At 39.9% G+C, this 570,200-nt stretch overlaps 8 protein-coding genes and 1 pseudogene across 23 annotated transcripts; 4 read left to right on the top strand and 5 right to left on the bottom strand.

Moving 5' to 3' along the window:
• Positions 1-91,619: 91,619 nt before the first annotated feature.
• Positions 91,620-115,675, top strand: LDLR (low density lipoprotein receptor). Its single transcript, XM_026716807.2, has 18 exons — positions 91,620-91,854; positions 96,382-96,504; positions 98,960-99,082; positions 99,604-99,981; positions 100,442-100,564; positions 101,048-101,170; positions 103,903-104,022; positions 104,581-104,706; positions 104,853-105,024; positions 105,992-106,219; positions 106,724-106,842; positions 107,578-107,717; positions 108,884-109,025; positions 109,195-109,347; positions 109,463-109,660; positions 110,067-110,144; positions 110,593-110,750; positions 112,243-115,675. The coding sequence occupies exons 1-18, from the start codon at positions 91,668-91,670 to the stop codon at positions 112,276-112,278; spliced, it is 2,727 nt and encodes a 908-aa protein (XP_026572592.1). The 5' UTR covers positions 91,620-91,667; the 3' UTR covers positions 112,279-115,675.
• Positions 101,975-103,255, bottom strand: LOC148127179 (uncharacterized; annotated as a pseudogene).
• A 5,362-nt stretch (positions 115,676-121,037) lies between the features above and the next one.
• Positions 121,038-228,843, bottom strand: KANK2 (KN motif and ankyrin repeat domains 2). Of its 3 annotated transcripts, none has more exons than XM_026716806.2 (13): positions 228,728-228,843; positions 185,874-185,985; positions 145,048-145,159; positions 141,389-142,903; positions 136,522-136,629; positions 136,337-136,439; positions 135,633-135,869; positions 134,459-134,546; positions 133,692-133,911; positions 127,732-127,874; positions 127,230-127,430; positions 126,132-126,230; positions 121,038-124,760 (listed from the first exon to the last, which is right to left on the bottom strand). In XM_026716806.2, the coding sequence occupies exons 3-13, from the start codon at positions 145,082-145,084 to the stop codon at positions 124,701-124,703; spliced, it is 2,811 nt and encodes a 936-aa protein (XP_026572591.1). In that variant the 5' UTR covers positions 145,085-145,159; positions 185,874-185,985; positions 228,728-228,843; the 3' UTR covers positions 121,038-124,700. The 3 variants fall into 3 exon arrangements, with proteins under 3 accessions (XP_026572591.1, XP_087782123.1, XP_087782124.1); XM_087925997.1 differs by having other exon boundaries at positions 228,502-228,804; XM_087925998.1 differs by lacking the exon at positions 136,522-136,629.
• Positions 228,844-248,371: 19,528 nt separating this feature from the next.
• On the bottom strand, positions 248,372-435,731 carry DOCK6 (dedicator of cytokinesis 6). Of its 11 annotated transcripts, none has more exons than XM_087925984.1 (50): positions 435,577-435,731; positions 421,358-421,448; positions 407,717-407,892; positions 404,836-404,904; positions 403,618-403,747; positions 401,388-401,600; positions 398,112-398,197; positions 396,844-396,910; positions 395,428-395,577; positions 392,944-393,024; positions 392,266-392,422; positions 390,410-390,534; positions 388,239-388,332; positions 386,253-386,415; positions 375,444-375,561; positions 374,130-374,200; positions 373,796-373,934; positions 372,892-372,993; positions 372,537-372,623; positions 369,599-369,830; positions 362,201-362,350; positions 360,666-360,841; positions 357,206-357,310; positions 351,078-351,167; positions 343,129-343,224; positions 342,424-342,564; positions 334,345-334,458; positions 328,027-328,197; positions 325,791-325,930; positions 319,285-319,454; positions 313,067-313,218; positions 312,087-312,269; positions 310,584-310,710; positions 310,055-310,142; positions 308,881-308,977; positions 304,781-304,909; positions 303,585-303,737; positions 302,743-302,901; positions 298,750-298,850; positions 297,061-297,253; positions 296,009-296,152; positions 294,859-294,990; positions 292,525-292,539; positions 275,340-275,465; positions 268,850-268,939; positions 267,825-268,061; positions 267,173-267,316; positions 259,625-259,731; positions 249,870-250,037; positions 248,372-249,249 (listed from the first exon to the last, which is right to left on the bottom strand). In XM_087925984.1, the coding sequence occupies exons 1-50, from the start codon at positions 435,618-435,620 to the stop codon at positions 249,207-249,209; spliced, it is 6,336 nt and encodes a 2,111-aa protein (XP_087782110.1). In that variant the 5' UTR covers positions 435,621-435,731; the 3' UTR covers positions 248,372-249,206. The 11 variants fall into 11 exon arrangements, with proteins under 11 accessions (XP_087782110.1, XP_087782111.1, XP_087782113.1 ...); XM_087925985.1 differs by having other exon boundaries at positions 310,055-310,139; XM_087925987.1 differs by lacking the exon at positions 292,525-292,539.
• Positions 435,732-448,753: 13,022 nt separating this feature from the next.
• On the top strand, positions 448,754-465,581 carry TSPAN16 (tetraspanin 16). The gene is made up of 8 exons (XM_087925999.1): positions 448,754-448,839; positions 453,402-453,468; positions 456,592-456,798; positions 458,004-458,078; positions 458,732-458,839; positions 460,844-460,978; positions 463,488-463,571; positions 464,724-465,581. Exons 2-8 carry the CDS (start codon positions 453,409-453,411, stop codon positions 464,778-464,780), a joined length of 726 nt encoding a protein of 241 aa, XP_087782125.1. The 5' UTR covers positions 448,754-448,839; positions 453,402-453,408; the 3' UTR covers positions 464,781-465,581.
• Positions 465,582-468,807: 3,226 nt separating this feature from the next.
• On the bottom strand, positions 468,808-504,594 carry RAB3D (RAB3D, member RAS oncogene family). Of its 2 annotated transcripts, none has more exons than XM_026716814.2 (5): positions 503,856-504,594; positions 488,677-488,904; positions 471,625-471,743; positions 469,694-469,818; positions 468,808-469,537 (listed from the first exon to the last, which is right to left on the bottom strand). In XM_026716814.2, the coding sequence occupies exons 2-5, from the start codon at positions 488,902-488,904 to the stop codon at positions 469,347-469,349; spliced, it is 663 nt and encodes a 220-aa protein (XP_026572599.1). In that variant the 5' UTR covers positions 503,856-504,594; the 3' UTR covers positions 468,808-469,346. The 2 variants fall into 2 exon arrangements, with proteins under 2 accessions (XP_026572599.1, XP_087782126.1); XM_087926000.1 differs by lacking the exon at positions 503,856-504,594 and adding an exon at positions 491,239-491,442.
• A 6,696-nt stretch (positions 504,595-511,290) lies between these two features.
• On the bottom strand, positions 511,291-519,960 carry TMEM205 (transmembrane protein 205). Of its 2 annotated transcripts, none has more exons than XM_026716816.2 (4): positions 519,564-519,960; positions 516,005-516,106; positions 515,555-515,718; positions 511,291-512,134 (listed from the first exon to the last, which is right to left on the bottom strand). In XM_026716816.2, the coding sequence occupies exons 2-4, from the start codon at positions 516,102-516,104 to the stop codon at positions 511,832-511,834; spliced, it is 567 nt and encodes a 188-aa protein (XP_026572601.1). In that variant the 5' UTR covers positions 516,105-516,106; positions 519,564-519,960; the 3' UTR covers positions 511,291-511,831. The 2 variants fall into 2 exon arrangements, with proteins under 2 accessions (XP_026572601.1, XP_087782109.1); XM_087925983.1 differs by having other exon boundaries at positions 516,918-519,591.
• Positions 519,695-543,328, top strand: CCDC159 (coiled-coil domain containing 159). The gene is made up of 12 exons (XM_087925982.1): positions 519,695-519,799; positions 527,871-527,963; positions 529,079-529,106; positions 529,893-529,969; positions 530,061-530,142; positions 530,643-530,814; positions 531,108-531,175; positions 532,400-532,476; positions 535,014-535,102; positions 535,648-535,727; positions 536,978-537,138; positions 542,345-543,328. The coding sequence occupies exons 1-11, from the start codon at positions 519,773-519,775 to the stop codon at positions 537,127-537,129; spliced, it is 945 nt and encodes a 314-aa protein (XP_087782108.1). The 5' UTR covers positions 519,695-519,772; the 3' UTR covers positions 537,130-537,138; positions 542,345-543,328.
• Positions 543,329-544,495: 1,167 nt separating this feature from the next.
• Positions 544,496-569,967, top strand: PLPPR2 (phospholipid phosphatase related 2). Of its 2 annotated transcripts, none has more exons than XM_026716811.2 (9): positions 544,496-544,579; positions 548,647-548,733; positions 549,972-550,160; positions 552,054-552,174; positions 552,261-552,517; positions 561,440-561,616; positions 562,774-562,911; positions 565,038-565,162; positions 568,078-569,967. In XM_026716811.2, exons 2-9 carry the CDS (start codon positions 548,668-548,670, stop codon positions 568,181-568,183), a joined length of 1,179 nt encoding a protein of 392 aa, XP_026572596.1. In that variant the 5' UTR covers positions 544,496-544,579; positions 548,647-548,667; the 3' UTR covers positions 568,184-569,967. The 2 variants fall into 2 exon arrangements, with proteins under 2 accessions (XP_026572596.1, XP_087782107.1); XM_087925981.1 differs by lacking the exon at positions 544,496-544,579 and adding an exon at positions 547,959-548,020.
• Positions 569,968-570,200: the final 233 nt, after the last annotated feature.

Here is a 570,200-nt window from a genome sequence, read left to right as displayed (position 1 = left end):
CATTGTCATTTTGTAATTTTGAGACCACAATTTTTGCCATTTCTCTAAATCAATCCCATATCCAGAATTTTCCCCCCAAGCAATCATCATTTCTTTAAGTTGCTCTTCTTCTAGCTTAACCTCTAATAAATATCCATATAGTTTTTTAATCACCTTTTCATCAGTACCTGTCAAAATTTTATCTAAGTCAGTCAATTTATCATAAAAGCCTTATGTTTTAAGATCTTTGTCATATCTAGAATGTATTTGCACATATGAAAACCAATTCATCCTTATACCTTGTTCTTCTAGTTCTTGCATAGATTTAAGTTCACCCTTTCTATTCAATATTTCACCATATCTAACTGTTTGTTCCTTTTTATATATTATTGGATATGAAAATGTTTCAATAGTTGATAACCAGACTGGAATTTTAAAATAATGTTGCCTTTTAATCTTCTCCCAGTTTAATAACAAATCCTCTCATATATAATGTCTTCTGAAATACCCCTGTGTTTTAGTTCCTTTGTACCATAGAAGGCATGTCATACCAAAAACAAATCATGTCTTCTAATGTCAAAAATCTAGTATTTCTTAGCGTTATCCATTCCTTAACCCACATCAAGTTTGTCACCTGATAGTATAACTCCCAATTAGGCAGGCCAAATCCTCCTCTTGTTCTAGCATTTTACAACAGTTTTAATTTTATTCTCGCTTACTTTCCCTGCCAAATATACTTCAACACTATTTTATTTAAATCTTCAAATTAATCTTTCCCTAACCTAATTGGAATTATCTGGAACAAGTATAAAATACTAGGTAATATATTCATCTTAATTGTTGATATTCTCCCTATTAGTGATAGTTGTAAATTTTCCCATTTTGCCAGATCTGTCACAATCTGTTGTTTGAGTTTATCATAATTATTCTCTTTAAGTGTACTGCATCTTGCTGTCAAACGTATCCCCAAATACTTAACCTTATTTCTCCCCTTGATCTTCAAAACTTCCACCAATTCTTCCTTTTGTCTTGCAAACATATTATTTGTCAAAATCTTCATTTTATCTTTATTCATTTTCAAACTTGCTACTTTTTCATATTCCTCTATCTTTTCTATCAATTTAAGTGCTGTTTCTAATGGGTCCTCCATCTGCAAATGCTTGTATTATTTATATTCTTCCTTTTTAATTTTCATTCCTTTTATATCTTTTCCTTCTCTAATATTTCTATTTAACACTTCTAATGTTAACACAAACAACAGAGGTGACAGTGGGCAACCTTGTCTTGTCCCTTTCCTTATATCAATAGAATATGTCAGTTCCCCCTCTATCATTACCTTTCCTGTTTGTTTATAATATATAGTTTCTATGGCTTGAGTGAATTTCTTACCAAAGCCCATCTCTTCCAGCTGTAATAACATAAATTGCCAGTTCATGTTGTCAAAGGCTTTCTGTGCAACTAAAAATATCAAAGCCATTTGTTTTTCAGGATGTGCCTCGTAGTATTCCAAAGTGTCCAGAATGTTATCTTTATCTTTATCTTCATGTTATCTTTAATTTGTCTCTTTGGCAGAAACCCATTTTGATCCGGATGAATAAAGTTATTTAAATATCTTTTAAGTCTTTCTGCCAATATTGAAGTGAAGATTTTATAGTTTGAATTTAGCAGGGAAATAGGTCTATAGTACTTAATTTGTTGTGGGTCGGTGTCCTCCTTTGGCACAAGTGTGATATATGCTTCTGATCATGATTTGGGTATCCTCCTCTTTAGCATAATTTCATTCATAACTTCTAACAATGGAAGATTCAACGATTCCTGTAATGTCTTATAAAATTCCGCTGGCAGTCCATCCGGATTTGGTGCCTTTCCATTATTTTGTTTTTAAGTGCTTCACTCCATCATTGTTATATTCCCTTCTAGCATCATTTCAGTATCTTTAGATATCTGGGGTAGATTCGCTTTCTGCAGGTATTGTTTAACTCTTTCCTCCTCTATGTTCCCTTGCTCATACAGTTTTCCACAGTAGTCTTGTATAATTTTTTTCTTCTCTCTATTTCCATAGCAAATTTGCCCTTGATCGTCTATTAGTTGCATTATTTTTCTTGATTCTCTTTTTTCAATTTGTATGCTAACCTGGTTTATTTGCATCTTCTAGGTAGTTCTGTTTAGCACCTCTAATTCTTTGTGCTAGTTCCTCCTTTTCCATTAGCTCCATTTTATGTTTAATTATGTCCATTTTTATTTTAATTGTGTCCTTTTTTTGTGGAAGTTTCTGTAACTCTTTTTCAAGTCTCTTGTAATCATCCTCTAATGTTTTAAAACATTGTCTTTTCTTAGTATTTCTTTTCCTTGTATAGTCTATTATCAAGCCTGTGGTGTAAGCCTTCATTGTGTCCCAAAGGTTCTACATTGATGTGTCCTCTTTTCTGTTTTCTTCAAAGAAAAAATCCAATTCTTTCTCCATTTTTTGTGTGAAGGCCTTTTCTTTTAATATAGCATTGTTTAAAGTCCATCTAGATCTTCTCCTTTGTCCTTTCCAGAGGTGGTATTCAGCAGGTTCTGACCAGTTCTGGAGAACCGGTAGCGGAAATTTTGAGTAGTTCAGAAAACTGGCAAATACCCCCTCTGACTGGAGATTTTATAGTATCCTTCCCCTGCTATGTCTACTGAGCCATGCCCACAGAAAAAAATGTAGTAAAAAAAAATGAATCCCACCACTGGTCCTTTCCATTTAATTGTCATTGGATTGTGGTCTGCCCAAGTACTTGTTTCTATATCAATTTCCTGTATATTAAAAATCAATTCCATTGACATCCATATCACATCTATTCTAGACCATGATGAGTGTCTATTTGAGTAAAAAGTATATTATCTATTTTTAGTGTTTCTTTCTCTCCATGTATCTTTTAAATTTATTTCATCTGTCATTTTAAAAAAGGGGTTTGGAAGAGTCTTTCTACTTTGCTTTATTGTTTTCTGTGTTTTCTAGTCCATTTTCTCATCTACTATTCCATTAAAATCTCCCATCATGCAAATATTAACATAGTTCAATTCAATTATTTTCATGTGTAATTTTCTATATAATTCTTCTTGGTTATCATTTGGAGCATAAATTGCTATTAAGAGTATTTTCATATTATTGTCCATTATTTCCACCATCAAGATTCTTCCATCATCATCTGCATAAATTTGTTCTGCTGGAATTGTGTCTCTAATATATAAAACCATTCCTCTTTTCTTATATCGTGTCAACACAGTAAATATTTTCCCTAATTTTGGCTGTATCAATATTTGTTCATGTTGCTTTTTAATATGTACTTCTTGTAGGCAGATTATATCAAATTTTAGTTTCTCTAATTTATGAAATGTTTTCCTTCTTTTAAAAGCTAAATTAAGTCCATTTATATTAATTGTAATCATTTTTTTTCTCTTCCATATTTATATTTTATAAGAAGGGTTTACTGCTCTGGTAGATCTCGGTTCTCATTCTCTAGATTCCACACTGCCGCCTACTGCACCTTCTTCTTTTTCAGTTGCTGCTAGACATTCCTCTTGGAATTCAATTAATGACTCTTCTTTTCTTGTTTCCTCCTCCTTTCCTCTAAAATATTCTAAATAAAATAGTTCTGCTTTCTCAGTTGAATCTATTCTGTGTCTTTGTTCTTGCCATGTAAACTTGAGACCTTCTGGTATCAGCTATCTGTAGTTAACACCTTTCTTATGTAATATTTTAGTCAGAAACTGATATTCTCTTCTCATCTTTCTCACTCTTCTCGGTACTTGTTTCAGAACCACAATTTCCTTGTCTTTGTATTTCGGTGTTTTCTCTCTTGCAATCTGTAGTATTTGCGTTTTGATTGCTTTCTTAGTAAATCTTATATGGACTTCTCTTGGTAATTTATTTCTCATTGCATATCTTGTAAAAACTCAAAACTCCTTATCTATTCCATCCATCATCTTCTCTTTGGTTATCTCCAATGCTTCTGCCAGATTTTCTATCATTATTTCTGCCAAATTTTCTCCCTTTTCTTCTTCTATGTTTTGAAATCTAAGATAAAATTCTGATCTGTCAATCTCCCATCCCAATGTTCCACTCTTGTCTCTTTCAACCACACTCAGTCTGCTATCAATATTTCCAATTTTCTTATCTCTTTGTTCATCTTTTTCTTCAATTTTTTGGAATCTATCTTCATATTGTATCATCATTTGGTGTATGTTCACCACCTTCTCATCTGTTTTTTCTGTTTTCTGTTCAATATTCTCTATTCTTGATTGTATTTTTTTGAATTCCTTGCCAAATCATCTGCAATGTCACCTCCTTGTCTTTCCCTCGTTCCTTTTCCTGCTGCAACATCATCTGTATTGATCGTTGTCCTCCAGATGGTGAAGAAGAGGAAGTTGGTATTGAAGAGCCAGTAGCCATTACCTTTCTACTCATTTCCAAACAATTGCTGATCTGTGCAATAGTTGAAGGATCTCAAACAATACAACATCTTCAGGTTCTTTTATATCTTAATCCACTTATATGGAGGGCAAATATAATCCCAAATAACAATGAAGAAATCTTCAGGCTCTTGTATATCTTAATCCAATTAGTTCCAGTTGTTTAAAAAAGAAAATTTTTTTACAGGTCAGTCACAATAAAAAGTAAAAATAAATGTCTTCAGGTTCTTCTATGCCTTAATCCAATTAAGTGTAGTGGGATAAACCAAATATTACAATTAACAATCTCCAGCAGAAAAAAAGAGAGAAAAATATATGTCTGTCTATGTGTAAAAATAATATTTCCAAAGAAAAGGAAAAAAATGCACCTTCTTTAAAAAAAGGGGGGGGGGACACAGGCTTCTCCTCCAAAAGGCCACAATCCAGCAAAAAATAATTAAGTGAGGGGGAAAGTAGGGAGGTAATACTAAAAAGCAAAAAAGACAAGCTTTCTGTCAAAGAGAAAACACCCCCACTATATAATATCCAAAACTCTTTTGATGAATTCCAAACAAAATTTACAGTTCTCTTTCCAAGGTCACTGCAATCTTCTTTCTTTCAACTCCAAGCTTTCTTTCAACTCCAGATTCCAGCCACTGATAGTATCCCAGAGGAGCACATGTATAAACAATCTTCCATGCTCATCCCACTATCTTATCAATAAACAGGCTCAGAGTCCTTGAAATGTAATACCAGCTCTTACTTTTTTCAAAGTTATAAAACATTCAAACAAGAAAAAGAAAACAATGTTTCCAAGCCTCTGTGTGGCAGTGTTACTTATTATCCTCTACTTTCACTTCCCTCATATTCAAAACAAAAGCAAGAGAGAAAAAAGAAATTAAGAAGTACAAGTAAAACTGTATGATAAGGCATTGAAAAAAGAAAAAAGTCTTACATACAAGAAAAAAATTATTAAGTAATTATATAAAGAAAGAAAAAAAAAAACCCAGTCCAGTTTAAAATTAAAAGGTGTTTGTAAAAAAAATCCAGCAATAAAAAGGATTTAAAAAACCCACTAAGTTTGACTCAGGTTTAATCTTGCTGCTTAACTTCTTCTGTTTTAACTTTTCTTTTAGTCTTTTAGGGTGTTCTCTCAAGTAATAATGATTAAAAATTATCTCACCAAACCGACACACTCTCCAGCTTTCTTCCGTTCTGGAGCTGTCCCAGCTTCAGCAGCTTCAATGGCCGCCTCTCTGCCATTGGAAAAAAGGACTTCTCCTGGATCTACCACGGACTTTGTGATGTCCCTGGGATCAACAGAACATGCCCTTCTCTGTCACTGTCTCTATGGGACGGTTTAAGTCCAAAAGGACTGTCCAGCAGCAAAGATATCGACGGTGAACTTGGAGCTTCAAGATTGCACATCGTACCACCATGATGCCAAATATGCCCTTCTTCAGGATTTAGATTGTTATTGAATCATAATCATTTTGTTACATTTTATTTTATTTATATATTAGTGTTATCCCACCTTTATTATTTTTAGAAATAATTCAAGGAAGTAAACATACCTAATACACCTTTTTCCTCCTATTTTCCCCACAACAACTACTGTGTGAGGTGAAGGAGTTGGGCTGGGAAGGTGTCTAGCTGAAAGGTACCCAGCTAGTTCTTCATGGCTAAAGTGCTACTAGAACTCACACTTTCCTAGTTTCTAGACTGGTGCCTTAAACACTAGACCCAACTGGCTCTCAGCTGAGTCTTCGATCTGCTGTGCTGAGCTGCAGTTGGAACAAAAATTATAAATGGTATCACAAAGTATTCAAAATCGCACAATATTCCCTGTTAGAACAGTATTGTTCATCCACGTGGGGAGAGAAGAGCACATGATACATTAGAGTTTCATCTTCAAGGCACTGCTTATCCAACCCCCTAGCCCTCTTGCCTTTCATTAAATGCTGGGACTGCTCTTTTTTATGTCATTGCATTTTTTAAAATATGTTCAGATTAAAAAGTTTCAATTTTAAAAATGTTAAAAAGTGTTTAAAATAAGGAAAGAAAGGGTGGAAATAAAAAGCAGCTTATTATTATTAGCATATGGTGTTTTTATAGTAATTAGGAGACCACAATGCAATTACAGAGTAGCAGTTTGGCTTGCCAAGATACCAGTCCTATTGTAGGATATGCTTGTGTGCTTCCCAAGGTAGGCCATAGGATGGCAAACTGGCTTTGCAACAGGAAAAAGATAGCAGTAGCATCCAAGGACCTCTCCCTTCCTGAAACTACCTCACCAACAGACACCACAACCAGGAAGATACAGAGCTATCAAGAATCTGACTGCTTGCACCGAGCACCAACTCATCTCCCCACCAAAGTGGTACCTATTTATCTACTTGCATAGAATATGCTTTCGAACTGAGGTGGACAGAAGCTGAGGCAAGTGACAGGAGCTCACCCTGCCACACAATATTAGAACTTGAACTTGAATCAGAGACCATCTTCAGTGTCATTAAGCCGCCTGACCACCTCTCAAAGTAACTTAAAAAGTCCCGCCCCTTCTACCTTCAATCAAGATGAGGAAAGTTTTATCTACATTCGATATTTAAAAAAAAATTAATTAATAGACTCCCAAGAAATTGGCATTTGGCATTTGGATGGCATTTGGAAACTAAGTCCCTGGGCAGGAAAAGAAGGAGAGGAACCTGCTCCTCTGAGTCACGGAACTGAGCAAACAATTAACAACTGGTTCTAGTGAACCAGTGAGAACCGGCTGAATACAACCACTGTATATAACTGGTTCTGTAGGAGAGGGGCTCCTTCAGAGAATTCATCTCAATCCCTTCTTGTTGCCCTTTGCAAGAGGTGAGGATTCTTAATAAATGCTTTCTGCAAGCAATTGTTAAAGAGTCATTGTTAGCAAAGAAGCCAGTTAATTCCAGGACAGTATCAATTTTAGTTCTGGGTAGAATTGTACTCTCCTGAAAGTGCAGGGTCATCATCTGGAGATGTACCTCAGGCTATCTGTGGCTGGAAGAATAGACATAGGCTGTGGCCAGGAGAAGTGTACTATGGTTGGTCCACTTCATAATTACTTTTTAATTATCACATTCTAGATTAATAACAATAGTCTCCTAACTATTACATAAGACATATGCATATATATATTTTAAATAAGATTCCGTATGGTATTTTTTCCATTAATTGTATTCTAAGTCATTGTTTCAGAAGTATTAGTCTATTCAATTATAGAAAGTGATATCAATCTTTCTACTACAATCCTTATAATTCATTTTAATTTTATTCTTCTTTACACTTATCATTCTTACCATAAATTCCCATTTCCACAATTATTCCAGTTAGAGCTATATGTGATTTAGCCATAATTGTTAAAAAAGAAACCAAACAAAAAAAATCAATTCCAGTCTTTTCAATTTTAAAGTCTACATTCTTGAATACCATAATATATTACCTTGCAGAATCCCCTTTTCTATTCCTCTATCCATTTCTATTCATATCTATCCATTATCTCTAGGTCCCCTAACTGTATAGTTTCTTTTCATTTTTGGTTACTTTCTACTTCCCCTCCCTTTCTGGTCCTTTCTCTTAATCCTCCTTTTTTCCTTTATTATTTCCCTCTATTTCTTATTCCAGTTTTTATCCCCCTCCCTCTTTTGAAGTTTTTTTCTGTAACTCCCCTTTTTGCTGTTTCCTTTTTCTTTGTTTACTTTTCCAAGTAAATTCCCTTTTTAATTATCCCATCAAACCTCCAAGTTTTAATTTTAAGTCTTTTTTTCTCTTGTTTTAATGTTCGTTGTTCCATTTGATCTTTAATGCTGGTTACTTCTTTGTTGGGCTCTTCCCCTTCTGGTTCTCTTTGTTCTTTAATCAACACCACCATTTCTAATTTTTGTGGAATTATCACATTTCCATTTTTTTCATGTATCATTTCCTTTATGCTTCTTAATTCCAACTTTATTTCCCTACAAAGTTCTGCCATTTTTGTGCACTTCTTTAATTTTTATTTTTCCCTTAAAAAAAAAAAGTTGAGTCCAATCCAGTTGCCCAGTAATTTATGTCAACCAGCATCTTTAACATTTATTTCCAACAGTCAATGTCCATAAGTCTTTCTAAGTTCGTTCTATTAGTTCCTTTTTCAATTTTTTCCAAAGTCACCAAGTAATCCCAGGGTAATTTCTTTCACACTTCTTTTTTTTTGTCTTTATAATATTCTGTCTTTTCACTTTTCAGGGTTTCTGTATTATTGTAATAGAGTTCCTCTTATTTTGTATCAAGTTCCAGTTTTAAAAGGACCAAAAACTTTTTAAAGAGACACTGATACTTTTCCTTTACCATTAGGTGGCACTCTCTGTTATGTCCAAATTCCACCCTTTCTTTTCACTTTCTTTTTCCCTTTTTTAGGCTTTTAAATTTCAATAATTCAATGAATCCAATTATCAATTATTTTTTCTTTTTAACATGTTCAATTTCAGCATTTAATTATGCCTGTTTAGTGTCAGTTTAATTTCCAAGTCTTTTATAGTAAATATTTTCTTCTAACTTCCTCTTTCAATTAACTCTTTTCAAAGTTCAAAGCCACATTCCTTTGTTGCCAATTTCCTTTTCTCTCTCTGGTCACCACTTTTTAAACCTTTCCTAAAAATCTTTTTATTTCTTAACTCCAGGGTACCTTATTTTCCATACGTTGCACCTGGTTTACACTTCGCTCACAGCTTCTCCACTCCAGCCCAGTCTTATTTTCCCAGACTGCCTTCTGTCTTCTTGGTGGCCATTTTCGACCACTGCTGCCACTCGTCTTCAGAGGGGTTTTTTCCCTGTCAGGGAAAAAGATTTCCAAGGTGCCTTCCAACTGTTATTCCATATTCTGTATGTGTAGACTTCAACTTCCAGAATTCCCCAGCCAGCTACGGAACCAATGCTGCCTGCAGAAATCTGGGAGATTAAGTCTATACATTTTAAAATTACCAAGATTGAGACACACTGACTTGAAGTTACTGGAGAATAAGAGGGTCAGAAAGACGAGACTCACAGAGATAAAGCACAGAACACAGAAAAAGTAGAGTTAGGGCTACCTCTTGGTAAAAGACTTGCATATACTAAAAGTGAACCCTCAGTTTCTAGTATACTATATAGTTTAAGGATCCTTCATAGATAAAACCTGAGACAGGAGCTGTCAACCCTGAAGATGACATATGTGTACGTCATATGTTTTCCTAGCTTCTTTAGATTTTCTGCAAAGAATTTAACTAGTGATGGGATTCTATCAGTTTGGACTGGTTCTATAGAACCGGTTGTTATGATTGTGTGCAGTTCGGAGTACTGGCAAATCATGCCCCTGGCTGGCCCTGCCCTCTCTGCCTGCCCCTCCCCTCCCCACCCAGTCAGTCCTTATCATGCATACACATCACGCACATGCCCGATATCGTGCACATGCCGGACATCGCTGACTGCATTCTCCCCCTCCCAGTCACTACTTAAGGTATTTCTTTTTTTTCCTCCTGACGATTAGCTGTTCAGATGATCAGCTGTGCTGGGATCCCCCTCACTGTCTTACTGCTTTGCCCAGGAGGCTTCCCTGAGACCCAGGAGGCAAAGGGGGGCTTGCAGGGGGAAACCTTCTGGGAGCAAAAATGCCCCCCCAGGAGGCTTCCCTGAGGCCCAGGAGGCAAAAAATGGGGGAGGGTGCTGCAAAAAAGCAATGTCCACCCAGTTACATGGCCATGCCCACCTAGCCACGTCTACCTAGCCACACCCACAGAACCAGTTGTTAAAATTTTTGAATCCCACCCCTGAATTTAACGCTATTTCACGTTTGCCACTTTCTACCTGTTGAAAGTGGGGTTATAGAGATAAAGCGGGAATGTTATGTCTAGGTGGCATTCTTTCCTGTGAGAACTGAGAAGATACCTGCAGCTGGAGGAAGGTGGAGTTTGGAGTCACCAGACTGATGGACTGAGAATTGATTGGAGATTGTGACTCTGGGGGAAATTTCAAACTTTTACTTTTTACTGGAATCAAACCAGAGTCAGAATTACACCAAGTCCTTGCCAATTTGATATATTCCTAATAAACAAACTTTAAACAAAAATGGATGCCTTGGATTTTATTTCAGGGGACATGTTACTTGGAAGCTTGACAGGAACACCAGCTCAGGCTGTATCATCCATCTGTCTAAGAAGAAGAGTCTTTTCAGCTGCTTTGAGCTGGAAATTTCCATGCATTCTCTGCGTTCTTCCACCTCCTCTTCCCAACAGATAGTTGGGAACTGGAGTGAAAGGAGGAATCTCAGAGTGGTCCAGTTCAGTGCTCACCAACTGATGGGCCGGGGATCACTGGTAGTCCACGAAAAATTTTAGGTGGTCCGCAGAGAAATATCCCTCCCAAAGCACTCCCCCCAAAGCAATTAATCCAGGCTGCATGGGAACACAAGGCTGTGCTGCCCACATGGCCCACCCACCTGTGGGCCCCCACTTTTTGGCCGAGCGCAAACCTTATCTTGAGTAGAGCCACGCGAGCTGGAACTGGAAAGTAAGACCAATGGCGGGGAAGGGAAATCCTCTCTGGGGTGGCTTGCTGACGTTGGTGGGAAAGTTATTCCAGAGCTGCAGTAGTCACAGGACTGGCCCTTTGGTCATCCTGGAGGAGCTCCTCCAGTCCATGGCAAGCCGGTGCACCTGGGTGGAGGAGCAGCTGCTCCAGGATGACCAAAGGGGCCAGCCTTGTGACTACTGCAGCTCTGGAATATGGGACCGACTTTCTCATCAACATCAGCAAGCCACTGCCAGTCAAAATTCATATTAGTCATCCACAGGATTTAAAATTATGAGTTTGGTGGTCCCTGAGGTCCAAAAGGTTGGCAATTCCTGATCTAGTTGAGGCTATCATTGGCAATTACCCACCTGTGGGAGGGTCCTTTGTCAATCTTCTAGCTGTCCATGGAGGGAAGAGCTGGGTTCCACCATGAATTTCAGTAGAGATCTCTCGACTGCTGCTTGTACCAATGAATTACACATTTTTATGCATTAAAGGGAGTAAGAAAGAAAATCCATAAGAATTTGTAAATAAGGCAAAAATAAAACTGGATTTAGTACTTTGAAAAATCTGGGGAAAGCCAAAATGATAAATTTGCTCAGATTTCAAGGTCTACAATTCTATCTCTAATTCAGTCACATACTGAGTTGGTTTTAACTGAGTGAAGTTAATTCACCTAAATCCAGCTTTTCATCTTTCAAGAGAGGCCCAATAGCCAGGCCTTGAACATGCAAAATTTACATGTTGCCACTGACTGTAACATATGGACAACATACAGTAACAATAACATTTCATCAGAACTTGGATGTTCTGCATCAAGGGTATCAAACTCACATCGTCATGGCATCATCACGTGATGTATCAGGACTTTTTCCCCTTCACTAAACCAGGCATGGGTATGGCATCCAGCCCACGGGTCAGGAATTGGACAGCCCTGTTCTGCATTGTAGTTGTTGAGATGGTTTTCCTAGCTCTTTCCACCCATACTTTATTCTGTCATTGGCTGTTGACTAAGAGGAAAAGAACAAGTGTTATAAGACACTATCCAAAGTTTCCAAATCTGGTTTGGGGCTGAGTGATGGTAGTTCTAGAGCAGTTCATGTCCTCTTGTAAAGATCACATTTGATCAAAGTTCCTCTCAAGTTTCTCACATGCATGGCTGCTGTGGCTTGCTGGCACTGCTATTCACAAGTTCCTTGGCAGCATGTCTGCAGTGACAACAGTACCCTTTTTAACACAATAAATAACAAAATAGGAGCATTCATATTACACTAGGAAAACTTATCCTCGCTTTCAGAGTATTTCAGTGGATATTATATATACAGATGTATCATTCATAAGATTTACTTACAAACAAGTTACTTTCCAAGAGGCTGTCCATAAGTCCATTTTATTCATAAATCCAACCATGTAAAAAAAAAAGCACAATAATGTAAAACAAATGCACAAAAACAAGCCTACATGATGGTGTAGGCTTATCCTGCAGAGTAGAAAATGGCTTATGTTCAGCTTCCCAATGTGCAACAATGGAGCTCAATTATATGTATCTGCATGCTGTAAACTAACCCTTTCTTGCTTTCTCTTGACTTCTGGGACCTTATAAGTTGGAACTGCAGGACAGGTTTGTTTGTATCAGTGAAAGTTCATAAATACAGGACTGGTATACTAAAACATTGTATATTACAGTAATAGATTTTTTAATATTATAGTACAAGAAAAGGCTGAGGGACAAAAATATTACAAGATGGTATTGTAGCAATTGATTGATGCACACTGGAAAATGAATAGTTGTCTGCGACAACAGGCCAGTCCCAAACCCCTATTATTTATTTCCCAGCCAGGGAGGGGCTGGCTAATGACTATGACTTCTTTTTCCTGAGAGCCGGCTTGTTGCCTTCCATTGCTCTCCTCTCCTCTCTATGCATATGCGCATCTGGGATGGACCCCATCTGTTCCTCCCTGTCACTCAGCTCAGGCCCCAAGGACAGCTGCCTCTCCACCTGGGGGAGGACAAAAGGCCCCAGCTCTGCACCTGCCTCTGATTCTGCTTCATCATCAGGGTCTTCCAAAGACTCTGAAGCTGGTCCAGAGTCCCCCTCCCCCTCCTCCTCCTCTGACTTTGCTGCTAGCTCTGCTGGCAGCCGATGGGCTACAACAAGTGTTTTCCCCTTGTCATCTTCTTAGAGCTAAGAGTGACTGGCCCAAAATTATCTAACTAGCTTTGTGCCTAATGTGGGACTGGAATTCAGGGTCTTCTGGTTTCTAGTCTGGTGCCTTAATTATTACACAAGTCCAGTTCTCTCCCTATGCAAGGAGTGGCAATAAATATAGTGCAATGGTTCTGAGATCACATCTGCCAATTCCTTCAGAATTCTTGGATGTTATCCTGGTGATTTGAATTCATCTAGAATGGACAGGTATTATCTTACCATTTTCTTGCCTATTCTAATTAGTTTTCATAATCTGTCTTTTATGATTATGGTTTTGGTAGATTGGGCTATATTTTCTTTTTCCATGAAGACAATGCAAAGAATGAATTAAGCAGTTCTGACTTCTCTCTACTACTTGCTACTTTCTTATCATTTTCTCCTGTAAGTGGACTGATTGTTTTCTTAACTTTTTATATGGTGAAAGAATCTTTATTATTATTGACATTTAGTTTTGCTTCATTTTGAGCCTTAGTTCTCCTGTCTTCATCTTTGCAGGTTTCAGCTATATGTTGGTATTCTACCTTGGTTATGTGTTCCTCTTTCCATTTTCTGTACTTGTCTTTTTTGTCTTTCAGTTTATCAAAGAGTTCTTTATGCAACCATGCTGGTTTCTTTTGGGATTTCCTGTTTTTCTTTTTCAGTGGTATTGTTCTGGACTGGGCTTTTATAACCATATATTTCAGAATTTCCAAAGCTTCTTGAGTTGTTTTGTCCTTTCATATTTTCATCAAAGACTCTTTCCCAAGTTTTCTCTGAGTTTGTTAAAATCAGCTCTTTTAAATTCTAAGACCTTTGTACAATTACGTTCTATTGCTTGTGTTTGCATTATTGAATTTCAATATGACATGGTCATTCTCACTAAAACTTCCTGTAATTTCAACTCTCTATCACTTCTTCTCTGTTAATAAGAATTAAGTCCAGTATAGCTGTCCTTCTAGTTCCCTCCTCCACCTTTTGGATGACAAAATTTAGCTGGATTGGTCAGGAGCCTGTTTGATCACTCACTTGATGCAGAATAAGTCTTCAAGTTGATGTCAGGATAATTAAAGTCCCCCATTACTGTTGCAGTGTGTTTCCCACATGGATTTGTTAATTGGTTAGAAAAAGTTTGTCTATTTTTTTCTGCTTGGTTGGTTGGTCTATAGCAGGGGTTTGCAACTTAAACACTCAGAGAGCCATTTGGACCATTTCTCACAGGAAAAAAAAACCACTGGGAGCCACAAAACCTGGATGGGCAAGGCCAACTTGATGTCACTCATTCCCACCCAGTCACATGACCCCCTAGCCACGCCTACCCAGCCACAAAACCCTTCTCTCTCTCTCCCCCTCTCCCCATCTTTATATCTTGATCTCTCCCCCCTTCTCTAAGTGTCTCTTTCCCCTCCCCCTCTCTATCTCCTACTACCCTTTCTCTCCCACTTCTCTCTGGATCTCTCTCCCCCTCTCCTCTCTCCCACACCTCTGTATATCTTTGGGTGTCCCTCTCTGTATTTCCTTCTCTCCCCTTCTCCCTATCTTCCTCTCTCCCCCTTCTCTGTATCACTCTCCCCATCTCTCTGTATCTCTCTCCCCATCTCCTCTCTCCCCCTCTCTATCTCTGTACCTCTGTGTCCCTCTCTCCCTATCTCTCCCCTTCTCCTCTCTCTCCCCTCTCTTTGTATCTCTCTCTCTCCTTCTGTATCTCTCTCCCTGTATCTCTCTCCCCCCTCTCTGTATATCTTTGGGTGTCCCTCTCTCCCCCTCTGATCTCTCTCCCCCCTATCTTCCCCTCTCTCCCATTCTCTCTCTGTATCTCTCTCCCCCTCTTTCCTCTTTCTCCTCCTCTCTGTATCTCTCTCTGTGCATCTCTCTCCACCTCTCTCCCTATCTTCTCCTCTCTCCCACTCTTTCTTTGTATATCTCTCCCTGGGTGGCCTACATGAAGAGCTCCCAAAAATGGCCTTCGCAGCCTGTGGGGTACCACTACATGACTCCCCTAGAGTACACAACCCCATTGAGTGGCCAGCTCATATTGCTGGGTGTGGAAGGGAAGGAACTCTGTGCTGACTGGACACTTTAGCCACCCCCTCCACACCCAGTTGAGCACTTGGGCAATGACATGGTCCTTGATGGAGTGTGAAGTGATCTCAGACACCGCAATTGGACCGGATGGCAGTCTTCAATTAATAAAACAGATAACGCAGGAGCCAATCCTCCACAACAGTCAGGAGCGGGCATTGGCTGAGTGCATCAGCATGGCAAAGTGTCTTACCCAGGCAGTAGTTGTATGCAGCTAAGAACATAGTCCAGCACTGCATGCGAGGGGACAAAACTGATTGTCAAACATCCAGAAAGTATCCATGATATCAATCACTCTGAGACGTTATCTCTCCAATTGATTTATTAGGAACAGATCTGGCATGTTCAAAAGCACTTTCCCAAGTGAAAGCTTTTTCACACGTTACACAGAATCCACCTTCTCTCCTCCCACTTCTACACTTCATAAATCACGAGAACCAATTAACTGCAACTGAAAATTCTTAAAACAACACAGAGAATAACCTTGAACTTTTCAACTCCTCTAACTTCCTAAAAAAAATATGTGGCAGCTGAATTTTAAAGCTGACAGGTGTCCCCCCTTAAAAACTCCTCCTTCTAAAAGAAAATAAAAAAACACACCTATAGGGGTTAATATATTGTCCTTAACCCGCCCTCCCCCCTGAGGACCCTTTGGTTTGTGGGGAAAATCCTCATGGAATTGGTTAATCAGTTGACCAGCATGAACATCCCAACTCTTTACCCAACTAGCATCTGAGAGAGGGTATCCTTTCCATAAGACCAAATATTGCAATCGGCCACGGTGTAATCTAGAATTGAGAATTTTTTGAATCTCATAATGTGTTTCCCCATGTACCATCAATGGTTTAGGGGGAGCGAGTGGTAGTGGTCTTATCATCGATGTAGTAGCTGGTTTTAGTAAACTACAATGGAACACTGGATGAATTTTCTCCAATAGTCAAGGAAGACATAATTGGACAGTGACCAGATTATCTTTGAAATTGGGAACAGACCCAAGAATTTTGGACCCAGCTTTTTACTGGGCAGTTTCAACCTAAGATACTTGGTCGACAAATATATTTTGGCCCCTACTTTAAAAGGCGGTTGAAGGGATCTATGTTTATCCACCTCTGGGCATTGGGACAAAATCTATTCCAGTGTTGATTTGGAATGGGGTCAATCCCGTGCTGCTATGTACTGCATTATTGTAAGCAACCTCTGCAAAAGGTTGCAGCCCAATTTTCTTGTTAATAATTTATATAGCATCGAATGTATTGTTCAGTCATGGTGTTAGCCCTCTCCGCTGCTCCATTACAAGCGGGATGGAAAGCTGAGGATAACCCTTGAGAGGAGCCAATGGATTTCAGAAATTTCCTCCAAAATTTTGCGGTAAATTGTACCCCTCTGTCTGATATTACTCTGCGAGGTACACCATGAAGTCTATAGATATGTTTCTTTTTTTAAAAAAGTTTTTTATTTTAACAACAAACAAAACCACATAAAACATACAAGATAAAACATAAAAACATCATCCTCCTTCATAAATTTACAAACAGTGTATCGGTTGGTTTACCACTTTTTTTTTGTGCATCCATTTCCTAAACGCCAATATAGTTATATTACATAATAACTCATATTATCAATCAACAATTGTATAACCTAGTATCATTACTAAGAAATCATTTAACTATAATTTTATTAATTCATACTTTAACGAGATAAATATAATTTACTTAATTTATTTTGCAACAAATCATAAGATCATACCAAATCTATCTTAATAAGGTTTTATAAAAATAATATCAAAGAAAATTATATCCTAAGTCTAAATATTCTATTATTGTGTTTTATTATCTAACCATTGATAAAAAAGATCCCAAACTTCATAAAATTGTTTATCTTCTTGTTTTCTAATTTCAAATGTCAATTTACTCATTTCTGCACAATCCAATATTTTCTTGATAATTTCTTCCTCTGATGGAATTTTCTCACTCTTCCAGTTTTTAGCAAATACAATCCTAGCCGCTGTTAGTACATTTACAATCAAATACTTCAAATTTTTATTATATGTATCAGGTAAGATTCCCAATAAAAAAATCTCTGGTTTCAAGTCTATATGTTTCTTTATCATTTTTTCCAACCATATGCAAATTTTAGTCCAATATTTTCTAGCATCCTCACAAGTCCACCACATATGGTAATATGAGCCAGGTATCTGATGACATTTCCAGCACTTTTCAGATTTGTTCTTGAACATTCTTGCTATTCTTGTCAGGGGAAAATGCCACCTGTAAAACATCTTATACAAGTTTTCTTTATATGCTGTTGACATTGTCATTTTATAATTTTGAGACCACAATTTTTCCCATTTCTCCAAATCAATCCCATATCCAAAATTCTTCCCCCAAACAATCATCGTTTCTTTAACTTGTTCCTCCTCTAATATAATTTCCAACAAATAACTATATAATTTTTTAATCACTTTTTCATCAGTACCTGTCAAAATCCTATCTAAATCAGTCAATTTATCATAGAATCCCTCCATTTTAGAATCTGTAAGATACCTTGAATGTATTTGTGCACATGAGAACCAATTCATCCTTATGCCGTGTTCTTCTAGTTTTTGCATTGTTTTAAGTTCACTCTTTTCATCCAATATTTCCCCATATCTAATTGTTTGTTCCTTCTTATATATTATAGGATAAGAAAAAGCTTCGATAGTTGATAACCAGACTGGGATTTTCAAATAACATTTTCTTTTATTTTTCTCCCAATTCAACCATAAAGACTCCCGTATGTAATGCCTTCTAAAGTAGCCCTGCGATTTAGTTCCCTTATACCACAGAAAAGCATGCCATCTCAGGAATAAATCATGTCCTTCTAATGTCAACAATCTAGTCTTTCTTAATGTTATCCATTCTTTAACCCACATTAAATTTGCAGCTTGGTAGTACAACTCCCAGTTAGGAAGGCCAAATCCTCCTCTAATTCTAGCATCTTGTAGAAGTTTTAATTTTATTCTCGCTTTCTTACCTTGCCATATAAACTTCAACACAATTTTATTTAATTCTTCAAAGTAATCTTTACCAAGCCTAATTGGTATTGTTTGAAACAAATATAAAATTCTGGGTAAAATATTCATCTTGATTGTTGAAATTCTACCTATCAATGACAATTGTAAGTTTTCCCATTTCTCAGATCAGATGCTATCTGTTGTTTAAGTTTAATATAGTTATTCTCTTTCAGTGTGGTACATCTTGACGTCAAATGTATCCCCAAATATTTAACCTTATTCGTAACTTGAATTTTCAATAAGTCTGCCAATTCATCTCTTTGTTTTAATAACATATTCTTTGTCAAAATCTTTGTTTTATCTTTATTTATTTTCAAACCCGCCATCTCACCATACATCTCTATCTTTTCCAATAGTTTTAAAGCTGTTTCTAGAGGATCTTCCAGAATAAAGACCAAATCATCCGCAAAGGCTTGCAATTTAAATTCCTCCTTCTTAACTTTCATTCCTTTTATATTTGGATCCTCTCTAATATTTCTATTCAGCACTTCCAAAGTCAATACAAATAGCAAAGGTGATAATGGGCATCCTTGTCTTGTGCCTTTTCTTATATTAATAGAGTCTGTGTCAATGTGTGCTCCTTTCAAAATCCAAGAAAGAAATACCCAGACTCCATGGTTCAGAGCAAAGTTATTCTTTTACTGGAAGATGAAAAGGAAGCTACAAATGGAATTCCGAAACTGAGAATTTGGCGCGCAGATCACACATACAAAGAAATGGAATTGTTCCCACCCCCCGAAGTCCAGAAGTCTCTTCCAATTAAAAGTTCTGAATATGATCATGTGGGCATCTTCAGGTGGTGATGAGGCCTCTGTCCGTTGACCTTGACATATTTTGATAAGACTTCGCAGCTGCGCAAAAAAGGATAGAGGCTAGCAAGGAAATGGAAAGTTGGAAAGAAGAAATCATATACCCCTCCTTCTTCTGCCCACAGTAAAGGAATGCAAAACACCTCCAGCTCTCTTCCCCCACAATTACCCCTCCCCCGTTGCTAATGACAGCCGAAAGAAGTAAGCCTAGCAGTAGAGAAACTAAGGGAGAAATAAAGGAGATAGATAGCAGTTGGGGTACCCGAAGAGATCTTGAGGCTGACATTCGGACCCCCCCCTAGAAAAAGGACATTAGTCCCTGTAAGAGAGAATAAAAAGATCCGTTAAGCATTGCATACATTCTTATGGTTTATCAGGATACTTAGTATAAAATTTCTTTAGCAGGTCAGGAGCCCTAACGTCTTTTTCGTTCACCCACTCAGCATGAGAGGGGGGAAAATGTTTCCAGGCTACAAGATATTGTAGACGACCCCTCCATTTCCGAGAGTCTAAAATCTCTTTAATCTCGAAATGTTGTTCACCCTCAATCAACAATGGGACGGGGGGATCAGTCTGGGTTGGTCTCAATGTACAGGTATGTTCGGGTTTTAGCAGGCTAACATGGAAAACAGGATGAATGCGGCGAAGAGTTTTTGGTAGAGTCAATTGAACCATCACAGGATTCACAATTCGCTCAATAGGGAAAGGCCCCACGTACTTAGGACCTAACTTTTTTGATTTCTGAGTGGTTTGCAGATATTTGGTTGAGAGGAATACTTTGTCGCCTACTTGATACGACTTTTGTGGGGCTCTCTTCTTGTCCGCAAACTTCTTATGGGATTGGTGCGCCTCATCCAGAGCTTTACGAGCGACTGGCCAATTGAGTTGAAGTTGAGATATCCAGTCATCCAATGATTGGATATTGGGTTTCTCGCGAGGGAGTTCCGGTATGGGTACAAAATCTTGTCCTGTGGCCACTTTGAAAGGGGTAAAACCAGTACTGCTGTGAACAGAGTTGTTATATGCCACCTCTGCAAAAGGTAGTAGATTCACCCAGTTGTCTTGCTGATAATTTATGTAGCACCTGAGATATTGCTCTAACACCCCGTTAGTCCTCTCACAGGCCCCATTAGTTTGGGGGTGGTGGGCGGAGCTTAAACCTTGGTTGGAGCTTATTAACTTCAAAAACTCCCTCCAGAAGTTCGAAGTAAATTGAACCCCTCGATCTGATATTACACGTTCAGGAACACCATGCAGTCTGTAGACATGTATAATGAATAGTTTGGCTAACGACTTCGCCGAGGGAATCTTGGAGCAAGGTATGAAATGTGCTTGTTTGGAAAACAAGTCGGTCACCACCCAGATGACCGTGTGTCCAGCACTCTCAGGCAAATCTACTATAAAGTCCATAGAGATTTCCTTCCAAGGGGCAGTTGGTCTGGCCACATTCTGCAACAGACCTGGCGGCTTACCAGGAGGTCTCTTAGCTGAGGCGCAAACTGGGCAGCTTGCTACATAAGTTTCAATGTCTTTTTTCAAGGAGGGCCACCAGAACTGCCGTTTCACCAGGTGTAAAGTCTTCACGAAGCCAAAGTGACCCGCTGCCTTGGAATCATGAGTCTGTTGTAATACTTGGCTCCTCAATGTTTTTGGTACATACAGCTTCGTTCCCATCCAGGCTAACCCATCTCTAATGGTGCAGTTATTCGCATTTGCCTGGAACCACTCATCTGTTTTCAGAGCTTCCTTAAATTGTTCGATCAAATCATTGGACAGATCTGCCTCTTGTTTCTTCTTCTGCGCTCTGGTGACCACTGGTGCCGCCAGTTGTGTAGTGGGCACAATCGGACTTATTACTTTTTTTCGAACACTGTTGTATTGTGGCATCCTAGATAAAGCATCCGCCATAAAATTCTTTCCTCCTGGGATGTATTTCAGAAAGAAATTGAATCGTTTGAAGTACTGGACCCACCTAACTTGCTTAGGAGATAATTTCCGAGGCATTTTTAAGGCCTCCAGATTTTTATGATCAGTCCAAACCTCAAATGGGTACCTCGCGCCTTCCAGAAAATGCCTCCAGGTCATTAGAGCCCAACAGACTGCAAAAGCTTCTTTCTCCCAGACAGCCCATCTACGTTCAGTGTCAGTCAATTTACGGGAGGTGTAGGCACACGGTTGTAGTGTCCCCTTCTCGTTTGACTGAAGTAAGACCGCTCCTACCGCCACATCACTCGCATCAGCTTGGATCACGAAGGGGACATCCATGTCTGGATGCTTTAGCACTGGTTCTGCAGCAAATAGTCTTTTTAGCTTCTCAAAAGCAGCTTGGCACTCCATAGACCAATTCAACGGCTGACTGGGCTTTGGCTTCGCTTCTCCCTTTGTTTTTAGGAGGTTGGTGATAGGCATGGCTATTTTAGCAAAGCATGGGATGAATTGCCGGTAAAAATTGGCAAATCCAAGGAAACTTTGAAGTTGTTTTCGGGTTCTCGGTGGGGCCCACTCTAATACGGCTCGTACCTTCTCCGGGTCCATCTCGAGACCCTCGGGTGAGATACGATATCCCAGGTAGTCAATCTTTTCTTGATGGAACTCACATTTGGACAATTTGGCGTACAATTTGGCAGCGCGCAGTTTGTGCAGCACGGACCGTACCAGTTTCACATGTTGGTCTCTGGTCTCCGAGTAGATAAGGATATCGTCCAGGTAGACCAAAACCCCCTTGTATAAATGTTTGTGAAGCACCTGGTTGATCAATTGCATGAAAACAGCTGGTGCCCCCTGTAGGCCAAACAGGAGAACATTGAACTGGAAGCAACCCATCGGGCAGTTGAATGCCGTTTTCCACTCATCTCCCTCTTTAATTCGGATTCGGTAATAAGCCTCCCTCAAGTCCAGTATCGTGAAGATCTTCCCCTTGGCCAGGTGAGCTAACATGTCCTTCATTAGAGGAAGGGGGTACACATTCTCCATGGACACCGCGTTCAAATTTCGATAGTCCACCACCAAGCGCTTGGAGCCATCTTTCTTCTCGCGGAACATCACAGGGGCCGCCACTCGAGGTCTGGCAGGTTGGATGAACCCTCGTTTCAAGTTCTTGTCGATAAACGATCTCAATTCCTCTAACTCCCTTGGGCTCATCGAATACATCTTTGGTTTCGGTAGCGTCACCCCCGGTAGAAATTCAATGCTGCAATCGGTTGACCGATGGGGAGGGAGCTCATCGGAGGCCTCTTCGCTAAAAACCTCTCTTAGGTCCCAGTACTCTTTCGGGATTTTCTCCTCCCCTTCTATGCGCTCGGCCCCTGTGGAAGCTGTCTCAGCAGGGGTTTGGGGCTCCCGATGGGGATTCTCCCCCGGTTCCAGGGGGGGTTGCTCCTCCCTTCCCGGAGGTTGGTCAGTACGAATCCGTATCCACCCCTCTCTCCAGTTCACTTGGGGATTCCATTTCCGAAGCCAGGGCAATCCCAAGATTAGGGACTGTTCTATCCCGGGAGCCACAATAAAACACAGGGTCTCGCTGTGGGTACCCATGGTCATCTCCAAGGGCTCCGTTATGAACCGTGCGGGGCAACCCCCCGCCTCAGACCCATCCAATTGGCAAAAAGATATGGGCGTTTTCAAATTTCTTAGTCCAATGCCCATGCCTTTAACTACTCTCATGCTAATTAGGCACCTCGTGCACCCCGAGTCCAATAAGGCCAGCATCTCCCCCTCTGTACCCGAGGTGGGCACCCTTAGCTTAATTGGGATGGTAAGGGGGCCCCGGTTAGGACTTACCGGGATGTCGTCTTCCGAGTCGGTTTCACTCTCGTCGGGAGGAGTCGGAGGTCCCAGCTCTTTTCCGCTGGGGAGCGACTTCTACAACCTCCCTATCTTTAGCCCGGTTTCGCGAGGCCTGGTTGGGGAGGATTCGGGCCTCTTTCCAGGGCCCCGTCCCTTCTTTGGATCTGGTTTGACTCGACAATCCGCAATTCGTGGCCTTCCTTCCCACAATGAAAACAGGCAGTGGATTTGGCCCTTGTCATCACCCCTCCCCTTCGGGGTTTAGGGATCTCTCGGAGCCGGGGAGGGAGCAGGTTGCTCCATGCAGGGCCTCCTCGGTGTCTGCTTCGGGCTAGATCTATTTCTACTTCTTCCGCTAGCAGGTACCACAACTGCAAGTCATGCGGATCCCTTCTGGAGATGCACATGTAGTATACCTCTTCATTTAGGCCATCTTTGTAGGCTTCTATTAGAGCCTCCTGGGACCAGCCTCGGATGCGATACGCCAGCTGTCTGAACTCTTGGGTGTAGTCAGCAACTGATCTTCCCCCTTGAGTTATGGTTTTCATTCTGATCCTGGCCCTTCTCTCCACCAGAGGGTCTTCAAACCTCCTCCTCAAGGCAGTCATGAAAACATCAAGGCTTCGCAGTTGGGGGAGTTATCATTATACAAAGTCACCACCCAGTCAGCTGCCATCCTCCAGGGTCCTGGTAACACATCTTACTTTGGCTGCTTCAGAGGTGAACTCCCTTTCATATTCTGCCATATAGCTTCCAACCTGCACCAGGAAAAACCCCAAGTCCTTGGGATTTCCTCCAAACTTCACATCTAAGGAGGGCAGGTGGCGTCTTCTAGGCATTACCCCGCTGCTGGGGCTCCCAGACGGGGCTGGTGGTTGCGTTGGCGTGGGCTGGGCCAGGGGGTGGTGGCAGCCCGACTTCCCAGGCTGAACTCGCTCTCTCTTCCCCTCATATGTTGGAGCCCTGCCGGGTTTCTCGGAAGCATCCTTAAAGCTTTTCCCAGCTTGATCCAGCCTGCATTCCATCTCCTCCCCTCTTGCCACAGCCGTTCCTCGCACCTCTTCGACTTACAGTGATTCCAGGAGGGGGTCTTCCGGATCTCTCCATCCAACTCCTAATGACCATCTGGGCATCTCAGCTGGAGTTTCTTCCAGAGTAAGGTCAGCTAACAAGTCGGTGGCTGGCATCTCTGGTAACAGCATTGGCTGCCCCCCCACAGCTCCCTGCTCATCCTCATCGCCGGCTGGAGATGACATGATGTGAAACCCCCTCGGAAGAAAAACTGGTGTTTTCTCCGGGTGGGCTGATGGGAGTTTCGGAATAATGTCAATGTGTGCTCCTTTCAAAATCCAAGAAAGAAATACCCAGACTCCATGGTTCAGAGCAAAGTTATTCTTTTACTGGAAGATGAAAAGGAAGCTACAAATGGAATTCCGAAACTGAGAATTTGGCGCGCAGATCACACATACAAAGAAATGGAATTGTTCCCACCCCCCGAAGTCCAGAAGTCTCTTCCAATTAAAAGTTCTGAATATGATCATGTGGGCATCTTCAGGTGGTGATGAGGCCTCTGTCCGTTGACCTTGACATATTTTGATAAGACTTCGCAGCTGCGCAAAAAAGGATAGAGGCTAGCAAGGAAATGGAAAGTTGGAAAGAAGAAATCATATACCCCTCCTTCTTCTGCCCACAGTAAAGGAATGCAAAACACCTCCAGCTCTCTTCCCCCCACAATTACCCCTCCCCCGTTGCTAATGACAGCCGAAAGAAGTAAGCCTAGCAGTAGAGAAACTAAGGGAGAAATAAAGGAGATAGATAGCAGTTGGGGTACCCGAAGAGATCTTGAGGCTGACAGTCTGTAAATTCTCCCTCTATCATTACTTTTGCCGTTTGGTTATCGTATATGGCTTCTATTGCTCGAATAAATTTTCTAGCAAAGCCCATCTGTTCCAATAACAAAAACATGAATCTCCAGTTCACATTATCAAATGCCTTTTGGGCATCTAGAAATATCAAAGCTATTTGTTTTTCAGGATGCGCCTCATAATATTCCAAAGTGTCCAGAATTACCCTCATATTATCTTTAATTTGTCTCTTTGGCAGGAATCCATTCTGATCAGGATGAATACAGTTATTTAAGTATCTTTTAAGCCTGTCTGCCAAAATTGAAGCAAAAATTTTATAGTCTGCATTCAGTAAAGAAATAGGTCTATAGTTCTTAATTTGTAATGGACCGGCCCCTTCTTTTGGAATAAGTGTAATATAAGCTTCTGACCATGTTTTAGGTATTTTCTTATTTAACATAACTTCATTCATGACTTCTAACAGTGGAGTGCTCACCGATTCTTGTAGTGTTTTATAAAATTCTGCCAGGAGCCCATCTGGACCTGGTGCTTTTCCATTATTCTGCCTATTGAATGCTTCAGTTAGTTCCATCATTGTTATAGTGCTTTCTAACATTTTTTCAGCCTCTTCAGATATCTTAGGTAGGTTAGCATTTTGTAAATAAAGTTTAATTTTTTCCTCATCAAAATCCTCCTGTTTATATAATTGTCCATAAAAGTATTGAATAATTACCTTTTTCTCCTTATTACCATAACACATTTGACCTTGATCATCTATTAGCTGTAATATTTTCCTAGATTCTTTCTCCTTTCTCAATTTGTATGCTAGCCATCTACCTGGCTTATTTGCATCTTCAAAATAGTTCTGTTTAACACTTCTGATTTTTTGTGCCAGTTCTTCTTTCTCTACCTGACCCATCTTATGTTTAATTATATCTATTTTGAGTTTAATATCTTTTTTCTGTGGCATATTCTGCAATTCTTTTTCCAGTTTTTTGTAATCATCTTCTAAAGCTTTGATAGTTTGCCTCTTCCTAATATTCTTTTTCTTTGTATAGTCCATTATTAATCCTCTCGCGTATGCCTTCATTGTATCCCAAACATTCTGCATTGACGTGTCTTCTTTTTTTATTTTCACTGAAAAAGAAAGCCAATTCTTTGCCCATCCATTGTGTGAAATCTTTTTCCTTTAAAATAGTATTATTTAATGTCCATCTAGATCTTCTTTTTTGTCCTTTCCATTTAATTGTCATTGGATTATGGTCTGCCCATATACTTGTTTCAATATTTATTTCTTGAATATTAGATATTAATTCTGATGAAGTCCAAATCATATCTATTCTGGACCATGATAAATGTCTATTTGAATAAAAAGTATATTGTTGAGTTTTACCATTTCTTTCTCTCCATATATCTTTTAAATTTAATTCATCTATCATTTTGAAAAAGGTTTTAGGGAGAGTCTTTCTGTTTTGTCTTGATGCTGTCGCTGTATAGTCCAATTTATTATCTACAATTCCATTGAAATCTCCCATCATAACTATATTGATATAGTCCAGTCCAATTGTTTTCATATGTAACTTTTTATAAAATTCTTCTTGCTTATCATTCAGAGCATAAATTGCAACCAAGAGTGTTTTTGTATTGTTATCCACTATTTCAACCATTAATACTCTTCCATCTTCATCAGTATAAATCAGTTTTGCTGCAATGGTTTCTTTAATGTACAAGACCACTCCTCTTTTCTTACAGTTAGTCAAGGAAGTAACAATTTTCCCGTTTTGGTTGTACCAATAATCGTTGATGTTGTTTTTTAATATGTACTTCTTGTAAACAAATTATATCAAATTTTAACTTCTCTAATTTATGGAAAGTTTTTCTTCTTTTGGTAGCTGAGTTCAATCCATTTATATTCATGGAAATCAATTTTTTTTCCTCCATGATTATATTTTGTATTTAGGTCTGACAGCTCTTGTGGATCTTACTTCACATTGTTTTTTGGTCTCCATTTGTCCACCTGCCGCATCTTCTTCTTTTCTCATTCCCATTTGGTCCTCTTGGGGTTCAGTCAAGATGATCTCTTTTTCTGTCTCTATTTCTCTTCTTCCAAAAAATTCATTGTAGAATGTTTCTGCTTTCTCAATTGAGTCGATTCTGTGTCTCTGTTCTTGCCATGTGAACATTAATCCTTCTGGGATCAACCATCTATAATTCACCTCCTTTTCCAATAACATTTTGGTCAAGAATCGATATTCTCTTCTCATCTCTCTCACTCTTCTGGGCACTTGTTTTAAAACCACAATCTCTTTGTCTTTATATTTCAACGCCTTATCTCTTGCCACTTGTAGTATTTGTGTTTTAATAGTCTTTTTAGTAAATCTGACATGGACCTCTCTTGGTAGCTTATTCCTCATCGCATATCTTGTGAAGACACGGTATATCTCATCTACTCCATCCATCATCTTTTCCTCTGTTATCCCCAAAGCTCCAGCCAAGATTTCTATCATCACAGCCGCCAAATCTTGTCCTTTTTCTTCCTCTATATTTTGAAATCTGAGATAGAATTCTGACCTATCCATCTCCCACTTCAACATCCCACTTTTGTCTTGTTCAACCATTGTTAATTTGCTAACAATATTTCCAATTGTCTCATCTCTTTGTCTGTCTTTCTCTTCAATTTTTTGGAGTATCTCCTCATGTTTCGCCATCATTTGTTGAAAATTTTCAATTTTTTCATCAGTCTTCGCAATTCTTTGTTCAATACTCTCTGTTCTTTGTTCAATACTCGTTTTAAGTTCTTGTATTCCTTGTATAATCGTCGCTAGGTCCATTTGTGCTTTGTCTTGCTTCGTCATTATTGATAGTCGTCCTCCAGTTGATGGAGAAGCAAGAGCAGAAGTTGAACTGCCAGAAGGTAAAGTTTTCTTACTCATTTGAATAACTCAGGATCTTTAAGCTCCTTTAATCCAATTAATAAGATTGCCAATTATAATCCAATTGGGAAGAAGAAAAACATTAAAAAAGCCAATAAAAAATAAAGAGTCCAGAGTTAAAAAGAGAAGGAGAAAAAGAAGATTAAAAAGAAAAAGGAGGAAATTCTTCAGGTTCTTCTAAACCTTAATCCTATTGTGGGATAGTCAATTATAATTCAAAAATAAAAATTAAGAATAATAAAAAAAGAAAAAGAGAGTAAAACCCAATAATATTAAAAAGTAATAATAGAAAAAAGAAGAAGAAAAAAAAGAGTTCTTCAGGTTCTTCACACCTTAATCCAATTAGGAGGTCTCAAAAAATAAAAAATAACCATAAAAGTAAATCAAAAATGAAAATAGAAAAGGCAAAAATCCCAATAAGAAAAAAGAAAAGTATTCTGAGGCTTTCCCTTTAAGAGGAAAAATAAAAATAAAGTCAAAAAAAATAGATATACAAATATTACAAGATACTGTGGGATTGAGGAGGAGGGATGGAACAGCTAAAAGAAGGTAAAAAAAGAAAGCACACTGCATCTTATTTAGTTATCCAAGGCTCCACAAATTCCAAAGCCCAGCTTCAAGTACTCAATTAGTAATAGAAGTTCCAAAGAACACCTGTTAAAACATTCTCCAGTGTTCTTCCCTCTATCTTATCAAGTTCCAGTGTCCTTGAGAAAGGATTTTTTCACAGTCCTCTCAACTTCCAATAAAGTATTTTCAAGCCTCTAGTTGGCAGTGTTACAAAGTTTCTTTAATCCACTCCCCCTTCTTTCCCAGAAAAAGCCTAATAAAAAAAGGAAATATACATGTATATATATATATATATTTAAGGAAAAAAAAATTACTAAAGGGAGCCTCTGTTCTAAAAAAAAACTATTAACAGTCAAAAGGGAGAGAAAAAGAAAAAAATTAGATAAATATAAGAGAAAAAACCAGTCTAGATACAGTTACTAGATTGCAATAGAAGTTCAGTGAAAACAAAAGTAAAAGTAAAAAGCCAAGCCTCAGTTTGACATTTCTCTTTAAAAGATCACCGCTAAGTCAATTTTATCAGTTTTTGTCAAAAGTCTTACAGGATTCTTCTCATTTTAGAGTGTCCTTAAGTCCCGAATAAAAAAAAAAGAAAATTCTCACCAGCCGATACACTTTCTCTTTCTGTCTCTTCCTTCCGGAGCTGTCACAGCTTCAGCAGCTTAATGGCTGCCTCTCCGCCGATGGTAAAAGGGCTTCTTCTGGATCAACCAGGGACTTTGCGATATCCCTGGGATCAGCAGAACGCACCCCTTACTATCACTGTCTCTATGGGACGGTTTAGGTCCATTAGGACCGACCAGGGGCGAAGATGTCAGCTGCTATCTCGGAGCCCCGAGATTGTAGCTGTATTGCAGCGACGTGGCTCCGCCTTCTCCTATAGCTATGTTTCATGAACAGCTTTGCAAGTTTTTTAGCAGATGGAAGCCCTTTGCAGGCTATAAAATGGGCCTGTTTAGAGAATGTCAATTATAGTCCAAATGACCGTATTCCCTTCACTCTTAGGTAATTCAACAATAAAGTTGTGATTTCTTTGTGATTTCTTCCCAAGGTTGGATTGGTTCAGCAACTTGTTGCAGGAGGCCAGGGGGCTTTCTAGTTCTGTGTTTCATCGTGGCACAAATTCAACAACTTTTTACATAGTCCTCGACATCAGGTTTCATTTTTGGCCACCAGAACTGTATTCTTAGTAAATGTAGGGTTATTAGGAATCCGAAGTGGCCTCCCAGCCATGAGTTGTGGCTACGCTTTAGTACTAGTAGTCTTAGAGTTGTGGGTACATAAAGCTTAGTCCCTTTTCCAAGCTAGCCCATCATTCATTGTCAACTCAGTTTGATGATCCAGGAACCAAGGATCGATCAATAGGGTCATTTTCAATTCCGCAGTCAGCTTATCTTCCAGGCGTTTTGGTTCTAGTGGTTACTTGGCCGGCCAATTGAGCATCTGAAATTAAGGCTTGTACTATTTCCTCTCGGTGGGTGTCAAACTGAGGTTTTCTGGATAGAGCATCCGCCAGTACATTTTTCCCTCCAGGGATATATTTAATGTTGACATTGAATCACTTGAAATATGTTTGGGCAATAAAAGGCTGGGTTGTGTCTGGGTACTTTAGGATGGGCTCTGTTGCAAAGAGGCGTTTTAATGTCTTGAAAGCTTTCTGACAGTCCATAGTCCAAGCCAGGGGTTGACTCGGCTTTGGTTTGGTGGGTGACGGGTCCATTTTTAATAGCTCTGTCAATGGGAGGGCAACTTCAGCAAAGGACAGAATGAATTGTCTATAGAAGTTGGCAAACCCCAAGAAACTTTGAAGTTGTTTTCAGGTTCTGGGGGGTTGCCAGTCCAGTCCAATCCAAGGTTGGATATCCAGTAGCCTAAGTAGTCTAGCAACACTTTGTGGAATTAGCATTTTGAGAGTTTCACATATAATTTAGCAGCTAGAAGTTTTTCTAGAACCTGTCAGACCAATTGAACATGTTCTTCCATGGTTTCACTGAAGATAAGGATATAATCCAGATACATGAGGACCCCCCAGTAAAGGTGCAAGTGTAGCACCTCATTGATGAGCTGCATAAACACTGCAGGAACCCCCTGAAGTCCGAAAGGCATGACTTTGAATTGGAAGCTACCCAGAGGGCAGTTAAAAGCAGTTTTCCACTCACCTCCCTCTTTGATGTGGACCCGGTAGTAAGCTTCCCTGAGATCTAGCTTGGTGAATAATTTGCCCTTTGACAGGTGGTTCAATAAGTCCTTCATAAGAGGGAGAGGATACATGTTTTTGAGACATACTGCGTTCACGCCTCTAAAGTCAACACATAATATCAATCCGCCATCTTTCTCCTTGAACAACATGGTAGCAGCTAATCTTGATTTGGCAGGCTCAATAAAACCTTGCTCCAAATTGCTGTTGATGTATTTCCTTAATTCAGCCATTTCAGCAGGCATCATGGAATACATCTTTGGTTTTGGTAATTTCGCCCTGGGCTCTAATTCTATGGTGAAATCAGTGGCTCGATGGGGAGGTAAAACATTACACTCTTCTTCACTGAATACTTTAGCCAAATCTTTGTATTGGTCAGGTACCTGGTGGTTATCTGGGAGAAGGTGGGATGCCATGGATGCTGGCTCAGGCTCTGGGTTCGAGCTGACTGGTGGCTTTGTAGTGGGTGGAAGAGGGGGCAATGGGCCCGGTCCAATAAGGATTTTTCTGAATCCATCCTCCCATTTGATCGTCGGGGCCATTTGTCTAACCAAGCAAGTCCCAGTATTATTGATTCTGGCATCTTGGGGGCCACTATGAAGCGTATGAATTTGCGATGGGACCCTAATTCCATCTTGATTAATTCTGTCAATTGAGTGGCTGGGCCCCCCATTAAGGTTCCATCCACTTGCTCAAATCTGATTGGGTGTTTTAGCGGGTTAGTCTTTATGCCCAATTTTTCAACGATGGGGAGTCCGATAAGACATCTGAAACACCCAGTATCAATGACAGCTTCTAGCTCCCCAGCCTCCCCAGTGTTTGGCACCACTAACTTGACCTTGACTGTAAAAGGTATGATGGGATCACTCATCATTGGGTCATCTTCGCAGGTCGGGTTTTTGGGGACATGGTGCCAGTCTGGTGGTCCGTTGCTCCCATCTGTGCAGAGGGGGCTTTCCCAACTGTGTTTGGTGAACCCGTCCCTGCTCGGAGGTCTTCTTTGATTCTTCCGACCTCTAACAGCTATACTAGACTTCAACTGTGGTGCTTGTGGTACAGGAGCAAGGACTAGACAGTCTGCTGCCTTATGACCGGCTTGACCACATCGGTAACATTTCATCACCCCGATGGGTCGGGTACGAGCAGGTTCGGCTGGTCTGGTCGGTGGTCTCCTCGCCACAATTCTCTTAGTCGGGGCTGCCAGAAGGGGTTTCCTGTGTGGGTTGATGCTGCGATCTAAGCTGAGGGAGGCGGTATACCACAACTGTAAGGTCTCTGGGATTCCCCTAATTTCACAGGCCTTCTTTACTTCTGGATCAATGGCTTTTTTAAAAAGAGTGTAAAGTCATTCTTTCAGGCCAACCCATGAGATGGCTTGTGACCCTTCTAAAGTCCCAAATGAATTCTGACAATGGTCATTTGCCTTGCCTCATTTCCATTAACTTCTCTTCATTCTCTGCTACCCTGTCTAGATTTTCAAATCTGATTCTTAATAAATGAATAATCCATTTACATCATATAATTTGGGGGCTTGTTCGTTGTGTAGCTGGGCCACCCAGTCTGAAGCATCCCCTTCATTCATCCCATTAGTTATGGCCATAATCAAATCACGCTCTGTGGCATATTGATCTCTACATTGTTCTATATGGGATCGGATTTGAGTGAGGAAGTAATTGAAATGTTTGTGGAGGCCATCGAATACGGCCTCAAAGGGTATTTGGTCTGGCCTAGGTCATGGTTGCAGAGGTGGCACCTGCAGGTGCAGGTTGTACTGGATTGGAAGGAACAGGCCGGGTGGCATACAGAGGCTGGGCCCCTGAACCCTGGCTAGGTGGTGCTTCTCTGGAATAGGGGTCCCTGTGGCCTCACCTCCGGTTGGGGCTGCAATTGTGGTTGCCAAGAGGAAGATGGGTGTGGCCTGGTTCCCTGGTTGGGTGGAGGGGGTGTGGCTGCTGTCTGGGCAACCCCTCCTTCAGACCAGCGCTGTGTTAGTGCTGGCTGCCCTTGGCATTGAATCCACCCCTGGCCTAGATAATATCCGCACCCTGGAGGGATACTCTCTGCAGGGGGAAAAATTCCTTCTGGAAAATGAGGGGACTGCCTCTGAGGCTGCAACATACATCTGTTAGTTGATGCTTCTTTCTCGCTTCCTCCAACTGGCATCTGTTGATGTAAATCTGCCCTTGATGGACTTCCAGGAATAATCTGGGGGCTGTCTTCTTGAGAGAATTCCAACCCCAACTGTCTCTTTTCCCTCTAATCTGACAGAATAGCCATATGTGTGGGTCTAGAGAAAGATTTCTCTTCAGACAACTGGGTTACCTCTGGGTTACAACAACAACTTGAGTTGAAACGCTTCGGTATAGCTCCCAAATCTCTTCTTCCTACTGCCATCCTGAAAGCATCCATCATCTCCTCCAAACAAGGGCTGGTAGTTTCAATTCATGCTCTGGAGGGAGGGCCTCCACACGCTCCCCCCTGCACACCTCCAACTTCGGCTGATTGCAGTTCTTTGTCCATTTCTGGAGAAAGAACTTCGGGGCATCAGCCAAGCCCATTCAAAAAAAAAAAAGTTAGACTTGGGAAATAAATGTCAAGCATCCAGAAAGTATCCATGATATCAATCACTCCGAGATGTTATCTCTCCAATGGATTTATTAGGAACAGATCTGGCATGTTCCAAAGCAATTTCCCAAGTGAAAGCTTTTTTGTGCATTACACAGAATCCACCTTTTCTCCTCCCTTCTCTCTTCCCACTTCTACACTTCATAAATCATGAGAATCAATTAACTGCAACTGAAAATTCTTAATACAACACACAGAATAACCTTGAACTTTTCAACTCCTCTAACTTCCTAAAATATATATATGTGGCAGCTGAATTTCAAAGCTGACACTGATGGCATTTGGTGGTACTTGTGAGCAGGCTCAGTATTGGCTTTTGATTGGTCACAAGGCTGAATGGTTTGCCATAGAGGTATTCGTGGAAGCATTTGACTCCTGCAACTGCAACTGCAGCCAAAGCTTGCTTGTCCAGCTGGCTGTAGCGCCATTAAGCCAATGACAAGAAAGCGATTGGGGCCTCTCTTCCATCTGGGAATCAGTGGCTTAAAATGGCACCAACACTAAATGGAGAGGCATTGCAGGGAAGATTCTCTTTGTATTGCACCAGGATACTGTTTGAACATAGTAGCTTCTTGATAGCAGAGAAGGCAGCAGTTCTTTTTGGCCCCAGGACCAAGACATCTTCTTGTCAAGCAAGCAATGGAGAGGCTCAGCTATGGACACTTTGTGTGGCAAGAAGATGCTATAGAAATGTATGAGTCCCCAAAACGCCTGGAGTTCGGTCTTGGTCTTGCATGTGGGAGCTTCCTGGATGGCTTGGACCTTTGCCTGTGTAGGGTGTAACCCAGAAGTATCTATAAGATAGCCAAGGAACTCTACCTATGGAATAGCGATCTTGCACTTTTCTTTTTTAACTTTGAGGCCAATTTCCTGGAAACTGGTATCACTCGCAGATGGTTGAGGAGTTCGCCATTGTTGGCTGCTGACACTAAGGCATTGTCGAAATAGGGGACAACACCTGGGATGCCTTGCGAGAGATATTCCATCAGGCCCTGGAAAAGTCCCGGTGCCATGCTCACCCCAAATTGCAGCAAGTGACATCTAAAAGCTCCTCGATGTGTTACAATCATCTGAGCCTCAGCTGTGGCATCATCAAGTAGTAGCTATTGGTAGGCTTAGGTCCAGTTTAACGAAGACCTTACCCTCACCCAGAGAGTGCAGCAGATGTTGGACCACTGGCACTGGGTATGCCTTTTGCTGTAGTGCTTTATTTAATGTACATTTATAGTCTGCACAGATGCAGACAGAACCATCCAGCTTCACAGGGGTCACAGTTGCAGTCTCCCATTTTGCGTGGTTGACAGGTTCCAGGATTCCTTGGCTAATGAGCTTGTCGAGTTGCCCATTAACCTTTGAGCACAAGGTGAACAGTACTTTTTGTGGCTTCATTTGGATCGGAGTGACCTAGGGGTCAAGACTGAATGAAATGGGTGTGCCTGTATACCTGCCCAGGTTTCCATCAAAGACATCTGCAAAAACAGAGATTAAGGCCTTGATATCAGAGTCACTGATGGAGTTGATGCCAGTGATTTCTAGACCCAGGGAGGAGAACCAGTTTGGTCCTAGGAGACTTGGTAGGGAGCTGTCCACTATGAGTAGTCACAGTGGGCCTGAGAACTCCCTGAAAGATACTCTAAAGGTGCCAGTTCTAACAACAGGAATGATGTTCCCCTGGTAGTCTTGGAAATGAATATGGTGGAAGTCCAACTGTCTTTTTGAGATTTTTGACACCAATCTCTTTTGGTGTAGTCAGGGGTGGGGTTCTACCGGTTCTGACCAGTTCTATGGAGCCCCTTGTTAACTTTCTAAGGAGTTCGGAGAACCAGTCGTTAGAAGAAATCTCCTTTTTCCCCCCCACCCTTATTACATTCTTGGCAGTATGCCTAGACTTACTGTCCCTGAAGGAGGTATTTTTTTCTTGATACTTTTTTAAAGGGGAAGGGTTGTTTAAGATTTTTACATTGCTGTTGGGAGGAAATACTCCCCCTGGAAATACTTCTTCTTGGCTAGCTAGAAAGATTGACATTCAAACATAAGTTTACATACCTTTTCTGAGTTTTGATCTAAAACTTGGTGCTTGGTGACATTTAATCCTGTGTTTATTGATGGGATAATTTTCAGAAGGAAAAAGATTAATCTCTGTTCCTGAAAATAAACTGGTTTGAGAAATCTGGCTAGTTCCTATGTCTATTTGTTCTGGTAATTGGTTTAATAAGCAGCAGCTACTGTTGTGATTTAATTATTTGTATTGTGTTTGAATTTTTTTCCTGCCTCATGGTTTCTTTTTCTATCTGGGGAGGGCATCTTACTTCACTACTTTAGTGGTATCTGGCACAGTCCTTTTGGGATGTACTTTCAAGAGGCAGGATGCAAGCTTGGCACTGATTTTTTTTACTGCCTTTCTGGGGGGCATGTGACCTTTCCTTAAATCTGGATGGTTTCCTTAGGATATCTTGTGAGGTGAATGAGACCAGCCGGATTGCTTTTCCTGGGTGTGCTCTTTCTGAAGAGCTTAAATGACCTGTCTGCTAAAAGGTTTCACTTTATGAGCAAGAGCTGCTGCTGATAGTTATCATTGCATTTTATCTATTTTAATCCCTCAAGGTGCTCTGGCACCCTGCCTGATTTGTAACTCCGGCTTTGCAGTTATTTTTAATCTAATGATTGGTATTTAGGGCAGCTTTTTGCCAGCAAAGAAGCTTTTTGTATTTTTGTACAGGTAATCCTTGATTTACAACAGTTCATTTAGTGACCATTCAAAGTTACAAAGGCACTGAAAAAAGTGACATGACCATTTTTCACACTTATAACCGTTGCAGCATCTCCACTATCGTGAGAAGCCGGATGAGGAGAAGCACCCCTTGATGTGAGTGACGTTGAATTGGCCATGTCCACCCAGTCACATGACCACCAAGATACACCCATCAACTAAGTCATGCCCACAGAACCGGTTGTTAAAAAATTTGAATCTCATCCTTAAGTGTACTCCAAGAGATGATGGTCATTGAAGAACCCATGTCCACTTCCATGCAGCAAAGGAACCCCTCAATCAGGATGGTGACACTGATCTTCTTGCAAGAGGAGTGGCTGGCTTGACTGATGACTGCTCCTGCCTTGCAGGTGTCACTGGAGACGGTGAAGCAGTCCTTTCCATGACTCTGTTGTCTTTTCTGTATTCTTTGGAGGCAACTTTCTGGGCTCACAGTGATAGCTGTCAGTTGGTTTGTGTGAACCCTGGCCAAATGTCCTTTCTTTTCACATCTTTGACAAATGGTGTTCTTGAACTTATACGCCATTCATGGGTGATTGTCGTCACAACCAACACATGTTAGTTGCCTCATTTCTATGGCCACATTCCTCCCCTTGGAGGATTTGAGGCAATAGATGTCATCGTCCTCACCTGCTGATTCATAGTGGTTAGCATCTTCATTGTGCACAGTGACTGGTTTCCATGATGCTGGTAGGCTGTTTGATTTTTGAATCTCGGCCATTGACTGGTTGGACATCTCAGCTATTTGTGCCTCATTGAGCGCTATCTGCAGAATAAGGTCTGTTTTTGCAAGGAGGCGCCACTGTAGCTTGACATCCCTCACACCACAGACCACTCTGTCCAAGAGAGTGTCATCTAAGTCCCTGAACTCACAATACAGGGCTGCCTTTTGAAAGGTGGCAATGTATTTGTTGATGGTTTCACCTTCTGCAGCACATCCCACGGCGCAGACTGAAGGCCAGTGGAGTGAGGAGAACCTTGGCTGTCTCAAAGATCTCTGGGCCACAGAAGTTTAGGAAAAGTACCCTTTCCCTGTTGTCAGTGATCTCAGCAAAGTCATTGGCTTCGAGGAAGCAGTCGAAGCAAACAAGGTAGGAGTCCCATGTCTCAGAGGCTGGGTTGCATGGAGCAAAAGGCTGCAGTGCAGCCATTTTCAAAGAGATTGGTGTGAGCCCCCAGGCAATCTGGATTGAGGCATGTATGGTCAATGAAGTGGCAGCAACTGTGGATCAGCTCCAGTGATTCAGCTCTGAGTGGGCCAGATCGCAGTGATCAGCTGTTTGCAGCCTCAGTTTCTATTCGATTCCACCTTTGTTGCCAATGTTAAGTTCTGGATGAAGAAGGGAGGTGAGGCCATAGTGATTTCTAACAGATTTCTGAAACTGTATTCCTGCTTTGGATTCAGGTTTCTCTTACCTGACCATTGTCTTGGTTGCTTCTTTTTTCCTGTTCCTCAGGCTATTTTATAGCCTTTTTAAGACTGATAAAATCAATTATATATGCAAGAAAGTAAGTCAAGCCACAGGTTTGTGTGGGTAACATATACTAATCAAAGGGTAGCAGCCTATGTTGCTCCTTGCTCTTAAAAACTTGTACTCATATCGGCAGAGTAAGGAGGGGGGTTAAAACTTAAAAGATATTCTAAATTTCAGTGCATCTAGGAAGTTGATAATTTCTTGGACAGAATAGCTGAAAGTAGTGAAGAAGCCACCAGAGAATGGGGGGAGGGGGGGGGAATCCTTTGGCAGAGAACACATGGAAGAATGTAAACAATAAACTATGAGGATCTGGAGGCACTCAGGGCCAATAGATCTCAACAATCGGGATCATGTCAGCAAGGAACAGAGTGCTTGGCAAATGCTCTCTGGATTCTTTAGAAGGTTGTTAAAAAGAACAAAATAGGGAGAGGCTGGTGCAAAAATCCAGCACTGAATGTTCAAGCCAAGGTTTGGGCCAACAGAATTCAGCATAAGGAGAGAAGCAGTAGGCCATGGTGAGGACTCCAAATTTTGTAGAAACATTACAACCAGCAGGTGAGGCCACTCAAAACCTTAGATATATATATCCATACTAATGGGAAACAAATAGAGAGAAGTAAGGAGCCTAATTCAAGACGACCAGTACAATATTGATAGGCATCACTGAAATTTGGTGGGACTATTGGATGTAACACTGGAAGGCAATAACTTATTCAAATGGAACAGACCCAACTGAAAGTGGGGGTGGCATTGTTGCACTGCAAAAGGTATGTGCACATAATGCTTTAGTAAAAAGAAAAGGAAAGAGAAGCAAACGTGACACCTCTGTCACTACTGGAGGATATGGATGAGGCCTTTCTGCATCAGATGAACAGACTGTCATGAAGACATGCAATAATGATGTTTCCATTATCATGATGTCTGCTCTGAAGTTAATTCTGCTGCAGTGGTTAAGTTGCGAGATGAAATTCATGAATTCTAGTCCTCTCTTAGGCGTGAAGTCTGGCTAAGTGATTTTGGGTCTCTCCCTCTCTCTCTTCCCCTCTCCCTCTCCCCTTCCCTCTCTCCCTCTCCCCCCACAACCCAACATAAATGTTTGTTGTGGGGAAAATAGGAGGCAGGAACGTTTTGTTCATCGCCATGAATTGTACAAAATAAGGGCAAAATATAAATATAATAATGAATGAAGCAGACAATATATCGCATTATATTATTACAATCTTAGATTTAAGATATTGACTGGAAAGGTATCACCTAGAACAGTGATGGTGAACCTTTTCAGTACCGAGTGACCAAACTGGAACGCGTACACAAACGCTGGTCTTTGGGTTTCCGGCACTCCAGCATGCGCGAAGACTAGCTGGCCAGCATACATGCACGTGCCAGAAACTGGAACAGCAGCTGGCAATGCCATACCTGCCACAGGGAGGGTTCTGCGTGCCACCTCTGGCACACGTGCCACAAGTTCAACAACTTGATGGGAGAAGGGGAGGAGTTGGTGCCGTGACGATACGCCTTGCAATCGAGCTCCTCGATTGCAGCCGATATCTTCGTTTCCGGCCGGTCCAAACGGACCTAAGTTGTCCCGTAGGGATGGCTATTGTGAAGAGCGTATCCTGTGGACTCCGGGGACATCGCAAAATCCCTGGATGACCTGGGAGAAGCTCTTTTTGCTGGCAGCGGAGAGGCAGCCCCCATGCTGCTGAAGTCGGGGCAGCTCCAGAAAGAACGGGTCTGAAAGAGAGTCTGTCGGTTGGGTGAGAAACCTTTTTTTATCTAATTTTTTGAGTTTTGAAAGTTCACTCTGACTACTAGAAGAAACCTGTGTGATTTTTTGACAAAACTGACTAAGCGGCGTTTTTTCCAAGGGAGACGTCAAAGCGAGGCTTTATTTGCTTTTTTTTTTCTTTGCTACCGGACTTCATTGTTACTTACTGGATAACTGGACTGTTTCTTTTTATATTTATATATTTTATTCTCCCTTTGGATTTTTCATATTCTAATATTTTTTAAGGTTAGAGGCTCCCTTTGGTTACTTTTTCTTTTTTTTCTTCTTTTTGCCTTTTATATATGTTTATATATTTCCTGCGGTTTTTTTTTTTTTATTTATGCTGTCCTGAGAGGAGGGGGAAAGTGAGAACTAAGAAACTTTGTAACACTGCCAACTAGAGGCTTGGAAATATTTTACTTGAACTGGAGAGAGATGTGAAAGACTCCTTCTCAAGGACATTTCCTGATAAGATAGAGGAAAGAGCCCTGTAGAATATTATTACAGGTGCCTTTCTGGATTCTTGTTTATAATTAAATATCTATGGTTTAGCTTTGAAGCTTGTGGGAAAGAGAAGGGAGTCATAATTAGAGCCTTGGATAACTAAGCAGAGGGCAGTGTATTGTTTCCTACTTTCTTTTTCTACTTTCTTTTTTTAGTTCCGCCACCCCCTCCACCAGCATTACTCGATATTTTTATTTTAGTAAGATTTCTATTCTTAACCCTTATTTATTTGCAAGGGGAAGCCTTTGAATTTTTCATTTTTATTTTATTTTGATTTTTTTTTTCCTTTCCATTGGGACTTTTGCTTTTCTTTTTAATGTATATCAGTGGACTATCTTTTTTCTTTTCTCAATTGAGATCTTTTTGGTTGGATTAAGGTGTGGAATTTGAAGAAACTTATTCCTTTTGTTCTTTTTTCTTTTTTCTTTTTTTTCTTTTTGGCCTTAGTCTTGTTTATTATTATTATTACTGGGTTTTTATTTTTATTTTTATTTTTTCTTGTGGATTACTTTTTAATTGGATTAAGGTCAGGAAGAACTTGAAGAATTTTTTTATTTCATCTTTTTTTCTTTCTCTTTTTTCTTCTTTTTCCCTTATTATTGGGTTTTTTATTATTGGCTTTTTTCATTTTGGATTATAATTGGCTACTCTTTTTTTTTTAATTGGATTAAAATTTGAAAGAACTTGAAGAGCTGGAATCATCTAAAATGAGTAAGAAACTTATACCTTCGGGTGCCTCTGTGTCTACCTCTGCCTCCCCACCATCTGGACAGCGTTCAATCCAGGCAATGTTAAAGCAAGATAAAGAAAAAGAACAAGAAAGAGTAACCTTACAGATGATTATGCAAGGAATTCAAGATCTTAAGATAAAAACAGATACCATTGAACAAAGAACAGGGAGGATGGAGGAAAAAGTGGAAAATATTCAACAGATGATGGCAAAGTATGAGGAGAGACTTCAAAAAGTCGAAGAAGGGGGTAAACGAAGAGAGGAGAAGATTGGAAATATTGATAATAGACTAACAGTGATTGAACAAGAAAAAAGTGGGATGTTGAAGTGGGAGATGGATAGGTCAGAATTTTACCTTAGATTTCAAAATATAGAAGAAGAAAAAGGACAAGATTTGGCTGCGATAATGATAGGAATTTTGGCGGATGCCTTGGAAATAACAGAAGAGAAGATGATGGATGGAGTAGATGAGATATATCGAGTCTTTACAAGATATGCGATGAGAAATAATCTGCCCAGAGAAGTCCATATTAGATTTACCAAAAAATCCATGAAGACACAAATTTTACAAGTGGCAAGAGAGAAGACATTGAAATATAAAGGTAAAGAAATTTTGGTCTTAAAACAAATATCTAGAAGAGTGAGAGAGATGAGAAGAGAATATCGATTCTTGACCAAAATGTTATTGAAAAAGGAGGTGACTTACAGATGGCTGATCCCAGAAGGACTGATGTTCACGTGGCAGGAACAGAGACATAGAATTGATTCAATTGAGAAAGCAGAACTGTTCTACGCAGAATTTTTTGGAGGGAGAGAAGGAGAGGCAGAAAAGGAGGTTTTATTAATTGAACCTCAAGAGGAACAAATGGAGATTGGAAAAGAAGAAGGTGCAGTAGGGGGACAGGTGGATATTAAAGATCAGCGTGAATCAAGACCCACGAGAGTGGTTAAATCTAAATATAAAATATAACCATGGAAGAGAAAAACTGATTACAATGAATATAAATGGACTGAATTCAGCTGCTAAGAGAAGGAAGATTTTTCATAAATTAGGAAATTAAAGTTTGATATAATTTGTTTACAAGAAGTACACATTAAAAAGCAACATGAACAATTGTTAGTACAACCAAAATTAGGAAATTGTTTACCTCTTTGACTCAATGTAAGAAAAGAGGGGTGGTTTTATATATCAAAGAGGCTATTCCAGCAAAACTGATTTATGCAGATGAAGATGGGAGAATATTAATGGTGGAAATAATGGACAACAATAGAAAGATACTTTTGACTGCAATTTATGCCCGAATGATAAACAGGAAGAATTTTATAAAAATTACATACCAAGATGGCTGGACTGGACTATGTTAATATAATTATGATGGGAGACTTCAATGGAATCGTGGACAATAAACTTGATTATATTGCAACAACAGCAAAGTATAATAGAAAAACTCTTCCTAAATCTTTTTTAAAATGATAGATGAATTAACCCTAAAAGACTTATGGAGAGAAAGAAATGTTAAACTTAAGCAATATACTTTCTATTCAAATAGACATTTATCATGGTCCAGACTTGATATGATTTGGATCTCAACAGACTTAATATCTAGCGTTCAAGAAGTAAATATTGAAACAAGTACTTGGGCTGATCATAACCCATTGACAATTAAATGGAAGGGACAAAAAAAAAGATCGAGATGGACGTTAAATAATACTATTTTAAAGGAGAAAGAATTCACACAATGGATGGAGAAAGAACTGGCCTTTTTCTTTAAAGAAAATAGAAAAGAAGACACTTCAATACAGAATGTTTGGGATACAATGAAGGCATATGCCAGAGGCTTGATAATAGACTATACAAGAAAAAGAATATTAGGAAAAGGCAAGCTTTCAAAGCCTTGGAGGATGAATATAAAAGACTCGAAAAAGAACTGCAGAAAATGCCACAGAAAAAAAGACGTTAAACTGAAACTGGATATAACTAAACATAAAATGGACTTAACAGAGAAAGAAGAACTGGCACAGAAAATTAGGAATGCTAAACAGAATTATTTTGAAGATGCAAATAAGCCAGGTAGATGGCTAGCATATAAGTTGAGAAAGGAGAAAGAGTCGAGGAAAATATTGCAGTTAATAGATGACCAAGGTCAAACTTGTCATGGCAGCAAAGAGAAAAAAGAAATTATTCATGATTTTTACAAACATTTATATAAGAAAGAAGACATTGATGAGGAGAAAGTTAAACAGTACCTGCAGAATGCAAATTTACCTAAGATACCTAAAGAGATTGAAGAAATGCTAGAAAGTAATATAACAATGATGGAGTTAAGCCAAGCACTTAAGAAACAAAATAACGGAAAATCACCAGGTCCAGACGGGCTTCCTGTAGAATTTTATAAAACCTTTCAAGAATCACTGTGTATTCCATTGTTAGAAGTTATGAATGAAGTTATGTTAAAAAAGATGATACCTAAAACATGGTCAGAGGCCTATATTACACTTATTCCAAAAGAGGAGGCGGATCTACTTCAAATTAAGAATTACAGACCGATTTCTTTATTAAATGCAGATTATAAAATCTTTGCTTCAATACTAGCAGAAAGACTTAAAAAATATTTGAATAATTTTATTCATCCAGACCAAAATGGGTTTTTGCCAAAGCGACAAATTAGAGACAACATGAGAGTAATTCTGGATACTTTGGAATATTATGAGGCGCATCCTGAAAAGCAAATGGCTTTGATATTTTTAGACGCCCAAAAGGCATTCGACAACGTGCATTGGAGATTTATGTTACTTTTAATGGAACAGATGGGCTTTGCTAGAAGATTTATCCAGGCAATAGAAGCAATTTACAATGAACAAACAGCTAAGGTAATGATGGAGGGAGAATTTACAGATCCTATTAATATAAGAAAAGGCACAAGACAAGGTTGTCCTCTTTCTCCCTTGCTATTTGTATTGACTTTGGAAGTGTTGAACAGAAATATCAGAGAAGATAAAACTATAAAAGGAATGAAAATTAAAAAGGAAGAATTTAAACTACAAGCTTTTGCAGATGACCTAGTCTTTATCTTGGAAGATCCTATAGAAACAGCCTTGAAGCTGTTGGAAAAGATAGAGGCATATGGGGAGGTGGCCGGTCTGAAAATAAATAAAGATAAAACAAAGATCTTGTCAAAGAATATGTTGCTAAGACAAAGAGAAGAATTGGCAGATCTGTTGAAAATCCAAGTTACAAACAAGGTTAAGTATTTGGGGATATATTTGACGCCAAGATGTAGTACATTAAAAGAGAACAATTATATTAAACTTAAACAACAGATAGCCCAAGACCTGAAGAAATGGGAAAACCTACAATTGTCATTAATAGGGAGGATTTCAACAATTAAGATGAATATTCTACCCAGAATTTTATTTTTGTTTCAAACAATACCAATTAGGCTTGGAAAAGACTATTTTGAGGACTTAAATAAAATTGTTTTGAAGTATATATGGCAAGGCAAGAAAGCAAGGATAAAGCTAAAGCTTTTACAGGATGCCAGAACTAGAGGAGGGTTTGGCCTGCCTAATTGGGAGTTGTACTATCAAGCTGCAAATTTGATGTGGGTTAAAGAATGGATAACATTAAGGAAGACTAGATTGTTGACATTAGAAGGTCATGATTTGTTGTTGGGTTGGCATGCTTTTTTATGGTATAAGGGAACCAAAACACAGGGTTATTTTAGAAGACATTATATACGGGAGTCTTTGTGGTTAAACTGGGAGAAGACAAAAAAACAATGTTATTTGAAAATTCCAGTTTGGTTATCGACGATAGAAGCGTTTTCTTACCCTATAATTTATAAAAAGGAACAAACAGTTAGCTATGGGGAATTACTAGATGAAAAGGGTGAACTTAAATCGGTACAAAAATTAGAGGAACAAGGTATACAGATGAATTGGTTTTCATATTTGCAAATACACTCAAGGTATGATGAGGATTCCAAAACAGAGGGATTTTATGATAAACAGACTGATTTAGATAAGATTTTGATGGGTACTGATGAAAAGGTGATTAAAAAATTATATGGTTACTTATTGGAAATTAAGCTAGAGGAAGAACAAGTTAAAGAAACTATGATTGCCTGGGGGGAGGAATTTTGGATATGGGATTGACTTAGAGAAATGGCAGAAATTATGGTTGCAAAACTATAAAATGACAATGTCTACAGCCTATAAAGAAAACTTGTATAAGATGTTTTACAGGTGGCATTTTCCCCCGACAGGGATAGCAAGAATGTTCAAGAACAAATCGGAAAAATGTTGGAAATGTCATCAGAAACCTGGTTCATACTACCATATGTGGTGGACTTGTGAGGATGCTAGAAAATATTGGACTAAAATCTGCATGTGGTTGGAAAAATGACAAAGAAGCATATAGACTTGAAACCGGAGCTTTTCTTATTGGGAATCTTACCAGATGTTTATAGTAAAGAGTTGAAATATTTGATTGTAAATGTATTAACTGCGGCTAGGATTGTATTTGCAAAAAATTGGAAAAATGAGAAAATTCCATTGCAGGAAGAAGTTATAAAGAAAATATTGGAATGTGCTGAGATGAGTAGATTGACTTTTGAAATTAGAGAGCAAGAAGATAAACAATTTTATATAATTTGGGATCTTTTCTATCAATGGCTGAATGATGAAATACAAAAATAGAATATTTAGAATGTTAGACAATAAGGAATAATATTGATTTCACTTTCTCTTTTTTCTTTTTCAGTATTTGATATTATATTTATATAATGGTTTTTTTTCTTTTTTTTCTTTTATTTAGGATAGAACTGGTACGACTATATGATTTGTTATAGAATAAATTAATTAAAATATAGTTATCTCATAAGGCATGATTGAATAAAAGTATAGTCAAATTTCTTTTTCTTTAATAATGATATGATGATATATAAGTTTGCATTGACAATAAGAGTTATTATATAAGGTAACTGCAATTGTGACTACGAAGTGAATGCACAAAACTGATGAACCAACCGACTCACTGTTTGTATATAAGTACGGGAGAGCTGATGCTTTTATGTTTTGTCTGTTTGTTTGTGTGTTAAAAACAATAAAAAAATTTATATAAAAAAAAACAACTTGACAAAGAAACTAAGGGAGGAGGGATGGGCATGATTGGAACATGTGGGGAGCTGGGAGCTCCTCACACATTTTGTTTGCAGCCTGAGAATATCTTGCAACTTTAAAAGTTCTTTTCACAAAATAAAAAGTTTGGATTTGTGGACAGTGGACAATAGACGGCCCAGGGAAGGAAAAGAGGGTTTTACTATGCTCTGTTTTGTGCCAAAATCTTAGAAATGAATTTGTTTCTTCTGTGCCTGTATGGATCTGTCAGTAAAATTATACTCTTGGTAAAAAAAAAATGTTCCAGGAGTTTCTTTTGTTTTACATGCCAACAGGACCGTTGACAGTAGGACCAAAATCTATAAATTAAAACAACAAGGAAGCAGATCCAGGTTAGATATCAGGATAAACCACGGGGTGTACAAGCTATTAGCCAATGGCACAAGCGCCTTTAAAATCCTTTTATATGTTAAAAAATCAAATTTTATTTTAGAAAAACACAAAATATCATTAAAATACCAAAATGCACTAGAATTACAAAATTGGGAATTTTATTTTGTTTAACGGTTGTTAAACTTTATGAAAAAGATAGAAACCAGAAAAGGAGGAGAAAAAAATTAGAATCTATCTTTGTATTAAACTACAATAAACTTACTATATATTAAACTTAGCCAATGCTTTAACAGTAAATACTGTATAATATTGTAGTATAATCAGACAAGATAGCATCCTCATCCTCATCCTCATCACCACATCCTAAAAGCATACTCCACAATTTTTGGTCCACAGCTACACTCTTTTGTAGCATCCTTCCATTTAAGGTTGATGTTTTTCAGATCTTTCTGAAATGTTTGGTGCCAGATTTTCTTTGGCCTTCCTCTTTTTCTCCAACTATCTGGTGGTATCCAACTGATTGCAGTTTTTGTTAGGTGTTGCTCATTCATGTAGATCAGGGCTGTCAAACTCACAGCCTGTGGGCTGGGTGCATTACGCGTTGGCCATGCTCTCACTGGTTTAGCAAATGGGAAAATCCCAATACGTCACATGATGCTGCCATGATGTCATGGACTTGACACCTCTGATCTAGATGAAGGAATAGAAGGAGAATTCATCAAGTTTACACATGACACTAAGCTGGCAGAAATAGCCAATATGGGCTCAGAGATAGCCAATACAATGATAGGCTCAAAATCCATAAGGACCTCAACAAACTTGAACACTGGCCCTATCTAACAAAATGAAATTCAATGTAGAGAAAAGTAAGGTTTTGCACTTAGTCAAGAAAAACCAACTGTATAGGTACAGACTAGGTCAAATTGGCTCAATGTCAGTAACTGTGAAAGGAATCTTGGAGTCCAGGTGGACAACCACTTAAATATGAGCCAACAGTATGCGGCAGCAGCCAAGAAAGCCAATCCAATCCTAGGCTGCATTAATAGGATAGAATCAAGATTACATGTACCACTTTTTATAAAGGCTTAGTATAGCCACTGTCAGATCTGACCCACTTAGATGCTTAAGAAAGAAAGACCCTCAACTCCATTTGGTTGAAGAGATACGTTCTTTTACTAAAGATTAGTGGTTGCAGCAAAAGCTTGGGAAATAAATGTCAAGCATCCAGAAAGTATTCATGATATCAATCACTCCGAGATGTTATCTCTCCAAAGGATTTATTAGGAACAGATCTGGCATGTTCCAAAGCAATTTCTCAAGTGAAACCTTTTTTGTGCGTTACACAGAATCCACCTTCTCTCCTCCCACTTCTACACTTCATAAATCATGAGAATCAATTAACTGCAACTGAAAATTCTTAATACGACACACAGAATAACCTTGAACTTTTCAACTCCTCTAACTTCCTAAAATATATATATGTGGCAGCTGAATTTCAAAGCTGACATTGATGGCATTTGGTGGTACTTGTGAGCAGGCTCAGTATTGGCTTTTGATTGGTCACAAGGCTGAATGGTTTGCCATAGAGGTATTCGTGGAAGCATTTGACTCCTGCAACTGCAGCCAAAGCTTGCTTGTCCAGCTGGCTGTAGCATCATTAAGCCAATGACAAGAAAGCGATTGGGGCCTCTCTTCCATCTGGGAATCAGTGGCTTAAAATGGCGCCAACACTAAATGGAGAGGCATTGCAGGGAAGATTCTCTTTGTATTGCACCAGGATACTGTTTGAACATAGTAGCTTCTTGACAGCAGAGAAGGCAGCAGTTCTTTTTGGCCCCAGGACCAAGACATCTTCTTGTCAAGCAAGCAATGGAGAGGCTCAGCTATGGACACTTTGTGTGGCAAGAAGATGCTATAGAAATATATGAGCCCCCAAAACGCCTGGAGTTCGGTCTTGGTCTTGCATGTGGGAGCTTCCTGGATGGCTTGGACCTTTGCCTGTGTAGGGTGTAACCCAGAAGTATCTATAAGATAGCCAAGGAACTCTACCTGTGGAATAGCGATCTTGCACTTTTCTTTTTTAACTTTGAGGATGAAGAAGGGAGGTGAGGCCATAGTGATTTCTAACAGCTCATTCAATACTGCCTGTGAAGCAACTGAACTCCCTGGCTGACACAGCTCCTTTTATAGGAAACTGATCAGCCAAACAACCAATTAGGAGAGAGTATTTTCCAGCTCCAAAAGAAGACCAGAATGAGAACTTCAACTGACAACTATACACTATATACAATTCATAACATCCACCATATAGGTTGATGAAGGAGGGGTGCAGAGTAAATTGGAAAGCAGTTTTCTTGATGTACTGGAAAGCAACTTTCTGGTTCATCCATACTTCTCTTGGATACAGTTTAAGCATTATTCCAGGAAACCACAAACTTGGGTTCAGAAATTACTTGTTATCTAGGTAGAGCAGTACTGCACTATCCATTGTATCTTGGGCAACTTTAAAGATAGCTAAAACCACTGGCCCAGGCATCTGTATATATTTGCTAAACTCCACCCCAAGCCACTTTCATGATTGATTGCTTGATCGCCGATAGTTTTTCCCACCGGTGGTTGACAAATAGCTGAGTCATCTGCCCTTAAATAGCCTTAAGTAATTCTTCATTGAAGTTGAAAGGACAAACATCACTTGCAACCACATAAATAAAGCAGATTGAAATTCAGATTTTGGACAGCGTAATAAACTGGTTTACTCTCAGCTGACACAAATCCTGGAGGCACACACATGGCCCACATTTATACTAACATTCCCACCCAGATAAGATCATGGCAGAGATAGCCTTGGCATGTGCATATCTCATCCCTGTTCTCTACCTCTACCAGTGGGAATAGCTGCAGCAACATTACATTGATAGTATTCTTTACACCAAGTTTAAGACAAGTGAAAACTAGAAAAAAACAGATTAAAGTAAAACCACAATATTGTACAATATTCATAGACTATTGCAAAAATAAGGGAAAGGTTTCCCATGTCCAGTCATATCTAATTCTAGGGTGCAGTGCCCATTTCTGTTTCTTGACCAAGGGACATTTCTGTGGTCATGTGGTCAGCATGATCATATGCCAAAGTGCATGGGACCTTCCCACCAGGGTGGTACCTATTTTTCTATTCACATTTGCATGCTTTTGAACTGTTGGGTGGGCAGGAACTGGGGCAAGAATTGGAGCTCACCCTATCGTGTGGCACTCAGGTCTCGGAACCTGGCTTTGTGCTTTTCAACTGACAAGCTCAGTGTCTTTGACCGCTGAGCCACTGAAGGACAGATTGGGTTGTGTCCATTTTAACATAGCCTTGGCTGAATATTTGTAGCTGAAGGTCATTTAGAGCATAAGAGAACTCAGCATGATATTAGTCAAGGCCAAAAAAAAAGCAGGGTGATTTTGCAGGCTTGCAAAGAAAACAGGGCTGGCTTTTTGCTGTGAATTGAAAAAGGAAGCAATCTCTTTTTTCTTTTTTTAGAAAAAACTTTATTAATTTTACCTTTAAAAACAACAACACAACTACAAATTATGTACAACGAAAAGACAAACAGGCCTTAGCACAGGCCAAGAGGGAAAGAGAGGAAGGCTTGAGAGAGGAAAGAGGGAAAAGTAAGGAAAGGGGAGGGTAAAGGAGGGAAAACAATTAAAATAAAACCATATTTTTGTGACTGTCTGTAAGATCCTTTCTTCTTCAAAAATATCGTCGGCGGTGCTTTTCTTGATCTCTACTTCGGAAGCCCTCAGCCTTAATTTTCCTAAAGGTGATCTATCTTTGGTTTAGCCAATTATACCAAGGATTCCAGTTGTTATAATAGGTTGAGGATTCTTTATTTTGTAATGCTTGGGTTAGTTTGTCCATTTCGGCGCATTGTAAAAATTTCTGAATAACCATATGTTCTTACTCATGTTACTATGATCCTTCCGGTAATCAGCAATAGAGTTAAAATCGCCAATCAGACAAATATTGCCTTTTTCGAAATCTATTATTTTTTGGTGGAGATGTTTGAAAAATTTACCTTGATCATCATTTGGGGCATAGCTTACTACCAGTAAAAATGTAATGCCATTAATCGAGATTTGTACCACCAGAGTTCTTCCTTCAGGGTCCGCCCAGATTAACTCCGCTTTTAAGTCATCTCTCACATATATTGCAATACCTTTCTTTTTGTGTTTATCTGCTGGTGCTGTGAATAATTTTCCCAGTTTCGGACAATCTAGGAATTTCTCCTCACTTTTCCTAATGTGCGTTTCTTGTATGCAAATTATATCAACGTTTTGTTTTATTAGTTTGGTTAGAATACTTTTCCTTTTAGCTCTTGAATTTAGGCCATTTATATTGATGGAAAGAATTTTCCTTCCTTCCTCCATTTACTTAAGTCTGCCTGCTTTTTGTCTCGTAACTATACAGCTCTCTTCTTGTGGTTGATATGGGGTTGTTTCTTCTCTTTCTTGTTGTAAGTTGTCTTTCCCTTGAGTTTGGACGGATCTTTCTTCTTTGTTCCTATGGCGGTTACGATCTTCCTGCATGTTCCTTTGGGTTTCCTCCCTAGTGTGTTGATCCTCCATGGTTGTTAGCTGTTCTAGGAAGTCTTGTGCAGGTTCTATTGAATCTATTTTAATTTTTCTTCCCTTCCACGATATTAGCATCCCTTCTGGGATTAGCCATTTGAATGAGATTTCTTTTTTATTTAAGTAATTGGCTAAAAATGTATATTCTTGCCTTATAGCCCTCACTTTTCTTGGAATCTGCTTAAGAACTATGATCTCTTTGCCCTTATATAATATTCTCTCATCTCTGGCCATTCTAAGTATTAGGTCTCTCACGCATCTTCTTGAAAAGCGGATATGGATCTCCCTTGGGCAATTGTGATGCCTTGCGTAACTGGTGTTCACCCTATAGACTTCATCGAATTCTTTAAGTAAGTCATCTTTCTCTTTTTCAACTAGTTCAGCCAACAAACCTGCCATTAATTGCTCTAGTTCTTCGTTTTTGGATTCCTCCACGTTTTGGAGCCTTAGGTATGCAGCTGCTCTGTCCATCTCAAGTTGGACCAAGGAATCTTCCATTTCTCTATTAACATTTTAAAAGTCTTCCTCAGTCCTTTCTAGGTTCCTCTCTGCTTGTTCTGTCCTCCTCTCTATTTCTTTTATTTTTATTTCAGTTCTTTCCATGACCAATTGCATTGTCCCCACCTTATCTTCAACTTTCTGTATATCTGCTCTCATCTCCTCTTTTAATTTACCCATTTCCTCCTCCAGTTCGCTAATATCGGCTCTGGTCTCATTGTGGTTCCTAATCATAATATCCTGCATTCTAGACATTGATTCTTGCAGGGATAATAGTGTCACTTGTAGATTGGCATTAGTGATGGTCGGTTGTTTTTCTCCTGTCAAGGTCTCTTCTATAGTTTTCTGCGGTGTTGGGGAGGCAGTTGCCAAAGTTGTCGTCAAGGTCTGGGTGTTCTTCCTTCCCGTTTTCAGGGCCGTGGTTGTTGTGGAAGTCATCTCTGATAAAATTTGTTTTTGCAATTGGACAATGTTAAGAATATTATCCCAAATCACCATTCGATGTAATAGCCCTTTAAGTGTGATTACAAGTCTATTTACTAAGCTTACACACCAAGTTATTTTAGATCTCTTTCTTCGGCCCAATTTGTCGTTTAGGCAATTTAAATTCCAATTCAATAAGGTGTTATCAGATACTATACAATATAATGTTATCAAATATTATGTATTATATATTATTCTCTATACTAAGTTCATATACCAGAGTTAATTATATTTTACCCCTAATAAATCATTACTATATCAAATCAAACTTGTTTAAAGCTAACAAACAACTCTAGAATTTCTCACTCTATATATACCTTTATCCTATAATGTATTTTTAATACATAATATTTAATAAATAATATTTAAGGTTCCAATTAATCTGAGACAACCCTATTTAACAGACCTTGAAATTTTTGTATATTCAAGAGACTCTAATCAGTAAACCCTAATAACTATAATAAGCAGTTTGCCTTTACACCTATATTTATAATTATTATAGAGAGAAAGGAAAGACCAAGAGAGAAAGGGAGAGAGAGAAAGAGTGCGGGAGGAAAAGGGTCTTTTCGATTTCGGGGAATCACTAGACACGTATCTGTGGGATTAGTTCGATAGAAAAACAAGTCTGAGTTGGGGCTGGCATTTTAGTCTTATAGTCTTTCTTCCTGGGCTCACCAAAGGAACAGGGGGAGGAAGTGCTGACTAATTGCTGTCAGCGCTCAGCGATCAGTCTTTACCAGGTTTCCGTCTGTCTCTTCCTTCTTCTTCCCTCTTCTTCTTCCCTTCTGCCAGCAATTGTCAGTCCACAGTCACTTTGGGTGTCTGCCTCAAATCGATCACTTTAGAAATCAGTTTTGTAGGCAATGTTGCTAAAAGGAAGAGGACCTTGCATATAAAAGTCAGTGTGTCACAATCTCGCTCTCTACAGCTCGCTCTGCCCTCCTTCGCAGCTATAGTCCTCTCCTAGTCTTCTAGTCTTCTCAGGCGCTGGTCCCAGATGGCAATCCACTCCCGAGCTTCTTAAATTTCCCACCGCCTTCTTCTCTCCTTGACAATCTTCTTCCAAATGCTCCAATCCACACTTTCACTTTAAGTGTCGAGCCATTCTATCCGTGTTTATCCCCCTTTCACTTTTCAAACCGCTTTTCTAGCTGCTTGTCTCCAGCCTCCCACCACTGTTACCCACAATAAAACAGGGAGAGTCAGACCGATCTCTCTCACAGCTTTTGTAGTCCTTCTGCCCTTTTCTGCTCGGATCCTTCAGGCTGTCACTTTTTGCTTCGTCAGTTCAGTGACGGACCGGACTTTGGAGCCGCCATTAGCTGGCAGCTGGCTCAATCGCGCTGGTCTCAGAGGCTCTTCCTTCGTTGCTGGGGAGTTGCCTTCCCCCAAACAGCAACCCGGGGGTCCTCTATTCTGACACGAAGCTCTACGGGTTTCGTGTATCCACTGGGGATCCCTCCAAACACGAGAAGAGGTGTTCGAAAGCCACAGCTGGGCTTCTCCACCTCTGGACGTCCCTGTCCTGCCACCGGAAGTCGCAATCCCTTTTTTCAACATTGTAACCTCTGTGAATTGAAAAAAGGCTGAAGATTTTTGTGGTATTTTAAATACTGACAGATACCTGGTGCCAGGATCTGGGGGACTGCTTTCTTCTATGAACTTTTAAATGAAACTGAAACAAAGCAAAGAAAAAGAAAAATGAAGACCAGGGTACCATTGCCTTTACTTGTAGTTCTATATACTTGTAACAATAATGTTACAGAATAGGGAGAGCCTGAAAACAGAATGGAGTTTTTTTATTGCTAGGGATCTATGCAGCTATTCTATCTACTTCGCCATGGATGAATGCAACAAAGCAATTGAATTCTTAAATATTGCAAGCTAATAGTACACCAGATAAAATCTCTCTCCGTTTAATTCATAGGACCCCAAAATGTGGGTTAAAGAACAGGCAGTCCTTACCTTATGATTGCAATTGACACTGCAATTTCAGTTGTAAGTCTGGATGGTCATAAAGCAGCTCTATCATTGATCATTCAGAAATGACAAGATAATTCAAGAAAGTCTACCAACCTATTATCATAGGTGAGTTCACATATGTTCACTATTTAAACTGGAATGTAAATATCTAAAAACATTATACAGATTTACAGATATAGATCAATAAGTCAGCCCTTTGAGGAAACCAAAATAATGAATGTGAATATTATTGTTATTGAAAGGTTACAGTAACAGAATCTCTAAGTCTGAATGCACCTCTCCACTCCCTGCTTTTATATTCAATAGAACTAGTGGTGGGGAATCTGGGATGCTTTCTGAAACTGTATTCCTGCTTTGGAATCAGATTTCTCTTACCTGACCATTGTCTTGGTTGCTTCTTTTTTCCTGTTCCTCAGGCTATTTTATAGCCTTTTTAAGACTGATAAAATCAATTATATATGCAAGAAAGTAAGTCAAGTCACAGGTTTGTGTGGGTAACATATACTAATCAAAGGGTAGCAGCCTATGTTGCTCCTTGCTCTTAAAAACTTGTACTCATATCGGCAGAGTAAGGAGGGGGGTTAAAACTTAAAAGATATTCTAAATTTCAGTGCATCTAGGAAGTTGATAATTTCTTGGACAGAATAGCTGAAAGTAGTGAAGAAGCCACCAGAGAATGGGGGGAGGGGGGGGAATCCTTTGGCAGAGAACACATGGAAGAATGTAAACAATAAACTATGAGGATCTGGAGGCACTCAGGGCCAATAGATCTCAACAATCGGGATCATGTCAGCAAGGAACAGAGTGCTTGGCAAATGCTCTCTGGATTCTTTAGAAGGTTGTTAAAAAGAACAAAATAGGGAGAGGCTGGTGCAAAAATCCAGCACTGAATGTTCAAGCCAAGGTTTGGGCCAACAGAATTCAGCATAAGGAGAGAAGCAGTAGGCCATGGTGAGGACTCCAAATTTTGTAGAAACTTTACAACCAGCAGGTGAGGCCACTCAAAACCTTAGATATATATATCCATACTAATGGGAAACAAATAGAGAGAAGTAAGGAGCCTAATTCAAGACGACCAGTACAATATTGATAGGCATCACTGAAATTTGGTGGGACTATTGGATGTAACACTGGAAGGCAATAACTTATTCAAATGGAACAGACCCAACTGAAAGGGGGGGGGTGGCATTGTTGCACTGCAAAAGGTATGTGCACATAATGCTTTAGTAAAAAGAAAAGGAAAGAGAAGCAAACGTGACACCTCTGTCACTACTGGAGGATATGGATGAGGCCTTTCTGCATCAGATGAACAGACTGTCATGAAGACATGCAATAATGATGTTTCCATTATCATGATGTCTGCTCTGAAGCTAATTCTGCTGCAGTGGTTAAGTTGCGAGATGAAATTCATGAATTCTAGTCCTCTCTTAGGCGTGAAGTCTGGCTAAGTGATTTTGGGTCTCTCCCTCTCTCTCTTCCCCTCTCCCTCTCCCCTTCCCTCTCTCCCTCTCCCCCCACAACCCAACATAAATGTTTGTTGTGGGGAAAATAGGAGGCAGGAACGTTTTGTTCATCGCCATGAATTGTACAAAATAAGGGCAAAATATAAATATAATAATGAATGAAGCAGACAATATACCGCATTATATTATTACAATCTTAGATTTAAGATATTGACTGGAAAGGTATCACCTAGAACAGTGATGGTGAACCTTTTCAGTACCGAGTGACCAAACTGGAACGCGTACACAAACGCTGGTCTTTGGGTTTCCGGCACTCCAGCATGCGCAAAGACTAGCTGGCCAGCATACATGCATGTGCCAGAAACTGGAACAGCAGCTGGCAATGCCACACCTGCCACAGGGAGGGTTCTGCGTGCCACCTCTGGCACACGTGCCACAGGTTCAACAACTTGACAAAGAAACTAAGGGAGGAGGGATGGGCATGATTGGAACATGTGGGGAGCTGGGAGCTCCTCACACATTTTGTTTGCAGCCTGAGAATATCTTGCAACTTTAAAAGTTCTTTTCACAAAATAAAAAGTTTGGATTTGTGGACAGTGGACAATAGACGGCCCAGGGAAGGAAAAGAGGGTTTTACTATGCTCTGTTTTGTGCCAAAATCTTAGAAATGAATTTGTTTCTTCTGTGCCTGTATGGATCTGTCAGTAAAATTATACTCTTGGTAAAAAAAAAAATGTTCCAGGAGTTTCTTTTGTTTTACATGCCAACAGGACCGTTGACAGTAGGACCAAAATCTATAAATTAAAACAACAAGGAAGCAGATCCAGGTTAGATATCAGGATAAACCACGGGGTGTACAAGCTATTAGCCAATGGCACAAGCGCCTTTAAAATCCTTTTATATGTTAAAAAATCAAATTTTATTTTAGAAAAATACAAAATATCATTAAAATACCAAAATGCACTAGAATTACAAAATTGGGAATTTTATTTTGTTTAACGGTTGTTAAACTTTATGAAAAAGATAGAAACCAGAAAAGGAGGAGAAAAAAATTAAAATCTATCTTTGTATTAAACTACAATAAACTTACTATATATTAAACTTAGCCAATGCTTTAACAGTAAATACTGTATAATATTGTAGTATAATCAGACAAGATAGCATCCTCATCCTCATCACCACATCCTAAAAGCATACTCCACAATTTTTGGTCCACAGCTACACTCTTTTGTAGCATCCTTCCATTTAAGGTTGATGTTTTTCAGATCTTTCTGAAATGTTTGGTGCCAGATTTTCTTTGGCCTTCCTCTTTTTCTCCAACTATCTGGTGGTATCCAACTGATTGCAGTTTTTGTTAGGTGTTGCTCATTCATGTAGATCAGGGCTGTCAAACTCACAGCCTGTGGGCTGGATGCATTACGCGTTGGCCATGCTCTCACTGGTTTAGCAAATGGGAAAAATCCCAATACGTCACATGATGCTGCCATGATGTCATGGACTTGACACCTCTGATCTAGATGAAGGAATAGAAGGAGAATTCATCAAGTTTACACATGACACTAAGCTGGCAGAAATAGCCAATATGGGCTCAGAGATAGCCAATACAATGATAGGCTCAAAATCCATAAGGACCTCAACAAACTTGAACACTGGCCCTATCTAACAAAATGAAATTCAATGTAGAGAAAAGTAAGGTTTTGCACTTAGTCAAGAAAAACCAACTGTATAGGTACAGACTAGGTCAAATTGGCTCAATGTCAGTAACTGTGAAAGGAATCTTGGAGTCCAGGTGGACAACCACTTAAATATGAGCCAACAGTATGCGGCAGCAGCCAAGAAAGCCAATCCAATCCTAGGCTGCATTAATAGGATAGAATCAAGATTACATGTACCACTTTATAAAGGCTTAGTATAGCCACTGTCAGATCTGACCCACTTAGATGCTTAAGAAAGAAAGACCCTCAACTCCATTTGGTTGAAGAGATACGTTCTTTTACTAAAGATTAGTGGTTGCAGCAAAAGCTTGGGAAATAAATGTCAAGCATCCAGAAAGTATTCATGATATCAATCACTCCGAGATGTTATCTCTCCAAAGGATTTATTAGGAACAGATCTGGCATGTTCCAAAGCAATTTCTCAAGTGAAACCTTTTTTGTGCGTTACACAGAATCCACCTTCTCTCCTCCCACTTCTACACTTCATAAATCATGAGAATCAATTAACTGCAACTGAAAATTCTTAATACGACACACAGAATAACCTTGAACTTTTCAACTCCTCTAACTTCCTAAAATATATATATGTGGCAGCTGAATTTCAAAGCTGACACTGATGGCATTTGGTGGTACTTGTGAGCAGGCTCAGTATTGGCTTTTGATTGGTCACAAGGCTGAATGGTTTGCCATAGAGGTATTCGTGGAAGCATTTGACTCCTGCAACTGCAACTGCAGCCAAAGCTTGCTTGTCCAGCTGGCTGTAGCATCATTAAGCCAATGACAAGAAAGCGATTGGGGCCTCTCTTCCATCTGGGAATCAGTGGCTTAAAATGGCGCCAACACTAAATGGAGAGGCATTGCAGGGAAGATTCTCTTTGTATTGCACCAGGATACTGTTTGAACATAGTAGCTTCTTGACAGCAGAGAAGGCAGCAGTTCTTTTTGGCCCCAGGACCAAGACATCTTCTTGTCAAGCAAGCAATGGAGAGGCTCAGCTATGGACACTTTGTGTGGCAAGAAGATGCTATAGAAATATATGAGTCCCCAAAACGCCTGGAGTTCGGTCTTGGTCTTGCATGTGGGAGCTTCCTGGATGGCTTGGACCTTTGCCTGTGTAGGGTATAACCCAGAAGTATCTATAAGATAGCCAAGGAACTCTACCTGTGGAATAGCGATCTTGCACTTTTCTTTTTTAACTTTGAGGATGAAGAAGGGAGGTGAGACCATAGTGATTTCTAACAGCTCATTCAATACTGCCTGTGAAGCAACTGAACTCCCTGGCTGACACAGCTCCTTTTATAGGAAACTGATCAGCCAAACAACCAATTAGGAGAGAGTATTTTCCAGCTCCAAAAGAAGACCAGAATGAGAACTTCAACTGACAACTATACACTATATACAATTCATAACATCCACCATATAGGTTGATGAAGGAGGGGTGCAGAGTAAATTGGAAAGCAGTTTTCTTGATGTACTGGAAAGCAACTTTCTGGTTCATCCATACTTCTCTTGGATACAGTTTAAGCATTATTCCAGGAAACCACAAACTTGGGTTCAGAAATTACTTGTTATCTAGGTAGAGCAGTACTGCACTATCCATTGTATCTTGGGCAACTTTAAAGATAGCTAAAACCACTGGCCCAGGCATCTGTATATATTTGCTAAACTCCACCCCAAGCCACTTTCATGATTGATTGCTTGATCGCCGATAGTTTTTCCCACCGGTGGTTGACAAATAGCTGAGTCATCTGCCCTTAAATAGCCTTAAGTAATTCTTCATTGAAGTTGAAAGGACAAACATCACTTGCAACCACATAAATAAAGCAGATTGAAATTCAGATTTTGGACAGCGTAATAAACTGGTTTACTCTCAGCTGACACAAATCCTGGAGGCACACACATGGCCCACATTTATACTAACATTCCCACCCAGATAAGATCATGGCAGAGATAGCCTTGGCATGTGCATATCTCATCCCTGTTCTCTACCTCTACCAGTGGGAATAGCTGCAGCAACATTACATTGATAGTATTCTTTACACCAAGTTTAAGACAAGTGAAAACTAGAAAAAAAAACAGATTAAAGTAAAACCACAATATTGTACAATATTCATAGACTATTGCAAAAATAAGGGAAAGGTTTCCCATGTCCAGTCATATCTAATTCTAGGGTGCAGTGCCCATTTCTGTTTCTTGACCAAGGGACATTTCTGTGGTCATGTGGTCAGCATGATCATATGCCAAAGTGCATGGGACCTTCCCACCAGGGTGGTACCTATTTTTCTATTCACATTTGCATGCTTTTGAACTGTTGGGTGGGCAGGAACTGGGGCAAGAATTGGAGCTCACCCTATCGTGTGGCACTCAGGTCTCGGAACCTGGCTTTGTGCTTTTCAACTGACAAGCTCAGTGTCTTTGACCGCTGAGCCACTGAAGGACAGATTGGGTTGTGTCCATTTTAACATAGCCTTGGCTGAATATTTGTAGCTGAAGGTCATTTAGAGCATAAGAGAACTCAGCATGATATTAGTCAAGGCCAAAAAAAAGCAGGGTGATTTTGCAGGCCTGCAAAGAAAACAGGGCTGGCTTTTTGCTGTGAATTGAAAAAGGAAGCAATCTCTTTTTTCTTTTTTTAGAAAAAACTTTATTAATTTTACCTTTAAAAACAACAACACAACTACAAATTATGTACAACGAAAAGACAAACAGGCCTTAGCACAGGCCAAGAGGGAAAGAGAGGAAGGCTTGAGAGAGGAACGAGGGAAAAGTAAGGAAAGGGGAGGGTAAAGGAGGGAAAACAATTAAAATAAAACCATATTTTTGTGACTGTCTGTAAGATCCTTTCTTCTTCAAAAATATCGTCGGCGGTGCTTTTCTTGATCTCTACTTCGGAAGCCCTCAGCCTTAATTTTCCTAAAGGTGATCTATCTTTGGTTTAGCCAATTATACCAAGGATTCCAGTTGTTATAATAGGTTGAGGATTCTTTATTTTGTAATGCTTGGGTTAGTTTGTCCATTTCGGCGCATTGTAAAAATTTCTGAATAACCATATGTTCTTACTCATGTTACTATGATCCTTCCGGTAATCAGCAATAGAGTTAAAATCGCCAATCAGACAAATATTGCCTTTTTCGAAATCTATTATTTTTTGGTGGAGATGTTTGAAAAATTTACCTTGATCATCATTTGGGGCATAGCTTACTACCAGTAAAAATGTAATGCCATTAATCGAGATTTGTACCACCAGAGTTCTTCCTTCAGGGTCCGCCCAGATTAACTCCGCTTTTAAGTCATCTCTCACATATATTGCAATACCTTTCTTTTTGTGTTTATCTGCTGGTGCTGTGAATAATTTTCCCAGTTTCGGACAATCTAGGAATTTCTCCTCACTTTTCCTAATGTGCGTTTCTTGTATGCAAATTATATCAACATTTTGTTTTATTAGTTTGGTTAGAATCCTTTTCCTTTTAGCTCTTGAATTTAGGCCGTTTATATTGATGGAAAGAATTTTCCTTCCTTCCTCCATTTACTTAAGTCTGCCTGCTTTTTGTCTCGTAACTATACAGCTCTCTTCTTGTGGTTGATATGGGGTTGTTTCTTCTCTTTCTTGTTGTAAGTTGTCTTTCCCTTGAGTTTGGACGGATCTTTCTTCTTTGTTCCTATGGCGGTTACGATCTTCCTGCATGTTCCTTTGGGTTTCCTCCCTAGTGTGTTGATCCTCCGTGGTTGTTAGCTGTTCTAGGAAGTCTTGTGCAGGTTCTATTGAATCTATTTTAATTTTTCTTCCCTTCCACGATATTAGCATCCCTTCTGGGATTAGCCATTTGAATGAGATTTCTTTTTTATTTAAGTAATTGGCTAAAAATGTATATTCTTGCCTTATAGCCCTCACTTTTCTTGGAATCTGCTTAAGAACTATGATCTCTTTGCCCTTATATAATATTCTCTCATCTCTGGCCATTCTAAGTATTAGGTCTCTCACGCATCTTCTTGAAAAGCAGATATGGATCTCCCTTGGGCAATTGTGATGCCTTGCGTAACTGGTGTTCACCCTATAGACTTCATCGAATTCTTTAAGTAAGTCATCTTTCTCTTTTCAACTAGTTCAGCCAACAAACCTGCCATTAATTGCTCTAGTTCTTCGTTTTTGGATTCCTCCACGCTTTGGAGCCTTAGGTATGCAGCTGCTCTGTCCATCTCAAGTTGGACCAAGGAATCTTCCATTTCTCTATTAACATTTTAAAAGTCTTCCTCAGTCCTTTCTAGGTTCCTCTCTGCTTGTTCTGTCCTCCTCTCTATTTCTTTTATTTTTATTTCAGTTCTTTCCATGACCAATTGCATTGTCCCCACCTTATCTTCAACTTTCTGTATATCTGCTCTCATCTCCTCTTTTAATTTACCCATTTCCTCCTTCAGTTTGCTAATATCGGCTCTGGTCTCATTGTGGTTCCTAATCATAATATCCTGCATTCTAGACATTGATTCTTGCAGGGATAATAGTGTCACTTGTAGATTGGCATTAGTGATGGTCGGTTGTTTTTCTCCTGTCAAGGTCTCTTCTATAGTTTTCTGCGGTGTTGGGGAGGCAGTTGCCAAAGTTGTCGTCAAGGTCTGGGTGTTCTTTCTTCCCGTTTTCAGGGCCGTGGTTGTTGTGGAAGTCATCTCTGATAAAATTTGTTTTTGCAATTGGACAATGTTAAGAATATTATCCCAAATCACCATTCGATGTAATAGCCCTTTAAGTGTGATTACAAGTCTATTTACTAAGCTTACACACCAAGTTATTTTAGATCTCTTTCTTCGGCCCAATTTGTCGTTTAGGCAATTTAAATTCCAATTCAATAAGGTGTTATCAGATACTATACAATATAATGTTATCAAATATTATGTATTATATATTATTCTCTATACTAAGTTCATATACCAGAGTTAATTATATTTTACCCCTAATAAATCATTACTATATCAAATCAAACTTGTTTAAAGCTAACAAACAACTCTAGAATTTCTCACTCTATATATACCTTTATCCTATAATGTATTTTTAATACATAATATTTAATAAATAATATTTAAGGTTCCAATTAATCTGAGACAACCCTATTTAACAGACCTTGAAATTTTTGTATATTCAAGAGACTCTAATCAGTAAACCCTAATAACTATAATAAGCAGTTTGCCTTTACACCTATATTTATAATTATTATAGAGAGAAAGGAAAGACCAAGAGAGAAAGGGAGAGAGAGAAAGAGTGCGGGAGGAAAAGGGTCTTTTCGATTTCGGGGAATCACTAGACACGTATCTGTGGGATTAGTTCGATAGAAAAACAAGTCTGAGTTGGGGCTGGCATTTTAGTCTTATAGTCTTTCTTCCTGGGCTCACCAAAGGAACAGGGGGAGGAAGTGCTGACTAATTGCTGTCAGCGCTCAACGATCAGTCTTTACCAGGTTTCCGTCTGTCTCTTCCTTCTTCTTCCCTTTTCTTCTTCCCTTCTGCCAGCAATTGTCAGTCCACAGTCACTTTGGGTGTCTGCCTCAAATCGATCACTTTAGAAATCAGTTTTGTAGGCAATGTTGCTAAAAGGAAGAGGACCTTGCATATAAAAGTCAGTGTGTCACAATCTCGCTCTCTACAGCTCGCTCTGCCCTCCTTCGCAGCTATAGTCCTCTCCTAGTCTTCTAGTCTTCTCAGGCGCTGGTCTCAGATGGCAATCCACTCCCGAGCTTCTTAAATTTCCCACCGCCTTCTTCTCTCCTTGACAATCTTCTTCCAAACGCTCCAATCCACACTTTCACTTTAAGTGTCGAGCCATTCTATCCGTGTTTATCCCCCTTTCACTTTTCAAACCGCTTTTCTAGCTGCTTGTCTCCAGCCTCCCACCACTGTTACCCACAATAAAACAGGGAGAGTCAGACCGATCTCTCTCACAGCTTTTGTAGTCCTTCTGCCCTTTTCTGCTCGGATCTTTCAGGCTGTCACTTTTTGCTTCGTCAGTTCAGTGATGGACCGGACTTTGGAGCCGCCATTAGCTGGCGGCTGGCTCAATCACGCTGGTCTCTATCTTTGTATTAAACTACAATAAACTTACTATATATTAAACTTAGCCAATGCTTTAACAGTAAATACTGTATAATATTGTAGTATAATCAGACAAGATAGCATCCTCATCCTCATCCTCATCACCACATCCTAAAAGCATACTCCACAATTTTTGGTCCACAGCTACACTCTTTTGTAGCATCCTTCCATTTAAGGTTGATGTTTTTCAGATCTTTCTGAAATGTTTGGTGCCAGATTTTCTTTGGCCTTCCTCTTTTTCTCCAACTATCTGGTGGTATCCAACTGATTGCAGTTTTTGTTAGGTGTTGCTCATTCATGTAGATCAGGGCTGTCAAACTCACAGCCTGTGGGCTGGATGCATTACGCGTTGGCCATGCTCTCACTGGTTTAGCAAATGGGAAAAATCCCAATACGTCACATGATGCTGCCATGATGTCATGGATTTGACACCTCTGATCTAGATGAAGGAATAGAAGGAGAATTCATCAAGTTTACACATGACACTAAGCTGGCAGAAATAGCCAATATGGGCTCAGAGATAGCCAATACAATGATAGGCTCAAAATCCATAAGGACCTCAACAAACTTGAACACTGGCCCTATCTAACAAAATGAAATTCAGTGTAGAGAAAAGTAAGGTTTTGCACTTAGTCAAGAAAAACCAACTGTATAGGTACAGACTAGGTCAAATTGGCTCAATGTCAGTAACTGTGAAAGGAATCTTGGAGTCCAGGTGGACAACCACTTAAATATGAGCCAACAGTATGCGGCAGCAGCCAAGAAAGCCAATCCAATCCTAGGCTGCATTAATAGGATAGAATCAAGATTACATGTACCACTTTATAAAGGCTTAGTATAGCCACTGTCAGATCTGACCCACTTAGATGCTTAAGAAAGAAAGACCTTCAACTCTATTTGGTTGAAGAGATACGTTCTTTTACTAAAGATTAGTGGTTGCAGCAAAAGCAAGGCTAGATCTGAGTATTCCTGTGCAAAAAGATTACCATTTCCCCCTTTCTCTTGGCCTTCCTCTCTTGACCAGTTCAACACTGTTCAGTAGGGCCCCAGTTTGACATTTTGGGAACTGCTTTGAGGTTTGGTGCTTCTTGAAGCAGTTTCACATTTCGTTCCCAAGCCAGGTGTCCTTGGCAGCTGAATTATTCAGGTTTGACACGTCTGGTTGCTGTCAGCCTGGTTCCCCCTTTCATCCTCTTCTTGTTTCCAGCTCAAGCTTCCCCCAGGTTCCTTCTTTCCTCCTTTTTGGTTTATGGCAAGATGCCAATGCAGAGAAGTGAAGTGAAGCAGCTGAAGATGGCAGACCTGACAGCCATGCTTGGAATACTGCATCCAGTTTTGGTCACCACATTATAAAAAAGATATTGAAACTTTGGAAAGAGTGCAGAGAAGAACAACAAAGATGTTTAGGGGACTGGAAGCTAAAACATATGAAGAACAGATGGGTATGTTTAGTCTAGTGAAAAGGAAGACTAGAATAGATATGATAGCACTGTTCCAATATTTGAGGGGCTGTCAGAAAGGGGGCGGGCAAACTATTTTCCAAAACATCAGAAGGCAGATCAAGAATCACTGGATGGAAACAAATCAAGGAGTTAAGCAACCTAGAACTAAGGAGAAATTTCCTAATGGTGAGAAAACCAAGCAGAGGAACAGCTTGCCTTTAGAAGTTGTGGGTGCCCCATCACTGGAGGCTTTCAAGAAGAGACTGGACAGCTATTTGTCTAAAATGGTATAGTCTCTCCTGCCCAAGCAGGGGATTGGACTACAGGTAGTCCTCAACTTACAACAGTGTCAGATCCGTGTATCTTCAATGGAAGAAGAAAAAAGGGGGGGGGACTGATAAAGAAATCCTTCTTGATGTAACCTGAATATATTTAATCTCATATGGAATTTGTATAACCTACACATGATACAATGGAGGGATGAAACCCAGATGGCTGGAACCTATCATCTCTGGGAGAGACAACCAGGGGATGAAGAGACCATAAACATTCCACAGTGAGATGTGTCCTGGGAAACTCTGAAAAAGATCATTCTAAAAAGGGGGTGGGGGAATTAGGTATGCCCTGGGAAACTCTGAAAAAGATCATTCTAAAAAGCGGGTGGGGGGAATTAACATGTTGGCTCTTTGTTTTACTAAATACTCATCAAGATAAGGGGAGGGATTTTGGGAGGGTGGAGCTGGCTTCGTGACGATAAGGCATGCGATCTTGGAGGTCTGAGATCACTGCTGATATCTTTGCTCCTGGATGATCCTATCGGATCTAAACCATCCTGAAGAGATGGTGAAAGTGAAGAGCACATCCTGTTGATCCCAGGGACACCGCAAAGAATCCCTGGTAGATCCAGGAGAAACTCTTCTTGCCAGCGGCAAAGAGGCAGCCATTAAAGCTGCTGAAGTTGGGACAGCTCCGAAATGGAAGAGAACAGAAAGCGAGAGTGTCCCGGTTTGGTGAGAACTTTTTCTTTTTCTAAGATCTGAAAGGACACCCTAGGGAAAAGAAAGAATCTGTAAAAGTTTTGACAGAAGTGATTAAGCAGTGATTTTAAACAGGAATGTCAAAGTAATGTTTTTTTTTCTCATTGCTGGATTTTTCTATACATGATCTTATATTTTGAAACTGGACTGGTTTTTTTTTTTCATCTTTTTTTTTCTCCTTTTTGATTTTGTAACTATTTTAGGCTAGAGACTTCCATTTAGTTATTTCTTTTTTTAAAATATCTTTTTCTTTCTTTTTATTAATTCTTATTGCATTTTGCTTGGAAAAGGAGGGGGAAAGTGAAAGCAAAGAAACTTTGTAACACTGCCAACTAGAGGCTTGGAAATATTCTATTTCTCTTGTGACCAGACAAAGCTGAGAAAGAAAGAACTGAGACTTTTTTTCAAGGACATTGCTATTTGATAAGATAGAGGGAAGAGCATGGGAGAGTATTATTGCAGGTGCTCTTCTGGGTTTCTATCAACAGCTGGAGTCTGGTGTTGAAGCTTATAGGAAAAGAAAAGGTGATAAGTCTTTGGAGAAGAGAGTTATAACAAGAGCCTTGGATAATTAAACAAAGTGCAGTGTGTTTTCTTGATTTTTTCTAAGTTGTGCTACCCTTCCTCAATAGTTTACTTTTTGAAATAGCTATTTGGACTTTTAGTTCTTTGGAACTTGTCTTTGCTTTTTTTTTCTTTATGCTTGTCGTTGGAAGTTATTTTTTTACGTTTGTTTTTTATTTTAAAAGAAAAGTTTTAGTATTAATGATTCCCTTCCTTTTTTTTTTAAGGGAGTAGCCTTTTTTTTTCTTTTTCTCTTTTTGATATTCTGGTATTTTTGTTTTTCCATCTACCTCCAACACTGGTTTTTTCTTTCTTTTTATCCTCCTGGCCTTTTTTTTCTTTTTCTCTTATGCAGTCTTTTATATTTGAGACCTCTTAATTGGATTAAGGTGTTGAAGAACCTGAGGAATTTTTCCTTTCTTTTTTTTTAGCTTTTTATTCTTCACTTTTCCATCTTTTTTAGGATTTTACAACTTTTTCTCCTTTGTGTATGTTTATGGTTTTTTCCTTCATTTTTGAATTTTCATTGTTATCTAATTAATCGATTGGATTAAGGTATACAAGAACCTGAAGAAATTCTTTTTCCTTTTTTTTAATTATTATTATTTGGCTTCTTTTTTCCTACTATTTTTATTTGGAATCACAATTGGTTACTTTACAATCGGATTAAGGTCTAGAAGAACCTGAAGATTTTGAATTGTTTGAAATGAGTAGGAAATTAATAGCTACCGGCTCTTCAACTTCTACTTCCTCCTCTCCACCATCTGGAGGACAACGTTTAATACAGACAATGTTAAGGCAAGAGAAAGAACAAAAACAAGAAAATGAAAAAGTGACCCTGCAGATGATTATGCAAGGAATTCAACGCATTCAAACAAGATCAGAGAATATTGAAAAGAGAATAGAGAACACTGAACAAAGAACAGAGAACATTGAACAAAGAACAGGGAAAACCGATGAAAAAATCGAGAACATCCAACAAATGATGATGAAGTACGATGAGAGACTACTAAAAATTGAAGAAGAAGATAAACAAAGAGATAAGAAGATTGGAGACATTGATAGCAGATTAACTGTGGTTGAACAAGATAAAAGTGGTATACTGAGATGGGAGGTGGACAGATCAGAATTTTATCTCAGATTCCAAAACATAGAGGAAGAAAAAGGACAAAATCTAGCTGAGATAATGATAGAAATATTGGCTGAAGCTTTGGAAATAACGGAAGAGAAGATGATGGATGGAATAGATGAGGTTTATCGAGTCTTCACAAGATACGCAATGAGAAACAGCCTACTAAGAGAAGTTCACATCAGATTTACAAAGAAAGCCATTAAAACGCAAATATTGCAAGTGGCAAGAGAGAAAACATTGAAATATAAAGATAAGGAGATTGTGGTTTTGAAACAAGTACCCAGAAGAGTGAGAAAGATGAGAAGAGAATACCGATTCTTGACCAAATTAAAAGAGGTGAATTATAGATGGCTGATTCCAGAAGGTTTAATGTTCACATGGCAAGAACAGAGATACAGAATTGATTCAATTGAGAAAGATGAATCATTTTATACAGAATTTTTCAGAGGGGAAGAGGAAGAGGCAGAAAAAGAAATTTCACTAACTGAATTCCAAGAGGACTGCCAAATGACAACTGAAAAAGAGGAAGGTGCAGTAGGTGGAAAGGAGGAAGCCAAAGGTCAATGTGAACCAAGATCCACGAGAGCTGCCAATCCTAATTATAAAATATAATCATGGAAGAGAAAAAATTGATTACAATTAATATAAATGGACTTAATTCAGCTGTTAAAAGAAGGAAAACTTTCCATAAATTAGAAAAATTAAAATTTGATATAACCTGCCTACAAGAAGTACATATTAAAAAGCAATATGAACAATTGTTGATACAGCCAAAACTAGGGAAAATATTTACCTCCTTGACACAATGCAAGAAAAGAGGAGTGGTTTTATATATTAAAGAGACGATTCCAGTGAAATTGATTTATATTGATGACAATGGAAGAATACTAAAGGTGGAAATAATGGATAATAATACAAAAACACTCCTGATTGCAATCTATGCCCTGAATTTTATAAAAAATTACATATCAAAATAATTGAACTGGACTATGCTAATATAGTTATGATGGGAAACTTTAATGGAATTGTAGACAACAAACTGGACTATACAACACAGAAAACAATAAAGCAAGAAACAGAAAGACTCTCCCTAAATCTTTTTTTAATATGGTAGATGAAATAAACTTAAAAGATACATGGAGAGAAAGAAATGCTAAAATCAAACAATACACTTTCTACTCAAATAGACACTTATCATGGTCCAGAATAGATATGATATGGATGTCAGCAGAATTGTTAACTAATATCCAAGAAATAAATATTGAAACAAGTACTTGGGCAGATCACAATCCAATGACAATTAAATGGAAAGGACAAAGAAGAAGATCTAGATGGACGCTAAATAATACTATTTTAAAGGAAAAAGACTTCACACAGTGGATGGAAAAAGAACTAGCTTTTTTCTTTAGAGAAAACAAAAAAGAAGATACATCAATCCAGAATGTATGGGATACAATGAAGGCATATGCCAGAGGCTTGATAATAGATTATACAAGGAAAAGAAATACCATGAAAAGATTAGTCTCTAAGGCATTAGAGGATGAGTATAAAGGACTTGAAAAAGAGCTACAGAAGATGCCACAGAAAAAGGTCATTAAGTTAAAAAAAGATATAATTAAACATAAAATGGATCTAATAGAAAAAGAAGAATTAGCACAGAAAATTAGAGGTGCTAAACAGAATTACTTTGAAGATGCAAATAAACCAGGTAGATGGTTAGCATATAAATTGAGAAAGGAGAAAGAGTCAAGGAAAATATTGCAATTAATAAATGATCAAGGCCAAGTTTGCTATAGTAGTAATGAGAAGAAGGAAATCATTCGAGACTATTATGGGAAACTATACACACAAGAGAATATTGATGAGGAAAGAGTCAAACAGTACCTACAGAATGCTAAGTTACCCCAGATACCTAAAGTGATTGAAACAATGTTAGAAAGCAATATAACGATGATGGAGTTAACTGAAGCACTCAAGAAGCAAAATAATGGAAAGGCATCAGGCCCAGATGGACTTCCGGCAGAATTTTACAAAACATTACAAGAATCATTGAATCTTCCATTGCTAGAAGTTATGAATGAAGTTATGTTAAAGAAGATGATACCTAAATCATGGTCAGAAGCTTATATTACACTTGTTCCAAAAGAGGAGGCCGGTCCATTACAAGTCAAGAACTATAGACCTATTTCCCTACTAAACGCAGATTATAAAATTTTTGCTTCAATATTGGCAGAAAGACTTAAAAAAATACTTAAATAATTTTATTCATCCTGATCAAAATGGATTTCTGCCAAAGAGACAAATTAAAGACAATATGAGAGTAATCTTGGACACTTTGAAATATTACGAGGCACATCCTGAAAAACAAATGGCTTTGATATTTCTAGATGCACAGAAGGCATTTGATAATGTGAATTGGCGATTCATGTTGTTACTGCTAGAACAGATGGGCTTTGCTAGAAAATTTATTCAAGCAATAGAAGCTATATATCATAAGCAAACGGCAAAGGTAATGATAGAGGGAGAACTGACAGACTCTATTGATATAAGAAAAGGAACAAGACAAGGATGCCCACTGTCACCTCTGTTGTTTGTGTTAACTTTGGAAGTGCTAAACAGAAATATTAGAGATGAAAAGAATATAAAAGGGATGAAAATTAAAAAGGAAGAATTTAAGTTGTAAGCATTTGCAGATGATCTGGTTTTTATTCTAGAAGACCCACTAGAAACAGCATCAAAATTGATAGAAAAGATAGAGACATATGGAAAGGTGGCTGGTTTGAAAATAAATAAAGATAAGACAAAGATCTTGACAAAGAATATGCTATCAAGACAAAAGGAAGAACTGGCAGACTTATTGAAAATTCAGGTTACGAATAAGATCAAGTACTTGGGGATATACTTGACAGCAAGATGCAGTACACTAAAAGAAAATAATTATATCAAACTTAAGCAGCAGATAGCGCTAGATTTGGCGAAATGGGAAAATTTACAACTGACATTAATAGGGAGGATATCAACAATCAAGAAGAATATATTACCCAGGGGTACTTTAGAAGACATTATATATGGGAGTCTCTGTGGTTAAACTGGGAGAAGATTAAAAGACAATGTTATTTGAAAATTCCAGTCTGGCTATCGACTATTGAAGCATTTTCTTATCCTATAATATACAAAAAGGAACAAACAGTTAGATATGGTGAAATATTGAATGAAAAGGGTGAACTTAAATCTATACAAAAACTAGAGGAACAAGGTATAAAGATGAATTGGTATTCATATGCGCAAATACATTCAAGGTATGATAAAGATTTTAAAACAGAAGGTTTCTATGATAAACTGACTGATTTAGATAAGATTTTGACAGGTACAGAAAAGGTGATTTAAAAATTGTATGGATATTTATTAAAAATTAAACTAGAAGAAGAACAAGTTAAAGAAACTATGATTGCTTGGGGGAAGAATTTTGGATATGGGATTGATCTAGAGAAATGGCAAAAATTGTGGTCTCAAAATTACAAAATGACAATGTCAACAGCATATAAAGAAAATTTGTATAAGATGTTTTACAGGTGGCATTTTCCCCCGACAAGAATAGCAAGAATGTTCAAGAATAAATCCGAAAAATGTTGGAAATGTCATCAGACACCTGGCTCATATTACCATATGTGTGGATGCTAAAAAATACTGGACTAAAATCCACATGTGGTTGGAAAAAATGACAAAAAAGCATATAGACTTGAAACCAGAGATACTTTTATTGGGAATTTTACCTGAAATATATAGCAAAGACTTGAAATACCTGATTGTAAAAATATATTTATGCTAGAATAAGAGGAAGAGGACTGTAGCAGCTAGGATTGTATTTGCTAAAAACTGGAAAAATGAGAAAATACCATCACAGGAGGAAATTATTAAGAAAATATTGGAATGTGCTGAAATGAGCAGATTGACATTTGAAATTAGAGAACAGGATGATAAACAACTTTATAAAGTTTGGGATCTATTCTATCAATGGTTAGATAATAAAGTATAGTAACGAAATATGTAGACTTTTAGAAAATACTAAATATTTAAAGATGTATTCTTTTCTTATTATATCTACAAAATGTTTTTAGGATAGATTTGGGATGATAATATGAATTGTCACAAAACAAATTAAGTAAAATATGATTATTTTCCAAAGCATGAATGAATAAAAGTATAGTCAAATGATTGATTAATAATGATGCCAATGTATTTAATATGGGATTGAAAATATGAGATCATATACAATGTAATTGTAATTGAAGACTACAAAATGGAAGCACAAAACAATTTGTAAACCAACCGGCACACTGTATGTACATATATGGAAGATGGCCTGTTGTTTTTATATTTTGTTTGTTTATGTTTGTTTTAAAAGCCAATAAAAATAAAAAAAAGAAATTAAAAAAAAGATAAGGGGGGTGATTTTAAACTCACTTATCTATCTCTGCATGCCTGAGAGACCTTAGACTCTGCTTTAAATCCCTACATGAATTGTCTCATCTCAATAAAGGATTCTTTTTGATACGTTTGGTTTTCAGAAGTTCATTCTTGTTAATTGAATGGGAAAAGTTCTGTAGCCTGACAGTTTGTTTAGTGATTGTTCGAAGTTACAACAGCACTGAAGAAAGTGACTTATGACCATTTTTCACACTTATGACCATTATAGTATTCTCATTCATTTGGATGCAACTGTTTCATATTTATGACAGTTCTAGTTTCCCAGGATAATATGATTCCCTTTTGCAACTTTCCAACAAGCAAAATCAATGGGGAAGCCAGATTCACTTTACACAACCTTGTTACTAACTTAACTGCAGTGGTTAACAAATGTGGCAAGAAAAGTTGTATAATGAGGCAAAATTCTCTTAATAAACTTCTCACTTGGCAACATAATTTTTGGGCTCAATCGTGGTCATAAATTGAGGATTATTTGTAGATGATCTCAAAGATCCCTTCTAACTCTGTTATTCTATGTTCTATGTTCTAGTGCACAATGTTTTTGAATAATGTTTGAGAACTGCCTTACTACTAAATCCTGGAACGATCCCTGTTGTAGTAACATGCAATTGTGTGTTATTAAATTGGTTCAGCCACAACAGGACAATGATATTGTCCTAACAGATAGGAAGCAGCAGGTGAAGCTAGGCAGAATCACATCCGATACCTGTACAATCAGCACAGGAGTGTGCTTTCTCCACTTCTCTTCTTCCTATATACCAATGACTGCATCTCAAACAATCCATCTGTTAAAATACTGAAGTTTGCTGATGACGCAACAGTGATTGGTCTCATTCGAGACAACGACGAATTCGCATACAGACAGAAGGTTATACAACTTGCCTCGTGATGTAACCAGAACAATTTGAAACTGAACGCACTCAAAACTGTAGAAATGGTGGTAGACTTTAGAAGAAACCCTCCCATACTACCACCACCTCTTACAATACTAGACAACACAGTATCAACAATAGAGACCTTCAAATGTCTAGGTTCTACTATATCGCATGACCTAAAATGGACACCTAACATCAAAAACGTCATCAAAAAAGCACAACAAAGAATGTTGTTTCTGTGCCAACTCAGAAAGCTCAAACTGCCCAGGGAACTGCTGATACAGTTCTACAGAGGAATGATTGAGTCTATCATCTGCACCTCTATAACTGTCTGGTTTGGTTCTGCAACCCAACAGGACAGACACAGACTTCAGAGGATAATTAGGACTGCAGAAAAAACAATTGCTACCCACCTGCCTTCAATTGAGGACCCGTATACTGCACGAGTCAAAAAGAGGGCTGAAACAGTTTATGTCCAGGATGTGAGGGGTCTATAAATATTTTATTTATAGACCCCTCACATCCTGGACATAAACTGTTTCAACTGCTTCCTCAAAATGATGCTATCGAGCACTGCACACCAGAACAACTAGATACAAGAACGTTTTTTTCCTGAAAGCCATCACTCTGCTAAACAAATAATTCCCTCAACACTGTTCAACTGTTACAAAGTCTGCACTACTATTACTGTTAATCTCATCACTCCGTATCACCCATCCCCTCCCACTTGTGACTGTATGACTGTAATTTTGTCACTTGTATCCTTATGATTTACATTGACTGTTTCCTAGTATGATTTGATTGCTGATTGTACCCTATGACTATCATTAAGTGTTGTACGTTATGATTCTTGATTCTTAAGGAATGTATCTTTTCTTTTATGTATACTTGAGACAAATTCCTTGTGTGTCCAATCACATTTGGCCAATAAAGTATTCTATTCTATTCTATTCTATTCTATTCTATTCTATTCTATTCTATTCTATTCTATTCTATTCTATTCTATTCTGTTATGTTTCAGCTGATTGTTCCATGATACTACAACCACAGAGAAAATTGGATAGAACCAGAATAACAGAAAAAAAGCAGGAGTTAATCTGTAGCTGAAGTTTTCTCTTATCCCAGACAGTCTCAAGCTTTTACTGTGTCTCACTGCCATAAATCAATAAAAATGAATTCCTCTTGCAAAATGAAAGTTGAAATGCTGTCATGAAAATCAACAAAAGCCAATGTTGACTTTCCTCCTAACGCCTAACTCTCCTAACTTTTGCAGAGCCCCAGTTGAGGTCAGGATTTCAATTGAGCAATCATAGCCATTTTGGAAACACTTATTTTATCCTCTTACCTGAAGATCTTCCAAAAGATCTAATGGAAGTGTTTCTGAAGGATAATGCTTCATGGTGGCTAGGATATTAGTACAACTCAAAGACATTCAACCAGTAATGAAGAACAATACTTGCTGTGTTTAGAACATGAGCCCAAAGTAGTCACATTAGAAACCTATAAGACTGGAGGTGCTGTTGTTATTTCACTCTATTTGAATTGCACAATATGGTTTGAACAATCCTTGCTTTATTCTTGCAATCCAACATGTAAGGCTCACAGTCTCTGTTGAGCTATATGTATTGAAAAGGAGAAGCCAGCGTTTCCCTAATAGAAAATAAATCAGTATAGAGGCACAAATAAATTAACATAGTTTTAAAAACAAGCTGATGTGGTGTTATCTGGTAGTTCTAGAACAGATTTTAGTGTTATCTGATAGTTTTAGAATGTGCTACTGATAAGCACACGTGCTAGTGTATTTTTGATGATAACAATCACTCAACAGAAAGGAAAATGTTATTTTTCAGGGTAGGTATTGTTTCACCTTTTAACCCATGTTGAATAAGAGCACTAGAGTTCCTCCTCTCTCCTGTACCTTGCAACTATGGAGAGCAATGAGGGAAAGATTTAACAAATTTTCACTGTGGCTGAGGAAGGTATTCCCTCATAAACATAATAAGCTATAGTTTCATTTGCCAAGAAAGTCAGGGAAGTTCATCCAGTTCTACAAGGAAGGACAAGGGGAGAAGATGTTTAAAGACACATAGGAACTATATAGATCCTTGGCTCTTTCCCATGAAACAGCAACAAAGAAGTGGAGAGTGAGTTGAACTCGGAACTTCCTCATATGTGTTCTTTAATTTTTGCAGGATGCATGGCTGTATAAATCAGAAATTTTGTTCTCCCCTTCAGTTATTCACAAAAAGATGGCATGTGATGGATTACCTAACAAATCCCAGTAGAAACAAAGATTATTTGCACTTTTTCATATAAGAATTGGAGGGCAATTTACAACATGTGAAGCTAATACCAAACAAATAACTTATGACTTATCATGACATTTGAGTTTAATTCCCTTGTGGGAGAAAAATGAGAATAGTGGATACTCAGATCTACTTTTGTTGGGAATTGAGAAGACTAAAATTGATTCATCATATTTCATCTGCTTTGCCGCTTTTTCTTTCTGCTAGATGTCCCATTGTGTGTACTTACTTTAGCTAAATAATCAATCTCATAATTGCGCAGCACAGCTGATGGTCACCCAGCTGATAGTCAGAAATACTGGTTTGGCTGAACCAGTAGATTTTTTTACTACTGGTTCTGCCAAACTGGGCTGAACCAGTAGAATGCCATTGATTTATACCTTCTCTTGGGCTTTGAACTTGAGTTTCCTGTTCCTGCACAAGAACATGTATTCTATTGGCTGTTGTAGGGGTCATAGCTGGCTCTGTAGGCTGTCTGAGCTCCCAGGTTTGGTTAAAGTTTGGCTGATGCAATGAAGAGGCTTGTTGGGTTTTGACTCTGAATAGAGCTACCTATCTCTTTATCTTTTAAGTGCTGACATCTCCTGTCTGCTGTTAAAGAAGGTGGGGCCTGCTTTCCAAGAGCATATTTCTCTATTTCTCATCCAGGGAAATATAATATTCTGGCTTTTAAAAATTTCTCAAAACATTTCATTCATCTAGGAAAGGGGTAGGTGCTAACTTTCTACAGTGACAAGCCCAGGGATGGGCTGCTGCAGGTTTGCACGAACCTGCAAATCCGACCCCTGGTTAGCCCCACCCACCCCACCCCACTCCTTCCCCTCCAGGAGTCCCTACACAGCCTGTTTTGGATGACAGGTAAGTACAGGGCCTGCACGAAAGCTCAGGAAGGGTAAAAAATGGGCCTCCCAGAGGCTCCAGAAGGCCGAATGGACCCGTTTCTGGTCTCTGGAGTGCCTCCAGAGCCAGGGGAAGGCCATTTTCATCTTTCTGGAGGCTTGAGAAAAGCCTACGGGCCTCCTGGAATTCCAGAAGGCGAGAAACAGGCCCATTTCCAGCCTCCGGAAGGCCTCCAGAGCCTAGAGAGGTCGTTTTCGCTCTCCTGGAGGCTTGAGGAAAACCTCCAGAGCTTCTGTTTAATTAATGACCTTCTTTTTGTTTGTTTTACTATTTTATAATAAGCCATGCTATCGCAAGCTCCACATTTTAAAAAATAAGAATAAGAGGAAGCATGGGTCAAGAAAGAGCAAATTATGTGTAATTAAAATATGTGCATTTTGGGTCAGATCTTGCTTTTCTTTTGCTGCTATCATTTCAAGCTCAGTAAAAGTACCTCTTCATTGGAATTGGGTTTTTTTTTTTCCTGGGTTTTGAACAGAGGTAGGCCTGACAATATGCCTTGACTGAATTATTTTCAGACTTTTTACATTGGACTCTTGTTAGTGGAACTGTATTTCTACATCACTCACAACACACTTTCCTTGACTGCCTTGGGCCCAGCTGACGCATTAAACAGAGCAAACTATTCAAGGACCAAGGGTAGGTAAACTTGCTCACCAAGGCTCTATGTGATGCTGAGATCAGTCAGAAACCTTGGTTAGCCTTCATATCCTGTTTTGCTTTGCGAAAGTCAACCTTGTGATAGAAGGACGTAAGCAAAGGCAATAATTTTCTCTTGCTTTTGGCTTATCTTGTGGTAAAATTGCTGCTACAATTTTCAGGGTTTTTCCTAAAGGGAAAAAACAGAAAATTCCATTTATTTTAGTAATACTGAATATAGAGGCATTGTTGCTGATTCTAAGATTCACCTATAGGTCACCTGCGCACATGTAATCACTATGCTATGAACTTTTGGTTCATATAAAATGCTCATATGGAGAGATATGTTGATAAGGATCTGTGGTTAACCTACTCTTGCACAGGCACATTTGTTCATTTTGGTAAGCTACAATATGCTTTGCTGTGTTTAGAGCAGGCCTGTCAAACTGGCAGCCTGTGGGACAGATGGGGAATTAACATACTGGCTTTTGTTTCTCTAAATACACATCGAGATAAGGGGAGGGGTTCTAAACTCCCTTATGTATCCCTGTATGCCTGAGGGACCTCAGACACTGCTTTGAACTCCTACATGAATTGTCTCATTTCAATATAGGATTCCTTTTGATACGTTTGGTTCTCAGAAGTTCATTCTTGCTAATTAAATGGGAAAAAGTTCTGTAGCCCTGACATAAAGCAGCATCAGCAATAGAGGTCAGCCCAGAGAGGAAATTAAAAAAAAACCCTTCACTCTACCGAGGGGACCCTACAAGAAAGGAAAATGTCTGAGTACAGCAAGGACCAAGGGGAAGCTGAATACTGGGGAGAAACATCGACAGTTACCCAGACAGATACTGACTCGGTGCACCCCATCGAAGATAGCGAAGCTGTCTACGAAACCTCCACAAAGCCCCGGTGGTCTATAGGTGTAGGAAAAACAGACAGCTGGGATGGAAGAACCAGAGGAGTAACCCTCACCTGGGGCAATCGTAAACCCGGGTGGAAATTGGAGCTAGAGGCCCTATCGAATCAGGAAGAATGGGACGAGGAGCCACCGGCCAATGACTGAATGAGAAGGTAAATAAATCGCCTTGTGAGGGAAGTCCTGAGGAACCTTGACGTGAGGGTTGCACCAGGATGACAATGCAGGAGAGCGTGGGAACCAGAAAATGAGAGAACCTGAGCCGCCACCCCAGATCCAGCAGAGATTGAGCGGGCAGAGGGACAAGCCAAAGAACCAGCAGCCATACCAGGTACCTGACCTCTAAACGCCCCAGATCAGGGGATTAACCCTGGCCAACCCAGAAACATACAACTGCAGAGGAAGATCCCGCCCTTGGGGGTAAAATTCAATGGAGACCCCCCAGAAACTGGGATTTTTCTTGGCGCAAATTCTCACCTACTTGCAAGAATATGGGCGGGATTTCCCAAACCAGTGATCCCAAGTACGAGTCATCACCCTGGCCCTTGAAGGGGCAGCAGCCAGATGGATGGCGACGCTCCACAACATCATCTCCCCAGAATTAAGAAACCTTGATCGCTTCATGACGGCCTTACGCCACTGCTTCGAGGACCCCCTCATTGATAGAAAAGCTCGCAACCACATTAGAGTCGTAAAACAAGGCCGTCGCCCCATAGCAGAATACACCAAGGAATTTCGTGACCTGGCCGGCCGGGTAGACTGGCCAGAGGATATCCTAGTCTGTTGGTTCAAAGATGGACTAAATGATGACCTATATGCTGCCTGCCTGGTCCGTGGGACCCCAAACCTCTTGCACGAATGGTACATGATGGCAGAGGAGGCGGAGATGGACATGACTCGAAACCAGTACCACACCAGCAAGTCTTGGAAAAGATCCCCACTCCAGGGGAAACGGGAAGTCTTCAAACCCCAATCTACCATGACTCCAAGAACGTCTGGTTGCTTTAAGTGTGGAAAGGAGGGACACCACACAGCAGAATGCCATTCGAAGACCCCTTCCAGAAAGCTAGACCACCCATCGGGGGGAAACCTGGAACATCCAGCCCTTGAGGAAAGGAAACTGGCCTGAGAGGCCAAGTAGATGTGGGATTCCGTTCGCCCCCCCAACCCTGAGGAAGATTCCCAAACGCTCTGAGGGGACCTGAGCCAGCCCGAAAGTGATCCGGAAGATGACCCACTGGTAAGCAATCCAATTGAACCAATCACCCTACCCCTCATACTGTTTATCCCCGGCTGAGGGAAGGGGGAGGAAGTTGCAGCGTTGCTGGATTTGGGATGCACCCAATGCCTAATAAACCCCTCCCTTGTAGATAAATTGGGAATCCAACTGAAAGAAATGGAAAATCCCATCGCTTCCTGCCAATTAGATGGAACTATAGTGGAGGGGGGAGAGCCAGCCAGGTTTACCACAGAACCATTGAAAATAAGACTAGGGAACCATAGGGAGATGCTCACATTCATTGTAGTCCCAGGAATTGAAGAGCCGCTAGTCCTAGGTCTCACATGGCTGCAGAAATGGAATCCAAAAATAAATTGGAGGAAAGGAGCTGTACAATTCCAGAGAGACGCAATATTTGCAAAAAGCTCAGAGGAAAGGATAAAGAAAGGGACAGAGAACAGAGAATCAGCCATGACCGGACAGTCGGCTGAACCCATTAACATCCCCAATGAGTACCAGGATCTGGCCCAAGCATTTAGTGAGGAAGCTTGTGATGAACTCCCACCCCATCGAGCCACAGACTGTGCTTTTGAAATCCTACCAGGGGCTAAACTCCCCAACCACAAATGTACTGCATGTCTCCCAGAGAACTGAAAGAGAGCATTTATCGATAAAAACTTAAAAAGGGGCTTCATCGAACCCGCCCGACCAAAAATAGCTGCCCCAGTGTTATTCTGTGAAAAGAAAGATGGCTCTGTACGCTTGTGTGTTAATTACAAAAAATTAAATACAATTTGCATAGAGAATATGTATCTACTCCCCCTCATGAAGGACATGTTAGCCCACCTCTCGAAAGAATTTTTTTTTCAAAGTTAGACCTATGAGAGGCATATTACCACATCAGAATAAAGGAAGGGGATGAGTGGAAGACAGTTTTTAACACACCATTGGGATGCTACCAATTTAAAGTGCTCCCCTTTGGATTTCAAGGAGCGCCTGCCGTGTTTATGCAATTGATCAGTGAAACCCTTCATGATTTTTTATATAAAGGGGTTCTAGTGTATCTTGAGGATATTTTAATCTACATGGAAATGATGGAAGAACACATCAAGCTACTCCATACAGTCCTCACAAAACTCTTAGATGCTAAACTATATGCAAAACTCTCTAAATGCGAATTCCACCAAGAAAAAATTGACTTTTGGGGTATAGAATATCCCACGAGGGAATAGAGATGGATCCACTGAAAGTAAAAACTAGACTGGACTGGGACCCACCGCACACCCTCAAACAACTGCAAAGCTTCCTGAGGTTTGTGAACTTTTATCGCCAAATCATTCCAGCTTTTGCAAACATCGCCCTCCCTATCACGAACTTGCTAAAAACGAAGCGGGGAGGGGAGAAACCCAAACCAAGGCAACTCCTTATCTGGACAATGGAATGCCAAGCAGCATTCGAGAAGCTCAAACATCTATTCTCAGCAGAACCAGTCCTTAAGCACCCAGATCCCGAACAACCTTTTGTCATCCAAGCAGATGCCAGTGATGTTGCAGTTGGAGCAATCCTCCTCCAAAAGAATGGAAGTGGACAATTACAACCACGCGCTTATACATCCAAGAAACTGACAGAAACCGAGAAAAGATGGGCCATATGGGAGAAAGAGGCATATGCTGTGTGGTGGGCAATGCTCACATGGAGACATTTTCTGGAAGGAAACCAAATCCCCTTTGAAGGGGATTGACTAATCACAAAAAACTGGAAGCCCTGAAAAATCCATGGAAACTCTCAGAAAAACAAGCAAGGTGGGCTCAATACTTTAAATGTTTTAATTTCACTCTCAGATATTTTCCTGGGAGAAACAACTTCTTAGCAGATGCACTGTCCAGAAAACCCCAATACAACACCAAAAAGATTGAGGTTATAAAACCAATGATCCAACTGACCCAACTAGCAGCCGAAGTAATCACCCGGGCACAAGAGAAAAAAAAATCATCCATGACTGAAGACACAACGACATCAATATTTAAGGAGGCACTACTTAAGGACGACTGGCTCCAGGCTAACAAAAACACTTGTTTACTCAAAGATGGACTGGCTTGGGTAGAAAACAAACTTTATGTCCCTGCAAGCCAGAGAATGGACTTCATGAAACGCTGCCACGACTCCAAAATAGTGGGACGCTTTGGGTTTGTAAAAACCTTGCACCTCATCAAAAGAGAATTTTGGTGGCCGTCCCTCAAAAAGGACATTGAAAACTATGTTGTGAGCTGCCCCACCTGTGCTGCTGCAAAGAGAAGACAAGGAAAATATCCTGGACTTTTACAAACAGTAGCAGACCTTTCTGCTCCCTGGAAAGAGATCTCTATGGACTTTATAGTGGAGCTTCCTGAAAGTGCTGGAAATACTGTCATTGGGGTTGTAACTGATCTTTTTTCCAAATAGATTCATTTTATTCCATGCCAAAAGATCCCAACTGCCAAGGCATTAGCAAAGATGTTCCTAATACACATTTATCACCTTCATGGAACTCCCCAGCGGATTATCTCAGATAGGGGTGTTCAGTTCACAGCCAAATTTTGGCGGTCATTTTTAAATCTATTAGGCTCCACCCAGGGGTTGTCGTCAGGAAATCACCCCCAGACTGACAGATCAACAGAGAGAGTGAACAGCATATTAGAACAATATTTAAGATGTTTTATTAACTACCAACAGGACAATTGGACTGACCTTCTTCCTTTTGCAGAGGTAGCATACAATAACTCAGTCCATAGTAGCACGGGGTTCACCCCATTCCAGGTAGCCACGGGCCAAGAATTCAACCCCATGCCGGAACTACCCACCAAAGAACCTGAAATCCTCTCCCTTAAGGATGGATAATTTACAAGCCATGTGGCCAGTGCTAAGATTATCTTTACAGGAAGCTAGAACAGTTTACAAAACTCAAGCAGACAAAAAACATTGCGAACCTAAACCTTTCAAGATTGGGGACCGTGTATATTTGTCCACAAAATTCTTAAAATCATTACAACCCTATAAGAAATTAGCACCAAAATTCATTGGCCCAGTTCATTCTTGCTAATTGAATGGGAAAACGTTCTGTGCCCTGACAGTTCCATTATCAACCTGCTCTAATAATTAAGCAGGTTCTTCTAGCACTTGTTTGTTTGGATATTCGCTTTATTGGTTGTGTGAATCCAACCATTGTGGTTCTTCAACTGTGATTTTTAGTTCAGTGTTTTGCAACAGGTATTTCTTCCTACCCAAGAGGAAGAGGAAGTTCTGTTAGTTTTGATGCCTGGAAACCCCAGATAAGCTTTCAGCTACATTTCTAGGAGAAGAAGTATTAGCAATATCTTGAAGTTCCCATCAATGCTCTGGAAGGAAATGTTTGGCAAGTTCTTTGTTTTGTTGCAGTTTCCCCTTTTAGGATCAAGGCCCTTTTTATATACCATCTTGCTACCTGGGAATGCTTTATGTGACACCAGAGAAAGAAAGCTGGCTTGTGTCCTGTCTTTGCAGACCTTATTTATTTAATTAAGACTTTATTTGTTTAATTCAATTTTGATGTGCCCAACTCTAACTGAGCTTATAAACTGTTATTGAACAATAACTTTTAATGTGACTGAAGGAGAAGAGTATTAAATATGTGGTCAAAGTCATATTGTCTGCTGCAGTTTCAGGTTAATATGTCTTATATTTTCATTTTTCCTGGAAGAGTTCTTGGGCCTCTTAGAAAACCCTCAGAATTCTTCATTGGTATCCAAGGAGAAAGTATTCCGAGGGACAATACTGTTGTGCTGTAAAGTGGAAAAAGGAATGCTAAAACAGTCTTTACTGGTACTAGATAGACATCTCTAATACAAAGCACTGAGAATAAATATTACTTATTGTAAAATTTCACCAGAAATTTGTGGCTTTAAAATTGTATTTCATTTTTTGGTCATAATGTATTAAGCAACACATTAATCATTTATGAGAAGTAAATATGTATGGTGGGTCTACTCTGGAGGAAACAAATGACTGTGACATTTATTGTTGCATTACTTTTTCATCAAACAAGGACCTAATGCAGAAAGGGGAAGTCTCTTGAATCAAGTATTTGAATGTTGGTCCAATCATAACACAATTATCTTCAAAAATATAACAGTGTCTCTTTCTCAAGTAATTTAAAAATAGTGTCAGAGCAGGGTGACAGCAGACTTGTACCTTAATATTTTGTAAATATTGTCAGAATATTCATTAACTGGCAGAGACATGGTAACAAGGTCAGCCAATGAATAGGCATGGCAACTGGGTCAGCCAATGAGGACTGTTTTGGAAACAGAAACTTAAGGAAGGAGTGTGAGCATGGCTTAACTCTGTGCTCAGCTCTAAAATAAAACTAGTTGGGACTTGTCTGTCTGCTGAACTGAAACTAAGAACTTACTTACAATCTCTCCTCTCTACCACATTGGAAGAATCACTGTTGGTATTGTACATTTACTTCATGTGTTATTATGTATATAAACAAGTTAATTAATCCTATTAAATCTGTTATCTGTGTGTGCTTTCTGGATTTGATTTTCTGCAACAAACTCTGACAGGTTATGGGCCCAGAGCACACAGAAAGACTGAATTGTAATTAGCTGAAGGACTGCCTGCATTTAAAAGGAAAAACAAGGCAGAGAAAGACTTGCAGGATGGCTGCTGTTGAAATTAAGGAGAGTTCTCTGCCTTGTTTGGGACAGAAGAATTATATTGTTTGGGCTGCAAAGATGGAATGTTTCCTGAAGCTTTGGGATATTGTTGTTAATCCACCCCAGGCACCGTTAGCAACTGCAGATCAGAGGCAGCATGATAAAGCAACGGCATCTTGAGCTTAGAAGATGAACAGTTTAGCAATGTAGCTGATTTAAAGACTGCAAATGAAGTCTGGCTAAAGTTAAGAAGTGTGCATGTGAGTGTGTCAGCATGCAATTGTACATTTATCAAGAAAATTATCCAGAGCCAATTTGCAACCAGGAGAATCTGTGGAGTAGCATTTTGTACAAATGCAAATGTTGTTTGTGGAGTTAGAACAGTGTGGAATGAAGTTTCCTGAATCTCAAAAAGTGCTGTTGGTGTTAAACAGTCTGGATGAAATGTGGGACATAGTTTCTGCAGTATTTGAGTGCGAACCAGAGCAGGAGTTGTGTGGAGGCCTTAAAGGCTTGTTTGATTGCTGAGGAGAACAAGCACCATTTTAGAAGAAGCCACAAGGAGAAATTCCTGAGGAGGAGGCCCAAAGAAGCAGAAAGAGAAGAGCAATGGAAAGTTCTAGAGACTGGCTGCATGCAGAGAGCAAAGCAATGGGCAAGAAGTCTGCAAAGAGAAAAGCAGCAGAAGAGATCAGATTACAACCCAGCAAAGAATTTCTAAACAGAAAGAACAGCAACAATGGAGGTGCTTCATTTGTGGTGAAAAGACACCTTTAAAGAAGGACTGTTTGCAAAGGAAAAACTATTTGCAAGGAAGAAATTATTTGCAAGACAAATAATTTGCATGGAAAAAAATTAGTTGATGCTGTGGCAAAAGTCAGCTATTGCAATAACAGAGACAAATGGTTGATAGACAATGGGGCAAGTCAAACAATTCTTAACAATTCTAAATTGTTTTACAGAATGGATCCAGCTGCTGGAGATGCAGTAGCCTTGGCAAATGACCAGAAGGCAAAAGTCATTAGAAGATGCAGTGTACACATTCCATATCTGGAAATGAAGTTTAATGACATATTATGTGTGCCTGAAATGAAGCATAATTTGCTGAGTCTCTCTAGTTTAGACAAACAAGGATTTGAGACCACATTTGTAAATGGGAAGTGTCTCATAAAGAGAAATGTGTATGTGCATAGGACATAAAAGAGGATAATCTTTATGTGTTACAAGGACAAAAGGTTCAATGTACACAAACATTTGGAAATGTGGCACAGCACAATTCATGTGTTCATCTCTTGCACAGAAAGTTTGGCCATGCCAGCTTCAGAGTTTTGCAAAAGATGCAACAGTTTGCAGAAGGGTTACATTTAAAGGGGTGTAAGGCATATTTGGATTGTGCAGTATGCAAATCACCAAATCCAAGGCATTCCCGATAAGCAAAAGTAGCACAAGGCAAACAACAAGAGCTCTACATCTGGTACATGCAGATTTGGTTGGGCAAGCCAGTTTGGGAGGAGCAAAATATGTGCTGGTCATTGTAGATGACTACAGCAGGTTTGGGTTCTGCTATTTACAATGTAAAATATAGGTGCTACAGAATTGTAAACAATGGGTAAGCTTTGTAGAAAGAAAGTATAAATAACAGGTATACGGAGAGGTTCAGAATTATTGTCAGCAAATTTTCAACAGTGGTTGGGACAGTTAGGAATAAAACACAGATGCACAAATCTGTACATAGCAGCTGAGAATGGTGTTGCTGAGAGGCAGAATGGAGTTTTACAAACCATGAAGGACTCACTGCTGGAGGACTCTGATTTGAGCAGGTCATATTGGGGTAAAATCATGTTGACTGCTAATTATTTAATTAATAGGCTGTGGAGTTCATCAATTAATTAATTTCTCCATATACAGTGCTATATGGGAGAAAACTATCTCTGGCATATTTAAGGATTTTTGGAAGCAATGTGTGGGTGCATATCCCAAAAGCAATTAGAAGAAAGTCCCAACCAAAGGCTCAGGTTTATGGGCTACGAGTCAGGCTCAAAGAGGTATTGTTTTTGCGATGGGAGCAAAAGAATAGTGATTTCAAAGTCTGCAAGCATTGCAGAGCAAAATTGGAACAGATATGATGCAAATTTATGGAATGATTCACTTAGTGATGGTGATCCACTTAGAGATGGTGATCCACTTAGTGACATTAACTCACAGTAATGGTAATTCACTTAGTGATGGTGTCAGCGTTCAGGGAGGAGAAGCTGAAAAAGATATGACATAAGAGAGGGTCGAAGCACAGGAGCAGTCAATGCCATGCAGGTCAGAACGATGGAACAAAGGGATTCCACCTGACATATATTTTGCTAGTTAAAGTTAAAGTGTGTAATGAATGGAATGAGCCAAGAAACTATAAGGAAGTATTGGCATTAAATAAATTTGAACAAATAAAGTGGAGAGAAGCCATGGAAAAGGAAATGAAATCCATGGGAGAACGTAATGTGTTCACATCTATGACTTTGCCACAGAGTAGCAAAGCTGTAGGATGTAAGTGGGTATACAAAAAGAAAGTACTACCCAATAATGAGATACAATATAAAGCAAGGTTAGTGGCACAAGTTTTTCACAGATGAAAAATATGCACTAAGATAAGGTGTTCGTACCTACAGTAAAGAGTGAAAGCATCAGGCTGGCACTAGCATTGGCAGCGGCACATGGCCATAAAATTTGCATTTTGACATAACTACTGCATTCCTCAATGCAGAATTAGGGGAAGAAATTTACATGGTTCAAGCACCAGGGTATGAAAGTAAAAAGCCTAACACAATGTGTAAATTGAACAGGGCTGTTTATGGGCTGAAGCAATCAGAGAGGAATTGGAATATATGTTTAGGTACTGCATTGAAAGGTCTTGGGTTCAAGAGTTGCAAGGCTGATGGTTGCATATACCCTGGAAAGTTACAAGGTGGAGATTGTCAACTATTAGCATTTGAGGATGATCTTTGTTTCATTACAAAGGATGTATCACAGGTAAATGAATTTGCTAATAAGTTGGAGAAGGAATTTGAATTAAAGAATTTGGGAGAAATAAAAAATTATCTCGGTGTAGAGACACAAAAAACTGAAAAAGGTGGTTATGTTCTCAGTCAAAAAAGAAAAAAAATGTTGTTGGAGAGATATAACATGAAATATTGTAATACTGCTCCAACACCTATGAGTACAGATTTTTATAACAGTTTGGGTGAGGACGAAAGTGAAGCCTGTGATCAAGAGATACATCAGTCAGCAATAGGGAGCCTATTATATCTGTCACAGTAGTCCAGACCATACATAGCTTGTGCAGTAAGCATTTTGAGTCACTTTACTGCTGTATCAACGGAATTGCATTGGGTGGGTGTAAAAAGGATTTTCAGGTATTTGAAGGGAACTGGGAATTTGAGTCTTCAAATTCAGGTCTCTGAAGAACTAAAATTGAAATGCTATGTTGATAGTGATTATGCAAATGATGTAAAAACCAATAAGTTCAATTCTGGGATTGTGGTATTGTTTGGAAGGGCTTTAATTGGTTGGAAGTCCAGGAAACTCTGTTCAGAAATAACTTGGTATGTACAGCTGTTAACAGGATTTAAATGTGAAGGTAAATGAAGCTGTAACAATGTATGAAGGTAATTCTGCCTGCATTAAAATGGCAACAGGTGACAGAGTAAAAAAATAGAAGCATGTGGACATTAAATATTGAAATGTAAGAGAAGCCATCAAATGTAAATTGATTAGCTTGCTTCACTGTGCATCAGAAATAAATCTGGCTGACATAATGACCAAGCCATTGGGTCAGGGGTGGGATGCAAATATTTTTTACTAACGGTTCTGTAGGCACAGTTAGGTGGGAGTGGCATGGCTAGGTGGGCATGGCTAGGAGGGTATGGCTAGGTAGGCATGGTCATGTGACTGGGTGGGCATGGCTTTTTTGCAGCACACACCCCCTGCACTTTTTTTTTTTTTGCCTCCTGGGTGTCAGGGAAGCCTCCTGGGAGGCCATTTTTGCTCCCAGGAGTCAAAAAATGGAGCATGGGGGGGACACAACACTCCCTCGTGCACCCCATTTTGCCTCCTGGGCTTCAAGGAAGCTTCCTGTGCGAAGCAGTAAGACAATGAGGGGGATCCCAGCACAGCTGATCATTGGAACAGCTGATCGTTGGGAGGAGAAAAAAACTATTTTGGTCGAACCAGTAGCTGTTTTTTACTATTGGTTCGCCTGAACCAGGCTGAACCAGTAGAATACCTCCACTGCATTGGGTGAGTGCACCATGGGAAGAATATTGTTAATTGGATTTATGTCTCTTCCAGTCATGAAAGGAGAAGTGACAGAATATTCATGAACTGGAAGAGACATGGTAACAAGGCATGGCAACTGGGTCTGCCAATGAGGATTGTTTTGGAAACAGAAACTTAAGGAAGGAGTCTGGGCTTAGCTCTGTGTTCAGCTCTAAAATGAAACTAGTCTGGACTTGTCTGTCTTTTGAACTGAAACTAAGGACTTACTTACAATCTTTACCACGTTGGAAGAATCTGCTGTTGGTATTATAAATTTACTTCATGTGTTATCATGCATATAAACAAGTTAATGAAACCTACTGAATCAGTTATCTGTGTGTGCTTTCTGGATTTGATTTTCTGCAACAAACTCTGATAAATATGACATTGACTTTTAAGAGCAGTCCCATTTTTCTTTTCTCTATTTTTCATGTTTATTTTGCTGCCAAATCTTACACTAAGCAAGAGTTTTCCATATTCTGGCCTATCAGCAGCCATGGTATTCTAAGAGCATGTTGTAAGCACTTTCACAAAGTGATTGTCACAAAACACCCATAGACTAGAAGAAGCAGAGCTCATTGCAGGCATCCACAGCTTTATAAAATTAAACAGTCCTGGGAGCTTAGTGAGTGCCAAGCATCCCCACATGTCAGATTGAGATTTTTGCCATAGGATTCCAAACAGTACACACTGTTGCTACCGATGTTACATTTCTGTGAAATGAAAAAAGGTGTTTCAGACATTACATATTGCCAGGATTGCCATCTTGAACTTTAAGCTTTGCTTTGCTAGATGCCAGCCTGCCATAGACTGTGTGGGGAAGGAGCTGCTGTGAAGAAGGAAACATGTTTTCCTGAGACATCAGCACATCATCCCAAAGCCAGAGGGGAATGCAACTGCTCACCATCAAGCTACCAATGCAGGGAATGTTACCAATACAATTCCTTTAAATGTGATTGGAGAAGAGAGAGATAATAGGGGGAAGAATGGGAAAGGGAAAGTTAACTGGGGAACCTTCATGAGCCACCCTTTAGTTCTGGCTTTGATTTACCACAATTCATTTGTCTTCTAATAAAACTATTCCTTTTGCAACAAATAGAGTGAAGAATCATTTCTACTTAGGAGTCCAAGCTAAGGGAGGTCTGACACATATTTTGATATGTGGAAGATAGCAACATGGCTCCAGTTAGGACTTGTTTGGAGTTTGTCTGAGTTTGTAATACAATTTGCTGTAAATTCCCTCTAGAATTCTGTTTTAGTTGTTCATAATGTGACCCCAATGAAGTATTTACTTAGATGTTAATGTACATGTCAATCATATTTTAATTACTGTATAACACTGACAACAAATCATAAATGAAGTCACCATGTCTTCATTTATTATCCATTCTGGCACTAAGACAAAGTAAATATTTGGTATTGCAAATTGAGTTGCCACTCCTCTTTGAACAGACTGACACTCCCTCATATCAATACATCATGCTTAACTTTGATTATTACACTCAGTTGGTTGGTAAGATATCATGATGGATGAAGAAATGGAACTTGTCCTTCAAGCATCTTATCCTCTCAGCAGGAGTAGAGAAGAGGCTGAGTCTGTCTCCAGATGTCAATTGGGAAGAAGGAAGGGGAGGTTTGATAGGGTGGTGTTGGTATTGGAGAAAGGTTCTGGGCAGTGGTGGGATTCAATTTTTTTTTATTACCAGTTCTGTGGGCTTGGTGGGTGTGGCAGGGGAAGGATATTCTAAAATCTCCAGTCAGAGGTGGCATTTACTGGTTCTCTGAACTACTCAAAACTTCTGCTACCGGTTCTGCAGAACTGGTCAGAACCTGCTGAATACCACCTCTGGTTCTGGATCCTCATCCAGTGATACCTTCCAGCAGACTGGGTATCTGATTCATATATAATCCTTTCAGCTAAAGAATAATGTTGCCAACAGAAAACAACTTCAGGAGGTAAAGATATTTCACAGAGTAAAGACCTGGTTTAATTTGAAAACATGCTTGTTTATCTTATTTAGTACAGAGTAATACAAATCTGAATGGGCCTCTAAATTGAACACTATATGCTATTTTATTTTTGTTTATGAATGTTGTGCTGAATATTCATGCCTGAGCCTCTAGATCAGGGGTGTCAAACTCAAGGCCGTGGGCCAGATCCAGCCCATGAGGTGCTTAGATCTGGCCCATGGGGCTGGCCTCGAAATAGCAAAGGACCAGCCCATGGTGCCTCTGCTAGCTAAAATGGGGAGGGGGAGTTCTGCGCCCCTCCCATACCACATTTTGGCTGGCAGGATGCTGCAGGTGTCCGTCCTGTCTCCCCCCCTCAAGCTGGTCCATGGAAGACAACTACAATGCTGATCCAGCCCTCCAAGAAATCCAGTTTGACATCCCTGCTCTAGATCAAGGTTTCTCAGCCTTGGCAACTTTGAGATGTATGGATTTCAATTCCCAGAATTCCCTAGAAGCCTTAAAGTTGCTAAGATTGAGAAACATTACTCTTGATATTCTATTTTACACTACTAAAACAAACAGAACAGTTCCAAACTTGGAAAAAATATTAAATGGTAATAATTCTGGAAAGATATCTATATTGCACCTTTTGATCAGGAACTCAAGGTGGCATAGATAGCACTTGCTCCTCCCATTTTTTGAAGCTTTCAAGGTTCTTGTTGAATAACATATGATGCAATCTAATGCTAATATAACGAAGTAATGTTAAGATACACTGTTTTGCAATTATCAGATGATAAATGAACACCTGAAATTTCTTTTTGGTTTGTTGAAAGGTGTCAAAATGCCTTTCTTTCGAGGATTTGATTTTCCCACTGGGAGAGCTCCGGCGCAAGGATATGGACAACTGCTTGAAAGCTGGATCTTTTTATTTTTCAGGAAGGCGGAGAACAGCGAGAAGTCTGCGTTCCTGGGCTAGCTAGCTTCTTATGGTAAGTCCCTGGTTTTTTATACCCTTTTCTCCCTTTGTAAGTTGATTTTGTGTGAGTGTTTGTATTTGTGCCTAATGTTTCAAATCCTGTTTGAGTTTGTCTTTATTTCCGCCGGAGGGCAAACTCCGCGGGGTGGCCAGATTGTATTATTGGTTTTCTGTAATCTCTTTTAGCTTTAAGATAGTTTTTCATATTTGTTCTGTGGCAATCTCCTGTCTGTCCCTTTTGTAAATTATATTTTGTGTCTTTTGTCTGTTTGTTTTGATTATTTGGTATGTCCTGTGTTTGTAAGGGTTTTCTAAATTATCTTTTGTTTCCTTTTCCTATTTGTCTAGTTTTCTTAATTACTTAGGCTTTTGTCTATAGGGATTCTTTAATACTTTTTATTTGATTCCTTTTCCTATGTAAGTTTGTTTTCTGGCTGACCTGATGTTCCCCTTGGGCTTTTTCTGTTTTTTTTGTGACACTACTGCCTTCATGAAATTCCCTTTTCACAGGTTATTCCTTTATTCTTTTACCACTTTCTTTATGAAAATGAATATAGATAGGTGGTCAGATCTTATGACAGCTAATGTATTTCTGGGCCCAAGATAAACCTTGATTTTGGCTTATAAAACTCAAAAAGGGATTAATGTTATATGTAGAATTGACTTTATTTCCTCTACATCCAGAGAATTCTATACTGCAAACCTGACTTGTGAAGGTGATCCTTGGTAATCTCTCCCAAAGCCCCTGAACTTTCCTTATCTGGTCTGTAATGGAATTCTGATTTCATTGGCACACCTATTTGTGTAGACTCTAATTAGCTGCATGTAACTCTTATTAAAAAAACACAATTAAGTTTTTAATATTACACTCTGCTTGGGCTGACATTTTGAAATCAAAATCTGACAGTACCCAGCTGTGTATAAATATAGTATAATTAATAGTTTTTTCAAAAGAGGGACAGGAAAATGATCATTCTAACTGTGCTGTACAGGTGGCATGGGTACTATTCTGGGTAAAATGGAGTGAAATAGTAATTAGATTTCAGTCAAGCCATTTTAACTGAAAAAAAAAAAGTCCAGGTAGCGGCAAGGGTCTGCAGTGAGCAAGCCTGCAAAATTGATCTCAAGGGGCTGTCTGGCGCAAGCAGCTCAGCATTGGACTAAGGGCCACACCCGCCGGCCTTGTTTGGTGGTAAAGCAGGCAGGCTCGGGGCGCGCGATTAGGCTGTGCATGGCTTTAAGGACAGGGCGCAGAAGCAAGTCCTTTTTGCAGGAAGAGACGACCATAACTTTTTCACGAAAAGTGGAAACAACCGTCTGGAATGCTGTTTGCTGTTTTGTTTCACTTTTTAAGTCAACGGACTTACTCCTACATGCGCACACCCTTCCACAAATTTCAGACTTTTGTGATGTCAAGCCAACAGCATCCTCAACCCCGGCCCGGGCGGGGTTAAACGCGAAAACGTCACATCGTGCGTTTGGAACGCCGCCTCCTCGCAATAATATGGGGAGGTTTGAAAATCACCCCACTGGAAGCCCCGCCTCCCGCTTGTCTTGAGGAGGAGCGCGAAGAAATCGGGCAAATGAACCGCGTGTGCTCGTGAATGGTGAGTGCCTGGCACCTGCCCGGATTCTGCGTTTTGTGTACTAGTCCTTTGGGCCACCCAGGCGCAGCCGAAATCAGAGCAGAGAAAGGAGGGCACCAGGAGCGAACCATGAGCCCAGGTGGATTGGAAACTTCATTGTTTGCCTTAATGCTGTTGGGTATCCTCAGCCGAGTCTCCACAAATGGTAAGAGAGAGCGGGCAAGGAGTTGAAATTTAACTGGCTTTTCAAATGTCGAGGGGAGAAGCAAGGAGCAAGACAAGAGGAGCCAGCGGACGTTTCGTTTAGAAGCTAAGAAGTCAAAGTGTGAGGAGTAAAGGAGAATTGGGGGCGGGGGGTGCTCGGAAAATCCAAATCCTTCAACCTCTATCCCCCCTCCCCCATTACAACCTGGTACCCGAGTCTCGGGCCGAAGGGACTTAATGAAAGTCCGTTGGGAAAGCTTTCAAAATTTCCCCCCTTTCCCCTCTCCGCGTGTCTTGGGTTAGCTTTAGAACTCGCGTCGCTACAACTCCCTTCATTAATAATTTAGTTCGAATTCGTCCCTAGGCACCAGGTATAAAATGAAGTCACTGGATTCCCAAGTTGGAGGGTACTCCGCGGTTTTTCTTTTTTCAATGCACCGCATAGAAAATGGCCATAAACGTCTCGCCCTTTGGATTTTGGCTTCTTTTTGGGTCCACCCCATTCCCAACTAGCTGCCGCTTTGAAATCTCATTCAAGGTGGCAGTGCTAGTTACTCCGCCCTTCAATTTGAACGGGAGAGATGAGCTCACGCACCAGGCCCTCCCACTACGAGTCTTTCGTGACATTAATTAAGTGGCAGCCCTGCTGGTCCCAGACGCTTCGGAGCATCGCAGTTCACGGGAGAGTCAGCGGGGCGCTTCCCGATCGTAATTAGGAGGCGGTTTGCTTCCCTTTGCTCTTCAATTAAATGATAAGTCTACTCTTGAGTAATTTTAAAGGATCAGGTGAAGATCCAAGGTGGATTGTTTAACTTTTCCTTAAAAAGGTAAATAGTGATAGGGCTCAACAACAAGCACATGTTTGTTACAATACAAATCCTCTTAAGAATCATTGGCGCTTTGAGCCTACAAGTCTGGGAGGATTTTCAGAATCTGGCTGAGATTTAGGTATTTGGGTGGAGCTCTAAGTTGAGGTGTGGCGGACCGGACTTCTTTCTCAGGAGATGACTGAAAACGGGAACGTAGGTAGGGCAGACCTGGGAGTAAGCATGCGCTGCTAAGTGGAGATCCTTTTCAAAAGAACTGGTGGCAGGACAGGCGTGTCAGTTTCCTTCCCTGAATTGCAAAAACCTGGCAGACCCGGTAGGGGAGAATAAAGGTATTCTTTCTGGCGTTTGACTTCCTTAGAAGGTACCTTTGGTATATATTTATGTCCGAAATACAACTTTTGGAACTGCAGGTCATTAATGTTTAAAGATGAAAATCAGTGCATATTTACTAAATATTGCTGCTTTGAAAGTGCAGCTATTTGTGGGAGTGTAAGGGAAGAGTCCTATAAAGATGAACATACTTATTAGGAACACTCCAGGTTGGCGGGAAATAAGAATGGCTCCATGGTCCGTAACTTCCCTTTGGAGGCAATCATTGACTTCATCTCACTCTGAGATGCCATTTTCATTTCCTATTGGCTTGTGAAGAACATCTCATAGCTCTTTTCAGGCAGTCAGGCTAAAGAAGGAAGACTCCCTAGCTGAGCTTCTTTGGTGTTAGGCATCCATTTTTCACCGGTTTCTGTCATCCCATTGCAAATGCCTGGTTAGCTTCCTCTTTTCAAGACTCCTTCCCTGCATTGGTGCAGTTTAGACTTCTCTACATAAAAACAGGGTATCTGCTAGGTATGACAAAACATTTTGATGGGGAAGATTTGAAAATAAGGAATAGGATCTTTTCCCCAAATTTCTCCTTATTTAAAGTTGCCCCCAATTTTTATCACAAATCTTTCCAAAGTGCATTAATAAATTGACAAGCAAAGATTTCACTTTGTTTCTGTGCTTATTTGCAAATGGGCACACTCTCCAAGTTTGCTATATTTAAAGATAAAAAAGAACTACTGTACTTTCTGCCACATGCCTGTTAATAATTGAAGGAAATCTGTTCTTGCCTAATAGATCTGTTTTTGGATAGCAAAGTTCCAAAGGACAATTTCCCCCCACTTTGAATGTATCTGATATATTTCAATTAAAATATTTGATGCAAAAAATATCTGACATGAACTTCAGTCATGTTTACAAAAGGAGACTCTTGGTCATTATGGGAATACTTGGTTGTGGTTTGATGATACTTTTCTCAAAATTACTGAAAACTTAACATGATCCTATAGATCAGGGCTGTCAAACTCACGTCATCACATGACATAATGACTTTTCCCCCTTCACTAAATCGGCATGGGTGTGGCCAAGTGCATGGAGCATCCAGCCCACAGGCCTCAAGTTTGACAGCCCTGCTATAGATGATATTATTTTACCACAACAAACTAACATGAATCTTGCTTTGGCAAGCTGTAATATCAGGAAACTGTTGGCAAAATTTGGTATTCAATAATAGCCTTTATGTGTTGGGGTTGCAAGCTCCAGAATTCCCAGCCTATGTGGAAGCATTAGATTAGAGCAGGGATATCAAACTGGCAGCCCAAGAGCTGGATGTGTCGCGTGGAGGCCACGCCCAGCCCGGCTCCGCAAAGGTGACATCCACAAATGTCATGATACATCACATGACACGATCAAGTTTTACACCTGTGGGTTAGAGAAAGGTGTCCTAGAGTAAAATTAGAACTCGATTGAAGCAGTGTAATTTTGGTAGAAGAGTTTGGCAGGAAGGTCTAGAAAAGGATCATATTTTTCAATCCCCAAAGAATATTTCTGCCTTATGAATAAGCACAATTCTAGTCAAGAGAGGAAAGGAGAGAATAACCATGTGTAAAGAATGACAAGTATGGTGGTCTATCTGATCTGCCCAGAATATACGAAGGGAATGCAAAGTGTGTGCAGGCGATATTCTTCCTTCTGACAAAAGTCTTCCATAAGAGTGTAACTCCTGATTTGTGCACACTGCAATGCCAGGAGGATAGATGCGTGATGCTGCCCCAATTACAAAATCCTCTGGCCTTGTTGGTGGAGCTGCTTTACAATTCCACCACATGCTAGGCTGGGTAAGATGCATTGCTGCTAAACTTGTTAGCCTCCCAAACATACTGAATTGAAGGCAAGTGCTCCCCAGTAAGCTGCAGTTGAATGTGATGTCTGTGATTTGTTGATCTGTTGACATCTCTGAAGCCAGAATAGGTAGTTGAAATTCGCCAACTCCAGTGTGCGCTTCACTACAGAACTGAATTAATCTGAACTCCTATTGGATTAATCATTTTAGTCTGGCCAGGAAAACAGGACTTGGGTGTGTGTCTTACAGTAGAAATAGGTTCCTGGTTAGTGCCATCCTTTGGTAATGAGCAACTGCAAACTCATCATTCCAGAATGCCCTTTATAAAATAAATACAGATAAGAGGCCAGAGTATTTTGTGAGGCTATGGGTTGAATTTGGGAGATAATGGTTTATGGAAGCCGTAAATTGATACTGGATAATGCAGGCCAGGGTCATTTACAATAGCTCCGGAGAGTTGTTTACTATAGGCCAGACTATAAAATCTAATCTAATTTTTAAAAAAAGTTCATGTAGCTATGTAAGTATCCAATTTTGAAGGATAAAATGTTTTTGAATCTGCAACTTTTCCCAGCCTTAATACATGATTGCTGGAGTTTTGTTAAGCCCTAATAATTGCTTGGAAAGCTCTGTTGGGAGAAGAGCTTACAATACCTCCAGTTCTCTATTCTACTGTTTCGTATTGAAGGTTTCTGAGAAGGTGGTGTCTTATTTGAATTTAGCACATTCAAAGGGTCAGCCCTGGCATTGAAGAAGACTTTGGAGCTTCTAATCCTGCTGAAGATACTGCTAGCCAAACTTGGTCATTAGAAACTGGCATACTTCTCAGCAACTAAGAAAGTAACTCTCCAGTTTTCAGACTTCAAAACTCTATAAAATACAGTTGGGATGGAACTGCTGGGTAGCATAGCTGCCAGAGAAAGGAGGGTGTAGCTTCATTGAAATGAAAGCTGCTCTCAATGCTTCATGGCTTCATGTAAAAGCCCAAATGGCAGCCTCATCACAAGCTGCAGCTTTAAACTGGGTCATTGGCCCACATCAGCAATCCTTGTGGGTACCTATTGCCCAGAGTTTCAGATGTAGCTTTTCCTGGCCAACCTAGACATTCAGAAGATTCAATTTCCATATGTAAAGAGTGCACTGTATCAGTGAGTGCAGTTCTTCCTCCAGTTGTATCAGATAGATCTCCCCACTATTATTGTCTCAACTCAACTTGCTCTCTATCAGTTTGCTTGTGGGTACAATCAGAAATATCTAATTCTAGATAAATCTGGTAAGATCTTCAGTCTCTTGTCTGCAGGTCTCTTACCTTCATGGAGTTGGGAACAGATGCATGTGCACTTAGGATTACTTTTAAAAGTTGTGGTGTGCATAGTTATACATAAAATAGAACTTGGATTCATAGCCTGTGGTGAAGGTACTGATAAATATGAGTAAGTTTGTTTAATTTACAGTTAAGAAATTCTCCATATGCAGGTGAGGACTGAAGTCAGAATGTGATGGTTTCTCTTTCTTTTTAATGAAACTTTTGCAGAGTGGAGTAGGTGTGGAAGAAACGAATTTCAATGCAGAAATGGATATTGCATCCCTTACAAATGGATCTGCGATGGCAACCCTGAATGCCAGGATGGTTCTGATGAATCCCTTGATGCCTGCAGTAAGTTGCTAATGCTAATTTTGAGCAAATTTTCCTTTTCCAATCTCCGCAAAAGGCACATATGAAGGGACAGTCTTCAAGTGCCTGTGCCTACAAAAATATGCTCTGGATCTCTTATTATCTTTTGTAGAGGCCTTTGCTAACTGAGCTGTTCAAAATAAACCACAGCTTGCTATGATTCCTCAGTAGAGTAAACCAGACATGTCAAACACAAGGCCTGCGGACCAGATCTGGCCTGCAGTGTTGTTAGATGTAGCCTGCAGGGCTGCTTCGGAAATAGTAAAGGACAAGCCGCCTCTCTGCTCAAGCCGTGGTATTCTGTGGGGCACAGCCGTCCTTGTCCACGGATATCTGGTGCCATCCCACATTCCTGCCCTGCGCTGTTTTGATTCCTGGCCCCCCCCGGCAGGGCATTGGTACTTGTGCGTGGCTGGGGAGGGTGCCTGGGAGGTTAAATAGTGCTGGGGCACGGTGGTGGGGAGACAGCCAAACTACACAAACTGCAACAGGGATGGGGATGAAAATGGGAGTCCATCACTGGCAATGGGAAGGCAGCAGTGAGCGAGGACTACCCATTTTGACCCCTTCCCACTGCCATTGCCTCTGCGGATGGCCTTTGGCCTAAAACCAAATGGGCAGTTCAGCTGCCCACCCACTGTGCCCCAGCACCATTCAACCTCTCCTCCCTTTCGTCCCACAAGCCAGATCCTGTCTGCTGCCCAGCTTGGGGTGGGGGGACTTTTGTCTTTACATCCGGGGGATGGCAAGGCTTTGGCACTTGTCTTGGTCTTGTATTCCTCCGCTGAAGACCTCTGGATCCTCCCTCCCAGCCTTGCCTGGCCCTGCACAGGCGTGAGTGATATTGAGCCAGCCACGTCAAGCTGGCCGTGCCCACCCAACCACACCTACCTGGCCACACCCACCTGACCCTTTGAGAGCAACCATAATGTAATGCTGATGTGGCCCTCAGTGAAATTGAGTTTGAAACCCCTGTACTAAGCTGTAAACTAGTGAGTTGATCAAAGTGAATTCACACAACATGTTAAATCAAAAATAGGTAAGTTACATATTGGCTTACTGTAATGTGTGTATTCAGCAGGTATTTTACCAATTATGATCTGCCCTCCTCCTAATGTCCAAATATCTATGGACCATAAAATGCATTCTTCCCAAAGAAGAAGATGCTTGTTTCAAGGAGGAATAGAAGGTTATTGCCAGGAGAAGTGGAACAATTAAAAGCAAAAGATGAGGTTTACCCCTGTTAGCTTCATTGTGTCTCATGACGTGGGACTTCACTCCTTCAAAAAGACTTCGGAGAGGAGGGAATGGTTTTTTTACGTATGCTAAGGACAGACTTGAAATAGCTTTGTCATTTTTTAAAATTCTGTGAATGCTAGCAAATCATGATGACATGGCAAAATTTGTTTTACATAAATGATTGCAATGTTTAAAACTATTAGCCTTCCTTCCACATTGCTCTTTAAAGTATTTGAAATGAAGCCATCTTGAAACTTGTAGCTGATCTTGAATGTAGGCAGCATATTAGACTAAATTTCCCTGCATCATTAATCCTGACCTTTGTAGTGAAACATGAAGTTCCAAGTCCTTTATTGTATTCATAATTTGATTAAAATATCTAGGTACATCAAAAAGGTATTCATTGTACAGATTTCAGATTTTATTGACATTCCCCAAGCCTGCAGCCAAGAGTTTTCATCTACAGCTTGTTATCCAGCTGATTGGATAGATGACGTTTAAGATTCAGAGGTAGAGAACCAAGGTGATTAAGTCTTAATAGAGAATATCTTTGAGCAAAGCATAATAGAGTGGGATGGTGACATCTTCTCCCAAATGCAAGAGTGCCCTTCTCAGAAGGTAGGATGGAAGGACCTGGAACCTTGTAATATGCTTTAAATTTCTTGAAGGGAAAAACTGGAGGGAGGCATGGTGGCAATGGTATTGAAAGGAAGATTATTGCCTCTAAGGATCAGCCATACTGTTTCATGTCAGGAGAGCTGAGTTTCTATGCCTATCCATTAGATAGACCAGACCAGGAAATCAACAATCTTGTAAATGATTCTGCAGTACCTCCACCTTCTCATAGTTCAGTGAATTGGGCAAGTGTTGAGCCACTTCCAAATGTTACCTTGTTTTGTGACTAAAAAATGCTGCCGCCTCTTTTGCCTAGGTAACAGTTCCTGCATTTCTGCAGAATGACATCAAGGTCCTCTTCCTTACTCACTTTACTTCCTATATAGTGCTGTACTTGCTAACTGAGAGCATTGCTCATCTGACTGATTTCCATATTTTTTCTCATGCCGGAACTTGTGCTATCTCCCCCAGGCTCTTTGGCCAGTGAACAACAACCCTAAGACTAAGGGATCTCTTTGCTAATTAGTACCATAAGACTATGGGATACAGTGTAATACAATCAGGGTTGTATGTATCTTTTCAGAATCTGTGACTTGCAGTTCAACCCAGTTCAGCTGTGGCGGTCGCATCAATCGTTGTATTGATATGTCCTGGCGGTGTGACTTGGAAGTGGATTGTGACAATGGCTCAGATGAAGACAACTGCCGTAAGTCAGGGCTGCATGACTTAGTGATGGAGGGATTGTGTCATAATGGCATCATAAAAGCAAATGGTGCCACGCTACTGTCACATTTAATGAAGGATGCTATGTTAATTATAGTAAAAGCAACAGGAATAGAGATTTGGAATTCTATTACTTTTAAAGATAAGAAAGAATGTGTCCTATTGGGTCTTGTAGACTTTGATTTTCAAATTCCATCAATCTTGCATTTTAGAGCATAGAAGCTAAAAGGTTACTTATTGCCATTTGCCATTTTTATTAGTGGAGACTTCAAGGTTTTTGCAATCATCTTCTGCAGTCTATCTTGGACAGGTAAAAGAAAAACAGGAAGACAGTTTTGAATCCGTGAAAAATGGTGTACACTTCAAGAAAAAGGCCTCAGTTGTTTAGCATAAAACATATATGGATGGTGTCCTGTTAAAGAGAAATTAATAACCCATTTGTAATGTTTGCATCCCATTGTAGATGTAGATTGTGACTGATAATCTTGTCTTCTGCCTTTTTAGCTCCTAAACGTTGTACAGATAATCAATTCCAATGCCAAAATGGGAATTGTATTGCTTTTGCTTTTCTCTGTGATGAAGATGATGACTGTGGTGATAGCAGTGATGAATTAGATTGTCGTGCCCCAACTTGCAATCCTGAAATGTTTCATTGCAATAGCTCAGAGTGCATTCCCAAGCTCTGGGCCTGCGACAATGAAGCAGACTGTAAAGATGGATCTGATGAATCACCCGAGTTCTGTGGGATCCAGCAGAGAACCAACAAAACCAATCCATGCTCTCCATTGGAGTTCCATTGTGGGAGTGGCGAGTGCATCCACCAGCGCTGGCAGTGTGATGGAAGCTTTGACTGTAAGGACAAATCAGATGAGGAAAACTGTGGTAAGCATAAACTGAGCACTTCTCTGGACTCTCTGCAAAAGCTAGGGGAGGTTACAGTACACGATCCTTCACAGAAAGAGAAGTTTGGCTTGAAACTTTTGTGGCTAAAGAAGAGGGTAAAAAGGTCTATTATTTTAAGTTGCATGTTTTAAAGGGAGCTGGAACAAACTGCCTTGAGAGGCTTCAACAATACTTCAGAAGAAAGAAATAGGAATTAGAAGTTATTTTTAAATTTTAAAAAATTGCCAGATACCCTGAGTAGAACAGATGCTGCATGTATTCTCAAATCCAGACCCAAGTGACCCAGTTCTGGTAGTTGGAGATGCAAATTTACACTCTGAGTAGCTTGGTTCCATGAAGTAAAATGAACTGTACTAATGTACTGTATGTCATGAAGAGCTAAATACTGGGTTGGCATAATGGTGTTTCTGTCTCTAAAGATCTTCTTGCTTTTGCCCAGTTAAAGCAACCTGCCGTCCTGATGAATTTCAGTGCAATGATGGGATGTGCATCCATGGGAGTTTGCAGTGCAACAAAGAACCTGACTGCAGAGACCTGAGTGATGAGGTCAGCTGTGTCAATGGTGAGCCCTGCCGATAGCTTTATGTAGGAGTCTGGAGAGCCAGGGATGGGGATGGGAAAGACAATTGTTCAGGGTGGAAGAGCCCATGCCATGTTCAGAGAAAGCTCCTCTGCAGGTCATTCAGAAAAGCAGGCAAACAAGAGAAGAGATGGTTGTGTGGGGTTATATTGGGATGGGCAGTGAGGAGAAGACTGATAACTGGTTTATTCATTCTTAAATGTTTGCCTGGATTAGCTTGTTATTTGACGAAAATGAAACTGAGTTTAATGCTTTACATTGCCTTGAGATGTCTTGTGGATGAAGTATAATTTAGGGTTTTTTTAAAAAAAAGACAAAGAATAGTGTTTATTAAAATGTTAAATGCCTCTGCGCTGTTTTGTTTTTGCTCTTCTGCTTATCTTCACTTTCTGAACTGCTTTCCTAGAAAAGCCCAAATGGAAGCTGCAAAGTGAGATTAAACAATACTTTTTACTTTTGCAACAGTGACAACTTGCAAGGGATCAAATGTATTTAAGTGCAGTTCTGGAGAATGTATCACCATGGACAAGGTCTGCAATGGATTGAAAGACTGCAGGGACTGGTCAGACGAACCTCTTAAAGAGTGCCGTAAGTATTTAATATTCCCTGAATATGCTGTGGTTGCGGCTGCTAAACTGACCTTGACTGAATTCTCCCTCTATTACATTAAGCAAAGTCAGAGCTGGTACTTGGATAGCAAATCCCCAGAAATACTAGTTCTGTAAATTAGACCGGGAAGTCGAAAAAGCATCCAGGAAGAAGGCATTGTCAAACCAGTATTTTCCTATTGTTGCAAATAAATAATCCCTACATGGGTATTGTGGAGCAGGACCAGAAGGGACCATCCTTTTGTTTTAGTTTGCTAAACCTGCCTTGTTCTGCTTCAGATTAGAATTCCAGGTTCCTGAACCAGAATTAACCTTGGCGACTCAACGCGGTTTACACAATGTAAAATCATGTCTAAAATAAAAATAAAAACAATAAGAACTAACAAAAAGAATCAAATAAATTAGTAAAGTACAGTAGAACAAAATTTGGGGGGCAACCACGCCAGCATCTAACTGGGAACAAAGTCAAGTGATTTTGTCTTCCAGAAAATCTGCAAATTCCTCAGCGCGCCCCTTCAGGTAGACCTCAGTCTCCTCCTTCCCTAAGAGGAGATGGCTCACCTTAAAGAGGGTCGCTGGGCGATTATCTGCAGATGCAATTAGTGTGGAGAAGTATTTACACTTCGCCTCACAAATTGCCACAAGGTAGGCCTTAGTAGCAGCTCTTACCTGTGTTCGATCGAGTTCATCTCTTGTCTTCCACTAGCGGCGCTCTAAATGTCTCCTCATGTGTTTCATCTCTCTCAGTTCCTATGTATACCAGAGCCTCAGTCACCTTCCTATTCTAAACAGTGACTAAGAGCTCGGCTGGACTGCATAATAGATCTGCAGTTATAATCCCCAGCTCATTCTAGAACCTATCTGGGTCCATTAGTCGATGGGGATGGACCAATCTAATAGGTCCTGCCTCCCTGCGGCGGGATGCAGCTTTTGAGAAACTCATTGCCACCAGACTGTGATCTGACCATGACAAGGGAACCAAGGAGAGGTCTACCAGTTCCAGGTCACATAGACACTGCTCTGACTAGAACACCAAATTGGAAGTGTGACCACTATTACTAGTCGGGCTCTGGATAATCTTGGACAGGCCATGGAAGTCATGGTTTCTATAAAATCTTGGGCTACCTCCAACCCTGACCCCAGAGAAGGCAGGTTGAAATCCCCCAGAACTATAAGCCTGGGGAATTCCACTGCCAGTCCTGTGGTGAGGTTCAGGAGCCCAGGTAGGGAAGCTGCCACACAGCAGGGAGGCTGATATAGCAGCAGCAATCCCACCCTTGAGCCCAATCTAAGAAAAAGGGTCTCACAGCCGGGGACTTGTTGAACAGTGCCTCTGGAGGCTACTAGAGATTCTCTGATGACAACAGCCACACCTCCTCCCCGGCCCTGAGGTCTGGACTGGTGCCATGCTCGATAACCCACTGAGCACTTTTCTGCAAGAGGAACACCTCCCTCTGGGCTCAGCCAAGTTTCAGTTAAACAAGCCAGATTAGCCTTCTCTTCGAGCATCAAATCGGCAATAAGGCTAGCCTTATTGCAAGCTGATCTCACATTTAAAAGCAGCAGTCTAAGACCAGGGCCACCACTACAGATCAGGAAAATGAGGTGAGTGCAAAGGGGCAGAACATGAGATTGGTATTAAACAACAAGGTCATGTTCCCCATGTCTGCCCTCTCCCTTGTCTTCCATATCTCCTGTTACTCGACACCACTGATATAGGACGCCCTCCTCTGCCTTCCCTGAGAATCATTCCATCCCCCATCCCCAACATTCTGCTTTAAAAAGGGAAAAAAGAAAAAAATACTTCCACTGACAGATTGTTGGGGGCAAGGTGAGCTTTACAGGCACATAGTATTTGCTCTCAGCGCCCTCAAACTCACATCACCCCTTTTTGCTGCAGAGGGGTCACATACAGCTCCTCTTATCTCGTAATATAATCAGAATACATCCACTTGATGCATAAACAGCACCCTGCCCAGTTGCTCTCACCCACCAAGCAGGAAGCCAATCCCCTCACGCCACGCCCCAGCTCTCACCTGGGGGAAAGGGACCAACATAGTCTCATTCAACTTTTCCCCCAAGCAACCCTCCCAGGCCCAATCACAAAACACCCCCAAGAATGCAGAAGTAAAACTGTAAATGGTAGCTAGAAAAAACTAGCCAGAAAGGCTTGCCATGCTGCATTGGAAATTTAGCAGTTTTCTAGTCCTACAATGTCTCATGAAGTTAACAGTTCCAAGCTCCCACTTGTCAGTTAACCTCAGGAAATCCCAACGGCAGCCTGCCACTCTCCACAGTGTTATTAACCATGAGTAGGCCCAGCTGTCAACAAAGGCCAGAGAAGCTTGTCTCTTCTGTCAGCTCTGCCTCCATCAGATGACCCACACCATCAATTCAGATCTGCAGCTGCTGACTCTTGGGTTCTCTGTTGCCCATTTAGCTTTCTTTTCATTTCTCCCCTATTTTTTCATTTTATTACTTTATATTATTGTATTAGTTTTGTTTTCTTTTAAAACATTGCCAGTAAAATTATATTAATTAAAAAGAATTTTAAAATTTCAAATTGCTTAGGAAATCTCTTTGTAAATGTATCCAGAGGTAAATCATTTTGCAAAATAATAAAGGTTTGCAGATATTTGAAAAGATTAAAAGAACTTCAAGATTGTTTCTCTGAGATCAGCTCTATAATATATTCTTCTGCTGTCTTTCCAGGAACTAATGAATGTTTGGCTAACAAGGGAGGTTGTTCCCATATATGCAATGACCTCAAAATTGGATATGAATGTTTATGCCCTGAAGGCTTCCAGCTGATTGATCAAAGAAAATGTGAAGGTAAGAACATCTTGACATTTAATTTTCTATAAGAAGCTTTTGATTTAATGCTAGTTTTCCCAACTTTTTATCCTCTGGATGTGTTGTTAATGTAATCCTCGTCTCCAGTAAGCATTGATAACAATGAGGATAAACAGAGATTTATATTTAACTTATTTAGAGATGAAAATTCATATCTGATGAAGAGTCTATGGAGATTCTCAGTTATCCAGGTCCAAAGGTGCTTTTTCAAGAGGCAACTGAACTTTCTTGTTTATCTTTAAAGACCTTTCAGTTCTCATCCAAGAAGCTTCTTCAGCTCTGACTGGATGGTGGGGAGTTGAAGGATTTATATTTCTTTATATATGTATATATTTTCTGCAAGGAATAGAAATCCTTCCGTTCCCCAGAACTGAAGAAATAAACCTGGATAGGAATCCTGGGCCTTCCTCTTTTTCTGGATACCATGAGGAACACCCTTGCTATCACCAAGCACATAAAGTCTTTTTCAACAAAAAAATTGACCAGAGAAATGAGCTATTCTTTTGAATGCTTAGCAACATCATCTTGACTTTGTAGATATTGATGAGTGTCTCAACCCTGATGCCTGTAGTCAAGTCTGTGTGAACCTGAAAGGAAGCTATAAATGTGAATGTAAAGAAGGATATCAGATTGATCCATCTACTAAGGCTTGCAAAGCAATTGGTAAGTCTAGGATTCTGTCTGTGTAAAGTACTGGTGAAAGCTTTTGGGATTTTTTTGACTGTTTTGTGTGTTTTGTATGTACTGTATATGTAAGGGGGGGGGATTAATGGCCCTGGAGTCCTAGTGTCTCTGTTCTTCCTTTACAGGCACCATTGCTTACCTCTTTTTTACCAATCGCCATGAGGTCAGGAAAATGACATTAGACCGTAGTGAGTACACAAATCTGATCCCTCATCTTAAAGAAGCAGTGGCCTTAGATATGGAAATCAGCAACAATAAAATCTACTGGTCTGACAACTTTCACAAGAAAATATTCAGGTGAGTTAGCTAAAGCATGTGTGCTGCTTTTGTGATTGTTGAGTGAACCAATATAGCAAAGAAGCAGAATTGTCCTGGGAAAAGGAAATAATTCACCAGCATCCAAAAAGGTTCTGTAAACAGATTTGTGAGTTGATGTCTTGGAAAATTAACACTTCCCTGGGTGCAGTGAAGGCAGGTTGAGATCTCCCAATAGTTTAGGGAACTCTACTGTCACCTCAATAATTAGGATGAATGAATCTCTCCCTTCTAATGCTGCTGCAGAGCAGGAAGAAACAATACACCTCCAGCAAGCCCTATTGCGTCTTCAGACTCAGTTGCACAAATAAGGTTTTCCATCTGTTGTCTGCTGAGTCGTGCCTCTTGATGCCAGCAAAGTTTTGTGGATGACAATAGCTCCTCCTCGGGACTATAGATGGTGCCAAAGCCAACCATCTAGTGGCAAATCCCAAACATCCCAGATGACTTGGCAAATTTTTAGAGTTCCTCAGCCACCTCAGTAATCCCATTTCCATCCATCCTATTCTTGCTAGAGACAGAAGAGACACAAGCAATGCCCAACCCTGGTTCTCACCCAAGGTGCAGCCTTTCAGGCCCTTAACCAAACTTTGAAAGGCCTTGATATTCTTACATGAACAAGGGAGACAATGATGATAGGATCCATTGTTATTGTCCCAAATCACATTCTCACAGATCCAGTCTGTGTTAAAAAGTACATGCAGCAAGAGTTAACTTGCCCTAAAATACCTTCCCCTTAACTTTGATGTCACAGAGAAGAATCCATATTCTAAAGCTGAGTAAAACTTTCTCTACTGGTTAGCAAGGTTCATTAATTAGTTGTTTCTGAATTATTGGTGGGAAGTATATAAAAAATAGATGCAATTTGCCCACTAATCCTGCACCCACCAAATGCTGCCATTGTGCAGCTTTTGTTTCAATGAGGCTTCTCTGTTTGTCTTCCATACAGTACCCCAATTGATAAGGCTGGTGACCATTCCCACCATACCACTGTGATTAGCAGTGGCATCATGGTTCCAGATGGCCTCGCTGTTGACTGGGTGCATCACAATATTTACTGGACTGACTCTGGCCTAGGCACCATCTCTGTGGCCAACAGTGAAGGGTTGAAGAGGAAGACTCTGATCAAGGAGATTGGTGCCAAACCACGTGCCATTGTGGTGGATCCAGTCCATGGGTATGAGTCTTCTTGGAATAGTTATTGTTGGAAAAATGAGAGTGACCAAGTCCTTCTCTGTGGGAACATACTGTAGAAATGGCTTCAGAATGATTAAGGAGAAGGCCCTGGGGCTTAATAGAAAAAAGGACATACTTGCATGAAGAAGATCCTTGACTAAGCCCCTGGCATCTTCACTAGATTCTGGGAAAAGTCCTACTTAAACCTGGGCAACCAAGGTAGACCAGCAGTTTCTATAAAGACTGTTTGTTACATCTTAGATCTGAAATTTTAGGACAGCACAAGCTGGCTATTATTTCTTCTTGTGATGAAATATCACAAGTGTCAGAATTGCGGGAGCAGGAAAGGCTATTGGGAGAAACAGACTTGGTAGACTAAGGAAATATGGTATTGAGATACAGATTCAGGATGGTGATGAGTTTTGCAACTGTGGATGAATTGATTTAAATGGACTTCTAGCTTTAATTGTCCTTTTCCCACTCCCTTTCTCCTCTTCCTTGGTAGGTTCATGTACTGGACTGACTGGGGAATGTCTGCTAAAATTGCCAAAAGTGGTCTGAATGGAGTGGACAGCTTCCCCTTGGTGAAAGAAGGCATTCAGTGGCCTAATGGAATAACATTAGGTATGTCCTGCATAGCTGAGAACAATACCACTTCAGAAGACAATATGGTTCTGTTCATTTATATCTAAAGAGATAGACTTTTCTTTCTGAGTTTTATGTTGCTTGGCTACTGCCCTTCCCTTCCCTAGCAATCATTTGCCTCATTAGAGAAGCATAATACAGTTTTGTAAACTCTTCCCCCATTACTAATGTTGGACAGTCTTGGGTTGGAGGCAAGCAAGGCAGCTCAGGACATGGCTGGATAGTGAATCCTAACCCAGAGAATCTGCTTTTTCTAATGGATTCATACTTGTTGTCCAGTATTTGCCTGAAGAACAAATATGACATGGTGCCCCTTTTCTATTTTAGAACATAAATCCAGTAATCCTTGAGTTTAGATTTAAAGGAATCCAAACCATATGAAGGGAGTCAAGTTTTTCTTCGTGAATTTGCTTTGAGGGCAGATTTCTCAGTAGTAGTATGAAAATGAAAATAGGAGTTGTTTGGGTCAAAGTGTTTCTGATATCAAAAGCAGTTTAGGAGACCTTAAGGGAGACAAAGGTCAGAAACTGACCTTTAAATAAATGAGCAATTCAGCAGTCTGACTTGGAAATGTTGGTTCCCCCCAAATTGCCTCATGTGACTCATTTTCTACCCTAGACTGCTATGGCTTGATGGAGGGGTGTTTTCTTTGTGTTGGAACAAAATGTGTAGAATGTTGCTGCATATCATTTTAACATCTTTCTTCTGTATTAGATCTGATTACCCATCGCCTTTATTGGGTAGACTCCAAATATCACTCGGTCTCCAGTATTGATGTGAATGGGGGAAACAGAAGGACTGTCCTTGTGGATGAAGAGATGTTGGCTCACCCTTTTGGCATTGCAGTCTTTGAGGTATTGTAGGTCGCTAACATAGTTCTGAATTTTTGACAATACAGGTAGTCCTCGAGTTATGACCACAATTGAGCCCAAAATTTACGTTGCTAAGTGAAACATTTGTTAAGTGAGTTTTACAACTTTTCTTGTCATAATTGTTAAGTGCATCACTGCAGCTAGTAACATGGTTGTTAAGTGAATCTGGCTTCACCATTGACTTTGCTTATCAGAAGTTCACAAAAGTTGATCACATGAACCTGGGACACTTCAACCATCATAAATATGAACCAGTTGCCAAGCATCTGAAATGTGATGTGATCATGGGGTTGCTGCAACTATTGTAAGTAAGAAAAATGGTCTTACGTCACTTTTTTCAGTGCTGTTGTAACTTTGAACAGTCACTAAATGAACTGTTGTAAGTCGAGGACTACCTGTATCAAATAGCGATGCTTGGTTGCTTGAATAAGATACTTGCCCTTAGATGGAATTGAGTTGTAACATCTTTTTCCTGGTTTATAATCAAAGAACCATCATCCCCACCATCAGATCAGTAGAGATGAGGGGACAGAAATAATAATTGTAAACCCCAGACCAATTTAAATACACGTAACCCATCCTGTTGCAATAATATTTAAAAAGTTGCTAGCATTTCTAAAAGCCAATAAATAGATTATAAGATTATAAAGAACAAATAGAAGAATTGGCAGTGGAAATTCTAATTTTATGCATCTGGGATGCACTTGAGGAAGGCTGTCAAATTGTCAAAAGCATGGATTCTTTGATAAAAATCTAGACCAGGTTTACCTCTCCAGATATTAATTAATTGTAACTCCCATCAGCATGAAGAGTAGAGAGGGATGTTTGACAATTCATCAGCATCTTTATGACCACAGAACTCCTATTCTTGTGTATACTTTTGATATAAACAAAATAAACATGATTAAAACCGACTTTCTGTTGCATTTAAAGTTTGTTTTAAAACCTAAAGCAATTTATTTACATGTTAGAAGGAGCCAATTTATCAGCAAATTTTAGACCTTTTAATCCCCCCCTACTCCTCCTTAACTGAATGAATTCCGCTTTTGTCTTGGGAACCTGTAGTGGCTGGATAACTTTGGAAGAGTGGAATACAATTACAGGTAGTGGTCCACAAAATTCATTGTCCAAATTAACCCCTTATCCAGGATAAAGTGTTCTGGACAGATGTCTTAAATGAAGCCATCTATAGTGCCAACCGCCGAACTGGCTCCAGTATTGTGAAAGTGGCAGACAATCTCTTTTCACCGGAGGATTTGGCACTGTTTCATTCTGTGCAGCAACCAAAAGGTAAGATGTCTCTTCTTTTTTCGTAGTTTAAGTTTAAGGGCTGACCTTGGTTAGTTATTTGGGTCACTACCTAAAACCTGATAACTTTGTTTTTTATAAATATCACAATTTAACTTGTCCATAGCTTGTGAAATCTTATCTGAAAGAAAAGGGCTTGTCTCTTTTTCAGGTACAAATTGGTGTGAGAAGAATGGCATCCCCAATGGAGGCTGTCAGTACCTTTGCCTTCCCGGTCCCCAAATCACTCTCCTCTCCGCCAAGTACACCTGTGTCTGCCCTGATGGCATGCACCTGGACACCGACATGAGAAACTGCACCCAAGGTACAGAGGCGGAGGGGACAAAGCCAGGGTCCTTTTATGGAGCATGGAGGAAATTGCAAAAGTATAATGCTGCCTTGTATGGCAATATTGAATAGCAGTTTCTTCTACCATTCAGATCCTGTTATACCTGATACCCCAACTGTGGCTGCTGCAACAGTGCACTCTCCTAAGATTTCACCTACAGCATGGCTACTATCTACAAGTAGGACTCCAACTCAGAAAACTGATCATCTGCCTGCAGATATGCTGAATAATGTTGCTACCAGCATCCCAGAACATAGCACTCATGAGATGGTCACTCTGTCCCAGCAAGGTGAGAGGCTTCTCTTTCATCCAGGGATCCTGGATATAATCCCTTTACCTTTAAGTGCAAAACCAGTTATCATCACTTACTACCATTTGCCTGACAATTGACTGGCAGCCATTGAAAAGATACAAGAAATCTATCCCGAAAATAAAACATTGGTTCCATCTTGCTAAAAATATTTTCCATGCATTAGTTAAGATTTTGTAGTCTTGGAATAAGATCTCTGTAGTGAAAGTGTAGTGTTAGAAGTTACCTACCCCGAGTGGAGAAAGCTTGGCATGAATCTGTTCTGCAACTGAAGGAGGTTTCAAAATGGAGGACAGGTGATCGTCCCCTTCCTTTTCCATAGAAATGTAGTACATACTATGTTGGAGGAGTTAACTTTAGCCTCCTGTGTTTCTTCCTTCCGTAGTTCGAAATGGCATTGCTGCAGAAACAGATGGGACAGAACGGAGGGGTCCATCAGCACTGGCTATTGTTCTTCCTCTGGGTAAGTTTCCCATTTCAGAAGAAGTCCCCGCTTGTGGGCAGGAGGAGAGAAAGATGTTCTAACTTACAGTGGTTAATATCTTTAATTAATGGCCATTACAAAGAATAAGCATTTTGCTCAGAAGACATATTAATGAAATTACTAATTATGATTTGACCTGCAGTTTTTACATGTATAACTAGTATGTTCCTTGTTCTAAGCCAGGGGTATCAAACTCTATTTGAGGGCTACATCAGGATTATGTTTGACCTTGGGGGGCCAGGGATGGGCATGACCAGCTCAATGTCATTCATCAAGACTCTGTTTTTGACTGTGACAGCCTTCTGCAGCCCTCTGCCAGCGAAAACAGATCCGCCCCCCCAGGCCTTGAGTTTGATACCCAGTTCTAAGCTATTGTGATGGATTTGCTTAAAATGATGTGTCTTCTTGGGGGTGGGTTTCATTTCAGCACTCATTAGTTTAGTCTCTTTTGGGATTTTCCTCATTTGGAAGAATTGGCGTCTCAAGAACATCAACAGTATCAATTTTGATAACCCTGTTTATCAGAAGACAACTGAGGATGAAATTCATATCTGTCAGAGCCAGGAAGGATATACATACCCATCGGTAAGACAACATTCAAGATAAAAGCTTCCACAGGGCAGTTGGTGGGGCAACATTGAGCTATATTTCCAAATTACTGCCAAGATACATGGCTTCCTTCACTTGCTTTGCAAGTAGTCCTTGATGTATAATGGCAATTGGGGGCAGAATTGTTTCTGCTATGCAATGCAGTTGTAAAGTGCAACCATTTTGCGTAGTGTTTGCAATCTAAGATGTCCCAGTTGCCATCATTAAGTGAATGCCCTGGTCATTAGATAAGGCAGCCCTCTACAGATGGCAGCAGCTTGCAATCTTCCCTGCCTTTTTCCCCACTGACTTTCTGGGAAACACCAACATGGAAGATTGAGGTGCTTGGCAACTGGTCACAAGTTGTAAAGTATCTAATTGCAATCACAGGAGCGCTGCAGTAGCCTAATTTGGGGGACTGAATGTAAGCCCCTTTGTTCAGTACTTTGAACACTTGCAGAATGAATGGTTGTAAGTCAAACTGTTGCTAACCCAGCTTGATTTAGTCTTGTGGGCACAGAAAATGCCTTCAATAATGTTTTGCTTAAACTGGAGAGTAGAAACTGAGATACTTAAACTTCCAGTTTATGCAAGTTTCTTAACAAAAAGTTCATATTAGTTGAACTAGAATTTAGATGTTTCACATCCATGGCATGTACAGAATATAAATGGAATATGTAGTCGTTCTTAATCTGAATTCTGTTAAACAAGTACCAATTTTCAATCAAATAGATACCTTTATTTTTTTTTAGAGTTGCACAAGTCAGCCCTTTGATACTAAAAAAAAGATCATTTAAAAAGTATTTTAAGTTCAGCCTAAAATTTTGCAGTGTCAAACTGTTACTTTAATTCAAAAATTCTGAGCTTACCAATTGTCTTTTATAGCACACCCTCCACTGCCAATAACCCATTCATTTCTCTTTTTAGAAATATGGGAGTAAAGCAAACAGTTTTGGTTCCATTCTTACTGAACCACCCTTACTGAAGGCAGATGAAATTTATTCAAAGGAATTGTTGGTTTGCTCCAAATGATGAATTAACTACATTACTGTAATTCATTTACCAGTACATTAAAATTTTGGTTTGCTAAAAAAGTAACTTCATGACGGTTCCAGCCCTTGGAAGCTGGCATTCAGTTCCCTAACTTGGTTTCATACCTTTCCTATAGTCCAGTACTCTATAAAATAGAAAATGCTTTCTTTCCAAAGTGCTTAACATCTCTTTTGAACTGTATTTATGTCCTATATTTATGATTGTCCTATATTTATGAATCTATAGCTTTCCAAAGTTGAAGCAGTTCTTAAGATCTCCTGAAAGCTGAGTAATGTGGGTGAAGTTGCAGAACTTAGTTTGTCCTCTACCATTAAAGGTGGGAGAGAAAATGCCATATAAAACTTAGTTGGCAAAAATTTGACATCAAGATTTTCTGAACCCATTTCACTTAACGCACCTCAATGGTTGTTTTCTTCATTCCACATCTTTCTTTTAGAGACAAATGGTCAGTCTAGAAGATGATGCAGCATGAAATTGCCTCTACACCTCAAGTGCCTCTCTCAGGAGTTTGCTGCTTATTTTCTGGGAAGAAGAACACAAATTGTCTGGCTTCAGTTCTCTCCCAGGCATCCAATACTACTCCCTGAGTGACTTGATGGATTGTTCCCACGCTCCTTTATTTTTTTAAGAAGGGCGGGGCATTTGTCAGCTTCCAGTTTATCAGGACATTGAGCAATTTATGGCATTGTTGGGTTTTTATTGTGCCCAATGCTAACAGGACACTGGTATCTCTGGTATGCCCTAGGTCTCCTTAATCTGACATGGTAAGACTATTCCTAAGTGTGGAAAACAGGGATTCAACAGAGAGTTCTTCTCTGGATGCAAGTTTGGGTGTGGTGAGGTCTCCCTGTGGAGAGATCTTTATGCCCCAATTTTTTTACACATGAAGTGAGCTTGGAAAGGTTGAGAATCTAAATCTAATTTGAGACAAGAAGCCAAAGTCACCTAATCCACAAGCTTCTAGATGCCACCTTTCTTCCCAAACTAGACCAGAGAAGTTTTAAAAATGGATCGCATCATCCATGTGTCAACAAAAAACATTGACTTTCCTCCAAAGGAAAAAGTTCAAGGTATTGGATCTGTTGTGAATCTCCCTGTTGGTTCAGGGTTGCCTGTTTTCTTCCAGCTTTCCCTGTCCAACCTACCATGCACTTTTATTTGTTGGTTTATTTTGTGATCTAAATAGCCTGTAATCTTGTATAACAATATTTGCACTTGATTGTTTTCCTTGCCTCTCTGGTCACCTGTGTCCAGAAAGTAAGAGGGTGGAAAAAACTAAACCAATGACACAAACGGGCTGACTGTGAGAATGGGGTTGTTGCTTTTGCTTGGTGCTGGGCCTCTTGTGCCTTTAGTGCAGATAAACAAAAAAGGGCAATAGACTGCTGGCCAAAAAACAGGAATTGGAAGCCATTTTTTTCATAATCCGTCTAAAGTCACTTCTGTACTGTTGCCTTAATGCTGCACCTCTCTTTTCTTCAGTGTTACCTTTTTATACTTGTATCCCTTCCCTTTCTAAAGGAAATGTTTTTATACTGGAAGGGAGATGCACAATGGATTATTCCTTTTCCACTAAGTTGTAGCCCAGAATCAATTTCATGTAGAGTAGAAAGAACCTATCCTAGATGTGTCACTTTCTATAGTGGAAGGCAGTGTCTGTCACACATTCTGAAGTGGGTTAAAACTAAGCGTATTTGCTGTTTGGCAACTGAATTTTCTGAAATGGTAAACAATATATTGACCACTTGCTAGTTTTAAAATACTGGTATTGATACTTACAGAGAAGTAGAATTAGGATATAAATATAAAAGAACTGCTTATTAATATAACCTTTCTCAATCCATCTCAGAAATAGAAATTGTGCGTCCTGTCTCCCTTCAATAATCTAACAATCATTGACTAGAATAATGAGGGTTTTTTGTTCTTGGCCTGACACTTCTAATTCCCTTCCCTTTGAGAGGAAAAGCACTAAATGCAAGGAGTGAGCCCCTCAGACCTTTTGTCCTAAAGCTGTGAATGATCCCAACCTCTTTTGCATAGTATAGAGTATGTAAATAATGTATGTGGTCTATGTTGGTATAGATTTCCTTTGCACAAAAGTTGCCTTGTCTATTTGTATATATGTTCATAAAAACATGACGTATTTATTTATATGTTTATATTCTTGAAGCTATTAATTGGCCTTTATTTCTGTCCCACCTCACATTGCCATATCATTTTCATTCTTTTCCCTTCCACAAAAACTGCTTCTCGTGTATCTACGTTTATGTGTATGATGTAAATGTTGTGCTCCTATTTAAAGTAAGCCTGACAAGGTGAACACAGTACAGTATACAACATACACATTTGTGGAAGTGTACTTTTCAAAGAGAACACAAGATATATTGCTACTTTACATGGTTTGGACCTCCTCCCTGAGACTGTTGGTTTGAGTCACAGAGTATTTTTGCTCTCCTACTGGTGCTCTGAATACCTCGTAGCGAGAAACTGATACCAAATGAATAGTTAATTCTGTCTTCTGCAAGATTTATGATTCTAGTAAACTTAGAAGAAGTATATCTCCCTTAGATTTAACTGACTGACAGCATTTTCATAACTATGGCACTGCATGTTTTTGTCATTGTCCTCTGTTGCCCAGGTCACTCTGGGTTAGCAGAATTGACTACAGCTGGAGGCAGTTGGGAATCCATTGGTTTTGGTTCTGGCGCCTTTTGCTGTTGCACTGTGAATTTGTAAACTTTTAATTGTGCATCACTATTAGAATTGCATGTGAATGATCGTGAGGGTCAACCAAAATTTCTAACGATCAATAATAAGGTTCTGTTTCTACATCTTCCAAAAAAAGGGTAGAAAATATAATGTAATAATTTAGGGGCCTTAAATAAACTTTGAATGTTTTTAGGGTATTAAACATCATCATAGATGCTTTTTCTGAAATCGATCAGCTTGATAAATTGTTTTAAAGTAAAAGAAATCACAAGGTTGATGGAAGAGGTGCCTCCTGTGAGAAACTCTTCTCTTGGAGTGCTAAAGCAGCAGCTTTAATATTTTAACCTCTGTCAAAGTAATTGGTCATTAAAACGACAATCCTTGTGAAAAGTCTCACCAATTGGAGGCTGAAGCGTCAAAACAGTCTAGGCACAATCTAGGTCTAGGGTTTTCTTTATTTTGTTGTGTTCTAAAATTTGCAAATTTTTACTCAAGCATCAGTGATGTGCTACTGTGGACAAAAGTGTAGATTTGGAGAGTATTAGGCTATTTTTTCCCTACAGCTGTCTAGAACTCTGTTCTAATACTTCTCATGCATCTGTATGATTAGCCCGAGCTGAAGAATAGAACCTTAGGGTGAAACTGTGTTTTCATTTTATGAAACTAGAATCTTTTCAGCCTATAACTCATGAGCCACACACTTAACAAACTTGTTCTGGTCCCTGGAAATCAGTTAGGTTTCAGGGTGTTTGTTAAATCTCAGTGAGTTTTTCGAGTTGAAACTTTTTTTCAAAAGCAGAAAAATTTGTGGAGATAATTAGGAATGGGTGGTATGCTGAAGAGAATTGCTAGCCTTTGCTTTGTTCACTTGCCTCTGGTGTGGTGGAATGTTGAAGAATGACTTGGAATACAGTGGATGGCAGGGTTCTCCCTTCATGCTTGCATACGTTGATGCCTTCCTGATTGAGGCAAAGGAAATGCTGGTTAATTTATTTTAATTGGATAAACTGGTTTTATATGTAAACATCTGACAAGTAAATTGTACCTTTACAGATTCATTGAGCTTTATTTTTTTAAATATTAAACATGCCTCTCTTGAAATTTATGGGGTACTTTCCCACATATTGAATGAATTTAATAAATATTTAAATATGTTGAAAGGGTTTCATGCTTCTTTTTGAATTTCAGTATAAGTGTTGACTTGGGGGAGGAGTCCTCTTGGTCACTTTGTCTCAATACGTTTAAAGTTGATGCTTTTGGATTTGTGCAAATACATAACATACTGTTTTTGTGAAACTGAATTCAAGAAGATTTTTGTTTCCGAGTCCCAAGGCTCCAACAATTGTTTAGATAGAATGATTGCATTGACATTCTGGATGGTCTCCAAGAATCCAAAATCTTCCAATATGAAGAAAAATCCAAAGCTTTGTACTTTCCCAAAGAATGAAAGGCAAGTGTCAAGCTTAGAACTATAAATGAACAGTGGTAGACAAGACATAATTTAAGAATGAATGTCTTGTTTTGGTGGTGTTTCTATTCCCCAAGAGCCAGCTTGGTGTAGTGATTAAGGTGTTGGCCTAGAAGCCAGGAGACTGAATCCTGCCTTAGGTTTAAAAAACTGGCTGGATAACTGGGCCACTCACTTCCTCTTAACCCAACAGAGTTCACCTCACTGGAGGGGAGTTGGGGGGGAAATAGAGGAGGAAGAAGTATTAATATATTTGCTGCCTTGAGTTGTATATAAAAATGATAGCATTAAAAAAACCCATGAAGAACCCATTAAGTAGTATCAGCCAGCAATGAACACAACATCGCACTTCTGATTTACTCCAGGCAAAGGCCTGCCTGTCACATGTCATACTTGTTTCATCAGAATGTATGAGCTAAAAACCAAACAAACCAGAAACTCTTGCCTATTTCAGGGGTTGTTATGACCCAGGTAGTCAAGACAAGGCAGGCCTCTAGAGCAGGGGTGTCAAACATCGTCATGGCAGCATCACGTGACGTATTGGGACTTTTTCCCTCTTCGCTAAACCAGACATGGTTGTGGCCCATGTGTGACTCATCCAGTCCATGAGCTGGGAGTTTGACAGCCCTACTTTGGAGAGTCCTTTATTGCTCTCAAATGTTCCAACAAACGGCCTTCCAATGACAGGTAAGGCTCCATTCCATGCTACCTTGAAGACCGCTATCCTCAGCGCACCCCCAAACAACAACCCCTATATTACAAAGAAAGTCCACAGCGTAGGAATGTACTCGCAGGGCAAGGTCCAGAATTCCAAGTCCAGTCCACCCCACTAAGCAAGTCCATGAGGTAGAAGTTCAGGGACAAGACAAACAGCAGTCCTTGAGGCAAAGACAAGGTACGAAGAAAAAGGCAGTTCTAAAGGCAAAGCAAAGGGCAAACAGCAGTCCATAACATAAGGGCAAAGTCCAAGGCAGAAGGCAGTCCTCATGGCTAGATAAAGCAAAAGGTGAAAAACCATCTTTCAAGGAAAAGCAAATGGCATGAGTCAAAACCGGGGAAGTGTAAGCCAAAACAAAGTAAATCCTCCCAGCCTCTCCTTAAGTCACTACTCCAGGTGTTCTGGGAGTGGTGGGGCGACCTCCCAAGTAGCCTTGCAGCCCTTCTCTGAGCTTGCCTATGCTCAGCTCTCCATGCCCTTGAATCAAGTGGGAGAAGTAGCTGTTTTTAATCAAGAGAGGATCTGCTGCCTATCAGCATCACTGTCTATCAGCAGCCGATCCTCCCCTCCCATCAACCTTATTGGAGCCCATAAATCTAACAAGGCAGAAAAACAAGGATCAACTCTTTCCATCCCAGAGGTATCTAAAAATGTGAGTAATGAGTACATGACCCCAGAACCCTTTTCACCTCCAAGGACTATAATAATGCTGGACACCTCCATAACACTGGTCCTCCACTTCTCCAAAAACTGTCCAAATCATCCCCTGGAATAGGGAGATATTTTCCTGGAGAAAATATCAACTATATCATGAAGTAACAACTATATCATGAAGCCTTTCTAGAAAGCTTGCCTGCAGTTCATCCATCCTAAAAGTTGCTAAGGAATACTGCCCTAAGCAAGTGGACATTCTGCCACTTCTGCATATATTTTACCAAATTTTTGAAAATATTCATGGTTTCTTTGGTACACGTGGAAGAGTGCTTTCTTACCTAAGAAACTGCATGGCTACTGCTGTGCACTGTCTCCAAAGTTTTTAACATTGATGCAGGGCCAGCTATCCAGGGAAAGGAGATGTTAACAAGCCCCTCCCTGGCTGGGATATAAGGACGGGTGTAGGAGGTGTGGTGGTCAGAGACAACAGTTCATGCTTCAGAAGAGTTCCCTCTGGTGGATTCCTTGCCAGGATTTCCTTGCCACTATCCAGGTTGGTCAGGACTCTTCCTGTTGAGATTGAAGTGCTAATTGAGGCTCCCTGGAGGGGAACTCAAGACTGCTACAATGTGTGACCTTGAGCTTTGTCAGTGAATGCCCTTATTCCTGCCTTTCTAAATAAAAAAGCAGTTTCTCCTTGTGAGGCTGAGTGGGGTTCATGAAGCTGGGTCAGAACAATACACACACAAAATCACAGTCCAGTTTGAATACATAGCAGGGAAAAGTTTCTTGAGAGTTAACAAAGTTGATACTATATAGTATAAAGCTATTACAAAATCTAGTTGTTCTGCTTCTGATAGCACAAAGCCTCCGCTCAGAAGGTAAAAAGGTCATGGAGAGGATGAGGAGCATCCCAGACAATACTGCCGACCCTGCTCAAGCAGTGTTTATATGCTACGTCCTGGATAGAAGGAAGAGCACTACCAAAGCAGCCAGACTGCTTTGACCTGGCTTAGAGAGCATGTCCAATGGCCACTCTCCTTGGTAGGATAATGTTGCAGGCAGTCGTGTTCACAGTCCTACCCTCATTGCCCTTGCTTCAACGATGCTGAATTTCCCTGGCATAAACATTACTCTCGCTTGCCTAGGAGGGGCAACAAACTGATAGTTTTAAATAATTTTTGTGCTTTTTAAGGAAGAAATGAAATACTTTCTTATTTAATAATAGCTGGCAGTAGAAATGAGTGATGGTGAGAATACTGCCAGGGCCAGAGTGGTGAGGAAGGATGAAGTATCCTCTTTGGCTTTTTGTTTTGTTGGAAGAAATGTCAATCCAGGTTCAGTTCCAAGTGGGAAGAAAGACACTGGAAACATGGAGACTGCATGGAAAGATGGTTTAATGGTGGACAGGACCACACTGAGTTCCTGGGCAAAAAGAGCACATGGGTGAAAAAGATTTATACTCTCTGTTGGACTTTGAACTTGCTTCCTGTTCCTGTGGCAAGAAATTTATCCTGACTGTTTGTCAGGCTCCCATGGGGCCATGGAGGGGTAATTTTGTAGGTTGTCTTGACTCCCAAGCTTGGTTGAATCTTGCTGGGTGATGTAATGAAGGGGCTTTGGGCAATTTCTATTATGGCTTAATGGCTTGGATCTATGTGAGAGTTAATCCCATCCCCCTAGAGCTAAACATCTTTTGTCTTGTAGATAAAGTGGCTGTCTTTCTGGGGCTATTAACAAAAATGGGGGCTGCTTTCCAAGAGCATGTTTCTCCTTTTGTCATCCAGGGAGGTATAATATTCTGCCTTTTTAATATTTCCTAGAATATTTCATTTTTCTAGAAGAGTGGGTGCTAATTTTCTAGTTTTTAACATTAGTTTTTAACATTCCCTTTCTTGGACACAACAAAGACAACACTAGGGCTCAATCAGGAATTGTAAGTTAAGATGCCACTGATGCCAAAGAAAATCTCAGCAGGGGTGGGATTCTACCGGTTCAGACCGGTTCTATAGAACCAGCTGTTACGAGTTTATGCAGTTCAAAGAACCGGTACATCAAGCCATTGGCTGGCCCCACCCCTTCCTGCCTGCCCACTCACCCTGACCAGTCATTCCTCATCTCACCCACCATTGCTAACCTGTCTTTTCCCACCACTGCTGCCTGCCTTCCACCGCAGAGCTGATCTCCCTGGGTGAAGTGAGCTTACAAGCAAGCCCCGGTTGAGTTGATTCCCGGGCCCAGCCTAGGCCACTGCGCTGTCTCCCCGCCCCCCCTCCCTGGGCTTACCTGGCTTGCTTCACCGTGACCTAGCTAGCTAGCTGCCCCCCCCCACCGCATGGCCGTGTCTGGGCTGGCTGGGGAGGAGGGAACGGTCTCCTTCTCCCCCTGATGCTGCTGTGGCTGGATCTGGCCAAGAAAACTCCCCACTGCCGGGAAGTTCTGGGATGCTCAGCAAGACCTTCCCAACAGCCCCTCTTCTTGCTGATGAAAACAACTAGAGCATGCCGCTGCCACCACCCGTCCCCCAGGTATGGAGAGCCCCAGATCAGGACTCAGCACACAGGGCATTGCTGGAGCTGAGGGGGCTGGCCTTCCCCTCTGCCACCAGCTGCGGGAGGAGGAAGGTTGGGCAAGGTAAAGCCGAACCGCTGCCCAGGCAAGAGCTGCCAGTGGGGATGGGCGAGACTGCAGGGCGAATCTGGCTGGAAGTTGTTTGTAAATCTTCCCCAGAGGGAGGGGAGTAAGCTCCACAGCTGTCCAGGATGATTTTATAAGAAGAGAAGATCCAGGTACATTTTTATTAGTCAGCCTTTCCTAATAAGACTGATTTTTTTGCTTATATCACTTTTGGTCTCGATGAGCTACTCATTTGCCTTTGCTGCTATGCAGTTAATCATGCTCTGCTTAAATAGTTTGTTAAGTCCCCTTCTTTTCTGAGAGCAAGATGATTATGTTTATGAATTGCTAATATCACCCTCCTGAGTAATTCCCTTTGGAGCACTTTCAATTTTGACAATTTAGGAAAGAGGTATTGTCTTTTTGGTTTACCTGAATTAAATGCAGGTGTAGGCATCAGGGGATTTGAAAAGAGCAGTAAAAGAGAAGCACATTCTGGACTGGCTGGGAGGGGAGGGGTGAGGCGAAGCCAGGCGAGGCGCCCCTCCATGTGAGTGACACTGAGTTGGCCATGACCACCAAGCCATGCCCACCATCACATGACCAAGCCACATCCACAAATTAGGCCACCCCCCATATAACCGGTTGTTAAGAAATTTGAATCCCACCCCTGCTTCTCAGGGAAAATCAGAAGGACCTCCCTTTTTCTGTCATTTCCTGACATCCTTTGACTGGGAGTGGGCATGCTTTATAAAAATGTGCAGGTGAATAATTAAAATAATAGCAAATTTGGCCAAAAAATAAAAAAATAAAGGATTATTACTGGCCAATTTACATTTTGCCCAATATTAAAATAAAATACTTTTGGATGTCCTGTAGTAATACTGTGGGCTCAGTACCACTAAGATATTCAGAGTGTAGTATCAAACCTCACCCCAAAATAAGACTAATCCCAGCCACCACCAGAACTAGCTTCAAATAACTTTTCAATACAGAAGGAGAAAAGCCCTTTACTATTTCATCACAATAGAATCATTTGCAAACCAAATAAAATATGACTCCAAGATACTTTTATTAAATTATTTTTTATTAGGCATACATGTCATGATTCATCAAGCCAAGCCTGTGTACATAATCCCTCTCAGCATTAAAAGAAGACAAGCTTTCCCTGTATATTTGAGAGGCAAGAATCCATACATGCCCACAGCCCAATTTAAGGTGCAGAAAGTTTTCTTGGGACTAGATTCATCTCTACTCCACTATATCTCTTCCAAAGAAGTCAGCAGAAAGAGGGGAGGGGAATAGAAGGGAGGGCAACCTATGAGCTCTCTGTAATGATCCATCCTGTAGAAAGGAATTAGAGGAATTGCAGTTTGGGCATTCGCTGCAGGTAGACCCTCCTCCCCATAAGGTGGATTGTGCCCTTTGGAAGAATTACTTCTCTGCTCCATATATAAACATTTGGTAGAAATCTGAATTTAGATCATTTTATTTCTGATGTAAAGAAAGAAAATATATGACAATGTTTCTACGGGGTTTTTTTTCCACATAGCTTTAATCGAGAAGCAAAGGAAGTTCTCTATTCTATTTTTATTATGATGTATATAAATGGCATCAAGTTCATTTAAATGTATAGAAAATATATAGAAAATATAAAAGATTATATGTATATAAAGCAATATCTCAAATACAATATTTAAATTCACTCCTAAACATGTGCATTTCTGAAGTTTCTGAAACCGTCCTTATTGCTTTAAAAATACTGCTTCAAAGCAGCAGCACATAATGAGTGTTAAGAAGAAATCTTTGTACCATTTATGTATTCAGAGTCACAGATAAACCAGCCAACTTCTAACCTCAACTTGTTTCTAATAACTTTTACACAAAGGAGGATACAAATTGTGCAAAGTGTCATCCACAGTTCTTCTGCCAGTCTTTCCTACACTTTGGACATAGCCTTTTTTTTTTGTTTAAAAAACACCTCATGTAATTTGCATTTGAATAATTTACAGATAATCCTTTTCTTGGTGTATATTACTATATATTGATATAAAAATGAGATGTGCCCTTTATTACTTCAAATGATTAGCAATTACAAAAACCTTTATCGTTCATCTTGTTTATTACACTTCTTGCTAGGAGAGTAAAGTTTGGCATCTGACACACAAAGAATTACGTGAAGAGGACTTTTCAGCTTACAAAACAAATGGAATATAAATTTTCATCCACTAATCAGCTTGATTCTTTCAACAAGAGGATGGATTTGCCTAACTTCTAATATTGATTTCAATATTTAGGCAAATAATATCAATTACATATTGTTCGTGCATCAAAACTGTGCAGTTTCGGTAAATCTGACTGAACAGAGCAAGGATAGTCTTTATTTTAGGCTAAGAGTCCAATTTACTGGGAGAAAATTTCTTGTGCAAACTTTGTTCAAATAAATAAGAGCTGTGTAAGCATCCTTGTTACTTGTTACACTTACTTGTCCCAGCTTCTGCCAACCTAGCAGATTAACAGAGTTGGAAGAGAACTTTATTTAGTCCAATCCCCCATCCAAGAAGGAGACCCTACACCATTTCTGACAAATGGCAGTCCAAATCTCTTCTTGAAAGTCTCAAGTGATGAAGCTCCCACAACTTCCAAAGGCTAGCTGTACCATTGGTTGATTGTTCTCACTGTCAGAAAATTTCTCCTTATTTCCAAGTTAAATCTCTCCTTGTTCAAAAGCATGTAAAAATACAAGTAGAAAAACAGGGATCACTAGCTTGGGAGTGGGTGTGTATTTGTTATGTATAGCATATATTTGTTCCATGATTCTTTTACGACTTGCATTTTATGAGTAGTGATATATTTATCATACAAATATATTGACAAATGTAAAATTCAGTGTCAAATACTTATCTTAGATCTATTTAAGCACTGCTTATTTTGTGATTTTGCACTGTAATAAAAAATAATTTCTGCTTCACACAAGGTTAGGGATTTCAAAAATTAATTCAGGTAAATTAAATACAGAATTTCAATAACTTTAAAACAGAAAATGAAAGGAGTATCTATTCTCTATGGAGCTGATTTAGAGAGACACTCCTTCATTGGCCTCTTTAAACTATTTTCCCCTTTTTGCAATGGAACAGGAATATATCACAGAATAACAGAGTTGGAAGGGACTTTGAGGCCTTCTAGTCCAACCCTTGCTTGAACAGAAGACCCTGCCTGTACCATTTCAGACAAATGTCTGTCTAGTCTCTTTTTGAAAGCCTCTAGTGATGGAGTACCCACAACTTTTGAAGGCAAGCCATTCCATTGATCGATCACTCTCACTATTCGAAAATTTCTCCTTAGTTCTAGGATACTTCTCTCCTTCGTTAGTTCCCATCCATTGCTTCTTGTCTTGCCTTTGACTCCCTCGTCTGCATGGGAGCCCCTCAAATATTGGAACATTGCTATCGTGTCTCCCCTAATCCTTCTTTTTTCTAAGACTAGACATACCCAATTCCTGCAACTGGTCTTCATATGTTTTTGCCTCTACTCCATAATATCCTTGTTGCTCTTCTCTGCACTTCTTCCATAGTCTCTTATTTATATTGTGGTGATCAGAATTGGATGCAGTACTCCAAGTATGGTCTTATTAAGACTGTAAAGTGGTACTAGAACTTCATGAGATCTTTATTCTATCCCTCTATTAATGCAGCCTAGGATTGCATTGACTGTTTTGGCCGCTGCTGCACACTTCAGATTCCTAGATGAAGAGAAGCAAAGGAAGTTCATACAGAGACATAGATCTGAAGTCTGCTGGGTCCCACTACAACAACGGAATGGAAACAAACTAATCAAGTTCTTGGCAACTTTTTATTGGTGCCTCAATTTGGATCTATTTCCTACTCAGCTTTGGTTAATCTCGGTTGCTGTAATGCTGATTTTTCCCTTTTGGAGCACCAATGCTTTCTGATGGACATGATGATTTCCCCCCCTGAATCAAAGAACACCTCTCACTATTTACCTGCCATCACATTGTGCTCAGAAACTAAATTTCACAGGTCTTTCAAGGCTTTGCAGTTCCCCTCATAGCAAACTGTCATTTTGGTGGGGAAATCACCTGAGGAATGCACAGAAGAAGTAAAAACATGAAGATGTGGGCGCTGATTAAATAGTTTTTGCATCTTCTTATTGATAATTAGAAGGAAGTATGGAGAAGTTTGAATTTAGCAGTGAGGCCAATGCCTGTGGACCTCAGGCAAACTATTTTTGAATGTTTGGGGAGGGGAACTGCAATTGTTCCTTTTGGCCTCCTTTTATGCCCTGCAATGTCTCTTGCTTCTTGAATAATTGAGATAAAAAAGATAAGACACATTAGTTTTGATGAAGCAGAAAAGCCATAGCAACATCCAGAGACCTTAAACTTCCAATCTTCCCTTTGGCTCACTATTTGACATAACTGCATCTCATCAAGCATAGCTGAATACATGGCCACAGTGTCGAAATGACGCTCACAAAGTCCGTTATCCTGGAAGGTCCACTTCTCTTCCCTCTGAGCAGAGTAGATGGTGAGATTTCAGCTGATGAAGGCAGTGAGAGAAGCTAAGGACAGGAAGCATTTCTAGGGTATACTATTGTATACATTGGCAATGTTTATGGTTTTGTAGATATATATTTCCTTCATCGAGACTGCCAAATTTTCAAGCAGAAGTAAGAAAACTTTGGGATAACAATATCATCTTACTTTGGGTTACAGAGTATCACTGAATATTGTATCAGCATTTTCAGGCTTCAACTGCTCCAAGGTATTCTGAAAAAAAGTACTTCATTATTGCTTCTTAATGAAAGACCCCCAGTTTTCCAGCCTCATTTTAGCATATTATTTTTAATCAACCTTTCCCTTATCTGACAACAGCTACACAAACCCAACAATCCATGTTAATACATATGTACAGATCTCCTGCTCACTTACCACTCCATGTTGAGCCTAGCTGCCATTTGGGGTGGATTATAATTATACTCAAACTGAAGATTGGAATATGGGAAAACAGAGTGATAAACAACTTGCCCTGAGGGTATATGGCAAAATGGATTAAATAAGATCTTAGAATTCTCTTGATCAGTTGCAGGTGCCCAACCTCCCATGTCACTTCACTAAAAATTGTTGGTAATTGTCAGGTAACCAGATTCTCCCCTGATTTTCACCAAAACAGGATATGCTAAACTCTCCAAAATGGAAAAAAAAATCTGATCCATCTTCTTAGTGATGTCATAGCATCACAGCTATGATTCTTACAGTTCTCAAACATCAACAAACTTATTTTTTTAAAAAACTGAATCCACAGAAAACTTATCTGTCCTCTGTTATTATCACCAAATGCATGTCAGCCTCCCCCAGGGACTCTGAATCATGTTGTTCCTGTTCTGCCTTGGTTGTGTTTATATTGCAAACATTAATATTTCATTAATACCACATTAGAGCCACCTAAAAAAAAAAATTCTTCCTTTCAATCATGTCCCATTCTGTGTGGACGTGTCCCTGCAAATTACTTGGCAAGAGTTTTCAGAAGTGATTTGCCATTGCCTCCTTCCAAGGGCTGAGAGAAAGTGATTGGTCCAAGGTCACCCAGCAGACTTTGTGATCAAGATTCATGGTCTTCCAGTTTCTAGCTTGATGCGTTAAGACTACACCAAATTACAATCAGATTACTAGAATAATTTCTTAGTCGTTTATTCTGCCTGAAACCTGTTTTTCTCTAGAACTATATGACTGTTATCTTTGGGGTTAAAAAGGCTGTAGACCAAATGAAAGATGACATCACCAACTATGGTTATAATTGTCAGGAAAAATAGTTCTATGAGCAAAGCTTAAGGAAACTCATTACCTCAGAGAAAAATTCACTCTTTCTAGCACTATCACATAGAAGAGGGCAAAAACTTTTCTTTCCTTGGCTGAGAAAGCATGTTCTAATGGGCTTCAATTATAAGATACAAATTTTCGTTGAAAACTAGGAAGAAGAGAAGAACCCATTCCCTCCAACCTTTGACAGAGATTCTTAAAGAAAAACTGGATAGCCATCTAGTGGGAATGCTCTTCCTTGAAGTTTCCTGGATTTTAAGAGAAAATAGCTTACAAGTAATTTTATGACAAATGCTTTTACAATTATAGGAAGCAACTCACCAGTGATATAGCTTTGGCAAAGTTCAAGCGAGCATACAGCATGATAGCAATGTCATTCTGACCTGCTTCTAGTGCAATGGAGAGAGCTGTGCTGCCATCCTACAGAAGAAGGTAAGAAGATACACATATGGCTGCAGTGATGGTGGGGCTTATGGGGGGGTGTCACTGTTTTTGTAAGGAGGAATTGTCATCATTTTGGTTGCCCTCCCACTTCCTGGAATTCCAGGAAATGCTATCTGGGACTGAGTCATACAGTTCTTTGAACATTAATACAGGGTAGTAGTTCAGGTATGGTATTAGACTTGCATCAGAGAGACGAGGTTCTTTACCATAGTTGGTTGACTCCAAGCCAATCATTTCCACTCACTCACTCTACTTTACAAGATTATGATTATGGAAGTAAAATTAGGAAATACCCCTTATGTATGCCATCTTGAGTGCCCTGACAAAATAGTATTAATGCAATAAATAAAACAAATTACTATTCTCCAACAGTGCTTACTGGAACATTGATTGATTGATCAATTAATCAATCGACTGATTGATCAATTGATTTGATTTATTGATGCCCATCTTATTCTTAATGTTCACCCCAAAGCCAAGAGAATCATCCCCTCCACCACCTATATGTAATAGCAAACAACTGTCTGATTTATTTTTCTTGGAAAGAGAATGTTTGGCAATGTGCACAATTCTCATTTTCCAATCACACACTTAGATAATAGTAAAATTATGGTAAATTATGGTAGAAGGCTCACCCAAACATAGGACCAAGGAGGTTGGTGTGTGTGTGGGATGTTAGGGTAGTATTACTTGAATTTAATAATCAAATGTGGAAGAATTTGATGATTTTATTCCCAATATGCCCTGCTTCCTTCTCTCTTTCTTTCCTAAGATTGAGCTGCAGTTATTCAATTATGAGAAAAAATTACTACGTGTTTCAAATAGTCCAGTACTAAACCTTGGCACTGAGTAAGACTTCTAATTTGCCTTGGCAACTGAATGAAATCTATTGTGCAGAGTTTTTCCTATGGGCTCTGAGATGGATGACAACCCAACAAACTCAGCAGCAGCAGCATAAGTCTAAGCAGGACTTACATTGTCTGTCTGGGCAACATCACACTCAGGGGTAGCCAATAGCAGGCGGACAATCTCAGCATGGCCATGTTCACAGGCACACATCAGTGCAGTAGAGCCATCATCATCTTGCAAGTTGACATCTGCGGCACTTGCTAACAAGGCACGTACCATCTCAAGACGCCCATGACTGACAGCTAACATCAATGCAGTCTGCCCAGCCTGTAGGAGTTGGGAGAAAAACCAAAAGAGTTAAGGGGCTGCCAAATGCAGGGTAGGGAAAAGCCTGTTGCAATGCCTAGCTCTTAAAAACCATGTGTATTAAGAACAATCTAAAATATTGAAGATGCACAAATTCTATTCAGATTTTGTATATCTATTGAAGCCAGTTAACAGCATTTTAAAAGATTTTGAAAAATTTCCATGTACTCATGTGAGAGTATGATTACTACTTTCTGGTTGTCACTATCATCCTCATTATTATCCTTCCAATTTTGCAAGAATCTATTGGTAAAGTTAGTACCTGGTTGGCTTTGGCATTCACATTGCCCTTTTTCAGCAGCTGCTTAATAGTCTCCATGTCACTCTCTGTCTGAGAGGCAGCCAGTGCTGTGAGCATGATGGCTGTATAGCCAGCTTTGTTCTGTTGGTCCACATGACACAAACCTACAATAACAAGACTGTATTAGAAAACTTCATCCTTCTGGAAATAAATATTTGAATATTGTGGGTTCCACAATTTCAAATGAGCTCTGGGAAGCAGTGGTAAAATTTGTTTATAATGTCTCTAAGAAAAGAGATATCATAAATGGAAGTTACTGGAGAGAGTCCACTATTATCTATCTTTCTTTGGTCAAAAATCTATGAAACCTCTATTTTAAACCCCAACATGGTAAACATCTTTTAAGGAAGATCCAATATGATAGTACATTTCACATATATACCAAATAGTTGGTAACATCAGAGAAATATGCAAAGTGTATGGAAAGGTGTTGGGTTATGTCAGGAGGCACTATGCAGGGAATAGTACCCTCCTGACACAACCATACATCTTTCCTCTGGGTTTCCCAAATAGTTGGCCTTATGACCATCTCCTATATATCAATCAATCAGAATAGAGCTGGAAGGATCTTGGAGGTCTTCTAGTTCAGCCCCCTGCTCAAGCAGGAGACCCTATACAATTTCAGACAGGTGGCTGTCCAGCCTCCTCTTAAAAACCTCCAGTGATGAAGCACCTATTTGTACTGTTTTTGGAAAAATCCTCACCCCTTGCATTAGACCTAACCATTTCCTGCCAAAGTTCCAGCCCTCCAGGTTCTCCCTAATAGACTGCTGTGCTGCTGTGACCAGAGCATTGATCTGTGAATTGGGACATTCAGCTTTAAACATTTGCATTGAGTGGTCTTGATGAGTCTCTTTCCCTTCAGCCTCTTTTACTTTATAGGGTGATTGTCAGTGCAAAGTTCAAATCTAAATTCCATGGAGGACTTCCGGTTTGAGCTTCTTCAGCGACAGACCGAAACCTCATCTCTGCGAGGCTTCGATCCGTGCTCACCGCTGGAGCGCCCCGAGCCGGCTGGTTTTGGGGCTAAGCCACTCCGTAGAGGTGGTGAAGAAGGGGGAAACTGCCCGCAGGGTTGAGGAGAGCCGCATCTCTCCTCCCCAGCTGGCCATTACTCCCTTTCTCGAAGGCGGTTGTAGCTGTGGTCAGAAATGGCCCCCAGAAAGAAGAACTCGACCGGAAAAGAATGTGCAGAAGGAAGATAAGAAGAGAAAGTTTTGGTTGACCGGGTCAAACAGCAAAAACAACAAATAAGGTACCCTGGAATTGAAACTATTAAAAAAAAAACAATAACATTGTTCCCTAAGAAGATTTTTAAGCTGCGAAGGAGAGAGAAAAAGGAAAAGATTTGGTTTTATTTCTCCTTTTCCTATACTGACAGCTAAGAGACTTAAGCAAGAAATTGGAAAAAAATCCACTTTGATATTAATAGGCATTTAATGCTGAAAATAAAAAGTCAAAGGGATAATAAAGATTTCTGGATAATCAAAAGCTTTTGAAAACTGGAAAGGAGAGAAAAAGAATAAAAGGGCAGGATATGGAAGGGACGAGACTGCCTGGAATTAAAAAGAATTTACAGCAAAATCTTAACAAGACTTCCAAAAGGATACATTTTAACTGAAATATCGCAACAAAAACCCCAGGAAGAGAAAGTCGAAAAAGAAATAAGAAGAAATAACTTGGGACTGTTTGGATTACTTGATGATTTCTGCATTTTTGATTATTGTATTTGAATGACTAAAATCAATCGGGTGGTTGTTTAAAACTGTTTAAAATGGCTCCACTTTTAGAAGAACTGAAAATGAAACTTAAAAAGTACAAAGAAGATGCACAAGAAGCAAGAGGTTCTTTTGGCTTCGTATTTCAGTTTTTAGAAATGGAGATTTGGAAATGAGAAACAACAAGAAATGCCTGCAGAACAAGAAGATTGCGACAAAGAAGAAGCCATCTTTAATGAACAAGTAATCTTAGGTGGGGGGAAAAAAGGAAAGTGGGGAAAGAGAATGGAAAGTTTAAGATTGGGAAAAACAACTCCCCCCCCGTCCCCCCAAATAGAGTGAAAAATAAGTACAAAATCAGAAAGCAACAGAAGAGGGAAATGCAGAAGAGAGAATTAGAAGTAGGGAGACAAAGGGGTAAAAAGGGGAGGGAGAAGATGAGAAGGAAGAAAGAAAGGAAAAGAAGATATAAAGGACAGAAACAAAATATAGAGAAACAGGGCCTATTTAGAGATAATGGGCGAAAATTTAATGGAAAGGGGGATTCTGCAAAGGTACATAAGATAGTGTTGTTATATTAGAAACAGAAATAATTTTAGAAAATATGAAACAATGTATGATTAAAATGTTTGATAAAATAGCTATTGTAATTCAGTGGAATGCTTGTTAATAAATAAATGTAACAAAATGAATATTTAATAATTTACAAAACATATGTGAAGAGAAATAAGGGAAAATTAATTATGGAGATTATATGTGTCTTTAAGGAAGTATGATATTTAATTGAAGTGTTAAAGATGTTAAGATTTTAATGATAGAACTGAATTGGAATGGAATGAGGGTTTATAATCTTTTTTTTTTTAAGAATATAGTGCGTATTATAAGAATGTACCAAACAGAATTTGATTGGAAGTTATGTATTATGTATTATATTGAAGGTCATAACCTTAAGGTATATATTGAAGTTTAAATAAGAGTTGAATGGATGTAATTAAAATATATAAAGGTGTCATACTCCAATTAGTAACTACAGAACATTTGTTTAATGAGAAAAGATAATATGAAATTGAAACAGAACAGACAAAAGTATAAATACAATGATTTGAATTGAGATGATATAATCAAAATAAAATTGAGAAAATTAAAAGAGGGGAAAAACTATATAGAAAATGTAGAATAATATAAGATATGGAATAGAACACAAAAAGGAGCATGAAATTGAATTTTGTGTCTGTATAAAGAAGTTCAACCCGGGACCATGCTATTTTCAAAAAAGACGTTTTACTTGTATTTTGTATGTGTGAAAACCCAAATAAAATTTTATTGAAAAAGAAAAATCTAAATTCCATGGAGGATGGAAGTATGTTGAATGTAAATAAATCCAAGCAGAATTAATGCGAAACCAGTACATGCCACAGGGTGCCTACAGAAGGTTCCTTGGTTCATAACAGGTTTTCTGCATCATTTAATTTTTAAAAGAAGATTCTCCTAGTTTAAAACAGGAACAGAAAAGCAAATACATGGTAAGGCAAAATGCCAACCAATTGCTTCATATTTATTTCATAAATATCTAAGACTGCTCTATAGCCTTTTCAGAAAACAAAAGTTAGAGAGGCTGAAATGCAGGGATTGGTTGGAAATCTGCCAAATCTATCCTGGTTGGGGATGGGGGTCAAAGTTAAATTAGGAGAGGGAAGAAGGCGGAGCCTCCTCGCTGACGGACCATAGATCACGACTCTCTGCGGCTATGGTCTGTGCTCTTTTGTTGGAGAGCCCCAATCATTATGATTAGGGGCTGAAGCTGCCTTGGAGGGGCGGTGGAGTAAGGGGAAGCCATAAGCCAGGTTGAGGGGAGCCACATCTCCCCTCCTGGGCTTGGTCTTTTTCCCCCCGAAGACGACTGCAGCGGTGGTTTAAAATGGCCACCCCGAAGAGGAGGACTCAGCTGGACTACGATTTGTGCAGGAGGGAAGAAAGAGGTGGATAACATCTGAACCAGGACAACTGGGTGACACAACTAAACAAAAGTACCCCGGGATTAAGGTAACATGGAATTTTTAAGAAAAGAAAAGTGAGCGGCAAAATTACAAAGGGACAGGAAAAAAAATAAGAAAATATTTTTGACAGCTAAGCGGGGCTTCGAACTGGGAAAGGAAGAAGCTGGAACTAAAGATTTAACTAAATTGGACTCAAATATTTTGGGGATATAAACAGACATAAAATAAAGCTGGACTTAAGATTGTCAAAAAATAATAATAATAAAGTTTACAAATTGGAGACTGGACTGTGCTGGAATACTGAGGCTCGAAAAACCCTAAATAAAGAAATAGGGGAAAAAGGTGAAGACTTTGTATAATGGAGAGTGCCACCTTTTGACAAAAACTTGAGCTCAAACAAAACGGAAAGCATCCTGTTTCTGAATGAACTTGTGTGGATATAACATTAAAGTAATATTGAAACAAAGTAAGAATTTTAGAAAGTGAAAGCAGAACCAGAATAAAGGAAAAAGCAAGGAAAGACTGACTGTGGGATTGATTGATGTTTTTGGTATAAACCCTGGGCTGGAATAACTGAGAACTTTAGAAAATTGAAAGAAGAAAGAAGGAAAGTAAAAGTGGGTTTTTTGTGTGGACTTTAACAATCATAAAATATAAGAGTGTATAATGATGACATTTCTTCGGGAATTAAAAATGGAACTTAAAAATATGACAGAATTACTACAGGAAAGAGGCAAATCACTTTGCTCTGTGTTAGAAAAAATGGAAATGGCGACTGAAGAACAAGAAGAAAGAGCTTCAGAGGAGGAGGAGTCGATTCAAGGAGAAGACATTTTAAATAGACAATTAACACAAAGAACACTACAAAGAAGTGGGGAAAGAAGGAAGGTTAAAAAGTTGAGATTTAAGAAGGCAATCAAAAGGGGGAATACCTGTGAAGTCAGGAAGGGCAGAAAGACCCAGCAGAAAAGGGGAAAGGAAGATATTAAGAAAGAGAGGGATATAAACTGGAATGAGAAGAGGGGGAGGAGAAGCAGTAAGAAACAGGTGCATGAAATAAAGAAATACGGAAATAGTAAAATGTTGAAAATAAATTGTTTTTTCAGAGATAATGGTTGATGAATTAAAAAGGGGATTCTGCAGGGTGACAAGGGGTAATAAGAATATTTCTGCAATTAAAAATATTTAGAAAATAGGATAATATAGATACTGATAACTCTTATTAAAAATCAAGGGGGGGAAATATGCTGCGGAATCCAAATGAAAAGATGTAATGATGATTATTGTAACTTCTTAAAAATAATGGTTTATTGGGAATCAAGATGAGGGAATAAAGGTATATTTTAATTATTGAGGTGTCACATTCAAAGCAGTAAAAGGGGGGAAACCTATACGTTTTTTTTTTTAGTGTTAAAATTTGTATTAATCTAGAATTTATAAAAAGAATGTGTAATGGAAAGGGAATATGACAGACTAAAGAACCAACTAAATTAATAAGTTAACATAGACTATTAAAAGCAAGGAGAGATATTGGTAACTTTATTATTATTACTAATTATTATTATTATTATTAGGCAAACACATATTGTTTATCTTTATTTTTAAAATAAATATTAAAGGATTATATTTGAAATAATTGAAATGAAACAAAAAGATGTTTCGATTGAGATTAATGAAAGAGGCTAGAATTAATGTGTTTGTTTCTCTCCTTACTGAAAATTTGGAATGGAAAAGGTAATAATAGAATTAAGTATGCATATATGAATGTATAAATGCTGTCATATTTGTATGTAAAGGTGATGACCCAGAAATATGCTGTCCACTAAAAAGAGATTTTTGTTTTTAAAAACTGAATAAAATTTGTTTAAAAAAAAAAGTTAAATTAGGAGAGGAGAAACCTTCCTGGGGGGTTAAAAACAGCATCAGGCAGCAATCTCTGCAAATTATGTCAATGTGGCAATTCTGTCAAATAATCTATAGGAATTATTTTTTAAGTTGGCAAATCATTTTGTTCATGACAGCAACCCAACACATTCTCAGAATTCAAACTGTCCTCACCAGCCTAAAGTGGATCCTGGCTCCCCTGGCTTGAAAGTCATCCTAGGCTCTAGAGCCCCAAGTGCCCTGGGAAATTGACTGCTATTGCTGTTCATTTAGATGGGCTATTCTGACAAAGGCTCCCTCCCTTTCTTCTGTCCCCACCTACCAGTTTCAATTAGTTTTGCAACAAGGGGGAAGTTGGAATGCGAGACTGAATAATGCAGGGCCGTGTTGCCATTGGCATCCGCCATATTGATGATGAATTCTAGCAACTGCGGGGAAACAGCCCGGAAATCTGTCAAGTGCAGCGAGATCAAATCTGGATCGGCTTCTTTGTGGCAGGAAAGCTTGAGCCAATAGTGGAGCATTGAGGTATAGGCTAATTTCTGCCAGGGTACATATAAGAAAAAGAAATAACAGGAGAGGTAGGTAAGAAATTGTTAGGGCCCATTTTTGCATGCTGTCTTCATGGCTGAATGTTCTGTGCTTTTTCAGTATTTCCATTGCTTATTATATTCTGGCAAATGGGCAGGGTATCAGAGACATTATTTTAAATACCCACCCCAACTTTAGAAATAAATATATATCCAGATAAGCTAACACTTATAATTAAGGAAAATGAAGAAACTGAATATTTTTTGACTTGGGACTTATTTTGTCAATGGTTAGCTGACAAAAAAAGGAGTTAGAAACAGGGAAATATATGAAAGGATTAATGATTTACAGAAGATATGTTAACTTGGTTAAAAAATAGTATGATTATTATGATTATTAACATTAGTATAATTGACATTAATGCAATGAATGTTATTATAAATACTGTGATTATTATTTCCTAAAATGATTTGTACCCAGACAACTGAAATTGGAATTTTTGTATGTTATAAAATAAAATAAAAACTTATTACAAAAATAAAAGAAATAAATGTATACCGTCTCTTCATCCATTTGTGGATTCGAACTCTCTAAGTATTTCTGAAGAACTGCACAAGCTGAAAGCAACTCCTTGCTGAGACCCAACCTGGTAATTGAAAAAAAGTGAAAAAAGAGGGACATTTTAGCCCCTGTCTGTTTTTATATATATTACTAATGCTAGTATTTAGTATTATGTGCGGAAAACTGGGTTTTTGTTCTCTCCTCACTTTTCCTTTTTCATGGCTATAAGGAAGAGTTAAGCAGGATTCATTTTCAGTTCTCATAATTTTGTGTTGTTTTTTAACTTTGAACAAGATCCTGTATTTTGAAAAAATATATACTTATTTTAGAGAGCCAGTTTGGAGTAGTACTGTATTAAGGTTCCAGAATAGAAACCAGGAGACTGATTTCTAATCCTGTCTTTGGCATGAAGCTACCTTGGGCCAGTCACTCTCTCAGCTCTAGAAAAGGGGGAATGGCAAACCACCTCTGAAAAACCTTGCCAAGAAAACTGCAGGGATTGACTGATCTGAAAATCAGATACAATTGAAGAAGAAAAATGTTTATTTTAAAACCAGTCAGCATTCTAATTCAGTTTGTGGTCAGCTTGTTTATTAATTCATTGGAAGTGTGCTTATAAATCAAGTGGAAGGGGGAGGAAAAAGAGGGAATATATCAACTAAGTTTTTGATCAAGATTACATAGAGCAATAATCCTAAATTGTGGTTTAGCATTAAATTAGGAAGTTTCTCTGAGAGGGAAAATTAATACAGAGCATTTACAGTGAATTGTTCTGTTTTGTGCTAATTCAGGGTTATAATTCAATGACAGTTGTGCAACAACTGTTACAGCCCTTACAATACAACATATAGAGAGTTATTTTACTCAAGAAGAAAAGAACTCTGAAACTGTTTCCAGGACAGCATTGGGTAAAACAGGGGTGGGTAAAACATTTTGTGATGCTCACATATCCTATTATCAAATAACAATAGTGCAATTTCAGCGGGGTTTTGTGGGGTTGGGAAGTTTGGGGTCAGAAGAATAGCCTGTTAATCTGAATGTATGATGATAGATGCAGGTCAACTTTAAATTGCTTTTAAAGAGTTGAGGGGTGGAATTAATGGCTATGTAAAGCATACAGTGCATAGTGCAGACTCTCAAGAGCTCTGAAGATGTCCAAACTAGTGATTACCCAGTTTTGTCTGCTGGTTCCTTGCTGGGACCTTCTGCTGTGGTCATTTTCCCCACCTCAACAGGTACTCCAGGATGTAATATATCTGTGGTTATTCCAGAAAGCTTTGGAGCTTCAGCTACAATTCCTTGCCCAGCAGGAAGGCCCTCACTTGCCTCATGGTATTCACTCTCAGTACTTTCATTGTCTGAGATGTTCTCAGCTGTGCTGGAGTCCTCAGAAGAGGTAGACTCATACCTGGAACAACACAGCCAAAAAAAGTCTGAGAAAGTTCTCCAGATTCTCTTCAGAACAGAAAGACACTATTGCAAACCCTGGCTGTGTGCTACCACTGCATTTCAAGAATGAAGAACTTCAGAGATGCCAGGTGACTTGGGATCTTGCAGGTCACAATGGGACAATGGAAACCTGTCTTGGTACAAATGGCAACTTACAATAAAAGCAGCAAGGATAAGTAGAGCTCTCACCCAATGATAGATTATGATAGGACTTCTAAGCAAACTCTGATAAAATTGTTCAGTTGTTGTGTTTCTTTGAGGTGAAGATGGCATATTGCTTCTTTGAACTCCAAATTAAAGATTACAGAAGGAAACAAGTCCTGTATGCCTTGTTTCCTCAATTAAGGAATTGAGGAATGAACTGGGGAATTGAGGAATGAAGTGGGAGCTTCCCATTTTCTTTATAATTCTGAAACTGAGATTTACCCTCCATTGACACCCACAAACTGGAGGCTCTTCTTGCTAGTCACTATTTCTGTAGGTTCTTCCTTCTTCTTCATAATTGACCGGATCCCTGCAGTAGATGAAGCTATGGAGAAAAAAATGAAGGTAGTAATATCAACTTGTCAGAGGATTCCATGGCACCTTTCACCACCACCACCCCTTCTTACCTTGATCCTCCTTCTGAACATCCAGTTTAGGTTCTTGAGAGAGGCAAGGAACCACTTGGAGGGAGTCAAGAAGGGAATCTTCAGTTTTCTCTAGTGATTCTTTGGGCTCTGAAACAGGAGAGTGGCAACAGATTGCTGCCCCTTGGATGTCTTTTTGATTATGTAGTATCAATATTGCTGTTTTGTGGTTTCACATTAAGGAATGCAATATTGCTCCATGTATGTAATACATGGCTTGATTACAACCTGGCCAAGTGCCATATAATAATTTAACATTCCAAGCCTGGAAAACAGGGAACAATATATACAGGTAGTTCTCAATGTACAACCATCACTGAGCCCAACATTTCTGTTACTAAGCAAGACAGTTGTTAAATGAGTTTTACCCCACTTTAACAACCTTTATTGCCACAGTTGTTAAGTGAATCTGGCTTCCCCATTGACGTTGCTTGTCAGCAGGTCGCAAAAGGTGATTACACAGCCTGGGACACTGCAACTGTCATAAATACATGCTAGTTGGCAAGAGTCTGAAGTTTGATTATGTGACCATGTGAATACTGCAATGGATGTAAGTGTGAAAAATGGTGATAAGTCATTTTTTCAGTGCTGTTGTAACTTCAAATGGTTACTAAACAAATGGTTATAAATTGAGAACTACCTTTATGGAACTTTTTTTATACACAAGGAATATTCCCTCCTTGTATTAAGCTATGATGTTTTTTTACCAACATTCATAAATTCACAACATCATAATAATTTGTAAAAAATGTAGAGATGTATTGATATTGAAAGAAATAGCATAAGACAAAGAATTATGTGTTCTGCAAATGAATAGTAAAGTTATATGGAAAAAAGAATAAAAGAAACTTGTAGTCAAGTATCTTTCAGGCTATGCCCAATATATGGGCTTATCTTGGCTCCTCTGTGAAGATTGGTTCTTCATCTAGTTTCCAGAAGAGCACCCTTGTGATTAAATTGGAGATTATGCCTCTAGTTTAACAGATGCTCACCCACTATTAGAGTAGCTAATATAATTTTCCTATTTTGGGGATGGTAGCACATTTGGAGTTCTGTAAATAATAACTTCTGCATTTTTACCGATGGCTGCTGAGAAGCTTGCACATTCACATTATGGGGTCAGCAGAATCAAGCTGCTTAACATCCCACCCACATCCCCTCTGCCATGAGATACTCCCTGTTATTGTCTTTTTTTCAATACATTTCCAAACTGAAGTTGACTGCAGCCACAAAAAAGATTATAAAGCCCACTAGAGGCCAAAAAATGAAAATCAATCCAGGCGATTGGAGTTTTGCTTAAAGATAGGGCAGTTCTGCTTCCTTTAAAAAAATAATTTGGTAATATAAACAGTCATTTCAACTGTATCATGGGGGATATAAAGAAAATATTCATGGACACATGCAATCAAGCATTATGTTGGAGCCTGGATGCAATGCTACTTAAATATATAGAGATTGTTTTATTTACTGTATTTTACTTACTCGTTCAGTCAAATTCTTGGCCAGCTTCCTCTCTTAAAAACCATTTTCTAAATGCATAGGTTTGCTGCATAATTTATTATATGAAAGTTATCCCTTAAATTTAATCAAACTTCTATTATGAATATAAGCTGTTAGTTTTGCCATTGCTACGTAATCTCCAAGTTTAAGTTTCCAAATTGATATAGTCAATAACAGATCTGTTTTCCAATAGTCTGCTAGGTTTATCCTCCCCATTATAAACATGTATCTTCATAAACTATAACATTTTTGTTAAAATTTCTTGGAATTACATCTAGTAAAAGCAAAATGTGGTTTCAATTTTAAAAAATCTAAAATTTCTTTCCAGTATTTTTTTTAACTTTGTACAAGTCCATCACATATGATAAAATGTTCCTTCTGTATCATTACATTTCTAGTATTTTTTACTATATTATGGGTTTATCTTGGCAAATACCAGTTTTCTCTTAAGTTGTAACTTGGGATGAATTCTATAGATTTGCATTTAGTCATACCAGGCATTGGCTGTTTTAAAAGAAGCAATGGTTCTAGCTGGAATGATACAGAGAAACTAAACTAACAGTTAAGTATAATAACAGTTTGTCTCTTTGTGACATTAGGGACAGAGAGTTGAAAGATATTAGGAGAATAGATAAATAAACAATTAAACATGTCACTCAGCAGGTGACAACACGTAGACAATTTTAGCTGATTTTGAAAAAAGGCACCTCAAAAGATCACTAGGAAATCCCATAGCTGAATGCAAGATTGGGAAATTGAAAGCAACATCCTTAAAGACGACAATGGTAAATCACTTCTGTATTGTTTTCAAGCAACTAGATATATTTGTCCAAACAGCCACCAGAAATCAAACTTGACTTGAGGGAGTCTTTAGTTTTAATTAGACATCTCAGGAAAATAATATGTTCACCAGTGTTTGCTGGTTTAATCAAGGCTATCATCTCCTTGCCTTTGTCTACAATTTCCATTCAGCAACCACCGGAAGAAACTTACGTCAAGTCATGAGTTATTTTAAGGAATTGTTTTCTTTTAGTCCTGCTACCCCACAACAAAGCAGGGATTACAGGAGTGGGATGAACATTTTTTCTATCATCCTGCAGACCACCCCTTGCAATAGACCCCAAGCAATGCAGTTATTCCACAAGCAACACTCACTGCTCTGAAAACAAAAGTCCCTTTCTGCAATCAACTGTACAACTGCAGCAGGAAGATGATCAGACAAATAAGATCTTAGGGAAACCCTAAAGACACATTGATCCACAGAGGCTCAGTTGGCTTTCATGTTGCAACTTTGCAACAGCTGGAAAAGCTCCCAATGTTTATCCAGGTCCTGATGCCAAGAATGTAGGCTGCTCATCCCAAGGGAGTTCTACCTCATGTTGGAGATTCTGCTGTGATTTCCACATGCAGAGTTAAGAATACACCAAGTACCAGCAGAGAGCTAAGAAAAGAATTGTGAGGCAGAGTTGTATCCTCCAGAGATTTGTAGCTTAGTCTAATTCTGAGCCTAAGGAAGCATTTCTGGCCCACCTCATAGGTCTATTGGACAAAGGTAACTTTAGCTTATCTTCATCATAACTTCAGCTTCCAATAATCTTTTTGCTCAAGAATATTTGACCTCCCCACTGGAAATTCCACAGACTATTTTAAAACTGCCTTTTTGTTTTGCTCCTACTATAAATTGTGGCCAAAAAGCCAATTCCTTCTATGAATGCTTCTTTTAAGATTAAAGTTGTGTGAGAAAACAGTTGAATTTTGCAATAAATTTGCAGGCCCGGCTTTAACATTTTTCTCCTGACTTTGACAAAGGGATTCTGCCAGAATTTTTTATCTCTCTAAAGACTATGGAAATCAGTCTTTTGTCCTGACTATTTTTAATAGGTCCAGATATAAACTGATATAGTGCTGTGTGTCATTTTAAACATTATGTGCATGAACTGAACTTTTTATAAGGTAATATTCCAGTTAAAGGAAAATACATAAGCAAAATATCAACCCTGGCCCCAGAAACGAGACAGGCTACCACTTTCCTAGTCTTTCAGAAGAGTTTGAAGACCTGACTCTGCTGACTTGCTTGCGCCTGACTTGGAGTGGAGTAGCAACCTTAGGGTTGGCAAACTGTCTTGAAGGGCCCCCCACTTTTAACTTTAATTTATTCCTGTTTTGCCTGTCTGTTATTGATCTATGATATTTACATGGTTTTTATGTTTTTAATTGTACATTGTCCAGAGTCGCTCTGTGAATGGATAACCAGTCTCTAAATTTGATAAATAAAAGAATAAAATAAAACATTGTAATGCAACCTTGCTTAAGAAAGAGAAAGATGCATTACGTCATGGCAAAATCTTGTTTCTAGTTGCAGCTTATGGCTGGGACATGGGCTGTTGGCAAATGAAACAAGGACATGGCTATGTATATTTAAACACTGGCTAAAGATTAATTTTTAACTACAAGGTTTGATTTCTCTTATTTTATTGAGTCTATCTGTTCAATATACTGTATCTACCAAATTGAAGGTAAAATTCATAAATAGGGCTTTACACAGATGTACCATTCACACTGGGACACTAACAGGCCACAGCAATTCTTAGGCAAAGAATCCTTGACATGGAATTGCAAAGTGAATACAGTAGAAAAACAGCTGGAAGAAAATGGGGCCACATCTGTAGCAAAGTTTACATTGAATTTTTAATGTCAAATTAACTTGGCTGTTAACTTTGGCTGTTGAGGTAGTCCTCCAGTTACAACCACAATTGAGCCAAAAATTTATGTTGCTAAGTGAAACATTTATTCAGTGAATTTTGCCCCATTTACAACTTTTCTTGCCACAGCTGTTAAGTGAATCATTGCATTTGTTAAATTAATGAAATGGTTGTTAAGTGAATCTGGCTTCCCCATTGACTTTGCTTGTCAGAAGTTCTCAAAATCTAATCTTATGACCCCAGGACACTGCAACCATCATAAATATGAACTAGTTGCCAAGCATCTGAATTTTGATCACGTGACTGTGGGAATGCTGCAATGGTCCTAAGTGTGAAAAATGGTCATAAGTCACTTTTTCAATGCCATTGTAATTTCAAACTGACACTAAATGAACTGTTGTAAGTTGAGGACTACCTGTACCCATAGTAATAGAATTATATCATTTTTATTTTATTTTATTGTTTGGTTATTCTTCTTTACTCTTCTTTACTTTTTCACTTCTCTGTCTTATTGTCTTTCTATGTACAGCATAACTGCAACTGGTATTAAAGTAACCAAAGAAACTGAACTGAGTAATCTTGTCTGGATAAATGGGTTCTGCTCCCCTAAACTAAATCAAGGCTAGATTACTTCCTTTGTTCCTTACCTCTTTCTTTCTTTCCATCCCCATCCTCTTCTGTGTTGACAATGCTGATCTTTTTCACAGAGTGAAAGGTGGTGGCTGTGTTTGCTGCTCCAGCATGAATTGGGAAAGTGGTTTCCATCACCTCACTGCTGTGGTATGTGGCACAAAGTGGCACCTGAACTTTCTCAGAGACTGAATCTTTGCCTGCTGAAAGCCTGAGGCTGGCACAGGGCTCCTTGCTCTCCAGGACCTGTGCCCTCTGAGGACCGGTAGCTATGCTGGCTGCAATCTCTGGCTCCCTTTCCACTTGGACAACTTTGACTGTATCAACCCGAATGGAGGCATCCCATTGCTGAGCATCTTTTCCTCTTGCTTCCCATTCTGTTAGGCCCTCATCTCTTGTCGAAGTTTCTTTGTCTTTCTTCTCCCTGCCCTGATGCTCCAGTTTCTGATGGGCAGCTTGGAGATCTTGAAGTGCTCTCTTCAGTTGTGTTTCTAACATAGCAATTTTGGTGGATAGGGTCTGAATAGCTTGACATTGTTGTTCCACTTCTGGGGAAGGTAACCCCAACTCCTCCTCCTTGACTGCTACCCCTATGTCACATCTTGCCATGTCCACGTTCACTTCTCCATCTTCAACTGTCCTTCCCACACCCACTGACCTCACTTCCTTCTTATCCAATCTACCCTTCATGTCAGGTCTGGTACTGCTATCCTCTGTATTTCCACCTGCCCCTTCTTCAGGGATGTCTATGTAGAGCTCCCCTCGTGATTTTCCCTTGCCAAATCCTCCTGGGTGCCCCAAAAATTTCTGGCTTTTAAGCTGAACACTTAGCTGCCTTTTTTCTTCCTGTAACACTGAGATCTTCACCTGAAGGACTGGGATCATCTTGACCTGTTCTTCCAATTGGCGCAACTTCTTCAAAGCCACAGCCATCTGCTCACGAACATACTGAAGATGTCCTGGAGTTGGTGAGACTGGAGTGGACAACCCAGAACCAATTGGTGTGAATTGTCCAGAAGCACCTTGCTGTGAGCCATTGTAAGAAGTTTGATGGGAAATACTCTGGCTTCCAACCAAAGAATTTGTTGACCCAGATACACTGCTATGGAGACTTCCTAGTCTACTTGCTGTGGGGGTTTCTAGGTCTGCCTGGTCTTCTAACTTCTTTCTAGCATCCAGCAAAGTTTTCTCCACACGGGCATTGAAACTGCTGTGAATTGCATTAGTGTATTGTGGGTAGAAGCTACGGCCACAATAAGAATAGGAGGAATGGCGACTGTCCATACTGGCATTGGAACAGAGGGACTCTGTTGATGTCCACCAGGAACCAGTGTAGCCATAGCCCCGGGGCAATGAGCTGTAGCGTGGTCGACGATGAACTGGAATTCGCTTAATAGTGTGGCCTTTCTCAATGTCATCCACATATTTGAGAAAGTCCAGATCAAGACGGTAGCCATAAGGAGTCTCCACTGAGTAAGTTACGTCTTGCTCCTTCCCATGGAAGATTGTAGTAGAGGCTGTATTGACCTTTCCTACAAAACACAAAAGAGAAAGTTCAGCTTAGAACACTTTTCTGTCAGGGTTGAGGATGTGCATGAAAGGACTGACCACAGAAAGTCTGGGATCATCATGACCTAGTTGAATAATGAGTGTTTGCGTATCATGGCATGTATTGGCTGATCTCAACATAGATAGCCATGGTAAATTGTCTCTTACTTCCATTCTATGAGAAAGAAAAATTATCTTAGAATCAATTGTATTTTTTAAATCTGCCAATTGCATCAAAACAGCTCTCCTCAAGCAAGGTGGGGACTAGTTTAAATCAAATAACAGAATAACAGAGTTGTAAGGGACTTTGTAGGTATCTAGTCCAACCTCCCACCCAAGCAGGAGACCATAACCATTTCTGACAGATGGTTGTCCAGTCTCTTCTTGAAAGCTTTAAGTGATGAAGCTCCTACAACTTCTAAATGAAATAGAGTACTTGTAACTAGTAAATAGGAATTCTACATTTTCCCCAATTTTGCATTATTTGGATCTCACTGCCAAACCAATAAGCCTCATTGATTGATAGATTGACTGGCTGATTGCAAAACTACATCTTAAAAAAGTTTAATCTGAATCTTTATTCTGTAGCCTGATATCAAGTGTCACAGCATCTCATCCAACCTCAGTACTGACATCACATAAGACAATATAGCTTGCATGTATAACAATTCTTAGTTCACAGGCAACTCTATACCATTCTTTGTGGACCACAGATCTTTCGGCAGCCCTGAAAACTTTCTTCCATAGTCCCAATGATTAGCCCTGAGGGCAGTGATGGGGTGGGGTGGGGTGGGGTGGGGAGATTGTTCTGTTCATTGTTGTTTGTTCCAAAAGGTATTCAAATACTATATGCTAATTTTTTTAAGTGTTCTTCATGCGCACATAAAGTGTTTCAGAGGAATACAAAAAGTGTTCCAGAGTCAGTATATTTCTAAAATGCTGGATCGAAACAGGGAATGGATATTATTAGCTTGCTCTTGTTGTAAACTGACCTTAGATACACTTCTTAAGTTGTTGTATTTGGGCATTTAGCTGGTTACAGAAGTGTAGATAGGATTTGGTTTGTTCTAATAAGAAAATTTTATTTTTTTAACTGAGACTTTCTCCCAATACTTTTTCTCTAATCCATAGATGAAACAGATAGCAGTAGCAATAGCATTTAATTTTATGTACAGCCCCATAGCGCTCTACAGCATTTCTTGGGTGGTTTGCAATGCAGAAGTATTATTTGCATATTGCCCCCAACAATCTGAGTCCTCATTTTACTGATTTTGGAAGGATGGAAGGCTGAATCAACAATGAGCCTCAGTAGGATCGAACTCCAGGCTGCAGGCTGAGTTAGCCTGCAATACTGCACTTTAACCACTCTGCCACAAAATCTATGTAGCATTTAGGGAATCATAGAATGGGGTTTTAATTGTCTATGAAATCTTATTTTAGTGGTCTAGCCAGAATTATTTCCACTTGTGACCCTCTCCTATTTTCGCTTTTCATCAGAAAGCACTTTGATTCCTAACTTATATTCTGAGACTACTAAATATACAGGTAGTTCTCATTTAACAATTTAGCAACTGTTCAGTTAGGATGATGTTGAAAAGTAACTCTGTGAGTAACTCTTGCATTTTCGGGTCTGTAAGGCAAAGGAAAACTGAAATAAGATCATAAGCAGAGTAAAAGTTTCACTTAATTGAGTTAGCAGCCCCAATTGTGGTTGCTACAATTATAGCCATCAAGTTGAAATATATTTGCATACACAAGAAAAAGAACTGTATCCCACTGAATCCTTCCCATCAGTGGTGAGATTCGAAAAATTTTACTACTAGTTCTATGGATGTGGCTTGGTGGGCATGGCAGGGGAGGGATACTGTAAAATCTCCAGTCAGAGGTGGTATTTTCTGGTTCTCCGAACTACTCAAAATTTCCGCTACCAGTTCTCCAGAACTGTTTAGAATCTGCTGAATACCACCTCTGCTTCCGAGGCTATGAAATAAAAGAACTTTCAGTTCGAGAATACTTCTGAGATTGAATGTGGCAATGTGATCTAAGATTACTATCTGCATTGGCACAAGAATGCCCAGTGCCATCTGTTGATGCTCCCTGTTCAAAAGTAGTCTTCATACAGACCTACCTGGGAAAGCAGTCCCCATATGCAGAACCTGGGCCATTCCTTCCACTTGATCAATACGCACGTTCAAAACAGCCCAGAAGCCTTCTCACAGCTCATAGGAAACCCACTTTGCCTGAAAACAGAAATAAATGCCATCTTAATCCACATATTCCTAAAACAATCAGCCTACACTAAGGGACTCTGTTTCTGTTTGATGCTTCAAATGTTTGTGAGAATGACTGATAGGAATTTGACAGTACTTTCTGAAAGCAGGACACTGCCCTCTGGGATAATTACTTCCAATAACACTTTTGAGTGAGTAATCACCACCAATCTTGTGTTAGGTAGATGTCACATTGAGCTTCAAAGTGGCATAACAGTTCCTGATTAGAGTGTTTACAATTCCCAACAGGGTTATTGCCACTATAATTATCTTCAAGTTACAGAGAACAAAAGTAGAAATAAATGTATGTTTTAAAAACTATGCAGTAAAAATGTGCAAAACTGAATGTAGTTCAAAAGATTAATAGCTTACCCATAAAAATGCATCCTATCTAAAACTGTTTGTAAGATGCTTGCTTGCTAATAAGAAGAAATATTAAAACACAACTTTCACATCATTCCACCCTTCATCTTCAATAATATTCCCTTTGTTATTTAAAGGACTATTTCTCCTCTTACTTATATGATGGAAATTGTTTTAAATGTTTAAAGTATAGATCACCACCATTGGGGCCTAACTGGCTTAAAGGGCAATGCAGAAAGTTTTAATAAACTTGTACTTTTCAGGATCTGTAATTTGCATGTCTCTCTCTATATTATTTCCCTTTTTGCCATTCAGAGTCTTGCTTGTATATCTGAAAGCTAAAAAGAGTCTCTTTCCTTCTTAATACTGTAATCTTGTTTATCTCTCAAGGGAAGGGAAATGATTCTGCTAGTCACATGCCTTGCCAATATCCAACCAGGAGGTGGCACTATATAATGTATTTGATTCCCCCCCCCCCCACAGACCTTTTTTTCTTATTTGCCAGAAAACGGGGTATAGAAGCCTCTCACAGACACACCTACACATTCAGGTTAGGGGGAGGACAGCGAGTAAGGTGTTTCCTAGACGATAATTAATGACAGCAATAATTCACAGGCTGCACACACCAAGACCAGGAATAGAGTTAAGCTATAGGTTTGAGGGTTTCTTGAAGAGACAAGTTGAAACCACCAACTTTTCATCCTAAGGTTCAGTTCTGCATCTACTACAGTATAGTTACAAAATAAAAATTCTAAATACAAAATTAAACAATTGGGAATTGTTTGGAATACAGCAAATGTATGCTATAACATATTATAAGCCTCACTGACTTTTTGAAAAATTATTCACCTGAGTCCACATAAGTTAAAAAATGCAAGTCTAAATCTTGGTCATATTGACATGGTTGTGATTTTACTTATAATTAACACTTCCCAAATTAGATCATAAAGCTTTATTGATTAGTCTCTAGGCCATATCAAAATACAAAGTTCAAACACGTATTACCAATAAAGTCCAAAAGAAACAATTTAAAATACGAATAGGGTAAAATATGCTGATCTCAGTCAGACCATTTTAGTCATAAACTCTGCTGTATTAAATGTTGTTTTCAAATTCTGGCCACATATGAGGTATGTTGTTTTAATAGCGGCCTCCCACTGGGCCATACGTTTAATGTATAGATCAAGGCAGTGGTGGGATTCAAAATTTTTTACTACCGGTTCTGTGGGCTTGGCTAGGTGGGCATGGCCATGTGATTGGGTGGGCATGACTTTTTTTGCAGCACCCCCCCCCACCTCCCCTCACCCCCACCCCATTTGGGGGGCCTTCCTGGCCTCAGAGGAGCCTCTGGGGGTGGCATTTTTGTTCCCAGAAGGCTCCCCTGGGGCTCAGGAAGAAAAAAACAGAGCATAGGAGGGGCACACAGGACCCCTCCACGCTCCGTTTTGGGGCCTTCCTGGCCTCAGAGGTGCCTCTGGGTGGGGCGTTTTTGCTCCAGAAGGCTCCCCTGGGGCCCAGGAAGGCAAAAAATGGAGGGGGGCGGTGTCCCCTCCCTCCATTTTTTACCTTCCTGGGCCTCAGGGAAGCCTCCAAGGTGAAGCAATAAGAATCGAGGGGAATCCTGGCACAGCTGTTGGTAGGAACAGCTGATTGTCGGAAGGTTAAAAAAAAAAAGAAATACCTTGTCTTATCTTTATTTATTTTCAAACCAGCCACCTTTCCATATGTCTCTATCTTTTCTATGAATTTTGATGCTGTTTCTAGAGGGTCTTCTAAGATGAAAACCAGATCATCCGCAAATGCTTGCAGCTTAAATTCTTCCTTTTTGATTTTCATTCCTTTTATATTTTTTTCATCTCTAATATTTCTGTTTAGCACTTCCAAAGTTAACACAAACAACAAAGGTGATAGTGAGCACCTTTGTCTTGTTCCTTTTCTTATATTGATAGAGTCTGTCAGCTCTCCCTCTATCATTACCTTTGCCGTTTGCTTATGATATATAGCTTCTATTGTTTGAATAAATTTTCTAGCAAAACCCATCTGTTCCAACAGTAATAACATGAATCGCCAATTCACATTATCAAAATGCCTTCTGTGCATTGAGAAATATCAGAGCCATTTGTTTTTCAGGATGTGCCTCGTAGTATTCCAAGGTGTCCAAGATTACTCCCATATTGTCTTTAATTTGTCTCTTTGGCAGAAATCCATTTTGATCAGGATTAATAAAATTATTTAAATATTTTTAAGTCTTTCTGCCAATATTGAAGCTTTTATAATCTGCATTTAGTAGAGAAATGGGTCTATAGTTCTTAATTTGTAATGGATCGGCCTCCTCTTTTGGAATAAGTGTAATATAGGCTTCTGACCATGATTTAGGTATCCTCTTCTTTAACATAACTTCATTCATAACTTCTAGCAATGGAAGATTCAACGATTCTTGTAATGTTTTTTTAAATTCTGCCGGAAGTCCATCTGGGCCTGATGCCTTTCCATTATTTTACTTCTTGAGTGCTTCAGTTAACTCCATCATCATTATATTGCTCTTTAACGTTGTTTCAGTCTCTTTAGGTATCTGAGGTAAATTAGCATTCTGTAAGTACTGTTTAATTCTTTCCTCATCAATATTCTCTTGCATATATAATTTCCCATAGAAGTCTCGAATGATTTCCTTCTTCTCTTTACTACCATAGCAAACTTGGCCTTGGTCATCTATTAATTGCAATATTTTCCTTGATTTTTTCTCCTTTCTCAATTTGTATGCTAACCATCTACCTAGTTTATTTGTGTCTTCAAAATAGTTCTATTTAGCACCTCTAATTTTCTATGCTAATTCTTCTTTTTCTATTTGACCCATTTAAGTTTAATTATATCCATTTTTAGCTTGATGTCCTTTTTCTGTGGCATATTCTGTAGCCCTTTTTCAAATCTTTTATACTCATCCTCTAAGGCCTTAGAGGCTAATCTTTTCATATTATTTCTTTTCCTTGTATAGCGTATTATCAAGCCTCTAACATATGCCTTCATTGTATCCCATACATTCTGAATTGATGTATCTTCTTTTTTGTTTTCTCTAAAGAAAAAAGCCAATTCTTTCTCCATCCACTGTGTGAAGTCTTTTTCCTTTAAAATAGTATTATTTAACGTCCATCTAGATCTTTTTTGTCCTTTCCATTTAATTGTCATTGGATTGTGATCTGCCCAAGTACTTGTTTCAATATTTATTTCTTGAATATGAGTTATTAATTCTGTTGACATCCATATCATATCTATTCTGGACCATGATAAGTGTCTATTTGAATAGAAGGTGTATTGTTTAGTTTTAGCATTTCTTTCTCTCCATGTATCTTTTAAGTTTATTTCATCTACCATTTTAAAAAAAGATTTAGGGAGAGTCTTTCTATTTTGCTTTATTGTTTTCTGTGCTGTATAGTCCAATTTATTGTCTACAATTCCATTAAAATCTCCCATCATAATTATATTAGCATAGTCCAGTTCAATTATTTTCATATGTAATTTTTTGTAGAATTCTTCTTGTTTGTCATTCGGAGCACAGATTGCAATCAGGAGTGTTTTCGTATTATAGTCCATTATTTCCACCATTAATATTCTTCTGTCGTCATCAGTATAAATCAATTTTGCTGGGGTGGTCTCTTTAATATATAAAACCACTCCTCTTTTTTTTACATTGTGTAAAGGAAGTAAATATTTTCCCTAATTTTGGCTGTATCAACAATTGTTCATATTGTTTTTTAATATGTACTTCTTGTAGACAAATTATATCAAATTTTAATTTCTCTAATTTATGAAAGGTTTTCCTTCTTTGAGTTAAGTCCATTTATATTAATGGTAATCAATTTTTTCTCTTCCATGGTTATATTTTGTAGTTAAGTTTAGCAGCTCTCATAGATCTTAGTTCATGTTGTTCTTTGGCTTCCACCTTTCCACCTACTGCACCTTCTTCTTTTTCAGTCGCCATTTGGCAGTCCTCTTGGAATTCAATTAATGAGATCTCTTTTTCTGCCTCTTCCTCTTTCCTTCCAAATAATTCTGTACAAAATAATTCCGCTTTCTCAATTGAGTCAATTCTATGTCTCTGTTCTTGCCATGTGGACATTAAACCTTCTGGAATCAGCCATCTATAATTCACCTCTTTTTTAAGTAGCACTTTAGTCAGGAATTGGTATTCTCTTCTCATCTCTCTCACTCTTCTGGGTATTTGTTTCAAGACCACAATCTCCTTGTCTTTATATTTCAAATGTTTTCTCTTTTGCCACTTGCAATATTTGCATTTTAATGGCTTTCTTTGTAAATCTAATGTGAACTTCTCTTGGTAAGCTATTTCTCATCGCATATCTTGTGAAAACTCGATAAACCTCATCTATTCCATCCATCATCTTCTCTTGAGTTATTTCCAAAGCTTCAGCCAGTATTCCTATCATTATCTCAGCTAAGTTTTGTCCTTTTTCTTCCTCTACATTTTGGAATCTAAGATAGAATTCTGATCTCCCATCTCAACATACCACTTTTATCTTGTTCAACCACCGTTAATTTATTATCAATATCTCCAATCCTCTTGTCTCTTTGTTTATCTTCTTCTTCAATTTTTTGGAATCTCTCATCATAGTTCAACATCATTTGTTGGAGGTTCTCCACTTTTTCATTGGTTTTCCCTGTTCTTTTTTCAATGTTCTCTGTTCTTTGTTCAATGTTCTCTGTTCTTTGTTCAATGTTCTCTATTCTCTTTCCAATATTTTCTGATCTTGCTTGAATATTTTGAATTTCTTGCATAATCATCTGCAGAGTCACTTTTTCTTGTTCTTTTTCTTGCTTTAACATTGTCTGTATTGAACGTTGTCCTCCAGATGGTGGAGAGGAAGAAGTAGAAGTTAAAGAACCAGGACCTGTAAATTTCCTACTCATTTTAAGCAATTCAAAATCTTTGGGTTCTTCTAAACGTTAATCCAATTGTAAAGTAACCAATTATAGTTCAAAATAAAAATAGTAGAAAAAAGAAGCCCAATAATAATGATAAAAAACAAGAAAAAAAGGGAGGACAAAATTTCTTCAGGTTCTTGTATACCTTAATCCAATCAGTAGTTAGATGAAGAAAAAGGCTTGAAAAAAAAAGAAAAAAAAAGGAAAAGGAAAAATTCTACAGGTTCTTCAACACCTTAATCCAATTGAAAAGTCTCAAATAGAAAAGAGTGCATAAGAATAAACCAGAAAAGTAGATGAAAAAACAAAAATACCAGGAAAGGAAAAGAAAAGGCTATTCCCTTAAAAAAACATTAATACTAAAGCTTTCCCTTTAAAATAAAAAGCAAACGCAGAGGTTGGACTTCCAAAGAAAAAAAGAAAAATAAAGACAAGCTCCAACAAAGCCAAAAACCCAAATAGTTATTACAAGAAAAAAAAAGATAAAATGAAATACAATAAAGCTGGTGAGGAGGGATAGCACAATTTAGAAAAAGTAAAAAGAGCACACTGCACTTTGTTTAATTATCCAAGGCTCTTATTATAGCTCTCTTCTCCAAAATCTTATCACCTTTTTTTCCCCTAGGTTTCAACACCAGACTCCAGCTGTTGATAGAAACCCAGAAGAGCACCTGCAATAATACTCTCCCATGCTCTTCCCTCTATCTTATCAACTAGCAATGTCCTTGAAAAAGAGTCTCAGTTCTTTCTTTCTCAGCTTTGTCTGGTCACAGGGAAATAGAATATTTTCAAGCCTCTAGTTGGCAGTGTTACAAAGTTTCTTTGCTCTCACTTTCCCCCTCCTTTTCCAAGCAAGATATAATAAGAATTAATAAAAAAAGAAAAAGATATTTTAAAAAAAGAAATAACTAAAAGGGAGCCTCTAGTCTAAAATATTACAAAATCAAAAAGGAGAAAAAAAATAGATGTAAAAGAAAAAATCAGTCCAGTTTCAAAATATAAGATCGTGTATAGAAAATCCAGCAATGAGAGAAAAAAACATTACTTTGACATTCCTGTTTAAAATTGCCGCTTAATCACTTCTGTCAAAACTTTTACAGATTCTTTCTTTTCCTTAGGGTGTCCTTTCAGATCTTAGAATAAAGAAAAAGTTCTCACCAAACCGGCACATTCTCTCTTTCTGTTCTCTTCCGTTTCGGAGCTGTCCCAACTTCAGCAGCTTTAATGGCTGTCTCTTTGCCGCTGGCAAGAAGAGCTTCTCCTGGGAGAAGTGATATAGACTTTGCGGTATCCCTGGGATCGACAGGATGCGCTCTTCACTTTCACCGTCTCTTTGGGACGGTTTAGATCTGATAGGACCGTCCAGGAGCAAAGATATCGGCAGCGATCTCAGACCTCCAAGATTGCATGCCTTATCATTGCGATGCCAGCTCCGCCCTCTCCCTGTGTTAGTTATTTTTCAGAGGTTGAAGGATTCCCTGGGGGTTCTCTTGTAGCAACATGGCTCCTAGAGCCATATCACTAGTGTCCACTTGAATCGTAAAGGGAGCATCTGGGTTTGGGTATCTTAGCACAGGTTCCACTACAAACAGCCATTTAAGTTTCTTGAATACTACCTGGCATTCCATGGTCCACTTTAAGGGTTGGCTAGGTTTGGGTTTTCCTTCCCCTTTCATCTTTAGTAGCTTCATAATCGGTAGGGCGATTTGCACAAAAGGGAATGAATTGCCGGTAAAAGTTTACAAGACAAAGATCTTGACAAAGAATATGCTATTAAGACAAAAGGAAGAACTGGCAGACCTATTGAAAATTCAGGTCACGAATAAGATCAAGTACTTGGGGATATATTTGACAGCAAGATGTAGTACATTAAAAGAGAATAATTATATCAAACTTAAACAGCAGATAGCGCTAGATCTGGCAAAATGGGAAAATTTACAACTGTCGCTAATAGGGAGAATTTCAACAATCAAGATGAATATATTACCCAGAATTTTATATTTGTTTCAAACAATTCCAATTAGGCTTGGAAAAGATTACTTTGAAGATTTAAATAAAATTGTGTTGAAATATATATGGCAAGGTAAGAAAGCGAGAATAAAGTTAAAACTTTTGCAAGATGCTAGAATTAGAGGAGGATTTGGTTTGCCTAATTGGGAATTGTACTATCAAGCTACAAATCTGATGTGGGTTAAGGAATGGATAACACTAAGAAATACTAGATTGTTGACATTAGAAGGACATGATTTGTTGTTGGGGTGGCATGCTTTTTTTATGGTATAAAGGAACTAAAACACAGGGGTATTTTAGAAGACATTATATACGGGAATCTCTGTGGTTAAACTGGGAGAAGATTAAAAGACAATGTTATTTGAAAATTCCAGTCTGGTTATTGACTATTGAAGCATTTTCTTATCCTATAATATACAAAAAGGAACAAACAGTTAGATATGGTGAAATATTGAATGAAAAGGGTGAACTCAAATCTATACAAAAACTAGAGGAACAAGGTATAAAGATGAATTGGTTTTTATGGCGCAAATACATTCAAAGTATGATAAAGATTCTAAAATGGAAGGTTTCTATGATAAATTGATTTAGATAAGATTTTGACAGGTACTGATGAAAAGGTGATTAAAAAACTGTATGGATATTTATTAGAAATTAAATTAGAAGAACAAGTTAAAGAAACTATGATTGATTGGGAGAAGAATTTTGGATATGGGATCGATTTAGAGAAATGGCAAAAATTGTGGTCTCAAAATTATAAAATGACAATGTCTACAGCTTATAAAGAAAACTTGTATAAGATGTTTTACAGGTGGCATTTTCCCTCAACAAGGATAGCAAGAATGTTTAAGAATAAATCCGAAAAATGTTGGAAATGTCATCAGACACCTGGCTAATATTACCATATGTGGTGGACTTGTGCGGATGCTAAAAAATACTGGACTAAAATCCACATGTGGTTGGAAAAAATGACAAAAAAATATATAGACTTGAAACCAGAGATATTTTTATTGGGAATTTTACCTGAAATATATAGTAAGACTTGAAATACCTGATTGTAGATGTATTAATAGCGGCTAGGATTGTATTTGCTAAAAACTGGAAAAATGAGAAAATACTATCACAGGAGGAAATCATTAATAAAATATTGGAATGTGCTGAAATGAGTAGATTGACATTTGAAATTAGAAAACAAGAGGATAAACAATTTTATAAAATTTGGGATCTTTCCTATCAATGGTTAGACAATAAAATACAGTAATGAAATATGTAGACTTTTAGAAAATAATAAATATATAAAGATGTACTTCTTTCTTATTATATCTACAAAATGATTTTAGGATAGATTTGGGATGACAATATGAACTGTTGTAAAATAAACTAAGTAAATTATGTTTATCTTGTAAAACATGAATGAATAAAAGTATAGTCAAATGATTGATTAATAATGATACTAAGGTATTTAATTTTTGATTGAAAATATGAGATTATATGCAATGTAATTGTAATTGAAGATGACAAAATGGAAGCACAAAACAATTTGTAAACCAACTGGCACACTGTATGTACACATATGGAAGATAGCTTGATGTTTTAATGTTTTGTTTGTTTATGTTTGTTTTTAAAAACCAATAAAAATTAAAAAAAAGAAATTCCTTAAAGAATGACTGGGCGGGCGAGCATCGGGTGGGTAGAGTGAGTGAACATTGGGCATTGGGTGGGCAGGGCAAGAGAGTGAGTGGCGACTGGATGACCGGGTTGGGGGGCGTGGCCAGGCAGAAGTTACTACCAGTTCGGCAACCCATGCCCACACCCAAAATACATCTCAGGTGTTGAGACTGTTTGTTCTAAAACTGTAATAGAGTGTAAACCCCCTCATCTCCATATAGAAGCATGGGGATTACTTTAGCTTTATATACTTTGATTAGTCATACTACAGAGCCTGGGTAAATGTGATTCTTTAATTTAATAGATCCAAACAAGCTTTTGCTCTAAGTGTACTCCGTTGGTGATGACAAACCCAAGATCCAGTCTTTGGAAAAGTTATGCCTAAATAAACAAAAGTGCTAACCTGTTCAATTGGTTCCCCATCTAGTTGCTATCTATGTGTCTGGTTATGTTTACCAAATACCATAATTTTTATTTGGATTTGCTAATAATTAGAGAGTTATCCTGGCAGTAGTAACTAAATCTCCTTAGTAGCCTACACAATCCTACTTGTGAGTACAATAATAAGATCACATCATCAGCATAGAGCAAGGTGCTACAATTTCTATTTAGGATCATTGGCATGTGAATCATAGGATCCTTCATTAAACCTGGCAATCATTAATATATAAATTAAATTGTAATATATAAGTTAAATAGTAATGGGGCTAAGACACACCCTTGCTTTATCTCTTTGTTGTATGAATCCTGTTAGTCAGAGTTCCATTAACCCCATACTGCACTTTCAAACAAGTATTTATATATAGGGCTTTAATCAGGATTAGTAGTCTATGTTCTATTTTAAGAACTGTCAGTTTACTCTCTGCTTACCATATCAAATACAGCTGTGAGATCTATAAAGGCTGAATATAGGGGCCTCCTCTTGGCAATTAGGTAGTTCAGGATAACGCAATTGTCAATGGTAGATCAACTTTGTCTAAAGCCTGCTTGTTCTTCTACGAGAATATGATTTTCTATATTTTTTCTACAATATTTATCAGACTAGTGTGTCTATAATTACTAGGATCCTTTTTATTCCATTTTTTGTATATGGGGGACCAAAATTAGGTCAATATGCAAGGCCTTTTTATACTTTCTCAAATACACTATCTGTATCTTGGCTGTCTTTGACAATACAATCTCTTGTAATTGCTGAAACAAGATAAGGGTCTAGATCAGGGGGGTGAAACTCGTGTTGTCACAGCATCAGCACGTGACATATTGCAACTTCCCCCCTTCGCTAAACCAGCTGTGGGCATGGCCAGTGCATGACGCATCTGCCCGTGGGCTGCAAGTTTGACAGTCCTGGTCTAGGTAATGAAAGAGTAGTTAAAAGTAGATAATTATGCATTCCTTTAGACTAGAGTATGGTCTTCATATTGTTTAACAACTATTTAAACCAAATGCATAGAACACTTTTCTCGGTAAAATTAAATGTTTATTATGTTTTTAATTTACCAAATACAGTGGGTAATTGGGTGGATTATTCAGTCAATAAAAGAATAATCTTTTATGGGATTGGGTGTGGGTTTATTATGCAGTAGACTTTTTAAAGTGTTGTAAACTGTCCAGAGCCACCTCAATGTGGTTTTGATAACTATCTAAATTTTATAAACAAATAAATTTACTTAACTAGGATTCCTATCAGGACCTAGAATGGTTTTTAAAAAATGTTTCTTCTACACAGTGGAAGCGGATAGAATTGATGATCAGGAGGGCTACATATTCAGCCCCAACAACTCAACCAATTTACCTAAATTTGATCATATAGCATATTTGCTACTATTAGCACATTAGGGAGAAATAGCAGCTGGGGGCAACATTGGGGAATTGACATCCAAGAATTGATTAGGAGTTTCCACAGAAGGAAACTCCCTAGACATGTAACATGTCTCTTTTCACCCCAAATCATATATCAAAATGGCTCAGGCAAGTTTTTAGGGAAGCCAGAGTTTGGACTGGGGAGAAACATTCTCCATCACATCCAGATGCAACAAGCTTGGTTTGGAGAGGCAGAAGCTGAGAGAACACACTTCTCTCTTCTCCAGGAGAGCCAAATAGCTCAGTCAAGAAGAACAGGACAGCTGTTGCTACTCTTTCACTCTTCCCACCCCTCCCTAAGGCTCAACCTGAGCCTGTTGACTCCAGCTGCCTGTCAGGCTAGCCCACAGCTTCAGCCCTTGTCACAATGGATTACCTTTAAAATGCCACATTTAGAGCCTGCTTAACAATCTAGAGACCATGATAGAAACAGATGCTGAATCCTGCTGAGCAGATGTTGAGAATGGAGACTATCTGGGTTTCCATCTATCAGAGAGCCTGAATGCTGGACAAGAACAGCAGAGGAACTGAATGGGACTTTGTTTTCCATGGAGCAGCATCTCTCAAATTTATGGGGAAATTGTGGCAAAACCATAAACATTCCTGTCTCCTTATCCATTTTCTCATTGAGGGTTTCACATTCTTTGGCTGCAAAGTAGAGTCACGAGGAAAATCAGAAGGGAAGAACATTTCCTCCTTGCTCGTTGACTCTCCCCCCTCAACCCACTTCAAATTCCCCAGTGCTGGGTCAGCAGATACTCTGGATTTTCTCTGTCCAAAGCCTCAATCCTCTAGACAAGGCTGCTGCCTCAGTCTGCTCCCAATACCACACTCCCTCAACAACTGCAGTCAAGGCCTGGCAGCAGCAGGCTTGCAAAAGCCCTTTCAAGAAGAATGCCTGGGCCAGAGTAGAGGAGTGGTGCAAAATAAATACAAGGAATGTGAAGCATAGTGACACCCTCTGCAAGGAACTGGCCAGGGATGAATTTGCTGGCCTTGGGTCTGCCTTGCAATTCATACACACACGGCTCCAGAAAAGCTAATTGAACCAGGAGGATGCTGGAGAGACAAAATGCCCTCTGTATATATTCAAGAACCCTTCTTCATAATTTTGCTTTTTTTAAAGAGTGGTTCTAGGCACAAGGGACAAGTTCTTAGGTTAAAGCCTGGAGAGGAATTTCTTGGTGAGAGGAGTTTGCTTTTGGAGGACTCCGGCTGGGAAAAGCTGAGTTAGACAAGTCACCACTACAGATGACCCGAAATGGCCTTTCCAGAGGATGTGATAAATGAGGATGGGTCTGTCAGCAGCAGCTGGTCTTCACTTCTCTGAAGTAGTTTCTTCATTTTCCCCCATGTGGGCTTCCCCCTTGCAATCTTCCATGTGAAAGAACACAGGTGTGAAAGAACATAAAGTAGACCTATGGTCTACATGAAGTTAAGCTCATATGCAGTAAGTTTCTGTAAAGCAAGCAGTGTTTTAACTTCCTGAAGATTTTTCCTTCACCTGCACATATAGGTAGACAAGATTGCTAACTCTAGAGAACTTCCTTTTCACCCTTGTTTTAAAATGTTCAGGGTCAAAAAAAAAAGTTATATGGAAGGTCCTGCTGTAGAGTTCCAAATATCAGTTGCTGTTGCCTTCCTGCCCTGAGTTGGATCTCTTTAGGGTGTCTGTGGAAAACAGGATGCTGCAACCAGCAGCATTCAGATGGATTTTTCCTGTTGTTGTTGTTTTTTGTGCACAGGTGGTACCAGCATTTATACCAAAGCAAATTATAGTACTTTAGGTTTTTTTTTTCATGTATAAGCCATAAAGATAAAGGTTCCCCTCACACATATATGCTAGTTCTTCCCAACTCTAAGGGGTGGTGCTCATCTCCGTTTCAAAACCGAAGAGCCAGCGCTGCTCGAAGACGTATCCTTGGTCATGTGGCCGGCATGACTAAATGCCAAAGGTGCACGGAACGCTGTTACCTTCCCATGAAAGGTGGTCCCTATTTTTCTACTTGCATTTTTTACATGCTTTCGAACTGCTAGGTTGGCAGAAGCTGGGACAAGTAACAGGAGCTCACCCTGTTACGTGGCGCTAGGGATTTGAACCGCTGAACTGCGGATCTTTCGATCGACAAGTTCAGCGTCTTAGCCACTGAGCCACTATGTCCCTTTTGTATAAGCCACTGGTACCACCAATTAATGCTTGGGGCAGTTAGATATCAATACAAAAATCCTTTCAATGTTACTCAATAGAATAGAATCTGATTTTCTATCTGGAAGAGAAAGGAGGAGAAGGTTGCTTTGAAGGAAAATATGCTGGGGTAGAAGAAAATAAAAGTTTATTTCAAATGCCAGTGAAAGACTTCGGGGTGGGTGGTGGGTGGGAGGAATGGTGTTGCTCCATGAAAGCAGATTAATGCTTGCTAGTGACTAAGATATTCAGGATTGGATTGAGACAAGCGTCCCTGTCAATGGGGAAAACCACCTTGGAAATGAACAATCTTTCTGCAATTCTAGAAGTATTGCATCTGAGCCAGAAATAAATCAGCAGAGTGGCTAAGAGCAGAATGGGAGATCCACCCCACAGGTGCAGAACTATTTTTGAAATGGCAAAAAAATTGTGTGGACCTAACCTTAATTAAGCTCTACTTATGGAAGAAAGACAGATATATAGTTGTTTACAAACCAAAATCTTCATTTCCTTCTTTAACCTCATTTCCATAGCTGGTGGTTGGCATGGGTTTTAAAATCCAACAAGTCAAGTAATCATTAAATTGTAGTCATTTTTACAATTCAGAAAATCATGTTAAAGACATAACTTGGGATTCAACCTGACAGTTCAAATGTAATGGTGATAGAACTCTGGACTTAGCAAAAGCCAGTATTAGCAAACACGCCAATGATTATTTTCAGCCATGTTGCCATGGTCACTGGCTAACAGGTACAGAAACTTGCATGCATCATAACTCTTGATAGCAATGTGCACTTTTTAAGGTGCTTGAGCCCACATGCTCTAACATGAACTTTGCTGTTGCTACAAAGCTGAAAAGAGGCATATCATGAAAAAGAAAATAATTCTCAATGGGCTCTCTGTTTCGATTCAACAGCTTTTCTTTGCAAGAAACATCTGGTTCACTTCATTAGCACTGCAATGAAAACAGCTGCCACTAAGTTCACTACTGACACCAGAAAGAAGCCAGATCCCAGAGTCAATTATCCTGGGAATTGAAGGAAAGAACACTGCTATGCTGGGGCTACAATCTAAGGATCTGGTTGGAATGACTTTGCTGGGACAAGCAAGATCATTTTTTTAAAAGAAACTATGATCCTTTTAATTTGCCCTTCTGGGGTTGGCAGAAATATTCTCAGGCTCTTCAGAATGAGGTTAGCTTTAATGAAAAAATGATTTGTGAAGCTGCCAGCTTCATACAATAATTGTTTGCAAGCAAGGAGATGGCCCAGCTCAGGAAAGGACTAAACTGATATGAGACATTTTCTGAAAACTTTCTGCCTCACCTTCCATCTTTGAGAAGATACTCTTTTGTCAAATTATGTGTATACAAAGAGGAGCATTTTTAAAGCCTTATTCTAAGTAATGGATAATTGGAAAAGAAAACTACAATGTCATGCTGCACTTCTCAAGACAAGGTAAAGATCCAGGAATGCTGGATTTACTATTGTCTTGATCCTGACACATCCATTGCCTTTCCAGATATTACCTTTTCTACCCGATCAGATTCTGAGGGGGTTCCCAGACTAAGATAAAGTCCCAGTTTTAGCTTGATGTGGGCCCTTTGGTCCACCAAGGAGTGTGTCACACATCATTGTGTCCCCATTCTTTCTGTGGATATGGTTCTTCTATTCCTTGGAAACTGACAAACTGTGACAAAACAAGACCCAAGCATCCTAGCATTTTACACTCATCCCCTTTTCTAGCAAGAGGGACTTCAATTATTTTATTATTTATTGGTTGATTGATTTGATTTGTCAATCGCTTACAAGGTAATAGATATAAGTATAAACATGAGTAAGAATACAGGAAATAGATATGAATAAATAGGGGACAATAGGACAGGGACGGGAGGCACAATTGTGCACTTATAAATGCCCCTTATTGACCTCTTAGGAATGGGGTGAGGTCAATAGATAGTTTGAGGTTAAAGGAGTGGGGGTTAGAGGATGTAACAACAGAGTCAGGTAGTGCATTCCAGGCATTGACCACTCTGTTGCTGAAGTCGTACTTTCTGCAATCAAGTTTGGAGTGGTTTACATTGAGTTTGTATCTGTTTTGTGCTCTTGTATTGTTGCGACTGAAGCTGTAGTAATTGTTGACTGGTAAGGACATTGTAGCAGATAATTTTGTGTACTATGTTTAAGTCCAACCGTAGGCAGCATAGTTCAAGGTTGTCCAAGCCCAAAATTTCAAGCCTGGTGATATAGGGTATTCTGTTGTATTATTGGGGAACTATCACCATAATTTAAACAACATAAAATGGGTCATAAATAAACCTCAATCCACAAAGGAGCGGACTGCCCAGAGCAGCGACTAAGAGCATTGCGATCGACCAGCACAGCTGAAAGCAGTGCAACAGACCAGCTGCAGCTGAGAGCAGTGCAGCGGACCAGCTAAGCGGAGCATAGCATCCAAATCAGCATATTGTACCTGAAAACCCGAGAGTTGCCAGGCAACCAAAAGGCAAGAAAAAAGATAAGTACAAAACACTTGTGGACAGAAAGGAAAGATCCCTTTCAAGGCAGGAAGTAGAGCGTTAAGAGCAAAGCATCACCTAGAAAACAGGATGAGATTTCTAACAAAAGAAGTGCCAAGAACTTTTAGTCTAAAATTTTTAAAGTCTAAAATTTTTAAAAACTGATTTTTTTAAAAAACATTTCTAATTTTTCATTTTTTTTCAGTTTTTTTATTCTTTTTTTCAAATTTTAATCTTTTTTCAACTCTTAAATGCCAGTATAATTTTTAATTTTAAATTCTTTTTTAAGTTTTTAATTTTTTTCAGTTAAATTGAAAAAAGTTTACATTGTATTCAGAAAGTATTCAGGTCCCCTTCATCTTTGTCAATTTTGTTCTACTGCAACCTGATTCTATAGTTGTTGAAATTCAGTTTTTCTCATTAATCAGTACCCCATAACAACAAAGTAAAAACAGAATTTTAGAAATGTCTGTAAATTTATTAAACAGAAAAAAACTGAAATATCACATTGGCATAACTATTCAGACCCTTCATTCAGTACTTGTTGAAGCAATTACAGTGTCGAGTCTTTTTAGGTATGACGCGACAAGCTTTGCACACCTGGATTGAAGGATTTTCTACCATTCTTCTTTGCAAATCCTCACAAGCTCAGTCAGATTGGATGGCGACCATCGGCGGACAGCCATTTTCAGGTCGCTCCGGAGATGTTCAATAGAGCTCAAGACAGGGCTTTTGCTGGGACATTCACAGAGTTGTCCTTAAGCCATTCCTTTGTTGTTGTGGCTGTGTTGTGTGTTGTGGCTTAGAATTATTGTCATGTTGGAAAGTGAACCTTCGGCCCAGTCTGAGGTCTTGAGTGCTGTGGAACAGGTTTTCATTAAGGATATCCCTGTACTTTACTCCCATTCAGCGGATTTCCCTCAACCCTCACCAATCTTCCTGCTGCTGAAAAACAGCCACACAGCATGCTGCTGCCGCCTCCATGCTTCAGAGTAACAAAATTGACATAAGTGAAGGGGTCTGAATACTTTCTGAATGCACTGTATCTTAATTCTTTAGAAAAATTTAAATTCTTAATGATCTAAGATGAAAAATAATAAAACATGAAAAAAAAAAGTCAGGCCCTTCAAAACGGAATATAGTGATGACTTTTTCAAGACAGAGAACAAAAGTCCAAGAACTCTTGTAAACTATCATAAACTGATGTTTCACAACAGGGAAAATATTTGATTTTTAGAAATTTTAATTTTTTATCGAACAAAGCCATGGAAATAAAGACTGATACTATCATGACTTGCAAAATGTGTCATAAATTTCAGCTTATGCTCACAGAAGACCCAAAGTATGTATCAAATGTAAACTACAGGAATTACTAGAAGAAAAAGTAAAGGGTCTAGAGGCAACTCTAGCCACTCTGAAACTCAATGAACAAAGCAAGGAATCCAAAGCTGAACATGAAGACTATACCAAAATGAACAATGAATCTGAAAACAATAACAAGAGATTACAAACAGCTAGCAAAGAAAATTAAAGAATTAGGAACATAAGTGGTGTTTTCATCTATACTTCCAACAAAAGGCCAACATCCAATGAGGGAGCAAAGGATTTTAGAAATGAACCACTGGTTTAAAAATTGGTGTTGTCAAGAGAACTTCAGTTTCCTAGACAATAGTCTGCATCAGCCATGGCGGCACAGTGGTTAGAATCCAATATTGCAGGCTACTTCTCCTGACTGGCTGCTGCCAACAGTTCAGCAGTTTGATTCTCTCAGGCTCAAGGTTGACTCATCCTTCCATCCTTCGAGGTTGGTAAAATGAGGAACCAGATTGTTGGGGGCAATATGCTGACTCTGTAAACTGCTTAGACAGGGCTGTAAAGCACTATGAAGTGGTATATAAGTAAGTGTTATTGCTATTACCTACATGAAGGGCAAGGGATGGAGTTCACAAGAACTCGAAAGGATATATTTGGAAAATGACTGGCTCATCTTATCAAAAAGGCTTTAAACTAAAATTGAAGGGGCAGAGGAGCAATCTTTAAGACCTTTAAATTCCAAGCAAAAAAATAACTAGATAAGCAATTATATAAAGAAGTAGCGAGTAAAGAGAAAGAAGAGGAGGAAAAAAGGAAAAACACTGATGGAAAGGATGGAAAACCCAGATACAAAGTAGGAGATATAAGAAATATACTTAAGGACTCAAATGCTTATACAAGAATGCTCGAAGTTTAGGGAACAAACAGGGTTAACTTGATGTACTAATGCATGAAGGTAAATATGATATAGTTGCTGTTGTTGAAACACAGTGGGATGAAACTCATTAGTGGAATGTACTAATGGAAGCTTACAAATTATTCAAAAGAAACAGGAGGATTATATATAAAAGATCACTATATACCTACATTAATGCACAAAACCAAGGATATCTATATGGGTCACTATAAGAAGGAAAAAAGAATGGCATTGCTATAGACCAGTGATGGATAACCTTTTTGGTACCGTGTGCCAAAACGGAGCGTGGGTGGGAGCACGCACGTTCCTATGTGCTGGAAACCGAAAAAATACATGATCTTCCGGTTTCCAGTGTGCCTGGTCTTCTGGTTTCTGGTGCGCATGCACAGGCCAGCTGGCCGGTGTGCATGCACTAGATCCACTTGGCATTTTGGGGATCCTTGTGCCTCCCTGCCCGCCCCCCCCATCCCTGTTGGTATGGCAGGACATCCCTACCGACAACCCGGTTCCACAGCCCTGGACAGGGAAAGAAAGTTGGGTGGGGAATGCCACCTCCCTCCACTGGAAAGCTGGAGCCCCTTCCTGGCCTTGAAGGGAAGGGGTGTCAGTGTTCATAGGGTTTGGGTAGTGGAGCCAGAAGGTGGGAGAACTTTGCCCCAACTCTGCCCAGGATGAAGTGCCCCTCTCCAGCCTGCCACTGAGAACAAGCCAGCAGAAACACACACCCCCCACTTCTGCCAAGGGAGCATGACTGCTTCCCAGCCAGCGCACCTCTTCTCCTGGCATTCCTACAGTGAGCATTTGCTGGCTGAGTGGTCAACTGCTCCATGCCGGCGAGCCATGCAGACAGCTCCTCCTCCAGCATCCCACTTGGAAGAGGCAGTGCAAAAGCCAGAAGAGGGGCAGAGCTGTGGGCCAGGATGGTCAGGCCAGGATTTCCCTTTCTCTCTGCCTGAATGGGGTTGTTGCGCGGCTCCAGCCCATGGCACATCCATGCTCCAGAGCACCTGGCCATTTTGGGTGCCCCAGAAGAGCCAGCTGCCCCTTCACAGCCCCCCTTCCCATCTGCCTCGTCCCCTCCCCTCCCCTCAGTGGCCCCCCCCCGCAGCCTCTGGAGATGTGCCCCAATGGGAAGGAAGCGGTGTCGACTTGGCTGCCAACTGGGAGGAAGCTCCTCAGCACTTGGCCTGGTTTTCCTAGAGGGGCTCTGGAGAAGCCTGGCAGGGCAAAGCAGAGGGCGGGAGCTCCGAGGAGATGAAGACACCGTCAAGGGAAAGGACATCATCAAGTCCATACAAAGGAAGTGTCAAGGGAGCAAAAGAGAAAAGAGGGAGGGGAGAGGATCTTGGTCTCCCACCCTCACTTAAGCAGCTTCCAAGGCTGCCCTGCCTTTCCCACAGGGGGCACCCTCCCCATCAGCTGAAACATTTACCTCCCAGCTCCCTCCACTGACCCCCAAATGATTCCACAGTCCCGGAGACCCTCCTGGCCCCCCATCCTTTGGACTCAGCTGAGCCCTTTGTGGAGGCAGCCGGGCAGAGATGGAGGGCCAGAAGGAGCCTGGGGACCAACCATTGCGCCCTTCCAAGAGCTCCGTCCTCCCTGGATCCTCTTCCTTCCTCCCATCCAGCCTCTCTGAGAAGCTCTCCTGCTGGATCCCTTTTCTCTCCAATGGGGGCAGGGACTCTGTTGGATCCTGCTGGGGCTTCTGGGCAGCACCTGGGTCTTTTGGGAGGGTGGTTGAGGGAGCCTGGCTCAGCTATGGAAGGAGCGTGTAAGGGAGCATCACAAATGTGCTCCAGATTGTTTGTGGCAGTGAATCTAGGAGGAAAACTCTGATGAAGGGAGAGATGGGAGGGTGGGGGGAGGGTAAGGGAGGGTCCACAGATGCCCCGAAGCAAAGGCCACTGTTGAAGAAGGCAGAATTCTGATGGGTTTGAGTGCTGAATATTTGAGTATGTCAGGCTGATTCAGTTATTTGTAGCTACAAAACAATCCAAAGAGAAGGAGTGGGGGGCTTTTTCCCTCCCCATTCAAGGCAGGGGACCCAGATGGAATGCAAATTCCTCCTTCCTTGGGATCACCTGGATTTTGTCCCCAGACAGGAAATCACCCAGAAGCAACGCCTTCTCTTTATTTATTGCGGAGACTGATGTGGACACCCACCTCATGCACAACAGCCGCTGCTGCTGCCAGGGGTGAGAGGGCAGCAGAGGCATGGATGAGCAGGCCAGAGCTTCCCTTCCACCACCCTCAAACATGTTTTTTGCACGGCCCAATCCTCCAGCCCGCAGCACTGACATGCATCTGTGCTCTGGAGTGCCTGGCCTGCTCGGGTGCACAGGGCAGCATTTGCTGGTTGGGTGGACGGCTGCCTCATGCCTGAGCTGGCAGCGCTCTGGAACCCGGAAGAGCAAGGGGAGCAAGCTGCCAGCCAGGATGGCTGGGGCCGTTCAAGAAGGGAGGGAAGCCCCAGCTCTCCTGTCCTCACTCCCGCTGCACCCTCGCCTCCGGTGATAGTGACTGTTGCGGTACCGCTTCCAGGTGGGATGCTGGAGGAGTTTCTGGTGGGGAGGCAAACTACCCAAATGGAGACACCACTGAGGGACTGATCACTGGCGTGCTGAGCCGGGTGGGAGGAACCCTGGGGACAGAAGTGATTGTGCCTCCTTGGCAAAAGTGGTGGGAAGGAGGGCCAACTCTTCTGGGGAGCCCAAGCCGGCCAGGTGCTCCATAACACAAATGCATGTCAGTGCCACAGGCTGGAGGTTTGGGGCCATGGAAGAATCATGCTCGGGGGGGAGGAAGGGAAGCCATGGCCTGCCCGTCCATGCCTCTGCTGCCCCCTCGCCCCTGGCAACAACAGTGGCTGTTGGGCTGCTGCTTTCAGGAGGAATGCTAGAGGAGGAGCTTCTAGCAGGGTGGCAAGCTGCCTGAATGAAGATGCCGCTGAAGGCCTGATCGCCAGTGTGCTAAGTTGGATGGGAGAAATGCCAGGGACAGAAACAGTTGTGCCTCCTTGGCAAAAGTGGTGGGAAGGGAGACTGTGTGGGGCCGGGTGGCTCTTCTGGGGCACCCAAGCTGGCCAGGTGCTCCAGAACATAGATGTGCCATGGTCTGGAGCCACACAACAACCCCACTCAGGCAGAGAGGGAGAGAAGCCCCAGCTCGCGCATCCTGCTCCTCAGCGGGTCTTTTGGCATGTGCGCCCAATACTCTTCCCTTTGCTGGTCTTTGCACCTGCATGCGCACCAGAAACCAGACCAATTGGCCAATGCACATGCACACATTGGAAACAAGATCATCGTTCTGGAGCGTGCATGTGCACCAGGTGGCTGCTCTTCTGGTTTTTGGTGCACATGCGCATGTGAAGTCCAGCTCGCTGGTGCACTGGAACGTGGAAGAGCAACAGGTGAGGCTCTGCATGCATGGAGAAATGGCTCTGTGTGCCACTTCCGGCACACATGCCATAGGTTCACCATCATGGCTATAGACATATACTACAGGCCAACTAACCAAGCAGAAGAAGTAGATGCTAATCAATTAACAAATATATGTAGGAAACATACCACCATAGTAATGGGAGACTTTAACTATCCTGATATCAACCGTGAGACAAACTCTCCAGCAAGTGGGAAATCAAATAGATTCCTAACCAACTTAACTGACAATTTTGTCACCTAAAGGATAGAGAAGGGAACTAAAGGAAAAGCTATACTGAACCTAATTCTTACTAATAGAGAAGAATTGATACAGAGAGTTGAAGTTTTGGAACCTTGGGTAAGAGTGATCACATCATATTAGAATTCAATATAATGCAAATACAAGCAGTATTATATAACCCAACCAGAGTCTTAAACTTTAAAAGAGTTGATTTTAACAAACTCAGAGAGAGCCTTAAAAATTCCATGAATTAAAATCCTAAAGGAGAAACCAATTCAAGAAGTGTGGGAAACTCTGAAAATATGATCATAAAAGCCCAGTCCATCACAATATCACTGAAAAGATAAACAAGAAATTCAAGAAGAAACCAGCATGGTTGCACAAATATCTCTCTGATAAACTGAAAGAGAAAAGGGATAAGTACAAAAAGTGGAAACTAAGACTGATTATCAGCAGATAGCCAGAATCTGCAAAGATGAAGTCAGGAAAGCAAAGGCTCAGAATGAACAAAGACTTGCAACAAAAGTCAAAGATAATAAAAAAAATTATTTCAATATATAAACAACAAGAAAAAAGTCAGTCCACTAAACAGAGAAAATAGCAAGGAAGTGATGATAGGCAGTAGAGAGAAAGCAAAGGTGCCTAACTCATTCTTTGCATTGTTCTTCATGGAAAAAGAAACTATAGCCCAACTTACCAAAAACATAACTGTAAAAGAAAGACTAGAAGTAAAAATTAAAATAAGCAAGAAAATAGTAAGAAACACCTATCTGATCTTAATGAATATAAACCATCAGGACCTAATGGATTACATCCAGTGTTCTGAAGGAGTTGGCAGATGTTATCTCAGAACCATTGTACCATATCTTTTTTAAAAAATCCCAGAGTTCCCGGGAACTACTAGAAGATTAGAAAAGAGCTGTTGTGGTCCCAACTGCAAAACGGGGTGGGTGGGGGTGGGTGGGAAACAGACCCAAGAAGCTACACCACCAATCAGCCTAACATCAATACTTTGGACAATAATAGAAAATAATAATTAAAAAACAGATCTGTGAACATCTATAAACAAATAAAGTTATAACTAGAAGCCGGCATGGGGTTTGTTAAAAACAGATTCTGTCATGCCAATCTTATTTAATTCTTTGACAAAATGACTAAATTAGAAGATCAGTGAAATACTGTGGATTTAGTATACTTAGTATAGAGCAAGGAATTTGACAAAGTAGACCACAACCTACTTCATGTTAAACTAAAAAAAATGAGGGCTAAACAGCATCACCACTATATGGATTTGTAACTGGCTGACAAACTGTACTTAATGAGCAGTCCTTAATGGTGCTACATCTACATGGAGGGAAGTAAGTAGTGAAGTACCACAAGGTTCCATCTTAGCTGCAATATCTTCATAAATGACTTAGATGAGGAAATAGAAGGGGAAGTCATCACATTTGCAGAGGGGCACTAAGCTGGCAGGAACAGCCAACACCCAGAAGACAAGATCTTGACAGAGTTGAACAATGGACCCTATCGACAACATGAAATTTAATATGAAAAAAAGCATGTTTTTACACCTAGGCAGCAAAATCACGTGAAGTATTAGTATCGCTTTATAAATTAACAGTAAGACAACATCTGGAATAATGCATCCAGTTTTGGTCAGCACATTACAAAAAGTATCTTGAGACTTTGGAAAAAGTGCAAAGAGCAACTAAGATGGTTAAGGAGACATGAAAAACAGTTGTGGGAATAGGGTAAGGTCAGTCTTGAGAAAAGAAGGACTAGGGGTAGCAGTACTCCATTATTTGAGGGGCTGCCACAATGAAGAGGAAGAGGTAAGTCAACCTATTTTCCAAACCACTAGAAGGTAAGACAAACAACGGATGGAAACTAATCAAGGAGAGAAACAACCTGGAATTAATGAGAAACTGCCAAACAGCAAGGACAATTACCCAGTGGAACAGCCAGGGGTGGGATTCTACCAGTTCGCACCTATTCACTAGAACCAGTTGTTAACATTCTAAGCAGTTCAGAGAACTGGTTGTTAGAAGAAATTACTGGCCTAATCCTGTAAGGAAGGCAGGAAGGAAACATTCTGGTGTTGCTTACAGAAACTGCCTCTCCGTTAACCCTTATTAACGTTCTTGGCAGGACTAGACTTCCTGTCTCTGGAACATCTCTGGAGTTTTTTTCCCCACCTTTGCTGGTACTTTGCTTGTGTGGAGTGACCATTCAAAGTTACAATGGCACTGAAAAAAGTGACTTATGACCATTTTTCACACTTACGACTGTTGCAGCATCCCCACAGTCATGAGAGGCCAGGCAAGGAAATGCATGCCTCGATGTGAGTGATATTGAGTTGGCCACGCCCATCCAATAACATGACTATCAAGCCATGTCCAGCCAGTCACATGATCACCAAGCCATGCCCACCACCTAAGCCACGCCCACAGAACCGGTTGTTAAAAAATTTGAATTCCACCCCTGGGAACAGCTTGCCTTCAGAAGTTGTTAAGTGCTTCCGTGGTGGGATTCAAATAATTCAACAACCGGTTCTCTGCCCTAATGACCAGCTGGGTGGGCGTGGCTGGGTGGGCATGGCCATGGGGGAGGGGGGTGTTACAGCACTCAGCCTCCTGCAGCACTCTGCCAGCCAAAATGGGGCACGGGGGTTAATTACAAAATGTGGGCTTTGCTTTGTGACATCCAGATCCAGCGAGCTGTGTGGATCACACTTTTGTGTGATTATGAAGAAATATTCTCAAACTCAGATGTACATTAAATGTAGACTGACTTTTAACTACACAACTTTCCAGTAAACAGCAAATTTTGAAGTTCCTGATTCATTTTAAGATGAGTAACCACAGTTTGCATGTTGGAAGTTCCTAAAGGAATACTGGGAAACTCTGTATTTTAAAGAACATTTGAGGGAGGGGTGAAGAATAGCCCTTCTCTGCCTGAGGCTGTAGAGACCTGGCACCAATCAAAATACTGTTTGTGAAGCAACTGATCAACACTGACAGGTTAAGCCACTGGTATATGAAAATAACTCCACTCCCTCCTAGTACTGATGATATTACCTAGTTTGGTAATGAAACATCTGCAAGAAAATCACCAAACTCAGAGAACATCAAGGACCCCACAGTTCAAATCTGAGCTACAAATATTCTTTTCTATTGATAAACACTTTTTGGTTAGAGGGACTCAGAGCCTGTCTTATGTGAGATGGCTCCCAGTAGATTTCATTCGAAATTTTGGTATGATTTCTGTAAATAAGGAATGTAGAATTATAATGGCTGAGTATTTGATCCTTCATACATCAAAAAAATACAAAGCCTAGGGATAAACAAATAAAAAACAGATTCAAAAAAAGAAAAAGTTCAGGAAAGAAAAAGAGTGAAACTGTAAGAATGAGGAAAAGAAGGAAAACTGAAAAAGAATGATGTCCAACTTTCTTTGGTACAGATGTAAGTAAAAAATATACCAAACTCTTACTATAAGATTAACATTTGTCTACATTACTTCCATAATCCCATCTCTAGTCATCAAAGCCCAGATCAACTTTTTATTTCAGTTTCTCACAAAAACTCCAGTAATGGTTCATATTTTTTTAATCACTATTTGTTAAGGAAACCACAACTGATTTATTTAATTGCACCAAACTCTAAATAAAACAGGAATAGAAAATCCTAAACTCTAGTGTAGACCAGTGGTGAGATTCAACTTTTTTTTAATCACCGGTTCTGTGGGCATAGCTTGATGGGTGCGACTTGCACAGGCACCAAACACACACTTCGCACTTGCACAGAGAGTTTGATACTGACCTTCTCCTGCAATCCTGCACTCTCACTGTGTGTTCAACAGCTGATGCTAGGCAATCTGTTGTGCCGCGCAAAGCAGCTGAGCATAAAAACCAGAAAATGTTAGTATAGAGCCGGGGTGGGTGGATGGGCCCAACAGCTGATTGTTGGAGTAAATCGGTTTGCTCACAGATGTTCCTCGGAGCTACAGTTCAGCTGAACTGGGCTGAACCAGTATAATACCACCCCATGCTTCTCAACTTTGGATACTTTAAGGTGCATGGACTTCAATTCCCAGAATTCCCAAGGCAGCATGAAATTTGCTCATCTTAAACTTGCCAAGACTGTTTCTTACTTATAGTATAAGCAATTATAATGCAAAATCCTCACTTCCACCCCATTCCAGAGCAACCACCATTCCCTCACTAACATGCTTTCCAGCTCCGTTCTCCTGTGGTGCAGGGCAACAAAAGAAGACCATGTGACTACCAGTTTAAAAAAGGTTCAATCAGATCTTCCAACCACTGATGGGATTCAAATAATTTAACAACCGGTTCTCTGCCCTAATGAGTTCTTCCAACAACCCGTTTGCCAAACTGCTCAGAATGTTAACAACCAGTTCTCCCAAAGTAGTGTGAACTGGCTGAATCTCACCACTGCTTCCAACTAAGTAAGGCATGATATGCAAAACATTGGCTCAAGAAAGAACAGAGGCATGTTTTCAAATGGGCTAGACTGAAATCAAGTACATCCCTCCCCTTCCCCCTGGATAATAGCATTAACAACAGCACTTAGACTATGCTTCACAGTACTTTATAACCCTTGCTAAGTGGTTTACAGTGTCAGCCTATTTCCCCCAACAATTTGGGTCCTCATTTTATGACCTCCGGAGGGTGGAAGGCTGAGTCAACCTTAAGCCATTGAGAATTGAACTGCTGAATTGCTAGCAGCCGGCAGTCAGCAGAAGTAGTCTACAGTACTGCATTCTAACCACTGCACCACTATGACTCTTATACTGCTTAATCTCATAAAGTGTTTGGTTTAGAATTCTTTACAATTCTGCAGTAGACAGGGCCATTTACGGACTGTGTACTACTGCCTGCATGCTCTTCAAGCTTGCAAAGGCTTCAGGGGCATAGTTCTTCAATGAAGCTATAATTTTTACTGTCATCCTGAAAGGTATTCTAGATTGCTTGGGCAGCCTGGCCATGACATTGTTGTTAATTAGTGCAGAATAAACTGCTGGTCAGGACAACAGGCATTGGAAGAAGATAGGAAAGAAAGGGTGAGAATGAGCAGAACCACATTAAAGACATTAAAAGACATATTAAAGACACACATTAAAGTGCAAAGTTTTTTAGGCAAGAGAAAACAAATGAACAGGGATAGAATTGATGGTACCTAGCTCAACAGCAATAACTGCAAGAGGAATTTAGGAGTCCCAGTAGACAAACACTTTAATATCAGCCAGCAGTGTGCTGCAGCTACTCAAAAATCCAATGCTATCCTAAGCTGCATTAATAGAAGGAGAGAATCAAGATCACATGAAGTGTTAGTACTGCTTTATAATGTCTTGGTAAGGCCACACTTGGAATATTGCATCCAGTTTTGGTCGCCACAATATAAAAATATGCTGAGAGTCTAGAAAGAGTGCAGAGAAGAGCAACTAAGATGAGGCAGAGGCTAAAGCAGATGAGGAACAGGATTGCAGGAATTGGATATGTTTAGTCTAGTAAAAATAAGGACTGGGGGTGACATGATAGCAGAGTTTCAATATTTGAGGAGCTGCCACAAGGAAAAGGAGGTTAACTTATTTTCCAAAGCACCAGAAGATAGGACAAAAAGTAATGGATCTAATAGAGGAGAGAAGCAACCTAGAACTAAGGAGAACTTTCCTGACAGAACAATCAATCAACAGCTTGCCTTCAGAAATTGTGGCTGCTCCATCACTGGAGGTTTTTAAGAACAGACTGGACAGCCATTTATCTGAAATGATATAGGGCAGTGGTGGGATTCAACTAATTTAACAACTGGTTGATCAGGGTCAGGTTGGTGGTTGTGGGAGGCGTGTCCCATCACTGTCGTACGGGATGAGCTTCCCGCAACAGCCAACCTGACCCTGGGCAAACTGGTTGTTAAATTACACCCCCCCATCAAAGTGGATTCTGGGTGCTGTGCTGTGCTGCAATGGAGAAACAGACACCAGAGTGGCCAATATAAGGGAAGGAGGAAGAGCAGGGAGAAGAAAGAGGGAAAGTGACTTCCTCCTTCCCTCATGCCGGCAGCTCCATTGTCTGTTTCTCCATTGCAGTGCAGTGCAGTACCCAGGATCTACTTTGGTAAGGGTGGGGGGGAGTTAACAACTGCTTCATTTGAACCTGTGTGAACCAGCTGAATTCCAACACTCATGTAGGGTCTCCTACTTGTGCAGGGATCGGATTACAAGACCTCCAAGATCCCTTCTGACCCTATTATTCTGCTAAAGACAATGGAAAGAGAGAAACAAGGGAACATTAGAGATGACATGAGGATTTTAGAGGATTTAATAGACTGAATCAAATATAATTCATGTATCTGCTTATGTAAGATATAAAACTAATACATTCTTGGAGAGATATGACTAACATTAATAACAACAATAATACATTGGTTTTCAATGAAATCTTCAGAATGGACTAAAAATAATGTAGTTGGAAAAAAAACTAGTAGTAGTTATCAGAGTATAAATTAGTAAATAGATAAGTTCACAGAAACAGAATGTACAGTCAAATATTGCCAACCCCACACCTACCAGGGGAAATAAAAACATTTTGCCTAGCTCCAAAAGATTTTGAGGATTTGCTCCTGGTGAGGACATTTCAAAAGAGAGGTGGCACAATTAAAAAGCTTTTCAAGTAATGACTTATTTAATCCAATTTAATTTCTCTAAACATGACAACAAAGATGAAAGCAGGCTTAGTATGGAAAACACAATCCATAAGGCAGCAAAATTCAGCCATTCAGGTTGTAAAATAAGAATCAGTGCTATCGATTGGACTTGGAAATGGGTAGAAAATCAGGAAAGCATTTCTGAATCTTGACTAATCCCAAAGCTGTATTGTGGACTAAGTTTGGTTTCTTAGCATCTTCAAAGATAATTACATGTGCACTCTAAAGTTACCCAAAATTGCATGTGCTCTACAGTTACACATTTACAAGAATAACAGCCATAGACTAATGACATAGTAAATTCAAGAGCTGCTGACAAAGGACAAGAGGAAATTGAACATTTTAGCTCAGGGTAGGTGCTCTATGTGCAAACAGCAGGATGAGAGAATTCTTCAAGAGACAGAACACAGTGCTGGCCTTTTCCCCCTATATGGAAGTAATTTTCTCCAAAAATAAACAGTTTTGTAGGCTGTTACATGAGAACTTCCTCTTACCCACAGAGAGATCTTCACAATGATGAGGGAAGAGTAGAAACTAAAACACCAAACTAATGGGATAGCAAGAATCAAGAATTTTGGCAGCCAGGATTTTCCTGAAGCAGGAAGTGGTGAGGAGAACAAAGGGTTTGCAGTTGGAATATAACTGAGGCAGCAACAACCAATTTAGGAAAGTGGAAACTAATGTCCTTTCCACAGGTCAGTAGGATAGAGAACATGATGGCAAATTGCAGGCTTATTGGATCCTTGCAACGATTGAGGATATATAGTAGGTCAATCAGAACCTTCAGGAATCACTTTGCTGTCCAAGGTGAAAATATGCTCTGTCCTTGTAAGTCAAATTACCAGATACCCAAAAGAAGCTACATTACTTTGGCTTCTGAAAATCTGAGGGGGTTCTTTGAGAGCTTGAACCTACTATTCTTTCATGACCTCACAAATCAATTGTTTAAGTCTTTGCCTCAGGATATCCAACATCTATCACTTTTTTTCAGAATATTCCATTCCACTTGGCCCATCCTGAGGTCAAAGTGCTGAGGAAGGTTCTTCCTGATAAGTTTTCAGAAGGAGCTACAGTAAGTTTAATGTGATTTTAGAACTTATTCATACACATAGTTGTTTTTTAAAATGTTATTTTGTACTTTGTGTGCTGCCCAGGTAGGGGCAGCATGTACAGTAATTGGAAAACAAATACATTCACTTTCTCCCTCTCCCATTTCCAAGAGTCTGGGACATTCTCTACTCAGTAAGCAAACTCTGAAGGTCTTCGCATTACCTGTTTTTTAAATCTCTCCCCATAATGCCTGATGTTATACTTCTGCAAACCTGCTTCCTATCCAGATGATTGCACATGGTTGCACATGGGTCATCTGTGCTTTAATCAAGTTGACTATCACTTTGGCAACATGTAAGCTCAATGTTCATATACCCCTTGTGTCTTTTTGCCCTGGAATTAACTCTAGGGGAGAGGAGGGATTTTTGAATCAGTAAGGAAAACAAATGGGAATTTGTTTATTCCAATAATTTAATTCTAACAAGATTTGGTGTCCAAGGAAGAATGGCTAGGTTAGGCACTGCAAGGAAGTTCACAGGTAATAAGTATCTGTGCTTGTAGGATACACATAATGCATATATGACTTCCTCAGCATGATCGTATAATTGCTGCCCAAAGAATGATATTCTTGAGCAATAGTTCTAAAGGAGAATCCAAACTAGATAAGAAGAAACATCAGTTCAAATAGCTTCATGGGATAAATATAAAGAAATAAAGCAGTAAGTGTCCTCATACACCTTCAAATGAAAACTGATTTTTACCACTCTATTATCCACCTTAATGTCTCCAGAATACAGGTAGTCCTTGTTTAGCAACCACAGTTGGGACCAGCAATTTAGTCAATAGGCAAAGCAGTTGTCAAGTAAAATGTGACAGTGCTCATGATTTTATTTCAGCTTTCCTTTGTTTTACAAACCTGCAAAGATCATAATTGCAAGACTTGGTTGCAAAGTTACTTTTTGTCACCATTGTAACTGCAAATGGTCACTAAATAATGAGGCAGTCACTAAACAAGGACTACCTGTATTGAATCATGAAACTGTTTCTCCCATTCTACCTCTCAGAAACTCACAGGATGTTAACAGGATCATCTCCATATTCAATCCCATTCAAAAAGCATCTTCCGGGGAGAGGGGAGGAGCTGGCGCCGTGACGATACGGCTTGCAATCGAGCTCTACGACTGCAGCCGATATCTTCGCTCCTGGCCGGTCCAAACGGACCTAAACCATTCCGTAGGGACAGCTATCATGAAGGGTATACCCTGTGGATCCCAGGGACACCGCAAAGTCCCTGGAGGACCCAGGTGAAGTCCCTTTTGCTGGCAGCGGAGAGGCAGCCCCCAAGCTGCTGAAGTCGGGGCAGCTCCGGAAAGGAAGAGGCTGAAAGAGAAAATGTGTCGGCTGGGTGAGAAACTTTTTTTTTTCAATTTTCTGAGGCTTGAAAGGACACTTTGATTGCTATAGAAGAAATCTGTGTGATTTTTGACAAAAACTGATCAAGCGGCGTTTTTTTAAGGGAGACGTCAAAGCGAGGCTTTATTTTTATTTTTTTTCCTATCAGACTTCATTGTTACTTACTAGATAACCAGACTGTTCTTTTATATATATATATATTTTCTATTCTCCCTTTGGATTTTTTAATTTTTTTTTTCCTTAGGCTAGAGGCTCCCTTTGGTTATTTCTTTCTTTGTATATATATATGTATATACTTTTTGTGTTTTTACTTCAATTATGCTGTTCTGAGAGGAGGAGAAAAAGTGAGAACTAAGAAACTTTGTAACACTGCCAACTAGAGGCTTGAAAATATTCTACTTGAAGTGGAGAGAGATGTGAAAGACTCCTTCTCAAGAACATTTCTTGATAAGATAGAGGGAAGAGCGCAGTAGAATATTATTACAGGTGCTCTTCTGGATTTCTATCAACAATTAAATATCTATGGCTTGGCTTTGAAGCTTGTGGGAAAGGGAAGAGAGTCATAACAAGAGCCTTGGACAACTAAACAAAGTGCAGTGTGTTGTTTTTCTTTTCTCTTTCTAATCTTTTTTTAGTTTCGCTACCCCCCACCCCCCATCAGCATTATTGTAAATTTTTATTCTAGTAAGGTCTCTATTTTTACTTTTTATTTTCAAGGGGAAGCCTTAGAATTTTTCATTTTTATTTTATTTTGATTTTTTTCCTTTCTTCATTGGGATTTTTCCTTTTTCTATTTATGCTTTTGGGTTATTTTGGTCTTCTTTTTTCTTTTTTGTTTCCAATTGAGATTTTTTGGCTGGATTAAGGTGTGAAGAATCTGAAGAAATCTTTTTTTTCTTTTTTGCTTTGGCCTTGTTTATTGGGTCTTCTTTTTTTTATTATTTTTATTTTTTATTGTGGACTATTTTATAATTGGACTAGGGTCAGGAAGAACCTGAAGAATTTTTTCTCTTTTCTTTTTTCTTTTCTCTCCTATATTATTGGGCTTTTTACTATTGGACTTTCCCATTCTGGATTATAATTGGCTACTTTCCTAATTGGATTAAAATTTGAAAGAACTTGAAGATTTTGAACCATTTAAAATGAGTAGGAAACTTATACCTCCGGGTGCCTCTGTGTCTACTTCCGCCTCCCCACCATGTGGAGGACAACGTTCAATTCAGGCAATGTTAAAGCAAGATAAAGAACAAGAAAAAGTAACCTTACAGATGATTATGCAAGGAATCCAAGACCTTAAGATAAAAACAGACACCATTGAACAAAGAACAGGGAGGACTGAGGAAAAAGTGGAAAATATTCAACAGATGATGGTGAAGTATGATGAGAGACTCCAAAAAGTTGAAGAAGAGGGTAAATGAAGAGAGAAGAAGATTGGAAATATTGATAGCAGACTAACAGTGGTTGAACAAGAAAAAAGTGGGATGCTGAAGTGGGAGATGGAGAGGTCAGAATTTTATCTTAGATTTCAAAATATAGAGAAAGAAAAAGGGCAAAATTTGGCTGCGATAATGATAGAAATCTTGGCAGACGCTTTGGAAATGACAGAGGAAAAGATGATGGATGGAGTAGATGAGATATACTGAGTTTTTACAAGATATGCGATGAGAAATAATTTACCCAGAGAAGTCCATATTAGATTTACTAAAAAATCCATCAAGACACAAATTTTACAAGCGGCAAGACGTTGAAATACAAAGGCAAAGAAATCTTGGTCTTAAAACAAATACCCAGAAGAGTGAGAGAGATGAGAAGAGAATATTGATTTCTGACCAAAATGCTATTGAAAAAGGAGGTGAATTACAGATGGCTAATTCCAGAAGGATTGATGTTTACATGGCAAGAACAGAGACACAGAATTGATTCAATTGAGAAAGCAGAACTTTTTTACGCAGAATTTTTTGGAAAGAGAGAAGAAGAGGCAGAAAAAGAGATTTCATTAATTGAATTCCAAGAGGAACAAATGGAGATTGAAAAAGAAGAAGGCGCAGTAGGTGGACAGGTGGATATTAAAGATCAACGTGAACCAAGATCTACGAGAGCGGTCAAACCTAAATATAAAATATAACCATGGAAGAGAAAAAACTGATCACAATGAATATAAATGGACTGAATTCAGCTGCTAAAAGAAGGAAGATCTTTCATAAATTAGGGAAATTAAAATTTGACATAATTTGTTTACAAGAAGTACACATTAAAAAGCAACATGAACAATTGTTAGCACAACCAAAATTAGGGAAATTATTTACTTCTTTGACTCAATGTAAGAAAAGAGGAGTGGTTTTATATATTAAAGAGGCCACCCCAGCAAAATTTATCTACGCCGATGAAGATGGGAGTTTATTAATGGTGGAAATAATGGATAATAATATAAAGATACTTTTGACTGCAATTTACGCTCCGAATGATAAATAAGAAGAATTTTATAAAAAATTACATATGAAAATGACTGGACTGGACTATGCTAATATAATTATGATGGGAGATTTTAATGGAATTGTGGACAACAAACTGGACTATATAGCAACAACAGCAAAGCACAATAGAAAGATTCTTCCTAAATCCTTTCTTAAAATGACAGATGAACTAATTTTAAAAGATTTATGGAGAGAAAGAAATGCTAAAATTAAACAATATACTTTCTATTCAAATAGACATTTATCATGGTCCAGATTAGATATGATTTGGATTTCAACAGAATTAATATCTAGCGTCCAAGAAATAAACATTGAAACAAGTACTTGGGCAGACCATAATCCATTGACAATTAAATGGAAGGGACAAAAAAAAAAGATTGAGATGGACGTTAAATAATACTATTTTAAAGGAGAAGGATTTTATACAATGGATGGAGAAAGAACTGGCCTTTTTCTTTAAAGAAAATAGAAAAGAAGATACTTCAATACAGAATGTTTGGGATACAATGAAGGCATATGCTAGAGGCTTGATAATAGACTACAGAAGAAAAAAGAACATTAGGAAAAGGCAAGCTACTAAAGCCTTGGAGGATGAGTATAAAAGACTTGAAAAAGAATTACAGAAAATGCCACAGAAAAAAGATATCAAACTGAAACTGGACATAACTAAACATAAAATGGACTTAATAGAGAAAGAAGAACTGGCACAGAAAATCAGGAATGCTAAACAGAATTATTCTGAAGATGCAAATAAGCCAGGTAGATGGCTAGCATATAAGCTGAGAAAGGAGAAAGAGTCGAGGAAAATATCGCAGCTAATAGATGAGCAAGGTCAAGTTTGTTATGGCAACAAAGAGAAAAAAGAAATTATTTGAGATTTCTATGGACAACTATACAAGAAAGAGAATATTGATGAGGAGAAAGTTAAACAGTACTTGCAGAATGCAAATTTACCTAAGATATCCAAAGAGACTGAAGAAATGTTAGAAAGTAATATAACAATGATGGAATTAAGTCAAGCACTTAAGAAACAAAATAATGGGAAAGCACCAGGTCCAGATGGGTTCCCTGCAGAATTCTATAAAATATTACAAGAATCACTGAGCATTCCACTGTTAGAAGTTATGAATGAAGCTATGTCAAAGAAGATGATACCTAAAACATGGTCAGAGGCCTATATTACACTTATTCCAAAAGAGGAGGCTGATCCACTGCAAATCAAAAATTATAGACCGATTTCTCTATTAAATGCAGACTATAAAATCTTTGCTTCGATATTAGCAGAAAGGCTTAAAAACTATTTGAATAATTTTATCCATCCAGACCAAAATGGATTTTTGCCAAAGAGGCAAATTAGAGACAATGTGAGAGTAATTCTGGACACTTTGGAATATTATGAGGCGCATCCTGAAAAGCAAATGGCTCTGATATTCTTAGACGCCCAAAAGGCATTTGATAATGTGAATTGGAGATTTCTGTTACTCTTATTGGAACAGATGGGTTTTGCTAGAAGATTTATTCAAGCAATAGAAGCAATTTACCATGAACAAACAGCAAAGGTAATGATGGAGGGAGAATTTACAGACTCTATTAACATAAGAAAAGGCACAAGACCGGGATGTCCCCTTTCTCCTTTGCTATTTGTATTGACTCTGGAAGTGTTGAATAGAAACATTAGAGAAGATAAAACTATAAAAGGAATGAAAATTAAAAAGGAAGAATTTAAATTACAAGGCTTCGCGGATGACTTAGTCTTTATTTTGGAAGACCCTGTAGAAACGGCTTCGAAGCTATTGGAAAAGATAGAGACATATGGTGAAGTGGCCGGTTTGAAAATAAATAAAGATAAAACAAAGATTTTGTCAAAGAATATGCTACTAAGACAAAGAGAAGAATTGGCAGATTTGTTGAAAATTCAAGTTACGAATAAGGTTAAGTATTTGGGGATATATCTGACATCAAGATGTAGTACATTAAAAGAGAATAATTATACTAAACTTAAACAACAGATAGCCTTAGATTTGAAGAAATGGGAAAATCTACAACTGTCATTAATAGGGAGGATTTCAACAATCAAGATGAATATTTTACCCAGAATCTTATTTTTGTTTCAAACAGTACCAATTAGGCTCGGGAAAGACTATTTTGAGGATTTAAATAAAATTGTGTTGAAGTATATATGGCAAGGCAAGAAAGCGAGGATAAAGCTAAAACTTTTGCAAGATGCTAGAATTAGAGGAGGTTTTGGCCTGCCTAATTGGGAGTTGTACTACCAAGCTGCAAACTTGATGTGGGTTAAGGAATGGATAACATTAAGGAAGACTAGATTGTTGACATTAGGTCATGATCTGTTGTTGTGTTGGCATGCTTTTTTATGGTATAAGGGAACTAAGACACAGGGCTATTTTCGAAGACATTATATACGGGAGTCTTTGTGGTTAAATTGGGAGAAGATAAAAAAACAATCTTAGTTGAAAATTCTGGTTTGGTTATCAACGATAGAAGCATTTTCTTATCCTATAATTTATAAGAAGGAACAAACAGTTAGATATGGGGAATTATTAGATGAAAAGGGTGAACTTAAATTGATACAAAATCTAGAGGAACAAGGTATAAAGATGAATTGGTTTTCATATGTGCAAATACACTCAAGGTATGATGAGGATTCCAAAACAGAGGGATTTTATGATAAACAGACTGATTTAGATAAGATCTTGATGGGTACTGATGAAAAGGTGATTAAAAAATTATATGCTTATTTATTGGAAATTAAGCTAGAGGAAGAGCAAGTTAAAGAAACTATGATTGCTTGGGGGAGGAATTTTGGATATGGGATTGATCTAGAGAAATGGCAGAAATTATGGTCGCAAAATTATAAAATGACAATGTCTACAGCTTATAAAGAAAACTTGTATAAGATGTTTTACAGGTGGCATTTTCCCTCAACAAGGATAGCAAGAATGTTTAAGAATAAATCTGAAAAATGTTGGAAATGTCATCAGATACCTGGCTCATATTACCATATGTGATGGACTTGTGAGGATGCTAGAAAATACTGGACTAAAATCCGCATGTGGTTGGAAAAAATGACAAAGAAACACATAGATTTGAAACCAGAGCTTTTTTTATTGGGAATCCTACCAGATGTATACAGTAAAGATTTGAAATATCTGATTGTAAATGTATTAACTGCGGCTAGAATTGTATTTGTTAAAAATTGGAAAAATGAGAAAATTCCATTGCAGGAAGAAATTATTAAGAAAATATTGGAATGTGCTGAGATGAGTAGATTGACATTTGAAATTAGAGAGCAAGAAGATAAACAATTTTATAAAATTTGGGACCTTTTCTATCAATGGTTAGATGATGAAATACGACAATAGAATACCTAGAATTTTAGATAATAAGGAATATCCTTGTTTTTTCTTTTTCTTTTGCTATTACTATATTTATAAAGTGTTTTTTTTTAGGATAGAATTGGCATGATTATATGATTTGTTATAGAATAAATTACTTAAATTATAGTTATCTCATAAAGTATGAATGAATAAAAGTATAGTCAAACGATTTTTTTAACAATGATATGAGGATATATAAGTGAGGATTGATAATAAGAGTTATTATGTAACATAACCGTAATTGAGACTACGAAATGGATGCACAAAACTGATGAACCAACCGACACACTGTTTGTATATAAGTATGGAAGAGAGCTGATGCTTTTATGTTTTGTTTGTTTTTGTCTGTTTGTTAAAAAAACCAATAAAACTGTTTTCAAAAAAAGAAAAGCATCTTCCCACTGGCTTGCAGGAAATTATCTTTCCCAGCTTTCCTTACAGTTAGCCCTTGTTCTGTCTGCAATTTCATCTAGTCCCTTTTAGATTGGATTCTTGGATAATCATGGCCATGAATTCTTGATTTTGAAGCCATTAATTCCCCAGTGCTTCTCTCTTCCTGTTCTGAGGCTGTTTTCAAATGTTTGTTTCTGCTTTCATTTGTCTGATTAGAGAGCAATGAATATTAATTCATTCTCAGTAAATGATTATTGAGAAGCTATGACACAGTTGCCTGATACTCCAACCAGAGCATGATATAATTCTGCATTCCCTCAGAAACTGCCCTTGGAAGAAGTCAGTCTTTGCCTTAAAGCCCCCCTTTTATCAATTTAAAGAGACCATGTTCTGAACTTCAGATGTTGAATCACACTGTGTTCCAGCTCCATCACTGAATGGCCAAATCTTGTGTTGTGCAACAGTCCTAAACCTGTCACAATGAAATGAGATTTAATAAGCCAGGTCGTATTCCCTGAGCTAGCCATCTCTGAATAACTCTCTTAGAGTATTACTATAACATTACAGCTCCTTCATGGATCCTGCCTTGCCATGGCGAAGGGTCTTGTGTAGCGCAATGAAGCTATGAGCTATGCCATGCAGGGCCACCCAACATGTCATAGCAGAGAGCTCTGACAAAATTTGATCCACTGGAGAAAGAAATGGCAACCTACTCCAGTATCTTAGCCATGAAAACCCCATGGACAGTACCAAAAGGCAAAAAGATATGACACTGGAAGATGAGCTCCTCAGGATGGAAGATGTCCAATATGCTACTGGGGAAGAGCAGAGGGCTAGTACTAGTAGTGTCAGAAAGAATGAAGCGACCAGGTCAAAGCCAAAAGGATGCTCAGCTGTGGATGTATCTGGTGGTGAAAGGAAAGTCCAATGCTGTAAAGAACTATACTCCATAGGAACCTGGAATGTAAGATCCATGAATCAAGGGAAGTTGGATGTGGTCAAACAAGAGATGACAAGAGTGAACATTGACATCTTAGGAATCAGCAAACTAAAATGGTTAGGAATGGGTGAGTTTAATTCAGATGACCATCAGGTATACTACTACGGGCAAGAATCCCTCTGAAGGAGTAGCCTTCATAGTCAATAAAAGAGTAGGAAAAGCAGTACTGGGATAAAATTCCGAAAATGACAGAAGATCTCAGTTCAAATCCAAGGCAAACCATTCAACACCACAATAGTCCAAGTCTATGCCCCAACCACTGGTGCTGAAGATGAAGAAGTTGACCAGTTCTATGAAGCCCTACAATATCTTCTACCAAAAATGATGTCTTTATCATCATGGGGGATTGGAATGCTAAAGTAGGAAGCCAAAAGATAACTGGAATAACAGGCAAATTTGACCTTGGAGTACAAAATGAAACAGGGCACAGGCTGATAGAATTTTTTCAAGAGAATATGATGGTCATAGCAAACACTCTTTTCCAACAACCCAAGAGGTGGCTCTACACATGGACATCACCAGATGGTCAACACAGAAATCAGATTGACTATGTGCTCTTCAGCCAAAGATGGAGAAAGTCAGTACAGTCAATAAAAACAAGACCAGGAGCTGACTGGGGCTCAGATCATGAGCTTCTCATTGCAAAATTTAGGCTTAAATTGAAGAAAGTAGAGAAAAGCACTAGGCCACTCAGGTACGAATTAATCATATTCCTGATGAATATACAGATCTGATAGAGTGCCTGAAGAACTATGGATGGAGGTTCGCAACATTGCATAAGAGGTAGCAACTAAAACCATCCCAAAGAAAAAGAAATGCAAGAAAGCAAAATGGCTGTCTGAGGAAGCTTTACATATAGCTGAGGAAAGAAGGAAAGCGAAAGGCAAGGGAAAAAAGAGAAAGATACACCCAACTGAATGCAGAATTCCAGAGAATAACTAGAAAAGATAAGAATGCCTTCTTAAATGAACAGTGCAAAGAAATAGAAGAAAATAATAGGGAGGACCAGAGATCTCTTCAAGAAAATTGGAGATATGAAGTGAAGGTTTCATGCAAAGATGGGTATGATAAAGGACCAAATGGCAGGGACCTAACAGGCAGAAGAGATTAAGAAGTGGTGGCAAAATTACATAGAAGAACGAGCTTAATGTCCCTGATAATCATGATGGGGTGGGTCATTGACCCTGAGCCAGACATCCTAGAATGTGAAGTGAAATGGGCTTTAGGAAAACTGAGCAACAACAAAGCTAGTGGAGGTGACAGTATTCCAGCTGAGCTATTCAAAATCTTAAAAGACAATGCAGTAAAAGTGCTACACTCAATATGCCAGCAAATTTGGAAACTCAACAGTGGCCACAGGAGTAGAAAAGGTCAGTTTACATTCCAATTCCAAAGAAGGGCAATGACAAAGAATATACCATACCGCACCATTGCACTCATTTCACATGCTAGCAAAGTTATGCTCAAGATCCTACAAGCTAGGCTCCAGCAGTATGTGGACTGAGAACTTACAGAAGTACAGGTAGGATTTTGAAGAGGCAGAGGAACTAGAGATCAAATTGCCAACATACAGTAGATCACAGAGAAAGCTGGAATTCCAGAAAAACATCTACTTCTTGACTATACTAAAGCCTTTGATTGTGTGGATCACAACAAATTGTGGCAAGTTCTTAAAGAGATGGGAGTATCAGAGCATCTTATTTGTCTCTTGAGAAACCTATATGATGGTCAAGAAGCAATAGTGAGAACTGGACATGGAACCACTGATTGGTTTAAAATTGGGAAAGGAGTCTGGCAAGACTGTATACTGTTGCCCTGTCTTTTTAACTTGTATGCAGGGCACATCATGAGAAAGGTAGGGGTAGATGAATCAAAAGTTGGAATAAGATTGTCGGGAGAAATATCAACAACCTCAGATATGCAGATGATACTACTCTAATGGCAGAAAGTGAAGAGGAGCTCTTGATGCAGGTGAAGAAGAAGAGTGCAAAGGTTGGGGACTGCAGCCAAGAAATTAAAAGATGCTTGCTCCTGGGGAGGAAAGCTATATCAAATCTAGACAGCATACTAAAAAGCAAAGACATCACCCTGCCAACAAAAGTGTGTATGGTTTTCCCAGTTGCAAGGTATGGCTGTGAAAGTTGGACCATAAGGAAGTCTGAGCGTCAAAGAATTGAGGCCTTTGAACTATGGTGCTGGAGAAGACTCCTGGGAGTCCCTTGGACTGCAAGGTGATCAAACTGGTCAGTCCTAAAGGAGATCAACCCTGACTGCTCTTGAGAAGGCCAGATCCTGAAGATGAAACTCAAATACTTTGGCCATCTAATGAGAAGGAAGGACTCACTGGAGAAGAGCCTAATGCTGGGAACGATTAAGGGCAAAAGAAGAAGGGGACGGCAGAGAATGAGATGGCTGGATGGAGTCACTGAAACAGTCGGTGTGAGCTTAAATGGACTCTGGAGGATGGTAGAGGAGAGGAAGGCCTGGAGGAAAGTTGTCCATAGGGTCACAATGGGTTGGACATACCTTCACAACAAACAACAACAAATAACATGGCAGAGAAGGAAATTGTTACCCATCATTTTGTGATCCCTGAAGCAGAAGTATGATTGCTCTCCAACATAAGAATAAGAACTGGGTTTTTAAAAGCACAGCTCCAATTGGCAGCTGGCAATATTTTGCAGGTTTCTTCAAATTCAGGCCTGGGCATGTATTCTATTATACTAATAAAAAAGAAACAATCTTTGAAGACCCCAAAATCAACCCTAATAATTGCCTGAGCAAGAAGGTTTTTCTCACCTGGATCAGACCTACATGCCTATCACTGTTGCCTGGAGAGAGAAGGCTGAATTCACATGCTGGTTTGTCTTTTGTTTTTTCTTCTTTTCTATCCAACAGTCCAACTATGACCCTGCAAAACAAAATTTAAGAGGGCAATGTGATATTCCATTTTCCCACCAAATTTCCATTTTATTGTGCAAAAGGAGATATATACACACATATATACACACACACACATACAGGAATACATGAATTTACCTTAGAATATTCAGATTCAAATCACTAGCAAGCTGTTAGTCATTCAACAAATGCTGCCATGTACAAAATAGTGGGCAGAACAAGAAAATTCCATTCTGAATCACCCCAATTTATTTTATTTATTTATTTATTTATTTGATTTGTCAATCGCTTACAAAATAATAGGTATAAGTATAAACATGAGTAATAATACAGAAAATAGATACAATTAAATGGGACAATAGGACAGGGACGGGAGGCATGATGGTGCACTTATGCACGCCCCTTACAGACCTCTTAGGAATGGGGTGAGGTCAATAGTGGATAGTTTGAGGTTAAAGGAGTGGGGGTTAGAGGATGTAACAACAGAGTCAGGGAGTGCATTCCAGGCATTGACCACTCTGTTGCTGAAGTCGTACTTTCTGCAATCAAGTTTGGAGTGGTTAACATTGAGTTTGTATCTGTTGTGCATTCTTGTATTGTTGCGGTTGAGGCTGAAGTAGTCATTGACTGGTAGGACATTGTAGCAGATAATTTTGTGTACTACGCTTAAGTCCAACCATAGGTGGCGTAGTTCAAGATTGTCCAAGCCCAAAATTTCAAGCCTGGTGATATAGGGTATTCTGTTGTGAGCAGAAGAATGTAGTACTCTTCTCGTGAAATACTTCTGGACTCACTCAATTGTATTAATGTCCAATATACAGTGCGATTCCAGACAGATGAGCTGTATTCGAGTATTGGTCTAGCAAAGATTTTGTATGCCCTAGTTAGCAATTCAATATTTCCAGAGGAGAAGCTTCGTAAGAATTAATGCCTTTTTGGCAATGCTGTTACAGTGAGCTCTGGCGCTTAGGTCATGAGTGAGTACTCCTAGGTCCTTCACAGAGTGAGGGTCATCAACGAGGTCATATCCGCCTAGTTTGTATTTGGTGTACTGATTTTTTTTATCAATGTGTAGGACAGAGCATTTGTTGGTCGAGATTTGGAGCTGCCAATTGTTTGACTATTCAGACACATAATCAAGGTCACTTTGAAGAGCAGTAGCATTGTCGGTGGTGTTGAATAGTTTTACATCATCTGTGGAAGAGGATGCAGTTGCTTATAAGGTGTTCACAAAGGTCATTTATATAGAGTATAAGAGTGTGGGTCCTAGAATGCTGCCTTGGGGGACACTGCTGTTAACTGGAGCAGGGTTTGAGATAGCACTCTCTATTTTTACTATTTGTTTCCTGTTTGACAGGAATGCAGTAATCCACTTATGAAGGGATCTGGAAATGCTGTAAGAGTTTGGTTTTAACAGTAGTTTGTCATGTACCACTGAATCAAAGGCTTTGCAGAAGTCTATGTATGTATTGCTTTTCCCTGGTCAAGTAGAGTAGCCCATATGTGTAGGAGTTGTAGGTTGCAGGGCAATTTTTTCCTGAAACCAAATTGTTTTTGGGAGAGTAGGTTGTTTGACTCTAAGCGGGTGATGAATTGGTTAATAATTGATTCCATGACTTTGCACGTGACACAACACAGTGAGATTGGTCTGTAGTTTTCAACCAGGCTGGAGTCACCTTTTTTGAAGATAGGAATGACCGTAGCTAAGGACCATAGGTTTGGTAAGGAGTTGGTTCTGAATGATATATCATATATAATGCTTAGGGGTTCTGCTATGTCAGAGGAAAGCTTTTTTAAGAAGTATGCACATAATCCATCAGGGCCAATAGATAGGAGTGGTTTTAGATTATGTAATGCCTTTTCTACGTTATCTTCTGTAAAGTCAATATGTAGTAGATCATTGCAGTTAGTTGTGGTATGACTAGGAAATGTGGGGCATGAGCCATTGCTTGTTAACAAAGACTGAGCTGAAGAATGTGTTGAAGAATGCCTTGACAGCTTTGTCGCTGCAATCTTTTCCATTTGGTCCCTTTGATGGTTCTTGAGCATTTAAGTTTGGTGTTTACAAAATTGTAGAAGGCGCGGGTAGATTTTGTACATAGGAGGTTTTCCTCCTGTTTGCAATAATAATTTGTGCATTCTGCCTTTATATATGGTGTTGTATCGGTTTTTAAAGTTTGCTACATAGCTAGTTTTGTTTTTACGCCATAGTGATTTTTTTTTTAATTGGAGTTTGTTATGGGTAATTTTTTGTTTTTGTTTTTAGAGGTTACTAATAGTACATATAGTTTAATGACTCTTTCAAGTTCAAGTAAGAATGCATTATAATGGTCTTCTGTAGTATTACAGTTAGAGAACAGAATGTGCCAATCAAGAGATGATAGGTCGGCATCTATGAGATCAGAGTTGGCTTTTTTGAAATTGTATTTTGGAGATCCATCATTATGATCTTCTTTGTGAGGGTGTAAATTGAGACAAAAGTCAATCATACTGTGGTCACTGTTTAAAAAAAGAACTGGCTTTTTTCTTTAAAGAAAATAAAAAAGAAGACACATCAACGCAGAATGTATGGGATACAATGAAGGCATATGTTAGAGGCTTGATAATAGACTATACAAGGAAAAGAAATACCATGAAAAGACTAGCCTCTAAGACATTAGAGGATGAGTATAAAGAACTTGAAAAAGAGTTATAGAAAATGCCACAGAAAAAGGACATTAAGTTAAAAAATGATATAATTAAACATAAAATGGGATTAATGGAAAAAGAAGAATTAGCACAGAAAACCAGGCAGATGGTTAGCATATAAACTGAGAAAGGAGAAAGAATCAAGGAAAATATTTCAATTAATAGATGATCAAGGCCAAGTTTGCTATGGAAGTAAAGAGAAGAAGGAAATTATACGAGACTATTACAGGAAACTATACACACAAGAAAATATTGATGATGAAAGAGTTAAACAGTACTTACAGAATGCTAACCTACCCCAGATACCTAAAGAGATTGAAATAATGTTAAAAAGCAATATAACGATGATGGAGCTAACAGAAGCACTTAAGAAGCAAAACAATGGAAAGTCACCAGGCCCAGATGGACTTCCGATGGAATTTTACAAAACACTACAAGAATCGTTGAATCTTCCATTGCTAGAAGTTATGAATGAAGTTATGCTAAAGAAGAAGATACCTAAATCATGGTCAGAAGCTTACATTACACTGGTCCCAAAAGAGGAGGCCGACCCATTACAAATCAAAAACTATAGACCTATTTCCCTACTAAACGCAGATTATAAAATTTTTTCTTCAATATTGGCAGAAAGACTTAAAAAATACCTAAATAATTTTATTCACCCTGATCAAAATGGATTTCTGCCAAAGAGACAAATTAAAGACAATGTGAGAGTAATCTTGGACACTTTGGAATACTACGAGGCACACCCTGAAAAACAAATGGCTTTGATATTCTCAGATGCACAGAAGGCATTTAACAATGTGAATTGGCAATTTATGTTGTTACAGCTGGAACAGATGGGTTTTGGTAAAAAATTCATCCAAGCAATAGAAGCTATATATCATAAGCAAACAGCAAAGGTAATGATAGAGGGAGAATTAACGGACTCCATTGATATAAGAAAAGGAACAAGAGAAGGGTGCCCACTGTCACCTTTGTTGTTTGTGTTAACCTTGGAAGTGCTAAACAGAAATATTAGAGAAGAAAAAGACATAAAAGGGATGAAAATTAAAAAGGAAGAATTTAAATTGCAAACAATTGCAGATGATCTGGTTTTCATCTTAGAAGACCCACTAGAAATAGTATTAAAATTTATAGAAAAGATAGAGGTATATGAGAAGGTGGCTGGTTTGAAAATAAATAAAGACAAAAAAAGATTTTGACAAAGAATATGTTATCAAGAGAAAAGGAAGAACTGGCGGATGTATTGAAAATCCATGTCACAAAGAAGATCAAGTACCTGGGGATACATTTGACAGCAAGATGTAGTACACTAAAAGAGAATAACTATATTAAACTTAAGGAGCAGATAGCACTAGATTTGGCTAAATGGGAAAATTTACAACTGTCATTAATAGGGAGAATATCAACTATCAAGATGAATATATTACCCAGAATTTTATATTTGTTCCAAACAATTCCAATTAGGCTTGGAAAAGATTATTTTGAAGATTTAAATAAAATTGTGTTGAAATATATATAAGAAAGCGAGAATAAAATTAAAACTTTTGCAAGATGCTAGAATAAGAGGAGGATTTGATTTGCCTAATTGTGAGTTGTACTACCAAGCTACAAATTTCATGTGGGTTAAGGAATGGATAACATTAAGAAATGCTAGATTGTTGACATTAGAAGGACATGATCTGTTGTTGGGGTGGCATGCTTTTTTATGGTACAAAGGAACTAAAACACAGGGGTATTTTAGAAGACATTATATATGGGAGTTTCTGTGGTTAAATTGGGAGAAGACTAAAAGGCAATGTTATTTGAAAATTCCAGTTTGGCTATCGACTGTTGAAGCATTTTCTTATCCTATAATATACGAAAAGGAACAAACAGATATGGTGAAATATTGAATGAAAAGGGTGAACTTAAACTATGTAAAAACTAGAGGAACAAGGTATAAAGATGAATTAGTTTTCATATGCGCAAATACACTGCTCAAAAAAATAAAGGGAACACAAAAATAAGACATCCTAGATTTGAATGAATGAAATATTCTCATTAAATATTTTGTTCATTACATAGTTGAATGTGCTGACAACAAAATCACACAAAAATTATCAATGGAAATCAGGCTCAGTAATGTGTGTGGCCTCCACTACAACGCCTGGGCATGCTCCTGATGAGGTGGTGGATGGTCTCCTGAGGGATCTCCTCCCACACCTGGACTAAAGCATCCCCCAACTCCTGGACAGTCTGTGGTGCAACCTGGCATTGATGAATGGAACGAGACATGATGTCCCAGATGTGCTCAATTGGATTCAGGTCTGGGGAACCGGCGGGCCAGTCCATAGCATCAATGCCTTCGTCTTGCAGGAACTGCTGACACACTCCAGCCACATGAGGTCTAGCATTGTCTTGCATTAGGAGGAACCCAGGGCCAACCGCACCTGCATATGGTCTCACAAGGGGTCTGAGGATCTCATCTAGGTACCTAATGGCAGTCAGGCTACCTCTGGCGAGCACATGCAGGGCTGTGCGGTCCCTTAAAGAAATGCCACCCCACACCATTACTGACCCACTGGCAAACCGGTCACGCTGGAGGATGTTGCAGGCAGCAGAACATTCTCCATGGCATCTCCAGACTCTGTCACGTCTGTCGCATGTGCTCAGTGTGAACCTGCTTTCATCTGTGAAGAGCACGGTGTTGGGCTGTAAGCACAACCCCCACCTGTAGACCTCGGGCCCTCATACCACACTCATGGAGTCTGTTTCTGACCATTTGAGCAGCCACATGCACGTTTGTGGCCCACTGGAGGTCATTTTGCAGGGCTCTGGCAGTGCTCCTCCTGTCCCTCCTTGCACAAAGGCAGAAGTAGTGGTCCTGATGCTGGGTTTTTTTATGTGGTGGATTTGTGCGGATGCCAAAAAATATTAGACTAAAATCCATACATGGTTGGAAAAAATGACAAAAAAAAGCATACAGACTTGAAACCAGAGATATTTTTATTGGGAATTTTACCTGAAATATATAGTAAAGAATTGAAATATTTGATTGTAAATGTATTAACAGCGGCTAGGGTTGTATTTGCCAAAAACTGGAAAAATGAGAAAATATCAACACAGGAGGAAGCTATTAAGAAAATATTGGAATGTGCTGAAATGAGTAGATTGACATTTGAAATCAGAGAACAAGAAGATAAACAATTTTATAAAATTTGGGATCTATTCTATCAATGGTTAGACAATAAAACATGGTAATGAAATATGCAGATTTTTAGAACATAATGAATATATAAAGATGTATTTTTTATTATATCCACAAAATGATTATAGGATAGATTTGAGATGATAATATGAACTGTCATAAAACAAATGAAGTAAAATATGGATTATCTTGTAAAACGTGAATGAATAATAGTATAGTCAAATGATTAACAATGATATTAATGTATTTGGGAGCATTTGATTGACAATATGAGAACATATACAATGTAATTGTAATTGAAGACTACGAAGTGGAAGCACAAAACAATTTGTAAACCAACCGACACGCTGTATGCACATATATGGAAGATGGTTTGGTGTTTTTATGTTGTGTTCGTTTATGTTTGTCTTAAAAACAATAAAACTTTAAAAGAAAAAAAGAAAAAAGTTCTTGTATTGTAGGCCATAAATTGAGTTTGAGCTGTTGCAGAAGATGAGGTCAAGGCAGTTGAGTCTAGTGTTGTTAGTTGCTAATTGATCCAGTCCCAGTGTAGTGGCATTGTACAGGGTTGCATGTATGGGTTCGGATATACATTCGTTTAGGGTCCAATCTATAGGAGGTAGATTGAGGTCACCAAGGAAAATAAGAGGGTGTGGACAAGAGGCAGCCCACATCAGCAGTGAAGTTAGTTTGTTTGCATGAACTATGTCATAATCAGGGGCTCTGTAGCATGGTAAGAAGTGGATAGTGGTATTTAAGGACAGTTCACAAATGATGGTCTCTGGAAGAGCAAGCTCTTGTGTAATTTGAATCTTTCTTAGATTTAGGGATTTTTTTATAGAAGATAGCAACTCCACCTCCTCTATGGATTTCACGATCTGACCGATAAACATGATATTCTCTGACTGGTAATGGAGTCTGGAAAAGATGCATTCAACCATGTTTCACAGAAATATAATATCGAATGTGGCTGTGCTTAGTAAGATGAGGAATTCATGCATTTTTTTTGTGAGGCTTCTTGCGTTGAGTAGTTTGCATTTTAGATATGTAGTAGTGGATCTAGAGGAAGTAAAGGGGGTGCATGCCTATTGTTGGATGTTGGGGTGATAGTTATTGGGATTTAAGTTGAAGGTCTTGCTTTTGATACATTCTGTGTGGTAGTTAATGTATAGGTTAGTATTTTCTTGTTCTTGTAGTCTTTTGAGTTCAGAGTGTAGTTCACGGGACTGTACACGTTGGTGTAAGGTTAGATCAGGGCGAGAACAGAGATTCTTATGGTTGATGTTGCTCTTGGTAAGTGAGTTTATAGTGTAAATGAATTTTCATTTGCTTAATTCATTTTTGCAAACGACCCTGCAGAAGCATGGGGCCAACGAGCCATCACTGCTTTTGAACTCTGGGCCGATGCAGGGAATGTCGAGTATTTCATGAGGGGAGATTCTTGATGCTTGCTAGCCATTGATGATGTTGTGGACATTTGTGATGTCATCATTGTCATTGTCTTCAAGACCAAATAAAATGGCATTGGGGTGTTTCTGTTTGCGCTCGACGGCTTCTTTGATGAGGATTGGGATATCATTATTTGCTGGATTTGTGGTTTTTTGTGGAATGGGTTCACATAATATTCACATAATATTCTTCCAATGCTTGTACTGTGAAAATTACTATTCCTTGTCTACACAATTTCATCTTGTTCTTGAGTCTCTTGCAAACCTCAGACACTGCATAATACCACCCTATACTTGTTTATATGTTCCTAAATTTATTTCCTTTATTTAGAGAAAGCAACATTCAAACTAAGCCCAATATTTCTGTTTTTCCTTCTAAGTGTATAAGATAACAAAGTAAACAGATAGCAGCAGCCAGTATATCTCTTCTGTTTTAACTTCATCCTTGACTTGTCTATTAATTCATACAACATTCTCAAAATTCATCAGGAGCTCAGAATTCTTGCTGCTACTGCTATCCAGATAGGATCATGTGACTGCAGCAGGATATAGCTTCGTCTTTATTTCATGCCACCCGCAATTAACAGTTCTCAAGATCTAGGTTTCTCTGCTACCTGTCCTTTTGGCTAAGATCAAGCGTAGAAGGCATCAGACAGCATCTTTTTCATTCCTGAATACTATTCACAAATTCTGATTGGAGCAGCAAGAAAGCAAAGTTTTGCCTCTGGGCAAAGTCAGGATTTGAATAGTTGATCAGAACTGGATAACAAAAATACTGACTTCATTGGGGCCAACTGGATTGTTGCCTTCATTTCTTGGAAAGCTCTAATAGTTGCCTCTTGGACTGAACATTTCAAATGCATCTGAAGAAGAACGCCAAGCTTTAGAAAGGCTTGCAAAATAGCCTATCAGCCACTTTAATTTTTACAAATACTGTGCCTTCATAAGGCTTTAAATATCCAGACCTTTGACCAGGGCTAAAGCTAGAGCTGCATTAATATTTTCAAAAATATTTTGCAACTGAGATGTATTTTTAAGGTTAATGGTCTTCCTATTCTACTTGAATTTCTCACAAGGTCCACTGGAGTCCTGGATTATGGCCAGATCAGGAGAGCAAAGAGCAGAGAACCAGAGGTCAAGAACTGGCAGAAAATAAGGTAGAAACTAGCAACAGTCAAATCCATTTCCTTTTTAAGTTCTTGATGTTGCCGTTTCTAAAAGAAACAGATACCAAAACTTGACCAGATGTTGACCATCTCATATATGGGTCATTGGTTAAGAATATCTCATCTTTTTAAAGTATTTTCTCCAAATATCTGTGGGAACAGCAATACCACTTAGACTTATATACCACTTCACAGTGCTTCTAAGCTGTTTACAGAGTCAGCGTATTGCCCCCAACAATCTGGGTCCTTCCAAAGATGCTTTTTCAAGAGGCAACTAGATTTTCTTGTTTTTCTTTGAAGACATTTTGCTTCTCATCCAAGAAGCTTCTTCAGCTCTGAATGGATGGTGGGTGTCAGCCTTCAAGATTTTCTTCCTTTGTTTTGCATCTTTCAGCTGACATAAGTATGGGGGGGAAAGGGGGGACATGGTTATGGGAAGCAAGCTGGAGGTTTTACAAAACAGAACTGTATAAGTTGTGGGGGGGGGGGGAGTTTCTTGCTTAGGTTTCTATCCTATGCTATGCGCAGCCGCAGCTCTTTATCAAAATATGTCAAAGTCAATGGACAGAGGCCTCATCACCACCTGAAGCCCACATGATGTTATACACAACTTTTTATTGGATGGACAAATTGAACTATTGGGGATGGGAATGTTGCCATCACTTTGTATATGTGATTTATGTGCTCATTTTCTCAGATTCAGAATTCTTTTGTTGCTACCACTTGATTTCCAGTAAAATATATCTTTTTTCTAATTAATGTAGTCTAAGCATTTCTTTCTTGGATTTTGAATGGAGCACCATCTGACAGTGGGGCTGGAATGGAGGGATCCAGTCAGAGTTAAAGAAGCTTCCTGGATGAGAAGCAAAAAGTTTTCAAAGAAAAACAAGAAAATCCAATTGCCTCTTGAAAAAGCATCTTTGTGACAACCATAACCTGGATGTCTGAGAATCTCCATAGAGAATCTGGGTCCTCATTTTACCAACAATGTCAACCTTGAGCCAGTGAGGACTGAATTTCTGGCAGGGAGCTGTATTAATCTGCAATGCTGCATTCTAACCACTGTGCCATCTCAGGTCTAGAACCATGCTACTGGTGTAGTTCATTTATTTACCTCCCAGCTCAGTGAGTTCTGAATGATGATACCATAGTTTCAAACAGCCAATAAATAATAAATAAATAAATAAAGGTTCCTTTATTTTATTTTACCAGGATCAAGACCAATTTCTTTGTGCAAGGATTCCTTAACTCAACAGCAGACAGAGCATTGCCCTTTTCCATGAGCAGGACCAGATTGAAGCCATATTTCAGTTCATTCCAGTATATGTTTCTTGGCTGAAGCAATATGATGAATCAACATTAAACTCAGTCTCAGATGTTGGGGTCCTACTCCCTCAAATCACATCGATGTCTTGAATTTTGCAAATATCTGGAGCAGCAAACACTTTGGGCTACTTATGGATACATCTTGGCTTGCATCATGGTACTCCCAAAACAAAGGATAAGCAGCATTCTTTGGTTCAAGATTTGGCACAGAAAAACCATATCTAGAACTATCTCAAACTGACCACTGTTTTCTTCTTGTGAGATGGGATTGTCTCACTACTAGATGGATTTCCAGAAGAGTAACCATACCAACAGGTGCTCCTGAGTGGATCGATCCAACATGGAGGTGATATGCAGTGAGGTATGCCAGAGATCTTTCCTGGGCCTATTCTTCTAACATTTTCCTAAATGACTTACATGAGGAGACAGAAGGGATGTCAACAATGCAAAGGTGTTGGGAATAAGGTGATATTGCTAATACCTCAGAAGACAAGTTCAAGATTTAAACAGGTCTTGGTACACTACATGTAGGGACGAATGACACAAAAAAGGACTTGAAAACAATATTGAGTGATTATGAGCAGCTAAGCAAGAAAGTAAAGGACTAAGATACACAAGTAGTTTTTTCATTATACTGCCAATGAAAGGCAACATCCGGTAAGAGAACAGAGAATTTAGAGGTGAACCACTGGCTAAAGGGTTGGTTTCACCAAAAAAACTGTCGATTCCTGTACCATGATCTGTACTATCTCCATGATGGGCTTCTGGCAAGGGATGGGTTGCATAAAATTGGGAAGAATGTTTTTGGAAAATGACTGGCTCAACTTATCAGGAGGGCTTTAAGCTAAAATTGAGGGGGGTGGGTGACCAAAATTTAGGATCTTCAGGACCTAATTCCAAGCAAAAACCTATAGAAAGCAAGTCAAATAATGAGGTAAGGAGGGATGCAGTGGTGGGATTAAAACATTTTTACTACTGGTTCTGTGGGGGTGGCTTGGTGGGCATGGCAGGGGAAGGATATTGTAAAACCTCCAGTCAGCGGTGGTATTTGCCGGTTCTCCGAACTACTCAAAATTTCCGCTACCAGTTTTTCCAGAACTGGTTAAAACCTGCTGAATACCAACTCTGGAGGGATGGGAAGGAAGACAAACTCAAACACAAAATAGGAGACATAGGAAGCATACCCAGAGTTAGACATAAAGATCTCAAGTGCCTATACACAAATGCACAAAGTCTGGGGAACAAGCAGGGTGAACTTGAACTATTAATAGATGAAGATAGATATGATATAGTTGGAATAACAGAAACTTGGTGGGATGCAACCCATGACTGGAACATACTCATAGAAGGATACAAACCATTAAAAAAAAATAAAAAGAGGAGGTGGAGTTGCACTGTATGTAAAGGACCACTATATTGCTACAGAAATGCATGAAACCAAAGATGAAAACCTCCTAGAATGCATATGGGCCAAAATATAAGAAAAAAGAATTATATGGGCATAGGTATATACTATGCCACCCAATCAAGCAGAAAAAATAGATGTCCTTTTTGCCAACCAACTATATATAGTTGGTTATATATATATATAAGTATATGTAGGAAACACACTACAATAGTAATGGGGGACTTCAATTATACTGATATCAATTGGAAAACTAATTATGCACCAAGTGAGCAATCAAATAGGTTCCTAACCAACCTAGCTGACAACTTTTTTGTCCAAAAGGTAGAGGATGGAATTAGAGGGACAGCCAGACTGGATTTAATTCTTACAAACAGGGATGAAGTGATAGAGGGAATTGAAACTGCAGGAACCTTGGGAGAGAGACCATGTCATACTAGAATTCAACATAACACAAACACAAGCAATAAAACATAATGACACCAGAGTCTTAGATTTTAAAAGAGCTGATTTTAATAAACTCAGAGAGAACTTGGGAAAGATTCCTTGGATAAAAATCCTAAAGGGGAAAACAACTCAGGAATCTTGGGAAACTCTGAAAAGTACGATCATAAAAGCCCAGACCAGCACAATACCACTGAGAAAGAAAAATAAGAAATCCAATAAGAAACCAGCATGTCTGCAGAAAAATCTCTCTGACAAATTGAAAGAGAAAAAGAACAAGTACAAAAATTGGAAAGCGGAACATACAGCTAAGGCAGATTATCAGCAGATAGCCAGAATCTGCAAAGACGAAGCCAGCCACCCGAACCCAGGGATGTTGGGGAGGGCAGCTAGATATGCCCCAGCCAGCGGGATGTGGCGGCGCCAGTGGGGAAGCCAGCCAGCTGGGCCCAGGGATGGGGGGGCAGCTAGGTAGGCTGGGTGAGTCTTGGGGAGCCCCAGGGACAGTGGGGACGGGCTAGCACAACTCGCAGGCTTACCTGTGAGCAGGCAGATCAGTGGAGAGGCTTGTGTCGGCTCCAGGTTGCTTCTCTCATCTGTTCTTGCTGGGAGAGCCTCTACCGGTACAGAGCAAAAAGTTTCCCTTCAGGAAATCGCTCCTGGGCAGCAGCGAGGAACAGGATTTAACCAGGCTGCTTCTCTGCTGCCAAGAAGCCATTTCCCAAAGGGAGGGGGACTTGTAAACCTTTCGCTCTGCCTGAGAGAAAGGCAGGCAGCAATGGCTGGCCTGGCGGGCAAAAGCAGGCTGTAGGCATATCACGCATGCGCACTATGTTGTGCATGTGCAATAGGGACTAACTGGACAGTGAGCAGAGAAACAGGCAGAGAGGGGCGGAGCCAGCCAGGAGTCCATTTTACTGGTTCTCTGAACTACCGGGAACCATAACAACCGGTTCTATAGAATCGGGCCAAACCGGTAGAATCCTACCCCTGATCTTGACTGGGCCCACTGGGCCCTATCTAACAAAATGAAATTTAGTGTAGAGAAAAGTAAAGTCCTACACTTAGGCAAGAAAAAGCAAAAGTACACATATAGACTGGGTGAAACCTAGCAGTAATTGTGAGAAGGGATAATATGAGTATAATATGTTGTTGTTTTGATGCACCTTTTTAACATTCTGGCGTTTTTAACATTGGCCAATAAAGTATTCTATTCTATTCTATTCTATTCTATTCTATTCTATTCTATTCTATTCTATTCTATTCTGGTTGCTTTGTGTCTTGTGTTTTTTTTTCTTTTATGTACTCTTTGATTTTTACTCAGGTTTGTATTTGTTCTGAATAAAATAAAAAATATAGGGGGGAAAGGTTCACAGGAAGTGATAGCACTGCTTTACAAAGTGTAGTTTCACAGCAAAATCCCACCCTGGAAAAACCATGGCTGAAATTATTAAACAGCTTCATTGTGTTTCTCGTAGATACCATTTGTTTTTACTTTTCCCCATGTCCTGCTCCAGATCTTCATTTTGTTACATTCATTGAAAGCCCATTTTTCCCAACAATGGGCTGATTTTCTTTTTGTTGCCAGAGACAGGTTCTTTTTGCAGAAAATTCAGGCCAAAAGCAACCTAATAATGGTATTGTTATGTCTGTGGAACTGGTTGGGTCCCCAACCAGGTCCGCTGTTTGAGCGGGAGCACCAGCAGCTCCCATTGGTTGGCTCCGTTTGACAGCCGGCTATATAAGCCGGCTGTCGAGCAGAGCCAGCCGTTGTCGCCCGCTGGTCTGCAAGTTAGCAAGCAGACGCGACAACCCTTTATTCTTTGCAATAAAGCCTGTTAGTTGTACGCTCTGGTCTCATGTCTCTTCCTTACCATCGCTCTACAACACTGGCGACGAGGATGGGATGGTCGAAGGCTAACCAGACGCGTTTATTCAAAGAGCTGTAAGTCACGGAGAGTGAAGCCACGGGCGCTGTAGCCGCAGCCGCCCCACGCTCGCAAAGAGCGCGAAATTCAAACTGATATTGTTTGAGCTGATTCGCTGAAACGAGCCACAGGTGCCGCAGCCGAGGCCGCCCACGCTCACCAAGAGCGCGATTTTCAAAAAGAGCTACGCAGCCCAGAGAGACAGCCGCAGCCGCGTTCTTTTAAGAGCGCAAATTCAAATAGCGATTGAAGAAGACGAACCTGTTCTTTTCTCCACGATGAGTACTAATTCAGCATTCCCTCCATTCAAACCAAACGAGGAAACATGGGACTCCTACAAAAATCGATTCAGCCATTTTCTTGACGCCATCGGTTTAGCCGACGCTGCGGAGCATAGGAAGAAGTCCTATTTCCTGAGTTACTGCGGAGCCGCCGTCTTCGACACCGCTACAGCGTTAGTCGCACCCCGCACCATCAGAAGTGTCCCATGGGATGAGCTACAGGAAATACTTTCAAATCACTATTCGCCCAAACCGTCCCAAATAGCCAGAAGGTATGCCTTCAGGGTCAGGAAACAGGCAGAGGGGGAGTCGATCAACGAATACATGGCCGCCCTGAGAACAGCCGCTTTACAGTGCGGATTCAAAGAATATTTGGAAGACATGCTGTTGGACCAGATCGTCTGTGGGGTGAGAGACCTGAGACTCCAGAGGCGTTTACTGGCAAAGAAGGACTTGACTCTAGCCTTAGCCATGGAGGAAGCCCTGGCTGCTGAGCTCTCGGCCCAGTCAGCAGCTGAAATTCAGGGCACTCAATCTAAACCCAGCACGCCAACTGTCCATTCTGAAGAAGTAATCAGCGAAGATGACCCCACAGACACATCTGACATTAACCACCTTAAACATCAGAAGCCTTCACAGGTAGGAGTGGGGCAGAGAAACAACTTCACCCCCAAACAACCTCCCATGTGCCTAACCTGTGGAGGCTCCCACCCTAGGGCATCCTGCAGGTTCAGAAACGCCATCTGCCTGAACTGCCAAAAGAAGGGTCACATCGCTAGAGTCTGCCAAGCAGGGCGATCTTTACCTCAAAGGCCTCCACCACCTCCTAACTCCCAAAGGCAAGTGGAGGACTGCTATACCTGCTACCACGCTAACCATACTTCCCAAACCCCTGATAAAATTAAAATTTCTGTTTTCCTAGAAGGTAAACCCTGCAGGATGGAGGTGGACACGGGATCCACGCTCTCAATCATCTCCTGGGATACCCTGAAGAGGATCCAGCCCAGACTGTCAAGGAAACAGCTACAAAGATGCCACTTGACGCTGCGGGACTACCAGGGCAAGAACATTCCTGTCCTCGGGAAAGGCAAGTTCCTTGTTCAATTCCAAGCCTTTAAAGGCCATCTGCCTCTAGTGGTTGTTAATGGTACCCTCCCTAGTCTATTGGGACTTGATTGGTTTCCTTCTCTCGGCCTTAGTGTAACCGGGATCCATGCTGTCTCAACTTCTGATGTAGATACACTATTTTCTGATTTTTCCGATGTATTTAGCAATGAGCTGGGTTGCTATTCGGGCACCCCCATATCATTTTCAGTAGACCCCCAGGCAACCCCTCTTTGTTTAAAACCACGTAGGGTACCTTTTGCCATCCGTCCCAAATTGGACGCAGAACTAGACAAACTACTTAAGCAAGGGGTGCTAGAACCCACTGATTTCGCTAAATGGGAGACCCCCATAGTCACCCCACTTAAGAAAGATGGCAGTTTGAGAATCTGTGCGGATTACAAAACCACGCTCAACTGCTATCTGCAGGTCAGCGCATACCCTGTCCCCGTTATTCAGCATCTGTTACACACTTTCGAACCCGGCACCATTTTCGCCAAGTTAGACATGTCCCATGTTGGCATACCAACAGTTCCCTGTCGATGAGCAGACAGCGGAATTACAAACCATAGTCACGCACAGGGGGGCATTCAAGTGTAGGCGCCTCCAATTCGGGGTGAGTGTGGCCCCAGGCATTTTCCAGTCACTCATGGAGAGGATTCTCCAGGGTCTCCCAGGAGTGGTCCCCTACTTCGATGACATCTTAGTCTCAGCCACGAACCGACCCCAGCTCATTCAGAGAGTCAGGACAGTGCTGGAGAGGTTTAGACAGCATGGCCTTAAACTTAAGAGGGAGAAGTGTGCCATCGCCACTAGGCAGGTGGACTTTCTGGATTATAGAATAGACGCCTCTGGCATCCACCCCGTTGAGTCCAAGGTGAAGGCCATCCATGAGGCACCCACACCCACCAACAAGACTGAACTTCAAGCTTTCCTGGGACTCCTGAACTTTTACGCCTCATTCCTCCCGCACAAGGCATCGGTCGCTGAACCATTACATAGGCTACTAGATAAAGACTCGCCCTGGCACTGGGGACCCAAGGAAACCCATGCTTTCAAGTCAGTCAAATCCTTACTCACATCAGAAGCGGTTCTAGTTCAATTCGATCAACGTCTTCCCCTGGTCCTGGCTGCTGACGCATCCCCTTTTGGCATTGGGGCTGTCCTGAGCCACAGACTCCCCAACGGTTCCGAGGCACCAATTGCTTTCTTTTCTAGGACCCTTTCTCCAACTGAGAGGAACTACAGCCAAATCGATAAAGAGGCCTTGGCTGCAGTGGCTGCAGTTAAGAAGTTCCACGAATTCTTGTTTGGCCACCACTTTGAGTTAGTGACTGACCACAAACCTCTTTTAGGACTTCTGTCTGGAGATAAGCAAACCCCGCAGGTACTTTCACCCAGAATGACCAGATGGACCCTGTTTCTGGCCGCTTACTCATTCAAGTTAGTGCATCGTCCCGGTAAGAACTTGAGCCACGCCGATGCCCTTAGTCGCTGCCCCCTGCCAGTCCCAGTCGAAGACCCAGCGCCTATCCACGCCATTTTTGAGGTCAACGAACTCAAGCTCCCAGTGACAGCCGAGGACATCGCGGCGCACTCAAAGAAGGACAAAATCATCGCCCAGGTTCTGGACTGGGTGGGAAGGGGGTGGCCGGAAACTCAATGTACAACTGATTTTGTCCCCTTTAAAACCCGCCAGCAGGAACTGTCAAAGTTGCAAGGTTGTCTATTGTGGGGAACAAGAGTGATCATCCCAGCCTCCCTTCGAGTGCCCATCCTGAAGGTGCTTCACGAGGGTCATCCGGGCATCGTAAGAATGAAGGCCCTGGCCCGCAGCTACGTCTGGTGGCCCGGCATGGACGCTCAAATCGCCAACTGGGTAAGCTCTTGCCAGCCTTGCCAACAAACCAGGGCTGCCCCTCCAGCTGCCACGCCCACCAGATGGGAGAGTGCAAACGCCCCTTGGTCCCGCTTGCACGTCGACCTGGCTGGGCCTGTACATGGCAGGACCTTCTTTGTGGTCGTGGATTCATACTCCAAGTGGATTGATGTAGCCTTACTTCCTACAACCACCACCCAGGCGATAGTTAAGGCCCTAACCCGTCTATTTGTCACCCACGGGCTTCCTGACACGCTGGTTTCAGACAATGGCCCACAGTTCACATCGTGTGAATTCAGCATGTACACTGCATCAGACACGTCCTTACAGCACCATTCCATCCCGCTAGCAACAGGATGGCAGAGAGAGCAGTTAGGTCAGCCAAGGAGGCACTCGCCAGGTTTGGCCAGGAGGATTGGCACTCTAAACTGTCTTGTTTCCTGCTCAGCCAGCACACAACGCCCTGCACCACCACCAACAAATCTCCTGCCGAACTTCTAATGGGGAGACGCCTTAGAACCACCCTGGACAGGCTACACCCCCACTACTGCCCAGACACCTCCTTAGGGTCCGACAGTCTGGTCAGAGACTTCGCCCCACAAGACCTGGTATACGCCAGGAACTACGCGGGGGATCCGTTGTGGGTGCCAGGACAAGTCGTGTCAGTCACAGGTCCCAGGTCCTACAGGATCCTCCTAGAGGATGGACGTTTGTGGCGGAGACACGTGGATCAACTCAGAAGGCGGCGGAAGGGCGCGACAGATACCAACCCATGCCAACCTGCCAGCGCCAACGACGCCTCACCAGTGCCTGACGCGGATCCCCTGCGGAACCTGGTTTTCCCTGACGAGCGAGAGGACTGGCGGGAGAACCCGAGTTTCCGGCCAGAGTCACCACTCCAACCACCGAGCGACCCAGTTGACCAGCCGGACCTCGAGACTCAGCCGGGCCAACCTGAGCAGGGGTTTTCATCAGCACCACAGGACACTACGCCGGGGCAAACCCACGCCCCGACGACCGCCGAGGCACGTTCCGAAGACCAGGACTTGACACCGGCCGACAGTTCACCCGAACTGCGACGTTCTGGTCGCCAGCGAAGACAACCCTCGTATCTACAGGACTACGCATGTTCCCAGCTGGGGGAAAGGGGTGTTATGTCTGTGGAACTGGTTGGGGTCCCCAACCAGGTCCGCTGTTTGAGCGGGAGCACCAGCAGCTCCCATTGGTTGGCTCCGTTTGACAGCCGGCTATATAAGCCGGCTGTCGAGCAGAGCCAGCCGTTGTCGCCCGCTGGTCTGCAAGTTAGCAAGCAGACGCGACAACCCTTTATTCTTTGCAATAAAGCCTGTTAGTTGTACGCTCTGGTCTCATGCCTCTTCCTTACCATCGCTCTACAACAGGTATAAATTATGTACTAACAATCATAGCATATTACACAGTTCTACTTTCTCAATTGATACTTAGTTTGAAAATCTTACATTTTTGTTTTCTTTTAAATTTTGACCCATCAAACCTGTAATGTGGCTTTCCCCTCAACTGAGCAACATAAGATGTCAACATAATGGACATTATTTTAATATCTTGTTTATTTGGACTTATATGAAGGTCACACAGTTGAATGACATTAGCTACCTGAACTTATCTGACACCTGATCTCAAGAGACTTATTAGGTATACACTTTACTTTTTTAATTAAGTCAGCTAATAAGCTGATTAAATAAATATAGTAAGAAGGTTCTATTCACTAAGTTATCAGGAGCTTAACCTAAAGTAGATTTCATCCTTTATATGAAAATTACCTTCTGAAGCTTGGGAGGTAGCATTTGTAGGGGTGAGGGGAATAGAGGCAAAAAATGATGCAAATATAGTTTGGATGTCATGGCAAACCATCTGTGTAATGCATAATTAATAACTGAAGAAGTATCTCTTTTTGATGTTGTAAATCCATTGGTCTGTCAGCCTACTTTTCTCATATGTCTGAATTCAGTATAGGGAGAATCTATGAAACCACAATCTTACATGATATTTAGAAGACAAGTAAGGAAATCTTCATCTTGTGAACCAAATTATGCTCCTACTTGTTTGTTTAGATCCATTTCCCTAGAAATACATATCACATGAAAATACAGTAAGAGATTCCCCTCTTCCTGCCATGATAAACTAAAAACCATATGTAAAAACACCATCTTTTTCCACTAATGTAAATCTAATAACTCTGTGATTTTGCAGAAAATCTGCTTCTCCATACTCTCCAGTTGATTAAGAGAATTAAAATATCATTTATTGCTCCTTTTTGCACTGTGCAGTGGATAATTCCCACCCTGTGCAGGGTTTAAAATAAGGTCGTGTGTGAGGTCTTTGCTAAAATTGCAGAAATATTTAAGATTATGGGAGTGATTTTTATTTTGGAATAAAAGTCAAGTGCTGTCTATGCCTTCTCTGGCTATGCTTTACTAATTTGCTGTCTTCATTTTACTGCTTCATACAGTACATAAATTCAATTACTTCTTTAATTAATCAGTTCAATGGTGGGTTTCAAATTTTTTTACTACTGGTTCTGTGCGCGTAGCTTGGTGAGCGTGGTGTGGCTTGGTAGGCATGGCCTGGAAAGGATACTGCAGATCCTCCATTCCCACCCCACTCCTGGGAGAAGGTTACTGCAAAATCCCATACCTCCCCATCTCACTAACCTGCTTTCCAGCTCCGTTCTTCTGTGCAGGGCAACAAAAAGAGACCCAGACGATCATCTGGGATTCGAGAGGCAGAGAATAGATGAGGGCGGTGCCAGTCAGAGGTGGTATTTTCTGGTTTTCCAAACTACTCAAAATTTCCACTACTGGTTCTCCAGAACTGGTCAGAACCTGCTGAATACCACATTTGAATTGTTCATGTATTGATATGTTTTTAAATGTATATTCACAGTTTAAGAAATCCTGATTTAGAAAACAATTTAAATATTTTCCCTTTGTACTGATACTATCCTCTTTCTCTACATGGTACTATTATTCATAATTTCTAGAGTAATGTAATTGTTAGATCAATTTGGAATACAGTGATATTTAAAATAGCTGCTTTAATTAAATTCAGAGCAACATCTTACTGATATTAAATGCAGCTCTGCCTATTTGTCTGCTTATTATTAGTCATCATTGTTGTGACTAATAGTATTATTTTAAAAGAGAAAGAGCATCCATCATTTGTTTCCAATCACAGCAGCACAAAAAAATCACGAAAAGCACAAAAAGTGCATCTGTGGAATCTGAGATATTTTATAGCTTGTTTTTTGCAGAAATTTCATTATACAAATAGGAAACATTATCAGTGTGAGATCCATGCACTGATGATCAGAGGTGGGTTTCTACTGGTTCAGCCTGGTTCTATAGAACTGGTTGTTACGATTCTGCACAGTTCACAGAACTGGCAAATTGTTCCCCTGGCCCTTCCCCTCTCCGCCCACCCCTCCCCTCCCCGCTCAGTCAGTCCTTATTGTGCATGCGTGACATCTCATGTATGCCCGACATTGCTGACTGCATTCTCGCCCGCCCAGTCACTCCTTAAGGTATTTCTTTTCTTTTTTTCCTCCTGACGATCAGCTGTGCCAATGATCAGCTGTGCCGGGATCCCTCTCGCTGCCTTACTGCTTCGCCTAGGAGGCTTCCCTGAGGCCCAGGAGGCAAAAAGGTGTGCAGGTGGGTGCTGTGCACACACATACCCGCACTCCATTTTTTGCCTTCCTGGCCTCAGGGAAGCTTTCTGGGAGCAAAAATCCCCCCCAAGAGGCTTCCCTGAGGCTCAGGAGGCCAAAAAGCAGAGCATGGGGGAAAGGTGCTGCAAAAAAAGCCACGCCCACCCAGTCACATGGCCATGCCCACCTAGCCATTCCCACTTAGCCATGCCCACAGAACAGGTAGTAAAAATATTTGCATCTCACCCTGCTGATGATTCTACCTTGTTGGCTAATGAAACTTTTGAAATGCATTATGTGGAAATTTATTATTTATAAAATGTATTGGCCATCCATTTTACCATAGGATACCTCTATGCGGCTTACAGCTACATCTTACTTAAAACAAAATGTTAAAATCAAACCTTAAAACCAAAGACATATGGGGAGAGCAGAGGCAGAATGGGAAGGGGGGAGGTAAGATCTGTTATTACTCAATCAACCACCTGCATTGCGCTGATTCCCTACTGGGACACCAAGCCAACTGGCACAGCCACATCTTCATGCCCTTATGAAAAGATAGGAGGGTTGGGGCCAACATCACATCAGGGGGGCCAAGATGTTCCAGAGGGCAGGAGAAGCAGCAGAGAAGGCCCTCCTCCTGGACCCCACCAGACGGAATAATTGGGCTGATGGAACCCGCAGCATCCCTCTTCTGCTGCCAGAAGTGGGCCAATCCCAGTGGGTGAGATGGTCCCTCAAGTAAACTGGACCCATGCCATGAAGGGCTTTAAAGGTGCACCATCACTTCCAAATTGCATAGTCACATAGCTGGTTTTTATATTTAAGGCAGGAATAGAACTCAGTTTCCTGGTTTCTAATTTGGTATTCTTTGTCTATGGGCATCTTTTCCATAAGCTTTCTGGTTTATTGATCACTATTACTGATTTCAATTGAAGTATCAGTGAAATTATATAGCAGGCATGTAGATGGATGAAAACAGTAGAAATCTTCTGGAGTACCAGATGGCTATTTTTTGCACTTTTCACATATTTATAATATAAATGAGCATTGCAGATAAGAGGAAGGAAGTAATGGTGAGAAGCCACATACAAGTCTTTGCAATCTGGTGCCTTCCAGATGTTTTTGGAATATAACCTCCATGATTGTTGCTACAGTTCTGATGGTACTGATAATTCCTATTTGGAACTGTAGAGGACCCATTGGAAAAATGCATCCTGATTTTTTTAGCTACATCCTTATCCCCTAGAATCTAGATGGAGAAGATGCCTTGACCAGATCCTCAGATACAAGTCTTAAAAGCATTAGTAGCTTCTGCAGCAGGAGGAGCTCAGGGCTATTCTTAGCATCTGGAACTCACTGTGGAATGAAGCCAGCATTTTCAAGTACAAAGGCCTGCTTGTGTGGGGAGGAGGGGATGAAAAGCAGCTTAGAACTTAGGAATGATGGGAGGGAGAAACAGAAGAAAGACCCAGGAAGGAGGGAGAGGATCAAGAAAAACAAATGCTCCACAAGCAGAGATCAAGAGCAGCCTTACTCTAGGGATCCTAACAAAAAGTATCCCTGATCTAGATGCTTCTCTGAGTCATTTCTGGCTTGTTTCTGGAGATGGGGTTTGCCCAGAGGTCTGGGGGTAAAAAAAGAGTAGCACTAAAGCCCTAATTCACCAGGAAAGAGTGAAACAGAATCTGATTCTTGCCCCATCAGAATCCAGTTGCTATTCATGTAAAAAGCTATTACTACATTAAGAATGAAACCTCACAGAATTGCCAAGTGGTCAGTTTCAAGCCACTACCAATCTCTTTCCCTTTCTCCTTCTCCTTTTAATCCTTTTTTAAAGAAACTCCATTCACTCCTAGCAACTTTAAAATTTGAACTTTGTATGGAGAGTTACATATGAAAAACAGCTGCTTTTGCTTTAATATTATTTCTGTTTTGGACAAAGCTGTTCTTGGAGCTTTACAGCCTTGTTTGTGTGGGTAAAGACATAGAACTAATTTGAGCACGTACCCAGAGGGCAGTCAGATTGGGAGAGAAAATTCTATTGGAAACCATATTTAACTTTCAATTTTGTAAACCTGTAGCATGATTATAACTATACAACTACTTTCATGCCTCAACTATATCTTTGAGACTAAGCCTACTTGCTGTTTTGATGTCTCTCAAACAGAATTGGCCTTATTAGGACATCTTATGATTTTGAAAAACATCTCCATTCTTTTCATTGTGTCTTAATACAGCACAATATTAAGGCTAGAGAACTGCAGAGATGCACATTCGTTATTAACAGGTAGAGAGATTAGCATTTTTGTAATTTCCACGCTGTATTTAATGGAGATCTCTAAATGGAAATTCTCTTGACCCAATTTAGAAACAAGACTTGTATACACAACAGCCATGTATATATTTTATGCTGCTGGTCTGGACCTCAGGCAACTTGATGGAAGTCTCCAAGAAAATTCATTCCTATCTGTGGCCATTAGAGCAAAAGTGTAACTAGAGCAACCTTTGTGTTTTTGAAATGTCTGATAACAAGAACTTCCACATCTCCAGATGTTTTGTCCTGTTTCTAAATTGCTTTCCTGGGATGAAAAGCAATAACATTCAGGAAATTCCTTTACACACCTTTCCTAACAATTATACCCTTTGCTATTTTGACAGCTGTTCTCTTTTGCTGTTCAGAAAGACATGCCCATTGCAGAGATAGTCCTTTTGATATTTTACTACTGTTAGCCATCTTTGTATCTAGGAATCTGTAAGTAACTGTCAATGCTCATTTATCTTTCCTGAATAAATACCATGCTGGCTTCTTTATTGTGCTTCTCTACACTGAAGCTATATTATTATAAGTGACAAACATTTTTTAAAATAAAATTAGCATTATAAGAAAAGTAAGCATGAATCAGGCATGTTCTTTATCCTGTACAGATGCAGATAGATAAACTCCACAAAACTTCCATAACAAAGTACTTTTATTGGTTCATCAGGTATCCTCATAACTTACATTTGTGACAAGTTCTTTAATGACCAATCCTTTGCATATCTGTCTTGTAGGTAAAAAGATGGTTTATCTTCTATCCTTTTTCCCTCATTTTGTAGCAGTAGAAATAGAACAATTACCATGAGTCCGTGAGTTCAGCCAAGAGTGAGGATAACTCCTCAAACCCCTCAAGGGTCAATTTAGTGGCCAATCAGGAATACAGATGTGGTCACCTGATATGGACTACATTTCCCAGGTTATCTTAACTACATTTACCATGATGCATTCCCTTAAGGGGACAGCTCACAATTGCTACCCAGCTATCCAATTCCCATACACTGGCTGGACAGCACAAGGCATCTTGGCATCCTCCAAATCCTTGGGACTTTAATATCATGATTCCAAACTATAATAAAAATGTTAAATCTACTCCAGGGATGTCAAACTCAATTCCATTGAGGGCCATATCAGTATTGTGTTTGACCTCAGGGGGCCAGGGTCAGTGTAGCCAGGGTGGGCATGGCCAGCTCAACATCACACATGTTGGGGGCACCTGTGGCAGCCCAAGTTCTCTGCCAGTAAAAACGGAGCTAGGAAGGGCCACCGTTTTCACTGGCAGAGGGTTGCAGGAGGTTGTTGCAGCTGCAAATGGAGCTTAATTATGTACTTCCACATAATTAATTTCAATTCTAAAACATTAGCCTTCATTCAGTTTTTCGTAAAATGTCAACCCTTCCCAGCTTTGGGATATGGAAATAACTTTGTTTCCTCTTCTCCTCCTCCACCTTTGCATGTTGTATACTCTCTTAACAAAAAAGAATATATAGATGTCTAAGCTGGAATCCTAGTTGAATCTGAGCTTGGTTGTTTGCTTGGAGATGTTTCATTAGCCAACAAGGTAAATCAGCAGGGGTGGGATGCAAATATTTTTACTACTGGTTCTGTGGGCGTGGCTAGGTGAGCATGGCTTTTTGCAGTACCCCCCCCCCCGCTCCATTTTTTTGGCTCCTGGGCCTCAGGGAAGCCTCCTGGGGGGCATTTTTGCTCCTAGAAAGTTTTCCTGAGGCCCAGGAAAGCCAAAAACAGAGTGCAAGGGGGGCGCGCAGCACCCCTGTGCCCCTTTTTGCCTTCTGGGCCTCAGGGAAGCTTCCTGGGTAAAACAGTAAGACAGCGAGGGGACTCCTGGCACAGCTGATAGTCGGAACAGCTCATTGGTGGGAGGAGGATAATACCGTAAGGAGTGACTGGGCGGGACAGGTCGGGCGGGGGAGAATGCAGTCAGTGATGCACATGATGTTGTGCATGCGTGATAATGACTGACTGGGAGGTGAGGTGAGGGGCGGGCAGAGAGTGACGAGGCCAGTCAGGAGCATGATTCACCAGTTCTCCGAACTGGGCAGAATTATAACAACTGGTTCTATAGAACTGTTCTGAACCAGTAGAATCCCACCCCTGATTTCATATATTATTATTAATTGATGCTAAGGAGTTCTACTCCCCCTTCCCACCTGCAAAACACAAGCAGAGGAGAGGAGTTTCAGTTTCAGTTTTAGTTTCACAGCAGCAAGCAGTTTTAGTACAAAACAGTTGACTTAAGCCGTGCCCAGGCTCCTTGCTGTCTCCTTCTTGCTCACACAGCAAATACTGTTTCAGTTTCCAAACAGCCCTCAACTCTCTCACACACCGACAGGATGCTATCCAGATGAATACAAGGGATGCTGGTAGGCAGAGGCAGGATTTTTTTCTCCTTATTTCCCTCCCCCCAAACTGAGTCCAATCACATAGTTTCATAGCAAAACACAGGTATCCAGCTATTTATTTATATGTTTGATCTAGTGCTCTAATATATCTCTGCTAGTAGGCTACCCTCATAGGGTTTGTTGCTATGCAACAGTCTCTTTCAATTTGGAAAAACCTCATTTCACACAGCTCATTAGAATACAGATTTTACAAGCTACTGATACTGTGCTATGGTAAACTTTTGAGACTTCTCAAAATATTTGCTATAATTTCAAAATCAAATCTCATGCAACCATCCCCATAGCAACCTATTATTTTCCAAACACAAGACTGTTTGCCTGGCATTTTAATTTATATTTTTTCCTGAAAGAAGGAAAAGGTTAACTTAATGTAATTAATTAAATATTAAATGTAATTCATTAACTAAAATGTAATTTAGAAAGATTTTGAGGGAATACTTCAGCCTCAATCAATTTGAAATAGACAGGGCTATCACCAATTGGCTAATGTTTTCTAAAGTTTGCTATAATGATGCCACTATATCTTTATTTTTCCTTTCCTTCACCAAAGGGACACATGAAAGTTACTAACAACACTTTATATCAGAGAAGTGTACAACATTACTACCATAAAATTACTACCTTCTAATGGATGCTTTTCAGTACAAGTTGGAAGGCAAACTTCAAATCTTTGCTATATAAATCCAGAAAATGAATTTAATTTGAGGGTGATTAAGAAGGACATTTAATTCAGTTTCTCCATAGATCTCATAGCTTCCATGAGACATTCTGAGATAAGCAAGTCATATGAACTTTCATTATATTTATTATACAGGCTTTTAAAAACATGTTTTAATGATTTCTCTCTCCAGGAAAGAGAAAGATAAAAAAGTTAAATAAATAAATCTGCCAAATCAATATATTTATCAACTAGTTCTTTAACAAGTATGCAGAATCACTATATTCCAAGTTTAGTCTTGGAGTGAAGAATTTACAACTCAACAGAATGTAGAATATATTAAGCACTCATAATGTAGCAACTGATTCTGAAAACTTTGATTTTGCATTTTTTATAAACATGCTCAGAATTCAATCATGCAAAGTCCCTATTTGGAACAGAATGTATACTAATCAATGAAGATGAATATTTTTTAAATTATTAAAAACTGCTTCTGTGAAGAGCAGAGCTATCTGAAATAGAGACAAAACGGCTTCCCCCATTAGATATTTGTTTTTTATCCAAATTATCCTTATATGTTGCACTTGCTCTAAAATTGGTACCTAGAATATTGTCAGGTAAGGTTTGTAGTGTGCTTCTACTTAATTATGTGAGTACAGTTAGTCTTATGACTTATGACTACAATTGAGACTGGAACTTCCATTGCTAAGTGAAGTACTTGTTAAGAGAGTCACACCTGATTTTACTACCTTTTTGCCACAGTTGCTAAGTGAATCCAGTGGTGGGCTTCAAACATTTTAGCAAAGGGTTTTCTGCCTGGCTGCTGGGTGGGCATGGCTATGGTGGGTGTGGCCTAGTTGGCCTCCTGCACTACAGTGGGGTGGGCATTTTTGCCCTCTCCCGACTCTGGAGGCTTTCCTCGAGCCTCCAGGAGGGCGAAAATGGCCTCCCCGGGCTCTGGAGGTTCTCTGGAAGCTGGAAATGTACCCATTTCCAGCCTTGCCAAACTCTGGGAGGCCTGTCTTTCGCCCTCCCCGAACCTCCGCACACGCCCTGCACTTACCTGCATCCAAAACGGGCCGCGTGGGGACTCCTCGGTGGGGAGGGGAGGGATGGGTGGGGCCAGCCAGGAGTGGGATTTGGGGGTTCTCCAAACTGTACAGAATCTTAGCTGGGGGCTGTCCCAAACCCCTGCGAACTCCCAGCAACCCACCAGAGTGAATCCCATGATCATTAAGTGAATCCAGCTTCACCTATTGACTTTTCTTATTGGAAGCTATAAATGGCAATTATGTGACCTTAGGATGCTGCAACTATCAAATACATGCCAGTTGCCAAATACCTGAATTATGATCACATGACAATGGAATGCTGCAACAGTCATAAGTCTGAGGACTGGTTGTAACTCACTGTTTTCAATGCTGTTATAACTTTGAACAGTTGCTAAATGGTTGTAAGTCAAGGACTACCTATACAGAAATCCTATGGATTACCCTTCCACATTTTTTTATCATCACATCCCCCCACTTTACTATAAACAAATGTATAGAATTTAAAAATCTAAATGGTTCCACAATGGTAGCAACAGTTCATCTACTAGGAACTCCTAATAGCAGTAGGAAAGCAGCGGAGCAGTTAAATATCTTTCTGTAACTTCCATTCTTTCAATCAATTCATAAATTGTTTCAGAATTAGAGATAATTATAGATGTACTATGTTTGTCCATGAGCAATGCTTAGAAAAGAACAGTGAAGTGTTCCAGAACTATCCCTCCACAACATTCCAAATGTGGTTCAACGTAAGCAGTGATTCAGTGATACCACTGAAGTGATTCAGTGATACCACTGAAGCAAAAAATTTAAAAAATCCAATGTCACATATACTTATACAGTGATAGAAGCTGATCTAGCCATCAAGTCAGAAAACATTCTGTGGTGATGTGCAAAGTTTTGAATGCTTCGTAAAAATATATTGTTGCAGCCAGAAAACATGCTGTATGACTAGCAACTCCCTTACCAGGAAAGATTTCTTTTGGGACCTTTTATTTAGGAAAAAGGACAAGCAAAAGAGAGAAAATACAAAAGTAAAATTTCACTTAGAATGAAGAAAAGGCATGTGGGAAATATTTTCTCTTAATCATAGTAATAGAACCCACAGTCATGTAATAAGACTGAAGAGGACTTGTGCACAGCAGGCAAAAGTGTTTCTTCAAAACACCCCATTGAGAAACTGTGGAATTCATGGCCAGAAGACATAGTAGTAGTTGAAAATTCAGACTTCTTTGAGAGGTTTCTACTCTTGGTGGTTGTATTGGATCAAATATTAAAAACTGGTATGCAGGTATTTATGCACTTATTTCATTAATGCACACATCGTTACTTGATAGCTGCATTTCTGAGTTTCTATATTCAAATCCCACAGGATTCAGTTTTAAAGCCATCCAAATCAATACATTATTCCCAGTCTATGTGAGATGCAATCCATCTAATGCCAGCACTTAATCATCCACATGATAAATCAAAACAGCCTCATCAACACTATATCTCTAACTAGAAATTCACTTTTCACTCTTCTATGGATTAAAAAAATAAGAATACTTCATCCCCCAATTTCTTCAGCTTCCTTCCTAAGTAATCACCTTCTAAGGTGATCACCTTCTTCAAGTGATTACTTGAAGCCAGCAAGGGTTAACAAAACAGATCATGCCTGACAAACCTTATTTCCTTTTTTTGACAAAGTGACTAAATTAGTGGACCTGTAAAATGCTGTGGACATAGTATACTTGGACTTGAATAAGGTGTTTGACAGAATAAACCACAACCTATTTCTTGTAAGATACAAAAAAAAAAGTGAGATAGTTACAGTAGTATCACCACCAGATGGATTCTTAACTGGCTGACCAACTGCACTAAACATGTAATTATCCATGGAAGTGCAACTAGTTATGGTCTATCTCTATCATATCCAGTGGTGGGATTCAATTTTTTTTACTACCGATTCTGTGGGCGTGGCTTGGTGGGCATGGCAGGGGAAGGATACTATAAAATCTCCAGTCAGAGGCGGTATTTGTCGGTTCTCTGAACTACTCAAATTTCTGCTACCAGTTCTCCTGAACTGGTCAGAACCTGCTGAATACCAACTCTAATCATATCCTTGATCTCTGCTTCTGAATGAATTCATTTCTGTTCTAATAAGAACCTACCAACTCTTCTCTTTCTCTTCTGCTCTTCAGAGTTTGTGCCTCTTTTCACCTATTCAGCTAGCCTTTTATCCTTATCTTGATTTCTTCTTTATTATTTATGAATAGTAAGTGCCGAATGTTTTCTGTATCTCTTGTTTCTGCTTGTCATCCTTATCTAGTGGGCCTTGTGGAGAGTTGCTTCTGCGGAGAACTTGTCCCTCCTCTGTTTTAATTAACCTTCACATTCCTTACAATCATAAAGAGCCTAATGAAACAAACTATAGCTCCTGAATGCTTGTATCCTTCAATAAAACTGGTTAGGCTGAAAAGGTGCTACCAGACTCCTGATTTTACCTACCATAGACTAACATGATTCTTCTGTTATGAATATATGAATTATTTGCTACTCCAATGTTCTTCCTTTTCCTTCAGGCACTACTACATAAGCTTGCAACTGGAAGGTTTTGTTTCTTATGACACCATCAAGAGAAAAGGATTGCTTCTTTTTAGTTATTTCCATTTTCTTAATCTGTATATTGTCAATCTAAAGAGGAAAAAACATCATGGGACTTTCCCTTTAACACAGCTGCCAAACTCCAGCTAGTTCTCCCTGTTCTTTTGTTCAATGAAGTTCAAGTTAGAAATTTAACTTTCTAAAGTGTCTAATTCAGTGTTCCTGCACATTTAAATGCTAGATTCCGAAGGAAAAAAATATTTTATACAAGATGTAAAAGAAAAACCATCAATACCTCACCAAACAACTCTGTTTAACAATGCTGCTATTCTGAAATTGCTGCCTCAATAACCAAAAATCCTCCATGGCCTCTTGATTCCATCAGAATGAAAATGGAATCATTACATACAAGGAGGAAGATAAATGTGTTAGATCAAAAGCACTCTTTGGTAGCATCCCAAGACAATTCATAAAGCTGCCACAAGCTGGATGATACCAGACGGCCAACACCTACGTAGAGCAGCTGACTGGGGGGGGGCTGATTCAACTTAATGACCCAGGATGGCTTTCCAACAGTGTAATTGGATCTCCATGAGGCCATATCATAATGAGGGCATGCTTGTGGCCCATACATCTACCTTCCTCCCTTACAATACTTTTCCATGCATACTCAGGGTACTTTTATACTTTTTATGAAGTGAGATTTTCTTTTCCTTCATTTTCTATCTCAGTTACAAAAGGCAAAATATGCCTTAATCGGCACAGGAAAGATAAGCGCAGTGATCTTTTACCTATTGTGTAGAAACCCCTTGTTTCTTGTGAAATTTAATCCCTCAATATGTACAAATATTCTTGCAATATGTAGATTGACTCTATCAAGTAGCCAAGTGAATACCTGGAGCAGATGGGAAAGTTCTTCGAGAGATTTAACATTGTCCCATCTTGAAAAAAAGCAGAAGTGGGAAAATCTTTGATTTCCACATCCTAAGTTGCTATTTTATAACCATAATTACATAGCATGCTGCCAAGATTTCAGAGCTGCAAAATTTTTAGCATTACCACACATTTAACTTAGTTTATTTATACACAGCTTTTATTATTTTACAAATAACTCAAGGGGAGGAACATAGCTCACATTCCCTCCTCCTCCTATTTTCCCTACAGCAACCAGTCCAGAGGTGGTATTCAGCAGGTTCTGACCAGTTCTGGAGAACCAGTAACAGAAATTTTGAGTAGTTCGGAGAACTGGAAAATACCACCTCTGACTGGCCCTGCCCCCAACTATTCTCTGCCTCCCGAGTCCCAGCTGATTGGCTGGGTCTTCTTTTGTTGCCCTGCACAGGAGAATGGAGCTGGAAAGCAAATCAGTGGGGTGGGGAGGGAATGGAGATTTTACAGTATCCTTCCCCTGCCACTTTCTGGTCTGGTACTTTAATCATTAGACCAAACTGGCTCTCTAGTTTGTTGAAACTCTTCTATTTCAAGCACCATAGAGTGCAATCTGATTTCAACATTTGCAAATAACTTTGATGTCCTTCATCAGCCTGCCTAACCCTGTACCTTCCAACAGAATAGGCTAAAGGCCACACCATCTCTTCAGACAACCTGCTTTCTGACAGCTATTTTCACAAAGGTTGTGAAAGACCCAGACTGTCCTTGCTAAAATTACTTCTTTGCAGAGGACCTTTAAATTAAGCCAAAAGTGGCATGTGCCGATGAGGCCATACATTATCTATCTCAGATTTGTTTATATTTATGTGCATATATAAAATTAATGTGTAACATAGGCTGTAAATACTATATTGTTTTCTGAAAACAAGAGTAAAGAGAACTTCTCACAAATACTAAGTTAAAAATGGGAGGCTATTGATGAAGCATGGTAATAAAAATTAACATATCCCCTTCTACTGTCTCAGTCTAAATTTCTCTCTCTTCCTAGTGATAGCTCTTTGAAATGTAAAAAGAACACCAAAATAGAAAATTCAGTGCCCATAATATGCAGGTTGTTCCTCAGAAGAAGAAAAAGAAAGCAAGTAAATTGCAATTTGTGGCTAAAATATTTCCAGATAAGAAACAAAGGTGAAGCTTGGGGGGGGAGGGGGGGGCTCCACTATCACATTAGAAATCTCCTATTATCTTGATCAGTGGGAAGTCAGCTGCAGACTTGACTGAGAAGAAAAAAAGTTTACAAACTGAGTACAGAAAATGCAAGAGCTCATGCCAGCCTTTGGATAGTCCAGATCAGGAAACCAATGTTATGGATGCTAATATTATAAGGTTACAGTAAAGGAATCTTCAAAGTCTGAAAGTCTCTTCTCCCTGCTTTTATATTAAGAGTACCAGGGACGGTCAAATTTGAGACACTTTCTCAAATTATTTTCCCCCCTTTTGACTCAGAGTTTTCTTACCTGGCCATTGTCCTGGTTGTAGCTCTTCTTCCTGTTCCTCGAAGTTACTCTTACAGCCCACTGCATCATCTGAAACCTCATATGGAGCTGTATTTTATAATTTCCCTCACTGGTATATGGTCACCCCTCAGGAAGCCATCTTAGGCATTTCAAATGTTAAGATTTCTGTGCTCTTTGAAATTCACCTCTTGCTCCTTTCAAATTTAAGAGACTCAGTATCAAGGAAATGTTCCCATGAAGAAAAACATGTGGTTGAACTGACTTTGGTAGGAAATTGCACATTTTGAGGATAGAATAATTGTTCTTGGAGCAGGGAAACCCAAATTCTTTCTCCTGTTCAGCTTGTTGGCCCCTTTTGCAGCTGAGTAGCTAACTTCTTCATACGGTTATGGAAACAGGATGGGAGAACTCTCTATTGGCAGCATTGGAAGTCTTAAGGGGAAAGATGATTGTGATAGCTGACATTGTCAGATGTAAAAATATGTACTTGCTCTGTCAGATGTTGGAAGACAAATAGCTGAAGAAGCAAGATCCAATTCTCCAGTTCCCTGATACCCATCATCACTTTGGAATGGGGAAGGGTAAGTGCATGTAGACCACAGGAAGGCCAGCACTAAGCAGCTGTTGGATAAATAGCAACAACTGGGGCAGCCCGGTGAGGTGAAAAAATATCATTGAAACAGACCCAGTCACATTGATATTCACCCTGACTGTTGGGCTGGGCTTTATCTTACAATTTGCCCTGTCTGCTGTTATCTGCACCAAATTATCTTATGCGGATATCATCTTCATCCAGTGGAGGTTAAGCCTTGTACCTGGAAAAGCTGTGCCCAATATTGCATTTAAGAGATGCAAGTAATTCTGCATTTTCAGAGATTCCAGCAAATCATACTTTTCAGTAAAAATCATTTTAGTTCATGCACAAGGTAGGTTTAATTCCCATTCTCAACACAGGAAGAATGTATGCTGCCTTAATATCACTGCCCTCACAATAATCCAAGGTGATTGTCACTAGCTGGTATGGGTGTCAGAGAAAGGAAAGCAAGGAGGAGGAATGGCAAGAGGATTCTTCTCCTTCTCTGCTGACTGATTGGCTTGCAGGGTGCTGTGCTCCTCTCCCCTTTACCGTTTCCCTGTGCATTGCACAGGTTTGCATTGAAGAGCATTGCCACCACAATTAACAGCAGCCACAGCTATGTGTCTGCCTTAGAAGGGTTCATACTGGGCCCCCAGGGGTGAAGGAAACCTGTTAGCTTTCCTTCTCCTCACAGATAGGCACAGAGCCTAGAGGCCAGATGGAAAGCAGTGGGCCAATTGGAGCCAGGCAGGTAACTTACCTTCCTCAGGTTCCTCTTCCATATGGCATATAAATGTTTGCATAGGATTGGACCTGAGATGGAGGCTCCAAACTCCTCAGCAAGCAGCAAGCAGAATGCCTCAGAGCCAAGGCAAGGGGACTATGCACTCTTGGACTCCATGAAAAGTAACTGAACTTAATTCAATTTAGCAAACATTTTATTAGGCCAGGGATGCAAAATGTATGACTTCTTTCTTCATATTAGCCATTTTGCTGAGCTAGGATTGATTTGGCTAATGTCTGAGACTGAGACTACAACGTTATTTTATGCAATAAAAGTAGCTTCCTGTTACAAGAAGCAGTATAATGCAATGGAAGAATTGGAGTAGTCAGCTGCAATCTGACCTGTCTACTTTCCAGTCTGCTTCTAAAATGATACTCAAGTCTATATACCCATGGTTTTGTCTATGAGTTTTTACAAAATATATTTATTGTTATTCAGTATCATAAGTTTAGAGTTACAGTTTCATAAGTTTAGAACTGTAAGCCACCCACAGTCATTGGCTGGATGGGCAGCTATAGAAATTGAATAAATACATAAACAAACTTCCATATGACAAAAATATTCTCTGAATATACATGGAATTACTTGAACAATTGAAAGAAGATACACAGCAAAGTTATAATTGGTTTTAGCTTTGATTTCCAGATTCTGAAAGAGAACAAGCTTTATGAATTTCATTAGGAGAGAGATCAAGCTTGGCATTCAGCATTACTTTCTAAAACAGAAGACAAGGCAGAGTCCTTAGTGCTGATCTAAAGAAAGCAGAGATTGACGATAATGAAAGAGACTCAAAGCATGTCATTAGATCATAAGATTTGGTCTTCAGCTTTTGGTTATTCTAGATTTAGAATTTGAATTTTCTCAGAAATAATTAAAATAAACAAACAAAACTGGCCTTAACTAGTCTACATTAGCTATTTGTCAAACATGATTTGGTGGTGGATCTCCTTTTTCTCTAATATTGGTACTTCTTCAAACAAACTGAAAAAAAAAAGGGATGTTTTAGAAGAGCACCTGGTAAAAAAAGAAAACAGCATTTACTTCTTCTTCTTTATCCTCTTTATTCACTTGGACTCTTCTAATAGTCAGATGAAAGTCGACAGTATTATGTGATTCAGAATATTTTCCCATCTCTCCTTGCTGTTTTCCAGAACTTGAGTTCACTATACCTCTGATTTTTTCCTTGTTTCTATGTTCAACTTTGGAAGAGGAACATATGCCACAGGGTCCACCTCAACTCTAGAGGTAACGGTAAAGAGGAAGAGGGAAATTACTTTGTTACTACTTGCATGCACTTTGTTTATTGGGGAATGGGTGAGATAAGATCTATTTAAAATATGGACATAAATTTTTATTTAAAAATATGCAATATGCAAATGATAGGACAAAAAGTGGATCTATGCATATCATGGAAATATTATACCTCCCAAGTGTTTCAGTGAATTGGTTTAAATAGAGAATCGAGACATTATACAAGATGGACATGCTAAAGGCATCAATTCCTCTATTTCCTTTAAATGTTTAAACAGACTTATCTGTAGAATAGACTTAACAGTACAGCTCTGTTATCAAAAAGAACATCAATAGTTTAATCTTTTTTTTACTCCAAATTAATCTGAAAGAGTGGCTTGGATAAGCATTTAGAAGGCAAGTCATGTACAAAGAGATAGATAGTTCATCTACCACATTTTTTGCTATTCTGGCCTGCACAGCTCTGCACTTTGAAATCTATGCAGAAGTATTTGCCTCTTTAAAACAGTTTCATCCAGTTGCCACTCATACACATTGATTAAATTAGGTCTTGCCTGCAAAGGCTGGGAGCCCAGCAGTTGGTTGGGTTTACCTTGAAAGTCTGCTCTTCTCAATCAGCCTTCTCAGATCCTTTCAAAACATGGCATAAGCCTCCCCCCACCCTTTCATATACTGAGATTTCAATTATTTCAAAAAGATTTGCTAAGGCTATCTGGTTCTTAGGGCTGGAATGCTAGTCTGAAGCTAAGGGCTAGAGATAGAAAATAAGCCACTTAACATTCTTAATGAAACAGGATTATTCTCAAGAGCTAAAGAGCTCTAGCTAAAACACACCCAGGTATATTCTTCCAATGGCACCCTCAGCATCAACAGAGAACATTAGACCAAAGCTTGCCTGCTCCTCTACTTATAGAAATATGTCATACATAGGAGCAAATGGGGGGAAACCTGAATGTCAGTTTCATCCCTCAACAAACACCAGAACAATATAGGTCAACTTTCATATCTCTGGGCATAAACATACTTCAGTCTGGCCCACCAGGGCTGGAGATATGCAGATCTTAACATGAGATGTACACATGGACAGGGGAAACAGAAAATTCCATAGGATTTTCCTACCCTGGAACATAGAGAAACTGTCCAACTCACCTCTGCCTAATTTTTAACCTTTTGCTTTCAAAACAGAAAGAACCCCACTAATACATGTATACCAGAGGTGGTATTCAGCAGGTTCTGACCAGTTTTGGAGAACCGGTAGCGGAAATTTTGAGTAGTTCAGAGAACTGGCAAATCTCACCTCTGACTGGTCCTGCCCCCATCTATTCTCTGCCTCCCAAGTCCCAGCTGATTGGCTGGGTCTTCTTTTGTTGCCCTGCACAGGAGAACGGAGCTGGAAAGCAGGTTAGTGGGGTGGGAAAGGAATGGGATTTTGCAGTATCCTTCCCCCAGGAGTGGGGAGGGAATGGGGATTTTACAGTATCGTCCCCCAGCCACGCTCACAAAGCCACACCATGCCCACTAAGCCATGCCATGCCATGCCCACCAACCCACATCATGCCCATCAAGCCACACCCACAGAACCGGTAGTAAAAAAAATTGAATCCCACCACTGCTGCATACATAGTTCTTGTTGTCTTTTCATCACCTCCATGCTTTGAGTGAGCCCAAATTCTGGGAAAGTGAGGACTTCTCTGTCTCTGTCTCTCTCTTTCTCTGTCTCTCTCTTTATGAATTTATCTGCCTTAGCTAATTTACTGAACAATGTTAATTAATATGAGCAGGTTTTATTTTTAAAATTAACAAAATACTAATATTATATTAATAATGCTTCTTTGCTATTAGAAAAGAACTTGCAGCCTAGGATTTCTGGAGTCCAAGAATTCTGTGGTTAAAAAAAGAAAATGCTCACAGATCTTTATGTTCAGGAAAATGCATAGGAGTGGAGAGAAAAAGAAACGAGGATGAAAAATCAGATAACAGAAGTTCAGTATATCCCATCAGTACCGATCTGTTAAGATAGATGGCAGATTTTTTTTAAATAAAATATTGTATAAATGCTATATTGCCATTCAGTGGGATATAAGAAGCAATAAAAAATTAAAAGAGCTTTACAGTTCAAGTCTCTGCTGTCTTCCAGAAAGTCAGTCTTTCCTTACAGGCTTCAGGCCAGTGCTGGATGCCAATGATTTTCTGACTTGTGGTTAGGATGGTTAGATGTTCAGAACATTATGCCAAGGCAGAAGAGGGCGGCTTCTTGCTTGGCTGATGTTGATACATGCAATAATGAATCTCAGAAAAAGTGCACAGGCTCTGTTCCTCAGAGCCAAACTAGGTACAATGTCATTCAGACAACTGGTAATTTTTGTAATTAAAAAAACAAAACAAAACAAAACAGCAAACCCGGGGATTTGCTCGGGATTGGAATTCCAAGGACAGCACAGTTGAAGATTTTTTTACTTTACTCTCCCAGGTTTCCATTCACATTGGGTACTCACACCCGTCACTTGTGCTTTTAAAAAAACTACAAACAAAATTGTTAATTACATTAAGCTCTGCTGCTCATAGCCCCTCCCAAAGAGTCAGTTATAAACCAGCTGCTTGTGATTTCTAAGGACTGGTGACTCTGTGACTTGCCTATGTAAGAGGCCATTTGGGAAGACATTCTGCACTATATAGCTGGGTATGAAAGGAACAATGTTCTGAAGACCCATATCATCTGAAATTCAAGCATTAATTGATCAACCACAATTAAATTATTAAATCTCAAAGCAATAACTGAAATAATGTATAAAAGAATTCCCATCTTTTGCCACAAGCACTACACCAATGTATTGCAAGACTAGGAAGAAGTAACTACATAATGGTGATTGACACTGAAGGTATTGTGGAGAACGTGGCACTTTTCACTAGGTTCTTTCTCTATGCTTCAAGTGACTAAAGTGGATGCATGAGATTAAGTGCTAATTTAAATTTAGCAAAGGTTAAATTATGCTGGCCATACCTCAACTTCTTCCCACAGTGGGGAAAGGGCAAAAGGAGGGAGGGTATTGGATTTTAATAAGTGACTCCATCTGGCTTGAAAGAGTGAATTGTTTGATCTTGCTGAACTCTCAGAGCCCATTTATACAATGAGGCCCTTCAGCCAACAACTTTGGAACTGCAGGATGTCCTGCAGGCAATGTTTTGTTCATAGGGAGGTTTGGGGAGAGAGCTCTGCAGATGGAGCTTGTGCATTGCGTGAAGAATTAAGTTTTTTTCCTTTGTGGTTCTAGGAGAAAGAGGTATGACGTGCTGGAGAATAATACCAGCATAACTTGGAAAATCAGGGCTTAGACCAAGCAAGCATGTCAGAAGAGAATTGAACACTGAGCAGAAATGGAATAAAAGTGCATCACACAAGGCTATTTGAAGGGTCAATCACTATTGTCTGAAGTCATTTGTGATGTTATGACCTCTGATTATTATAATACCCACTGGACATAAGAGTGTGATCAATTCCCCTGTAGGATATTTGTCTGTATCCTTCCCAAACACAGCCTTGAGTTTACTGTCTTTTCTTTCCCTTCTGTTCTGTTGGTGAGATATTCACTATCCTCTAAGCAGTAAGTTGAAAGCTTTCTACTTCTCCTCCCCCAGCACTAAGGTACTTTTTGGCTACCTTTCAAATGGGATAAGACCTGTGTTAGTAACCAGAGATGAATGTCATTCTGAAGTCTCACCATCTCCTTCCTAGGAAGCTTACCGGGGAAGAGGAGCTTCCTGCCCTGTGAATGTGTTATTATCATCTTGTCAAATACTCTGCAAACTTGCTTGAGAATCCAAAAGCCTTTTGTTTTCTTTCTGTATTATACTTTTCAGGGGAAGATTGAATATCTATAACTGAAATTTCTGCTACCATAAATATCCTGGGGTCCAATTACAACCTTAAAGCAATATAATTGTTTGTTGATCACCTGATAAATTTAATATATTATAACATCAGATGCTGGGTTTAAGAGGAGAGAGTGAAATTCAGGCACAGCCATTTTTCTTCTCAAAGATTTCAAGAACATGAAATCCTGAAGTAACCTTGTCCCACAAACACAATTTACAAGGATAGTAGAAAGGTTTAGCCTCAGTGTGACAGTTATCCCTGAATGCAGATTTTTTTTATTTACTCTGTTAAGCTGCCAGTTAGGGAAAACTGCAGTGTTACAAAATCTTGCACCCTTTAGCAAGGACCTCTCAATATGGAATAGTTGCCCTAATTTGGCATCAACATGGCCCTGCTATATTCCTACAACATTAACCTCCTTGGGCAAACAAGCCAACATTCTTCCAGGTCTGACACAGTACAGCTCACATAGCAACTCTTCAATTTAGCAATTTGTGATGGTGGAGCCTTGTGGGCTTGGGGTGGGGCCATGTTTCCATTCACAACTCCTGCCTTCCTTTGCATTGTAATTTGAATTTGGAGCTCCCTGTAGATTTCACAGGGAACTTTCACCAGCAACATAATCTTAATTCTTCTTGATGGTTTCACAATCCTCACAAAACAAAACAAAACAAAACAAAACAAAACTCTGCAGTATGCACAATCAGGCTCTTTTTCTGCCTTTAGACAAGTGATCACTCCCACCAACACTGCATGAAACCCAAACTGTGGCTGCAATTGTTGAGAAGAGCACCTGCCTACAAAACTACCTGTCCTGCCTTCCCCACAGTTTCCAGTGGGAAATTGTATATAGGAAAATTGCAATCTTGATAGGCAGTTTTCCTTTTATACATATGACTCAGTTTTTCTGAAAATGACCAAATGCATATGGCATGTACTCTTCACTTTAGTTCAAGGAATTTTTTTTTAACTCTTTACTCAGTTAGAAAGACACTGAATGATTTTTCCTTTTGGTCTCTTGGATAAAGCACTGCTTGATCTCTAGTGGTTTCTAACTGCACTCACAAGTGGCATGGTCTATTGAGCAGAGGGTCATGGCAATGCAACTGAAATTTCATCTTTTTCTTATGCATGTCGATATATGACCCATGAAAAAGGGATGCAACTTAATTCATATAATTGCAACTACCATATCTAGTTTTTTTTAACTCTCCCCACAGATAAATCTCAGTATGGAGATGATCACACATATCATTTCAAATTGCATTGAAAGAACTTGTTTTCACCAAGCAACGCATCAGGGAGTGAAACAACACTCCATTCCACCTTGTGCTTAGACACTTGGCAGGCCCTACCCTTTTGAGTGGTCTCTACAAAATAAAGAATGAGCCTTATTCAGATAGCAATTTTTTCATGAAATGAATATAAACCCAGGAATGGAAGACTTCAGTGGAATTAGGCTACAGATTAGACAGGAAATTCTCTTGCATAGAAACAGATTCTAAGACACTCTGCTCCAGAACATTTATGACAAATAGAGGTAAGAAATTGGTTTGCTCTTCAAGCTCATTTAAATTTAGTTTCTGAACATTTCGTTATCAGACTAGGTAACATCAGCAGCAGGATTTTCTTGTCCTCTTCTCCTTAGTTTATAAACGTCTTGTGTGGTCAGTTGGTCATGTGATTAGTTGTTCATATGGAGTTGCTCCATGATGTTACCCAGTCTGGTAATGAAACATTCAGAAACTAAATTGAAACAAGCTTGAAGAGCAAACCACTGCCAAAATCTAAAACCTGACTTACAAGTATTTGCTATTATTTTCAGAGATAAAAAATAGGAGGGTCTCAAAGCATCTTGCAGTCTCCCCAGTTATTTGGTGTGGCTTGCACTCCTTCAGTTAAGAGAAGGGTGACCAGATCAGGGCAGAAACTACCCAATCCTGTGGAAGTGTGTGGAACCACCACACCTGGGCAGGTCAGGTCAATGAGTGTCTGTATTTCTAAATCTGCATCAAGACACTGTCATAGGCATATCCAGAACCTGTCGGCTTAATTCTAATAGGGAGGACCTATAGTGAGAAGAGGTCATGGTGTGGTCTTTGCCAATTGGTTGCCTGGATCAAAGGATCAGCGGTGGGATTCAGCAGGTTTCGACCAGTTCTGGAGATCCAGTAGCGGAAATTTTGAGTAGTTTGGAGAACCAACATATACCACCTCTGACTGGAGATTGTACAGTCTCCTTCCCCTGCCACGCCCACCAAGCCACGCCTACATATCTGGTAGTAAAAAAATTTGAATCCCACCACTGGCCAAGATGAAAATGCTGCTACCTATTTTAGTCCTTTCTCTAGAGCTCTGTCTCCCAGGAGTTGCACCTGAAGGGGACCTCCACGCCGCAGCCCATATTGTCCCCTTCCTTTCCTGGCTCTCTTATTTGCTTTCACATTTCTAAGAGGCAAATCCCAGTTTCTGGCTCAGACTGGCTGCTTTCTACCTGTGACATGCTTAGAAGGTTGTGGACAGGAGGTTGGTTGTTCCTTACAATTCTAACTCCCAAATGTTCCCCTTAACTATAATTAGAAAACACCAAATGGAAAATATTTTTCTTCACTGTGGCAAGTTTTTAACCAAGTTTATCCTACTTTCCATTAAGAGTAATCTGAAATTAACTAAAATTTGAAATTACAGCTTTTTATGATAGGGTGGTACATATCATATTGAAAACAGTATCTTTCCGACCCCATAAGATGAATTGCCAATTTTTTTGGGGGGGCGGGCAGAATTGGAAATAATTTGCAACCCAAATTTATCTGCTGTGAGTATAAATCCTGGTAAGTTTCAGATGATTAGTTTCAAAGGTTTTATGTTGTTATTGAACACAAACCAAATATTGGTATTCTGGTTAATGAAAAAATATTGTTAGAGAAAATTACACTGAAGGGTGAAAAATAGCTCTATTGCACAGTAATAGTGCTGCTGTTTACTTTTTTTTAAATGAATTTTTAAAGACAAACCAGGATGCTTTTCATGATTAACCTCTGAAAGGATTGCAGAACTGTAGCCCTCTGGCTAATGGACTAGTCCTTGTGGGGGTCTCACACTTAGCTAAGCTCTGGCTCAAGATATCACTGTTTTAGAAAAGGAAGCCATCCTTGGCCAGGTTTGCCAGGTTCAGGAATGAAGGGAGATCTCATGCTGGATGGGGCATATATGGCTGTTGGGCTTGCCTTCAAGACAGCTACCCAAAATTAACTGGGAACCAAAAACCATAGTCTTTCCAAGGGACTCCTATTGCCCAGCTTGCTTTTTGGGGAAGGGGGAAGAGGACCCCCTCCTTCACTGTCTGAGCAAGGTTAACAGGTATCTGGCCTGTTGCTCCACTCCCTTCTTATTTTGCACTCTTTCCTTCAGCTGCTGAGCTTCTACCTCCAGGGTTTTCCTGCCCCACCACTTGTGGGCAGCCAACTCCAAGAAATCCAAGGTGTTTCTCCTCTATGGGACGTCCCAATGCAATAAATGATCAACATCAGCCTGACAGGCAGAGGAGCAAAAAAGGGAAAAAGGAAAGAAAAAAGGAGAGAAGAGAGAATGGAGAAAACAACTTTAAACACCAGCGCTCCCGTTCGCAACGAGCGCGCGCCTCACTCTAATGGCAAACAGCTGTAGATGACCACACCAGGCAGCCCCGCCTTTCTCCAGCCTAAAAAAGGCACTGAGAGGCGAATCAAAGGCGGTGGGGGATGTACAGATGGTGTTTGTCCTTTTAGGCTCTTTTTCCAGCTCCGGGGGATGGCAGCGGGGGAGAGCAGCAACGCGCTTACATTACATCAAAACCATAACACGGCGAAGGAGTTTGGGCAGGATTTAGGCAAGCGGACAGGATTTCTCTGGAGTTTGAAGGGACTCGCTTTTTAAAAAGCCACCCAAGGAAATCGAGGCCGATCTGAGGCGAAAGAGCGGGGGCGACGACTCAAGGGAAAGGCGGCCGGGATCCAAGGAGCAGGGGCACAAGCGAGCCAAGGGAACCAGCGAGAGGAGGAGTGCCCGCTTACCTTTCACGAGCCGCTTTGGGACCCTCAGTCCGCGGAGTCATTTCTTCGACTCGAGCGGGAGGGGAAGAAAAGCAAAGGCAGCGGAGGCGCGGAATTTGGGAGAAGCCTCAGAAGAAGCGGCGTTTAGTTGGGAGAGGGGAGGGAGTTTGCGGGCAAAAAGCAAAGTAGCGGAGCATCTTCGCGTCGAGCAGTTATCGGACAGGACTGGTCAACAGGGCCGGCGTACCTTAACGGCCTCTCCCGCTTGCGGTGCGCCGCTCCTAGCTCCAGCCGAGCTCCTTGCCAACGAAGCGGACTTGCCCAGCAGGGACCCCGCGACTGTCTGAGACTCCACCCCCGCCCGATGAGGCCGCGCCCCCTCCGTTGCATGGGCCAAGCGAGGGGGTGGGGGAAAGTAGCGGGTCTGCCTGACTCCACCCTCGGTGGACTACGAGTGGCCGGGAGGGTTCCCGTTCCTAACCCGCACCAAGAGAAGAGCATACCGTCTCCTGACCTTTGCATTTTACGCGAAGAAGTCCTGGAGGATTCGATTTTCTCGATCGGTTGCATTCCTTGTCAGTGGAATTGTTGTATATCAAAAAGGGGCTTGGAAAAACCGTTCTTCGCTTTGAAAAGAGGAAAATAATCTCCAGCCTAGTAGCTTTTCAGTCCTTCTGGTAGGTAGCAGAGACATGTCTATTTCAGAATGTCGTCCCTGCTCCCCCCACAATAGAATCAGAAGTGGAAGGGCCATGTGTCTTCGGGTCCACCTTCAAGTAGCACTTCAGGTTGAAGCATCCCAGGCTGCCCAGCATTTATTTTATTTTATTTTACTTTACTTTATTTTATTTTATTTAGTTTGTCAAGCATGTATGAGAAAACAACTATAAGTATGAACGTAACATATAAACATATAAGTATAAACAGGTATAAGTAGACACATAATGAGTACGAATAAATGGGGACAGTAGGACAGGGACGGTAGGCACACTGGTGCGCTTATGCACTCCCCCTCTTAGGAATGGAGTGAGGTCCACAGTAGACAGTTTAAGGTTAAAGTTGTAGGATGTAACAACAGAATCAGGTACTGACCACTCTGTTGCTGAAGTTCTATTTTCTGCAATTGAGTTTGGTACGGTTTACTTTGAGTTTGTATCTATTGTTTGCCTGTGTGTAATTGTGGTTGAAGCTGAAGTAGTCATTAACAGGTAGGACATTGTAGCAGACAATATTGTGACTAAGTTTAGGTCAGACCATAGGCGGCGTACTTATCTAGGTCCAAAATTTCAAGCTGGTGGTCTAAGGTATTCTATTGTGAGCTGAGAAATAGAGTACTCCTCTTGTGAAATACCTCTAGACTTGTTCAATTGTGCTAATGTCCATTATACGGTGTGGATTCCAGGCAGATGAGCTGTATTCGAGAATTGGTCTGGCAAAGGTTTTGTATGCCCTGGTTTGTAGTTCAATGTTACCAGAAAAGAAGCTTCGCAAAATTAGGTTAACAACTCTTAATGCCTTTTTGGCAATGCTGTTATAGTGAGCTCTGGGGCTCAGATCTTTTGAAATGAGTACTCCTTGATCCTTGACAGAGTGAGGGTCGTCTACGAGGTCATATCTTCCCAGTTTGTATTTAGTGTTCTGATTTTTGTTGCCAATGTGTAAGACAGAGCATTTGTTGGTTGAGATTTGAAGTTGCCAATTGTTTGACCATTCTGGCACATAGTCAAGGTGACTTTGTAAGGCAGCGGTGTTGTCGGTGATGTTACATAATCAGTGAAGAGGATGCAGTTGCTTTTAATATGATTGCAAAGGTCATTTATGTAAATTAGAAAGAGAGTGTGTCCTGGAACTCTGCCTTGGGGGACATCGCTGTTAACTGGTGCAGGGTTTGATATTTTGAATATTTGTTGCCTGTTTGACAGGAATGCAACTATTCAGTTGTATCCAGAAATATCCAGAAATGCCTTAAGAGCAGTTTTAACAGTAGTGTACCACTGAATCAAAGGCTTTGCAGAAGTCTATGTAAACTGTTTTGCCCTGGTCAAGTTGTGTAGTCCAAGTGTTTTTGCAATGGAAGAGTTGTAGATTACAGGACTAATTTTTCTTGAAACCAAACTGTTAGAGAGTAGGTTATTTTTCTCTAAGTGGAAGATAATGGATTGGTTGATAATTGATTCTGTGACTTTGTAGGTGACACAACATAATGAGATTGGTCTGTAATTTTCAACTAGACTGGGGTCTCCCTTTTTGAAGATAGGAATGACCATGGCTAATGACCATAGGTCGGGCAAAGTGCTTGAACAGATTCACTGAAGCCTTCTTCAGTAGCCTTCTGAGCAAAATCCTTTCAGGTGTTAAACCTTGCTAACAGATCCTCCCTGTGTCATTCTAGAGATGAAGTATGAGCTTCACGTGGCCAGGCCTTTCTGTATTAGTTATCCCATTCAATTTTGTGTCATCTGCAGATGAGGATTCCCTCCATCTTTTCACTCAAATCACTGATAACAATCTTGAATAGAAGGCACAGAACTCAATCTTATGGTACATCCATGGTGAAGGGGAGTCATGGATTAGGAGCTGCCAAGTAACATTTTGGGGGCCAGTTATGCATCCATTTGATTGTTGTGGGGTACTCTATCAAAAGTTTTGGTGATACATCTATAGCAATCCAATCCACTCTGACCTGGTGATTTTTGTATTTTGTTTTTATATGCAAACTGACCTATCTGCTCTAGACTCTTATTAAATAAGGATATGAAACTGACTATTCCCTCCTTTTTAAAAAAATGTTTAAAACTAAGGACAAAATTTGTTCTCCAGTTTGTTCATCTAGTACTCCAAAGATAATATTAAAAGTTCAGCCAGACCATCAGCTAGTTTCTTTAGTATCCTGTGAAAATCTGGCTGTGAAGATTTAAATCATTCAGTTATGTCCTTAACTTGGCTCTTGATAAATTCTTGGTGGATCACATATTATTTCCTTTACTGGAACTGTTGGCAGTTGTGGTTTTTGTGTGTCCTTTTAAAGAAATTCCCATTCATTTTGAGAATCTTTTCCTGCCACGGGATACCCCTATTAATTCTTCTGAGTTTGTTCAATGCATACACTTTAAAAAAACATCCAGGCTGTGTGTTAGACAGAAAATTGAATTCAACTTTCCTTAAAATCAATAACGCCAGCATTTGGTGTTCACTTATATCCAATGTTCCTACTACTTTCACTATTCTAAGTATGCTTTGCCTATTGCTTAGTATCTTCGAGAGTAACAGATATTATTCTGCCTGTCCCAACTCCCTGAAAGAGAAAGTTGTCAGCGAGTCAAGAATTTTGGGGAAGGACCATGCTTGGCAGAGTTTCTCTCCCAACAGATGTTTGGGTAATACAAGTTTCCCATCACTGCTACTTCAGGCTCTTTGAAAGACCTGCAGTTTGCTTACAGAAGGCACCACCATCTTATCCTTGTTAGGATGGGGGATAGTCAACACAAATAACAGTGTTGCTTTTATTTGTTTCTCCTCCCTTTCTATTATTTCTGCTCTTCTTTAACAAATAGAATCTTTATATTGATATATTTCTGTCACATAATGTATTCTGCTAAATTTTTGTTATATTAAGTCATGTTTGCCTTTTGGGGTTTTTTTCCCTTATAGTTCCAGCATTAGAATCTAGAGACCAGCAGGTCTCAAACATTTTGGTCTTAGGACCTCTTTGTATTTTTAAAAGTGATTGAAGACCCCAAAGAGCTGTTGTCTATATCGGTTATATCTCTATTGTCTGTGTATACTGTGTTATAAATTAAAACTGAGAAAATTTTAAATATTTACTTTGATTTTGCAGACATTCCTGAAAGGGTCTTGGGAAACCCAGCGATTTCCAGTCTCCATTTTGAAAACTACTGGTCTAGACTATAAAGATTGTGTAGTTTTTGGGCCAAGGGTCCATTATAGCGCCCTTGTTTGTTTGTTTATGCTATAATGTACAAGCAGTGCCTTTTTCTGAGGCCCATACTTCAGGGATTTTTGTCTCCAAATCCCCACAAGATTCAGTTGAGAGGCTTCTTAATCAAGCTTGCCCTGATTCATGTAAACATATTTTACTGATCCCAGTTAAAAGCAGTTTCTCTTGAGTCAGAAGTCCATCATCTAAATAACTCAGTCCGTGGTCCCAAACCAAATATCTCCTGTTGACATCATTCATTTCCAGTATTCTTCCTTCCCTTATTGGTTCTATCTGTGGATTAGAAGGACCAACCTCATTTCATTTCAAAGAGCTTGCATTTCCTTTTTAATCTTTCGAAGTCAAGAAACAGCTATATTTTCTAATATCCTTGTTTCCTGTCATAGATTTGATAGTTATGGAATATTGTAAGTAGATAAATCTTTGAAGTTGCTCTGTCAAATCCGTGATTCTTAACCAAGGCTTACTGTTTAGTATCTATTTGCTCTGGTTCCCCATAGCAAAGAGTTAGCAATTACTCTGACATTTTTATTGTGTTATTTTGTGAGACACAGTTACATCCCCTCTGCCCTTCAGGGATCCCTGTCCTGTTCCATGTTCCACAGAGGGTTTTTTTTTTCTTTCCCTAGAACACTCAGAGCTTGTTTGTTCTCTCAAACTATTCCCAAGTTCAAATTTGCAGAATATCTTCTATGCCTCTTGCATCTGGTTGTTATTCTTGTCCACTGGGACTTCTCTTTTTTTGACTGCCTTCCTTGTAGTGTTGCTTCCAGTGTCAGTTTCTATGCTAGTGCCTCCTTTCTCTCCACTGTAAATCTTTATTGTCTCTTATCAGTTGAACAGTGGCTATTTGCTAGTCCATTGTTTTGCCTTTTGTTTTAAGGACTGCTATAAACATGGAAGGGCAAGGATGGGTACTAAATAATGATAGTTGTATGATGGAATCATCATGCAACTGCCATAACATGGTCTTGCATCAGATGTCAGGCTGCAGGTACCTATGTAATGATGACATTTGCACAATGACATCACAGTAGCTTGGAGACTAATGGCTATAACTTACCCTTCCCTCTCAATATGCAACAAGTAATATTTGCTTAGGAACACACCCATGCCAGTTCACAACAGGAGAGGCCTCTTTTCTTTCTTAAGATATACTACTAGACAGGTTTATGTTTCATATTTTCTTTGTAAGCTTTCCAAATTAGCCAAACACAGAGCAACTTTCTCTTAACCACCATTGCCATATTCCACTGATACATTTTTCACTTGCTCAGTGAGCCTTTCTTGATTACATAATAAGATAACCTTTCCCCACTCAGCCTTATGCCTATGAACAGAGAAGGTTATTTTATTGTTGGTCCTGGACACTCAGACACATTCCTTGCAATCAGCAGCTCTTCAGAGTTGCGCACGTAATCCCTCAAAATGAACAGCTTCTTTGCTGCATCTCCCCTCTTCCTCCTTCTGAACTCTACTGAAAAACTTGAGGTAGTGCTTGCTGTCAGCAGCTGCTCAGTAACTGTGACATCTTTTAAATTAGCTGGAGTACTGTTTTTCTCATCCAAAGAAGTTGTAGTGATCCCTCCCCAATTCAATGTGAATTGAAGGGGCAATCACTCATGCTGTCATTGCCGGAGGAAAAAACAGAGAATATTTATTTAAAATGTTACAAAGATGGGAACAAGTAGAACCAAGTCAAGCCTAGTCTACAAGATCCATATTTTGTAAATTATAGGCAGTATAATGTAAATAATTTATATTGCGTGAATGTCTTTGTGAGATATCTGGACTGGTTCATTGTTCTGTACCTGCTGTTTATGCTATTACTAATCTTGCTCAGGTTCAACATTTCAGTGTATACACTTGGGTAATAAAATAATTTTAATCTAGAGTGTTCTGTGCATTCAGTTATTTTGACTTGTAAGCCATGTCTTGTATAATTAACCATGTTCTGAAAACCCACCCAATTGTGGTTTATTCAACAAACCAGGTTATATATGGATATACAAATTGATTGCTAAAGTAGGGAGTGGGATATGGAATTTTAAGGCCCTTTAACTAGGATATATAATCCTGTCCTTTTTCCAGATGGTTGACTTTCAGCCCTAGCCACCATACTCAAGTGCTGCAATTCAACTATATTGAAAGGACAAGTCGTGTATCCCTGTTTTCTCATTTTTTTTCTATCCAGAAATGTTGCCATTATTCTTATCCAACATCACAGCTATATTACAGGAATTAAGAAATGGTATAGACCAGTACATTTGCAGATGGTCAAAACTACTTTAGATTGTTTAATTCCAACAATCCTGTATATTTCTTAGAAACTATGCTCTAACAGTATGCATTCATTGTGCTGATACAATTACATTAAACATTAAGAAAGGTGGTAGACAGTTAAGACCAAAACAATTGAGGAGGAGTTACATGGAATTTGAATCAAGAAGCACATTAAGAAAGATAATGAGAAAAACACATATCCTCATTCCTTCCATTTTATGGCAGTGGTGGGTAGCATCAAGGTTTGTGTGAATCAACTTTGTTTTTGCACAGTAGACAGAAATCTACCATCAGATGAAAAACAGGAAGACAGGCATCAAACTGGGTGTTTCCCAAGCACGAGGTGTCTCCAAGCATATGCTCTGCTTTGGGTTTTACTTTCAAAGTGGAACTGGAGTTTCCACAAAAGAATCTTTATTTTTGAGAATGAACTTTCACAGGAAATAAACTCTCTCGCTTAATAGAGTAAATGAAGAGTTTTTATAATGACTCTTGTTCCTTAGAGTCAGAGTTCCTTGTTGATCTATTGCCAATTGTCCATATATTTGTCTCTCAGTCCATATAGTCAAATGAAGAGGGCTATATTTTCTTAATGGAGTAGGAAGGAAGAAGTTTGTCTGCAGGGTGAAGAATGTTACTTCACACCCATTTACTTCTTGTTCTAACATTGATAATACTGACTCCAAATGCATGTTTTCATCACCCCACCCTGCTGCTTCAATAAGCTTTTGAGTTCCTCAAAAATTTCTCCACCATCAGTATTGAGCCTGTTTAGCAAAGTAAGCCTTTAACACATTTTCTTCTTTTAATGACATTTAATTATAAATTTGAACATTGCTCTATAGGGTGGACTTGAATGTGAAATGTCTTCATGTCAACTAATCAGCCTCCCTTGGAATCCCAAAGGAAGAACAGGAGATACTTGCATTTATAGTTGCCATGTGAACATCAAGGAGTAAGACTGAACGCAGAAGCGTTTAAAGTATAGAGGACATCCTCTGATCCACGTCCCTCCTGGTTGCTTAAGATGACATATGATGGTTAATGCATCCTGGCAGGAAAGGTCAGTGTCATCTTCTGTCTTCTCAAAAAGCTAGTAGTGGACCTGAATAGCTTTTATTCAGTCTCCAACCTTCTCTTTCTTAGCAAAGTGTTGAGAAGATAGTCAACCTGCGGCTCCACAGGGCCCTGGAAGAAGTGGATTATCGAGGTCCCTTTCAGTTGGAATTTGGACCTGGTTACAGTTCTGAGGTGGCATTGATTCTATGTGTTGTGGACCTTTGGCAAGCTTGCGAAGGGGGAAACTTATCCATCTTGACTCTTCTCAAAGTCTCAGCATTAGATGTTACTGCTTGTAGGATCTTTCTGGATTAATTCAGAGGATTGGAACTGGTAGACATAGTGTTCCAGTAGTTCTCTTTTGTCCAAGACTGGTAGGTGGGGAGAGATCAAGATCAAGACCCTACTAGATGGGATTCCTCAGTAATACCCTCTACTCACTCTAACATGAAGCTGCTAGAAGAGATAGTAAGGCCAGGTTATTTGAGACTACTTATCTCCCATTGTTTCTCTTCAACACACCAGATATAACAGAAGGGGCATGCTCCTGGTCCCTCTTGTCAAATCATTTTGTGAGACCCAAGAGCCAGGCCTTCTTTGTGACTGTTCCTGTCTTGTGGAACAGCATTCCACCAGATATCATCACCATATTGGGCTCTGAGGACTTGACTCTTCTTTTTCCTGGTATTTCGACCAAAAGGTTAGGCAAGCTCTATTGTGAATATGATTTGTGATTAGAAGGTACAATTTTCCTCAACCATTATGGGTACCATATTTTCTGCACTATAAAATGCTCCAGAACATAAGATGCACCTACCTTTTGGGGAGGAAAATAAGAAAAAAAAATCTGCCTCTGCCTCCCAGCATTCATCCAGTATTTATCTGGCTAGCATCCTTGCAGCAAATAGCCTAGTCAGCTTTAGCATGAGCAGCTGATTGGCAGTTGGATATACCACTGATCAGCTGTTCCAGGTGGTGGAGATCATCCCTGCCTCTCTGCACCCCATTTTCAGTCTCCATGTGTCCCATTTTCAGCCTGTTCCAGGTGGCTGGGATCGCCACCACCACCGCCTATCACTGCCAAGTTCTGCCGCCGCCAATCACTGCTGCCTAAAACAGGCCAAAAATGGGGTGCACAGAGGCCAAAAATGGGGCACATGCAGGCCGAAAATGGCCAAATACTGGGGCCCAACAGGTAGGAGGGGCTTTGGCAATATTCTCTCCATAAGACACACAAACATTTCCAGCCACTTTAGGGAGACAAAAATGTGTGTCTTATGGAGCAAAAAATACAGATAATTGGTTTTGGTTGCTGGGCTTTAATTTTTGTACACCACCCAGAGTCACTATTGTGAAATGAGCAGCCACATAAATTATTTAAATAAATCTGATGATATGGGGTACAGCGGTCCCCAACATTTGTGGGTTGGTGGCCCAGCTGAGTGGGGAGAGGGGAACCAGGTTGCATGAGCGAGAAGAGAAGCTTTCCTTAGGGCTTCTCTGCACCAAAAGCCTTTTGCAAAGAGACCAAGATTGCTCCCCCAAAGCCTTTCATCTGTTTGCAAAAACTTTTGGTGTGGAAAAGAAGCCATTGGGGGTAGGGGTTGTCTCTTACTCCTTCAGATTCACTGAAGCTGCCTGATGCTCCAAAAGTGGTTTGGGTGTCCTGCTCTGGCAGCCTCGGTGAATCAGCAAAGTGGAGCAGGTTGAATTTGCCCACTCAGCCTCTGCTCTCACCACTTCTTTTGGAGCATTGGGAGCAGGCAACTTGGTGGCCTGGCTGGTGAGTGAAGAGGGGAACCAGGCTGCACAGTGAGGGGCTGGTGTATGCATATGCAGCTCCACTAATGCAAGAGAGAAGAAAAATATTGGGCGCCACTTGTGCAAGTGAAGCAGCACGGACATGTACCACCCCACCTTTTATACAACCCACTTCCAAATAGGCCACAGTTCAGTAGTTCGGGACCCCTGCTCTAGTCCAATTCATAGGAAAGATCCTTGGCTATTGTTTGGGTTCTGTGATATCATTTCTTCATGTTCTCACAGTGATTTAAATTCAAGAGTTTCAGCTGACTTATAACCCCTTTAAAAGCCAAATTGATGAATAAGGAAGAGGAGAGTCACTGCTGGAGGAGGAAGTGTTCATGTCCTTAAATCACTTCTCAGTTTAATATTCTTCAGTTCTTATAAATGGAAATTTCTTTTGTTTTTAATTCTATTGCCATTTGTTTGGATTAGCTCTTCCCTTCCTTTGAGATCTTCCCTGAAGTAGTTGTCTTGCATCCATGTGGCACAGTATCAAAAGGTTAGAAAGGATTTTAGTTCAATCCCTGCCCAATGCAGGAATCTCATCCCATCCAGGACAAATAGTGGTCCAATTTTTTTCTTGAATACTTCCATCAATGGAGCTCCAACAACTCCAGAAGGCAGGAGATGCTGCAGAATGGTTGATGTCCCTCTACAATGAGGGCCCCCCAGAGCTGATGAATGTGGACACCCTTGTGCAAGAGATGCAATACAGATTTGAGGGCTCCATGGAGACCCACCAAACAGAGACCACAATCTGTTCCATTCGGCAAGGGAAGCAGCTGGTTGCAGAATACATTCAGGAGTTTTGCAGCCTGGTAGCCCTCCTGAGAGGATGGCATGAGCCCCTGTTGGTCTACCAATTCTGGGATGGTCTGAACCAGGAGCTGTACCACAACTGTCTAGCCTGAGAGTTGTCTAACGACCTCCAGGCATGGTACCAGCTGGCCGCTAACGTGGAGCTAAACCTGTCGGAGTACCAGCAGCATGCTGTGCATGAGAGTTGTCCCCACTGAGTAGCAGTGTGATGCCACTGAGTGCATGGAGGAAGGGAGGTTCTCCCCCGGTCCCCAAGGAGAAACCCTGCTGAATCCCAACAGCCTGCTTCTGATGTGGGAAGTAAGGCCATCAACTGCCATTTTCCACATCCAGCATCTGCATCATAGATCCTGACTTGGCTGAAAGCAAAGAAACTGCTGGCAAAGCCCAAAGACAATACGCGGGTTGTACAGCAGGTTGTGGAGGTTTCCCTCCCAATCCAGTGAAGAGAAGGGAACTCTGACCTCTGATAAGCCTGGCTTGGTCTTTTATGAGAGTGACAATGAGGGGGAAGATGACCCAATGGTAAGTGGCACCATCATCCTAGTGACTGCCTGAGTGGAAATCGTGGTGCCTTACTCAGGAATAAAGGGCAGCCTCACAGCCCTGGTTCACCTGGTATCTGATCAGCTTGCCAATGGTGGAAATGTTGGGGCTAAGACTCAGGAAACTAAGGCAGGCCATGGGATTTGAATAGCTAGATGGTTCCCTTATGGTGTGTGTGTGTGCAGAACCAGTGAGCCTCAGGCTCGGGAATCATTCAGGGACTATCCGTTTTATTATGGTCCCTGGAATGACTATGATCCTGGGGCTAGCCTGCCTGAAGAAGTGGAACCTGGAAGTAGATTGGGACAATAACATATGGTGCACGAGAAAGAGAGTGGCTAAACGGCAGGAACTGAAGAAAGTGCCAGGCACCGCAATGAGCCTACAGTTAGGAGAGTGAAAGTGCAGCTGGCAAATACACTAACAGAGAGCGAGGGGTTAGAGCTGCTTATTCCAAGGAAATACTGCGATCTTGCTGAGGCGCTTAGTGAGACAGAGTCGGATGTGCTGTCACCCCACTATCCCACAGACAGTGACATTGAAATTGTACTGGGGGCCAAATTGCCAAAACCAAAAAATGTATTCCATGATGCCCGGGGAGATGGAAGAACTTAGGGGCTTTATAGGCTTTATCAAGGGTGACAGCCTCTGTGTTCTTCAAGGAAAAGAAAGATGGGTCCCTGAGGATATGCATGGATTATAGGGGGGGTAAATGCCATTTGTGTGGAGAACACATACCCCTTCCCCCTCATGAAAGGCATGTTAGGTTACTTGTCCAAGGGGAAAATTTTCACTAAGCTGGACCTGAGGGAAATGTACTACCAAGTGAAGATTAGAGAGAGGGATGAATGGAAGACCGTGTTCAACTCTCCCAACCAATGCTATTTCAGTTGCAGTGAGCACCAGCCATGTCCATGCAGCTGATAAATGAGCTCTTACATGAATAATTGTATAAAGGGTGCTGGTGTACCCGAATGATATTTTAATTTAGTCTGAGACTACAGAAGAACACATAAAACTAGTGAAGGCTGTTAAAAGCCCAGCTATAAGCGAAACTATCCAAATGTGACTTCCACAAGATTAGTCTAGACTACTCTGGTACTGTATCTCTGGGCAGAAAGTAGAAATGGGCCTGGGGAAGGTGAAGACAATCTTAGAATGGGAAGCCCCACAGGTCAGAAGGCAGCTGCAGAGTTTCCTGGAGTTTACAAACCTCTATAGGCAATTCATTCCCACATTCACATAGATAGCCCTGCCTACCACAAATCTATTAAAAACAGGGAGGGCGGGGGTGAAGCTCAGACCAAGTCAACCCTTGAATTGGACTGTTGAGTGCCAGCAGCATTTGAAAAGCTAAAGAGACTTTTTGCCACTGAGCCAATCTTGAAGCACCCAAACCCAAAGGAGCTGTTCATGATTCAAGCAGACACTAGTGACATGGCCATAGGGGCAGTTTTATTGCAGAGAAGTTTGTTTATTGCAGAGAAGTTTGTGTCTATACCTCTCAGAAACGGTCCAACACCAAGGGGTGGTGGGCAATCTGGGAGAAGGAGGCTGATGCTGTCCTCTGGAGGCTTATGCTGTCCTCTCCTCACCTGGAGGCAGTTCTTAGAGGGTAGCAAAATCCCATTCGAAGTCTGGACTGATCACAAAAATCTGGAAGCACTGAAAGCCTCAAGGAAATGGTCTCCTAAGCCAGAGGGTAAAGTTTACTGCAAAATTGTGGCTGGAGTTTTTGAACTTGATAGGTTCATCCCAAGGACTTAGCTCCACCTTTCATCCTAATACTAACAGAGTGGCAGAGTGAGCTAACTCAATAGTGAAACAATACTTAACATGCTATCAGCAGACCAAATGCTGCTGTTTGCCAAAGTGGCTTACAATAACTTGGTGCATAGTAGCACGGGTTTTACCCCTTTTAAGGTTGCTATGGGGGTTGAATTCATAGCCATGCTGGAGCTTCATCAGAGTGCTGCAGAAGATGGGGTCCATCTTCCACAACACTGGTGGAATGGGTGGACTCTCTGAGAGGTGCATGGCTTATAGTGCACAGAAAACTAGAAAAAGCAAAGGAGGGCCAGAAAAAGCAAGCAGTCTGGAAGAGAGCACTTCAAAGAGAGTTTAAGATGGGCAATAAAGTGTACCTATCCACAAATTATCTAAACCTAAGGCAACCCTGTAAGAAGCTGGGTCCCAAATATATAGGTCCCTTCTTCATTGTGTGGATTATTAATCTGGTGACAGTGGAGCTTCAGATGCCAAGGAGTCTTAGGCAGTTCCATCTATTGTTTCATTGCACCCCTACTAAGACTCTAAAGTGAGGCCAGTTGGGGGACCCCCATCTGCCTCCAGTCCTCATAAAAGGGGAGGAGCATAATGAAATTAAGGACATCCTAGACACCACCGAAGAAAATTGTATAGTGAAAAGGCTACCCTGTTGGATGCACAGTGGGTAGCTGCAAGGGATGTTAAAGCAGCTAATCTACTAAAAAGGTTTCATTCCAGAAACCCTAAATGACCAAAGTAAGATGTATATTTTGTAAGAAGCAGAATTGTTCACACCTATGTATGTTTGTATTAATTCCAGATGTATCCTTCTTTTGGGGGGTCAGCATGTCAAGAATGATTTGCTCTTTCACCTAGTTATTTCTTTGCTCTCAGCTTGACAACAATCGGTTCGGGGCTGATTGGAATGTCTGGGGTGAGAATGGAATGCCAAGACTCCGTGTGAAGATCATGACACCCTGCTGCCTCTCCCAAGGTCATGCCTTACAGGTCTTTGAACAATACAGGCCGTTCTCATAACAAAAGCATATTCAATTGGACAACGGAATGAACTGAGGGGTTTGCCAACATGGGAAAATCAAGTTTAACTATGTGGGCTTTTGTGTGGCAAATTCAGAGCTGGTTTCGCTTCTTCTGTGCCAAGGTAGTGTATTCAGTAAAGTTTCACTTTTGGGGAGAAACAATGTCCCAGGTGTTACTTAGGGTTAGGTGGACAGCTGACAGCCAGTTCCACCTCTGCTGGCCACACTTTCAGGAGAAACAAAGCCTTGAAATTGAACATTTCCAGCTATGCCTCTGTCAAGATTCATCTCACCTACCTTTTCAAGGATCCAAAGGAGTCTAATCAGCAAGATAGCTCAAACTGCCTGCTGCATATGAAATTTTGGAGAGGGGCAGCTACTTCTTAATCCTCTTTTGACTATTTCTTGTTTTGCTTTGCTGTCGTAACTGCCAACTCTCCTCTGCCCTTCCCTTCTGGATTCAAATCTTTCCAAATTCCTTTTCATGTCCAAAACAAATTTCTCATCTTGGGCCTTGATCATTTGCCCCACCCGTCCAATTTTATTTTTTGCAACAGTGCTCTCTCCTACCTTTCCCTGCTCCTAGGAAATCACTGCTTTTGCAGAGCTCAGACTTATATTTACTCTGCAGACAATCTCCAAGGCCTGACTTCCTCCAGAACGTATTTTTCTTTGTCACCTCCATCCTTTCCTTTTTTTATATAATAAACTTTATTAAGTTTTCAAATTTTAAAAAACATAAAATAAAACTTTATACATTGTTATCAACATCAAGAGATCTTTTGTATCTCCTTACATTTTTCAGTACCTGTATTTACTTATTCCTTTTCCATTGCATCTTACTCTTGCTATAAATCAATATCTTTATCCTTACACATTAATCTTCTCTATGGTATATTTACATATTTACATATTCCCTCATTCTTTTCCTAATTGCCATTTTATTTTCTTTTTATTTCTAAACCACTCATACCAGGCATCCCAGGCCCTATAGTAAATTGAATCTTCTCTGTCTTTTATTTTCATCGTGAGCCTGTCCATCTCTATACAATCTATTATTTCTTTTATAACCATGCCTTCTGATGGAACCCCTTTTTCTTTCCAGAGTTGTGCGTACGAAATCCTTGCAGCTGTTAATATGTGTAACATGGTATATCTATCTGTTTTATTGCATTTTTGTGTTATTAGATCTAATAAAAAAGTTTCTGGATTAAATTCAATTTTCTGATTCGTGATTTCTTCTAGCCATTGTCTAATTGTATTCCAATATTTTTTCAGCCCCTGGCATGTCCACCAGGTATGGAAATAAGTGACTTTTTCTTTTCCACATTTCCAATAGTTTGGGTCTGAGTTAAACATTTTTGCCAGTCTAGCGGGAGGAAGGTGCCATCTGTAGAACATTTTATATTGATTTTCCCTGTATGCTGTAGATGTAATTAATTTATAATTTAATCCCCACATTCTCTCCCAATTTTCCAGGTTTATATTATGGCCAACATTTTTCGCCCATACCACCATCGTCTCTTTGACCACCTCCTCTTCCATTTTAAAATCTAGTAGAAAGCTATATATTCTTGAGATCATTTTCTTTTCCATTTCTTGTAGAATTTTATCTAATTGATGCTTTTCCATGCAGAAACCAAATTGTTCTTTGTCCTTTTTGTATCTCACCTGAATTTGCTTGTATGGCCACCAATCTATCTTTATATTTTGTTGCTGTGGTTCTTGTCTTGTTTTTAATCTTTCTTGTGTGTCTAATAAGTCTTTATAAGTCCTCTTTTTCCCCAGATCCATTGCATTTGGGTAGATTTGTGCTTCCATAGTTGACTACCAGTTTGGTATTTTAGTATAATAGTTCTTTTTAATCTTGTTGTATGTCTGAATTAATGAATCTCTAATCGTGTCTCTGAAAATATGCATGCTGTTTACATTTCCCATCCCATAGAAAACTATGTCACCCTCTCTGCAAGTCATGACCCTCTGTCAACAATACTCTTCTATTTTCCAGGTTGATCCAATCTTTAATCCATACCATAGCCGCAGCCTGGTAATACATTTCCCAGTCACCTTCATCCTTTCCATGACTGTTTTTCAACTATCAAAACACCTTACCGCTCCTTACCACTTAGTCTTGCTAAATACAAATACTAATCTCTGAAAAGAAACTAGTACCTCCCATTTGCTATTCATGACCAAGCTTTGTTTTTTCACTGGACATCTGCATGTTACACAATCACATGCAAAGTGGCAGAAGACTTCAGGACTCAAATGTAGAGGTCTCCAGCCCTTTTGGAACGGGGAGATTTTTGGAATCTGGTGAGCATGTTATGGGCTCTCTCACAAAACGAATGGGATGGAAGACACGAGCAATCATGAAATACCCATTTCCCAGAAAGCAGTCTGTTAGGTTCCTCCTAACAATGCCTCCTAGGAATCTCCTGTCCCTTTCTACTTTCTCCTGAACTGATGAACACCCATCCAAGCAAAGCTCTGGGCTGCAATCCTTTCACTGCTTTATCTTCTAAGCATGACTCTGGGATATAAAGAGGCTTAGAAAGATTGTTTGAAAACCAAAGTATATTTTGCTGGAAACCAGTGATTTCCTTTCCAGAATGCTATTTTTCTATCCTTCTTAATTAAAACAATGTAAAATCTATGTAAAATTGCATAAGGCAGAGAGTGTGGTGTGTAGAAAGTCCAGTGTGTATCATGTCAATAAAAGCGATCCTACCTGGTACTAAGGAAAAAAATCCTGATGGTGGGAGAAATTAATGATTAACCAATGGAACTGCTTACCTCCTGGAGTTGTGGGAGTTCCATTGTTGGAGGTTTTCAAAAAAAGATTGGACCTCCATTTGTTCAAAATGGTATAAGGATTCCTGCCTTGAGCCAGGGGCTGGTCTAGAAGACCTCAAAGGCCCCTTCCAGCCCTGTGATTCTATGTTCTAATAACAGTCTTAAGGAAAAGTCGCAAGTCCTTTGCTAATGTTCATGTGACCTAGATGCCACATTCAATCCTTGGCATGTTCAGGCAAATTGATAAATACCTTGGTATGAAATATGGATTTCAATATTTTCCTATAAATCTGTCATTAAAATATTCTGTTTTTTTTCTGTGCAGTCTCTGGTATTAATTTTCAAACAATATTTTTAATGAATGAAACAGTTCCTGAAGTTGAGAATCAGTTAGTACTTTCTTGTTCTGATTTTAAACAGATCTGGAATATTTGACACAGATCTGAAGTGATACGAAAAAGAGATAAGTCTGTTTTCTGCATTGATCTTTCAACACCTTTTCCCTATTACCTTTTAAGTTTTTAATTTGTAAAATGCAATTTTATCAGTGTTAGGTTTCATTAGGTTTACATTAACTAAAATTACTTTTACCAAAATAGTTTTAAAATGCCTATAACAGTACTTAAGAGAATTGATTGTAATGACTTAAAAGTGTTTATTTGCTGTCTTTTAATGATTACTCAATTATTCAGCCTTTAAAAAAAATGCTATCAAAATTTACAGCATGCTCAAATGAATTGACTCAACAGGCAACATCAGGTCTGCCAATGTAAACTTAAGGCAGAAATAAATCCATATTCCTCCTAAATGTGAAAAATTGTATTTATAGCACACTAGTTGTGATAGAAGTCTGAAAGTTGGGAGGCACTGCATAACCAAGGGGTTGAAATATATTGCTTAGACCAACTGTTTCTTTGCAGACCAATAATTCCAGAAGGTCATTTCCAAAGACTTCTGCCTTCAATTTGTTGCTAGCCAGAACACAGGCTGTGCTGTTCAATGGAGGGCACTTGCTCTACAGATACTGCTAAATTTAGTCTGCACCTGCTAATATTCCAATGTCTTCCAATGTATGGGTTTCTGATAGAAACTTGCTGGCAGGCCATGTAGATAAAGCTAGGCTGTGTTTTACTATTGAACACCTAGCATGTGCAGTACTTCCAAGAGAACCAACTTTGCTGTACTCCTGCTTTTCTCATGCCAATAACTTGTTCAGAAAATGATTCCTTTTCCTACCGAGGGCCTTGATATAGTACAAGTGAATGCCTGAGAGAAGAGGGTCTCTTCACACAGGAGGCCACATTTTAGCAGGTCTATTTATCTTACCTAAAGAAATAGCTAGTGGTTTTTACAGTGGCTTAAGACAGGCAATGAGGTGAAATAATTCTTATGTTCTAAGCTGCCATAACAGAACCTTCTTCCTGTATTATTTCTACTTAAATTAGATGAACATAGGTTACTATTTTCTGCTGCTGCTAAAGATTGCAGAATCATAGGAATCCCATTACCGGGATAAAATTCCAAGCAAATTTATATGTCACTAAAGCTGCCTTCCCCACAACTGAATGAATTCCTCCAGTATTGCAGCCAATTTGAGGAGATATTCTTCTCCTCACAATCTCTTGTGGTATTTAAAGCACTATTGTAACAATACAGTTTGAGTTTTGAATAGCCGCTGCTCTCATTTCTAACAAGGAATTTGATTTTGAAAGTTTGCAAATCTCTTTCTCCCTCATCCCAATTTGCAATAAAGGGGCACTTCCAATGTTCTGTTTCAATACCCAACTGCTCCCCATCCCTTTTAATAGTACCTGGTAACTTTGAAATTTATTTAATTGCAGAATTCAACATGTGCAAATAGGGTTATGTGAGACGAGCCCTGGTGGTGCAGTGGTTAGAATGCAGTATTGTAGGCAAGCTCTGCCCTTACTCTGGAGTCGATCCTGATGGAGCTTGAGGTTGATTCAGACTTCCATCCTGCCAAGATCAGCAAAATAAAGATCCAGCTTCCTGGGGGCAATATGCTGACATTGTAAACTACCCAGAGAAAATGGTATAAAGATTCTTCCATTTGAAATTATTTCAAGACAAGCATCAGCCCCTTCCCTTTGCCTTCCAATGGAATATCCTAGAATCACTGACTTAGAAGGGATTTGGAAGACTTCTAATCCAATCCACTGCCCAGGACAGGAATCCTCAGACCATTCCAACCTTTGATTGAAAATGTCCAGGGATAGAATATTCATCACTCTGGGGGACAGGCTGTTCAGTTCAATAACTCATTTGCTCAGAAAATTGCTGAAACTTGGTTCTTCTTCTACATTTGGACCAGAGGTGGTATTCAGCAGATTCTGACCAGTTCTGGAGAACCAGCAGCAGAAATTTTGAGTAGTTTGGAGAACCGGCAAATACCACCTCTGACTGGAGATTTTACAGTATCCTTTCCCTGCCACGCCCACCAAGCCACGCCCACAGAACCCATAGTAAAAAAAAATTGAATCCCATCACTGATTTGGCCCTATGGACCTATCCATACCTTCTTCCCTGTGACAGCTCTTTTGGTATTAGAAGACTCCAATCACGCTCTGCTTTAGGCTATTTTTCTGTCATCAGAACAAATGTGCAGGGCCCAGCCTCCCCAACAATGATATTTAGGAGTTTTGTTGTTCCGTACTGGCCAAGCAGTGTTCAGTTCTAACGACTCATCTGACAAGAGATGGACTACATACTGCAACTCTATCATTAGCTTCTTCATCCAATTCTCGTTGCTACAAGGATCTCATATCTGCCAATAGAGTCCTTCCATCATTGTAATTTTTTCATTCGACTTAACAAGAGTCTAATGGTTCCTGAATAGCAGACCTTCCTGATTTTCGTTGCTTTATTTATTGTTTCACTGTCATATTCACAATATTTTTTCTTCAAATTTGCACTTGTCCCCACACTCCATCAATTGGCTTTTTAAAAATCTTTTTTTGAAAATCTAAAAAGCTCAAACCTGGGCAGTACATGGATGGGAGGCCCAACTAATAAGTTGAAAACTATCCCAAAAGATGGCAACGAATAACCATTTCCATATTGACTCAGCAATCCATCTTTTCAAGGCTGGAAAAATGAGGACAGATTGTTGGGGGCAAGATAAGATGCTGACTTTGTGAAGTGTTTAAAGAGGGCTGTAAAGCACTGTGAAGCAGTGTGAAAGTCTAAGTGCTATTGCTATGTTAGAAGAAAATCATGTGGATAAATTACATAAAATCCCCAGCAGTCGCTTGACTTGGAAAATTTACCTGTCTCGTAACAAATAGCAGTTACCCCAATGACTCTTCTTCAGTCATTCTATGCCAGAGATATAGCCAAACTGGGCACCTAACCCCTGATGTGACAGCTCTACAGATTGGGAAATAATGCTGAAGGACAATCACATCAGACTTTTCCAAATACAGATAATTCTGATTAACAGCTTACATTAACTAAACAACTGAATATGTTTTTAGAACTGCAGGCTTTGCTAATGACAAAGAAAAGATTATCACTAGCTGCCCAGTTAGAAAGGAGAGATAAACTATCATATCAAGGTTAAAGCAAGAAGGACTACATGATAGTAATAGTAATCTCCCCTTATAATTTTCAAATATTACACAGAATCTTCAGCTTTTGTTTTAGCAACAGGGGCTGGAAATTTGATTTTTCAAAACAGACATTCATGAGACACAAGTTCCATCACATTGCTGATTTCATTCTGATATTGGACGAATATAGCTTGTATGGAATTCTTCAATGCCTAACATGCAAATAAGTAAGGCTTTGGTATCCAGGAACAGGGCCAGACATCACATATTTTATTTTAATAATTGGATTATAAATAAATTTTATTATAATTTCCTCAAGACAAAAATCAAGGCTCAGCTATCCATCTTAGACTTGGAACAAGACAGAATTCTGATCTAGAGAAAACGTTGGAGGGATATTTCAATTCCAAACAGGAGCAGTTTTAATTAAAAACTGACAGCCATTGTGAGCTGCTAACCAATTTATGCTTCTTACCATTATTGAAGACTTCAGTTTAAAGTCAGGACATGACTATCAATAGTCAGGACATCCTTATATTTAAATGGCACAATGTCTCTGTATGCTTCTGAAAATTAAAAAGGCTATCTAGAACGAATGTAACTTCATATTTTTTCAAGTGAAATCAGAGTACTCTTCAGAGATATTCCATGTATCTTCAAGTCCATCTCCAAGTCCACCTAGAGTTACATTTTGAATCTACCTGCTGTATATGGAAATTCAAGGTCAGTGTTTATGACACAAATCTCCACTAGGATCAAGAAGATCTGCAGGAACTCTGACCTAGCCTTCCCAACCCAGATGGCTGTTGCTGAGAAATTTCCCAAGGGTGGAGCTCAGTCTTCAACAAGGCAGAATGTGGGAGCCAGCTCCTTCCAACATCTTCAACAAATGTTCTCTTTCTATTTGATTGAAACTCTTTCTTCAAATCTTGAACAACGCAGGAAAAATAGGGCAGGAATCTCAATATTGTCTTCCAGTGCAAAGTAAGTGCACAATCCTTCATTAAGACTGAAACTCTGGTGGCGGCAAAGTTCAGTACTTCCTCTCATAAATTAGGCTCCTAGCAATTCAAGAAATCTAGGTTAGGCTTCCATCTTCCGTAGACACAATCTGTTGAAGGAGTTTCTGGGGGAGAAATAGAAGAAGGTTTTCAAACAAATATTGGAAAGGAATTTACATTATATGCGGGAAAAGAGTGAAATAGCAAAAGCAGAAATGTATACTTCTATTGAATAAAGGAAAGAACTGCATTAGATTTGGGTCTGATTCTGAAGCAGGATCTCTCTAAAGCAACTGGCACAATCAGAGTCATTATAAGATTTAAAGAAGCCCTAACAGGCACAAATATCACTTAACAGATTCTACCAAACTGATTCAAAATTACTAAAGGTAAGAACTGTGTCCCTTGAAAGCAAGCAATGGACAACTTATAGTGCCCCTGTGCCACTTATGACATTCTAAACATCTGGATATCATCCAACAGCATAGCATCTTGTGTTGGATAGCAGCATATGGTTATATTTCCTGGTTTCGAGGAGCAGAATTCCTATAAGAATTCAGTGAGATTCATTTATGTCTTAAGGAGCAAAAGATGAAAACAAAATCAACAAATTAGGAAAGGTCCCTAAGTGTAATAGTGGTGGAATTATACCAATAAACTTGCCTGTGCAAAGCACTTTGATTCTGAGCATCCATTTTTGAAGTGTTTACTCATACCAGAGGCAAGCTGGGCATGCAGGTCTCACCTGTGTGCAGAATGAGGAGCAACTGGTGTATAGAGTTGAGGGATTTTGCGGTTGAGTAGTGGGTGCAGGGCTTCCTTTAGACGCTGGTAATTCCTCTCTAGCTCTCTCAGGAATTCACGTTGGTCTGGTCCAATCAATGTCTTGCTTTTACGAAGGGCATCTTCACATCTAAGAAAATAGTCAGGTGGATATGCATCATGGTACTGGCTTACAGAGGCCTCAAAGGGTTTTCTGTCTCCTCCTTTGGGCTATTTACATTGTCTAACTTTTCCAACCTTAATGTAATTGCTCCCAGCTTCTAGCCTGAAATGCCCTCAAAGGGAGATAGATTTTTGAAGTGTCTATTAGATGTGGAAGGCTCTGGAGACAAGCTTTTCTTTTCAGATCACCCTTACTGAACTGCAGAAGCTTTGGCAATGAACGTATGTGCTGCAAAATGTATTCCTTTGAAGACATCCTTTCAAAAGATTGGCTTTACTTTTAGTTGTCTGGAACTTTTTAGAGGAAAAGCTGAAGATCAAGTTAATAAACATACTAAAGTTTTGCCAACCAAAAGGGGATTGTGTAGGCTTGGCTGACATTAAAGGAAACTATTTTCTTTCGTCCACTAAAGAACTGAAACAATTTTTGTTTTTTGCAAAACTCAGTACAAAAGACACAGCTGGGCAGAGAGCAAAGCTGCGTATATAGGATTCAAAAAGAGGTATTAACACAAATGAATTGAGGCAGCTTTGTTGCTTGATAAATGGCTATGTATAAGAGGCACTTCATCTATCATCTTTTACTGGACCAGAAAGAGCCAGATAAAAGTCTACCCTCACTCATGAAGCCCTCTGAACCAGTCCTATTTTTTTAGCCCAGCCTATCTCCATACAGTTGCTGTTGTAGGTATAAAATTAGGGGAGTTCTCCCCTCCCCAGCTTTCAATAGAAAATACTGCATTTATGCTGACTACCTCCTAAGTCCTGAAGAGGGTAAAAGATAGTCACTTTTGAGTTGAACTTGAATGCTGGTGAACATGTCCACATACTTTCTAAGCACTAACCAGAACATCTTTGCTTAGCTTCTGAGCTTAGATAAGGTTGGTTAGATGCTGCCACCTGCTGAAACTATACACAGGAGTCTCTTCTTACTTTATCTCCAGAACATCTAACAAAGAGAGGCTAAAGTTATTGGTGAGCCCCATATTTGAAAAGGACCTTTTACTTGGCTCTCCTCAGTTCATTAAAGGAACCTACTAATCCCAACCAGAGTCTATCCCTTGGAGCACTATACTCTGCTGAATTTTTGGGATCCTCACAACAGTTCTATTAACATAGATATGTATTACTTTGATATATTTTGTGTATGGAAGCAGGATGCAGGTCAACATAGTAAAAGCAGAATATTCCTTTAGCTCTTCTAGAGAGTACATAGCAGAGGCATCCTCCATCTCCATGCTCCAATACTCATAACAACCACCTCTTGGAGTTGTTATTCTGGAAAACAGAGTTGTTCCGGAAGGCTAGTTTTGTGAAACAGAATTCCAGTTAATCTTCTTTTAGCATAGCTGGAAGTTATTTTAATTGTAATGTGAATCAGGGAAATCTGGGTCTAAGAAGCAAGCGGTTTTAGGAAGTTACAAATTGCAGTTGGCCCTAGGTCCCCTCCATATGTAAATAATAGGGAAGTTTTAACAGCTATAGATGATTCTGAAGAACTACGTTATCCAGAGGAATATAAAGACCTAGCAGATGTGTTTAGCGAAAAGGACTGTGAAACATTACCACACACAGAACAACTGATTGTGCAACTGATTTAATTCCTGGAGCAAAGTTTCCAAAACCATGAATGTATGCCGTGACTCCAAAAGAGATGGAGGAAATGTTGACTTCCGGTTTGCCAGGCTTCGGTGACGGCAGGGATTCGCGATTCTGCGCGATCCCTGCCGTGCTAGCCATCTTGGTGCCTCCAATCCTGACGGATCTGGAGGATAAGGCTGCCCTGTTGGGGCAGCCGAAGAAAGGGGGGATCCGGACAGGGGTTGAGGGGTATCGCAGACCCCCTCCCCAGCCGGCAAAACCCCCTTTTCTCAAGGCGGTGGAGAGGCGGTCTTAATGGCCGCCACAAAGAAGCCGGCAACTGGCTTAAGAATGTGTAGGAGGAAGAAGGAGGAAGTTACAAAGTGAAAGTTCTTCTTGGCTGAACCAGGACTTTAAGGACATATTCAATATCTTGAAAACTTCTATTTTTTTTGGATGTTACAATGTTCCCAATGGAGGTTTCCTAAAGCGGCGAATGAAAGTGCTGAAAGGGAAAGTTACTCTCCCTCCCTTACGGAACTAACAAATGGACATGGAAAATCTGCTTTTTAACAGAAGGTAAAAATTTAAAGCCCTTTGTTACAAGTGGGAAGGGAGAGGTTTGGAAAAAAAAAATTTATACTAAGACTTTGTTGGAGGCCTTGAAGATTAAGAGACTAGAAGCTAATTGCAAAAAGGATTTAAAATACAGATTGGGGTTTTTTTCCTAACTGACATTACCCCAGGAAGAGAAACTGCAAAAGGAAGAATTTTGTGCTTTGCTTGGACTGTTGGATGACTTTGGGACTTTGGGGAATTGTTTTAAGTTTGGAAATATTTTGGTTGGCTTAATAACAAGAAGAGGATAAAGAAAAAGAAGAAGAAAAGTTTATAATGGCTCTATTTCTCGATGAACTAAGAAAACAATACGTAAAAATAAGGAAAGAAGGCAAGGACGCTATGGGAGAAGCCCTTTGCTTTTTAGAAATGGCGTTTGCTATTTGTCAGCAAATTCAACAACAGCTGGAAGAAGCGGAGGAAGACGAAGCCATTTTTAATGAACTAAAAAGCTTGATTAAGAAAGAAAGGAGAAAGAGAGGAGGGAAAAGGAAGGACTTAAGACTTAAAAAAATATCTATGAAAGGGAAAAATAAGATGCAAAATCAATATAATGCTAGAAAGCAAAAGGAAAGAAGAATACAACAGAGAGGGGAAGCCAAAAAGGCGGAGGTTAGGAGAGGAGTGGGTAAAAAGGCTAGGTGGGTCAAGAAAGAAAGGGAAAAGGGGGAAAAAAGTCACAAAGGTATAAAACAAGATGGGAAAAAGAAAACTTTTTTTAGGGACAAAGGGTAATGTATGATTAAAAAAAGGGGGGGATTCTGCAAAGTACACATGATAGTATTGTAGTATTTGTATTAAAAATAGAAAATTAGAATTTTATAAGATTCAATAAAAGATTAAAATATTAAAGTATAATGTTAAAATGTTTAATAATGATTTTAAGTTTTAATAAAATATTAAAGGAAATGTTTAAAATATTAGTTTAATTATAGAGTTTAACGGGCTAATGTGCTGATGTTATTATAGATTTATTATTGTAGTATTTGTTATTGAAATAGTAGAATGTACTAAGCAGAATCAGATTGGATTTAGGTGCTATTTTAAATGTCAATTTAGGGGAATGATAGAAAGGCATCATACTCTAGTGATTTCAGGAGAAATTATCTTTTTTTTATATTGGGAATGAGATAAATGTTTAAATGGAAAAGAATGGACAAAAGATAAAAAAATATTGACAAAGCAAGATGAAATATATAAAATAGAATTAAGAAGAGGGAAAAGCGGGGAGGAGTTATATAGAAGATATAGAATGGTAAACAAGATAGGTAACGGTATATAAGAAGAGCATGAATTTAATTGAAGTCCATACAAAAAGAGGTAATCTGGGGCCAAGCTACTTTCTAAAAGGAAGTTTTATGTTTTTGTGTTTTGTGTGTGTATGTTCAATTGAGAATTAATAAAATCTCGGAGGAATGTCAGATGAGAATAATTGTAAACAAGTCAGAGAGAAATATAAATATGATGATTTAATAGAGGATAAATATAGAAAAGGAATGTGATTGAATAAGAGTAAAGAGAAATAATGTGAAATTTGTTAAAGGGAATTTATGTGTCTATATGGAAATGGGGTAAATTAGAAGTATGCGATATAAAATAATATTTTACCTGCCTTGTAAAGATTTATAATGGAAAGAGGTTTTATGTTTTCAATGTTTAATGATGTTTTGTTTTGTTTGTCTTTAAAGTTAATAAAATTTGTTTTAAAAAAAAGAGATGGAGGAAATGAGACAATATATAGATAAAAATTTGGCACGTGGATTTATTCAACCCGGGAAATCACATATAGCTGCCCCTGTTTTATTTTGAGAGAAAAAAAGATGGTGGATTATGTTTTTGTGTTGATTTCCGCAGGCTCAATGCTATTTGTATAGATAATGTATATCCTTTACCACTGATCAACTATTTGTTAGCAACGTTAGCAACTGTCAGGTATTTTACAAAATTGGACTTACGAGAAGCCTACTATAGAGTTTGAATACGAGAGGGGGATCAATGGAAAACTACTTTTAATTGCCCCCTTGGAAGTTTTCAGTTTAACGTTATGCCATTTGGGTTGCAAGGGGCACCTGCTGTCTTCATGCAACTTATAAATGAAGTATTACAAGAATATTTATATCGTGGCATTCTAGTATATTTAGATGATATTTTAATTTATACCAAAACAATGGAGGAACATGTGACCTTAGTGAGAAAAGTTCTGAAAAAATTACTTGATACCAAATTATATGTGAAACTTTTGAAGTGCGAGTTTCACTGTACGTCATTAGATTATTTGGGTTCATATCCAATAAAGGAATAGAAATGGATCCCAATAAAGTCAGAGCTGTAGTTGATTGGAAAGAACCAAAAACATGAAAGCAATTGTAAAGTTTTTTAGGATTTGCGAACTTTTACCAGCAGTTTATTCCTAAATTCACGCAAAATGCTTTACCACTAACAGAATTGTTAAAAACTAAACATCAAGCACTAAAACCCAGACCTAGTCAACCCATTGTATGGTCACAGGAGTGTCAGCGAGCATTTGACAACCTGAAAGCTTTATTTGCTCAAGAGCCCATTTTAAAACATCCTGATACAACCAAAAGTTTTGTAGTACAAGCTGATGCAAATGATGTGGCTGTGGGGGCTGTCTTCTTACAGTATAACATTGATGGACAATTACAGCCACGTGCATATACATCACGGAAATTTACAATCACAGAACGCAGGTGGGCTATTTGGAAATAGGAGGCTTTTGCTGTAAAATGGGCACTTAGTACATGGAGACACCTATTAGAAGGGTTGAAAGAAAAATTCGAAGTTTGGACGGACCATAAAAATTTACTAGCATTACAGAAACCGAGAAAACTATCCCCTAAACAAGTAAGATGGGCTTTGTATTTTAAACGTTTTGATTTCCAGTTGCAATATGTTCCAGGAGGTTAAAACTTCATGGCAGATGCACTATCTAGACCAGGGGTCCCCAACCACCGGGCCGCAGACCGGTACGGGGCCGTGGATCATTTTGTACCGGGCCGCAAAGAAAATAAAAATAAAATAAAAATGGCGGCTTTCTTCGCCTTCGGTGAATGCTGCTGGGATCAGGGATCAAGGACACAAATGAAAGAAGGGGAGGGAGGAAGCAACCAAAGCCTGTCCTGCTCTCCGGCTCAGCGGCTTCGGTTTCCTCCCACCTCGTTCCTCTCTCAGTCACTCTCTCGCTCCTCCACCAGCCCAGGAAGAAACTGCTTCAAAGAAGCCGGCAGGGTGGCTTTTCCTGTCAGCGCAGCTCCTCCGAAGTGCCCGTTAACCCCCACCCCACCGCCCACGGTTCAATCCAGTGCTCCGTTCTGCCTGCCTGCCTGCCTGCCTTCGTTTCTGGTTGTTTCGGAGTAGCTTTCGCTGAGAATAATAACTATTCGCCTCTTTTACTCAGCTGAAGCTGCTCCAAAACAACCAGAAACGAAGGCAGGCAGGCAGACAGGCAGAACGGAGCACTGGATTGAATCGCGGGCGGCGGGGTGGGGGTGAACAGGCGCTTCGGAGGAGCTGCGCTGACAGGAAAAGCCACCCTGCCGGCTTCTTTGAAGCAGTTTCTTCCTGGGCTGGTGGAGGAGCGAGAGAGCGACTGAGAGAGGAACGAGGCAGACACCTGAGGGATAAGGCTGAGGGAGGGAGGGAGACACCTGAGGGATGAGGCTGAGAGAGGCAGGGCTGAGCGGCGGGGCTTCTCAGCCATCCTGCAGGGACTTGTCCTGAGCCGCGGAGACAGCTGTGGGCCGCCGCCGCCCAGCACTCAGTTTTGAAGGCGCTCCTCAGCCCGGCGCAGTTCCTGAATCTGCAGCTGAAACCCTCTGTTTTAAATATCCCAATAGAAGAGAATATCTATTGCTCAGGGTTGCAATGAGGAGGCATTGGCGCTTCCTGAACTTGGTGGTTTGCTGGCAGACGTTTTATTACCCGACTAGGTAACAACATCAAGATGTTATCTAGTCAGGTAATGAAACGTCTGCAAGCAAACCACCAAACTTGGACTCCTCCCACCCACCTCCTTGAAAAAGTGTCTTCCCCCCTCCCCCGGTCCTTGAAAAAGTTTTCTGCGTGAAACTGGTCCCTGGTACAAAAAGGTTGGGGACCACTGTTCTAGACTACCTCAATACAATATGTCTAGAGATGGTTATTCAGCCCATGATCTCTGTAGGACCGTCAACCGAACAAATTCAGATGTTGACCACAAAAGCGATAACCAAAAAGGAATTAGAAGAGGCTACAAAAATGGATGTATTGATAAAAACAAATAATAGTACCGGTTTACATAAAGATGGATTGTATTGGAGAGGGGATAAAATATATGTTCCATCAAATTGTAGGAAAAAGATATTATCCCAATATCATGATGTAAGGCAGGCTGGACATTTTGGATTTTTAAAAACACTACATTTGGTAAGGCGGCAGTTTTGGTGGCCATGTATGAGATCAGACATTGAACACTACCTTAAAGAATGCCACATTTGTGCTACTACGAAACCTCCAGTAGGAAAACCTTTAGGACTATTACAAGCTGTATCGGATCCAAACTGGCTGTGGCAAGATATAGCCAAGGACTTTATTGTGGAGTTGCCCAGCAGTAATGGATATACAGTAATCTGGACTATTATAGACTTGTTTTCAAAACAAGCTCACTTTATACCATGTAAAGGATTACCTTTGGCAACAAAATTAGCCAACCTGTTTATAAAACGTATATATAGATTACATGGCATACCTAGGAGGATAATAGAGGTGTGCAATTCACAGCACGATTTTGGAGAGTGTTTGTACGCCTTTTAGGATGCTCTCAAGGTCTTAGCTCTGCATACCATCCCAGCACCAATGGTGCTGCTGAAAGAGCTAATGCGATGATTGAAAGGTATTTGAGATCATATACATCTTATCAACAGCGAGAATGGGCTGATTTACTTCCATTTGCTGAAGTAGCATATAATAATGCTATACATGAAAGCACAGGATATAGCCCATTCCAGGTAGTAAATGGGATAGAATTTGTGCCAATTCCTGATTTATAATGTGATGAACAACAACCCATAAATGTCCAAATGTGGTCAAAAAATGTTCAGGATAGTTGGTAACTTTCAGTAAAACAGCACTAGACTATAAACATCAAGCAGACAAGAAAAGAGTATAAAGCATTCAAACCTGGAGATAATTTTTACCTATCAACTAAATATATAAAATTACATCTAAATAGTTGAAAATTGGGACCAAAATATATTGGTCCTTTCCAAATTACGAAAGTGATAAACCCCGTAACTGTAAAACTTAAATTGCCACCACGGTTACATCGAATACATCCTGTATTTCATGCTAGTTTACTTAAGCCTGTAGAATACATTGATATACTTCAACTTGAGGAATTTGTAATAGCTAAAGATGTAACCCATGCTGAAATTGATAAAATTCTAGATTTGCAGATATGTAGAAAAGTGTTACAATACTTAGTGAGATGGAAAGGTGTTGTGCCTCTGAGGTTTGAACCAGGTCAGTCAGCAGATGTAGGCTCGAGTGATGAGGAAGATCTGGCATTGAGATTCAAGCCTGCATTACTGAGCGACGTTGAGAGGAGTCTGGGGGAGGAGGAGGAGTTGAATCTGAGAGATGAGCCTGATTTATTAGAAGTTTCAGAGGCGTCTTCCTCTTCTGGAACTCCCTCCCTGATTGCACCTCAGGTGTGAACTGTTAATCAGGAAGGTGTGCCAGAGGCTTCAAGCGATGATGAAACTGCCAGATGCTGGCTTGATGCTAGGACTACGAGAAGATTGAGACGTCAATCTCAATTAGAAAAGAGACATCCAGCCAAGGATTAATTAAAGAGACTGACACGCCCCTTCAGGGGATATATAAGGAGCGTATTAACGCCTCTCCCCCGCTCGAAGCAAAGTGCCTTTTGGATTCGGAAGAATACGTTTGAAGCGGCTGTCATGAGTTATGGACAATTCGGACTTGCCAGACAGATTCCATGAAGACTGCCAAGGACTGTGAAAACAGAGCAGTTAATTCTTTTGGGTCTGGTTTTGTTTTGCTTGAATATTTGAACTCTGGAACTTTGGATTCTCACCTGTGGATACACGTGAGATAAGAACAGAAAGGATATCCTGAAACAGAAGCAACCTGGGTGAAAGTAGCAGATGTGTGTGCAAATAGACTGATAAGGCAATTTCACACTAAATATCCTGATAAACCTGGACCACAAGTAGACACATAATTAATGATATAATGTATATTGTTTTATAGACTGGTTCCTGGTAGAGGGGGACGCATGTCGCGACTATGCAACACACGCGTTTGCATCGAAGCCACAGCAACCTGAAGGATGGCATTCCTCTTCATCAGAATAAACTCTGTATCATAATAATATGCGCAGTCTATGTAAAATGCTGTGAGGTGAAGCTCTATGCATTAACCACGATTCATGTGATTGAGTTCATACGAATAATTATCATTAAAAATGGTAATCATGGGTAATAAGGGTAATCATGGGTAATGAAGGGTAATGAGGGGAAATCAGTATAAATATCGAGTCCCAGGAAACTCGGGTTAGATCCAACTTTATTTTGTTTGCTTAACTATTATCTCGGACTCCTTGCGGAGGAAGGAATAAACAATAAGCCTTTGTGCTACGAAATACTGAAGCGAAGAGTGTCTTATTTTCTTCCTGGATTTGTGCCAAAGAGTAGCTGAGACAAGCTTTCTAAAGTTATTATTGAAGAAACCTTTTTCTTCCCTGTACAAATTCTGGATATGTCTTTTCACTGACCTTCCCTATATAACTTGCAAAAGAAATCTCCTTCATTCTCCAAGACCATTTCTGGTATATCATCTTGGAGTTGTTTTTATGCTGCCCAAAAAGACATTTATTGACTCTATTATGAAGACTCATATAATCTAAATTGTTCTCTGCAAAGGGAGGAAAAGCACATGGGGATCTCAGCCTCATGTTAATCCCAGCAAAGATGTTCTGAAATAAAACAGTTGCATCTGGATTAATGTGAGAAGTTTGCAAGTTTTAAGGGTCATTTCTGGTGTAACACATCATACTTGGATGGCTATCTATATTGAGAATTTTGTCTAGAGATCTCCTTGGGTGGAGCCACTTCATTTTCTCACCCAAACTTTTATATTATGAGCATTTGAATCTATTGCAATTATAGATTAAATCTATTTTTACTGAAGTTATGTGATGCTGCTTTATCCTATGTTCTTGCACATTATTAACATTATTATTTGCAATGATTTTTGTAAGGCCCTAAATATGATGGAATAGCATATAAATGTAGTTACCAAATCATGAATTGAGCCTATGACGTTGTTTATTACCTCTTAGTGAAATCTTTGAAGCACAGTCGGAGTTTGTTGTGGTGTCGATAGAGCTTGGGGTCATCAGGGATTTCAGCCAAAAATACCTGTGCCACTTCCAGGGGACCCTGCAACAGAAAGGCCATGGAGATGTAGTATGGTAAGAATGCCTGAACTGGAGTCAGGATCTGGGACATACATGGAAAGATTTCTTTCCCTTGCCATTCCATTTAGGCCACTCTTAGACATTGTTATTTTTATTTAGTTATCAACCTGAATGCTGCCTCTTTCACTGGCATACCTTTGGAAGGCTTACACATTATAAAATAAAAAATAAAATAAAGCAAGAACCAAGAAAACAGTAATGCATACACCAAACTCAAACAATCTTAAATCCAAGATGCCCTTTCAAGAGAGCTAATCATTTCACCTTGCCTCAGAGCCTACTGAAAGAGGCACATTACTAATGTTTTATGAAAATACAGCAGGAATGAGGACCTCAGAAAAAAATGCTGTTCCAAGAGGCAGGTACAGCTATAGAGAAGACATGTCTCCTAGGACCCTTTAAAAAATGACATTGTTTTAAAATCAGGACCTGTAATACGTCAATTCTATTTGGTCTTACTGGTTGGGCAAAAATGACTGGTCTTAGAAGGCAGTCCTGTGGGTAACCAAAACCTGAGCCTAAGCCACAAAAGGGTTTAGAGGTGAAGATCAACACTGAATTGTACCTGGAAGCCCTCTGGTACCCACTGCATCAACATAATCACCTTGGGAGAGGGGAGGAGCTGGCGCCGAGACGATACGGCTTGCAATCGAGCTCTATGATTGCAGCCGATATCTTCGCCCCTGGCCGGTCCAAACGGACCTAAACCGTCCTGTAGGGACGGTTATTGTGAGGGGCGCACCCTGTGGATCCCAGGGACACCGCAAAGTCCCTGGATGACCCAGGAGAAGTCCCTTTTGCTGGCGGCGGAGAGGCAGCCCCCAAGCTGCTGAAGTCGGGGCAGCTCCGGAAAGGAAGAGGCTGAAAGAGAAAGTGTGTCGGCTGGGTGAGAAACTTTTTTTTTTTTCCAATACTTTGAGGTTTGAAAGGACACTTTGATTGCTAGAAGAAATCTGTGTGATTTTTGACAAAATTCAATAAGCGGTGTTTTTTTAAGGGAGACATCAAAGTGAGGCTTTATTTTTATTTTTTTATTTTTTTTGCTACCGGACTTCATTGTTACTTAGTAGATAACCGGACTGATTTCTTTATATATATATAATTTTTAAACTTTTTTTTCTAGGCTAGAGGCTCCCTTTGGTTATTTCTCTTTTTGTATATATATGTATATATTTCTTGTTCTTATTTTTTTAACTTCAACTATGCTTTTCTGAGAGGAGGGGGGAAAGTGAGAACTAAGAAACTTTGTAACACTGCCAACTAGAGGCTTGAAAATATCTTACTTGAAGTGGAGAGAACTGTGAAAGACTCCTTCTCAAGGACATTCTAATTTGATAAGATAGAGGGAAGAGCGCAGTAGAATATTATTACAGGTGTTCTTCTGGATTTCTATCAACAATTAAATATTTATGGCTTGGCTTTGAAGCCTGTGGGAAAGGGAAGTGAGTCATAACAAGAGCCTTGGACAACTAAATAGAGTGCAGTGTGTTGTTTCTTTTTTTTAATCTTTTTTTTTAGTTTCGCTACCCCCCGCCACTAGCATTATTGTAAGTTTTTATTTTAGTAATGTCTTTATTCTTACTTTTTATTTTCAAGGGGAAGCCTTAGAATTGTTTATTTTTACTGTTATTTTTATCTTTTTTTCCGTTTTCATTGGGATCTTTGCTTTTTCTATCTATGCTTTTGGATTATTTTAGCCTCCTTTTCTTTTTTTTTTAAATTGAGATTTTTTAGCTGGATTAAGGTGTGAAGAACCTGAAGAAATCTTTTTTGCATTGCTTTTTTTATTATTATTATTGGTTTTTCTTCTTCTTCTTATTTTTATTTTTTATTGTGGACTACCTCATAATTGGATTAGGGTCAGGAAGAACCTGAAGAACCTTTTTTCTTTTTTCCTCTTTTTTTTCTTTTTTGCTCTCCTTTACTACTGGGCTTTTTATTATTGGACTTTCCCACTCTGGATTATAATTGGCTATGTTTTTAATTGGATTAAAATTTGAAAGAATTTGAAGATCTTGAACCATTTAAAATGAGCAGGAAACCCATACCTCCGGGTGCTTCTACATCTACTTCTGCTTCCCCACCATCTGGAGGACAACGTTCAATGCAGGTAATGTTAAAGCAAGATAAAGAGCAAGAAAAAGTAACCTTACAGACGATTATGCAAGGAATTCAAGACCTTAAGATAAAAATAGATATCATTGAACAAAGAACAGGGAAGACTGAAGAAAAAGTGGAAAATATCCAACAGATGATGATGAAGTATGATGTGAGACTTCAAAAAGTTGAAGAAGAGGGTAAACGAAGAGAGAAGAAGATTGGAAATATTGATACTAGATTAATAGTGGTTGAACAAGAACAAAGTGGGATGCTGAAGTGGGAGATGGAGAGGTCAGAATTCTATCTTAGATTTCAAAATATAGAGGAAGAAAAAGGGCAAGATTTGGCTGCGATAATGATAGAAATCTTGGCTGATGCTTTGGAAATAACAAAGGCAAAGATGATGGATGGAGTAGATGAGATATATCGAGTTTCCACAAGATATGCGATGAGAAATAACCTACCCAGAGAAGTTCACATTAGATTTACTAAAAAATCCATCAAGACACAAATTCTACAAGCGGTAAGAGAGAAGATGTTGAAATATAAAGGCAAAGAAATCTTGGTCTTAAAACAAATACCTAGAAGAGTGAGAGAGATGAGAGGAGAATATCGATTTCTGACCAAAGTGTTATTGAAAAAGGAGGTGAATTATAGATGGCTGATCCCAGAAGGACTGATGTTTATATGGCAAGAACAGAGATATAGAATTGATTCAATTGAGAAAGCAGAACTCTTCTATGCAGAATTTTTTGGAAGGAGAGAGGAAGAAGCAGAAAAAGAGGTCCCATTAACTGAATCTCAAGAGGAACAAATGGAGATTGAAAAAGATGAAGGCGTAATAGGTGGACAGGTGGATATCAAAGACCAACGTGAACCAAGATGTATGAGACCTGCCAAACCTAAATATAAAATATCATCATGGAAGAGAAAAAACTGATCACAATGAATATAAATGGACTGAATTCAGCTGTTAAGAGAAGGAAGATTTTTCATAAATTAGGGAAATTAAAGTTTGATATAATTTGCTTACAAGAAGTACATATTAAAAAACAACATGAACAATTGTTAGTACAGCGAAAACTAGGGAAATTATTTACTTCTTTGACTCAATGTAAGAAAAGAGGAGTGGTTTTATATATTAAAGAGGCCATCCCCGCAAAATTGATTTACGCTGATGAAGATGGAAGAATATTAATGCTGGAAATGATGGATAATAATATAAAAATACTTTTGACTGCAATTTACGCTCCGAATGATAAACAAGAAGAATGCTATAAAAAATTACATATGAAAATGACTGGACTGGACTATGCTAATATAATTATGATGGGGGACTTTAATGGAATTGTGGACAATAAATTGGAATATATAGCAACAACAGCAAAGCACAATATAAAGACACTTCCTAAATCCTTTTTTAAAATGACAGATGAATTAATTTTAAAGGATATATGGAGAGAAAGAAATGCTAAAACCAAACAATATACTTTTTATTCAAATAGACACTTATCATGGTCCAGATTAGATATGGTCTGGATTTCAACAGAACTAACATCTAGTATCCAAGAAATAAACATTGAAGCAAGTACTTGGGCAGATCACAACCCATTGACTATTAAATGGAAGGGACAAAAAAAAAGATCGAGATGGACGTTAAATAATGCTATTTTAAAGGAGAAGGACTTTTCACAATGGTTCGAGAAAGAACTGGCCTTTTTTTTTAAAGAAAATAGAAAAGAAGATACTTCAGCGCAGAATGTTTGGGACACAATGAAGGCATATGCGAGAGGTTTGATAATAGACTACATAAGAAAAAAGAATATTAGGAAAAGGCAAACCACTAAAGCCCTGGAAGACGAGTATAAAAGACTTGAAAAAGAACTACAGAAAATGCCACAGAAAAAAGACATCAAATTGAAACTGGATATAACTAAACATAAAATGGACTTAATAGAGAAAGAAGAACTGGCACAGAATATTAGGAATGCTAAACAGAACTACTTTGAAGATGCAAATAAGCCAGGTAGATGGCTAGCATATAAGCTGAGAAAGGAGAAAGAGTCGAGGAAAATATCGCAGTTAATAGATAAGCAAGGTCAAGTTTGTTATGGCAATAAAGAGAAAAAGGAAATTATTCGAGATTTCTATGGACAATTATACAAGAAAGAGAACATTGACGAGGAAAAAGTTAAACAGTACTTGCAGAATGCAAACTTACCTAAGATATCTAAAGAGACTGAAGAAATGTTAGGAAGTAATATAACATGATGGAATTAAGTCAAGCACTTAAGAAACAAAATAATGGAAAAGCACCAGGTCCAGATGGGCTGCCTGCAGAATTCTACAAAATATTACAAGAATCATTGAGCATTCCACTTTTAGATGTTATGAATGAAGCAATGTTAAAGAAGACGATACCTAAAACATGGTCAGAGGCTTATATTACACTTATTCCAAAAGAGGAGGCTGATCCACTGCAAATTAAGAACTATAGACCGATTTCTCTATTAAATGCAGACTATAAGATTTTTGCTTCGATATTAGCAGAAAGACTTAAAAAATATTAGAATAATTTTATTCATTCAGATCAAAATGGATTCCTGCCAAAGAGACAAATTAGAGACAACATGAGAGTAATTTTGGACACTTTGGAATATTATGAGGCACATCCTGAAAAGCAAATGGCTTTGATATTTTTAGATGCCCAAAAGGCATTTGACAATGTGAATTGGAGATTTATGTTACTTTTACTGGAACAGATGGGTTTTGCTAGAAGATTTATCCAAGCAATAGAAGCAATTTATCATGAGCAAACAGCAAAGGTAATGATAGAGGGAGAATTTACAGACTCTATTAATATAAGAAAAGGCACAAGACAAGGATGTCCTCTTTCTCCCTTGTTATTTGTATTGACTTTGGAAGTGCTGAATAGAAATATTAGAGAAGATAAAACTATAAAAGGAATGAAAATTAAAAAGGAAGAATTTAAATTACAAGCCTTTGCAGATGATTTAGTTTTTATCTTGGAAGATCCTATAGAAACAGCTTCGAAGCTACTGGAAAAGATAGAGACATATGGTGAGGTGGCTGGTTTGAAAATAAACAAAGATAAAACAAAGATTTTGTCAAAGAACATGCTACTAAGACAAAGAGAAGAATTGGCAGATCTGTTGAAAATCCAAGTTATGAATAAGGTTAAGTATTTGGGGATATATTTGACATCAAGATGTAGTACATTAAAAGAGAATAATTATACTAAACTTAAACAACAGATAGCCTTAGACTTGAAGAAATGGGAAAATCTACAATTGTCATTAATAGGGAGGATTTCAACAATCAAGATGAATATTCTACCCAGAATTTTATTTTTGTTTCAAACAATACCAATTAGGCTTGGAAAAGACTATTTTGAGGATTTAAATAAAATTGTGCTGAAGTATATATGGCAAGGTAAGAAAGCGAGGATAAAGCTAAAGCTTTTGCAAGATGCTAGAACTAGAGGAGGGTTTGGCCTGCCTAATTGGGAGTTGTACTACCAAGCTGCAAATTTGATGTGGGTTAAGGAATGGATAACATTAAGGAAGACTAGATTGTTGACACTAGAAGGTCATGATTTGTTGTTGGGTTGGCATGCTTTTCTATGGTACAAGGGAACCAAAACACAGGGCCATTTTAGAAGACATTATATACGGGAGTCTTTGTGGCTAAATCGGGAAAAGATAACAAAACAATGTTATTTGAAAATTCCAGTTTGGTTATCGACGATAGAAGCATTTTCTTATCCTATAATTTATAAGAAGGAACAAACAGTTAGATATGGTGAAATATTGAATGAAAAGGGTGAACTTAAATCGATACAAAATTTAGAGGAACAAGGTATAAAGATGAATTGGTTTTCATATGTGCAAATACACTCAAGGTATGATGAAGATTCCAAAACAGAGGGATTTTATGATAAACAGACTGATTTAGATAAGATTTTGACAGGTACTGATGAAAAGGTGATTAAAAAACTATATGGTTACTTATTGGGAATTAAGCTAGAGGAAGAACAAGTTAAAGAAACTATGATTGCTTGGGGGAGGAATTTTGGATATGGGATTGACTTGGAGAAATGGCAGAAATTATGGTCGCAAAATTATAAAATGACAATGTCTACAGCTTATAAAGAAAATTTGTATAAGATGTTTTACAGGTGGCATTTCCCCCCGACAAGGATAGCAAGAATGTTTAAGAATAAATCGGAAAAATGTTGGAAATGTCATCAGACACCTGGTTCATATTACCATATGTGGCGGACTTGTGAGGATGCTAGAAAATACTGGACTAAAATCCGCATGTGGTTGGAAAAAATGACAAAGAAACATATAGACTTGAAACCAGAGCTTTTCTTATTGGGAATCCTACCAGATGTATACAGTAAAGATTTGAAATATTTGATTGTAAATGTATTAACTGCGGCTAGGATTGTATTTGCAAAAAATTGGAAAAATGAGAAAATTCCATTGCAGGAAGAAATTATTAAGAAAATATTGGAATGTGCTGAGATGAGTAGATTGACATTTGAAATTAGAGAGCAAGAAGATAAACAATTTTATAAAATTTGGGACCTTTTCTGTCAATGGTTGGACAATGAAATACAAAAATAGAATATTTAGAATGTTAGGTAATAAGGAATATTATTGATTGTTTCTTTTTTCTTTTTGTGCTACTTGACATTACATTTATAAAGTGTTTTTTTTTTTAGGATAGAACTGGTATGATTAAATGATTTGTTATAGAATAAATTACTTAAATTATAGTTATCTCATAAGGTATGAATGAATAAAAGTATAGTCAAATGATTTTCTTTTAATAATGATATGAAGATATATAAGTTTGGATTGATAATAAGAGTTATTATGTAACATAATTGTAATTGAGACTACGAAATTGAATGCACAAATCTGATGAACCAACTGACACACTGTTTGTATATAAGTATGGAAGAGAGCTGATGCTTTTATGTTTTGTCCGTTTTGTTTGTATGTTAAAAAACCAATAAAATTGTTTTCAAAAAAAAAAAACATAATCACCTTGTTTCTCCTGCCCCATCATGCTGGCCACTCCATTGCATCCTACAGTGACAACCTCTATACAGGTTCTGCCATAAATCACTGACAAACACAATCAATGCTGCTCCCAAAATACATCCCCAAACGTAAATCCCAGAATCTTCTGCAGTTGCTGTGTATCACATAACCAGGCCTGAAGCCTCTCTGCCTTCAATAAAACATTCTTCCCATTCTGTGGTTGAGTACCTGGTTGACTATGGTTCCAACACATCCCTGAAGCACCATCTGCAGCATCTTGGCATCAGCTGGTTCCTGGTGGGTGGCAAAAGCCAATTCCTGAGTCTTCTTCTGCATGTCCTCTATGGCTACTTCAATAGGAATAAGAATGATCTGGAGACAAGGCAAGGCAAGCATATTACCTTCTTGTATCTAAAACAATGTGTATAAATGCATAAAACCCCCACCCTATATAAAATTAGTTCCAATTCAAGTCTTGCATCAGGAAAATATGGACTTGTGTGCTCTACATACAGTATGTTATATTAAAGGTTATAACTGTCTGACTTCTCTCACGTAATTTAATTTACAATGAGTGCTTGTTACATTTACTATTTTGCATAATTTATTCTCAACTGACCTATTATAAAGCGCAGCCTAGGAATGCTACAGTTTGCAGAATTCTGCATTGCATTCACAGTGCAATATTTTCTAGCCATTTCTCTGTCTTAATTTAACTTTTCTGAGATTTTAAAAATGTACTGCTGAAACATTGTCAAGCTTACTTCCATATGTCATAAATTACAGTAATCTGAATTTTGCATACAAATCATATTCTACAATTTTTTCACTCCCAGTAATTGTGATCCCTGAAACCTTCACGAGCTGATTCTCCCATTACCTCTTCCTTGTGGATGACATTAATGCGAGTTTTGATGTAAGGGAAAGCATGAGAAGTGGTGAGCAGAGTCTTGCGCTTGAACTGCTCATGCAGATCCCCATGGGCTCGTCCATCCAATGTGAAAGGGGTGCAAAACATGAAAGTGCGCAGATTGTAGTTCTTGTCAAAATATGTGACACGGTCCTTCAGTTCATATGTGTCAAAGAAAGGCTCCACATAAGTCAACTGGATGTATGCCTATGACAAGACAAGAAAGGATCAGCATCCTTTCAGCACTGTTGCATCAGGTGCTTGCTTGCTTGGAGTTCAGATTATAATTTGAACAAGGACAAGTGAGTAGAGAAGAGAGCAGCTCCCCCAAACCCAGCACTGGATTCTTGGAGGGAGGAAACAGAATTAGCTTTCTAATAACCTTGCCATTTCAATAGTCTATAAGACAAGATATGTAGCTTATGGAATGAGAGGAGAAATCTTAAAGGCATTTCTACTGGGGTATATGTAGGATATGGGACACAGTGGTTCAGTGGCTAAGATGCTGAGTTTGTCAATCAGAATGGTCGGCAATTCAGTGGTTCAAATCCCTAGCACCGCATAATGGAGTGAGCTCCTGTTACTTGTCCAAGCTTCTGCCAACCTAACAGTTTGAAAGCATGTAAAAATGCAAGTAGAATAATAGGGACCACTTTGGTGGGAAGGTAACAGCATTCCGTGCACCTTCGGCGTTTAGTCATGCTGGCCACATGACCACGGAGACGTCTTCGGACACTGCTGGCTCTTCGGCTTTGTAACAGAGATGAGCACAACCCCCTAGAGCCAGAAACGACTAGCACATATGTGTAAGGGGAATCTTTACCTTTACCTATATGTAGTATGGAAGAAGAAATGTGGCAAATCACTTCTTACCTAGGAATATTTAGGAATTGCTATGCCTATCCACAGCTTCTTTATGCTCGTGTCTTCTTGGTTTAAATATATAGTCTGCCTGTAAAACAGCAATGTCTAATACTATGTACAGTAGAATCTACCTTATTGGGATCCAGTTTGGTCTTATCTACAGGATTGGAACCTTTGATGATTTCCACCATTTCATGCCCAAAACGTTCAGCATAAAACTCCTAAATGGAAAACAAAACAGGACAATTTTGCCAAGGCAAAAAGGTCTGAGATCATTCTGAATACCTCAGTCCATCAAAATGCATATTAACCACATGTCTAAGGACAAAATAATTCAATACTTCCTGTGGGATCAGTTTTCTTATCCCTGGCTTTCCCAGATTTGCTGCTCCAATGTGGGGCACATCTGTATACGTGAAATAAGTTGATATCACCGTCAACGAAGCAGTATGCTTAGTGACAGGTTGTCTCAAACCTACACAATTAAGAAAATATATCCTCTCACTGGATTGCCCCACCTAAGATCAGGAGAGAAGTAGCAGCAGATATTAAGAGAACTAAGCAAGATAATGACTCTCTGAGCAGACATATGTCCCAGGTTCATTGACTCAGTTATAGGAACAGCTTTATGGCAAAAACAGACATTCTTGAGGGTACACAAGAATAAAATTGAATTAAAAGATGGAGGAAGAAGACTATTGAGCAAAGAATAATATTAAACGGGGACTTGCCTGAAGGATCTGACCACCCTTATACTATTTGGAGGACCCTGATTAGGCTGAGAGTTGGAGTGTCTACATGTAATACAAATATGTTCAAGTGGAGATTCTCAGCAGATAACAACACCCTATGTGAATATGGAAACACGCAGAGCCTGGCCCATCTGCTGGTATGTCAGCTACTACCAGAAACATGTACCGATCATGACTTTTTTTTCACCAATAACAAAGCCAAGAATGACTTCATTCTGGCAGTTTAATGTTTGATCTAGACATGGAACAAGTAGAACAGTCATTACAATTGCATTCCTTTTAGTTTTCAACTATATCCTATTGGTAAATACTTCAAAAGAACAATTCAACACTTCCAGAAGTTAAATGGAAAGTTGAACAAAATTAATATGAGATTTTGAGCATTTCCAATAACTACCTTTTCTTCTTAAAATTGTGTCCAACAGAAACAAAATATTTTTCTTCATTTAATTATGTTTTATATAATTATATCCAGTGGTGGAATTCACATTTTTTACTACCGATTCTGTGGATGTGGCTTATTTGGTGGGCGTGGCTTGTGATCATGTGACTGGATGGGCGTGGCTTAGTGGTCATGTGACTGGGTGGGCATGGCTTGGTGGTCATGTGACTGGGTGGGCATGGCCAACTCAACGTCACTCACATCAAGGGGTACCTCATCTGGCCCCTCCCCTCCCAGCCATTCCTTGTCACCCAGCCTCAACTTATCTATAGTTCTGTAAAAATATTGTTCCCCTTTTTTGACTTTATTATCTGCATACTATAGATGTACTTTCATGGACCACTTAAAGGAGGAAATGGCTCACATGCTTTACTCAAGAGTGTGATAGGCAACAGGCTTTTAAGGGGCTGCCAGAAAGAATGGGGGACAATGTATTTTCCAAGTAGCAGAATGCAAACAAGAAGCAATGGATGGAAACTGAACAGAGAGAAGCAACCTAAAACTAAGGAGAAACTTCCTGACAGTGAGAACAATTAACCAGTGGAACTGCCTGTCTCTAGAAGTTCTGGGTGCTCAATCACTGGAAGTTTTTAAGAAAAGACTGGACAGCCATTTTTCTGAAATGGTATAGGGTTCACCCCAAGGTCCCTTCTAAGCATTATTCTGACACCTTTCCCAGAAATTCTCCTCAGAGTTTGGCATCCTCAGTTTTCTTGCCTGAGCTGGGGGTTGGACTAAAAGACCTCTAAGGTCCCTTTCAGCTCTTGTTAAACACATGTGTATTTTATGCTCTGGACTATTGACATTGAATGCATGTAAACCCTGAAAAATATGTGGTAGCCCTGGGTAAAAGAAAGGCAGAAAAATCACTCGAGGTGTAGGGACAGTGTAAAATATTAACACATGATAAATAATGGAACGATTAAAAATAATAGTACAGAGTTTTATCTCTTTCTCTCTTCCTATTTTTTTCTTTCTTTCTCTACCTTCCTCTTTCTTTCTTTTTCTACCTTCCTCTTTCTTTCTTTCTTTCTTTCTTTCTTTCTTTCTTTCTTTCTTTCTTTCTTTCTTTCTTTTCTTTTCTTTTCTTTCCTTCTCTCACTTTCTGTCTCATACACACACACACACACACAGAGAGAGAGAGAGAGAGAGAGAGAGAGAGAACTTAACAGAGAAGCAGTTTGGATGCAGCTCCTTTAAATTTCTCCAAGGCTTGAGTGGATTCTTTTACTTGCAAAAGTGCTCCAAGGCTTGATTCTCCCCCACCCCCTCTGTCAGACTGCACTCTTTCTCACTCCAGGCACTTTACTCACATGGGGAAAGTAATACTTGCAGTGTCCATGCCTTTCTTCCTTTTCCCTGGGGAGAAAGAGGACGTGGGGAACAGAAAGCTAGGAGAGCAATCACAAGTGAGCAACTGGGCGACCGGGTTGGGGGCATGGCCAGCCAAGGATTACCACTGGTTTGGCAACCCACGCCAAATAACCGCTACCGGTTTGCCCAAATAGGTGCGAACCGGTCGAATAGCACCTCTGATTATATCAGTATAAAAGTTTGAGTAAGATACATCACTGTCTTACTCCAGGACACGTGATAAGCTTATCTCATACTTCAGTTAAAGCATCCTTCAGGAGGATGAGCATACAGAAAAGATGCAGAAAATTCCCCTTAGGAAGAATTAGATTTCCCCTAAATGTGAGATCTTGCCTAAGAGACCACTCTGTATATTTATGCCATTTCTCATAGTATGTGGTACATTTTCTACAACATCAACAGAGAACCCTTCCCACTCCCCAATCTATTATTTAAAAAAGGAAGGGAAATACACCAGGATCTTGTCAATATCTTTATCAAATTGTACCTAGTTCATCTCTTATTTATTCCTATAATTGTTAGAACTACATATTCCCACCCAGGCTACCCAAGATCCCGCAAACATGGGTTCAGGTCAGCAATGAAGCAGCAATGGCAATCCATTCCAGTATTCTGCCAAGAGAAAGAAAATAAATATTCATAATCAAAATCATGTCTACATGATAGTAGATGATGAGCCTGCATGCCTGGAAAGTATCCAACAAGCTACTGGGAAAAAGCGCAGTGAAAACAAGAGTAGCAGAGTGACAGAGCATTAAAATCAAGTGGCTATTGATGTGCCTAGAGGCAAAATGAAAATTTGATGCTGCCAAGATAGGTAAGCCAGTAATATAACAAGACCTAAGATTGACATAGTAGGTATTAGTGATCCTCAGTTAACTGAAATGGACTGGAGTGGTTGCTTTTCATACCAGAGGAGTACCAAATCATCTATTGTTAACAAGAAAAGAGTAAAAGAAGTTTTTAAAGAAGAGTGCATAAATCAGTGTTGAGACACAACCCCCCAAATTATACAATCTGAATGTGAGCCTAGGCAAGTCTTTCATTACAAGGGTGATTCCAAATCTATGCTCCAATACAGTTTCAGAACAAATGAATATCAAACACCTTTATGCCAATGTAACACACCCAAATTTATCATCCTTTCACAGATGAACAGAACACTAAAATTGGAAAGCAAAATACTAGTAAATTGTGGTCATGATATAAGAAAGGAAAAATATAACAAATCAATGGAATTTTATCTACAAAGTTCTTAGAACACAGAACAAAGAACAGCAGGGTTAAAAGAGATCTTGGAGGTCTTTTAGTCTACCCGCTGCAGATTCTATACCATTCCAGACAAATCATTGTCCAGTCTTTTCTTGAAGCCCTCCAGTGATGGAGCACCCAAATCTTGTAGAGATAAACTGTTCCACTGATTAATTATTCTCACTGTTAGGAAATTTGTCCTTAGTTCTAGGTTGGATCAAATAAATCAACCCCCTCTTCTTTGCAACAACCCCTCAAGTATTGGAAAGTATTGGATACTTGTCTAAATCAGGGGTCGCCAACCTTTTGTACCTCAGGGACCACCAAACTCATAATTTTAAATCCAAGGGACCCACTAATTTGAATTTTGACTGACAATGGCTTGTTGATGTTGGTGGGAGAGAAAGAGAGAGATCTGATCTAACCTCTCTCTCTCTCTCTCTCTCCCTCTCTCTCTCATACAAACACACACACACACACACACACACACACACACAAACACACAGAGGCAGGGGTGCAATTCAAATTTCTTAAATGGTTCTCGGGCGTGGCCTAACTTGTGGGTATTGCTTGGTGGTCATGTGACTGATTGGGCATGGCTTGTATGTAAACATAAATATTTATGTAAATATTGAATTTTTTATAAAAAAAGAGCAACTTTTACCCAAAATCAGGCAAGGCAGGCAGGCAGATTGAGTTGCTCACAGAATCACAGATTCAGGGATCTATCTTTCTCCCATTGGCTACCGGAGTGCCACATAAAATTTGCTTGCAAGCAAACTCACAAAATTAACTCACAACACACCATGTATGTAAATATTGATTTTTTTTATTTAAAAAAGAGCTACTTTTACCCAAAATCAGACAAAGCAGGCAGGCAGATTGAGTTGCTCATAGAATCACAGATTCAGAGATTTATCTTTCTGCCATCAGCTACCTGAGTCTGTCACATAAAATTTGCTTGCAAGCAAACTCATAAAATTAACTCACAACACACCATGTCTGTAAATATTGATTTTTTTTATCAAAAAAGAGCAACTTTTACCTAAAATCAGGCAAAGCAGGCAGGCAGATTGAGTTGCTCACAGAATCACAGGTTCACTTAGAGATCTGTGTTTCTGCCATCAGCTATCTGAGTCTGCACTGAATAATAGAACCTTCAGTCCTAAGGGAGGTTCTAAAGATCTAAAGATTAGCTAGAAAGCAAGAAATCCAATGATTTCCTGCTTTCTAGCTAATCTAAATCTCCCGGCACACAGAACAGCTAATGGTCGGGAATAAAAAAGGAAAAACAGCAACTTAGCCAGCAAGTTTGCCAGGAAAGGAATGAGTGGGCGGGGAGGGTTCCCATGGGCCATGTGGGCTGTGCAGCCTTGTGTTCCTGCGTAGCCTGGATTAATTGCTTTGGGGGGTGCTCTGGGGGTGACATTTCTCTGCGGACCACCAAAATTTTCTCATGGACCACCAGTGGGCCATGGACCACCAGTTGGCGACCACTGGTCTAAATTATAGAAGCTTATTCTTATATTCTTATCAAAGTGAGAGCCAGTTTGGTGTAGTGGTTAAAGTGCTGGCTTACACAAACAGGAGATGAGTTCTACTCCCACCTTAGGCATGAAAGCCAATTGGGTGACTTTGGGCCAGTCACACACTCTTACCCCAATCCAATTTGTAGGGTTGTTGTTATGAGGAACATAGGAGGGGGAAGGAGTATTATTTTAGTTCATTGCTTTGAGTTACAATATTTATAAAATAATAAATAAAAACTAATAACTAAATATATTAATAGACTGTATTAATTTAAATAAAACATCAAGTATGTTGATACTACTTCCTAGATAAGAATTTATGGAAATCAGCTAGTCTGATCACCATGCATATGCACACTGCACAGTGTATACAGATAGTCCTTGACTTACAAGCATTCATTTGATGACCATTCAATATTATGACACTGAAAAAAGTGCCTTATGACTGTTTTTCACACTTATGACCACTGCAGCATCCCTATGGTCACACAATCAAAATTCAGATGATCGGCAACTGGTTCATATTTATGATGGTTGCAGTGTCTCAGGGTCATGTGATCACCTTTTGTGACCTTCTGATAAGCAAAGTCAATGTGGAAGTCAGATTCACCTAGTAACCGTGTTACTAATTTAATAACTGCAGGGATTGATTTAACTGTAGCAAGAAAGGTGATAAAATGGGACAAAACTCATTTAGCAACAGAAATTTGGGGGTCAATTATGGTTGTAAGTGGAGGACTACTTGTATAGGTTTCTGAAAGCCAAGAATGGAATTTTCTTTTCAGGAAATTCTTACCAAGCCATAGGAGCAAGGCTGTGTGTGCATGCAAATGGTCTAAAGCAGGAATGTCAAACAAAAGGCCCGGCCAGATGCAGCCCATGGGGCCATCCTGGAAAATATAAGCGGCTGGCCCATGTTGCTTCGGCCCAGTCTACCCAGTTCGAAGAGGAAACATTGGGCAAGCAAGGTTTCAGCCCGTCTACCCAGTGTGAAGAGAAAACATGCCAGCAATTTGGGGAGTGACATCAAGCTGGCCATGTTCACCCAGTCGGTCACGCCCAACCAATCAGCCATGGTCCCCTGCCCCCCCGCCCCCCACGAGGCCAAGCACAGTCCTGATGTAGCCCTCAATGAAATTAAGTTTGGCACCCCTGCTCTAAAGAGACACAATTAGTGCAGGGTTCCTATTCACAATTCAATCTCTGTTGCCTCTGTTGTCTTTTACATATTCAATCATTATTACATCTCCTTTGAGGATATTTTAGCTCTTACCTCAAGTCGATGAGAAATTTCAGCTAATTTAGTAATAGAAGGTTCTTTGTAGACAAACTCTTGTTCATCCAAGTCTCCAAATTTGCTGCCATAAAAACCAACCCGGAAATATGTTCCAAACATTCTCTAAAACAGTCTAAAAGAATGGAGTGAGAAATAAAACAGCAAAGTTAGATCAGTCATTTTAACTTAATCAAAACATGTCTTACTAACCTGGCTACCTATCCTTTCTCAGGAATTCTTTCTTTGAATCCAGTTTTTATTTATTTATTTATTTAAAACATTTTTAGCTACTAATTTTAATAACAACCTTGGCCAGGTAATAATCAATAACATACATCTACAACTAAGTCTGAGCTTGTATTATCCACAAAGAACAATCCAGCTAATCTTGGGATCTTGCAGATACTTTCAGGGACCGTCATTTCCCAATAAAAGCCAATCTCTTCCTGCAACCCCGTAAATGGAAAGAGAATATAGCTGGAAAACCTTGGAGGTTTTCTTGTCCAACCCCCTGCTCAATCAGGAGACCCTATACTATCTCAGACAGGTGGCTGTCCAGTCTTTTCTTAAAAACCTCCAGTGATGAGGCACCCACAACTTCTGAAGGCAAGCTGTTCCACTGGTTAATTGTCCTCACAGTTAGGAAATTTCTCCATAATTCCAGGTTGCTTCTCTCCTTGATTAGTTTCCAACCATTGTTTCTTCTCTTGCTTTCTGGGACTTTGGAAAATAAGTTGACCCCATGTTTGTGGTTGCCCCTTAAATACTGGAATGCTGCTATCATGCCACCCCTAGTCCTTATTTCTCTAGACTGGTTATACCCAATTCCTACAACCGTTCTTCATATGTTTTTGTCTCCATGTCCGTAATTATCTTAGTAGCTCTTCTTTGCACTTTTTCCAGAGTCTCAACATTTTTTTGTAATGTGGTCACCAAAACTAGATGCAGTATTCCAGGCGTGGTCTTAATAAGGTTTTATAAAGTGGTACCAATGCTTCATGTGATTTTGATTTTATGACTCTCTTTATCCAACCAAGGATTGTATTAGGTTTTTTGGCTGCTGCCGCACACAGTTGGCTCATATTTATGTGGTCGCCCACTAGAACTCTCACAGTTCCTGTTTTTGAGCCAGGTTTCACCTAAACTATATTTGTACCTTTGGTTTTTCCAGCCTGGGTGTAAAACCTTGCTTTTTTTTTCATATTAAATTTCATGTTGTTGGATCCATTGTTCAAGTCTGTCACAATCTTTTTGGATCCTGAGCTTCTTCTGAGTGTTGGCTATTCTTGCCAGCCTAATGCCATCTGCAAATTTGATGAGTTCCCCTTCTATTCCCTCATCTAAGTCATGTATGAAAAAATTGAAGAGCATACAAATCCATCTGATGGTGATGCTGTCTGTCCCACATTTTTCTAGTTTACCAAGAAATAGGTTGTGGTCTACTTTATTGAATCACTTACTGAAGTCTAAATACTGCATACTATGTCCACATCATTTTGCTGGTCTACTAATTTAGCCACTTTGTCAAAAAATGAGATAAGATTGGTTTGACATGATCTGTTTTTAACAAACCCGTGTTGATTTTTAGTTATAATTTTGTTTCTTGATGTTTGCAGATTTGTTCTTTGATTGTTTTTTCCAATATCTTCCCAGGGATTGATGTTAGGCAGATTGGTCTGTAGTTTCTTGGGTCTGTGTCATCATCCCCTGCACTTTTTTGAAGATGGGAACCACATAAACTTTTTTCTAATCCTTTGTTAGTTCCCTGGTGCTGCAGGATTTTTTTTAAAGATATGATACAATGGTTCTGAGATAACATCTGCCAGCTCCTTCAGGATTCTAGGATGTAATCCATCAGGTCCCAGTGTTTTATATTCATCTTATCATTTTCTTGTTTATTTTAATTTTTATTTCTAGTCTTTTACAATTATGTTTTTGGTAGGTTGAGTTATAGGTTTGTTTTGTGTGAAGACGGGTACAAAGAATAAGTTAAGCAGCTCTGCTTTCTCTTTACTGCCTGTGACTTTCTAGCCCTCTTCTCTTTCTTTAGTGCAGTGGTCGCCAACTGGTGGTCCGTGGCCCACTGCTGGTCCACGAGAAAATTTTGGTGGTCCACAGAGAAATGTCACCCCCAGAACATCCCCCCAAAGCAATTAATCCAGGCTGCGCAGGAACATAAGGCTGCACAGCCCACATGGCCCATGGGAACCCTCCCCGCCCACTCACTCTTTATCTGGCAAACTTGCTGGCTAAGTTGCTATTTTTCCTTTTTTTTCCCTTGACCATCAGCTGTTCTGTGTGCCGGGAGATTTAGATTAGCTAGAAAGCAGGAAATCATTGGATTTCTTGCTTTCTAACTAATCTTTAGATCTTTAGAACCTCCCTTAGGACTGAAGGTTCTATTATTCAGTGCAGACTCAGATAGCTGATGGCAGAAACACAGATGTCTAAGTGAACCTGTGATTCTGTGAGCAACTCAATCTGCCTGCCTGCTTTGCCTGATTTTGGGTAAAAGTTGCTCTTTTTTAATAAAAAAAATTCAATATTTATATACACAGTGTGCTGTGAGTTAATTTTGTGAGTTTGCTTGCTAGCAAATTTTATGTGACACTCAGGTAGCCAATGGCAGAAAGATAGATCTCTGAATCTGTGATTCTATGAGCAACTCAATCTGCCTACCTGCTTTGTCTGATTTTAGGTAAAAGTTGCTCTTTAATATAAAAAATTCAATATTTACATAAATATTTATATTTATATACAAGCCATGCCCAACCACTCATATGACCACCAAGCCACACCCACAAGTTAGGCCACACCCGAGAACCATTTAAGAAATTTGAATTGCACCCCGCCTCTGTGTGTTTGTGCGTGTGTGTATGAGAGAGAGAGAGAGAGAGGGAGAGAGAGAGAGGTTAGATCAGATCTCTCTCTTTCTCTCCCACCAATGTCAACAAGCCATCGTCAGTCAAAATTCATATTAATGGTCCCTGGGATTTAAAATTATGAGTTTGGTGATTCCCGAGGTACAAAAGGTTGGTGACCCCTGCTTTAGTGGACCAACAGTTTCCTTGACCCTGTTCTTGTTATTTATATATTGAAAGAACCCTTTTTATTATTATTTTTGACTTTTGTTGCAAGTTTTTGTTCATTCTGAAACTTTGCCCTCCTGATTTCATCTTTGCAGATTCAGGCTATTTACTGATATTCTGCTTTACTTACGTCCTTTTTTCTTTTTCTTTAGAAAAAACTTTATTAATTTTACTTTTAAAAAACAACAACACAGCTACAAATTATATACAACAAAAAGACAAACAGGTCTTGGCATAGGCCAAGAGGGAAAGAGAGGGAGGCTTGAGAGAGGAAAGAGGGAAAGGGAAGGGAAGGGGGGGAAAGTAGGGAAAACAATTATAATAAAACCATATTTTTTGTGACTGTCTGTAAGGTCCTTTCTTCTTCAAAACTATCGTCGGCGGTGCTTTTCTTTATCTCTGCTTCGGGGGCCTCGGCCTTAATTTTCCTAAAGGTGATCTATCTTTGGTTTAGCCAATTATACAAAGGAATCCAATTGCTATAATAGGTTGAGGATTCTTTATTTTTTAACGCTTGGGTTAGTTTGTCCATTTCGGCGCATTGTAAAATTTTCTGAATAACCATAAGTTCAGTGGGGATAGAGGGTAGTTTCCAGCACTGGGCAAATGCCAGTCTGGCCGCGGTTAAGATATGGATTGTAATATACTTTGATTTTTTGGATATTTGTTTATCAAAAATTCCTAGAAGGAAGGACTCTGGTTTGTACTCAATTTGTTCCTTGGTTATTTCCTCTAGCCAGTGCCTAATTTTTTGCCAGTACTTCTGGGTTTCCTTGCATGACCACCACATGTGGAAGAAGGTACCTTCTATATTTTGACATTTCCAACATTTGGGGCTCGTGTTGGGGTGCATCTTCGCCAATCTCGAAGGGGGCAGGTGCCATCTATAAAACATTTTATATGAGTTTTCTTTATAAGCTGCTGATTTCGTGATCTTAATGTTCCTGTTCCAGATCTTTTCCCATTCGGCTAGGGTAATGCTCCGACCCACGTTTCTGCTCCATGCAATCATATTTCCTTTGACAATTTCTTGTTCTAGTTCTGTTTCTAATAAATGTTTGTAAAATTTAGATATTTTTTTTTACTCGGTCCTAATAGAATTTTGTCTAAAGTCTGTAATTTATTGTAGATTCCAAATTCCTTAATGTCTTGTTTGTATCTACTATGAATTTGAAGGTACACCCACTGATCAATTATAAATCCTCGCTCTTGTAATTCTTGTCGTGTTTTCAGCTTTCCTTGTGGGTCTAATAAATTTTCGTACTTAATCATTTTGGTTATGTCCAAATTATTAGGGTGTACTATCGCTTCCATTGGTGATAGCCAAATCGGTATTTTTAGATAAAGTTTTTTACGTATTTTTTTCCAATTAGTTAATAAAGAGTCCCTGATAAGATGCCTATGGAAATATGATTGCCTGGGTTTCCCAGTTTCCCACAGAAAGGCATGCCATCCTTTCTGCATATCGTGGCCTTCTAATACTAGTGTTCTTTTGTTGGTTAGATTCACCCAATCCTTTATCCATAGTAGGGTGGCTGCCGTATGATATATTTCCCAGTTTGGCAGGGCTAACCCTCCTCTGCTTTTCAAATCTTGTAGGGCTTTTACGTTAATCCTAGCTTTTTCCCCCTGCCAAATAAATTTCAACGTTATCTTGTTTAGTTCCATAAAAAAATTTTTATTTAATTTGATTGGAATTGTCTGGAATAAATATAGAAATTTTGGCAGAATATTCATCTTAATCAAAGCAATCCTGCCCAATAAGGAAAGTTGTAATTTACTCCAGGAATCTAAGTCTTTCTTGGATTGTTGGAGAAGTTTGTCATAGTTGTTTTCTTTTAACGATTTGCTTTGTGGAGTTAGCCAAATTCCTAAGTATTTAATTTTTTTGTCACCTGTATTCCCATTGTTGTCTCTAGCTCTTTATTCTGGTCTCCTGTTAAATTTTTAGTCATTAATTTTGTTTTTCCCCTGTTTATTTTAAATCCTGCAACTTCTCCAAATCGTTCTAGTTCTTCTAATAAGTTGTGTCCTTTTTCTATGGGCTCCTCCAGAAAAAAAACCAAATCATCAGCGAAAGCTTGTACTTTATACTCTTCTGATTTGATCCTCAGTCCTCTAATTCTCAAATTTTGCCTAATGTACATCAGAAGAGATTCTAGGGTGGATATGAAAAGCAGAGGGGAGGGAGGGCAACCCTGTCTTACCCCTTTTTCTATTTTTATCGGGCCAGTTTGTTCCCCATTTATTAGAATATTTGCCTGTTGAGTGTGGTAAATTGTAGTGACGACGTTTTCGAATCTGGTGCCAAGGTTCATATTATATATTTTTTGAATTAAGAAATGCCAATTTAAATTGTCGAATGCTTTTTCAGCATCCAAAAACATAAATGCAAATTGTTTTTCCGGATGGGCTTCATAGTATTCTGAAATGTCTATCACTGTTCTTAAATTATTCTTAATTTGTCGAAATGGGAGAAATCCATTTTGATCTTCATGGATATAAGTGTTTAAAACCTGTTTTAATCTATTGGCTATTATAGAAGAGAATAGTTTGTAATCTGCATTCAGGAGCGAAATTGGTCTATAATTATTAATAAGTCTGTGGTCTAGGTCCTCCTTCGGGATCAGCGAAATTAAGGCTCCTCTCCACGAGTCTGGCATCTTGGCTGCTAAGAGTACCTCATTAAATACTTCCAGCATCAGTGGTCCAATTTGTTCTATGATTGTTTTGTAAAGTTCTACCGGTATCCCGTCTGGTCCTGGTGCTTTATTGTTACTTTGCTTCTCTATTGCTGACTTCAGTTCAGACCATGTTATATTTTGGTTTAATAATTCTATCTCTTCCTCTCCAATTGCTTTATCATTCGCTTCCTCCAGGTATTTCATTATTTTATCCTCACAGACTTCTTCTTTTTTGTATAATTTCCCGAAGTATTTAAAAGTAATCTCTTTTTTCTTCTCTATCTCCTCTTGCATATTGCCCCGCTCCATTAATTGGTGTATCAATCTTTTTTCTTTCGTTTTCTTAAGTTTGTGGGCTAACCATCTCCCTGGCTTGTTTGCATGCTCAAAGTAGATTTGTTTAGTCATTTTCAGACTAATCTCCAATTTTTCTTGTTCCAGTAAATTTAGTTTGTGTTTAGTTGTTGTTAACTGGTTCTGTATTCTTTGGTTTTTGGGGTTATTTTGTAGTTGGGTTTCTAACTCCTTAATTTCTTGTTGTAGGTTACTTTGTTGGGCATACTTTCTTTTATTTCTCATAGCATTGTAAGAGATTGTTATTCCTCTTATAAATGCCTTTAATGTGTCCCATATATTTTGTTTCGAAGTTAGATCATTATTATTTTCCTTTAAGAAGAAGTTCAGTTCTTCTTTCAGTTTGTTAGTATATTCTTCTTCTTTTATTAAATGAGTGTTAAGAGTCCATCTTTTCTTTGGTTTTCTTCTACCTCTCCAGGTTATTTGAATTGGGTTGTGGTCAGCCCAGTCATTTGGTAAGATTTCGCTATCTTTGATTTCATTAATTAATTCACCATTTATCCAAGCCATATCTATTCTTGTCCAAATTTTGTGTGGGTTAGAATAATAAGTAAACTGTTCTTTTTTGGGGTTTAATTTTCTCCAGATATCTACCAGATTCATTTCATTCATCATATCCTTACATGGCTTAGAGAATTCTCTTTTTCCTTTTTTGTTCTTACTCCTGTTACTATGATCCTTCCGGTAGTCAGCAATAGAGTTAAAATCGCCAATCAGAATAATATTACCATTTTCAAATTCTGTTATTTTTTGATGGAGATGTTTAAAAAATTTACCTTGATCATCATTTGGGGCATAGATTACTACCAGTAAGAGTGTAATGTCATTAATCGAGATTTGTACCACCAGAGTTCTTCCTACAGGGTCCGCCCAGATTAACTCCGCTTTTAAGTCATCTCTCACATAGATTGCAATACCTTTCTTTTTGTGTTTATCTGCTGGTGCTGTAAATAATTTTCCCAGTTTCGGACAATCTAGGAATTTCTCCTCACTTTTCCTAATGTGTGTTTCTTGTATGCAAATTATATCAACGTTTTGTTTTATTAGTTTGGTTAGAATACTTTTCCTTTTAGCTCTTGAATTTAGGCCATTTATATTGATGGAAAGAATTTTCCTTCCTTCGTCCATTTACTTAAGTCTGCCTCGCTTTTTGTCTCGTAACTATACGTCTCTCTTCTTGTGAATGATATGGGGTTGTTTCTTCTCTTTCTTGTTGTAAGTTGTCTTTCCCTTGAGTTTGGACGGATCTTTCTTCTTTGTTCCTATGGCGGTTACGATCTTCCTGCATGTTCCTTTGGGTTTCCTCCCTAGTATATTGATCCTCCGTGGTTGTTAGCTGTTCTAGGAAGTTTTGTGCTTGTTCTATTGAATCTATTTTAATTTTTCTTCCCTTCCACGATATTAGCATCCCTTCTGGGATTAGCCATTTGAATGAGATTTCGTTTTTATTTAAGTAATTGGCTAAAAATTTATATTCTTGCCTTATGGCCCTCACTTTTCTTGGAATCTGCTTAAGAACTATGATCTCTTTGCCCTTATATAATATTCTCTCATCTCTGGCCTTTCTAAGTATTAGGTCTCTCACGCATCTTCTTGAAAAGCGGATATGGATCTCCCTTGGGCAATTGTGACGCCTTGCGTAACTGGTGTTCACCCTATAGATTTCATCGAATTCTTTGAGTAAGTCATCTTTCTCTTTTTCAACTAGTTCAGCCAACAAACCTGCCATTAATTGCTCTAGTTCTTCATTTTTGGATTCCTCCATGTTTTGGAACCTTAGGTATGCAGCTGCTCTGTCCATCTCAAGTTGGACCAAGGAATCTTCCATTTCTCTATTAACATTTTTAAAGTCTTCCTCAGTCCTTTCTAGGTTCCTCTCCGCTTGTTCTGTCCTCCTCTCTATTTCTTTTATTTTTAATTCAGTTCTTTCCATGGCCAATTGCATTGTCCCAACCTTATCTTCAACTCTCTGTATATCTGCTCTCATCTCCTCTTTTAATTTACCCATTTCTTCCTTCAGTTTGCTAATATCGGCTCTGGTCTCACTGTGATTCCTAATCATAATCTCCTGCATTCTAGACATTGATTCTTGCAGGGATAATAATGTCGCTTGTAGATTGGCATTAGTGACAGTCGGTTGTTTTTCTCCTGTCAAGGTCTCTTCTATAGTTTTCTGCGTTGTTGGGGAGGCAGTTGCCAGAGTTGTCATCAAGGTCTGGGTGTTCTTCCTTCCCGTTTTCAGGGCCGTGGTTGTTGTGGAAGTCATCTCTGATAAGATTTGTTTTTGCAATTGGACAATGTTAAGAATATTATCCCAAATCACCATTCGATGTAATAGCCCTTTAAGTGTGATTACAAGTCTATTTGCTAAGCTTACACACCAAGTTATTTTAGATCTCTTTCTTCGGCCCAATCTGTCATTAAGGCAAGTTAAATTCCAATTCAATAGAGTGTTATCAGATACTATACAATACTATACAATAGATGTTATACAATAGAATGTAATCAAATATTATGTATTATTCCCTATATTAAGTTCATATACCAGAGTTAATTGTATTTTACCCCTAATAAATCATTACCATATCAAATCAAACTTGTTTAAAGCAAACAACCAACTCTAGAATTTCTCACTCTATATATACCTTTGTCCTATAATGTATATTAATATTTAAGGTTCCAACTCATCTGAGACAACCCTATTTAACAGACCTTAAAATTTTTGTATATCCAAGAGAGTCTAATCAATAAACCCTAATAACTATAACAAGCAGTTTGCCTTTATACTTGTATTTATAACTATTATAGAAAGAAAGGAAAGACCAAGAGAGAGAAAGAGTGCAGGAGGAAAAGGGTCTTTTTAATTTTGGGGAATCACTAGGCACGTATCTGTGGGATTAGTTCCATGGAAAAACAAATCTTGAGTTGGGGCTGGCGTTTTAGTCTTATAGTCTTTCCTCCTGGGCGCACCAAGGGAGCAGGGGGAGGAAGTGCTGACTAATTGCTGTCAGCGCTCAGCGATCAGTCTTTGCCAGGCTTCCATCTGTCTCTTCCTTCTTCTTCTCTCTTCTTCTTCCCTTCTGCCAGCACTTATCAGTCCACAGTCACTTTGGGCATCCGCCTCAGATCGATCACTTTAGAAATCAGTTTTGTAGGCAATGTTGCTAAAAGGAAAGGACCTTGCATATAAAAGTCAGTGCGTCGCTATCTCGCTCTCTACCGCTCGCTCTGCCCTCCTTCGCAGCTATAATCCTCTCCTAGTCTTCTAGTCTTCTCAGGAGCTGATCCCAGATGGCAATCCACTCCCGAGCTTCTTAATTTTCTCTCCTCGACAATCTTCTTCCAAACGCTCCAATCCACACTTCACTTTAAGTGTCGAGCCATTCTATCTGCATTTATCCCCCTTTCACTTTTCAAACTGCTTTTCTAGCCGCTTGTCTCCAGCTTCCCCCACTGTTACTCACAATGAAACAGGGAGAGTCAGACTGATCTCTCTCTCATGGCTTTTGTAGTCCTTCTGCCCTTTTCTGCTCAGATCCTTCAGGCTGTCACTTTTTGCTTTGTCAGTTCAGTGACGGACCGGACTTTGGAGCCGCCATTAGCTGGCAGCTGGCTCAATCGCGCTGGTCTCAGAGGCTCTTCCTTCGTTGCTGGGGAGTTGCCTTCCCCCAAACAGCAACCCGGGGGTCCTCTATTCTGACACGAAGCTCTACGGGTTTCGTGTATCCACTGGGGATCCCTCCAAACACGAGGTGTTCGAAAGCCACAGCTGGGCTTCTCCACCTCTGGACGTCCCTGTCCTGCCACCGGAAGTCCCTTACGTCCTTTTTTCAATTTTTTAACTTATCCCTTTTATCTTTCAGTTTATCAGAGTGATTGTTGTGCAACCATGCCTGTTTCTTCTCAGATTTCTTGCTTTTATTTTTCAGTAGTATTATGTTAGACTAGGCTTTTATTATCATATTTTTTACTTTCCCACGCATCTTGAGTTGTTTCCCCCTTTAGGATTTTTATCCACAGTATTTTTCTTAGGCTTGCTCTGAGTTTGTTAAAACCAGTCTTTTAAAGTTTAAGACACTGGTTGAATTATATTTTATATCTTGTGTTTGCATTATATCATGATCACTCTCGCCCAAGGTTCCAGCAACTTCAAATCCCTCTATTATATCTCTACCTTTTGGATAACTAAATTGTCAGCTAATTTGGTTAGAAATCTGTTTGATCTCCCACTTGCTGAAGAGTTTATCTCTCAGTTAATATCAGGGTAGTTAAAGTCTCCCATTACTACTGTGGTATGTTTTATACATACATTTGTTTATTGATTAGCAAAGAGTTTGTCTATTTTTTTCTGCTTGGTTGTGTGGCCTGTAGTATATGCCTATAGCAATGTCATTCTTTTTTCCTTTTATATTGACCCATATGGATTTAGGAGGTTTTCATCCTTGGTTTTATGTATTTCTGTAGAGATGTAGTGATCTTTTATATACGATGCAACTCCACTTCCTCTTTTCTTAGATCTGTTTCTTTTGAATAGTTAGTATCCTTCTATCAGTACATTTCAGTTGTGAGTTTCATTCCACCATGTTTCAGCAATGGCAACTATATCATACCTGCCTTCATATACCTGCCTCAAGTTCATCCTGTTTGTTTCTTAAACTTTGAACAGTAGGCATCCAAGTCCTTTATGGGTCTTGGGTATGTTTCTTATAACTCCTACTTTGTAAGTGGGATTTCCATCCTTCCCATCACTCTCTACTTCATTATATTTTTCTTTTTTTATTTCTTCCTTCTTTTTACTCCCTCCCTAGTCCCTAGGTTGTGAGGACTGCTCCCTCCTGCCTCAATTTTAACTTAAAATTTTGATGAGTCAGTCACTTTCTGACTATATTCTTTCCATTTTGGGGGGCTACAGTCCAACCCCTGCCAGTAGCCCTTCATGTAGGTAATGATCTATGGTCTAGGAAACTGAAATTCTCTTGATACCAGTTTTTAAGTCAGTGGTTCGTTTCTAAAATCCTTTGCTCCTTCATTGGATGTTGTTTTTCTGTTGGAAGTATACATGAAAACACAACTTGTGCTCCTAATTCTTTACCTTTTTTCACTAGCTGTTCGTAATCTCGTTATTGTTTTCAGATTTATTGTTGTGTCATTGATCCTCACATGTAGAAGAAGAAAGGGGGGTTGATTATTTTCGTAAGCTTCTCAATTAGATCTTTGATTTTTGCTGCAGGGAGACAATATACCTCCCTAGTTTGACTGCCTGTCTACAGACTATAGTTTCTGTTCCCCTAAGAATTGACTCTCCTATCACCAATATATATACATATTTTATGGAAGTCTGGAATACTTTTCTTCCTGTCTCAGGAATGCTGGATTGTGCCTCTTTTAAAAAAAAATATTGACAAATGCTCTTTTGTGGGTGCCTGCATATTTTCTTCCAGGGAGACGCTATGAAAGCAATTGTTCAGTTCCAGAGGGACCTCACTGGAGTGGGCTAGGTAAATAGTAAGGGCTTTGGTCTTGGTTGTAGTTTTCTTCTAAGAGTGACATTTCCATCGGTCTTGCTTTTTAGGTACATATGTAGGCTCGCTTTTTATGGAAGCTGTTTGTTCCCCATTGCGTTGGATTTGGGTGTATCAATTTTCTTATTTATGTTTATGTATGGAGACACATTTTTAGAAGCTGTTTGCTCTGTATTATATTTTATTTTTTGTAATCTTCTTGTTTAGGTTGAGATTCCTCACTTTGCTCATTGAATTTCAGAGTGGCTAGAATTGCATCTAGACCTTTTACTTTTTCTTGTAATAATTCAAGCAGTTTACATTTGATGCATAAGCTGAAACATAAGACACACTTTGCAAGTCACTATAATGTCAGTCTCTATACCCATGATGTTTTTGTTTGTTTCTTAAAAAATTAAACATTTATAAAAATTAAATATTTTCCCTGTTGTGAAGTATCAGTTTATGATGGTTTACAAGAGTTCTTGGCCTTTTGTTTTCTGGCTTGAAAAATTCATCACTATCTTCCTTGTTTTGAAGTGTCTGTCTCTTTTTCCATGGTTTATTATCATTTTTTCTCTTAGATCATTAGAATTTAAAAATTTCTCAAGAATTAAAATAAGTAAACTTTTTCAAATTTTAATTGAAAAAAGAAATTTAAAATGTAAATTTTTAAAAAAAAATTGATTTTTTTTTTAAAAATGAAAAATTTAAAATTGAAAGAATTAAAAATTAAAACAGATTTTAAAATTAAAAATATTTCAGAGTTGAAAAAAGATTGAAATTTGAAAAAAGGATTTAAAAATTAATTGAAAAAAATTGAAAAAATAATTAAAAAAAGAAATTCAGAAATTTTAAAAATTTAAGACTTTATAAAAGTTCTTGGCCCTTTATGAAGTAAAATGGACTTCTTTTGTTGGAAATCTCACCCTGTTTTCAAGGACTTTGCTCTTAACCCTCTACTCCCTGACTTGAAAATTTATCCCTTTCCTCCCTGCCCACATGTGTTTTGTACTTATTAATATAATTACAAATTTACTTATCAATGTACTTATCAATTACAAATGGGTTGGTGAGATTTACACTTTTGTTTCTTTAAGCTTTTACCCAAATCTTTAGCAGTTCCTTTAAAAACATGCACACTAATCAAATCAGTTGCTCACTTCATTTCCCAAAACATGTGCCAACTCACCAAATCAGGACCGGGCAAATCAGGATCAGCATCAAGAGCAGAGAAGTTGAGTGGGAAAGGAAAACAAAGAAAGAAGTTAGCAAGAGAATGGCAATTCTTCAACTGAATCAATTCTCCAGATGGAGGGAATGGGAATGAGTGAACTGAGGACAGGAGTCTTGTCTCAGTGATTTGTTCATAAAGGGCCTTACACTATAAATAGTCCTCGACTTACGATCGCTCATTTGACAATGGTTCCAACAGCCTCAGAAAAAGTGATTTATGACCTGTCTTCAAAGTTATGCCTGTTGTACCTCCCCTCTATCCCATCTCATAATTGCAGACACTTGGCAACCTGTGCACATTTATGATGGTTACTGAGTCTTGAGGTTACATGATCATGATTTGCAACCTTCATAGGTGGCTTCTGACAAGAAAAGTCAATTAGGGAAGTTGAATTTGCTCGACTGCATGATTCATTTAATTATTATGAGATTCGCTGAATGACTGAGGTAAAGTGGTCATAAACTTGTGACTGGTCACATGATTTGCTTAACAGCCACACTGCTTAGTGACCAAAATTCTGGTCCCAAATGTGGCTGTAAATTGAGGATTACCTGTACTGAGATCCTTCTTTATCCTAATGTAAGTTGCAATTATTATATATCTCATATAACTTATTGTTATATGAGATATCCGGATATCTCTGTGCATGTTCACTGTCTATTGAACACATTATTTTTATATACAGCTATAATTATAAGGAGGAAACAACCTTCATGGTAAAGGTTGCAGGTAAAGGTTTTCTGTGCACAACCCAGAACTTGATCAAGTGCTCCCTTGTGGTAATGTAACTCATACTCCACCCATTTTTCAATAGCTATTTGACACTTATGAACATTCTCTGTCATCAATTTTATCACAGCTTTGGTCAAAAATACATTTGGTAACAGTCATAACTTGATCAATTTTGATGAAGGATGTCCAATGGAAATAACATCAAGGAAGAGATGAAGTGATAGAAGAAAAAGAAAAACAGAGCAGAACAATTATAAAACCACTGAAGTTCAGCAGTGTCTGAAAAACACAGGTAAACATTCCTGATGCAATAGCAGAAGATCCATATTTGGCTTGCCTCATGGTATGTGTACTATTAAAAAAAAAAAACCTCAACCCAAACAAATTAAGGCAACATTGAGAGCTCCTGATCCTCCTTCCAACATTCTTCATCTTGAGAATTTCTATACGTGAGCTTCCTGCCATGTTGCACAGAGTGGGAGGGAAGAGGAGGTGCCTTAATAAAGCATGCTACACATACGAACCCAAAAGCATTGGCACTGAGCCCAGCTGCCCCTGAGTAGACTGAGATAAATTTAGGTTCACGATTGTTCCATTTTCTTTGCCAAACAGAACTTGGATGCTGTTTCTGAAACCTCTACTCTTTGTCAAGAAAGGACTGTTTCTTTGTATAATGAGGTCAGCAATGACTTCTAGCAGGGCATCTTTTGAAGCACTTCTAGTGCAATGCTTCCTTAATTTGCAAATTGGCACACACACACACATTCACACCTCTTTGGCCAGATTATTGTAATTTAATACTGATTTTGAAATTAAAATGATGAAAGCACATAGATATTAGTAATAGTAATTTTAGGGTGTTCTCCACTGTTCACACATTATAATATTCCTGAGGTTTTTTTTATTTTAGACTAGTTATTTATTTCACAAAATAAATTCAAAAGCTTTGTGTATTTAAGAATTGAATCATCTACGTCTGGATTTCATAATGAAAACAATAGTTTTGAGCAACACACACTGCAACTCCCAGAGCTATGATGGAAAATCCTAAAACATTTGGGAAGGCTGTAGGACAAAAGGCAAGCTTCTTAGGCAGCCTTGAATCCCAGATTTTTTATTTTATCTGAGAAGCAGAAGGAATGGGGCAAGGGAGAACAGGAGGAGCAGGGCCAGGAGAGCCAAGCTCTACAATTCAAAGTGGGGAGTGGCCAGTTTTATGAAGTTTCAGCAACACAAAACAAACCTCAAGCAATGCAGGGTAAGCTGGAATAGAGGGACTGTGGCTGATTCATGCTATTCAGGTGTTGGTGGCTTTGACTGTGGTTGGGAATTTCCCAGCAAGAAGGCATAGCTTTCCCTCTAACTCTTAAGAAATAGGTTACACTTCATATCCACCCATAAACCGATATTATTCTCCTTCCCACTGCAGCACCACGAGTGGGATAGATGATCAAGGAACTCATCATTTTAGGTTTTTTAAAAAGGGTCGAAGCTGCAATGGGAATTGTCCAGGCTGCAGGTCCTCTACAGCAGGCGTCGCCAACCTTTTGGACTTCAGGGACCACCAAACTCATAATTTTAAATCCCGCGGACCACTAATATGAATTTTGACTGACAGTGGCTTGCTGATGTTGGTGGGAAAGTCGGTCCTGTATTCCAGAGGTGCAGTAGTCACAGGATTGGCCCTTTGGTCATTCCAGAGCAGCTGCTCTTCCACCTGGGTGCACCGGCCTGCCACGCACTGGAGGAGCTGCTCTGGGATGACGAAAGGGCCAGTCTTGTGACTACTGCAGCTCTGGAATATGGGACTGGCCCGTGGTGGGGTTGGAATCCTCCGCCGTAGGGGGTGGCATGTATAATGTGCAAATTTGCGGGTGGTGCAACATGCAAAAAGCAGCGCAGCCCTCGCTGCCAGACGAGGTAACGGTGCTGTTGCAGCAAGAGGGGGCTGGCAGCACAGGTAGGTTGAAGCGACAATGGAGATTGCTGGAAGGTGCGGGAATGCTATGCTACTTGCATTTGCACAGCATCAGCATTCCACCTTTGGTCAAGGAGCCCAGCCAAAGTTTCCTGCAGCACTTGCGCTTCAGCATTTTGACTCCCAGGGACAGGAGTTTGGCCAAACTATCTGCAAAATTGTCTCTCTCTCAAGGACCGTTCTCAGAAGCAGCATGGGAAACTTCGGCCAGGCTCTTAAGAGACAAGAGTGGCTCCAGCTGCTTCTCTCCACAAGTGCTCTGAGAGAGAGAGAGACTGTTTTGCAGGTAGCTTGGCTGAACCTTGGGAGTCAAAGCACTGAAGCACGAGCGGCGCAGGAAACCTTGGCCGGGTTCCTCGAGCAAGGGTGAAATGTTGATGCCCCGCAAATGCAAGTAGCATGGCGCTCCCGCACCTTCTAGCCATCTCCATCACTGCTTCGGCCCGCCTGTGCCACGCCCCCCCCTCCTGCCGCAACAGCACCATTAACCTCGTCTTGGCCTGCAAGGGCTGCACTGCTGTTTGCACATTGTACCTCCTGCAAATTTGCACATTACACATGCCACCCGGAGATTTCCAACCCCACTAAGGACTTGTCCCATCTTCCAGAGCTGAAGTAGTCACAAGACTGGCCCTGGTCGTCCCGGAGCAGATCCTCCAGTCCATAGTAGGAGCAGCTAGTAGGTGGAGGAACAGCTGCTCTGGGATGACCAAAGGGTCAGTCCTGGGACTACTGCAGCTCTGGAATATGGGACCGACTTTCCCACCAACATCAGCAAGCCACCCCGGGGCGCATTTTCCTCCCCTGCCGTTGGTCTTACCTTCCAGTTCCAGTTTGCGTGGCTCTACTCAAGGTAAGGTTTGCATTCGGCTGAAGGTGGGGGCCAGTGGGTGGGTGGGCCATGTGGGCAGCACAGCCTTGTGTTCCCATGCAGCCTGGATTAATTGCTTTGGGGGGGTGCTTTGGAGGGAACATTTCTCTGCAGATCACCAAAATTTTCTCACGGACCACCAGTGGGCCCTGGCCCACTGGTTGGCAACCACTGCTGTACAGCATAGAATAATGCAGGTTATTCAAACAAAATGTTCCATTTAAAATGGAAAGGAAGTGTTCCCTATTATAAGAAAGAGTGATGTGCAAATACAAAAATCTTTGCTTAACGTCAGCAACCAGAACTGTCAGAACTGCCATCACTAAGCAGCAGTCTGGGGAAATTGTGCTTTATAACTAAGCAATTTAGTAATGGCAATTCCAATCCCGATTGCAGCTATAACACTGAGTACTTGTAGTTCGGACACTGAAAACAACAATATAGGTGTTGAAATGAGATCCAGAGAGGTTTCCCTGCACTGTTTTCATTTTAACTGCAAATTAAGTGATATTTAGGTACACACACACACACACACACACACACACACACACACACACACACACAGAGTTTGGTCAAGATAAATAAGATATTTTATTCTTTTGCTGTGTAATTGTAACAAAAGGGCTGTAGTGTAGTTTGATGATAAATGCAGAGAGAAAGACTGGAGATTAGAGGACTAAAGCTGCATGCAGATTCAGACAAACACATAAGAAGAAGCAACATTATAGCCTACCTCCCAGCCAGAGGCCTGATTGACAGGGAAACAGAAAACACAGGTAGAAGAAAGGTAGTTAATTTTTTGAACCTCAGTATCCTTTACTCTCTAACTGATCACTGGCTAGTCCCAAGGGTATGTTTGAAGTGAACATAAAGTATGTGTTCTTTAGGACTAGGGTTGGGAAGAGTGTTAATTCTGCAATGCAAATTCCCTCCCCTTCTTAATGGGGCAGCTAGAAATTGGCTTTTTATACCTAGCTTCATTCTGTCTATCCCTAAGATCTCAACAATGAAAGAAAATCAATTCTGATTGAGATCTGACCATATAATTAACATAGTAATTCCAATTTGTGACACTTAAATATTTATCACGATGCTGGCTCAGGGATAAAAAACTGTATTGGCTGAACAAGCTACCTGAAATTAGCATGGTTCTCATCAATTCCTAACTGCATTTTCTACCCTCATCCATATTTATACAATGAAATATATAGAAATAAATGGAATATTTATGAAAAATTGAGATCTACAAGTGTTTATTTCTCTGCCTGTCCATTTTTCTTCATGGAATCTATGATATGAAACAGTGATATCACAGTAAAGCCATATGCCTCATTTCCCCTTCAAGGAACTTTTTTAGTCCTGATATTCAAACTACTGCCACATAACTTTAGCTGTGAAAACTTTTAATAAAGTTATCCAAATGGATTCAATACTTTGGTCCTCAACTCACACTAACTTATGGCTTGTTTGGTTTCTACTTCATGAATGGAGTCTAAACATTTTGGCTTATTTTATAGACCCAAAGAATCATAAGATGTATGTGTCTGAAAGGACCATATTAGTTATGTAGCTCAGTTCCCTACTCCAAACAGGAATTCATTAACCATGCCTAAAAAGTAGAGATCCAATCCCCACTTGAAAAATTACAGTATAAGGAAGCAGAAGCTCCATTTAACAGCTCTTATCATTAGAGAACTAATCCAAATATCCAGCCTAGGTTTTCATTTCAACCTGCTGGTTCTTATTCATCTCTCCATTCTAATAGAAAACCTGGCACCAATCTTGCACATGGTTAACTACTGTGTATCTGTGAATAAGATTTCTTTTTTGCAAACTGAATGTATTCCAGCTTTACCATTATTTTTTTAAAGTACAATACTTAGAACTGAATGTAACAAGCCAACAGTAATCTTACCAGTGCAGTGTGTAATGGAATTATTTCCTACTAGCTGAATAGCCGTGCTTCATGATGAAACTATGAGATCAGGCTATGCAGGAGAAATTTGGTTCACAATCACTTGGTTCAGTGGTGATTGGTGATTGAAACACATAAGAGTTTCCTTTCCTTTCCTGTCCTGTCCTTTCCCCTTTCCATCCTCCTTTCCTTTTTTCTTCTTTTCCTTTCCTTCTTTCCTTTCTTTCCCCTTTCCATTCCTATCCTTTCTTTTCCTCCTTTCCTTTCCTTCTTTCCTCCTTTCCCTTCCCTTCCTCCTTTCCTATCTATCTATCTATCTATCTATCTATCTATCTATCTATCTATCTATCTATCTATCTATCTATCTATCAAAAGTGTTATACTGTAAAATATAATGCTCCGTTGTCCCAAAGGTGCTTTTTTTCAGGAGACAACTGGACTTTCTGGTTTTTCCTTGAAGATGTTTTTCTTCTCCTCCAAGGAGCTTCTTCAGTTCTGACTGGATGGTGGGTAATAAAAATACTACAACCTTTGATGCCTAAGTAGCTTCCTGTTTGGAATTGTAATATGCATCCTTTTGGAGAATGGTTGAGGCAACTTGGAAGTTTGTGTCTTTAGGTCACTTGAGTGGTGCAGATGGCTGTGGAGTTACTAAGGTAACGGAATGTGAGGCAACTAGCAGTTGGAAGAGAGTTCTTTTCAGTGGGGGGTGGGGAATAGAACTCCTTAGCATCAGAGCTTGTTAGTTACTGTATTAAGAAATACTAATGATTGAATGGTAATTTCAAAAAATCCTTTCTTAGCCTCTAGAAGCCAAGAGGAACATATGTGCCAAATTTCAAGTTTGGAGGCTTTACAGTTCTGGAGATTTCATGATGCTGTGTGAGTGGTATTTTGCTTTTATAAATATAGATTGATTTTCATAAAAAATTTCTATTAATGTATATTACATTGGCCTTTCATTATGACAATTAACAAACTACAGCTTAAATGATGTGCCAACATACTCTGTGTTTATTTTTTCTGATAGACTATAAAATGGAACACAAGAATGTTTGGGAAGGAGAGAGGTTAATGCTCCTTTTGATCATCACTCTAATTCCTCTCCTAAAATGAGATACTGCAATGAACCCTGCTACAGAATGTTCTTACCTGGCTAGTTATCTTACTGAAAGCATCTTGCAATTTGCCATGCAGCACTGCCAACTTCTTGAAGTCACGGTTGGCTTCATGGATTGGAATGAAGATCTTGTAGGTTTCATTGACAGCCTCATAAAGTCCACCCTGGGAAGAATGAAGCAAGAATTCAGAGTGCATGGAACATCCCATCAGGGCAGTTCTGACAACTAAGAAGCAAGTATCAAGGTGGCTAATAGGAGAAATGAGGGACAACTGGAATGTAGAAGCAGTCAGTACTTCAACAAGCTGGATAGGTAGCAGGTACACTAAAAATAGTACTTTGCAATAGTACTGGCAATGCTTCTCTTCTAAGGAATGTACCAAAGACTGATAAAGGCTACTTGAGGAATAATTTGCTGTCCTATGGAAGAAAACATTTAATTGTTACTATTATACAACAATTTTCTGTCCTGATCTTGGAAATGTATTGTGCAAAGTATGTAAAATTAACTGAAATGTAAGATTTTTTTTGTTATTTTAAAATTTATTTTAAGGCATGTTTTAGGGATAAAATGGATGATATCCTTATCCACAATTGCATACATTCTCTGAAATCAATTGGGTTGATATATCTAAGAAGGGGTTTACTAGGTATTCCCTCAACTAGAGATTTCCTTGTGTGGAAATCTCGGGCTATTGAAGGGCTACCACAGACCCTTTAAGAACTGAAATCAACAACTAGCAGGAAAACATGCCTGCCTTTTGATGAGCTCAGATGCCAGGAGTCTTTTCCTAGGAAAACAGCTCCAAAATATTTATAGCTCCTGGTTCTACACCTGATCTGGTGTGGTATGGTTTATGTGATGTACATTCTTTATGAGTGCTTTGTATCTGTTATGCTAATACAGACAAGAACTGCTGATATGGAAGGGCAGAAATTGTGCTATTCTTGGGCTATTTGAACTTCAGACATTGTTCTAAATGATTCGCATGTAAAGTGGCTCAATTTGAGCATCTGAAACCATGACATCATTCCCCCCCCCCCAGTGCATAGGAAGCCAAGCTGTTTCCTTGTCTATTTTCCCACTAGTAAATCAGCCAGGTACCATCAAGGCAATATAGAATGCTTTTGTAGGTTGGAAATAAGGGCACACAAGGGTCATGCCACATTTGAAGTTCTTACCAAAGTAAATGAAGAAGCTGCTTGCTCAAGCAAGCCTACCAGTCCTTGTTCTGTGAAGTATTTTCCAGAACAGATGCCCTCTTCATCTGGGGACAATATGTCATCTGAAACAGCAGACTCTTCTAGCACATTGGAAGATATGTTCTTGGAAACAGAGATAAATTATTGAGATAAATTATTACATCCAATTTTGGTCAACACAATACCAAAAAATAGATGTTGAAACTTTAGAAAGAATGCACAGAAGAGCAACAAAGATGATTAGGGAGTCAGAGGCTAAAACAAAGTGTATGGTGAACAATTGTAGAAACTGGACAGGTCTAGTCTAATGAAGAGAAAAACAAGGAATGACATGATAACAGTCTTCCAATAGGGGCAGCCACAAAGAAGAGAGGGTCAACCTATTCTCCAAAACATCTGAGGGCAGGACAAGAAGCAACAGATGAAAACTTATCAAGGAGAGAAGCAACCTAGAACTAAGGAGAAGTTTCCTGATAGTGAGAACAATTAGCCTCTAGAAGTTGCGGGTGCTCCATCACTGGACGTTTTTAAGAAGAGACTGGACAGCCACTTCTCCAGAATGGTATGGCCCCTTCCAACTCTGTTGTTTTGTATTCTGTAAAAACCTTTTTACTGTCTCATTCTCCCAAAGCTGCTCAGGTAGAGAGGAATAACTCACTCTAGAATTGAGGTAGGCAACTTGGTCTTTTCCAGGTATCTTGGCTGAAACTCCCATAATTCTTAGCCACTTATCATATTATCCCTATCTCATAAATTGAATTCCAAAATCAGATTAAAGTCCTCTGAGCTATAACTTCCTTGAAACACAGAGATCTTATCAAGATATGGAATATCGCTGCTCTATTTCTGGTTCTCTTGAGAAAACTTAGAAAGTGGGCTTGGTTCTGGTTTCTGTTTCTCTTGAGAAAACTTGGAAGGAGCTAAAACATTTCCTTTCAACAGCAGATATAAAAAGTACAGAGTAAATGAGTAGAAGTGTTGTGCTATTCTGACATAATACTTTAGTCCTTTTACAACTGCTCTGCTGTTACCTGGAAAGTGACACAGCCCACTGGTAAATAGCGGCAGTCTTCCAACATACTCAGATATTCAGCTACCAGTGCAGCAGAATGCACCAAACACTGTGCTGCCTCTGCATGGTTTCCACGTTCAGAATGCTTTGCTGCCATGTTCTGCAGCCATGTTAGCCTCAGATCTGGTGATGCCTGGTATCCCTTGGCTATCCTGAGAAACAAATTATGTCAGAGACAAAAGTCTTAACTTTTATGCACATCTACACTAAGTGCCTTTCTCTTCCTCTTACAGTATGTAAGGTGGAGAGTTTTTGTCATGCATATCTACAGGGTGACCTCTAGCGACATTGCTATGTTCCTTAGTTCAATTTTGTACCTTTCCTACTTTTTCTACCTTTTAAAAGCAGGCACATTCAGTGTTTCAAATGGAGGACAAGTGCCTTTCTGCTCATACTAGTTAACAGTTTTCCCCAACTGTTTGCTCATCTTGGGTTGTAATTCCCTGTCATCAGAAACAATGGGAGTTCTAGCTCCAAACCTCTAAGTGGAATTGCAGCCTGATAATTCATGTAGGATGAAAATGAGAAAAGATATTTCCAACTCCTAATCATTTTCTCCTTTGATATCCCAGCTATGTACTCCTTTTCCAAGCTCAAAATGCCTGATGCCTTTACAGTAAAGTTATGAAAACCCAAGCTCCCTCTTCCTTTCTATAATAAAGTAACTGGATACCCGTGCTTCCCGACAAAACTTTGTGATTGAGCTATGCAGGAGAAATTTGGTTCATAGTCCATTGACTCAGTGGTGGTCGGTGATTGAAATACATAAGGGAATATTGTTTCCGCCGCCTTGAGTCCGGAAGCAGTTCAATAGGTGGAAGGCATAGACATTTTGGTGAGGTACCAACGTAAGGAGCCCCAGGTCGCTCCTGAGTGAAGGAGTGGAACGTCTGCCAGTTTGAACTGAGGTAACGGTATGTGAGGCAAGTTGGACCAGAGTTCTTTTCAAGAGGGGAGGGGGAGTAGAATGTCGAACTCCCTTAGCATCAGAGCATGTTAATATAAGGCAACTGGCAGCTGGACCAGAGTTCTTTTCAAGAGGGGAGGGGGAATAGAATATCTAACTCCTTAGCATCAGACCATGTTAATATAAGACAATTGCAGATGGAACAGAGTTCTTTTCAGGTGGGGAAGGGGAGTAGAACTCCTTAGCATCAGAGCATGTTAATTACTGTATAAGAAATACTAATGATCTGTTGGTCATTTCAAAAAACCATTTCTTAGCGAGCACCTAGAAGCCAAGAAGAACATAGGTGCCAAATTTCAAGTTTGTAGGCTTTATGGTTCTGGAGATTTTGTGATGAGTGAGTGGTACTTGGCTTTTATATATATAGATTACCCCTTATTGGCTTTGACAGAGGCTGCTATCAATAAAACCAGTACTGAGCAATATTTTTTTCTAAGAAAGCTATTTTTGGTGAAGGCTCACAGTGGCCACCAATATCCAACTAATGAACTTAATGCCAAATGTGATTTCTGAACATTCCCTAAAAGGACTGGGAACAAGACAAAATAAATCAGGAAATTTGCATCTGGAATGGCTTCCTTTTTCTTGACTCTCTCGGAAATATCCAGCAAAGAATTAAGGCTGTGCAAGTAAACTATTCTGGAGTTTTCTTAATTCTTCCTCTACTGACTGTGACCTTACCTATACATAAGGTCTATCAGCATCTCTGGATCCTCCTGATGTTCCTTCATCTTTACTGTGTCTGTCAGGATCATGTGCAAGTTAAAGACAAGATCTTGTACCTGAGCAGGAAAAGAAGAAAGCAATTTCTATATAAGCAACAATGAAAAACTACTTATAAAAATCATGTAAACATGATAGATACTGGCTTAGAGATGCCTGAAAGGAAACCATTTTCTTTTTTTATTTAGTTAGAGAAATCTCACTGTTATCATGCAAAATATTTTTATTTCATGTCTGGTATAAACAGAAACACATATCTCCATTGTAATAATACTAAATGTTTCGAAAGTCAAGCCCTTCCTTTTGGCAAGCATACTATTAATACTCTGCACACCAATCAGAAATGCTGTAAATGAGTGGATTTTGTTCCTTCAATTTTCCCCCAGTTCACATTTCCTATTTGCATTTTATCTGTATTAGGTGTGTGCCCACCAAATACTTCTACTTCACCCCACAGTCTCATTCTATTTCTTTATTCAAATTGACATGTTGTTAGCTATTTTTCCTTTACATAGTTTTTCCCAAGTATTATCTTTGGGTTTCCTTCACTTAAAGCTATAAGTAGTCCTTGACTTACAACAGTTCGTTTAGTGACTGTTCAAAGTTACAATGGCACTGCAAAAAGTGATTTATGACAATTTTTCACACTTATGATCTTTGCAGCATCCCCATGGTCACGTGATTTACATTTGGATAATTGACAATTGACTCACATTTATGATTGTTGCAGTGTCCTGGAGTCGTGTGATCACCTTTTGTGACCTTCTGATGAGCAAAGTCAATGGGGAAACCAGATTCACTTAAAAACCATGATACTACTTTAAGAACTGCAGTGATTCACTTAACAAATAAAGCAAGAAAAGTTGTAAAATGGAGCAAACTCACTTAATGAACTTCTCACTTAACAAATACATTTTGGGCTCAATTGTGGTCATAAGTTGAGGACTATCTGGACTGTTAGGTCTGCCAGGCTCAGCTTGGTGCCTCACAGGCATCCTGGGATCAAAGGCCAGAAAGAATAGATGGGCAATAAAGCTGTGTGTGTATGTGATGGGAAATAAGGAGAGGGGAATAACAGATGATAAAGACCACAGATGCTCGCAACCAGTTCGTACCAGCATCCAAGGCCAGGCACCTTGAGAAAGAACGTGGGTTACCCCAATACCTCTTAGCATTCTCAAAACACTTCGGTGAATTCTGATTGACTGAAGGTGGACTGGTCATGGGTGGGGGCGGGGGGGAAGGCTGGGATGAGGGCAAACCTTTCTGTATCTTTTGAGCACGGAAAACATAAAACTTGCTGAATTTACTGCAGACATCATCTTCTTAGTAAAGGAATCTTTTGCTTCAACCAAATGCGGTCAAGGGTTTCTCTTTGCTAAGGGATCAGATTGGGGAAGAGCTTTTTACACTCTCAAAGCACGAAAAACCCTGGCCAGGGAGGCACACCCCGCTGACCAGCCAACTCCAACCACAGCAAGCAATGGAGCCATTATCTCTGTTGCTGCAATGGCAACAGCAGCAGCAGGAGGCCCCCATGGCAATGGCAGCTGCCCCTGCACCTGGCCCCATAGGCCAGCCTGCATCAGCTGTAAGGGCAGTGCCAGTGTGGCCAAGTGGACACAAGATATAAACCCTGGGTGTAAAGTTCAATGGAGATCTCAAGCAGCTGGGATTCTTCCTTACACAAATTTGGACATACATGTAAGAGTATGGTCCAGAAATAGCCACCAAAGGGACCAAGGTGCGGTGCATGAATATGGCATTGGAGAAGACTGTGACTGAATGGTCACCCTCCGTAACGATGACGCCCTGGAGTTGAGAAACTTCAACCAGTTCATGATCACCCTTTGGAAGTGCTTCGAAGACCCAAGCCAAGCCAAGGACGCACCTATACACCTAGGAGTTTTGTGACCTGGTCTGCCAACTGGCCAGAAGACATCAATCAGGTTAAGTGGTGAGGTCTACAACACCTGTATCTCCAGGGGTGCTCTTCTCCCCTCCACGGCAGGTATGTCCTAACAAAGGAAGTGGAAATTGACTTGGCTTGATCCAAATATCAGCTGAGCTGTGGGTGGTGAAGATCCTTCCCTAAAAACACTGTCACATGAGCAGAGCTCATGCTGACAGTCCATCAATTGCTTCAGGTGTGGGAAGGCAGGACACCGAGCTGATTGCCAAGTCATATATTCAACCCAGAAGGCAACTCTAGGACCTGTCAAAAAACTGGGGAAACCGCCACAGAGAACCTGCGAGACAGCCCTGAAGGGAGTAGAGGTTGTACAGTTCACCTCATTCCCAGCCTGATGATCCCTTGGTAAGTCACACGGTCAACCCAGTGACCATCCCCATAATGGTTTAATCTTCAAGGAGAAAAGGGAGCCTAGTAGCCCTCCTGGACTCAGGGTGCATCAGATGTCTGGCTAACCCTACCCTGATCAAGAAATTGGGTGTGACACTCAGACAATTTGAAGTGCTCATAGATTTTGCCAACTGGATGGCTCAGTGGCATGGGAGATCCCAGCGACATTTGTCACCAAGCCAATAGAGAAGAGGATTGGCACACACACAGAGACCCTAAACTTTATCATAACCCCTGTCATGGAGAGACCCCTTGTGTTAGGACTCTTTTGGCTTCTGAAATGGAACCCCTATGAAAACTGGAGGAGGGGATTGCTAAAAAATCTGGCAGGCCAGCTGCAAAAAGGAGAAGGACCATAAGCTGCCGTGGCCAAAGCCTAGACGGAAGGAGGAAGCAGGCACCAATGACCAACTCCAAGGTGAATCTCTGATCCCCCAAGAGTACTGGAACTTATGTGATGCTTTCAGTGAAAAGGGGTCAGATGCACTCCTACCCAATCAGCCGATAGACTGCTCCATAAAAATCCTACCAGGAGACAAACTACCAAAACCCAAGATGTATTCCATGACCCCTAGGGAATTGGAGGAACTACAGACTTTTATAGACAAAAAATTAAAGTGTGGTTTCATCCAGTCCGACAGACCGGCTACCCTGGTACTGATTCAGAGAAGAAGGATGGGTCCCTTCATCTATGCATTGACTATCAGGGACTCAATGCTGTCTGCGTGGAAAATGTCTACTACTTCCCCTTGATGAAGGCATGCCCTTTGGTCAAGGAGGTCTTCACCAAACTGGATTTGCAAGAGGCATACTACTGAGTTAGGATCAAGGCAGAAGATCAATGGATTTCCCCTTAGGATGTTTCCAATTGCAAATCCTCGTTTTTGGACTGTAAGGGGACTCTGCTGTCTTTATGCAGCTGATAAACAAAGTGCTGCATGAGCATCTGTACAAGGGAGTGCTAGTCTACCTGAATGACATTTTAATCTATACTGAGACAATGGCAGAACAAATAAAACTAGTCAGAGCTGTGCTCAAAAAACTTTGAGTGGCCAAAGTATATGCCAAGCCATCCAAATGTGAATTTCACCAAAGTAAAATTGATTGCCTAGACTACCACATTTCCCATGAGGGGATAGACCCCCAAAAGGTGCAGGCAGTATTAGAGTGGGCTCCTCCCTGCACTCGGAAGCAACTGCAAAGCTTCTTGTGATTGTGAACTTTCACCCCTTATTCATTTCATTTGCCCAGATAGCTCTCCCCATCACCAACCTACGAGGGGGGGGAGGAGGAGGGAGGGAGGGAGGGAGGGAGGGAAGGAAAGAAAGAAAGAAAGAAAGAAAGAAAGAAAGAAAGAAAGAAAGAAAGAAAGAAAGAAAGAAAGAAGGAAGGAAGGAAGGAAGGAAGGAAGGAAGGAAGGAAGGAAGGAAGGAAGGAAGGAAGGAAGGAAGGAAGAAGAGAAATGCAATGTTTTAAGTTCTTTGGATCTTAAAAAGGTAATATTTCTAGCTGGGTAAGGGCAAACCAAGACAAGGCCCAAGTCTTGCCCCAAATCTCTTGCAAGCAATTTATGGTACTGTGCACAATACCTGCTCAGCAAAGGTTGTCTCTCGCAACTCCGGGTCTTCTTCAGCATAGGTAAGGATGGTTTTCAGTGAGCGCCTCAAGTGCTCCTCATTGAAGTTCTGAGATGTTCCCACAAGCGAGGAGAGGGACATGGTGACCTGCATCTTCACTCGGGCAAAGTTCTGTATAAGAAAATTTCAAAAAGGTATTTCTTTTTAGCATTAACAAAATTCCAGACATACATAAAAAAGAAAGTCCCTGCTTTCTTCATCATATCTAGCCCCTTCAGCCAACCAACCTAAGGCAAAAACTTCTTGGGTAAATGCCCTGAAGTGCTAAGTGTTTTGCAAACAAGCATAATGGAAATGATGATGGCTTGTCACATTTTGAAAAGGTGGCATTTTCAGTTTCTGTAAGACCATGGGTTGCCATAAATATTTTATTGATACACACGCACACGTACAAACACACATACATATATTATATATTATAAAAACACATGACGGTCAGGCAAGCATGGTGAACTGTCTTGGCAATGCTTTGTGTCTCTTCTTGACACAAAACTCATGGAATCAAGCAGTATATTTTAACCCAATCTATCTTAATAACAAAATAATAAAAATAAATAATAAAGAATGGAGTTGGGGGGAGACAACAAAATAGGAAGACACAGCATGTGAATAGGAAATAAATGTATTATAAGCAAGCAGATAAAAGTAATGTAAAATTGGTCATGGACCTAAAACATTGAAAATTGGAAGAGAGAAAAAGGTTGCTGCTCTGCCCTCAAAAAAGCAGCTGTATGGAGAACTGTCCTACCCCTTAATGCTCCCACACATAAACTCTTTTTCCCAATAGCACTTACATTGCCAATCTCAAAGTTCTGCCTCATGAGAAGGTAGAGTGAGGTGCTTGCATGGGTGCGAATGATCGCTATTCTGCTACTACAGTGGCGTAGGAGACGCAGGCACAGATCAGCACACAGTTCAGTGTCTTCTTCAAAAAGCATTTCAGGGAACTGTAAGCATGGGATTCAAGTTATCTGATTTGACAATGATAAAAATTGTTTTTCTAATTTGTTATTTATTTAATTAGATGTGGAAGTCCACTAAATTCTATATGACTCCGGGCAGCATACAGCATTAAAACATAATAAAATACTAAGAAACACCAACTAGTATATCTGAAAATATAATCCTTTAAACAAATGAAATCCTATAAGGGCTCAAGGCTTGAAGCAACCGCCGGGTTTTAAATATAAATCAGGGTAGAAGTTATACAAATCTTAGAGCAATATTTCCCAACCTTAGCTATGTTGAGATGTGTGAACTTCAACTCCCAGAATGGAAGACCTGAGGCTCATATATCTTAAAACAGCTAAGGTAGGAAACACTGTTCTAGGTGGATATTATTCTAAAGGGCAAGTGCTGCAACAGAAAAGGCAATCTCAATGTTTAATTAAGGGGGCTAGAATATACCCACTCTGTTTGTTGTAAAGGATGGGTAGAAAGTATTGGAGATTCCACCCAATTTATATTAGTGAAATATACAACCCAATTGTGTATCACTTCTAAACCCTAAGGTATTAAAACATTCAAAACAGGAAGATCTAACCCAGGCCTCCCAGTGGACTTTGAACAACTAACAGTCTTTTTAAGAGCCTTGGTGGCGCAGTGGTGGTACTGCAGGCCACTTCTGCTGACTATCGGCTACCTGCAATATGGCAGTTCAAATCCCACAAGGCTCAAGGTTGACTCAGCCTTTCATCCTTCCGAGGTGGGTAAAATGAGGACCCAGAATGTTGAGGGCAATATGCTGACTCTGTAAACCACTTAGAAAGATAGAAATGCAATAGATAGAAATGCTATTGCTATGTGGGCTGTTCCACATCTGGAGTATACTGACTGAGGAAATCTGCTATGGACAATAGCAGACACATCTCAGACAAGGAAGCATCTGGGCAAGCAAGATGTCTCCTAGCAGATCATGAGCCTTGCAAAAGTTGCAGATTGACTGGAAGGAACTGCATTTGATGAGACTTTCCTTACCAAGCAGACTCACCTTGCTCACTAGTGCTCTCTGAGTGGCAAAACAGTGTTGCAAGAAGGCAGCACTAGGTGTACAGCCCATGCTGTGAAGAAGCACCCTCAGCGCCCCACCCAGGACACTCTCCTTGGTTTCAGATACTGTCTGTGGGGGAGGGGAAGGAAGAAAAAATGAATTCGTTACACAGCAGAATGAAGGAGTGTTTCATGCTATCACACTTTATTACAACGTAGGAACAAAATGATAGCTGCACAAGTAAATGAGATACCAAATGTATTTTAAGGAAATGTTTTATCACAAGAAATGTAACATTTCTTAAATTTAAAAGAAAGCTATTTTCTTACCTTATTATCTGCAGATTCCTTATACGAAGTAGATGATAAATAAAACTATTTGGCACAATATTTGAGAAGCACTGTATTTCTTTTGATACAGAATTTCCTTGAAATGCAATGGAGACCAATTAAGTCCCTGCTAAATTGTGGGATCCCTTTATAGAGTTTATAACTCAGATTTTTACATCAAGATGTGAAGTCTGCTTGCAGGCAAAGAAACTTACCAGAGACTTCAGTATGGCTAGTAATATGAGGGCTTGCAGAACCTATTCAGTATTACTGGGTCTGGTTTTCTATTTAGGACAGATTGCCTGTTGTAAGTATTAGTACTTCACTTATTGTCATTAGTGAAACCTAGAGAAGCTCCTATGTCATAGATATGTTTTGTTTCTTAACATCTATGGTCCAGCTCAGTTTCTATATGCCACCCATCATCCTTTATTTTCAAGCCTTACCCAACATACTAAGTGAATTTTGCTCAACAGTGCGTTTCTGAGAACCATCATGACTAGGAATAATCAGAGTTATTATTATAGACACAGGAATTGTAATAGTATAGAAAAGAATGAATGAGCTGGAAGGACCTTGGAGGTCTTCTAGTCAAGCAGGAAAACCTATACTGTTTTAGATAGGTCTAGACTCTTCTTAAAAACATCCAATGATGGAGCATCCACGATTTCTGAAGGCAAGCTGTTCTACTGGTTAATTATACTCACTGTTAGTAAGTTTCTCCTTAATTCCAGGTTGCTTCTCTTTGATTGGGCTTCCAACCATTGTTTCTTGTCCTGCTCTCCAGTGCTTTGGAGAATAATTTGACCCCCTCTTCTTTGTGGCAGCCCCTAAAATACTGCTATGATGTCACCTCCAATTCTTCTTTTTTTTAGACTAGCCAGACCCAAATCCTGCAGCCATTCTTCATATGTTTTAGTCTCCAGGCTTTGATAATCTTAGTTGCTCTTTTCTGAACTTTTTCCAAAGTCGCAACATCTTTTTTGTAGTATGGTGAGCAAAATTGGTCGCAGTATTCCAGGTGTGGTCTTACCAGGGTTTTATAAAGTGGTACTAATAATTCATGAGATATTAATTCTATGTCTCTGTTTATACAACCCATGATTGTGTTAGGTTTTTTGGCTGTTGCTGCACACTGCTGGCTCATATTCAAGTGATTATCACTAGGACTCCAAGGTCCCTCTCACAGGTACTGTTTTTGAGCCAGGTCTCGCTGAATTTGTACTTTTACATTTGGTTTTTCCTGCCTAAATGTAAAACTTTGCCTTTTTTCCACATTAAAATTCATGTTGTTGGATAGGGCTCATGGTTCAAGTCTGTCAAGATTTTTTTGGATCCTGAGCTTGTCTTCTGGGGTCTTGGGTATTCCTGCCAGTTTAGTGTCATCTGCAAATGCAAAAGATATGGAAGAGTACTGGGCCTAAGATGGAGCCTTGGGGTACTCCACTACTTACTTCTCTCCATGGGGATATGGTACTATTAAGGATTACTCGTTGGATATAGTTTATTAACCAGGTACAAATTCATCTGGTGATGATGCTGTCTATCTTTTCTAGCTTACCAAGAAGTAGGTTTGGTCTATTTGTTGAATGCCTTGCTGAAGTCTAGCTATACTCTGTTCAGAGCATTTCACTAGTCTACTAATTAAGTCAATTTATCAAAGAATGAAATAAGATTGGTTTGGCATAATCTGTTTTTTACAAGCCCATGCTGACTATTAGTTATACATTTATTTGCTTCTAGTTGTTCGCATATCTATCTTTTGATTATCTTTTCCAGAATTGTCCCAGGTATTGATATTAGACTGATTGGTCTATAGCAGTGGTTCCCAAACTTTTTCAGTCCACCGCCCCCTTAGTGCTACAAACTCATCCTCGGTGGCCCCCACCCAGGGTTGGGATTCAAATTTCTGTGGGCATGGCCTAATTTGAGGGTGTGGCTTGCCAGTCATGTGACTGGGTGGGCATGGCTTATTCGTCATATGACTGGGTGGGCGTGGTTTGCTGGTCACATGAGTGGCTAGGTGTGGTTTGGTGGTCATGTGACTTGGTGGGCATGGCCAGGTGACTGGCAAACCAAATACAAGTGGTCCTTACTAAATGGCCAGTTGTTTAGCAAGTGTTCTAATTTATGACTGGCTCTCCAGAGCTATTTGACCTGTTTTTGGAGTTTTGACAGCCATGCACACACATACACACACACTCCCTTCCAACCCTGCTGGAGCAGGTCATTGGACTAGAATCAGCAAAGCATCTCTGATTAGATTCTAGTAGTGAATAGAATCTGATCAGAGATGCTTTGCCAATTCTTGTTGATTTTTATTTGTATTTCTTTATTTTATGTTGCTGAATTGCATTGACATGTGTGCCCCTTCTTGTGCACAACCCAGAAGCTTTTGTGATTCTTTGCAGCAAAAATTACTGACCTCTGGCTTTGCTCTACTTTTCAAATGTGCTGCCACTGCCGTGTTCTAGATGCCAGCCTCGCAGGTCCACCCCATTGAGCCCGCTGCACAGGAGGGACCTGCCCAAACAAGTCCAAGCGGAGCAGTGCACCAAGTCAATGGGGTGAGCCTGAGAGATGGAAAGAGAGAGAGAGAGAAAAGAAAGAGAGAGAAAGAGAGAAGGAAGAAAAGAAAGAGAAAATGGAAAGAAAGAAAAAGGGACAAAGAAAGGGGGAGATGGAAGGAAGGGACAGAAAGAAAAAGAAATAAAGGAGGAAGGGAGGGAGGAGAAAGATAATGAGATATCTATTCTAGTCCAATCACCTGCTCCAGCAGGGTTAGAAGGGAGTGTGTGTGTATGTGTTCTCCTTGTAATTTACCAGTACATTTTGGTTTTGCCTTCTTCAGAATTGGCACTGTAATGCGTTGGGGAAAAGTAATTTTTTAGGGTGGAGATCCGGTCCAATGAATCTTGTTTAAAGCCTCAACAAAATGTGAGAGCTTCCTGATAGTCTTCTCTCTCTCTCTCTCTCTCTCTCTCTCTCTCTCTCTCTCTCTCTGTCTCCCCTTGTCCTTTTTGTCTTTCAGTTTGTAAGAGAGATCTTTGTGCAGCCATGTTGGTTTCTTCTGGAATTTCTTGACAGCATTTTAACAAACAGCATCAATGTTTGGTTTGGTGGCTGCAGTGCCTCAGAGAGAAAGTCCATACAGAGAGTAGTAAGGACAATCAAGAAGATTATAGGAAGCTCAGTGACTGTTATTCAGGATACTGCTTATAAGCGCTATGTGGTTAGAGCTCAAAGCATTGTTAGACACCCCTATACACCCACTTCATGGTCTGTCTTTGTTGCTCCCCCCTGGGAGGAGATTTCAAAGTATTTCTAGCAGGACTATCATACTCTGTAACAGCTTTGTTCCCTAAGCCATCCATCTGGTAAACGTGCAAGATTCATTTCTCTCGCCATGCACACCTATACATATGAACTAGATTGTGTTGTTTCTCCGTGTCATATGTCAGTATATGCATAATTTTGTATTTATGTGTTTATTTATTTTGTCATGTTTATGTAGTGTATATTGAAGATGGTGACCTATGCAACTAAATTTCATTTTAATGTATGCTGATCAGTGTACATTCAAAGTGACAATAAAGTTATTCTAAGTCTAGGTCTAAACTTATCAGATGCATTTCGGGAAGCAGGATCCTTTCTCTTTAAGACCAGTTCTGAATGCACCCTAACAGAGATAGTAGAAACCTCACATTTAGAGGACAAGACAGATTTACTGAAACTCAAAGCTTTATCATAATGAGTAAGGCTAAGTCTTACTTGCACAATAATTTCCAGGGTATCCAGCACCACCATGTAGGCCTCTGTAGCCAGGTTTCCATCTACCAAAGCATCATGTTCTATCTCTTCCTTTGACCTATGTAAATGATAACGAAAGTGAACATTAAATTAATATCTAGTCATGCAAAATGTCTCAAATTTGCAAAGTTATTTAGTTGTTTTCTGATCACTGGGCCACCTCATTTGCCTTCAGAGCAAAAGAGCAGAATGATTTTTCCCAAAAGGGAGTCTCCCCCAAGACATTATGTGAAAGTAACTGGCTACCGCAAAACTGTTGGTTTATCTTTTCCCAAGAAAAATGATCAAATAGGAACAAAATTAGGCTGTTGGGTTAATGGAAGGCAATGGACAGAGAAACAGAAATTTAAAAAAAAAACCTTGAATACTGTTTGCTGGGACATGACTGGTACGTATGATTGTAGAACAGGACAATAGCTTTCCAGTCTTGCCTGGAAACTTCCCAAATGCATCTATTTGATTGTAGGTTATGGAATGCTAGATAATATAGAATGATATCAGGTAGCATATGATACAGAATGCTGGACTCAATAGGCCTAAGGTCTGGTCCTTCAGGGCTTTTCTTATGACTACACTTTTACGTGCAGTGAAAGGTTATTATTGTATTACTGAACCAAATTATAGTATTGTTGTACTATGAATTAACTCACTTTGGGAAAGGTAAAATTTGGATTACAATGGAAGGGTTCAAAGAGTAAAGGTTGCATTACTGCCTTTTGGGTCTGAAGGAAACCTTTGAAATTCACAGAAAGAGATGAAGCTAAGACTAAGGTCTCTATCTCCCAACTTCTGAACTGACATGAGAAGTGCGTTATTTAATTTCTTTTGTATTACTTCCAGAGGCTTCCACTCATATAGCTGCTAGAATAAGAAAAGCCCAATGAAGTGACTCTGAAAGGTAACATGCAATAACCAAATCAATTTCTTCTTCTTCTTTGGAAGAAATGTGTACATGTAATTAAAATGAAATGAGAAAAAAAAACCTGCTTTTCCAAGTTACTCGTCTGATCAAATATGTATCACACTGACTCCCCAGCAGCAGAATATGCCCATCACCCTCATCCTAGCTATTGTCTATCCACTGCAGGATGAAGGCCTCTCAATGTGCAGATGTCAGAATTGCCCACAAACGCACTTGTCCACCTTGTCCGAATTCTGTCTCCAGTGAGCAACATTCTTCCTCCAGCGAACATTTTCTTGGTTTCCAAAAGGGCTGCGCTCTGCTGAAAAAAAGGGGAAAGGATCTGGCTTTCACCACTGCAAAACAAAATGTGTTTTGAGGGGAAAGTGCTTAAATGACCAGCTTCTTCCTCTCATCCTTCCCCCTGAATGGGAGACCCCTCTGGGTTCTTGATTTTACTTCAAACAGAACATCCTTACTACAAATAGGATTTTATCATGGTGCAACATTGAAAAATCAGGATGTCTTTAATTATGGATTCATTTCCATAGCACTACAACAAATAGAAACTTCTTTCTTAATTTTTTCCATTTGAACCGATCTAAAAACTAAAGAAAATCAAATCCAATGTGTTTGTTTTCTTCAGAATTTTTACTACCACTGGCTAAATTTGCAGTAAATGTGGCCCAGAAATGGTCCGTCTTGTGGGAAGAGGGAACTGTGGGAGCAGTTCCACTGCCTCATGCACTTTGGCTTGTCTCACCTCGGCTGCGTCGAACCATTTCTTGACGTGCCCCAATAGTGCCTAAGATGGCTTCCTCCAGTCGCGCCTTCATGTCCAGAGATTTTTTGAAGGTCAGGCTATTGATGCGGTCAAAGGCCTTTTTGCCCTATGGGATGGCATCAGTCCTCATTAAGAAAGAAGAAGATACTTGACTGCAGGAACAAGATCTGCCAACCAATTGCCCACAGTTCTTCAGAAATAGGAAAAATAGTTTCCCTTAGAATAAAGTAATGAAAGGGCTATTCAGGAGTTCAGCAAGGAACATCATGATTTGTTGGGTCCACTAAAAGTATTGGTGCTGAAGCCAAATCAGCTTACAATCTCAGCACCAGATACTCTAGAACAGGGGTCCCCAACCACCGGTCCCCGGACTGGTACCGGTCCGTGGAACAATTTCTACCGGGCCGCCAGTTTGCTGGGTGCCGCCATCTTGTTTTGATGAAAAAGTGCTTCCGGTGAGCTTTTCCGGGTAAAAAGCAGCATTTGGGTGCTGAAAGAATCCTCACGCCTTAGTTTCATCGAGGGGGGGGGGGCGGCTTCGAACAAAACTAAGGCACGAGGATTCTTTCAGCACACATGGCAAGGCGAGCCGAGCGACCGTCCCGAAGCCGTCGCAAAGCCCATCGACACAGGTACAAAGGAGGAGTTGAAGGTGGCAGGGAGAAGTGGAGGACGGCTGGCTGGCCGGTCGCTCGGCTCACCTTGCCATGCGTGCTGATGCCGGTACCGGGCCGCGGATGATTTTGTGATGCCGGTACCGGGCCGCGGCACAAAAAAGGTTGGGGACCACTGCTCTAGAACACTGTCACATCTCAGTTTCACTCAGCCCATTTCAAAATTTCATTAATAACCCCATATTCCCTCCATTTCCACTCACTGCTATTAACAATCCATTTTTAAAAAACTCAAGAGATTTCTCAATATTTTATGAAAATGCTGATAACATGGGGGCCAAATTGAAGTACTTTTAAGTCACTGGGTTTATTTTTTTCCTGCATTTGTCTTCCCATCCAGTATCCACACAGAAGACTCTAAGAAGAAATTTTCTGACTTTGGAAAGATACATCACTCTTTCCTGTCCCTAACCATAACCAACCTGTTCTGCTGAGCATACTAAAGCACAGCACAAGAATAATTGACTTTTTAAATTCAGTTTTACTATCCTGCTATTTGACTCAGGTGAATTAATTATATTGATATTCATTCAACTCTTTCACAGGCTAAATTATAGTTAAGTTTTGCTTAAAAATTCAATATATTATTATATATTTTCAGTTCTTCCTAAGTACCATGTTGCTTTTAGACAAAGATTTTATACTCAGGTTAGGAGCTTGTGACAAAAAAGTGTATGAATTATATTTTTGGCTTTCATACCAACTTCTGGGGAAATAGTATATGAGCCAAAGACAGTATTCTTGTTTTTATCTCAATCTTTAAAGGAGATGAAGGGAATCAAAATATAATTCTCAATCTTCTTCTAACCTTGTATTCAAAGCAGGAGACACAAAGGTAGAGTAAATCAAGAAGACGGTTCACATGGAAAGCTGAGAGGTCAACCAGCCAACGATGTAGCACAGCCCCATCAGCATTCTTCAGTACCCAGAGAAGACAGATCAGCAGATTGCGACTTGCCTCAGCAGACAACATACTGTACTGGCGGGGAGGCTACAGACAAACAAAAGCCACACAGAACAGATCATGAACAAACTCTAAACATGTTTTATGATGTTCATGATAGGAGTTCATTGATCTAATCTACTCTAATTGGAAGAACTGGTACCATCCAAAGGAGGGGGGAAAGAGTTGTATCTGCAGGCAAGTGTTATATCTTGGTGGTCAAGCAGGTGCTTTACGTGAAGATGGCTCTAGTTCAATCCCTGGCATCTCCAATTAGAACAGAAAACTCCAGCCTGGAACCTGAAACACACTACCACTCACAACCAAAAAGAATAGACTAGCTTGCATGAATTAACGTGCTACATGGCAGCTTCATATCTCTTCTACAGCTTTTAGATGCCATCCAGAATAAATGACCTGCACTGCCTTTTTTTTGGTTTATGATGCTTATTATCAAGCTTGGTTCAAGTTTGCTCAAGATACTGTTTTAATCAAAGGATATGCACAATAGATGTATTCAGGGGCCACTCCCTAACTTGGCATTTGAGAGCCTTTTATTCTGGGATGTCCCACAATATTCAGCATGTGTGGATGATTATGAGAAGGCTGCTGAGAGGGCAAGTTCCTATCTGTTTGCTGGATTGTCTCCTGAGATCTATGGGTATAACGAAGAATTCTTGTGTGGCTGGATTCAAGGCATTGGGAGAGATACAAATCCAAAACGCACATGATCTCATCTCTGAGAGGAAATTTCCTCAAAGCTGGAAATTGTGAAGCTTCAAATCCAGAGTGTGATGTTCTGTTCTACTGTATGTTCCCATTTCCCAAGATCAATAGACACTCACCATTGATGGCATTTGGAAGACCGTAGACCGATGAGTATGAGGCAAAGGAGAACCTGCAATGGCCATGGCAACTGACTGGCTAATGGTGCTGCCATCTCCATTTCCATCGTCAACCATCACTGAAGCAAGCCGTCCTCTCTGGAGGTGGTTCTCTGTAAAACAGAATTGACTAGTGTTTGAGTGATAGAAAGAAAAGTAAGTTTTTTCCATCCAGTCAGCCACTTTAATGGTGTTCCATCTATGAAAATAAATCAGTAACAAAACATTTCTGTGTTTAGATATTAAAAGTAGCTAACAAAAATCAACACATCATCCGCTGATTAAAATATCGTAAAAACACAATGAAATGGCACACTAAAATTAAAATGTGTTTGAAGCCATGGAGGTAGTCATTTTTTTCTTTTTAAAGTAAAGGCCAACCATTGTTATTAGAACAATAAGTTGGTGTTTGGAAAAAAAAAGGTACTGACACGACCAAGCCTGGGCTGTTGGAATCTATATGAAAGGAAATGCCAAGAAGTTCTACAATGCTGACCAAGTAAATGCAGAAGAGCAAATTCAATATTTTCTTTGTTGATTTGTTTTATTTATAAGGCTGCTCAATTGACAAATGACTCAAGACACCTTGCAAAAAGCATAAAATCCTACTATGGGAAGTTAAAAAATTAAACCTCAAATGAACAGGTACATAAATTGCCATGGCCAATGTGTAGAACCAGGTTTTTAAGAAGCTTCTAAAGGTCAGCAGGTTGAAGCCATATCTATCTCAGGAGAAATATTATTCCATAGGACAGATGTAGGGACAATCCAGCTTTTGCCAGCGTGAGTGGCATGCAAGGACTTCAGTTCCCACTATTCTGAAGCCAGTATGGCCATTACAGAATTCTTAGGAGTCGAAAATCATGGATGAGAACACAGGAAGCACATCCAGCCAATCCCAAGAGATCTCAACTTGTCTCCAACTATAGGGTTTAAGCAAGGCAGATGTATATTTCTTTCCCCAAGGTCAAATATCTGAGTTGACCCAATCCTAAAGCCTAATGATCAGGTTCCACAATTAAGCTGTGAGATTCCTAGATCAAGCCCCAGAACTTTCTTTTGTTTTTTTAAAAAAAATTTTTTTTATTAATTTTCAATAAACAAACATACACAAACAAAACACAAAACATAAAAACATAAAACTTCTTTTTGGAAAGCGGCCTAGTCCCGGGTTACATCTTTTGGTATAGACATAAATCAAGTTCATGCTCACTTTATATACCATTTCATATCTTATTTACCATTCTATATTTTCTATATGGCTTCTCCCCTCTTTTCACTCTCTTAATTCTATTTTATTTATTTCATCTCGATTTAGATCATTATACTGATATCTTTTGTCCGTTCTGTTTCAATCATCTATTTTTCTTTTCTCATTAACACAATATTTCTCCTGTAATCACTAATTGAAGTATGACGCCTTTATATCTTTCCCCTAAATTTAACACTTAAAATAATATATAATTCTCATTCTGATTCTGCTTAGCACATTCTAAAACTACCTACTACATTTTAAAATAAAAATAATAATAAATTTATAATATAATTGAAACAATAATCCATAGTATATTAATCTTTATCATTAAATCTTAAACATTTTTTGGTATTTTGTTAAATCATATAAAGATCCAATTTTCTAACATTGTTTCAAGTGTAGATACAACAATACAATCTTATGTACTTTTGCAGAATCTCTTTTGTAATCCTAGTCTTTTTACACACACACACACACACACACACACACACCGTCTCTTGTTCTCCACCCTCTTGGTCTCCACTCTCTTCTGTAAACACAAGCTATTTCATTTAGCCCTTTCTTCTTTTTAAACTTTCTCTTCCTGGGTTCTATCTTTCCCCTAAATTTAACACTTAAGATAATATATAGTTTCCATTCTGATTCTGCTTAGTACATTCTATGTACATTTTAAAATAAGAAAATAATACGTTTATAATATAGTTGAAACAAAATCCATAGCAAATTAAACTCTACCATTAAATCTTAAACATTTTACCTATTTCCTTTAATATTTTATTAAATCATATAATATTCCAATTTTCTAACTCTATTTCATAATAACAATACTACAATACAATCTTGTGTGTTTTTGCAGAATCTCTTTTTTAATTGTATTTTACCCTTTGTCTCTGAAAAAGATCTGTTTTTTTACATCTTGTTTCAAGCCTTTGTAACTTCTCTTCCCTTTTTCCCTTCCTTTCTTGTCCAATCTAGCCTTTTTACCCCCCCCATCTCTTACTCTTCACCCTCTTAATCTCCCTTCTCTGTTGTATTCCTCTTTTCTGTTGCTTTCTGACATTGTATCGATTTTTCACCTTATTTTTCCCTTTTTTGGTTGTTTTTTTAAGTCTTGAATTTTCCATTCTCTTTCCCCTCTTTTCCTTTTCTTCCTCAACTAAAGTTATTTGTTCATTAAAGATGGCTTCTTCTTCATCCCAGCCTTCTTGTTGTTGTAATTCCTGGTAGGTAGAAATCGCCATTTCCAAAAAGTGAAAAACAGATCCAGAAGAGCCCTTCCCTTCTTATTCCTCTTCTCTTAACTTTTGAAATTCCATTTTCAATTCTTCAACAGATAATGCCATTGTGAAATTTTTTAAACAACCCAAAAGTTTTTAGTCTTTCAAAAAATAGTTTCCAAAAGTCCCAAAGTCACCAAGCAATCCAAATCAACACAAACTGTTTCATTTAGCACTTTCTTCTTTTTATACTTTCTCTTCTTGGGGTAGAATCAATTTGCAAAGTTCCAAATGTATTTTTTAGAAGTGTTATTACAATTTGTCTCTGATCTTATAAGCTCCAAGCAGTCTCCTCCAGCAAAGTCTTAATATAAGTTCTTTATCTCTCCCTTCCCACTTATAGCAAAAAAAATTTTTTTTAAATTTTTTGATTCCAATGTTCAGAAATCTTTAATATCCCCTTGGCTTTAATTTTCAAATTTAATTACCTTCTGTTGCCAAGACAGGTTTTTCCGATTTCCTTCTGCTATTTCTGTAGGGAAGGAGAGTGAGAAAAAAAAAACTTTCCCTTTTTACTTTCTTCTACCGCTTTTTACAATCTTCTTAGGGAACAATGTATCTTTAAGAAAGTTGAATTTCCAGGGTATTTAGATGTTACTTGTTATCCCGGTTCAGCCAAAAACTTTCACTTTCTCAGCTTCCTCCTGCACAGTCTTGTCTGGATGAAGGTTTCTTTGTGGCGGCCATTGCTGACCGCCGCTCCACCGCTTTTGGAGAAAGGAGTTAAGCCAGCTGAGGAGGGGGGTTGCGATCCACCCGGACCCCTGCTGGGCCTCCTCTATCTTCAGTCACCTCTACAGGGTGACTATTAACCCCCAAATCCAGCTGGATCGGGGGCATGCCAGTGGCGAGCGCAGCAGGAACCGCACACGATCGCGGATTCCTGCTGCCACCAAAGCCTTTCAAACCGGAGGTTCTGTTTAGTTCTTTATGGTCTAATATTCTTCAAGTTCCTTTCCAAATCTTCATTCCTTTGTAATATTCTTGTTTGCTATTTCACAAGCCTCTCGCTCCATCTCTCAATGGTCATTCCTTCAATAATACTTGCTTTAATTCTGCTTAAACTATTTTGTTCTTCACAAAAAAATAATAATCCGATATAGGATTCAATTACCATGTTTCCCCAAAAATAAGACCTAGTCTTTTTTTTTTTTTTTTTTGCTCCAAAAGATGCATTAGGGCATCAGGGAAAAACAGTATCAGGGTGATGGCAAGGGATTAGCCCCCATCTCCCTGGCTCCAGCTCAGCCCTACCCCGCTGGGGGCTAATGGTTTCCTGCAGCAGCTGCAGCCTGCTGGCCCCTTGGCCAGTGCACTCTGGGTCTGTGCAGCCTATGCAGTGGTGAACCTGAGCGCTGCAACTGCCGGTCCAGCCCTCCAAGCAGCAGGCGGATGCGGAGGTGCAGAAGGGGAGGCACATGATCTGGCCTGCCAGACATGTCATGTAGCCGCCCACCCATCCTACCATCTGTCTTTGCTTGCCCACAGCCATGATGGGGCAGGTACATCTGGATCACTTGCCCCCCCCCCAAGCCTCTGCCTCCACTGGCTGCTTGGATGGCTGACCCAGCAATTGCAGCGCTCGGATTCACCTGTGATGTGAGGGTTGCACAGCCCCAGAGTGCGCTGGCCAAGGGGCTGTTGGATTAGGGCTGCTGCTGGAGACTGTTGGTCCCCATGCGATTGCTGCATCCTGTGCTGGCCACGCTACCCCCAAGGTCTAAAAATCTTACCCGGGGCTTATTTGGGGGATAGAGCTTTTATTACGAACATCCTGAAAGACTATGCTACAGCTTATTTTCTGGTTGGGTCTTATTTTCAGGAAAACACAGTATTCATCTCCAGTTTGATTGTTTTCTGAGGTAACTCTCATTTTAAAAAGTTTTATAATCAAAAATTGATCACTGTTTTTTAAAAAAGCCACTCTATTTTATTTGCTCAATATATTTTATAGTTGTTTGTGCCACCAACAGGAGTTTATGTTATCTTCAGTGACAAAGCATTATTTAGTGACAGCAGAAATTACAAATACATGCATTAATTAAGAAAAAGAGAGAAGTAAGGAAGGAAAATGGATTTATATGAAATAATCATGTCCCTATTTCTATGTCCAGCAAATCATAATGTATCAACAGATTTTATTTTAATTTGATACATTGCTCTCTGTGTATCAAAAAGATCCACTGAAAGAAAGAAATGAACAGTACAGAACAAATATAAAATATATTATTAATGCTGGCATTTATCATCTGTATACTGGAATCAATGACATAAATATAGGTAATTAATTTCTACCCATCACCAATGATTTAACTGAAAAATCAGAACAAACAGCAGAAATAGAAAATTTGATAAGAAAAGCTATAACAGGTTGCCGAAGAGATTACAAGCAGTATAAAATATAAAGAAAGTCTGCTGATTTTAGCTTTGAAATATAATGGTTATATTTAATAAAAGTAGCAATTGTAAACAATTTGGTCAGATGTAGAAAACAAAGCTAGCAAAAAGTCATCTTGGCTTGACTTTTTTGTAATGATCATTATAACAAAATGGCAGAGCAAACCAGATAGCAAAGGTGTATATCACTAGTTGTGAATGTAAATCACTCCTACTTAGAAGGAGAACAACTACTTCCACACATTTTGACACCTCGGATATAACAGATAACAGATAATCAGAGTTGGAAGGGACCTTGTAGGTCATCTAGTCTAACCCCCCGCCCAAGCGGGAGACCCAAGCGGGAGAAGCTGTTCCATTGGTTGATTGTTCTCACTGTCAGAAATTTTTTCCTTATTTCCAGGTTAAACCTCTCCTTGTTCAGTTTCCATCCATTATTCCTTGTCTGGCCTATAAGCGCTTTCGAAAATAGCTTGACTCCTTCCTCCCTGTGGCAGCCCCTCAAATATTGGAAGACTGCTATCATGTCTCCCCTGGTCCTTCTCTTTACTAGACTAGACTTTACTAGATATACCAGGACAGGGGGACCTCATTGGTCAGCTGATTTTCTATAAATTTAGTTCAGTGCTTTATAGTAAAAGACCAAGCGTATATGAATCATAATGCATTATAAAACTATTAAATTATAAAACTATTAAAAATTGACATTACAAAAAATAAAAACAACGCTATGAGTCATGTCAGACAATTTGGAGACTGGGTGTGACTTAGGGTAACTGGTCTGTATAAATATAGAGCTTCTGAGTTCTGGTGGTTCTGACTGGCTTCTGCTTCTTGTTCTTGTATTTGCTACCATGTTGCAACGGCTGCATGGGTATTGTATACATGCATCATGTTTTATATTATTGTACATAGGTTTCTTCATAAATGAATCCTGCTGAATTATTTACTTGTGTGTTGGTTGGATCACTGCAAACTCTAACTAAGGGTCCTTATTTCAAAAAGTCTGCATGGATGGAGCTACTTTTCATTTGGAATTTTCTACTGCTTCCCTGTTGGTAACACATTTCAAATGCACCAACAACATAATTTTTTGATATTTCAATTAGACTTAAGAATATGGCTGTAGTGAAGCTAATACACCAACTACTTAAAGACCTGACGATAGCAGACTTACCACTGGCAACAGTGGACTAGAAAAATGGCCTCCTTTGGCAGTGTTACTCTGCACCCCTCACCCCTTGCCTTACCTGTAAAGTCATAGAGCTGCGGTAGAGCATCCATGATGATGCCAATCAGAGGCAAATAGAGCTGAGCGACTTGGGCTCGCACAGTAGGGTCGCTGTAGCGGCTATCAGAGTCATGACTGCATAGAAGGTTGTGTAGAGTACAGATGGCTTTCTTGTGCAGGAAGAATGCCCTGATGGGGGGAGGGAAAGATTTTTAGAACAGAAACAAGAAATACTTAATTAATTTCAAAAAATTAATTTCATTCCCCCATGGGCAGAGGAAAATGCTAAAATAATAACAACAATAATAATAATGGTAATAAAGAAGCCTCCAAGAAGCCTCTATTCTAGAAGGCCAATTGCCATAAGGAAGTACTGTAATTAAAAAAATATTCACAGACCTGCAGGTGGCAGCACCAGGTTGACCCTTTCTGAACTAGGAAGCGATGCAGGGTCCAGCCTGGATCAGCTGTGAACAGAAAACTATCAAGGAAAACCAGGGTCCAGTCAGGTTCGAAAATCAAAACCATCCTGGAAAAAGACAGTGGAAAACCACTTCCATAAGGTTGCCAAGAAAGCTGCATGGTTGAGGAAGAAGGTGGAGCCTCCTTGCTGACAGACCACAGATCGTGACTCTCTGAGGCTATGGTCTGTGCTCTTTCGTTGGAGAGCCCTGATCATTACGATTAGGGGCTGAAGCTGGCTTAGAGGGGTGGTGGAGTAAGGGGAAGCCACAAGCCAGGTTGAGGGGAGCCGCATCTCCCCCCCTGGGCTTGGTCTTTCCCCCCCCCGAAGATGACTGCAGCGGTGGTTTAAAATGGCCACCCCAAAGAGGAGGACTCAGCTGGATTAAGATTTGTGCAGGAGGGAAGAAAGAGGTGGATAACATCTGAACCGGGACAACTGGGCAATACAACTAAACAAAAGTACCCCGGGATTAAGGTAACATGGAATTTTTAAGAAAAGAAAAGTGAGTGGTGAAATTACAAAGGGACTGGAAAAAAAATAAGAAAATATTTTTGACAGCTAAGTGGGGCTTCGAACTGGGAAAGGAAGAAGCCGGAACTAAAGATATAACTAAATTGGACTAAAATGTTTTGGGAATAAACAGGCATAAAATAAAGCTGGACTTAAGATTGTCAAATAATAATAATAATATTTACAAATTGGAGACCGGACTGTGCTGGAATACTGAGGTTCAAAAAACCCTAAATAAAAAAATAGGGGGAAAAGGTGAAGACTTTGTATAATGGAGAGTGCCACCTTTTGACAAAAACTTGAGCTCAAACAAAACGGAAAGCATCCTGTCTCTGAATGAACTTGTGTGGATATAACATTAAAGAAATATTGAAACAAAGTAAGAATCTTAGAAAGTGAAAGCAGAACCAGAATAAAGGAAAAAGCAAGGAAAGACTGACTGTGGGATTAATTGATGTTTTGGCATAGACCCTGGGCTAGAATAACTGAGAACTTCAGAAAATTGAAAAAAGAAAGAAGGAAAGTAAAAGTGGGTTTTTTGTGGACTTTAACGATCGTAAAATATAAGAGTGTGTAATGATGATAGCTCTTCGCGAATTAAAAATGGAACTTAAAAATATGAGATAATTACTACAGGAAAGAGGTGAATCACTTTGCTCTGTGTTAGAAAAAATGGATATGGTGATTGAAGAACAAGAAGAAAGAGCTTCAGAGGAGGAGGAGTTGACTCAAGGAGAAGACATTTTAAATAGACAATTAACACAAAGAACACTACGAAGAAGTGGGGAAAGAAGAAAGATCTAAGAAGGCAATCAAAGGGAGTACCTGGGAAAGGCAGAAAGACCCAGCAGAAAAGGGGAAAGGAAGATATTAAGAAAGAGAGGGATATAAACTGGAATGTGAAAAGATATGGGGAAAAGAGGGGAAGGAGAAGCAGTAAGAAACAGGTACATGAAATAAAGAAATACGGAAATAGTAAAATGTTGAAAATAGTTTTTTCAGAGATAATGGTTGATGAATTAAAAAGGGGATTCTGCAGGGTGACAAGGAGTAATAAGAATATTTCTGCAATTAAAAATATTTAGAAAATAGGGTAATATAGATACTGATAACTCTTATTAAAAATCAAGGGGGGGAAATATGCTGCGGAATCCAAATGAAAAGATGTAATGATTATTATTGTAACTTCTTAAAAATAATGGTTTATTGGGAATCAAGATGAGGGAATAAAGGTATATTTTAATCATTGAGGTGTCACATTCAAAGCAGTAAAAGGGGGGAAACCTATACTTGTTTTTTTTTTCTTTAGTGTTAAAATATGTATTAATCTAGAATTTATAAAAAGAATGTGTAATGGAAAGGGAATATGACAGACTAAAGAACCAACTAAACTAATAAGTTAATATAGACTATTAAAAGCAAGGAGAGACATTGGTAATCTTTATTATTATTATCATTATTATTATTATTAGGCAAACACATATTGTTTATCTTTATTTTTTAAATAAATATTAAAGGATTATATTTGAAATAATTGAAATGAAACAGAAAGATGTTTCGATTGAGATTAATGAAAGAGGCTACAATATATGTGTTTGTTTCTCTCCTTACTGAAAATTTGGAATGGAAAAGGTAATAATAGAATTAAGTATGCATATATGAATGTATAATTGCTGTCATATTTGTATATAAAGGTGATGACCTGGAAATATGTTGTCCACTAAAAAGAGATTTTTGTTTTTAATGTGAAAAACTAAATAAAATTAGTTTTAAAAAAAGAAAACTGCATGGTTGGGGTCACACCTTGTTGGGAAGATTTTAATGGGAATGGCCTCCTGCACATATACCTAGAATGGTTCTTTTAGTATTACTTCACTAATGTTACAACAAGTTGCTGGCTAAATGTAAGCTCTATTCAAGCAAGCTGCAGTTTCTGGTCTGGAGAATAGAGCTCATCCTCTCCAGAGCCCTTTGAAGGCTCTAGTTTGTAGTCTGGGTAGGTTGAGCAATCCAGCCCTAATCTCAAAGTATAATTAGCCTCTGGCAGGAAATCTCAGTCATAAGCTACGCGCAGAAGGTAAAGGGGGTTTAAGGATTGCCTCTCCTCCTAACTTAAGAAAGTGAAGAAACACATGTGACAGCAATACATTCAAAGCAACATCTAGGCAAGACAAGTAGAATTAAAGCAGTAGAGACCCTCCCTTTAGCCAGAGGCGGATTCAACCAATCCACAGGTGTGAGTATGGTTTTTTTTGTAAAAAGTTTTTTATTTTTTATATTTCAAAAACATCTCTTTTAGTGAACAGCATGGTTCCAGGTTTTCACATTTCCATACAAACATGATCTTTGTTACATATTCATCTTTCACATTTGGTTTCATATCATGTAATTACATTTCATATTTTATAAATTTTCTCAGATATTCTTACATTCTTCAAATTTATTTTATATATTTTCAATTCCTTTCTTAACTTATTTCTTTTTATTTTAAATAGTTCTCATATCTTCATATTCATTATACTTTATATTTTAATCTGTCACATTTGCAATTTCATCACATATTCTTATTTCATTATTCCAAAAGTTCCATCTTAATTCTACTAATTCAAAAAGTTTCCCCTTTAATTACTAATTTGAGTGTACCACCCCTTTATTTTATACATCATTTAGTTAACTCCTCTTTAATTCATAATAATAATTTATCGCAATATAATCACTTTTTAATTATCACCTTAAGAGTCCATAACAATAATCTCCTAATAACTACTTAACACATATACATTTTAGGCCAGATTCCGCATGGTATTTTCCCCTTCAATTGCATCAAATCATTTATAATTTCAAATAAATTAATCTATTGAATTAATCATAAAAAATGATGTTAGTCTTTTTATAACAGTTCTCATAATTCATTTTAACTATATTCTTAAATTTATTAAACATATTTAGCATACTTATAGTATCATAGTTTCTCTTTTTCACATTTATTCCATTTACCTCTGTATGTAATTTAACAATAACAAGTAGTCTAGCAACAAAGAAACATCAGTTCCAATCTTTTTGTTTTGAAAATCTATATTTTTCCATCTCCTAAATAATTTATTACTTCAAATGCTGTTATATTACACATTACCTTGCAGAATCCCCCTTCTTAATCCTTATCTCTGGGTCTCCTAACTAAACAATTTCTTTTCATTGTTAAACAATTTCCATATCTTCTTATTTCCTTTCTCTTATTGCTTCTTTTTTCTTCCATTTTTTCCCTTCCCTTTCTTACTCCAGTTTTTATCCTTCTCCCTCTTTAAAGTTTGCCTCCGTAATCCCCTTTTCTGCTGTTTCCATTTTCTTTGTTTGGCTTTCAAAACATTTCCCTATTTAATTGCCTCCTCAAATCTCCAAGTTTTAATTCCCATTCTTTTTCTCCTTTGCTTTAATGTTCGCTGCTCCATTTGTTCATTGAAGCTGGCCTCTTCTTTAATTAGCTCCTCCCCTTCTGGCACTCCTTGGTCTTCATCCTCCAGAATCGCCATTTCTAATGATTGCAAAGCTAGGCAGCACGATTCACCCTTTTCATGTAACATTTCTTTTATGTTTCTTAATTCCATTTTTAGTTCCAAAAAAAGTTCTGCATTTTTAAACACTTCTTTTATATTTTCTTTATCCCTTTTTTCAGTCTTTAAATCCAAACCAACTGTCCAGTAATTTAATTCGACCAGCATCTTTGATATTTATTTCCAACGATGAACTTCTATTAATTCCTCTTTAAGTTTTTTCCAAGTTCATCAAGCAGTTCAATATCCATAGATTCAAATTTATGGCAAAATCCCCAAACAGTCCTGAGAGTAATTTCTTCACACTTCTTTCTTTTATTTTGATATTCTATGTTTTCACTTTTCACTTTCCAGGGTTTCTATTTTGTTGTAATAAAGTTTATCTTATTTTGTATCAACATCCACTTTTGAAAGAACCAGCTGTTTTTTAAAGAGTGACTAATTTTTTTCCTTTACCATTAGGTGGCACTCTCTGTTATGTCCAAATTCCACCCTTCTGCCCCCACTTTCTTTTCTTTGTTTAAGGCTTTTAAATTCCAAAAATCCAATAAATCCAATCATCAATCACTGTTCTTTTTTTTGACACATTTAAGTTCAGCTTTTAATTATGCCTATTTAGTGCCAAAATCATATATTTGTCCAATTAAAAAAAGGTATTTTCTTCTGGCTTCCTCCTTGAATTTCAAAGTTCAAAGCCACTTTTAGCTGTCAATTTTTTCCCTACTTTCTCTGGTCATCGCTTTTACTATCTTTCTTTCTTAAAATTTCTTTTTAGCTTAATTCCAGGGTACTTTAATGTCTATATGTCAGCTAGTTTGCCTGGTCTCCCTGCTGTCCACTTCTTCTCCGCTCCAGCATGTTCTTATTTCCCAAATAGCTTCCCATCTTTAGGGCAGCTATTAAAGACTGCCGCTTACTCCTGTCTTCAAGGGGAGTATACCTAGCCACGGAAGGGAGATGCAGCTCCCCTCGACCTAGCTGGTGTCTCTCCCTCTTTCCCCACCTCTCCGAGATGGATCCAGTCCTGTTCGGGATCCTCTGACAAGGTAAACACAGATCTAAGCCACACACAATCTCAGTCTCTGATCCGTTGCCGATGGAAACACCACCAAGTGAGGATGTTATTGTACCAGCCACTCTGAGAAATAGATAAGCAGGCATTCCCATAGCCATCTCCGCTGGCTTTCAAAATGAAACAACCCACATGGCCTTCCCTCCTACCACATTCCCAAAGAGGTGAGAAAATTTCAGGGCGCTCCAGCACCAGGATACAAGTTATAAAATAGCAGTTGTCACAGGCAATGTTTCCTTCAGTGATGCACTGCCTCAGATGAAACTTTGATGTTTGCAGGAAAAGAAATGAAACACACATTTCACTGTCCCAAAGATGTTTTTTCAAGAGACAACTGGACTTTCTGGTTTTTCTTTGAAGACATTTCACTTCTCATCCAAGAAGCTTCTTCAGCTCATTTTACTGCAAATTCTCTCCTTGACCAAAGATGGACAGTCTTTTAGTGGCTCTGAATTACACTTAAGAGGAAGGGCAAAATGAAGAACAGGCAGGCAGGGCATCAGGATTTTCTGTTATCTGTCTTCAGAGTTTCAGAGGCGGGAGTTTCTCAACCTTGGCAATTTTAAGATGCATGCATTTCCAATCCACAGAATTTCCTAATCAGCATGCTTGTAATTGTAGTCCACATCTTAAAGTTAACAAAGTTGAGACACTGAAGCTGAAGAAGCTTCTTGGATAAGAAACAAAACATCTTCAAAGAAAAATCAGAATGTCCAAGTTGCCTCTTGAAAAAGCACATTTGGGACAATCATGACCTGGATGACTGAGAATCACCATAGACACAGTTAAGACACATTGTTTTACACTAATTTCTAGTTTGAAGGAGTGGAAGATAATACCTCCCATTTTTGGCTATCATGGTCAGGGAATGGAGGAGGACACATGCAGCCACAAGGTTCCTGTTTTCCCCACTAGATCATACCTACCCCTCTGCATCAGGCTCCAGGATGAGTGCCAGCTCCATCAACACCAAGCCTGCCAGGAAGTGCTGTTGGCGAAAAGCTACAGAGAGCTCAAACATGCTGGCCACTCGCTGGTCCTGCATGTGGCTGGAGAACGCTGAACTCTGTAAAGAAGAAGTGGCCAATGAAAAACCAGGTAATGCTGCACCGTCAGTAATTTCTGCCCTCAATGCAAAGCAAAGGGTGGAAATCCAAGCCACCTCCTTGCAGCAGCTATTATCTATCACAGAGGTCTGCAACCTTAAACACTCAAAGAGTCATTTGGACCAGTTTCCCAAAGAAAAGAAAACACTGGGAGCCACAACTCAATGTCACTCCCATCCAGTCACATGACCTCCCCAGCCATGCCTACCCAGGTTTCATGGCTCTCATGCTTTCTGTGGGAAATCTCTCTCTCTCCCCCCCCTTCCCTCCCTTACATTTCTGTTTTTCTCTTTTTCCTCTCTCTTCTTTCTTTCTTTCTTTCTTTCTTTCTTTCTTTCTTTCTTTCTTTCTTTCTTTCTTTCTTTCCTTCCTTCCTTCCTTCCTTCCTTCTTTCCCTTTCCCTCTTTCTTTTTCTTTCTCATTGAATATGATAGCAAATGCAAAAAAAAGTTATTAATTGTGGGAAATTGCTTCTCTGTAATCTTTTCATAGTGAACTCTAAGTTGATAGAAGCTGGCAAGATTGCACTAACAGAATATAATACATTATTCAAAATTATAAATAATCTTATTTTCAGATGCATTTTTGCTATCTTTGTTATTTCCTTTAAAAAAAATCAGACTTGCTTCCAATTTGTGTCTTCTGGCAAACCGCAGTTTTCTTGGCAAGAAACCTAGCTTGCCATTGCTTTCGTCATATGTCTGAGAGAGTTCTTTCTTTCTTTCTTTCTTTCTTTCTTTCTTTCTTTCTTTCTTTCTTTTCTTTCCTTCTTTTTCTTTCTTTCTCTCATTTGTTTCCCTCTTTCCCTCCCTCCAGCTCTTTCATTTCTCTCTCCCCCTTCTCTCTCTCTTGCTTCTCTCTCTTTTTCCTTTCTCATTCTTTCCCTCCATCATTTTCTCATTTCTCTCTCTCTCTCTTTTTCTCCCCTTTTCTCTTTCACATCTCTTTCTCACACACGCGCAAAAGCAAAATACCTTCCTGGGCTGGGAACACAGCGGCAACAGGGGACTCCTCCCACCGCTGCCCCCACTGCGCAGTGAGGTGAGTAGCCAGCTGTGCAGCACAGGAGAACTGCGCTGCACAGGAGAGCCACACAGCACAGGAGACTCTTGCGCAGCGCAGGAGAGCCAGAGCTCTTCCCTCCCTGCATCCAGCAATGGCTACTGCTGTTCCTCCCCATTCCCCTCCGCCAACACGAAGGGGACAGAGACTGGTGCTGAGCTGCCTGTGAAGGACACAGAATCGCAAAAAGTAACCGGTCACAGACAGTGCAGAGAAAATGCTAGGGGCGCTTCAGCCACGCAGCTCTGCAAAGAGGCTTGCCCCTTCTCGAGTCAGAGAGCAGATCGCGCAACCGGGTTGGCAGGTAGCAGCAGGAGAGGGGCTCTTGGGCCATGGGTTGCCCAATACCCGATGTATCACATCAGTCTGAATGACTCAGGGACTCCCCATCTCCCTTTTAGGGATCATTGTCAATATTGAGTGGGAGGTAGAAGAAACCAGAAATAGGAAGCGGAAAGCTGCAGCAGCGTCAATAAAAAAAGAACAGATAAGTTAGTAGTATACATTCCCCAAATAGTGGAAAATGCTTTTTTTCATCATATAAGAATAACACTCTTTTCCCAGGAAAGAAAATCCTGCTCTTACCTGTTTGTCTTATCCATGGCAATTATGTAATTCCTGTCCTTAGACTGTTCCTTACTTGCCTTTTTAAAGACATCATTACTTTTATATCTTGCTTTTCCTCTAAGGGATGCAGGTATCGCAAAAGCAATATATCCCATTTTTATATATTTCCCAAAGCCCTATTTTTCTGGCAAATTTTTCCTGAGCCACCAGTCTTTTCCCCTCATCACCCCTTACCTCAATATTATTTTAAACAGTGGAAAAATTCACAGATCCACCCAACCCTAAAATCTGACAACTAATTAGAACCTCCGCAATCAGTTTGGCAACTTCTCAATGGGACTTCTGGTGAAAGTACTGAAGGGGAGAACGTGATTTTCAACAAGAAACTCTTGTCTCTCATCATCTTCCTTCATGCTGTTTTACCTACCTGGGAAGTTGCTGATGAGATGGAAGGAGAAGGGGAAGCAGGAAGGGAGAGGTCACTGCAGGGAAGATTTAGGGTGACATAATGTTCATGGCTGCAGACGATACGGATCAAGTCCATCCTGAGAGCAATAAGGGCATTGGGGTTCTGTGTGGTCAACAGCCAGTTATTGATCTGGAGAAGTAGGAAAAAAAAACTTGAATTATCCTACCCTTAGTGTAGCGATGGAGACCCATCTTCTAGGCTCAGAAAAACATCCCATCAATTCATATAGTACTCAAGAATTTTTCCATTAAATTAGAAGCTCAAAAATATGTCATAGACAGGCCTATCTCTATCTCCAGGTGCATCCATAAAAGACACTAAGCAAACCTTTCTGCAAGAAGTAACAAGGCTGAATTAGGTTTGGGGAATGAGAAGGAACACAGAATGAGATCCCAAACATTCTATGCAAAAATGGCACCATTTCACAATTGGGTAATTTCACAACTAATGTATTTTTTTTAATTGAAGTTAGGACAGTTGAATGAAGTAAATTAGTTCACAACAAAATGGGATAGGCACAGTTGGGCTTTATATTGGATTCCTAAAGATAACTTGCTGATGTAATGGAAGGATTCAGAAAAGAGGATTCATAAGAATCTTTGAACTGGTGAAAATATTATTTTGAAGATTTAAATAAAACTGTGTTGAAATATATATGGCAAGGTAAGAAAGCCAGAATAAAGTTAAAACTTTTGCAAGATGCCAGAATAAGAGGAGGATTTGGTTTGCCTAATTGGGAGTTGTATTACCAAGCTACAAATTTGATGTGGGTTAAGGAATGGATAACATTAAGAAATACTAGATTGTTGACATTAGAAGGACATGATCTGTTGTTTGGGGTGGCATGCTTTTTTATGGTATAAAGGAACTAAAACACGGGGGTATTTTAGAAGACATTATATACGGGAGTCTCTGTGGTTAAACTGGGAGAAGACTAAAAGGCAATGTTATTTGAAAATTCCAGTCTGGCTATCAACTATTGAAGCATTTTCTTATCCTATAATATATAAAAAGGAACAAACAGTTAGATATGGTGAAATATTGAATGAAAAGGGTGAACTTAAATCTATGCAAAAATTAGAGAAACAAGGTATAAAGATGAATTGGTTTTCATATGCACAAATACATTCAAGGTATGACAAAGATTCTAAAACAGAAGGTTTCTATGATAAACTGACTGACTTAGATAAGATTTTGACAGGTACTGATGAAAAGGTGATTATAAAATTGTATGGATATTTATTAGAAATTAAACTAGAAGAAGAACAAGTTAAAGAAACTATGATTTCTTGGGGGAAGAATTTTGGATATGGGATTGATCTAGAGAAATGGCAAAAATTGTGGTCTCAAAATTATAAAATGACAATGTCAACAGAATATAAAGAAAATTTGTATAAGATGTTTTACAGGCGGCATTTTCCCCCAACAAGAATAGCAAGAATGTTCAAGAACAAATCTGGAAAATGTTGGAAATGTCATCAGATAACTACCATATGTGGTGGACGTGTGCTGATGCCAAAAAATATTGGACTAAAATCCACACATGGTTGGAAAAAATGAAAAAAAGCACATAGACTTGAAACCAGATATATTTTTATTGGGAAATTTACCTGAAATATATAGTAAAGAATTGAAATATGTGATTGTAAATATATTAACAGAGGCTAGGATTGTATTTGCCAAAAACTGGAAAAATGAAAAAATACCATTACAGGAGGAAATCATTAAGAAAATATTGGAATGTGCTGAAATGAGTAGATTGACATTTGAAATCAGAGAACAAGAAGACAAACAATTTTATAAAATTTGGGATCTATTCTATCAATGATTAGACAATAAAACATGGTAATGAAATATGTAGATTCTTAGAAAATAATAAATATATAAAGAAGTATTTTTTTTTCTTATTATATCTACAAAATGATTGTAGGATACATTTGAGATGATAATATAAACTGTCATAAAACAAATTAAGCAAAATATGGATTATTTCATAAAACATGAATGAATAAAAGTATAGTCAAATGATTGATTAACAATGATATTAATGTATTTAATATTTGACTGAAAATATGAGAATATATACAATGTAATTGTAATTGAAGACTACGAAATGGAAGCACAAAACAATTTGTAAACCAACTGAAACACTGTATGTATATATATGGAAGATGGCTTGATGTTTTTATGTTTTGCTTGTCTTAAAAACCAATAAAAAGAATTAAAAAAAAGAATCTTTGAACTGGCCTGTATTAATATTGGAGAAGAATTTGAAATAAAAAAAAATTTAACTCTAAAAACTGAAAGACTGGTGGAAAGCAAAGCGAAGGATGATTAAAATAAATTGAACAATTGAAAATTGGACTTTGTGATTGGATAGGATTTGGCTTTGGATAGGCATTATTTAAAATGCTGTAACTGATTTGTAAAAAAGAATATATATATTTAACTTTTCTGGAAATTGGTAAAGGCTTGAAAAGATGAAAGAAATTTGGCGGGGGAAAGGTAGAAAGTGGAAACTGAGTTGAGAGCGCCACCTGTTATCAAAAGAAATTATAGCGGATCCGTAAAATCCTTAAAGGATCCGATCTAAGAAGAACTGAAAGGAAAATTTAAAGGAACTCTAATATCAAAAGATTCCAGAAAGTAACAAGATAAAACTTAATTGGTGGAGAATTTTATGAAGATATCATCCTTGGATTATTTAAAACAGATGAACTAACTTTGAGATAAAAAGATTCTTGAATGTTGAATTTATAGTTTGAAAAACATTGCTGGTTGGATTACAGGATTGTGGGACAATTGGATAAAAGAAACAGAACAAATACAAATAAAGTTGAGCGGAACATGTAAAGAAATTGTGCTGAAATTGAAGAAGGCGGAGCCTCCTCTCTGACGGACCATAGATCATGACTCTCTGAGGCTATGGTCCGTGCTCTTTCATTGGAGAGCCCTGATCATTATGATTAGGGGCTGAAGCTGCCTTGAAGGGGCAGCGGAGTAAGGGGAAGCCACAAGCCAGATTGAGGGGAGCCGCATCTCCCCCCCGGGTTTGGTCTTTCCCCCCCCGAAGACGACTGCAGAGGTGGTTTAAAATGGCCACCCCAAAGAGGAGGACTCAGCTGGATTAAGATTTGTGCAGGAGGGAAGAAAGAAGTGGATAACATCTGAACCGGGACAACTGGGCAATACAACTAAACAAAAGTACCCCGGGATTAAGGTAACATGGAATTTTTAAGAAAAGAAAAGTGAGTGGTGAAATTACAAAGGGACTGGAAAAAAAATAAGAAAATATTTTTGACAGCTAAGTGGGGCTTCGAACTGGGAAAGGAAGAAGCCGGAACTAAAGATATAACTAAATTGGACTAAAATGTTTTGGGAATAAACAGGCATAAAATAAAGCTGGACTTAAGATTGTCAAATAATAATAATAATATTTACAAATTGGAGACCGGACTGTGCTGGAATACTGAGGTTCAAAAACCCCTAAATAAAAAAATAGGGGGAAAAGGTGAAGACTTTGTATAATGGAGAGTGCCACCTTTTGACAAAAACTTGAGCTCAAACAAAACAGAAAGCATCCTGTTTCTGAATGAACTTGTGTGGATATAACATTAAAGAAATATTGAAACAAAGTGAGACTCTTAGAAAGTGAAAGCAGAACCAGAATAAAGGAAAAAGCAAGGAAAGACTGCCTGTGGGATTAATTGATGTTTTTGGTATAGACCCTGGGCTGGAATAACTGAGAACTTTGGAAAATTGAAAAAAGAAAGAAGGAAAGTAAAAGTGGGTTTTTTGTGGACTTTAACGATCGTAAAATATAAGAGTGTGTAATGATGATAGCTCTTCGCGAATTAAAAATGGAACTTAAAAATATGAGATAATCACTACAGGAAAGAGGTGAATCACTTTGCTCTGTGTTAGAAAAAATGGATATGGCGATTGAAGAACAAGAAGAAAGAGCTTCAGAGGAGGAGGAGTTGACTCAAGGAGAAGACATTTTAAATAGACAATTAACACAAAGAACACTACAAAGAAGTGGGGAAAGAAGAAAGATCTAAGAAGGCAATCAAAGGAAATACCTGGGAAAGGCAGAAAGACCCAGCAGAAAAGGGGAAAGGAAGATATTAAGAAAGAGAGGGATATAAACTGGAATGTGAAAAGATATGGGGAAAAGAGGGGAAGGAGAAGCAGTAAGAAACAGGTACATGAAATAAAGAAATACGGAAATAGTAAAATGTTGAAAATAAATTGTTTTTTCAGAGATAATGGTTGATGAATTAAAAAGGGGATTCTGCAGGGTGACAAGGAGTAATAAGAATATTTCTGCAATTAAAAATATTTAGAAAATAGGGTAATATAGATACTGATAACTCTTATTAAAAATCAAGGGGGGGAAATATGCTGCGGAATCCAAATGAAAAGATGTAATGATTATTATTGTAACTTCTTAAAAATAATGGTTTATTGGGAATCAAGATGAGGGAATAAAGGTATATTTTAATCATTGAGGTGTCACATTCAAAGCAGTAAAAGGGGGGAAACCTATACTTGTTTTTTTTTAGTGTTAAAATTTGTATTAATCTAGAATTTATATAAAGAATGTGTAATGGAAAGGGAATATGACAGACTAAAGAACTAACTAAATTAATAAATTAACATAGATTATTAAAATCAAGGAGAGACATTGGTAACTTATTATTATTATTCAAACACATATTGTTTATCTTTATTTTTAAAATAAATATTAAAGGATTATATTTGAAACAATTGAAATGAAACAAAAAGTTGTTTCGATTGAGATTAATGAAAGAGCCTAGAATTAATGTGTTTGTTTCTCTCCCTACTGAAAATTTGGAATGGAAAAGGTAATAACAGAATTAAGTATGCATATATGAATGTATAATTGCTGTCATATTTGTATGTAAAGGTGATGACCCGGAAATATGTTGTCCACTAAAAAGAGACTTTTGTTTTTAATGTGAAAAACTGAATAAAATTTGTTAAAAAAAAGAAAGGAAGAAATTGTGCTGGAATTACAAGCTACAATGGACATTATGAGTAAAAGATTTGAGGACATTTTGAATAAAATACAATGCATGGCAGGAGAGCTGAACATAGACACAAACAATGGAAAGGAAACAAAAAACCCAGGAAGAGGTGGCGCTAACTGAAATTATAACCAGAAAAATAGAACAGATGGAACAACAACAAAAAGAAGGATAAAAAGAAAAAAAACATAAAATGATAATGATAGAGGTGATAAATCAAGGAGAGAATATTATTAGGGAAAAGCAACAGGAGATGGAATTTCAGGGAGAATATTTTAAGAGAATTGGGGTAAAACTAGACAATTGGAGGAAGGGTCAAAATATGATAGAAATTGGGAGACAAGCCAGGAAGTAACCAATTAAGGCTTTATTAAGAGTAAGAGACGATAGTTGAAAAAGGAAAGGATAAGGATTCCACATGTGTATTATTATTAAGATATTTAATTGTTAATTGTAACATGAAATAATCTATTATAGGATTACTATTAAGGATATACAATTGTTATCTGTAATAAACATGAAAATTAATATGGTAGTTGTAATAAATATGAAATATTTTACTATAGGATGATTGTTAAAGACATATAAATCGCTAATTATAAAAATATGAGAAATAATATTGTACTGTAAGAAAAGAAATGACATATGGAACCTGACAAAAAATAACCCAATGAAATATGCTATTAATTACATGGGATTGTATTATTGCTAGAATATTTGCTAAACGTAAAAAGGATGAATATTATTTTGTTTGTACTAAATGAGATCAGAAAGGGATTATACTAATGGCACAACTAAGAATCAAAAAAGGGATAAATAGGAGAGAATATAAATTAATATGAATTTATGAATGGCTATAAAAATTAAAATTTGTTAAACACTGCAAGTTTGACCAATAATATATATTTATAATAAAAGAAGTGATGTTGAGATATGGGAATTTGGAATAATCAGGATAAATAATTTGTATTAATATTAATCATTAACAGTTTCAATATGAAATCATTGTCATGTTTGTTCTAAAATATAAAATACCCTGTAAGCACACTGTTCACACAATATGCTTGTAGAAGAAGAAAAAATAAAAAATGTGTTACAAAAAAAAAGTAGTTAAGCCCTGCAATGCAAAATGATTCCCATAGTCATCTTGGCACTTTGAGTCTAATAATGTATCCTCTTCCCAACAGAAAACTCATAATTCTGAGGAAAAGAACATACTTATTACCTGCTTATAATAAGACCGCAGAAGATCAAAGACAAAGCCACGATTCATGAACGACAGCAGGTCATTGAGAAAAAAGGCCAGGCTACTGTTGAGATGCTCCACCAGCTCCACATCCTATGGAAACAGCATAACTGTTTATGAATTGGCCCTACCTCAAATGCTTTTTTAATGGACCTTTGGCACAGAGTGCAGCAGCAGAATGCAGAAAAAGAGCGTTGGGCTTACCTGAAATGCATCTTCTAGTTGTATGGGAAGAGAATCCAAAGCGTGGGCTGTCTCCTGCTTCCTTGCTTAAAGATGGAGTCAATCAAAGCCCCCTTTCCACTGCGTATGCCCAGTTTTTGATGAAGGCTGTTGATTGACTTGGAGAGTTCTTTGGTGCTCGTTCTTGACCATTCTGAGCTCGGGACTAACTACCTAAGGGTGGGATTTGGATTCTCCTCCCGTACAACTAGAAGATGCGTTTCAGGTAAGCCCAATGCTCTTTCTCAGTTGTACGGGTCGGAGAATCCAAAGCGTGGAACATACCCAGGTTAATTGTCCTGAGGGTAGGCCAACTCCTTGTCCCGAGCCCCTATCTCCGTGTGAACTCTTTGTAGCACTCTTCTTCCAAAGGATGCTTCCACTGATGCAAATGTATCCAGTTTATAATTTCTGATGAATGGAGATGGCGATGACCACTTTGCTGCCCTACAGATCTCTTCAATCGAGGCCTGTGTATTTCGTGCCACTGATGTGGCTGCACTCCTGGTTGAATGTGCTGTTATGTTACCCGGCAATTGCAATGATTGGCTTTCATAAGCTTTGTGATACATGTCTTGATCCATCTGCCTACGGTAGATGGTGAAACCCTTTGTCCCAACGAACTCGGTCTAAATGAAACAAACATTTTTCTAATGGGCCTTGTTCTCTTAATATAAATGCGTATAGTGCCACTTCCTTTCTAGGCTATGGACCGGTTCTGGGCAGAAGTCTGGTAGTACTAACTCTTGTGCTCTACGGAACGCAGAATTGATCTTTGGGATAAAGGTCAGGTCTAATCTTAATACTACCCTATTCAGGTGAACTATACAGAGGTCCTCCCTCACGGATAATGCTGCCAACTCTGAAATTCTTCTGGCTGATGTAATGGCTATTAGGAAAGCCACCTTAAGGGTGAGTGAAGGTAGTCCTACTTACCTCAGCGATTCAAGGGGGTCAGTCATGAGCGTCCTTAGCACCCTTGTCAAGTCCCAAGTAGGGTACCTGTGTATCACTGGTGGCTTTAGATTGGTTGCTCCCCTGAACGTGCGGATTAAGGGGTGTCGTGAGAGGGACTCCAAGGTCCCGCAACCCAATACTGAAGCTATCGCTGCTACCTGCCTCCTTAAGGTGTTAGGGGTTAAACCCTTCTCCAGGAGTTCCTGGAGAAAATCCAGCACTTGAGTAACTAACACTGTGGTTGGATCTATTTGTTTGTTGGAACACCAGGTTCCAAATGCTCTCCAAGTGGCATCATAAATTCTGTTGGTTGATGGTCGCCTGGAGTGGTTGATGCCTGGAGGGTCGGTATTACCTTGTCTGAGCACTCTAAATGCTTTAGTGTGGTCCTCTCAAGTGCCATACAGTTAGTTGCAGCCATTGTGGTTCTGGGTGTCATAGGGCTCCCTGACTCAGTTCTACCTTGTCTGGGGGAATTCTCCATGGTCTGGATACCAACAGATCTACCATCCATGTACCAAGACCTCCTGGGCCAGTGAGATGCTACCATTAAGACCTCCGCCCCCTGTTCTATCACTTTCTTGATTACCCTTGGTATCACGGGGAGTGGGGGGAATGCGTAGAGCAAACCCCTTGGCCATGCTTCTCGGAACGCATTGGTTCCCTCCGGGAATCTCGAGTAGAATCTTGGGAGTTGTGCATTTGCTGGCATCGCAAACAGGTCCAGGACTGCTCTCCTGAATCTGTGTGACAGTTCCCTGAACAGGTCTGGGTGTAGGCGCCACTCTGAGTGATCAACCATTGTTCTGCTGAGCCAATCTGCCTGAACATTTTCCACTCCCGATATGTGTTCCACCCTGATCAATAGGTGCGTCTCCACCCCAGCAGCCCAATTGCTCTGCTTCTTGCATGAGCGCTAGGGAGTACCCCTTGCCTGTTGATATGAGCCTTGGCGGTCACGTTGTCTGTCAGGATCAACACATGCTGTCCTACTATCACTGACCTGAAGTCCTTTATAGCCAGGTGAGATGCCCTGAGCTCCAACCAGTTGATGATGTTCTTGAAGTCTGACTGAGACTACTGACCCGGTGTAATCTGGCTCTGACAGCGGGCTCCCCAGCCTACTAAACTTGAATCTGTTGTGATAAGTCAGTCAGGTGCATTCCTTAAACCCACATCCTCTCATCACTGCAGGTGATCTCCACCACTGGAGTGACTGCTTCATTCTGGGGGGGAACTCATACCTTGGTTCCTGTATTGCCCTTGTCTGCTCTCTGGTAAGGTAATAGGAACCCCTGCAATGTCCTTGCGTGCAGCCTGGCCCAAGGTACTATTGAGATGCATGATATCATCTTCCCTAGTATTTGTGACAGCAAGTCCCCCGGAGCTGTGCTCACATGATTTATTGATGACCTTATGCTGTCCTGCCTTTCCTGTGACAGGTAAGCCTCACAGGAGTTGGTGTCTATTACAGCTCCTAAGTGTTGTAATCGCCTGGTCGGTTCCAGGTGGCTCTTTTCAAAATTCACCGAAAAGCCATGCTCTTGTAATGTCTATATCATGGTTTCTAGATCGCTCTGTGCTCTTAGAGTCAATGTTGACTGTATTAATATGTCATCTAAGTAGCATTGGACTCGTATGGGCTTTGTTCTGAGGAAGGCTGGTACTTGCTGCCAGGACCTTGGTGAAAGTCCTCGGTGCTGAGGACAGGTCGAATGGTAGAGCCCTGCACTGGTAGTGTCTCCCTTTGTAACAAAACCACAGGAACTTCCGATGCCTCCTGGTAATAGGTATGTGTAGGTAAGCATCTATGACAGTGATGGCTAACCTATTACACGCGTGTCACTCGTGACACACCGAGGCACTTTGACTGACACGCCTGTTGGTGTGGGGAAAACCTGCACATTTAGAGGCTGCCTGTGCTCTGCTCCAATCCCTGCTCCCTGCTTGTTGCGTGGAGGCGTGGTGTCACCGCTGCCGTGAGATCTTTGCAGCAGAGAACCAGTTTTAACCGCCATAAGCTGAGGTTTGTCAGCTTTATTATCTCAGGAACGCTACAGGAGGAAAGGAGATCCATGAGATTCACAGACCTGTAAGGTGGCCTTCCGATCCCCACATCCTGCACCTGCAGCCCTGAGACCAGGGAGACAAGTTTCACAGCCCTGTGTGATCACCCCAGCCCAGTCCGTCATAAACATCACAGGAGGACTGCACCACAACAACCAGACACAGTGCTCACGATAAGCAGCATTGGGTGGCTGTCCTGTAAGTGCAATTAATACTAAAATCTGCATTTCTGTCTTTGTGGCTCTCCCTTCTTCTCTCTCATTGTAAAACGCTTGGATGTCTAGTCTGCAGCATTCAGCCCCTCTCCAGCTCCTCTAAGCTTTAATTGCCTCCATAGCACCTCTTGCAGTTCTTGCTTCTCACCATCCTCACAGAGCACCATGCAAACCCTCCAAAAAAAAATCTCCAAAACTTTTAGCTTTTTGAACTAGTAAATATAATAAATATATTAAAAATATAACTCTTTCTTTATTAGGGCTGCAAATATTATCAAATTATTGATATTTCTTGAAGTGACACACGACCCGAGGAAGGCTACACTTTTTCCCGATTTTTGACACACCAAGCTGAAAAGGTTAGCCATCACTGATCTATGAGGTCTACTGATGTCAGGACATCCCCCTCCCATATACTCCCTAGTATAGCTTGCAGGGACTGCATCTTGAATCTCCTGTATACTATGTGCCTGTTTAGTAATTTGAGATCCAAAATTAGTCTCCCACACCCCACGCCTTCTGCACAACAAATAGGTTTGAATAGAACCCTTGTCCCTGTTCACTGTCTGGTACCACTTGTACCGCCCGAATGTCCAGCAGATGTTGAACTGTTGTTTCCATAATTACCCTTTTGGTTCTGTCCCTTGGCGTCGGGCATCTTCTGAATGAGCTTGGGGGTATGGAGATGAATTCCAGAACTAGGCTTTTTCTTAATGTGCCTAGGATCCACTTGTCCGTTGTAGTCGACACCCATCGGTCGGTGAATAGGCCCAGCCTCCCGCCGATGGGAACATTGTTCCAGTCATCATTTTGTATGCCGGAAGGCCCTGCTGGTTGAACTCTGGAAGGGGCACCTTCCCTGGGACCACTGTCCACCCCATCTCTAAATCTTGACCTATCTGGATGTCTAGTAGAGGTCTGTGTGTACCGTCTGTGTGTATGGGGAGTGGTTGAAGCCACCCCCCGAGATAGGAAAGGGCTGTTGCCATGTATACGGAGAAGGTCACCTATCTGCCTGACCAAGTTTCCTGGGTAAGACCCTCCTCTTGTCCTTGGTTTCAATCAGTAATGGCTCAATGGCCTCCCTGAAAAGTTTGTCCCCTTTAACTGGAACTGATGCCAGTTTCCATTTATGTTTCAGATCTGCCTGCCAATGGTGGAGCCAAACAAGTCGCCTTGCAGCCACTGAAGCTGCGATGGCCTTAGTTGTGTACTTGACCCCATTAAGTGTGGCGTCTGCTATGAACTCTGTTGCAGCAGTAATTTTGTTCATATCCTGTTGCAATTGAAGATCGCCAGGTGGCATCCTTTCCTGCATCTGTTCAATCCATATCAGGGCTTCTCTGCTGAAAAATGATGCTGTGGACGTTGCCTTTACTGCGCATGCTGCAGCCTGGTGAACTTTTTGTAGGGTCTGTTCTGTTTTCTTATCCTCCCCTTTTAGACTATCCTCAGATTTGTTAGCCAACACTGTACCAGATGTGGAGGCTGCCACAGGGCTGTCTATCGTGGGAACTGGGAATAGGTCTGCTAGTTCCGCATTATAAAATTTCGTCTCATTCCCCCCCTGGCATTGGGAAAATAACTGGTCTGTCCAACTGACCTTCCACCACTTCCCTGAACAATTCAGGTGAAGGTATGGATTCACTTTCAACCTTGGTTCTAGCAAAAAAATCTATCTTTGGATCAGATGGTTTTAACTCAGACCCTTCTGTCCCTGTAATTCTCCCCAGGCCTGTTGCTATCTTAGCCTTCCCCAGCAGCATCTTAAACAGCACAAAATAGACCCGTGAACATTGGAGTTTCTGGTTCATTAGTTTCCTCATCTGACAAAGGTGACTCCCTATGTCCTTCCTCTCTTGAAACAGAGGCCTCACTGTGAGTGTCTGATCTAGTGGAATTGTCTCCCTGGAAGCCCAGTTCCTCCCTTACTCCTCCTGCTCGAGTAGAATGATGATGAGTATCCCGTCTCCTCTCATGAATCAGGCTGGGTCTGTTACCCTGACTGTCCCTGAATTCTGCCATCATTTCTTTCATCATAGCCCTCATTTCCTCTTTAAAGGACTGTTCCCTGACTTCCGATGCTGTGGAAAAAGAACTAGACTCTGTTGAAAATCTCTTTCTCTTGGGGGAGGGCTCTTCATTGCATGTCTGAGAGCATTGTCTTTCTGATTCACTCATCATTCCTTCACACAAAGAGCAGGCTGAAAAGGCTGATCTTTAGCGCCCTCTAGTGTTGCACTCCTTTCCTGATACTTTGCTTTCATTGGTTTGCCTATTGGAGCGCTGGAATTTCCATTCTTCTCTGCCACCTTTTCCGCCCTTGGGAAGCATTTCTCAATGGTCCTTTGTCTCCTTAATGCCTCCCTCTCATCTGCCTTGGACACCCTGCTGAGAGGCCTTTCTGAAGCTCTCCCAGCCTCTCTGGGTTCCTTTGTGCTTTGCTCTCTGCTCAAACTGGGGGCAGGGGATTCCTGTTCCTCCAGGCTTGCCTCTGTTTCAGAAAATTCAGCCATAGTCTTTCCCTTTGGCTTTTGCCAATAAGAGTATACTTAGACTGGCCTGAGCATGGACTCTAGCCTCCCTTTCTCCTGGGTAGGCTTGTGTGGCTGTGATGGAAGCTTGCTCAGGCTAAGACTGAGTTTGGAGTCTTAGCGCTGGAGGCTTGTGCGGCTTCTGGTTTGTTTAACGAAGGCTCTGGGAAAGCTGAGTTAATTTGCCCTCCTTCTTTGCTAGCCGATCGAGAGCCCGCCCGCTCTTACTGAGGCTGCTGCTGCTTATTCTCTTAACACCAAACAGCTATGTGGGCTTTCCCATCTTGGGATGAGGTCCCGGCTCTTTTGCTTACTCATGGTTTGCTGACTTTCACTCTTTCTGTTTTCTCTCTTTTTTTCTCAAAGAATCCAAAGCATTTGGATATATTTTCTATTTTTCTATCTGAGCACTCTCTCCTCGTGTCCTCTTTGCATGAAGACAGAGTCAAAAACTAGGCATGCGCAGTGGAAAGGAGGATGGACTAAACTTTGACTGATTCTGTCTTTAAGCAAGAAAGCAGGAGACAGCCCACACTTTGGATTCTCCGACCCGTACAACTGAGAATAAGAGGTTTTTCACACTTCACAACTTCTGTGGAGTTTTGGGCACAGCAGGCAAATGCAAATACAGCCAGGCCTATAGATTTCAATAAAATGTGAAACTATTTTACCAGTAAGTGTTATATTTGCCTCACTAGCAAAGTTGAATTGAGAGCTGACCAAACCTAGAATTTGTAAAGTTTGGCATATAGCATCCACTCTTCAACATTCCCTTTTTAGGAAAAGTTGTTGAGAGGGTAATAGAAACTGAACTTCAGGATGCTCTGAGGGAGCAGATTATATAAAGCAGGGCTGTCAAACTTGTGGCCCATGGGCTGGATGCAACACAGGCTGGCCACGCGCACACCCTTTAGCGAAGGGGGGGGAAATGTCCTGATGTATCACGTAACACCGCCATGACATTTGACACCCATGCTCTAAACTGTTTTCAGTCAGGACTCAGGTTTGTGTATGGGGTGGAAGCAGTGTCAGTTGCTTTGGTGGATTATCTTTGTTGGGATCAGCCGATATAGTATATCCTTTCTGGTCCTATTATCTTGTCAGCAGCATTCAAGAGCGTCAACCATGCTATACTTCTGAACCCTGCAAGGGTTGGGAGTGTAAAACATTGTTTTGCTCTTTCCTTAGTAGGTAAATGCAGTTAAGTGATGATGCAGTTAGAGAGAAGAGATTGGCTTGGTGGTCCTTCATTTATGGAGTGCTTCAGGATAGGTCCCCTCATGTTTAACATCTACATAAACTCCTGGGACACATTCATTCCAGCATTAGCAGTATGGGATAATACCCAGTTGTACACTATGCCTAGGTCATACCAGGAAGACTGTGGAAGTCTTGTCCTGCTGACTGGAATCTATAAGGTATGGATTAGACAAGACAAGTTGAAATTAAAACCAAGTGAGACAAAGTTTCTTCTGTATTGTCAATCAACTGTTGTCTCTTAATGGGAGTGGCATTGCCCCTGAGAGAACAGGTGTGTGTAGTTACAGCTGCTGCCAGGCAATGTCCAGGTTTCACTAATGTACCAGAATAAGCCTTACCTTAAGGCTTAAGGTTATTGTGACAGTGATACATATTCCCATCATTATGTTATTAGACTATTCCAATGAGCTTTAATTGTGACTGATTTGAAAACTACAATACAAAATGGAACAGCTGCCTACTGCTGGGTATTATTCATGAAAAGCACATTACACTTGTCTTTCAGACCCTATAATAGTTGCCAATAGGTTTTTGGGTTTAATTCAAAGTATTGTTTTGATCTATAAACCCCATAGTTGAGCACCTAGGTATCTGCAGAACCTCCTTCTCTCTGAATCATACTACCCAGGGGATTTTTAAAGAAGCTTCTGCTCCCTATTCCATTAAGTGAAGGGAACAGAGGCCAGGATAAACTATTTTATGTTTCAGCCCCAACCTTGTGGAATTAAGATCCCTGCCCCATTTCTTTTTAACTTTCTAGAAGCTCCATAAGATGGAATTTTTCCTAAGAATCTTTCACAAACCTTCTGACAACGGCTAGCAATTTCACCACTGACAGTGTATACCAGGGCTGAGATATCATCGATGAAACGGCCAGGGAAGCGTGTCTTGCGTGGGGCTTCTAGCTTGTCACACAGGAACAGATGGTGCACCATACTCTTCACCTGCAAGAAGCACAAGCCCCTGTCAATGGAGAGCCAGAGTATGTATGCATCAGCCCAACTAATCCCGCCAGTGAATTCCAATCTCAGCTTCAACCAATTTAGGCTGCCATGCAGGCAGAGTGACTCCTCCTAGAATAGTGCTTTGGTAGTGCCTGTGCTTTAGTAAACTGAGAATTGTATTTCCAATAAGGACTCTTATTCAATCACAATCACAATTCTGACTGGTTTTGTCATTTTCCTTACTGAAGGGTTCTTTCACTTCCTTTACTGGAGAGTTAAAGACAGTTAACATGACAAAATGTGTGAACAAGGTCTTCATTTCAAATCTGGAAAGTATGTGATCATGATTTATTGGCAATCCTCTACTCCCAAATATAAATGGTGGGACAATTACTATATATAAATACATAGAAGGACAAAACAAGAAATTGGAAATTTTTGCATTGTACAAAACTGAAATGTCTTTATTGACAGCCAGAAGGTTGCCTATTTTTTTAAAAAAAAATTAAACAAGCAAAGAGAAGCCAATGTTTCTGACACTAAAGACTGGCAATCTGAACATACCATCAGCTGGAAGAAGAACCAGGATTGATGCAAAGCAGCCTCCCGCACAGAACTGGTGCTCACCACCCACTGGAGGGCCAGTTCTTCATGAAGTAGCTGCAGGTCCAGACAGAAAAAAAAAGAAGAGAGAAAGAGAGAGTTACAAAGAACAAAGGTGATGATATGCTGTACTGAACTATTCAGAGGATGCCCTGCAGAATCATCCCTATTTCGGTATTCCATGGATACCTTCTGACAGACTCCCAATACCATATTGTCAAGCAAAAGGCATACTGCCCCTCTACTGGGTTTTCCCCCCAAACAGATTTTCCACAGAAAAAACGTAACAGGAAAAATGGTGGGACTAGCATAAACCTGGGAGAACTACACTGGATGAGGGTATTTGGACTCCTTATATAAAATTATATGAATAAGACTGATCAATCATAAAATAAAAGGCTTATCTGGAAATATCCTCTAACTCAAATTATAACATTTTGACACCATGGCTTTCTATTTCCAGAAGCTATTCCAAGGCCCACAAGAAGACAACTTTCTGAAAATCAGCTAGAATATATATCAGATTTTTGTGGCATCGTTACCCCCAATCAAATTACATAGGTGCTCTCCAAATTATCATCTTCATGACCTGCCTGATCTACATTCATGGCTTGGTACCAAATGCTTTAAAACAATATAATATATCCCAATGTTTAAAGAAAATGCATTAAATAACTTGGGCTGAAATTTCAAGCATTTGAGACATACTAATATTACTGAGTCTACATGGGATGACTGGCCTATAACTTTGCGTTTTTGAGTTTGAGGTAATAGCACAATCTATCCACCACACCAGTTAGAAATAGATATGCTTCCAGAAGTGCTTCCTTCTCTGCGAGCTTTTTAATTGAAAAAGGTCATCCATATATTGCTCATCCATCAAGGAAACAAAAGGGGGGAGAAATCTTTTTTTAATTTATTTTTTATTTTTTTATATTTACAATAATTTCATCTTTCATTCATACAGTGTGTTGACTGGGTACATATATTTTGTGCTAACAATTGTAATTAACACTTTTCTTACCAATATAACAATAATCACATTTTCTTTGTAAGCCATTATTTCTTATATTTATTACTTTTATAACAATCTTAACTAATTCCTCTATGTATTCATCTACTCAGTTTTAACTTGTTTTATTTTTCAACCATTGATAAAATAAGTCCCATACCATGTAATATTCGGTTTCTTCTTTTTCTTTAATTGACAGTGTTAATCTATTCATCTCTGCACATTCAAATATTTTCTCTATCACTTTTTCCTCTGCCGTTATCACTTTTCCAATTCTGAGCAAATACAATCGAGCTGCTGTTAATACATAAATAATCTAATATACTTTTTCTTTGCTGTAACCTTTAGGTATCATTCCTAATAAAAATATTTCAGGTTTAAAATCTACGTGTTGCTTTATCATTTTTTCCAACCATGTGTGGAATTTTGTCCACTATCTTTTTGCTTCTGTATATGTTCACCACATATGGTAATATGATCCAGGTGTCTGGTGACACTTCCAGCATTTGGCTGATTTATCTGTAAACGTCTTTGCCAATTTTGCTGGTGCAAAGTGCCATCTGTAAAACATCTTATACACATTTTTTTATATGCTGTTGATATTGTTAACTTATAATTTCTTTCCCATAGTTTCTGCCATCTATCTAATTCTATTGTATGCCCAAAATTTTCCACCCATGCTCTCATTGTTTTCTTTACATGTTCTTCTTCTAGTTTTACACCTAGTAAATAACAGTACAATTTTTTTAATCAGCTTGTCTCCTGTTCCTGTTAGTATTTTGTCCAATTCTGTCAACTTCTTATGGATACCTTCAACTTTGGTATCTTTTTGGTATTTTGATTGTATTTGCATGTATTAATACCAATGCATATCAATCCCTTGTTCATTCAATTCTTGTTTGGTTTGAACTCACCCTTTTCATTCAGTATATCCTTATATCTAGCAATAGTTCCCATTTTACCAGTATTTGGGCGTATCAGAGCTTCTATTGTTGATCACCAGACTGGAATTTTAAAGAAATGTTCTTCTCTAATTTTTTCCCATACTAACAATAAAGCATTCCTAACAAAGTGCCTTTGAAAATAACCATGTATCTCATTTCTTCTGTACCACAGAAATGCATGCCAACCCAATTGCAAATCATGTCCCTCCAGTGTCGGAAACCTTGTATTTCTTAAAATTATCAATTCTTCCATCCAAGTTAGTACTGTGGCCTGATAGTATATTTCCCAATTAGGTAACCCAAACCCTTCTCTCATTTTTGCATCCTGTAACATTTTAAAATTAATTCTTGCCTTCCTCCCTTGCCATATATATTTCAATACTATTTTGTTGATATCTTCAAAGTATTTTTTCTCCAGTTTTATCGGAATTGTTTGGAACAAATACAACACTTTTGGTAATATATTCATCTTATTCATTGCAATTCTTCCTATTAATGATAATTGCACATTCCCGCATTTTTCCAAATCTGGCTTAATTTGTTGTTTTAATTTAGTAATTATCTTCCTTAATCATTCCACATCTAGCCGTTAACTGGATCCCCAGATATTTTACTTTGTTTGCAATCTGAATATCTAATCTCTCCATTAATTCTTTTTTCTGTTTCTCTATCATATTTTTTTTACCAAAATCTGTTTTCCCTTTATTTATTTTCAACCTGCCACTTTTCCATATTCTTCTATCTTGTTTATCAACTTAGGTCCTGTTCCTAATGGTTCTTCTAATATAAAAACCTGGTCATCTGCAAATGCCAGTAGTTTATATTCCTCCTTTCTTATTTCCATCCCTTTTATTTCTTTATCTTTCCTAACATTTCTATTTAACACTTCTAATGTTAATACAAATAGTAATGGCAACAAGGGACACCCTTGCCTTGTTCCCTTCTTAATGTTAATTTTTTCAGTCAATTCTCCATTAACCATCACAACTCTCCATTAACCATCACTTTTGCATATTGTTTATAGTGTCTTAATCATTTTAATAAACCTTTCCCCAAAACCCATTTCTTCCATTTGTGCCAACATAAACTTCCAGTTCACATTATCCTTCTGTGCATCTAGAAATAGCAACACCATCTGTTTCTCTGGATGCGCTTCATAATATTCCAGAGTATTCAAGTTTATTCTCATATTATCCTTTATTTGTCTCTTGGGTAGAAACCCATTTTGGTCTGGGTGTATAAATTGGTTTAAAAATCTCTTTAGTCTTTCTGCCATTATTGAGGCAAATATTTTGAAATGCAAGTTCAACAATGATATTGGTCTATAGTTTTTAATCTGTAAGGCTGTATCTTTTTTCAGTATAAGAGCAATGTAAGCTTCCATCCATGAGTTAGGTATTTTTGCCTCCATCAGTACTTAATTTACCACTTCTAGTAATGTATTGCTCAAAGAGTCCTGCAGGGTTTTATACATTTCTGCTGGTATACCATCCGGTCCTGGTGCTTTCCCATTGTTTTGTTTTTTAATTGCTTCTGTTAATTCCATTATTGTAATTCTTTCCTGTAACATTGTTTTGATTTCTTCTGGTACTTTAGGTAATTCTGCTTTTTTAAAGTATTCTTTAATTTCTCCTTCCACTTATTCTTGTTCATATAGCTCCCAATAATATTTTTGAACTATCTCTTTTTTCTCTTCATTTCTATAGCAAAGGTTGCCTTTATGATCTGTTAATTGGGAAGTCTGTCTCTTTTCCTTCTCTTTCTTCAGTCTATATGCTAGCCACCTTCCTGGCGTATTTGCATTTTCAAAAAAGTTTTGTTTAGAGCTTTTTATTTTTTGTGCTAGTTCTTTTTTGTCTATTATTTTCATTTTATGCTTTGTTAAATTCATTTTATTTTGTATATCCTTTCTTTACGAGTTTCTTTGGAGTTCTTTCCCCATCTTTTTATATTCTTCTTCTAGTATTTTTTGTGCCTGTCTTTTCTTTCTGTTTCTCTTTCCCATATATGTTATAGTTAATCCTCTAATATATGCTTTTGCTGTATCCCATACATTTTGTAGTGAGGTTTCTTCTTTTCTGTTTTCATTTTTAAAAAAGTCCAATTCTTTTTCCATATATTAAATATACTCCTTTTATTTCAATATTAAATTGTTCATTGTCCATTTTGGCCTCATTTTTGTCCCTTCCATATGACTTTAATCAGATTATGGTCTGCCCATGTGTTTATTTCGATACTTATTTCTTGTATGTTGGAAATTAAATCTGTTGATATTCACATCATCTCGATCCTGGACCAGGGCAAATGTCTATTCCAGTAGAATATGCATTGTTTATTTTTATGATGTATTTCTCTCCATGCATCTCAAATTGCTAACTCTTTTGTCATCTTGAAGAAGAATTTTGGTAATGTTTTCCTGTTCTTTTTATTTGTCTTTTGTGTTTTATAGTCCATTTCAGCATCCACTATTGCATTAAAGTCTCCTAGGATGCATATACTTTCATATTCTAGTTTGATTATTTTGGGGGGTAGTTTATCATAAAATGCTTCTTGATTCTCATTTGGTGCATATATCGCCACTAGTAATGTCTGTTTACAATTTATCATTATTACCACCATTAACACCTTCCCTTCATCATCTTGGAATATTTGTTTAGCTTTTATTTTATCTTTAATGTATAATGCTCCTTCTCTTTTACTTTGTTGTGCCAGGGAAGCATATAGTTTCCCATTTTTGGAATAGTCCAATATTTTATCATGTTATTTTTTTATGTGCACCTCTCGTAAACAAATTATATCCGATTTTAGTTTCTCTAATTTACTGAAAAACCTTTTTATTGCCGAATTCAGTCCATTTATATTAATTGACATCGATTTTATTTCCTCTTCCATGTTTTTATTTATAATAAGGTTTTGCTGCTCTTGTTCCCTTTGCTTCCTTCAGTTTTACTTCTTGTCTTATCGCTCTTTCTTCGTTCTCTTTCCTCTCTTCACTGTCTTCTATCCCTCTCTCCTGCTGCTTCCTCTCTTTGTTTTATTGCTTCTATTTCCCCCACTCTTTCTCCCTCTTGGTCTCTGAAATAGTTTGCTCTGCTTTCTCTATTGAATCTAGCCTGTGTCTCTGTTCATGCCATATCACCATTATTCCCTCTGGTATCAGCCATCTAAAATTAATCCCTCTTTTAATTAAACATTTTGCCAAGAATTAGTATTCCCTCCTTAAATCTCTAACACTCCTTGCTATTTGCTTCAGAACTGTTACCTTCCCTCTATATTTCAATGTGTCATCTCTTGCTTTTTGTGGTATTTCTGTTCTTATGGCCTTCTTTGTGAATCTAACATGTACCTCCCTTGGTAACTTGTTTCTCAGAGCATATCTGGTCTGTACTCTAAATATTTTGTCTATATCTATCATTACTTTTTCTTTTGTCACTTCCAGGGCCCCTGCCACCAAGTCTGCCATTATTTCTGCTAGGTTTTCTTCCTTTTCTTCCTCAATGTTTTGAAATCAAACAATAATCGGCTAGATCCATCTCTAGTGGGATAATTTTTTTCTCCTTAGTTTGGTCTGCTGGTATCAGCCAATAGTCCATTTCTCCTACTCTTTTTTCTGTTATGTCTGCTCTCTCCTCTATTTTCCCCATACATTCTTCATTTTTTATCATCAATTGCTGGATGTTCTTTACCTTTTCTTCTACATTTCCTACCTTCTACATTCCCTACTTTCTCTTCCAATCTCCCTATTTGCTCTTGTAAAGCTTGTAAGATCATTTTGATCTCTGCTTGCATTGCAACCACCTTCACTTGCTGTAACATAACATCCAGAGATCTTTGTCCGGCAGGGCTCGAAGTAGCCGAGCAAGAGGCAGAAGATGGGGCAGATGTTGTTTTTTCATTTTAAGATATTGTGTTTGTTGTCTCTTTATAACTTCTTTGTAATCCATCTTGTAATAATCCAATCAAATTAGCAAATCAAAAACAATTAATAATCCACTGCGAGCTCTTCTCCCAAATTCCTTTCTTCAGTTTCTTCTATACCTTCATGTATATTCCAAAGAGAAGAAAATATGCCAAAAGCAGCAAAAATACCAAAAAAGAGACGAAAAACAAAAAAAAATGTTGTGGAAAAATATTGCAAAAATAAGTATGTAAAGTAAGGAAAAAAGTCTTAAAATCCCTTTACAAAATTTAAAATTTAAAAATTGAATAAAAGAGAGGAAAGAAGAGGAAAAAAGAAAAAGAGAAAAATTATAAAATAGTATAATGTGATATCCAAGAAATTAATATATTATAATGAAAAAAAAGTAAAGTCAGTTATCCAATTATAATCCACGTTAGATCACTAATGTGATCCAACCACCAGTTATTTTCAGCAATAATTTCACAATGCAGGCTTGCAATTGTCTTTCAGTGATGACAGACAAAACAGTCAGGAGAAAGGGATTTAATCTACCATTTCTTTGTATCTCATTTGTTTCTTTTCCAAGAGTTACACTGTTTTAAATGAAAGTTCTCAGTGTTCAACTCTCCGTTATTCAACAATGTATCAGTTATCACTCTGTCAAGGTCATACAGTTTATTATTTTCTCTGTCTCTCTCTGTCTTATATTCCTTCGTTCACCTTTAGATGGTGCTATTGCACTGTTTTCTCTATTCTCCTTGTTATTTAAAGTCCTATTTTATATTAAAATACAAGATATTAAAAATTTTAAAAGTCAGCAAGGAAAAAAAAGGGAAAATCCAAATTTCTTACTATTTCCCCTTGGTTTAGTCCAGTAAATTTTATAAGTCCAGTTCCGTTTTAAATTATCTTTCCATTCATAAGTCCTTAATTAATGGCTTCCTTTTTCTATTTGTGCCAAAAACTGCTTTCCTTGCCGCTTTCTTCCAGTGGGGGGTGTTTACCCACCACCTCCTTTATTTTTGACTTTTTCTTCTCCCTTTTCTTCCCGGGGTGGGGGAGGGGGTGGGGGTGGGTTTCTTCCTTTAATATTTTAAAAGGTTTCTCACCCAGCTCAATCATACTTTCCATTAGCAGCTGCCCCAGCCTTGTAGCAGCGCGTGATGGCCACTTTCCTTTCCAGTCAGCTAGAGAGGCTATCTCTGGATCAACCAAGAATATTGCAGTATCCCTGGGATCTACAGAGTGTCCCCTCCTTGATAACTGCCCCTCCAAGATGATTTAGGTCCAAAGGGTCCACTGGCTGTTCAGATTTTGACGGGTCCCCCGGGAACACCAAGAAAGTCTGTCATATCGCTGCGGCGTCAACTCCACCCGCCTCAGGAAAAAAAATCTTCAATCACAGTACATTCACTAAAGTAGTCAACAAATGATAGTGGTTCTCCCTCACCAAGCTCCCAACTGGGAGCAGCTCCTACTTCAGGTAGCCTAAATCAATTAACCATGAACAGCCAAGTCCACACATGTTTTCCTGGTAAATTCTCTGGACTCCAAGAGTAATTTAGAAGATTGGCTTGAGAAGAAAATCTGGGGAATTACATATCATGTATGGAAAAACCAAAGCCATAAGTCAATGAGGAAGTGGGAAAGGCTAACACGATCTTCAGTTAGGAAAGGTGGGAAGAGTGAAAAGTGAAAACAGAAGGACCCAATAAACTGAACAACTGTAAGAGATCAGCTTATCATAATTACTACTGTAGTGTGGTTTGGTTTTTGCAGTCAGCAGGTTCTGGAATATTCCTGACAGAAGGAAAGATGACCATCAACTAAAGGTATGCCACTTTGCAGAGCCTACGCTGCCACATTCTATGCATTCATTTCTGTAATACCACATTTTTACAGCATCTCTTTCAGTTTTCAACAAAGTTTCTGATTAAAATGCCTTTTAGCTAAATTCTAAGCTTGTCTCACTGCATCTCCCAACCAAGTGTGTCTAGCAACAACATTTCAGTGTGCCACAGAGAACAGTTTTGGGTTGACAGTCCTTCTCTACCTTTTTGGTTGCTGGTCTCATCGGAGCTGCTGGCACAAAAGTGGAGCCCTCGAGATAGGAGGAGATGCGATTAGGTGCACACTCTGCAGCCTGTGAGAGGAGGAGCAGAAGACAGAAAAAAGAGAGGAAACAGTGATGGTGAAGAGGTATTACCCAGAATGGAAGAAATGGTGACGTGATGGTTAAGGAAAAAGAGCCTGACTTCCTTACCTGAGAAAACGTTGCTTAGAATTCGAAAGCCAGCTACATTTTGCCAGGAAACAGAAAGTTATAAGAACTGGGGGACTTACAATTCTGGAGCTCCTTCAAGATGCTCAAGCAATCAAAGATCTTACAGCCAAAGTTTGCATAAACAGATAACGCTGATACTTTCCTCTTTTTTTTTCTTTTAGTGCAGCACTGTGTACCCCCCTGCTGGTTAATGACAAGCCTTTGCCCTACTGTCTAAAACCAGCCTATCTTAAAGTTCTCCTGGCATCACTCATCTTCCCCATATGGAGAAACTCTGCTTGTTTATCTACTGCGCTGCAGTGTGGATGATTGGGCAAAGGCATTATAATAGCAGGAACTCTGCTTATTTTTATTCAGGTCTTTTTAGCTATCTGGAATTAGGAAAAGGGTGAACCCTGGGTTCCAATCTCTCTTACTGTATACGCTTGTATCTCCAAACTGAATAGCACAACCTGGAAGGTGGATGGGACAGGCAACAGATCAAAAGAGTCTGTCTTTGTTTCTATGCCAGCATTACAAATATGTAATTATAAACTAGCTATGCCCAGGCTTGGTTTGAATAAAAAACTAACTATGGTTTAGAGTTACATATAATTCTTAAATTCCAATGGTTGTAAAGAAAAGATCAATAGCATTGTTTCTGTTACCAAACAGTTAGCTTAGCATTATATCTGAAATCTAAATGCCTGTAAATTTTAACTGCAGACTGAAATAAGTTAACAAAATCATGGTTTTAAGTTGGCTTATTTCATAACACCACCTTTGACTGGTACAATTTGTTAGGGTTTGGAAATAACCTAAAACTGTGGTATCATATGAAAAAAAGGAAAAATTTCACTCTCAAGAGGAACTGATAGGCTTCACATCTAAATGAGTTCCAAGAGTCAAACCTGCGCTTGAAAATGACACAGTTGGGGTAGAAGTTGTAACTGTCCAGGGAGCAAAAGAAAATGTGTTTTACAAAATTAAAAGTTAAGCAGATAAATAACTGGGAATGATTAACTCGCCAGCTTACAAAATTTAATTGTTTACTCTTGTGAATGAAACTATGACTTGTTTAAAAGTAAATAGTATGAGCAAGAATGAAAAGACAGTAGGAAAACTATCATGATGGCAATCATGCAATGGCAAAGAAATCATAACCTCTGAAATCTATAGCAGTTCCCAAATATTAGTTCAATATTTTCCAAATATTTTCCCAACTTTCTATCTCTCTTTTTCAAACAGACAGACAGAAGCACGCCAATCCTGACTTGAATATATACGGTAACTATATTTGATTAAAAGCAAATCTTAACTTTCTGGCCATTATGATTTCCAAAGGGAAGCCAGTTGCCAACCTATTTTTTATTCCGTGTTTTAAATGACATGTTATGACTTATCTGGGGTGTTTGTTATTATCCTTAATCTTCTACCTTGCAATGAGCCTTAGAAGATTTCCCATCAATTTCACTCCTAATCTGTTGACTACTTTGATCAGAGAAAATTCAATATCTATGCTTTTTACTGACTGGAAATACCTTATAGACTTTTAAATTTAAATATAATTTAAATTTATAAACACTTCAATAACAAGAAAAAAAATCAAGGAAACAGTAAATCTACTTAAGAGAGAAGGTGGCAAGGAAGTAACAGTCAGTAGAGAGAAAGTAGAATTGCTTAATACATTCTTTGCATCACTCTTCATGCAAAAAGAAAGTATAGCCCAACCCACCAAAAACATAACTGTAAAAGATAGACTAGAAATAAAAAATAAAATAAGCAATAAAATGGTAAGAGAACACCTATCTGATCTTGACAAATATAAATCACTGGGACCTGATGGTTTACATCCCAGAGTTCTGAAGGAATAGTCAGATGCTATCTCAGAAATATGAATCATATCTTTCAAAAATCCTGGAATACTGGGGAACTACCAGAGGACTGGAAGAGTTGATGTGGTTCCTATCTTCAAAGAAGGGGGGAAAAACAAGACCCAGGAAACTACAGATCAATCAGCCTAATATCAATACCTGGGAAGATACTGGAAAAGATAATCAGAAAACAGATCTGCCAACATCTAGAAATGAGTAAAGTTATAATTAAAAGACAGCATGGGTTTGTTAAAAATAGAGCATGGCAACCCAATCTTATTTTATTCTTTAATAAAATGACTTAATTAGTAGACTAGCAAAATGCTGTGGACAGAGTATAGCTAGATTTCAGCAAGGCATTCAACAAAATAGACCAAACTTATGTGAGATAGATAGCATCACTACCAGATGAATTTGTAACCGGCTAACAAACTGTACTCAACGAGTTGTCCTTAATGGTACTACATCCACATGGACGGAAGTAAGCAGGGGATACCACAAGATTCTGTCTTAGATATCTAAGAAGTATTCCTGTAAATGATAGAGCCAGGGTAATTCCATTTTTAGCTTCAAAGTAACCGAATACATTTTACTGGAATATTACTGGAATATTAAGTAAGACATTGTGTAAGAATGTTCTTTGTATTTACAATAACAATATTGTTTTGCACATTCTGGTTAAAGATAGTTGGCAGGTCACAAAAGATAATTGACAGGTCAGACTGAACAGTTGTCATGCTAAAATTAATAATGCTGACAATAATACCAGCTGCCAAACAGAATGGAGATTATGGTAATGGGTAAACAGATGGGATCTAACTTACGGGAAAAAGACCCTTACCCACCCAGAAATTAGCCAATAGGATGAAGAGGTGGTAACAAGGCTGAGCTTCTGAAAATGAATACAACTGTCATGAATTTCTATGGAAGATGTCTCCTATCTCCTCCCCAAAAGGAGAAGGAGTCCAAGCCTTTGCAAACGCTTCTAATAAATAGCTTTTTATATTGTTCATATGTCTCTTGTTGTTGTCAAGCCTAAAAAGGTGATAATGATCACAGGCCAGTACTCTTCAATATCTTCATAAATGACTAGATGAGGGAAAAGAAGGGGAACTTGTTTCATTTGTAGATGATACTAAGCTGGCAGAAATATCAAACACCCAAGAAGACAAGCTCAGGATCCAAAAAGATTTGGACAGACTTGAAGAATGGACCATATCCAATAACATTAAATTTAATGTGGAGAAAAGCAGGGTTTTACACTTAGGCAGGAAAAACAAAAGCTCCAAAACTTGGCTCAAAAAAAATATATCAAAGCTACAAAGCTACGAAACCTGGCTTAAAAACAGAAACTTCGAGAGGGACCTTGGAGTCCTAGTGGATGATCACTTAAATATGAGCCAGCAGTATGTGGCAGTAGCCAAAAAAGCTAATACAATCCTTGGCTGTATGAATAGAGGCATAGAATCAAAAGTATTAGTATTGCTTTATAAAGCTTTAGTAAGGCCACACCTAGAATATTGTGTTCAATTTTGGTTGTCACATTACAAGAAAGATGTTGAGACTTTGGAAAAAGTGCAAAGAAGAGCAACTAGGCAGAGTGACTAAAATATGAAGAACAATTGCAGGATTTGGGTTTGGCTAGTCTAGAGGAAAGAAGGACTAGGGGTAACAGATAGCAGCATTCCAGTATTTGAGAGGTTATCACAAAGAGGAGGGAGTCACCTTATTTACCAAAGCACTTGTACGCAGGACAAGAAACAATGCATGGAAACTAATCAAAGAGAAAAGCAACCAGGTACTGAGGAGAGACTTCCTAAAAGTGAGGACAATCAATATGTGGAACAGCTTGCCTCCAGAAGTTGTGGGTGCTCCATCACTGGAGGTTTTTAAGAAGAGACTGAACAGTCATTTGTCTGAAATGGTATAGGTTCTCCTGGTTGAGCAAGGGGTTGGACTAGAAGACCTCCAAAGTCCCTTCCAGCTCTATTCTGATTGTGTGAAACAGAAAAAAATCAATTTGTAATTTATGGTTTTGATGATTAGACAGGATAGATTATAGAAAGAAGAGAGTTATGTTATAACCATAAAGACGTGAATTTGTAATTGTACTTACAACTGTTGTAGAAAAGATGAGAAGCGATTCTTTGTATCTTTTTTCTTTCTTTTCTATTTTTCTTTCTTGCAATTTTAGCTTTGTTTCAATTTTTTTGCTTTACATTTGGCAGTATTAGTTTTTATCTCCCTTTTTAATATCTACATCTTCACTCCAAATCTGCAACACTAGCCAATTTTATAGATCTGTTAGTCAGATTCAAGAATAATGTATGAAAAAATTTGAACAACTCAAAAAATATAACTCTTGTTATATACCTCAGTTACTGTCCTATATAATGAAATCTAGAAAACAAACTATTTTGTACCAGAACTAGAAGGCTGATTCAAACTTGCAGTTCTTCAGCACTTGCACAGACATGCACACACAAATACACACACACGCACACACCTCCAAATACATATGTGCAAATCAATAAAAGCACAAGATTGGCATTGCTCATAGAGCAAGTATGTTCCAGTATAATTTTTTCCCTGAAGGGCAGAAACCCCACTCTCCACCCCAACATATTTAGGATGCACACCTCACAACAGCAGCCTTCACTATGCTGAGTAGGAATTTGGGAGTTGAAATAAAACATTTCAGGAATACAACTGATTAAGAAAGTTTGCAACAAATAACACTAATGCCTGCTTTCCATTGATTCCTCAATGAATCAAAAGAATTAACCATTTCTTTCCAGGGCTACAGTAACTGCTCAGAGAACAATGTCATCATCAAAATTAAAACAGAAAACTGAACTTGTCCTAGCTGGCCAAGAGCAGTAGCCAAACCAATGTTTGCCATCCATCTATGATTGCAGCTTGAGGGGGTTGAAGCACAAACACTTCTACACTCAGTGCGGAAAAAGGAACATTCCTGGCTTAACCAAAAAGTGCGGGTAAAATTAGAAGCATCTTATTGGTCAGGCAAGCAACAGAGGGTAAAGGATCAACTGCACAACCAACAATCTATTCTTGATCTTGAGAACTCGGAAAGTCTGAACTAAACTATTAATTCTAGACATTCCTCCCCTTGCTCTGATATATTTCTGGTCAAATGCTTTGCTCTGAAGGACACAAAGCCTTGCCAGCCATGAAAAGAAAACCTGCAGAGAGGAAAAACAAGCACTTACCTAACATAATCTCATATAGGAACAAAGAAGGCAGGATTTCTTCAATGTTTAAACAAACAACCATTTAGAAAAGTAATAAAATTCATGCTAACATATTGCTTTTTGAAACAGGAATGAACATAAATAGATGGTACAATATAGCCTACTTACTTGGCAAAAGTAGCTAGCAGGAGCCAATGCATATCCCACCAAATCTTGTTTATCCCTGTTTTAAGGATTTGTCAAAGGCAACAGTTAATTGTGTAAATTAACAATTACGAAGATTTTATTAGAGCACCACCCAAAGAGGTTGTTTTGGTTTTATTATGCCACAAACTCTCATGATTAAATCTATGCGATTAGGAAGCTGATGCTAAGAACCATATGTATAGCAAACACAGATCAGTAAGTACACATCTAAATTATCAATGGAAGCATTCAAGATTTTTCAAAGGGCATTACAGACAAGTTCTTTCTCTGATAGTGCCCAGCTCAAATGCTTCCAAAATAAAAACAGAATGGTCTGTCCCAGCAAGAAAACCTTGTGTGTATCCTGTAATGCCACAGTTCTTTTTTCTAGAAAACACTCTGTATCCGATTAAACTTTCAAAGTGGCAAAGGGAAAGTGGAGAACATTGGAATGTTCAATAAAGAAAGAAAACTCATTGTCTGTGAAAATGCCGTTGATGGCCAGTGCTGTGCTCAGCAGCCTCCCACTTCAGCCATTTGGAAAGCTTTATTCTCCCATCTGAATCTGGCTGCTATTGCAAATGAACTTTGACAAGCCTGCCAAAGGGAGAAGCTACAAGCACAATGGGAGGGAGAGGAAAGGCACCTGCTTCAGGTCCGTGCTGGAGTTCGGATGGTTCCTGCGAAGCACAGACTTGGGGCCTCCAGGGGCATAGGCAGAGTTGACCCAAGAGTGAGAGCGGTCGATCCCCTAGGCAATATGTAGAAAAACAGTATGAAAGGAAAAATAATCACAACAGATACAATGATCAGGGCAAAAGAACCACATTGACTGCTTCAGAAAAAGCAACAACCACTGTTGCTGTAGTTTAAAAAAGATAAACTTTTGATGATGAAGGTGGCTGCAAAGAAAAGGAGGAATTTTAGTGCTATGATTCTGTTAAGCCAGAGAGTGCAATGAAATTCCAAAGGGAGTCAATTTGGAACTGTCAAGGACTATTTCCTAGTTTTAGGCATGTTGACATGGTCATCTGGGGCACAATGCATTAGAGAAGCAGAACAAGAATACAAGCAGGCCAGGGGTTGTTCATAATCTGCCAGGACTAATGTGCAACTTGCTGAGAGAATTGCTTTTGAAAGTAAAAATAACTGGAACAGAGTGTAGAGATGTAGTATTTACTTGAGAAAAAATGGTTATCTCCCTCCCTCCCTCTTGTGTGTAGACATCTTGCCTGAGAAAATTGTTTCTGAAATCTTAAATGCTTGCATGTAGTTTTGAAAACCTGCAGTTGGCCTAATAAAATTATTATTTTAATATAAATTCTTTTCCCCCACATTGCCAGTATGGCTGCTTCTGTTTTTCAGAGGAGAAGACTCTTCTTGGATTTCGATTTGCTATTTGATCTGCTACTCAGAAGCATGAATTACAGGTCTATGCTAATTTCTATAGTCGTTTCTTCCTCTAGAAATTTGGTGAGAATCAGTATGATTTTTTTCCAACATTTGGTACAGAAAAAATAAGATATTTGAAGCCTTTAAAAGAGCTTAGCACACTACAAATTGCCACCCCCCAAAAGCCAAAACAAGGGGAAAAACAGTATTTCCACTTGCATGACACATCAGCCAATTTTTGCTGCGTTAAATGAGGCTTTCTCCTTCCACCAGTGAGAACAACACTATAGTCCTCATAAATCTCTCCTCAGCAGCCCTCTGATCTTGCTGGTGGTGTGGGGCAAGTGTCAAGCATCCATAAGATCAACAGAACTTCAAGACAGCCTGAGGAAGGAATCCCAAGAGTTATACTCTAATATATCAGAGGAAAATGGAGGAGGTTGTTTTACATTAAATATTCCATAATCAATCAGTCAATCAATCAATCAGAATAGAGCTGGAAGGGACTTTGGAGGTCTTCTAGTCCAACCCCCTGCTCAAGCAGTAGACCCTATACCATTTCAGACAAGTGGCTGTCCAGTCTCTTCTTAAAAACCTCCAGTGGTGAAACACTCACCACTGAAGGCAAGCTGTTCTACTGGTTAATTGTTCTCATTGTTAGGAAATTTCTCTAATTCCAGGTTGCTTCTCTTAATTAGTTTCCAACCATAGTTTCTTGTGCTTTGGAAAATAATTTGACCCCTCCTTTGTGGCAGTCCCTTAAATATTGGAATGCTGCTATCAAATCACCCCTCCTTCTTTTCTCTAGACTAGCCAAACCCAAATCCTGCAGCCATTCTTCATATTTTTTTGTCTCCAGGCCCTTAATCATCTTAATTGCTCTTCTCTGCACTTTTTGCAGTCTTTTTTATAATGTGATGACCAAAACTGGGTGCAGAATTCTAGGTATGGTCTTACTAAAGTTTTATAAAGAGGTACTAATACTTCACATGATTTTGATTCTATGCCTGTTTATACAACCAAGGATTGTATTAGCTTTTTTAACTACTACTGTACACCGCTCACTCATATTTAAGTGATTATCCACTAGGACTCCAAGGTCCCTCTCACAGTTCCTGTTTTTGAACCAGGTTTCGCCTAATCTAAATTTGAAGCTTTGGTTTTTCCTGACTAAGTGTAAAACTTTGCTTTACTTCACATTAAATGTCATATTGTTGGATAGGGTCCATTGTTCAAGTCTGTCAAGATCTTTTTGGATCCTGAGCTTGTCTTCTGGGGTGTTGGCTATCCTTACCAGCTGCCCTGCCCACTAAGCAAGCTGTCATTTTATAATATCCACAATATAGAATGGCACTCACAGAGAGATTCAGATTTCTTTATTAACCACATTCTATTAATAATTTCACATGTCCAATTCATCGAACTATGTAGATAAATGTTTGTCAGTAATAACCCTGGGCCATATAGGGGCAGCTCTAATTGCCAGGCAACAGAATCATTTCCCTCTAGTAGCAAAGCCAATGGTTTTCCATCAAATGTGAGATTTGCTTTTCATATAGCACAGATGTTGGGCAGAATCAAATTGCTGGTGTAATTTCACTGTGAACAGTTCTAAAGTTGCTACTTCCAAAGAAACATTTTGGTGGTTTTATGGTTCACTGGTTGCGTTTTTTTAAAAAAATTCTAACTAAAAGCTTGGGAAAGAAAGGGAGAAGGAAAAAAAGTAAGAAAGATAATTGCATATAAGACAAATATTAGAATAAGCCATGTAAATGCTGCTTCCGTGGAAAGCTAAGATCAGATTATTCTCCTATAAATCCAAAATTATGCAGGGCAATGTACTCTATTTAAAGAAGTGAACTAAGAAAATCCTTTCTCTAAGAAGCCCAGAGCATAAAGACTAGAGAAAAAAAGTGCCAACAATGGATGGGTGTTGGTGAAGCCAATGTTGGCATGCCTTTCCCTAAATTTACATAAATATGCTCACCCCATATAGAACACATATATTCACATACATACATCCTTCCCAGTCACATCTCCCCAGATGATTAATGCAAGTCAACTGAAACAGGCATTTTTTAATATAATTTAGCACTAAGAGAGGGAAGTTCTCAAAGAGCTGGGGAGGAAAACATACATTCTCTGGGTAGAATTAACTATTCGTTTTTTCTCTGTGCAGGGTAGGAAAAATGGAGAGAGAGGGACTTTGTATAGAGGATAAGAAATCCCTTCAGGTCACATTTGATACAAAAAAACAAACTTTCTCCTTCTCCAGATTAGAATCTGGGATTAGCCCAATCTGTGAAATAGATGCCAGGCTAATCTGATGAGCATACACACATTTGGAAAAACCAGGGAACCTAAAGACTGATGGGGAACCATTTTTATGTCTACAAATCTTTACATTTCTATTTGTTAATTATTCTGTGTGGTAGAATGTATTTATTACATATCCAAATTGCCTATTGGTAATATTTTCTGGGTAGGGAGCAATCTATTAAAACTGTACAAAAGCAGCAGAATAAGAACAGAAACATGCATAAAGAACAGCACAACCAATAAAATTCAATCAGAAGAACACAGTGTTAGAATTGTGAAAAACCAAAATGCCTGATTATCACCTGGCACTTCAAAGACCATAATTTTGGCAAATGGTTTGGCAGCTAAACAAACTTCCTCCTTCTTGGGAAGGACAGGGTCAGTGTTGTACTAACCTTGCTGCTGATAATCTTCTGAACCTCTTCATCTGGGGAAGTTGGTGTAGTGGTCAAGTCAGGATTGCTGTTGCTGATACTTTTGGAACGAGAGAGATTAAGGCTAACAGGGCGCCCAGTTGCACGGGACAAGGTAGCATATTGAAGGGTACCACTGTGGGGTGGCACTCCAATCTCTGGAAGAAATACAGAGTGAGTCAGACTGGGAGAGTGACTTCTTCTATCATTTGTGCAGACCTTTAAAAATGTCTATGAATCTCTCACGTGTGATTGAGCTGTCCATTGTTAGATTCTCCTTTGTTCAAGCAAAGGGGAAATTATCATAAATTTCCCCTCTTTTCCGTTAGGGTGTTCCATCGCCTTCCTTTTAGAAAACTCATTAAAATATTTTTCTACTGCAATTTTGCACTGGAGCTTCTTGAATTTAATTTTGTGTTAAAATGCTGAAGTGTTACAAAGCTATTACAGGATGTTCTTTTACACTATATGTTATACGAGTACTATTTTAACCCTCATCCTCCTGTTACCTATAATGGAGCATGTCGTGCTGTTCTCAATCTTGGCTGCTGCACTGGGAGGAAATGGAAAGATTGGGTAAGCAACCACACTACAGGTAGACCTACTTAATGACTGCCCTGTTTAGTAACCATTTGAAATTACAATGGTGCTGAAAAATGTAACTTTATTATCAGTCCCAACATTTATGATCACCACAATATCCTTGCAGTCTTATGGTTGACATTTGGGCACTTTGCAACCAATGGATCTTTACAACTGTTGCAATGTCCCATGGTCACAATACCACACTTCATAGCTGGATTCCAACAAGCAAAGTTGATGGAGAAATTGACAGTAAAACTGTAATTCATGGTGAGCCACATCTCACTTAATAATCTGTGGTGATTTGCTTAATAATCTCAGGAGAAGTGACAATGTAAATCTGATTAGGTGATATTTTTGTTAATGTCTGAGTCACTTAGTGATGCAGCTGGTCCTTAATTGTGATCATTAAGTAAGACTACCTATAGTCGGAGCCTCTGAAATCCTACTTTTAATTTCAAATTGGGAGAGGGAATATCCCAAATATGATAGGTTTCTGCTCAGGATATTTTCCACTGCAGAAATTAAGAGCATCACTAAGCTGTCCTTGATCCTCGAAGTTTGGTTTGGCAATCCCTCAGTTTGCTTCTCAGATGTTTTGGAACCACTCAACAGCACCTAAATCAGTCACCCCAGGTTTATAATCATTCAACTAAAGATGTCAAATATAAACAAGTCTTTGTTCTCTGCATACAATTGGAATTGATAAATAGTGTTATCTAATTACTTCATCCATTTTAACAGAGATATTTAATAATACAAGAAGTGAAGGACTTTTTTGTGAATATAGGTCTTCACTGAATACTTGGAATGCTTCCAAATGCTCCTAAGTTGCAGGCCATGAAAATGGCTCACAGCCCATAGGAATGATGATCAGACACACAGTTCTTTGCTTGCCCCATACATATACCAAGCATTTGTGATCCCTGGCAAACCTGGGTCCATCACAGGCAGACGGAAAATGTAGAAGATATAAGAGGCCAACAGATGATTGTGGCCATGTTGATCTTGGCTGCTCTCCAGGCTCTTATGGATCTGGTTCACCATCACAGCAATGGCTTCAAATGCTGCACGACCCAAGTTCACTGGAAGAAGCAAGAAAAGAAATAGGGAAAGGTGAGAATGAACTGAGTAAGACAAACATTAGCTATAGAAGAGAAATTACATACATCAAAAAATGGACAATTTACAATAAACATAAAATATGGCATTCTAGCTGATATTTATATGTTTAATATCTATAGTCACCTGTAAAATTTGCTCTGTTTCTCCATCTTCTAATGAAAAAAGGAGTGCAGAATGAAAAACCAAAAGAGACTATCACGAGTGCAACCTGGGCTATATTAGCATTGAATGAATTTTTATTAAACTATCAGGGGATGAATGCCTTGGGCCTTTTCTTCTACTTTATGCACACAAAGATACAGGAAGAATTTCTCTGGCAGTTTTTCTATTTCACTTGCTGCAAAGCATCATCTCTTTCAACCTGAGATGGGAAACTCACTAGGCAGAGACTGCAGGTAGCAGGTAGTGAAATGGTAGTATCAGTGGATGGCAACAGCAGCTTTGGGCTTTTCTTTTAACTTTTACAGGACTTTTTTTTTAAAAAAAGGAGTATAAAGCAAGTTGTCTTTTTTTTTTAATTGTATCCTATCTAGCAGTGGGATTAGCTAGCTTCCTAAAAGGAAGAGACTGGGAACTGGTTTGTTATCATGTGCAATGTGACCATGATTAAAATGTTTGGCATAAAGTGAAAATGAGGTTCTTTTCACTAAAATTCCTTCACATGGCAGAAGACAGCAAAAAATTCATCAAGATTTACTTCAAACAAATAAGAAAGACAGTGATATGAGTAGCATATAAAATTTAAAAATCCCACTAGCCATTTATTATTTTACTGCAGGCTTTTATTAATAAATAGTCCAACCCTCCACCCAAGCAGGAGACTCTACACCATTTCTGACAAATGGCAATCCAATCTCTTCTTCAAAGTCTCAAGTGATGGCGCTTCCACAACTTCTGAGGGCAACTTCTGTTCCATTGGTTGATCGTTCTCACTGTCAGAAAGTTTCTCTTTATTTCCAGATTAAATCTCTCCTTGTTCAGTTTCCATCCATTATTCCTTGTCTGGTCTACAGGTGCTTTAGAAAATAGCTTGACCTCTTTGTTAGGAATCTGTGCACCAATTAGTTGGGTTGGCAATATATAAACCAACAATGTACGTTTGTAACTTTAAGACAAAATCAATGTATTGATTTATACTATATTCCGATTGGTTGATTATATTGCAAATTACCATAAGAGGGAGCTAGAGATCATAGCTTGCTCTTTCTGACATTCTGTTTCTCTGACATTCTGTTGCTATCTAAGGATCTCTGTTGTATTTATTCTGTGCTTATATTTTGATATTTTTGTTTACTGTAAATGACAAAGGCAACTGGTAAGAAGGACTTTGTAATTGGATATTCTTTGGACTGTTAAACGGTATATGACCTGGACCGTTTATTGGACTGTGCTATTTCTTAAAGTAAACTTTAACTCAATTTAGTGTATCTGTATATGGCTGGATAATTATTCATAACTACTCTCATAAACGTTTCCATGTGCATATCCTTGTTACTCAAGGATTATTCTGTACATATCATAACATTGGTTATGGGCCCAGAGAGATATTGAGAATTAGTGTGAATGTACAGTTTCATATACAAACAGCTGATTGCGATTTACTGTTAAATTACCAATGGCACAAGAACAGTCAACCAGTATACCCCAGATAACCCTGTTGGATGGAACAAACTATGTTTCCTGTCTATGAAGTGCAGCCTACTTCTGCGTAAAGATGGATTATGGACTGTAGTTAATAGTCACCGGATGTAACAGCTTGGGACCCATTGAATGATGAAGATAAAAAGAAAATAGCTGACTTTAACCGGGATAATGAAAAGGCTCTTAGTATAATTGGACTAACACTGAGTGATCAGCAGCTAGTCTATATTCGTGGTGAAGAATCTGCTGCTAGATGTTGGGACATTTTGAAGAGGATTTATGTTTGAGATAGTGTGGGTGCGCACATACACCTTACACGTAAACTGTTTAGAGCCCGTCTTATAAAAGGTAGTGATATGTTAGCTCATTTGGAGTTTATGAAAAGGATTTTACAAGAGCTACAAGAAAAGGAGCTGGTTTTTTCAGAGTTGCATCAAGTTTACATCATTCTTTCTTCTTTGGATGAAACTTATGATGATTATGTGTCTTCACTTTTAAACAGAGATGAACTTACATTGACTGGCATAACTGGAAGACTGTTAGAAGAGTCAAGAAGAAGGCAAGATAGAAATCAACTGAGAGAAAGACAACCACAGGAAGAAAAACTGTCTTCAACTGCCTATATTGTTAGGAAATGTTTTTCTTTTGGGGCTAAAGGTCATATAGCCAGATACTGTAAAAAGGGTAAGAAACAGAATGCTATTAACATACAGAGAGCTTATAAAAATGTTAGTTTACCATATCAAGTACAACTACAACTGTAAACCATGATATATGGGTAGTTGACAGTGGAGCATCGCAGTGCATAACTAAAAGTAAAGAGGTTTGTTCACATGACAAAGAGTAAACAGCATGTATCATTAGCTAATGGGTGGAAATTGAGAGCATCTGGAGAAGGTACTACATATTGTTCATGTATTAATGAACGTTTACCGATGTTATATGTACCTAGACTGATATTTAACTTGATATCTATAAGAGCAATGGTAAAAGCAGGATTTGTTGTAACCTTTCAGGGAGATAAATGTTTAATTGAAAAACAGGGTAAAAGCATTACTGCAAGATTGGATAATGGTTTGTTTATTATACAAGATAATCCACTAATTAATGCTAACTCAGTTTATAAGAATAAAAAGCCTCATGATGAATGTATTCATCTACTTCATAGATGTATGGGACATATACATTTCAAAATGCAAAAGAAAACTGTTGAGTTATCTAATGGTATAAAATTAAAACCTTGTACAAAGTATTTAAATTGCAATGTTTGCAATCAAGAAAAAAACAAGGTAACTCCTGCAAATAGGGTAAATAGATTCAAAACCAGTGAACCATTAGAGGTTGTTTTTGCTGATATTATTGGACCTAAGAAACCTAGTTTAGGTGGAGCCTGTTATATATTAAGTATAATTGATCATTCTTCCAGATACGGTTTCTGTTATTTAATGAAAACGAAGACAGAAACATACCAGCATTTTGTAAACTGGCTAAAATTTGCTGAAAGGAAAAAGGAATAGAAAGTTATTAGCTTAGTAACAGATAATGGTACTGAATGTACCAATAGAAAATTTGAAGCCATGTTACAGAAAGCTGGCATTGAACGTAAGTGTTCTGCTCTTTATAGACCACAACATAACTCATATATTGAATGTAGAGGACAAACATTACAGGCTATGACTAGGACTATGATTTCAGATTCTGGTTTATCAGAGGAACTTTGGTGTGAAGCAATAATGTGTGCTAACCATGTTTTGAATAACGTACTGAATTCAACGACTGGTGAATTACCATTTGCTAGTTGGAATGGAAAAAAGCCAGATCTCAGTTATTTTACATACATTTGGAACCCCAGCATGGGTTCATATTCCCATGCAAGTAAGGTGAAAGGGACAACATAGAGCAAGACAATTGTATTTTGTAGGTTATGAAGCTAATCATAGATCATTTAGATTTTGGGAGCCAGGTACTACTAGTGTATATTGCAGTGCAAGTGCTAAATTTCTGGAGCATGTTGGCTGGAGAAAGCTTGAACAGGAATATAATAAGGTACAGGATTGTGTTGTTGTTGAGACTCCATTGTTTATCGATAATCCCAATGATAATAATATTGATGATAAGATAGTGGAGGAATCTTCCATGGGGGAATCATCAATAGAAGAACCCTCTATGACTGTAGAAGACGAGGATTTGATAGAGGAGGTAAAGGAAGAGGACATGCCAACAACAAGTACTGAGTTGCCTCGGAGGTCAACTAGGGAGAGACGTCCACCTGACCGATTTCAAGCAAGCATTGTATGTCAGGTTAATACAGAACCTTCTAACTTCAATGAAATAAAACTGTATCCTACAAAGGATCAGGTAGCTTGGCAGGAAGCTATAAATAGGGAGTTAAAATCGTTAAAGGATTTAGAGATGTATGAGGATGTAAAGTTACCACCAGGTGAGCATGCAATAGGTTGCAAATGGGTGTATAAGATAAAGACTGGTGTGAATGGGACTATTACCCATAAAGCAAGATTTGTTGCTCAAGGATTTGCTCAGTCAGATAAGGACTATGATGAAGTGTTTGCACCTACTGAGAGCAAATATATTGAGAGCAGCATTAGTTTGGGCAGCTAAGAATAAATGTAAAATAAAGCATGTAGATATTGAAACTGCATATCTACATGCACCTTTACAACATACCATCTATAGGAAAAAGCCATTAGGTTTAAAGGATGATGAAAAAACTGATTATTGGAAATTAAAGAAAAGTCTTTATGGTCTAAAGCAATCCGGTTATAAATGGAATAAATGTATTGTAAAGGAATTAGTTTCAATAGGTTTTGAAGCTGGGATACCTGATCCTTGTTTGTTCCAAAGAGAAAAAGATGGTTTAATTTCTCTATTACTGTTATTTACGGATGACATAGCAATTATAACTAAAACTGAGCAAATGATATTGTTTATAGATTACAGAAAAAGTTCAGGATTAGAAATTTAGGGGAAATTAAGCATTATTTGGGTCTTCATATAGTGAAAATGAATAAAGGTTTTAAAATTTCACATGCCAAGAAGATTAGCCAATTATTAAAACATTATAACATGGAGCATTGTAAATCTGCTAAGACACCAATGAGTAAGGAATTTACACATAGTGATATTAAAAGCCCTATGTTTGATAAGGAAATATATCAATCTTTAATTGGTAGTCTATCATAATTAGTAATTAGTCTAGACCAGATATATCTTACAGTGTAAACCAATTGCCTGGGTATAATGCTGAACCAAATGAAAGGCATCGGCAAGCAGCTAAGCAAATAATTAGGTTTTTAAAACACACAATCAATTATTCATTATATTTAGAACCAAGTAATGAATTAGTGTTAACTGTATATGCTGATGCAAGTTTTGCTACTGATATAATGACTCATAAGTCAACATCAGGTATAGTGGTAATGTTGGGTAATGCTTTAATAGGATGGAAGTCTATTAGGCAACAACATATTAGTTTATCGGCTATGGAAGTGGAATTCTCATGTTTATCATTAATGTGAACAGAATTGATATATTATAAACAATAGTTGAAGGATATTGGAATTACTGTAAGTGATCCATTTATTGTTTATGAAGACAATCTATCTGCAATTAGTATGGCTACTAATTTAGCTGTTAAAACAAGGTGTAAACATACTGTTTTTGAGATATTTGAATGTTAGACAGTGTGTTCAAAATAAATTAATTCAGTTAGAATACTGCATAACTGAACATAATATTGCAGATCATTTCACGAAAGCTCAAGGTGCAATTAAGCATAAAGAGTGTTGTGAGAATTATGGTTTAAAGATGTAATGTATTATATATTGACCTACCCAAAGAGGAGAATGTTAGGAATCTGTCCACCAATCAGTTGGGTTGGCAATATATAAACCAACAATGTATGTTTGTAGCTTTAAGACAAAATCAATGTATTTATTTATACTATATTCCAATTGGTTGATTATATTGCAAATTACCATAAGAGGGAGCTAGAGATCATAGCTTGCTCTCTCTGTCATTCTGTCTCTCTGAGATTCTGTTGCTATCTAAGGATCTCTGTTGTATTTATGCTGTATTTATATTTTGATATTTTTGTTTACTGTAAATGACAAAGGCAACTGGTAAGAAGACTTTGTAATTGGATATTATTTGGACTGTTAAACGTATATGATCTGGACTGTTTATTGGACTGTGCTATTTCTTAAAGTAAACTTTAACTCAATTTAGTGTATCTGTGTATGGCTGGATAATTATTCATAACTACTCTAATAAATGTTTCCATGTGCATATCCTTGTTACTTAAGGGTTATTCTGTGCATATCATAACACCTTTCCTCTCTGTGGTACAGAATTGGAAATGGTACAGAATTGGAAATGTACCATTCTCCATCAATGATTTGAAGATCTTAAATCTGTTTCTATGATTGAACAAGCATTTAATTTTCAATAATAGTATTGCAAGATTATTTAGAAACCTGGAAATAACCAACACATGTCTATTTTTAATTTCCAATGTTTTCCCACCATAGAATAAACTACCTAAACTAAAGGGAACATGAATATATATGGTGTGTTTGTGTGTGTGTGTGTATGTGTGTGTGTGTTTTCAGTTTTAATTGGTTAACAAAGGTATTTGGGAAGAGGGTATTTTCCCCTTACTTTCTTTCTTTTCCCCTTACAACCCCCACCCCCACCCCACCCCCACACCTATAAATACAAAAAATGCTAATTAAAAGGCTGCCTTTAAAAGATTTCTTAAAAGTTAGATGACTGAAAGGTTTAAATCCTATGCATTGGGGCTACTTGAGAGTAGGTCCTAATGAATGATTTGTTATCATACACGAAACTGAGTTACCTGTGCCATAAAATTGGACACCCTCAAAAATAAATATACTCAGATGCTTTTTAGTCAAATAAGACCTGTCATATATTCAACATAATGCAAAAAGAAAATGTTTTAAAATGATTGTGTATGATAACTTAGTATAAAAAAAACAAATTTATGGCAGAAAAAAAATCAACTACTTTCTGTGCAAGGGCATTAACAGACTAATAGAAATACAACAGTGATTGACAGCATTTCTTGCAAACAGCTAAAAAGACTGACAGCACCAGCTAGCTGCTTGTCCCAAGCAGAATTCTACCACTGTGATCCAGAACAATGCTGAAATGTGTACTGATACTTCAAAACTTTTTTGTTATGCTGGCATCCAGAGAGGACTCATCTCAATGTGGAAGTCTAAATCCAAAATGTGAAAGCTGGAATATTACATTTACTTAACAGAATAATAGAATAAGAGAGTTGGAAGGATCTTGGGGGTCTTCTAGTCCAACCCCTTACTCAAGCAGAAGACCCTATGTCCTGGTGAAGACACATTTTTTTTAGTGAGTGGAGGGTATCCCATACCGCAAACATGTTCCCTTCCATCCAACTCTGTAAGAGTAAGGTTTTTTTCCAAAAAATTGGAACATTAGGTTATTCCATTTGTTTCAGATAACAAGAAAATCCTTTCAGAGGAAATGGAGAGGACCATAGATATGACACTCACCAATCTGCCCTGCAATGACAGGTGGATATACAATGAGTTGGATCAGCTTGTTGAGAATCTGATGACTGAAGGCCACCAAAGGTTCCAGGCTAGCCACTCGTAAGTTGCCCACACTAGATTTCAATTCAGACTCTATGTTGTTCTCTGTTAGGATCACATCTTTGAGTCGAAAGGGAAAGGTATATTCTTCTAGCACATGTATCAAAGTGAAGAACTTGTCCAAGAATGGATCCTACCAGAACAAAGAATAGCTGTGTGTTAAATATCGATTAAGTTTTATCATCATTTAACTATACCAATAATATGATGTGATAAAGAGATAAAAATGCATAACAAGTATTAAGGTTGGACAAGAATTTATGGTTCTCCAGATATTGCTGAATTGTAATGCCCGTAATCTTCAACTATCTTGACTAGGAATGAAGGGATTATACTCTAGCAGCAAGGGTGTATATATGTGTGTGTTGGTACCGTGTTTCTCACAAAATAAGGCTGGGCCTTATATATATATATATTTGAGCCCCCCCAAAAATGGCTAGGATGTCTTTTCGGGGGTGAATTAATTTCTCCACCACCACCCCTACGCACCAGCACCGTCTCCAACAACAGCTTCTGAGTCGCTCCCGCTTTTCCTCATCCCCATAACAACAGGAAAAAAAAAGATTTTGAGGTACCTGGGAGCGCTGTGCACTGCGTTTTGGTTTAATCCCAAGCGGCTGGGTGGGCATAAGAGCCAAGCGAGCATCTCTGCTGCTGCTACCCTTGGTGCTCCAGCCTCAGGCTCTGCAAGTTTGCAAAAGTCCCTGTGCGCAGCCCGTTCCTTCATTCCAAGCGCCCAGGCCGAGCTGCAGCTGTCTCTCTCTCTCGCCAGCACCATCTCCAATAACAGTGGCAGCAGTGGCGGGAACTGTGGAAGTTACGGAGGCAACTCCCCCACCCGAGAAGTGGCTAAAACACTTCCACAGTTCCCGCCGCTACTGCCGCCAGCACCGGTGGGAACCAAGGAAGCTACAGAGGCCTGAGAAGCGGCTGAAACGCTGCCGGACATCCACGCCGACACTGCCCACCTGCTGACCCGGTTAAGGGAGGGGTAAGGGAGCCCTCTGTGCGCCACCATGGTGTTAGGAGCAGCTGATGGTGAGGCGTAGCTGCCCGCGGGGCCCTCCTAATGGAAAGTTCCCCCCCGCCTTCCTCCCCAATTTTGCATGTTTTAAACTACACCTAAATTTAGGGGGAGGGGCTTAATTTCATTTTATGCCTAGAAAACATGCTGGGTCTTCCTATTGGGGGGGGGGCGTATTGTTGGAGAAACACGGTGTGTGTGCGTGTGTGTGTGATAATATCCAACTCTATATTAAGGAAGATTAGGATCTGTTTTTAAATCCCTTTATCAAATGTTGGTCTCTTTCATTGTAAGAAACTCAGGAACTGCCAAGCCTGCTATACAATCATCTTTATTTTCTTAGGTTTAATGAGACAGCCATTTCATAAATATGGTCTCTAACACAGACTATTTCTTAAGAATAACTATGAACATTCTGTTTTTCTCAATGGATGTCAGGTCCACCATCATGTCTTGCCATTCTGTTGGAAGTCGTGGGAGGGAGAGGCTTGCTGGCATTTTTGCATGCTTTTGCTTTTGCTGTAACTGCTTGGGAACTAGGGAGCGGGATTGTCTTCAGAGATGGAGAGGACTACCTCCCAGCCAGTTCCAGCCTGATTTCAAGGCTGTCATGCCCTGAGGATGAATTGTTATCTGCCTTACCTCAGTGTTCTCAAAACAACCTTGCAGCATCACATTGGCTGCCGGTGCACTGGTCAGAGGGGTTGAGCTTGCTTTGGGCGTTGCATGGGACTTTTCAGAATCCACCTTGCTTTCCAGCAATCACTTTCTATCAGTAAACATTCTTTTGATTCTACTTAATGGATTCAAGAGTCTTACTTTTCTGAGAGACCAGCTGGGGCATGTCCTTATATTAAGCAAAGGTCAGTCAACCCGGAGAGGCACACTGCCCTACCGTGGGGAATGTGTAATAGATGTCAGACCAACGCAGTGATCAGCAGGAAGCTGAATGTTGGGGGAAGCTTCATCCAGACCTCCCCTGGGCTGGACCTCTCTGAGTGAACACCTGGGTGCACCGGCCTGCTATAGACTGCTCCTGGATGACCAAAGGGCCAGTCTTGTGACTGCTGCAGCTCTGGAATATGGGACCAACTTTCCCACCAACGTCAGCAAGCCACCCTGGGGCGGATTTCCCTCCCCCGTCATTGGTCTTACCTTCCAGTTCCAGCTTGCGTGACTCTATTCAAGGTAAGGCTTGTGTTCGGCCAAAGGGTGGGGGGAGCAGCGGATAGGTGGGCCATGTGGGCAGCGCAGCCTGGATTAATTGCTTTGGGGGGGGGGGGACATTTCTCTGCGGCCACCAAAATTTTCTCGCGGACCACCAGTGGTCCCTGGCCCACTAGTTGACAACCACTGTTTTGGAGGGCATTTCTTAAACTACTGAGGACTGACATGGGGCTTAGCTCAAGTCACCACTCCCAAACTAATGGGGGAGGAGGGGGGTATGAATAATCACATGCTTTCTTTCCTGCCTCCTTGCTTTCCTGAAAATTACTTTCTCTCAATAAAAGTTCCTTTGATTCAACTTAATGGATTCAAGAGTCTTACTTTTCTGAGGGACCAGCTGGTCCTTACAATTTTGCCTAATAAGCTACCAAAGAAGAAATATATTATGAATTTGGAAAAATGTTTGGCATGTATTTTTTTTAAAAAAATACTTTATATGTGAACTAAGACTTCAGTTTTAGATTTGAAGGGGGAAAAACTAATGCAAATTCCCAGCTGAAAAACAACATGATGATACAACCAAGCCTTGGTTTGTTCTTTGTTTTCCTAGAGCAACATAGGAGATCAACCACTGACTTGTCCTCTCACCTGAGTGTGAACAGAGGAGACAGCCAGAATTTCCACACTGAAGACGCCTTTGTGATTATCCACCCACTTCATGCCAGGTAGCTGCACCTACAGAGAAGCAAACCAGGAAAAGATTTATAAACAAAATGCATAAAAAGTTCTGCCAGTGGAAAGTCTAGTAGTCATTGTGAAACAGGCTACAATTCTGAAAAATGAAAACTTATGATTAGTCTGACCTGTCAAAGCCTGGCACAAATTGAGAGAAGTGCAGTGGGAGTAAGAAGTGAGAAAGGAGGCATCTTTCACAATGCAGCCCAGGTAAGGAAAGGCCTTTCAGCCTCTGCTCTCTAAGAAAACAAAGCCATTCTTTACTTACATCAGGAGTGAGCACTGAATAGCTGGGTGGAGGCTTGTCAACTGACACTGGCAAGCAAAACTGCCCTGTTCTTAGCCGTCCATGTTGCATGAGAGGAATCCACTAGAAAGAGAAAACAGGCAAAGTTAAGTTGCAGGTTGACATCTTCACTTGCCACTTTTCCTCTGCAATCCGACCCTCTCTTCCTGTCCCACAGATCAGTTTTAGTAAGAAAAGCAGACCTACAATCACACACAGAACATAGAACAAAAGAATTCTTCTTCTCCAACTATTCCACCTTCCATATTTAAGGCAATTTACTATTGGTATTGACAACAGTAAACCCCACTGAGCACAATTTGGAAGGGAATCCTTATTTTGCCCCATATTACAACCTTTCTTGCCACAGTTATTAAGGGAATCACTTCAATTTTTAAGTTAATAACATGGTTGTTACTAACTGAATCTGGTTTCCCATTGACTTTGCTTGTCAGAAGGTCACAAAAGGTAATCGCATGATCCCAGGACATTGCAACCGTCATAAATATGAGCCAACAGGCAAGCATCCGAATTTTAATCATGTGACCAATGGGATACTGCAATGGTCATAGGTGTGAAAAATGATCATATATTACTTTTTTCAATGCCACTGTAACTTTAAATGGCCACTGAACAAATGAAGGTAAGTTGAGGACTGCCTGTAAAGGGCATTCCAGAAAAATTGATCAAATATGATGAATACTGTATATACAATGACAGATACTCTCAATTCATGGCAAAATTTATTGATAGTCTTAAAGCAGGGGATTCTTGTCCCTTTATCTGAGTTTCTTTGCAAGGGAAGATAGTGGAGATTTAAACTGGTGCCCTTTTACAATGAATCACAGGTGCAACCTTGTAACTCCGCATTACTTTTGAAACTCACTGTGTAACCAACAGGAGTCTCCAGAGGCGTGTTCTGCTTCTGTTGACAGCTAATGTGATAAAAGGTGAAAAGCAGGTGATGGTTGTCTGTCAAATTGGCTGGGATCTTCAGCTTGAACTCCTCATAGAACTCAGGTGATCTGTGGACAGGGATGTTGGAAAGCTGCCATTTAACACTTTACAAAATTTCTTATTTACATATTTGTGATAAAGTTCTGCACAGGAAATCAAAGATCATTTTTTCTGGCAAAGTTTGCATAGTTAAGTGTAGACTAACCAAACAACCACCTATTTACAGCCACCATCAATTCCTAATCTGGTTGCTAAAGACTCACTTGTTATGGTACACAACAGCTGTGTAAGCCTCTTTGACAAACTCACTGCAACTTGATTTTCCAAAGATAACCTGAAGCATAAGGAGAAGCAAAAACAGTATCAGTCAGGAACAGAGAGCATGAAACTCATCTGATCAAGGGAGGGAGCATGAGCACCAGTGAAACAAGCACTTAGAAAAGCCATACGATTTTCATTATTTGCCCACAAATACCACATATACCCATTTACAGAGTCAGCATATTATCCCCAACAATATTTTACTGACCTTGGAAGGATGAGTTGACCTTAAGCTGGTGAGAATCGAACTGCTGCCAACTGCCATCAGTTTGATTCTCAGCGGCCTAAGGTCGACTCAGCCTTCCATCCTTCTGAGATTGATAAAATGGGAAGCCAGATTGTTAGGGGCAATATGCTGACTCTGTAAACTGCTTAGAGAGAGATGTAAAGCACTATGAAGTGGTATATAAATCTAAGTGCTATTGTTATTGCTGCATTTCAATACTTTCCATTCTGGCATGTCTGGGAAGAAAATGAATCTCCATGTGATCCATATCCTTTCCTTTCTTACATTATTTGGATTATTCAAGTCCAGAAATACCATAAGGATAACCTACTGCTACATTGAGCTGAATTTTTTTCACACCCTTTCAAGTATTTTCAATGGCTATTATAACATTGTCATTTACAATCAAGGCAACAAAATCCAATACTTTCCCAACTCCACTAAGAAACACAGACATGATCTTTCAGAAACTCTCCCTTAAGAACTTTCATAAACCCTAGTTGCAGATTTACGCTCTGTAACAGGCTCTGGTTGAAACCATAAGCAAATTGCTATTTTGCAGGAACATTTCTAAGGAAAACTGAATTGAAAGCATCTCCCTTAAATTGGTTACTCAGCATGATTTCTTCTGAACTTATCAAACTTTTTGGCAGGTCATACTGTAATGATAAACCCTGACTGGCTATTAAATTGTCTGGCAAGCACCAGACAACCATTAGTATAAAAGCCCCATGGTTTGAGTATTAAATCTGCTGCAAATACAGCAAAAATTTCATAAGGGAAAATGTTGCACTTTGAGGTTATTTTCTAAACTCAAAATACATTTTCTTTTATGAAAATAGAAATTATAGGAATATAAGTTGCCGGTCTGGTCATAAATGAAACCCCTCACCCACCCTGAATGAAAACTGAATCAAACATGAAAACTGAGTCAAGATTTGGGGCGGTCTCTTCAGGGGCTCCCTTCTGCTCCACAATCCAGTGATGGATGAAAGGCAGGAGGAAGCAACTGAGGATGGGTCTCACTCACAGGCATGGCTTGGCTAGGATCCTCTCCAGCCATAAACTGTAGTTTCACTGCAATGTTTCGCACTGAGCCTTGACGGCTGCTGAAATTCAGATTCTGTGGATAAATGTACAGTAGATTCCTGAAAAAAAATATGAAAAAGAAAAATATTAGACACAAGAGGAAAAAGGAGGAATGTATTATTCTTGAAGCCATAGAAGCAGAAAATTTTATCTTCCAAATCAGAATGTTTTCACATGGAATGCCCGTTCTGCTGCTAGCTTTGCTGTTTTTCAGAATTATCCTATTATTCTTTGCTTCCCAAGTTTTTCATTTTATATTCCAATATTTTGTGCTATGCGCTCACAACAACACATGCTCAGTTCTTGAATTTTTTTGTAGCTTCCTCTGCACCCCTCATTGTTTATACTTCTATAAATTTCTGAGTTTCTCTAAAGCTGGTTATACGTGCCTTTCATAATTAGGAGATGGTGTTTTGAGAATAAGGATTCATACACTTTAGAAAAAGTTTGTTATTAGACTATCGGATCTCCAGTATTGTTTGTCATCTTAAAAAAGATGTGAATTGTTTTCCTGGAAAGGTGGAAGAAAGAGAGAGATTACACAGAAAGAACCAGAGGCATGGCATTGACAACTCTGATGTACAGACATTCAGATTATCCCAGCCCCACAAACAGCAGAAAATTATATAACACTGCTCCTCTGGCCAGTCCAGCCAGGATAAATACATCTATCCTCAAGCTGTGCAATTCCCAAAAACAAACAGAACATCTCTGTCATAATTTGGCTCCTGCCTAGCCTTGTGAAAGTCTGTTGTCCCAAGAGAGGGTCTTTGTGCCCCATCAATGATCAAGAGTAGAATAAGAGCCAAGTTTGAAAACAGTGCTGACTCATTCATAGCCAGAGAGGCAGAAAGATCCCAAGTCCACAATCATCTATATTTTTCCGCTTGAAATCCTCCCACTTTCTCTATATAAGCAGCTTTCAGTCACTCTACTAGACCAATCAGAGCTATGCTGGCTTTCATATTCTTAAGCCTCCTAATGTGCCAGACAGCCATCTCTGTTCCTTCCTGGATAGACCTCCAGTAGGAGGCTCTGCAAAAAGAAGGTTGATGTTGCGACGAGATCAGATATAAGGAGTGGGTCTGCACTACCGTTCTGAGTTCTCCCTGTTGGTGGGCTCCGAAAGGAGCCAAAGCCACCTTATAAGGATGGTGAAGCAAAGAGCCACATCTCTCCTGCCTGACCTGTGGCTTTCTTTCCCTCTCAGTCATGACGAGGAGAAGAGGCAGCCCCAAGATGGCTGCCATGAAGCTGGGACAGCCGAGGACCACCTATTTGTGCTGGACCAGATTTCAGTGAATAATGTGGAACTGGGTGAGAAGATCCTTTTTTTACTAAAACTTAACCCCAAGAGAAAGTTCAGGGGAACTATTAACTCAGAATTATTTGTTAAATACAAATAAAGTATTTTTTAATCATATTTGTTACATTTAGCAAACATACACATATTCATATTGAATTATACTCTTTCATTATTTATTTAATCAATAGTTCAATATCTTATTTTTATTCCAGTCACCATATTATTTAAGTATATTTAATAATACCATCATTCAAATTCTAATTTCCCCTCTTATTATTACTTTTCCTTATTATATAAAATGTGTATTAATCCCCCCTCTCTAGTTTCCATCCTTATTTTAACTTTGATTGTGCCACTACTATATTTAAACATATTCCCTTTCTAACCATCATATCTTATCCGCTTTAATTGTTCGTCTCTTAGCTTGCCTCCTGTATTCCTCTCTTGGATCTTTATTTCTGTCTGCTTCCACATCTTTGCTACTCATTTTAAACATTTTCCCCTTCTCTGCCCTTCTCCATTGTCTAGTTTTCAAAATATCTACTCTTGCCCCTATCTCTCTCCCAGAAGAATCTTCCTAGTTCTCCGTTTCCTTTTTTTATTTCCTTGGAGTACTCTCCCCTTGGCTTATGTTATCAATCCTTATTATTTGTTTCATTTGTTTTGTCTGTTCCATTTTTTCATCTACTCTTTCAATTGGCTCCTCTTCTTCCTGGGCGTCTTGATCACTCATTGTCCTTTGGGTTATATTTCCCAGCATTCCATCTATGCTCTCTATTCAGTTCATAATTTCCATAAAATGTCTTGTCAGTGTCTCCATTGTACTTTGAATTGCCGACGCCATCTCTTCCCAAATTCCACTCCTTTCTTCTTGATGAAGCATTTTGTTAAATTTTGTTGTGTCCCTCTTTTGTCCAATAATCCAAAGATCATATATTCAAACCTATAGTCACTTCTCAAAAAATTCAATATTCTTAACTTTTTTTGTATCTCAAAATTGCTCAACCTGTTCCTCTGGACAATCCCATACGTTTTCCAGAACCTCCTTAGGTCCCTGTATAAATTCAGTCTTGTTTTGTAATTTTCAGGGGTCATTTTAATGATGTCTTTCTTGTTATCACATTTAAATCCCTAGTAATCAAATATTTCCATTTTGGGAGTATGTTATTCTTCCTTTCATCAGCAGGTGGTACTCTTAGATTAGATTTCAATATCAACCAGTTTTTCTCTTTCCCCACAATGTAAAAAAAAATGTTGACTTTTAAGTAGATAATTCCAGCATTTCAAAATGCCTATCCAAAGCAGTGCCTATCCAAATTGAAAGTCCAATTTTCTATATTTTAACTTTTTTCTGCTTTTTCCCTTTACTTCTTTTCCTACAATTTTAAAATTTTCTCAAAGTGCTAGGTTACTTCTAGTTTTAAAAATAGTTGTGAACGTCTCTTTTCCTGGATATTCTTTTGGGGTTAAAATTTGAATAAAAAGAATTCTTATCACCCAGTTCACTCCCAAAGTCCACTCCTGCACTGTGCTTAGATGGTCATTGGCTGTCCCAGTTTCATGGCAACCATCTTAGACTGCCTCTTCTCCTCACCTTGGCATAGAGGGAAAAAAGCCCTGCGGTTCAGCAGGAGAGTTGCAATCTCTCCTGCGACCTCTCAGAGCACCTCTCCTTAGCTTCGCCACCCCTACAAGGTGGCTTTGGCTGCTTTCGGAGCCCACAAACAGGGAAAAGCCAGCACAGGAGCAGAGAGGTCTGTTCCCTGTGACTGGTAATGCTGTGAAGCCCCACCCCTCTGTATGGTGATTGACATAAAAATAACATATTGAAATATTGAATAACCAAATAATGAAGGAATATAAGTTGAACAAGCAAATAATGGAAATTTTAATTTAACATAAATGTTTGTATTATTATTAGAATTATATAAGCTTGGTAAATGTAATAATATGGTTAATAATATTCTATTCGTATTAAAAGATATGACATTTAGAATAGGTTGATTTGCATAAAAATAACACATTGAAATACTGAATAACTAAATAATGAAAGATTGTAATTGTAAGGTCCTGCCTCTCCTTCTCTCTCAAGAAAGTAAAAACTCTTAAAAACTTAGTATTTCAGAAGGAACCTTTTATTGAGCAGAAGTGATAGCAGAACCAAAGCAAAGCACTCTAAGTCCCCTCAGGCAATACACTTAGAAATAAGGCATTAGAAACCTCCAGTCCAGTGTAGATTCAGCCAATCCACAGGTGTGAAGATGTTATGGTAATGACTGTCCTGAGAACCAGATAAGCAGGCATTCCCAGGTTCATCTTCCACCTGCCTTCAGAGTGAAAAAACCCACATGGCCCTCCCTCCCTTATACATTTCCCAAAAGGTGAGAAAATCTCAGGGCGCTTAGGTGCCAGGATAAAGGTTATAAAATAGCAGTTGTCAGAGGTAATAAGAAAGAAGTATATTTGGGGACCCCGCCTTTCCTCCCAGGTGAATGGCAGCATCAGTCTAGGGATCTGATAATAATCTAATAAAAATGTGTATTATTACTAGAATTATATAAGCTTGTTAAATGAAAAATATAAGTGATACTATTTTATTTGTATCAAAATGTATGACACACAAGTGCCAGACTGTTCACGCATTGATATGTTTATAAAAATAAAAAACTTGGGGGGGAATAAGAATTATTTGTTAAAGCATGTGTAAACACTTTGAGAAAATTATCAAACCAGAAGGAAAAGAATTAAAGAGAGAGACAGAAAAACTTTTTTCTTCTTTAAAAATACAGGAAATTGGACTCCCAAACTGGGAAGACGTGGAATTGAGAAGGCATTTTAAAATGCTGGAATTACAGATTTAAAAATTAACACTGCTTTTATATTTGAATTACAATTCAAAATAATTAAAATCAGATCTACCAGCAACAATGTTGCTATGCAGGGGGCGCCATCTGCTGATGAGAGAAAAATATACAAGACTGGGAAGATTTCTTTGAAGGACTGTGAAAATACCTACTGGGTTATATTCACCTACCCTAAGACCACTGGAGATTTAAATATGAGAACAAGGAAGATTTTTAATTAAAATGACCCCGAAATATTATGTTATATGATTGAACTTATAAAAGTGACTTAAGGAGGCTTGGATAACTCTCTGAACTATTTCAGTGGAACTGACTGACTATTTGTGAGACATAAAGAACTGTGGTTAGTGTGCATTCTGAAGAATAGCCTCAGCTTTGAATAAAGGGTTCTTGGGCTATTGGCCAAAAGTGGGATTTATTAAACAAGACAAGATGCAATACATGGATGAAAGGAGTAGAACTTTGAATGAGACGGAGCTGATGTTTCAAAGCATAAAAGATATGATACAGAAAGAACGCAAGGTGACTATAGAATTAATAGATGGCATCGACGAAAAAGTGGAAAATATTATACAAGGGATAATGAGTAAAGACCAAGATGCTCAGGAAAAGAAGGAGCCAGCAGAAGGGATGGAGGAAGAAGCAGAACTGGGAAATCAGTGAAAAGAAGACAACAAGGAGGAGATATCAATAACACTAACAATTACTGATGAATCTAACCAGGGGAAAACATTTTAAGAGATTTAATAAGAGAATTGGAGAAGCAGAAAGATGCTTTGGCAATAGTAATGGGAGACTTCAATTATCCTGATATCAATTGGAAAACTAATTCTGCACCAAGTGAGAAATCAAATAAGTTCCTAACCAACCTAGCTGACAACTTTGTTGTCCAAAAGGTAGAGGGTGAAACTAGAGGGACAGCCAGACTGGACTTAATTCTTACAAACAGAGAAGAAATGATAGAGGTTGTTGAAACTGCAGGAACCTTAGGTGAGAGTGACCATGTCATACTAGAATTCAACACAACACAAACACAAGCAACAGAACATCATGACACCAGAGTCTTGGATTTTAAAAGAGCTGATTTCAATAAACTCAGAGAGAACTTGGGAAAGATTCCATGGATGAAAATCCTAAAGGGGAAAACAACTCAAGAATCTTGGGAAACTCTAAAAAGTATGATCATAGAAGCCCAGACCAGCACAATACCACTGAGAAAGAAAAACAAGAAATCCAAGAAGAAACCAGCATGGCTGCACAAAGATCTCTCTGGCAAATTGAAAGAAAAAAAGGACAAGTACAAAAAATGGAAAGAAGGACATACAACTAAGGCAGAATATCAGCAGATAGCCAGAATCTGCAAAGAAGGAGTCAAGATAGCAAAGGCTCAGAACGAACAAAGACTTGCAACAAAAGTCTAAGATAATAAAAAAAAGTTTCTTCCAACATATAAATAACAAGAAAAAAATCAAGGAAACAGTTGGTCCACTAAACAGAGAAGATGGCAAGGAAGTAACAGGCAACAGAGAGAAAGCAGAGCTGCTTAACTCATTCTTTGCATCTGTCTTCACGCAAAAATAAAACTATAGCTCAACCCACCAAAAACATACCGTATTTCCCCATGTATAAGCACCCCCTTTGTATAAGCCACCCCCCCCAATTTTTGGACTGTGAAGTTTTGAAAAAAATATTTTATTAGAGAAACAAGTTATGAAGAAAGAAAATTTACAAAGAAACAAAATTCGACGTCCTAGATCTACAACTTCGGTCATGACGCCTGAAGCGGTGCGGGCGGCGCTAGCAATCTACGATCGGAACGAGAGTAGGAACGAAGCATTCAGGCCGATGCCTAGCGTATGCATTTCTATCGCGTACTCGCACTCGTAATCGTATCGTCACTTACAATTTTTACAAAAAAGTATAGCATACTGCTGGAAAACCAGTTTATTCCTACTTTATTATTTTATGCATTTTTCACGTATAAAAAGTGTACCTGCTTTGTATATGCCACCCCCCTACTTTTTGGGCTTGAAAATTTTGGAAAAAAGGGGTGGCTTATACATGGGGAAATACAGTAACTGTAAAAGACAGATCAGAAATAAAAGTTAAAATAAGCAAAAAAATAGTAAGAGAACACCTGTCTGATCTTGATGAACACAAATCACCGGGGCCTGATGGATTACATCTCAGAGTTTTAAAGGAACTGACAGAGGTCATCTCAGAACCACTGCACCATATCTTTCAAAAATCCTGGAGCACTGGGGAACTACCAGAGGACTGGAAAAGGGCTTATGTGGTTCCCATCTTCAAAAAAGGGAAAAAAAACAGACCCAGAAAACTATACACCAATCAGCCTAACAGCAATACCGGGGAAGATACTGGAAAAGATAATAAAAAAACAGATCTGCCAACATCTAAAAACAAGTAAAGTAATAACTAGCAGTCAGCACGGGTTTGTTAAAAACAGATCATGCCAAACCAATCTTATTTCATACTTCAACACAGTGACTAAATTAGTAGACCAGCAAAATACTGTGGACATAATACAGTATATTTAGATTTCAGCAAGGCATTCGACAAAGTAGACCATAACCTACTTCTTAGTAAGCTAGAAAAAAGTGGAATAGATAGCACCACCACTAGATGGATTCGCAACTGGCTGACAAACCATACCCAATGATTAGTCCTTAATGGGTCTATGTCTACATGGAAGGAAGGAAGCAGAGGGGTACCACAAGGTTCCATCTTAGGTCCAGTACTCTTCAATATCTTCATAAACAACTTAGATGAAGGAATAGAAGGGGAACTTACCAAATTTGCAGATGATACTAAACTGGCAGGAATAGCTAACACCCTAGAAGATAGGCTCAAGATCCAGATGGATCTTGACAAACTTGAACACTGAGCCCTATCTAAAATGAAATTCAATGGAGAGAAAAGTAAAGTCCTACACTTAGGCAAGAAAAACCAAAAGTACACATATAGATTGGGTGAAACCAGGCTTAATAGCAGTAACTATGAGAGGGATCTTGGAGTCTTAATGGACAACCAGCTAAATATGAGCCAGAAGTGTGCAGTGGCAGCCAAAAAAGCCAATGCAATCCTAAATTGCATTAACAGAGGGATACAATCAAGATCAAGAGTGGTACTAATATCATTATATAAAGCCTTAGTAAGACCAAACCTAGAGTACTGCATCCAGTTTTGGTCACCACACTATAAAAAAAGATGTTGAAAATCTAGCAAAAGTGCAGAGAAGAGCAACCAGGATGATTGGGGACTGGAGACTAAAACTTATGAAGAACGGTTGCAGGAATTGGGCTTGGCTAGGCTAGTAAAGAGAAGGACCAGGACAGACATGATAGCAGTCTTCCAATATTTGAGAGGCTGCCACAGGGAGGAAGGGGTCAAGCTATTTTCGAAAGCACCCGAAGGCCAGCAAGCAATAATGGATGGAAACTGAACAAGGAGAGATTTCACCTGGAAATAAGGAGAAACATTCTGACAGTGAGAACGATCAACCAATGGAACAGCTTGCCTTCGGAAATTGTGGGAACGCCATCATTTGAGACTTTCAAGAAGAGATTGGACTACCATTTGTCAGAAATGGTGTAGGGTCTCCCGCTTGGGTGGGGGGTTGGACTAGATGACCTACAAGGTCCCTTCCAACTCTGATTATCTGTTATCTGAGATATCAATAATATTAACAATTACTGATGAAGCTTACCAGGGGAAAACATTTTAAGAGATTTAAAAAAAGAATTGGAGAAGCAGGAAGATGCTTTGGCAACGGAGATAGGGATCAGAGCAGATAGTCATAAAGTTAAGACAGCGGAAGAGAGAAGAGATGGGAGAAATATTTAGATTGAACAGCCAGGATGTAAACGTAGATGTAGATAGAGACAAAGATCCAAGAGAAGAATATGGGAGGCAAGTCAAAAAAAATGAGACTTAAAATATTGATGTGGTCAAGAGATGATGGATAGAAAAAGAGAGAGAGAGAGAGAGAAGATCCTTTTTTAAGAACACATTTTAACATAAACAGGTGTATTAACATTAGAATGATATAAACTGGATGAAAGCAAAGAATATCAATAGAATTATTTTGTATGTATTGTTACAGGTGCTAGAATAATATATTGAAACATTGAACAGGTCATATTTTTTGGAAATGTGGTAGTATTCATGGATGTGCTTCTTGTCTGGATTGCCTTAAAGACCTAACAACTCATGAGACTTCTTATTGTACCTTCCATCTATATACCCGATCATCTTCCACCTCACCAAAATCCATTCCCAATTATATTTACTGCTTCTCTTTATAGTTCACTTGCCTGACTAATACAAGCAACCAGAAGGGAGGCCCTTACTGCCATAGGGAGGAACTGCCCTACACTAACTTTTGCAGGCGATCTGGGATCATGGAAACTTTCCTGTTTCCACTATGTTGGGAGCTGCAGCTCTATAAAGGATAATAGTTGTAGCTCAGAGTTGAAATGAGGGATCCTGATGCTCTCTAAGCTTGGCTGTTTTCTTGCAGATGTTTCACTACCGAAACTAGGTAACATAACTCTGTGTGACAGCAAGACCCACTTCCTATGATAAATTATACAAAACCCTCTTGGCCACATGACACTCTAGAATGCAAAGAGAAAATATATGAAGGCTTGGAAGAATTAATGTCTCTGACTGCAAAAAATTTCAACGACTAGTGAAAGCCTGCCCAGGGTTAAGAGGAGTAATTTTTTTCAAGTCATATTAGCTTCTAAACTGGAGAGGGACTCACATGCCAGTTTTCTCTCTGAGAAGAGTTCCCACACTCATATCTAGTCCCAGCTGGGTAAGCTTCACCAGCCTGTCTCTCTGCTCCCGGAAAGGAATGGCATAAAGCTGTTATGATGTATAGTTGTAACTAATAAAAAATCACACAGTACACTTCACATGGGACCAAGCATAAAATAACCAACTCTTTCAAGCAGCATACAGTTAAGTTTCAGCAATGGCAATCAAATCTGCTTTAATCTTATAAGCTTATTTTCAGCTTACCCAGATCCCTTTTAAGGTGATGTCTGATTTAACAGTCTGTGCAGCAGAGGTCTTAGGGCAAGGATTAGAGTTGTCTGAGTTATTAGCTGGCATTTCTTCAGTACCAAGAGCATTATAGGGATAATTCCTACTGGTCAGCTGTATCAATTCCAACCCCCCACCCCTACTCCCAATTCTTACAGCTTTTCTTCGATGCACAAACTTATTTCACTAGCAAAGCTGATAAAGAGAATAAACAGGCTACCTGCCATAGATACAAGAGTTTTCTGGTACGCTGTTCCTTTTCTAGAGAGCCAAGTTGCCATTGTAATTTAATTAGTGGTACTATAAGACCTTGCCAAGCACATTAGAAAGCATCCACATGAATAAAGCTCTTTCCTAAGAAGGCCCACCTTAGAAGAATGGATGAGGGAAAGGGTTGGGGGAGATCAGTCTATGAAAGGCAAATAGAGGACATGCAGTGAAAGAAGTGAAAGCTCTTCAGTGTTTGCTGTCTCAAGCACAGCATGCAAGGGCACTCCTGTAAGAACCAATCTCTCCTCTCCTCAAGGCCCATGTGCAACAGCAGGCTGAACAGAAAAAAAAATGCTGCTCTGGATTCAAGAAAAAAGCAAGACAAGAGGAAAATATATTCCTTAGGGAGGATACTATTACACATATCAAATGATACCAGTGGCCCTGGCAGAGTTGACTCCTACATGTAACAACAGATTATTACAGTGCTCATATCACTGACAAGGGAGATATTTATCTCATATTGGTTATTGGTTAACAAACATGAGGTTATATTTAACAAGATCTATCCTCCATACTCTATAAAGGCTGGACAGTATAACTGTCCAATGCAACTGCATATGTCCCTTTTCAGATGAAGAACCACAGAGGACTGAATGGGGGAATCTGAAACGAGTTTACGTTGCACTTAAGTATGACTAGCCCTGTAGACATAGAGATAAACTAGTAAGAGATCAGAAGAAGAAAGTAATCCAGTAGATAATCAGCATATTTATCCCTGTTGGATTTCATTATGCTGGCTGAGGGCAGAGACATCATCATATGAACTATGGTGGCACAATGGTTAAATGTAGGACTGCAAGCTATGTCTGGCGACTGCCAAAAATTTGACAGTTCGAATTTCACTGGCTCAAAGCTGACTCAGCCTTCCATCCTTCCATGGTCGGTAAAATGAGATCCCAGATTGTTGGGGACAATATGGCGATTCTGTAAATTACTTAGAGAGGGCTGTAAAGCACTATGAAGTGGTATATAAGTGCTATTGCTATTCCTTAAGTTCTCCTGCAGACTTTTAAATAAGGGTTTTATTTTAACACAAAAAGGGAAAGGAAAGGAAAGGAAAGGAAAGGAAAGGAAAGGAAAGGAAAGGAAAGGAAAGGAAAGGAAAGGAAAGGAAAGAAGAAAGAAGGAAGGAAAGCCTTTTCTTGCAAGTTTTGAGTAAGAAAGTAAAAAAACATCCAAAACAGAGCTTCTTTTCTCTCAGAGACTACACTTGCAATGTCACAAGATGTTTGCTCACCGATATGTTGTGTGAGGGATGTAGACTTCTCGAACAGGGAATTCAAGGATCTCCTTGGTGGGTCGGACACGCAAATCAGGGTAGGGCTTGACATGCAACAGTTCAGGTGAGAGGCAATAATGGGGGTTTTCTGGCACTGGTGAAATATCAATCTTGAATTGAGCTGTGATGCAAAAACAATAGGAATGTAAGAATGATTTACTGTACATACAGAGCAACATGTCTAGACAGGCATCAAGCACAAGGACTGACCATGGACAACTAGAAGATGGGGAGACGCTGAGATCCATCTTTAATATCCCATGTGAAGCCATTCTGAAGCTGAAGAGCGAGCACTAGAAGGTGTCAGAACAAGAGCTAGACTACTGGAACTAGCAGAGATAGAACTGACCCTTCACACACAGATCTTCATGTACAATGCTAAGGTATAATATGCTTTGTTTTGTAATAGTATTTCCATGTGGTGGGACTTATCTCCAGGGGGATGAGTCTGATTACTGAGATGAAGTGGACCGGTTGCTTTCGTGGTGTGGAGACAATAACTTGGTCCTCAACACCAATAAGACGAAGGAGCTTATAGTGGACTATAGAAGGAACAGATCAGACATCCAGCCTGTGCTTATCAATGGAGACCGAGTGGACCAAGTGGCCAGTTTTATGGATATTACCATAAAAGAGGACCTTACCTGCGGTGCTCACATTGCAGCACTGGTCAAAAGGGCCCAGCAGAGATTAAACTACCTGAGACTTCTCAGAAAACAACTAAATGGAAAACTGCTGGTAACCTTCTACTTCTGCCCCATAGAGGGTATCTTAATGCACCTCTGTATGGTTTGCCAATTGCACAGTGGCAGATAGGAGAGCACTCCAGAGGGTTAACATCATTGCCCAAGAGATCACTGGTTGCCCTCTCCCCTCTCTGGAAGAGCTTTATAGCTCTCGCTGACTTAAGCAAGTTCAAAACATTCTTAAAGATCCATCTCATCCTGGGCACCTTTTTTTTAACTATTACCATCTGGCAGACGGTACGGAATAATAAAAACAAGGGCAAATAGTCTGAAAAACAGCTTCTATTCCAGGGCAGTAGCTCTGTTGAATTCTAATGTAGAGTGCAGTGTTGGTGTGGTGTTGGGGTTTTCAATTCAATGTGTGGAGTGTGAAGGATGTGTGTTTGTGTTTAGTTTCATGGTCATGATGTACACTGAAAATGGTGTTTGATTTCATTGTACGAGATGCAATGACAAGAAAGTAAACTAACTTAGCATTGAGCATGGAGATCTATGTGTGAAGGGGTTAATTCTATGTGTGAAGAGTCAAGGGAATTCTGAAAAACTATGGATTAGCCATTAGCCATAGAACTGGGATTTAGATTACAAAAACCATTGGCAGAGATGGGTGGATATAGAAATTGAATGAATGAATGAATGAATGAATGAATGAATGAATGAATGAATGAATGAATATAGTGACTCTGCATGGCTGATAGCTTTGTGAGTCCAGGTTTTGTGGATGGATGCCTGCATAGCCAAAAGAGAGTCAATTTGGTCTAGTGGCATCAGGCTAGAAAGACAGTGAGTTTTAATCCAGCCTTAGCCATGAAAGCTGGCTAAGTGACCTTGGATCAGTCACTTTTTCTCAGCCCAGCCCACCCCACTGAGTTGTTGTGGGGAAAATAGGAGGAGGAAGATATGTTAGATATGTTCAACACTTTGAGTTATTTGTAAAAACAATAGAGGTGGAATACAAATAAATAAATAAAAGCCTTTGACTTCATCAGGCTGAGCTCTCTAGAGAATGTAGCTATTTCAGTACTTTGAGGAATGGATATTTCATTTACCACAATGCAATTTCCAAAGTACCAGTTGAAAACTGGCAGTTCAGTTCTACTTCATAACACAATTTGAAATACATTGGGATTCAGAAAAGATCATGATAGAAGAAGTAACATAAAGGGGCAGAGATTGGTATTACAATACCCTATTTTACCTGTAACTGGACGGAGTCTTCTCAGGACAGAAGATGGGCGCCTCATATCTGCTAGAAACTTGTACAAGTCCTCATCACTAAGACGATCACCTTCCTGACAATGAAGAGAGGCAGAAGAAAAACAAATAAGGTGGCATTCACTAGTATAATGAATAACGCCTCTCATGAATGTTCTCTATTACCTCTCACCCACAAATGTTCATACAGAGCTTCAATATTCAAAAATCAAGACAGAGGGCACAACATGCCAAGACTCTCAGCCTTCAAATCTGCTTTGTACTGAAAATAGGCTGAAAATGTGTTGATTTGATTAATAAGATTAATCTGTTCAGTTTTTTTTGTAGGGTTTGTTTTTCAATTTTACAGAGGTCATTTTGGTTTTATTCTTCTCCCTAGGTCATTTGGTATGATTTTCTTTCTATTTTTCCTCTTGTTTATAGAGATATAAAGATAGTCCTCGACTTACTACAGTACATTTAGTGACAGTGGAAAGTTACAGTGGCACTAAAAAAGTGACTTATGGCCATTTTTCACAGTTATGACCTTTGCAGCATCCCCATGATCATGTGATCAAAATTCCAATGCTAGGCAACTGGTTCATATTTATAACCATTGCCGTGTTTCGAGGTTGTGTGATTACTTTTGGCAACCGTCTGACAAGCAAAGTCAATGGGGAAAGTCAGATTCACTTAACAACCAGGTTAACAGATTAACAGAGTTGGAAGGGACCTTGTAGGTCATCTAGTCCAACCCCCCACACAAGCAGGAGACCCTACACCATTTCTGACAAATGGCAGTCCAATCTCTTCTTGAAAGTCCCAAGTGATGAAGCTTCCACAACTTCTGAAGGCAAGCTGTTTCATTGGTTGATTATTCTCACTGTGAGAAAATTTCTCCTTATTTCCAGGTTAAATCTCTCCTTGTTCAAGTTTCCATCCATTATTCCTTGTCTCACCTACAGGTGCCTTGAAAAACAAGTTGACATCCCCCCCCCCCACTCCTCTCTGTGGCAGCCCCTCAAATATTGGAAGACATGCTATCATGTCTCCCCTGGTCCTTCTCTTCACTAGACTAGTCAAGCCCAGTTCCTGTAACCGTTCTTCATATGTTTTAGTCTCCAGTCCCCTAATCATCCTGGTTGTTCTTCTCTGTACTTTTTCTAGAATCTCAACATCTTTTTTATAGTGTGGTGACCAAAACTGGATGCAGTACTCTAGGTGTGGTCTTACTAAGGCTTTATAGAGTGGCATTAGTACTTCCCTTGATCTTGATGGTATCCCTCTGTTAATGCAATTTAGGATTGCATTGGCTTTTTTGGCTGCCACCGCACACTGCTAGCTCAGTTAACTGGTTGTCCACTAAGACTCCAAGATCCCTCTCACAGTTACTGCTATTGAGCCTGGTTTCACCCAGTCTATATGTGTGCTTTTGGTTTTTCTTGCCCAAGTGTAGGACTTTACTTTTCAGTGAAGGACTTCACTACACTGACTTATCAACTGCAGTCATTCACTCAACAACTGTGGCAAGAAAAATGGGGCAAAACTCACTTAACTTAAATGTTTCACTTAACAACAGAAATTTTGGCCTCAACTGTAGTCGTAAGTTTAGGACTACCAGTAGTACATTAGAGTTTTTTTCTAAAGTATGTAGATATTTATACTATAGTAATACAATTCATATAGTTATACTGCAGTTACTTAAAATGTAGCATTACAAATTGATGACTAAACTTTTTAAAGATATGTTAACTGTAATCTTTTTAATGTTGATTAAAACAATATTTAAAAAGAAACACTTTAGAAGTGCAGCATGCCAAGGAATATGGAGACAAGGGCATCTTGAAGGCTTTGTTTCTCCCAGCCACCTTCCTTTAAGACCCTGGGGCTTACCCATTCTATTAAGCAAGAACTCTGTGTCCATCCCACTGGCATATTTTCATTTTGGGAGGAAAAGGAAAAGGGATTTCCCCACTCTTTCATGGCAGACTAATTACCATTTTTGCCAGAAGAGATTCTGGAAATTCATGCTTTAGCCACTTCACAGATGCATCGAGGAAACAAACAGTGCCATACAAACAGCCCCTCTGATTCTATGTCTACATTCTCACAGAAATGTTAAATCTACATGATGCTCTGGGTGAGACTAGTCCAAAAAACATTCTAACTTGTAACCTGTTTGAAAAAATTGGTGATTGTGAGGGTGGCTGGACGGAAGTTGCTAAAGCTGCACATCTCCTCCCCAACACTCAAGCGTCCATAGGCTTTCCTCTTGCGCTCATTCCAGGTACCTTTGCGCTCTGCAAAAGAAGAGTGTGTTCAATGGGAAAGGCATGCACCTGCCCTTAGAGGTCATAAGCAAGAAATAACCTAACAGTTAGATGAGATACTATTATGGTCTTCAAATTCCTTATCTCCAGCACAGAAAAAGAGAGTAATCTTATTTCAAAGGCAAACATAAGGGATACAGACTACAGTTTGCATATAATCTGTCTGAGAGAGTAGAGGACCAATTAGCCATTTTTGAAAATTATTCTCATGCTTTTTAAAAACAAAAGCAAATCAAAAGAGCCTCCAAGAAATAGAACACAAACCATTAATACATCTGCCTGGAAGGGAATCTCAGTATCCTGAAAATGGGCCCTAAACTATCACAGTCCATTACAACGCTATATTCTGATGACTCTTGTCAGGGGGTATCTCCAAAGCTCCCAGAGGGAGTCAGTGGAATATAAAAAGCTATGTGAACACTATAGCAGAGACAAGACACAATGAAGTTTGCAAACAGCATTCAAACAAGGGACCTTGAAATATGACCACTAAGATGGACTTAAATTGCTTATCTCTAATTGTGAATCTACTGAAAGAGTATCCCTTTCTTTTTTAAAAAAGTTGATTTCCTTAGAATTGGTTTCCACCCTCATGGTCATAAATAAAATGCATCACTCTGTATTGCAGTATTGGGATCCTCATGTTGAATGCCTGCATGTCAGTTTTATGTTGACTGCAATTGTCTTGTGCTAGTAAACTATCAGAAAGAATGACTCAGCCAGGGGAAAGGAATGGCATTTTCTTCCTGATGCCGGGCACAAGGCATCTTCGTTTTCATTCTGGAAGAATAATATACTTTCTAATGTGTCAAGCCCATGCACCATAGCTGGCAAGACCAAAGGGAAAAAAAAACAGCATGTATTTCAGCAAGTTATCTTTAATGCTAAATAAATAGAAACTCTTGGAAACTAAGAAAAATTTCAGAGCCTCATTTAGAATCACATTTTTAAGTTGAGAATTTAAAGTGAGTTAATTAAAGTGAAGTCTCATTTAAATGTTTCCCCACATGAACTGAATTGTCATTTATGAGGTAATCTATCAACAGATCTACCCTGCTTGATTTACTTTATTTTGTATGGCCTCCCATCTGACTTAAGTGATTCTGGGAAGCTTACAATAGTTAAAAACAACAATCTCAAAATAAAAAATAGAAACATAAAATGCCAGAAGCCACTTAGAAAATAAAAATAAGCATGGCCAGTGGTCAAAGTCCATTCTTGAATCAAGCTCAACAGTGTAAAGGTTCCCCACCATTATCAGACAGAAAAGGTATCCCTGAAATAGCCTGATTCCATGCCATGTATGGCTTTATAGGTCATTATTAGCACTTTGAAATGCACCTGGGAGCATACCGGTAATCAGTGCAGCTCATGGAGTAGAGATGCAATGTGCACTGACTGAGGAGCACAAATAACTGCCAGTGCTACTCCATTTTGCATGAGCTGCAGCTTCCAAATGCTTTTCAAAGACAGCTTTCCTCATCACCCCACATTATGCATTCTATTTTTCACTCAAACCACCTATGGCACAGTGCCCATTCTCACAGAGAGAGTTTTAAATTTGATCCAGAAATTATTCGTTCCTATCCTATCTTGGGGCCAAGACCTAAATACCCAAACAAGTAGAACTGAATTCAAAGAGAAATTATTATGCAAATGCAGATAATTCTTCTCCACTGAGTTCAGCCTTAAATGACTAACCATTTTCAGAGTCCGAAGCATCCCTCTCAAGCATCCCAGTAGTGCTAATTATATTCATGAGGTGGATGGCAGTCCAGGCAAACGGCATACGGTAGCGCCCCAACCGGGTGCAAAATTGTTCTCCTGTCACTCGCAGCTTCTCCAACTTCTCCTTGTTCTGAAAGCACAAGCAGAAAACACCATCGCTGTGTTTCAATTCTAATTGTTTGATCCTTATTACAATTTTAACCAAATTTGTGCTGTGTAGATGTGTTGGGCTACAAAAGGCAAAATGGCAGAAAATTATGTGAGCTGAAGGCACTGTGTTAGGAAAAGCTGCCCAAATTATCATTCTGAATGACAAACTATTATTATTCCAGTGAAAATGACTGCAGTTAGGGGAATGATTCAGATGAAATTAAGCTAAATTAACAGGTCTGTCCTACATAATACAATCATCTATTTTCAAAATATCCTCCGCCCCCCAAAAAAAAAACAATCTGGCAGAGCAAGCTACTATATATAATCAGGCAGTAAACCTCACACTCAAACTAACGTTACCAACTCTGGAATGAAATGTCTGCAACAAACCACCAAGTTCAGAGAACCAAGAATTCCACAGTTCACCCTTGAACTACCTACGTTATCTTCTATTGGAATTACACACACAGCTGTCAGTTTCATCTGGATTTCATCTACCTTCAAAGCATCTGTTTCCTTCATGACCATATAAGGTTCACAGCATTCACTGATGTCCCCTTGCTGTAGCACTTTCTCTAGCTATAACGGAAGAGAAAACATGTTACACAATGTGTCACAAACCTAATAGACATCCTGAAGAAATAATCTAACAGATATCCTGAAGTTTCAAAGAATAAAATCAAGATATTTTGAGCACCATCTCAAGTGTTATTCATTTACAAGACAAGAAAACCAACTTTTAAAACCAGAACTGAGACAACTAGTCCTATATTCAGAAATGGCTTTTTTCAATACTAGGGGAATAAAATTGGAATGACAAGTGTGATTTATTAACAAAGTTCTTTTTTGCTAGCAATTCAAAAGAATGAAAAAAATAACATAGGCATTAACTCTGTTGTAAAATTCTGGCTTTGTGCTGGAATCTAAAGTTAACATGTTCAGAAGACAGGATATTACATGCAATAGCTCTGTGGACTATACCTTTTCCAAGGAAATTCCATCCCAAATCTCTTAATGTGATCAAGCTTGAGGCAGATATGCAAAGACATGTTTTAAGAAAAAAGTGCAAGTTGTGATTTGACACTCAGTTATGGGATCCTTTTTGAATGAATGAATGAAAAACTGAGCCCATGAATCAAAGCTTGTCACTGTTATTAATAATGCAGTCATCATCATTTCTGAACAGAAAGATTCCCCATAGTCATCACCAATTTTCCAGCTGTTGTTTGATGTTAGATAGATCAAAGCTAGGTAGAGAACCTATGAACTCTATGATTATTGTAAAGAGGGAATCAATTCTTCATTAGTGCTTAGTAACGGAATCATAGAGGTGACACAATTTTCACAGAATAAAAAATATTCCCACCAATATCACTAATTGAAACCTAGTACAGTTAATTCTCAACTCACAACAATTCTTTTAGCGATTGTTTGAAATTAAACAGCAGTGAAAAAAGTAACATATAACTGATCATCGTGTTTACAACCATTACAGCATTTCCATGATCACTTGATAAAAATTTGGGTGCTTGGCAACCAGCATATTTTTGCAATGACTGCAGAATCCTGAGATCACTTGGATCACCATTTGTGAACTTCACACCTGACTTCTAAGAAGCAAAGAATAGGGGAAGACGTAACAACTGCATGATTCACTTAACCGCAGCGATTTTGCTTAAGAACATTGGCATAAAAGGTTGTAAAATGGGGTACAACTCACTTAACTGCCTTACTTAGTAATGGAAATTTTGGTCCCAATTATGGTCTTAAGTCAAGGACTAGTCACTAGCTGTTACATTCCACTTGAATGTACATCTTGCCTCATAATGCAGTTTATCATACACTGAACACTTTCTCCCACTCTGAAGATTGATAATCAAAGTGATTATCCCTTGAAAGGAGCAGATACTATGTCCGTTTGAGAGATAGTGAGAGATAAAACATCTAAGCTGTAGAAAACAACTATACATTCACTCTGTCTGAAATACCTAAACAGCCTAATATGGTATGTACAGTATGAAGTCAGTTGGAACAAAATATGTGTGACTAGAACAAAGGATATTTTCTTTACTTAGAATGTACTTAATTCTTTTTCATTGACAGGGAATCTAGAGAGGATCCTTAACTAGACTTTGGCTTCAGAACATGCCATGTTTTGTTAGTATTTAATTGTATTGTAATTTGAGTATTTCATGAAATAACTGCATGTAATTACTTTAAAAACTGGAAGTAGAAAACATTGAGTAGACAAGTGAAAAACCCAAGGAACAATTGGGGGTTAGGGTTAGCGTTAGAAACTTGGGGGAAACATTCTTTTTTTAAAAAAAAAAGCCTAGAAATAAGTGCTCCCACTATGAGTTATATCCAATTCCTATTTTCCCAGCTGAAGAAGGTATAATAAATTTAACTGAATAAGGATTAAACAGGATTTGTGAATTTATCCCTTGTTTTTGAAAAACATACAAGGATCAGAAGTAACATCTCAATGCCAGATGTTTTTGAAAACTGAAAAGTCAAAATCAGACTTATTTAAGAAAATGCACCTCTTTTCTTTACATTTTAAAGACAGAGAGCATGGCATATCAGAGGAGATGGGTGCATCTTTTACCTTCTACTTAACAAGAAACGTTTTTTTGTCTGCTGTTGGTCTTAGGTGTTTCCTAGGAAAGGACATTGTATGGCTAGCTAATCTATTTGACATTCTGTTTTCTGAGCAGATAAAAAGAGACTGTCCTCCCATACAAATAACTGGAGGAAACTAAAGCTGCATCCTCTTGACTTTCAACTTTATTGAGATCCATTAATTTCAGAGAATCAAACTTTATTGAGATGAATCAGGGATTCCAAAATACATGCTTTCTTCACAGACGCATGAACGTTTTGCATTCATGTGAAATAATGGTATATATAGTAATATTTGCTCCACAGCATTCATTAGAATGGCTGTGAGTGTGACTATTAAAAAGGCAACAAACATCTCACCTTGATCACCAAGAATATTTCTGGAGAAGGATGTGTAAGAGAGAACACAGCTGAACGAGCTAGTGTAGAGATGGCAGGATGAGCACTGTGAGTTCGGAGAAGGCTTTTCATATGTTCCGAATTGAGATCAAAATAAAAATTTTCAGAGATCTACAAAACAGAGAGAAGGACAGCAGTCAAAAAATACTATCAAATCTCTTCATGACTTCACAGCAACCAAAATACAAAAGGCAACATCTCAGTATCCAGAAAAGAGAAACTTTTAACTGTAGCTCTGGTGAATATAATATTGAAATCTAGCTTATTCTTGGTAGATACTTGGATTTAGTCTTCATATAACAACATGGGAACACAAACAATTCCCTTTGTTTTCTGTGAGATCTGCTTAATAGCCAGGGGATGTTTTAGCATAGGAGGAAATAATGGGTTTGGCCTTGTAGCTACTTTTGTTTCCTGTGCCCTACCTAGAGCAACAGGAATCATAACCAGTGGCATTCAGCCAGATGAAATCGTTGCATTTGTTTTTCTTATTTTAGCCATTGCAGGGACTTAGGGTGCCCGTTTTCTCACTCAACCTTTTCAAGCCATGAACGACTGATTTGATGAGGATGTTAAGGATACCCAAGACTTAAGGCACACATTTTGCCCTTTAATTCTCCTCAATATGGGAAAACCAGAAGTGAAAATTCTAGCACAATTCCATTGGTGATATCACATATTGTAGAACTATGGGGTTTTGGAGGCTATGTGTGATTAATAGGTCAGGGACCTATACATTATTTACTGATTTCAGAAAAATTATTACAACAAGAAATAATACATCACACAGAATAAAAAAAATCAAAACAATTTTCATGGGAAACCTAGTCGGGACTGGAGAGCAATTGGAGAAAGACAGAAACATCTAGGACATGCAGCCCACTAAGTTTTTTATTCTGTTTAAAGTCACCAGGAACTTGAAAGGGGATCAAATAAGATACAACCTACAAGGAAGTAAAGTTCACTGTTGCTATTTCCAATGCATCATCTGCTTAACTCAGATGATCCATCCTTCATTCTTTGAAATTTGTAATTGAAAAAAGAATCATTAGGAACTTGCTGCTTCAACTAAAGACACAAACTCTCTCTTTCAAAAATCTGAATGTTTCTGCTTATCCATTAGAAGAGGGGAAATGTAAATAGCTACAAATTTAGGGGAAGAAATGAACCTAAATCATGTTGCCTTAAGAAAGTGCAAATTAGATATCCATCCTGTGTGCTTCAGAGCAATCCAGTTAATGTTCTCCATGTCTTTGATAGAGGTATCAGAAGGAAAATAATATAAAATCTACAACTGACATTCTGCTGTGCTTAACTGGCAGAACAGAGAGCAGCACTTCTTGTCATTATCCAAGAGAAATCAGAAACAAGAAGTACCTTTTTCTTTTCTTTCACATCGTAGAGTGCCAGTGATCCAAAGATGGGTTCAACTTCTATTTCAAACCTAGTTCATGGAAAAGAATATGAAAGGAAATACATTGCAAAAAGTTGACTACCTTGGCCTGCTCTAGCAAGTACAACGGTTAAGAATCTGGAGCTCTATATCAAAAGGAATCATGAATAATCAACACCACTGCCATTCCTCCATCCATGATAAGCAAAATATGACCGGTTTCTTCTAATACCTAATCTAAATGAAACAAGATGCTCCCCTGCCATTGGATAAATGAACTTTTCTGATATTAAATACTGGTACCCCTTAGAAATCCCAAGATAAATCTCCCTACAAAGCATTTTCACACTATTTTGCTTCATCATTATGGTGGACTTCGATGCATCAAAGAAAGATGGACCCCTTCCCATTTCTCCTCTCTGTAATGACATAGCTGAGGACCTCAGAGTATGAACCAGAACTAGCAGGAATTTTACATAAAGCTTTCTTCTGCCATCTCTTTATCAATTAATTGAACACAGATTTCAATGCAATTTACTGTTAAACAAGTAGATGGTTTTAAGCAAAATTGGATTTTTACCAAAAAGAGGCTTTTGCAGTCATCCAACAATGGAAATCTGTAAATAATTAAGTTGTGGGAAATCTTACACAACATTCAGAAATTAACTTCTGAAGTTGTGTAAGATTTCCAACAACTATTCAAACTTGAGAAGTGTAGTAATAGAGGAAGGTAACATCTTGCATTTCCTCATTTTTTTTTCCTATCAGTCAAAATCCATTAGAGAAGGAAACGTCTTCTGGCTGTCATACTGGGAAATCTCCTTCTGTCTCCATCCTAAGTATGTGGGCAATACAAACTGCATTTCTGGGCATCAGTTTGGCAGGCTGGGCTGCCAGGAGCATGCAGCTTCCACTGCTCAGGAATATGAATCCAAAACCAAAGTAACTTCTTCTCAGGTAACTCTGCCATCTACCTGTTTGCACTGTATCACAGAAGTCTGCTGTGTTCACAGAACCGAGTGATAATGTAGCTCCTTCACACTATGGCAGCAAATGCACATGCATGTGCATCCTCCAGCAAAATCGGTACATGTGAAGCTGTACCTTGCATGGCATCTTTTGCCCCCCCTTTTTGCACAGTACCATTGAGCAAAAACAACAGTTTAAAAAAAAAACCCATTTTATTCTACATTCAATCATTTTTTCTACTGGACATTTGGCAGCTCTACGTTGCCAAGAAATTATGACTTACTTCAGAGACAAGCATTTCACTAAGATCCTCTGCCCAAACTGCTCTTTTGGAATATCTGGGATGCTGCACCGTTCTACTGCCTCTTCCTGGGAAGTCAAAGTAACATATGTCATTGACCCAATTGTGAGCCAGAGGCTAAGAGAGATGGAGATTTTGAAAGCTCATAAAATATGTTGTTATTCTGCCTTTGCATTTATTTGTGCAACATTCCAAAAATTCTCCTTTATTTGCTTAGGCTAATTTACTTCCCTTGAAAGAGTTCAATCCATGTTTATCAGATTTATTTTTCAAGTATCTTGCTGCTTTCCAAATGTAGTACTTCATTGTGGCCTACTTAATATCAAAACTGCTGCTTGGAGTTATATCTTCTTCTACTGGCTTGTGCTCCCCCCCCCCCACTCTATTTGGCTTGACCCTTTAACTATGACTGACCCTTGACCCTTTCAGTTTTCCTGGTGCCAGGCACTACATATTAAATTGCCATCTTTATAGCTTTACTTGAGCAACTCTCGTACTGGTGCACTATGAACATGCACTAGCTCAGTGGTTCCCAAAGTGGGTGGTACCGCCCCCTGGGGAGGATGACTTAGGGGGGCACTAAGAGGCAAGGGGGTGGCAGAGGAGTGCTGGAGGTGGGCCCCTTGGAGGGTGCAATTCAGCTTCCTCCACACCCCACTTGGTGGTGGCCGAGAGGAAGGCGAACCAGGGCTGACCCACTGCCGCTTGGGTCCCACCTGGATTCTCCACAGCTGCTGGGCCTTGCCTGCTAGGGCAGGGGTGGGGGGAGTTGACCAGGGAGCACGATGCTATACCTCCCGCATCGCCCCTCGCCTACTTCCCTTCCCTCTGCCACCCGCCAGCCTGCGCAATTTGGCTGAATGTGGACCACCGTTGTGAGAATGATGTGAGTCAAGCCTTGCGAGAGCGGATCTTCCACCCATTGAGCTTGCATAGCAGCGGCCCGCACTCAACTAAAACGCTCGGAGGGGCAGCTGGCAGAGGGGCGATGCAGGTAGTGTAAGCCTTGTGCTTCCTGGTTGCCTCCTGCACTCCTCCTCAGCAGCCACGACCCACAACCCCCAGCAGCTGACGTGATGTGGGCTGGCAGGAAGCCAAGTAGCAACAGGTCTGCCCTGACTGGTGAGCTAGTCAGGGTAGGCTGGTTCACCTTTTCAGCAGCTCAATTCTCCCGCAACTCCTGTGGCAAGGCTGCAGCCTCACTTGAAGTTCCCAGTCCTTTCCCCAAGAGCCGGAGAGGTGGAAGTCCCACCTGCCGCCCCTTTGTTGACCTGGAAGCCTTGCCTGCCAGCTTTTCCAGGCAATGCGGCACCAGGCATGAACGAACAATCACGCCCAGTCCCTGGGACTCTGGGAGACTTCATCACGAGCAATGCTGCCTTGTTGGAAGAGAGAGAGAGAGAGAGTGTTTCAGGTGGGTCTCCTAGTTTAGGAGGAGAGAGCGAAGGAGGAAGGGAAGAGAGAGAGAGAGAGAGAGAAAGAGAGAGAGAGAGGAAGAGACAAGAAAGTAAGGGAAGAAAAGGGAAAGAAAGAAAAAGGGATAGAGAAAGTAAGAGAAAGGAAGAAAAGGGACAAAGAAAGAGGGGGGATGGAAGGAAGGGACAGAAAGAAAGAGAAAGAGAGGGAGGTAGGAGAAAGTGAATGGGATATATGGAGGGAGGGAGGGAGAGAAAAAGAGAGGGAAAGAGAGAGAAAGAAGAGACAAAAAAGAAAAGAAAAAGGGAAAGAAAGAAAAAGGGAGAGAGAAAGGAAGAGAAAGGAAGAAAAAGGATAGACGAAGAAAGGGGGGTGGAAGGAAGGGACAGAAAGAAAGAGAAAGGAAGGAAGGAAGGAAGGAAGAAAAAAGAAAGAAGGAAGGAAAGAAAGAAAGAAAAAAAGAAAGAAAGAAAGAAAGAAAGAAAGAAAGAAAGAAAGAAAGAAAGAAAGAAAGAAAGAGGGAAGAGAAAGTGAATGAGATATCTAGTCCAACCAACTTCTCCAGCAGGTTTAGAAGGGAGTGTGTGTGTGTATGTGTGCGCATGCGCGCGCACATGTGTGTGTCTGCATGGCTGTCAAAACTCCAAAAACCGGTCAAGTAGCTCTGGGGAGGTCAGTCATAAATTAGAACACTTGCTAAGCAACCGGCCATTAAGCGAGGACCACTTGTATTTTGTTTGCCACTCACATGGCCATGCCCACCCAGTCACATGACCACCAAACCAAACCTACCCAGTCACATGACTCCCCAAGTACCACCCACAAATTAGGCCATGCCCACAGAACCGGTTGTTAAGAAATTTGAATCCCACCCCTGGATGGGGAGCACTGAGGGTAAGTTTGTAGCACCAAGGGGGCAATGGACTGAAAAAGCTTGGGAACCACTGCACTAGCTGATTTCAAACAATGGACCATCAATATAGAACTGCAACCAAATTCATCATTTCTACCTAGAAGCCTATTCTTGAGGCATTCTGCCAATTTTCTCCTACCAGCCAGATACCTAAACTACCTAACAGTTCTGAAATTTAGAAGGGATTTATTCTTGGCTAGATTTAATGCCCTCCCAAGAGTTATTACTGAAGAGATACCAAATATTCCTTTTGAGCAGAGATTGTCCATGTGATGGAGAAATAATTGAAATGATGGATCATGTTATTTCTTATTATCCCCTCATCAGGAATTATTGTCTTCATTTTTCACTAAGTATCCTGGTCATTCTGAAATCTTAAATTGCTACTATCGGATCAATCAGATCTCACTTGATTGACCAAGGTAAGTACTGCTTTATAGTTTTTACAATATGCTGTAATATTCCTCTTTTTAAAAAATATTTTAAAATGTTATATATTTATCTTTTTATCTTAATTAGTGAGTGTTTTATCTTCTGGTTATGACTAAATAAAGATTTGTTGGTTGTTACTTCAAGGGGTTAGAATAACAAACAAGCAACTAAGAATAAGCAAGCCTGACCTTGGGATGCAAAAGTTGACCAGTCCAAAGTTTCATAAAGAGAAAATGTACGCTCATGCAAAGCCAGTTACCACCACTAAGGCTGCCCACCAAGACTTAGTGAAGATTGCTTCCCTTTGTTGTCAGAATCAATGGAGATCGAATCCCTCAAAACTCGGCAAAGATCACAGCATGGAAAAATAATCTACATAACCTACTGCCTATTTCTTTTGTGCAAACACATGCATTTGTAGGTTCATGTGGCTCCCATCTGCTGTATCCTACCAGGTTTCATAGAAAGCCAAAGGGAATCTCAGTATTTCCACTCACTTCATCAGGGGCTGGGTAAAGGGCCAAGATCTCCTGATGCCGGTTCTTCTTGCGTAGCTTCTCATTACTACAGTCAGTCTCTTCAATGGCAGTGCGCACCAGGAGTGAACGGAGTAAAAAGTCAGCTGCAGAATTCTTCAGGTCAAAGATACTGGATGTCCAACTGCCTCGGGGCATATCTTCCAAGGAACCAGAGCTCCGCTTTATGTCATCCTGAAAGATAGATGGAGCAGCATTTGTTGTTAAGACAAGGGTGAATGTCTAACTACAGCCCTATAGAGAACAAAGAGTAGTAGTGCTGCTGCTGATAGCAAATTCAAAGATTGCAAATGAGCACCAATCCTGAGAGCTGGATGCTGCTCCGAATAAATATCAAGTATTGCCTTTTTGCACGCAGACATCTTAGCCAAGCTAGCACTGCTTATAGCTGACTTAGTTTTCTCTTCCAATGTTAGAGCAGAATACCAGCATATATGAAGTGAGGCAAGAGTTCATACTACAGTACTGAGGATAAGTAGAAGACAGAGTCTCTTCTCTACTTTCCACCTTTAATGCAATCTAGTAATTTCCCCTCTAATTTTACATCTTAGATTTTGCAAATATCAGATACTACCCTTGTGAGTTAAAAAAAATACGGCTTTTGAGAAGCTTTTTTTAATGTAATATTCCATGCCAGAAATAAACAAGACAAAAATTAAGTCAGCATAGCTGTATGTATTATCTAGATTATATTGTATCTTGAAAGTTAAATTATGAATTAAGACAAGGGGAGGGTTTTGTCCCTTCAAAAGCAACTGCATGTTTTCAAGACACATTATGAATTGTAATGTGATAATTAAAGTGATAATGACAAATTGTGGGGAAGCACTTGTACAAAGATAGTTAAAGGTCACTTGACATGGTCAACTCGCCATGGGACAACTTGCCACGGCCACTTCTCTGAGGGACAATTCACCATGGGAGATGAGTTGCATTAATATCAAAGAAATGGTGCTACAGAATCATTAAAGGATGCAAAAGGAGGGACAAAATGAAATGTGAATGATAAAAATTAAAATATTTTAAAAATTATTTTAAATAATTAAATTCAATTGTTGGATTGTCCGGCGGTAAGTTGTCCCATGACGAGTTGGCCATGGTAAGTTGTCCCATCCCATCCCTTGGCTTTTCTTTCAACTGTTGCCTCTGGTTATTGAACTCCTTCTGTGCCATATCTTGCCTGTCAATGGCTAAATTAAAAAATTCCATATTTTGAATTTGAATGTACATTAAATACATTAAGCTTACATTGTAAGAAGCATATTTACGAAGATTTCCATAAACCAGACTAGTATTGAGGTGTTTTTCAACTTAAAAATCCAGCTAACACGCAGAAGATTCAAAGTATAATGAATTCAATTCAAATGTGAACTTAGTTTTGGTCACACTCCATACATTTTCTGCTTTTACACCTTTGTTTTACTTTTAGAAAAAATGTGATCTGATAATCAAAGGGTGTGTGGGGAGAATTTGGCTTTCTTCAAAAGAACTGGGGAGAAATAGATTTGAGTATTTTGGTATCTGCTTTCAACTGGTATGTTAATTTCCCAACTTGCTTTTTGAACTCCCTGAAGGTTAAGAAAGCTGGCAAAGCCATTCAGGGAAATGATATACAAGTAGTCCTTGATTTACAACCATTTGTTCAGTGACCATTCAAAGTTGAAATAACACAGAAAAAATGACTTATGACCATTTTTCACACTTACGATCACTACAGCATCCCCATAGTCACATGATCAAAATTCAGACACTTAGCAACTGACATGTATTTATGACAGTTGCAGTGTCCCAATGTCATGTGATCACTTTTTGCAACCTTCTGACAAGCAAAGTCAAAGGAAAAGTCACTTAGCAACTGTGTTACTACTTTAACAACTGCAGAGGTTCACTTAACAAATATGGCAAGAAAGGTTGTAGAATTTGAGTGAAACTCACTTAACTCTTGCTTAGCAATAGAAATTTTAGAGTCAATTGTGTTCATAAGTCAAGGACTACTGTTTATAGAGTGTGTGCTTCTCAATATGACCTCACATTCCAGACATTGTTTTAGATAAGGTTTGGGGTTTATGAGATTGCTGCATATGCTTTTGGCATAACATGACACCGTCCTCTCATTCACATTACATAAAGAAAATGGAAGGTTGCCAAACATGTTGCTTTATATAAATTATTACATTCTCACTTGACTTACCGTATCCCCTTGATTGCTCTTCTCTTCAACTACTTCATCTAATTCAAAGACTTGCCTAGATAATCCTTTCTGTCTTTCTCTTTGCCTCTCAGCAGTAATGGCATTATACATGGTACTCAGTTTCTGGTACCTAAACAAAGGCAGAAAAAACAATGATGTTACTCCTGTTGGAAAACTATTGATAGCATGAATGCAGAAAAGATTTGAAGACAATCTCATTAAATGCCTAGATTAATTCATCTTTCTATGAATATCTGAGTGAACCATACAATTTCTTAAAAGTTCTGCTTTCTCTAAAATGAAATTATTTCTCTAACACAAAACAAACACTGGCACTACATCACTCTCACTTAGAATAAAACTGGTTTTTTTCACTTTTTCATAAATATTATTTATTATTATTATCTCTTTTATTCATTAAACATGAAACTCAATCAACTGAACATTTAAAAATGTATCACAAATATCATTGACTGGCTCTGATGGTTTGTATGGGTTGCTGCCAGCATCCTAGGTATTAACCAAGTATTTTCTTAAGATGTACAATGTCCGGAGTAGCGCAGTTTTTTGCAGTTCCACTATAATACTATATGATTATTTTTCTGTTTGCTCCTGTTGCATGCTTCCCAGATTCACACTAAGTTGAGCAGTCCTATAAATCCAAGGGACTTCAGTTTATTCAGTACATTCTGAAAGTAGAACAATGGATGACAACAAGGGCAGAATTCCATTATATACAATCTTTTACGTGAATACTACGATCCACTATCTTATTCAAAACATGCTGAAATCAACAAGACTTACTAGACTCAGCAATTTAATAATGTAAAACATGGGCTGCAGGAAAAGGAAATGTACCGATTTCACATAGAAGCTAAGTGTACTCTTCTGCCATACAGGGACCTCCATGTCAAAGATTCACAAAAATCAAGGTTAGCTGACAATCATGACATATTTCACAGAATCATTATCGAATCATTGTTAAAACTATAAATATGGCTTTGAATATAGTGACTCCTATGTATCAAATAGTCAATCAACTAAAAAGTTAATACAAATACATGTATTCCCAACCCAGATCTAAAAGAGTAAACTGCCTCATGTGTTTGAAACTTACATTATTACCATTACATACGAGAAAATCACTTTTTAATGTTTCTTAAAAAGACTGCAACAATGGAGACACTGTAAATGATAAAAAAATGTTACTAAACTTACTTCTTCTTGACGATGACCCAATCTTCTGTGTAGACTTGGACAGCATCTCTTACCCGGGCATCTTGTTTCCTAAAGAAGAAATATGTCTAAAAATACTTCGTAAAAACAACAAGCAGGTTTAATGCCACTGTGTATTTGGGAAGGAGAACGCAGGAGATGGAAATGAAATTTCTGAGAAGCAATGAGGAGGTCTGGTCTCAGGGAGGCCAGCTTGGACTGCTTAACATTTTCAAGCCCAACCATCTTGGCTTCAGGATGCATAAAGGAGGAACTGTGTACCTGGCCAGAAACTTTCCCAAAATAAAGGACTCTCTAAAGGCAGCCCTTTAGAGCGTCCTTTATTTCCCTCAAGAAATGTTCAACAAACAGCCCTCCAATTACCAGTAAGACTCCACTCCACAATACCCTGAAGGCAGCCACCCTCAGTCCCCCAAACAACAGCCCATATATTACCAGGAAAATCCACAAGGCAAAGTCCAGGCATAACACAAATGCAGGGTTGGGATTCTATCAGTTCGCACCTATTTGCTAGAACCGGTTGTTAACATTCTAAGCAGTTCGGAGAACCGGTTGTTAGAAGAAATTACTGGCCTAATCCTGTAAGAAAGGCAGGAAGGAAACATTCTGGTGTTGCTTACAGAAACTGCCTCTCCGTTAACCCTTATTACGTTCTTGGCAGGATTACACTTCCTGTCTCAGGAACTTCTTTGGAGTTTTTTTCCCCTCCTTTGCTGCTACTTTGCTTGTGTGGAATGACCATTCAAAGTTACAGTGGCACTGAAAAAAGTGACTTATGACCATTTTTCACACTTACGACTGTTACATCATCCCCAAAGTCATGAGAGGCCAGGCGAAGAGATACATGCCTCGATGTGAGTGATATTGAGTTGGCCAGGCCCAGTCAATAACATGGCCACCAAGCCATGTCCATCCAGTCACATGACCACCAAGCCATGCCCACCAACTAAGCCACGTCCACAGAAACGGTTGCTAAAAAATTTGAATCGCACCCCTGCACAAATGGCACTCCTCAAGGAAAAGACAAGGTACAAGCAAAGGCACTTCTGAAGGTAAAATAAAGCAAAGGACAAAAGCAGTCCGCAAGGCAAATGGCAGTCCTCAAAGCAAGGAAAAAGGCACGAGTCAAAGTTGAGGGAGTGTAATCCAAAACAAAAAATTGTTCCTTGCAAAGACTGACTTTCCATGGCTTCTCTTTAAATCAGTCCGCTCCAGGTGTTCCTTGTGAGTGGACTGTGAGTGGGAGAGTCCTTAGATCCAGTAGGAGAGATAGCTGTTCCTCATCAGTTGCTGTCAGCACCACTGCCTATCAGCAGCTGATCCTCCCTTATGTTTGTGAAGGCAGGCAGTTCTCTGTCCAGTTGACCACTTCTCCCAATGCCTGAGAGACCTGGGACAGCATTGTTGGGACACCTGGCCTCTCCACACATGCCAAGAGAGATGTGCCATCTCCGTTGGACGCTCCCGGTTCCAACTCCTCCTCCAAACTGGGCTCCAAGGGGGCATGATAATTAGTAGAACAGATTTAGACAGGTGAGATAGCAGAAAGCTCATGCTGAATTTAACTAGATATAGGTGAGCACTAATTTCTAAACATTATTACCATTTCTACATGGCATTTTAAAAAGAGTTTTTCTTGAAGACATTTCACTTCTCAGCCAAGAAGGATCTTCAGTTCTAACTAACTGGTGAGGAATGGAAAGGATTTATAGTCTTGCAGTCAGACAGTCATTAACACTCTGAGAGGTCCTTGGAACCACCTGGGGTTAAGCTGTGTCTTCAGAGTCACCTGAACGAGTGTGGAACCATCTTGGGCAAGGGTGGGCAATTAATTTTCTCCAAGGGACCACATGAGAAACTAGGACTGTTGTCAAGGGCAGCCATCACTGACCTTAAGAATCTCCATAGACATCTATAGCATCCTACATTGTGGAATATTTTAACCTAATGTTCCTATACACATCATGTGAACTACTGTCTCTTATTTCAAATCTGCTAAACCAGAGTCAAAAAATAGAATTTTAAACTTTTATTATTTTTAACCTGCACGTAATGTGGTTCAGTGAAGCCATAACTGGTTATTTTCCTTGACTTTATTATCCAAATGTATTATATACACAGTGTACTAATTTAAGATTACATCTGTTCCTATTTATTTGGCATTCTGTGCCTCATTTTTATGCTTCCAGTTGAAACTCATTACAAAGTCCAGCTGTAATTTTTGACTTCTTCCAAAATAATTTGGGAATTATGTTAAGGGTTATTTTACATCTCATTCCACCCCCTCCTCCTATGTATTTTGCTTCAAAAAGAAATATTTTCCTCCCCTGACTACATGTTTTGCAAGCTGAGTACAGAGAAAATAATACAGTTGGCCAGGTTATTGAATGCTGATGATCGTTTTAGAAAATTCTTGCAACTCAATATGCAGAAATACACCAAATATATCTCAGGCATATTTTCTATCTTTATGCTATTCTCATGTGAAAAGACAGATAACAAAATAATAACCATGGGTCATTCTAGGAAAAGTCTAAATACATCATCTTGTAATACTCAGTAGTAACACATCTGGTAGTTGTATTCTTCATACTTATACAATCCAAAAGGTCTCAAACAGCATACAATTGCCATTTAGAGATATTATTTAATTAACTACTGATTTCCTCTTTAAAGCCCATTTTCATTTTAACATGTTTTTGTGCTCAACAGCACAAAATTAAAAAGTTTTAGTTCAGAAAATGCAAACATGCTGTCAAATTCCCTGTGCTGGTAATGCTTGTAGCCTTGTGTCTTATGGGGTAAAAGGAGTGAGGAACTGTATGATAGAACTATTTCAGTAATTATCCATCATACCACTTACCCATCCTCAGGGACACCAGGTTCTAGGGTCCGACAATCCCGGGGTTCATGGGACACTTCCAGGTCATCTTTAGGAAACTCAATCAGGTCACCAAGTGGGCCTGGCTCAGCATCTGGCAAGTGAGTGCTAAGGTATTTCTCAAAGTCAATTGGCTCTACCACTTCTGTCAGAGGTAACTGAAGGGCAGGGTAACAAGAAAAGAAAGAAAACAGAGAAAGTTACAGGTAAAAAGGAACACAAGATGCAGCTGATTCGTTTAAATTACCTGAAGGTCCTGAACCACTCCTATGCCATACTTGTTGTGATAAGGATAAGATGAATTCTTGATCGTTTTTCTCCTATTTAGAATTTTTCAATGTCATAGTCCTCCACTTACAACTATAATTGGGCCAAGAATCTCAATGACTGAGCATAGATAAAGACTTACTTCCTCCATAGCCAGACACTGACTTTTGTTCTTTAAATAACTTCTCTTTTGTTAAGGAAACTAATAAACTCTATCCAACTATGATTTTCTCAACATTTCCCTTTCTCTCAACTCATTCATTTCCTCCTTCATGTGCTTGTTTTCATAATTTGATTCTCATTCATTTTCCAGATAAGATTAGACTATTTCAACATACAGTAGTTTAATATTTTCTCCACTTTCATTCAGCACACATTTCTTTACTCTTTCTCTTCTTAAGTACCCAAATGAAAGCTGATTCAGTGACTTTGTCTGAGCAACTCTTTATCAGCTAAACAACCTCACAAGGTCGTTGTTATTGCGGGAAAAAAGAGGTGGTGGAAGGATTTTGTATGCTGTCTTGAGTTGTACAAAATAAAGATGGAGTGTAAATCCTCTACCTCTCCCCCTCTTCAGCTGAAATAACCATCCCTCAAATGTCATTTTTGGCCATATACGTGTATATCGTGCAATTATTTCCTTTCTTTTCTTTTTCAAACAGTTACCTTGTTATTTCATATTCAAATGCATATTCCTCAATACATCGTACAAGGTATCATTTTGATTTTTAGCAACACAAAATCATCTGCACACAAAATCATATACATGTTCATGTTATACATCCTTAAAGGCACCATAAACATTTTTGTAAATTTACCTATAAATACATAAGCAAAATACACCATTCTTGTCTTGTTTCTTACAAAAGGCTGAATTATGTGTTAAGTATTCTGTTTATTTTCACATGACAGTCATATATTACATATACTGCACCATATACCACATTCAGCAATCATTCTTCAATTCCATATCAGGTCAAAGCATTCTATTATTCAGGTCTAATAAATGATCATTTTATAAAAATTTATAGAAGTTATGGATGGACTCATGAGCACAAAGCTGGAGGAAGGAGGTTTTAAGGTAATTCCCCGTTAGGAGAATGAGTGCACACAGGGAGACATAGTGAGAGTGGTGAGGAATAGTACACAACCAGCACACAGATACACTGTATAGTAAAATGTAGGTTTTACTTCCAGTAAACAGTTAAGCAAAGTCCAACAAACAGTCCAAGTTATTCACGGTTAAAGCAGTCAGTTTTCAGTCCAGGGATAATCCAAATAACAAAGTCCAATATCATAAACAATTCAGTAAATAGACTCACATCAAATCCAAGAAGAACGACGATCAGCGAAAGTCAATAGGGAAAATGCAGGAACCAAAAACAGCGAACATCAGAACATCTAACAACTAGCAACTAACAACAACAGAACTAACAACCCAGGTTTCTGGCTCCATCTTATGGCCGTTTGAGGAACCATACCCAATTACAATTTTAGCATTCCCTTAAAGAGACTGTATTAAATGTCTATTCTGGTTTATATATTTCCAACCCAACTGTTAGGTGACTAGCAATTCCTAACATTCTCCCCTTTGGGTAGGACAATATATAACACCTTACAGTTTAAGTCCATATCCTTCACAGCAAGCCTTATGCTTTACAGAGCTTGAGCTTTTGTAAAATGATCTGCAATGTTTTTATCTGACATGCAGTACTCCAGTTTAATCATTTTATTTTGCACACATTGACTCACATTTAAATATCTTAGATCTGTGTGTTTTGATCTTGTCTTTACAGCGATATTGGAACCCATCTGTACTGCTGATTGGTTGTCTTCATAAACAACAATAGAATCTGTTACATCAATTCCCATGTCAATCAATAGTCGCTTATAACAAACTAAATCTGCACATAATAGAAATAAACATAAGAATTCAGTCTCCATTGTTGATAAACTTAGATGTTTCTGTCGAATAGACCTCCATCCAATCAGGACCCTTCCTAATAATACCACAGTACCTGATGTAGATTTACATGTAGGAACGTCTGTAGCGAAACTTGCATCAGCATATGCAGTTAAACTTAGTTCATCCTTAGGCTCCAAATATAATGCATAATGCATTGTTTGTTTCAGATGTCTGAACACACGTTTAGCAGCTTGCCAGTTCCTTTCAGTTGACTCAGCTTTAAATCTAGCTAATTGGTTAACACAGTGTGCTATATCTGGCCTTGACCAATTACTGAGATAAGATAAACTACCAATCAAGGACTGATAAATATTTTTATCAAAAACAAGACTTTGAACATCACTGTGGCTAAACTCCTGGCTCATCAGTGTTTTAGCCGGCTTACAAAGTTCCATTTTAAAAGTTTTTAGTTACTGGCTAATTTTATCTGCCTGTGAGATTTTGTAGCCTCCCCTAGTTTTATCTATTTTTAAACCAAGATATTGTTTAATTTCACCTAACTGTTTTACCTTAAATTTCTTTTCTAACAGTGAAATTATTTCAGTAGCTTCTTGCTCAGTTTGGGTGATTAATGCTATGTCATCAGTAAACAATAGCAACAATGAAACTACACCATCACTTTCCTTTTTTAAATAAACATGGATCAGCCATGCCAGCTACAAAACCTATCTTAGTTAATTCCTTAATGGAGTGGTTCCACTCATATCCTGATTGCTTCAAGCCATAAAGACTCTTTTTCAATCTCCAGCAATCAGTTGTATTATCATTTTTTAGACCTAAAGGTTTCCTTAAATATATAGTATGTTGCAACGGTGCATGCAGATATGCCGTCTCTACATCTAAATGATTTATAATGTATTTCTCCTTAGCTGCCCACACTAATGCTGCTCGTAATGTAGTAGCCTTCAGACTAGGCGCAAACACTTCATCGTACTCATTTGCTGTCTGATTGAACCCTTGTGCTACTAACTTGGCTTTATGGGTAACAGTCCCATCCACACCTGTCTTAAGTTTATAAATCCACTTATATCCTATGGCATGTTTACCAGATGGTAACTTAACATTTTCGTATACCTCCAACCTTTGTAAGGATTTCAGTTCCTTGTCCATTGCTTCCTGCCAAGCAGCCTGATCCTTAGCAGGATACAGTTTCAGTTCATTATAGTTATTTGGAACTGTATTCACTTGGCATACAACACTAGCCTGATATCTATCAGGTGGTCGTGTTACTCAGGTTGAACATCTTGGTAATGCAGGGCTTACTGATGGACTCACCTGTGCCACCTGCTCCTGTTCTCCTACCTCCTCCTGTGCCTGTTCTTCTTCTTTAATGGCTATTCGTGGTTTACTTATTTCATCTTTAGGGACTACTTTGGTGTCAATAATAACATCATTGCTGGATTCCTATCCCAGTTTATTCCAGCCAACGTGCTCAAGAAATTTAGCACTAGCGCTACAATAAACATGAGCTGTGCTTGGATCCCAGAATTTAAATGATCTATGGTTGGCCTCGTAACCTACGAAAAATAATTTTCTAGCTGTATATTGCCCTTTCAGTCTTAGTTGTGAGGGAATATGCACCCATGCTGGAGCTCCAAATGTGTGTAGATAACTTAAATTTGGCTTTCTGCCATGCCAATGAATGAATGGCAATTCACCAGTTGTTGTGTTAACTACATTGTTCAACACATGGTTGCTACACATTATGGCCTCACTCCACAGTGTTTCAGGCAAACCTGAATCAGATAACATAGTGCGAGCCATGGCTTGTAATGTTTGCCCTCTTCGTTCTACAAACAAGTTATGTTGTGGTCTGTAAGGTGCAGAACGTTTATGCTCAACACTAGCCAATTTTAACATAGTTTGGAATCTATTGTTAACAAACTCAGTCCCATTATCAGTAACTAAAGTCATTACTCTACGTCTCATCTTTCTTTCTGTAAACCTTAGCCAATTAAAGAAATGTTGGAATGTTTCTGTTTTGTTTTTCATGAGATAGCAGAAACCGTACCGTGAGTAATGGTCCACTATACTCAAAACATAGCAGGCAGCTTCCAAACTGGGTTTCTTAGGACCAATTATGTCAGCAAACACAACCTCTAAAGGTTCTTTGGTCTTAAACCCATTTAGTCTATTTGCTGGAGTAACCTTACCTTTCTCCTGACTACAGGCATTACAGTTTAAGTACTTGCTACAGGGTTTTAATTTTACTCCCTCTGACAATTCGACAGTTTGTTTCAGAATTTTGAAATTAATGTGCCCCAGACGTCTATGCAGTAAATGTATACATTCGTCATGTGGCTTAACATTGTTATAAACCAAGTTAGCCATCTGCAATTGGTCATCATGTATAACATATAAATCATTCTCTAAAGTAGCAGTAACACTTTTACCCTCTTTCTCTATTATACAGTTATCTCCCCTAAAGGTTACTACATAACCAATATTAACTAAAGCCCTTACTGATAACAAATTAAATTTCAGTTTAGGGACATATAACATAGATAAATGCTCATTTATACATGAACAATATGCAGTACCTTCACCAGACGCTTTCATCTTCCATCCATTTGCCAATGATACATGTTCCTTATTCATGGACATCATTACAAACCTCTCTCTATTTCTAGAGATGCTCCAAACCTCTCTCTATTTCTGTGATGCTCCACTATCAACTCCCCACAAATCATGGTTTACAGTTGAATTGCTAGACATAGCTAAATTAACATTCTTCTTAGCCTTCTGGTGATTACCAGTATTCTGTCGTTTGCCCTTCTTACAGAATCTAGCTCTATGTCCCCTAGCCCCACAAGAAAAACATTTCCTAACAGTATAGGCAGTTGAAGACAAATCCTCTTCTTGTGGTTGTTCCTTCCCCAGTTGGTCCCTATCCAGTTGACTTCTTGCTTCTTCTAACAACCTTCCGGTTATGTCAGTCAATGTCAGTTCATCTTTGGTCAGGACTTCCAGTAAAGATACGTAATCATCATAACTTTCATCCAATGAGGAAAGAATGATGTAAACTTGATGCAGCTGTGAAAATATCAGTTCCTTTTCATGTAGCTCTTGAAAAGTTCTTTTCATAAAGTTCAAATGAGCTAACATATCTCCACCTTTCAGAAGACGTGCTCTAAACAGTTTACGTGTAAGATGTATGTGTGCACCTACACTGTCACGAACATAAATCCTCTTCAAATTCTCCCAACACCTAGCAGCAGACTCTTCTCCACAAATATGGACTAGCTGCTGGTCACTCAGTGTTAGTCCAATTACACAAAGAGCTCGTTTGTTGTTCCATTTAAAGTCAGCTGACTTCTTGGCATCGTCCTCATTATCTAGATCCCAAGCATTTACATCCAGTGGATCTTGAACTGTATTCCATAACCCTTCTCTATGCAGAACTAAACTGCACTTCATAGACCAGGAAACATAGTTTGTTCCATCCAACTGGGTTATCAGTGATAAACTTGTTGATGGGTCTTGTGCCATCTTTACCAGGACAGTAACCCACAATTAAACAGTAAACAGCTGTCTGTATACAGTACTGTGTATTCACACCAACTCTCAGTTATCTGAGCCTGGTATGGCCTGGGCCCATAACCAGTGTTGAGGTAATTCCCCATTAGGAGAATGAGTGCACACAGGGAGACGTAGTGAGAGTGGTGAGGAATAACACACAACCAGCATACAGATACATTGAATAGTAAAATGTAGGCTTTACTTCCAGTAAACGTTTGAGCAAAGTCCAACAAACAGTCCAAGTCATTCACAGTTAAAGCAGTCAGCTTTCAGTCCAGGGATAATACAAATAACAAAGTCCAATATCATAAACAGTTCAGTAAATAGACTCACATCAAATCCAAGAAGAACGACGATCAGCAACAGTCAATAGGGAAAATGCAGGAACCAAAAAAAGAGAACATCAGAACATCTAACAACTAACAACAACAGAACTAACAACCCAGGTTTCTGGCTCCATCTTATGGCCATTTGAGGAACCATACCCAATTACAATTTTAGCATTCCCTTAAAGAGACAGTATTAAATGTCTATTCTGATTTTTATATTTCCAACCCAACTGTTAGGTGACTAGCAAATCCTAACAGGAGGCATAAAAATTGCCTAGCTCCCTATTAAATTCCTTTCTGCCAACCCTCTAAATGTTTATGGACAAATAATGTTTAAATAACTTCGACAGAAGTGCCCACATTGAAAGCCTCTAAGGCAGTGGTCGCCAACCAGTGGGCCGGTGTCCACGAGAAAATTTTGGTGGTCTGCAAAGAAATGTCACCCCCAAAGCACCCCCCAAAGCAATTAATCCAGGCTGCATGAGAACATAAGGCTGTGCCGCCTACATGGAAACACAAGGTTTGCATTGCGAACAATATGAGGTAGTAAGCTGAAAGGGAAAGGGTGGAGGGGGAGACTTGGCCCACTCACCCCATGGGCCTCGCCTGGCCACCGGTTTGCTTCTTTCCACTTCTTTCTTCTTCTGCTTTTGGCTGCACGCAAGGAAAGCAGAAAAAGTCTTTCTCTCCCCAAAAACTGCACCAGGAATGAGTCTTTGGGACCCTTCAAGGCCTCCTGCTCCAAGAGGCTGTGCCGGCAAAGACTCATTTCTGGCAGAGTTGGGGGAGAGAAAGAAAGTCTTCTGCTGCTTCTGCTGCTTTCCTTGCATGAAGCCAAAAGTTTCTCTCTCTCTCTCCCCCTGAGAATGGAGTTGAAAAGCAGGTTAGGAATGTGGCTGCCTTGGAGGGGGTGGGGATGTTTGAGGGACCTGTGCGTGTGTGTGTGTGTGTGTGTGTGTGTGTGTGTGTGTGTGTGAGAGAGAGAGAGAGAGAGGTTAGTGGTCCGTGGGATTTAAAATTATGAGTTTGGTGGTCCCTGAGGTCCAAAAGGTTGGCGATCCCTGCTCTAAGGGCCATAGAAAATACTCACAGAATCATAGGGCTGGAAGATCTTCTAGGGCTTAAAGGTCTTCTAGTCCAACCCGTTCACAACAGGAGACCTTCTACCATCCCAATCAAATGGTTGTCCAGTCTATTCTTGAAAACATTCAACAATAGAGCACCCACAACTCTGGGAGGCAAGCTATTCCATTAATGAATTGTTCTCACTGTCATAAAATTTCTGCTTAGTTCTAGATTGGAAGTCTCTTTGACAAGCTTCCACCCAATGGTGTCCTCTGGTGCTTTGGATTCCCACTTCTCTATTACAGCCCCTCAGGTATTGGAAAACAGTTATCATGTGACCCAGTGGTGGGATTCAAAATTTTTTTACTACCAGTTCTGTGGGTGTGGCTTGGCGGGCATGGCACGGGAAGGATACTGTAAAATCTCCAGTCAGAGGTAGTAATTGCCAGTTCTCTGAACTACTCAAAATTTCCACTACCGGTTCTCCAGAACTGGTCAGAACCTGCTGAATACCACCTCTGACCATGTCCCAGCCAATTCTTCTCTTTGATAGACTACACATATCTAGCTTCCTTAACCATTCATACAAAGGGACCCCTTATAACCTGTGTTGCTCTTCTTTGCACATTTTCTAGCATCTTTTCTGTATCATGGTAACCAGAACTGGATGCAGTATTCCAGGTGTTGTCTTACTAGTGCAGTATAAAACATTATTATCACTTCTTGTGCTCTTGATACTATACCTCTGTTGATCAGCCCAGGACTTCACTGGCTTTTTTGGCACACTGCTGACTCATACTTAAGTAGTAGTTTTGCTAAGGAAACCTAGAGCCCTCTCACAATTTCCACTGTTAAGTCAGATACTGAGGTTACAGATGAACAGAGTTGGAAGGGACCTTGTATGTCATCTAGTCCGACCCCTGCCCAAGCAGGAGACCCTACACCATTTCTGACAAATGGCAATCCAATCTCTTCTTCTTCTTCTTCTTTTTTGAGAAATACAAAGCTAAAGCATTTATTCATAGCATACATTTGTGCAATTACTTCAAACAGGGCTTCATTAGAGCTTTTCATTTTCTTTTTTTTAAATTTTATTCTTTATTAAACAAACACAAACAAAAAATACATTAAAAATATTGAACATGGTACAATCCTCCTAACGCACATCTTTGTCTTACATTGCTAAATCACATGGTAATAATGCATGTTTACATTACATACATACATACATACATACATACATATGTTTTCTTAAGTTTTTGTGGGTGCTTATATGTATGGTATTCAGCTTTGTTCGGGTATTTTCCCACGTCATTATAATTGTGCTTTTAAAGTTGTAGCAACGTTTCGGCAGAATCTCATCTGACATCATCAGGCTTCTGTATAGTGTTCATCATATATAGTGTTCATCATACACACACACACACACACACACACACACACATTTGTTTTCGTAGATTTTCACGGGTACAAGTATGTAGGTCTAGGTGTTTTTGGGTCTTTTCCCATGTAAGATTAAGAGCATCTTGGCGACGTCCCACTCGCCATCCTCAGGCTGGTGGTTTTGGCTTCGTGCCAGTGCAAGCAGTGTGTGATCAGAACTGCCGTCTCTCTATAAATACTGGTGGTGGGGATGGTGTGCTCGGCTGGTTGGCTGTGCTGCTGCCTCTTGATTGGTTGATGGAGTTGATGTTGGTATAATGGGCTGTGTGATGGCCTTGTGAGTTTTGTTGTGGAGATACCCTGGATCTTGTGCTGCAAAATAGCCCACCATTCTATATCATTTCCTTGATCCTTCAAATCATGTCTATATTGTAGTTCCCCTCTATCATTTAATATATCTTCGTGATTTTTCCTTGTCTAAGTAGGTGAGGGTGCATCAATGCTTCTAAAGTTGATAGCCAAATAGGTGTTTCTACATACATTTGTCTTTTGGTTTTGTTCCATGCATTTAAGAGGGTCTGTCTGATTTTGTGTCTTTGAACGTAACTATAGCTGATTTGATTATCCCGCCACAGGAAAGCATGCCATCCCGACTGCAAATTATAACCCTCTAATACTAGTATTCTTTTATTCTTATGGTTTATCCAGTCTTTCACCCATGTTAGAATTGCAGCTCTATAATACAATTCCCAGTCAGGCCGAATCCTCCCCTTTCTGTGGTATCTTGCAGCAAATTCAATTTGATTCTTGGTTTTTCCTTTTGCCATATAAAACTCGACATCATTTAAATTATCAAAAAACTTTTTTTCCAATTTTATGGGAGCATTTTGAAAAAGAAATAATAATTTGGGTAATATGTTCATTTTTACAGCCACTATTCTCCCCATAATTTATCCGATTTTTCTAGATCTTCTGTTATTCGCTTTATTAATGAGTCATAGTTATCTTTTTTAAGTGTTGTATGTCTCACTAAAATTATAATCCCCAAGTACTGTATTTTACTTTGTCTACTATCTGAATGCCTATTCTCGCTACTAGTGCTTCCTTTTGTTTATTTGTCATATTTTTTGTGATTATTTTTGTTTTTTCCCTATTAATTTTTAGCCCCACAACTTTTCCAAATTTTTCTAAATTGTCTCTCAATTTTGGTCCCAAATTTTGTGGCTCTTCTAAGATAAAAAGAAAATCATCAGAGAAGGCTTGCAATTTAAACTCTTCTTTTTTATTTTTAATCCTTTAATTTCTGTTTCTTTCCTAATTGTTCTTGCTAAGACTTACAAGGTCAAAATAAACAAAAGTGGTGATAATGGGCATCCCTGTTTGTTCCTTTCCTTTTTGAATTTCAAATTTATTGTTATCTTCCCATTCACCAAAAATCTACCTTCTTGTTTATCATATATTGCCAATATTACATTTAGAAAATTTTGTCCAAAATCCATATATTTAATTTGCTGCAAGATAAAATCCCACTTCATGTTGTCAAATGCTTTTTTGGCATCTAAAAACAATAGCGCCACCTGGTCACAACTATGATCTTCGTAATACTCTCTAACATCTAAAATTGTCCTTATATTGTTGCAGTTCAATCTCTTCTTGAACGTCTCAAGTGATGAAGCTCCCACAACTTCCAAAGGCAAGCTGTTCCATTGGTTCATTGTTCTAACTGTCAGAAAATTTCTCCTTATTTTCTGGTGAAATCTCTCCTTGTTCAGTTTCCATCCATTATTCCTTGTCTCACCTCCAGGTCTTTAGAAAATAGCTTGACCCTGTCCTCTCTGTGGCAGCCCCTCAAATATTGGAAGACTGCTATCATGTCTCCCGATTCTTCTCTTTACTAGACTAGCTAAGCCCAGTTCCTGTAACTGTTCTTCATAAGTTTTAGTCTCCAGTCCCCTAATCATCCTGGTTGCTCTTCTATGCACTTTTTCTAGATTCTCAACATCTTTTTTTTATAGTGTGGTGACCAAAACTGGATGCAGTACTCTAGGTTTGGTCTCTAGGTTTGGCTTTATAGAATGGTATTAGTACCACTCTTGATCTTGACTGTATCCCTCTGTTAATGCAACTTAGGATTGCATTGGCTTTTTTGGCTGCCACTGCACACTTCTGGCTCATATTTAGCTGGTTGTCCACTAAGACTCCAAGATCCCTCCCATAGTTACTGCTATTAAGCCTGGTTTCACCCAATCTATATGTGTACTTTTGATTTTTCTTGCCTAAGTGTAGGACTTTACTTTTCTCTCCATTGAATTTCATTTTGTTAGAAACAGCCCAGTGTTCTAGTCTGTCAAGATGCATCTGGATCTTGAGCCTATCTTCTAGGGTGTTAGCTATTCCTGCCATTTAGTATCATCTGCAAATTTGGTAAATTCCCCTTCTATTCCCTCATCTAAGTTGTTTATGAAGATAGTGAAGAGTACTGGACCTAAGATGTAACCTTGTGGTACCCCACTGCTTCCTTCCTTCCATGTAGACGTAGACCCATTAAGGACTATTCATTGCATATGGTTTGTCAGCCAGTTGTGAATCTATCTGGTGGTGATGCTATCTATGCCATTTTGCTCTCGCTTACCAAAAAGTAGGTTATGGTCTACTTCAAGGATGTCAAGCTCGATTCCATTGAGGGCCTCATCAGAGTTGTGTTTGACCTTGGGGGGCCGGGGTGGGTGTCGCCAAGGTGGGCATGGCCAACTCAACATCACTTGTGTCGGGGGCAGTTGTGGTGGCCCGAGCACTCTGCCTGTGAAAACCGGCTCCTGAGCTCCATTTTCAGCTGCAGAGGCCTCCTGTAACCCTCTGCCTGTGAAAAGACGCAGAGTGTTGCAGGAGGCCATGACAGCTGAAAATGGAGCTCGGGAGCCCATTTTTGCTAGCAGAAGCACTGCGGGCCAGTCCTTTGCTATTTCCAGGGCAGCCTCACGGGCCATATCTAAGCACCCCACAAGCTGCATCCAACCCCCAGGCCTTGAGTTTGACACCCCTGGTCTACTTTGTCAAATGCCTTGCTGAAGTCTAAGTATGTTATATCCACAGTATTTTGCTGATCTACTAATCACTATGTTGAAGAATGAAATAAGATTGATTTGGTATGATCTGTTTTTAACAAACCTAGGCTAACTGCTAGTTAGTACTTTACTCATTTCTAGATGTTGGCAGATCTGTTTTTTTATTATCTTTTCCGGTATCTTCCCAGATACTGATGTTAGGCTGATTGGTTTGTAGTTTCCTGAGTCTGTTTCCCCTCCCCCCACACTTTTTTTTGAAGATGGGAGCTACATCACCTCTTTTCCAATCCTCTGGTAGTTCCCCGGGGCTCCAGGATTTTTGAAAGATGTGATGCAATGGTTCTGAGATAACCTCTGCCAGCTCCTTTAGAACTCTGGGATGTAATCCATCAGGTCCTGGTGATTTGTATTTATCAAGATCAGACAGGTGTTCTCGTACTATTTTTTTGCTTGTTTTAACTTGTATTTCTAGTCTGTCTTTTACAGTTATGTTTTTGGTAGGTTGGGCTATAGTTTCTTTTTGCTTGAAGACCGATGCAAAGAATGAGTTAAGCAGCTCTGTTTTCTCTCTGTTGCCTGTTACTTCCTTGCCATCTTCTCTCTTTAGTGGACCGACTGTTTCCTTGATTGTTTTTCTTGTTATTTATATTGTTATTTTCTGCCTATTCTATACCAATGAATTTTTCCTGCCAAGTGTAGGACTCTGATTTTCCTCTCTCTGAACTGTATCTTGTAGGCTAGGGCCAATGCTTAAATATGTCAAGATCCTTCTGAATCCTGAGTCTTCCAAAGTGTTAGCAATTCCACCCCCCTCAGCTTGGTGTGATCTGCAAATTTCATGAATTGTCCTTCTATCCCCTCAACTAGATAATTTATGAACATGTTGAAGAGCACTGAGCCCAAGACAGAACCTTGAGATACTCCACTACATGCTTCCCTCCATGTATATGTAGTTTGTTAAGGACTACACACTGAATGTGGTTGATCAATGAACTGCGAATCCATCCGGTGATAATAATGTCCATTTCACATTGTTATATCTTACCAAGTAGTAGGCTATGGTCTACTTTGTCAAATGACACCGAAATTCAGATATACTATGTTTACAGCATTTCCCTGATCCACTAATTGAGTCATGACATCTATAAAGTCCATGAAGGGAGTATAATAGGCTGTTTGTGACCCATGAGCTGCAAGTTTTGTCCTCATTTACATCCTGGAACATATTACAGATCTGTCTATTTATCTACTTTAAGGAGCACTAAAGGCAACTACCATTTTAGAATGGAGCTTCAATTAAGTCTAGAAAGCACCATGAGAAGGACCATAAGGACCCAAGTGCAGTTAACAATTGCACAACCCCTACCCCAAACACTAATGCTGAATCCTGACACAATTTACAATTATTTTCCCTTAATAAATGAAGCTACAACAAAATTCAGATAATTTATTGTGCTGTGGATCTGTTATTATTACTAGAACAGAAAGAAGAAACAACTGCTGGATTTATCATTCCCCTGAGACATAAAAATGTTTGCACAGGCCACTTGGAAAGTACCTAAATAAAGCATTTGTTCTCATGACAAACAGCAAAAGAAGAGACATAAAGGTTTTGGGAAATTTCTGCCACTAAATCTGGCTACCAAATGCCTTCTATTGTTGAGCTACATGCTAACCAAGAGATCAAATTTTCTTCTAACAAATTCTCAGGGCTATGGGAATCTTTTGGAAGAATCCAAAGGAGAGTAGCAATAATCTGAAAGGGAAATGGATACCATAAAAATGCCCAAACACAAAAGCAGCAGTGGTTCAGCAGCTGTTCTTGGTACATTAACAAAGGACAAAGAAATTTAGCCAACATTCAAAAGGCATCTACTTTTGTCTGCTAATCAGCAATACTGAACTCTCCTATCCTTACTTTCTGCCAAAGAACAACTAGTTATCTGCTGTTCTGGAGTTTGTTTACTATTTTAATAACCAGATGTGTTTACTGACATCGCTCACCATAATATAGTGCCAGATAACTCACCGACTGCAGGGTGCCACCACGTTTTTTGGAGAGCTGTGGTGAGTTGCCATATTCTCGACACACCTGTTTCCTCACTTCAGCTGCCACAGTCCTGTGAGAGAGGAAGATAATAGTGAAGCATCCATTTTTTGTTTCTGTATCATCCATACTCTCGACCTTTTTCCACTCCACCAGAAATACTATGAGGAGTGGAACTTCATTGACAAAGTATACATTTATTCTGAATCAACACATCATCAATTAATAGTAAATCCCAAACTATAATTCTGCATTTCAAATTATCTGCAGCCATTGTCTCAATTTATTCTAGTCTCAGCTTCCATAGAGTTCAAACCTCCCCTGACCTCATTCAGTGCCAATAACATAGAAGAGATTAATATCATTCAGAAACTGATCCTTACTCTGTTTTTTCTTCAAACAAAACCAACCCCAACCTCATCCCGATACAAGAAAATAGCATCTTCACAGTAAGGTATTTAGGTTAATAATTCAAAATAAATTTTCATTCACTATTACAGACCTCTATAGTAGGTTTCAGAAAATTCATGAGTGAAAATTAGATTTTCTGAATCAGACAGATTATACGAATGGACAGAGCAACAAAATAATTCTGCTCCTTTTATATAATCACTATTTAGTGAATACATAATAGTATACCAAGCCAAAACTCACACTTTAGCAAATATAATGCACACTCTGTAGGATGATAATCCCAATATCAGGGATCCAAATAACTCCTCCAACAGAATTAAAACTCCAAGGCAAGTTCTTCCTCAAAGTATAAATTTATTTGAGGCATCATTATTGGAACATCTGGGGAAAACCCAAATCGAAAATCCTGTGTTTTCCCCACCCAAAGCCCACAGTTCCTTCCCCTGCATCCTCCTCTTCATCATGTGGTCCAATCACATTCACGCCCCAACTCCAGCCAACTTTTCTCGCTCCTTCCCAGGTGCCAGCTGGACTTCCTAGGCTCCCAGAGGAAGGAATGCTGTTATGGTTATACACCCCCACTATCTACACCTCCCCCCTTTCATTCTCATAATTAGCTAAACCATCGCTGTGGTTGTGGCAGCCTGTAGACTCTCATAGGATGACTATAGGGCTGACACCCAGGGAGCAGCAAGCTGTATCTATTACAAGAGGAATGTTTAAGTGTTGTGGTGCTGCGATGCTCCTCTCCACCAAAATACACTGGGTGATGCCCATTAACAATGATTAACAAGACCATCAATCGCAGCAGAAGGAATTCTCCAGTTGTGAGAGACTATTTGCACTGCATTCTAGAAGATTCCAAGTCAGGTAGCTGAGAAGGAAGATGACCAGAAGAGGCATAGACTCACGTTCTTCGTAAGATAGGAAAAGGATATGATGCCAAGTTTACCAGTCTGGGTAATTGTTGTGGAATCTTAACCTCTCCTTATTCAGAAATATCCCAGCAGGATACAGCTGCCTTTTCCTCCTGAAAAGACCGATTGGTCTCTAATGGCATAGAAGTTGGCAAAGCCTCCTCCCAAGAAGTGGCTTACTTTGGCTGCCCATCCTGAGTACAAACAGGCAGCCAGGCTTTCCCTCTTCTTTGAAAGATCCAGGACTTGCCTGTTCCGTGTTGCATCATCTGCCTGGCCACTCCTTCAGAAGCAGCTGAGTGCCATTTTTATCAGCAGTTGCCCAAGATGGTAAGCTTGACATCATGTCCTTTTCCTGCCTTAAGAAGGACTTGAGTCTGTGTCTCTTCTCTCCGTCAGTTATGTGTCATATAGCCTCTTTCCCTCCTGCCCTTCCTGATGTCTGCAGATGCTGCACTCCCTACTTTCTGCCTTTCAATCCATTTGGCCATCAAATCCACATCTTTCTTGTATTCACAAAATATGGCAAGTAGGTGGCTTCTTTGAGTTTTAGCATGCCAAGACCCATTTTCCATTCTAAAAATAAATCCCCAGGATGAATGGAAATCAAACCACTTCCCTCTTCCATTTTCTTCACCCTTTCTCTTTTTTGTTTTTGGAACTGATGGATCAACAAAGAGATCTGAGATAAAGACAAGAAGGTAGATAAGAAATCTGAACTAAAAGAGACTGTTACATGTCATACACTTCAACCAATCCCCAGGCAGCTAGAGTAGATGCAGTTGTGTTGGAGGGGGAAAGGATCAGGCTTAGAGAATCACAGAGATGTTGGAAGATAACACTTTGCAGGCATGTAAGGTATTTTTCCACCCCCCCAAAATCGCCAGATATTTAATATGCTTTTTTTGTTTCAAGCAAAGAGCAGAGCTATCAACTCTGTTTTCTGTGCTCAAGCACAAAGACCAGCACACACATGAGAATTTTTCCACAAATTACATAAATGGCACTTTCCCCCCAAAAAACAGAAGAATCTGAAAAATATGATAAGCAAGCAGACAACTTGAGAAGGCTTTCAATAAAGCTACGGAAAGGCCATTCCAGCAAGTTTCTAATCGTGAGAAAGGAGGGAGAGAGATTCTTCAAATGTTGTTTTGGCAACAGAGAGGAGCACAGTGGGAATTAACTTGGACTTCTTTGGAGAGGATGGGTGTTAGAAATAAGTTTCTTCTGCTTCTTAGCTCTAGAAGACATGGGCCTTTGTAAAAAGTTCCATTTGACTCCCAGTGCAGTTTTCTTAGACCAAAATATTATTTGTATGTGTATGTGTGTTTGTGTAATAAATATTTATGTCCAGTTGTGAATGTATGTTTTAATTAATGTACTTTGGCCCAAGGTGAATGAAGAATAGGTGTACAATATTTTATCTGATTCTGCTAAAATACAGAACTTTGATTTCTTGAATAAACTACAAATTGGCTTCAGTGAAATACTCCAATAAATTCCTACTGTTGAACTCTGTGAAAGTTCACTACACAAAATGGGTGTACTTTCCAATCCTCTGGCTCCATCCACTGAATCAGAAACTGAAATTTGTATCATGATGTACTGGGTACCAACAGGCACTAGAAGAAAAGTGGGGAAGAGCAAGAGGACTCTTTCCTACAATGAGAAAGCTGTTGTAAGGACTGATATATGTTGTTTATTGTGTTCAGAAAGCTAGTTGTAAAGCAGACAGAATGAGAGAAAGAGTATCTAAGTACAGTACCTCATTGTAACAGCAATTAACAAAAAAACCCACTCCTTGTGCTATTCATAAATCTCTAGGGACTATTTGAGGCAACACAGTGAAGTATAAAATCAGCGGTTCAGTGGCTTAGAGGTGGAACTCTTGCCTCACAATCAGTGAGTTCAATCCTAGGTAGCGGTGGACATTTCTCTCTCTGGGCACAATGAGTAAATATCAGCTGCAAACTCTGCATTGACGACAGGAAGGGTATCTGGCCAGTAAACACTCAGCTCCATTTGATCACATGAAACATTGTGCTTTATGACTATAACAGACATTCAGGTCCTAACTACTGTCATTAAGTAATTTGTAGTATTCATCTAAAAGCTAGCAGGACACAATATTCAAACCGTATTCTGATTATTTATATCGAAGTATTGTTACTACTGCCACAAATATGTATTACTAGAAGAAAAACTACCCAAGAAATGTTTATATATATTACAATATTTTGCCATACAACAAATATGTATGTATAAAAGAAAGAAATGCCAAATAGTTTTACTTGAAGGCAAATTAAACAGTTAGTTGAAGCCTTGCACACACTCTGGAATTTCTAGCATTAAAGTACAGTGTTGCTAACTTTCTTTGGGAAGTAATAAAGAGATTAATGAAGCAAAGCAGAAGAGCCCTGCAGAATATCAAAGTCAGAGGTGGTACTCAGCAGGTTCTGACCAGTTCTGGAGAACTGGTGGTAGAAATTTTGAGTAGTTCAGAGAACCAGCAAATACCTCCTCTGACAGGATATTTTACAGGATCCTTCCCCCTGCCATGCCCATAGAACCGGTAGTAAAAAAAATTGAATCCCACCATTGATCAAAGGTCTTATACTACAGTAGTTGGGGGCCTGAAAAAGAAAATGATGCTGGTACAGGCATAGTTCCCAACTCTTGTCTGACAGGGCTTTGCAGGAACAGAAGGCTGGATTCCAAGGGCCTTTGGACTGATTCTGCTCTCAGGCTCTTCCTATGAAACTGAACAGAAAACCTTGCCTTCTCTCTTCCTATGAAACTGGCAAAACTTTTTCTGCATGCCCAACTCTCTGCCCTTGTTAAAGTTTTCTAGAGACTCAACATATCCAAACAAAAAAAGTGTCAAGCAATCCACTTTAGCAGGACAGAAATTCTACACTTTTTAAACTCCACCTAATCACGCATTCTACAAAACACAGTGAGAGCTTGAAGACCAACATTTGCTAGATCCATAACATAGATCCCCCCCAGACTGTTTAATGAATATAGCTGATTACTAAATTGATATGATTTCATTGATTTCACTTTATAAAAACTAAAATTCTATCTAACCATATATTTATTTGTTTATTTGATTTGTCAATTGCTTACAAAATAATCATATAAGTATAAACATGAGTAAGAATACAGAAAATAGGTACGATTAAATGGGGACAATAGGACAGGGACAGGAGGCATGATAGTGCACGTATGCACGCCCCTTACAGATCTCTTAGGAATGGGGTGAGGTCAATAGCAGATAGTTTGAGGTTAAAGGAGTGGGGGTTAGAGGATGTAACTACAGAGTCAGGTAGTGCATTCCAGGCATTGACCACTCTGTTGCTGAAGTCGTACTTTCTGCAATCAAGTTTGGAGCAGTTTACATTGAGTTTGTATCTGTTTTGTGCTCTTGTATTGTTGCGATTGAAGCTGAAGTAGTCATTGACTGGTAGGACATTGTAGCAGATAATTTTGTATACTATGCTTAAGTCCAACTGTAGGCGGCGTAGTTCAAGATTGTGCAAGCCCAAAATTTCAAGTCTGGTGATATAGGATATTCTGTTGTGAGCAGAGGAGTGTTGTACTCTTCTCGTGAAATACTTCTGGACTCTCTCAATTGTATTAATGTCCGATATACAGTGAGGATTCCAAACAGATGAGCTGTATTTGAGTATTGGTCTAGCAAAGGTTTTGTATGCCCTAGTTAGCAATTCAATATTTCCAGAGGAGAAGCTTCATAAGATTAGATTTACAACTCTTAATGCCTTTTTGGCAATGCTGTTAGAGTGAGCTCTGGCACTTAGGTCATTAGATATGAGTACTCCTAGGTCCTTGACAGAGTGAGGGTCATCAACGAGGTCATATCCGCCTGGTTTCTATTTGGTGTACTGATTTTTTTTACCAATGGGCGGGACAGAGCATTTGTTGGTCGAGATTTGGAGTTGCCAATTGTTTGACCATTCAACAAATTACGAACCATCAACCGACCAATGTCATCCCTGCTGAGGGGGATGTTTCATTGGCAGAGGAACTGAATCATTTCTTTGCTCGCTTTGAAGTGCAGACATCAGAGACAAATAAAATACAACTGCCAGCCAATTGTAGCCCCTACCTCATTGTGGAGGAACAGGAGGTGAGGAGCATTCTGAGGGCTGTGGATCCTAGAAAGGCTGCCAGTCCTGACAGTATCTCTGGCCGAGTGCTTAAAGACTGTGCTGATCAGCTGGCTAGAGTCTTTACCAGGATCTTCAATCGGTCTTTATCCCAGTCCACTATTCCATCTTGTCTGAAGGCTTCCACCATTGTTCCGCTGGCAAAGAAGTTCCCTATCAATAACCTCAACAATTACAGACCAGTGGCACTCACTCCTATCATCATGAAGTGCTTTGAGAAATTGGTCTGCTGGCACATCATTTCTGGTCTTCCACATACATTTGATAAACACCAGTTTGCATACAGAAGAAATAGATCTACAGATGTTCTGACCCAAACCTGGTTCCAAGAGAGCAAACACAAGACAAAAGCAGCAGTACAACCTTTTTATGTTTCAGCTAAGAATTCTGTTTCTTCACAGATAAAAGGCTGCTTCCAACTAATTAGCTCCGATAAGAACCTTGCCAAGTTTTTGCAAGTCTGCCAAAACACAACAGATAAGAAATAGTTTACAATACAAGAGTCTTCAAATCTCAACTATAATGTCCACGAGGCTGAGTTTAAAACGTCTTTGCCTTCTGCAAAAAAGGTTAGTTTCATAGCTGGTTTTTATCTTCTTGAAGGAGGGACCATTACCTTGCAGCTTTACTCCCGATTGCCCGTCCTATTGTAATTGCTCTTTCCTACGAGCATTTCTGTGCGCATGCACACTTGGCACAGGCTCCTCAGGAACCTCCTCATCACTGCTGCCAGCCCCCACAATCTCTGAAGGCAGCAGTTTACTCCCTGATGGTCCTGGCCCCTCATCTGAGTCCTCGCTCTCCTCAGTCATCCACACCTGCTGCCAGCTAACTAAAACAACAGAGGACACTATAGCCATCACTCTTCACACTGCTTTGACTCATCTAGAACAGTAGGAGGGGGCTATGTGAGGATGTTTTTTGTAGATTTCAGCTACACAATTCTTCTTTTAACACAATTCTTCCATACAGACTAGTGTCTAAACTTCTGGACCTTGGACTTTCTTATTCAATCTGCCTTTGGATTATGGATTTCCTGTCTGGCCGCTCACAGAGTCAGATTAGGTAATCATACCTCTTCAGCCCTTATTCTTAACATTGGTGCACCACAGGGTTGTGTGTTAAATCCCTTACTCTATACTCTTTATGTGCATGACTACATTCATACTCACACTAGTAATACTATTACTAAATTTGCAGATGATACAACAGTGGTGGGACTCATGTCCGGGGGGGATGAGTCTGCCTACCAAGGTGGACCGGTTGCTTTCGTGGTGTGGAGACAATAACTTGGTCAACACCAATAAGACCAAGAAGCTTATGGTGGACTATAGAAGGAACAGCTCAGACATCCAGCCCATGCTTATCAATGGAGACCGAGTGGAGCAAGTGGCCAGTTTTATGGGTATTACCATAAAAGAGGACCTGACCTGGGGTGCTCACATTGCAGCACTGGTCAAAAGATATACTACCTGAGACTTCTCAGAAAACAACAACTGATTGAAAAACTGCTGGTGACTTTTTACCACTGCACCACAGAGAGTATCTTAAACTTACTGAACCTGTGTGTGGTTTGCCAATTGCACGGTGGCAGACAGAACAGCACGTCATTGCCCAGAAGATCATTGGTTGCCCTCTCCCTTCTTTGGAAGAGCTTTATAGCTTCCTCTGCCTTAAGAAAGTTCAAAACATTCTCAAAGATCCATCTCATCCTGGGCACCCTTTTTTTGAACTGTAACTATCTGGCAGATGGTAAAGGATAATAAAAACAAAGACAAATTAGGCTGAAAAACAGCTTCTATCCCAGGGCAGTAACTCTATTGAATTCTACTATATAGTGCACCATTAATGCAATATTAGGGGTTTTCAATTCAATGTATAGAATATGAAGGATGTGTGTTTGTGTTTATTTCATAGTCATAATGTACAATGAAGATGGTACTTAATTTTGCTGTACAAGGTACAATGACAATAAACTAAACTAATATGCTGATTTTTACAAGAGATGGAAAAACTTATGCTATGTATTTTCACCAAAGACTCCACAATCTGCAGTTTATTACTCTTACCTCACTTTATAGCACTGCTTAAAAATTGTGAACTTTTCTGAATTTTCAATATTTCTGTATAAATATAATATAAAACATGACTGGTTTTGCACACAAAACATAAAATTATGTAGATAAAGAGAACCCAACTAAGCAAATACATTTTCTGGAGCTACTGGGTGAGACTTGGGGAAGAAAGGCTCATATGGCCAGCAGCTGCCACTTGAGAGGCCAGACCTGTCAGCAGTGGGAGCAAGAAAATCGCAAAGGTCAACAAGGAGCAGGGAGCCACGAAGAGCATAAATGGTGGTGGTGGATGGAGACAGGGAGGTGAGGGAACTGAAACACCCCTATAAGTAAGGGTGGCTGCCAAGCATCCAGTTTTTGATCACATACCATGGGGGTAACTTCAGGAATTTGTCATAAGTCCCTTAATTCTGTGCCATCATAACATTGAATGAATCCAAGGAATTTATCTCCCTTGGATCTAAAATTGTTCATTATGGTAATTCTACTCCTGAATTCAAATGTAGGATAACCTTAGGCAGCACTGCAATAATTAAGATGAATAAGATCTGGAAAAGCAAAGACACTGATATAAATGCAAAAAGCAGGCTAGTTAGAACAATAAACTTCCCTATATGATGTATGGGTGTGAGAGTTGGCTGGTCAAAGAAGAATTGGCACCTTTGAACTGTGGTGCTGGTGTAAATTATTGCATATACATAGCCAGAGTAACTAACAAAGAGATTTTAAGTCATATAAAACCAGACATGTCACTAGAAGCTAAAATCATAAGACTACGTCTGATTTACTTTGGCCATGTCATGCATGCAAATAGGAATGGTTAGTGGAATAAGAAGGAAGGGCAAGCGAACAACACGCTGGCTTGATAACCTCAAAACTGATACAAAGATCCAACAACTGAAAGAAGTTGTGCTTGATAATCAGATAACATGGAGAGCACTTGCCTATAAAGTTGCCAAGAGTCTGAAACAATTAAATGGTTTAAACAACATAACATCAAACTATCATTGATTGAATGCTAAGTCAAGCACTATCTGTATTTTAATTAAAATGAAATCAGATTTAGTTTTTGCCCTTGCCCCACTCCTTGAGCAACAAGTAAGGCTTCAGTTTAGAAGAAGTTGTATACCCCTAGCTTAGGAGTTTATTAAGAAACACATGTTTCTGAACAGAATGAGAAAGGGCAGAGAAATGAACAAAGATCTTCTTGCATATATTTGTTTTTATCTGGACTCCTTAACAGAATGGGTAGCTGCACACTGAATTCAATAACAAGATCAAAGGCATTTGGAGCAAGAGGCAGAGGAAGCAGGCGGCTGTCAACAACCTGCAATTAAGGGTAGCTTTATAGCCTGGGAGGAAACCGAAAAAACTTGGGATACTTTGGACCTGATCCAGGAAGCTACCTCACCCTTTCCTTTAGCTAAGGAAGTTGCTTATCTTAAATCCACACAGTGTATATAACTCCTGCTATACAATGTGTCATGTGTGTGTATAGGAGAATAATATCAAACCTTGGGAATCGTCACACGAAAATTAAATTGCCTTCTATATAGCTGCAAAAGTTGACGGAATTAGCAGAGATGGCTAAACTGATTGCTTTGGTAAAAGGAAAAAACACAAGTACTTTTGTTTCTACTTGGAAACTGCTTCTGGACTTCGTGCTTGAGGTGGAAAAAAATGAAACTTTGATTTTGGGTTTTACTGATTAGACAGATTTTTTGTATAGAATTTGTTGATATAGAAATGTCTAGTCTATACTACTATGTAAAAATAAAAAGTTGAGGTTTGTGTTACTGTCTTATTTTATTGCACCAAAGGGGAGTTGGAAGTCAATGCCTTTTCTTTCCCTTTTTTTCTGCACTCTTCCCTTCACCTTTCCCTCCCCTATTTTTCCTACTATTTGTCTTTGTATTTTTTGAAATTTATATTATAAACAAATAAAAATGAAAAATAGCTATAGCTAACATCTGGCAAAAAAAATCCCACACCCAGGCAAATAAATAAATAAATAAATAAATAAAAATATTCCAGAATGGAAAACTGGATCATTTGAGATATTTTGTGTGCCACTAAATTTGTAACTTTGGCTGACCACAGACTATGGTTTATCTAACCTACGGGCTATAGCTTATCTCTCTTTGATATTTGATATTTGTATCCTTACTTAAAAAGAATAAGTTGCTATCTATTCTTGATTAACACACTTAGAAGACCCCTCATTAACAATAAATAAAATAGAAGCCTAAGCAAAAAAGACACTAGTAGAAATCTTACCCAGTATGAAAGTTTAGTTTAGTTTACTTTATTGTCATTGCAACTCGTACAACTAAATTAAATATCATCTTCAGTGTACATTATGATTCTAAAAATAAACTCAAACACAACATCCTTCACATTCTATACATTGAACTGAAAACCCCTGATACTGCATTAATATTGCACTATACCAGGGGTCTGCAACCTTAAGCACTCAAAGAACCATTTGGACCCAATTCCCACAGAAAACAAAACCTGGATGGGCATGGTCACTCACTCCCACCCAGTCACATGACACCCCTCCAGCCACGTCTACCCAGGTTTTGTGGCTCCCAATATTTTCTTTTCTCTGGGAAACTGGTATTCCTCCCCTCTCTCTGTCTCTCTCATCTCTCCACTCTCCCACTCTTTTTCTCTCTCTCTTTCTCCCTCTTATCTCTCTTTCTCCCTTTTCCCCTCTTTCTCTCATCTTTTCTCTCTCTCTCATCTCATATCTTTCTCCCTTTCTCTCCCTTTCTCTCTCTTTCTCTCATTTCTTTCTCATTTTTAAATCCAATTATTTCAGGTTCCCAGACAAATGAAGCTCTTTCGTCCCCTTGCTGTGGCTTCCTGTCGGCTGAACCCACCACTGGCTGTCCCTGCCCCTCGCCCTCCCCTCCCACTGACTCCTCGCCTGCCCTGAAAAGAGAAGTGTGACGGCAGAAGATGGGGGCTCCCTCTGTATTCCAGGGTGGGAGCAAAGTGCCGCTCTGCTTGCCTGTTTTTCCAGGCCTTCTTGATGCTATGCGCACAGGGGTGGGATTCAAATTTTTTAGCAACCGGTTCTGTGTATGTGGCTTAGTTGGTGGGCATGGCTTGGTGGTCATGTGACTGGGTGGACATGGCTTGGTGGTCATGTTATTGGATGGGCGTGACCAACTCAATATCATTCACATCGAGGCACACATCTCCTCGCCTGGCCTCTCATGATTTTGGGGATGCTGCAACAGTCGTAAGTGTGAAAAATGGTCATAAGTCTCATTTTTCAGTGCCATTGTAACTTTGAATGGTCACTCCACACAAGCAAAGTACCAGCAAAGGAGGGGAAAAAAACTCCAGAGAAGTTCCAGATACAGGAAGTCTAGTCCTGCCAAGAATGTAATAAGGGTTAATGGAGAGGCAGTTTCTGTAAGCAACACCAGAATGTTTCTTTCCTGCCTTCCTTATAGGATTAGGCCAGTAATTTCTTCTAACAACCGGTTCTCTGAACTGCTTAGAATGTTAACAACCGGTTCTAGCGAATAGGTGCAAACTGATAGAATCCCACCCCTGTGTGCGCACCTCGCTAAGTTTAAGTGTGCTGCGCAAAGTGCTGCAAGAGCAGCAAACAGCTATGGAGGTGGCAAGAGGAATATGGGGAGACACGCGACTTTCTCTCTTTCTCTTGAGACACTGACACTGCTGCTCCCAACGCCTCCATGGCTTTGCCTCACGCAGCACACTTAGTATGCTTCACAATGGGGGAGACTGCGTCCCCTCCTCTTCCTCCTGGAGCCCATTACCATGTGGAGCAACATCTGCAGCCGGCCCAGCCAGTGTCTCGGGGCAGAAAGTCACAGGTGTCCCCCAGTGGCCGAGGTGCGAACAGCACCAACAAGGGCCAGAAAAAGAGGCAAGTAGAGGGGTGCTTTGCTCCCGCCAAGGAACTAGTTTCCATCCACCACCATCGCCCTTCTCAGGGTAGGTGAGGAGTGAGTGGGAGGGGAGGGTGAGGCCAGCTAGTGGTGGGATCATGTGCAGGAGAGGGCCCAAAGAGCTGCATGCAGCTCTGGAACTGCACGTTGCTGATTCCCGGTAGAATTCAATAGAATTCAACTATCCTAGTGCCCTGGGATAGAAGCTGTTTTTCAGCCTATTTGTCCTTGTTTTTATTATCCGGTATCATCTGCCAGATGGTAATAGTTCAAAAAAAGGGTGCCTAGCAAGTACTTTATAGATTTTGCATAAATGAAGACAAAGGTGGTGCAATGGCTCAGCAGTTAAAGATGTTGAGCTTGTCAGCTGGAGAACTGACATCCCAAGCTCCACACAACAGGGTGAACTTCCATTACTTGCCCCAGCTCCTGCACACCTAGCAGTTTGAAAGCATGCAAATGTAAGTAGATTAATAGGGACCACTTTGATGGGAAGGTAACAGCATTCTGTGTGCCTTAGGTGTATAGCCATGCTGGCCATATGACCACAAAAAGAGATAAGCACCCTCACGACAGACAGGGAAACCTTTTCCTTTTTTTTATAAATGAAAGCAGTGCTCCAGAAACATAAGAGCAAAGCAATAGAAATGGAAATCATTTTTTTAAAAAGAACATCCTGAAATTTTTACTTTACTGAGAACATCAGATATTAAACTCCTCTTAAAATCAATACTTACATTATATCCTACAATTTTTCTAAAGAGCTCAAAATTCCGTTTTTCTGAAACCTAACATTTTCAGCTGAAGGACTAAGATTTTTTTTATGCACAGCTTATCACAAAGCCAAAATAATTATTTTCACATTAGATTCAGAGAGCCCTCCATCATTAAGCATGGTTTCCAATACTATACTTAATGTTGCAGATGAAGTAAATTATAAGTACCTGCATTTCTAAATAGAGTTGAGAACAAAAGTTTCATTCACATGCACTTTCTCTCTCTCTCTCTCATTGCCTTCCAAAGTGAAGAATGAACATATGTACCTGCCTGCTAATAATTAATAGTCTAGAACTGTAAATGAACTGCAAAAGAAGGAAGAGCAAAAATAATCGGCAAGAGGAAAAGATCAAAATGAGAACTATTCAGATAATAGCAATAAATAACTTCAATGTTTCAATCCAAAAACAATTGCTTGAACTTTCCATTGATTATTCAAAAGAAAGCAAAATAATGAAACAAAAAGTAAAAAAGAAAGAAAACCTTAGCACAATTATTTAAGTTCCTTCCTGGTCAGAACAAGAAAAACTCATGTTTTCTTTCTTTACGAAGTATAAACAATTTATATACAGCATTAGAGGCTTACAAAGATGTAACACACATTTTAGTTCCTTATTAATGACTACTCCAAATTGTACAGTAATAGAAAACTTTCTAAATTGTTATCTTCATGGAAACTACTTGTAAGGCAGCTATTAGCCATGCTCTTTGAAGTACAAAGTAAAAAGCTCTTTTTAGAACTCCCTAGGTGATTGAGGTTAGCCCACTCTAAGCTCAACCTACTACACAGATGGTTGTTGTGGGAAAAACAGGATGACAGAGCAATATGTACACCGCCTTGAACTCCTGAGTGAAAGCTGGAATGGAAATATAACAAATAAATAAAGGGATTTCTCTGTGAAGGCCAAGATCATGAGGTACTCATTCGAAGTTCTCTTCATGAAGCATACAACTGGTAAAGGCTGGTTAGGTACTCCCTTTTTTATGCCTATCCTAGAAAAGGATTGAAGAGCCCTTCTCTGAAAATGGGTATTACAATGCACATAACTGATAATAAAGTACAGCTTTCTTCTATCGTTCCATGTTCCTCCACCAATAATTATAGACTACAATCTCCTTAAAAAAATCTGCCTGTTGATTCTATGGATAACAATGCAAAAATAATTAAAAATAAACCAAGCTCCAGATGGACCAATTTAGATGTGCACAAGAGAACTATTATACCTAGAACAACCATTACATTTTGGGCACTGGCTCAAAATCTGCCTCAAAGGGTGGGGACAATGATTTTGCCATTAAGTGCCTATCCATGCTCAATGAAATAAGTGAAGGATGTGCTTCCTCTTTCCCTTTGTTTTAGCAAGACAGCTGGGCAAGGAAATGAAGGGCTATTTGATGATGCTGAATAGGGAGAAAAAGAACATTGAGACTAGATGACCTACAAGGACCCTTCCAACTCTGATTATCTGCAAGTCAGAGAAAACCAAATATACTACTGGGGAGTACACATTTGAACGAACATCTGAATAACCGATAATACCTAAATATTGGGTTCAGATGATCAGGGCAAAAAATCTTCCCTCCCTCTGGGCACCTTTTCCAAGTTGCAGACTTGAGAAAAGTCCACACAGAAGGTGGACTTTGATAGGACTTCTTGCAAGGGTGTCCTTGATAGCTCAAAGGAATGGGAGTCCACGAATCTCAACTAGGGAGAAAGAGGAGACCGGAGGAAGAATTGGGGGCGGGGTGATTACTCCTCAGGAGGCGAGGGTCTTATAGCTGCCCGAAAAAACGCTTCTTGCCGCAACTGAACCCTCGTGTCTCGCCTCCCCCTCTGCTTGTCCCTCGCGAGAGGGCTGCCCTTGCATGCATGCGGGCGTCCATCCGTTCCCTCACCGGTTAATACGGTGCGCGAAGGCCCTTCGCTCCGGAGCCGCCATGCCCTCTCCGACGCGAGCGCGGCCGCCGCCGATCCTTCGCCCGGGAGTCCCGGCGCGCGAAAGGGCGGAACAAGGCTGCCTTCGGAGGGAACCGCCGCCTGGGGGGTGCGAGCCTCCTGAGCCGGAGGCAGCGACCGAGCGAGCAGGGGGCGGAGCCCAGGCGGGGTCCTCGGTGCCAGCGGCAGGGACAAAAGCGCTCCCTGTCGGCTTCAAGCGGCAAGAGCCGCGATTTCATCTCCGCCCACCCTCTTCTCTCTGGTTCCCAGGCTTACTTTCTCCTTTACCTCGTTTCTCGAACTGGTCGCTGGGGGGGGTGGGGGGGGGGAAGCAATTAGAGGCTGTGGTTGAAGGAGAATCTGTTCTCAGTGATAAAATTAGTCTTAAAATATGTACTAAATAAGAAGGAACGAGAATGCCTCTGGACATGGGCAGAGTCTATTCTTTCCGTTTCTGATGTCCCGCTCCGGATATGCATACCCACTTCTCTGCCTGGTAATATGTCAACAAACAAACTTCTTGCCACGAAGAATTCCCACGAGGAATTAAGTACTGCGGTAGATGCCAAAAACTATATCGGAAACGACATTTCTTCCTGCCAGGGAACGCCTAAGGCTATTTCTGTTGAAACACGAACGTGCATCGTTTAAAAACAAGGAAAGTAGTTTGTTTGTTTGTTTTTTAAAAAAAGATCTTCGACTCGACATAGACAACAATTTTATTTGTATTCATTAGGGAGCACAATAATGCTTCTTTAACACTGGAGCATTCTGCATAGGACTCTGCTTATTAAATCAAAGCCTGCGAAAATGTATACAGTTGATTATGATTAGTATCAATGGAAAAGGTCAATAAGCCTCAGCTTTGGATAAAAGATTTGTAAGGTCTGGCAATATGCTTAAGCCCACAATGAGCCAAAATAAGAACTTAAACAGAAGCTTGAAAAACAAAAATCAGACTTTATTTTGATCAAAGCAAAGATTCTGGGTAAATCTTTCCAAAGATATACAAAAGAGATATGAGAGAAAAGCTACATCTAAGAGAAGATGTGGATTCTTTTTATACCATTAGCTTATCCCTAATTCCTAATTATTATATTATAATAATTCCTAATTATCCCCTAATTCCGGCTTCCTAACCTAGATTTGCATCTTCTTCATGGTCCTGTAAAAGATAGATGCCTTCCCATCAGTGTTATCTCATCCTTGGGACATTCCTTTGTTCTCCCAATTAACCACTTGGCCCCCTATTGCTACACGGAACTAACAATACAGGTGTGTCTGCCCTTTGAGATATGTGCCAGTCTCTAGATGAAACAAGGGTAAGAATTATGATGTATTCAGATAGCAGGAGGATATGTTTGATATGCCTTAATACAGGAAGATACAGAGGCATAATATAGGGTATTTGTGTTACAGAGAACAAATTTTATAGAATAACAAGTAAATGCTTGAATAACAAGTTTCTACTAAAGCTATTATAATATATACTACTTTTATTTATTATATCCTTATTACTACTTTTCTTCATTCCTCCCTTTTTGCTTAAACGATAGAATGCTTTCTATCGTGATGAATGAGGGGTGCATATTTAGCGGGGATCCTGCCTTCAGTAACTCCTCTTCCTCTCCCCCCAATCATCTTTTTTCTCAACCTCAGTGAGATCAAGATGTATGGAATGGGGAATTTGGGAAGTTGAAGTCCAACACTACACTAAATGTTGATGGAGAGAAAAAAACCAACAGCCACCAAAAAAAGCTCTCTTGAAATTTTTCTAGCAGACTGGGCCTGAAAACAGCCACTAGATAGCAGAAAAGAAATAAAGAAAGCTAATTCTTCTGCCATCTAGGCCTGGTCTGGATTTGTGCAGCCTAGGGTTACCAGATACCTGAACAAGCCAAAGGACATTGGAAAGAAATATAAATGGGGGAGGTGGGACACTAACTCTTCAACTTTCGTGATATCTGTGACAAAAATTGCAAAGAAAAAACCCTGCAAAATTGTATTTAGGCCTACAAATATAGGGAATTCTGCCAGCAATATTATTCAATTGCAATATTTTCCAAAAGAATTTCAAGAACATATCCTAGCAGCAATATAGAATTAGCAGTGAGCTTTTCAAATTTCATCTACCATAATGAGTCGTGATCTATAGACTATAGGTAGTTCTTATTTAGCATCCACTCATTCAGCAACTTTTTGACATTAACAACACTGTACAAGGGGTACTCACGTTGGGACTTCATGTTTGTGGCTGTCATACCATCCCTGCGGTTATGTGATAACAACTTGGGTCCTTGGCAACTGCTTGCAGTTATGACCTCACAGCATCCTTTAGGGTCCCTGGCATTTGAGATCTTTATTGGCTTCTAACAACAAAAGCTAATGGGGAAGATCACAGGTCACAAATGGAGATCACATGAGTATGAGAGTATGGCATTCACCTAACAACAGCAACTGGGACTGTCAAAACTTCAGTTCTAAGTGATGAACTTACTAATCCAAATTATTATTGGTAAGGAAGAACTACCTATAGAATGATCATACATTTGAAGGAGTGAATTGAAATCAGTGGCTGGAATCAGGAAATGTAATTCAAGGTTGTGGAGTCTGTTCACGGATGTAGGAAATAAACACAATACACAAAAGTTTGCATGACTACTGCTATGAAAAGAGTCTAACATTCAAAACATGCTCACATATATACACATATATACACATTACTAAAAAAAAAACAAGACATTTGATTTTTAAGGCTATACCTGCTGAAGGATATGAATATTTCCCGGATATCTTTTCACTTCTGAGAAAAGTACAGAATACGTTTGTAGGAAGGGCTACCTTAAGTCTTCCTAACTTTCCCCCAGTATTGCTCCATCCAAACCATATGAAATTTTAGCATCTCCTCACACATGAATTCTTAAAAAGGAGAGAAGAAAATTAATCAAGCAGCAAATCTGAACTAAAAAAAGGTGACTAAGTGTTTCCAATATCAAATACTTTGAAACAAGGAGTGAGTATCTTTGGTCACCTAGATGTAATTTAATGGCCTGTACTGACTATTACTGTATTTTTAGAAAGTGCAATAAGAATGACTATATTTCTTCTAAGGATGAGGGAAAAATGTGACACATTATAAATATTAACAAAGATTTATAATAGCTCTCTCAGACATTTTCCCTCCTTCATTTTTCCACAATAAACTGAGCAAGTTTGTTTGGGAGGAAAGAGGGAATAACGAAATCTTCTTTATCTTGCAGAACTTACAGTAGATTGTAGATATTGTACGAAAAGAAGGGTGTTAGTATATGGTAACAAGCAATCAGGAGGAGTCAGGAAGCATTTTTATTTTTAAAAAAATATAAATCATGAGCTTTCATTCTCTTCATCAGATGCAATGAAATGGCTAGACCAGACTTGTCCTACCCACTGCTCACAGGCTGCATAAGGCCCTGGATAGCTAGTAATGTAGCCCCACAAAATCATAAACATTCAATGTTATTAAGGTGACCAACCGTACTCCTTTAGGGAGGACAGTCCTCCTTTTGTAAGTTATGTCCTCTCTTGAAAAGTGTCCTCCTACAGGTCCTCCTTTTTGATATTTGAAGACTAATCTGTAAATCTCTGTATTTGATTGATGCCGATCCGATCCGTTGTGTGTGGTATGACGTATTTGTATTTGACATGGCGATTCATCAAGGCTCGGTACAGTGCGGCGAGACGCAATTGTGAGACGCATGCACTTCACACAGGAGAAATGTTTTGAGAGAGTGCACTGCACGCAAGAGTGCGCCATGTGCAAGAGTGTGCTGCATGCAACTGGCTTTGTTTTTTTTTCTTCAATTTATTCGTGTCCTCCTTTTCATTGCAAAAAAGATGGTCACCTTAATGTTATACTATATAAAATATAATTATATATATATTATATGTGGTCCATGACAATTCCTCTTCACTCAGTACAGCCCAGGCAAGCCAAAATGTTGAACATGCCTGAGCTAGGCTCATGTAAGATTTAAATTGGGTTGAGGCTGTACAGGAGGGAAGATAGGCAAAGTGATTGTGTAGATGCAGGTCCTGTAACATTCAATATAATACATAACTTCCATTCGGATTCTGCTTGGTACATTCTTAAAATACACACTATATTCTTAAAAAAAGAAAAAAATTATAAATGTATATAATTAAAACAACATTCCATTCCAATTCAATTCTATCATTAATATTAATATTCATTAAAGTCTTAACATCTTTAACATTACTTTTCAATTAAATATCATACTTCTATGGGAACAATTATAAGCTTTCCATAGTTAATTCCCCCCCCCTTCACTTATATTTTATAAAACATTAACTAATTAAAATGTTCCTGTTCCTTCCTAATTCAATTTTCTCATTTATTTTATTTCACTTATTTTATTCACAAACATTTCACTAAATTACACTAACTATTTTATCCCTCATCTTAATCATACGTTTTTTCCAATTTTCTAAAGTTATTTCTATTACTAATATAACAATACAATCTTATGTACCTTTACAGAATCTCTTTTTCAGTTAGATTTTCACCCAATATCTCTAAATAGGTCCTGTTTCTCTATATCTTGCTCCGGTCCTTTGTAACTTCTTTTCCTTTCCTTCTTCCCTCTCTTCTTCTCTCTCCCCTTTTTACCCCCTTGTCTCTCTACCTCTATTTCTCTCTTCTGTATTCCCCTTTTCTGTTGCTTTCCAGTATTATACTTATTTTTCAAATTATTTTTATTTTCTTTGGTTGTTTTTTTAAGTCTTAAATTCTCCATTCCCTTTCCCCCCTTTCCTTTTTCTTCCCCACATAAAATTACTTGTTCATTAAAGATGGCTTCTTCTTTATCCCAGTCTTCTTGTTTTGCAGTCTTTTCCTGTTGTTTCTCATAGTTCCACAAGTTCTAAGAATTGAAAAATGAAGCCAAAAGAACCCTTCCCTTCTTGTGCATCTTCTTTGTACTTTTTAAGTTCCATTTTCAATTCATCCAGAAGTGGTGCCATTGTATAAATTTTTAAACAACCACCCGGTTGATTTTAGTCATTCAAATATAATAACCAAAAATGCAAAGATCACCAAATAATCCAAATACACGCAAGCTGTTTCTTTTTTGCTCTTTTTTTCACTTTCTCTTCCTGGGGTTACTATTTAGTTGCAAAGTTTCAGTTAAAATGTATCTTTTAGAAGTCTTGTTGAAGTTTTACTTTAGATTCTTTTTAATTCCAGGCAGTTTCCTCCCTCTTCCAGATCCTGCCCTTATTCTTTTTCTCTCCCTTCCTGGTTATGAAAAAGAAAGTTTTTAATGTCCAGAAATCTTTATTATCCCTTTGGCATTTTGTTTTATTTTCAGCGTAATTGCCTATTGATGTCAAAACGGATTTTTCCAATTTCTTATTTAAGTCTCTTAATTGTCAGTATAGAGAAGGAGAGAGAAGAAAAAAAAAAGCCAAACCTTTCCCTTTTCACTTTCCTTCGCTGCTTCCGACTCTTCTTTGGGAGCGATGTTATTTTTTGTAAGTTTAAATTCCAGGGTACCTTGGTTGTTGCTTTTACAATTTAACCCGGTCAGCCAAAACTTTTACTTCTTATCTTCCTCCTGCACATTCTTTTCCAGTCGAGTTCTTCTTTGTGGTGGCCATTTCTGACCACCGCTGCAACTGCCTTCGGGAAAGGGAGTAATGGCCAGCTGAGGAGGAGAGATGTGGCTCTCCTCGACCCTGCTGGCAGTCTCCCCCCTCTTCACCACCTCTATGGGGTGGCTTAGCCCCAAAACCAGCCAGCTCGGGGCGCTCCAGCAGCAAGCCCAGACAGAAACTGCACATGATCGCGGATTTCTGTCTGTCACTGAAGCCTTTCAAACTGTAAGTTTGGAACTGGTTCATTTAGATGAAGCATGAATATTCAGATTTATAAAGTGGTGGGATTCAAAAAGTTTTACTACCAGTTCTGTGAGTGTGGCTTGGTGGGCGTGGCAGGGGAAGGATAATGTAAAATCTCCAGTCAGAGATGGTATTTACCGGTTCTCCAAATTACTCAAAATTTCCATTACCAGTTCTCCAGAACTGGTCAGATCCTGCTGAATACCACCACTGGATTTATACCAGATGCTTAATATTATATTTCCCATTAATCCCACCATGCGGGTCAGATAACCAGGAAATTTTATTTTCCAAAGCCAATGTAGGCCAGACAAGGAATAATGGATGAAACTGAACAAGGAGAGATTTAACCTGGAAATAAGGAGAAATTTTCTGACAGTGAGAACAATCAACCAATGGAACAACTTGCCCTCGGAAGTTGTGGGAGCTTCATCACTGGAAGCTTTCAAGAAGAGATTGAACTGCCATTTGCCAGAAATGGTGTAGGGCCTCCTGCTTGGGCAGCGGGGGTGGACTAGATGACCTACAAGGTCTTCCAACTCTGTCAATCTGTAATCTGAAATTACAATCCCAAATCTTTGAAGAGTACTAGCTTGCCTACTCTTGCTTTAAGCTCATCTTTTCATAAAACCATTTCCTCTAGGCTATGATGCAACATGTTCAGAATTGGGATGTAGCTGGATTTAAAATATGTTTTGTACAGTCCAAAGTACTTCCCTTCCCATTTCCCCCCACCCCAGCAACCTGTGGAGTAGATTGTTCTGAAAGAGAGTCACTGACCCAAGTTCTCCTGGGAACAGACACAGTTTGAATAGACCTGAATGTGATTTTCCCCAGGCCCACTCTCATACCTTGGCTTAACAATTAACTGCGCAGCCACTTTCCTCAACCCTCATGCAGTGAAGGAGATTGTAGATTGTCTGGAGGATGCTGGTTGAAGAACTTGGCATATATTTGTACTTAATCATTCTTTGACAGAATTAGGAGTGGTTAAACAAGTTGAGCTTAGATCAATAAATGCCAATTTCATCTGGCACATTCTTCAAACTAGTAATATCTAATGGTCTTAGCAGGTTCCTAGGTGTCTTACAATATATTGAAAGTTATTATTATTTAATGTTAAAAGTTAAAAATTCTGTAGCAATATTTTGTTCCAACAGAGTCACTGCAGGAAAGACATGGCCAGTCTTTTAGAAAAGTTTTTGAACTTTCACAGTTGGATATTGGGATGTACATCTCTTGGGGAGGTCATATGAATTATTTCAATTGATGTCATTTATGGGATGAAATAAGATAAATTGCAGCAACTGATTGATCTGTTGCACTTGTGAGAAGCTATAAAATGGATATTTTTATATCCATTCAGAAAGAGTGGGTCAATCTATTCATAAGCAATAAACTCCAAATAAGGAACACAATTAGGCAAGCCAGAATTGACAAAATTAGCTCAGAAAAACACCTAGGATTTGTATTTTTCCTTTTGCCTGTAGAGCCAGTCATGACCCCTACATGACCCCATAGGAATCTGGCAACAGCCATTAATATATTAAGGGACACTATTACACAGGAACTCAATCACAAAGTCCCAAAGAATATATAAAAGCCCACCTATCCCAACTCCATTTGGTCAGCCACCCCAGAAACATTCTGCTGTCACTGAAGTTTCTTGCATCCAAATAAAATAAACCTTCTTTCCTTGCAGCCAGTCTCCATTTTATTTTCAGTATCTTTCTCCCAGTTTGGAACTGGGTCAGATTTTTCTTTCAACACACTGTAAATTCCATTGCACAATAGTCCAGTAAAACACGCCTTCTATTTTTAATATCTTTGTTGCAATTTTTAAAAAACAAACCAATCCCAAGACAACAAGTACAAGATGGTATAGAACTAAATAGCCTATAATATGACAGAAGTGAAGCAGAAAAATTGCATATAAAAATGGAGCTGTTAGTCAATATTTGAGAAGTTGGTGCTTTAAAGGCACATTTCCATTGTTTGGAATCTTTAATAGACTTTCTAGCTCCTTTGCATTAGTGAGGCCTATCTTAGTGCTCTATTGTAGGCCTCAGAGGCCTGGATACAGCTGGTTCTTCTCAGTCCGGACTAGTGCAATGAGATTTATGTGTACCGCCATTTAAAGCTTATCTTTCACTTTAACATGGAATTATTTACTATTATTAATTTGTCAAATTTAGGTACTACCCATCTCACTCTCAAAGTGACTCAGTGTACAGTTTAAATTAACAAGAACAAGATTGAATGATATGTGTGCTCATCAAAGACTTACTATTCCCAGTAGATTGCAAAACGTGGAGTTGAGGATAGAAGTTGACAAAAGATTTCTGTTGTGACAGTGATTCAAATTCTTGTTAGTGAAGAAGAAACAGAACATTAGGGATTCGGCCAGTTTGGTCCAGTTCAGCCGAACCATTTTTTACAATTTTGCGCAGTTTGGAGAACCGACAAATCGCGCCACTGGCTGGCCCTGTCCCACCCAGTCACTCTTCATCTCGCCCACTTGCCCGCCATCGCTGCCTGCATTCTCCTTCCCATGCCATTGCTGCCTGCAGCCTACCTTTGCCCACCTGCCATCACTGCCTGCCTTCCACCGCAGCCCTGCTTGATCTGATCTCCCTGAGTGAGTGAGGCTCTTCAAGCCCTGGTCACCTACCTGCCACCACCACCACTGCCACCTTTGGTTGAGTCTCAACTCCGGGCCAGATGCCATCTTTGCCTGCCCACCATCTTTGCCTGCCTACCATTGCTGACTGCCTTCCGCCATGGCACTGCCTGATCTCCCTGGGTGAGTGAGACTTTACAAGCAAGCCCCGGTCACCTACCTGCTGCCACCACCGACAGTCCCAGTTGAGTCCTGATTCCTGCCATCTTCGCCCACCCACAATCTTCGTCCACTTGCCATTACTGCCTGCCTTCCACCGTGGCCCTGCCTGATCTCCCTGGGTGATAGTTTTTGATTAATATTTTAAAACTTTCTTGTTAACAAAATCTAGTTTTGTTTACCTTTTTTATTCTTATTTCAACATTAAAGGCATGAAATAATAAAGTACATTTTGGTATATCTTTTTTTATACTTAAAACAGTCATTATGGCAAAAAAGTGATGTCGAGTCAGCCATGCCCACCTGGTCACATGACCACCTAGCCACGCCCACCCCAGTCACACAATCACCTAGCCACACCCACCCAGTCATATGACCATCTAGTCACACCCACCAAGCCATGCCCACAGAACTGGTTGTTAAAAAATTTGAATCCCACCCCTGGAAAGATCTGCTCAGAAAGTAAATGATCTGCAGAATTATTAAAGCTGTCACTTCAGACAATTGGGGCATTGTGCCTTCCTTACAAAACAGAAGGTATACAAGTAGTCCTTGACTTACAACAGTTCATTTAGTGACCGTTCAAAGTTACAATGGCACTGAGCAAAGTGACTTATGATCATTTTTCAGACATGGCCATTGCATCATCCCTGTGGTCACATGATCAAAATTCAGATGCTTGGCAACTGGTTCATATTTACAAAGGCTGCAGTGACCTGGGTCATGTGACCAGCTTTTGCAACCTTATGACAAGCAGAGTCAATAGGGAATCCAGATTCACTTAATAACCATGTTACTAGCTTAATAAATGATATGATTCACTTAACAACTGTGGCCAGAAAAGTCATAAAATGGGGCAAACTCACTTAACTAATTTTATTTAGCAACATAAATTTTGGGCTCAATTGTGGTCATAATTGAAGGATAACCTGTACTACATTGATCTGTCTTCCTTCTGTTTTGTTTTGTGAGCCATTGAGAGACCTGTAATTTCAGTGAGTTATGTTTGAGAAATAAATAAATACATTTTCTTTGACTTTTATCGTGAGCATATCTAAACTTTTATTTTAAGTACCTTTGCTAACTTCAGCTTCTTCTTGCTTTCATTTTCCTGTCATTAGCTCTGCAGTTCCAGGTTATCTGGTCTGCATTCTGTCTGTGTTCTGACCTTTCCTTTGTGACTTGGTCCACTTTCCATTTCCTGCATGTCCTCTTTTGTTTTCAGATTGTTTACATAGCTACACTGGCTTCTTTGGCTGTCCTCCATATTTTTCTCTAATTTAGAAGTGTTTGCAGTTGTGTTTTTAATATTGCATTCTTAGAAAATTGCAACTTCTCTTCAACTTCTTTCATTTCTACTTCTATAGATTCCTTTTTATCATTGTTCAACATTTTATAACATCAACTTTTTAGAAGTTTTAGCTTATTTTCCCATAGTATTTATTAAATTGTCACTGGGATCGATGGTATTTTCCTTACATAAGGATTGATATCCATAAACTATTTTTATTTATGTAAATATCACAGAGTTGCTCTATGAGTGAGATGAAGGGCCTCTAAATTTTATATATAAAAATGTCATGTAAGTTCCAGTACCGTTTAGATATCTGGGGATCGCCTTTGGGGAAGTTCCGGATCGCAGCTCACACCTCCCTTCTCGGCTCCACTCTCAGCAGTTTAAAGCTAGGGATATTAAGTCTCTCTTTGATTTTTCCCTTGGGGCTCTTTCACCAGATCTTTAATATCCTCCTTTAATGTGTAAAGGGTTACATTTCAGTAGCCACACCAAATCTAGCAAAGGAATCTCTCCATGCTTGGTGCCACAATGAAGCTCAGGATTTCTGTGTGGGCCCCCATCCTCATCTCTATTGGTTTGGTGATGAACATCATGGGCTCCCCAACCAATGATCTTTGTTAAGCGTGGGTCAAGGGAAGAGGCAGAACTCTCAGCTAGTGACAAACAGCTCTTTATTTAGTAGACTAGTACAAAGAAGTGAAATGGCTGTCCAGCAGCTCCCTCTTTTAAAGGGAGCTGTCAGGCAGCCCAACCAATGAGGTTCTTCTAATTTCCCACCAGCAGGGCCAACCAATAATTTAAAATTATTATTTTTCCTGTCAGAAAGGCAGACTGGAGGGAAACTTCATTCCTCAGTTTCCCTCCTCATTAGCATATTCAACACCCCTCCCCTCTAGGAAAGAGCGTTATCCAATCAATGCTGTTTAACTGATGTAGTCACGCAGGTAAGTGGGGCGATGGTGGGCTCTACCTGACCTGTGAAATTCAGTTGGAACAGTGGCAGCGACCTCAATAGTCAGGTCTGCTGCCGCTCTGGTGTCAGCCAATGGAAGCACCTGGAAGTTTTTTCAGGGTGTGGCTGACTCCACCAGGATCAGTTCTCCAAGGATTCTTCACTGGATTCTTGGTACTTCAGGTATGTATATGCGTTCCTGATTCGGGTTTGAGCTAAGAGTATGGGGAGTCTTGGTTTGTTGTTGAGAGTTTACAGGAATTTTAGTTGTTAGGGTCATTTCTCCTTCTGGCTGTCTTAGGACAGAGTGCCCTACTTGGCCTTGGAGTTGGTCAATATGCCTCTTCCATATCTTACTGTCTTCTGATTCCACCTGGTAAGAACGGGGGCCTGTAATTGTGATTATTTTGGCAGGGACCAAGGCAGCACCCCCGGTATAGTTGCGGGCATACACTAAGTCCCCTATGCCAAATGACCAGCGTTGGCTGGTTGAATTGGTGGGTGTCTCTGCATTGTAATGTGGATGTAGCCTGTCTAGTTATGATCTGAATTCTGCTGGTCCTTGGTTTGTGATGGCGCTAGGGGTTATGTGTTGAACTAGGAGGAACTTATTGATTTTAGTTTGCCAGTCCCCTATTCTTGCTAGCACCTCTTTGAACCACATCATTCTCTCTGCTTGACCATTGGTCGATGGATGAAATGGTGCGGACAGGGCATGGCAGATTCCATGTTGCACTAAAAATGTTTCTAATTGATTTATTGTGAATTGGGGCCCATTGTCTGAGACCACAATGTCTCGTCAGCCATGGGTGGAGAAAAGTCCCTGTAACACCTTAATGACTGCTTCTGGTGATCTAGTGGTCATCAGTATTACCTCAAGCCATTTTGAATATCCATCTACAATTATAAAAGATGTTTGGCCCTGCACAGCCTGAGAAGTCAATGTACCAGCCCCTAGGTTACCTTTTGGACTGGATGTGCAGCTTGGCATTCGGTAGCTCAGTGCCCTTCCTTCCCACACTTCTCAGTTGTTTGGAATCACCGTTGAATTTCACCCTGAGGGCTGGTGGTCTGCAGTTTCTCCTCCTTGATGGAGGCCAAGCTGGTGGCACTGGGTGGGACACTGCTGATTGAAGTGCTGGTGCCACAGGAGGAGGCACCTCTGCAGCCTCCATGGCAGGTGCTGCTGCAACATAACGACCATCAACCTGCACTGGTTGGGCAGCTGGCAGTGCCATTCAAGCCAGGGCTGCATGTACCTTGAGGTTGTTGAAGGCTTCTCTCAGGAACTCTATGACTTGCCCCAGCATCAGGTCTTCATGATTTGCTCCCCCAACTTCCCTTTGGCAGCTCCCTCAGCCCCCATGGATGAAAGTCTTCCTAGAAGGCTTTTCTTCCCCTTCCCTCCTTCTTCCTGACCCCCAGTGATCATTGGAGTCTTGGTTGATTATTGCAGACTTCTGTCTCTGCTAGCTATTGAGGGAGGTCCACTCAATCATGGGATCTCACCAACATTTCTCCACAAGCCTTGATCTCCTCCTAGTCACTCCTGTGGGCCAACTTGGTCCCCACGGTAGAAGCGTCTCTCTGGGTTGACCACTATTGCAGTTCTAGTCTAATGTCAGACCTGCCCCACCTAAGTTCCTAAAGCAGGCTAGAACTATGTCTTCCTACCCAAAGTGTGACATCCCTGTACGATGCTTTGTGAACCCGCTTTGATGTTAGGTGCATCTTGAAATGGCTTCATATTCTTTCTGAGGCTAGGCATCCGTCTAGTTTTCACACATCTGGTTTCTGTCAGTACCAATCCCTCCCCACTTCGCCTCCTTCTACTTCCTCATGCACCTTCTTCCCAAAATGGCTGTGCCCCCTGCCCCATTTATGGCAGGATGCCAGCAGTTTAGTGGAGCAGAGTGAAGATGGCAGAGCTAACACTTCATGAGGAAGACACAAGCCCTTCAGATACATTTCAAGTGTACAATTAATGGATTCCTCTCTGGAAATAAAGGGTTAAAGAACTAGCATCTTCTCAAGAGACCTTGTATTTTCTCCTCCCTCTTTCTAAACTAAGGTGAAGAGCAAAGATGGAGGGTGATAAGCTTCAGGTGTGAGGCAAAGAGAGAAATCACAGCCATAGGTAGATTTTTGGTTTAGTAGCTCCTGATATGCCAGAAACCAAGTACATAGAAGGTACAGGGGCTACAGGGATATATTTCTTGATTGAAAATCTCCTAAAGGTAAGAACTTTTTGAGAGTGGAGTAATAGTTTCACTGGATGCATTGAACAGAATGCAAGTATTGTCGTCTAGATACAAAATTTTGAGAGATGTAATCAGTTTAAGAAAAACTAAGGGATTGAGAAGCTCCAGTATTATGATAAAAATATGCAAATAAATAAAACTCAGAACATATGTTATATCCTGTCAGGATTAATAGAACCCAAATTGCATGAAAATAATGAGCCAGAATATTCAAGATGTCTAATTTTACATTTCATCCCCTTAAAGCTGAATAGTCTGAATAGTTGTCCTGCTGGAGTTCATTCTGAAAGATGGAATCTAATCAGAAACTGGATAATTGCCTGTCTGTTCTACATCCAGAGATAACTATAAAACTGAACAAGCAAATAATGGTAACCTGCTTCTGGAATAGTTTATTGAATGTTAAATTGCCTATAATTTCTAATTACCTATGAATACAGTGAGACTTTGCACAGTATTGCATCACCGTCAAGCTCTTATAAAGCCCATGAGGCTGTCTCTGTATCTGCTACATGAGTGCTATAATAGTTTTTAAAATCCAAAATAATGTATTGTATATATACAATTTCAAGGACAGCTATAGAGACACCAGCCCACAGCAATACATTTTCCTTCAATGACACTGTATTATTTCTACTGTTATATAGATATATAATTCATCTTCAATGTATTATATAAAAGAACCACAAGGATTGCATTGTGGAGCTTTTGACAAAACAACTGTTACCATAGGTCCAGACCTTTGGAAGAAATGTATAAATGCTTAACAAAATTCTATTGAAAGAACTGGAGGGTAGTGCTAACCTTTTTCACATATCCCAAGTCCCAATGAATATGTTTGTTTATTTATTTGTCATATTTAAAACCACCCTTCTCGCTTACAAAGGGGGACTGGATGGTGTACTATAATCAGAATTCTTTAACTGATAGGGTTCGCAACATACCTTCCCTGCCTGGGCTGGGGTAATGTAACAGGATGAAGACAGCTTTACAGTTAACCTGACCACATGCACACGTAGGGTTTTGAAGGTGATAACCAACACCTTGGACTTGGAAGCAAACCAGCATCTAATGCAGATTACACAGCAGAGGTGTTATATCCGTCATTCTTTGGGCACCCAAGATTGCCTGTTCGGCCACATTTTGTATCAGCTGAAGCTTCTAGATATTTTTCAAGGCTAGCCTCATACAGAATGTATCGCAATAGTTCAAACAGGAGATGACCAGGGCACAAGTGACTGAGTGGTGATCTCCCTATTCAGTAATGGGCATAACTGGTGTACAACATGAAATATTGGACCATAAAGTTAATGTCAAGCCTCAATATGAAATCATTCTATTTAGTCTTCCCACCACCCTCATCTATATAACATGTTAATATAGCCCAAATCTAGGATGAGCTATAGTCTTGTTTGTCAAATGATGGTCTGTACTCTGCAATCCCATGGCATTGATTTCCAGGGTGGGTATTTCAGTGGGTTTAATGAAAATGTATCAAGTTCTTCAACAGAGAATGGAGGCTATAAAATTTTAGGAAATGGAATATTAGGTCAGAGTCTGTGGAAGTAATTCAGCAGGAATCCAAGGATCCTAATGTGAAGAAGAGCAAATCCAGCAACTAGTTATGATAATGGGAATAATTTCCTAGATTAAAATTTAATCTGGTTCTTAACAGAAGGATCGCAGTACAGAGTAGCTCTTCCCTCCAAAAAAGACATCTTGGTGCCACAAGTCTATTCCCGCGATTAATTTGAGAAGGCAAGAGATTGACATTTTTGCCCCCCCGATCTAAATGCATGATACAAAGGCACTGGTGGATATTCCTTGCCTACCAGAAACCAGAGCTTGGCAGTTGCAAGAAAATAACAGCTGCTGGGGTGCTGCTAAGCAACAGCTCCAGCTTGTCTCCAGCAGCAGCAAAGAAAACAAGGCCTGAGTTATCAACTGAAAGATGTTCGCAAAATGGCCTGGAGTCATTGGCTACAGTTTGATGGCAGTTTTTTTGGAACATACTGTTTGTATTGACAACATAACACTGAGGACTTGAAGAAGGAAGAGGACTGTTTCTCATTCTCTCACTTCTAAAAAGCAGATCTTTAGTTAATCTGATGTGGCCTGCCAGAGTAAGTGGGATCAGAGCTGTGATGCTAATTTTTGAACAATGGGCTCACTAGTGACAGAAAGTAGGGTCGAGGAAAGGTTAAAATGTCCTTACTTGGTAGCCAAGAAAAGCTATCAGTTTGTTTCTCGAGCTTTCTCTTTGGGCCATTTGTCCTAACAAATTAGTTGAGAGAGGCAAGAAGGATTAATGTTACAAGGTTCAACTTCATTCCAACACTCTTCCATCCCGCATCCCTTATATGGGCTGAAGCCATTCCAGTAGTATGACAACTTGCTGTGCCATCTGGTCACCCATCACCACCTGGCTGCAGGACACCTCACACCGGCCAGCTTGCCACAGGGACATCTCGTTGTGAGCCTTCCACTTTGGTTTCCAAAGCCAGGCCCTGCTTAAAGGAAATGAAAGTTCCTACCAGCCCACTTTCTCTGAAGGTTTCCCACTTTGCTTTCCAGCAGTCCCCTGTGAAAGTCCTCCCCTCAGCCAGTTCCTGAGTAAGGTATAAACAGAGCTTAAAGCTGATGCAAGTTTCTGGTCATGCAAAAGGCTTCTGAAGTGTTTACTTTGGGTCCTAGTGATACCTGGGCCACTCTGGTGAGCTATTGAAGGTGCAGATACTTGGATTTACACAATAAGTTAAGCCATAATGTGATGGTTTTGTTCTGGCTTAGTATATAGTGCAAGCCCCAAATATAAAGAGAAACACGTGTACATCTGATTCCCTGTAAAGATTGAAAGTTGTAATTCTATTGGTTCCTTTGGCAATTATTATGTTTTACTTTTGAATACACAAAACAAAATGCAGTGGGTTCAGAAACACTTGAAAAGTCTCGAATTTAGCTCTGTATGTGGCTGTGCTCCTCCTGAAAGAGTTGCTGTGCAATTTGGGGCGCTCCTGGACTCTTAGTTCCTGAAGAAGTAGTAAATAGAAGCTATGGACAAGAAAAACTTGGCCCAATTTTAGCTAGTGCCCCACACAAGTCTGAGCAACAGACCTTGTCACCTTGCAGACGACTATAATGCACGCTACATGGGAGTGATCTTGATGGCCACCCAGAGGTGTGTTTTTTGAGGACACAAATATTTGTGTATTTTTGCATGCAGATGATGCCATATTATTGGCTAAGAACATGAATCAATTGCAAGAAATAGTAGAATGTATATGCAATTATTATCATGGGTTTGAAAATTAATTTATCAAAAAAAGGTAAATGCATTGAACTATGAAAAATTATATATAAATGAAAAACAAAAGCAAGTAGATGAATTTGTGTACCTTCGTAGAACATTGACTAAATATGGAAAATGTATGAAAGTGGCATATTGAGGTGGTTTAGTCACATAGAAAGAATGTTGAGTTGAAGAACAAATATATGAAAAAAATTGAATGGGTCAAAAAGAAAGAAAAAAATATAAGAGAATTATGTTTGGATGAAATAGATAAAATCCGGAAGAAGGTGACAATTTTAAAGAACAAAAGACAATATATCAAATTGTATATCTACATACCAGTGAAACGTGGACACTAACCTCACAATCGATATAAAAGAGCCTTGGAAAGATACATGCTCAGCATTACAAGACAAGATACAAAGGCCTGCACATGGATTAGAGAACAAACGAAAGTATACAATATTATCAAGAGAGAAAAGAATGGAAATGGAAATGGTCACATAGCAAGAGGAACTGATGGTGGACCATAGAATAGTCATAGAATGGATCCCACACGATAAATAGCATCTAAGAAAGAGACCCAAAACAAGATGGATCTATGACATCAGCAGTATTGCAGGCCCCATTGGCAAAAGAAAGCTCATGACTGTATTGATTGGAAACATATGGAAGAGGCCTTTAACCTGCGGTTAGATATACAATGGCTAAGACGATCATGATCATGATGCTATCTATATGCAAGAAATAAAGAGAGAAAAGTTTGTTATATTGAACAATGTTTGTCTAAACTAGACTTAGTTGTATTTCCTTTTCTTTTTTCCAGCTCAAACCCGTAATTACTTTAACATTGTTTCTGACCCCCCTTCTGTATTTTGTATAACGTTGATGCCCCAAAATAGTACAACATAGTGGACAAGTACATTTAAGTCTGCATTCTTAATTCTGGAAGTATCTAAGACAGTTGTATGAGGCATTGCAATGACATGGTGATGTTGTTAAAGTTGGAATTTTTCAGCTATTTAAATTTTGTACATTTATTTGGCAACAAATGATAGGGAACAGAAAATGGATGTTGTTCTAAAATCTACAATTTAAGTCTGTACTAATGACTTCACAAATTTGTTATTAATTTTAATGTCTTTGTTTTATGGCCAAAAAATATGGCCAAATCCTACACTATCATTGTCAGCCTTCTATGGTTTTCTGATAATTATGATAATGATAATTATCATTCTCTTGACTGCAGGTACAAAATGAATATCTGTTTCTCCTTCCTGAAAATGATGATGTTTGTATTTAATGGAGTGATCTTTGTAAGTATGTGCTAGGGTGGACGAAAACTTATTGTGGCAGAGAGTTGGATAAATAGTTTGGGAGGTTAAATAGATGCACAAAGTACATTTTTGCAAAATATCTTTGATATGCAGATGTGAGAGATTTAAGAGCAGTATGAGCTTCATGTGTGGAAATATTCAGCATTGGAAAGCAATCTTAATACATTCCATTGTTCATAGAACAGAACAAATATGAAAAGAAAAAATGGTTTCCCACTATAGTTCTCTTATAATGTAATGGCACAAATTGGGAATGATCCCAATTTCCTCCTCCATTCTCCAATTCTTAACAAATCACCTCCTGTCCAACATTGTCTGATATAAATAATTGCATGGGATGTGAAGGATTAAGTATCATCCTTCTCTGCAAGTTTGTTTATTTTACTATGTGTATTTGTTCACCAACAAATAGTTCCATTCTCAGTACAAGTCATCACTTAATGACCCTAATTGGGACTGGCAACCCTGTTGCTGAGTGAAATGTCACATGACTGTTCCAATCAGTAGCAGCAGTTTTAGTATTCCCAGTTGGTGTTTTTGAGTGAATACCACATAGCCGTTAGGTGAGAACCCAAGCCACTGTTGGAAAAAGATAAGGGGCTGCCTCCACTTCAACTTCCCCCATCCACCTGCTCCCACATTTCTGCTGTTTTGGCCACCTTTATACCCATTGCTGCTAGTTGCTGCTGCTGCCACCACCCAGCCCTGTCTGCTGCCCCCACACTAGATGCTCACTGCATTATGTACCTGTATGGTACCAGCCAGGGTCTTCTTTCATGCAAGAAGTCAAAAACAAAGAGGAGAAAGGATTAATAAGTAAAAGACAATTAAATAGCCCCCTAAAAGTTTATAACAGAATAGTGAGAAAAGGAAAAAAATCTCCTTAAAAAAAACCAAAAGAAGTTTTGTTGATGGGAGTTCAAATAATACAGAAGAGACAAAAAGTATTCAGAAGGAAAAGATTAGGTACAAAAAAATCAAAAAGAAATACAAGAGAGAGAGAGAGAGAGAGAGAGAGAGAGAGAGAGAGAGAGAGAAGGTTGATTTAAAAAATCAATAAACTATGGAACTTCAAAAAGATTAAGAGATGATGGATAATGAGAAAACATATGAATAAAATGGGAAAATATATACAGGGAAAATAGTAGTATATGCACTAATAGAAAATATAATTTAATAATATAATCCAAATAAGTCAAGACAGTAAATGGGAATTTAGGATTAGATAATTAAACTGTATTACTAATATTAATTGTGTGTTAAGTATATTATGAATTTAAAATATTAAGGATTAGAAATTGGGTGGGATTTTGAGATACACTTCTGGGATTGATTAAATAATGTTAATATTTGGCGTTATTATTAACCCTACACATTTGGAATATTGAAGTTATGGTTGAATTATGAATAATTTTCAAAAAAAAAAAATTTTTTAGGGACTATAAATACAGGGCGCAAAGAAATGTTATTTACACTTAATTAATGAGAAAATGAGAAATGGGTTATGAAAAGAGACTAGCATTGTTGAAGTTATGGAAATTGAAAGATTAGAATTACACGTACCTATTTGTATTATTGTTACTGTTGCTTAAAAAAGACGTGACCCAGTCAATGCAATGTTCACAAAATATGTATATTTATATTGAAAAATAAAAAAACTTATTTGAAAAAGTATATATCCCAATGCGGCTCTGGAGTGGGGAACAAATGGAGGCCTGTGGCCAGCACAAAACAGAGACCCTGAGTGAGACGTGGACAGAGGCCATGGGCCAGTAGAGTAGTGGTAGACTATGAAGTGAGTATGACAGTGATGAACAAGGCAGCAGGAACAGCTGGCAGCATTAGATAGGTAGACAGCCAAAGGCCAGTGAAAAATACTTAAAGTCATCACTGAATGAATGACTGTAAAGTGAGGGCAATCCGTAGTGTTGGCAGATAAACAATATCTAGTTAGTGTCAGGCTCCAGAAACCAAGAAAGACACGTGCTGATTCTACCAAGCAGATTTCTTTATTGTTCCTCACTTATAGAGATGCTTGGTGGCAGGATGTATGGAAACAAATTTTAAATAAACAAACAAACAGAATCTTGTCAACCTGAAGCACCCTGCTGCCCACAACATGTGTAAACTATAAACAGAGAACTATTAGAGACTCTCTCTTTCTCTTACACAAACTATCTGAACTAAACTGCCTCTTAGTTCTCTGGAGTGTATCCTGTCACTCCTGAAAATCCAACCTACATGCTATCACAGTTAGATAAAGTAATATTTTAAAAGGATACCTTTGTTATGGCTGAAATATTCCACCAAACTCTCAATGGAATGGAATGCCCATTCTCTGCTTTCTTTTAAGAAAGATATTGTTTCGTTATATTTTAGCTTTTTATATATATTTCTTTTTAACCTAATTATTACAGATAGTCCTCACTTAACAACCAGTCATTTTATGTCCATTTAAAGTTACAGTGGCTATAGAATGGGTGCTTTACAACCTATAAGCACCTTCAGCTGTCATAACTGGTCACACTGCCTCCCATAGTCACTGACTACTTGTCAGGGGAGTCAACTTTATGACTGTTTGCTACGTACTGTGGTTACCTGACCACAATTTGCAATGATTTTTTTTTGTCAGTTTCTAGTGTTTTATGCTGATTTCCGATAAAAAGCACTCATTCAAATTAATGGATTGGCTTAACAACTATAGCCTTTACTTAATAACTTCAGTATTCGCTACTCGGCCTTTTGGCTAAGATCAGGTGTGTGTGTAGTATTTGTTTAACAACTGTTGCAAAAAAAAAAAAAAGTTGGAAACTTACTTCCGGCCATGTGAGTACCATGACTTACAATTGCAACAACTTATGACTGTAATTCTGAGCTCAATTATAGTTGTAAGTCAAGGACTATGTGTATAGATTGTACATTGCCTTGAGTATCCCTTGTGGTAAGGGGAAGATTTATGAATATTTCTAATCAGTCAATTGATAGGTGGCTCAGTTTCTTAGGAATGAAATGTTGAAACTAGCAAACACTCCTTTTTGCTCAAAAGCTTTTATTGCAGAATTAGAAGTGATACCATCTGTGTTCTCTCCATTTTCCTCCCAGCTAGGGGGCCTAGTTTTGCTGGGCATTGGTATCTGGGTGAAGGTAGATGGTGATTCCTTTGAGAAGATCCTTGGAGTTGCTTCACCGCAAATGTTGCTTCTTCTCCATGTGGGTTACCTATGCATAACAGTTGGCAGCATCCTTTTCATCATGGGCTTTTTGGGATGCTGGGGAGCTGTGAAAGAAAATAGATGTCTTCTGCTGGTAGTAAGTAATTTGCAAAAAGATCTCGCCATGGACCAAATGTGGGTGTTGTGAAGTTACTAAGCTGTATAGTTTACACATGGCTACTCTCATCTTGACTTAATATATGCTCCTGGACCTTTTCTGCCTCCCAATTCTTTTGAATCTTGATATGCTGGTAGAGTCCCCAAATAAATGTCCCAACTAGCATTTATCATGAAAGGATCACCAGGCTCTTTTTCTAGCATTTTTGATTCCTATTTATTTTATGTAACTGGATTGAAGTCAGTTCTCGATATTGATATTACTCAAAAATTCCAGTTAGATAGACAGGAATATTATTTTTTGTTCCTTAAAATTCTTTTAATATATTAATAGATGGTGCAAAGAATTATTCTACTTAGATTCTTTATCAGCAAAAGACTGATGAAAGGTTAAAGGAATTGTAGATAGGTCCTGACAATATATCCATATGTTCTTTAAAGACATAAGTGCTTTCAAATTCAAAATGCTGCACAGCCCTAGTACTGGATGCTATTTGACATTTGAAATAACCTGTCAGCCCTTTAAGGCAGATGAGAAAACAAGTATCACAAACAATAGATTATTGAAATAGGCTTTAATAATAGAATCTTGAAAGCCTAACATAGTTTCTCCTTCTTATACCCAAGCAAGTCAAGGCAGACTAATCTTGAATTTCTTGATCATGATATCAAACATCGTTATAAAGCACCAGAGAAATATCTTAAAATCCATCTCTTTATAAAGCCTACCCAGTTCAGAAACCGCTTAGTTAAATGATCTGGCTGCTTCATTCTGTCAAATAGGCTGTTCCTTATATGTGGTGTTGGGGCAGTCTCAGGCCACTTCACTTTTGGCGACATGTTGACTTCCATCCATCTCCCTTATAATCCACATGGACATAATTTATATCGATATAAGTACAGTATACCAAAAAATGGGCTGCTGTATAGGTATTATTAACACTGTGAGAACAAACTCAACAAAAGAAAGAATAGCATACCTTATCTACTCACTGCGGTGTGTCTGTTTCTCTTTGTCTCAACTAAAAGCAATTATATGGTGCAATATCGAATCTTTCTATTTAAAAACATTGGAAAGTCACTTTATTTAGATTTTGCCTAAACCCTGGGTCTCCTGTAATCCTTAACTAGCATTTCTGAGCTTTGGCTTTGCTAGTAGTAAACAGCACATTTCTCTGTTTCTAGTTTTTTGCAGTTATACTGGTAATCTTCACAGCAGAAGTGGCATGTGCTGTTGTGGTGCTGATTTTCTCCACTGTGGTAGGTCATGGCTAACAATCACCCCCCCACACACCATTTTTCTACAGACTACTCAATACCCATCCTACTAGGATATGTGGTGTAGTATAGTCCAATAGGTCTAAAGAACACCAAATTTAGGCAAGCTGATTTAAGCATGTTGATGACACAGTTCATCCAACTATAGTGAAATATGTTGAACAGCTGATAAGGTAGATGACACTTTAAACAGTATTACCCTGTTTCTCCAACAATACGGCCTCCCCCAATAGGAAGTCCCAGCATGTTTTATAGGCATGAAATGAAATTAAGCCCCTCCCCCCAAATTAAGGCCTATATTAAAACATGCGAAATGGGGGGGGGGGAATGGGGGGGCTTGCCATTAGGAAGTACTTTTGTTGCATACACAGATATGGTGCTGCCTGCATTGACCCCAATACGAAGTGCCCCACCAACGCCGAGGTCAACATCCAAGCTGTCGCTGCCCGCCTGCCCAAACATGCAAGGGGGGTGGTGGAATTAAGTCACCCCTGAAAAGACGGCCTAGCCATTTTGGGGAGGCTCAAAAAAAAAAAAAAAAGACCTGGCCTTATTATATGAGAAACACAGTATTTGGAAGTGAAGTGACAAATTGTAATGTTATCTTTTACCATTAACATGCCTCTTGACTCCAGACATCTATATTTGTTGAACACTTGAAAAACTGGGCCATGAAGACTTTAAAAGAAGACTATGGGAGGCAAGAAGACCTCACAGCCATTTGGGACACTACAATGAAACAGGTAATTCAGCTGCAAAGACCAGTTTTATAAAATCATAGAATCATAGGGACTGGAAGGGACCTTGGAGGTTTTCTAGTCCAATCCCATGCCCAAGGCAGGAGTCCTTATACCATCCTAGACAAATTAATGTTCAATCTTCTCTTGAAAACCTCCAGCAATGGAGTGCTCACAGCTCTGGGAGGCAAGTTTTTCCACTGACTTATTGTTCTCCTGTCAGGAAATTCCTCCTTAATTCAGATTGGATCTCTCTCTAATGAGCATCTTGGAGCACCGGGAAACTATCAGAGGACTGGAAAAGAGCTGATATAGTTCCCATCCTCAAAAAAAATGAAAGAAAGAAAGGAAAAAATGAAAAGAGGGACACATAACTAAGGCAGAACACCGGCATATAGTCTGAATCTGCAAAGTCAGGAAAGTGAAGGCTCAGAATGAACATTTACAACAAATGTCAAAAATAATTTTTAAAAAGTTTCTTTCAATATATGAAAAAAAAACAAGAAAAAAGTCAAGGAAAAAAATCAGTTCACTAATGGGAGAAGATGATAAGAAGGTGACAGGCAGCAAGGAGAAAGCAGGGCTACTAAATTCATTCTTTGCATCTGTCTTCACAGAAAAGAAAAAAAATAGCCCAACCTACCAAAAGCAGAATCCTAAAAGACAGACTAGGAATAAAAGTTAAAATAAGACAAGAAATGGTAAGACAACATCTATTCACCCTATATGAGTTCAAATCACCAGGACCAGATGGATTACATCCCTGAGTTCTAAAGGAGCTGACAGACAAGATCTCAGACCCATTGAATTATATATTTCAAAGATCCTGGAGCCCTGGGGAACTACCAAAGGACTAGAAAAGAACTGATGTGGTTCCATTAAAAAAAAAGGGGGGGGGTGGATCCAGGAAACTACAGATCAATCAGCTTGAAATCAATTCCTGGAAAAATCCTGGAAAAAAAAACTCCAAGTGGCAGATTTGTGAACAATGAACAAGGTGATTAATAGAAGCTTGCATCAGTTTTTTTAAAAAAAACAGATGATGCAAAACAACAACAACAAACCTGTCTGCCTTTTTTGATAAAGTGACTAAATTAATGAATCGAGGAAATGTTGTGGATATACTTGGACTTCAGTAAGCTATTTGACAAAATAGAGCATAGCCTACTTTTTGGAAAGATAAAACAATGTGGGACAGACATTATCCCCACCAGATGGATTCACAACCAGCTACCAATCACACTCAGCATGTAGTCCTCAATAGAACAACATCTACATGGAGGGAAGCATGCAGTGCAATATCTCAAGGTTCTGTCTTATGCCCAGTGCTCTTCAATGTCTTCATAAATGATCTCTCAAATTTTATATCCACATTTGAAATCACACAATTACTGCTGAACATTAACTTGTGATAATATAATGCCAGCACTCAAATGACTATTTGGCATGACATTGCAAACTTGTTAGTTTGCCTTCCACTTTAACTCGAAGAAAGTTTGATTCATTTTGTTCAAATACAGTTGCATTTTAAACAAATACCAGGGTATTTGTGGGGAAAGTCTCTTTTTTCATTTATGATTTAATTTGTACTTGCCTCTAGACTGTTCTGTTTTAATCTCTATATGCATCAGTAAAGTGCAAGAAGGAACAGAAAGACTGAGAAAATATAATGAATTGTATATGTGCTGCAATCTGAAGAACCAACTGAATAACAAAGTAACAAAAAGAAGGGACCTTGATCTCGATTCTATCCCTCTATTACCTCCGGAAAAATCTTGGAAAATGTTCTACTTAGTTTGTAAGACATTAAGCATAATGAATTGGGTAATATAAATCTCCAAATGTATATATCTTGTTTGTAGTGTGTTATTTATCATAATATTTATCATAATATAAAAGCTCCGATTGGTACTGAATTTATATCTTAGCAGCTTTCGGATAATCAATATATTTTCTGGCTGTTTCTCTGTCTTTTGGCAACCGTAAACCCTATGCATCTTCATATTCTAGCTGAAATGCTGTGGATTCAACAACTATGCAGATTTCAACAGTTCCTACTTCTATCAAACTCATAAGAAATATCCTTCTCTTTGCTGCCTATCCAGCAAAGAATGCCAACAATTTGAAATCGACCATAATAAGCAGGTAACTTTGCTTCCTAAAGAATCACAAAAGGCTGGTTGCTTTTCAGGTTTGTGACAAGGATTACTTTTAAGAAAACCTAAAGCAGCCCATCAAATTTGGTAGAGGAAATGACACCACACCAGTTTGTAGGTAAAATCTAGCTAATTGAGGGCCACCAACCTTTTCATCCCCAAACCATTCTAATCTCAATTCAAAGACTTCTTGATATTGTGCAAGGCAACTCTGATCATTTCAGTTCCTGCTAAGATTCAAGACACTACAAAAAAAAATGTTTTGTAGGCAGGGAACTGCTTAATTTGGCCCAATAGCCAAGCACACAGAACTGCCATCTAGTCAGTGTTCAGTTCTTGGCCTATTATTGACTGCGTTGCTCTCTGCACTGTTGGCTTAAGCTCAAAACATCCATCCCCTCTCTTTAAAGAAATCAAAGAAAAAGAAATAAATTACATCAGTTCCCTTCAAAGTAAATAAGTCGTTAGAATCACTCCATTTGGACCCTGTAAGTCAGTCAAACCAGAATACCATCATGACAAAGAAACATTTGAGTGGAAATTGGAGCTCTCCTCCACCAGAAAAGCAAGCTGTTTGAACCATAGCATTTTCTGCCTCATTAAAGCTATTCCTGAATCACAGGAAACATGTGAACCAAGGATTGCTTTCATAAACCATCATCCAATCAGTGGGAGGGAGTTATTGCCATACCTATTGGATCCACCTCTCTATTTAAAAGTCCCTTAAATAAATGAAAATAGGCATTTTCTTTGTTCACTGCATGAGGACTGAAATAATACATTAATAGCTGAAAGCAACATTTGTATCTGAAAGCAACATGATTCTGTATAAAAACTGACATCATTTGTGTGTTACAATTGGTGGGGGTAGATGCAGAAACCAATTGCCAGATGCTTCAGAACAGAATGGTCAAGATCAGAGGTGTCAGGGATGGGATCCGACCGATATAACTACCGGTTCTGTTGCTCTGCATCGCGCGCACATACGTGAGTCGCATGAGTGCAATTTATGACCTGCTAAGCTGCCCAGACAGCTGAACAGCGCTGTGTGCGGGTGCGCAGCAGTTGGAAAAGCCCTTTTTTCCTGCTTTTTCAACCACAGCTGTGCCGCACAAAGCAGCTGAGGTTGAAAAAGCAGGAAATAAAGGTCACGTAAGAGCCCAGGTGGGCGGGTGGGCCAAAAGAGCAGCAGACATAGAGCCAGTTCTATGTCTGCTGCTCTTCAGAGCAACCGGTTCTACAGAGGTGGACAGAACAGGTAGAATTCCACCCCTGAGAGGTGGTATTCAGCAGGTTCTGATCAGTTCTGGAGAACAAGTAGCAGAAATTTTGAGTAGTTTGGAGAACTGGCAAATACCACCTCTGACTGGAGATTAGTATCCTTCCCCTGCCACACCCATCAAGCCACGCCCACAGAACTGGCAGTAAAAAAAAAAATGAATCCCACTATTGACCCTGATATCTACCCCACAGACTGCTTTCTTTGCAGACATGCATTTCAGAGGTGTATATGATTCAATATCCCCCCTCCCCCAGAATCAGTTGCAGGTGGGTAGTCATATAAAATGAATGAATGATGTATTTGCAGTAAAATTTGGGGGACGGAAGTATCCTCCTATGTTGCATGTATAGTTCTTTTTTCTAGCCAAGCAAGGAAGGAAAGAATTTTACAAACTGTTTACTGTTTGGCAAGGTTAGCATATATTAAACAACCTTTTTTTAAAAATGCAGAAACTTTCTAAAGTCAAGCAAGCCTTTGTCTCCAAGCTTGATACCTGTTATAATATGTACAAAATGACCCTTGAGTAACAAGGATATGCACATGGAAATGTTTATGAGAATAGTTATGAATAATTATCCAGCCACACACAGATACACTAAATTGAATTAAAGTTTACTTTAAGAAATAGCATAGTCCAATAAACAGTCCAGGTCATACACGTTTAACAGTCCAAAGAATATCCAATTACAAAGTCTTCTTACCAGTTGCCTTTGTCATTTACAGTAAACAAAGATATCAAAGTATAAGCACAGCAGAGAATCTTAGATAGCAACAGAATGTCAGAGATACAGAATGTCAGAGAGAGCAAACCATGATCTCTAGCTCCCTCTTATGGCAATCTGCAATACAATCAACCAACCGGAACACAGTACAAATCAATACAGTAATTTTGTCTTAAAGCTACAAACATACATTGTTGGTTTATACAGTATATTGCCAACCCAACTAATTGATGGACAGATTCCTAACAATGCCTAATGACAAGAAGTAAAAATATTTTGATAGAATGATGCTAATGCATATGCTTTTTAAATAAAAGTGTCTGATTTTTTTTCTACTACACATCCTCCTTTATTAGAGTCCCAAGGAATTCAATAAATTGGCAAAATGATCCAGGACTCTTGTATCAATACTAATACTGATATTAAGAGATTTCAGTAACATAGAAAAGTGATAACAAATTACCTCCACTACATCACATACCTTTGTCTTTCAGGGTTGCTTGTTTGAATTTGAGATGTTTCTGAACCACAATGGGAAGATTGTTGGAGGAGTGGCTCTAGCAGTTGGGATAGTTGAGGTAGGCTTACATAGGTTCATTCTCCTGATCTCAAGATTCATGATGTTATTTACATAGACCCAAGAATCTGCTTTTCAAAAGTAATTTTTGATTAAATTTAATGCAAAAGCCCAGACAGTAAGGATAATGTATGTTCACTGTTTTGTTTGATACTTTTGAAAAACTGTATCATTCATCTGATTATCTCCATTGATCAGATCCAGTATGAGTATTTTTTAACAATCTTCTCCAATCTTTATTCTTTTTATCTTTACTGCCAAAATACTTTACTGTTTTACTGCTACTAAAAGACTCCAGTAATCATAATGTCAAAATCTGAATGTCACTAGCAGAATTAAAATTATATTCCATGTGGTTTATTCATTTATTCATTCATTCATTTATTTTTAAGTTTATTTGCTGCCCATCTCAATCGCAAGGTGACTCTGGGCAGCTTATACAACAATATGTATACAACAAGAGTAAAACACTATAAAATATGAATTATCAGGTATAAATAAAGCTAAAAGATGGGGGAGGAAGTAGGCTGAGCAGGTGAATATGTTATTAATCAATTAACCACCTCCAGTGTGATAGTCCCCTTGGGCCCCAGGCTAATTGGCAGAGTGACATTTTCAGGCTCTTGCAGAAGGTCAGGAGGGTGAGAGCTGACCTCACTTCTTGGGGGCAAGATGTTCCAAAGGGCAGGAGAAGCAATAGGAGGTTTCCTATCCATCACAGCAAAATATCTCCACTTATATCCTGGTCTTCAGAAATATATCAGTATGCTGATCTGGGTTAATTTGCAGAAGTTGCTATCTCTTTTCTATAGTGGAATTGATAAATAGATTCAGAAAAACCATATCTAAAAGCAAATAAATCTTCCAACTTCAGGCAAAATTCATATAAGTCACTCACCTATATCATTTGTAGATGTTGCCTAGATACTATCAGACTATACTGTTATAGAAAATGAGTCAAACTTTTACTGCATATTTTTCTCCAAAATGTTATCATAATCCTTCTGAAATCTAGAAAAAGAATAATTGAATAGGTTCTCAAGGTTTTTAGGACATTTTAAGTCCATTTTACATCAGAGGGTGTGTAAGATTAGTAAAGTAGCGTGCAATCTGTTTATGTCAATCTCATTTCACTTTTTCTTTTCTTTTGTAGATGGCTGCTATGGTTGTCTCCTTGATCCTCTATTTTCATATAGGTACAAAGGTCTGAAGCAAAATGCCATCTCCTGGCCTGATCAAGCACCAGCCAAGTCAATCTCTGTGCCTGTGGTGAAGAGACAGGACAATTGTCCATGTTCATAAATGGAAAAAAGCAGTATCTTTCAGTGGTTCTGTATAGCTATAGAGCTGGCACATCTTGAACCTTTTTGATAATGGTATTGATTGATCATTAATTTCCCCTTACTATTATAAATGGTATAATAGTTAGACATGCCAAGAAAATAAATTGGCTTTACCTACTACTATTTATTCTATGTGGTGGGAAGCCCAGGAAATTTTTAGAAGGAACTTTGAAAAACAACATTAAATATGTTTGAATGTTATTTGTAAGGATATGTGCACAAGGCTTAGCAGACCTGATGAGAATGAGCACAGGGAAACAGTATCATTCCTAAAGCAGATCAGGAATGCAGCTATATAAAGTGTCTGTAATTCCCTGTTTGGAAACTTTGAATTGGAGCCAGGAAGAATTGGTTCCCAGAAGTGACACAGTTAAGAGCCAGTGGTGTCAAAATATTTCATGACAAACCTTTAGTACAGGTCTCATGGAATGGTTTGAAAATATACTGCATGAGATAGCAACTTAAATGGCAAATAGGCAAATTTGCTGATGCAGACGTTGTGTCACTAATAATAATATAATTCTCAAGCACTTTTTATTATAATCTAACTCCTTTTGCCATAATTATTTATACAATGTTGATGCAAGCTTTTACTACTCAGTGATTCTTTATTCTGAAAGACAAAATATACTGTAACTTCAAATTAAAGAAACATGTGCTATACTTTTTATATGTCACTAGGTGATTAATCTTTAGGAGTTATTTTGATTTCATTATGTAGCTAAGATTTCAGAGTTTGATTTAAGTAACAAAAATATTAGCTAATGCTGTATTAGATGAATTAGTAGACAATTTTAATTAATGAAGCCATGAACTAGGAGGTTTATTATTATTTTTTTGATATGGCATAATAGGGAATGAAAAAAGGAAAATGAACTTTATTATTGTGATCTGTTGCAAGTCAGCCAAATATTTAGACTGGATTTGGCATTTTAATCCATCTATCAAGTCCTTCCCAAGGACTGGAATAGGCTGATATTATTGTCTGATGATGTTGAAGGCATCGTCACAGGATATGTTGTTCTCTATAAAGCTGCCTTTTGCAATTTATTATTGTTATTATTTTTGTTATTATTATTTATTAGATTTCATATAGCTGCCCACTCCAATTGACTCTGGGCAACTTATAGAATATAATTTATAATTAAAACAAATAAAAACATAAAACAAAATGAAACAAGATAACCAGAAATAAAATCAACCATTACAACCAAACATAATTAATCATGATTATAACAAAAATTGGTTAATTGCTAAGTTTGTCTGATATACCAATGAAATATCTCATCATGGAGCACTTTTGTATCAGCCTGCTCAGTCTCTTAATGAGTAATATGAATTTGAAAGTAAAGATCCACAAAGAATACATAGAGAATACCAGAAGTTGAATCAGTGCTCACTCTTTCTGTTTTGCTAATTAGCAAAATCTCTATCCCTCCCCTAAATTATTACCAGTTATACACAAAATTTATCTCAATCCTATTTGACACAAATAAGGCTAATGCCTTCATCCCATACACAGTACCTGTATCTTTACTTTATAGCAGTTGGCAACGTGCGGATTGGCTGGTGGACAGTTGTCCATGCCATCATTGGTCAAAGATAAGTGTCCTGGGTGAACCACCTGTGGCCACACAGTGGGAGGGAGAGAGGACAGGGATCAGTAGCAATGGCAGTTGCCACCTTACACTTGCTTGTGCTTTGCTATGTAGTGACAGACTGCCATGAACTGTGGGGAGAAGGGGGAATGCTTCAGGAAATGAAAGTAAATGCTGTATCTCTTTGAAACACTGCCTCAAGGTCACCCAGCTGGAAGGAGGGGGCCACATACCAAACTATGCTTGGACTGACCATTAGGAAAACATCTTGCCTGAACTGGATTGGTTACACTGGAGGAAACCGTAAGAGACAGGTTGGAAGGGACCTTGTAAGTCATCTAGTCCAACCCCCTGCCAAGCAGAAGACCCTGTACCATTTCTGACAGGTGGCAGTCCAGTCTCTTCTTGAAAGCTTCCAGTGATGAAGCTGCCACAATTTCTGAAGGCAACTTCTATTCCATTGATTGTTTTCACTGTCAGAAAGTTTCTCCTTATTTCCAGGTTGAATCTCTCCTTGTTCAGTTTCCATCCATTATTCCTTGCCTCACCTTCAGGTGCCTTGGAAAATAGCTTGACCCCTTCCTTTCTGTGGCAGCCCCTCAAGTATTGGAACACTGCTGTCATGTCTCCCCTGGTCCTTCTCTTCACTAGACATACCCAGCTCCTGTAACTGTTCTTCATATGATTTAGTTTCCAGTCCTGTAATTATCCTGGTTGCTTTTCTCTGCATTTTTCCAGAGTCTCAACATCTTTTTTATAGTGTGGTGACTAAAACTGGATGCAGTGTTCTAGGTGTGGTCTTACTAAGGATTTATAGAGTGGTATTAGTACATCACTTGATCTTGATTATATCCCTCTGTTAATGCAGCTTAGGATTGCATTGGCTTTTTTGGCGGCGGCTGCATACTGCTGGCTCATATTTAGCTAGTTGTCTGTGAAGACTCAAAAGATCCCTCTCACAGTTGCTTCTATTAAGCCTAGTTTCTTTTGGTTTTTCTTGCCTGTGGTTTTTCTTGCCTAACTTTACTTTTCTCTACATTGAATTTCATTTTGTTAAATGGGGCCTAGTGTTCAAGTCTGTCAAGATCCACCCGGATCTTGAGCCTACCTTCTAGGGTGCTAGCTATTCCTGCCAGATTAGTATCATCTGCAAATTTGGTAAGTTTCTCTTCTATTCCCTAAGTCGCTTATTGAAGAGTACTGGGCCCAAGATGTAACCCTGTGGTACCCCACTGCTTCCTTCCATGGAGAAATAGACCATTAAGGACTCCTCATTGAGTATGGTTTGTCAGCCAGTTAAGGGAGGGAAAAGTAGAACTTAGGGATTTTGGCATGCAATTTTCAGTTCTGGCTTTGCACTACTACAATACAATTGAACTCTAATAAATTATACCTTTCTTAACAAATGGAGCCAAAGATTATTCTATTTAGAGGTTTAAATTGTGGCAGATCCGACAGTAAGCCAGAACTGCATTCTTTCATCCACCCAGAGGATTAATCTACCATGGGAATTTTGCAATCTTTAGAACCATGCTAGCTCTGGTGAAGATCAAGCAGAGCTGGAAGGCGGGAAAGAATTTGTGACAGGACTGAAGAACAACTGCAAAAGCCCTGACTGGGGAGAGGAGCTGAGGCTCCTCCAACCTGGAAGAGAAACCAGCAAACCACAGCTGAACCTGGAGCCTGCCCTAAGACAGCCTCATAGAAGCCAGTACCACTGTCCTGATCCCCTGAGAGATGGAGTAAGTCTCCCATGATGGGGGATTGACCCCAATGGTCATTTGGCATCAGAAAATTGGAAGAACCACTGGTAGGGGTGGCCATCAGAGGATCTAGGCCCAAGCCAGGAGGGCAGCACAACCTGTGGCAAGCCTGGAGAGGGCTCCCAATGTGACAGTCAATCAGAGAGTCGAATTCATCAAAGACATGCTTTCCTCAGTACAGATAAAGGGTAGGGAAAGAAGAGCTAAATGCCAGGTATAGTACATCTGAGGCTCATTATCAAATCAATAACATGAAAAATGAAATTTGAGAATCTTGCAAATTGTGAGGAGAATAAGAGCTCTTTGACAAAGTATTATTATCTGTAAAAAGGGTCCGTCCCCCCCAGGAAAAATAATTGGGGTGTGTGTGTGTCTAAAAATCCCTTCCCATTCATTAAACTATCTATTTCTGTTCTCTGTCTCACTGAAATATTGTGCATTAAAAATTGTGCAGCATGCCATCAGAATTGCAGAATTGAGAAAATTGCAGAAGGCTGAATTTGGCAGAAAATCCAAAGGAATAACGTAGCCCCTTTCCAATAAAAAATACTTTTTATTAAAAGGCATAAAATTTTGTGAACCGCAGCTCACTTAATCAAATGCATGTAAAATTGATGCAGGATTTAAACTGGGAAAAGGCAAGATCGGGAGGAAACATCCTTATGCAGAGCCAGGTTACATATGAGACAAATTGCCCAATTCCTAGTCACAAAGTGAGAGAAATCAAATCAGAGAATTGGCACTAAAATCTTGAAAAGAGTGGAAAGAAAAACAGCGTCAGAGCGAGACCCAATTTGTCTGGGTTGCAAAGACATGTCATTGGAAGTGTAAAGTGAAGTGCGTATATGCAAAAGAAACCATACTCCTTTGCCAGAAAAGGCCAATCATGCTGCAGAGAAGAGGAGGGGAGGCAACTGGTACATGCTGTCAGAGGCCAAACAGGCACAGCCAGAAGCAAACAGGGAGATGAGCCAACCATCAGTCAAAGGAGATGTGCAATCTACTGAATCTTCATCCTCATTTATGTAGGGCAGTGAGGCACTGCAAGTCTCAGTGGTGGGCAAAGTTCTGTCTAGCAGGAACAACTGTTGGACTGTGAAGCTGATGCTTCCTTTAGGGCAGTGTTCTTGTGATTGGCGCTGTTCATGCCAGAGCTTGCATCCAGGCTCTCATTCATCTTTTCACAGATTATGTCTACCAAGCGCTCAAAGACCTGCTTGACATTGATATTATCCTTGGCACTGGCTTCAAAGAATTCTAAACCTGGAAGGAGAAGAAATGTTAAAAAAAGAAGAAGCAGCCCAAAGATGGGAGGGGAGAAAGAGAGGGGAGGGAGGGAGGGATTTCTTGTTTTGTTGGCTAGGAGATTGAGGGAGCAATCTAATCTGGAGGTGTTCCTATATAAGAGACAAAACAAACCTAGTTCATCAGCAAGTCTCTTGCCATCTTCAGTGGGTATTACTCGATTATCCTCCAGGTCACACTTGTTCCCAACCAGAATCACTTGAGCATTATCCCAGGAGTAAGTCTTGATCTGAGTTGCCCTAAGAGAAGGATACAGAAAATTCTGGAATGGATTTGCTATTGGGTTTGTAATTTCACAGTTACCTAAAAAGAACACTCAGTGACAGTCATAAGGCAGAATAATCATCCTCGTTTCATCAGTTCGTATGCACTATTATTTCCGCCTTTTGCAAAAAGGAACAGTGTTGATTTGAATGGTGGTTGCTCTCCCCACTTTCCCTAACTGACAGGAATGGGGAAAAGGAAATCAGAATCCTTATTGTCTGCACACACCCAGAATGAGATACCAATTCAAAATATATCACTTGGCTTATTCAGATAGGAAGGTCTTAACTCTTTTTAAGATGAGCTTTTGAGTTATGAGTTACAATAATTCTGGAAGCTCTTTTTAGAACTGTAGTGGACTAGGGAGAAAAACGGGTGGATGGGTAGCTGAGGAATATTATCAGAAGGAAGGTAATGTGACAGAAAAGACAACTTCTAAAAAGAGAAGAAATGGAATGACAATCCTAATTTGGAGTTTGAAGAATTTTTGGAAAGTTGTGTTTTGTTAAAGTTAACTTGTGTAAGCAATGACTGGAGATATTCTTATCATTCTTGTAACCATTTCTGGCTTGTGGAGTAGTTTGTAGAAGAATTGTAGCTGTTCTTGTTCTGTTTTGAAGTGTTTGGTGGGTGGGAGGGGAATGTGGTTAATTATTATATGAAAAAGGAAGAGCTTGGAATTCAGTTAGCAGGTGTTTGGATTTTATGTTTTTATTTAGTTTGTTTTGCTATTGTTAGATATTGGGGAGATTATTAGTGGGTGGGCCTTCAGTTTATTTATGGATTATGTATTCAGGAGAGGGGTCAGTGAATTGTTGGGGGGAATATTCTGGGACCAGTGATGGTCATTTCAGAACAAGAAGCTATGAATTAAAACCAGTCAAGAAGAGAACCAATCTAGAAGTAAGGAGGAATTTCCAGACAGTAGGAACAATTAACCAGTGGAACGGCTTGCCTCCAGAAGTTGTAGATGCTCTGTCTCTGGGGTTTTTTAAGAAGAGATTGGATAGCCTTTTGCCTGAAATGGTATAGGGCCTCCTGCTTGAGCAGAGGGTTGGATTAGAAGACCTCCAAGGTTACTTCCAGCTCTGTTCTGTTTTATTCAGGCATAAGTGTAAAACTCTTCTGTCAAATGGGCATTTGTTATCAGAAACCAGCAAAAAACATTGCCACTCATGGTCATGTGACTGCAGAACACCGCAACCAGCTTTAAATATGAGCCAGTTACCAAGTGCCTAAAATCTAGTCATGTGTTTGTGGGGGAGGGGAGGGAATGGGATGACAGCACAATATTGTACAATAGCCAGAAGTGCTTTACAGGTTGTAAAACTCTCTTTCTGAATCTGTCATAACTCTGAACAGTTGTTAAATTACTAGTCAGGAGTTGAGATCTATTTGTACAATGGGGGTGTGTATCCTGATTGCTTTATAATGAGTCAGTTGATAAAAGCCATACAATGTCACCTGTTCTGACTGGTAGTGTTATTTTGGGCCCTGATATTTCACAGGCCTGTTGCTAAAATACTTTAATTGGAGATGCCAATTATGGAACCTAGGAGTTGCTGTGCAAATGAAACATTGCTTTCTAACTCAGCTTTTAATGTACTGGTAAGAAATTCTGGCCCTGAGCAAGTTCCTAAATAGAAAGATGGTTGCACCTGTAAAAAGTACATTACCAACTCAGCACATTTCTAAGTCTGTTTTCCTAGTCCGTAACTGGAAATCACCCCCTTGACAGAAAAAGTCCTTGCTCCAACAGGATTCTGCACAGCAATCCTTACCAGTCTTGAACAGCATTGAAAGACTCCTGGTTGGAAATATCATACATGAGTAAAAAACCCATTGCTCCCCTGTAGTAGGCTGTTGTGATGGTCCGATACCGCTCTTGGCCAGCTGTGTCCTTAGAAAGACAGAAACAGAAAAAGGATCAATTAAATGACTTCCCCTTTCAGACAAAGCCCCCATGTATTGTTCCTTATCTAACTACTTGCTTTGTCAAGCTTTAAAGTCAATTTCATCTATCTTTTTTTCATTATTATCAGAAATTTCTCTCTGTGATCTCCCATCTTGCCTACTTTTATAATCAATCAACCTATCAAACAGCACCCCTAGTTCAACATAGTTCTTTCTGCATTGATACATGAATCTTTCCATTTTTCAGATTGGCATGCTGCTAATAGATGCAAAGTATGCCCAACCTCATTCAATCTCAAAAGTTCAGAAATTCTTCTGGAGGAAACCTATAATCTAAAGCAATTCTATTTGTTCATGGTTTCAAGCAGAAAACATGACAATAATAATAATGAAGTGAGATGCAGCCACTTACAAAGCACAGGCACCGAAAGGCTATGGAAGAGCAGTCTCTCTTCTGCTACCCAGCCTTGGAGACTAGACTGTTCCCTGATTCTCCTGACATTTGTTCCTGTAGCCCAAAGACTCACTGTTACTGTGGAAACGTGTGCTTACTCTGCAGGGCCCTAGCATATGGTCTCCTTTACACTAATCTCTGGTTGAGGACAATATTTCTATGATGGCCGTGATGTACATAAGGGTTGGCATTTGAGTCTAATTAAAATTTAAAGAGATTGAAAGCTTAACGGAGCATTTAAATGAGGGAAAAGAGGACAGCAAGCTGGAAATGGGTTGCTTCTGGTGCATTATCAAAGGCTAAGGGTAGAAAGAACAGCGAGTTCCTGACCTAAAAAGTTCACTAGTGTGGAAATGTTTCCCCAGTGTGGAATTGTTATCAGAGCATAGACCATTAAAGCAACAAGAGAAACAGACATTCTTGTTGATACTTCAGTTCTGAGGATTTTGGCCTGAGGGCTCTTTTGATGGAATAGAAAAAAGGATATTCCAGGCTGCCCCTCCCACCAAAATAACCACATGGAACAAAGGCCAACCCCAAAACTGGAAAAGACAGAAAACTATCTTTTCAGCCTTGCAGGACAGTATGCAAATGCACAGATCCAAAGAGAGTCATACTTTTTTCAGAAGCAGATGGTGCTATCTCCAATTTAAAAAGCACCATTAAGGACTGCAGACTGAAGTTATAGACAATTAGCAAATTGCATACAAGATGTATGGAATGACCGCACCCAGAGCAGACTTCCCCAGCCTGCTGCTCTAATGCATTGCAGTACAATTCCCAGAACTTCTTAGTCATTATAATGGACCCTCATAACAATGTGGCACAATGTGATATATAATTACTAGCATTTTTTGCAGTTGACATCTACAATGTGCCTCAAGAACATCAGCATTAATCATATTCTATTAAGATTAGAGACATCCACTAAACAACTACAATTCTATATATAATTATCTAATACAAACCTTATTCTAATACACTTATAATGATTAGCATGCTTTTTAAACCTATAGAACTTTGAATAAAAATCCCCATTACCTTACATTTATCCATACAAAATCTATGTCTATAGGCAATCCACTAATTGTCAGAGTATATTCATGATCTGGAATAGAGCATGGTAACAAGACCAGCCAATGAATAAGCATAGCAACTAAATCAGCCAATGAGGATAGTTTGGAAACTGAAACTAGAAGTAGTCTAGGCTGGAAACTGAAACTAAAAGTAGCTTAGGCATGGCTCTATGTTAAACTCTGTACCTATGTTAGAGCTCTGAGTCTATTGAAATGAAACTGCTTCTCTCCTCTTGCTTGCCTGCTGATCTATTGAAGATGAAACTAACTTACTTGCTTGCTGAAGACTGGAGCTCTGCTCTGAACTTGCAACATGTTTCTGTTTGAGTTTGCTCCATACTGAAGAAATCTACAACTGGTTTGTAAAATCTATTTATGTTTATAAAGATGTGAAATGAACCTCATATGCAGTCTAGCTGCCTAACCATGCAATCTTGTGCATAGAATAGAGCTGGAAGGGACCTTGGAGGTCTTCTAGTCCTGCCCCCTGTCAAGTAGGAGACCCTATAGACCCTTTAACTCTCAGAATTCCTCAGCCAGCCATGCTGGCTGGGGAATTCCGGGAGTTGGAAGTCCACAAGTCTCAAAATTGCCAAGTTTGGAGATCCCTGCCCTATACCATTTCAGACAAGTGGCTGTCCAGTCCCTTCTTAAAAACCTCCAATGATGAAGCACCCATGATTTCTGAAGGCAAGCTGTCTCACTGGTTAATTGTCCTCACTGTTAGGAAGTTTCTCCTTAATTCCAGGTTGCTTCTCTCCTTGATTAGTTTCCAACCATTGTTTCTTGTCCTGCCCTCTGGTGCTTTGGAGATTTGGATTCTTTGTGGCAGCCCCTCAAATACTGGAATACTGCTATCATGTCACCCCTAGTTGTTCTTTTCTTGACTAGCCAAAATAAAAACCTGCAATGTTCTTTATGTTTTAGTCTCCAGCCTGGTGAAGAATCTGTTGACTTGGGCATTTTGAGGAGTGGAGAAGAGATCCACCTCCGGAGTTCCAAATCTGAGGGAAAGATCCCTGAATAAGGACGGAGGAATCGACCCTTCTGCCTGGTCGACTAAACTCCTGCTCAGCCAGTTGGCTTGGGAATTGTCGACTCCGGAAATGTGATCCGCTGAGATCGACAGCAGGTGTTTCTCTGCCCATAACCCCAAACATTCTGCCTCTCTCATAAGTGCCTTGGATCTTGTTCTCCCCTGTCTGTTGATGTGTGCCTTTGTGGCCGTACTGTCCATCAACATGAGAACATGGGAGCCGGTCACCAAGGCTCTGAAATGTTTGAGAGTCAGAGAGATAGCTCTGAGCTCTAACCAATTTATGGGATGGGTGCTGTCTGATCTGGGCCAAACTCCTTGAGCTATCTGATCCTCCATATAGGAGCCCCAACCCAGAAGCCTGGCATCTGTGGTGATTACTAGCCTGTCTGGTTCCTTGAATTGGAGCCCCTTCCAGAGGGACCGGGAGAGCCACCAACTGAGGGACCGCCGGACCTGTTGAGAGAGCAGGACCTTGATTGATGAGTGGCTGGTTCCTGCTTGTTGAACCATTGGAGCGATCGGGAGTAAAGCCATGCCTATGGAACAATGCCAATACAGGAGACCATCTTCCCCAGTAGTTTGGATAGCAGCAACAGTGGAACAGTCTGTTGTTGTTGAATCTGGCTGATGATCTCTGCAAGGCTTTTTCCATGATCTGGAGACAGGAAAACTGGCACAAAGTCATGTTGATGATTGTGTAGCAGTTTGGTCGTGGGTGAGAGATGGCTCTTCTTGGTGTTGATGGAAAACCCGTGGCTTTGGAGGCAAGACAGGGTAATTTGTAAGTCCTGATGGGCCGAGTGGATGGAGGAAGACAGTATCAACATGTCGTCCAAGTAGCATTGGATCCTCACTGGAACAGAACGGAGTGAAGCCACCAATGCTGCTAGAATCTTTGTGAACACCCTTGGAGCCGATGAGAGGCTGAAGGGAAGGGCTCAATACTGGAAGTGGGCATTCTGGTAACAGAAATGGAGAAACTGGCGATGATGAGGCCAGATGGGGATGTGGAGGTAAGCCTCCGTGAGAACAATGGAAGAGAGGAGGTCGCCCTCCCGAATGCTCTCTAAGATAGTATGCAGCGTCTGCATTTTAAATCTCGTGTATTTGACAAATTGACTGAGAAATTTTAGGTCAAGGATGCAGGACTGATTGTCTGCCACCCCCCCCTGAGGATTTGGGAACAACAAAAAGATGAGAGTAAAATCCATGTCCCCGTTGTAAGGTGGGAACTGGTTAAATAGCCCTTATGTTGAGTATGTGTTGAATGGCCGAATTCATAAGGGCTCTCTTTGAAGTGTCCCGTGAATCGGGACAAATCAAAACATTTTCTGGGGGTGACGATAGAAATTCCAATTGTAGCCCTGACCTAACAGTGTTGAGTACCCAGGCATCCGTTGTTGACTCCTCCCATTTGGAGGCAAAGAAGGCTAAGCGACCTCCGGGTGGGGAGAACGAGGTATTACTTTGAGCGACGGAAGGCACAACCCCCTCCCCCCCAACAGGGCCATTTACCAGCAGAAGATTGTTGTCTGCCAGGTGGTTCTTGACATTGGTCTTGACATTGGCGTTGAGAATATGCCCTCTGTGGCCGAGGAAAGCGGGAGGTGGACTCCGCCTGAAAGGCAGGTGGGCGATAAGGAGCTGGGCACTAGTCAGCTTTTTTCCCCAAGGAGGAAAGAATTTTACGTTTATCTCTGGTCTCGATGAGATACAGCTCTAGAGTCTTGCCGAAAAGCTCATCTCCTGCGCAGGGGGCAGAGGCCAGCTTCCATTTGCGGCATGACTCCGCCTGCCAATTTCGGAGCCATAGAAGCCTTCTTGCCGCCACTGAAGATGCCATGGCCCTTGATGCAAATTTGGCGGAATTGAAGGTGGCATCCGCAGTGAATTTTGCCACTGCTATAATTTTGTTACGGTCTTGATGAGACCTGAGGTCAGAGGCAGGCAATCAGTCCTGCAGTTGGTGCAGCCATCGTAGAGATGCCCTTGTGAAAAACGATGCTGCTTGGTGGTTGCGCTTGAGGGTCTGTTCTAAATGCTTGTCCTCTGGTTTAAGGACATCCTCTGGCTTGGTGGGAGTGCCAGAAGAGGAGAATGATGCCACAACTGGAGTGTCTACTGAGAGCACCGCAAGAGTGTTGGCTAGGGATGTGCTAACATTGTAGAACCGCTTGTCCAAAGATGATGGATGAGGACCTGCTGAAGGGGAAACATGCTGTTCCTTGACCATGTCGAGAAACAAAAGGGGAGAAGGCAAAACCTCCGTGTGTACTACTGGCTTGGAGAAGAGCAAGTCTCCTTGCCCGGAGGGTTCCCCTTGTGGTTCATGTGCTGCTTCCTCAAGTGACAGCTTGGCAGTGACCAGGGCCTTGCTAAGTAGGGGTTTAAAGAGGGCTGGTTTAAAGACTAATGCAGAGGAGGGCTGATCTGGACAAGAGTCTTCTTCCTCTGAAAGATTGCATCACAAATTTCACCCTCTTCGTGCTCTGAATGAGAGGAGCAAGTGTGTTCAGATGAGAAGACACCCTCTTCCCCTTCATACTCCCATTCTGCCTGTGAAGAATGGACCCTGAGATCTTAGGATCTGTGGAAATCTTGTTGCGGAGGTAAGGAAGCTATAGACTGAGAAGGGAGAAGGGCCTGAACCCTTTCCAGCGGCTGAAGAATCTGTTGAAAACCTTCAGCCAATCCCTATCTAATGGCTAAGGAAACAACATCTTGGATCTCCCTGGGCCTGTTATCAAAGATAGTAGAGGGACGAAGGCCAGCTGCAGTGGGTGTGAAGGTGGCTTCTGGCCTGATCTGAGAGGCCTGAACTCTGGAGGGAAGAGAGGGGGCACAGGGCCCAGAAGTTTGCTGAAAATATGGCCCAAACCTGCTGAAATCCTGAGGATCTAGTTGTTCCTCAAATGCCTCAGGGGACCAAACGGGGGGTGTCCAAAGGCTCCATGAACACCTTCCCTTCCCCTGGGGGGGGCTTCTCTGGAAACCCTGATGTTCAGCTGGCTGGGAAGCATGTTGCACTTGCCCTCTCATTTGTTGAATAGTCTTGTTAAATTGTCTCTCTATAGCTACATGTCTGCGTTTCTCTGCCTTCAACTCATCCTGAGTTGTCTTCTTAGGGGCTAGAGCAGGGGTGTCCAACCTTTCACCTTCCCTGGGCCACATTAGAAGATGAAAATTTGGTTTGGGCCGCACATAAAATAAAATAACAGTAACGATACCTGATCATCCAAAAAAACCATAGAAAACATAGTTAACATATTGAATTTATTTGGAAATGAAGTTAGTGAGATGTTTTTATTATTTATTAAAAAAAAAAAATTTATCACAGTTTTTTTATCACAGTTTTTTTATCACGGTTTATTTTCCGGCCAAATTTTGGGGGGGAGGAGAAAGCTCGCCCGCCTCGCGCATACCTCTCCTCCTGCAAATGGCCCGGCTGGATGAGGCAGGACTGGAAGGCAGAAGCAGCAGCAGCGGTGGGGGCAGAAGCCACCGCTGCTGCTTCTGCCCCCACTGCCGCTTCTGCCGCCGCCCCGCTGCCACTTCTGCCCCCACCGCTGCTGCTGCTTCTGCCCCCACCGCTGCTTCTGCCGCTGCCCCCACCACCGCTTCTGCCCCGCCGCTTCTTCCCCGCCCCGCTGCTGCTTCTGCCCCCGCCGCCACTTCTGCCCCCACCGCCGCTTCTGCCCCTGCTGCCCCCTGCCGCTGCTGCTTCTTCCCCGCCGCCACCCCCGCCACCGCCGCTTCTTCCCCTGCCACCGCCGCCGCTTCTGCCCCCGCCACCGCTGCTGCTTCTGCCCCCACCGCCACCACTTCTTCCCCGCCACCGCTGCTGCTTCTGCCACTGCCGCCGCTTCTTCCCCCTGCCGCCGCCGCTTCTGCCCGCCACCACTGCTGCTTCTGCCCCCGCCACTGCTGCTTCTTCCCCGCCGCTGCCACCGCTTCTTCCCCTGCCACCGCCGCCACTTCTGCCCCTGCCGCCACCCCCACCGCCACTGCTTCTTCCCCGCCACGCCGCTTCTGCCCCCGCCTGGGGCAGCAGCGGCGGGCAGAAGCAGCAGCGGTGACGGGGCAGAAGCGGCGTGGCGTGCGGGGAAGAAGCGGCGCGGGGCAGAAACAGTGGCAGGGGCAGAAGCGGCGGCGGGATGGCGCGGGGGAAGAAGCGGCAGCGGTGGGGAAGAAGCGGCAGCGGCGGGGAAGAAGCGGCAGCGGCGGGGAAGAAGCGGCGGCGGGGCAGCGGCAGTGGGGGCAGAAGTAGCAGCGGTGGCGGGGGAAGAAGCGGCGGCAGCGGCGGGGGCAGAAGCGGCAGCGGGGGCAGCAGCGGTGGCGACGGCGGGGGCAGAAGCGGCGGCGGGGGCAGAAGCGGCGGCGGCAACAGCAGGAGGTGGCGCTCTGACGGCGCTCGCCTTTTCTCTTGCTGCTTGGCCTGGCGCTCGCCTCGCCCTGCCTCGCGCCTGCCTCTCCTCCTCCTCGCTGGCTCTGGCACGAAGGTTGGGGTGGGCACTGGGCCGCATTACAAGGCGACCTGGGCCGCATGCAGCCCGCAGCCCGCGGGTTGGACAAACCTGGGCTAGAGCCTTAGCTCTGATTTTTGCAGCCAGTTTCCTCTGAGCAGTACGTTGTCTGCGTCTTTTCCTTTTAGTGGGTTGGAGGGCCTGTTCCACTGGGGAGGGGAAAGCTCTGCATGAGCACTGTCCTGATCCATTTTAAAATAAGCAAGGTGCAAACGTTGAGAGAATGGCTCTCAAAAGTGCTTAAGGATGGCAGAGGGTGGAATTGGGTCTTTGGAGCCCTGAAAATGGCCACCAGGCCACTTAAAATGGCCGCTCACCTTGTGTCTGAAGAGACCACTCAAAGATGGCCGCTACTCGTCGATGGCTCCGATAAGTGAATTTTGCTCCTTAGGCTATTGCAAGCCCCAAAACGATCAGATTAGCCAGAGAAGGAAGAGATCGCCTCCCCTGCGATCAGCTGGCTGGCTCTGTTATCAGTTTGCCAATCAGTTTTACGATCGGACAAACTGTGGCTATGGGGAAGGTCTCAGACGCTTCCCTGCTTGCCTAGCAGCACTTGGGAAAACGTTTATCCCAACGTTGCAGGAGAACGGAGCCTTGCTCTCCTGAAGTTGCAGCTGGCCGGAGCCGCAGGAGCTGATTGAAGCAAGGGTAGCTTCTGTAGAAAATCGCTGAATGAAACGCTAACGCTTTCAGAGACACAGCTTGTGATTTAAAGAAGCTGAGTCAAAGCTGGGGATTCTCCAGGCTCAGCTTAATGATGTCATAAGAAGGAGTCTACCCATCCTGGGCTTTCGCTGCAGCATGGAGGAGAACCTCAGCATAATGCTGCATTGAGCACTTACACAAAATTATCACATTATCACCAAATATCTTTTTTTTTCTCTTATTGGTTGATTCTAATAAGAAACAACAAACCTATGAAACTTGGAACCTTAAACACACCAAAATGGGCGTTGGTCTTACCTGACACGCCATTTCTAGTCAAGCTGCGAGGATCATCCAGAGAGTGGGAAGTGCTCTAGTCTGTGTCTGTGTAGGCTGAGCTTAATTACTGAGGAACGCTCCGCCCTCTATCACGTGGTCCCTTGTAGCGTTCCCCAGTTTATGCAAAGTTGAGAGAGGAGGAAAGTCGTCTAACTCTCATCTAACTAGACTTAAGGTATCATTGGCCGAAACAAGGTTCCCCCAGACGGAAAAAAAGGAAAAAGGGTGGGGCTGGATGATCCTCGCAGCTCGACTAGAAATGGCATGTCAGGTAAGACCAACGCCCATTCTCCCTCGAGCTGCTCGGATCATCCAGAGAGTGGGACATACCAAAGCTTGGCTGTCCTACGGGAGGGAATCCGTCTGGGATGGAAGCTCCCCTGGGTCCTTGATGACCCGCTGGAGGACTCGTCTGTCAAACGAGGCCTCCGCTGAGGCAAAGATGTCAATCTTATAATGCCTAATGAAAGGGGAGGGGGAAGCCCAGGTGGCGGCCCGACAAATGTCTGAAATTGGAGCTTGGGTAGCCCAGGCTGCCAAGGTGGCTGCACTTCTGGTGGAATGTGCGGTGACCCCGCTGGGAACTGGTAAGGCCTGAGACGAATAAGCCTTGGCAATGGTGGCTCTGATCCATCGTCCGATGGTGGAAGGGGACACCTTGTGACCTAACGACTTGGGTTGGAAAGAAAGGAATAAGGACTCGGACCTTCCAAAGGGTTGTGTGCATTTAATGTAAATGCGGAGGGCCCGCCTCACATCCAGGGTGTGCCATCGCTTCTCCCTCTCCCGCGAGGGATTGGGACAGAAGTTGGGGAGTGTGAGCTCCTGTGCCCTGTGAAAGGCTGAATTGACCTTGGGCAAGAAGGTCGGGTCGGGGCGTAGGACCACCCGATCAGAGTGGAAGATGCAAAGGTCCTTTCTCACCGAAAGGGCAGCTATCTCCGATATTCGGCGAGCCGAGGTAATTGCCACCAGAAACACTACTTTAAAGGTCAAAGTTTGGAGGGAGGATTCTCTGATAGGCTCGAAGGGAGGCTTAGTTAGGGCCACCAGGACCTTGTTAAGATCCCAAGTGGGATATCGATGCACGACAGGGGGACGGAGGTTAGTGGCTCCCCTGAGGAAGGCCCTGGTACGGGGATGGTGAGAAAGGGAACCCAGATTGTCGCCGGAAACGACAGTCGAGAGGGCCGCTACCTGGCGTCTCAAAGTGTTAGGTGAAAGACCTTTTTTGAGCCCGTCCTGGAGGAAGTTCAAAACTTGGGCAACTGAAGGCGAGAGCGGGTTGACCAGGGAGGAATGGCACCACCTGCAGAAGCTGACCCAAGTAGCGTTGTATATTCGGTTGGTTGAAGGCCGTCTGGTGGCCAGGATGGTATTAATAACCTGGTCAGATAAGTTCTCCTTCCTTAACTTTTCCCACTCAACCTCCAAACGGTTAACTGGAGCCATTGGGGCTCCAGATGCTGAATGGGCCCCTGGGAGAGGGAGATTCTGTCCGGAGGGATTCTCCACGGAGGAGACACCGATAGATTGTGGAGGTCCGCAAACCACGGCCGTCTGGGCCAATAGGGGGCCACTAGGATTAATTCTGCCTCCTCCTGGATCAGTTTCTGAATGACTCTGGGAAGCAGAGCTAATGGGGGGAAGGCGTACAGGAGTCCCGGGGGCCACGGACAGCGAAGGGCGTCGTGATTCTCGGCCCCAGGGGAAGGGAATCTGGAGAAGAACCGAGGGAGTTGGGAGTTGAGGGGGGATGCAAAGAGATCCACTGATGGGAGACCAAAGATCATGGTTGCCTCCCTGAACAGGGACGGGTGGATGCGCCACTCGGACTGGTCCACGGTGGCCCTGCTCAACCAGTCCGCTCGGGTGTTTGAGGCCCCTGAAATGTGTTCTGCTTTGATCGAGAGGAGGTGACACTCTGCCCAACGGCAGAGTCTTTCGGCTTCCCTCATCAACCGGATAGACTGGGTACCGCCTTGCCTGTTGACATGGGCCTTGGCGGTGACGTCCATGAGAATAAGGACGTGCCGCCCGCGTACCTGAGGCAGGAAGTGGCGCAGGGCCAGGTGGATGGTGTGGAGCTCCAGCCAGTTTATGCTGCATACCCGCTCTGCTTGGGACCATTTGCCCTGCGTTGTAAGGGACTGGATGTGAGCGCCCCAGCCGTTCAGGCTGGCGTCTGTGGTGACGATGAGATGCTGAGGTTCTTTGAAGTGATGACCCCTGTTGATGGCAGGGTTGGTCCACCAGAGGAGAGACGAGAGGACCTTTGGAGGTACCTTGATGGAGGATTTTGAGTTGCTTCTGCCGGACCTTTGAAACGGGAGCAGGAGCCACTGCAGGGACCTGGTGTGTAAACGGGCCCAAGGAATAATAGAGATGCATGAAACCATTTTTCCCAGTAATTTAGACAATTCTAATAGAGAAGCCCTCTTTGATCGTCGAATAACTTGAATAGAGTTTTGGATACTCAGGAGCCTTTCCGAAGAAAGGAACGCCTTTCCCTGCACCGTATCAATAATGGCCCCCAAGTGAGCAATTCGGGTAGAAGGGACCAGTTGGCTCTTTTTTTGGTTGACTAGAAAACCATGGGTCTGGAGTGCAGAGAGGGCGATCTTGGTGTCCTTCTCTGCCTGGGATTTGGAATGGGACAGGATGAGGATGTCATCCAGGTAACAATGGAGCTGGACCGGGTGGTCCCTTAAGTGAGCCGCCAAGGCCGCGAGGATCTTAGTAAAATTCTAGGAGCGGAAGCTAACCCAAAGGGAAGGGCCACATACTGGAAATGACGATGATTGTAACAGAACCTGAGGAATTTAGAGTGGGAGGGCCGAATTGGGATGTGGAGGTATGCCTCAGAGAGGTCTATAGAAGAGAGCCAATCCCCTTGCCTGGTGCTCAGCAAGATGGATTGAAGGGTGTGCATTTTGAATTTATGGAGGGTTAGGTAGCGATTAAGCCGTTTGAGATCCAGGATTGCTCTCCACCCCCCCGAGGATTTGGGAATAGAAACCCTGACCTTGTTGAGAGGGAGGGACTGGCTGAATGGCCTGGATGGAGAATAAATGATGGATGGCAGAGTCCATCAAGCTGCGTTTGGAGGGGTCCCTAGAGGGAGGCGATGCCATGAAAAACTCGGGAGGTTGAGAATTGAACTCCAGAGCGAGTCCAAACCTAATGGAGTCCCTGACCCAATTATCGGAAGTGGTGGAGTCCCATTGGTCGGCGAAATGTCTAAGCCGACCGCCAATGGGAGGAGAAAGACAAGATTTATTTGGGGCGCCAGAAGGGTCTCCCCCCGGAACCTCTGAAGGGACACTTGAACCCTCTGCCCCTCCTATTCTGATCGCCCGGATCGGAGCGATCCTGGGGATATGATGGTCTATAAGAGGGAGGCCTCAGGTATCTGGGAGGGAAGGGAGACTGGTAGAAGGACTGGGAGGACCCTCTTCAAAAGGGTTGAGGGGTTCTAGAGTCTGGCCTCCGAAAAAGAGAGGGGAGGAATTTTTTCTTGCCCCTAGTTTTGGCCAACAGGGGGTCCAGGGCCGGACCAAAGAACTTCTCCCCATTAATGGGAGCGGAGGCCAGCTTGACTTTATTTTTATCGTCCACCTGCCATGGTTTGAGCCAAAGCAGACGGCGAGCAGTGACCTGAGAAGCTAGCGCCCGGGAGGAGAATTTGACAACATGGTAAGTGGCGTCGGCCAAGAATTCCGCCGCTCCCGTGATTTTCGCAATGTCCTGAAGCGCCCTTGTGTTGGAGGGAGGAATATGCGACTTTAGTTGGCGGAGCCACCGGATAGAGGACCTGGTGAAGAAAGAGGCGGCCGTGGCCGATCTAATGGCCCAGGTGTCGGCTAGATGAGCCCGACGCAAAGCTAACTCAGACCTCCTGTCCTCGGGCTTGAGGGCCTCCAGAGGGTCACTTGGGGAGGAGGAGGAAGCGAGACCAACAATGGGCTCGTCCACCTCCGGGGTGTTGAGGAGGGAGCAAAAACTCGGCTCGAGGTTAAATAACCTCTTATCCTGGGTAGATGGGGCAGGGGGGGCCCCCGTAAAGCCCAGCTGGTTAGAGACCAGATCATGGAAAATAGGTGGGGCTGGGATCACGTCCTCAGCTACCACGGGCTGCCTAAACATGGCGTCCTCTGGGTCTTCCACAGAGGAGGGGGGGCAGAGGGGAGTTGAGCGGCCAGGCCAGAGGTGTTCTTGGCCTTGAACAGGATGGATTTGAACATGTGGGGTTTGAACAGTCCCACAAAGGAAGGCTGGTTGGGGGTAAGGCCCTCGTCCTCCGACAGCTCTGCTTCCATTGGGTCTAATTCCGAAAAAGGTTCCCCATGGAAGGTAGATCCCCATTCAAGGTCCTCCTCCTCCTCCCTGTATTGGTCTATAACCTCTATGCCCTCGTCCAGTTCCCTTTCTGGAAGAGGACTGACCCCCCGGGAGGGTACCTGACCAGGAGCGGGGTCCAGGGTGGGCGTGGGCCTGGCTGGTACAGACTCTTGTGCAGGAGCTGTCTGAGGAAGGCCTGGCCCGGCCATCTGCTGCATGCCTTGAACTATTCCTTGGAGAATTGCCTGCTCCATCCAAACTCTCATGTACTCAGGCATCTCAATCGTGGGCGGGTCCTCCTGTCTTAGGCCAGCAGCCGTGGGGGTGAAGGTGGCTTCGGGCATCCGCCTGGTTGCTGGTCCAGGGGCCTGAGACTCCTGGGATGAGCTGTGCCTAGAGAGAGGGGAACAAACTGGAGGGGGGGTGCCTGGATGTAGAAGGGGCGGCTGGGTGTGTTGGTTGAGTCACCCTAGAACGCCTGTCGAACTCTCTCTCTAGTGCCTTATGGCACCTTAAGGCGTCCCTTTGAGAGGCCTTGGAAGCCTCCTGGGAGGTTTCCTTAGCCTGTCTGCGCACATGATGGGACTTAGATTTTGCCTTCAAAGAATGGCGGTTGGTGGAGTTGTCGTCTGCCATTGTGAAACAAATAGGTGGAGCAATATATAGGCGGTTGGCACGCCTAGGGTACGACCTGTGGGTAAGGCCGGGTATCCAGAAACTGGCCCGCGCCCCCTTTTAGAATTTGTAAGGAATAATCTGAAAAATATAATCAAAAATTCTGTATTGCAACAGTTATAGATTTCTATTATAAAGAATATATACTGTCAGGATATGGATCCAGGAAAAAGCACACTGCAGCAGCAGTAATAAGAAGCTATATATCTCTAAGCAAATCTGAGAGTGATTGAACACCAATTGAATAAAATTGGATCACCAATGTAAAAAATATGAAGATATTCTGTATTAATGTGTGACTCAGAGACAACCTAGCAGTTGTGGTAGAAAAGGAAGAGCCAATTAGTCAAATTAACGCCAGGAATTAAATGGCCTCAGGCAGCTTGCCCCCCCCGGGAGGGAGTGGCTGCACTTGCTTCCACGCCCTGAGCTCTGCTGCGGGAGCCAACACTTTCACCACCAATGAATATAAATTTAATTATTTATTCCCCTTTTAGAGAGAGAGAGGCCCTACTAGGCTTGAAGGCCTGAGGCAAGGGCTAGAAAGATCGTCGCAGCAATATGGAGGCCTCAAAATAGCGCCAGGCCACGAGGCGACGCCCAAAATGGCGGCCGCCTGGGAGACGATGTAAAAAAGAGAAACGGGCTGCTCAGGGCGGATAAGTCCTGCAAGCCACGAGGGCGAGGATGCTGAAATCGCCTCTACCAGGGCGATCAGCGTTGAATGGGGGGAAAACCAGCAGCGCAATAGATCTGGACCGCTGTGGGCGGCATGAGGAAAACAAGGCAGGAACGGATGGAAAGAAACAGCAGGGGGGTGGGGGGGTTAGCACTAAAGCGCTGCTAAGCCGCCCGCTCAGCCCCCTGGGGGCGAAAAACGCGCACCCCTGGATCCCAAGGCACCCTCAAATGCGCAGAGGCTAAGGAAAAGGCAAGAACTGGGAGTCAAACCTGAGAATTATTATCCTGCTTGAATTGGCCAAAGAGTGAGAAGCACAACAAAAACACACAGCCTAACTCTGCGAAGGCTGAGCATAAACTGGGGAACGCTGCAAGGGACCACGTGACTGAGGGCGGAGCGTTCCTCAGTAATTAAGCTCAGCCTACACAGACGCAGACTGGAGCACCTCCCACTCTCTGGATGATCCGAGCAGCTCAAGGGAGAAAAGCAAATTATCTGGCCTCACTTCTCTGTGGCCCTGGCAACTGAATGATGTAAGCTATGTGCTTTGAGTCAAAGGCCATTCTGTATTCAAATAGCTAAAAAGTTGGATCCTCAATATTTTGAAAAACATTTCCCCAAATCTAAGAACCTTAGTAGTGCTTCCCATCTCACAGTCGTTGGAACAGGATGCCACATTTAAACACTGAAGGGATCCAGAAACATGCTGTCACTCTTACCAAAGAAATATCTGAGTTTTGCATTCAGGTTAGTTTTGGGAGGCCAAAGGGTATCTATAAAATGCTATGGGTGCTTTATTCTCTCAGAATTAGAGTAGCTGACAATCCATATGAAAAGAATACTTGGATACCTCGGGCCAATAACCTATTCCATTAAAAGATGGCTCGCTACCATAGTAATTTAAACCATTGCAACAAAGAGTATTCATTTAAATTTTTTCCTGTGTTACTTAACACCTAAATAATAGACAATTAAAGGATGTTTTTCATTGGATCCATCTTATTAAAAAGTGGGGAAATAATATCAGCTAAAAAATTAAGACAATGGCAAAGGTCAGGGAATAAAGTTAAAATGTGTTTTTTTATTCAAATGCAGATTCATTTTTAGCCATATTAAACCAGTTTGGTATAGTGGTTTAAGGCAGGTGTCCCCAACCACCAGTCCCCGGACCAGTACCGGTCCGTGGATCATTTTTTACCGGGCGGCAAAACTTGGGCGCCACCATCTTGTTTCGATGGCGCTTTCAGGTTTTCGGTTGCTTCCGGGTTTTCAGTTGGAAAGTGCTTCTGAGCTTTCAGTTGGAAAGCGGCGTTAGGGTGTTCGCGCCTTAGTTTTGTTGAAGGGGGGGGCGGCTTCGAATGAAGAGCCGTCCCGATGGCGGTGGAGTCTCGCGTTACTCAGGTACCGGTCCGTGGAAGAATAAATAATCGTGAAACCAGTCCCTGGCTCAAAAAAGGTTGGGGGCCACTGGTTTAAGGCATCAGGCTACAAAATGGGAGTTCTGCCCTGCCTGAGGCACAAAGCCAGCTGAGTGAACACAAGCCCGTCACTCTCTCTCAGCCCTATGGAGCAGGCAATGGCAAACTACTTCTGAAAAACCTTGCCAAGAAAACCAGGTAGTCACCAGAAGTCAAGCTGACTCAATGGTACAGAAAACAAAAACAAAGCCATTGTGGTGTTTCTGCAAGTTAAATATAATAACAAACTGTTAACAGGGCTTTGAAAATTATTTAGGAGGTTTAACAGTTAACAGCTCTTTGATGTGCACTGAGAGCATTTGCACCAAGACAAATTCCTTGTGTGTCAAATCAACTTGGCCAATAAAGAATTCTATTCTATTGTATTCTATTCTACAGTGAACAGGAATTGGGTTGAATTGATTGATAGACAATAGATTTATATAACTGGAGTATTTATTAAGAAAATGGGTTGTAAAATAGTAATTTACAGGTATCAATGGAAAATCTATAACTATTTTAGACCTGCCATGCAAGGGGAAGGGGGGAAACCTGTTAGATTTGTGTTAGATATAGATATCAGCATTCAACTAGGGTAGAGATTGTATGTTTACTGTTAGTTTTATATTTGTTAAAAACACTTTTTTCTTTTCTTTTTTTTTGTCTTGTTTGTAATTTTTATTTTGTTGTTTTTTTCATTCTGTATTTTGTATTTCATCTTGGGAGAAAACATATAAAACAAGAATAAACAAAAACAGTACAATTCTTGACAATACTTCCATCTTCACATATTCCAGGAACAAATATTGACCTGGATGTTTAAAATGTGTATTTTTAAGTTTACAAATCTATTCATACATACTCTCCCTTTGGCCTTCCTAATTACACCTATTAGTAACATTTTCCAATGCCTAAATACTAGAAACATTCTATCAGTGTCCCACTTTTTAAGAAAGGCACTAGTGCAGTAATTTTTCCAATTATTATTCAATTGTAAACTGTATGTATGCTTTATGTTTTATAAGCTTCTGTGTTAGCTAGAAGAGGAGATATTTCTAGTTGATAAATGAGCAGACATCAGAGAAGGCAGGTCATTGATCAATCAATATGCAATTTAGAATTTCTAGTACAAAATTCAAGCAGGCTTATTTCTGCTTCCCTGCAATCAAAGGCTGATTCTAAATCAATAAAAGCAACATGCTGGGAAGCAGAACTGAGAATTCCAATTGCTTTGGAGATATTTTCTTCAGTTTCAGTTCTTAGGAAATCTGCTTCACTGCTGAAACATGTATGTTCGCCCATCAATTGATGTCATGAATCAGCAGGAGCACAGAATATAGTTTTATACCAAATGAGTACTGTACTTTCCCTTTTCAGGTAAGGGGAAAAACTCTTCAGGATATTGAAATGTAAGGGGATATGTCATGACTATTTCAATACAACTCCTCCCAAAAGCTCAGAAAGACAGCAGTAACTAGAACACTATCTCCTTTAGTTAAGAATGCATGTTTTCATTATACTCTACTGCCCTTTCTTTCTCTTAAGATTTAATCAAAGAAAGCCATGTATGCCCATTTGCACTCCTTGAAGTACCCACGCACAGACTGGTTGCCTGATGTAGAGCTCTGCCAACTTCTGTTTTCAGTTCCTATACTCTGCTTCCCATGAACAGTAAAGTATCTTACCCAAATCTGCAGCTTGACTCTTTTTTCATTTCTGTAGACAGTCTTCACCTTGAAATCGATGCCAACAGTACTAACAAAGTCTGAAGTAAAGGAATCATCAGCATATCGGAAGAGAAACGATGTCTTGCCTACGCTGCTGTTGCCAATGATCAAAAGCTTGAACATGTAATCAAAGTTTTGGTCAGCAGCATCCTTGGGCATCTGTCGGGTGTCATTTGCAGAGGCCATCTAAGGGAGGGAAGTAGAAATCTCTTGTGAAGCTCAAGGCCAGAGCAGAATCTCAACACTCATTCTAGAGCTTGCAAACAGAAGCCACATTCAAGCATGATCATAGATGTACTTACTTCTTCTTGCTTGAAATTTCTCCTGACCAATTGGCCCCTATCTTCACCCACATCTTTAATAAATCACTGGAGGCGTGTTATGTCTTCTTGCGTCAAATGCTCTACTGTCATCCCAGTGTCTAAGAAACCCTCCATCAAGGAGCTGAACAACTATAAACTGGTTGCTCTAACATCTGTAGTTATGAAATCTTCAAAAGGTTAATGCTGGCCCACCTGAAAACCATCACAAATCCTCTTTTTGGATTTGCCTAATTGCCCTTGCAATTTGCCTACTGAGCAAATAGACCAGCAGATGCTGTTAATATGGCACTGTACTACATCTTATAACATCTTGAATGCAAAGACCCTTTTTGTAGATTCAGCTCAGCATTCAATGTTATTATTCCAGATATTTTTTTCACTCAACTGACTCAACTAGCTGTGTCTGACCACACTTGTTAAGTGGATTATAAGCTTTCTAACAGACAGGAAGCAGCAGGCGAAGCTAGGCAGAATCACATCAGATAGCTGTACAATTAACATAGCCTCTACCCACCCACCCCGCTGTGTGTGCTCTCTGTTACCTTTTTCTTTCTAGAATCTACACCAATGACTGCATCTCAAAGGACCCCTCTGCTAAAGTACTTAAGTTTGCAGATGATACAGCAGTGAATGATCTCATTCAAGACAACAATGAATCTGCATACAGATGGGAAGTTAAACAACTTGCCCTGTGGTGCAGTTGAAACAATCTTGAACTCAACACACTCAAAACTGTAGAAATGGTAGATTTCAGGAGAAGCTGTCCTATTCTACCATCTCTTATAATACTAGACAACATGGTATCAACAGTAGAGACCTTCAAGTTTCTAGGCCTGAAAAGGGTCCAGAAAAAGGGCCTGAAAGCGGTCCCAAAACTGGCCAAAAAACCCAGCATTGCACACACCTGCCAGCTGGTCTTTGTTTTTCTGGTGCTCTGGCACGCATACATGCATGTGCGTTCTAGTTTGGGCACTCGGTGCCGAAAAGGTTCGCCATCGTTGCCCTAGGATGTCAAACCATGTAGTAGGGCTGTATTACTATTATTATTCTCATCTTTCCTATTCCCTCTTCCCTCAGCATCTTATGACTATAACATTGTTGTTTGTATCTTATGATTTATGTTGATTGCTTATTTAATATCCTATGCCTATAACTGAGTATTGTATCTTATGATTTATGATGATTGTATTTTATGCTTATGGTTCATGGTTTATCTCAGAGAGCTTATGCACTAGAGACAAATTCCTTGTGTGTCCAATCACACTTGGCCAATAAAGAATTCTACATAATTAAAGAGAAATACATAATACTTTGAGAGGAGAGAGTTTCATCTGCTCTTAGTTAATTTCCAAGAGAAATGCAACAATTTGGTTTCATGGTTAAGTCACCAGGCTAGAAAGAAAGAAATTGCAATTTCAAGTTCTGCCCCAGCCATGAAAGCTGGCTGGGTGACTTTGGGCCAGACGCTCTCTGCCAAACTAACTTACCTCACACGGTTGCTCTGGTGGGGAAAGTAAGAGAAAGAAGCTGTGTTGGAATGTTTACTGCCTTGAGTTATTTGTCAAAATAATAATGGTGGAATATAAATAAATGAATAAATAAAATTGCCTGCACTGTGAATTTTACAGAGATTATCTAATTTTAAAAGACTTGACATAGATCTGATCGATAACATCCTGCTGTCCCAAGCAATTGCACTGAATATCTAAAAGGTTTTCTACAAATCAAACTTCATTATTCTTTAGAATTGATAGTACTGCAAAAAAGAGGGAATATCAGATATTGGAGTTGGTAGAACAATAAAGACGTCAAACATGCTGTTTTGTTGAAAGAATGCCCTTTGATCAATTTTTTAAAATAACAAATTTAGTCATTTAAAAGAATTCCCAAAGCAGAGGTATAAAATTGTCAAGAAAAAAACACCTTCACATTCACCTTAAAACCAAACTATGTTTGCAGTAAGGATTTGACACACTGTACTCACTTTGAAGCCTGTTAATTTGATTTTATTCCTTTTTTCTTTAAATTAAGATGTTCTTTGTGAACCGTTAACCATACTGTGCATTTTAAACCATGAATCTTGATTTTTAATCAAGAATATGTTTTATCGGTAAAATATTCTGCTTTTCACACTTCAACAGGATATTTACAATGAGTAATAGTGCCCATATACAAATGTATCCTCAAATGAGCAAACCTATTGCAACAGCCACTGATGTAACAGAAACTTCTCTTCCTCTTCTCTTCACAATCAAGAGCAGTGCAGAAAGCCAAGAGGAAGGACTCCAACGGCAGTTAAGTTCCATTCTTCAACTACATCTGGAATCCCACCCCAGGTTATGCTAGAGATAAAGAAAGCATTTAGGAGAAGTTAGTGATTTCGTTCTATCTGCTTGAAAGTAAATGGGTGCCAGGCTAGGTCAGCCTGTCTTGGCACATCCTTGTTAGCAAACATTAGCCTGATTTGAAAATTCAAATAAAAGAAGTTACCACCCCTTGACATTACTCACTGATGCCAAGAAAATAAAGAGTGACTTGCTTTGCAGGCGTCACGGAAGAGATATGTCTAAGAAAGGAAACATACACACACATACACATACACACCAACTGTCTCATTCTCGTGAAGCTATCATTGGTGGATAGCAACCATTTTTACTGCAAATAACCATGGTTTGCCCATCATTATGAATGAGGCAACTAGAGTCATGCCAGAAAGGCCTATCTCAGGAAGTCATTTGCCCTATCAATGAGGTTTGGTGACTCTAGTGAAGAAAATAAATCTGTTTTTGTGATCCCAAAGTGCAATGTGAGAGACAGGTTCTATTTTGTGTCTACTGCCCCAAACTGAGGGGTTTTTTTTGGGGGGGGGGGTAGCAAGAATGCCAACTTGGGAGAAGAAGAAAGGATATTTTTGCCAAAAACTAAGTAACCCTCTTCATTTCTAAAATTATCATTAGCAGGATGCTTATTAATATATGTAGCCCAGATAACTAGAACAAAAGCTTGAATGCTTTGGTCTTAGAGGCTTCCTTGTGAGGGAGGGTAAAAACTCTACTCCAATCATTCTCTTGCAGTAACATCTGGATTGCCCTCAGATAACATTGCATTTTTGCACACATGTGCTTTTCTCTTGAATCCTAAACTATGGTAATGGTACCAAAAGTACATGTACAGATTAGGTGAAACCTAGTTTAATAGCAGTAAATGTAAGAAGAATATTGGAGTCCTAAACATGAGCCAGAACTGTGGAGCAGCCGCCAAAAAAGCCAATGCAATCCTAAGCTGCATTAACAGAGGGATACAATCAAGATCAAGTGAAGTACTGATACTATAAAGCCTTACTAAGACCACACCTAGAATACTGCATACAGTTTTGGTCACCACATTATAAAAAAAAGTGCAGAGAAGAGCAACCAGGATGATTAGGGGACTGGAGACTAAAATATATGAAGAACTAGACATGGCTAGTCTAGTGAAGAAAAGGACATGGGGAGACATGATAAGCAGTTTTCCAATATTTGAGGGGCTGCCAGAGAGAGGAGGGGGTCAAGCTATTCTCCAAAGCACCTGAAGGCCAGACAAGGAATAATGGATGGAAACTGATCAAGGAGAGATTCAACAAAGAAATAAGGAGAAATTTTCTTACAAGTGAGAACAACCAAACCAGTGGAACAGCTTGCCTTGAGAATTGTGGGTGCTTCATCACTGGAGGCATTCAAGAAGAGACTGGACAGCCACTTGTCTGGAATGCTATAGGGTTTCCTGCTTCTGCAGGGGATTGGACTAGATGACTTATACGGACCCTTCCAACTCTGTTAATCTTTTATTATCTGTTATAGTTTTTTTTTCCTTTTCATAAAATTAACCACCAAATCTTTTGCCAGCCAAGACACCAACTGGTCGTTGTATCATTATATGTATGACTTGGTGATTATGATTTTGGGCTATTAAGGAGAATAGCACATTACAGTTTGACCTTCTCTCCATGCAGCTGTAATTGAGGAGGAATTCCATGTTGGCAATATGTGCCTCCTTTCTTTAAGCCCATAGCAGAATATACAAGAGGAGATTTGGCATTTTCTGTTAGCAGAGGAGCACAGCAGGCTGCTGGAGAAAAGGAAGTCTCTATATTTCTCCCAGTTTGCTAAGGAAGGCTCGTTTAAAAAAAGCATAATATAAATTTTTGAGATTTATTTACAAGAAAGTTATACATCTGAGTTATTAATACTATTTACAGGTCTTACATGAGATTAACCATTCTGTGTGCTTGTGCGAATGTACACACCTGAATACATGTATTGCCTGGTTCTACTTGATTTCTCCCTTCTTGGCAAGGTTCTCATAGCAAAGGCTCTAATCCAACCAGTCAAACTAGTTTGGCTCTCTTGTGACAAAGAGCTGTTCAAAAAAACCACATTTCTGGTTTCCTGAACTTTATCAGCAAACAGGCCTACTAATTTCTAGAGGCTGAACAAAAGCAAAGATCAAAGGAATGCTGAAAGAAATGCTGGGAGTGAATTCTCTACCAAATTGTGTCTCCCCTCAGCCAATAAGATTTTAAATTGACATTATCTCTTTTGTATTAGTTCTCAATCAGATACAATAACAGAGCATATTAAAAATGATGAATCAGATTAAGGCTGTTTGTTGGAACAGCTATGTAAGCAATGGCAGAAAGAATTTCTGGTATCTCTAGCCAAAAATGTTTTTTTTTAAATAGATTTTTATTAAATTTTCCACCAGTTCAAATCATATTCATATTTATGACAGCGTTTTGACATCAACAAATATAGTTCTCTTATGAATCATATTATGTTTTATATACATCAAGTAATAACTATTTTCTTTATTTATACTTACCTCTATCATATATACTTATATTTTATGTGTCTACCGTATCATTCTCTTAAGGTCTCTTATAGTAATTACACTAATCCATTCTTCTTATTTCTTATATCTATTCTCTAACCATTCGTACCATTTATGCCAAATTGAGTAGTATTCGGTGTTCTCTTTCTCTTTCATTTCTAACGTAAGCATGTCCATTTTCGCACATTCCAATATTTTGTGTAGGACTAATTTCTCTGGGGGAGGTGTTGGTCCTTTCCACATTTATGCAAAAGCTATCCTGGCTGCCATTAGAATGTGTAAAATAATATACTTTATCTCTTTTGGGTATTGATCTTGGATTATTCCTAATAGGAAGAGTTCCAGTTTAGGTTCAATTTAATCTCCAGTAATTTCCTGCATCCAACTTTTAATTTTAGTCCAGTAGTTCTTGGTCTCATGGCATAACCACCACATATGATAGAAAGTACCATCTGTTTGTTGACATTTCCAACATTTTGGGCTTGTGTTGGGATATATCTTAGCCAATCTCGTTGGGGCCAAATGCCACTGGTAAGACATTTTACATAAATTTTCTTTACATGCCGTGGATGTAGTTAATTTGTAATTTGTACTCCATAATTTCTCCCATTCTTCTAAATCGATGTTATATCCAAAGTTCAGAGCCCATGCTCTTCTCCTTGTAGCCAGAAGTGTTTATAATATCAAAGTGCAGGAAAGCTTTTCCATCTCTGGAAGAAATAGCTAATTGGTTTAGTTCCCATCATTGGAAAGTGTTGATGATTTCTTCCTTAGTTATACATTTTAAAACCTGAACAGTTTCTAGGGCATTATAAAGAAATATAGGGCATTACAGACAGTTAAGTGGTTACTTGGGTCAGCCAACAAAATGCCACATTTTTCAGACTCCACTTGAAGTTAGAACCAGCTTCAGTTTGAAAACATCCAAGGAGAAATAGGTCATATTTTCACATGGAAGAAAGATCCATATACCTAAAGGGTTGCCCAATAACTACTTCAGTCCACAGAAGGAGAAGAAAGAGCACGAAAGGGACCCTCCCTAATTTTCTGGAGAATAAAAGGAAAGAAGGGAAGACATGTATTATTTATTAAATGTATTTATTGTCGATCGCCCCAAAAGATGGGGTGACTCTTTTAGTTTTCCAAGATTCTGTTAACATAATCTTATAATCCCAACGGTGCTTTTTTAAGAGGCAACTGGACTTTCTGGTTTTTCTTTGAAGATATTTCGCTTCTCATCCAAGAAGCTTCCTTCACATCCAAGAAGCAAAATGTCTTCAAAGAAAAATCAGAAAGTCCAGTTGCCTCTTGAAAAAGCACTTTTGGGATAACTATGACCTGTCCTGGATGACTGAGAATCTCCATAGACATAACCTTATAATAAAGATAAGAGTTAATACTCATGGTTGTGCTTCTTGTCTGGGCAACTTTGAAGCTAACAGATACCCACCCATATCTCTTTGCTTACTCAAAATAAGAATAGATTGGTTATGTAGAAACTAGAAAACAATTGAATGAGCTGAAGAAGTAAATTAGTGAAAATGGCATAGAGAAAAGGAAGGTAAAAAGGCATAGGATTGCATGGCGATTTGGTGCCTAATAAAGAATAAAGAAACCCACCCTCAAATATTTACTAGGTAACCATGCCAATTCCTGTTTCTGAACCTAATCTACTCCAAAGGATTAAAGAAAAGATAACATGGAGACAGGGTGAGATTGGGTATAGTTATTCCGGGCACTTTGGAAAAGGGCAGAGTATAAGTTAATACAAAGAGTACAAAGAGTACAAAGAGAGGAGGACGCTGCTATATTATCCCAAAGTATTCTAAAAGAAAATCCTCCCCTCTTCTGTAGCCTCAGGAACATTCACTGCTGTGTGGTGCCTGGCATTTTTAGGAGGAAACTAAGGGAGATATCTCTACATCCCATTGTTAACACACTTGCTAAAGAATGCAGATGCTAACACTGGCAGGCTTCAAACACTGTTGTAAATTATGGATCCCCAGGCACTATACCCTCATGCAACCTGGCTGACATAAACCTTAATTTTCTAATTTATACAGAAAGAAGAACAATTTACATCACAGAGAAAAAAGAAAAACGTCTATACAAATTCTTCTATACCTTTAAACCCCGTTTTTTCTTAGAAATCACACTACCCCAAACATTCAGTTTTCCTGTACTTGCTACCTTCTGGAGATTTGAATAAGTTAGATCCAAGGCTGAGAGAGAGAGAATTCCTCTCATTTCTTCAACCTCAGGCTCAGCTTCTGCTGTTCTGCTTACAGATCTACACTTCCAGCTTAGTCTAGAGTGAAGAGCATGAGTCACCCACTAACTACTTCAGGAGTGCAGGGAGCCAAGGTGACGTTGTCTTCAACCCATCCTCACCCTCCACCCATGTCTCCTGGCTTCATTTCAAAAGCAGCTTTTTCTGTCTTGCACTGGTATGCTGGGCTTCCAGCAGTTCCCCTCACTCCAACTGACTACACTATGGTGGGAATATATTTTTCTCATCAGGCACTGCCTCTAGCCTCCACATTTTTTGCTCAAGTTGATTGATGGAACATATGAAGGTAGACTATTCTGTTAAAGAAATCCAACAAAAAAGCCAAACAAAAGCCAAACTAGGGAGTTTGGCTGAAATTCTGCCAAGTTCTCCTTCAAGCGACAATGATAGAACTGTGTTTTCTTATTCCATTTTTAAAACCAGTCCAGAAGAGGTAAAGAAGCTAGGGAATTCACCCATCAAGGGCTGCAGGAGACCAAGTGCAAGTGAAACAATAGGCCACTGAGGCCAAAGCAAAGCTAAATAAAGCACTGAAATCTAGAAAGTTAGTTCTTGGTAACACAAGTGGAAACAAGCTGGTAAAAGTTGCAGGCTGAGTAAAACCTTATAACTAGCAACATTTGTCTCTATAACCAAAGGAGAGGAAGGGAGGTTAATCTTAATCTGTGTATATATGACAGATTACAGATTAACAGAGTTGAAAGGGACTTTGTAGGTCATCTAGTCCAATCCCTCCACCAAAGCAGGAGACCCTACACCATTTCTGACAGATGGCAGTCCAGTCTCTTTATTTTTTTATTTATTTTATTTGGTTTGTCAATTGCTTACAAGATGATAGGTATAGGTAAAAACATAGTTATGACTACATGGATACATATAAGAAAAATAAAAGAAACAATAGGACAGGGATGGTAGGCACGTTGGTGCGCTTATGCACGCCCCCTACAGACCTCTTAGGAAAGGGGTGAGGTCAATAGCAGACAGTCTAAGGTTAAAGTTTTTGGAGTTTGGTGAAGAAACCACAGAGTCAGATAGAGTATTCCAGACATTGACCACTCTGTTGCTGAAATCGTATTTCCTGCAATCAAGTTTGGTACGATTAACCTTGAGTTTGTATGTATTGTTTGCTCTTGTGTTGTTATGGTTGAAGCTGAAGTATTCATTGACAGGTAGGACATTGCAATGTATGATTCTATATAATGTACTTAGATTGGACCGAAGCTTCTTGAAAGCTTCCAGTGATGAAGCTTTTCCTCAGAAATCTGTATTCTGTGCCTGTGAATTTGCCTGACAAACAAGGAAGAAACATTTAAAGCAATACTGATGCTCCGAGTTTTAAACTCTATGGACTTCCTGATTCCACCCTTCTCAATTAATATATCACTGCTGGCCTTAGAGACAACTAAGATATCAGTCCTCAAAAAAGAAGCCATTTATAACTAATCCTACCACAAATGCCTTCCTAATCGGCTAGTATGACAACTTTTACAAATCCACCCATCTCTCTCTTCCAGTGAAATATATTCAGGCTCATTCTGTAATCCACATTTCCCAACACGCTGATGAGGAGATACTCTTTTCTTTGATGTTAATCCCCTGTTAAGTGCAGACCAATTGATTTAGTTTGTGCTGAGTGTCAGCCACTAGAATGTCCTAGAAAGTTTTGCCATTGTAATTCAAAGACTAAAGAGATATTTCAGTCATATTAACATGCAACTGTTCCACATAAAGTGATCTCTGCAAAAAACGTTGCAGGCTGGAAAAGGAATTGATTCAAAGGACCAAGCTTTTAGCCAAACCCATGCTCTCTTTTCTTGGGAGCCTCAGCTCTTTGAAAATGTTCCTCATCACTTCCCTTGCATAGGTAATCTTTGACTTATGACCATTTGTTTATTTGAAATCTGAAACAAGTAACCTTTCAACCAGTCCGACACAATACACCTCAGCATCACAATTCACTTAACAACTACATTATTTGCTTATAAGTCAAACAAGATTATAAAATCAGTCACATGATTACTCACTTAGCAACCTCGTCTTTCAGTGATGGAAGTTCTGGTCCCAACTAAGGTCATAAATTGAGGATTACCTGTATTACAGAGAAGTCAAGGGAACCAGAAGCATCTTTTCAGGTCTTTCTCACACAGAAAATTGGGGTTGGTTTTTTTTATATTGGCCAATACAAACCACCCTTGACTGGATATTTTACAGTATCCTTGCCCTGCCACGCCCACCAAGCCACGCCACAGAACTGGTAGTAAAATAGAATAGATAGAATTAATTTATTTTCAATCTCAAATAAGGTCCAGAACAGTAGACAATATATTAATCTAGCAATAAAAATATGGGAAGAAAAACTTTAGTACCCCCACCCCATCCCACAGCTAGGCAGCCAGACAAAGGGAACTAAAATGGGCCGTCATAAAAATGCCTATTGTCTGAGAGGGGCTTTCACCTGCAGTATTTTTACCCCTGTACCCCACAAAAGTTTGCCTTGAAGCCATTTCAATTAGTCCCTTTTTTCTCAGGATGAAATCCACCTCTTTTACAGCATTATTTCTACTGCTGAAACCAAGGAAGATACAGAAAACATGCCCAAAGATTAAAAAGCAAATGCAAATTCATCTCCACCAACTTCTACCTGCTTGTCTGCTTGGAAAGCAGCAAATAATTTGTTGCTTTGAAACTAACACATTCAGACCTTCTTATATATTGAAAAGACAATAAAATAGAGATTATTTTAAAAATAGAGATTAAAATAATAAAATCAAAATAGCAATAGCAATTGCACTTAAGACTTACATACCACCCCATAGTGCTTTACGGCATTCTCTGAGTGGTTTACAGTGGCTGCCAACATGATACATGGCTGGGCGATACAAACTTTTAATTGCTGAGTCTTCTTAGGATATTCCCTTTCCAACCTAACAATAATTGAAAAAAATGCCAAAACATTATAACTAGTCCGTAAATAACAACAAATTAAGCCTTTCTATTGTAGGCCTAAGGAATAAAACACATTGTGCACTCAGACTGATGTAAGGATTTCCTGGCAGAAATTTCAGAAATATTAGCATCACCACTGAAATGTTGAGATTGAGAATCTTCATAGATTTGTCACATTATAATAAATGAATTTCACTTTTTTCAGTGAGTACCAATATTATAGAAATGTATTCTTTTTAAAATAATTTCTTAAATAAACATTTCATTCAAATCACTTAGTCACAGGTCTACAAATACTAGCTTGATATTGGTAACTCAGCAAAAATGTATGAAAAAATGGTTACAATTAATCTGAATTTCTACCATTTGTATTTGAATATAGAATTAGTAGTAAAGAATTCTGTCATTATGCTTTTCATACAAAAGAGGACTCCTCTGCCTTTCTAACCTTTAACCAGCATTCAGACCAGAGGTGGTATTCAGCAGGTTCTGACCAGTTCTGGAGAACCAGTAGCGGAAATTCTGAGTAGTTTGGAGAACCGGCAAATACCACCTCTGACTGGCCTTGCCCGCATCTATTCTCTGCCTCCTGAGTCCTAGCTGATTGGCTGGGTCTTCTTTTGTTGCCCTGCATAGGAGAACAGAACTGGAAAGCATATTAGTGGGATGGGGAGGGAATGGGATTTTGCAGTAACCTTCCCCCTGGAGTGGGGTGGGAATAGAGATTTTGCAGTATTCTTCCCCTGCCACGCTCACCAACCCACTCCAACCAAGCCACACCGTGCCCACCAAGCCACGCCTACAGAACCAGTAGTAAAACAATTTGAATCCCACCAGTGATTCAGACCTTCTTTACTATCTATAGATTACTTCAATAGTTATCAGGTATGAAGTGCTAGTGAACATGGCTGTTGTGCATCATGGATTGTTTAAGATAATGGGATTTAAGTATCATAGGATGCTTGGGGGGAGGGCACAATGGGATAAAACAGAAGAATTACAGGTAAAATGAGCTAACTAACTTTCAAGGAGGTATGCTACTCTACAATTCCCAAGTCCTTAGCTAGGGCATGGGATAATGAATAAGATTACCCTTAAGCATGTTTGTAAGTCTCTTCCTCTTTTTGTAAATAACCACAATGTTCTCAAACAGACTGAATCAGAATTGTAAGAGCAAGCAACTTCTAAGCAAGCTTAAACTCTAACATCCTGAAAACCAGAAGGGACCACATGCAGGAGCTGGGGTTTTAAAGCAGGCTTTGCCATGGTAAAATTGTACACTGCTCAGAAAAATAAAGGGAACACAAAAATAAGACATCCTAGATCTGAATGAATGAAATATTCTTATTACATATGTTGTTCATTACATAGTTGAATGTGCTGACAACAAAATCACACAAAAATTATCAATGGAAATCAAATTTAGCAATCCATGGAGGTCTGGATTTGGAGTTTCACTCAAAATTAAAATGGAAAAAAACACTACAGGCTGATCCAACTTTGATGTAATGTCCTTAAAACAAGTCAAAATGAGGCTCAGTAGTGTGTGTGGCCTCCACGTGCCTGTATGACCTCCCTACAACGCCTGGGCATGCTCCTGATGAGATGGCGGATGGTCTCCCGAGGGATCTCCTCCCACACCTGGACTAAAGCATCCCCCAACTCCTGGGCAGTCTGTGGTGCAACATGGTGTTGGTGGATGGAGCGAGACATGATGTCCCAAATGTGCTCAATTGGATTCAGGTCTGGGAAACGGGCGGGCCAGTCCATAGCATCAATGCCTTTGTCTTGCAGGAACTGCTGGCACACTCCAGCCACATGACATCTAGCATTGTCATGCATTAGGAGGAACCCAGGGACAATCGCACCAGCATATGGTCTCAGAAGGGGTCTGAGGATCTCATCTCGGTACCTAATGGCAGTCAGACTACCTATAGCGAGTACATGGAGGGCTGTGCGGTGTCCTAAAGAAATGCCACCCCACACCATTACTGACCCACTGCCAAACTGGTCATGCTGGAGGATGTTGCAGGCAGCAGAACATTCTCCAAGGCCTCTCCAGACCCTGTCATGTCTGTCACATGTGCTCAGCGTGAACCTGCTTTCATCTGTGAAGAGCACAGGGCGCCAGTGGCGAATTTGCCAATCTTGGTGTTCTCTGGCAAATGCCAAATGTTCTACATGGTGTTGGACTGTAAGCACAACCCCCACCTGTGAACGTCGGGCCCTCAGACCACCCTCATGGAGTCTGTCTCTGACTATTTGAACAACCACATGCACATTTGTTGCCCGCTGGAGGTCATTTTGCAAGGCTCTGGCAGTGCTCCTCCTGTCCCTCCTTGCACAAAGGTGGAGGTAGCGGTCCTGATGCTGGGTTGTTGCCCTCCTATGGCCTCCTCCACGTCTCCTGATGTACTGGCCTATCTCCTGGTAGCCCTCGATGCTCTGGACACTAAGCTGACAGACACAGCAAACCTTCTTGCCACAGCTCACATTGATGTGCCATCCTGGTTGAGCTGCACTACCTGAGCCACTTTTGTGGGTTGTAGACTCTGTCTTATGCTACCACTAGAGTGAAAGCACCGTCAGCATTCAAAAGTACCAAACCATCAGCCAAAAAGCATAGGAACTGAGAAGTGGTCTGTGGTCACCACCTGCAGAACAGCTCCTTTATTGGGGATGTCTTGCTAACTGCCTGTGCTTTCCACCTGTTGTCTATTCCATTTGCACAACAGCATGTGAAATTGATTGTCAATCAGTGTTGCTACCTAAGTGGACAGTTTGATTTCACAGAAGTGTGATTGACTTGGAGTTACATTGTGTTGTTTAAGTGTTCCCTTTATTTTTTTTGAGCAGTGTATTTAGACTATATTATTTGAACCAGCGAGGATTTTTCTCCTTTATGCAAGAAAGAGAAATCTAGCTAGTGTTTCTCAACCTCAGCAATTTTAAGATGTGTAGACCTCAATTCCCAGAATTCCCCAGGCAGCAGAGAAGCAAGGAATTCTTTTCTACAGAAAGTGTTGCTTTTTTAAGATCCAGATCATGAGGTAAGCTTCAGATGCAGCTCTACCTTTTCAGTAAGAAATAGACCTTAACTTAGTTTCTAATAATTTTGTTGGGTTTATGTTAATATTAGAATAGTCCTCTAATATTCTATGGTTTACAAACTTGATTTGGGTTTACACTTCATGTGAAGCCACCTTTTATCATGTTATGCTAAGCAACTGTAACCCAACAGGTTTAATAATATCCAAGCTTCACAAGTTATAACAGTTGGCTTCATACAACATGCTAAGCCAAAAATAAACAATCATACAACCTATGAATCCGGCTTTTGTGGTTGTTTTTTTAATACTGCTCTGTTTTTGTCCTCCCAAATCAAGGTAGATTAGGAAAACATCACCAAAGGAAAATGTCAACTGTACAAATTGTGAGAGAAAATAAAAGTCTAGATTCATCAGCTTATCTGTACACTCCACCCAAGCAGTCTTGACTCCAGGAATGCCACGTTTCATTGCTCAAAAGCTAGGAAGTGCCATTCAGGTGTGCAGATGCCCTTTTTGCTTCTAATGATCATGGTGTCAGGTTTCCAAGTGATGATAATATTGGAAAGCTGCAAATATTGACAGCTTCCAGGACCATCACACAAATGTGGATGCCAGCTGAGGTTGCCACAAAAGATCCGACTCACTATATGTGTTCTGGTAAAAGCACAGAAACTGGTCAAAAGAAAAAGTTTAAATCATTGCGGTGACTCTTTTAATGGTCTTCTACTAATTCTGGAGGAACTTCCACACTGGTTTGCTCTTATAGCAGTGCTAAGCAGATCTCAAAGATTCTTGAAGTGGAAGAAATAGATCTACCGTCTGTAGATCTACATTTATAGTACATTTATAATACTCTAAATAATCTACATTTATAATAGTCTGTAGATCTACATTTGATTAACAGTTGGAACAGTACCAGATTCCCACAGACATATCTAACTGCATAAGAGAGGCTATTGCAGCCTTCTCCGACTTGGTGCTCTTCAAATGGATTAGATAAAACATGCAGTAAATTTACCAATTGAACCTACAAGTTGTGGATAATGAATATTATAGTCAAACCCCTGAAAGTGCCAGGCTGAGGACTCTGTGCACCTGCTTTTTTAGGGTCCTATGGCTGTTTTGAATAGCCACTAGCTTCCAATGAAGGGATGGTCCCCTAATTCTCCCCTCTCCCTATTTTTATTGAGAAACAGCAGAACAGTATTTTGACACATTCTTGAAAGAACACCGAATTAGAACTCTGTTGATTCCACAGCGATTTAGATACATAAAACCCCGATAAAGAAGGAAAGTAATCTCATGCCATTAGTTTTATTACCCTCCAGAGGAGCTCTAACTGATGTTCGCAGTTGCCGGAGAAGGCAATGGATGCGATGCCGTTCCCCAATCGTGACTCTAGAACAAAGGTGAGTCAAATCAGACGGCTTTCCTGCGTCAACCCTAAGAGAACCCGGACGCGCCCAAGTCAATGCATCCCGAAGTCTCAAAGGAAGGAATTCGCATCCCGGCAGGTTGGACTTGCAGCCTCGCTTAGCGAACAAAAGGAGTAAAGGCAACCCCGACGCTGAGCAACGCCGGCTGCCCGGGGAGCAACCCGACGTTGCAACTGGCCCTAGTTACAAAGAGTTACAGAAGAAGCCAAAATCACTGACTTACTTCGCCTGGCTATTGGGCGTTAAGGACCCGAGCCTGGTTTCTCCCACAGGCTGGAAGCTGCTGTGATTTTCGGGCTGATTTAGTTGCTCCAGAGAAGAGGAGAAGCAGTAGTAGCAGCTGCTGCTCTGCACGGGAGGAGAGCAAAACCACCCGCGAAAAAGGAAGGCGTGCCAGAGCCGTCTTTCCGCAGCCGACTTCAGCAATCGACGCTCCACATCATCCAACCACTCCCACTTGGAGCAGGTCCGGAACGGCCGCCCGCCCCTGCTGTCTCCCCACCCCGGCTGGGTCCGGGGATTGCAAGGCAGTTCCTCCCCTGAAAGCGGAAGCAGGATTTCCAGGCGCTGCCCTCCAATTCTTACGGATCTCGACCGCCCTGCTGTACCTACGGGAGAATCTCATTTTCCTTCCTTTTGGCTGGGCTTCACTGGTAGCACAATAATACGGTTTTCGACTGCTCTACAGCCACTTCTTGCTCCGGAGAAAGTTTAATCGAACTCGGTGTTCTCGTATGATGTTAAAATGTTATCCAAAATACATTTTAGGGTTCTATTTATCTCCTATTGTTTTAGATGTACGTGATTAACGAAACCAAGCCTGAAACTGCAGTAAAGAGTACAGTAATTGTAGCAAGAGCAGAATGATCTTATGGATATCCTTATTCAGGTTTCTTAAATCACGGTTGCGCTCCAGTTCACGTGTACTTGAAGATTTCTCGGTGCAGACAATTGTGCCTCTCTTTGAGGCAGGCTGTGCGGTGACGTCACAGATTTTGCGTAAAGCAAGGGCTAGTCAGGGCTCGTCAGGCGTTTGTTTCTATAAACTGAAAGTCGGAAAACGCATACATTTAAATTATAATTATATCCCCGTTCTATCAGTGTTTCTGATTTCGAAGAACTCGAACGAACAACCTCGAAAAGGCTAGTCTCTTAAACTGTGGTCACATACACCTGAGTGAGTCTGCTTGTAACATTCCTACTGCAAATACTCTTCTGAGGTTTCAGGTTTTTTGTATCATGTGAACCTAAAACAAGTATTTTATTGATTTACTGAAATGCTCTAATTTATAGCATTTGGATTAAAATAATCCAAGATGACAGCCAGTTTTGAATTCAAACAATACAGTAATGTGCTGGGTGGGAGGTGGAAGGTAATATGTAATAACATCGAACCAGCCTATTTGCAGGACTACCTCTCCCCCACTGTTTTTGCCTGCTCCTTCAGGTTTAACAGGGAGGGCGTGCTCCAGATTCCCTCCATCAGACAATGTCATCTTGTTAGACCCCAGATCATGTCTGTTTTGTGGCTGATTTGTGAAACAGCACCTCCCTTAGAGATCTGTGTGGCCCCAAGTCTTCTGTAAGGCATTGAGACCTGGTTGTACCCCCAGGCATTTGTGCCAGGAGGCAAGGTGAATCTCTTGCTGATGTGGCTTTTTATTTTGGGATTATTTTAACTGGGGTCTTGTGACTGTAGTGTTATGTTTTCAATCCTTGTGAAGTACTCCACCCAGAGTCATTATTGTGAAATGCGTGATCTGTAAATAGTTAAGTTTTGTGCTTGCTCTGAAGTTTACATCTGACTATGCCATACACCTGACTTAGGTGATTGGTAGAAAATTAGGCATGTGTGGGCGCATGTGGATCTTGATGCTTGGCAACTAAAAGAACAAGTCCCTGCATGTTTTTGCCAAAAAAAAATTTAAGTGGTTTGCTCCTGTCATCTTAGGACTGAGAGAGACGATGGACCCAAGCTCTGCACATCCTGGTTGGTAATCATGAAAGGAGTCATAGAATGACCAAGCCAGATTCAAAACATGTATATTTATATGTCTTGTTTAATTAAGCAAACAATTAGCTGCTGTCTCAAGCAGTTTGGAAGAATATGTGAGGTAGCACTATCTAGTGCTGGTTTGACTAAAACACATTTTAATTTTTAGTAAGAAATATCAAACTGATTATAGGCATGTCATACAGAATAACTAATGAACCATGTTTTAATCTAATTTGTTAAGTGAATTCAGTCTATGTGGTGGGTTTGGTTCAGTCTGTTGTGCAAATTCAGAAGATTAGGTTAATTGGATAACTGATTCTGTTTACCATAGGTAAACTCAGTTTGAACACAACTTTAGGACTCTGTTCATAGATCTATATAAGGTGTAATCTAACATCTATAGAAGTTGTTGGAAAGGGAATTTGGAGGTCTCCTAGAAAGCTGGAATAGTAATAGCACTTAGATTTGTATACTGCTCCACAATGCTTTACAGCACTCTGAGCAGTTCACAATAATCTGGGTCCTCATTTTACCAACTTCAGAAGGATGGAAGGTTGACTCAATCTTGAGCCTATCAGGATAAAATTCCAGACTCTGGCAGAGTTTGCCTGCAATACTGTATTCTAACTGCACCACCAGGACTCTTGACCAGGGACCATTGACCATCACAAATTACTGTCCAACCCAGTGGTGGGATTCAATTTTTTTTACTACCGGTTCTGTGGGCTTGGCAGGCATGGCTTGATGGGCGTGGCAGGCGAAGGATACTGCAAAATCCCCATTCTCTCCCCTCCCCATGCTACTAACCTGCTTTCCAGCTCCATTCTCCTGTGCAGGGCAACAAAAGAAGACCCAACCAATCAGCTGGGACTCGGGAAGCAGAGAATAGATGGGGGTGGGGCTAGTCAGAGGTGGCATCTCTGAAGTACTCAAAATTTCCGCTACCAGTTCTCCAGAACTGGTGAGAACCTGCTAAATACCACCCCTGGTCCAACCTTTATTTGAAAATCATCAGTGATGCCTATTCCTTTGCTTAATAGCAACCACAATCAGGAAATGACTCATTTACTCCTTATTTTGAACCTGAGTCTGTTTCTAAACTACAGTGACTGTTGAGTTGGGTGCCACCTATCTTGTATTTCCACATCTGGTTTTTCTTGTCTTAGTGCAGGGGTGTCAAACTCGTGGCATCACATCACATGATGTATCTCGACTTTTTCTCCTTCACTAAAATGGCGTGGGCATGGCCAGTGCGTGATGCATCCGGCTCGTGGGCCATGAGTTTGATGCCCCTGTCTTAGCCATGTATAACTCTGCATTTCTTCTAATTAAACTGAATTTTACTGGAAAGAGGCCCAATGTTCAAGTCTTTCAGGATCCTTTTGAACCTTGAACCTTCATGTAGATAGCTGCGGATAATAGCTGTGCAGTCCCAGGAAAAAGTGTGGCTGTTTGGGGGAACTGCAGTTAAATGCTGTGCGAGTGCCCTATGGGATTTAGAAGTTTGATTTTTATTCTCCACTAGCACAGCAAAGAAAAGAAGAAATTAATATTTTCTATTTTAATATTTGTTATATATTTATTTATGTAACATAAATAACAAGGAAGGAATGCAGAATCTTTTCTGATGCTAGACTAAAATATATAGTCAATTCAAAATGGATAGGATATGAGACTAAAGCCACCATGTGTGCAACAGGGCCATACAATGGACAAAGGGGCCAGCTTCCCTGCTCAGCAGGGCAGCGTCAGGGAATTTAAAAACCGGCCTTAAGGTTCGAATCCATGTATGTGTTGGATGTAGTATGTGTATGTATTGGGAATTATACCATGTAATTAAAATTATCTACCATGGATTAGCCCATTTTCTTCTTTTCTATATCATCCTTCCTGACCTAAGCTTGGTGCTCAGTCCGCTTTGTTTGGGCTAATGAACACTATACTGGTGTTTCAACGTAGAAAATGGAAACTCAGATCTCTATTTCTCTGATTCTCATTTAGTGGAGCAGTTTTTCACCAAGGTAACCCGATAGGTGAAGCATTTTTTGGGTTTCAGATCGGAAATATCAGCCCTAAGAAACATAATATTCTATTATTTCTATGTGAAATAACATTACATTAATGTAGTCTGTCAAAGGAAGATATTTCCCTTGCCAATCCCACTATTGTTTGGCTGCCTATTTGCTCTCTGCTGTACTCATGCTTGGATGACATGGTTGCTACTCTTTCTGCGTGAAGTTTCATTTTCATCTTTCTGTCCAGGTTAATTCTTCCTGTTCCACACATCAGTTTGCTTCTTCCTGGTTAAACTTCTAATCTCCATTTTATTTGTAAGTTTTAAACAAAATTTACTTAAGCTTCATACCGGTTGGTAGATGCTGAGTCATGAGAGTATACTTGCCCTTGTCTTTAGCTCAATCTGTTATCCCACTCTAAACAAGATATTGAAATTTCTTTAATGATTTCATAACAGTCTTATAATTAATCTGCTGATATACCTGAGCTTTTTAAAGTTTCTTGTCTTACAAGGACAACTTTAATTAGCACATGAATGTGAAGATCAGAAACCAAAGAAAAATTGCAATTATCAGTGTAGAACTAAAACATACAGTACCAAATTGGATATCCCAGAAACAAATCAACTTAGGTGGACTAGACTACAAGTGTGGCACAAAATATGTGTTTGATTTGTTGCAGGTGGCCTAGCTTTTTCTTTATTTTTTTAAAGCCCTACCATAATGTCTCGATGCAAGGCTGGCTTGAGAAAAGGAAGGGGGGAAGGAGACAGGAATTGGCCTAATAAGCTATGATTGCTTATGACATGCAAGAATTTTCCTAGTTTTTAAAAATTGTTCAAGAAGCCTAATTCAGGACTTAAGCTCATATAAAAATTAGAAAAGAATAAGCTCCCCACTTTTATTGCCAACTTAGACTGAGATAAGTTATTGCACTGTATATATATTGACCATCCCTTTCTGTCTCTTAGTATGTTTGTGATATGGCTTTTTCTCCAAGTTGAGATCACCTTCTTGTCTGTTTTGCTCAGAAAATATTTGGTAGCATCCAGTTCTCCTGATGAATGTGCTTTATTCAATGCCTCCTTTTTTTGTTTTTTGTTTTAGACCACAGTCTCCCACAGCCCCACTGGGACAGAACTAGCAGTTTACTGGACTGCAGTAATCTTTCTTCTTGACAACAGCCTGTTTTTCAGGCGACCTTCTGGAAGCGGTGGAAAGCTGAATTATTAAGGGTTACATTGCAAGAGCTTAGCCATGTAGATTTAACTACTTTAACAAGTAATTGAAAAGTTGAATCATGTAGATTGGACAACTGTGCATGTTGCAAAGATTTCATGTTAATACTTGGCACACTCTTCTGAGTTTATCATAGGCATATCCATATAATCAAAGACAGGTAAACATCTCCCTATAAGCCAGTTCTGCTGTTGGGAAGGGAGATTTTTTTTAGTATTGTTGGTGGGCAGATTTTACATGGGCTTTAGAGCAGGCAACTGATGGAAGGAAGGAAGGGAAGGGAAGGGAAGGGAAGGAAGGAAAGGAAGGAAGGAAGGAAGGAGCACTTTTACGTGTTGCTGTGGAACAACAAGTTGAACTGTATTTACTAGTCTAGTCCATTTTTTCTCAAACTTAGCTACTTTAAGATAAATGAATTTCAACTCTGAGAATTCTCCGGCCTGCATAGGTAAGTCCACATGTTGCTAAGGATGAGAAATATTAGTCTAATGAAATGTGCTGAATGAGTACAAGAATAACATGTTCAAATAACAGAGAAGCAGCTGAAATGCTGTAGTAGGAGGCATTTCTATGCAGCCTCTCCTGTCTTCCATCTCTAATTCTGAAGGCCAGGAGGATTTAACAGTGGCTTAAACATCCCTGTCAGGCTTATTTAACACGCAAAGCCATAACCAAGGAAGTAAATCTTCTAAACATGAGTATCAGTTGTGATTAAGGTATGTTTCTCAACCACAATGTAATCCATGACCTAGATCTGCAAGTCACACTGGGCTTAATTAAGACTAGCCTGGGCTATACGTGTACATATGGACATGGGCAGTTTTCCAGAAAGATAAAAGTGTTTTTTTCCCTCTATACTAAAGGAAATTTACAGGCATTTTAAAAAGATTTTTTTAAAAAAAGCCCACAGAAGGCTTATTAAATAGGACAGAGAAATCTATTCAGCTGTACAATGATCAAAGGGTATCGGTCTTTAGTACACAGCAGTCCCGTTTGATGAGACAAACTTGTAGTAGTTAGAAGGAAGTAGGTGGGTACAATCTGTGAAGTAAATATCACCTGGGTACAACCTGTGAAGTAAATATCACCAAGTCATAGCTTTAGATTAGACTGTTAAGGGTGAGTTTGCCATTTGATCATTAGTTGAATGTACACACATGTGCATTAATGTGGCTTGTTTGGGTCATGCTTTAGCATGGTTTTTAGCAAACCATGGTTTAGTGTAATGCATGGAGCCAGCTGTGGCTTAAATTATGACCTTATTATGATGCTTAGATCAGAGCTTGTGGTTGAAATGGCCAATAAGATGCCTTTAGAGATTCTGAATTATCATCCCAATTAGAACATCCAGGAATTAGGTAAATATATTTTCCTCTTCATTTATCCCAATACTGGTTGCATCTCTTCCTGGCAGAAGTGGTCAAATTTTGTATGCACCTGAGGCACAGCAGGCCTTCTCTAACAGCAAAAAGTACAATCATTTTCTCATGAAGCTTTCTTTAGTATGTGGCCCAGATGGCGGAGTAGCACGGTGAGCTGGAACAGGATTGTATTCTCAGGTTCAGAGGTGCCAGAATTTGATATTCAGAGCAGAATTTTAAATATTCTCTAGGTTCATTTTACATTTAAATGATCTATTCAGCAGGCTCATTACCCATTTGTCCTGGTTCATCCAATACTAGGCTTTAAAAAAAAAGCCTGCAAATGTCTTGTTGCATTCAAAGCAATACCTCACAAAAGCTTTAGGTCCTAATTTATGGCTGATGGCCTGGGAAGCAAATGCAAAGAGATAGGCCATGTTATACCTGGCTGCCACCCATAGTCCTAGTCTTCTTAATAATATGACAAAACAGCTTACATATAAAATCACAAAAGAAAACAAACGCTGGTTTTTGCAGTATACTAAACCCATATCATACAAACTATTTGTTTAACATGTGAACAATAGCAGTGGTTCATGAATCATGGCTTTATGTTTTAGCATGTTACAGCAATAGGATTTAGACCTATATACTGCTCCACAGTGCTTCACAGCACTCTGTACAGTGTCAGCATATTGCCCCCAACAATCTGGGCCCTCATTTTACTGACTTCAGAAGGATGGAAAACTGAGTTAATACCGAGCCGGTTAGGATCAATCTCCTGGCAGTGGACAGAATCAACTTGAAATACTACATTCTAACCACAGTATTATATGAAACCAGCCAACTGTTTTAGGAATAAACAATGGTATAGCATGAACTAGAGTCACCCAGGTAAGAAAAGAAATAGGGTGGTCACTGAAATGAGTGCAGCTCAATAGATTAAAATAGTTTATGAATCCAGTTAATTTACCTGCCAACCTGAAAATCCCTGCTGGAAACTAGGAGAGAGAAAAGATTTAAATAAGCAACAGAAGAAGAGGGCTATTAATCTACTAAAAGGTACATTTTTAATAGTAAACATTCTTTATTCCAAAAGCAGAATTCCAAAAGATAAGAATTTGTATATAAAAAGGCATTTTATATTTAAATTTTCTTTTAAGATAGCAGAATCCTTTACCTTATTGCTAAAAGTGAGTCCCATTAAAATCTTGTTCCCTGGGTATACAATAAATATTAAATGGTAGACTCTCGTTAACAATAGGGAGCCTACTGACAATGACAAATTATAAAACATTGTTATAAAAATCTCCTAACTTAGCACAACCCAAACTAATATTGCATCAAGATTTTAAAACAGAAGTGGCATTAATTTATGCAGATAGTTTTCTCTAAATTTAAATATCATCCCTTTATAATTATCAGACAATCCAATTTATACTTTGAGAGGGCATTCTGTATCTGGCTGTTTCTAGATGAATGATACACACTCCAAAAGGACTGATTTCTGGTCATTTCCATGCTCCTCCTTAGAGCAAAATCAATGTTTTTGGAGAAACCATGAGAACAAGCTAGAGGAGTGGAGAGTCTATAGACTCTCCAGTTGCAAGGCAACGAATGCCAAGTTCACCCCGGTGCAGATAACACAAACCAGATTGCAGAGAGAAGACAAGCCATGAAACTTGAAGAACTTCTGGCGCAGGTGCCGATATTTGCCGTCCTTCTCCTTCAGAAGTTGGTAAGCCTCTCGCTGACCTGAACTTCCCACTTCCTGTCCGAGCCCATGCTCCTTTTCAATCTCTTGCATCTTAAGCATGGTCTTGGTGGTGACTTGGGAGAACCAGGAGGCATTAGTGGCAACCAAAATGAGGCAAATAAAAAAGAGTGTGATCTATAAGGAAGACACAAAGTATCATGACCACTTCTGGATTCCAATATGCTATATGTAATTTTCTTGGAGTCTTTTTTTATATGAGTTCTGGAATTACATTCTTATTTCTGGAAAAATTAAAGGGCAGTTGATGAACTTGATTTTCCTCAATTTTAAGAGTCAATTAGCTACGTAGTCTAAAAAGAATTAATAAAAATGATGTATATATTTTAAATTTATTTTAAATTAACTTCCCACCAATATTCCTTCACAATTGTATGAGGTAGGTTGCTGACAGAATGTGATTGGCCTAAAGTTAGAGTCAGTTTTCTACATTACACCCTATTTATTATATATTATATATATTATATATATTACATATATTATATATATTATATATATATATATATATATATATCTCTCTCTCTCTCTCTCTCTCTCTCTCTCTCAAAGGAACTAGTGCAACATGAATACTAACTTTCCTATGCCTAGGATCAGCTCTAACAAAACACCAGTGCTTCAGAAATATTGCAAAATCTGCTGGCCAGGAAATACTTATCAATCACTTGTGTTCTTGACATTTGGCTCAGTACACAGATTATTTCTCATGATCCAAAAAGATTGTGGTGAAAAATTAAGGGGAGCGATGTTTCAATTAATTCTTTAAGGACATTATCAGATATATATGTGGTTCATATATACACATAACATCTGTATGCTTTCTCCAAGATTTTTATTTTATTGCCTCAAAACAAACTTGAGGAGCTAAATACAATGATTTTCTTCTTGAGAAGAAAATGATAGTATTGCGTAGTATCTTTTTCAACCTCTATGATCCTATCATTTTGGTTTGTTTTGTTGATCTTGAGTACAGTTAGCTGCCAATAAGGTGATTACATGTCAACTCAAAACAGGTTTTTTCAGTGCTGAACAATATTCAGATGCTTCCCTGATATACTCATGTTTAACAAACAGGGAAGTAGATATATACAGACTATATTTTTACTGTGAATGGTGGAAAAAAAATAGAAGATGGGCTCCAGCATGAGTCCAAAACCATTGGTCCCAGTGACCAACCCAGATTGGATCGTGAAAAAGATTATAACATCCCACCATTCACTAAATATATTTAAAGCCCCAGGCAATTATTCTGCTTCATGTCCCAGCCCCACGTATTTTCTTCTGTCAAAAGTTCTTCTTAGAAGAAAAATGAAAAAGATAAATAAAAAAGGTAAGTAAAACTCATATCTTTTGAGGCAGCACTACAGTTGTACTTTGAAAGCCCCCACCTTATCTGCCCTTAAGAATTTCTCTCCAGGATTCAGATGTTGTGCTAGACAAGAATCTGGTTTGTTTAGTTTTAGATTAGCATGTTGCATGAACACAGCCATTGAAGCATGACAGTCACTTCAGTGTTCTTACTCTTGTTGCTCTTAGCATGACAGAGAAGACTGTTTGGTAAGAAATGAAATCATTTATTTATTGTATTCTATATTTGAAAAATATGCCCAGAATTATTTAGAAAGATCTTGTAATGCTGCACCTATTATCCTGGGATCTACTCTGCATAACAAAATTACATGAAACAAGAAATTAGAGTAACACACTCATACTCAGATTTTTTCAGAGGTGGGAATGGTGATGAAATGAAAAAGCATTACATGCTAAGTGTTGTAATGTCTTTCTTTAGTAAAATATTACAAAATATATGTTAATTCAGTAGGGCTCTTGATTAGTTGATAAATTATAAAAAAGGGCTTTATGGCATTTTAAAGATAATCAAATTTATTATAGCATATGCTCATATTTAAAGTGCCACAAAATATTCTGCTGCAAAGGTTATACATAACTATCCATCTATCCAAGAATTATTAATTTACTATGATGCATTTTATGTGAACCTTTGCTTTTCTTCTGAAATATAGTTGTGAAGGCTGGGAGCAAAGATGCAGGGAAGGAATGAATATGATAGTGTTCTAAATACACCCTCTGAGTTGGAATATTCTGGAAGATTTAGAAATGTTATACACTGAGGACAGGGAGAAAGAAAGCAGAATTGCAATCCTAAACCAGTTTATTCAGAAGCCCACTAAATACAGACAAATAGGGACCTCTTCAATTTGTATTATCTCTGTTTATCCTTTATGAATGTCACTATGTCACTATCATTCTGCTTATCAAATCATTTAACCAAGAAGGCTGCCAAAAGTTCATCTCATAAGAACCTGGCCATGGATTTGTATATAGATGTAGAGCATTCTGAAACTAAAATTATTACCCAGAGAAGGAAGCATCAGTGCCTTTCCACCATCAACAGCTATCACTTGTGTAGCTATAGAATTGAATGGGTAATTGTATGTCTTGTAATGTAAATATATCTACCTGTATATGCCATTACGACTATCTTTAATCTGAAGCAGCTGGTTCTGCAAAGGTCCTAGGGAAGGGGTGTCAAACTTGATTTCATTGAGGGACACATCAGGGTTGTGTTTGACCTTGGAGGGCTGAGGTGGGCGTGGCCATGGTGGGTGTGACACGGGACATGAATTGCGGGCACCTGTGGTGGCCAAGTGCTAAGGCAGGACTTCCCTGAGACCCTCACTCACTCTCATTATAACCTTCCTACCTTCCTTCCTTCTATCTATCCATTCATCCGTCTTTTTCTTCTTTTTCCTTCCCTCTTCATTCTCCTTTCTTCTTCCTTCCCCTCTTTCCTTATTTTTCCTTCCATGCTCTCTTTCCTTCTCTTTCTTTGTTTTTCCTTTCCCCTTTCTGCTCTTCTGTCCCTTTTTGCATGCTCAAATGCAAAAGAGGAAACACTTCTCCTTTTGTTTTGTTTTTAGTTTGTTTTAATAACCCTCTGCCAGTGAAAATGGAGGGGGGGGGGCATCCGCACCCTGCCTGGGCCCCTTTTTTGGCCGTGACAGCCTCCTGCAGCTCTCTGCCTGCAAAAACATAGCGGGAGGCGCATGTGCCCCCAAGCTCCATTTTCACTGGTAGAGGCACCATGGTCCTTTGCTGTTTCCAGGCCGGCCCCATCAGCCAGATTTAAACATCCCACAGGCCGGATCCCACCCATGGGCCTCAAGTTTGACACCCCTGTCCTAGGGAGATAGGAAGAACATGGAAGAATATACATGAAAAAGTATCAGAGCAATAAAATGATAGAAAAAGATGGACTTAGAAGGCACTATTAAATAGGAGATAATGGAAGTCTTCTAAGAGATCCAATTTGAACAGTGAAACTGCTTAGGTCAATGAAGCCAAGAGGATTTTTTAAAGAATAACAAGATCTCTCAATCTTAGATGAGTTGGGAAATTTGAATGCTGATATGATGACAAGCTGAAGGCATTTTCAGAATGTGCCTATATAACTTTCTGCCTGCATGCTTGCCCCTGAATGTAAAACTGCAGGATTTTAGATCATTAATTGCTACTTACCTGAACAGTTTCTCTGGTGCTGAGAAGTTCCCGTGGATGGTATGCAGCAAATATGGCAAGATTAAGGAATGTGCAGCCAAGTAAGGTATAGAAATAGAAGGGAAACAATTTGCCCTGTACCAGGCCAAAGGTGTGCCGGCTCACAGTTCGGAAAAGAACAAAACCTAGAGACAAAGTAAGGATGAGTTATATGGGGAAACATATCCTTTTCTTTAAATAGTGGGAGAAATTCAGATTTCTACATAATACTCTTTGATATGGCCCAAGGGCTAATCAATAAAGAACAGAACATAAAACACGTTTTTCTACATTAAAAATAGAGAAAGCTACTGGCAAATTTGGAAAACATGGTTGTTTCTCTCCTTCCAACTCATATTTCCTCTAACTCAGCCTTTGTCATACAGAAGAATAACATTCTAAATTAGCTCCCTACCTGCCCTACATACATACCTGCAATGAAGGTTACCCATATCTGCATTCCCCAGGCTGTAGAGAGGAGAAAAAGCTGGGTGATTCTGATAAGACCACTTGGCTCACCTTCCGTCGGCATCTCTGAAGCAAGACACATAAACATGGAAGAAAAGGAGTGAGAAAAGGGAAGAACAAGGAGACATATTGAAGGGTCTTTCACCTGGTCTTAGCCATATTGCTAAGTCCCTGATCATTGCCCAAAATGTGTAATATGGTTCCAACTATTCTGTGATGGAAAACATACCAAAAATATGTTTACTTTTGGATAGGCTCTGAATTGTATATGTATACATAAAGGACTTTTTAAAAAGGTAGTAATTGTTTTACTATCTATTTTGATTAATTACTGCAATTCATTTCAACATGTCAAATCCTCAAACATTTACCAATGTTACTTCTGACAATGTTATCAAGATGTATCTCATTTTTTGCTAATGGGGATATAAATCATGGGAACCAGTCATATTTTAGTTGTATTGAAGGTCTAAACATTAATCTCCCTTCCAAAGAACCTCCCACTGCACAAAATAGCAGCAGGCAGGCAGTGATAAGAGTTGGAGAGGCAAGCAGGCAGGCATGAGACAAAAGTCACTTGCTCAACGCTGCCTGCTACTCTGCCTAAAACAGCAGCACTCTTAATTGCCAAGAGACTAGATTAAATTTAATCTCCCCACACCTGCTCTAGTAGACAAGGCCTGGTTTGCTTATTTACACACTAAAGTGGAGGCAGGAAAGGGCCATCTCTCTCTCTCTTTTTCCCTTCCTCCCTCCCCCTCCTTCTCTCTCTATCCTATTTGTAAAACAAGCAGTCTAAAGTCATTTACAGGTAAGTCAGTCAGTTATCAGTCCAGGGATAATCCAATAACAAAGTCCAGTTCAGTATCAGACTTACATCAAATCCATGAATATCAGTCAATTATGAAAAATGGAGGAACGGCAATACTCTCCAACAGAAGGAAAACAGAGACTCAGACTCTCTTCTGAGACTAAGAGTAAGACAACCCAGGTTTCTGGCTCCATTTTATGGCCGTTTGAGAAACCACACCCAATTGCAGTTTTTTTGCTCTTAAAGAGACAGTATTAAAATGTCTATCCTGGTTTATATATTTCCAAGCCAAATACCTGTTAGGTGACTTATATTCCTAACACATTTCATAAGAGAGTGACTCGGGTTGGTATTACAGCACTTAATTAGAAAACCATTATGTGTTTTCATAAATATAAGTGAAAATTATTATTAAGAACTAAAAAATACACAAAACAAGATATATCAGACACAGTATGGGAGCCTTGCAAGATCTCCCTAGTCCCCTAGGACACCAAAGCCTGAAAGCATAGTCAGGACTTGTTGAATGATAAGAGGGGTGGTGCTAATCTCACTTCTGGGTGGTGGTGGGGGGTGAAGATTCCATAAGGCGGGTGCTGCAATGTGGTGAGCTCCTGTTACTTGCCCCAGCTCCTGCCCACTTAGCAGTTTGAAAGCATGCAAATGCAAGTAGATTAACAGATACCATTTTGGCGGGAAGGTTACAGCATTCTGTGTGCCTTTTATAGCCATGCTGGCCTCCTGATTATGAGTATCTTTGGACATTGCTGAGTCCCTCAGTCAAGAAACGGAGATGAGCACTGTGTCCTAGAGTTGGACATAACTGACAGGGAAACCTTTAGCTGTTTACAACAGAGAAGGCCTGCCTCCTGGGATCTGCCAAATGTAAATTCCCTGACAGATAGGACTTGCAGCATGTCTTCTCTGTCAGATCTGATGTTATGGGCAGTCCCTCAGATAATCTGGCCTCATGCCAAGAAGAGTTTTAAAGATCAACATCAGCACCTTAAAGTAGGGGCAACCAGAAGCAAACTGGCAACCAATATGTACTTTTCTAGGAATACATATAACTGCCTGCATCACTGCTTTCTGCACAGATGAAGCTTCCAGATAAGTTTCAAGGGCAATCATATGTAGAGCACATGACAGAAGTCGGAATGGGAGGTAACTAGGTCATAGGTGACAGTGAGCAGAGCCCCTTCCCCCCACCCCATCCAGGAACTTTGCACACGAAGTTGTGCAAAGGCCTTCCTAGCCACAACTTCCACCTGTTCTTTTGAGTAAGAATTGTGAGTTAGAAAGGACCTCAGACTGCACATGGCATAGTCCTAGAACTGGAACTTTTAAGTCGCTCAGTCTTGCCAGGGTTCAGCAGAAGGCTGTTGTTCCCCATCAAGACCCTCACAGCCTCCAGGCATCAGGATAAGATACCCACGGTATTACTTAATTCTCCAGCAGCAGAGATGTACAATTAAGTGTCATCAGCGTGCAGTACTGATGATACCTCATCCTGTGGCTGCAGATGAGCTCACCCAGTGGCCTTAAATAGATGTTGAATAGGAGAAGAGCGAGCATAGAACCCCTGTGCCATCCCATATGGTTGGGGGCTGTTAGTGGGATCTCTCTTCCCCTACCATCAACTGGAATCAGTCCCGGAGAAAGAAAGTAGAACAGCACAACACTGTGTCTCCCCCACCCCCTGAGCCAATCCAGAATTGATGGTATCAAAAGGTGCAGGGAGGGAGGTCATGTAAGGCAAGGATGGTTGCACAATTATCATCCTGTTTTCACCAGAAATCATCCATTTTGAATTTTTAAAAATGGAGGGGCGGACTGGCTGTGCTTCAAGGCGAAATGTTCTTCAACTGCTAGCTTTATTTTCCTGAGGTTTTAGGTTTGTGTGGCTACATAGATTTGATTCCAACCCTAAACTCTGTCTAGGTTTATAAGCCATTTAACTTATTTTAGCCCAATATTTCCTGGCCCCAGCCTGTGGTTCATTTATGGTTCAGCATGTTTTGGGGACCCCAAAAATGTTAAGTATTTTGCCTTCCTGTGAAAAGTGTTGTCTGATTAACACTTTCTTGGTGGCATCCATGATTCTTTCTCAAAATCCCAAATGTTCCATCAGCCCCTAAGGTAGAGAGAGGATGGCTGAGTTTCTGTGGAATTAAACTAATTTTCTAGTACACAAAACCATACCTTGAACGATTAACATGAACACTGGCTGCATATCTAAACTATGATTGGCTGTCGTATTTACTACCCAAAGGAAGTACTGTCGACACAAAGCGGAGCTCTTCAAACAAGCCTTGATGAATGCCAAAGATTTTGAGGCAATTCACTTCCAAAAACCATTGCTCGGTCCACGCTGCCTTGACATCTCCGCCCCACAAAGAAGCCCGCTGTTTCGGGGGCGGTGCAGAGTGGGAAGGAAGGGGCAAAGTTGAAGGCAAACTCGGGAAGTGGGAAATCACTGAACTTGATAAGCTGGAAAGGGAGAAAGCAGCTTTCGCAATGTACAAGAGCCTAAAGAGACAATCCCGCACACGAATCTTGCTTTGAAAGGCAGAAGACTGCCGGATTCAAATGCGCTCTCCCTCCCCCAGAAAAAGCAGCGTGAATGCTGCTCTCTTCCCTGCGCTGATCTCGGAAAGAGCACCCAGGCCACGCTGCCCCAACCGCGCCGCGATTTCCCCAGCAATCACCCACCTCTTCCGACTCTTCACTGCAGCGCCTCGGGTAGTGACTTTGCCCCCGTGCTACTTAGCAAGCAGCCCCCGCCCTCTGCATTCAGAAGGAGTAGCGTCACGAAGGGAGGCGTGGCCACGGCTGGCCGCGCCCCTTTGTTTGCACATTGAAACGCTGCTTAAACCCTCTTAAGCGCTTTCTGGTTTGGGCCAGGAGAGCTACAGAGCTGGATGATGGACGGGAAAATGGTCACAACGGTAAAGGAGTCGCGGGGTAGTGTAGGGCAGATCCCAAGGGCAGGAATTCAGGATGGGCTGGAAGAGGTGCCCCAAAGCCCTTTTCTCCCCCTGCTCCAGTGGTGCAAATCTTTCTTCACACCTCCTTTAAGCACCGCAGCCTTCCTGCTACTTCATTCCTGCCTAGAAAGCCTGAAGTGCTGATCCTGGATCAGTGCACAAAAGGGAATGCTGAATGACAGGCCGTCCCCAGCAAGAAACTGTCGGAACTTAGTCTAACACATATAAGAAAAATAAAAAATATAAATAAAAGAAACAATAGGACAGGGCCAGTAGGCACACTGGTGCGCTTATGCACGCCCCCTACAGACCTCTTAGGAAAGGGGTGAAGTCAATAGTAGACAGTCTAAGGTTAAAGTTTTGGGGGTTTGGGGAAGAAACCACAGAGTCAGGTAGAGTATTCCAGCCATTGACCACTCTGTTGCTGAAGTCGTATTTCCTACAATCAAGTTTGGTGTGATAAACTTTGAGTTTGTATCTATTGTTTACTCTTGTGTTGTTATGGTTGAAGCTGAAGTATTCATTGACAGTTAGGACATGGTAATGTATGATTTTATATACTATGCTTAGATCAGACCGAAGGTGGCGTAGTTCTAGGTTTTCTAGGTCTAGAATTTCGAGTCTGGTGGCATAAGGTATTCTGCAACAAGTAGAGGAGTGGAGAACTCCTCTTGTGAAATATTTCTGGACTTTCTCAACTGTGCTAATATCAGATACATAATGTGGTTTTCAGACTGATGAGCTGTATTCGAGTATTGGTCTAGCAAATGTTTTGTATGCTCTAGTTATTAGTGTAATATTACCAGAGAAAAAGCTATGTATGATTAGGTTAACAACTCTTAATGCCTTTTTGGGTATGTAGTTACAGTGGGCTCTAGCACTTAGGTCATTAGAAATGAGTACTCCAAGATCCTTGACAGAGTTTGGATCATCAACAAAGTCTTGACTATTCAGCCTGTATTTTATTTTCTGATTTTTTTTGCCAATACGTAGGGCAGAGCATTTATTTGTTGAGATTTGAAGTTGCCTTTTGTTTGACCATTCTGATACATAGTCAAGGTCTTTTTGAAGGGTAGCAGTATTGTCTGTGGTAGCTTTACATCATCAGCGAAGAGAATGCAGTTGCTCTTGATATGATCACAGAGGTCATTTATGTAGAGTATGAAAAGAGTTGGTCCTAGAACACTGCCTTGGGGTACACCACTGTTGACTGGTACAGAATTTGATAGGACGCTCCCAATTTTGACCATTTGTTGTCTGTTTGACAGGAATGCTTCTATCCAGTTATGCAGGTGTCCAGAGATACCATAAGATTTTAGTTTTAGGAGTATTTCGCCGTGTACCACTACATAGACTTTACAGAAGTCTATGTAGATTGCATGTATTGCTTTGCCTTGATCAAGTTGTGTAGTCCATATGTTTTTGCAGTGTAATAGTTGCAGATTACGTGATAGTTTTTTCCTGAAACCAAATTGTTTATTAGAGAGTATGTTGTTTGTTTCTAAGTGAAGGATGATGGATTGGTTAATAATTGATTCCATGACTTTACAGGTGACGCAGCATAAAGAGATTGGTCTGTAATTTTCAACTAGACTGGGGTCTGCCTTTTAGAAGATGGGGATGACCGTGGCTTGTGACCATAGTTTTGGCAAGGAGCTGGTCCTGAAAGATTTTTCAAAGATTATGCTTAGAGGTTCAGCTATGGCAGTGGATAGCTTTTTTAAGAAATAGGCACATATTCCATCCGGTCCAATAGATAAGAGATGGTTTTAGATTGCGTAGTGCTTTTTCAACATTGTCTTCTATAAAATCGGTATGTATTAGATCATTGTAGTTGTCTGTGGTTCGACTAGGAAATACTGGGCATGATCCATTGCTGTTTACAAATACCAAAGAATATGTTAAAGAAGTTGGCTTTAATAGTGTCGTTGTTTCAGTCTTTACCATTAGGTCCTTTCAGGGGTGAGATGGACCTTGAGTCTTTTAGTTTGTTGTTTACAAAATTGTAGAAAGTGCGGGTGGAATTGGTGCGTAGAAGGTTTTCTTCTCGTTTAATGTGATAATTGGTGCATTCGGTTTTTATCTGGTGGCATAAATTTTTGTATCAGCTTTTGAAGTTGGCAACGTGACCAGATTTGTTTTTCCGCCAAAGTGATTTCTTTTTGGATTGAAGCTTCCTTATTGTTATGGGTAATTTGTTTTTTCTGGTTTTGGGAGTTGTTAATGGTACATATAGTTTGATGACTCTTTTGAGTTCAAGTAAAAATATGTTGTAATGGTCTTCTACAATATTGCATCCAGAGATAGAATTGCCAATCAAGGGATGAGAGATCGTTGTTTATAAGATCATAGTTGCCTTTTTTGAAGTTATAACTGGGGATTCCGTCGTGATGATTTTTGTGTGGACGTATTTTGAGACAAAAGTCAATCATGTTGTGGTCACTGTTGGAAAAGGGTTCTTTAATTTGTATTCCGTAAATTGAATTCAAAATATTGCAGAAGATGGGATAGAGGCAGTTGTTAAGTCTAGTGTTGTTGATTACTAGTTGTTCTACTCCCAGATTTGTTACTGCATTGTAGAAGGTTGCATGTGTGGGTTCAGTTGTAATTCGTTAAGGGTCCAGTTAATATGAAGTAGACTGAAGTCACCAAGAAAGTTAAAAGTGTGTGGGCAGGATGCTGCCCATGTTAGTAGTATATTTAGCTTGTTTGCATGTTTGATGTCATAATCAGGGGCTTTGTAACATAGTAAGAGCCAAAATGCTATATTTAAGAATAGTTCACAGATGATGGTCTCTGGAAGAGCAAGCTCCTGGGTAACTTGGATGTTTTTTAGATGTAGGGACTTTTTATACAAGATAGCAACACCACCTCTATGGATTTCACGATCTGATCGGTAAACGTGATAGTCTCTTACTGTGATAATGGAGTGAGGGAGAGATGTGTTGAGCCATGTTTCACAGACAAATATAATGTTGAATTTAGCCATAATTAGTAAGAGGAGAAATTCAGGTATTTTATTTACAAGGTTTCTTGCATTGAGTAGCTTGCATTTAAAGCCCGTTGTGGTTTTAAGGCCAGTTGTGGTTTCTTCTTAGTTTGGGGAGCTGAGGAAAAACACTGTCACTTAAAATTCACTGCACTCTCTATTGCTCACCAAGCTAAAGCACAGGCTGCATTCATACAAGACAATTCCTAAGATTTTGAATACTCTCAATTAGATACAGATTAACAGAGTTGGAAGGGACCTTATAGGTCATCTAGTCCAACTTGTCTCCCAAGCAGGAGACCCTATACCATTTCTGACAAGTGGCTGTCCAGTCTCTTCTTGAAAAGCTTCCAGTGATGAAGCTCCCACGATTTCTGAAGGCAAGCTGCTCCATTGGTTGATTGCTCTTGCTGGTCCTCTCCCAAAACCACTTGGATACTCCCATACTGTGTTGTTAGATTTCAGTTTTGGAATGATGAGTGAGGAACTTGGTAACACCTGCCTCATACCCTTGGATGGATGCTATAATTCTAAGGTATAATCTCGAGAGTGAATTTGATTAAATGGATAAAACTGATTTATAATTCACAAAAGGCAATTGTAAATTGAGATAATTGTAAATAGAGAAATTAACAACCTTGTGAGATATAGAAAAGGACAAGACACGGATGCCGTTGTTATTATTCATCTTAGTTGAATTGAATGGACTCGTAAAACCAGATTGCTGCAGTGGGGATGAAAAGTGGAATATATAAATTAAAGATGTTCGCTGATATTTGGTGATAATTTTGAAAAATTATTTGGAAGAAATGGAAATACAGAAAAAGTAAAGGATTTTGGTGCATTGATTGATTTAAAATTAATGAGAGAAGTTAACATGAGGGTGGATGAGCAAAAATACTGTTTTAATATTTAGGAAAAAAGTAAAATACTTGGTATTTAATATGATTAACATGAATTGCATATTATTTCAGAACAATTACATTAAGACCTATAAGATTTCAACAATTACATTAAGACCATTAAGAAGAACATACTAAGATAGAAAAAATGACCACTGTCATTGTTGGAAGGAATTCCTGTGATAAAAATAATTGATACCTGGTTTGACCGTTTAAGCAAAAGCAAAAATATATACAGTATCTAGGGCAAGGGAATAAGCTAAGTTAAATATAAAATGTGCTAAGATACAAAGAAACAAGGAGAATTGGAACTGCTTGGTTAGAAAGTGTATTTTGCAGTCTGCTGCTTAGTTCGATTAAAAGAGTGGGCGCTGATGAGAAATAAGATAATTTTAGAGGTGGAGGAGCATGACCTGAGATTTGGATGGCACAATTTTCTATGATGTGATAAAGTTAAGGTTAATATAGATTTTAAAATCACTATATTAGAAGTGCCATATTGAGAACACGGAATAAACCCAGAGGGTGGCAAAAATGCCTTTATGGGTCTCAGCATTTTATATAAAAGGAATAGCCAGCAAAGAAGGATAGTTAGCATATATGTAGCTATTACTGTAGAACAAGAACATGGAGAATATAAGATGAAATCAATAGATCAGTTGACTGGATTTAACTTTCAGTAGTTTTCATAGACACAGTTAAGAAAAATATTTAAGGTAGATAAGAGGACATTTGGAATTGAATAGCACAAGAGCAAATTTGAAATTGAATTATGTACAAATAATGAAGATGTAATTGCTGAAACATATAAACTTGTTGAAATTAGAAATGGAAAAAGAACAGGTGAAAGTATATGATAAGGATCAAACATAAAAGGTCATTTTATCATGTTTGGTGGACTTGTAAAATAGCTAGAAAATTCTGAGTTCATATACACACAATGATACAAAGAATTTTAAATATTAGCATGCATAACTTTGCTTTTGGGACTAATAGATAAACAGAAAAGAATTATGGAAGCGTGTTTTTATAAACAGTATGATAACTGCTGTGAGATTATTGTGCTATATGCACTCTGAAAGGTATTTCAGAAAGGTTCTGAAATACCCGCAATGGAGGAATGATTGATGAAGATAACAGAATTAACAGAGATAGCAACATTTACTTGTCTGATTAGAGAAAGGGCAATAATTATATTTATTAGTGACTAGAAGCATCTTACAGACTTTTTGCTGAAAAGAAAGCATGAACTAGTGATTTATGGGTTTGATAACTAGAAAGGGTAGACTACGGAAAGAAGAAAAATATTTTGTAACCTTAGAGAGAGGGTAAATATAAATGTAAGATCAGAAGCTGTTTCTTTATAACCTTTTCTTTTCTTTCTTTTCTTTCCTTATTCTCCATTTTTTTCTTTGCACTTTTTCACATTATTTTTTACTTTTTATTTCAAAATTTGTTTTTATTATGTTAAACTTTCTCTAATAAAAATTATATATATGATCTCAGAGGGTCCATTCAATTCTGTATGCCTTTCCAAGAGTAGTTAAATCCAGAGAAAATTAATAGGAAAATGCAATATGGAACTGAATAATACATGTTTAAGTTCAACAAGGTTTTTAAAAAATTTTTAAAGTGAAATTAAAGTATTGTGCCCTACATAATTATTCCTCTAAAGTCTACAGGGACTAATGGGGAGGGATGGGCATTTACAGTGTGGCCGGATTGTTTCTACCACAGTCAGGAAGTGATTCAGGATGTCTTAAACCACCATTTTTTTTCTTGTAAAGATTTTTGCTAAGGCCAAAGACCCAGACAGAAAGACAACATGTCACTTTTGAAATTATGCACAATGGAAGCTACTAATTGGGGACAAGAATTATGTGGTGAGAAACATTACACATTCCTGTAGCCATCAAAATTACACTATGTGTGTGTATGTCTGTGTGTAAACTAAAACTTAGAAACACACATAGTGCAACTTTGATGGCTATAAGCAGGAGTAGGATTCAAATTTCTTAACAACCGGTTCTGTGGGTGTGGCCTAATTTGTGGGTGTGGCTTGGTGGTCATGTGACTGGGTAGGCATGGCTTGCTGACTGGGCATGGCTTGGTCATGTGACTGGGTGGGCATGGCTTGTATGTAAATATTATATTTATGTAAATATTGATTTTTTATTAAAAAAGAGCAACTTTTACCCAAAAGCAGGCAAAGCAGGCAGGCAGACTGAGTTGCTCACAGAATCACTTAGAGATGTATCTATGTACAATCGGCTACCTGAGTCTGTACTGAAAAGTAGAAACTTCAGTCCTAAGGAAGGTTCGGCTCTGCTTTTAGATTAGCCAGAAAGCAAGAAATCCAAGGATTTCCTGCTTTCTAGCTAATCTAAATCTCTTGGAAGAGCAGAACAGCTGATGGTTGGGGGGGGGGAGGAAAAATAGCAATTTACCCAACCAGGCAAGTTGGATTGCTCGCATTCCAGGTAAGGAGTAAGTAGGTGGGGAGAGGTGGGACCAGCCAGTGGAGCAATTTGCTAGTTCTCAGAACTGCAGACAGTCCTAATACATGTGTATGCAGCGTTTGCAAGAAATCATCAGCTGTGCTGCCTGGACAGCTGACAAGCGCTGCATGTGGGAGCACAAGCATTTGAAAATTCTCTTTTTTCCTGCTCTTTCAACCTCAGCTGTGTCATGTAAAACAGCTGAGGAGGGAAAAGCAGGGAATAAAGGACAGCCTAGAGTCGTGATGGCAAACCTATGGCACGCATGCCACAATGCTAGCATGCGAGCTGCAGGCATATGCACGCCTCAAAGCTGATTTTTTTCCAGTTGTTTTGAGGCCTTTTTGGCCTCCCAGAGGCTTGGAAAAAGCCTCTGCAAGGCTTCTCAGACTGAATTATAGGCCATTCATCATCACTTCCTGTAATACTGGAAGTGACAAAACGGGCCTATAATTCAGTCTGAGAAGCCTTTCAGAGGCTTTTTCTAAGCCTCTGGGAGGCTGAAAAAGGCCTCAAACCAGCTGAAAAATCAGCTGTGAGGCACAGTGCAAGTAAGGAGATGGGGGTGGGGAATTGCGAGCACATGTGCAGGGGATGTGAGGAGGGGGTGCACATTGCATTCTGGGTGCTGGCACGTGAGTGTGGGTGCCCTGGCATGTGAGTGCAGGTGTGCTGGCACGCTTGCAATTTTTGATACAGGAGCCCAAAAAGATTAGCCAACACTCGCCTAGAGCCTGGGCAGGCGGGTGGGCCAAACACTGAACCAGTTTGGTGTCAGCTGCTGTTCGCAGCTACCAGTTTTGTAGAACCGGGCCAAACCAGTAGCATCTCACCCTGTAAAGATATTCAATGGGGAAAAGTCAGTGATGTCAGACTTCCCCCACTGGTTCATTTTCCAGGTGGGAAAATGAACAGCCGTCAGTGGCTAAAGTTGTGGACAGCAGCCTGTAAAAAGAACAGCAGGCACACCTGGTGGCAGTCTTTTACTCAGAGCAGAATAGAGATCTTTTCCCTCTCCCGATTGTCCTGCCTCTTCAATCTAGCCCATATCTAACACTACCCCTGGCTACAGGAATATGGCTTTTGGAATATTATTTCCCAACTTTAGGAAACAGAAAATAGCTTCAGATGAGTTGCTTTGGTTACCTTTATATATGCAGAATAGGTGGATAACGTCCCACACTTCTTGGTGAGAGGAAGGGCTGATCATCTCCCCTCCTTCTGTTAATCTCAGAGATCATCCTCTCAAAGCAATGCAGCACAGCTGCTGCAAGCACAAAAATGGAGTTGAATCTAGTAAGCAATCCAACCTGTAAGCAGTCTAAACTTAGCAGCCCCAAGAGTAGAAAAGATGATAATCAGAAATAGGCTTGTAAAGGAAGTTAAAAGAAATAATTGAAACAAGCAAAAGAATAGAACCTCAAACTCAAGATTTCTCAAGCTTCCTAGCCAAGTTTCCCTTCTGATCTGAGGCTATTGTCTCTTTGAAAGGAACAAGACCCTTGTGCTGGTCTTCCAAAATAAAGGATTTGGAAGAAGGCTAGACTCCCATTTTCAAACCTCAGTTTCCTGAACCAGATTGTTGGTTGCTCTCATATATTTGCTTCTGCTTCTAAATTAAGGTTTCTGTTTCTTTGTCTTAGAGATCAACTACAATGACATTTGCCAAGGATGAACAGAATCACATCAACTCTCCTAACCGGTACTTAGCTTGGGCAAGCAGCCCTACATCAGCAGTAGGTATCTTGTTGGACCACAAGGATGTAGCAAGGAAATAGTGTTTGTGTTTTGTTCAAGAGACATTAGGGGTAAACACTGACTCCTTCAAGATAAAGCCTGCCAAATTGTCAACTAACCATACATACCTATGATCAGGCCTCTGAGTGTACAGCCTCACTTATGCTCTTGAAATCAAAATGATTTTAATTGTTTATCTTGTGGATTACAGTGTGGTGAGGTGGAGGCTTAAATATCCGGGATCCTGATTTGAAACCATTTTAAATTCAGATTACTCTTATTACAGCCCAAAATAAGTATATTGTTTTAGAAGCATGCATGAGCTTAAAAAGAAGTATGCTAATGATAGAGTCAAAATGCAAATGCAAATTTTCTTCTGTGTAGAATCCAAATGGGCGTTGCTATCAGTGGTGGGATTCAATTTTTTTTTATTACCGGTTCTGTGGGCATGGCTCCGTGGGTGTGGCAGGGGAAGAATACTGTAAAATCTCCAGTCAGAAGTGGTATTTGCCGGTTTTCTGAACTACTCAAAATTTCTGCTACCGGTTTTCCAGAACTGGTCAGAACCTGCTGAATATCACTCCTGATTGCTATCAGATGATGGCATATAGCATATTAGAAGAAGAGCATGCAAAGGCAATTCTAATTTAATGGGTAACTTGTTGGGGACTGTGATGGCCTGGGAATTCTGGGAATTGAAATCCACATACCTTACAGTTGTAAAGGTTGAGAAATACCGGTAGCACTCTATGCAGTTGAGAATTGAGCTGCAGCTCATGAAAGTTTATACCATTTGATAGAATTTTTTAGTCAAAAAAGGTGTTCCCAGACTCCTCCTGGTTTTTTACCCTCTGACTTCTGAAATTCTGACAGAGGATGATCCAATTCTTTTTCAGGCAGAGCAATGAAGAGAATACTGATCTTAGTAAAAACAAACAAACAGGTAATATTCCCAAATAGGTATGAATGAAAGAAGTATGGGTCAAGGAACACAGCCTTACATTTTATGAGAAGGGGTTTTGTTGAAAGTAAGCAGCATATGCCATAAGAGTCCTCACCTTTGGAGAGCTGGTTGCTTTATTTGGAAATGACTGATGTGAGTTTTCTTTTCTAGGTGGAGTTGTCTGGGTTGGACCCACAAGGTAAGAGACGTGGTCCTTCTTGAGCTTTTGCTAAATCTACCAATTTATTTATTTAAAATACTTATATTATAATTGAAAGGGAGGTAACATGTTGGGTCAAACATATCTCCTCTGAGTAGTCATGAAGTAAAGGGGCGGGAGGGGGGAGGCAGATATTGGACTTTTTCCTTAAAATGAGTTTCTTTCCTGCTCTTTTCCTACCTCTCTCATTCTTTCTTCTCCTCCTCTTATTTTTCTGCTCCCTTTAACCTGAATGCAAAAATACTGTACACACACATTACGTATCTGATATTAACACAGTTGAGAAAGTCCAGAAATATTTCACAAGAAGAGTTCTCCACTCTACTCGTTGCAGAGTACCTTATGCCACCAGACTTGAAATTCTAGACCAAAAAAACCTAGAACTACGCCGCCTTCTGTCTGATCTAAATATAGTATATAAAATCATACATTGCAGTGTCCTACCAGTCAATGAATACTTCAGCTTCAACCATAACAACACAAGAGCAAACAATAGATACAAACTCAAGGTTAATCGCACCAAACTTGATTGCAGAAAATATGACTTCAGCAACAGAGTGGTCAATGTCTGGAATACTCTACCTGACTGTGTTTTTTTTCCCCAAACCCCAAAAACTTTAACCTTAGACTGCCTACTATTGACCTCACCCCTTTCCTAAGAGGTCTGTAGGGGGCGTGCATAAGCGCACCAGTGTGCCTACAGTCCCTCTCCTATTGTTTCTTTTCTTTTCTTTCTTTTTATGTGAATAATTGTCTCTCTTGTAGCTTCAATTCCAGAGTCCCAGTTGGCACTGAAAAATGATGTGGAGCTTATCAGAGCTCAGCTTCATGCCCAAACAGAGGTATGTACCATAGCTGGCATAAACCCGAAGATGTTGTCATCTTGGTATCATTATTGATGTGAACCCCATTTGTGCCAAATTTTCTTTCCAGGCTTTTCAAGCACTGAGCCACTCAATTACTTTGTTAGAGCAAGAGAGCAGCTATCAGCAGGGTAGGATCAATGCACTGGAAGGTGAGAAATATGAATACTATTGTGTTTTGTGGATTTGCAAGTTCCATCGTATCAGGTTACATCCTGCTTTAAAGCATTTAATGGATCCCTTCTCCCTGCATTTAAATTTTTCAGGGAAAGAGGGTCTCTGGAGTATTAATCTTTTAGGAATTTCTGAATGCAAAATTCCACAGAGACCTTGGTTCTTATGAATTTCTGATTCTTCTGGTTATGAAAACATAGCAGATGCAAGACTGATAGGTTATATAATCCCCATCCCTAAACAGCTTGCAGAATCAGAATTTGAGGGAATTGAAAACATTTTCTAACATCTTCAGTGTAGCTCAGTCTGGAAGAATTTTAAGGGTGTTAAATCTTGGAATCCCAGGTCCGTTTTGAGTGCCATTTCAGGAATTGTACTGGAGCATCTTCATAGAATTAGAGCTGGTAAATGAAGAATGCAGAATATCATCCATATCTCTCCATTACTGAAGAACATGTCATATCTTCCATCCTTCCAGAGGAAGTAAAATTTGCTGCCCACTTATCCCGTGGAGAGATGTTTGATGAGCTAATACAGAAAAAAATCCAAGAGCTTTGGAAAACCATGTCCAAAGAGGTAGAAGGGCTTCAGAGTTCCATGGTCCAGAAACAAAGTTCAATGGAGAATCTATCTCAAGATGTCCTTGAGAGGTAGGAGAAAGCTCAGTGGGCAGAAAAAGAAACGAGCTCTGTCTTGTGGATTTTGGATAGCTAGAAAAATGGCTAAGATAGGCTGGATCTCTGCAATCTTTACTATAATTATCTTTCCACTGGTCTTATGACTGAAGAAGTCTTGGAGAATAAACTGGTGTAGATGTTTATATTGCCAAAGGCTAGATAATAGTGATTTTTTATGTTTTTACTTAATAATAAATCATCATAGGATTTGAATTTCCAGGACTGCAGTGTAAAACTTCCTATCCTGTTTTTTTCTTCCCCGGTAGCAAAAAATTCCTTTGGGAAGAGTTGGAATCAGTTCAGGGTGAACTGCGGCGCATCCATCAAAAACTGAGTAAGTAGCTACTGTACTAGTGTTATTTTCTTGCAATATTTTGTTCATAGTCACTTCCAACATGTAGTAGATTCTTCTCTACCAGTATTTGCCCATTTATCATACATTCAGTATTGTCATGGCTCTCCAAATTTTCTGAATTTTTCTCTGCAATAGACTTAATCCAGTCAATTTGGAGACAAATTCAATTTCCTTTGTAAAAAGACAATGTCTCCTTCAAATGGAAGAACTACTGAAGATGTCAGGATTCTAGATGCCCAGTCTAAGTTAGAGCTCTAAACTTACCTGGAAAACTTCAACTGAAATGCTAAGCAAGTTCAAACTTGATCAGTTTTTGAGTCAGGTCAAGATTAGCCTCCTGAGTTTCTATCTTGGTCATCCTAGTTAACCCTCATTGAAGCACAGAGAAAGTGGGGGTGTCTCCGCACTCGACTAGGGCTGGGCAAGTTCTGTATGCTATTGTCCGTATTTAGCCCAACTCTTCTTCCTCCTGCTGAAAGGGTTGTTCACTAACATATACCCTAGGAATTTTCTATCTTTGAGAAGGAAGCTTCTGTAGCCTTCCAAAGCAGCTGGCTTTATGGCTGAATTGCTTGTATTAATTAGGAAGATTTTCCTTATACAGTATTTTAATATTATTTAATTTCATGCTGCAGTATTTTCTGTTTCAATTTAATAGGTATCTTAGCCTTGTTTGCTCATATGAGATATAAAAAAGACTATTTGGTTATTTCCCTACAACCAACTAGCAGTAACTTATGGAGTCATCCAATAATTCAACTGATGTTCTGCCAAAATAAAAGTAATCGCAACATACCTCCTATCATCTTATCAATATCTGAATAGCTAACTTCATCAGTGCATTGATGATCAGTGCATCAGTATACTGATGATGTTATCTAGTTGGGTAATGAAACATCTGCAAGCAAACAACTGGTTAGGAAACACCAAGGACTCCACATATGTTAAGTGTCAGATACAGTCCCCTCTGTTCTCCTTTTTGGTGGTAAATATGCCCTTTTGATATTGTTCTTGCTCATTTTTCTGCTAAGGAAGATGTGAGTGTTTTCCACTGAAGGCAAGGTCTTAAAGGAAATGTTTGCAGCAGAGCCAGAGGCTAAAAGGAAGCCATGTATGCCTGGTGCTTCACAGAAGTTAGAAGAGAGAGTTTAAAAGATGATGATGGGAGTAATCCTGATTGGGTGTTCTTGGTTCTTATCTTAGAGGACCAGGAGGTCGATATCACTAGAAACCTTGTCAGCGTTAAGAAAATGCAAGAGAATCAAATGAAGTGCACCAAGGTAAGTTCCTCCACTCAATTTCATTCTTGAGTTGGAATCCTTATGAGAAGAGCTGTATGTTAGCATTTTTTTTTAGGAGCCATTATTAAATTGTGCATACTCTTATCAGTTAAAATACTCAGCTCATTGCACAGTAACATAAATCTCTCTCACTCATTTGCCATAAGTGGTTGTCTGACAGCATATATATTTTAGGAAATTTTTATCCTGACTTTTGCTCCACAATAAGATGTGATTTATCAGAAACATTAGAAACAGCACACAGAAGGAGAATTCACCTCCTGAGTTCTAGTCAGTCGTTGTGAAGGCAAGCAGCCAGGGAAGAGATGGGCACAAGTGAGGTAATGATATTAAAACAAGACAAGGAAGAAAAAAGAACCTGTCTAAGAAAGGAAGAATGGCATTCACATGTACATAAAATAATCAAGTATCCAGGATTTCTAACTTGGGGAAGGTATTGGGGGGAACCAGAGAGTCAGTTTGGTGTAGTAGGGGACCCAGTCTCCCATTTTCTGGCACCAGGCTAGAAAGTGGGAGAATATACGTTCTAGTTTTGCCCTGAACACAAAACCAGCCAGGTGACCATGGCCCCATTACCTTCTCTCAGCCCCAGAAAGCAGGCCAATGGCAAAATGTTTTTGAAATCTTGCTGAGAAAATTGCAGGGACTAGTCTAAGCAGTTGTCAGGAGTCAAAAGCAGACTCAAAGGCACAATAAATATTTTTTTTAAAAATGTTTATTTAAAACATTTCTATAGCCACCCATATCAAACTCCAGGCAGCTCCCACCCAACAATTATGTCAGGCCTGCCCAGCCCAGGTTGCTAGGAAAGAAAGACCCTTGACTCCATTGGTTGAAACTACAGGTTCTTTTACTAAAGTTAGGTGTTTGCATTGAAAGAAAGCTTAGATCTGAGATTCCTGCATAAAACATTACATTTTCCCCTTCTCCCTGGCCCTCCCACTGCTTGACCAGTCGATCACTATCTAACAGCATAGATGTTTTGAGAACAGCTTGGATGTTTGACGCCACCAGGTGGAGTTTCACATTTCACATTCTTTTCCCAGGCTAGGTTTCCTTGAAGACTGGAATATGCCAGTTCTCATACCTCTGGTTTCCGTCAAGCCTTGTCACCCCTCTTCCCTCTTATCTTTATCCTTTACATGCCATTGTCCCCTCCTCCCCTCCTAACAATTTATAATGCCAGCAAAGCATAGAAGCTGAAGGTCAGATCTGACAAATTAAAACAATATCAATAATAAAGCAATATAATGTATCTGTTTAATTTTTAACAATATAATTGTTAAGTACTTGGTGCCAAACTTAAAATTTCCAAGATTCTCACTAAATCCTCTTATTGAAATGTGTACCACTGCTTGTTGAAAAGTCAGACCTTTAATGCTTTTCAGGAAGCTAGGAGGGTAGAAGCCTGCTATGCTTCAAGGGGAAGGGCGTTTCTGAGGGCAGGGTTTGATAAGGAAAAGTCATGCTTCCTAGATCCCATAACATGGCAATATTTAGGGGAAGGGAAGGAAATATGCCCTATCTGATTGGACATAATAGATAGATATCCTTAGGGAGAGGCAGTCTCACAGATAGCCTGGCTATGTGGGTTTTAAATTGCACCATGAAGGAAATTGAGAAGTTTTTTTTATACCCTACCGTAAGTGGATTTCTTAGGAACATGTGGAAAATAGCTTCTGATATAGGTGGTATCTTCCTCTATTTCAGCAGGATTTTCTAATGCTCTTAAGATGAGCAGGATTAAACCTTAATTATATGATCTTAAGAAGTTCAGAAACCATCAGCTAATGTAATTAAATATACTATAATATACTTTATTACTATATTTAATTACAATTATAATTGTTAAACTAAAGCATGTCTTGTCACTTTCTGTACTTCATTTTAACAGAATGGGACAACTCGCCACAGTGAACTCACCGTGGCCAAGTCACTGCAGAACATATCACTGCAGAACAATTCAACAATTCAATTCAATTATTTAAAATAATTTTAAAATATTTTAATTTTTGTCATTCACATTTTATTTGATTCCTCCTTTGGATCTTTTCTTTAATGATTCTATTCCACTATTTTTGATAGTAACTCTTGTCCCACCGCGAATTGTCTTGTGGCAAGGTGGGCACAGCAAATTGGCTGTGGTGAGTTGGCTCTGGCAAGTTGTTCCATCCATCTAGCTACTGTAGCAAATCTTTTTTGAAAGTAAGACAGTGGCAACACTTTAATGGAGGTTGGATTTGGACAAAGAGACCTGCTTCATTGGAAGTGAGTTGAAGAGCAGAAAAGTATTTTTAGTGATTCTTAGCTCAACATTGCAGGGCTGATTACACAACTCTCTATCTCCTGTTGCATGGTCTTGTGTAGTTTGTGTACCCAAGCCTTGGAGTTGGGCTGATATAGGTGTTATTTCAACAATTCATCCATAACTTTGTAGAAGAGAGTTACCTCCTGGATATCCAACATAGGCTGTTTTGCATCCCAATGTATTTATTTGACATTTGATATTTCTCTAGTTCCTGACCCAACTGAGGGGTAAAATCTCGGATGATGCCCTAGAAGAGAAAGATCATAAACCAGGAACTGAAGAGCTGAATGAAATCTGGTAAGACCAGCTCCTTGGGAGTTCTTGTTGGCTTTCTTCCTGTCTCAGCTAGCGGAAGGAATTTTTTGAATTTGACATCTTTCCCTTCAGTGGACTAAGGTACCAGGCATCTTCTTTCATTTTATGGGATGTTGGAGTAGGAATCTTTGGGGCTTGAATTTTCTGCACCTGGAAGGTCAATCTTATAAAGCTGTGCCACATCTTTCTTATAAGTAGATATAGTAGACTCAAATTTGAGTCTAAGGAAATTCTTGTATTTCACACCAATCTATTATCTCTGGAAATAAAAGGATAGCATGTTTGAATCCATTATAAATAAAGAAAAAATAAATCTATATAATTGCTCCTATGTTACAAAATACTTGTTTTAGATCTCCGAGGACGAGATTGTAAATAAGATGAGGGTGAAACCAGGTGAGGTTTTCAGAGCTACACTTTCATCCTGCATAATTAATTTTCAATATTATCAAAGGATATAAGAAAATATTGTTCCTGTCACTTTATTTCGGTAGCAAAGGGAATCATAAGACTTTCTTCTGATACAGGTCAGCCGTCAACACTTTACGCAACTCCATTATGAACAACAGCACATGGAGTGAGAAGAGGAATTCTTCAAGAATGAAAGGTGAGTAGGCCTAGTTACTCCACCTCTGAATAGAAGCATACAGGAATGGATCTTAGGCACACATGGAAAACCCAGACTAGGCCTGTTTCAAGGAGGCACCATCCTTCAGGGTTCAGAATAATCTTCAGTGTGTTTTCTCAAACTTTTAGTCCAGGTGATGTTTAACTACAAGCATCAAAGTCCCAAATAATGAAATTATAGGCAGCCCAATTTTATCACTTCTGGAGTTATTTGGAGTACAGAGTTGGGCTGTGTTAGGGTACCTACCAAGGAAAAACTAATATACATTATTTATCTTAAATATTCCTCTGTGGTGAATCTGTCAGTGTCAGATGATGCTCCATTCAAAATCCAAGAAAGATACTCTTAGACTCCATTGTTATAGAGAAAAGAAACTTTTACTGGAAATCAAGTGGTAGCATCAAAAGAATTCTAGATCTGAGGATTTATGTGTGAAAAACACATGTATAAAGTGATGGCAATGTTCCCACCCACAATAGTTCAAATGGTCCATCCAATCGAAGATGTGTATAATGTCATGTGGGGTGTCTTCAGGTGGTGATGCAGACATCTGGCCATTGACCTTGGCCTAGTTCGATAAAGAGCTGCGGTTGCTCAGTAAGCAAGCAAGTAAGCATAAACAATAAAGTTTTCCCCAAGTTATACAGTTCATTCTCTAAAACCTCCAGCACATTTCCCACCCCCACAAAATCCAATTATTTCACCTTCCCCACATTACTATGGCAGCCGAAAAGATGCGAGAGAAAGGAAAGGAGTCTTGAAGGCTGTCAATCAGCCCTTCAAGATAGTCCAGGCAGGAAACTAATACCCTGAGTACTAATACTCTTTTTTGTAAGGTTATAGCAACAGAATTTTGTAAGTCTGGAGGTTCTCCCCCTTTCCCCTGCCTTTATTTTCCAGAGAATTAGAGGGGGGGTCTCTTCTGAGACATTTCCTCCATTCCAATCACTGCTTTGGACTCAGACTTCATTTATCAGACTGTGATCTAGGCTGTGGCTCTTTCCCTTTTCTTCCAAATTATTCTAACAGCCCATGGCAGAATCACAGATCGATGGCAAGACTTGCTTGGTCTCAGCAGAGCACAGTGGGACAAAATGGGAAACTCTGTTTCCTAATTTATCTGCCTCCTCACAGGACCTTTCTGAAAGCAGGAGGCAACTTAGGATAAATAAATAAAGGATAAGATGGCTCAACTCCTCCAGAAAGCTCTCTCTGGGACCTTTTTACAGATCGAGGGAGCCGACAACAGCGAAAAACTAATTTGGTTGATTCCAATTTCTCTGACTTTGTCCTCTATCAGCATGGAAAATCTAACTCACCTAGTTCCAGTCTCTCTGCTCTCCATCAGCATCGCCGCAGTAGCTCAGAGCACAGTTCCTAGAAGGGCAAGGTGAGTTCCCCTTTTTTTCTCTTGCTCCTTGCATTCGAGAGCATGGCCACCCTGAAATTCCCAGCATAAATTATGTATAAGACCACAGGAAATGTTCTTTTAGAGTAGACTCGCCCTTTTTCTCCCTTTCTGGGTCAAAAGACACAGAAAAGACATGACACGGTTAGTAGAAGGAGCAAGACATTTTGGAGTTTGGGAAGGGTGGGGTAAAAGTAAATAGTAATATGCATGCTAGCAGTTGAAAGAAATGGTAACATTGCCAAATGTCTTCATTTTGCTCCTGAATTTTGTGTAGCTATTCCTGGAGACGACAACAATGGAGCAAAACATTGTTCGTTTGGTTTGCAAACTGCCTATCTCCAGTAGAGAAGCAAACAAACCCCCTCCCATTCATACATCTACATCTATATACCACGCAAACTAATGGTTTCTTTCTTAGGTATGGAAGGAGAGTCAAGATCCTAGAAAGAAGCTGGGACATTTTGGAGCTGAATTTTTGACAGTGCAGATGAAATTAAATCAAACTGCTTGGAAGAGACTTGGTTTGGACATCACTGTGATAGAAAACTGCCTTAGAGTAAATCGGACCATTGATCTATCTAGATTAGTATTACCTACTTGAAATAACTGGCAGTGGATCTTCATGTTTTCAGACCAGAAACTTTCCTGGTTTCACCTAGAGATACCAAAGGGATGGAAATAAAAACCAAGCCAATAACAATGACTAGCCAATAACCGATAATTGCAGCTCCTCATCTGTGGCTTACCTCTGCTCTACATTTATCTATTAAATACAGTGTCGCTTCAGGCAAGTTGTAAATTTTAGGCCTGAATGAACAAGCAGCTCACTAAAGCCCCAGAAAAAGAAACAAAACTACTAATAATCAAGTAATCCCGCATAATATAGATTTAGCAATCCATTCTGTCATTTCTAAATTTTATATTCTAAGACTAGAAATTTGAAATAAAATAATTCTTTGCCAGTATCATGAGGTATCCTGCATCAGATGACTTTGGTCTTGGAAGGCTTCTTGAGACTGGTCCTTCCATTTTGGAAAATGCCCACTCCCTCACCAGAGGTGGTAATGACCAGGTGGTAATGACAGGTTCTGACCAGTTTTGGAGAACCAGTAGCGGAAATTTTGAGTAGTTCAGAATGCCACCTCTGACTGGTCCTGCCCCATCTATTCTCTGCCTCTTGAATCCCAGCTGATTGGCTGGGTCTTCTTTTGTTGCCCTGCACAGGAGAATGGAGCTGGAAAGCAGGTTAGTGGGGTTGGGAGGGAATGGGGATTTTACAGTATCCTTCCCCTGCCACCTCCACTAAGCCACACCCACAGAACTGGTAGTAAATTTTTTTTGAATCCCACCACTGTCCCTTACCCACTAATTCCACTGCTGCCATCTCCAAACTCATGGTCTTTGATGCCCCCATTTACGACACAAGGCCAAGGATTGACTTTTTCCTTCCCTTAATTATAGAGACATTACTTTTCTACTACTTTCCTGGTCCGTAGTGTTGGAAAATTACTGGGAATCAATTCTTGTTTCTTTGGCACCCAGTACAGTCCCATCTACAGATCAGAAAAAACAAACCTGCCACTTAATTCAGCTAATAAAAAGCTTGTTTTTTAAAGTTTATTAAAGATCAGCATGAACAGCAATTATCTGGCAAAAACAATATAAAGAAGGCAGAAAAGGCATTTTCATAATTTATCATGATATCAAATGACCCAGAACTTTCCAGGACAAACAATACTGTAGGAAATTACCATGGACAAAGAGTGGCTTTTGGATATTCCTGCTTTAATCTTTTTAGATACACAGCAACAACAGAATAGAGATGAAAAATAGAACACCAATGATTCCCCCCTTATGAGGAGGATATAACCATCACCAAGTAAATGGACAAGATTATATTTTACAGGAGGTTCTTTAAGGAGAAATTGAAAATTGGGAAGAAAACTTTTAAAATGACAAATCTTTTAAGAAGTGTTTTATTTAAATTAAATTAAAATTCATAGCTTCCATAATTTACAAGATTCATAATTATTACTACTATTATTCTTATTAATTATATATAAATTTTACAGATTACATATAAGTTTTACAGATAATCCCTCTGTGAAGGATTTTAATTTTACCCATGTTTTTCAAGAAGACCATACTTTAGTGCACCATTTTTGGACTGTTAAATTAATTAGGAAGACCCTACTTCCAGTAGTTCCTAACTGCTAAAAGTAAAAATACAGTAAGCTATACTATTGTAAATAATTTCGCATTAACTCCTTTGAAAGTATACAAGAATCTCAATTTTGGAATGCATTATACTGATACAGGAGAATATTTTAATGTTTGAAATGAGGAGTCCTTTGTGCTCTCTGAGCTTGCTTATTTTCTTTCAAACGTTTCATTACCCAAACTAGGTACATCATCAGTTCCAGTGCCAATAATGTACTGTCTTCCATGCAACTCTTATATAAAAACTGAAATATGGATTTAGACAATGGACAATTTATTCTGGCAACAAATCTTTTCATGTTTGCAGTAGTGTAGCAAATTATTGTAAAATAGCTCTTACTCTATGAAAGGCATACTGTAATCTCTCCTGGCTTTAACTGGACTACATGATACTGTATATGTATCACTTTACCCTTACCTGATATACAGGTTTTGTGAATCGTCATCGTCATCATCTTAGCCATTGTCTATCCACTGCAGGATGAAGGCTTCTTTCGCATGTTTCCAACCAATATGGTCCTGAGCTTTCTTCTGCCAATTGTGCTTGCAATACTTGCTGATGGCATCAATTATTTATATTATCTGTTTTTTATAATATCCTTAGGAAGTAAAAATATTTGGCATATAGATCTGACTATAGATTTATAGTAAATTTTCTTTTTATATCCACGGATCTGGATATTGAATTTCCCCATGTAAATGGAAGTTTCAATTGTGATATTTGATAATGTATTTTTTAAAAAGGAATCTCCCACGCTGCCTGATTTTTTAAAAAGAATCTTTCTATGAATTCTTAATATTTTAATATTAAAACAACAATTTTTCATTTTCCTTTGCCATAGCTTTAATGTTGTCTGCCATTTCAGTTTGAAGCATTTGTTTAGAAACCTTAGTATTAGCACTTCATATTAGTTTACAAACTGAAGGAATAAAGAGAGAAACTCTACAGGTAGTCCTCAACTTATGATCACAATTCAACCCAAAATTTCTGTTATTAAGTGAGACATTTGTTAAGTTTGCCCCATTTTATGACCTATTTTGCCACAATTGTTAAGTAAATCACTGCAGTTGATAAGTTAGTAACCTGGTTGTTAAGTGAACCTGGCTTCCCCATTGACTTTGCTTGTCAGAAGGTCACAAAAGGGGATCACATGACCCTGGGACACTGCAACTGCCATAAGTATGAACCAGTTGCCAAGAGTCTGAATTTTGATCACATGACCATGGGGATGCTGCAAAGGTCGTAACAATGAAAAATGGCCATAGGTCACTTTTCAGTGCTGCTGTAACTGAATGGTCACTAAACAAACTGTTGTAAGTCGAGGACTACCAGTATTTCTTTTATTTGCAGAATATATACTACGAACTTTTTCTCAAGTTCTAGTTATTCAGCAAAATACATTAGGATGGAATTGGAAGATAAGATGAAATATCACTTTTCAAAAGACACAATTTGTTTTTCCTAACTTCTCCAAAACAATATCTAATAAGTTTAATATAATAACTTTATTCCAGTTTTGAAGATTTTTTTTTAAATGATAAAATGGAATGAGAAATTTTTAAATATTTGAACCCTGAACTACGCCAGTTGGAATGATAAGTCTTTCGAAAACATTTTTGTTAAATGTAAAATACTTCAAAATTGAGACCTGTGCTTGAAAATACAATTTGTTTCACTGGAATATTCATTGTTAACAAGAAGTGTGGCTTCAGTTCTAATTGGGAATTTTTGAAAAGCATCAGATTAGAAAAAGACCCATTAGTAAAGAGGAAGGCTAAACCCTTTCAACACAATCTATAGTAGTTTGTTTTACAGGGTACTCTTTAAGAATACAATGCAAGTGGGGTATGTAGCTACACTGATCCCGAATGGCTATCAATATACAGTGTACTGATTTGTGGCGATGATGTGGCTTTTTGGAGGAGCAGGCTTCCTAACCTGGATTATGTCCAAGGAATGTTACTGAATTATGCTTTCATGCATAGACCTTGCTCTAATTCTCAGTTTTTTTAAAATGTTAAAATTCTTAATAATTAAAAAGATTTTGAGGGGAGTACCCTTTGAGTCAGTTTTTATTATTTACTCCTAGCAATTGCCTGGAGAAGTCCCTGCAATTTTTGTGGCAAGTTTTTTTCTGAAGTGGTTTGCTGTTGCCTTCTTCCCAGGGCTGAGAAAGTGTGGCTGCTCCAAGGTCACTTAGCTGGCTTTGTGCCTAAAGCAGGGGTTCCCTGGATTCTAGCCTGATGCCACAACCGCTGTACCAACTGGCTTTCTGAAAACGAGAATAGCTCATGAGAATTATTCTTGAGGTTTATCAGATACCTCAAAAGATGTACAAAAGGGTTGGTGATTATCTTTCTATGACGAAGATGCAGCAACTGAAGCTACAATAATTCAAGTGCTTTGTTTATGCTCTTGCATTGGTTGAATTATCTTTTTTTGATGAGGGAAGGTAAGTTTGAAATATGTTAATGCATTGCTAAAATATATTCTGAACCTCTTTGAAGAATTTTGGATCCACCATGCTTGGATTGTTATTAAAATATTGTCATGCATTCCTGGAAAGACTGGTGTAAATTCTGGCAGTTGTCTTAAAGAAATGTTTCAGCTATCAACTCTGAACTATTTATTTCTTGGGGTAGGAAAGACTGATCCTTATTTTTTATTTGTATTCATATGTAGTTTTTACCCCCAATTCAACCCCAAAAGGCAGTTGAGGCCAGATTGTTTGATTACAATAATAACGATCAATTGTTTCCTCTGCTGAAAAATGAGTTGACTTTCACATAAGCTACACAAGCAGGAGAAAGAGATGGAAGAGTAGTACCTTGGATGGACTGTTCATATATGTCGAAACAAATGTCTAGGAGTTGCTGGTGTTCTTCGTTCTAAAGGCTTCTCTACTGTCTGTAATTAAATTATCGTATGAAAAGCCGTGTCCTTCTCTCCCTGCATGTCTTCTAGGTCCAGTATCAGTGTTGATAAAGTCCAGGAGATTCTGCAGCAGCAGCAGCTGTCTACTGAACATTTCCCAAGGCAAATTGGGGGCAGGGGGAATTGGCATCCTTTGTAGGTGTCTTTTCCTTTTCTATTTAAGAGGTTCTGCCATAGATGATGTTCAAACCATACATGCATTTGCTTTGTGGCTAAGAAGCAAGGAAAGATACCACCTTCCTTCTCTCTCACCTCCTCTGACATCAGCTGACTGCTTCTTTGAGTTGCCTGGCTTGACCTGTGAGGGGTCTGAGCCCATCTCTGGAGTGGGTACTATTGAACCTTAGCAGATGAAACCATTGGTTGGTTGAAGCAGGGGAAGCTCAAGAGGAAAGAAGCTAAAGAGGAGGATGACAATGCTGAGGGGCTGGAGAAAAGAAAAGAAGGCTTGAAAAGCTGATTGGCCCTGAGGCATGGCTGAGCTGTACTCCTTGTCTCGTGTGCTCTAAATGTGAACCTGGGACAACCAGTAGATAGTACCCAAACTGTTCCACTTAATTTGAGTTTCTTCAGAATGATTCCCTGTCAGTGGCTAGAAGTTAAGTCTGAGGTCAAGGAAAAAAACAGTCCTTATGGCATATCTATTCAGAGGTCCATACCTTGTGAACCTTCACTTTTCTTCTGTGTCTTCTGCCTGTCCCTTTCACCATTGCCCATAGAGAAAGGCAGTGGCAGCTGTAAAGCTACCAACAGCTGTGCCAAGGCAGGCACAAGGGCCAGGCAAGGGCTGTATGTGATTTGGGGAGAGAAAAGTTGCCACTCTGACCCCTTCCATCCCTCAGTCTTGACTTGGTTGCTGAAAGTGATTTCGCCACCACATTTCATAGACAGAGGGCACTTGGCTGCCATTGTTTTATCTCTTGCTTTGTCATGGGGTAAAATGCCTGGAGGATGGTGAGACCATCTGACAGCCAGTATAATTAAAAGTAAGCTGAGCAAATAAGTGCACAATGGTTTTGGTAACCAAGGCCACATTTTTCATGGGGGCGGGGACTGGGAGGCTGCAGAGTAAACAGGATGCCTCAGATGGGCAGTGCAGGAAACTTTCTGAGTTTCAAACTGAATTATGCTTGAAGGTTGGACCCAGGTTGTTGGGGGCAATATACTGACTAAACTGCTCAGAGAGTAATGCAAACACTGGGATGGTATATAATTCTGCTATTATTTTTGCTATTTTAGGGCTTGTGCTTGCAGCATTCAAGAGTTTTCCCTTCGAGGGAGGTTCAAAGGGTTTTGAGGACCACAAAAAGAGGGCTCAGGGACCATCACTTGCTCTTCCCAGATGTAAAGGATGGCTTTTAAATGCCATACACTATTGGTGTTTTTGACAGTATGATCACCATATTTCCATTTCCCTTTGCAACAAAGCAACTAAACTCTTGCTTTTACTGTCGCAAAAGTAAATAGAGGAAAATACAGATGTTTGAAATTGCGCAAGGATTTTTCAAACAATTTTATAAAAGATCTTTCCTGATAAAATTGACAGAAAAATGCAAGCTGAATTTCTTTCTTACAATTATTTCAAGAAGTTGGTGTTATCCCTGAATTACATTTTCTGTAACTAGTAATTCACGTTTTACTGTAAAATCTGAGTTTGAAATGTGTGCACCCAACAATTGTTGTTGAAGCATGTTTGGCAATAAATTTGGATGGTTAGTGCCTCATTTTTCCTGTAGTACTAATCATTGGTAGAAATGTGAGGCCAGTTATATGAGTATATTACAGGGAAACTCAATTCAAACAAGGAACAACAAAGCTGGCTTGTTTAGAATCGGAAGTGAAGCTTTGATTTATTGATTTTAGCTGAGCCTTCTTGATTGTGCAATGTTCACCCTTCTGACACAGAAGAGACAGCCAGCATTTCATTGAATATCCCCTCTTGAAGCATTCTCCTTCCCACTATCTCCTCCCTTTGTGTGTGTGTGTGCCTGCGTATGTGCATTCATATGTATGTGTTGCACTCCTCTCTCTCTCTCTCTCTCGCTCTCCCTCCCTCCCTCCCTCATTCCAGCTGCTAATGCAAAATAATGTTTCATCCAGCAATCCAGGGTCTAATTACAATATTGGCGTGATCAGCGTGGATTCCTTGCTCCGTCTGACAGACTGTTAAAATTGCTTACCGAAGAGAAGGAGGAGGAGACAAGAACTAAGGTGGGCCAAGGAAGCCATGGCTGCTGCCTAAAAAGCCACTCCTACAGACAGAAGGTGAGAGATGCAACGGCTGGGCTGTGGGGGGATTTTCCTGGAGGGGAGAACTGGTAGCTTGCAATATCTGTCTTCCATTCTGAAGACAAATGGGTTCTCCATTGCTGCTTCTCCATTGCCTATTCACACTACCATTGTTGCAATTTTGACAATTGCAGTTCTCTGTGTGTGCATTGTGCTTGTGCATGTTTTAAAGCACTGTGTTGCTAAGCTACACAGTCCTTTAAAACATTCACCACGCACACATGCCTACACATGAACACACACTTGCTGTCCTGATTGCTATTTGCAGCAAAATGGTCACTGATGCCGTTAGCGAAACCACGGAGGCAGAGGGTGCCACTTTGCTTCAGCTTGGCTCAGGGGCTGATGAGTTGCCATGGATGTGGGTCACTTGTCAAAGGGGGCAGTCAGCCCATAGATCTTGCAGCTGGATTCTTCCAACACTGGTTACGGTGCTAGAGAAGTTGGACTAGCCCCATGAGCAGCATGGCGCTCTCTTGTAGGGCTCCAATCTGTGCTGGAGGAGGAAGGGGGAGAAGGTAGTCAGCCCCCCAATCTTCCTCCATACTGAGGGAAGAGAATTTTGAATCCTTGTGCATTTATGAGGACTGAGATTTGGGATAAGCTGGGTTTCTAATAGAGAAATGTGTTTTGTACTCTCATTTATGAACAGTGATCATTATTCTCTGCTACAGGTTCTCATACAAATTGTGCACTATTTATACAAGAATCCTGATTCTCTGCTCAGAATAAATTGCATAAAGCAATACAGGATACAGTATTAACATGTACTAATGTTGTTTGAAGTTGAGTTTGCTTGCTTCTTTCTAAGTAGGGCATTCAAATTTTCCAGTTCTTTGGCCAGAGAGAGATGTGTTGCAAGGAGAAGTAAGAAAGCAGCAGAGATTAGGAGAAACAGTGGGGAAGGTGACTAATTTTTTATCATCTCTGAGGTCCAGAAATGTAAGGACCTATCTTTTTCTCTTATTATATATGAAGATAAAGCAATATTATTTTATATTGCACTGACACTTGTACAAAAAAGCATAACTAAGTAATGTCTCTACAAATTGACTGTAAAATTTTTAGTATTACTATTACTATTATTATGATGAAACTTGCATTAAAAAATACTCTTGCTGTTCGGAAAAACAGTTGGAGCTTCTGGCTTCCCAGAGATGCTTGTGTCTTTAACAAGACCCTAATCTTATGTGAATATGCAACACAATCCTTTACAGGTTTGGCTAGACTACTGAGTCTGGTGGATTTATTCCAGTCCCACTAAGTTGGTCTGAAGAGTGGGAAGCCAGTGACTGCAGTGTCTACCGATGGGACAACACCCAGCCTTATATTTATGGTAGATTTGGCCAATCGACGTTCCTGTGGTGACTGCATTTTTCTGAACTCCCTTTTGCAACTAGAACTTAAATGTATTCAAAACTCCTGTAGCACAAATTTTTCTTATAAAAGTTCCTCTTACCTTCTCATAGGAGTTCAAATCTCAGCCATGATAAAAGTTTGCTCAGCTCTTTGTACAAACTGCAAAATGTCTGTCCCCAGCTTTGAACTATTAGATACTTATCAAATTCTTGAGCTGAATCCTGCTTTGATTCCATTAATTCACAAAAATTGCCTTACTCCAGGATACACGTCCACACGCTCTTCTCGTAGCCAAAATAAAATTCAGCACCCTCAGAGAGAGAAGTTTAAAACACCTATTTTAATTTGTCTCCTTCCCTGACTCCTCAGAATCAGAGGTTGGCTTGCTGGCTAGCTGGATCCTGGAACCAATTGCTCTTTGTGGTTTGGTTTTGTACATTAGATATTAAAATGCATATTCATTCAGAAGAAACCACTGCATTGATCCATGTTCACAGTAACATATGCACTAGGTTTCTGCAATATAATTTTAGGAGGAGTGGAAATTTGAAGTCAGGAAGGTAGCTTTGGAAAAAAAACCATTCTATGTATTGGTTTTTCAAAAAATATTTTAAAATGTTTATTTTCCCTGATTGTACAGGTAGTCTTCAACTTACAACATGACTGTTGTTTAATGACTGTTCGAAGTTACAAGACCACTGAAAAAAAGTGGCTTATGACCATTTTTTACTTACAACCATTGCAGCATCCCTATAGTCATGTGATTGAAATCCAGATGCTTGACAACTGACTCATATTTATGAAAGGTTCCAGTGTCCTGGGATCATATGATCATCTTTTGTAATCTTCTGACAAGCAAGAATAGAGTAGAATTAATAGCAGAGTTGGAAGGGACCTTTGAGGTCTTCTAGTCTAACCCCCTGTTTAGGCAGGAAACCTATACCATTTCAGACAAATGGTTGTCCAATCCCTTCTTTAAAACTTCCATTGTTGTAGCATTCACAACTTCTGGAGGCAAGTTGTTCCGCTGATTAATTATTCTGACTGTTAGGAAATTTATTCTTAGTTCTAGGTTGGGGCTTGCTTCCCTGCTTATCTGCAGTAGCTTGCCCTGCTCACTCACACTGATGATGTTACATGGTTGGGTTAAGAAATGTCTGCAAGCAAATAACCAACGTCAGAGAGCACTTGTCAAGCATCCGGACTGTATCCATGATATCAATCACTCCGAGATGTTATCTCTCCAATTGATTTATTAGGAACAGATCTGGCACGTTCCAAAGCAATTTCCCAAGTGAAAGCTTTTTTGTGCATTACACAGAACCCACCTTCTCTCCTCCCTTCTCTCCTCCCACTTCTACACTTCATAAATCACGAGAACCAATTAACTGCAACTTCAAATTCTTAATACGACACACAGAATAACGTTGAACTTTTCAACTTTTCAACTTTTTAACTCTCTAAAAAAAATATGTGGCAGCTGAATTTCAAAGCTGACAACACTAAGGATTCCACTGTTTCTACTCTGAGCTACATATTCAGGTAGTCTTTGACTTATAACAGTTCATTTAGTGACTACTCGAAATTACAACAGCACTGAAAAAAAGTGACCCATGGCCATTTTTCATACCTACAATTGCAGCACGCCCATGTCACATGATCAGAATTCAGATGCTTGGCAACCGACTCATATTTATGACGGTTGCAGAGTCCTGAGATAATGTGATGGCCCTTTGTGACCTTCTGACAAGCAAAGTCAATGGGGAAACCAGATTCACTTAACAGCTGTGTTACTAACTTAACCACTGCACCAATTAACTTAACAAATGTGGCAGGAAAGATTGTAAAATGGGGCAAAACTGACTTAACAAATGTTTCACTTAGCAACAGAAATTTGAGGGTCAATTGTGGTCAGAACTCGAAAACAACCTGTATTGTATATCACCATAATCTTTTTCTAAAAAAACTAAGGGGCATTATTATTTTGTTTTCTTGTAGATGCCATATCCTCCTTGAGTTGTTAGAAGACTTTAAACTTTACACAGGCTGCTTGACAAGGTAGGGTGACTTTGCTAAAACTGAGCATCTGGACTCCAAAAGAGAAGATGCTTTGGTCAGGTAGTTTTCATATAGAATATCAAAGTTGTTGCTTGGCCTAAAAGCAACTATCAAAGTGTGGGTTAGGATTTCTGCAGAAAGGAGAAGAATGTCACAAGCAATTTGGAGTCACAGGTTTTTTTTAAAAAAACTGAACAGGAATTGGAGGCACAATGTCAGCTTTGTTAAAATGTTCTGTGGTCTTTGCCTACTAATTTTCCTGTCAAAGGCCGAGGTGGGCAAAGCAGTACAGTAACCACAAACTCCTTTGACATTTAGATTAAAATGTAATCATTAAAAATAAGCAATGGTATTTATTCCCTGCCCCAGCTTAATCCAAGGGAAGTAATTCTTGAGAGAGCACACGTGTTTTAGGGGGTTCAAGACACAATCCAGTTTGAACACACCTGCCTTAAAATATGATGTTAGGAGTGTTTGGAAATATTGGAGGGGAAATCCTGTAGGGAAGAATTATGCTTGTCTAAAATAGAACACAGCCTTGTCTGGGGTTTTTCTTCTGAAATGTACATAGCAGAGGGGTTTTGGAGGATTCTCCCCCATCTTATAAATCATCTTCTTCCTTGCAGAAGTATCCAGGCCTAATTGCTATGGCTGGTGGAAAGCAGGAGCTTAAGAGAAGTATAACCATTATACCCTGTTTTGTGTTTGTGGAGGTAAGAAAACCAGAGAATTTGATCAACGTTCCCGGTTTTCTCTCTTTCTCTTTCTCTTCTCTTCTCTCTCTCTCTTTCATGCACAGACACAGACACACATGCACACACAGACACACACACACACACACACACACACACACACACACACAGCCATTCTCACTTTACTAGGAAGCAGTTGTCCACACTCAAATGCTGCAGCCAGTTCAGTTTAGGGTTATAAGAGGAGTAGTGGAATATAGAGTTTGCATTTTGCTAGTGTTCCTGGAAGCTGCTCAGTAGTACGTGAAGCAAAGTTGTCCTGCTATATTACAAGAAAAGCTGCTTGGGTAGCATTGCTTGGATGGATCTTTGTATATGGGCCAGCCCTGCTCTTCTTGGTAGATGACTAGTCTTCATTACTCCATATTCCACATATGGAGGTCATTGTGGGCAGGAAGGCCAGTACGAACAGATTAGGGTTAGGGCTTGCATATCTCATAGCTTTACTAGTGTGTCCTTCCTTTTAGTGGCCTAGAACGCTTCAGCTCTGTAATATGTAAGGGTATTCAAGAATTTAGTTAGTCTACTGTTCTAGAGTTATATCTACTTACAAACAAGGGTGCAAATCTGAATACCTTCCCCTGAAATAGAACTGTTTCCCGAATTTTCTGTGTAAGTTTTCAGCAAACCTAGAAAGGTCCTCAAATGTTTGTTGATGGTTGGCCATTTGGAAATTGCATCTACTTATTTTTAGAAATTTTCATGGCATATTTTTGAAAATGAGGAAATGAGGCATGGCAATTGTTTATAGATGCAAAATAGATTTATTTACATCCCATGAAAAGCATTCAGATGCTTCCTGTAATGTGGACGGACAGAAGAAAACAGACATATATCTGAAACCTCTCCTCTGTCAAATGGAAGCCTGCATTCAGCTTGCTTCCTTTGGGCTCAGTCCCGGAGAGTTGGCCTGGGATCATTTATGAGCTATGAATTGTAAAAAGGGGAATGTCTGGGAAAGGTGGGAAGAAATCAGGAGTGGAGGGACATAAGAGAGGAGCACAATAGCCTTATTTTGGCCCAGGAAGCTGGGTTCCTCTCTTATTCCTCAACCTTCTTTCTGAATAAGAAAAGATGCATAGAAATTTGCATGCAGTAACGGGCAGGTGGCAACCACCTGTGTTTCCAAAGATCTGAAAGATCTCTTTGCCTCCCATTCTGTTAGTAGTGCCTGATGTGCCATCTTGTTCTTTTTCCAGCTGGGAATCATGGCTGGCACAGTGGTGCTGGCTTACCACTTTGAGTATTCGGACACTTTTCCGGTGCACTTTCAAGGATTCTTCTGCTATGACAATACTTTGGCCAAACCCTATCCTGGGCCAGAGGACAGTAGCCGAGCACCTCCAGTCCTGGTCTACTCTCTTGTTACTGCTGTTCCCACCATCATGGTAAGAGATCCACAAGGGAAACGGGAGGAGAAAGAACCCCTCAAGAGGAAGGGCTGGTAAATGTATCTTGGGATACTTTTGCAATGATGACATAGGCACAGCCTTCACTGTGACGGTATTAATTTCCTTGAGATTAAGACCACAAAGAGACTGACTGCTGGAGAGGAGAAGTATGAGGGCATCCAGTCATATTTGAAGCTCTGTTGGGAAATGGAGTGAGGATGTATTTGAGGGCTTACAAGACACGCCCATTAGAATCATATGGATGATTATATTCACATGATATTATATTCACATACTCTTGTCTGCTCAGATGCTTTCATTGGCGTTGCCTCTCATATTCAGAATGACCTATGTACCAACCCAAATTTGTTTCTGTATTGTTTTCATTGTTACACTTTTATCTGGCTTTTCCTCCAAATTGCTCAGGAGAAAACACATAATTCTCTCCCCATTTATTCTCATAAAACAAGATGTATTAAGAACAGTGTTAATTCAGATAATTCGACATACACCTGAACATGAGTCCCTCATATCCAATATCTTCACCAGTAAGATATGCAACATAACTGCTTTTTATTCCCCACCATCCTTTTTCTGTGTGGGAAAAAAATGACCAGAAACTCCAATAAGGATATCAGAGCCCACGTTCACAAAAGAGACCTATTTCACTTCAGCTGTTATTATCTGGTCAAGCTTGCCCCAACTAGGTCCCTAGGAAAGAAAGACCTTCGACTCCATTTGATTGAAGTGATAGGTTCTTTTACTAAGGATTAGTGGTTGCAATGAAAACAGGCTAGAACTGAGGTTCAGGTTCCCTCACAAAGCATTACAAAGTTTCCCCTTCTCCCCAGCCCTTCCTACATGACTGGCCCAACATCGTCCAATGGTGTTCTATGCAGGTGTTTTGGGAACTGCTTGGATGTTTGGTGCCACTTGGTGCAATTCACATTCCTTCCCCAGGCTCTGCAGCCTGGAAGATCAGAACAGGCTGGTTCTCACACCTCTGGCTTCTCTCAAACCTTCACCACCACTCCCTTTGGATCTTCTCTACACTCTTCTATATGCCAATTGCCTGTTTTCTCTTCCCCCTTCCCCGCCAACAATTTATGGCAGAACGCCAGCAAAGCACTATGCCGAAGATGGCAGATCTGACAGGAGCACTCTCCCCCTTTTTAACGAGGTCCTCAATGCATCGCTTTTCTTCCCTAGATGACTTGCTCCAGTGAATGGACTTTTCTCTATTGCACCTCCTTTCTCTGTCCCTTGCACGAGCCCTGCTTGCTCTGACAGCCATTTCTACACAGTGGGCATTGCTATGTTGCTTTTATTTCATTAACACTTGGGAATACCTTAGTGACCAAAGAGAAAATGGAAATAAAACTATGATTTCCTTTGAACTAAATTCCCACTGATGTAGTCCTATTGTGCTCTGAACTGCTACAGGTACTATCTACAGAAGAATTACATTTTCTCCAAGAGTCATGTAAAAAAATATGTATTTCTATTCTGATCTGTGAGAATGCTTTTCTATCTGTTTTGCCAGCACTTCCTGAATCTACTCATCTGTAACCTAGAACTCATCTAGGTTACAGATGTGGGGGGGAAGTGTCTATCCTCATGGAAATGCATGCTCTGTTTATCCCACAGCTTGGGCTGGCCTGTCTCGGACCTTGGAAGCTAGAAAATAATGTCACTTCCTCTCAACCACCTGCCCCCCATGCTAAGTCTTAGCAGTACTTCACTTATGAGAGGAAACATAAGGAATCTTGAAGGAATCCTCCAGCCCTTTTGCCCTTGCCCAGCCTTTTCCTCCCGGAGCTTACTTTAAACAACTGCTATTAAAGAGAAAGTACAATTCCTCTTTCTGCTTCTTTCTCTCTCTCACCCCAGATACTTGTTGGAGAACTGGCTGCCTTTTTCTTCCAACCCACAAGGCATAAAGAGAAAACCATCATCTCGGGCGAGTGCTGTTATTTCAATCCTCTTCTGCGCCGCATGATCCGCTTCCTGGGTAAGAGGAGAATGCCCTCCTACCTAGGCCCAGCTGAGTCCCCAGGCTCTGCCCCACTCCTCATTCTTGTCCTTTTCCTTTCATAGGTGTTTATTCCTTTGGCCTCTTCACTACCACCATCTTTGCCAATGCAGGCCAAGTGGTGACCGGCAACCAGACTCCACATTTCCTGTCAGTGTGCCAACCAAACTACACTGTGCTGGGCTGCCAACCACCCCCAGGCACCATTTACGTCACAGACAAGGCAGCCTGCACTGGAAATCCTCTCCTGGTCACTGCAGCCTGCAAGGCGTTCCCCTCCAAGGATGCTGCCCTCAGCGCCTATGCGGTGGCGTACACTGTGGTATGAAGTGGAAGCTAGGTGACAGGACAGACAGACAGATGGAGGGAGGGAGGAGGGGCCGGTTTGAGGTTCTTCCAGTAATTTAGCACCCAGTTCCCTTTCCATGTATCAGATCAGGTGGGTGGAGACCAGGTTTGACAGGCACAGAAGCGGTCAAGGTTTGGGAATGAACTGCTTCATTGAGAAGTCTGAAGTGCCCTCTGGTGGGCATAGAACAAAAGTGTGAAAGAAACATTCGCAGGATCTTTTCTCCCAGGACAGGACTGGGGGAACGATCTTTTGTGACAAAACGCTGCCTGCTGTGAGCAAAAATTATCCTTGGCAAGGGCACCTCAGGAAAAAGGATTAGCTTTGATTTCACTGTGTCCATTTCTCATTAGAAGGCAGTAAAACCAAATAGGTCCCCTGATGTTATACAGAGGGAAACCTAGCCTCTCTTCTTTCTCAGCCAGTTGAGTTCTTGTCTTCTGGCCCCTTTTCTCTCTCTAATACTGTCTGGGTACTGCAAGTGTCACATGCCATTAACAACACAAGAATTTTTAGAATCTGAAACACTGGACTAATAAATGCATTGTCTACAACAACCAAGAATGCTTGGTGTAGGCCACTGAAAGTTATTTGAAAAAATAGACTTTTTAACTAGTAAGGACAAGGAAGAAGCAAGGAGGTAGCTGACTTTCCCATTTGCTCTTGTCTTGGCTGATGCTGTCATAAGGGAAACAAGTGGTCTGTGAAGCCTGTGAGCTGGTTTATTCCAAAACTATAGCATCCCTTAGTTTTTGCTGTTTGATGCAATGGAAGAGAAAGACACATGGAAAAATGCTGACTGGGAGAACCAACTTAGACAGTGACCAGATCCTGCCATTAGGTGGATGAAACATTGTTCAGATTGCTGCGGATTGAGAGGAGGTTGTAGCCCAACTGTTTTCTCAGTGAGTGAAGAATATCTGGTTTTTGTTTTAAGGCATCAAAATGTATTGAGCCAGCAGGGGATAGTAGCCAGATATCTAAGGCAATTGGTAAAATGTAACACAATAAAATCTGGAAGATCTAAAAATGTATTAAATCAATCTTCAGAGCAGTCTTGCCAAGTCATCCACTCCACAGAGTAGCCTATAAATGTCCAATTATATATTGCCATGGGCGATAGCTATGCACCACATGGCAGGAAGGTTCTTGCTCATTTTACTATTATGGTTTATTTAACTTTTAAGCATATTATTAGCTTAATTTTCAGTAGGATATGAGAAACAACAAATACATAAAAGTACATTAAAACCATAAAACTAGTTTAAACTATCAGAATGATTAAAGTACTGTGAAAGTAGTAGAGATGCTAGAGAACAGGCACACACACTTATACAATGCAGTGCGACTTGGAAAAAGTGGTTTCTTTCCCTCCATAGTCTGAATATGAATAAAACTACGAGAGCTTCTTTTTCCATTATACTAATAGTGGTTTCCAGAACAATAGCAAGTGCAGTTTGACCGTCCCTGAGAAAACAGATAAGTCTTCTCCCCTTTATATTGGCAAAGTTTCAAGAAAACTAATTGGAATCCTACTGCTTTAGATTGCTTACATATGGGTATCTCATTTGAAAGTAAAGCCCTCACCAGAATCCTTGTGTTGCATCTTTAATCCTGGTGGCTGCAACAGATATCATTTAAAAACTAGTCTACTCCAAGTGGAACTTTTATGGGGCACAAGGTGTTGATTGGTGAATTAGTCTAGTGTCTTGGGTGTCTGAAAATTGGGATGGAGGGAAATCTAATGGTAATGCTGTCTGTCCCACATTTTTCTAGCTTACCAAGAAGTAGGTTTGTGGTCTACTTTGTCAAATAACTTGCTGAAGATTAAATACTGTATACTACCGTGTTTCTCCAACAATACGGCCTCCCCCAATAGGAAGTCCCAGCATGCTTTATAGGCATAAAATCAAATTAAGCCCCTCCCCCCAAATTAAGGCCTATATTAAACATGCGAAATGGGGAGGAATGGCGGGGGGCTGGCTGTTAGGAAGTACTTTTGTTGCATGCCCGGATATGGTGCTGCCTGCGTTGACCTCGGCGTTGGTGGGGCACTTCATGTCAGGAGACTTTCCGCCACTGTTGCTTTCCCTTCTCCCCATGCTGCCATGGCGTTTAAAGCAGCGCCGCGGCGTTTGGCGCAGCCATGCGTGGCCAGCCAGGGCTCCTCCCTGCAACCGGAACCTGGCGGAGACACTCGGCTTCAGGCGTTCCTGTTGCCACCTTCCCTTTGCCTTCGAAGGTAAAGCCAATTATTTTAAAAATGATGCCCTACTACAACAAAGACTCCCCTGCCCGAGAGGGCAGCCCAACCCCACGTGGGGAGGCGAATCTCCCGGGGCCACAACGCAGGATCGGCCTACCCCGGGAGAAGTGCCCAGCCACCACCCCTGCCTGGTGCCGGGCAGAGCATGAAGAGCTTCGTCTGGGGCACCCAGCGCAGCTGACAGGCGGGCCCTCCTGCCCGGTGGCAGAGCTCTCACCAAGGCAGCGAGCGCCTCCCTGCTGGACCCTCCGCTCATCCCGCCAGGGCCGCGCCAGAGCTGTGCGGGCTGGGCAGAGCCGGGAAAGCGAGCCGCGGGTGCGTGCCTGCCTGCCAACCAAAAGAGCCGGGCCGACCTGAGCTTGGCTTCCTTCCCAAGTCCCTCCAGCCCGAACCCGAAGGGGACACCGGGAGAGGCTGCCCGAGGCAATGATAGCACCCACCTGTCCACGGACAGGGAGGCGAGATGACAGCAGCACTGCTTCCTTGGCCAACAGAGAGAGCCCAAAGCTGCCTGTCCTTTCCATCCCTCGCCCAGCCCGTCCCTGTCCCCATGCATCTTCAAATGCGCCTGCAGCTCCAAATGCTGCAGCGGCATGGGCATCGGGTAGAAGCGCTCACTCGTCGGGGCTCAGCTCGGAGGACGACGTGGCGCAGGCTGTCGCCTTGCCTCCCTGTCCATGAATAGGTGGGCGCTATCACTGCCTTGGGCAGCCTCTCCCAGTGGCCCCTTCGGGTTTGGGCTGGAGGGACCAAGCTCAGGTCGGCCCGGCTCTTTCGGTTGGCAGGTGGGCGTGCACCCGCGGCTCATTTTCCTGGCTCTACCCAGCCCGCATGGCTTCGTTGCGGACCTGACGAGATGAGTGGAGGGTCCAGTGGGGAGGCGCTCACTGCCTTGGCAAGAGCTCTGCCGCCAGGCAGGAAGGTCCACCTGTCAGCTACGCTGGGAGCCCCAGGCAAAGCTCTTCACACTCTGCCCAACGTCAGGCAGGGATGGCAGCTGGGCACTTCTCCCGGGGTGGGCCGATCCTGAGCTGTGGCCCCGGGAGATTTGCCTCCCCACGTGGGGTTGGGCTGCCCTCTCAGACAGGGAAGTCTTTGTCATACCGGTAGTAGGGAGTTGTTTTTAAAAGAATTGGCTTTGCCTTCGAAGGCGAAGGGAAGGCAGCAACAGGAGTGCCTGAAGCCGAGTGTCTCCGCCGGCCTCCAGTTGCAGGGAGGAGCCCTGGCTGGCCGCGCACGGCTGCACCGAACGCCGCGGCATTGCTCTAAACACCACGGCAGCACGGGGAGAAGGGAAAGCAATGATGGCAGAAGGTTTCCTGATATGAAGTGCCCCACCAACGCTGAGGTCAACATCCAAGCCATTGCCACCCATCTGCCCGAGGATGCAAGGGGGGGAATTAAGTCACCCCCGAAAAGACGGCCTAGCCATTTTTTGGGGGGGGGGGTTCAAAAAAAAAATAAGGCCCGGCCTTATTTTGTGAGAAACACGGTATGTCCACAGCAGGGGTGGGATTCTACCAGTTCTGTCTGGTTCTATAGAACCCCTTGTTAACTTTCTAACCATTTGGAAACCCTGTAGTTAGAAGCAATCTCCTTTTGTTTTTTTTCCCACCCTTATTACATTCTTGCCAGAACGCCTAGACTTCCTGCCTCCAGAGCTTCTGGGTCTTGACTTTCTTAAAGGGAAAGGGTTGTTTTAAGATTTTTACACTGCTGTTGGGAGGAAATAGTTCCCTGGACAATCAGCACTTTGAAGAAATAATTGAATAATGAAGCAAAGCTTTTAGTGACAGGGAACCAAGATGAGCGACATTCAGCAAGGCTTCTTGGCTAGCTAGGAAGATTGACATTCAAACATGAGTTTACATACCCTTTCTGACAATGGTGCGCTTCAAAAAATTTTACTACCGGTTCTGTGGGCATGGCTTGGTGGACATGGCAGGGGAAGGATACTGTAAAATCTCCATTCCCTCCCGACCTCACTAACCTGCTTTCCAGCTCTGTTCTCCTGTGCAGGGCAACAAAAAAAGACCCAGCTGATCAGCTGGGACTCGAGAGACAGATAATAGATGGGGGCAGGGCCAGTCAGAGGTGGTCTTTGCTGGTTCTCCGAACTACTCAAAATTTCCACTACCGGTTCTCCAGAACTGGTCAGAACCTGCTGAATACCACTTCTGCTTTCTGGGTTTTGATCTAAAACTGGTTTTTGTGAAGGTTATTCTGTGCTTGGTGACCTTTAATCCTGTGTTTATTGATGGGATAATTTTCCCTATTCAGCTTCAACAAGCAGCAGCTACTGTTGTCATTTAATTATTTGTATTGTGTTTGGATTTTTTCCTGCCTCATGATTTCTTTTTCTTTCTGGGGAGGGGGGGTCTTCCTTCACTGCTTTAGTACTATCTGGCACTGTCCTTTTGGGGTATACTGCCAAGAGGCAGGATGCAAGCTTGGCACTGTTTTTTTTTACTGCCTTTCTGGGGGCATGTGACCTTTCCTTAAATCTGGATGGTTTCCTTAGGATATCTTGTGAGGTGAGTGAGACCAGCTGGTGTGTTTAAGTGGTGCAAATGGATCTAAGGATTGCTTTTCTTGGGTGTGCTTTTTCTGGAGAACTTAGATGACCTCTCTGCTAAAGGGTTTCACTTTATGAGCAAGAATTGGCTGCTTGATAGTTATCACTGCATCTTAACTATTTTCATTCCTTAAGGTGCTCTGGCACCCTGCCTGATTTGTAACTCTGGCTTGCAGATATTTTTAATCTAATGATTGGTATTAATTAATGATTTGCAAGCAAAGAAGCTTTTTGTATTTTTGTACAGGTAATCCTTGACTTACAACAGTTCATTTAGTGACCATTCAAAGTTACAATGGCACTGAAAAAAATGACTTATGATGATTTTTCACACTTATGGCCGTTGCAGCATCTCCACCATCATGAGAGGCCAGGCGAGGAGAAGCACCCCTTGACATGAGTGATGTCAAGTTGGCCATGCCCACCCAGTCACAAGACCACCAAGCCACACCCACCAACTAAGTCACACACACTGAACAGGTTGTTGAAAAAACTGAATCCCACCCCTGGTCCACAGCATTTTGCTGGTCTACAAATTTAGTCACTGTCAAAGAATGAAATAAGATTGGTTTGGCATGATCTGTTTTTAACAAATCCATGCTGACTGCTAGTTATTGCTTTATCTGTTTCTAGATATTCGCAGATCTGTGTCAGGACTCCAACATGCACCCCCCCATTCAAATCATAAGTCTCTAGCTACATCTCTCAGAGTAAAAAAGATTGATTTATGAGGAGTTGACATGTCGGTGTTTCCTGGTTGCAGTCGACTCTGACATATCATTCATTTCATCCTTGACCCTGGTCTTCCCCCCACCCCTTGGATGTATATTCCCCAAAGAGACACATCCATAGCCAAGAGTCATCAATCATGCTCTCCAGTAATAATTTTGTGCGCCAGAAGCTTTGGTTGCCAAAGTGATTATCTGAAGCATTTAAGGAATGCACTGCTTTCCCCACTCCCTTTCTGCTGGCAACTAAAGAGACTAAAGAAGTATTTTTTAGTTGACAATCTGTATTATCTTTTTCAGTATCTTCCTAGGTATTGATGTTAGACATTGATGTCTGTAGTTTCCTGGGTCTATTCCCCCCATCTCACCCACCCTTTTTTTTTTTTGAAGATGGGAACCACATCAGCTCTTTTCTAATTCCTCGGTGTTCTAGGATTTTTGAAAGATATGGTAGAATGATTCTGAGACGGTGGTATTGAGCCGGTTTGCACAGCATCGGGTGAACCGGTAGCAAGGATTTGGCATGGGTCACTGAACCGGTAGTAAGTTGTGGCTGGCCACACCCCCAGCCTGGTCGCCCAGATGCCGCTGGCTTGCTTGGCCTACCTGCCCAATGCTCACTTACCCCGCCCGCCTGACGCTTGCCCCTTAAAGTATTTCTTTCTTTTTCCTCCTGACAATCAGCTGTTCATATGATCAGCTGTGCTGGGATTGCCCTTGCTGAGGCCAGAAAGGCAAAAAATGGAGGGAGGGGCTGAACCCCCCCCTCCATTTTTTGCCTTCCTGAGCTCCAGAGAAGCCTTTTGGGAGCAAAAACGCCCCCCAGAGGCTCCCCCCAAAAAGCAAAAAACCCCAAAGCCACGCCTACCCAGTCACATGGCCATGCCCACTTAACCACGCCCACCAAGCCATGCCCACAGAACCGGTAGTAAAGTTTTTTGAATCCCACCACTGTTCAACATCTGCCAGGTCCTTCAGAACTCTGGGATGTAATCCTGGTACTTTATATTCATCAAGATCAAACCATATCTTTAACCATTGTCTTGCTTATTTTAATTTTTATTTCTGTCCTGTCTTTTATGGTTAGCTTTTTGATAGGTTGGGTTATAGTTTCTTTTTGTTTGAAGACTGGTGTACAGAATGATTTAAGCAGTCCCAAAGGTGCTTTTTCAAGAGGCAACTGCACTTTATTATTTTTCTTTGAAGATGTTTCATTTCTCATCCAAGAAGCTTCTTCAGCTCTGACTGGATGGTGGAGAATGGAAGAATCTATATTCCTTGCAGACAGCTAGACATTTGCATTCTTCTAGACAATCATTGAGACTACTTTGGGGGGTTTATTTGTCACCAGGGTCACCTGAGTAGTGCAAATGGGTGTGAAACTATTAAAAGGACTGTTGTAGACTAGAGATAGATGATGCCAAATCTCCCCCCCCCCTCTATTGAGAGGGCTGTTCAATTTTGACATAGATGGCCTCTTTAACCCCTCTTTCAAACCTCTCTGTCCTCTTCCTCCGCAGCAGCCGAACAAAGGAGCTGTTGGAGGAGGGGAGGAAAGAAGGGAGGAAAGAAGAAGGAAAGGAGGAAAAGAAAGAAGGAAAGGAAGGAAAGAAAGAAGGATGAAAAGAAGGAAGTAAAGAAAAGGAGGGAAGCGGGAGGGAAAGAAGGAAGCAGTCCAGCCAGCCACTTGGAGAGGCCATTTTATAATCGAATATAAACATGGAAAGTGCTTAAAAACACCCAAAAGCACTCACTAAAAGGAGAGACTGGAGCCAGCTTTGCTGCTTGGGGACAGGGAGGAGGAAAATAAATCTGTAACCCAACAGACCACATTTTGGAGGGGAACGGTCTGGGACAGGCTGACAGATGGAGGCAGCTGGTGAATGAAGATTGGAACATGGTCTGGAAAGTGCACACCTGCCCTGCCTATGCCTATGCTCCCCATTGATGTATCTGCTGCAAGCATGGTGCAACGGTTGAATGCCTGTAGCAGGGCCACCTAGGGAGATGAGCAATTGGTGGAGGGAGAGAGGAAGAGGTTAAGGGGAGGCAGTGGTGCTCTTTCGGCCTCCCTTCTGGTTCTCACTCCGTGCTTCCTCTGGCTCGTCCCAGCTGCCACCATCCCCAAGATGGAGGTGGTGGCGGCACACAGCTAAGACAAGGAAAGGGCAAAAATCATGGTGCCCTCCATTTCTCCCACTCCCCTTTTTAGGGGCCCAGCAGCAGCGACCATGTCAGTGCCACTCACCCTGTAGGAACTGGGCTCAGATGTCTTGGCCAGCCACTCTTCCTCCTCTTCCACTTTTCACACCGCTACCAGCGGCCTTGGCCCACCTGAGGGAGACAGTAAAGAAGCAGGTAGGCAGGCAGACCGGCTAGCAGTGGTCAGGGGCGAAGGCTGCTGTCAATGCATCTTCCTGCCTCATGGAGGCGACAGCAGGAGAGGCACCGGGGCAGCTGTCAGGGGAAAGAAAGTGGGGTTCCAAATTGGGGTTGATCTCTTATTTGGGGGAGGAGGTTGTTGAGATTGTTGAATTTAAATTTAAAAGAAATTTAAAAGTTGAAAAAAGGTTTAAAATTGAAAAAAAATTAAAAATTGAAAAAATAAACTGAAAATTGAAAAGAGAAATTTAAAAATTTAAAACAATTAGTTTTTTAAAAAAACTTCAGAAATTCTAAAAATTTAAGGATTTATACGTTTTTTGGCCCTTTATGAAGTGTTATGCATTTTTGTTCTTGTTGTTGTTAGAAATGCCGGGTTTTTTTCTAGGAAGTGCTTCTCTCTTAACTCAGGGTCCAGTGTGTTGCTCTCAGCCACTGGTCTGCTGCCACATACTGTAGTTCTGTTTCACCACTGCTCAATGACCTCCGTTTGCAATTCACCACTTCCGGTCAACTGCCGGGCAGGGTTGCTGGGCCACCTCTCCGTCTCTCAGCTCAGCTGCCGGGCTATCTCTCCATCTCTCAGCTAGAACACTGGGCCACCTCCCAGCTGGGTCACTTCTCAGTTGGGCCATCTCAAGCTGGGTTTTCAAAAGCAGTTTGCCTTTGCCTCCTATCTGAGGAAGAGGGATTGACCCAAGCTCCCCCAGCTGGCATCATGTTGCAGGCAGGACTAGAAGTCACGGTCTCCCAGTTTTTATCCCGTTGCTTTAACCACTATACCAGATTGGCTGGTCTTCTGCCTGTCTTTTTTTCCTTATTTTAAAAAGAGTTGTGCCTTGGTTATATATGCATGGTTATGCTGTGCAACATTTTGAGCCCTTTTCAAGGAAGATGAAGGGCATCTCAGCTAACTCTCCTATGCTGTTCTTCCTTTTCCACAGATGTATGTCACACTGGTTTTTCAGCTGAAGGGCTCCCGCTTGGCCAAGCCATCCCTGTGCCTGGCACTCCTCGGCCCAGCATTCTTGGTGGGTGTGGTGCGTGTAGCCGAGTACCGGAACCATTGGTCTGATGTACTGGCTGGGTTCCTCACCGGCGGGGCCATTGCCATCTTTCTGGTAAGTGTTCTGTGTTTGAGGCTCTTCAAGGGAGGGGAAAGGGCAGGGCTTCCATCTCAGCGTTCAGGCACCATCAGAACTATTCTGGGAAGGAGAAGCCGTTCCAGTCACCATGGCACATATAGTGGCAGTGCTGTTGGAGCTTCTTTACCATGTTTTGCAGGGTAGAGCTCCCTTTTTAAATATGGTGTGTCATCAGGCAGTTTCTAAAACTATTCCCTTATCAGCACCCAAGGGTTAAAACTTAAAGGCCAGGCCAATGATGCTATTCTAAGGGAAGATAAGAATTATTATTATTATTATTATTATTATTATTATTATTATTATTATTATTATTATTATTTTGGGGGACGACAGCTTACCTTAAAAAATAACCTTTATCTTATTATTTTTATCTTATCATTTTTTTTCTGTGGGACTCTGGCACACATTAAAAATGAAATTCTGTTGCAAAAGTGTACACATACATAACACATATAGCTATTCTATATATATCCATATGTATATACCTACACCCTAATATATAAAAACATATAAATATTAATCACTGTCCATTTTGAATACATAATATGTTATCGTATTAGTTTGTGTTGTGTTGATGACTGTGTTATAGTTTTCCCAAATGCAGACATGAATGGGGCAATTTCTCATTTGACCTAGGCTATCTTGAGTAGCATAATACAGTTTGGAGAAGTGGCTATTCTGGGTTGGGGTAACAGAAATGTAAACTAGCTTGGTTCCTACTAAAACACAAGCTAACTTTTTACCCCCTTTTGTATGGCTGAGAGGTTCACCCGGTCACCTCCATCTGCTCACATGAACATCTTGCCCTCATTCCTTTTACATTTCAATAAAAAGGCAGCTCATGGTTCCTCTGTCATGCCCAGCTATTCACTCCATACTAGTGAATATCAAAGTGAGTCCTGACCGAACGGCTCATGCTCATAACAAGACAAATAAGGCCAATTATGAAGAAAAATTAGGGCTTGATCAAGAAGCAGCTGGCAAAAGGAATGGGAAAAGCCACATAAGAAACTGTGTTAATGGGTTTATCAGTTGCAAAGCTCTGTTGAATGTTCCGTCTGATGCAGAGTACTATGTTGGCAGAAATCAGGAAAAGAGCCCTTTAATGCTGCTCTTCTTCTCTTTTTGGATAGGTGACATGTGTGGTCAACAATTTCCAAAGCCCTGTATCCTCAGCCAAGAAAGTTTCTCCACCTGAAAATCTACCCACTGTCCCAGTCTTGGGATTACCCTGTGTTGACAGTTCCCTTGACAAATTAAGTGTGGCTCAGGTAAGAGATATTCCTGATGCACCCCTGCATACTTCCTCCTCTTCTTCAGTCTTCTCTTTAATCTAAAACACCTACCCACACATACACATGCACAGCTAGCACCACATTTGAGGATGCACTAGGCAAAATGCCTTTTAGTGGGCTTCTTCTACCTCTTCAATGGGTTTATATGGCAATATTTAGAAAAAGAAGAGGACAGTTGGTCCAGCTGCCATTTAAATTTCCTGCTGTTCTCCTGGAAATCCTATTTTCAAACATATGGTGATTTTAAACTGGAGATTTGTGCCAGGTAGGGCAATCATGAACAGGAGGCTCAACTGAGATGCCGACATCTGAGGTTGGGGCTGATCCTCTCCCAACCTACCTTCTTCTCTTCGGAAACCAAAATCTTGTTTCCTCACTTAAAAAGATATAAAGATGCAAAGCATTAGCATCAATGGATTTGCTTTCTCTCTGTGCCAGGGCGGATGTTGACAATTTTGCAGGACAGTTTTATAGTAGGGTGGGAGTCAAACTGAACACAGATAGATTATCAGTTTGAAAAGACTTCCTTTAATATAAATGAGAAATGTTTCTAAATCCTGAGCATCACTCACAAATTCTGGGTAACAAAGGAAAGAAAGGTGTCAACTTGAACAGGTGTGCCAAGGCAAATAGGATCTGAAGAGCGAATAGGAAGAACAGGAGACTCACTAAGACACACTAAATTATCACTCTGTTGTATGGGATGAAGGACAAAGCTTCTTAACACTGTTTTTCCAGCCACCAAGGAGAGGATTAATTAAAACCCATCTCTTTGGGAGTTTCTCCATCCCTAGGTAGGAGATTTCTAGTAAACCCCACATACTGTGGCTCAAGTAGTATTTAGTACCACAGTGTTGAATGTAGGGGAATTTTAGTAGCTTCTGCCATCTCTTATAGAGAACTTCATCTTAGGTGAAGAAACAATAGTAAGAAGAAATCAATGAAGCAAAACTTGCTCAAGTAAAATGTTGCTGGTAAGCACTAGGGTTCACATTAAGGATTGTAAACTTTTAAACAACTCTGTGAATGAACAAAAATACGATTGCATATTTTTTGGTATTTCCTTTTACAAGGCTCCCACTTAATTATTCAGAGAAACTTTTAATTTCTACCTTATTTTCCTCCCCCCTTTTTTGTATGTGTGCCTTGGAGTCAGCCTTTTGATTCCTAACAACTGCCTTGGCAAGTAATTGCAGTTTTTATGGCAAGTTTTTTTCAAAAGTGGTTTGCCATTGTCTCCTTCCTAGATCTGAGAGAGACTGACTGATCAAAGATCACCCAGCTGGCTTTGTGCCTTAGGTGGGACTACAACTCTCAGTTCCTTGGTTTATAGCCTTAACCACGACATCAGACTGGTTCTCTGGAGCTCCATTCTTAGAATGTTCTTTCTACTCTTATGAAAACATTCTCGCCTGTTTTTCTTTTTTTTAAAAAACCCCTTTTGTTGTATAAATAATACAATCATAGATCTAATAGGCTTTATAAATACTCTGCTCAGGCAAAATTCAGTAGGACATCTCTGACCATGACCTTTGTTAGAAGACCTTTTGTGATCATCCTACTCCCAATCTCAAGGCAACATAATTTTTTAAACTGTAGAGTTAGTGCTGAAATTGATGCATAGAGGGAATTGTTATCAGGCAAATAAGGGAATAAGTGCAGGAAGCAAATAGCTTTTGGGCCCAGGTATTTTGTATTTATTCTGTGGAAAACAGTTAGATAGATCCTTCTCTCTCTCTCTCTCTCTCTCCCTCTCTCTCCCTCTCTCTCTTTCTCTCTCTCTCTCCCTCCCTCCCTCCTGTCTCAAATGATGAACTAATATACTGATATACATGGAGGCTTTATGAAGCTTTTTAACTTAGAAATTCTTGCTCTTCTATCTCTGAAAGTGTTGTTCTCCCCAACTCCAAATATTCCAATGCTCTAACATTTCTCCCTAAAGAAAACAAGTTTACAACTTATTTCTTTCTTCTTTCCACTTGGGTGTGAATAGTAAATATCTAATGATGTTAATTTCTGTCTCATTCTCTCCCATTTAACCATGTCTTCCCCCTCCACTGCCCTGCCCTGGTGTTGTCCCCTTGGGTGGAGTATGGCTGCAGCAGGTGAGGGACACCCCAGAAGAACCGGAGTTTTCTACACTACTCTCAAGAGGTCTGGAAAGGCAGCTAGCACGATCTCTACACTTGGCAGCACCTGGCAGTGCAGCAATGACCCGTCCTTATGAGTAAGTGCCTGTTCCCAGAATTGTCTATCATGACCCCTTGCAAGGTATCCTTGCTTACTCTCGGCAGCCTAAGTTGGTACAGAGAGTCGGCATAGGCATCATGGGAATAGAAGGAGAAGGAAAGGATACTTCAGATTGACATATGGCTGGATATCGGAGGCAGGCAAAAAGTCATGGTGCAAAAGAATTGGATCAGATATCCTGATGTTCACGCAGAAACTTCGGGGGGTCCATTTAGACATAGGAAGGGAAATGGAGGGTGGTATAGAATATTCAAAATCAGAAATGTTTCACTTGGAAAAAGCACAACATTTTTGAATTTACACTAGTCATACTACAGATAAATAGCATTACCCAGTATTAATGTAGTGCAGGGGTGTCACACAGAGCCTGGGGAGGCGCATGAGCTCTGTTTTTGTTGGCACAGAGTTGTAGGAGGCTGTTGCAGCTGAAAACGGAGCTCGGGAGCCCATTTTCTTTGGCAGGGTGCTCTGACACGAGTGACGTCGAGCTAGCCACGCCCACCCTGGCCATGCCTATACCACGCTCACACACCCCGAGGTCAAGCATAACCCTGATGTGGCCCTCAATGAAATTGAGTTTGACACCCCTGATGTAGTGATATGCTCTCTGACATGGTTTTTCACCACAGTGCAACTGGATGGTGTTATATATTGCTGGTGTCCTTCAGATATTTAGGGCAACTATGACTGCTGTGTGCTTAGAGCCTTTTGAGAAAAAGAGGAAGTTCTTTGGAAGGATGAAAAAGAGGAAGTTCTTTGGAAGGATGAATGCGTTACATATGGAAAGTCCAATTTAGGACTAAACAACCTTTTTAGTGAAACATCAGAGAGCTATTGATGAGACATGCCTAAACTGTGTGCACAATTATTAGACAAGATTTTTATGCATATTTTCCACCTCCAAACTGTATAAACTTGGATGCTTAGTGGATATACGCATATTAGGTGATGTGTTTTTGTGTGATGTGGGAAGGTGAGGCCTAAGGACGGCAACACCTTATATCAAGGTGTGCATAATTATTAGGCAGCTTCTTTTCCTCAGGCAGAAAGGGGACCAAGAGAGACATTTAACTGACAGAAATCAAACATTGTAAAAGGTCTTTCAGAGGGAAAGCACTCTTGAAATTGCTAAGTTATTGGGGTGTGATCACAGAACCATCAAACCTTTTGTTGCAAATACAGTATAATCATTTCCTTTTCTTGAGGTGCATTTTAAATAGTTTTGACCTGAGTTTATGCATAAGAAAGAGGTAGTTACAATGAAGAATGGAAATGGGATGAATTAAAATTGTCCCCTGAAGTAGTATAAAAGCTTTCTGTGCAGTTTTATTGCCCATTTAAGTTGCCCCAGCCTCTTTGATGCAATAAGAAAATATTGTGCCTTGTTACAAGCAATGATTCCTGGTCTTCCTGATACTGTAGTTGAGCCAGATTATAACTTGACATATCCCCAAAATTTTAGTTTCCAGGTTATGCCTACTACTACAGTATTTCATTTAATGCATATTACAGCATTAAGAGAATTGGTTCCAGAAATGCAAATCCATCAGAGACCTGCTTGTTTGAATATTGTCCTCTGCTCTTAGTTTTACTCTACTCTTCTGCGGTTATTTAATTCATTTTAGAGTTTATCATTTTGTTTTACTGTTTTACCCCTGGTATGAACTGTCAGAGAGCTTTGCCAATTGTGCAGAACAGAAATGAAGTTTGTAGCTATAAAGAAAATGTTAAGATGTTGATGAAGGAGGCCCTCTTCCCTGAGAAAACACTGGGTGTGATGAACCACATACAGCAAGAAATCTGGTAACATTTCATACATGCTTGATTCTATGCAGTCCACTTGGCACCACTTTCCTCTCACTCCCTAGATTAAAAATGTCCTCTTGCTCTGGCCACCTCATCCTTTCCCCTTAACCCCTTAAGGCAGAAGGGACACCATAAAAGCAGAAGTGCCTGCCATTCTTTGGAATTTGGTTTAAGCACTGAAAACCTACACAGAAGAAAAATCAGTGCAGGCGATCAACATCTCTTCCTCTCCATCCACCCATCTGCCCATCTACTCCACTACCAGAAGGTCCCTCTCTCTGCTCAACCACCAATCTGAAACAAGTGCATTTTATGGCCCACAAATGGCAGATTGGACCCTTGTAAACAGGCACACATTTCAGAGGAATCCACTGTTTTCAATGTATTTGTGTGAGTGGTTCTGTGCAAAATATCCTAGCTATTGCTACTAGGTAGGGAGATTCTGAGATGATAATGACTTGTGCCTTCTGGGAAAATTTGCACTGACAGCTTAATTTCCACATTTAGGTTGCAGTCCTGTGCACATTTTCAGGGGCATAAGTCCCACTGAACAAAATGGAACTTGCTTCTGAATAAACACACATAGGATTTGGATGTAAGTCTTTGCTTTCTGTGTTGCTGTGCTGTTCTGCTCACTGGTTTTGTTTACACCAGAATACACTTTTCCATTGTTCAAGTCTTTTTTAAAGTGAGATATATGGTTAAGTGGTATAAGAAGAGACAAGGAAATCCTCTCTTGAACCTGATAATTCAAACTCGATAGCAAAAAGCCTTGCCCGTGCAATGAAAAGTTAAATACCTTGGCTTGAAGTCATGACTACTAGAGATCTGCTCTTTAAAACACACACATGGAACCATAAACATAAAAAGAAATTAAAGACAGTTGATATTTGATTTTGCCTAAGAAGTTAAAGATGGAAAGAGGTGACAGTTGGCTTTCCCCTGTTTTCTGGGACTCAGCTGAAGGCTTTGCTGAAGAATTCTAAAGCTTGAATTTAATTTTGATCTGCAGAGTTTGTTCCTGTTTTTTAAGTCCATTCTGACTTACTTACTCACTCCCTTCTCCCCTCCCTTCCTCTGTTCCAGAATCACGGAGCTGTGTTCACAGAGGCCACTTGATTCTCAACTTTGTCTCTTCCCCTCCACCCCAGATGTCCTCATTCCCTCCCGGTTGGTCACAAGTGAAGTCTGACCTAAGAAAGCATTCTTGATATGGAGCTAGATCTTGGGGGGTGGGCTCTAACCTCATACTCTCCATTTCCCAACCTATTTCTTGGACTTTCCTGGAATCAGGTTTGTTAGTTGTCATAACATAGTTCTGGTTCTATGATGTGAGTGTACAGCATAGATTGGGGAGGGAAAATAAGGGTGAAAATAAAACCCCATTACTTTTTCAGTTGGTCTGATGCCATTCACCATGTTACCAACTGAACATCATTGCTAGGAATGAGCTCTTGGGATTTTGATCACAGCCTGCTTTGCCAAGGTTCTTTTAGGAATCCTTGTCATCTGATAAGGCATTATTTCCTTTACTGTTGATTCCTCAAGAAAAAGGTTAGGTGCCATTTCCAGAAAAATAGCTCTATCTTGGGAATACACTGAAGAAGGCACATTTGACCAAGAGAGGTGGTTTTGATTGCAGGAGTTTTAATAAAAGAAGTTTACAATTAAATTTGCAAATTAAAGATTTGAATAGTCAGAAAAATTATTAATTAATCATTATGGTAGCTAATATTGTATTTGAAGACCAGAATTCAAGCAAATAAGACATAACTCAGAATCTTAGGGCTGTCCTCTATAGGCAGTTTTGATACCTTCTTGATTGAGCTATTACCAATAAACCTTGTTATAAAAGTAAATAAGAATCTGGTCTCAAGATATGGCCTTTGATGAAGAACTTTCAGGTAACATTGGAATGATTTTTGTCCAAGGCTTTGAGGAGATATATGTCATTAGAAAGACTGGATTATGGTCTATGCTCAGCTTCATACGATCACTTCATAGGAAAGGTTGGCTGAAGAAAAGTAAACTACATGTGATCCACAGCACTTTCTTCTGAGCTTAGTCATCAGAAACAAGCAATAACACTCCAGCTCAAATAGATTCTTTTTAGAGTCAATTGTTGCTGCTTTCCAAGGTGTTATCCTAGAGTCTTTCTGGAGCTCAATGTGAAAACATTTTAAACATACAGTTTCATCAGCTCTGCGCCTTGATCATTTGTCCCCAGTTAAATCTGGATCATTTGTCCCCTAGTTGAATCTGGAGCCATTTGCATGCTGGGAGGGGGAGCGGGGAAGCTTTCAACAGAGCTGAGTTCCTATTTCATCGTTATCTTAGGGATATGTTTTCATTGCAAGAGAAATAGATGTCAATCTTATTCCATTGTAGTTACTTCCAATGAGTAAAGATTTTCAAAACTACATTTCCAAACAATGCCATATAGGAAACCATGACTTGTTGCTAACCTTGTTCTTGTTTAAATGCACAATGTGGATTCCTCACAATGGCGGCTTCACTTGACTCACCCACCATGCTCAATAACAGTTGTTGCAGCTGCTTGGCAGATGATCATTATTCCACACTGTTCTGCACAACAGGATGATAATATCTCCCATGTCCTCCAAACAACAGCTAGAGATCCCTTATATTTCCATTCCTCCATCAGTGAAACCCAACTGTATTGAGCATTATTCCCATTTTAAAGATGGGAATTGTAGTCCAACACATCTGAAGGGTTCCAGATTAGGAAAGGCTGTCTTTTTCTCACTTTCCCTGCTATTCTTCCTGGTGCTAATAATTATTATTGTCTCTGCTACACAGCTGCTGGTCAGCTGCATGGCACCTTCTGAGTGTAGCACAGGGATGGGTGGGCAGTTGCTTGGAAAACTTGGCAGAGTACACTGCCCCACTGTGCTCAGTGAAGAATTTCCCACATCCTTCCAAAATCTATTTTAATAAAGTTCTGTTTGAACAATCTGTCTTGCTTCACAGTGTCCTTCATTTCAGGAAGAATTCTAGTAAATGGCACAAACAAAGCAAAGAAATGTTAATGTTAAATCAGATAAAAGCATCTAATCCAAAATGAGGCCATGTTGTTTTCAGGCTAAGTGATATAATAAATGGGATCTGCTAAGCATGTTATTTTTTTACGCACAGCTGTGGAATTGGTTCCAAATCTAGACCTAGAAAACCTAGAACTAAGCCACCTT

Source organism: Pseudonaja textilis, chromosome 2 (genome assembly GCF_049901715.1).
Source record: "Pseudonaja textilis isolate UNSWEBS1 chromosome 2, rPseTex1.2, whole genome shotgun sequence".
In the NCBI taxonomy this organism is placed as follows: Eukaryota; Metazoa; Chordata; class Lepidosauria; order Squamata; family Elapidae; genus Pseudonaja; species Pseudonaja textilis.
The sequence above is the reverse complement of the archived record's forward strand: the minus strand, read 5'-3'. Positions and strand labels throughout refer to the sequence as shown.

Coding starts and splice junctions, on each gene's coding strand:
- LDLR (XM_026716807.2), top strand. CDS start 91,668: ATGGTGAGTGCCTGGCACCTGCCCGGATTCTGCGTTTTGTGTACTAGT. Junction 104,023..104,580: donor TGATCAAAGAAAATGTGAAG/GTAAGAACATCT, acceptor TTGACTTTGTAG/ATATTGATGAGTGTCTCAAC. Junction 109,348..109,462: donor CATGAGAAACTGCACCCAAG/GTACAGAGGCGG, acceptor TCTACCATTCAG/ATCCTGTTATACCTGATACC.
- KANK2 (XM_026716806.2), bottom strand. CDS start 145,084: ATGGCCCAGGTTCTGCATATGGGGACTGCTTTCCCAG. Junction 134,547..135,632: donor GAACCAGCAGACAAAACTGG/GTAATCACTAGT, acceptor TTCAATTACCAG/GTTGGGTCTCAGCAAGGAGT. Junction 126,231..127,229: donor ATGTTGCCCAGACAGACAAT/GTAAGTCCTGCT, acceptor CTTCTTCTGTAG/GATGGCAGCACAGCTCTCTC.
- DOCK6 (XM_087925984.1), bottom strand. CDS start 435,620: ATGGCGGCTCCGGAGCGAAGGGCCTTCGCGCACCGTATTAACCG. Junction 373,935..374,129: donor GCTGTTGTGTACCATAACAA/GTGAGTCTTTAG, acceptor CCCTGTCCACAG/ATCACCTGAGTTCTATGAGG. Junction 372,624..372,891: donor ATTCAGTGCTCACTCCTGAT/GTAAGTAAAGAA, acceptor GCTTCTCTGTAG/GTGCAGCTACCTGGCATGAA.
- TSPAN16 (XM_087925999.1), top strand. CDS start 453,409: ATGAATATCTGTTTCTCCTTCCTGAAAATGATGATGTTTGTATTTAAT. Junction 456,799..458,003: donor ATAGATGTCTTCTGCTGGTA/GTAAGTAATTTG, acceptor CTCTGTTTCTAG/TTTTTTGCAGTTATACTGGT. Junction 458,840..460,843: donor GGGACACTACAATGAAACAG/GTAATTCAGCTG, acceptor TTCATATTCTAG/CTGAAATGCTGTGGATTCAA.
- RAB3D (XM_026716814.2), bottom strand. CDS start 488,904: ATGGCCTCTGCAAATGACACCCGACAGATGCCCAAGGATGCTGCTGAC. Junction 471,744..488,676: donor GAGTCAAGCTGCAGATTTGG/GTAAGATACTTT, acceptor TGTCTTTCTAAG/GACACAGCTGGCCAAGAGCG. Junction 469,538..469,693: donor GAGACTTGCTGATGAACTAG/GTTTGTTTTGTC, acceptor TTCTCCTTCCAG/GTTTAGAATTCTTTGAAGCC.
- TMEM205 (XM_026716816.2), bottom strand. CDS start 516,104: ATGCCGACGGAAGGTGAGCCAAGTGGTCTTATCAGAATCACCCAGCTT. Junction 515,719..516,004: donor ATGGGTAACCTTCATTGCAG/GTATGTATGTAG, acceptor CTTTGTCTCTAG/GTTTTGTTCTTTTCCGAACT. Junction 512,135..515,554: donor GCACCAGAGAAACTGTTCAG/GTAAGTAGCAAT, acceptor TCTTCCTTATAG/ATCACACTCTTTTTTATTTG.
- CCDC159 (XM_087925982.1), top strand. CDS start 519,773: ATGATGGACGGGAAAATGGTCACAACG. Junction 530,143..530,642: donor TAGGATCAATGCACTGGAAG/GTGAGAAATATG, acceptor CCATCCTTCCAG/AGGAAGTAAAATTTGCTGCC. Junction 535,728..536,977: donor GAATTCTTCAAGAATGAAAG/GTGAGTAGGCCT, acceptor ACCTTTTTACAG/ATCGAGGGAGCCGACAACAG.
- PLPPR2 (XM_026716811.2), top strand. CDS start 548,668: ATGGCTGGTGGAAAGCAGGAGCTTAAGAGAAGTATAACCATTATACCC. Junction 561,617..562,773: donor GGGCCATTGCCATCTTTCTG/GTAAGTGTTCTG, acceptor CTTTTTGGATAG/GTGACATGTGTGGTCAACAA. Junction 562,912..565,037: donor ACAAATTAAGTGTGGCTCAG/GTAAGAGATATT, acceptor GTATGGCTGCAG/CAGGTGAGGGACACCCCAGA.